The sequence below is a fragment of the Suncus etruscus genome, chromosome 2 (assembly GCF_024139225.1).
Source record: "Suncus etruscus isolate mSunEtr1 chromosome 2, mSunEtr1.pri.cur, whole genome shotgun sequence".
Lineage (NCBI taxonomy): Eukaryota > Metazoa > Chordata > Mammalia > Eulipotyphla > Soricidae > Suncus > Suncus etruscus.
The window spans coordinates 130117089-130693804 of record NC_064849.1 but is presented as its reverse complement, the minus strand read 5'-3'; the positions used below and the strand labels follow the sequence as shown (position 1 = coordinate 130693804).

At 39.1% G+C, this 576716-nt stretch overlaps 2 protein-coding genes, 4 non-coding genes and 1 pseudogene across 6 annotated transcripts in view; 4 read left to right on the top strand and 3 right to left on the bottom strand.

The window, feature by feature from the left end:
• Window positions 1–41669: 41669 nt before the first annotated feature.
• Window positions 41670–41800, top strand: LOC126002620 (small nucleolar RNA SNORA51). The gene has a single exon (XR_007493303.1). It is a non-coding gene; the product is annotated as a small nucleolar RNA SNORA51 (small nucleolar RNA).
• Window positions 41801–74208: 32408 nt separating this feature from the next.
• Window positions 74209–74399, top strand: LOC126002896 (U2 spliceosomal RNA). The gene has a single exon (XR_007493496.1). It is a non-coding gene; the product is annotated as a U2 spliceosomal RNA (small nuclear RNA).
• Window positions 74400–156356: 81957 nt separating this feature from the next.
• Window positions 156357–448030, bottom strand: ARHGEF28 (Rho guanine nucleotide exchange factor 28). Its single transcript, XM_049768833.1, has 35 exons — window positions 447991–448030; window positions 389087–389234; window positions 385692–385985; window positions 370849–371032; window positions 368557–368737; window positions 357058–357133; window positions 336092–336144; window positions 335464–335524; window positions 273030–273151; window positions 268220–268500; window positions 262362–262569; window positions 259195–259306; window positions 255507–255549; window positions 249387–249510; window positions 248912–249044; window positions 243329–243384; window positions 242245–242293; window positions 239753–239897; window positions 239536–239663; window positions 238023–238163; window positions 234314–234561; window positions 231283–231405; window positions 229358–229475; window positions 227132–227386; window positions 225356–225432; window positions 220369–220547; window positions 218993–219084; window positions 217419–217601; window positions 207482–207613; window positions 203801–203901; window positions 200745–200783; window positions 200604–200651; window positions 194319–194783; window positions 192331–192631; window positions 156357–157507 (listed from the first exon to the last, which is right to left on the bottom strand). The coding sequence occupies exons 1-35, from the start codon at window positions 448021–448023 to the stop codon at window positions 157344–157346; spliced, it is 5097 nt and encodes a 1698-aa protein (XP_049624790.1). The 5' UTR covers window positions 448024–448030; the 3' UTR covers window positions 156357–157343.
• On the bottom strand, window positions 230506–230612 carry LOC126003135 (U6 spliceosomal RNA). Its single transcript, XR_007493674.1, has one exon. It is a non-coding gene; the product is annotated as a U6 spliceosomal RNA (small nuclear RNA).
• Window positions 448031–504358: 56328 nt separating the features above from the next.
• Window positions 504359–504520, top strand: LOC126002854 (U1 spliceosomal RNA). Its single transcript, XR_007493470.1, has one exon. It is a non-coding gene; the product is annotated as a U1 spliceosomal RNA (small nuclear RNA).
• A 52657-nt stretch (window positions 504521–557177) lies between these two features.
• Window positions 557178–557240, top strand: LOC126002373 (uncharacterized; annotated as a pseudogene).
• Window positions 557241–572654: 15414 nt separating this feature from the next.
• UTP15 (UTP15 small subunit processome component) overlaps window positions 572655–576716 on the bottom strand; it is a 17161-nt gene continuing 13099 nt past the window's right edge. Inside the window, exons 9-12 of the mRNA XM_049768790.1 lie at window positions 575825–575926; window positions 574614–574747; window positions 574364–574422; window positions 572655–573312 (exon numbers count right to left, since the gene is read on the bottom strand). Coding sequence (XP_049624747.1) covers window positions 573095–573312; window positions 574364–574422; window positions 574614–574747; window positions 575825–575926 — 513 coding nt within the window. The 3' untranslated portion in view covers window positions 572655–573094. The remainder of the gene's footprint in view (window positions 573313–574363; window positions 574423–574613; window positions 574748–575824; window positions 575927–576716) is intronic.

Below are 576716 nucleotides of genomic sequence, written 5' to 3'. Positions count from 1 at the left end.
GATTGCCTAGCATAAGCATATGAGTAAAGAGAAATAATAACTCATGTTCTGGCTAAGCCAAACATTCTCCCTCCTCCAACTTCTTGAACTCTTGAGTTATTGCCTTTATATAATGTGATTTTCAAATAATGTGACACAAATCCTGCTTTCTACATATCTTTATCACTAGAAAAGATGCGTAAAGAGTCCAGGGCAGAAAAAAAGATTGAGCTAATTCAAACAAAGAATGCCTGTCTAATTTACCCAGGAAAGCCTGCCATTTTTATTGGAAAAATCTTGTCGTGCCAGGTATAAGAGGAAAAACTTGGACCTTTGCAGGGGTGGCCAGGATAATGACCAAAGCAGTGCCTGCTTGTCTATGGGGGGTGGGAGGCTGAGATAAAGCATCAGAAAGATGCTGCGTGCTTTTTTAAATCTATTCTCTTTCTTTCTTGAACCTAACCTCCCCTCTCTCCCTCTCTTTAGGAAATCCCTAAGCAGGGCCGGGAGAGATAGCACAGCAACGCCGATCCAGGACCAAAGGTGGTTGGTTCGAATCCCGGTGTCCCATATGGTCCCCCGTGCCTGCCAGGAGCTATTTCTGAGCAGACAGCCAGGAGTAACCCCTGAGCACCGCCGGGTGTGACCCAAAAACTAAAAAAAAGAAAAAGAAAAAAAAGAAAAGAAAAGAAAAAGAAATCCCTGAGCAGAGGTGGCAGACTTCAGACTCCAGGAGGAATAAAAAGTATACATTATTTCTACTTCTCTCTTCTCTCTTTCTTTCTCTCTTCTCTCTTTCTTTCTCTCTTTCTCTCTCCTCTCTCCTTACACTTCTCTCTCTCCTCTCTTTTCTCTACCCCACTCTCTCTTCTCTCTCTCCTCTCTCTCCCAGTCCAGGGTAGGTGGTTGCTACATGTTGGTGCCCCTGTGTGGGCACAAAGTCCAACCTGTCAGCCATTCCCCATGGGTTCACAGCCAGACCCCATGGGCCCTTGTGAGCAGCACTGGGCCCTGGAAGCCTTGGGCCTCTGCAGCTGGCAGTTTTGCTGCCCTGGCAACTTTGGGCCATAAAGTCCAGTTTCTGAATTCACTATGGACAGAGATGTGGCAACCCTAGAGAACTATTTGATATGTGGCACAGAGCCTTATGTGCCAAATTTGTCACTGTTGGAGGTGTCTCTCTGGTCAGAATGCAGATAATGAGAACAGAGACATGAGCTATGTCATAGTCGTCAGGCAAGGTGATAGAACTTTGAGAGCCAGATACTTAATTTCATCTGTGTCAGATATGAATGAGTGAGAACAACTTAATGTCTTTCAGCATCTTCTTAAAGGCCTTATACCAATAAAGGAATAAAAGTCAAAACAAGGAGAATTTGATAAGGGCTAGTGCTTTGTGGTAAACATGAACTTATGTACCTGACTTAATATTCTGAAAACCTGACTTCCCAGATTATGTTTGGTAGTGGGGCCTTTGGGAGGTGGCTAGATCATGAGAAGGTAGTCTTCAGAGAGGGATCTGTGCCCTTACAAGTAAAGATTAAGACCTTACTCTTGTTCTTTGTTCTCCATTATAAGGATTCAGCAGAAAGACTACAAGTAAGGATGTGGGCCATACCACATATTGGATCTGCTGATGTTGTTATACTAGACTAGAATTGAGAAAGAAATGATCATTTAAGATACCCTGTCCATAGTGATTTGTCATAATAGCCTGGCTGACTTAGGTCATTGTGTTATGTAAATGCAAACTTAAGAGGTTCTAAAAATGTGGGGATTATAAATATCTTGTAGTAGCTTTGACCTAAGATCAGGTGGCCTGTCTTTTTTAATGTTGCTATTTATTTTCATATTTTAATTAGAGAAAAGATTACAAAAATCATGCATGAACTCCACATAACACTTTAATCAGTTTAACAATTGTATACAATTTGTAACATTAATCATTTTTAGTTTCCATCAACCTAGCAAGTCACATACCATATAATACCTATATAAATATAAATGTATGTATGTATTGGCACCTAAGCAAAAATCCCCCCTCTGCTTTAGATTCCTCCTGACCTGGATAAGTAATCAAAACAGCATCAGATGATAGCAAAGGAAATATCAGTCTAACAATATATGCATGGGACATCTACAATGATTCTGAGGTTCCATTCTCTGCACAAGAGAAAAGAGTATAATTCTAAACCAAAAACAAATGAGATAAGGAAGCCCAGAACTCTAAGGAGAAAGGAGGAGCTTCACACAAACAAGTAGGAGGTATCCTTATATAAACATGACATGTTTGCAAAGAAACCTATACCTGAATAATACTTAATACTTAATACCCATCCCCTACATGCACACACACACACACACACACACACACACACACACACACACACACACACACTTTTTCCCAACCGTTAGAGACTAGAGAGAAAAGTGATCACTTCTTCAATGAAGCTTTTCTATTTTCAATTGAGCTTTTCTACAGAGCCTCAATGCACCTTAGTTAAACAACCAAAATGACAAATATTAGAAAAAGGCCTAGATCTAGCCATCTTGGAAAAAGTTTATCTGACTTCTTTGGGGGAGACTGATCACAAATTTTTATATATACGTTTAGAATGGCTCATATAAATATACTTGCATATAGACAACTAATATATACATATGTTCTATATTTAATAGTGATTTTGTTCTCTAAATCATTTAAGTGCTAATTGAATACACTGTGTTCCCAAATCTTTCATTATATATTTCCTAAAATGAAGTATTCTTTACATACACACAGTAATTATCCAATTACATAAAATAATATTGGTAAATACTCTGATCTATACCACAGCTTATGTGATTTTGTCAGTTGTCTCAGCAATGTCCTTCTCCCCTGTTGTACTCTTGGAGAGGACAGTTAGTTGCTTTCTAGGGCAGTGCCTCTTAAACTTTCCCCACTCACAACACCTTTTCACTCCAGAAATCTGTATATAATCCCAAGCATATAGGTATACACAATAGGTACAAAATCAACTTTCACAAGCAACAAATCATGAAGCAACTTATTTTAAAACGGATTTTCAAAAGTTGCATGGTCCTATGAGGTGGAGATCCAAAGTATTAAACTAGGTCTAGGGATATCCCATAATGTGACTTATCTCATTAGGTTCTTTATAATTTAAAGCTGGTTTTGTACTTTTAGCCTAAATGCCATGAAATTTATGGTGGTCCCTTCTTGATTAGCATATAAGAAAGCATGTGATATCATTTTATGTCCAAATTGATATTAACTTTCATCTGACCATGTTTCTTCACTATAGTTAGTTTTCCCATTTGTCAGTTGTGATGAAAGTAACTTGTGATGAAATCTTAGATTACATAAAGATTTTGTTTCCTAACTTTCATTCTCTAATTTTAGCAACTATTGATAATTATATAAGCCAATCATTTTTTCCATATATATTTGTTGGTCTAATTAGAGACAAACTTCCTTTTAATTTATTTCTTTCTTTAAATCATGATAGAATCAGAATTTTAATTTTATCAGTGGCTTATTGCAATGATTGCTTATTGCAATTGTTGATGACTTGTCTCGATATTCTAATTGTCATAAACTTAAAAAAGTAGATTTTAATAACACTTCTGACTCTAAGGAACTGTTACCTGGTGTAAGTAAGTCACTTTGCTTTCAGAATTCATTTCTTTTACTTGCTTAAAAGGAAAATCAGAAAATTTTTTTCCTTCTCTTGAGTAAGATCTTAAGAACCAAGAGACATCATTTTCCTTCACTTCTTTATTAAAGAACTAGTTTGTGTTTTATTGTTTTGTTTTGAGATTATTTTATTGGCACTTAAAAATCATTGAATAACCATAATAGTGGTTAAGCAGTTGAAAGCAACACATGATCTGTTAGTTCATTTATTCTTAGTATGCAGTGGGAAGGAAGTCTGAAATATAGCCTTTTGTATAAAAATGGATAGAATAAATTGAAGACCTCTGACCCTCAGCAGGAAAGATTTGCTGCTTCTACTGACAATGGTAGCTCTTCTCAGATGGTGGATTGTTATTGGAACTAATGGTTAGAGAATTAACCATTTTATCCCACCTCTTCATCTACCCTGAATCCCCTATTTCCTGGCTCACTGAGAAGTCTAACAACTAAAACCTTAAGACCTTTGTTTCCCTGACATGATTTTATGACTTGGGTGGATTTAGTTTTATTAATGAGATTGGCAGGGAGATTTAGAGAAGAAGAATTCTCATGTGAGGCTTATTTTATGCTCTTCAGTGATTTTGTGACAGGCAAGCAGACCTAAGATTTCTATTTACATCTGCCTGGTTAGAAAATCATATAAACTGTGTGTACAAACATGTCTTGTAAGACACACTACTAAGTATAATATTTTATTTTTTCTTTTTTAAAACAAAATATTTTTAAGGTCTATATAATGTAATCATACTGATTAGGAACATTTTTGAATTGGAATAAGTTGAAAGGAACAGTTGTAAAAAAATGAACATTTATAAAGGATCTTTAAAAGCATGAGTCCTGTGGTCATTTACTATCAATGATTTCAGGCTGTCTTAGTTTCTCATTTTTCTAGCTTGTATCCAAGTCATTAAGGGAACAGAGAAACAGAAAGGGTTTGTTCTTGTTTCATTGTTTTTAATTCTTATTTTTTTTCCTAGTGCAATATAAATCTCATTATCAAAACAGCTCTTATTTCCAAAGATCAGGACTTGAAAAGGGGGAGAGGGAGAGATTATTTACTGACCTTGAAGAGAATTTGCAGACAAGAAATTAGCCAAGTACAAGTTTTCCTTCAACCAAATTTGTCTTTGGAAAAACAACAACAACAAAAAACAGGCTTATTCTGCCTGCTTAGATCCCTGGACGTTCTCCTTTTTGAATAATTCTATGGAGAAATCCATGTTCACCTAAATATCAATTGTATGCTAGATTTTAGGCTAATCCCACTACTAATCAGAAACCAAACAGTATCTTAAAAGGTTAAGATAGGGCAAACACATAGTTTTATCCCATTCACTCAGCATGTGAGTGGCACAGATCTTTTGACTTTGCTAGCAATCTGCAGAGGCTTTCTGAATGGAGAAACTTCTAGAGTTGGAAGATTCTGAGGAAATGACTTATTCTTGTTATCAATTGGAGACAGTTGCCATTCATGCTAGAGAAGAAAGTCCATCAATTGCAGAGCATGAAATTAAATTTTCCAGGTAGCGGCAAGTAATTGATACCACAGGGTGACCTTTGCCCGCGGCAGCCAATTTCAATCTGTAGAGAAGGCAATTGAGCCAGCTACCCAGTTTGAACCCCACAATCTGGGCTTGAAAAATAAGATGCCAGAAAAACTTTTTTTTTCCATAAATGCTCTTTGTTTTTGTTACCTTTTCCTTTCAGGCTTTCTTGTAATTAAAATTTTCCTCATGGTCGTATACATTTTTTTTATGAAATTATTTATTCACACACCTGAGACATTAAATGGGTTTCAGATTTATACAGTCACGTGTGGTTCTGTTTTTGTCCTTTTGTTTTCTACATCTCGTCAGGGATCTTGATTGGTTTGCTTATTTGTCTCATGTATGCCAAACTTTGGGGGAGGGTTTCAGATCTTACTTTTTAAAATGTATCATCTGGAAAGATCTTGGAAAATAAAAAAGTAATCCTAGAAAATCCTTAGCACCTTTTTTATCCTGAAGGCTCATTTATTCAAAATTAATTGGCTTCTTTTGACTTGCAGCAAGCATCTATCACGGAGAATAAATTTTAGGATGAGTATTGAATTTATTTAAAGCACTGGTTACAATAGAAAAGGCAACGGACAGGAAAGCAATTGGGTGCCTGTCTTTTGAAACTGCTCAAAAATTAAATAGGCTTTGGAAATTCACCCCATAACCTAGTGCTCGTTTTAGAATTCTTGACATTGGGTAGGCAATAGCTCCTCAATTAGGATTATTTATAAAGCTCCGGATCTTTTATAATCCCTTAAGTAAGAAAAAAAAATGGACTGAAAATCCCAATGTAGTGTTTTGGGGCATAAATTATGTAAAGTGCAAATGCTGACCAAAATCACAGTTCCTTGGGCCAATTTAGATTTTAATCAGATTTTTCATTCTAGCTTTAATTAAAGTGTTTGACTTAGAATATGGTGATTAGGAAAATGAATTGCTGGAAAAGCAAAAGAGAAAAATTAATTGTACAAAAACCTACCCTGACTGCTCCAGAGAGTGAAAGCACATGTTAGAAAAAAGGACATAAGAATGGTTTCATGAACTGTTCCAGCGTCATGCAGTATTCCTCCTTCTGGGCATAGCAAAAACTGGGCATGTGTTGTTTTCCTTACACATTGATATAAGTAAAAATAATTTTTATTCATTAGAAAATTGAAATTTTTCTCTTATTGATTTAAAACCAAATGTACCCTCTAACAGACAGGAGCTTGTTATTAATTTCTTTGGGTTTTGGGCCACACCCATCGTTGCTCAAGGGTTACTCCTGGCTGTCTGCTCAGAAATAGCTCCTGGCAGGCACGGGGGACCATATGGGACACCGGGATTCGAACCAACCACCTTTGGTCCTGGGTCGGCTGCTTACAAGGCAAACGCCGCTGTGCTATCTCTCCAGGCCCTGTTATTAATTTCTTAAACCTGGTTTGGTCAGGCTAATTTCTGAAACAATGATTCAGACAGCAAATATTTGTTGCCTCTTCACTAAAGCTGACACTAAAAGGATGTCTGAAAAACTATGGAATGGATTCATACTCTTAGAAAGCTGGGAATTCTAGTAAAAAAAAAAAAAAAAAAAAAAAGGTCAATGAGATCTCAAGTCAGAAATTCTTCTGAACCCTGAGACAAGGTTGAATTTTGTGATTGTGACAACTCCACCAGCATGGTGGAAGATTAAAAGACGGATGGGATTTGAATAGTGGAATGGAGTGTCCCATGTTATTAAATGTGGGGACAGCTGAGCAAACTGAGGCAGAAACAGGGAGCAAGTCAGATCAGAATGGCAAGTTTGTACAGGAAAAGGGGGGTACAGGAGGTAGGGTTAACTAGAGCATGAATATCAAAGATATTTTCATAAGAGAATGGTGTGTCTGATATTTCCTAAGAACTCTTACTATCTAGACTTTGTGTATTATTTTCTTCCTTCATTCCATCTTTGTTTCTTTCTTTTCCTCCTCTTTCCTTCCATTCTTTCCTCCTTTTTTCTTTTTCTTTTTTCTTTCCTTCCTTTTTTTCTTTTTCTCTTTCTTTCTTTCTTTCCTTCCTTCCTTCCTTCTTTCTTTCTTTCTTTCTTTCTTTTTCCTTCCTTCCTTCCTTCCTTCCTTTTTCTTTCTTCCTTCCTTCCTTCCTTCCTTCCTTCCTTCCTTCCTTCCTTCCTTCCTTCCTTCCTTCCTTCCTTCCTTTCCTTCCTTCCTTCCTTCCTCCTTCCTTCCTTCCTTCCTTCCTTCCTTCCTTCCTTCCTTCCTTCCTTCCTTTCTTTTTCTTTCTTTCTTTCTTTCTTTCTTTCTTTCTTTCTTTCTTTCTTTCTTTCTTTCTTTCTTTCTTTCTTTCTTTCTTTCTTTCTTTCTTTCTTTCTTTCTTTCTTTCTTTCTTTCTTTCTTTCTTTCTTTCTTTCTTTCTTTCCTCCCTTCTTTCTTTCTTTCCTTCTTTCCTTCTTCCTTCCTTCCTTACTTCCTTACTTCTTCCTTCCTTTTTCCTTCCTTCCTTCCTTTCTTTTTCTTTCTTTCTTTCTTTCTTTCTTTCTTTTTCTTTCTTTCTCTTTTCTTTCTTTCTTCTTTCTTTCTTTCTTTCTTTCTTTCTTCTTTCTTTCTTTCTTTTTTTCTTTCTTCTTTTCTTTCTTTCTTCTTTCGTTCTCTCTCTCTTCTTTCTTTTTTATAATATTTTTTATTTAAACACCTTGGTTACAAACATGATTGTGGTTGGGTTTCAGTCGTATAAGATGATACCCCCCATCACCAGTGTAATATTCCCATCACCAATGACCCAAATATCCCTCCTCCCCTCCCCACCCCCACCTATACTCTAGACAGGCTTTCTATTTTCCTCATATATTCTCATTGTTAGGATAGTTCCAATATAGTTATTTCTCTAACTAAACTCATCTCTGTTTGTGGTGAGCTTCATGAGGTGAGCTGTAAATTCCAGCCCTTCTCTCATTTGTGTCTGAAAATTATTATTGCAAGAATGTGTGTTATTTTTCATAAAACTCATAGATGAGTGAGACCATTCTGTGTCTTTCTCTCTCTCTCTCCCTCTCTGACTTATTTTACTCAGCATAATAGATTCCATGTACATCCATGTATAGAAAAATTTCATGACTTTATCTCTCCTGACAGCTGCATAATATTCCATTGTGTATATGTACCACAGTTTCTTTAGCCATTCATCTATTGAAGGGAATCTTGGTCGTTTCCAAAGTCTTGCTATGGTAAATAGTGCTGCAATAAATATAGGTGTAAGGAAGGGATTTTTGTACTGCATTTTTGTGTTCCTAGGGTATATATATATTCTTAAGAGTGGTATAGCTGGATCGTATGGGAGCTCGATTTCCAGTTTTTGGAGGAATCTCCGTATCACTTTCCATAAAGGTTGAACTAGACGGCATTCCCACCAGCAGTGGATAAGAGTTCCTTTCTCTCCACATCCCCACCAGCACTGTTTGTTCTCATTCTTTGTGATGTGTGCCAATCTCTGTGGTGTGAGGTGGTACCTCATAGTTGTTTTTATTTGCAGCTCCCTGATGATTAGTGATGTGGAGCAATTTTTCATGTGTCTTTTGGCCCTTCATATTTCTTCTTTGTCAAAGTGTCTGTCCATTTCTTCTCCCCAATTTTTGATGAGATTAGATGTTTTCTTCTTGTAAAGTTCTATCAGTGCCTTGTATATTTTGGAGATTAGCCCCTTATTTGATGGGTATTGGGTGAATAGTTTCTCCACTCAGTGGGTGGCTCTTGTATCCTGGGCACTATTTCCTTCCAGGTGCAGAAGCTTCTCATCTTAATATATTCCCATCAATTAATCTCTGCTTCCACTTGCTTGGAGAGTGCCATTTCCTCCTTGAAGATGTCTTTAGTCTCAATGTCATGGAGTGTTATACCTACGTGTTCTATATACATTATGGTTTCAGGTATGATATTGAGGTCTTTAATCCATTTGGATTTTACCCTGATACATGATGTTAGCTGGGGGTCTAAGTTCGCTTTTTTGCAAGTGGCTAGCCAGTTGTGCCAGCACCACTTGTTGAAGAGGCTTTCTTTGCTCCATTTAGGACTTCTTGCTCCTTTATCAAAGATTAGATGATTGTATGTCTGGGGAACATTCTCTGAGTACTCAAATCTAGTCCACTGATCTGAGGTCTGTCTTTATTCCAATACCATGCTGTTTTGATAACTATTGCTTAGTAATACAGTTTAAAGTTGGGGAAAATAATGCCTCCCATATTCTTTTTCCCAATAATTGCTTTGGCTATTCGAGGGTGTTTATTGTTCGAAATGAATTTCAAAAGTGCCTGATCCAGTTCTTTGAAGAATGCCATGGGTACCTTTAGAGCAGGGGTCTCAAACTCAATTTACCTGGGGGCCACAGGAGGCAAAGTCGAGGTGATCCTTGAGTGCAAAGTCAGTAGTAAGCTTTGAACATTGGGGGGTGTGAACCAAACAACTAAAACAAAACAAAACAAAAAAAAAGATTCCTCTAGGGCAGGGCCACAAAATGTTGTATGGAGGGCCACAAATGACCCGTGGGCCATGAATTTGAGACCCCTGCTTTAGAGGGATCGCATTAAATCGGTACAATGCTTTGGGGAGTATTGCCATTTTAATGATGTTAATCCTGCCAATCCATGTGCAGGGTATGTGTTTCCATTTCCGTGTGTCCTCTCTTATTTCTTGGAGCAGAGTTTTATAGTTTTCTTTGTATAGGTCCTTCATATCTTTAGTCAGATTGACTCCAAGATATTTGAGTTTGTGTGGCACGAATGTGAATGGGGTTGTTTTCTTAATGTCCATTTCTTCCCTATTATTATTGGTGTATAGAAAGGCCATTGATTTTTGTCTGTTAATTTTGTAGCCTGCCACCTTGCATTATGAGTCTATTGTTTCTAGAATATTTTTGGTAGAGTCTTTAGGGTTTTCTAAGTAGAGTATCATGTCATCTGCAAACAGGGAAAGCTTGACTTCTTCCTTTCCTATCTGGATGCACTTGATATCTTTTTCTTGCCTGATCGCTATAGCAAAGACTTCCAGTGCTATGTTGAATAGGAGTGGTGAGAGAGGACAGCCTTGCCATGTGCCAGAATTAAGAGGGAAGGCTTTTAGTTTTTCTCCATTGAGGATAATATTTGCCACTAGCTTGTGGTAGATGGCTTTAACTAGATTGAGAAAGGTTCCTTCCATTCCCATCTTGCTGAGAGTTTTGATCAAGAGTGGGTGTTGGACCTTATCAAATGCTTTCTCTGCGTCTATTGATATGGTCATGTGATTTTTATTTTTCTTGTTGTTGATGTTGTGTATTATGTTGATAGATTTACGGATGTTAAACCAGCCTTGCATTCCTGGGATGAAACCTACTTGATTGTAGTGGATAATCTTCTTAATGAGGCATTGAATCCTATTTGCCAGGATTTTGTTGAGGATCTTTGCATCTGCATTCATCAGCGATATTGGTCTGTAATTTTCTTTTTTGGTAGCATCTCTGTCTGATTTAGGTATCAAGGAGATGTTGGCTTTATAAAAGCTATTTGGAACTGTTCCCGTTTTTTTGATTTCATGGAAGCGTCTTGCCAGAATTGGTAGTAGTTCCTCTTGGAAAGTTTGAAAGAATTCATTAGTGAATCCATCTGGGCCTGGGCTTTAGTTTTTGGGCAGACATTTGATTACCGTTTTAATTTCATCAATAGTGATGGGTGTGTTTAGACATGCTACATCCTCTTTATTCAACCATGGGAGGTTATAAGAGTCCAAGAATTTATCCATTTCTTCCAGGTTCTCATTTTTAGTGGCATAGAGTTTCTCAATGTAGTTTCTTTGAATCTCTGCCATATCAGTAGCGATCTCTCCTTTTTCATTCCGAATAGAAGTTATCAAGTTTTTACCTCTTTCTTACTAATGGTTTATAAATCTTGTTTAGTTTTTTCAAAGAACCAACTGCTTTCGTTGATCTTTCGGATTGTTTTTTGGGTTTCCACTTCGTTGATTTCTACTCTCAGCTTTGTCATTTCCTTCTGTCTCCCTATTTTTGGGTCCTTTTGTTGAGCACTTGCTAATTCTATGAGCTGCGCCAATAAGCTATTCAGATATGACACTTCTTCCTTCCTGATGTGTGCTTGCAAAGCTATAAACTTTCCTCTCAATACTGCTTTTGCTGTGTCCCATAAGTTCTGATAGTTTATGTCTTTATTATCATTTGTTTCCAGGAAAGTTTTGATTTCCTCTTTGTTTTCATCTTGGACCCACTGTTTCTTCAATATGAGGCTGTTTAAATTCCAGGTGTTAAAGTTTTTATTCTGTGTCCCTTTGTAATTCACATATAATTTCAGAGCTTTGTGGTCAGTGAAGGTAGCCTGCAAAATTTCTATCCTCTTGTTATTATGGAGGTATGTTTTATGTGCCAGCATGTAGTCTATCCTGGAGAATGTCCCATGTGTATCCAGGATTCTGGGGATGGAGTGTCCTATATATATATATATAGTAGGCCTTTTTCTTCCATTTCTCTCCTCAGGTCTAGTATATTCTTGTTGTATTTCAGTTGTTTGACCTATCCTGTGTTGACAAAGCTGTGTTATTATTATATTATTATTATTGTGTTGTTATTGATATTATTTTTCAGATTTGTCAACAATTGTATTAAATATTTTGCTGGCCCCTCATTCGGTGCATATATGTTTAAAAGAGTGATTTCTTCCTGCTGTACATACTCCTTGATTAATACAAAATGTCCATCTTTGTCCCTTACAATTTTCCTGAGTATAAAGTTTGCATCATCTGATGTTTGTATGGCCACTCCAGCTTTTTTATGGGTGTTGTTTGCTTGGATAATTTTCCTCCAGCCTTTTATTTTATTTTGAGTCTATGTTTGTTCTGACTATTCAGGTACATTTCTTCTAGGCAGCAGGTTTGCTTGAGTTTTTTGATCCATTTAGCCACTCTGTCTCTTAACTAGTGCATTTAATTAATTGACATTGAGAGAAAGAATTGTCCTGGGATTTAATGCCTTCTTTATATTGAAATTTGGTATGTTTTTTGGTCAGTCTTGTCTTAAAGTAGGTCTTTAAGTTTTTCTCTTAAGAATGTTTTGAGGGGCCGGGCGGTGGCGCTAGAGGTAAGGTGCCTGCCTTGCCTGCGCTAGCCTTGGACGGACTGCAGTTCGATCCCCCGGTGTCCCATATGGTCCCCCAAGCCAGGAGGAACTTCTGAGCACATAGCCAGTAGTAACCCCTGAGCGTCACGGGGTGTGGCCCAAAAACCAAAAAAAAAAAAAAAAAAAAAAAAGAATGGTTTTGAGTCTGTAAAGTTTCTGAGCTGTTGTCTGTCTGTGAAACCATGTATTCTTCCGTCAAACCTGAAAGTGAGTTTTGCTGGGTGCAGTTTTCTAGGCGAAGCATTTATTTCATTGAGTTTTGTCACTATGTCCCACCACTGCTTTCTGGCCTTGAGTGTTTCTGGTGACAGGTCTGCTGTAAATCTCAAGGATGTTCCCTTGAATGTAATTTCTCTTTTTGATCTTGTTGCTTTCAGAATTCTTTCTCTATCTGTGGGATTCGTCATTGTGATTAGGATGTGTCTTAGGGTATTTTTTTCAGGGGTCTCTATTGGTTGGTACTCTTCGGGCATGCAGGTTTGATCACATATATTCTTTAGCTCTGGAAGTTTCTCTTTAATGATGTTCTTGACTGTTTATTCTTCCTGGAAATTTTCTTCCTGGGTCTCTGGGACTCCAATGATTCTTAAGTTGTTTCTGTTGAGCTTCTCATAGACTTTCATTTTCATCTGTTCAAATTCTTCTAATTTTTCCACTGTCTGTTCATTTGCTTTAAGTTTTTTTTTTCCAATTTCTCCCTCTCTATGGATTTGTTATTTATCTCATCTTCCACAGCACCAATTCTAATCTTAGCTTCTGTTACACTCTTGGAGAGCTTATCCATTTTGTCATTCAATTCATTTACTGAGTTTTTCAGGCCTGTTATTTGACCTGTTATTTCAGTTTGGAGTTTTTCTGTATTCATATTTTTATGGTTCTTATTAGTGTCCTTTTCAACTCAATCCATGGTTTCTTTGAGTTCTTTGAGCATCTTCCATATTTCTTTTCTAAACTCCTTATCTGAGAGATTGATTAGGTGGTTGGCTGTTTTCTGGTCATCAGATGTGTCATCTTCATTCTCTATGTCTGATGCTGGCCTGCATTGTTTCCCCATTGTCACACTTGTATTGTGGGTTTTTCTATGTGTTGTGGTGGTATTCATTGGCTAAATGATGTGCTCGGCCACGCTTCTCTGGCTCCACCTTTTCTGGGTGGGTCAGGACTCGCCTCCAAGTAAGGGGAGTCCTCCGTGAATGAAGCCTCACACAGGATCAAATCTTAGGCTCGAGCACGTAGCAGAGAAGACAGTCCAGAGAGAAATGCTGGGCTTCAGTGATGGAGCACAGTTCCTATGTAATTTTTTTCTTCTTGTTGCAGTGGCATTCTTTCATTAGAAAGAGCGCAAGGCTGCGAAGGAAGCTGGGCCCTTTTCATCCCACTCCCAAGAGGTTCAGGAGACAGGACAGTGTAAAAACACACACAGGCAACACTCACTGTTTCTCTTCTTCCTTCCTTCCTTCCTTCCTTCCTTCCTTCCTTCCTTCCTTCCTTCCTTCCTTCCTTCCTTCCTTCCTTCCTTCCTTCCTTCCTCCCTTCCTTCCTCCCTCCCTTCCTCCCTTCCTTCCTCCCTCCCTTCCTCCCTTCCTTCCTTCCTCCCTCCCTCCCTACCTTCCTTCCTCCCTCCCTCCCTCCCTCCCTCCCTCCCTCCCCCCTCCCTCCCCTCCCTCCCCTCCCTTCCTTCCCTTCTTCCCTTTCTTCCCTCCCTTCCCTCCCTTCCTTCCGTTTCTTCCCTCCCTTCCTTCCCTTCTTTCCTTCCTTCATTCCTTCCATCCTTCCTTTCTTCTTCCTTCCTTTATTCTCTTTTTCTTTCTTTCTTTCTTTCTTTCTTTCTTTCTTTCTTTCTTTCTTTCTTTCTTTCTTTCTTTCTTTCTTTCTTTCTTTCTTTCTTTCTTTCTTTCTTTCTTTCTTTCTTTCTTTCTTTCTTTCTTTCTTTCTTTCTTCTTTCTTTCTTTCTTCTTTCTTTCTTTCTTTCTTTCTTTCTTTCTTTCTTTTTTTCCTTCCTTCCTTCCTTCCTTCCTTCTTTCTTTCTTTTATTCCTTTTTCTTTTTTTATTTTTTACTCTTTCTTTTTCTTCCTTCCTTCTTCCCTTTCTTCCTTCCTTCTTTGTAGGGAGTGAGGAAGAGTTTTTTGTGCATATTTTTCAGTGGTCAGCAGACTGTGTAGTGCCAGGGCTTGCTCTTTGGCTGACTGATCATGAAGCATGCACTGCAACCCATTGAGCTTTTTTATTTTTAATTCATGTGTTTATTAAATATAATATTTCTTTCTCATGCATATTTAATATCTAGCAATAAGGGGACTGTAGTCTACTAGCTTTTGAAGATTGTACTTTCAAAAAGAGACAACAGGCACAGAAGTTCAGAGACCCCTGTCCTGTGAAGGAGTGAGGGGAGCCAATCTGGCTGAGATAGGTTGGAACAATAGTGGAATTGAAAAGAACTCAAACCATCTTTACTTTGCAGACTCTTTTGATCACCATCTATAGTAAAGTGCTGGAAATTAAAAACAAAGTCAGTAAGATTTGGTAATGAGCAAGAAACTCATTGCCTGGTCACATTCAATTAATAAGAGCACAACAACAGGCTCTAGGAATGCTTGGTGCAAGCTCTCTTCCATCCAGTTTGAAAAGCAAAGGCAGGTTGATGTCAGACATCGACAATGACCTGCTTACTGGACTGGGCTTTCTGTATTGCCCCTTAATTGTGAGGTGAAACTAGAAGATACTCCACACCAGCCTGACTTCAATGTAGGATGTGCAGATTCCAGAATCTTTAATACAGAAACCTGATGCCAACAATAGAGACTGCGTGAAAAATAAAACTGTATTGGCACTACAGACAATGACTTGGATTGAACAAACTAGTTTGCCTGGAGCCTAGAGTTGTTCTTATGCCAGGAAACTTCAGGGGTAGGGTCTCCTGGTATTTAGACCAAGGCTTTTCCAGTCCATGTCCCCCATATTTTGGTGGGCATATGCAAACAATATTTGCCACTCTAACACCGTTTTTACTGTGTTCCTTTGACTCTAACCCTTAAAAAATAAAAACTCTTAAACTTTTGATGTTAACTTAAACCAATATGCATTGCATGAAAATATAAAAAAAAATACTATGCCTTCAATGTTTAAGGAGTCACATAAATTTCATGGCTTTAGATTGCTTTGTGAACTGCTAAGAAATGTTATAATGTACTACAATCTGGGAACTTGTGGACAAACTAATTGTACATGGGTTCCGCCTTATTTTTCTTAATGTTCTTTGACTGTAAGTTCAATATTTAGGCGTCATCAAGGGGATTTCTTCTGAGAACTCTGTTTATGGGCGATTGTCCTTCCACTGTAACTTTACCTTGTCCTCTTTGCATCATTGTTCTCATAATTAAAAATTAAAAAATTAAAAAAAAAAGAAAGGACAGGGCTATGGGCCGGAGTGATAGCACAGCGGTACGGCATATGCCTTGCACTTGGTGGACTTTGGTTTGGTCCCCTGCTTCCCATATGCGCCCCCAGCCAGGAGTGATTTCTGAGTGCATACCCAGGAGTAACTCCTGAGTGTCATAGGGTGTGCCTCCCCAATAAATAAAAGCAAAAAATAAATAAAATATATAAAAAAAAGGACAGGGCTAAATATCCAAGCCAAAGTTAAGAACAATGAAATTATGAAACTCAAATTTTAGCCACTAAAACTTACACTGGGCCTGTTATGCTGGCAGACTGAGAGCAGGAGTGGTGACATGGGAATATTTGTCGAGGGAGGCGACATTGGTGATGGGATTGTCCCTGAAACATTGTAATTCTGAAACCTAACTATGAAGAACTTTATAAATCACAATGGTTTCAATAAAACATAAAAAATGTTAAATATTTGTTACATGTATGTATTAAGATATTTCATGGTCCAAACATTTCTTGCAAATTAAACACAAATAAAATTATTTTAGATTTAAAAAAAAGAAGCAAAGGCAGGCATGGTTCAAATAGCAAGAAAGATTGCACTCAGAGGGTGTCCTTTAGCTAGGCTTGGAAGTTAGGTCAAATTTTGCCCTTGCTGAAAAGAAAACATAAAAGTAGATGGTAGAAAGTAATTGGAAAGTCAAAATTTTGTAATTGAATAAAATTGTATACTTCATCTTTATAATTTTATATTTTCTATCTCTAGGAGTTTTTGAAGGGAAAAGGAAATAAAGCATTTTTCTTGGTATGGAGTAGGGGTATGAAGACAAACATGAGAGCATTCATTAGAAACAAAGAGGCAGAATATTAGACTTGAGAAATAGCCCAAGAAGCTGAATGCAGAGTTGGAGATAGTACAGCAAGTAAGGTACTTACCTTCTAAGCAGCCAGCCCTGGTCCTATTCCCAGCACAGTTATGAACCTCCAACCTCTACCAGTAATGATCCTTGAGCACAGACACAGGAGCAAGTTATGAACACAATTTTGACCCCCGAATTAAAAAAAAATAACCCAGAATATTGGTACTGGAGTCAAGATTTAAGTGGTCTAGCATAATTCAAAAGAGAAATACCAGCAAAGCAGAAGTAAAGGAGAAGGAAGAAAAGGAGTAGAAGCAAATATAATTTTACTGCATAGCAGCGGTGTCACAACAATCTATGAGTAACATAGAAATATAACAAGTTACTTCTGGACAAGCAATATGAAAACTATACTCAGAACAGCGCAAAGAGACAGAGAGAACCTTCCTGCTCTCTTTTCCATCCGTCACAATGAAATAGGAAACCTGAGGACAAAGTTGTTTGGGCCACACCCACCTATACTCAGGGATCAGTTTCTGCAGGTACTTGAGGAAACACATACATTGCTAGAAATTGAATCCGGGTCAGATGCATGCAAAGTAAGTGCCCTACCCATTGTATTCTCTCACTGGGATGCTGAAGCAGATCTTATAATCTATGGTTATAAAACTTAAGTGTTTGATATCAGAAGTTGAGGTACAACACAACTTTAAAGGCAACTCCAGAAGAGTTATGAGAGCTTATATGAGGTCTTTTTTACAATGGTTAGTCCATGACTTATGGATCTAGAGGATAGGCCAATGATAAAGCCCCTAATACGCTTTCTACATGTATAACACACAAAGATCTCATCAAAATTCTGGTCATTCCTTCCTCCTGACAAGACATTTTCAGACTTATTTACTTCTTTGATTTCTCCATTCTTTTTCTTGTCGTCCACAGCTAATTAGATCTTCATGAGTGTAGCATAAGCTGAAAACAAGACCTTTGTCTGTAACGATGTCAGTTACAAGTTAACTGACAAAACTGGTTAAGTAAGAATGAGATGAACAGGGCAGATGGCACTAAGTCTCAAGGGATGGGAAAAAGTAGGATACTAATCATGTTCATTTAAACTTGGTTTCCAACAAACTCTTTTCTTTTAAAAAAATTTTAAGGGGAAAATAAAAAGAACTAAATGAGGACATTTCCTTGAAACTTGATTTTTCTATTCAAGAAGAAAGAAGAACACGACATAAGATTGATCAGAAAGAATAGACCTGAGAGGCACAATGGTTTCCTATCATTGTCCTTGGGAAGCCAAGTGTAAGGCCCCATGAGACAGGCAGAGCTGGAATAGCAGCAACTATTTTTCTTCCAACCTGATCTAACAACCTTACAAATTTGAAAAGTATTTTAGTACAAATACCTAAAACAAAAGAAATGACAATGTTTTAAAAATGTTTTGGGGCTCTCATATATGTATGAATGATCAAGACACCACTGAACCGTTAAAATGATTGCAGGCTCTCTCTGGAGAGCTGTGCTTAAACTTGAAAATGATGTTATTATCCGCGTTTGACCGGAAGCTTTGGGGCTATCTGAAGTGGGACGCTGCAGGTTCCCACCTAATTAACCTCTGTCCTGAGACTGTATAATTCAGAGGGGTCTGCAGATGCTCCTCTTTTAAGTTAACTTAAGCTGCCTTCATTCAAAGCAGTCCTCATAGAGCTTTTGCAAAGAATAGAAAAGAAAAGATTAGCTGTATCTGAGACTGCAAATGAGAAGGCCATGTGGGTGCCAGAGGAGATGCCGCTGCTTTCCCTGCGGGTCATTTCAGGTCCCCGTTTTGAAACTGTCCCATGTAACTCATTATATTAGAGAATGCATATGCACCCTCTTAGCATTCTCATTGTCAGACGACCAATTTCCATATCTTTTGGTCTGAACAGTTGAGTATTGTGTAAACATTTTTCATCTAATGTTTACACCTTTATCCCTAACATGCATTTATTTTAATACTTCCTTTACAATGTTTTCGATGTCTCTGGGTCATTTTTAAATCGGTTTGCTTTTTTTTTGGGGGGGGCCACACCCGGCGGTGCTCAGGGGTTATTCCTGGCTGTCTGCTCAGAAATAGCTCCTGGCAGGCACGGGGGACCATATGGGACACCGGGATTCGAACCAACCACCTTTGGTCCTGGATGGGCCGCTTGCAAGGCAAACGCCGCTGTGCTATCTCTCCGGGCCCAAATCGGTTTGCTTTGAAACAAGTAAAGCACCACTTTGTTTTTAAGGCAACAATGTTGTGAAATTGCAGTTTTTATGTGATCTGTATGTGCTTGAGCACATAATACTGAAATGCAGGGTCTCTTCTCATTCACTTCACCTAGGGCCTTGGAGAGTAACAGTGTATGGGTGTTCTAAAATCTAATGAGAACACGGGCACAGTAAAATGGAAAGGAAAGCAGTATCAAAGACCTAAATTACATGGGAGCATGAGTTGATTTGTTTATGATTTTGAAAGGGAACCATTACTGTATTTGCCACTGGTCCTCTATCAATGTGCTGAGGCATTATTCCTGGCTCTGTATCTGGAATTACTTCAGGAAGGTTTAGGGGAACCATATGGTGTGCAGGAGATCAAATTTGAGTCTGTCAAATGCAAAGCATAAGCCCTACCAGTTGTATAATCACTCTATCCCCAAACCAACCATTTTTTTTTCTAATTTTGTGTGTAATTTGTTGTTTGTTTTATTGTGTTTGGGGGCTATATCCAGGGGTTTTACTCCTTTCCTGGCTCTGTGGCTGGCATTGTGCTGGAAATTGAACCAGGGTTGGTTGAATATAAGGAAAATGTTTACCTTCTGTACTATCTCTTCACTCCCTCAACCAAAAAGTTTTGACTTATAGAAGGAAACAAAAGGCCTGTGAGAAGCACAGTGTGGTATAGCATTTGCCTTGCACACGGCCAACCAGAATTTGATCTCTGGCATCCCATATAGTTTCGAATCATTTCCAGAGTGATTTCTGAGAGCTGAGCCAGGAGTAACCCCTGAGCACCATCAGGTGTTCCCCCCCAAAAAAAACACATAAAAATAATAACAAAAATAAAAAAGAAGGAAACAATATATCCCATATAAGGAACAAAGCAAATAACTGAAATTGCCTGATAAAGGGCACAGAATCAAGGAATTCAAAAGAAATATTTCAAAAAGATAAAATTACAATGATACTCGTCAATAAATAGAGTTAAGAATTACTAGGAATTCTTTTGCAGATTTAAAAAATATCAGTATAAACATGTGAATATTTATTTTCTTCTTTGAATTATAATCTTTTGTTCTTTTGCTTTGTTGTAGTTACATTGTTACATTGGGAGTGCATATTATTGGCTCCTGATTCCCTTATACAGATCCACATGATTTAGGGTTTAGTGGGTTTGATTTTGTTTGCCTGTTTTAGCACTTTTTTTTTTCACTTTCTGTCAATAAAAGATTCCTAAGATTCATTTTAGATAGGTTCTGTCCACTCTAAAGTACAACTGGTTCCTCTGATTGGAGAATCGTTTTAAAAAAAAACATACTCTGTGGGGCCTGGCGGTGGCGCTAGAGGTAAGGTGCCTGCCTTGCCTGCGCTAGCCTAGGACAGACCGCGGTTCGATCCCCCGGCGTCCTATATGGTCCCCCAAGCCAGGAGCGACCTCTGAGCGCATAGCCAGGAGTAACCCCTGAGCATCACCGGTGTGGCCCAAAAACCAAAAACAAAACAAAACAAAAAAAAACCATACTCTGCAATTCAGGTTTCTTTCCAGAGAAATGAAAATATTCTAAACATAATTATCATGCTGTTTATGCAATATTATGAACATCCTAGCAGACATCATAGTGTACTTACCTTGGTGGATTGTATCACATGTACATCTTAATTTGACTCTTATTGAAGAGAAAGGGAAAACAAGTCCAGAAGACTTGTTTCACAAACCAAAGGAGAATTATGCAAACAAAGTTTGTACCCAATTAATCTTTTTTATCCATTAAAATAAAGTGTGTGGGCCCCTGATGTAAACATCAGGAAAGAATATATCTGGAATAGCATCTGTACCTAAGGAACTACAGCTTGCAAATAAGAAAGTCTTAAAAAATTGTAAATACTTCTGAAAGAAAATTATGGCATACTAAATCATTCAACTTATTTCTTCCCTGGGACCTGGAGGGAATACTATATGTGGTTTTGCTTAATTAGAACTCTGAAATAATAGTATGGAAAGAACAACATAAAAATTTTTCTGTATTCATGGAAATAGTTGAGATCGAAACTACTTTGTCTTTAATAGAAAACATGATAGTCATTTCTAGGTAGTTATCATGAACTCTTAATGCACACTGGCTGGTAAGAAGCCCCCTTTGCCTATTTTATTTAAAAAAAAAACCTTGAGCTATGTTGTGCTTTAAAGCTGTCAGAAAACATAAACCTAAACAGTTGTGAGTATTGCTTGTTTCCTGAGCACACTCAAAATGCAAGACTTCCTTATTCCGTGTATGGGATTTATTGGTATGGAAAAGAATAGAATACAAGAATTTAGACCCCAATAATTGTAGAACCACTTCTGGTGTTCATAATCTTTGTTCCCAAAGAGATGTACTACTCACCTCTTTCCTTGTCCTCCCTTTATATGTTCATGAGCCAATAAAAATATCTGACCATATGAACACATGTAGATATATGCACAGAAGCGCATTAAGGATTTAAATAAAAGTATATACATCTACACAGCTTGTATTTATGTATAATCAGCAAAAATGGTCATCAGATGAGGAGAAGAGAGTGTTGAAAATGTCCTGTAGAATTGCCTTCATTTTTACTAATTTAAAATTTTTTTATATTGGTCAGAGAAATAGTGCAGAAGTTAAGGTGATTATCTTGCAAGTTTCAAGTTGCACAGTTATACATTGCCAACCAAGTTCAATCTCTGGCACTTCAAAATGTCACCTGAATACCACCAATGATCACTCCTGAGCACTTCTAAGCCAGGAATAACCACTAAGCAATACTGGGTGTGGCTCAAAACCATCCTCCCCATTACTTTTGTTTATTTGTTTTGCTGGTTTTGTTTTGGGGCCACACATGGTGGTGCTCAGTGCTACTCTTGAATCTACACTCAGAAATCTCTAGTCCTGGTGGGCTTGAATTTCTTTTATATTTTTTAATATCTTTTATTTTTCTTAAAACCCATAGATGAGTGAGACTATTCTGTGTCCATCTCTCTTCCTGACATATTTCACTCAGCATAATAGATTTCATGTACATCCACGTATAGGAAAATTCCATGATTTCATCTCTCTTGACTGCTGCATAATATTCCATTGTGTATATGTACCACAGTTTCTTTAGCCATTCATCTGTTGAAGGGCATCTTGGTTGTTTCCAGAGGCTGGCTATTGTGAATGGTGCTGCAATGAATATAGGTGTGAGGAAGGGATTTTTGTATAGTATTTTTGTGTTTCTAGGGTATATTACTAGGAGTGGTATAGCTGGATCATATATGGGAGCTCAATTTCCAGTTTTTTGAGGAATCTTCATATTGTTTTCCATAAAGGCTGAACTAGATGACATTTCCACCAGCAGTGAATGAGAGTTCCTTTCTCTCCACATCCCCACCAGCACTTATTCTTCTCATTCTTTGTGATCTGTGCCAGTCTCTGTGGTGTGAGATGCTACCCCATTGTTGTTTTGATTTGCATCTCCCTGATGATTAGTGATGTGGAGCATTTTTTTCATATTTTTGGTCATTTGTATTTCTTTTTTGAGGAAATGTCTGTTCATTTTTTTCTCCCCATTTTTGTGGACTATATGTTTTTTTCTTAAGTCTTGGCAGTACCTTGTATATTTTTGATATCAGTCCCTTGTTTGATGGGTTTTGGGTGAATAGTTTCTCCCATTATGTGGGTGCCTTTTGTATCCTAGGCACTTTTTCCTTTGAGGTGAAGAACTTCTCAGCTTAATATAATCCCACCTGTTTATCTCTGCTTCCATTTTTTGCAGAGTGCTGTTTCCTCCTTGAAGATGCCTTTAATCTCAATGTCATGGAATGTTTTACCTACTCCATGCTGTTCTATATATTTTATGGTTTCAGGCCTGATATCAAGGTCTTTAACCAATTTGGATTTGATCTTTGTGCATGGTGTTAGATGGGGGTTTGCTTTTTTTTCTTGAGTTTGCTTTTTTGCAAGTAGCTAACCAGTTGTGCCAACACCACTTGTTGAAAAGCCTTTCCTTGTTCCATTTTTGATTCTTACTCCTTTATCAAAGATTAGTTGATTGTATGTCTGGGGAAGATTCTCTGAATACTCAACTCTATTCCACTGATCTGAGGATCTGTCTTTAATCCAATACCATGCTATTTTGATAACTATTGCTTTGTAATACAATTTAAAATTGGGGAAAGTAATGCCTCCCATACTCCTTTTCTCAAAGATTGCTTTAGCTACTCGTGGGTGTTTACTATTTCAAATGAATTTCAGGAGTGTTTGATCCACTTCTTTGAAGAATGTCATAAGTATCTTTAGAGGGATTGCATTAAATCTGTACAATGCTTTGGGGAGTATTGACATTTTAATGATATTTATCCTGCCAATCCATGAGCAAGGTATGTGTCTTCATTTCCTGTGTCCTCTCTTATTTCTTGAAGGAGACTTTTGTAGTTTTCTTTGTACTGGTTCTTCACCTCTTTAGTTAAGTTGACCCCAAGATATTTGAGTTTGTGAATGGGATTAGTTAGTGTGAATGGGATTGATTTTATAATGTCCATTTCTTCTCTATCATTATTGGTGTATAAGAAGGCCATTGACTTTTGCATGTTAATTTTGTAGCCTGCCACTTTACTATATAAATCTATTGTTTCTAGAAGCTTTTTGGCAGAGTCTTTAGGGTTTTCTAAATATAGTATCATGTCATCTGCAAAGAGTGAGAGCTTGATCTATCTGGATGCCCTTGATATCTTTTTCTTGCCTAATCACTATGGCAAGTGCATACAGTACTGTGTTGAATAGGTGTGATGAGAGGGCATCCTTCTCTTGTACCAGATTTTAGGGGAAAGGCTTCTAGTTTATTTCCATTGATAATAAATTTTGTCATTGGCTTGTGGTAGATGGCCTTGACTATACTGAGAAAAGTTTTTTTCATTCCCATTTTGATGAGGTTTTTTATCAAGAATGAGTATTGAATCTTATTGAATGATTTTTTGCAACTATTGATATGATCATATAAATTTTACGGGCTTGAATTTTATATGGAAGCTGGAGATTGAACCTGGGTCAGGTGCATGCAAGGCAAATGCCCTATCTGCTGTACTGCTGTATTATCACTCAGGCCCCTTTTCGGGTTTTTTTTTTGTTTGTTTGTGTTTTTTTTTTTGTAAAGACTGGTTTCCTTTTTCTGTGTTCTAAAGACCTCTTGTAAGTGATGTGCATTAAGTAGGCCAGTCCATCAGAGGAAGAGGGGGTGTGAAGATAAGGAGTAGGAGGAAGAGGAAGAGAGAGCAGAGGAGGAGAAAAAAAAGGAATGATTGATATGTCCCGACTCTTTCCCACTCTCCATTTATTTATGGTGATAGGTTATAATCATTAAGCATTCTTTGCTATAGTAAAACTTAGTGAGTCTTAATCCTGCCTTGTTATTTGTTGGCACAGGGTTACAAATATGCTACATCTGTGCTATAGCTGCTTCATGTGTTCATGGGGATGAAAATAGAATTCCTGTGGTCAATGCACCAAATTTCCTTCTGCTGTTGTGACATATGACTAATTAAATAATTTTTGCAAGAACTTTTCTATTATTTTCAATTTAGCAGTCCAGGTAAGCAAAAATTAATACATGCCTTTGTATATAGTATAAGCTGAATCTCTACATTTGACCACTTTTATCTTCCAACAATCAGTGAAGTATTCTTGCACTTTATGGAGAGGTTATTTTTAAATATGTTACCTTTTTTAAACATTAAGTTTCTATTTATGCTTGGGTCTATTTCAGAACCTTTTTGTTGATCATCAATTTATAGTTCTAGCTTTTCATCTGTTACACAGTTGAGTAGTTAGCACCCCAAAAACATACATTTAATTGACTATCTGACAACATTTAATTGACTATATGACAAGTAGCCTCCCTTTTGTGGGATTGGGAGTGAGGACATTGGTTTGGGAGGATTGGGTAATCTTCCACCACATATCACAGGCATCCTTTACTCTTTATACCAACAGATTAACTTTCAGAGTGATTCTGTCATTTTTATCATTGCAGAACCTCACTGGGGTTTAATCATAATTTATCATTACAATTTTATTTCTGGGCTGGAGTTATAGTATAACTGGTAAGGAGCTTGCCTTGCACATGACAGACCTAGGTTCAAGTCCCAGCATCACATTTGATTCCTCTAGCTGGTCAGGAGAAGCCACAAGTTCAGAGCCAGGAATAAGTCCTGAGCACCACTGGGTATAGCCCCCAAACAAAAAAGTTAATATGTGAAAAATTATACAGTTTAGAATAAGCAATCTGCTTATTTTGGTCACCAGTATTTATTATGTCTTTTACTATGCATGACATTTTTCTATTTTTCTTTACAATTCTTCATTGTTGATCTACAGAAAGATTTATTGGCATTTGTTAATTTTACTGTTATACAATGATGTTATTATTATTCACTCTTATCAGTTTGGAAAAGTTACTTAACAAAAAAATTAGAGTAAAATAAAATGGAACCATCTGGATAAACCCAAAACAGGGTAGGGAGTCAATTAAGGATTCGATTTTTCATCATGCTCTAACATATTTAGGCTTGCTCAGACATTTTTACATACTAGAAGAAACAAACCAAATAGCCCACAAAGAGCTAGGGGAATAACTTAGTCTGTTTAGCAAGTGTGAGGCTGAATTATATTCCTAGTGCCACTGTATATGAAGGCTGGTAGCTCTGTTCTCTCTGATCCCTGGAACCACACACTAATTCTGGCCTCAGTCAGGCATGCTTGAACATGAAACTAAATGGTGAGACCCCAGATGAGCTAAACTAAACTACAACTGAACTACAACTAAAAAGATATGTGAAAGGACTGGCGAGACAGTACAACCCAAAAAGCACTTACCTTCATGTTGCTGATCTGTGCTCATACCTCTGTATGATAGGTCACCCAGTACTTCCAGAAGTCCTTACAGCCAGATATAATCTAAAAAAGCAAAAGACAAAATCAAAACATAACAAAAAAGATATGTGAGAGAGTACTATGAATAGAAGTACAACACTGACAAGCAAGCACTACAACCAGAATGTGCTCAAGCTCCTCAATCAAAGAATGCACTACTTGGCCCAAAGAGACAATACAGGGGTTGAAGCACTTGTCTTACACACAGGCTGAACCAAGTTCATATCCAGCACCACTTATAGTCCAATGAGCTTTGCCAGGAGAGATCCCTGAGCACAAGGCCACAAGTAAGTCCTGAACTCTGTCATGCGTGGCTACAAAACAAAACAAAGCAGCCCTATAGGCAAGTATGTAACCATGGAACCCTGATGAACAATCTCAGAATGTGATAACTAAGTTTGTATACATGGCTCCAGCCATGGCAACAAGAACATCTGCAGAGAGAAGGGAAGGGGCTGAGAAATAAAAAATTTGGAAAAATTAAAAGTGAGTCATAGACATACAGAACAAAAACTCAATCACTCAGATTTAATGAACTCCTTTTGTTTTTATTTTTGTGACCCACTCATGGTGGTCAGATCTTACTGCTGACTCTGTGCTCATGGATCACTCCCAAATGGCTCAGGGGACCATATATGGTGCCAGGAATCAACCTGGCTCAGTCTCTTGCAATGCAAAAGTCTTACTCTCTGTATTAACACTTAGGCCATTCAATGAACTTTTTAGGCAGATTCTCAGACCAGTATACTAGGGAGAATCTGCATAGTTTCTTGTCTAATTAGAATAACAAAGACCTGCATGTAAACTATACACTTAAATTTTTCCCATCCCCAAACAGCTTATTATGATCCTGAGCTTCATAAGTCTTTGCCTTCTAGACTATAATCCTAAAATTTCAAAGAAACACGGACTAGGTTTTAGGATTCAATTCTTTGTTAAACAAACTCTAATAATAATAATAATAATTTATTAATAAATTTATAATTCTTTATTTAAAGAAATTGGTTTCAAAATATCTGCTTGAAAGCAAAAGTTTTTGCAGACTTTTTTAGTAGTAAAGAAAGGGAAACTTGTGTTTGTCTTTATTCAGGACCTTTAAATTTTGGGTGTCTATATACTTAATATATTTTCTTATATATTAATACAGTATTTGATAGAAACAATAGAAGTAACCTAAATGGGAAGGTTATATAGAGTGGGTCATAGTTTCAATGATATTTAATGTTTACATCTTGCTGTTAATATATTTATTACATATTATATATACATATACATACATACACACAGCTCATATAAGGAGACTGGCTTATTAAACATAAACTTCAAACGAATGTGTCCTCAACTATATTGCAGAAGCCCAGTAGTTTGGTGGACAGCATCCAACCAAAATAAGGGAATGCTTATTTATTTGTGGACATACATAACAGAGAAAATTCTGAGTTGCCGTTGTGTACATCCCATCCGAGACACATCAAGACTACACTGAGTTCTTGTTTCAGCTCTTAACAAAGAGGACCAAAGAATGGAGAAGTGGGAGACAGTGCAGTGTAATGCAGAGTCCTGGTCTGGGATCCAGTTGGACAGAGCTTTAATCCCAATTCTGTTTCTTGTTAGTGGGTGACCCTAAGTCCCAAGTCACAGAACATGTGTGAACCCTGTTTTCTTTTCTGTAAATAAAATAAAATCTATGCCCTACATTATTTTTTTTTTAGATTTTAAGATTATAATCTATGTAGTATGCCAGTATGAATTTGTATTTGAGTCCTGGTTTACTATCGTCAAATCTGGTGTTGATAGCAACTTTTCAGAAAACATAAATACAGAAAGTAATGAAAGTTAACAATATTTAAATAAATGTTGTTTAATTTGGCTTGATTTGTGTTGAGAAAAATGGCATCATGTCATCCACGCTCTTAGAAAATGTGTTTTTCCCAATTTCATCCAATATGGAAACCATGTACTAAAAGGACAAGACTACCAGGCATTCATAAATGAGTCTAGACAAAAGAAATGACTTTCTCACATTGTTTTGCAGAAACTGTTTGCAGAGTAGTTAATGTGGTACAGCAGTTTTTCAGGAAAGAACAACAAATATTTCCTCAAAAAGACACTACCAAGTTCCAGCTTGCCTTTAAGCTTCAAAAACAGCCAGAAGAGTCTAAGATCTTGAATGTGTTTTAGGAGAAAATTCATCTAAAATACATGACCTACCAGGCTGCATGATAGCCTGATGACCTCAAGGACCCCATATGTTTATTCTAAAAACTACTTCCCTATTTTTAAAGAAACTAATATGACAGAAGTTTATACTTTCTTCTATATACACAGCTGTTTTATGAAAAGAAAAAAAGGCCGGAGGAGGTAAAATTTAGCATTACGCTGACCTTTTTGTACTCTATTAAAATTAAGCCCATCCTTCTTGCAAAAGCTAATGTGACAGTATTTGGCTTTCACACAGTCCAAGGTCCATATTAAGCTTGAATATTGGGAAATTCTGTACAATAGGTGTTATTCTAATTTCCTCATTTTCATTTTCATCTGTACAATACACTGCTGTTACAACCAACCTATTTTACATTTCTTTGCAATGTTTCTTAGGATTAGTTGGATAGTCTTTTGCTGTTTTACTGATGTGCCCATAGTTACCTAGGAGATACAGAGAAGCAAGAATTCAAGGTGAATCATTAAAGGTGAGATATTTTCTATCTGGTACAAGGCACAGAAACTCCCAAATACACCAGCAATCCCTTCATCAATATCTTCCTTAGCATTTGATATTATCCTATTTCTCAAATAACACTCTGATGCATGTCAAATAGATTTCATTTGGGCTATACTTTGCCTATCCTGACTACCAGTGAAACAGTAATTTTTTTCCCAATGTGTTTTCTTTGCATCATTTGTGTTTTATTTCCCTTAAGATGATCATCTCTAAATTAGAGATATAGTTTAACAGAATAAGCCCATGTTTTATGTGCAGGAAGCCTGGATTCCAATAGCAGTACCTGGTTTCTGGAGCTTGGCTGGAGTGATCCCAAGCACAAAGCCAGGAGTGGTCAGCAAGTACCAGGTGTGACCTATAACAACAACAACAAAAACCTATTTCTTATCCTGACCTTATTTTTTTCTTGGTTTATTTATTTTTCTCGTGTCGATTTCCTAGATTATTAATTTTTTATCTATTCTTGCCACTAGTCATTTGTGAGGTGTGTTTATGTTTTGTGCAGTAAACCACATTGGCAAGTCTGGATCTTATCTCTGCTTTCTTTATGACCTCACTTGTTAAACATTAATTGTTAACTTTAGTTTTATTATACTTTATGTATATATATGGACTCAACACCTTCCTATTTTGCTTTTTCCTGGGTTGTTACCACACAGATTGGACAACATAGATCAATCAGTATTCCCACCTCTGTGCACTTCCTGGGACAAAGGTGAAGGTAGCCTTCTGTGTGGGAAAGAAAAACTTACTTGCATCTCCAACTTACCAGAACAATAAAAATAATATATATTTCATATTAAAGTTATTTTTAATCAGGTTAGCAAACTCCACTGTCTAGCTGCCTTCAATAACCTCCAAGCAATGCCATGTTAATTCACCCAATTCAACCTCTCCTGACAGGCTTTTCATTCGCATTCCTGCTGCCTTTGCCTTTGTGACCATGTGACCATGCCCTCAAAGCATCCTTCCCCCGTTTGGGTTTTATGAATGAGGACTAAAGCTAATAAATTCAGCCTTTTCACATTTTGGCACCCCTTGTCATTGTTAGACTCATAAGCTGGTAACCCACAAGTTTCTCGGTCCTGAGATAAAGAACAACATTCTTGTTCACACACATGGAACCTTCATTTCCGGTCATTCTTCACAGGCAGAGGTGAAAGGAGAAAATCTTTTTTTTTGTTTTGTTTTTGTTTTGGGGCCACACCCGGCGTTGCTCAGGGGTTACTCCTCGCTGTCTGCTCAGAAATCGCTCCTGGCAGGCACGGGGGACCATATGGGACACCAGGATTCGAACCAACCACCTTGGTCCTGAATCGGCTGCTTGCAAGGCAAACACCGCTGTGCTATCTCTCCAGGCCCAGGAAATCAATTTTTATTCACCTACTTGTCCAAAGGTTTTCTTAGAATTTATGAGAAAACCACTTAAAAAACAGTCCAAAGTAGCAGGCAGTTGAGAAGACAAAAATTCTCAAAATTAAACTGGTCCTTTCTTGTTCTGATCCTCCTCTTCTCTCAGCTTGCCTTGTTAGCGCCATGATGGAGTCAGGCTATAAGATCTTCCTAGGCCATGGTACCTCCTTAGTACCTGTCTGTTGCACTAAGGTGTGTGGATGTGTGTGTGAGAGAGCTCACCTGAAAAAGCCCTTCAGGATTACTAGGGTTTTGTGCTTTGGATGACCTCACATAGAGTTCTAGGAATAGTTGAGAAGCTAGCTTCACAGAAATCAGTTCCCCTTCTTGAAAAATAGCATCCAGAGAATGGTTGGGAAGTCTGGATTTTCAGAGGCACAGGCCTTGTTTTCCAGAAGAGCCTCTCAACTCTAGTCCTCTCATTTTCCCTCTCTATGGAAACTCTTATTTATGGCCTGATGTGTTGAAACAATAAACATGGGTGCGCATCTGGGCTTGTGGGTGTGGGAGAGGTGGGGGCCAGGAAAGGGGTGTCCCAGCTTGTTTGAGGAGTGAAAATGAGGTGGCAGCTTTAGCAGGCTGATCGAAGGTCCTTTTCTTCTTGGCAGAGTGCAAGCGCCAGCTGAGGCCCCGACACCTCGCTTTATTGTGTGAAGACAGGAAAGAGATCTCTCAATTATCTTCAAATTAACTGCCTCTTGCCATTATCTGTTCCCTGAGGGCCAATCAGAGAGGGTGTTTGGAAAAGCTAAGTGTCAGCCTACCACTTCACCCACTCCCCTGCTTCACCACTTTCCCACCACACCCCCATGCCAGACTCCCGCACAGCCAAATCATCTGTGGCTGCCATTTCTCATGACAAACTTTAATGCTTTAATTAGGAAGCATCTGCACGTCCACTCTTCACAAACACCATATGGTGCTCGGGACAAAATATGTTTCATTTTCATGAAGGCAAAGCCTTGGGAAAGAGAGGTATTTTGAATACCCATTGTGGTTCCCACATTGGGTGAAGAATAAATTTGCTTCAAGAAAGAGGCTGCTACTGTGTTTCCCGGACCAAAGGGGTGAGGGTGTGTGTGTGGGGGGGGGGGGTTGCACTCTACCTGGCAAAACTTAGAAGAAAAGACAACTTATGTTTGGACAAAGAGAATTCTGCTTCCAAGGCTCTGAAATGGTAAATCTAATCTGAGAATCTTCTAGACACTGTAAACATTTAAGATATAAGAATTTTAAGTTGTTCACAAAACGATGAAAGAGTCATCTCTTTCTTATATATTCAAATCCAGAAAATCTAGACTCAGTCTCAGAATGTGGATGAAAAAGGCACCCACTTAAAAGCATCCTCCAAGCTGCTTTGGAAAACAGCTTTTCCAGGAAAAACTGCAGGGGGAAAATCAACTTCTTTGCTTATTTGGTAGCTCGAGGGTGACTTGGGAAATACAGCCCAATGGGATACAATCTTTAGGTTTATTTTTCTTTCAAATAGAGTGTCCTTGAAATAACAAATCTAAACTCTCCAGAGTTCACATTACGCTAACTTTCAAGAGCTTAAATGAGGCCAAGTTTTGAGATCTTTTCTCCAGTGTGTGCTGGGGGGGTGGTGATAGGCAAGGGTGGAGGTAGCTGGGAGAGGGAGGGGGGTGGGGAGATTCAGGCCAAATTCCAACAGGAGGCCTTTTCCTGCTTTTATGCAAATCACTCATCATGCAAATGATTAAATAATTAAACCATGATGGTGTTTAAATAAGCCATTTTTATTTTCCTCAGTGGCCAGGTGGGAGGCAAATCGGCAAGGGTTGGGGGGCTTCCCCAGGAAGGTGAAAGGCTGAGCCAGGAAGGGCTATAATTACTCATTTTCATTTTAAAATAAACCAAGCTGTGGGTGCTGTGGAGGGAATTCCAGGCCCTGCTCCCAAGTGAGAGGACTGGTTTCTTTTTCCCTCCTCACCAAGACCCCTTGCTCACTCCTCCAACTCAGTCACTTCCTTTCCTTTTGGCCTCTACTACATAATCATGAGCTACCGCATGTGGCTTCTGGGACACAACTTTAATTACCCAAACTCAGAGCACACAACAGACTCTGAATTGACTGAACAAAAGCCTATTAGGAGGGGATCCCCCGTGGTCACATTGTAATTATTGTCAGGGCCATGACAGCCACGGAATTATCTCTGTGCTGCCTTGCAAACCTTCTATGCAGGAGTCAGGGGGATGATGATTTGTGCCATAATCTCATTTCCTTTAATGGTGTGACAGTGAAAATAAAAGGGGAGCTGCCTGGCTCTGTCCTGAAACTCAATTCAGAGGCCACGGCAGATGTGCAAACACAGCACAACCAGCAATTAGGGCCAGGAGAGCCTCTGGCTTGACACCCAGTGAGCCTGGAGTTGGGGACAGGAGGGCTTTCCCACTCCCAAAGTGGGCACCGTACCAGAGCAGCAGAAGGTTCCTGTAAATGGAAACAAACAGGAAAGTGGTCCCGCCCGACAAAGTCACTCAGTGTGTTTTCCAAAAGGTTTTTGTAGAATTGTTCCAATATAGTGAACTATTTTGATATAAAAGACATTAATGTTACGTATAAGTTCTCTCTCTCTCTTACTTTCTTTTACACTGCCCTTCCCTCCCCCTATAAGATGTTCATATTTTATCCTTTGGCCTCCTAAAGTCCTGCACAACTTGGTTCAGCATAGTCAGTTTCACTGACCAATGTGAAATCGACTGTTAAGTTTCTATTCAGAACCCTCAATTTAGCTCCATCAAGCGATACTTAATGTAACATAGAATGAAAAAGCATTAAATGTAAAAATTTACACTGCTTATTTAGCAAAACTGCTTTGGGGCCTTTCTTTGCATTTTATTAGCATAGATTCTATATAACAAACATAGGGAGGCTCATTTGTCATCACAAAACTTAGAGAGAAATTATATCATCTTTTTTATTTATTCTTTTTATTCTATCCCACAGCCTCAATCTCCACCACGGACCTATTGTATTTTTGAAAGATGGATGAGCTTAAATAAACTGACCTTGCTATCTTCTTAAAAATTTTGTTTTGGGGGGCTGGAGTGTTAGCACAGTGGTAGGGTGTTTGCCCTTGCAGGTTGCTGACCTTGGACAGACCTGGGATAGATTCCCATTGTCCCATATGGTCCCCCCAAGCCAGGAAGCGATTTCTGAGTGCATAGCTAGGAATAACCCTTGATTGTCACTGGGTGTGGCCCCTGAAAATGAAACAAAAATTTTGTTTTGTTTTGTGTGTGTGTGTGTGTGTGTGTGTGTGTGTGTGTGTGTTGCTTTGAGGCCACACTCCCAGCAATGCTCAAGAATCACTCCTGATAGGGCAGTTATCACCCTGCAGGGTGATAGGGTCCCCAAGGACAGAACCCAGGTGGGCTGCTTCTAAAATAGGCACCCTACTCACTGTATTTTCTCTCTATCTTCCCTTATCTTAATAGCCTCACCCTAAGCCATTCTTTTGTTGTTGATTTTTGGTTCTTTCATATGATGTTTAGGACTTACTCCTGGTTCTGTGTTCTGGAATTACTCCTGGCAATGCTTGGGACCATATAAGGTACCAGGGATCAGACCTTGGTAAGGTACTTAACTTGCACACAGAAAGCATCCTACATGCTATACTGGCTTCAACATTCTCTTAATTTATCTGTGTTGTTACTTACAAGTGAGCAACCCCAGATATCAAAAGACCCATGGAAGGTGGACCCAATATTCAAATAATGTTTATTTTCCATCTTTATCTACAAATGCTATCCATACTCTTTAAAATAATCATGATTTCCCAACTCTCAGTTTTAGTTTATCTTGTTCTCTCAGCCTATAAAATCTGTCCTTACTGAGTTTCCATCCACACAAAGATGACTTCATTTTCCATCCTTCCTGGACAATCTTAAATTCTGTTTACCTTGACTGAAGTACTTAAGCCTCAATAAATCTTTATTTTTTTAAAGCCAATTTGCCCTAATGTTTCATTCTTTATTCCTTATGCTCTCTATTTATTTGTGGGATTCTCTGTGCCCTTTTTTCCAGGGTATAATCTCTTTAAGGCAATGATTAGAAATTGAGCTGAGCTGTAGAACAGAGACTAATGCATTTGCCTTGCAAGCAGCCAATCATGGTTTGGTCCCCCATACTTCCTGTGGTCCCTTGGGCACCTCTAGGAGTGATCCCTGAGCTTAGAGGCAGGGATAATACCTGAGTACCTGTGGGTGTGACCCCCAAAAATGTAGCACTAAAGAAGGGAGTACTTATCTTTTAATAGACTGAATTATTCATTTGATCATCTAGGTAGGTATTCAAGAAATATTTATCCATTATTGTTAAAATAACACTTGAAATTCCACCAAATATTGGAGGGATATTTAGGGTACAGAGGACCTAAGTATGAAACACATTTTTCATAGATCTTATCTCTCGAACTTGGAGAGAAATCTTGCACATCTATGATCCCAAATTACTCAAGGGCTATTTGTAGAATTAAGTCAGTATTACAGGGGCAGGAGTGGTGGCACAAGTGGTAGGGCATTTGCATTGCATGTGCTAGCTTAGGACGGACAGTGGTTTGATCCCCCGGTGTCTCATATGATCCTCCAAGCCAGGAGAGATTTCTGAGCACATAGCCAGGAGTAACCCCTGAGCGTCACCAGGTATAGTCCAAAAAGAAAAAACAAAGTCAGTAGTACATTGAATAACCTCAATGCCCCCCTGAATTCATTTTACAGTAAGAATTGCTTTATTTAAAATCAGCTGTTTTGTCCATGATGCTCCTAAACCACACTACACCTCTTAGAGCTGTCTAGCTTCCTTACAAATATTCTGAAAGAGTTGCCAGAGTGATAGCATAGCAGGTATGGCATTTGCCTTGCACATGGCCAACCCAGGTTCACTTCCAGCATCCCATATGGTCCCCTAAGCCTAATAAGAGTAATTTCTGAGTTCAGTGCCAGGAATAACCCCTGAGCATCGCTGGTCATGGCAAAAACAAAGAAAATAATCAGAAAGTAAAGGACCCAATTGGAACTTTCTAGGCATAAAAGTCTTCAAAGATACTGCCTGAAAGCATATTTGCTCACACAAATTGGGGAGTGTCAAGAAATGAGGGAACTGAAATAGTGACAGTTGTTCCTTGAGAGCACACATGTCCCTGTCCTTCTTTTAACTAGTCTCTGGAATGTCTATTGGTGTCATGTGAAACTTCCTCGAAAGAATCACTAAGATATATTGCCCGGAGTGAACTCTAAGCATTTCACAAAGATGTGCGCTGTGAGGAGATGCAAATGATGATCAATTCTCCATGTGTCCTGCTGGGAAAGTTCATACTTGGATCTATGTTTTCATTTACCCTTCTTTTCTCACCCTACTTTTTTCAAAAATAGGGCTTATTATTTTCTGACCATTAAAATCAATTGGTGGTTAGACATGGTTTCAAATATTATATAGGAAGTTGCTGAGATTTCTTTTGTTTTTCTTTTTCACTTTGTGTGTAAGTATGTGGGAGACATGGTGGGAGTGTTGTGCCACATCCAGATGGGTTCAGTGCTTATTTTTTGGCTCTGTGCTCAGGGATCACTCCTGATGAGGATTGGGGAACCTATCTGGGATTGAATTCAGGTAGTCATACGTAAGAAAAGCAGCTTGTCTCACCTCTCTGGTTTTTCAAATTTAGTTGTGAGATGGCACACCCAGAAGTGGTTGGGATTTATTCCTGACTGTGGTTGGGTCACTCCTAGCACTAACCTTCTCATCAGAAGAGCATGTGATGCTGGGAATCAAATTCATGTGCAGGGCAAACATTTTGCCCACTATACATCTCTCAAGTCCCTGAATTTTCTTTTTAAAGTCAATGTAAACCCTTATTTAAATAATAATGTACCAATGTTGATTTCTTTGTTTTGACACAATACACAAGGGTTTAATAGAGGTGGAATGTAGTTACACAGGAATTCTTCAAACTATCTTTGCAAAACATTTCCTCTAACTCTAGATATATTTTGAGATAATGTTGTATTAAAATGATAAACAAATGTCCCTCCCTTGGTCACTGAGGGACAGAAAGATCATTTGGAAGTAGAAGATTAATAGCCTTACCCTTGCCCATATTAATCTTTGTTTTTGCTCTCATACCTCCTTTTCTCAAGCTGACATAATGATGCAGAGCATGGATCCATTCACCCCATCTGTAACCTCTTGAGCTCTTGAACTTTCTGAATACAATTATAGGTCAGCGTTTTCTTGTCTGCATTGGACAACGTAGCCAAGTGACATTTTGCCTTGAAGCTCTTAATGGTGACAGAGGCCATCCCTGGGGTTCTGACCACAGCTCTGTCATTAGCCAGCTACCATTGTTTGGTTAATCTAATGAATGGTTCTATAGGAAATAACAGAGTAAAGGCTTATTAAAGATGAAGGCTTCATCCATTAAAAAGCTCTTTGTCCTTAATGAAGGTCAGTGAAAGACTGATTGTAGGAGGAAATCTTGCTTTATGCTAACCCATATGTCTTAATTAATCGCCACATCAGGCAAGTTCTCAGACTGGATTTGTGTTTGGCTTTATTCTTTAAAAATGGCTGTAGAAGAGATTACTGAAACAATCTTGGTGTGCTTCAACCTTCAGAGAACTATGTGGCACATATTGCATTTGCCAGATTATTTGCCTTTCTTTTCTGAGATAAAGATTTCAAATTGAGTTTTGTGTGTGTGTGTGTTTGTGTGTGTGTATGTGTTTTATCTCTAATTTCACTTACACTTTTAAAATTGTAAAGTCTCATAGAGCTGATATTGGTCATGTGTGGCTACTATGAGTTGAGATATGAAATGGACATGGATTTCAAAAAAATGAAAACACAGTAAAATATCTCATTTGGTCATCTTTATATTGATTTTATGTCGCAATGATGGTGGTTGTAATGTATTGATTTAAAAGTATACATTATGATGTTTTATTTACCTTGCTGCTTTTTCTTTTTTTCTTTTCATAAGACTAGGAAAACAGTTGAAATTGTGCATGTGATTTAGACGACATTTTTTTCACATGGCATCCAGAAAAATATGTTCAGTGAGTACCTTTTTGACTTCCAGGCAAGGGGACATGAAGGAAAATATGATTTTAACTTATTTTTCTTGATAGAATCTGTTAATCAACCAAATTATTCACTTTGCTCATCAAATTAAAGCTAAAGAGCAACTGGGAATCTTCATGTCCCGAAACTCTTTCCAGAGACTAGAAAGGGCCTGTTTTAGGTGTTGGAAATGTATATATTGCATACTCCATCTCTGGCCTGCAGGCAATTTGACCCTGCCCCATGTGAGGCCTCCCGTTCCCGCCCCCACCCCCCCAATGATGTCTGCTTGAAATCCTATTTTGGCAGTTCCTCATTATCTGCTTAGACAGCTTCTTCCTAGACCTTTCCAAATTACCTCAGTCTGTTACAGAAATGTCTCCACAGCTTGACTGAAAGCTCCTTGAGGACAAGCCCTCTGTCATTTTCATTGTTCTGTCAGCACTAAGCACATGCAGTTTCCAGAGCAATAGGAATCAGTAGCCAATAATAGAGTAACAGCATCACTGTCGAAACACAGAACACGAAGCTTATGTCTGATGTTTCCTTCTAAGTGTTTTTCCTCTATTTTCTCATAGACCTCACTTAGCAACCTCTGAGGTCAAACATCTTGAGGAAGAAAACCAAGACCCAGATTGACTGCAACATTATCTGTTGGCACACAGGTGATAAATAGTGGACTAAGTTTAAATACCTTGGAGCAAGGTGATCTCAAACAATTTAAAAATAGGCTTGAAAGACAACATGGGGTTCTTGTAGTTAAACCCAGATTGGCTAAGTGCAGACCCTGAGCTTAACCAAATGTGGCTCAAAAACCAAAAAATAAATACATAACACACATAAATATAGCCTAGGGGTCAGAGCTCAGCAGGCTAAGACCATGTCCTACAGTAGGAGGTGGGGTTTGATCCTGAGCACCAGCACTATGTGGTGGTCTGAGCTCTATAGAAAGTGACCCCTAAACATAAAGCTGAGAGTAGCCCTGGAGTATTAACTTGTGTGTGGAACTCAAACTAAGCCCAAACAAGCAAACAAGCAAAACAAGCAAAATAGGCTTGGTGAGTCTGAAGAAACCTCAAAGGAATAAATAGAGCACTGGCATGCATGGGCCCCAAGTTCCAATCGGTCATTGATGGGAGTGGCCCTAGGGATCTGAGCAGCATGGCACTGCTGCCTGAGCACTGAATGGCAGGGCAGAGTGTAGCTGGGAGTAGCCCCAAAGCTCCATGAGCCTTGCTAGGGGAACATACCCCGAATACATAAAAATGGATTTAGTGAGATGGAGAGTTTGTCATCAGCCTGAGTGAAAATACAGAAAGGAGGAGTGTGTCTGGAAAGTGAGGTCCTACCTCTTCTGTCATGAGCCTAGGTGCCCCAAATCATGGTTTTCCAGTGAGAACAGAATCCACTTTGCATTTCTTTGTTTTGTTGTTGTTTTTTTTTTTCGGGCCACACCCGTTTGATGCTCAGGGGTTACTCTTGGCTAAGAGCTCAGAAATCGCCCCTGGCTTGGGGGATCATATGGGACGCCGGGGGATCGAACCGAGGTCCTTCCTTGGCTAGTGCTTGCAAGGCAAACACCTTACCTCTAGCACCACCTCGTCGGCCCCCTCCTTTCTTGATGATTTTCAGTGCTACTTGCATAGTCCATGGGCACTTCAAGGAGAATGAGGAAAAGTCAGTCAATACCTACTTCTTCCAAGCTATAGATAAAAGTGGGGCTCTAGGGTGGAATGGGAATGAAAAGTAGAAGGATCTTCAAGGAGAAATGAGAAACCCTTGAGGCCACAGGTACCATTCAGCCCAGTTCTTACTACATGAATTTATTTCCTGAATTGAAGCCATTCCCTTGGCCTTAGGGTCTTGGTTTTTCCATCATTAAGTGAATAAGGTGGTTTTGTTCCCAAAGGTCACCAAACACAACACTAGTATTTTCAGAAGTTCCAGAAAAGGTTTTTTTTAAAACAGAGATGCATGGGACCTAAGCCACGTGAGTAGGGCACTTGTCCTGCACATAGCTGATCTGGGTTTAATCCTTGTCCTCTGAGCCCTGCCACAGTGATCCCTAAGCACAAAGCAGAGCCAAAGAAAGACCAGAAAACACCGGTTGTGCCCCATCCCAAAATTACTAATACTATTACTACTACTACTACTGCTGCTGCTGCCGCCACCACCACCACCACCACCACCACCACTACTACGACGACGATGACGATGACGATGACGATGACGACGACGACTACTAAGGTGCATATTTTGAATCCTTCCCTGTTGGAGCCCTGTCCCTATTTCTGATACGTGGTGCATGTTCTGGAGCAGAAAACACATGGGGATTCGGAGCAAGGATATATATATAATTTATCAAATGCTGATCTTCCTCCACTGCCACAATGGTGGGTATAGTCAGGATAGAGCATTCCTGGTTGTCCTGAGCTGGAGTGTGAAATAGATTCCTATGTGATGTTGTATCTCAGTGCTTAACTAGTCAAGTCAAAAATTGAAATTTTCACAAGTTAGTATCACTTTATTTTTTTGAGAGAGGTTATAGATAATGGTGCTCAGGGGCTTTTCCCAGCTCCATGCTCAGGGTTCACTCCAAGGAGTTCTCCAAGGATCATGCAGCGCTGAATGTTGAATCTGGACCTCACATATGCAAACCATGGATTAAGCCCATTAAGCTATCACTCCAATCCTGGCGACTAAATTTTATCCTGCATCTTTCACAAGATACTACTTCTTTTCAGAGTTGAGTACTTATATTCACAACAAAACAAAAGAATCTTATTTGTCATCAAATCTAAAATAAGAATCCAAGGCAGTTATCCAAACTTTAAAAAACTTTCTTATAAGTGGCATTTGTACAATATTTCTTTCCCATCTAAAGTTGCAAGATATATTTTCAAGGTCTCATGGGAGTAAAGATGAGCTTGGAGAGAACATATTCAAAACAGTACAGCTGACTTGTCTGGGGTAGTCAATTCTTTTCCAAAGCATTACTATTTATAAAAGTTTGCATCTGTCTAATTTTAGACTTGTCTGTCTAATTTTAAATAGTAAAGCCCTTTTAGGCATCAACCATGACTAATTGTATGTTTGGAAGCGTATTTAGCGCATGGTTGGTGCTCAATAAATGTTAAATAATTGAAAATGTTAACAATAATCATATTTGTAAGCACATTGAGCAAGGCTGTTCCTAAATATGTTTCAGGGGAGAGCTCAGTGCATTGTTGGCAGGCAAACACTGTGCAATGATAATAACACCAAATGGTTCTCTTGTTTTTTTCCAGAAAGAAAGGAGGACTTTAATAACATTCAAACTGATTAGTGATCTCTCAACATATCTGTGTCCTAATCCCCAGACTATAAATAAATCTGCTTACACTGCAAATGGAAATTAAGGTAGCAAATTAAAGTTACCACTATATTGGTCTCAAAATGGAAAATGTTTCCTGAAATAGCGAGGTAAGTCCAATGTAATCATAAGTATTCTTTGAAATGGAGGGCAAGGGAGGCTCAGAGAATGTGAAAACAGAGTAATGGAGGATGCTTCATTGCTGGCTTTAAAGATGAGGGGAGGAATCAGGAGCTGAGGAATACAGGTGGTCCTTCAAAATGGATAAAGGCCTGAAAGATGATTTTCTTCCTGAACTTCCAAAAAGAGCATTTGAATTTTTGGATTTCTGACCTTTAGAATTCTGATTATGTATATTCTTTTGTACTACTAATTTTGTGATAAAATGTCATTGATAACTGAAGCGGAAGCCTCATGGCCCAAATCCAAGGGATTAGGGAGATGTGAGTCTGGGAGCAAACATTGACACAGGAAATAATTCACACAAAATTGAAGGGAATGGTAAGGTCCAGAAAATTTCACTACAAGCTTTCTTCTCCTAACACTAAGACCAGCAGGCAGTTAACTCAGTTGTGGGAAAGTGAAACCACAAGCAGTTTCTCACTAAGTCCTGGGGTCTTTCTTGGGACGTGAAAGACCACGCCCTGGGATGGAAAACAGGTAGGGTTCTCCACCTTGGTAAGGGGACCAGTTTAGTAAGGGACCAATCCAAAAGTAGTTTGAATCCAAAGGTGCTTCCAGCCAATAAGTGATAAGCAAAGAAGAATGAAACATGGTTATTCCAACAGGTAACATTACAAAATGGATGCAAAGTCCATGTTAGGATGGTCCATGGTAAGTAGCAGTTGAACAAAGTCTGTACATTTCCTAGAAAAATCACCTGATATTATTTCAAAACTATAACTTTGGGAAAAGAGTACAACCTCTCTCGGTTTACTAAGATCACTATGTACATGGATGACAGGCCTAAAGAAAGGTATGGACAGTAGAAAGCCTGTCTAGAGTACAGGCCGGTATGGGGTGGGGAGGAAGGACACTTGGGATATTGGTCATGGGAATGTTGCACTGGTGAAGGATTTTTTTTTATATATATGTATATTTAAAAAATAAAAAAGGGGGCCGGCGAGGTGGCGCGAGAGGTATGGTGTCTGCCTTGCAAGCGCTAGCCAAGGATCAGGACCGCGGTTCAATCTCCCGGAGTCCCCAACAAGCCAGGGGCAATTTCTGAGCGCTTGGCCAGGAGTAACCCCTGAGTATCAAATGGGTGTAGCCCGAAAAAAAAAAACAAAAAAAGAAAAAAAAAAGGAAAAAAAAAAAGAAAAGAAAAGATAAAGCCTCCCAATTCTTACCACAGGCTGTGTTCTTTACACTGACTGTATAGAGAGGAGGTACAGTAAATGCACCCCATATACACCTCAACCCAGGCCCTTTGCCTAGTCTGTATTGTGAATTGAGGGACAAAAAAAGAGAAAGGTATGAACAGTTGTTTGTTAAAAATTAATAAACAGCTACCTCCTTCTGAAATATACTGATAGTATTGTTGTTGCTGAAGAGAATGCAGTACCAGGATTCATATCTGTGCCTCTCCAATGCAAGGAGGCATTGCTCTTGCCATTAGACTAGCTGGGGGGTGGGGGGGAGTTACCAATAGTACAGTGGGAATTATAGGAAGAAAACAAGGTCAAAGTGGGACTATTGTTAGAAAAAAAAGGTTGAAAAACTCTGGTTTGGAGTTCTAATGTTTATTTTTTCAAATACAAACGGAGTATTTTCTGGAATCACCTTATTTTTAAGATGCATTATATGACAACTCTAGGTAAGTATTTTAATATTTTTCATATTTGGGTTATATTATTAATAAATTATCTAATATTTTAAATTTAAATAGTCATAGGTGAATAGAGACTATTATAATGGAGAGTGCAAACTTAAAGTCTCATAAATTTAGAGAATAAAATCAACTTTCAGTTGATATACTTTTTTCTTACAGTAAAGTATGATAGAATAATGAACAAAAACCTTAATATATTTTATATAAAATTATATTTTAATATAACTCTGTGTTACATAAAAATATAAGTTTTATATAAATATAGGTGTTTATATAAATATAGGTGTTTATATAAAAATATAAAGTCAGGGCCGGTGAAATGGTACTAGAGGTAAGGTGTCTGCCTTGCAAGCGCTAGCCAAGGAAGGACTGCAGTTTGATCCCGCAGCGTCCATATGGTTCCCCCAAGCCAGGGGCAATTTCTGAACACTTAGCCAGGAGTAACCCCTGAGCATCAAACAGGTGTGGCCAAAAAAAATCAAAAAGAAAAAAAGAAAAAATCTTTAAAAAAAAAAAAATATATATATAAATTCAAGGTAATGGTAGATAAAAATCTCTAGATATATATCTTGCTCAAATTTTTAACTGGACTATGGAGAATAGCAAATCCTTGTTGTGCTTAGAATCCTTTAATATATTAAACAAAAAGTAGCAGTTTTCTCTTTAATGTCAATATTTATATGCTTATACTTATATTGTCAAGATTGCATATCCTTTGTAGGTACATTTTATTTCAATTATCCAAAGATAATTTTTCACATGTTTAATATCTCTGAAATTGGGGTGTCAATGATGATGGCAGATGATACTTTAGCCATATATTTTCACACATAATAAAACAAATATTACTAATAATATATTTTCACACATAATAAAACAAATATTACTAATAATATCTTGTGATCAATATACCCTCAGTACTATGAACTATGATATTTACATTAAAGGTAAAAATTTGTATGTATATAATTTTGGCTGTGCCAGGGAATGATCCTAGGACTTCACACGTGTAAGGTGACTGTTCTATGTATGAGTACCATTCCAAAATAAAAAATTTACATGTCAACTTGAAAATATGAGAGGATGAAGTTTTTCAAAATTCTGCAACTGAGAACAAAATAATTTGTAAACCACACACATAATAGGTAAATAGGCATATATAAACAAAACACTCATATTAGTATATATGTTTATATATAAACATTTTATGATAAATTCAATATTTTAATAATAGCTTATTTGTTTTAGGGACAGAGTAGATTGCTTAAAATAGTGAAAGAAGTGGAAGCAAGGTTTGCTTTCTACAGGAGACCTTAGGAATTGGGGAAACATTCTCTCTTTACCCACCCAGCAGGACCTGGCCAGTAGCTTCAGAAATGAGACTTCACAGTCTTTTAGTTCAGAATTCTCTGGATCAATGGTTCATGTTCCCAACCAAGGAAATGACTCTGATTTACTGTTCAGATAAAATTAGCACTCCTGACCACACAAGTGGAAGTTGAATGGCTGATCCATTTATGTAATGCAAACCTTATGGAGAAAAGGAGGGGCAGCGTCGGAGGTAGTTCCCCAAGATGGGGGGCTGTGAGTTTGAGCGACAGCCACAAAAGTCATCTATTCAGATAGAATACTTCCATGCTTCTCAGGATTGCCAGGTAACATGCTAATTGTTTTGTATTTATCAACTCATTGAATCCTTTGTGCAGTCCGAGGAGGTAGGAATTGATATCTGCATTATACAGATGAGGAAATGAGGCACAGATCACACATTTGATAAAGTGAAGAGCCTGGCTTCAAACCCACTGAAATAAACTGTTCATCAATGTCATGCCATTGTTTCTGTGCTAACTTCTAAAGTAAAATCATTCTGTAATAGAAAGAAGCCCCAATAGAAAAATGGTGGTGAATTATATTTATCACATGAGTGAAAGTTTTGGAGTTTTGAGAATAAGGAGATAGAAGACCTAAAACATTTTAAGTGCTTGCTTAATTTTAGGCACTTTGTCTATTTTACCTTATTTAATATGAGCTAGCATTTCAAGAATGCCAATATTAAAACAAATGAGTATTAAAGAAATGAGCATTAAAAACACATAAATTGTTAAAGTTAATTTCAGAAGATGTAATCAAAATGTCACAAGTAGGAGATGGTAAAGAAAGACTCCTGGGCACGTTTATGACTTTTTCCTTATATACTCCTACCAAGCCAGTTCAAAATAAATAGGATAACATGCCAGGGAGAGAATAATTCAATTAACCATGAGAAAAGACAAAGTAAGAGTAGACTTCTTAAAAGCAAATCATTTCTTAAAATTCACTTAGCAATCAATCAAAATTCACTTGATTGCTTAAACATATACTTGCTATTTCATTTGGCCTATTAAAGCTTCAATTGAGTCCAAAACTCTCTGTAGAATTATTGAAATTTCTACTGAAACCAGGAAAAACTGACCACCTTCTTCTCCTCCTCTTCCTCTTTTAGACCATACCTGGTGCTGCTCAGAGTTTATTCCTGATGCTGCACTCAGTGATCTCTCCTGGCTGAGGTCTGGGGATGTAGTTCTGGGGATCCATCCCATGCCAGCCATTTGAAAGGCAAACACATTTCTTACTGTACTATCTCTGCAGTTCCTCTGACCATTTCTTTACCCAAATTCTAACTGAAGGATATTTTATTATTGTTTAGCATTGCTTTGTAGCTAATTCTTCTCTTGTTTAATTAAAATGAATATTCAGAAACTCAATAAAAATATTTAACTCTTTGAGGTGCAGAAGCTTCTCAGCTTAATATATTCCCATCTGTTAATTTCTGCTTTCACTTGCTTGGAGAGTGCAGTTTCTTCCTTGAAGATGCCTTTAGCCTCAATGTCCTGGAGTGTTTTACCTACGTATTGTTCTATATATCTTATGGTTTTGGGGCTGATATCGAGGTCTTTAATCCATTTGGATTTTACCTTCGTACATGATGTTAGCTGGGGGTCTAAGTTCAATTTTTTGCAAGTGGCTACCCAGTTTTGCCAACACCACTTGTTGAAGAGGCTTTCTTTGTTCCATTTAGGATTTTTTGCTCCTTTATCAAAAATTAGATGATTGTATGTCTGGGGAACATTCTCTGAGTATTCAAGCTTATTCCACTGATCTGAGGGTCTGTCTTTATTCCAATACCATGCTGTTTTGATAACTATTGCTTTGTAGTAAAGTTTAAAGTTGGGGAAAGTAATTCCTCCCATATTCTTTTTCCCAATGATTGCTTTAGCTATTCGAGGGTGTTTATTGTTCCAAATAAATTTCAAAAGTGCCTGGTCCACTTCTTTGAAGAATGTCATGGGTATCTTTAGGGGGATCGCATTAAATCTGTACAGTGCTTTGGGGAGTATTGCCATTTTAATGATGTTAATCCTGCCAATCCATGAGCAGGGTATATGCTTCCATTTCCGCGTGTCCTCTCTTATTTCTTGGAGCAGAGTTTTATAGTTTTCCTTGTATAGGTCCTTCACATTTTTAGTCAAGTTGATTCCAAGATATTTGAGTTTGTGTGACACTATAGTGAATGGAGTTGTTTTCTTAATGTCCATTTCTTCCTTATTAGTATTGGTGTATAGGAAGGCCATTGATTTTTGTGTGTTAATTTTGTAGCCTGCCACCTTGCTATATGAGTCTATTGTTTCTAGAAGCTTTTTGATAGAGTCTTTGGGGTTTTCTAAGTAGAGTATCATGTCATCTGCAAACAGTGAGAGCTTGACTTCTTCCTTTCCTATCTGGATTCCCTTGATATCCTTTTCTTGCCTAATCGCTATAGCGAGTACTTCCAGTGCTATGTTGAATAGGAGTGGTGAGAGAGGACAGCCTTGTCTTGTGCCAGAATTTAGAGGAAAGGCTTTCAGTTTTTCTCCATTGAGGACAATATTTGCCTCTGGCTTGTGGTAGATGGCCTTAACTATATTGAGAAAGGTTCCCTCCATTCCCATCTTGCTGAGTGTTTTGATCAAGAATGGGTGTTGGACCTTGTCAAATGCTTTCTCTGCGTCGATTGATATGATCATGTGATTTTTATTTTTCTTGCTGTTGATGTTGTGTATTATGTTGATAGATTTACGGATGTTAAACCAGCCTTGCATTCCTGGAATGAAACATCACAAAGAGTGATGAGTTTAGTTGGATAAGTAACTACATTTTGAACTGTCCTAATAATGAGAATGTATGAGGGAAATTGAGAACCTGTTTAGAGTACAGGCGGGGGTCGGGTGGGGAGGAGGGAGACTTGGGACATTGGTGATGGGAATGTTGCACTGGTGATGGGTGGTGTAAAAAAAAATAATGAAGATCCTTATAGAGATTACATTAAATATGTACAGTAAAAAAAAAAAAGAAGAAATAACAAACTGGGTCGGAGTGGTGGCACAGAAAAAAAAAATTTTATATTTGTGCTTTGGAGTAAATTGCTAATACTTTACCTCACCTTGTCATTCCAATTTCTAATATTGTATTTTGGTTTAGATTTCTCAAGGCAATGACTAGACTGAAAATATATATACTTAATCAAGTTGTTTTCATGGGATCATTTTGCTGCTGTTAACTTTGTTTGCTCTTGGGGAGTTACAAAAAAAAATAAAATAAAAAAAAATGCCACATCAAAAAAAAAATATTTAACTCTTAAAACCAAATCCTAAAGTAAAATCTTTTCTAATTATATGGGTCAGTATCAGTAGACTGTATGGACTGACAAAATTGCATGCCATTAGGATCTTTTTTATCAAAAGATACCATCTCCTCCCTATTTAGGCTAGTGATGAGAGCAACAGTATCCTGTTATACCCAAATGAAATAAGCCTACTGCCTTGAGCTCAAGTACTCTAAAAGCATTTATTTATTTTTTTGCACTATTTACCATAGCAAGACTCTGGAAACAACCAAGATGCCCTTCAACAGATGATTGGCTAAAGAAACTGTGGTACATATACACAATGGAATATTATGCAGCCGTCGGGAGAGATGAAGTCATGAAATTTTCCTATACATGGATGTACATGGAATCTATTAGGCTGAGTAAATAAGTCAGAGAGAGAAGACACAGAATGGTCTCACTCATCTATGAGTTTTAAGAAAATAAAAGACAATTCTCAACAATTTTCAGAGACAAAAGAGAAGAGGGCTAAACATTACAGCCCACCTCATGAACCTCACCACAAAGAGTGATGAGTTTAGTTAGAGAAATAACTACATTGTGAACTATCCTTACAATAAGAATGTATGAGGGAACTAGAAAGCCTGTCTAGAGTACAGGTGGGGGCGGGAGGGGAGGAGGGATATTTGGGACATTGGTAGTGGGAATGTTGCACTGGTGATGGGGGGGTGTCATCTTATATGACTGAAACCCAACCACAATAATGTTTAAACCACAAGGTGTTTAAATACAAAAACATTAAAAAAAAAGAAATGTAATGATATACTTGAAAGTTGTCAAGAATATTCTTGACACTAGAGTGGAGTGAGGAGAAGAAAATAAAGGGAGTGGAGAAGGAGAAATACAGATGTAAAAAAATAAATAAAAAATAAAAGCATTTCTTAATTAAGGTCTATTTTTTTGTTGTTGCTATTCATTGTTTGAGGGTCATACCCAGAGGTGAACTAACAGTATTACTAGCTTGGGGATTCACTGTTGGCAGCACTCAGGAGGACCATGCAATGCCAAGAATCAAACCCTGGCCTCTTACATGCAAATCACACGCTCTAACCAACTGAGCTCTCTCTGACTTAGGTTTGTTTTCTTGAAAAGAATCCACATCCAGAGTGAAAGTAGGGGTGAAGGATGTGGAGCTGGGGATAGAATATGTCCTTTTACCACTCAAACTATTGCCCCTGAAAGCATTTTGGAAGTCAACCCATCTTTTACTGAAGATTTATGATCTTTTAATTTGCTTGGTCTTAGTATTCTTCCAGCTCATAGTCTATCAACTTTATTAAAATTAAGAAGGAAATGTCTCACCATGGATTCAGAATAGAGATTTAGCACCGAGATAAAGTGTAAACTGGTGTGATTCTTTGAAAGAGCTTGAGGAGAAAAAGCTGGTAACCAGATGAGCTCTTTCTGAACCAATTGCTTCCATGGGACCTGGACCACCTTAAGTCAGGAGGAGCCAAAGTATCCTGTGGTTTCCCAGGTGCTGGAGGTCATGTAAGGGAATTTATATATGTCAGACCATAGAGTGTCCCCTCAGCAGCTCTTTTAAAGAGCCATATTATGCCACATTCCAGAGGAAGAAACTGAGATTAAGAGAAGGTTAAAAACAAGCAAACAAAAAACTGATATCTCAAGTACCACCAGGAATGATCCCAGAATACAGAGAGTCAGTAGTAGTAAGTCCTGAGATGAGTACCACCAGGTATGCCCTAAATTTTTTTTGAAAAAAGAGTTGGAGATATAGTACAGCAGGTAGGATGCAGGTAGATAAGAGACCTGGGTTGATCACCAATGCCATATATATGCTACCAAACCCACCAATAGTGACTTCTGAAGACAGAACCAAAGTTAAACTCAGAGCACCCCTGAATATGCCACCTTCCTTCCCCCAAAATACCCTCACAAACATCAAGCTGTTGAAAGTTTCAAAGTTAAAATTTATCCTGTGTAACTCTAAAATTGCTTTCTCCCCTTTCACAGTGAGATTTGCTATTCATACATGGAGCACAGAATAGCAAATGATGAAAAGATCCATTAGAGTTTCTTAGACACACACTAATTATGAAGCATTGAATTGTCCTGCACTAACTGAGCCACCTCTCAGTGCTGGGCTCCTTTCTTCCAGGCCCAAATCCATTAAACCTACCTCATATAGCATTTCATAGTTTGTCTCCCAAGACATCTTTGTTACTGATGTTGCTACTCTACTGCCTATCACCTGTGATGTTACACAATGACAGCTTTTTCCAAATGGGGTCATATGGTCATTTGTGCACCCTGGAACATTCTGATGGGGCCACTGATGAGATTGCATAAATGGAAGAAGGGGACAGAGCATGAAACTAAGGAATGAACTGGTAGGAAAAGGGTGGGGCATGAAAGAAAATAAGGCTGGATAAAGGTAGGGACAAAAAAAGTGGAAGAATATACTGGACTGAAGTAGTGGTCTTCAATCACTGGCCCCCTGCTAGTGCTAGTTCATAAGTGAAAACAGGTTGAAAACCCTGATCTACCAACCACCTTGGTTATAACTGCCTATCTGGGAACTGTGTTGATGCCATGTGTCAGTCTGCAGGTATAAAATGTTGAAGAGCTCATGTCTTGAGACTTTGGTTTTGAGAAGGAAAAATTTGAGGAATTTTATGAAAGAAACCTTGAGAAGACAAAACTCTGTTGGGAAATGAAGATGGTGAGATCACAGGTACAGAGGTACAGTAAACTTGAGAATGGAAAAAGGCAGTTCTTTTCAGGGGATATAAATGGGAAGCAAGCAAAATTAAAGCTATACTCTGAGTGATATGAACTTAAAAGGGAATTTATTCTCTGATGCAAAAGAAAATAAACATGGAGAACTTTTCAAAAGATCCTCAGAGACATTGATAGGTATATGCCAAAGATCACCATGGTGCGGGAGGTCTGGCATGGAAGATTCTATATTCAGGAAAACACTTTGATCTTCCAAAACACCCAAGTCAAATTTATAGCTCTGTAGAGGACACAGGGCAGACCTACCATGTAGCCAACCCACAATGAGAGCCATGCCCCTCCTAGCAATCTCCAGCTAGTGGTTGAATCATTGTAGAGTGTGAAAACCATTTATTCCCTTCAACTCAGACAACCTCAAAGCCTATATTAGGTTATCAGCTTCTGTGAATGTTGTCACACTTTGATGCCATCTTCTATCCATTTCTGCTGTAGCCACTTCTTCCCAAGCACATGGGTATCAAGGGTATGGCTTTATCAGTAGGTTAATAAGAAGGATCCCAGTGCCTACTTACTTTGCAGGAATCCAATCTTGCAATAGGACTTCTCTAATCAAGAAGCAGAGAACAAAACAGAAGAACTGGAATCCCCATTCCCATCCTCTCTAAGCCCATTTCAGAGTATGACTAAGAAACATAAAGCTCTCAACCAGGGGCTAGGGGTAGGGGTACCTATTTTAGCAGGCTTACTGATTCACAGAATTATTTCATAGGCTCCCAGATTGTAGTATTCTTCAAAGCAGTCACAATAATTTGTTCTATTCATAAAAATTCAGGAGATCAGGTAGTTTAGCTGGACTGTACACAAATTCTTTCAAATCCGGACTTATTAAACACCTGTCCAGGTGCTGTGCTAGGAGCAGGGAATGCAAAATTTAAAAAATCCCAGCTCTCATAGGCTCACGGGGTGAGGAAAGGTTAGATCTATAAAACATAGCATTACTGGAAGGCAAGAACATTACCTTGGAGGTGGGGCAATGACTCCAACGGCTGGAACACAAGTTTTGCATGCTAGTGCCTGGTCCACCCAGCATCTCTGGGAGCAACCCCTAAGCCTGGAGCTAGAAAAAATCCTGCATACTGCCAAATGCATTCCCCCACTTCAAGGGAAAAATCAAGAATGATGCAATCTTTTTTATAGTTCAGATGTGGGGGTGATTGGCACTTTAAGATGACAGAAAGAAGAAAAAAGTCTTTCTAGAACAGATGGAAACTGTAGTCCTCATCACAGCAACCAACCTTAGGGCAGGGAGAACAGAGGCCCTGGGGTAGGGTTATGTGGGGGTCATGCTATGTGAGCTCATCCCTTTCTACCTTTTACTAGCTATGTTACTTAATCACTCTTGGTCTCAGTTTCCTGCTTTATATAATAGAAACTAATTGGTCAGTTCAGACTGCTGAAATAAAAATATGACAGATTGGGTAACTCAACAACCAGAATTAATTTCTCACAGTATGGAAGCAGGGGCATCTATGATGAAGATGCTAATTGATGTACTTTCCTAAGTGCCTTTTTTCCTAGCATCTACAAAGGGAGAAACAGGAGAGGTAAAAGAGAAGAGAGGAAGTGAAATAGATAAAAAAAAAAAAAAGAGGATAGGAGAGAGGGAGGGTGAGAGGATTAGAAAGGGGGAGGAAAGAAAAGAGACCAGAGAGAGTGAAAAAAGAAGGGAAAGGAAAAGGGAAAAGGAAAGGAGGAGGAGGGGATGAAAGAGAGAAGGAGAGAAAGAGGAGGAAAGTGAGAGAAAGGGAGAGGGAGGGGGAAAGTGGGAGAGGGAGAAAGCTCTCTGTGCTCTCTTTCCTATGAGAGCATTAATCTCATTATAACCCTACCCTCAGAACCTCATCTAAACCAAATTTCTTCTCAGAGGTCACCTCTCAAATGCTCTCAATGGGAGTTAGGGCATCAACAGATGAATGCCAATCAGGAGCACACATTTCAAAGTACAAAAGCCCTGCAAATAGGCTTTTTCCCCCCATAAGATTGGTGTGAAGATTAAGTGAATAAAAGCAGGTAGTGTGCATAGACCAATGCTTCTGCATATTAAGCACTCTACTTGCAAGTGAAAGCTGCTATTATCATTATGATCATAGATTATGAAAGTTACTGAAACTAAAACTAGGAAATGTGAAATGCATCCAGAACCTTCTTGCTGATGCTATTTATTCCTCTACAAACACTGCCTCCTGGAAGGAAAAGAGAAAGATGAGCTTACTCTTGGGTATTAAAATAAAAAAGAAAAACACATCTATTTTCATGCAAATATTTCTTTGGAGAGCACTCGTTTGCAGTCAACTCTTACTCAGGTGAAAATCTCCATTCTCCATACTTTCTTCACGTTCATACCTTTCTCTCCTTTCCCTTCTTTGCTTTCTGATCAAATGCCTAACAATCTCAGAAACATGTCCACTTAGGGGATTATGCTTGTTAAAGAGTATTTAGCTCTTAATCCCACAGGGCACAAGCAGGTTGAAATATAAGAAGTCATAGAAAAAGAAGAATTTAGCAGGGTTAATCTAGAGGTGAGAGGTGAAAAGGGGTGAAATGGAATCCAGTGTAAACCCATCTCAATGAGAACTCCACTGAGCTCCTAGGAAGAGAAGCAATGGTTAATTGTCAACATCAAGAGCTCTGGGGTCCCGTGGGAAAGAATAGATTTTATTTGGCTGCATGGGGCTTCAGTATATCTTCTATTAAAGGGAGTTCTTTGGATTAAGTTCTCATTCAGGAGATGTGGCATTGATGTCCTTAGTTAAGTAAACATAAGGAGATTTCAGAATCTTTTAGGTTTGAGGAAAGGGCCCTTCATTCTTTGTTGGCCTGTTGTAAGTTCTTTTCTTAGCTGGTTACTGAACTTACTAGCAATTGTTATTTTGTTTGCTTGATTGTTTTGTTTGCTCCCATCTTCAGTGATTTCTGTTGTTGAACTTTAAAATGAACACCCCAAACCTTAGATCCCTGGAGTTATTTCTTTAGATCTTAATTATTTTCTGCTTGTTTTTCCTCTTTCAGAGTGTTAAGTTTTTTTCTCTTCTAGAAAGAGAATAACAGTTAAAATAAGAACGAATGGTAAAAAGTATTTCCCTGAGGCTGGAGCAACAGCGCAGTGGTAGGGCATTTGCCTTACACACGGTTGACCCAGGACGGATCTCGGTTCGATCCCCCGTGTTCCATATGATCCACCAAGCAAGGAGCAATTTCTGAGCACATAGCCAGGAGTAATTGCTGAGTGTCACCAGGTGTGGCCCCAAAAACCAAAAAAAAAAAAAAAAAATAGTATTCCCATATATTGCCAAAAGTCATGAGGAAATAGGTACCTTTAGATATTAACAAACATATTCAACTAATAGAAACTTAATTTAAAATATGATTTTTAAGAAATGTGTTATAAAATTCAGTTTTTAAAAATGAACATGGATGGGTCTGAGCAATAGCACAGTGGGTAGGGCATTTGCTTTGCATACATCTGACCCAAGACAGACCCAGTTTGATCCCTAGCATCCCATATGGCCTCCCACGCTTGCCAGAAGAGACTTCTGAGTGCAGAGATGGGGTAACCCCTGAGCCCCCTGGGTGTGGCCTAACCCCCCCAAATTAACATGGAGAATTTTGCTATATTAATAGTTATACAACTTGTTACCACTAAGTCAGAAATATAACCCAGAAATGGACCCTGGTACCCCCTGCACTTTACCCCCACCTCCAGGGCTTCTCAGTCTACTTTTTGTCTCTATGGATTTGCCTATATGATGTTTTGATTATAAACAGAATGATATATTATGTGGTCCTTAGGTAACCTACTTCTTTCACTTAATGTTTTCAAGGCCTCATACATTCTTAATAGTGTTTAAATTGACTCAATGTTTGGAAGGAAATGTGTAAATATTCATCAAAGTACATATATTCTGATTCAAAATGTTGCATCTAAGAACTAATCTCTTAGATTGCCAATTGCACTCACATAGAGATAAAGATCATAGTAGGGAGACATTCACTGCAGCCTTGAGAAAGGTGGGAAAAAGTCCATAGTTATGAAGTTTGATTGAACACGTGATGATCCAGAGAGTGGAGTGGACAGTCATCCATGGAATGAGCTGGCTCCTTATAGAATTGTGGAGAAGGATCTCCAGAATCTTTGACAAATGAATCTAAGGTACATCACAAGAAAAGTTTAAAAGTTAATTTTTACCTATATAATAAAAAGTTGAAGAGGCATATATGTACATATATGCATAAATGTAAATAATTTGCATCATATATTTCATATATATGCATGTACGCATACTCAAGGGAAAGGAAGGAGATTTATCTCTGGTTGAATGTCTGTCTAAACAATGACCCCAAGTGGTAGAAAATGGGGGTTCTGATGGCAGGGAAGGGAAGAAACTTTTATTCCTCATTGTATACCTTATTTACCAAGAGCAGATATATTCTTAAAAATTAGAGATGATGACAGTAAGTTGCTACATGGGCATAGATAGATGGTTTAACAGAGCACCCACAATCTGTCCTGCAGACTCATGATTCTAGTGGGTATCATACCACAGGCAAAGAGGCTGTGTTTCAGTAAAGCATTAATATCCCTGATTGGAAGCACTATGCTCTCTGATCTTATCTTCCCAGAAGCCTGTTGCCACCTGTACAAAACTTTCACCTACCAATTATGTGGAAAAAGCACTTTGATGTCAGAGTCTGGAAGGGTAGCTTAGCTTTGTTTCCTGATCCGCACACTTCACGGTCTGCCCCAGAATGCTCCTCATCTCATGTCTCTGGGAAGCAGTTATGAGTCTGTAATTCCACCACTGAATGGAACACCTCTCAAAAGGCCTGTCAGCCTTTTGTGTGTTGGTACAATCTATTATATGAAGATCCCATGACCTTCAGCAGCTCTATCACCTTCTACCCTGCTTCCCAGTTTCTCCCACATTTCCAGCAACTCTGATCCCAAATAGGAGAGAAGTTATAGTCAGATTTTCCTTTCCCTGGATACTTTTGTTTTTGCAAAATCAGTCATTTTTCTGCTTGATTCCAACCAGAGGAATGGTGGGAGGAAAATCAGAGAAGAAGTAAAAGACAGATTATATAACATTTAGCTCTAAAGGGATTGTTTAATTAGGGAAGACTTGATTAATATTTAAGGTTATTTATAATGACTTCATTTATAATTTTAGCTAAATCTCCATAGCCTGATAAACAATCTGATAAATAACTCCTCCCCAACTATACAAAAATCTTTTTGTTACTAAAAATCTCAATATACAGCATGCATTAACATTCATCTGTATTTACAATGCACCTTTGAAGATATGTCTCTAGATTGCATCAGGAACCTCTAGCATCAAAGTCTGGTGAGGAGATATCAGGCCTTTTCCTTTCTATTTGAAAAACACCCATTATGAAGAGCTGTAATGAAAAGAAAATCATAATTTTTAAACCTTAAGGTAAACTATTGCAGTGTTACTGGAATGCTAGCTAATACCAGTACACTGCAATTAATAATCAAAAGACAAACTCCAGCCAGCTTTAAAACAAAACCTGTGGTTAAAATCTCATCCTAAAAGTAACAGTTCCATCCACATGCTGTTCTTCTGTTGCCCTAGTGCTCTGCTTTACCACCATGACTAGGACTAGTCGTGCGAGACATTAGGAAGATGAATGATTCATTCCTGGAGCATCAACTGAGTTCTAAAGGTGCAAGGAAAGGATGCAGCATCCAGTGCTAATGTACCAGATACAGCATATTCCAGGGAAATCAACAGAGGTACTTGCCTTGTGTACTTGCTTTTCCCAGCAATATGTTAGTTTTGAAAGCAGAAACAACAGAAGGAAACTCACTAAAGTTAGTGATAAAGAGTCCCCATGAGATGAAGCTTACTTTCAGAGATCCCACTACAAAACACCAAGGTCTCTTCTTTCCAACTGTCTGAATGTTCAAGAGCTATTTTGCCTCTGACTGTGCAGTTCGGTTGCCCATAAAGAATGGGTTGGGAGAGCCAGCAGAGGGAAAAGCATACGAGAAACTTGAAATTGGTGAGTTTGTATTGTGCATTGGAATCAGCATTTTAATACGTCATTGAAGGATTCTGACTGAAGGACAACCAGAATTGGAAAAGACTAACCCAAGATATCTCTTTTCCTTACTTGGTTTGCGATAAAGGTCTTCTAAACTTCCTAGCTTTGGGAATCTGAGGCTAATAATAAATGAAGAACTGACTTACTAATTTATTTCTTCTATGACTTATGTTTGATGAAGTGCAATGAAAATGAAACTGGCAAAAAGAAATATTGGTTGGAATTAAAAATAACACCTAGGGCCCGGAGAGATAGCACAGCGGCGTTTGCCTTGCAAGCAGCGGATCCAGGACCAAAGGTGGTTGGTTCGAATCTCGGTGTCCCATATGGTCCCCCGTGCCTGCCAGGAGCTATTTCTGAGCAGACAGCCAGGAGTAACCCCTGAGCACCGCCGGGTGTGGCCCAAAAACCAAAAAAAAAAAAAAAAAAAAAACCAAAAAAAACACCTAACAATCTGATTTTTTTGGGAAGGGGTTTGTTTTTGGGCCACACCCAGTGACACTCAGGGGTTACTCCTGGCTATGCGTTCAGAAATAGCTCCTGGCTTGGGGGACCTATGGGATACTGGGGGATGGAACTTGAAATGCCTTGTCCGTCCTAGGTTAGTGTGTGCAAGGCAGACAGATGCCTTACGGCTTGCACCACTGCTCTGGCCCCAAAAGTCTGATTTTTTTCTCAATTTTTTCTTTCTCCATATATACATAAAATATGATGTAAATGAGATCCTGCTGTTATAGTTCTTTACAATATGCTACTGTCCTTTTACAAAACATTATGGCTAAATGCCCAGATCAGGAAATGAAGAGCCAGTCTTTCTTTCCACTGCATTGCATCTGAGAATGTCATTGAGTCTTTGTGTTTTTAGCCAATCCTCTATTTTAAGGTAAGATATCCACAATGTTTCTGAATGAGGGATTTTGATGTTGTTGTATTGGTTTCTTAATTTATTTTTTTGTTGTTGTAATTTAATTGTTTTGCTATTGCAAACAAGCTTGGAATGAACCAATTGGAACAGGGATTTTGAAGGAATTGAATCCTTATTTCCTTAGTTTGTATTTCTTTTTTTTTTTTTTTTTTTTTTTTGGTTTTTGGGCCACACCTGGTGATGCTCAGGGGTTACTCCTGGCTGTCTGCTCAGAAATAGCTCCTGGCAGACACAGGGGACCATATGGGACACCGGGATTCGAACCAACCACCTTTGGTCCTGGATCGGCTGCTTGCAAGGCAAACGCCGCTGTGCTATCTCTCCGGGCCCCTTAGTCTGTATTTCTAAAAATAAATTTGTTGAATTGGTGTATCTATTCATTCTGACATTATATTATAAATGGTTCTTCTTAAGCACACTTCTATCAAAAGTGTTTCAAAGTGTTTCTATAATACTATGCTAACAATAAACATTACCATTTCTTTCTCTTTTTTTAAAGTCTTAATATTTTCTTTATTTAAGCATTATGGTTACAAGATTGTTTATACGACATTTTCTTCACACAGATAAAGTTGTTTAGAATTAAGTTACAGTCATATAATGTACAACCTTCACCAGTGTGCATTTCCCACCATCAATATCAACAGTTTCCCTCCCTGATGCCCTCTTTCCTCCCACCCACTCTTTATAAGTCTTTGTTCTATCTAGTAAGTACAAAGGATATCTACTCACTTTGTTTTGATTATTTGTACATTTGAACATAACTGATATTTTATTAAATATTTGAATTTCTTCTTTTGCCCATTTTCTATGAGGTTTCTTATTTGTACTTATGCTTATTAACCACACATATCAAGCTATATATCACATATCAAGTAATTTCTTGTTCATATGTCCTTAACTTTTTATTGAAGAATTTGATGTACAAGAATGTGGTATTACAAGTATGTAGGTTAAGGTTCCGGTTTCAGACCTCTTCAAAACATATATTGCCTTTTGTCTACTCTAGTAAACTTGTTCTGAAATCAGAATTTAAGAGTTTGTTTTCATCCACTCACACTTGAGAGAGCTGCCCAATATTGCCATTCTTCTGACTTATTCCACTTAGCATGACCTTCTCAAGTTCCAACCATGTTGTATCAAAAATCAAGGTTTCCTGGGGGCCAGGAATGGGCACAGAACTTGGTTTACACATGGCCAATGTAGGCACAATCCCCAGTGTCCCATAGGGTCTCCTGAGTAATATGCGAGGAGTGATCCTTGAGCACAAAACAAGGTGAAGAAAGCCTTGGGCACCACTGGATATGCCCCCAAAACAAAACAAAGCAAAACAAAAGAAATGTTTTTTTTTTTTACCCATCACCATTATGTATATCACATTTTCTTTATACATATTCATCTCTCTTAGGTACACTAACATGGGTTATTGACAAACTTGGCTAAAGTAAATAATGCAGTAATAAATGTAAATATGTATTTTCATTCATATTTTAGATAGTCTGAATTGATAACTAAAAGTGAATTCATTAAATAATACAGATATTTAAAATATTTTTTAAATCTCCATACAGGTTTTTGCAGGAGCTGGACCAATTCACATTCCTGACAATGTGTACAATAATTCTTTTGACACACATACATTTTGTTATATTTTTGACATAGGCCTTTCTCACAAGTGTGAGGTGAAAACTTATTGAGGTAATAAATTTTTTTGATTTATTTTCCTTGTAATAATGGTAATAAGTATTTTTTCTATGCCTATGGGCTATCTATATAGCTTCTTTGGTAAATAGTCTGTTTCACTTGTCTCCCATTATTATTGAATTTATTATAGAATTTTAGATAAATGTATCTTTATACATCTTAAATATTAGCCCTATGTCAGATAGATTGTGTGTAAATGTTTTCTCCCATTCAGTAAGATGTCTTGATTTTAATGATAGTCTCTTTAGTTGTACAGAAGCTTTCATGCTTAATCTGATTACTTAATGTTTGCTTTTGTTTCCGTTGCTATGGAGTAATATCTTTAAAACATCATGGAATGTTTTACTCTATATCACCTTTTTATTAAGATATGTGATTTACAAAGTTTTCATAAAAAAGGTATTTAAGGCATACACTTCATTTTTTTATTTCTTCTTTTTTTTTAAAATCTTTATTTAAGCACCATAATTACAAGCATGATTATAGTTAGGTTTCAATCAACATTCCCAGCACCAATGCCCTGATCTCCCTCCCCCCCTCCCCTGCCTGTATTTGAAAAAAGCATTCTACTTCTCTCATTCATTACCATTGTCATGCTAGTTGTTAATGTAGTTATTTCCCTAACAGCATTAACCACTCTTTGTGGTGAGCTTCATATTGTGAGCCGGTCGTTGTGGCCCTTAACTCTATTATCACTGGGATTATTACAATAATGTCTTTACTTCTTTTTTTAAACCCATAGATGAGTGTGACTATTCTGTGTCTATCTCTCTCCCGCTAATTTATTTTACTCAGCATAATAGATATCATGTACATCCATGAATAGGAAAATTTCATGACTTCATTTCTCCTGACTGCTGCATAATATTCCATTGTGTATATGTACCACAGTTTCTTTAGCCATTCATCTGTTGAAGGGCATCTTGGTTGTTTCCAGAGTCTGGCTATTGTAAATGGTGCTGCAATGAACATAGGTGTGAGGAAGGAATTTTTAAATTGTATTTTTGTGTTCCTATGGTACATCCCTAGGAGTGATATAGCTGGATCATATGGGAGCTCAATGTCCAGTTTTTTGAGGAATCTCCATATTGTTTTCCGTAAAGGCTGGACTAGATGGCATTCCCAGCAGCAGTGAATGAGAGTTCCTTTCTCTCCACATCCCCTCCAGCACCAATTTTTTTAAATAGCCACTTTGATCACTGATGATGACACTATATTTTTTCCCTATTCTTTTTTGTTCTCCTATAGCATGCTGGTTTCATTATTGTAGTTTCTGGAGGGGCCACATTTTTAAAAATAATACCTTTATTTTAAACACCATGATTACAAACATGACTGTAGTTGGATTTCAGTCACAAAAAGAACACCTCCCTTCACCAGTGCAACATTCTCACCACCAATGCCCCCCCATCTCCCTCCTCCCATACCCCCTGCCTGTATTCAAGACAGGTATTCTACTTCTCTCACTCATTAACATTGGCGTAATAATTGTTAGTATATTATTTCTGTAACTGCACTCACCCCTCTTTGAGGTGAGCTTCATATCTTGAGCTGGTCCTTCCAGCCCTCCTCTCTGGGCATTATTACAATAATGTCTTTTATTTTTCTTAAAACCCATAGATACGTGACATTATTCTGTGTGTCTCTGTCCCTCTGACTTATTTCACTCAGCAGAATAGTTTGCATGTCCATTCATGTATAGGAAAATTTCATGACTTCATCTCTCCTGGCGGCTATATAATATTCCATGTGTATATGTAACACAGTTTCTTTAACAATTCATCTGTTGAAGGGCATCTTGGTTGTTTTCAGAGTCTAGCTATTGTAAATAATGTTGCAATGAACATAGGTGTGAGAAAGAGAATTTTGTATTGCAATTTTGTGTTCCGAGGGTATATTCCTAGAAGTGGTATAGGTGGATCATATGGGAGCTCAATGTCCAGTTTTTTGAGGAATCTCCATATTGTTTTCCATAAGGGCTGGACTAGACAGCATTCCCACCAGCAGTGAATGAGAGTTCCTTTCTCCCCACATTCCTGCCAGCACTGATTGTTCTTGTTCTTTGTGATGTGTGCCAGTCTCTGTTTTGGCAATTTGTATTTTTTTTTAAAAAAAAACTGTATTTCTTCTCCCCATTATTTGATGGTGTTAGATACTTTTTTTTTTTTGGTTAAGTTTTATCAGTAACTTGTATATCTTAGTTATTAGCCCCTTGTCTGACAGGTATTGGGTAAATAATTTCTCCCATTCTGTGGGTGGCTCTTGTATGTATCCTGGGCACTATTTCCTTTGAGGTGCAGAAGCTTCTCCGCTTAATATAGTCCCATCTGTTTATCTCTGTTTCCGTTTGTATGGAGAGTGCTGTTTCTGTCTTGAAGATGTAAGGCATACCCCTGATGATTAGTGATGTGGAACATTTTTTCATGTGTCTTTTGGCCATGCGTATTTCTTCTTTGTCAAAGTGTCTGTTCATTTCTTCTCCCCATTTTTTGATGGGGTTAGATGTTTTTTTCTTGTAAAGTTCTGTCAGTGCCTTGTATATTTTGGAGATTAGCCCCTTATCTGATGGGTATTGGGTGAATAGTTTCTCCCACTCAGTGGGTGGCTCTTGTATCCTGGGCACTATTTCCTTTGAGGTGCAGAAGCTTCTCAGCTTAATATATTCCCATCTGTTAATCTCTGCTTTCACTTGCTTGGAGAGTGCAGTTTCCTCCTTGAAGATGCCTGTAATGTCCTGTAGTGTTTTGCCTATGTGCTGTTCTATATATCTTATGGTTTTGGAGCTGATATCGAGGTCTTTAATCCATTTGGATTTTACCTTTGTACATGATGTTAGCTGGGGGTCTAAGTTTAATTTTAATGTTCCACATCACTAATCATCAGGGAGATGCAAATCAAAACAACGATGAGATACCACCTCACACCCCAGAGAATGGCACACATCACAAAGAATGAGAATAAACAGTGTTGGCGGGGATGTGGAGAGAAAGGAACTCTTATCCACTGCTGGTGGGAATGCTGTCTAGTTCAACCTTTATGGAAAGCGATATGGAGATTCCTCCAAAAACTGGAAATCGAGCTCCCATACGATCCAGCTATACCACTCCTAGGAATATACCCTAGGAACACAAAAATACAATACAAAAACCCCTTCCTTACACCTATATTCATTGCAGCTCTATTTACCATAGCAAGACTCTGGAAACAACCAAGATGCCCTTCAACAGACGAATGGCTAAAGAAACTGTGGTACATATACACAATGGAATATTATGCAGCTGTCAGGAGAGATGAAGTCATGAAATTTTCCTATACATGGATGTACATGGAATCTATTATGCTGAGTGAAATAAGTCAGAGAGAGAGAGAAAAACGCAGAATGGTCTCACTCATCTATGGGTTTTAAGAAAAATGAAAGACACCCTTGTAATAATAATTTTCAGACACAAAAGAGAAAAGATCTGGAAGTTCCAGCTCACCTCAGGAAGCTCACCACAAAGAGTGATGAGTTTAGTTAGAGAAATAACTACATTTTGAACTGTCCTAATATTGAGAATGTATGAGGGAAATGTAGAGCCTGTTTAGGGTACAGGCGGGGGTTGGGTGGGGAGGAGGGAGATTTGGGACTTGGGTGATGGGAATGTTGCACTGGTGATGGGTGGTGTTCCTTTTATGACTGAAACCCAAACACAATCATGTATGTAATCAAGGTGTTTAAATAAAAAAAAAATTAAAAAAAAAAAAGATGTAAGGCATACACTTCTAGCATTAATGCCACCCCCAATGCCTTCTTCCCCTCACTAATGTCCCCATATCCTCCCCCAGCTCTTAACATGCCCCCTTGACAAACATAACAATTTTTTTTTCTTTTAGGGCCACACCGGGTGATGCTCATGGGTTATTCCTGGCTATGTGCTCAAAAATCGCTCCTGGTTGGTGGACCATATGGGACACCAGAGATCAAACTAAGATCCATCCTGGACCAGCAGTGTGCAAGGCAAACACTCTACCGCTGTGCTATTGCTTTGGCCCTGAAACATAACAAATTTATTCCATATATTATTCTCTACTGTTCCTATTAAGTTTTTAACCTTTCTACTTTTACCTTTTAATAGTGATTCAGTGGTATGCAACTTTTAATCTTTGCATATTTAAATCTATCTATTGTTTTCTATATGATCTTAGCTTTTTAATGCCATATATTAAAAGCTTTTTACCAAGATAAAATTAGTAAATATGTACCTATGCTTTTTTTCTAGTACTTTTATGGTTTTATTTTTATGTAATTAAATCTTTGTGGCTAATTAACTCTGAAAGCACAAATTTGATCCATGCCACTCCCATCTTTAAATCCTTCCCTGTTTCTCCTTTGCCTATAGAATTAAGTTCAAGTTCCATCATGTTTCTCACATTATCTGGTCACCTACTAACTTTTGGGACTCTTTCATCTTTGCTCATAGATTCTTTTAATTTTCCCCTTGAATACTCTATAGGAATCCCCTACTCTCCTCTACATTAGCTTATTACTTCAAGCTTCCAGAGAATAGGGACCAAGATTGCTTTGATCATCTCAACACCCAACACATCCTCTAAAGAAAGATAGACATTCATTAACTATTTGTTGAAAGAATGAATAAAACATTTCCTTCCCTGGAAAACCCCCTCATACCTCTGAGCAGAATCCATTCTCCTAATTAATTCCTCAAGAATGTTGTTGTAATTAATATCAAGAAGTAATATTTTATTGTATTAAAGTATATTATAAAATAATATTATAAATCATTGGATTCAAATCTATAAATGAGGCTTAACTTATTGCTTGCTTCTTTCCAGAATAGGGTACAGAGCAGGTTCTTACCATTTGCTGTTGAACCCAGATATATACATTCTGATACACTTTTCCTGGCTTGCAGCTTTTGTCTTGCATGTAGCAGATATGTATTTTTATTTAGAAATAAGGCAACCAACCCACCAACAGTTAATAAAATAAAATAGTGAAGATTACAAGAAATCAATAATGTCTGCATTCAGGTAAAAGCTGTACTTATCAATGTGGTATCAAAATGTGTCTGCAGTAGAAAATAATGTCTCAAAGTCATGGCAAAGCCACATGGTAAGGCCTGTGGCATATTTCTGTCCTGAACACTGTCCATCCACATCTTTCAAATCTGATTATCATTATTGACCTCAGAGCCTTCACACCCCCACCCCAGAAAGACTAAATAAAATCAACCCAACCAAATCAGGAAAATAACTCTGGTATAGGCAGATAATAACAGTAAACTAAACAACTCATATTTCTTTCAAGAATGTTTGCTGTACTTGAGGAATTGGTGTTGCAACAAATAATGAGAATTGAATTACACTCTTCTACTTGACTACCTGTAATTTAGGAATTTGAAATGGTTATTCCCTGTCCTTCTATGTATCTCTTATATTTTATTAGCTTTATTATATGCCTCCATTTCATTACAAGTTAATACAAACCAATTAGCAGAGTACCCATTATAAATTATTAATTATTACAAACAATAATTAAAGGACACTTTCCCCTGCCTTAATTCCCTCCATCTAGAGGATTCCAATGCATGAAGCCTGTCTACTGAAGCTTTTACTAAAACAAATGCATGACCTTGGGAAATGCTATATTGGTTCCACTAAATGACTTTGGGTGGAATTGGAATTTCTTTGGATGACATGCATGATGGTAATCATTGACATTTAACTGACCTTGGGAACAGTCCTTTTCCATGCTGAGCAAGGCTTGGTTTTCTTATCTGCAAAGCAACATGAGCAAGTCTATCTGACCCCTAAAGTTCTCTCCCATCCCAGAGCTGTATCTAATCATCTTTTCTGGTGAGATATGAACAAAGAGACCACCCAGGCAGAGAGGGAGCACTCTTGCCCCTTGAGTTTGCCCCTGTAATGTGACCTTCTGTCAGTCACGCTGCTGCAGATAAGAGACAGAGGAGTAGACCTCCCCAGACCCCTTTAGTTCAGGCAAACCATACAGGCCTACCAAGACTACTTGTGTCATGCCATCCACACTGATTTCACACAGAGGAGAGCCACATAGAGACAGTGTAGAGTCTGTTTACTGTAGAGAAAGAGCTTCCTTTCATATGCCCAGGATGCTACCAGTTGTGGTGAAGTTAGTACTTCTACAAAAGAAAGCCTTTTCTCTCCTTTTCTTTTAAAACTTTATCTTGAATTCTAATGATGAGATGTGGGAATTAAAAGCAGAAGTTTGAACTTCTCTCCATAACCTAGGGAACTGTGGTTTCAGGCTGAGCCCCCTCAAAGACAGTTTTTTCTCTTCCTTAAGGGAAGTGAAGCTCTTTGATTTTTGCAAGTGCTAGCAAAGAGTCAATGGGACTGGACTACATCTCTCCTGGTTTTCCCCAAGCCAACCTTAGATATTGAAGGAAAGACAGTAGCCTGTGTGCATGAGTTTGGGCACACTGCCTAATCTCTTCCTGTCTCAGTTTCTTTCTTTTTTTTTTTTTGAGTTATACCCGGCAGCGCTCAGGGGTTACTCCTGGCTCTACACTCAGAAATTGCTCTTGGCAGACTCGGGGGACCATATGGGGTGCTGGGATTCGAACCACTATCCTTCTGCATGTAAGGCAAATGCCTTACCTCCATGCTATCTCTTGTGCCCCCCATCTCAGTTTCTTGATCAGAGAAGTGGGGTGTTGTATTTATGGAATGAGCTTAACTTAAGCACATGGTACAAAGCAAGCCCCCAGAAATAGAGTGACATTATGTTCATCAAAAAATCCCTTATCTCTACTGCATCTCCTTAAATGGAACTCATCAGTTATATGGGAGTTCATGTTTAAATTTTCATTCTCCTTTTAAAACTTCCTTTAGAGATATTCATTTGGTGATCTGTAGTGGAATAGCAATGCTTGTTGGGATAGTTGGGCTATGGAAGACAGACAGTGAACTAAGATAACATTCTTTCCAAAGAATTATGAATTGAAAATGATTAGGTTGCACTCATAAAATGTGCATCATAAATATTACCTCATATTCTGTTGGCATTCAGGTGAAGTAGACCTATGGCAGGCTTTAAAGTAAACTCAGTATCAACACGTGAAGACTAATTACTAGAGGAAAATGGGTGCTAATTGGCTGGTTTTCCTAATATATTATCCAATTACTATGTTCTTCCAAATGATGTGAAATTGCATCTACTTTATTCATTTATTTATCTATATATATTTATCTACTTATTAATTTTGGTTTTTGGGTCACACTCAGCAGCGCTCAGGGGTTACTTCTCACTTTGCACTCAGAAGTTGCTCTTGGCAGGCTTGGGGGACCGCATGGGGTGCCAGGAATCGAACCTGGGCCTATCCAGGGTCGGCCATATGCAAGGCAAATGCCCTACTGCTGTGCTACCACTCCAGCCCTTGCATCTGCTTTTAAATGGAATCACATTGATTTACAAAACTGATGTGGATTTTTTCCCCTGAGAAATGAATATTATTTTTCAAAGTAGGTCCACTCAATGGTCTGACTCAATTCTTCTTTGCGAATTTGGATCATCTGGGGAATTCAGAGGGTTGACTACTAGACATAACCTAGTATTTCTGAACTAAGTCATTGACCATAAATTTGTGAACTTTAATGCAGGACTCCCTCCATGTCTAATCACACTCACTAGGGATGCTAAGAAAGCTGAATATAAATTTTACACTAGTGAGAAGGATGGTTATCTAAGAGGCTGCTAATTAGTTGATAACCCATTTTAGAGAGCATTTGCTCATAACTTGGGGATTAATGCCCATCCATACTTGCCACTCTCTTCTCCTAAAGCTGTCCTGTTCAATAGGCATGAGAGGTATAGAGTACTAGAAAAGTAGGAAGTGCTGCTAAGTACCTGAAATTTTCCTTTGATTTTATTTTAACTAAACTAAATTCAGAGAGCATATGTAGCTAGTGATTACTGTATAGATATAAGACCATTTCCTGATTGGGAAGATACTAAGTCCTATCTTGTGACTGAGTTGGATTCCCTAGCACTATAATGATAAGTGATGCTGGTGGTCCCAGCACTGCTGAGTCCCCTCTAGCACCTTGGCACCCTTCAAGCATTGAAGAACCAGGCTGGCACTGGGAGGCAGTGGATGACTAAAGGTAGCCCTTGAGTGATCCAAGTACCTCTAGGGAGGGTTTTACTTATTTTTTTTTTAAAAAAAAAAGCACAATTATCTTAGTCACCTAATATCTCTGTTAACCTTCCATCTGTTCTTTAAGGCCAAAAAAATATTTCTGAAAGACTACAGAGATAGTTCAATAGACTGGAAGTGGAAATCCAGAATCTATGTGCAGAGTCACAGGAAACACTGAGTATTGCTGAAATGACCCAAGAGCACGGGGTTCAGAGTAGTCCCATAGCATTGCCATTTGTGGCAAACACACAAAGCAAAACTGTTGAGAAAAAAAAAGACAGGCTTAGGAGAAAATCTTTCCTTTCAAATACAATTGTCAGATGTGAGGCTTTTTTTTTTTTCAGACTGGCTTTTAGATCAAAGTATCCAAAAGTAGTTATGTAAATTGAAATGTCGGTTATTTCAATTCCAGAAATGCTGCCACATTATCTCATTATCATCAATGACGCTGAAGAATTCTTTGCACATTGACCCTTGCTTTGCTCATTAATTTCTGCCAGAGGCACTGTAAATATCACAAGCAGACTTCCTTTTGGTCACCTGTACTATCTCTGAATGACTCACGGTTTTGACTCACATTTAGCTGCTGGACTACTTTGAAGAGCAGAAGTTGGGGCTGGGGCAAGCATGGTGGGAGACGGGAAGAAGGCTAATCTGAGCCTTGTTTGCAACTTTTCATTTCAGTAGTTTAAAAAGCAATTAGGGAGACAAATGAGGATCCTGACTAGATAGAATTCAATTCCCCCTTTTAATGGATTCAAAGCATGAGGAAAAATAAGGGTAATCCATCATCACATTACTGCCAGCTTCTGAGTTGTCTGTATTTCAGAGCACATTTGTTTCCTTCCTTAGAGAACCAGACCATGGTGTACTGATTTTGGTGTCAAGAAATAAAATAAATTTTTAAAAAAGATGATAAAATTGGAAGTAGTCACTTAGCTCTGTGCAGACAATGTGTACTGTGTTCCAGGAGTTGTTTCTTATGAATCCAGACACCTGTCTTGAGCTCTGTGGCAGTGGGTGGCCCTGTTTGTAAGAGTTCCAAACTCATCTGACCCTAGATAAACCTCAGTGCTTTTAAAGGGCTGAATAGAGAAAAATGACTTCTTGGTTAATTAATGAGCCGGGTATCCTTTGATGTAGCAAGGGTATGGTTGGAGCTTAATGTGGCTATATCGTGAGGATTACTGTATCATCGGTGGGAAGTGGCAAACCACTCATAAACTGCTTACGAAGAGTCAAACCATCAATCATGGGATGGTTTTGCAGCCAAGGTGATGAGTCATTGATGTAGAGGTAGAGGCCCATCAATGAGACAGAAATTGAGAAACTGAGTTTGTTTAGAAGCATAGCTTTTAGAGTGATTCTACAAAGTGATAGCAACCATCAATTAGGTACTTGGTGACTTTTCCACATATTATCACTAGCTTCACAACTCTCTAGCTCTGTCTCTGTCTCTCTGTCTCTCTGTGTCTCTCTGTCTCTGTCTGTTTCTGTCTCTGTCTCTCCCTGTCTCTGTCTCTCTGTCTCTCTCTCACTCTCTGTCTCTCTGTCTCTCTCTGTCTCTCTCTGTCTCTCTCTCTGTCTCTCTCTCTCTGTCTCTCTCTGTCTCTCTCTCTGTCTCTCTCTCTGTCTCTCTCTCTCTGTCTCTCTCTCTCTCTCTCTCTCTCTCTCTCTCTCTCTCTCTCTCTCTCTCTCTCTCTCCCCCACTCGGTAAGTCTAGAGAATTTCCTCCTCTCCTTTGCCATGGACAGAAGAGCAACCATTTCTGGCAACCAGAGGTCCTCCTCCTCCTCCCCTCCTTTCTTCCTTGTCCTTTCGCAGTTTTTGTCCTTTGTGATACTGTGAGGAGGATGTACAAGGGGAGATTTCCTTGGCCCACTGATTTAAACGTAACAATACATCAGTCTGGCTTCTCCAAACCATTCAAATATGGTTCAAACATTCCCTGCCTCTCAGGCAGTGACAGAACCCAACCACTGCTCCCTCAAGTCCTGTCCTTGCTGCTTTGCCTTTTTTACTATTAAGTACATTCCTTAGGTCCTGGCCCAAGGATTGGTAGCCTTTCCAGAGTTGTGTGGGATCGTCCATCCTCCTTCCGGACAACTTATCTTCTTGAACTCCTCATACAGTCATTCTGAGGGGGGAAATTTTCTTTTTCTCTTTTTGTTTTTGTTTTTGTGTTTGGGCCACACCTGGTGATGCTGAGGGGTTACTCCTGGCTATGTGCTCAGAAATCACTCCTGACTAGGGGGACCAGATGGGATGCTGGGAATCAAACAGGTCTGTCCTGGATCTGCCATGTGCAAGACAAACGACCGTCCGCTGTGCTATCACTCTAGCCCCTTGAGGGGGTGAATTTTCTAAGACAAAACTGATTGTGAAAACACACTTTTTAGTCCTCCTGACATCTATACAAGTCATCTCCACGTCTAAACAATAAAGCCTCCTGTTCATGCACCTGATTGAGAGCCAAAATAGTATTTTTAATCTCTTATTATTGCTAACCTTTCTTTATCTCCCTTTTGTTGAGAGCACTGGTGACAGGATTCCAAAACAATGCTGGAAATCTCCCTAACCACCATGCGGGGTCTGATTCAAGGACTGGAGAATACAATGGTGCTAGAGATGAGCCAATCAGGAAAAACTGGAGGCTCTCCAGGATCACTCACAATGGTATGGTACTACGGGACCTCCAAACTGCATTCAATGATGCTGGGGGATCATATGGTGCTGGTGCCACAGTCATGATACTATCTCTTAGTCACCATTACTAATATTTCAGAAGAATTCCAAAGATCCAGGTTACTTGAGATGTCTAGTGGAGCTGGAGAGAAGGGTCTTTGAACCAAATGGGGCAAGAGGGGTGGGTGTCTTTGAGGTAATGGTACAAGGAATCCTGGGAAGTGGGTTACATAGGGAAGAAGGCCTGAGTACTTTCTCAGGAAAGCTATGGCCTCATGCATGGGAGCTTTGCATATTTGGTTGCTCCTTTACAGAAGCAATGGAGCTATGTCCTGGCCACCTCCGTGTGATATGGCTAGAGACCATGGTTCAGTCTTACTGGTGAAGGTCAGACTCGTAGGGTGCAGGTATGAGCTATTAGCAATGCAACCCGAGCAATTGGAGGGGGTGCCTGTGGAGGGTATCTTGGAAGAGCAGAAATGGTGTCTGTGGCCACATGCTATAGATGTTGCACTGTTATTTCTGCACTGTTTGAGGTGGGGTTCTAGGACAACCATCATATTTTTCAGGAGGAAACTCTGAAAGCTGTGTGAAAGATAGCCAAGAAATTGATAAAGGTCATGGGGACTCTGGCTGACTCCATCATCTGCAACATCTGTGCTGAGTGGACGGACACATCACATAAATCTGCTCTTTACATGGGCAACTTCTGTCCCTACACAGCAAGTCACCCAGGTTAACTGTTACAGGCTCTCAGAGGATGACTGACATTTCATAGAGATATAATTTCTTATTGTTGCCACATAAAGATGAACTGATACCAACTCTTCTGAAAATAGAAAAGAAATTGTTACTGTACCAAAACCACCCACTTTCCAGTGATAAATGATTTTTCGTGTATTTCTAATTCTTTCCTTTTTTAATCATTTTCCATTGTTGTTTAAGTGATTGGGGAATCATACATTTGTAGAGGTATCCAAACACTTATGGAGCCACCAGAGGGCATACATTTTGAGGCACTAGGTATCACACCAGCTCTGTTGGGGATCAGAAAAGTAGAATGATGTAGGATGGTGCAGGGAGGGGGGGGCGGGAGGGGGTCAAACACCTGGACTTACTCATGCATTGCAGATGCTCTACCATTAAGTCACCTCTTGCACTCACTTTGTTTCTAACTTTCAAAAATGGCTGGTTATACTTTGCAAAATCTTTATCTCTCTTATCTTTATACTGACATCTTATTTTTTAAGGGACCCAATAAAGCTTGAAGACTATCAGGAGAAACAAATTTCTCCTGCATGTATTATAACCAAGTTTTAAAAATAAGTCTTTGAGCAGAAGTTTATAGCCCACTTGCCATACGTTTGGCCATTTTCTTTCTCCTGACATCTTCAATTTAACTTGAAAGATGAGACACAGTTACAATTTCCAGGGCTCCGGCTGTGCAAATGGTATGGAACAGAACTTGATGTGCAAGAAAATGTTTTAAGCATGGAGATTAATGTACTCTTAGGAAGGGTGCAGAACATGTTTCTGTCGTTCAAACTAATGACATGCCCTAAAAAAGCATTAGCCTGTGGAGTGCCGCCAGGGCAGTGGGCCACTCCCTCCAGGAAAACAGTGGGGTAGTATTACGCCTTTGGTGATATCATTTCACCAAACAGCTCCTTGCTTGTCTCATAATTAATAAAGCCATAATACTACCTGAAAACAATATGACCGCTAAGAAACAGACACATTTCATCTATTTTTCCTGCTTGGCTTAGAAACAACTCCCTTTCCCAACCATTTTTGGGAATAAAAGCAGCTTTTTACAATCAAACTTTCTAGCCTCCAATTCCAGGCAGCTCTGTCCTCTGTTTAGCATTAAGTGGTGAGACAGAGACAATCTCTCTGGGAGCTCCAGCTCATGTGTTTCCTGCAGCGTCTTGGCTGAGCTCAGCAAAGCCTATGGTTTCACTAGGTGTCAGGTAGTGAGATCTACTGTGACAGTGTGGACTTCCCCCCAGGGGACCCATTAGGAGGTAGGAATACAGAGCAAACCTTCCTAAGAATGGCCCCAAAGGGGCCAGAGAAGGTTAACCCAGAGTCAGTGTGGCTGCTAGCAACAGCTCAAATGAATCAGCCCTTACCTCTGAGGGCCCAGGGCTCTGATAAGCAAAAGCTAGCTCTGCAGGGAGGAAAGGTTGATTTTTCTGAATCTCAGAGGAGAAGGAGGAAGTTGGCTAATTAAATTGGGGGAACCAGAAGAGGGAAAAGAATTCATGGGTTGACTAATTCATGAAAGAAAGACATTTGTTGGAAAGTTAGTATAGAGATGGTCTCATTTAACCATTGGACTGTTTTGAATGCTTGGAAGCAGAGAGCGTGGACTGGGAAAAGAACAGATTCCTCTGGATTTGTGCTTCCTAGGGCTGTGTGGTGCTATCAGGCTGTTTTGCTTTAGGGAAAGGAAAGTCACATTTGGGTGTCCTCCAAGGCCATCTCAGTGCCAGAAAACCCCAAGGACCTTATTTGAAAGAACTTTGGTCTAGGGCTTTTTATTACAGCCTCCCCTCTCTTCTTAGTATCATTTTCTCTTCCTTCCCTTTTTAATTCTTCACTTTAATGACATCTTCCCCTTAGTCTATCCACTTACTCTGCCCACCCCCACCTTCAAATGATGGTAAACCTGTATCTGGCCACAAACTTATATTCTTCTCCAATAACAATACTTTTCTTGACTTTTTGCCCCATTCACCACCAATTTCCTCTTCTTCCTCCCCTAAATGCAGCCTGGCACTTGCTCACTTCAGAAAATGATCTCTTGGAAGTCCCAAGAGAATGAATAATCTATCCCTCTCAGCTTTTCTTGAGGTTAAGGCAAATTAGGCCCATCCTAAAAATGTAGTCTTTCATTTTGCTTATTAATACGCCTGATATCTCCCAGACCACAATTTTCTTGGGTTTCTCCTCTGCAAGAGCCACTTGATGTCAATGCTGCCCCAGGTTCTGTGCTGACTTCCTTCCCTTTGCACTGAGCTCCCCTCTGACAAAGCCATCTGCATTAGCTGCATTATTGGAGTCCATATTACTCTAATCATGTAACATACTTACCCATAAATGTTTAACTGGTCTCTCTACTGAAGCCAGCATTGTAGGCTTTTAGGTAACCCTAACACAACAGGTTCAAACAAAATTCACTATCACTATCATTACTTCTTTCTCCTTTCTCCGGCCCCTAATTTTTCTGGCTTCTAGTTCTCAGGTGTTCATTTTCAAAACTATCTTCAATCTATTCCTTTTCCATTAACAACGTGATACTCCATCATAAAATTCTTATGCAATTCCCTCCCCTTTGTCTCTGATGACTGAATTTTCTTTTTATACTCATCTTCAGATGACCTTTCATATTGAGGCTTTCAGATGACCTTCCTTTTAATTAAAATATTTTTTTAAAAGTCAGTTGGACAACTGGTATCCCAGTTCTCATCCCATACTCTAATTGAGTTTGACACAGATATCAGTCATTGGGTCATGAAACAGAAGACTATATTCCCATCTTCAAAAACATGTAATACCCTAATTACTTATGAAATAATCTAATATTATCAAACTGAGAATGCAGGTTTTCTGGAAAGCAGTGCCCAACATCCTGTCTCCTCTCAGTATCCTGACTCCCCAATATGATTGTTCTGGTGTTCTCCAACATGCTGAATACTTAAAGTACTCTGCACTTTCTTTATATATAAAAACATTTAGCTGCAGTTCTACCCCTATATGTGATACTTGACCAACCTGGTCAGTGGTTGGTACTAGATTTGCATGTTGAGAGTAGGGTGTTTCTTGGACCCTGCAATATAGAAGGCCTCCAGGGCCACATGAAGTAATGCTTGAGGCTATACCTGGTGATGCTTAAGAAACTATGTATGACTGGAGATTGACCCTGGGTTAAGTGCATGCATACACCCTAAGTCCTATAGTACCCCTTGCCTTTACTTCTAGATTTTGCTAAAATGTTCCTTCCTCTATGAAATCACTCTAAACAGCTCCCTCTTCCTCAAACCCTCAAGAAATTCATTACTCAATTCCTCCTTTATCAATAATCACATGACTTTTTTATACATTTTTTTTAATTTTTATTTTGATCATATTGGCTTACATATCTTTCTCAGTAGTATTTTAGGTACATATTAACATTGAATCAGGGGAATACCCATCACCAAATTTGTCCTCCCCCCATCCCCGTTTCCTACCTGCAACCCATATCCCCCACCATTGCCCCCCGGGTTGCTAGAGTAGGTGGTCCCCTCTTTGTCTAGCTTACTATAAGTGATCATATATCTGTTTGGTCCTGGTACCCGCCCATGTTTCCCCCTCTATTTGAGAGGTGGAGCTCGATAATTCGAGTTGTGTGGTTTTGTTTGAAGGAAAGAAAAGCAATAGTATGGGGTAAAAAAAATAAGAAAAAAGAAAAGAAAAGGAAAAAAAAAAACAAAAAACAACCTCAGTTTGAGAGAGGACATGAAAAAGGTAATTGAAACACCACATCAATACAGAAAGAAATATCAAATTAAATATCCAGTGAGCACTACAGCAATAAAGACTAGCACCACACAATAGTCTTGGTTCTGAAATCAAACCATGCCAGAGTACAAAAAGAAAGAGAAAGAGAAAATAAAATAAAATTGGAGACATCAACTTCAATATCTACACCAAAATAAAGACATCAATAAAAATCGATCAATCAATAAATATATATGTGGTGGTGCTCAGAGGGTGCTCCTGGATCTATGCTCAGAGGTCGCCTCTAGGGGGCACGGGGGACCAAGTGGGATGCCGGGATTTGAGCCAACGTCCTTCTGCAGAAAGGACAGAATCCTTGCCTCCATGCTATCTCTCCTGACCTCACTTTATTCCTTTAATTACATCTTTTTTAAAAAATAACCACATGACTTTTGATTTCTGGAAGAACAATGCTATTCAAAGAGTGATATAAAAGAACAACATGGTACCAGAAAGATAGCACAAGGGTTAAGAAACTTGCTCTAATCGCTTCTCAGCCTTTTGGCTAAGATCAAGTGTAGTATCTGTTCTTATCAGTTTAATATCTGATACGTCGTCTATCCGACGACAATATATTAAATGGATTTTTGGCACTAGGAACTGGAATAGGAGCTTGCTCCGTCCATTCCACGCATCGACCTGGTATTGCAGTACCTCCAGGAACGGTGCACAAAAAAAAGAAAAAAAAAAAGAAAAAAAAAAAAGAAACTTGCTCTATACAGGGATAACCTCAGTTTGATCCCAGCATTACCTATGTTTTCCACCTATCCTCTGCTCCATCACTATGAAGAGTGATTCCCTAAGCACAGAACTAGAAATAAGCCCTAAGCACTGCCAGGCATATATCCCAAACATCATCTCCTAATAGTAACACCAACAAAAAGAAATAGAAAGTCATGAAATAGGTCCCTGACTTTTGGACTCTGAATCTATAGGAAAGCATTTAGTGCTGGTGTTTTTATAAGCTTGCGAAAACATCGATTTCATCTTGGCTTCTCAACATACACTGAAGAAAAAAGTGAATGAATGGAACATTATTTACCAGGCACTGTCTGATTTTGTTTAAACTTCACAGTGATCTGTGTGATATGTTCTACAATTATCTCTATTTGCATGTGGAGAAACAAAGATTTAGGGAGGTGAAGAATGCATTCCTTAATCATGCAGCTAGGAGAAGTGCCTCTGTAAGGTTTGAGGCAACAGGTCCCACTTCAAGCCACTGCAGTAAATCGCCTCTGGCCTCATACCTACTAACTAGTTCTGAATTCTGGACATTGTCTGTAACCCAGAAAAGGTTCTCTGCTGAGTCTTATGAGATCATTTAATTTCCCAGCCCATTATGAAACCAGGTTTTACTGAGCCTCCCCGTGCCCTGGCTTTGCTTGTGCTCTTCCCCAAATATTGAAAACACAAAGGCCACAATAGTATTTTCTTGCCAGCTTTTAGCAGACCAGGTCAAGGCAATTATCATTTGGGCAGAGCCTGCATCCTGTCATCAGTCAGCAGGGGCAGAAGAAGCTCCTGAAACCCATTAAAACCTGCCTGGAAGCACTCTGAGTCAGGAGCCCATGAGTCATGGCGCCCTCTGAGTTGAAGGAGTCTACAGGGCGGTTGCTTTTTATGGCAAGGTACTTAGTACTTCCAGGGCATTGTTAATTGATACTTTAAGTTTTGGCATGGAGATAGTTATTTACAATAGTCCCCCAGATGTAGAGGAAGATTGATTTTTGAATAAAATTTGTGGTCTGGAAGGCTCTGCCTGCTGGAGCAAATGTATTGCCCAAATAACCAGTGCACACCCCTGTCTTGGGCTCAGGCTTTGGCTTTGTAACCTTGGACTTGAGAGTTAAATAACAAAGCTCAACTCACATCTCCCACCCTGGCTTCTCACAGGCTTGGATTTCCTGGAGAACCAAGAAAAAACATGCATTGGAACTTGGAGCTCAGCAATTTAGTTTGGACTGCACAAATTTCAGGTTACCTCTCACTGTGAGGGGCAAGAAAAACCGGAAGGGGACAGAGGACTTACTCTACTTCAGCTCATGCTTCCACTCAATATCGAGGGAAAAAAATCTCTTTCTTCTTGGCAAGCAGATATTTAAAAAAAAAAAGGCTACCAAAAACACATCACTTGTCTTCATTTTTCTTTCATCACCAACTCACAACAAAACATGCATTCAGCACCTGCTGAACTCCAGGTGTTGGGATGAGGGTTAAATTACCACAAGAAACTCAGACTAACAGGTACCATGTCATGTAGTTGGTGAATCTTTGGCTCAGCCTGCATCACTGTTTCACAAATAGCCAGAAGTAGCTGGAGAAAGGTTTTATAGGCTCTGTGGTAGGAGGTTCTGACCCTCTCTGAAGGCCATACATAATCCAGCCTCCATTTTCTGGTCCATCTCTCCTCCTCATGAGCCCCTTTGAGTTTTTCCCAGGAAGCCACAGACCCCATCTCCTCCCTCAAACCTCAAAGATCCCTCTTCAACTTCAGTCTTGAGAAGTCTTTGTGTTCCCTGCAGCCTTGCTAAAGACCTCTGCTCTAATTCCATTTACACTCCTCCTTTTTCCTTCTAGAAATCTGAAGAGAAAAATAGTTCTTTGACAAATATATTGTTCACCCAGGTTCCAGTCTTCACTCAAGATTAAGAGATTAGATATTTCCAAAGTATATAGGGCTCACCAGAGCCGTCTGAAACTCTTTTCTACCAGACTTTTCAAGCCAGAGAAACCAAAGAATTCCACCTATCTCCTCCTTAAATTGTGCTTTTCCAACTGTGGAAAACCTAGAATAAGTGAAGCAAAGATGGGAAGGTAAGAGACAGCCAGATGAAGGAAAACAGAGGCCTCAGGCAAAAGAAAGCCCTGGCACATTCTCCTCAGAGGGTGGCACTTCTCTCTGCCAGTGGTGGATGACTGACTTCTGGAGAAAGACCACTCAGTGAAGGGGAACGAGTGAGAAGAGGGATTCAGAGTGGGGCTAAAGAAGCAAGTGAAGGCGTCCCTACTGGCCTATTTTAAAACTGTAGATTCCATACTGATATTCAAATGCCAGAGACCTAAGAATATGGTCCTGCCTCCTTTGTGCAGGGCATCATCTGCAGTGACTGCTCCCATTCTCAGAGAGGCAACGAAGTGTCAGATGAGGAGAGAATAACAGACCCATGTATTATAGTCCATCAGGAATGAACCATGCATAGATAGGTGCAGAGATCACAGGGTTTTAGCTGTGTCCAGGAAGGCAAGCTCTGATCCTCGTGCCAGGAGAGAGAATCCTGAGAGCATCTGAGGTAATGTAGTGGGAAATAAGTGGGCGTGGATGCCAAGAGCTAGGGGCTCAAGAAGCACATGAGATTTCGGTAGAAATAAGAGTAATTGCTTTTAAACATGGGGATGGTATGAAGATTGGGAGACAGGAGTGTAAATTCTTGATTCTTTTACAGTGAGTGACTTTCATGTTCTTTGTTTGTTTGGGCCATACCCAGCTGTGTTCAGGGCTTACTCCTGACTAAGTGCTTAAAAATCACTCCTATTGGGACTTGGGAGGACTATATGTGGTGCTGAGAATCCAAGCTGGGTTAGCTGCGTACAAGGCAAGTGTCTTAATACAAGTACTATATCACTCTGCTCCCCACCCCAGCGCTAAATTTTAAGGTAGTCCTCATCTGCCCAAACTATTCCACCTTGAAGCAATACAGCAAGACTGCTTGTAACTGCATCAACTATCACACACAGGAAATCCATTATTTTCTCCCTTTCCCATCTAATGCTATCATCCCAGCCATTCATTGTGCTATTTTTTCTTTTCTCTTTTTCCCTTACAAACCCATATAAAACTCAACTTTTGTCCAAGCTGAATGGGCATCAGGGGCATGATCCTCAAGTCTTATGTTACAGGATCCTCATGTTCTCTGGCTTCCAGTGCGTGGGTTTTTGGGAGGCACCAGCATTTGTATGTAATAAGGGCAGTAGGGAGCTCAAAGTCTGCTATGGTCTCCTCTTCTCCATCATTTTAAATGTGTTGTCTCCCCTCTTCCACAACCAGTGCTCCCATTGGAAATTGCACATGCCCTTAGTTCCTAATAACAATGTCACTCAAAGCTATTCTAGATTCTCAGCAGATATTTGATAAAGGATTTACAGAGTTTAATGAAATTCAAAATTGATCTCAAGGTCAACGTCTTCCCTTAGTTACTGAGACCTCAAAAATATAGTATGCAGGGGAAAGCTAAATGGTCTCCATGTTTATAAAAAAAAAAAGTACATTACACTGTGTGTTTATTTGGGGGATAGTTAGTAAAGGTTCTAATGTTGGGTGTTGTGCTTGATCTTGGGATGCAAATATGCTCAAGACAAGATATTTGCCTTAAATTGACTCACAGCTTGACAGGAGGTGGGTGAAGAACAAAGAAAAACTAGATTAGGGGCCAAAGAGATAGCACAGAAATAGGGCATTTGCCTTGCGTGCAGATCCAGGATGATTGGTTCGAGAATCCTGGCATCCCATCTGGTCCCCTAAACCTGCCAGGAGCAATTTCTGAGCACAAAGCCAGGAGTAACCCCTGAGCGCTGGGTGTGACCCCCCCAAAAAACAAAAACAAACAAACAAACAAAAAACACTCAAAAAAGAAAAGAACAAGAAAGACAGATTAGATTGTCTTAAAGTTATATCAGAGTCATGCATGGGTTTGAAGCAGACAGATGAATACCTAAATTAGAGTATAAAGGAAAACTTTCAGGAGGAGGTGATACTGAATTGGAACCTCACAAGCATTAGAGAGGCTCGGATTCAATGTCACAGATGTAATGCATTAGAAGGAAGGAATACAGAGGGAATCTTTCTAAACATGGATATTCCAGAAATTCACCTTGTTCTTTCACTCACCTCCAAATTCACATCTCTCCCTTGGGGATCTTTGCTATCATACTGACATAATAAATCCTCAATTTACTCTGGAGCAATCAAGTGAACAAGTCACTTACTTGCTTAGACCCTTCCTGAGGACTGAGAGTGACCCAAATAGGTTCCACATAAATATATCTATAAAATGACATTTTTGTATAATTTGCAAAGTTTGTATTTTAATTTTTGTTAATCAGGTTTTCTAAGAAGAGGACTTTGGGAACCAACAAACCTGGACCCCATCCTGCACCAAGTCACTCTCCCCAATTCTATCAAAATCTCTGCTAGAGATTCAATTCTCTAACACAAATGAGATAGAAGATGAGACTTAGGGCCTCAGTGTGCATCTACAACTGCCTTGGTGGAATCAGAAATAGAGTTCAATGGTCTGGAATGCAGGCTTTGTATGAGAAAAGATAGGTACGAATTCCAACACCACATCACCTCCTTCATGGGCATCCTCAGGCTTGGCCTCTCTTTTACTCCACTAAAAAAATAGCTTCTCTGGGAAATTTAATAAATAACCAGAGTGGAAACCATGGCTTGATTCAATTTATTTGAATTGGGAGGTGTTATCATAAGGAATCTAATTCTTTTTTGGGTCACACTCGGCAGCACTCAGGAGTTACTCCTGGCTCTATTTCAGAAATCCTTCCTGGCAGGCTCAGGGGACCATATGGGATGCCAGAATTCGAACCACTGACTTCTGCATGCAAGGCAAACGCCTTACCTCCATGCTATCTCTTCAGCCCCAAGGAATCTAATTCTAATGATGCTTAGACCATGCAATGCAGAGAATCATACCTGGGCCTTATGTGCTCCAGCCCACTGAGCTCACTTTCTAACTACAGCTAGAAGAGCTCTTAGAGTTGTTGATAAAATAAATACCCACACCTAAAAGCTGAAGTCATCATAGCCCAGAGTTGGGTGAACTATCTTGATATTTATGATGGAAGAGCAGGAGTCAAATCAAAATCTCTGGTATCCAAGTCATGCCATTTGTAGACGAATAAGATAGCTAGCAGATCTTGGAATAAGAACCAGTTCCCCAAACATACTTCTTTTCACTTCCTGCCCTTAAGCTTCAGGTGCAGAGCTCTGGGGGAGCTGATGTGATAGGATCACATTTTAAGGAGGTGCCTCAAAGGCTGGAATCCATAGGAATTCCAGAAGCTATTTTTGCCAGAAGCTTCCTATGAGATGCTTTTTCTGGAGCCAGATATTACTGCACTCAGCTTCTTTGCACTATCACCTAGTGGGTAAGATATTTGTCTTGCATAGGCTGACCAAGCTTCAATCCAGGACACTGCATATGGTCCACTGAGCCCCATCACGAGTGATCTCTGAGCACAGAGTCAGGAATAAGCCCTAAGCATGGATGAGTGTGCCCCCACCCAAAAATGCTTTGGTGTTTTAAAAAGTATTCACCAGGACAGTGGAAACCATGAGACAATTGCAGGAAACTAGGGTAACTCTGCTTGAAAACTAGTTTATTCTGGAAATTTGGTGATGGAAGAAATAGGAAAGATTTTTAGATCTGTGTGTAAAAGAGGTGACAGTTGGGTTTAAAAACTTGTCTAGACAAGTATGAGGTATTTGATTTGTCTTGAAGAGGGTGTCATTGAGTTCAGAAGAGTAAGAAGCAAAAAATGTATATGCTAAATGTACACACAAAGAAGTGTTTCTCATCACTCTTCAATGTAGCAGGCAGCAGGAACACTGGAGGATGTTGCTCATGTCTCTTGAAGGCTAGGTACTCCTTAAAAAGTTTAATTGGTATTATTACTACAATGTTAATGAGACATGGATATCTAGTAATTATGCTTTTAAGTACCTGGGACTTCTGCTTCTTCCCACCCACCACATCTGGGCCCCCTTCCTGCTTTTGACAGCAATGGGGCTGGGTCCTGTGGGAAGAACCAACTTGCTTGGGCTAGGTGTGGTTAGCCCACATGGCTCCTTCCTACTCTTTTAGTTCCCATGGCTTCAGACACATCTCCAGGAAGGCAGATGCTTGCATGTCTATCTGGGGAAGGAGGAAGAAAACTTGCTTCCTCAAAGAGGCATATTATAGGGCTTTGCTATCCAAGAAAAATTCCATTTTAACTCTTAAGAAGAAAAGAGTTTAACCATCAAATGTTATCTGGCCTCCTACCACAGATGGGTTTTGGTATGTGTTGACAGAATTGTGTTCCTGAGCCAAATGTGGGAACCTAAACAGGATGGATGTTGGGAAAATCTTGAGTACCTTAGCTTTAGAAAATTATGGTCCTCTCTGCTCCTTTGGTGTGGGAATAAATCAGTCCCTGGGGCACCCAAATGATCCTTTTCATTGTTGTAGCTTAACAGACAAAACGTAAGCATAGACTTCCATAAGAAGATTAAGACAATTTCAGTCCTTAAGAAATATCTGATCTAGACGGGAGAAAAATAAACTCATGGGAAACACCAGAAGAACCACACAGGCTGCATATATTTGGCCAAATCTCCAAAGAGTAGGAGAACTTAGAACACAGAAAGCAATAGCCTCCTTTTTCAGAGACTGATTTAAAACAATTAATTAAATAAATTAGAAAATAATACATATATTTGAAGTGCTTTTTTCACTTTTGAGTTTGTGATTCTCACTTTTTTTTTATAAAACAAGACATTTATAAATACATGCATTAACTTTTAGCAGTATTTCCAAAATTTTCACAATAATCTTTTTTTTCTTATAAATGAAGTCAATTAATTGTAAACTGTACTAAGTATACTTGACACATTTTATAATCTATAAAAAGAAAATTCAATGTACTTTAATATATTTGGGGTAAAGAATTTAACCATTTGATATAGAACATTCATGTTCATTTAAATGTCTAGTATTACTTATAAATGCACTATCTATATACAAGATATTCTTTTTGTTTGTTTGTTTGTTTTTGTTTTTTGGGGGGTCACACCTGGCAGCTCTCAGGGGTTCCTCCTAGCGCTACACTCAGAAATTGCACCTGGCAGGCTCAGGGGACCATATGGGATGCTGGGATTCGAACCACCAACCTTATGCATGCAAGGCAAACACCTTACCTCCATGCTATCTCTTCAGCCCCTATACAACATATTCTTTTTTTTTTTTTTTTTTTTTTTTGGTTTTTTGGGCTACACCCTGTGACGCTCAGGGGTTACTCCTGGCTATGCGCTCAGAAGTTGCTCCTGGCTTCTTGGGGGACCATATGGGACGCCGGGGGATCGAACCGTGGTCCGTCCTAGGCTAGCGCAGGCAAGGCAGGCACCTTACCTCCAGCGCCACCGCCCGGCCCCCCTATACAACATATTCTAATGAGTCTAATGAGTCATTCCCCAAAACTTCATTTGGTAGGTATTATTATTAGACTTTAACACACACATTTTTATGATTTTTTTTAAGTTTAAAGCACTGTGATTTACAACGTTATTTATTTATTGGTTTTTCGGCCACACCTGGTGATACTCAGGAGTTACTCCTGGCTATGCACTCAGAAATCACTCCTGGCTTGGGAGACCATATGGGACACCAGGGGATTAAACGGCTGTCAGTCCTAAGCTAATGCCGGCAAGGCAGATGCCTTACCACTCCACGCCACTGCTCCGGCCCCTTACAAAGTTATTTATAGTTGAGTTTTAGACATATGTTTCAGCATCAAACCCACCACCAGTGTCAACATTCCTCCACCAACGTTTCCAGAGTCCAAACCATGCGACCACCCTGTCATCTTTTATGCCCATTTATAAGTTTGATTATTAGAGTTTGGGTCTCATGATTTCATTACTATTGGCTCTGTCTTGGATATTTTGTTAAGTCCTTTCTTAACACCACCCAGGCACCTGAGTCCTTTTGGTCTCTCTCCCCATTATTTCACATCTATCTTTCTCCTCTACTCGATTTCTTTCATTCTCCTGACTATACTCTGGACCAAGAGTGTTCTAACAACCCCCATTTAAATCATTGCATTCATTCATGCAGTTATTCCAAATACCACATATAAGTGATATCATCCTGTATTTAACCTTTATATTTTGGCTTACTCTGTTTAACATAATATCTTCCAGTTCCATACATGTTGCAGCAACTTGCATGATTGCATTATTTATTATAGATATGTCATATTCCATTGTATATATGTACATTTTCATTACCAAGTTATCTGTTGTTGGACATCTAGGTTGTTTCCAACTTTTAATTATTGTACTGTGTACTGCATATGTATAGTTGCGTCCATTTGGATGAATGATTATCTGTCCTATGGATAAAAACCCAAAAGTGGAATTTATGGGTCATATGACAGCTCAATTCTGAGTTTACTGAGACCTTTCTGTGCTATTTTCTATGAGAATAGGACCAGATAGCATTCCTTTCAGCATTGAATGTAAGTATTTTTTTCACCACATTCCCACAAATTGTTGCCAGTATATTTGATATGTGCCATCCTCACTGGAACACACATATATTTTATTAAGAAGAAACTAATCCACAGAGTAGTTAAAACTATCACTAGGTGATAGGAAGTCAACATTAAAAATATTTTTGAAAACTCAACTGCTTTGGTGAGACAAAAACAAATTGTTCTACATTAAATTAAAAAGCTTTTCCACTGCTAAAGGATACTAAAACTAAAAGGATACCTATCAATTGGAAAAGAGGACATTACACAACATAAATCTAAAAATGGACCTTTATCTAAAATACATAAAAAGCTCAGATAAATTAAAAACAAAAAGAAAACTATTTGTTTTAAATGAGTAAAATACCTTAATAAATATTTTGCAAAGAGAAATGACATACATACCCAACATCAGTTATTATTGGAAAAATTCTAATAAAAATAATAATAAGAGTCCTTACACAGGTAAAAATAACCACCAAAATGATTGGAAACAAGGGAGTGCACCCCCAAAAAACTGTCAATTAGGGGCTGGAGAGATAGCCTGGAGGTAAGGCATTTGCCATTCATGCAGGAGGTCATCAGTTCGAATCCCAGCATCCCATATGGTCCCCCGTGCCTTCCAGGAGCAATTTCTGAGCATGGAGCCAGGAGTAACCTCTGAGCACTGCGGGGTGTGACCCAAACACCACAAAAAAAAAAAAAATGTCAACTAGGGGCAGCAAAAGTAACTAAAAAATTTTTCTAACTAATTTTCTTTCTAACCAATGAACCCCACCACAACACGCAGGAAAAACCACACTACAAGCGTGACAATGGGGAAACGTCGCAGGCAGACACCATGCACAGAGAATGAAGACAAAAGCTCGGATGACCTAAAAAATTCCAACCATCTAATTAATCAATCTCTCAGATAAGGACTTTAGAATTTGAATATGGAAGATGTTTGTAGAACTCAAAGAAAGCATAGATCAATCTGAACAGAACACAAAGACAGAAATCAGAAAACTCCAAACTGAAATAACAGAACTGAAAAACATGGTAGCTCAACTGAAAAACTCAGTGGATGGCCTCTCCAGCAGGGTAACCGCAGCTGAGGATAGAATCAGCGTACTGGAAGATGCGATGCAGAAAAACTCAACACAGCAGAAGAAATTGGAAAAGAACCTTAAGACAAATGATCAAGCAATGGAAAAAGTACTCAAGGAATGTGAACAGGTGAAAATAGAAGTCTTTGATAAACTCAACAGAAACAACATAAGAATTATTGGAGTCCCAGAGGCCCAGGTAGGAGATCTCCAGGAAGAATTAACTGTCAAAGGCATCATCAAAGAGATACTCCCAAAGCAATCAAATCCTGCATTCCCGAAGAGTACCAGCTAAGAGACCCAAAGAAAAACACCCCAGGACACATCCTCGTTACAATGACAAATCTCACAGATAGAGATAGAATACTGAAAGCAGCAAGATCAAAAAGGGAAATTACATAAAAGGAGCAACCCATAAGACTTACAGCAGACATGTCACAAGAAACTCTCAAGGCCAGAAGACAGTGGTGGGATATTGTGACAAGACTGAATGAAATGAATGCCTCACTGAGAATACTGAACCCAGCCTGACTCATGTTCAGGTTTGAAGGAAAAATACATAGCTTCATGGATAAACAACAGCTCAGAAACTTCACAGATGATAAACCAGCCTTAAAGGAAAAACTGAAAGGTCTACTTTAAGACAAGAGAGATTGGCCCGGAGAGATAGCACAGCGGCGTTTGCCTTGCAAGCAGCCAATCCAGGATCAAAGGTGGTTGGTTCGAATCCCGGTGTCCCATATGGTCCCCCGTGCCTGCCAGGAGCTATTTCTGAGCAGATAGCCAGGAGTAACCCCTGAGCATCGCAGGGTGTGGCCCAAAAAAAAAAAGACAAGAGAGATCAACAAACACAGCAAACTTATCTACAAAGATGACATTAAATCCTATGACAATCATCTCCCTCAATGTCAATGGACTAAATTCACCAATTAAAAGACACAGAGTGGCAAAATGGGTCAAAATGATGAATTCAACCTTCTGCTGCCTACAAGAAACACACCTGAATAGTCAGAACAAACATAGACTCAAAATCAAAGGCTAGAGGAAAATCAGCCAAGCAAACAACACCCTTAAAAAAGCTGGGGTGGCCATATTAATATTTGATGACACCAACTTTATATTCAGAAAAGCTGTAAGGGACAAAGATGAACACTATGTACTAATCAAATGTACTAATCAAGAGATATGTGCAACAGGAAGAAATCAGACTATTAAACATATACGCACCCAATGAGAGACCAGCAAATTATCTAATACAATTACTGACAAATCTGAAAGAAGACATCAATAATAACACAATAATTGTGGGAGACCTCAACAGGGCCCTATCAACACTTGATAGGTCAACCAGACTGAAACCCAACAAAAGCATACTAGCCCTGAAAAGAGTAATGGAAGAAAGATGACAAGTAGATATATATAGGAGACTCCACCCCAAAAAACCTGGATACACATTCTTCTCCAATGTACATGGGACATTCTTCAGGATAGACTACATGCTGACACATAAAACATACTTCCATAAAATGAAGAGGATAGAAATCTTGCAGGCTACCTATGCTGACCACAAGGCTCTGAAATTAGATTTGAACTACAAAGGCACATAGAAGAAAAATTTTAACAATTAGAAATTAAGCAGCCTGCTACTGAACAACCAGTGGGTCCGAGATGAAATCAAAAAGGAAATCAAAACTTTCCTGCATACAAATGATAATGAAGACATAAATTGCCAGAATCTATGGGACACAGCAAAAGCGGTCCTGAGAGGAAAATTTATAGCTCTACAAGCACACATCAGGAAGGAAGAAGGGGCATACCTGAATAACTTAATGATGCAGCTCATAAAAATAGAAAATGACCAACAAAAGGAACCAAAAATAGGGAGACAGAAGGAAATAACAAAGCTGAAAGCAGAAATTAGTGAAGTGGAAAACCAAAAAACAATCCGAAAGATCAATGAAAGCAGAAGTTGGTTCTTTGAAAAAATAAACAAGATTGATAGACCATTGGTAAAAACTCACAAAGAAAGAGAGAGAAACTTGATAGCCCGTATTAGAAATGAAAAGGGGGAGATCACGACAGATATTGCAGAGATCCAAAGGGTAATCAGAGACTACTTTGAGAAAGTTTATGCTACTAAACGTGAGAACCTAGAAGAAATGAAAAATTTCTTGGACACATATAACCTTCCACAGTTAAGTAAGGAGAATGTAGCATATCTAAACACCCCCATCACTATTGATGAAATTAAAACTGTAATCCAACATCTTCCCAAAAATGAAAGCCCAGGCCCAGATGGATTTACTAATGAATTCTTTCAAACCTTTCAAGAGGAGCTACTACCAATCCTAGCCAGGCTCTTCCATGAAATTAAAGAAAAACAGGAACACTCCCAAACAGCTTTTATGGAGCCAACATCACCTTGATACCAAAACCAGACAGAGATGCTGCCAAAAAAGAAAATTATAGACCAATATCCCTGATGAATACAGATGCAAAGATCTTCAACAAAATCCTGGCAAATAGGACTCAATGCATCATCAAGAAGATCATACACTACGACCAAGTAGGTTTCATCCCAGGAATGCAGGGATGGTTTAACATCCGTAAATCTATCAACAAAATACACAACATCAACAACAACAAAAAAATAAAAATCACATGATCATATCAATAGACGCAGAGAAAGCATTTGATAAGGTCCAACACCCATTCTTGATCAAAACTCTCAGCAAGATGGGAATGGAAGAAACCTTTCTCAATTTAGTTAAAGCCATCTACCACAAGCCAAATGGCAAATATTATCCTCAATGAAGAAAAACTAAAAGCCTTTCCTCTAAATACTGGTACAAGACAAGGCTGTCTGCTCTCACCACTCCTCTTCAACATAGTACTGGAAGTGCTTGCTATAGCAATCAGGCAAGAAAAAGATATCAAGGGAATCCAGATAGGAAAGGAAGAAGTCAGCTCTCACTGTTTGCAGATGACATGATACTCTACTTAGAAAACCCTAAAGACTCTACCAAAAAGCTTCTAGAAACAATAGACTCATATAGCAAGGTGGCAGGCTACAAAATTAACACACAGAAATCAATGGCCTTTTTATACACCAATAATGATAGGGAAGAGATGGACATCAAGAAGACAATCCCATTCACATTAGTGCCACACAAACTCAAGTACCTTGGAGTCAACTTGACCAAAGACGTGAAGGACCTATACAAATAAAACTATAGAGACCTGCTCCAAGAAATAAGAGAGGACACAAGAAAATGGAAACACATACCGTGCTCATGGATTGGCAGGATTAACATCGTTAAAATGACAATGCTCCCTAAAGCATTATACAGATTTAATGTGATCCCTCTAAAAATACCCATGACATTCTTCAAAGAAGTCGATCAAACACTTATGAAGTTCATCTGGAACAATAAACACCTTCGAATAGCTAAAGCACTCCTAGGGAAAAGGAAAATGGGAGGCATTACTTTCCCCAATTTTAAACTGTACTACAAAGCAATAGTTATCAAAACAGCAAGGTATTGGAATAAAGACAGACCCTCAGATCAGTGGAATAGGCTTGAGTTCTCAGACAGTGTTCCCCAGACATACAATCACCTAATTTTTGACAAAGGAGCAAGAAATCCTAAGTGGAGCAGGGAAAACCTTTTCAACAAGTAGTGCTGGAAGAACTGGTTAGCCACTTGCAAAAAAGTGAACATAGACCCGAAGTTAACATCATGTATGAAGGTAAAATCCAAATGGATTAAAGACCTTGATATCAGACCTGATACCGTAAGGTATATAGAACAACACGTCGGTAAAACACTCCATGACATTGAGACTAAAGGCATCTTCAAGGAGGAAACTGCACTTTCCAAACAAGTGTAAGCAGAGATCAACAGATGGGAATACATTAAGCTGGTTCCTTGAGAGCTTCAGGATTAATCCCTGAGCACAGCCAGATGCAACATAAAAACAAAACAAGCAAACAAGAATCTATGCATACATACACAATAGCATCTCAAGTCATACATTTCTTGCAAAATAGCAAACATAGATTCAATTCAATTTCTACTGCTGTTTATTGGAGTCAGAATTTAATTGTCAAAAAAATTAATTGATGGGAGGAGGGCAGACAGATGGCTCAAAGAATGAGTAGAAGGCTGAGGTTCGATCCTAGCTCAGTGTGCTTTTTCAGGACAAAAGTAAAAGTAGAAGCAAGAGCAAAAGTTTGTTGTGGAGGTCAAACTTATCTAGAAATGATAGTCCTCTTTTATGAGGGCCAAGTTTGATAATGAATATAAAGATTTTACATAGTGTCCAGCCCATAAGTAAAGTTCTAATAAATGTCAACTACTTCTATTTCCATCAAAAGTTAATTGCCAAGTTATATAAAAATATTTATTCATTTTGGACATTGTCATCATTACTACAGAATATTCTTGCAGATACTTGGATAGACCCAGTAAAACTGAAAGCATGTGGCTGTTCCAAGGAGCTTTCAACGTTTGTTGAAGTGAACAGGAATCTCAGACAATCCTCACTCTACTTTCCTTCCATCTGTCTGCTTCTGAACAGAAGGATGGGGAAAATGAAGTAAATGTAAAAGCTTGTTTTTTAATCGTTGAAATGAAGCATAGAAAGAACAAGACCTTATTTTCAATAGAGTATTATTTGGCCCAAATAGACATCACAGACCAGGCTGTGACTAATCTTAGGCCTGATTGACACGATTCCCTCTGCAGCATCGCTCAGCCCCTTTCACCAGTTGCCAGCAAATCCCCATGGCTTACTGCCTCATGCAGGCACACAAAAGACAGCTCACTGTGATAAGGCCTGTTAGAAGGACAGAGTTGGGCTCTTGGACTTTAATTCTGCCTCTTTTCGCTGCTGACAAAGATCTTGTGAAGTTCTGTTCTGAGTTAGATACAGGCTCTCTTTCTGGCTTTGCAGTCTCTTGGCCTCTCTATCCTGTTCCACCAATCCTCTCATTCTCATCCTCTCTGCACACACAGCTGCCTTCAGAAACTGGACAAACAGACAGGCCTTTCTACCCTTGGTACTGCTTCAGATCTTATAAGCCCTCTTGGAAACGAATGAAAATAAGAGAAAGAGCAGGTCCGGTGTAGGCTGCCAAGGAGGAAATGCAATCAGCTGATAAAGAGATGAAAATACACTCCAGTTCAGTGGTGATTAAAAGTAGGGCTGGTTACAACTCCATGTTGGCCCTACCACGGCGCAACCTCTGAACTCTGGCAAGGACTGAATTGGGCCCTCACTGCAGTGAGAACTTGGAAAGGAGGTTCAATGGTTCTTTTCTCCAAGAACAGTAAGAAGGATGGAGAGTGGGAGTGACCTCTCCTTGGACTCTTGTTTCATATGTGGTAGAGGCTCCTGCAGTGCAGTTTCCAGGCCACCCTCACAGGGGAGCACTCCCCACTGTGTGTCTGGAGGTATGAATATCATTCTGTCTGAAATTGGTGAGTCAGGCAAAGTCAGTGTCACTGGAAGGTCACTTAGAAGGGGAAAGAGAAATCAGAGTGGGTGGCTGGTCATTAAGGCAGAGATAAAATTGTTATTGCTATTAAATATTGCTCTACTTTGAACTGTGAAGCAACTCCACTGCTTTTGTCTTCTTTATCATAGACTTGGTATTGGGTCAGGTAGCAATGGGCCTTGCTAGGCCCATTCTTTCTCACCCATGATCCTCAGCCTCTGGGGAGTAGACAGGCTTTATTATGGCTGCCTACCATGCAGGACTCCTTAGCCATAGCCTTCATGTCTGATCAGACTGTGGAAAGCAGCAAGCATGGAGTGGGACTTTGTCTTCTCAGAAAGGGACTGTCTCTTATCATTTAAGGAATGTTTTGCCTAACAACTGTTATACTTACTTTTAAATATATTTGCCTCATACCATTATATTGAATTTTAAGTATATATTGTTGTGTTTTAATTTTTGTTTGTTTTTAATTGTAGGGCCACTCCTGTTTATGCTTAGGACTGTACTCACTTGGCTATATTTGCAGGGCTATATGTAGTATCAGGATTTGAACCAATATCTGCCATGTTCAAAGCAAGCACTTTAGCTACTCTACTAACTTTCAGGCTAAATACTTCTCACTGCCTTTAATAAAACTGGTTACTATTAAATTTTTTTGAGACATGAAATCTTCAAAATAATGGTTCCTTCAATAACTGTTCTTGTTCAATATTACTACTTATTTGTTGGAATATTTTCCTGCCACTCACACAGAGTTTTAGTTCTTTTGTTTTTGTACTTCTCTTTTAAGTTTTCTGTAATCACTGCTTGCCCAGACCAAAGAAATTGACTTTATCAAAATAAGTGTTCCAATGTAAGAAATCTAGTAACAACTCAGGGAGACAAAGCAAAGTCATTTATTTTCAATCATTTCTGTAAATTCCATTATAAACCCATTACAAAGATAATCTTAACCCAGCTAGTCTTCTCATTATATACACATATATAATATAATTGTTAGGTACCTAGCATTAACACTGCATTCAAAAAAGAAAATGTGGGAAAGCAAATCCTTGGTTTTTTAACTTTGGTATTGGCCAGGGAATGTTACTACAAATAGTCTTGATGTGATATAAAAGACAACAAACAAAAAATGGAATAATATTTATGAGCATTTAAATATGTTTTGAGCATTTGTATTAACAGAAAAATTAAAAAGCTTAAATGGTGGGGAAATGAGTCACTTATCACATTGACACAGTTTTAATAAAATGATAGCCACTGAAGAGACATAAACCGGATTCAACTGCTCTGTCTTTCATTATTGGATGTTACTGAAAGCAATTTGGCAACACATGTTGAAAAAACCCCTTTATAATGTTAATCCACCTCTAGGTCCAGCCAAGATGGAATAAATGATACATTAACTTCCCTGCCTAAAATTACAAAAAAATAAAAAAAATCCACACAGACAAAATATTTTAAACAATAGTTTTCAAGATACTCCCTGAAAGGTAGAAAACAAATGAGGTGATGACTGGATTGAACACAGACCGACCATAGCAGTCGTAGTGGGGGGAGGTGGGAGAGGAATGTGTGGAGACCAGATGGAACTTAGAAGGTTCTTTGATTTGAAAGGATACTGAGAATCTGGGGAGACCAAGGCAAAGAAAGAGAATAGAATAAAGCACTGAGAGAAAAGCGCTCACAGAGCCACCTTCAAAGGGTCTCCCTGGCAGAAAAAGGATGGGCAAGCCACACAGGCCTGGGAGGAAACTGGCCCCAATAGGAGAGAAGCCAGTGAAGGATGACTGAGAGATGCCAGCAAAAAGCATTGATATAGGGCAGAAGGGGTGAACACTACCTAGTATTGAAAAGGTCGATAATTTATTAGACAGGGTAGGGGAAGACAAGTTTCCTTACATGCTTCTAGTGTTTTGGTTAGAACCCCTTAAAGTAAAAGACATATTAGATAGGGGGTGGTGGTGGAAGGTTTAATAACATGTATTTCTCCTATGTACATGGCAGAGAGCCAGGAAAATTGAGTAACATCTTGGAACAGCCCAAGCCACTACTTAATACACCATCTTCAGCTAAAGAAAAGGACATTTGTTTTGCGGGTATACAGGAGAGGGGGACAGTTATGGTAGGTGTCTGGGCAAAGCTTGGTAAAGAAAAGTGCCATGATCCAATAGATGTTACTCACACCTTCTCTGCTAAACTGAGCCTTTTAGAGAGTTAATCACTTCCTCTTTTGGTATAATAAGAAACACCAGCCAAAGGAGAGTTCCCTTATGCTAGTTTCCAGATAAGAAGGTATCTTCTCAAGGGTCTGAGAGATAGTACAGCAGGTATAATACTTAACTTGCATGCAACTGACCTAGATTTAATCCCTGGCATCCTAAAAGGTTCTCTGAGCAGGGGTAATTCCTTAGTGCATAATTAGTAATAACCCCTGAATATTGCCAGGTGTAGTGGCAAAACAAAAACAGGTTTCCCAGATTCTCCTATTTCTACTGTTTCATTAAAATAAAATAACCATCTAAAATAATCCTTATGAGCAAGGAGACTATTTTGGGGTGATAAATTATGCCACCAGTCAAAGATCTATAAAATAAATTTGCTTCTGTAGGAGGGAATGGACACTAGCAGGACTCCATCTTGTTGAACAAATCTTACAGACAAAAGTAGAATTGATGAAACTGTTCTGTGGAACAAAGCTCATGGACACTGGCAGATAAAAAAAAAAAAAAGGACTACAAAAAAATCCAGTACTCAATGAGGTTAAACTCACAATGTCTGAATATAATAAAAAATAATTGTCATGCAAAGGAGCAGAATAATGTGCCTCATGAGCAAGATAATCAATCAAAACTAAACAGAACTGACACGGGTGTTAGAATGATCAGGCAAGGACATGAAAACAGTTATTATAACAGTATTCCATATGTTCATAAGTTAAATGGTGACATGTGCCCTCCCCCCCTCCCCCCTCCCCGCTTTCCCTATGTCTCTTTTCAAGTTTTATTGGTTAAGAGAGACTTTTTTTGAGGATTATAGGATAAGCAATTCTCTATGGTCTGAGAGCCCCTCTCAGGATACTCCACCAATATAGCTCAATGCTTAGGACCAAAGATGCAACATTGTTTGTGCTCAGCAGCCTCCATACTGTACTCAGCAATACTTGGGGACCATGTTGTGCCTGGGACTGACTTTGGTATAAAAAAACCTGTACTCCTAAACCCTGAGGTATCTTCCTAGCTGGAGGTATGTATAAATATATTTTTTATAAAATCTTTATTTAAGCACCATGATTACAAGCATGATTGTAGTTGTAAATTTTTAAAGAAGAAACCCACACTTCTAAAATTAAAACCTTCAATATGTGAGATGAAAATACACTAAATAATATTACTGACAGATTAGACATAGGAAAAGAAAAATACATTTGAAAATATAACAACAGGAACTACTGAGAAAAAATAATTTGTTAAATAAGCAAAGTATCAGTGAACTGTGAAACATTCAGAAACCTAGCATAGGGATCATCAGAATCTGGAAACGAAAGGAGAGAGCTAGAAAATAAAGAAATGATATTCAAATATTTGGCCAATTTTAATGAATAGTATAAATCTCAAATTTCAAATAGCCTGAAAAAGTTCAAGTACAGGAATCAATTAATATCAGTAATCAAAACCAGTGGTGAAATAAATCTTCAAAGCAGGAAAAAAGGATATATTACATATAAAGCAACAAAAGTTAGACTGACTCAGATTTCACATTGGGAAAAATAACAGCAAAGCAACATCTTTTACATGTCCTAGAAGTTGTTTTGCTCAATATTATTTCATTATAACATAGAGCATAATAAAAAAAAAAACCATCATCAATTCTCACACTATTTAGGAATCTGCTTTCATCATAGGTCATTTTTGTTAAAGTTGAAACTTCCAAGGCTGAGAAATTGTATTGTCTTTAGGACTCAGGTTGGATGCCCACCACCACATGGTTCCCCACTAGGTCCCCCAGTGCACTGGAGACTCCCATACATCACCAGAATGGCCCAAATATGCCTAGAACTGCAGGCTTGAGCAATATTGCCTTTTCCTGCTCTTGCTGACCAGGAAAACCAGTGTACCAGGTCTCCTGTGTACCACGTGAGAGACCCCAAAATAGAGAACTTAGTGTTGATAGTTGAAAAAAATATTTCAACCAAAAATTCTATACCTAAGGAAAACCTTGAAAAGTCAAGATAAAGTCAATGCTTCTTAAGCATATAAAAGTTAATGGAATTCATCATCCTCTAATACTCACTGAAAAAAAATAATGAAGGATGTCAGAAATAATGAAGGATGACAAAAGAAACAAGATAATCAGAAATTGGAACTAAATTGGTAAACATATAAGATGATTTTTCTTGACACACACACCATAAAAAAAAGAAAAAAAAAGATGATTTTTCTTGGGGCTGGAATGATGACGCAAGCCGTAAGGTGTCTGCCTTGCGCACACTAGCCTAGGAAGGACCTCAGTTCGACCCCCCAGCGTCCCATATGATCCCCAAGCCAGGAGCGAGTTCTGAGCGCATAGGCAGGAGTAAAGCTTGAGCATCACCAGGTGTGGCCCAAAAAAACAAACAAAAAAAGATGATTTTTCTTATATGAATTATCATTAAATTACTTATTGTCAAAAATACCTGTGAAATAACGGCTTATAACAGATGCAAAATAAGTTAATAATGTATAATATAGCAACCACATAAACAACAAAACATGAGGTTATATTTAAGCCAAATAAATAAAAACAGTACCATTAAAAATATTCACTTAGAGATTAGTGAGATATGGTAGATCAGGTTAAGCACTTTCCTTGTATTTGGTTGGCATAGGCTTGATCCCTAGAACCCCATATGGTACTCTGAGCACCTCTAAAGTAGTCTTGAGTATGGAGCTAGACATAAGCCCTGAGCACCACCCGGTGTGGTTTCAAAGCAAAATAAAGTAAGTTTCAAAAATAATTTACTTAATCTACAGTGTAGTATGAAAAAGGAAAACAGTAACCCAAACAGATGAAACAGATACAAAACATTGCTAAGATAAATTAAAATTCCAAATAAATCAAGAGATATTCCATGCTGAAGAAACTTAAAACACATGGTTAGCATGTCAGAACTCTCCCCAAATGGCTTATATATTTATTATTCAACAATAAACCAAATCAAAATATCAGCATGAATTTTTGCAAAAATTGACAATTGCATAAAATTCTCAAATGTATATAGGAAGATAAAGGATCTAGGACCATCTAAAATTCTTTGAAAGGTAACTAAATTGGAGACTAACACAACCTAATTTCAAGACCTTTTATATATCCACACTGATCATGCCTGTCATGATTAGATCCTCAATACAATTAAGAGGCAAAGGAGAATCCAGAATGAGACCCTCAAACAAACAACTTTACACAAAAATATAAAGGCAATTCAATGGAGAAAGGATAATATCTCTCATGAATTGTGGAAGCAATTAAACGCTCATGAGAATAATAAATATATACTTGGTTTTGGTTGTCTTTTATTTTTTTGCTTTGCTTTGTTTTGCTTTTGGACCACACCCATAAATGCATAGGGGTTAGTCTTGGTTATAGACTTAGGGATCATTCCTGATGTTGCTAGGGGATCATATGGGAAGCCAGAGGCTAAACCTGAGTAAGCTGTGTTCACGCCAAGTGCTCTGCTAGCTGTACTCTCTCCAGTCCCCCAAAACATAAATTTGTGGGTTGTTGACCCATAACTCACACCATATCCAGAACTTGACTCAAAATATCCCCAAATCAATTCAATATAGGGAGTGTATGTTAGTGAAGGTGGTTAGCTATCAGTTACTTATTTGTTAGGGATGATTTTTCAATGGGATTGAAAGACTAGAAAAATCTTGTTTAGATCAAACTGTCCTGGGAAAAAGAGAACTGAAGAAGCTTCCCTGAATGGAGAGAACAGCATTGTTACCTCTGTCTGAGCAGGTTGTACAGAGGCCATGGAAGACAAAGTCGTTGATGCTTATTGGACTTTGCATATTCGTGGTCTGAGGAGATAGCCTGTTGGACCAAGAAGTGGAGTTTCTTCAGAGCTGGAATGAACTGAGATGAGAACACATGTCCTCCTATGTGTTACATTCCGTAGGCATCTACAAAGACAAGCTGGATGGAGTGATATTGAGTCAACACAGATGCCCCCCAAAATTGATGTTGAGATTGAAAGATTACCAGAGAATTTAGATGCTTCCTAGTCAAGGAAGAGACAGCAAACTAATTCATTATAATATGAGAGCACATATGAGCTGCATAGCTACTAAAATTCAGAGAACATTTAATTATAGGACATGATTATAATATAGACAAACTGTAAAAAAATTAACCAATATTTTTCATTATTTTCTTTGGATAGCAGAATTTCAGGTGTTTTCTCTTCTTAATAATCAGATATATGACTATTTCGCAATAACAGAAATTATAATCATAAAAGGGGATGAGGCAATTTTTTGTGTATTAAAATATCTTTTAGGCAAAATTAGAATAAAAGGTGAAATCTGATCATAGATGAGTAAATAACAAATACAACATAAATATATAGAGAACAACGGAGATAATATACTTGGTATTCATGGAACAAATATTTAAGTGGAATAATCATATTGCTTTTTTATTTTGCTGCAATTATTATCTGTTAATTTTTCAATCATAAAGACTATTATGGATATTATCTTTAATTACTTTGTTCATTTGGGAGCTACAACCAGTGGTGGTTGGGGGCCAATTCCAGTGCAGTATGCTTGGGGTGACTCCTTGCAGTGCTTGGAGAACCATGTGATATCAAGGATAGGACCCAGGTCTCCCACTGCACAAGTAATTCTTTGAGATTTTTCCCTGGCTCTCAAAGTTTTGGTTAACAGAAGTGAAAGCTGCCCAGACATAGACTATTTAAAGTCATTCAGCTCATAAAGTTAGGTGAATTTTAAGCCTATTATAATATTGGGTTTCAACTATATTAATATTTTCATATTACATATGAGGAACTTTGGTATTTTATATTTAGTATAAAAACAAACTACTAGGCAATATTTTATCCACTGAACACTTTTCTTTTCCTCAGACTTTCTACTAAATTAAGTATTCTGCCTTTAATTTCCTTTCTTGAAACAAAGTCTCCTTTTGCTTCTAATGATATTAATTCTAAAGTTCAAGATTACTAGACCTTCATGTTTATTTATAAGCATATTGTGGAAGCACATAACTTGTACTTGCTCAAAAATGATGCAACCTTTCCTGTGCATGCTGCCTGTAAATTATCCAAATACCAAGTTTTAAATTGATTTTCCCTCCCTCTCCCATCAAATCATATTAATCACTCCAACATTTTCCCTCATTGAGGATGTTGATGAATGAGAAGTAAATCATCTATCAATTGCATATTCACCAAAGTAAATAATATTATTCCAGTCTTCTTAAAAAGTATCTATCCAGGGGCCAGAGAGATAGCATGGAGGCAAGGCGTTTGCCTTTCATGCAGAAGGTCATTGGTTTGTATCCCTGCATCGCATATAGTTTCCCGAGCCTGCCAGGAGCGATATCTGAGCGTGGAGCCAGGAGGAACCCCTGAGCGCTGCCAGCTGTGACCCAAAACAAAACAAAAATAGTATCTATCTAGAAGAGTCCAGAGCAACAATCAGGAGTATTATTTCTTTTGAGTCACAAATAGCAGAAGTGTTGAACTATCATTAGAAAAGCTCACACTCTAGACAAAATCAGAAAAAATGTCACCCTTTGATCTGTGCAAAAGCCAAGATCGCTATATACAGACGACTGGTTGTTACAACCAGGACTGGACAGTAGACATCCAGGGACCAACAACAACAGCAGCAGCAAAAAGCTCTAGCCTAGCTTTTGGTCCACGATTTGCTCAACAAACAAGATCTCCAATTCCAGAGGTCTGACTGAGACAACCACAACTGAACGGGTCTTCCGGAAACAAAGAAAGACCTTATCCCAGGCTCCATCCTAGGAGCAACATAATGACCAAGACCACCAACTACAGAAGATGGATTAAAACGACACTAAAGGAGCATGACTGCTAGAACCACAAAGAAAGCCTTCATCATAAGCTCCATTCCTTGAGCTGCACAGCCACCAAGATCTCTAGAAACAGAGGTCTGATTTTACCATCCAAGATGAAGCAGAAGTCTTCCATACACCACGAAAGCACCAAGGGGAGAGTAAAATACCATGCAAGGAGTCTATAGTTAATCCCATGACAGTATACTTCAGGGGTGGAGAAACCCTGTATCTCCTAGGCCAAGGGAATTCCCTCTACAATATCCCCAATAGTTACTGTGCCTATGCAGGGGAAAAAGAAAAGAAAAAAAAAAAAAGCACAAAACAATCATTTTTAATATAAATATTTATTTATAGATTGATCGATTTTTTGACATCTTTATTTTGATGTAGAGATTGAAGTTGATGTCTCCAGTATTATTTTATTTTATTTTATTTTATCTTTCGCTTTCTTTTTGCACTCCAGCATGATTTGATTTCAGAACCGAGACTACTGAGTGGTGCTTGTCTTTATTGCTGTAGTGCTCACTGGATATTTAATTTGATATTTCTTTCTGTATTGTTGTGGTGTTTCAATTACCTTTTTCACATCCTCTCTCAAACTGAGGTTGAAAGCTTCTAGAAGGACTCCACCCATTTTCAGCATATTTGACTTCTCTTTTTCCTTCTTATTTTGTACCCCAATCTATTGCTTTTCTTTCCTTCAAACAAAACCACATAACTCGTTTTATCTAGCTCCACCTCTTAAATAGAGGGGGAAACAAGGGAAGGTACCAGGACCAAACAGATATACGATCACTAATAGAAAGTTAGACAAATCAGGGACTGCCTACTTTAGCAGCCCGGGGGGGTTTATGGTGAGGTATATGGGTTGCAGAAAGGGAATTGGGATGGTGGGAGGACATATTTGGTGGTGGGTATTCCCCTGATTCAATGTTAATATGTACCTAAAATACTACTGTGAAAGATATGTAAGCCATTATGATAAAAAAATTGTGTTTTAATCAGAAATGTTCTTTGACTTACATGTATTATTATATTATATTAATTATATTATATGTTATATTATGTTAGTTCACGTCAATATGTTAATCAATTTTGTCTCTTGAATGAATTCTTACAATAAAAAAAGAAAAGCTCACACTCCTATAATCATATTGGTGCACATGAATTTTACTGTATTAGTTGTCACTATTTATAGTTTGATGAGGAAAAGAGATACATATTTCTTTGGGAGAATTGCATATAATTTCAATTCACCATGGAAATAATGGGTCCAGGATATATATTTTTCTTTACAAGTATCGTAGCCAAGGCATTGGTTCACAAACTCAAACTTGAAATGAAAATCAGGAAAAGGCAGTAGAAGATATATTTCCCTATCGCTCTTAGAGCTCTGGCTCCTTTTTGGAGGAATACATTTTACTTTTAGTACCTAAATCAAGAACCCTGGAGGTTTATTGAGATAACACACCTTTTGTGTGAGAAGCAATTTAACGTCATGGTTACAAATGTGAGCTTTTAAAATTGTTGTTGGTTCAAGAGCCATACCCTCAAACTAAAAGATATCCCAATTCTGTGCTCATGGGTCACTCCTAGTGGTTCTTAGAGAACCATGTAGCATGAGGGATTGAACCTGGGCCCTTACATTTAAAACAGGTGCTCCAGTCTATTTTGCAAGTGTGAGACTCTGTGCTGCAAGTGTGAGAAGTAGAGTCACAAAGACTGGTGTTGATTTCACTAGTTATTATCTTCAGAAAAAGCTTAATCTCTTTGGGATTCTCTTTCCTCAACTACAAAGATAGAAGTAATACGTATGTCTGCTGTATTGGTTATTCGTGAGGAAGGAGTAAAAGAGAAAAGACATTGTTGATCCCTTAGGAGAGTACTTAGAGAACTGATAATATACTGTCAAGTTTAGTAAATCTGATTAAGAAGATGAAGACCATGCACTGCTGCAGAGTTCACAATGAATTACAACTTGACACTTTGGAGCAATGCAATCTGACTTCTTTGGGTAGCCAATGCCAATATTTTGTGACGAGTGTGTCTCTTTTTACCTAGGGAGACTCTTTCTATTTACTTACTTTTTCTGCAATTTTTCAGACAAAAATTCCTCACAATCCTTTATATTATGTCTGCTTTGTGTGTTTTTTTTTTTTTGTAGATACAAATCATAGTGGTAAGCCAAGGTTTGAATAACCTAGTTCTTACCACAATAAACCTAAAAAAACTCTTTCACTCCCAATCATCTTCTTTAAAAAGGGATCCCCAATAATGTTGGAGGCCACCAGAGCTACTTCTGGCAATACTCTGGAAACTATATGGTGGCTAGGAATACAACCTAAAATCCTTCCATGCCAGAAATGTGTTCTAGCTTTTAGAACTATCTCCCTGGCCCCAACTAAAAATCATCCTTTTTCAAAAAAAAAAAGAAAGAAAGAAAGAAAGAAAAGAAAAGAAAAGAAAACTTAAAGGGGCCGGAGAGATAGCACAGTGGCGTTTGCCTTGCAAACAGCCGACCCAGGACTTAAGGAGGTTGGTTCAAATCCTGGCGTCCCATATTGTCCCCTGTGCCTGCCAGGAGCTATTTCTGAGCAGATAGCCAGGAGTAACCCCTGAGCGCTGCTGAGTGTGGCTCAAAGCCAAAAAAAAAAAAAAAAAAAAAATCATCCTTTTTTCAAAAGGACAGGTAAATAAATAACAAAGAGTTAGGGATATGGCTAAGTGGTAGAGTAGTTGTCTAATAAATGTGATGCTTTGAGTTTAATCTGGACTCCAGGGGGCAAAATACAAAGAAGAGTATTTTGCTTGTAAATGGGGAGAAAATTACAGTATCATCATTATTAAAACAAACAACACAATTATAATATTTTGCATTTGCAAATTTTTTTCTTTCATTTTTGCAGAAAATCAGGGAAAGGAGGAGAGTTGTAATATCTAAATTTTATTTCTTTCAACTATGAGGTGATGGTAGAAAAAAAATTAATAGCATCGTTTCTGCTGCTACTGGTCAGTTTTTCCAAACCCAGGAATTAGTTATTGATACCAGGAATAACTAAATTTCCCTCCCACTCAATATCTTCTCAAAGTAAAGCAAGGTAATAGATTGGGTTTAATCTACAACTCAGATAGTAGATCTAAGTTTATCACAGAGGGACAAGAGAGAGAGGTATGGAATTAGGAGGATTCAATCACATGATATGGTAGAAGGATGAAGGTTCCTAGATGGTGGGTGCAATATAGTAACATGTTTCAAAAAGGATGGAAATTGCACACCTAAAATAATTATATGTACATAGTAGTACAAAATAATATCCTTTGTTTTTTTGTTTTTTTTGTTTTTGGGCCACACCCGGTGGTGTTCAGGGGTTACTCCTGGCTGTCTGCTCAGAAATAGCTCCTGGCAGGCACGGGGGATCATATGGGACACCGGGATTCAAACCAACCACCTTAGGTCCTGGATCAGCTGCTTGCAAGGCAAACGCCGCTGTGCTATCTCTCCGGGCCCACAAAATAATATCTTAATTAAAAACTATCATTCTCTTTTGTGGGAGACCAGAGGTTTCCATTTGTAGTTTACTGAAGCCACTCTTTTTTAATTATCATTATGACAACAAAAATGATAAAATCAGCAAACATCAATTGAGCCCTTATTAAATTATGTGAAGTTCTGAGTGCTTTACATGCTTTCACTTACTTAATCCTTCAATAGCTAAGGACAACTGTCAATTCCACTACCAGAAAACAGTAGTATTCGTCAGAGGACACACTGATTATTGTGGCCTCAGCATGGCATTAGAGAGTTCTCCCTGGTTGTCTCTTCATGCACTTTCTCTTTAGATTTCTGTTCTTCCACCAATGTGAGTTATAAACATAGCACCCTGACACAGAAAGCCAAATCGAGGCCCATGAGATTTGATACCTTTTTCACTTTATCTAACTTCAGTTTCCCTTCTCAAACCTCTTGTCCTTCTTATTCATTGTCATGGGTGATTAGAACAGTAGACAAGTGGTGTTGGTGGAGAGATGATGTTTAATAAGCAAGGCTGAAATTCTTCTGTTTGAATAATGAAAGAAACTATATCTGAGAGAAGAGATTCTCTCCAACTTAATACAATCAGCATTTCTGAAATATCATGTCTAAGGAACTATGCTCTCAGAACCATGTGCCTTAGATAATCTTCAGCCTTCCTCAAATGGACCTGTGGAATGTCTTAGAGATGAAAGAAATCTTAAGATCTCTGTAACTATCCTATCCCTAAGAGAGGTGTGTATGTGTGTGTGAGTCTTGACAAATTTGTGCTCAGGTGAGAGTGGGAAAGAAAACTGAGTCATTCACTGAGAGGTACATATTGGGGTGGGGGGTTATGAGTAATATTAACCTGAAAGCATGACATACATTGAGAAAAGGGATCACTCTGAAAGTGATTTATAAGTTCCTCAGAACAGAAAACATCATGCTCTGATTTGCATATAGCAAATCTCTGAGTAAAATATTTGCTTTGACTCAAGTCACCCACCAAACATGGAACTACTACTGGCCAATGCTGGGAACAGAGGGAGATGGAAATGGGTATACTGCTTTGTCTTCAGGTTAGAGAAGGGAACTCCACTGAGATCAAATCCAAGGCTTCACACACAAACAAGGCAAGTACTCTACCATTGAAACACACCCTAGCCCCTCCATTTATTTTTTCAAGTGTGAGAAAAAATTTTCTGCAGGGAATTTAAGCAGGTGAAGGGAATTCTACCAGTGGAGACGCAGCTCAATTCTTTGGGTCACAGCACACAGAGTTGCTTGTCACCTCCCAGGAGGCTGCATTATGTGGGACAAAAAAGATGTGGAAAGAATAAAATGAGGCAGAAAGGCTGGCTTCCATGTTTGCTGAGGATTGGAGTTTCCTTGGAGAAGTTATTCAAGTGTGAGCTTCTGCTCTGCCACACAAATGGGCTCCCTAAGGATTTTATGTCCATGTGAAGATATGAAAAGTAGAAGAGAAATTCAGGGAACAATTTTTATAGCTCAATAAAGCAAGTGGGTTCTTAGGTGCATCTGGCCTCTGCAGAAAACAGGACATGTTTTTCTCTACAAGAGATCAGACTGTCCACCTGGCCTAAACCTCTGAGAGGGCACCAGAAGCTCATGGAGACAGAAAGCAGGTGGCACAAGCAGAAAAGACTACAGTGCAGTGTCTGGGCAGATGGAAGAATTTGGCTCTGCCTGGCATTTGGTGGAGAGTCAGGGTTGCTTATACATACTGCATAGTCTATCATCTGCCTCCTTTCAAAAAATATCTATTTATTTGTATTTACTTTTTTGGGGGGATAGACCTCAAAAGCAATGCTCTGAGAGGTAACTCCTGATGATATCACCAGCCAGACTGGAGATTTTGTGATAAAACCTGAGGATCTGACACTACCTGTGACCTGAAATTTTGGAGACAAGCTGGACCACCTGGTGTGACTTGGGGGTTCTTAAGGCTATACTTAGTGATGCTGAGTAGAGAGCACATGTGGTACCAGGAGCACACTCATGCTGGGCATATGCCAGGCATACGCCATAATTTCTGTGCTATCCCTGATGCTTCACATCATGAATTGTTGAATATTCTACTGGCCTTTATTCATTTAAAATGCATATACAAAAAATCTAACATATGAACAGAACTGTCATAAGAGAAAAATACCATAACTTTTAAAGTGACAAAAATTCAAGTATTGAAGTTAAAGTTAGAACTGTAGTGGAGGTGCTGGAGAGATAGGACAGGGGTTGAACACTTGCCTAAAGCACAGCTGATTTGATTCCCAGAGAGTCCCCTGAGCCCAACCAGGAGAGATTCCTGAGCATCGAGCCAGGAATAAACCTTAATCACTGTTGGATGTGATACCAAAACAATAGCAAATGCACAGTTGAGGAGGGGTATGAATGCATGTCTTACATGAAGACTCAAGTCCTGCACCACATGTTCTCCTGAGCACTGATATGCTGAGTATTGTCATGGGCACCAACACATCTCTTAATGTAATCTGGGGCCCCCTATAAGGTCCTTCTTATTGGGAGGCTCCCAAATAAATAGATTTAATTAAATAAAACCATAGAAAATATTTTTCACTCTCAAAGTTAGCAAAGACCTTTACATTATAATATTCAGTTCCAGCAAGAATGTTATAATGGCAACCATGATGCATAAATAAAGATATTATTTTAAAAAATACTACAATGACACTCTTGATAACTGTCACAAAGATGATTGCTATCACAGTTTTGTTCACTAGTTAGTACTCAATAAGAGTTACTGAATGAGTGAGTGAAAAATTCAAGAAATTTTGCTTTCAGGCCACCTTGGACTTCACTAGGCCCACCCACGCCATGATGGTTTTTCCCTGCAGGACATCAAAGTCACTACAAAACCTCCAACAGACAGTTATTTTATGAGGCCCTATCTGCTCTAGAATAGTTTCTTTATCATTCTGACAAATAGCCCCCAGGTAAATAACCTTGTCTCCCTTTACAGTGAAAATTCTCCCTGGTCCTGGTGGAAAATGTGATGAGTTTTGCAACAGTCTTGAAGTTCAAAGTGTGATTCATACGCTTTGAGGGTAATCTGTCAAGAGAGATTCAGCAGGATAAACTGTTCTTTCCAAGAAGGCTTGGCTAGTGGTGTGTTGTTTTAATGCAAACTCACTTGTATCTATAATAGATAGATTGAGCCACAGGCATAGTCGTGGGCTACCACTATTAGTTCATTGTGGGGGTCTTGCAGTGCTGATAGGTTTACTCTCCCTTAGAATTCTGTGGCTCCAAAGTAGAAGAAAATGAGAAAGCACTTTCCCAGACAGTACTGGATTCTAGAACCATGAGAACTCATTCATGGCAGATGGAAAAACAGAGTCAGAAAGTAGTAAATTAAACAGCCAGAAGTAAAACCCCAAGAAACTCACCCCAAACACAGCTGCAACTGGAACAGTGTGGGTCATGAGCCATTCTGTGGAGTAGCAGTTGTTAATATTTTTGAGAAGAGGAAAGCAGAAGAGGCTTTTATGGAGAGTATTTTGGAGAGTTGTTTACCCCAATACTATAACTACTCCACTCTACTTCCTCCTGGAAGTTCAGTTCACAATGAGAAAACTAGTTAATAAGCTCCAGAAAGACAAGCACTGAAGTTCATCCAGTCTGTTTGATCACAGAATCTCTGTAAGATTCAAAGAACTTATCTTCCTCAGGGTCCATATTCATAACATTTGTGTCCTCACAACTTACTCACCTTAAGTCAACCTCAAACAGGGATTAAAAATTACTGCCAGTGCAAAGAGAACTCAGGCATAAATGTCCAGATAAATGCCCCCTGAGAAACCTCCTGGATTGGAACAGTGGGGGGAGAAACATATATCCTTCCCTCTTTTATTCTTAAAGTCTTCATCCTTCAGAGAGTCTGTAACTGTGCCCCTATCTTGCCTAGCTGAAAGAAAACTTTCACTGGTGTCTTAGATTTTCCATCTGCAATAATACCTGCTATGCTTTTTACTATACCGCTACCATTATTATTGTTGTTGTTGTTGTTGGACCACATTCAGAGGTGCTTGACATTACTTCTGGCTCTGTACTTAGAAACTTCTCCTGGAAGGCATGGTGGACCACATGGAATGTCAAGGATGGAACCTATGTGGGCCAATTGCAAGGCAAACACCCCACTCACTGTGCTATCTCTCCAGCCCCCAGCTACTTCTTGGTTATTGTAAAACATGCTTCCTCTTCAAAGTTTCTGAACACATTTTTCCATGTTCTGCATTATGAGACTTTCTCTTAGCTTGAATAAAAATGGTAATAATAAAAATTATTTTCAAAGAGGCTTTCATTGCATCAGGCATAATGGAGATTCTTCTCCATTAACACCCTTACTTCAGTGATTGTCTTACAATAGCAGAGATTGAGTCCCTTGTAAATTACCAAGCTTAGAGTTCAAATGTACCTGCTAAAATATTGAACTCTTTCCTACATATTAATCTCCAGTTTCTTGTTGATTCCAGAAGGCAAGTTAATTTGGCTCAGGTATAGCTCATTCATTGTTTTCAGCCTAATCATCTACCCTGGAAAAGTCCCCAAATGACTTTTCATCTAGTTGTCAGGTTCTTGCAGCTTATTCCTTTCTCTTGCTTAGTTTGACCATCTTAAATTTATTTATGGTGGGGATGAGGGCAGTAAGTGAGGCTGGGCCATGCCCCCCACTGGTGCTCATTTCTGCCTCTATGTTCAGAGACCACTCTTGGCAATACTTGGAAGACCATATGGGGAATTGAAACTGTGTCTACAGCATGCAATGCAAGTTATCTTTAATCCCTATATTATCTCTCTGGCCCTTGAATTATTTTTACAAGACCTTAGCAGAACCATAACTGGAGTGACTGGCCTTTTTTGAGAACTCTGTTCTAACCTCAGACAAACGAACACAGAAAAGAGTTAATATATCACCAAGAGAAATGCAGTTGCAAGTAGACATAGTTTGCATACTGGAAAGGACTTGGTAGCTCCTATTAAAGGAGCCAGTCCATAGAATTCAAACCAGAGGTTTATCTTAGAGAAATAGAATGGAGGTCAGGGTCAGGCATGGCTTAGAGGTAAGAATTTCTGTCCAAGAACAATCTCCAAAAGTGATGCCCTCTCCTAAATATTTTAGGTGACATAGGGACCTGCAGTTTATGAGAAATAACCTGTTATAAAGAATGTAATTAAGTGAGGGGACAGATCTTAGAACAAATTGAAAAATTCAATGCTCTAGTCACTTGTCTTCTCTCCCACCCTACCACAGGCACAAAATCTCAACTACAGTATCTCAGACAAGTTTTGTATATGAATGTAGAAGCCAAGCAAAACCTTTAATGGAAAAGCTGGAGGAGGTCTTGTCTTTGTTGCTAGACTTCTCTGAATGAAAATGTGGTTTTAATTTGGAGTTTGAAAAACATTCACTTAAATGTGTCTTAAGTAGCGGGAGAAAATCCTCTATTCCTGCAGCTCTCGGGTGCACCTTCGATAGAGAATAAACTCTGTGGGACCAAGACATCATCTGAGAGAAAATCTGAACCATTCTGACCTCCCAAAGGGCACCTAAAAAAAGAAAGAGGTTGATAGATGAGAGTGGAAAAAGAAGAGGCACAGAGTGATTTATGAAGAAAGCTTAAAGCAGTTAAAAGATAGTTTGGCCAAGCATGACTAAGATTAACCAGGGAGGTTAACCAGTCCATAAATATTTGCATCATGAAAAACTTTCTATTACATACATACATGCACACACAGACACCAACACCCCATGGGTGGGTGAAATGCCTTCCTTTGACAGGATTTTTAAAAGACTGCTGGAAGATGAATTGTACATCTGAAAGGGTCTAGTGGCTCTCTCAAGGGAAACAAACCACAATATTGAACCAGAAGTTCAGCTTGAGGGAAGCAGAGGGGAGTAAGAGGTGAGAAGAGAAGTTATTACTATCACAAACTGCTCTTCCAAAGTGGTGTCTTTTTTTGTAGGCAGATATGATGTCAAGGAAAGCCACGAAGGTAAATTGGGGGAGGGGTCTGTCATAGTCATCTCTCAGTATGATATTTTTGCTTTTGGTAAAATAAGCCATAGGAAAAACCTGGAGAGAAACTTGAGGTTATATATGGTCATGAATGTGTGTCTGAAGACAAAAGTCTTTTTTTTTTTTTTTTTTTTTTTTTTTTTTGGGTTTTTGGGCCACACCCAGCGGTGCTCAGGGATTACTCCTGGCTATCTGCTCAGAAATAGCTCCTGGCAGGCGCGGGGGACCATATGGGACACCGGGATTCGAACCAACCACCTTTGGTCCTGAATCGCTGCTTGCAAGGCAAGCGCCGCTGTGCTATCTCTCCGGGCCCTGAAGACAAAAGTCTTTAATTGATTGCTGGGCAGTGTTGCTTGCCCATCATGAAGCCTGAAATCAGGATAGGACCTCAGTGTTCCTTCTAAGATTCTCAAAACAGGACACAGGACTGCCGTTTCAGATGTAATGCAACATAATGACTGACTGGTCCCTTGTCCATTGTTTGCTACTACTCAGAAATTTGACCATCCAAGTCAGCCCAGTGCCAGATAGTCATCATGAAAGTGAAACTCAGGGTGACCTCACACAGCAAGAAAAACCATATGTCATTGCCTTGACCTCTCAAACTGAAGAGGAAGATCATCCCCTCTGGAAGAAGTTGTGGCAGAAAAGCAATTTCCTTTTTATGCCTCTTCAGAAAGTGGGCAAAGTCCAGGTATTCAAGGATAAGATAAGGATCAGCAAATTGGCTAGGTGGTCCAGGTGGACAAAGGATGACTTTATCTGTATGTTGCAGATGCATTTAGTGAAAAGGTTAAGGGCACAACTCTGAGAGCCTTCAGTTTAGCAAGGCAGTTCTCACCAGCCTAGATTCAGCAAAAAGTTTAGAAGATAAATAAATTCAAAATCAAATCTTCATCAGTTAGAAGGGAAAGAGGCAGATAAATTATAATAAGTTATAAGAAATAATTTATTTATATTATACAGGCATTAATATATTATATAGACATTAATATCTTGCAATCGCTATTTAGTGGTAGATTTTTAGCCTACTATGTATTTTAGAGGAGAATTTTCTTTTCTTCGTGTTTGTTACTAAATGCAATGCTATAAATCAACATGTGCTGTTTTGATTCACAATTTTATAAATAATTAGAACTATTCTCTAAATGTAAAAATTATGTATGTTTTAATCTCATTCTCTCAAAGTACACCAACTCTCCCATCATAGAGAATGTTTTTATAAAAAGATGAAACCCAGGGACTGGGAGATAGTACAGCAGGTAGAGGACTAGCATTATATGCAGCCAACCTGGATTTGATTACTAGCACCTGATATAGTCCCATCGAGCATCACCAGGAATGATCCCTGAGCACAGGGCCAGGAGTAAACCCTGAGGTGTGGCTCCCAAACAAACAAACAAACAAACAAGACATTAAACCTAGATTATCAAGATCAAAAGACAACTTCTCTCCAGGCCTCTTCTTAGAATGCTAGTGAAAACACTGACAGAAAGTAGAGTATTAGAAATAATCTGCAGATTGCAGACCCTGGAGTCCAGCCACAGAAGAAAGTAGTGAGCATTGCTGGTTCTAGTTCTTTGTTTTGTCATTCATCATTTTAAAGAATCACAATCAAAGAACGTAGCCCCAGAAGGAAAAATAGTAAACATTTTGGCACTAAGTAGGTTGCACTGCATGTTCCCAAACTTTACCACTCACATTATCTTATCCATGTCCTTTTAGCCATCACTTTACAGTTATTTCCACTCAGTTAATTTTTCTCATCATTGATGAGATATGTCCATGTAAGAGCAAACTTTGTTCAAATTCCAGACCAAAGCCAGATACCATAACATGTGTTTCTATCTGCTGCCTGGTATCTCACAATGTGGAGAATATGCCCTGGTTCTGGAGAGGTACACAGAAGACAGGTTCTTATCTTTCATTTGAAGCTAATCAGAGCCAGCTGAGCTCTACATACATGGGATGACCGTATAGCCACATGGTTGTAAATAGGGAAAAAATAGGCATGGGAAAGTATTGTTTTGGAGATGGTTTGTTACATAGCATTGCTTTGGCAGAAGGTAAATGACACAAGTGAAAGGAGAGAAACAGAAAATATTGCTAATCCCAACATACAGAAATAATTACCATTTAGTGTTTATTTTTCTATTGACTTGTATGCATCTTATATATATGCTAATCATTATAAAGAAATATAAATACATATATACTATACTGCTTTGAAATGGTTTTCATTTATTGAATTTTTCAATTCAATAAACATATTTACAAGATATTTTAATGATCATTCTATACTCTGCAATATTTATTTATCATCTTTAATTTTGTTTGCTAAAGTTGAGCAATAGCTCAATTTTAAAATTATTTTTAGTACATAAATATGTAAGCTAAAATATAAGTCCTACTTTAACTTTTACTTTTTCTAATAAATATACCTTCAGTTTCCAGAAACAATCACTGTAAAAGTTTTATTTGCCTGCATTCAAGCCACATATATTTATTGCATTTACAAATGTATCTATACATTTATAAGATTTTAAAAAGTTAATGAAATGGTAAGTTCATAATTTTTAATCTCTTTACTAAAAGATGTATAAATCAGTTATGTAGATTGACCGCATGATATGAAATAATAACCTCCAAGATGGACCTACTATCATTGATAAATTAGTTCTCTCCAAACTTCTAGAATGTTTGTGAATATTCTTCTTTAGGCCCCTTTGATTACATATGCAAGTGTTTTCCAGCATCGGTACTCTGAAATCGAATAAATCATTTTTAAAAGATCCTGTTAAAGTTTAGCTTTCTAGAAGACCTGCAACCAATTTACGTTCAGTTAACAGCACATGAAGAATAATCCTCACCATTGCCAAGGCCTCTGTATATGTTTCAACTAACTTAGTACCTCAGAATTTCACCTTCTTGATCTTTAAAGTGGCTATGATAATACTTACCTCATCATATTGTTAAATGATAACGTTAGTAGTTGAAGTAGCATTGTTCTCATTTTTTCTAATAATCATCTGCTAGCATTTCTCTATGTGAACCTTTTCTTTTCTCCCTCCAAGTCCACACTTTCTCACCCTCAGTTTGATCCACCTATATCCCTAAGTTTACCCCATCTTTCTATGTTCGGGAAGCCACAAATTTTACTATTTTTCAAGTCTACTAGAAAGTACACATTTCATCATGTGAGTCACTGATCCTCCTTTGGAACTCCCACATGTGAACTTGCTATGCCACTGGTCACTATATCTTCAATCATTTTTCATTTAATGAAGTGAAAGTAGCTGCTATTTATTGATTCTTAACTCTGTATGAATCACTGCACAAAATACTTTTAGTAAATATCTCATCATCATCACAATACTCTTATTATCGTTTTGAAAAAATCTTGACATTCATTGTTTGAACAATTTTCTCAAAGCCACAGTCATTTAACAGAGCACAGATTCTATCTCTGTATCTGCTTGCTACAATCCTGCCATCAACCACTATAACAAATAATCCTTAGACACTTCAAGTAGGCTTGAAGTTTCTGAAGACAGAGCAGAATCCTTTGTTTCTTTGCTTCATTTTCACAACATAGGAAACAAAGATTCAATGTGTCATTAAGACACAGTAAAGAAGAGAGAATGTCCAACAAGTTGAGGTCCCATGAAATTACCTTTAAAGAATGGGTGAAAACAGGGAGGCGGGGGTGGTATAGTAGAATAAGGTCATATGTCCAGATTTCTAGCTTTTCCCCTACCTGTGCCATGCTCCTATATTTTCCTCTGGAGAATAACAATGCATTATACTCATACTTTACAAAAATAATAAACATGATTCAATTAGGTCATGCCTGTTAGGTACTTTGAACTCCATGACTGAAGAGAAGTGACCTAATGCAGAAAGTTATTATTAGTTTAAATCTATGATAACCCACTAGAGGAATTCTCCATTCATAATTTATTTCAATAGGAAAAAGTATTCCTACCCAGGTAAAATTTCCTTAGGTTTCAGACACAGACTAAAAATTATTCCATATAGAGAAATAATAAAAACTGACCAAGGTCTATTGGTACCAAAAGAGAGAAAAGATTTTACACTCAGAAAACAATACAAAAAAAGCCAAGCAATAAAAGTGATTAAAACACTTAATTCAATCGGAAACCTAAAATTTGGCCAATCTAGCCTTAGATTGAAATAACCAACTCCCATACTTAACATCTTTGCACAAAATTGTCAAGCAATGTGGGTTGTTTGTGTTCAAAAATAAACAAACAAAAATCCTAACTAAACAACAAAAATACCCAAAACCAAACCAGTCCAGATAACTGATGCCTTATTCTCAGCAAAATATGAAACTTGAGCTCTAATGCTCAAGCATTTACCCAAGAAAAATAATGCGAAACATATTGCCAAATATCTGTACTAAGTGTTAACTGAGGTATTAACCAAGGTATGTCTAAGGTTAACTAAGTTATATCTCTCTCTCTTTTGAGAGTGGGGGACCCTGTATGAAAGGAACAAGATAAATTTTATGGAAGTAAGTAGAGGAGAGTTATTGATTTCAGATTAAGACAGTGAAAAATAGTAATGGAGGAACAAATGAAAGAAACAAGTGATATTTGGCACACAGTTGACGTAGCCTACGTCAACTACGTCAATCTACGTTGTAAAGAGAGCAAACATCCTGACACTGGAGGTATTGGGATGTCAAGACAAGGAAATAAAAGCCAGAAACAAAGAAAACTGAAGTAGATTATGATTGCCTATTTATGGATAGAATCATAATTCAGGGTAGGCATGATTAATAGAAAATGACATTAAGCCACAGAATGGGGTGGGAGCACTTAGAACTAAAACATTCTAGAGCTGCAAATGCTTCAACTTCCACTGTGAACATAGAATGCCCCAGGTTTCAGTTGGCTTAGATTAAAGATGAGGGGCCAGAGAGGTAGCACAGCAGCAGGGCAGATGGTGGTTTGATTCCTGGCATCTCATATGTTCCCCTGAGTCTTCCAGGAGTGATTTCTGAGCATAGAACCAGGAGTAATCCCTGAGCGCTTCCAGGTGACCCCTTCCAAAACACAATAAACAAACAAACCAGAAAAGATGAGCAGAGTTTAGAGCTTGGGAATCTTCTTTCTTAAAAATGTTTACATTTTTAAGTGTACCATTATTTGCCAGGAAATTAGTGTGGCTTATTCTTCCCCCACCCCATTCTGTTATTAGTAGTTTGATAGTTAAAAAGCTTCAAGAATATCCTCAACAGACATTAAAGTAATAATAGTAAGAGCAGCAATATAACAATTACCATTGGAAGTAAGTCTACTGATCTTAATGCTATTCTAAATGAATTAATTCTCTGAATCCCATTTTATAGATAAGTGGAGAGAAGCTTCCAAAGCACTTAGGGTCCATCTCCAAATAGATTATCTTTATGCTGTAGGCTTGACACTGAACATTTCTATTTATTTTGCTGTGTTTCCTATGTTATCGATTTTATGTGCTTTTTTCACAAGCTTCTCTCTGCCTGACTTAGTCCAAAAATATAGTCTTGATGTCAGGTAGGTAGAACCTTGAAGTCTCTCATCTTTATCAAATACCAACTGGAAGTCCCACTTATTTGAATCAAGTCTATTTCCTTATTTATAAATCAAGGTAATAGTAATAATAGCTATGTCTCACATTTATTGTGAGGATAACATAGAATGTTATCTGAGACAAGTAATAGCTGTCTCTGATAGGAGGACTCACATAGAAGGTGCCATCCATGCATGTGAGGTCACAAAGGAGCACTCTAGAACTCCTATGTGACACACTTCCCACTATGGAAGGCTATTGAGGTGAAGGTAAGATTCAGTCTTAGATTGGGTCAGTGACAAAAGCCTGCTATTAGACTTTAACTGGGTGGGTAGGAGCCACCAGAAACTCATCGTCTGATTGATTCAACACCCGAAACATGTCAAGCAAAGTCCAGTCTTCATGGTGTTTACTTCAAAAGCTGCCAAAATGCTCAGAGCAGGAAGGATGGCCTCTTTCCCTGTCTCTATGGCTAGTATCCAGAGCCTGTGGGAAGTCGGGACATTCACAGGTGTTAGAGTGCTTCTCAAAGTCTCATATTTATGTGGGTAAATTCAGATTCATCTCAAATTGATTGTAAATGGAGGGAATCAGAATCCATGAACACTTCAAAGTATACTGATAATCGTCAGGTGTCCGGAATTATTTACCAAAAGCCAACAGGAAAAATACCAGGATTATCAGTAAGTCTTCTCTCGAATCATAGGGGCAGGGAAGGAATTCACAGAACAGGGGCTGTTTTGTAGTTGATGGCTGAGAACTATGTCCTAACCTAATGTATACAACTAAGGACACACAGGAAATGAGAGCAGGGATGTATTTGGCTTTTCTAGAATTCAAATGGGATGTTGTATGTCTTCACCTAAGAACAGTGTGGTTTCAGTGTGTGTAAAAAGGAGTTTTGCAAGCATTCATTTCCTGTGAGCAGAGATTGTAATTTGAGAACCTTTGCCAAGACATACTGGTATGTTTGACAGCAGTTTGGTATCCCTTTGCCCTTAACATAGGTTTTTCCCTGGACATAAGTCCTTTCCTTTTGAAACCAAGATAATATCTGCAAAATGGAGTTAATTGGGCACCTTGTGGTGTTTCCTATGCACCTCCTTAAGTGTCTCCCCAGCTCTCCTCTCTCCTGCCCCATCCACTTCCAGCATGGTTGCTGATTAAAATTATCTGGGGAATGGTGGAAATTGAATGCTCGGGCCAAACCGCAGATCAATGATATCACAAGCTGGGGAGTAGACCTAGGCTTCAGATATTGAGATTTAGAACACAGCTTTAAGTAGATTCTCAAGTTAACAATTTGGGTATGGAGCAGGGGAAGGGATAAGACTGCTAATGCTTACTCCAATTTAATGAAAATTATTTTATATACAAAGACTTCTGGCAAGAATCTTCTCAGGCATATTGGCTTGAAAATTTTGCATTTTTCTCCCCGTGTACTCCAAACACAGGCTTTCCACTGGAATCTCAACCTTAGCATGATTCATATATAAAAATAATTGATATTACTAGTTCCACAAATTACTACAAAATTACATGGATGTGATGAAAGAGTTCTTGCCATTCTAGCAATCTTCAGAACTCTGATCCTTTATTTGTATTTCTAGGACTACAAGGCAAAGGACCCTGGAGGCAGATAGGCCAGAGTTTGAACCTAACCTTGCTTATAAACCCTGTAGGAACAGATCAAAGCATTTCACCTCCCAGAACTTCAATGTTCTGGTCTAGGAAATACCTGTGAGCAGGTATCTACTTCCAAGAGCTTCTGGAAGATAAGATGAAACAATCAGTACATTGAATTTTGTCTGGCATACAGTAGGCATTCATTAAGTGGGAATGTCTTTATTCATTTATACAGGAAATGAAGTGATCTGATAAATGATTACTTACTGATTGTGTGATAAAATTAATATCTAAATGGTAGAAATGAGACTTGAAAGTGAGAATTTCTCTCCTGAAACAACAACAATTCTTCATTTCGAACAACAGTCAATTGAAATCTTCCAATCCATTTACATTTACACACAGCTACACCCAGATCTCCAGAAGATTTTTTATGATGGCGGATTGAGAGATGACTCAGTGGCTAATGTACTGGCCTCGCAAGTGCAAATCATTGAGTTTGAATCCATGTTACCCGCATATGCTGAGCACCATACTGGCAGCTCTGCTCTCTTAGATCCCCTTTTCTGCATTGATTTCTGACAACACCGCAGTGAGGTGTGTGCCAACACCACAGCCAGGAATGTGACTCTTAGTGAACCACAGTCTAAAGTACGTGGAAAATGAAATCAAGCATGTATGGCAGGCCACAGTAACAAAAACATCAAAGAAGGAAGGAACAAATACAAAAGGAATTTTTAAGAAAAATTGAAGCCATAGGCTTTGGTCAGTCTTTCTGAGCTGTTGCCTTTTATGTAGGCTGGGGATCTCAGGGCACCTGGGAGAAAGCACTTAGCTCCCACAGAGACAAAGAAGGAAGCTGGAATACTTAATATGGAATTAACTCAGTTCAAATCAGTCTGCTATAGGGTAATGAAGAGAAAGGAGTGAGAAATACCAGTATAGAAAGTAGAGCATCTAACCCAGGCCACTTCTTGTGCTTGATCACTAAGACAAGGATAAAAGTTACACCATCTTCTTTGAGATAGAACCAAACATACATTCCTCCAGCTATACTCCCCAATCCATACTCCATTTCCAGTCCTACACCCTGAAGTATGTAAGTTTCTTCCTTGATTTGACTGTATGTGAGGTCTTTGCCCACAAATCTTCTTATCTATTCTTTAGACATTAGATTAAGCTTCTAGTGTTGAGCTTTCTCCCTCCCCTAAAGGAAGAGTAAGTGTTTTTCAATCTTTCCATCTTGTCACCTGGTTCAGCCATATGTTCCTTCCTCCTGCTCCTTAATTTCAGTCTTTTTTCTTCCAGGAGGGTCATGTACCATTCAGCACTGATAACAAGAAGAATCTCCACACAATTCCAGATATAAACCAGTGGCCCTTCTAATCAAATGATTCTGAATAATCAGCATCAACCAATGAACTCTATAAAAATGCAGATGAATAGGTTCTCCTTGGAATTTGGGGGCCTATGGGTGACAAATCTCAAATTGCTTATGGTAGAACAGATTGAATTAAAGGATGACCAGCTTGTGTCCCAGTGACTTGCTAAGTATGGGAAAGAAAATCTAGTCAATCTAGTGACCATACCTGTGAGTAGTGAAACCTCCTAGGTGAGTAATAAGAGGAAGAAACTTGAGCTTTTCCTTCACTGTTGCTCAGTAGAAAACTAGGCAGGGATAATTGCTTTCACTTCCCTCCTCTAGTGACAAGTCCTCAGTGATAAGATATTACGTTTCTGGCATCCCCAGCTCCCAGGGTTTCCTGTAGACTTTTTTTCCATCACCTGCATGCCTGCCCTTCTCTTCCACCTGCTCCATCACCGGCACTGCAGAGCCCAGCAAAACCCAGGATTTTTTTTGCAAATGTCAGCCTTTTCATACCGACCTTTTTGGATAAAAATGCTTTCTGAAAGTAAAGAGAAACAATTCTCTCTCATGTGCTGCCTAATGATCTCTGTTGTAATCGACTTGTAAACCAAGTGTCTAACTCTATTATAGAGTATTTAGGAGTTTACAGAAGTAGGGGGTCATTTTCAATTGTTGGGGGGACCTTAAATAATATTTCCTTGGATGAATGAAAGCACCTTTTTATAGTAAAAAGCCTTTTATAGTGATATCATGATCTAGAAAAAAAAACAAAATATCCTAAAATCCTGCAGTAGTCCTAAAATTCTCACCCCCTAAATTATTGAACATCCCTTTCAGTGTCAGAATTTGGATATCATAGTCACCTTTAAAATGCCTTCTCTGGACCCATTTCTACAATAAATTATGTTTCATTAACATGAAGAAAAAACTTGTTACTAGATGGGTGGATGGAGAAATGGTGCTATATATACACAATCAAAGATATGCTATAAGAAAAGAAGAAATGATGTTATTTGCTGTTAGGTGAATGGAACTAGAGGGTACTAAGATGAGAAAAGTCAATCAGAAGGAGAAAGATACTGATCTCTCATCTGGAATATAAAGAAGCTTAAAAAAGGAATAACATGTAACCGAAGGCAAGAAAGCTAAAGAGTTTGCCTAGAGAATCAATAGAGTGTGGTAAAGATTCGGGTCAAGTAAGAGAGGATCTTGAGACAATGGAGTAATACTGACACTGGTGGTGAGTATGGTATCAGAACACTATGTCTGAAACTCTATTATTAACAGTACTATAATACAGTGGGTAGAGCCTTTGTTTTGCATGCAGCTGACCCAGGTTCAATCCCTGGCATCCTATATGGTCCCCTAATCTCGCCAGGAGTAATTTCTGAGTACAGAGCCAAGCATAACCCCTGAGTTTAGTATTACTGGGTATGGCCTCCTAAAAAATAAAACTCTAAACAAATAAATGAATAACAATTTAAAAAATCCATTTTAAGCAGGAGGAGAGATACACAGTGGGTAAGACATAAAGAAAATGAAAGAACAGGAACATGTGTGCTGGAATCACTGCTGGTCACAAAATGCACCTTTACTGCCTTCCAGCTTTTCCCTGTCTGGTTTTATTGAGCTTGTTAGCTGTGAACTGGTGAGTTAGTATATTTTGAGGACATGGACTGTCTCATTGAATCACTGCAGCAGTCTACATGTAAGCATTATGATAATCCCTCTTTCTTCTTTTAGTTTATTTAGAGAGGAGTGGTTTGGAAGAGCCACTAGGGCTACTCCTGAATGCACTCAGGTAGCCCTGCATAGCCAGGGATCCACTCCAGGGCCCTAAGCATGCCAGCCATATGCCCTAGCCCACTGAGCTCTCACCCTGGCTCCCTCCTTCCCATTTGAGACATGAGAAAGTTGAGGCAAAGGAAGGCTGTTAAGGATCAGATGTACTGGAGTCTGTGCCCTTTATCTCAGTTTAGTTCATCTGTTCCTTTCTGACCCTGACCCTTTCCACTCACCCTCCTCAAATGCAGGTGCCATGGTCTCCTCAGTCACACCTGAGACAGGGCTCAAGTATTCTCTGCCACAGCATCAGACCATTCCTAAAATTCAGAATTCTCTTCCACACCCTAGTTTCTAGTGCCAGACATAACATCTGGATGCCATGTCTGTATCCTACCCCTTTCTGTCTGCTCCCATCATGCGACGACCCCCCACATGTTAGAATCCAGAGCAGGCCTCACATCGGAACGCCTCTCCATGGCAACCACACTGATATCTGTTTCCTTAGCCTGCTCCTATGCGAAGGATGGAAGTTAGGACACAGCAGGAATGAAGAAAGCAGGACCAATGGCCCTTCCACAGCACTTACTGGAAACTACCCCACTCCCGCCCACACTCCATCCACCTCTAGTCCTCACCTCCCCTGCTCAGTTTCATCATTTCAAACACCTTGTCAGATTGATGTTACTATCTTCATCTTCAAAAGGAAAGAACAAAAATTGGGGGAGATTTTCGTCAATTCCATGGTTTGATTTCTGAGCTGGGAATGGAGCCAGATGTGTGCGCTTTGTATGCTGTGGGTCTGGATGCTGGGAAACCAAGGATGTGGAGACGCCTTTTGTCGAGTCCACACCCACTTCTCAGTTTCAGGCTGCAGGTCTCTTCACACATGCCTAATGTGTATGTTTATCAGGGGATTTTTTTAAATGTACTTATTGTCTAATCTCTCAAAGCAAATGAGAAGAGGGTGAGATGAAGAGGCAGCTGAGGCTCCAGAACTGAACCGTTTTCTTACCCAGGGGGTCATAAGAATATCTTACAGATGGTGTGGGCTGCTCTCAGCAGTCTCTCTCTGTCTCTCTCTGTCTCTCTGTCTCTCTCTCTGTCTCTCTCTGTCTCTCTGTCTCTCTCTCTTTCTGCTGCAGCTGGCCTCACTTTTCATCTCTCCTCTCCTCTGCTTCCCTACATCAAGTTGTCTACTTCTATAAGGATAGTAAGCCTTGGAACGTCTACCCAAACCAGTCAAAAATAATCCCTTTATCTCTCAGAGAAGGTAAGATTTCTTCAGAAAAAGGGGAGGAAAAGGCACAAGAGCACTTATAGGTGGTTTGTCCACCTCTGCTTCAACATAGGAGTGGTTTGCCCAGTGTGAGAGCAACAACTTTGGGACCCAGCCAAACCCTTTGATGTCGAATTCATTAGAGAAGTATCTCAGGGCCCCTACCTTTTCTAAGATTGTTGCTTGGCACTCAGGTGTCCTGCATTTGGTTCTCTGGGCAGCTTTGGAGCTTCAAGATTTTCATCTTTAAACCACCCTTCGGGTTTGCTTTAATGATACATTCGGGAAAGGGACATTACGCACAACTGCCAAAGGCGCTAGCCCACTTTACTGCCTTCCCAATGGCTTCTTCTCATCTCTTTTATGCTTACATAGTTACATGCACAGACGCCCTGTTTCATTGTCCTGCATTCTTTATGCTCTTTACATTATATTTCCTGACTGTAAATACACAACATATTAAAGTGAAAGCTGAGCTGCCCTAAATGTTAAAAACAGGTAGAGAATGTACTTGAAGGTTGAGGGCTCTGACAATCAGCTGCTTGAGTGTCTTTATCCCCATCACAGGCCTTGCCACTGGTCAGTTGGACAGAACAACTGACATCTGAGTCTAGTTTCTTCTCAGTAGAAAGGGAAAAGGATAGTTATCTTACAGGTGAATTCCTCACCTGAGCTCTTGTGGACTTTCTGTCATACAGTAGATCTTTGGTAGACTGAATCAATCAGTATAATAATAATAATAATAAGTAGTAGTAGTAGTAGTAGTAGTAGTAGTAGAAGAAGAAGAAGAAGAAGAAGAAGAAGACTAAACTTATAAATAATTTTAATTAAAAACCAATCCCTATAACTCAACCCTATAACAATGTCATCTTTTTAATTTTAATTAAAATTTTAATTAAAAACCAATCCCTATAACACAACCCTATAACAATGTCATCTTTTTTTTAACATTCTTCCAGATTTGTCATAACTACAAGCCAAGAAATAACTATAGTTCTTAGAATGTCCAGGGAGTGTCAAGTGCATGGTCTCAAAAGTCTTAACTCAAAGAATAGCTCCCATATATATGTGTTGATGATGTACCAGGCTATCTTATAGACATTTTATACATGGAGACTGGGGTAGGTCCACCACTGACAGTGCTCTGGGCTTACTCCTGAATCTGTGCTTAGGGATCACTCCTTCAAATGTTCCAGGAACTATCTATGGTACCAGGGAGTTAAATGTGGTTGACCACATGCAAGGCTACAAAATTTACTCTCCATGGTATACTGTTTTTAAAAAGAAAAAAAACAAACAAACAAAATTACAGGCTCCAATTTGACTCTTGATACTGCATGTGGGCTCCTCTGAGCACTATCAGAAATGATTCCTGAGCACAAAACCTAAACAACACTTTGGGTATGATCCAATCCTCACATTGCACACCCCCAAAGGAAAAAAAATCTATTCCCCTGTTTTTATTCTTTTTTTCCTTGACTAAAGAGTTTGCATTTCAACAACTGAAGCTTAACTTTACAGAGTGTCTAGGGAGTAAAGCAGGGATCACTCACATGTTCTGCATTCCACTTTCATATTTACTTAATCAAAAAATTCTCAATAAAGCATAAAAAATTGGGTTCCAGCCCTCTACCTCCCAGGCATCTGGAAGGAACAAGAAGAAAAGCCCTTCTAGCCTCCAGGCAGTAAGCAGAGTTTTAGGACCACACCCATTGAATCCGACCCTTGAACAGTCCCAACCCTTAGGGGACTGTTTTCTACCCAGTAGCCTACACATGCTATCATGATAGAGTAAATGATAGATGTCACCAATGATGATATTCCAGAGATTCTCTGTCTCCTTAAAGAGACAGACACCATAGGGGATGGGGCTCTTGGTAGGAGCTACATTTGAGAAATTAGCTGTGTAATAGCCTCCTTTCTCCTCACCTCTTCCAAACCAGCAAGAAGGGGTGGGGGAGCTCACTACAAGTAAATAGTTTTTTGCAGTCAATTATGTGAACTTAGAAAAGAACCCCCAAATGCAACAAGAGATGCAGCACACACTGCTGATCACCAGACCAGATCCAAAGGGCATGGCCCAGACTCCCAACTCTATCTAGGTACCTGATCCATGGAAACCAAGAAAAAGCAAAGGTTTGTTGATGAGTTTGTGATGATTATTTTTTATACAGCAATTAAAAAAATAAAGGAATCTGGGGCCAGAGAGATAGCACAGTGGTAGGGCGTTTTCCTTAGATGCAGAAGAATGGTGGTTCGAATCCTGGCATCCCATATGGTCCCCTGAGCCTGCAAGGAGCGATTTCTGAGTGTAGAGCCAGGAGTAACCCCTAAGCACCGCTGTGTGTGACCCAAAAACAAAAACAAAAAAAAAAATAAAAGAATCTTTACTTTTTACTGTTATACATCATAATATCTAAAATATTTAATATATTAAAATATAACATGTCTCTCTTAGGGCTCCAGAGCAAGCCCTTTCTAAATCAAATTTAATGAAGAGGTGTCTACTCTTTACTTAAATGTCTCCCTTGATATTAAAGTGGCTTAAAACCTTCAACATCAGAAAATTCTTTTTGTCCACTGGAAGGTCTCTTTTCTAAGCCTGCCTTCCTCTGACTCCTTCTCTAAGGGGTAGAAATTAGGCTGTCTGTACTGTATATATAGCAACACTTCATATATTTGAAGGCAGATAAATCCCCCTTAATACTTGTCTTCCTGAAGCCCAAATACTTCACTCCCACCCTATCTCTTTGGTTTCCTGATGTTTCTTCAATAACTTTTTGCTACCTGTGTCTCTCTTTTTAAACTGTATAAAAGTCCAACCACATGAAATCACAGTTCTCTATTAGGGTAGGGGACATCAAAAACCTATTTGACCACAGTAGATCTGAAAAGAGCCAAAGGGATTATATGGGTGTAAAAAGATCAGGCATAAGAAATAGGGCAGTGCTAAAGAACTGTGAGCTGGTGAAACCTTAGGAAATTAAGCAGGCGCTGGCAGATGCAGGTCGGAATTGTTCCAAAAAGAATGTATCATGAATTTTGTAAGGAGAAATCAGAGTTGAAGAAGAGGTAGATGATCTGATTAATTGTGACCAGAGGTTCTCAAAGTATGGTTCCAGGGCCAGCAGCATTGGTATCTCTGGTGTATTCATTTTTCTAGGGCTGCCAAAATGAATTATCACAAATCAGTGGCTTAAAACAGAAATGTGTGCTCTCACACTTCTGGAGACTCTGAGTTCAAAAGCAATGTGTTAGCAGACTCTGCTCTCTTGGAATGCCCCAGGAAAGAATCTGTTCCATATCTTTCTCTTAACTTGTGGCGTTTCTGGTCTTTGGCATTAGGCTATGGACTCATTGCTCTGGGTCTACTCTGTTGTCACGAGCATTTCTCCTATGTATTTTTCTCTTTTTCTTATAAAGTCATGAGCCAAACTGTGTGAATGATGCTATTCCATTATAACTTCATCTTAACTAATTATATCTACAATTACCCAATTTCCAATTAAGGCTCTATTCTGCAAATATGGGAAATGTATAAATTGGGGAATAATATTATTCAACTCATTTATCCCAGGAACTAGTTAAAGAAGTGAATTCTTGGACCCTGCCCAAGGCCTATTGAGTCAGAAACTTTGTGGCAGAAGATTGACAAGCTGTTTTACCAAGTCTTCCAGATTATTTGAATGTGTGGATGTTGGTAGAAGCAGCTTATTTGACACAGCTGAGTCATTTTCTAAAGCGTACCCAAATGATCTCAGCCTTAGGTTCAGAAATATATAAAGGCAGGCCTGTATCCTCAGTAGCATGCAAAGTTGCACAGCATAAGCCTCTGGACCACTTTATCAAAACGTTGACAAAGATTTAATAAGTGTCTTACATTTGCAAATTAGTGTGACGATTTTCTGTCATCATGCACTCAGGGACAGTTTCAGGAAATCCCTTAGTGTGAAAAAGATTCTGAGCTTAGATCATAGATCATAAAGGATCCTATGGCCCTGCTACAAGGACTCATCCTGTACCGTAACAAGGCCAGGGGTGGGGGAAACCTCTGGAACCCAATCCAAGTCCAGGGATCTGGTCTAAGACGAGAAGTGGCAAAGACAAGAGTTAAGATGGTCTAGGAGGAAAATACAACAGCTGTCAGCATGCAGGAAGAAGTCATCCCCAAAGGAAACATTTCCCGCTTCCCCTCTGCTGAGTAAACACACCTGCCTGGGACACTAGATGAAGCTCCTGAATTTTAGTACCATCAGCAGAACTTCCTGGCCGTCTGGGAAGCTTCAGGCTATATCCTTCAGAGTTGCTGAGTTTTTGTTGCCGAGTGTGGGCTGGAGAATTGGACTGTCTCTTGGGGTGCAGTAAATGAAGGGACATGAAAAGAAAGTAAGATAGCATTCAAAACCACCCGTTGCACAATGTGTAATGGAAAATAATCACAGTGAAAATAAATGGCAACGTATGCTTTGGGGACTCTGATTGCTGCCTTGGGCCTGGATTTCGATTCTTCTGGAAGGAATTAAATGGGGATGGCGGCTCCTGCACAGGCGGAGGGCTCAAATTTCTGAGACAATATCCTGACTTTAGATGCGTGTGTCTCAGCAAAATATATGTCCAGTGGTTTGGGAGAGTACGATGGCCGTTTGGTGGCTTGTTAGAAAAGTGAATATATTAAGCCAGGCAGCAGCTTTTATTTTGAAAATTCAGACTCTTCCTGACTTAAGTGTGCCTAGAGTAATAATATGCTTGATACTTCCATTTTATGTAGCCACTCACTCCTAAAACCTAATATGCTTTTTAAGAGGGAAACTAGAGTATTTAAATCATCCAACATGGCTCAAACTCTGCACCTTTTCTGTAGGGGTATTGAGATTCGGATTCACATGCCGTAAGAGTCCTGGAACGATAGCACAGCGGCGTTTGCCTTGCAAGCAGCCGATCCAGGACCAAAGGTGGTTGGTTCGAATCCCGGTGTCCCATATGGTCCCCTGTGCCTGCCAGGAGCTATTTCTGAGCAGACAGCCAGGAGTAACCCCTGAGCACTGCCGGGTGTGGCCCAAAAACCAAAAAAAAAAAAAAAGAGTCCTGGAACTAAACAGTATAGATGCCACTGGTTAGCATGCAGCAGTGTGTTCTTGAAGCTTCCCCATCCCCCCACTTTAAAGTAAATAAAGAAAGAGCTTATGTTAATGAGACCTATTGCCCACTCTACAATGGTATATTCACCTTGTTAGCCTCTTTCCACTGCATCCCTTTCTACCTCTGTGCCTCCCCCACCCTCATATCCTTCCTCCTCTCTGCACCATTTCTTACCCTGTATACCAAGCGTGCCAACTAAAAACTGTTCAGGCTTTAGTACTGTGCCTGTACTAGTACTAGTCTGGGCAACATGGTTGCAGACCAGCAAGAGATACATTTCGCAGGGGGCACACAGTGGGGCAGAAGGACAAACTGCTCTCCCCAGTCCTGCCTCAAGGATATCTCCTTCCACTAGGAGAAAGCCTCTGCAATACTCTTCTACCAAGAAGGAAACCACAAAGCCTAATAGGAAAAGTGTTTATTAAGAAGGGAAGACAAACTTTGCTGCACCCATACCTTCTAAACATTCCTGTCTCCAAAAACAAAAACAAAAACAAAAAACAGTGGCCAGAGCAGTGGCACAAGTGGTAAGGCATCTGTCTTGTCTGTGCTAGCCTAGGACAGACCTCGATTCGATGCCCCGGCATCCCATATGGTTCCCCAAGCCAGGAGCAATTTCTGAGTGTATAGCCAGGAGTAACCCCTGAGCATCACTCCTCCAAGCAAAGCCAAAACCAAAAACAATAAACATTCCTGTCTCTCTTCACTGACTCCCAAGTACATCCCCAAGTGCCTAAACAGTGAAACATGAAGAAGTTGGCCTGTGATATATCACTTTATCCATAGATTCTAAAAAGCCGGACTATCTACTGAAAGATTAGCCATCAATACCAATGTTAAACTAAAAGGAAGAAAATACTCCAAAGTGTACTGCAGAGTGTACTTCCTGTTTACTTCTGGATCAACAGAACTTTTAGCTGCAAGGGGTGGGGGGTTGTGTTGCATTAAAGCTATTAATGAGCAGATTTATTCAGCTGCCACTACATGATTAGGTGTTATGCAAACAAAATCAGAAACACCTGAAATCTTTCTAGTAGCTCTGCCAAGTGCTCACATCCCAGTCAACAGTCCAGTGGTGGCCCAACTAAGGCCTAAAGGTAAAGAAAAATGGGAGGATGGGTAAGGAAGGGAGGATCTCCCTGCTGATATCCTTGGCTTGATGAATCTTTTTAATTATAAGATCTGAAATCAAATGTGTAATGGTATACTGTCCCCAAGAAGATCTAGCCAGAGGTGGCAATCTTTTTATAAATAAATAAAATGACTTGGAATTTTATGTTGGTTTTTTTGTTGTTTGTTTTGTTTTGCAGCTTTGAGTCTAATGATTTAACATCTCTCTCTCTCTCTCTCTCTCTCTCTCTCTCTCTCTCTCTCTCTCTCTCTCTCTCTCTCTCTCTCTCTCTCTCTCTCTCTCTCTCAGGCTCCAGTTCTTTTCCACACTTTCCTTTTCCTTTTTAGTGTTTTTTTTTTTATGGGTTTGTCTTTCTCGCATTTCCTGTCATGCATAGGAGGATACATTTTTATTTTGTAATAAGGTTGCCTAAATCACTTCCTCAATCTCTCTCTGGAGAACAGGGTTTCAATAAAAACATTTCATGGGCTCTTAGAATGTCTTTCCTTTGTTGCTCACTGCTTGGGAGGGGGTGAGGGAGAGAAATGGAAACTAGTGTCATAGATCTGGCCTGGCAAGGAGAGAACATACAAATCCAAAGAGACTCAGTACAAATTAGGGGTGGGTGTTATGTTGCACACTTTGAACACAGCCACTGAGACCTCCTTCAGGGGTCGGGGGTGCAAACAGGAAAGGTGAGTGCTATGTTGCCTTCCCACTCTCCTCAGCTGGGATACTGCTCTTGTGTGCTGGCAGTAGTGATAGAGTCACTGCTTTTATCCCTCTTAAAAATATTTATGGCTAAACACTAGAAATTGCCTTGGGAAGTAGCCCTATAAATTTTCTTTAACCTCCACCTTCCCCCATCTTGAAACTCAAGATGAATCAATCCTAGAGTGAAAAGGGAGGAAGAACTTTCAAAGGTGAAATGTGAGAGCAATTTCTTATCATCATGGAAATTTGGAGTCTTCATGAGCTTTTTTTGTTTGGCAAAGGATGGCTGAGCACTGATTGAGAAAGACATTTCATGGAGGGAGCTTTCACACTAGGAGCTAAAGATGGCAAAATGACACTGGTGTGGAAGGAGGGACACCTCATTCTGTAGTCTTGTGTGGCTCCCAGCAACAAAAGAACAAAGGAAGTTACCCTCTCTAAAATGCTCTGTGGCAAAAATCAAACACGTGGAAACTAAATGGATCCTGAGGGGATTTTGCAGGAATTTATCTGTGAGTCCTTATTTTGCCACAAATGTGAATTTTTGGAGAGTCCTAGGAGACTAAATACCAGTTGGGGGGTGGGGGTGGGGAATCCGGTGTGGGACCCAAGGACAACTCAGTGAGAGAGTGCCTGTTTTACAAATTTTTTTTGGTGGTGTTATTTTTTATTAATAACATAAATAATCGACGAAGCACTGCAAACCTAAACACATCGGAATATCATCAAGTGGTATTCTAATTTCCCCACAAAAAGATTTTAACAATTTTTCAATAGGTCACATGTGAGAAAAGAACTAGTTAGCATTTAAAGAATCAAACATTTTTGTTAATATGCCAACTGTCATTTACCTATTTCTTTTTCTTTTTTAAATTTTTTATTTAAACAAATTTATTACATACCTGATTGTGTTTGGGTTTCAGTCATGTAAAGAACACCACCCATCATCAGTGCAACATTCCCATCACCAATGTCCCAAATCTCCCTCCTTCCCACCTTAACTTTGAGCCATACTACCACTCCACATATCTGAGTGCCATCCCACAGCTTTTGTAGATCCTCATGCACCCATTAAAGTGGAGTAAATGTACTATACCAAATCTAAGTCTCACAGACCTGCCTTTGCTTTTTACCTTTGCTTCTAATCAATTGTGTGAGCCTAAGCCCTCCCCCCATTTTTTATCTATATCAAATTTCTCAACCTTCCCCAGACTATGGTTTTCTTCTGAACTTCCTTCCTGTGCCTACCCTCTGCCCATCATACCAATAGGGACCCTAATCTTATGCCATGATCCCCACTTACATTGTTTTTCCCTATGGTTCATTGAACTCTACTGGGGACCTAGAAAGGGACATACGGTATTAGTTGAGAAATTGTATTATACAATAGATACAAGAATATCTATCTACTTTGTCAGGTAACTGTGAGCACTAAGACCATGTGTACAAGCTCTTGGCAGAATTTTGTTGAATATGTCCTAATATAAATCCAGTTGTATTTTCATTGCTCTGATGGGCATGATTATTTCAGGGAATCTGGGACATTGAGAATTTCCATCTTGTTATCTGTGAGAACAAAGCCTGATCCCATTCCTAGCACAAACTCAAAGATGGAAAAAAAATGGCAGGTCAGAAAATGTGACCATCATGATAGTAAATCACTAATATCTTACCCCTGATGCTTTCTTAAAAGAATTTTCACCCCAGGTAAATGTCCCTGGCATATAAATAATACCTGTTGAACACAAGAATGACAGCTTTGAACTAGAATGAAGTAGCACTTGGTCTCTCACACTATCCAGCACTGTCCATTGTGTAGCCTCATCTTATGACCTAAGAGATAAGCAGTTCACATACATGACTGTAATTAACTTAACTGCCACACAATAAACCGTGTTTCATTTATATTTTCATTTACTTAGTTCTCTAGGACATTAGGCCTGTTTTTGTGGTTACTCAAGGGATGATGCGAGTCAGATTATGCTTTCCAAATTTTCTGAGATTTACAACCTGTCTGCACCATCTCTAAGACCAACTAGATATAACTTAACTTACATCTTCTCAGACAGCAAGATGAATTTTTTTCACCTTTAACAGAATTCCTTAAAGGTCATGTATACCTGATCACAGAGCTTCCATATTTGCTAAAAGTTGGGTGTGTGTGTGTGTGTTCTATAAGGAGAGCCCTTTCTCCATACATAGGTACATGTACCTCATAGGGAAGACAACTGTCTAACTCTTCTTCATGGAACCCAAAGGTTCTAGAATTTTCTCTAGTAGTAACTACCTGGGTTATTAATGCCATACTATGTTTACAAACTGCTCTACAGAGTAGATTACCTTTGACCTGCTCTGTTCTTATGTCATTCATTCTCAGATCCTACAAGTGTACCTTTCAAATAGAGTGACAATGTCTTCAGACTGTAATCCTAAGAGAAGATGTCTTAAAGAGGGAACAAACAGAAAAGTAATGTGCTTTGGTGTAAAATAAAAATTCACGAGTTGTGAAATCACCATCTGCACCCTATTTCTAAACCCCACACAGCTTGGTCTGAAGAAGCATGGTAGCAGCAAAGAAATAATACACCAAGACAGTCAGGAAATGATAATGATGGCATCTGTGGCCTTTTGCCTCAGATTCTCTGCCTCAGCCAAAAGTCAGAACTCCTTCTTTATTTAAATCAATTCCCAATACCAGGAGAGAGAAGGTCAAGTGATTCAGGTAGACTTTTACATACCAAAAGAAAAATTTACAGGAAAGAGGAAGACTGGGAACACCTTTGTTTGGAGTTGATAGCTTGGTATCATCTTACAATTTGGAGCCTGATATTTTGGGTACTGGTACTGCCAACTGCATAAAAAAAATTAAATGCCCTGGGAGCTGTGGGCAGTCTCATTAAAAAGTGAGAATGGAAACCAACATCTCAGAAGTCTCTTTATTATTACTCCTCAGCTCCAAGACTCAAACTGCTGAGCTCTGAATCTCTGTAAATGAATTCATTTCCATAAATTCCAGAGATTTTTTTTCTTGTCGTCAACCAGGACATATATATCTCTGGGACATATTCCCATTTTGAATGCATAGCACTGAAAGGCTTCCCTTCATATTCTAAGGTCCTTGAGTCTATAGTTAAATCTATGGTCAATGAATAGTCTCATATTCCCATTTAACTAGACAATCTCTATATTCCTTGAATGATCTATCATCAGTTAACAGGTAAACAATGCCCTTAAGCAAGCGATACAAAACTACTTTTATCTTGGAACTTGGCTTTGGCTTTAGTTCATATTAAGGGCTTCGCAAGGTTGTACATTGTACTGTTAAACATTCATAGATTTTTTTCTTTTAATAATATTTTTATTTAAACACCATGATTACAAAAATGGTTGTAGTTAGGTTACAGTCATAAAAAGAACACCCCCCTTTAGCAGTGCAACATTCCCACCCTCGATGCCCCCCATTTCCCTCCTTCCCCACCCCTTGCCTGTATTGGAGATAGATATTCTACTTCTCTCACTCATTAACATTGTCATGGTATTTGTCAGTGTAGTTATTTATCTAATTGCACTCATCACTCTTTGTGGTGAGCTTCATATTGTTAGAAAGCAATATAGAGACAAAGATGGAATTGGGTTGGCCCATCGACTAGATCTACATCTTCTGAAACACTTGTACATTGGTGATGTCCTTCTGAATCACAACGTCAAGAAGGAAAAAAAAATATGGGCAACTGATAATTCTAGTAGGAATATACTCCATAGAAATATCTTACTATAAATTTCAAAGTAATTTCACAAATAGAAAAGGATATTCTACTGTCTACTTTGTTGTCCCTAGAAAGCCCTTGCGAGCTAACAGACACCTCAACATCCATAATCTTCAGCTCTTCTACCTAAGCTCCTCTAATATCCTTTAGGAGTGTACATTGGTCCCAGAAAAAAGAAAAAGCACAGACTGCATTCACTGTGCCTACTCATGCAATTCTCACTGGAGTTCAAAGCATTGCATTTATGAAAGGGAAGGAAGCTGTGTCCTGAAGGTGGGCTTATCTTGTGTAGCTCAGTGGCTAAAGAATCAGACAATCCATATGGAAAAGGTTATGGCCATTTCTTCTCTGTCATTCATGTTAATTTTAAATGGTAAGTCTCTATTTTCTTCCTTCACTCCAGAGCCACTGGACCATGATGAGGAAATAAGAATCCAACTCAGTTGCTTTAAACTGAAAATGAGCCTGATCATTTTAAGTGAAAATAGAGAGAGGTCAGTCATCAGGTATGATTGACACAAGGTCCTGGCTCTATACTTAATAGTTGTATTGGCTCTGGTAGGCATAAAATTATTTTAATCAGTTTTATTTCTAAATTTTAATGCCTTTACAGTGGATAATAATAATAATATTGCTATTTATTTAAAGGTTTCATTGCTATGGCTCTAAAAGATCTGGGCCTTACACCCATGCACAATATCTTCCATTTAATTGTTCTAAAGAACTCTAAGATTTCTCCTGATAGAATTACTCTGATCAGATGCTTTCTTTCTAAATTAATGTATATGACCAGGAAAATAAAATGTGCTTTTTGCCTTCATTAACCTAATTAAGTTGGAATAAATCCTGTATCATAGAATATTAAGTTGAAACATAGGAAACAGCAAATAATCATTCATTTTGGCTAGGAGGAATTTATTTCAAATGGGTTAGTGTAACACATGAATGTATATGGGAAAGTATGGAGGAAATTATAATAAAAATTCAAGAATTTAAGAAAATGGGTCAGAAACCAACATCCAAATTCTGAGCCTTACAGAGAAGTGGCATAATTCTTTGAATGGCTTTATCATATATACAGCTTACCCTTTCCGTTTTGGGGGATGTGGTATTAGGGCTACATCCCTCAGTGATTATGGATTACTCCTGGTTCTGTGTTCAGGGATCACTCCTAGCACTGATTCCTGAGCTTGGGGATTTTATGTGATGTCTGGGATTGAACCAAGAGCAGCCACATGCAAGGCAAATGCTTTTGCCATTATCTCTCCAGCCTACTTTCTTCCACTTTTTTTTATGGTTTTGGGGTCACACCTGGCAGTGTTCAGGGGTTACTCCTGGCTCTGCGCTCAGAAATAGCTCCTGGCAGACTCAGGGGACCATATGGAATGCCGGGATTCGAATCTCTATCTGTCCTGGCTCGGTTGCGTGCAAGACAAACACCCTACCGCTGTGCTATTTCTCTGGCCTTTTTTTTTTTTCTTTCCATTTTTTAAATATGCCTGAGTTTCCACATTTGCAAAATGGAGATTACAAGAGAGCCTCCAAGAGGGTTGTCATGAGGATTTAATGAGTTACTATGAAAACCATTTAGACTAGTACCTAGCTCTCAGCAGACAGTAGAATGTGTGCATTGTTTTTATTTCTGGGCAAATGTCATGTCTTCACTGGTCATCATTATCGTACTTCATTCATACTAAGAAACAAACTTTCTTTCTACTGCTATCAATAGCTTCACTCTCAGAGCACTAATGTTCCAGGGATTATTAAAAATTGGAGTTATCATTCAATTATATTTCATTATACTGAGAAAAGGTTGTTTTCATTTGTGTGCTTACCCACAGCAGCTCTGCAATCACCACACTCTCAAAACCAATTAGAGCCAGTGAATTACCCGAAGACATAAAATTAATGAAATTTTCTGACATAATTGTTTTTTAGAAAGCTCAGAGTGGCAGGAGAGGCACAGAGTCAAATAAGATGACTTGTTTCATACGCTTCTCCACCCCAAGGGACATGTCCTTCTTGTTCACTCTCTTCCACTTTCTTAAAGGAGAATTTACTGTGTGCTTTGTTGCTCAAGTTTTAAATTCTGGAACATACTAGTAGTTAGCAGCAGCCTCAGAAATTTATCTGGATTCCTTATTCTACTTCTATCCCCGATAAAATGAAAGTGTCTTCTGCTAGTTGGGCAACCATACTCTTTGGGGAAGAATTCCATCCTTGCAAAGCCAACCTGATCCTTTTTCTGTGATCTCTACTCAGTGAGACCTTTAGTTGCACTGATACTGACTTTATTGGGACAAGTGGAATATTAAAAATGGGCCAGAAGAATATGTACAACAAGAGGAAGTGCACAGATCGATTACTGCCAGGTTGCTATTCATTCTAACATTCTCTGTTGAGAGTTTTGAAGCATCAGTGGTGGGATTGAATTTTTTTTTCCCATAAAATGAGATTTTTTACTTCATGATTTTTCCTATACTGCTTATCTATAAATTCTCAGGGCTCAATAGTTTGGATGTTCAGGTGGAATCTTTCCTTCTTCATTCAGTTCTCAATTCCATTGAATAATTCATGTTAGCCAGAGACAGACAGTACTGGACTCCCCAAATACAAAACCATGTCAGGCCATACCCTATTTGGTGCATAATCAAAGATCCCCCACTCATCAGAATGCTTTCACACAACCCAATAAAGGATATAATTTAGGTCAGATGTTTTTTATTTGAATGTTCAGTTTATTTCTAGGAACTACCTCTGATATATTTATTCTATTTCAAAGAGCAAACTGCTGTTGACAGAGATATTAACTAGTCTTAAATGTGCATAAATTCGTGCTGGATAACTAAGTTCTTTGCCTTAACTCATTGAATTGTCATAATAGCCCTCTGAGATAAAATGAGGTGATCTCAAACTGTGTATGAGGACATTGCAATTTAGTTCAAAAGATTAAGTGGCAGTCCTAGCTGTAGGCAGCTAATTCAAGATGTGATCAAATTCAAATATGATCTAAAGAGTAGTTTCCATGGTGAATCCCCTTAATTTTAAAATACCTGCTCAATAGGATGCTTGAGAGCAAACATAGACCCTTTCTATTTGTTAGAGACTTTCACAACCCAGCTGTGCATCTACTAGAACTTCAGAAACACTTCGATTTGCCTTTGCTATCTATGAGGTCAGCTCAGCTCCATTCTGGATTTCCAATAGCTTCCCTGTCTGCTCTGGCTTTTACCTCAATTTACTCTTCTTGTCATAATCTCATCCATGGCTACTTATATCTAACAAACAAAAGCCAGAACTCTTCATTTTGGAAGTCATCACAGGTATGAGATGAATTTCGAAAATTTGGCTCTTGGCCTGCTGAAACTTGAGGAATCAAGCAAGCACATGTTGTTGTTCAAGTTTGGGGATTTTTCTAAAGATGTATGGCTCCCTTCGCTTTCGTTCCACATTCCTTGGGTGCATGGCTGGACGATGGAGGTACAGTATTCAATCTAAAACTTCCCAGCTCCAATAACATCCTTGAGTTATTAACTGCACCAAGATCCTTAGTAATTCCTTTCTTACTGGAAATTTTCACAGCTCTGTAAGCATGCATTCATTATAATAGAAATTACTTTAATGTTAAACAAACATCTGACATATTATCCACAGTCACACTTTTCATTTTCACCTAACCTGTCTCAAAACACTCTATTTGTGTACAAATAAAAAGTTTGTGAAGAGAGGAATTTTTACCTTATCCAAGAAAAGATGTATAAGTTTCATATTTGGAGGGGAGGGTGAGTTTTTGTTCTTCAAAGGTTCTCTGCGGTTTGACTTGGAATTACTCTTTTCCCATCATAAGGGGTCTGCCTTCTACCTCAGACCCAGTTTCAGATTCATAAAGGTATCCTGCATGAAGGTATCTCTGAGTAATAACATACTGAGTTCTTCCCACAGGACGCATATTTTCAGTGAGTGTAATACACTCCATCCAGAGTCAGAATTCTCAAAGGTACTTAGTCATGTGAGTGTACATCCCTCCACTGGACCTCAGGCACTCACCCCATTTCTTCTATTTCTTTTTTGTTTCCTCCACGCTTTGTGTTTCCTGTGGTGCTGTGCCTTCTGTTAATAGTCTACAAATGTGTACCACTTGGGCACAAGGATATCATGTTTCTTTGAAATTATTCACAATGTATCCCCTAGACACTCACAGGGAGGTATATACTAAGGATTATAGAGGGGAAAAGCTGCCTAGAATATGTGCCTTTATTTCAGATTGACTACTTGAGTTGAAGAGAGAAAATTTTACAGATGAAATGTTAACCATAAAAGTCAGCAGAGTTCATTTTGGGTATTCTCTAGTGTGCAGTGTTAATGCACTTCCCGCTGGACCCTGATAGGAGAGAGACTGGCAAGCAGCCAGTCATTCAAGCATGCATGTATGGATGATCCTACATACTGCTGGTTCACGGGTGTTAAGAATTTATAAATTTTCTGTCAAGAAATATGTAAAAATAGGACATACACAAATATCTGTGCTTCTCACTTTTCATGAAAATTCCAGCATAATTCTCTTTGGGGAAAAAAGACAATGCCAATTTCATATTCTCATTCCAAATATCCCCTTTTCTCTGTTATTTGTTTGTTTATCCAAAGGATTTATCAGGAGTTTGTGATATAACAAAATTTCAGGGGTACTACTTAATCCCCTACATGCACAGGTATCACCCTATTTCAAGAGAATTTTAGTATCAGCCCATCATCCAAAAGACTCATTCTTCCTGCCCATGTCATTCTTCCTTGCTAAACATATAGTGTTCACCAAATCTAGGAGTTGCTTTTGCTGTTTTTCACCAGTTCATTTGCTCTAGTCATTTGTATTTCACATTTGTATGAAATCACCCAGTAATTGTCTTTCACTTCATTTCCTATTGCCCTCAGCATAATTACCTCAAGTTTCAACCATCCAAAGATCCTTTTGAATGGAATGTGAATTCACCATTTTTCTGTTGTATTCATTTTTCCCCTTAGCACTAAGTCAAAGGTCAACTAACATTTACCATTGGTTCCTTTTAAAAAAATTACACACACATACTCCCCCCCCCCTTTTTTTTTTTCAAAAAACAAGAAAAAGTAATAGAGGACACTTGTTTTTCCAAATGATGTGTGTGCACTACATAATGTTTTTACAAAATTTATTTTTATAATTCTTGTGGAAAGAAGACTATGAAATGTGCTTAGCAGAAAGAAATGTGTCTGAGTGAAAGAACACAGCTTAATGCTCCTTTAGGAAATAAAACATGGTAAGAACTATGAACAGTCAGGAATATATTCAGCTGCAAGTAATAGAAAACTTAAAAACACTGGATTAAATAAGAAAGAGGGTTAGCAGATCCACAGGCTGTCAGAGACAGAGATTCTGTCCATCTGTTTGCCATCTTTGTATGGTTTTCATGTTTGAGAAGCATTTGGCATGTTTTTGGTAGAATAGAGAAAAGGTAGTCCCCTAAAATATGACTTCTATCTGTGTCCCATTGACCAGGACTCTATCATGTGATTCCTAGTTACAAGCAACCCAGGATAATCAATTTTCAACCTCTGGAAGGGAGAAAAGACAAAGGAAAGGGTGAGTTGGGAGCAGGGTATCAAATGGCTTTTTTCGTGAACATCTCAATGTTTTTGTCACAATAGAGGCATACAAAAAACTATGTTTGGAATAGACAACAATGAAACATCAATGAGGCATGGCTATGAATGTAGTCCTCTCCAATCATTTACTGATGCCTTAGGCATTTAAGGTCAAATCTCTTGGTTTGTAGCCTTTTGTAATTTTGTAAATGCAAACTTGAATTATTCAGGTAAGCCTGTATGTGCAATGAATTGCTTAGCAGGATACCAGAATGCTGTGTAACTAGCAGCATCCATCAAAAAACTAAACTTTGCTTCGCTTCTGTATAGGACCCATGCACTCACGTTGAAATAATAAAATATTATTTTTTGAAATAAATGGTCCTAAGAAGGTTTTTTTTAATTTTTAATTTTTTATATTTATTTTTATTTATTTATTTATTTATTTATTTATTTATTTATTTGGTTTTTGGGTCACACCCGGCAGTGCTCAAGGGTTACTCCTGGCTATATGCTCAGAAATCGCCCCTGGCAGGCACAGGGGACCATATGAGATGGCGGGATTCAAACCACTGTCCTTCTGCATGAAAGGTAAACATCTTACCTTCATGCTATTTCTCCGGCAGGTTTTATTTTTTAAATAAGTACCAAAGTCCTACGTTTATAGAGTAATTTGGGGTCTAAAGGGACACTTAAATTTCCTATCACATTTTATTGCATTATGTAGGGGATAGTATCATAGTTTAATAAGTATGCAGCTTGGGAGACTTGAATATATCTCTGCTAAATTCCAGGGATCCACTGAATACTATAAACTACTAACTGTGTGGTCGAGATCAAAGATAAATCCTCAGAGAATCAGCAAAGGGATTAACCATGGGCTGGACTGATCTGGAGAATGTATACCATTTGGAAGCTGGAGCTCACAGACACACAGGCTGATTAATTTGAAGTGATAGATTACTTTCCCATGATTACAATAATGTCTCCATTACTTCAGATTTAAATATTGTATAACTTACCTCCCTTGAACACTTTGGAAAAACATCAAAGCAAGCACAAAAGTCTACAAGAGGCAAAATACCTTACAAAGTTCATGTAAAATGCATATATTTTATTCTTAAAAAACAAAAACAAAAAAAAAAAAAAAACCTCAATCAAAACACCATGTGATTTTCCTTAAGTTTCATAAAGATTAGTGATCTGGTCCCAAGTTAAATAGGAACACTTCATTTAAGAATCAAGCATAAACACAAGTCTAAAGATAGTTCCAAGAAGTTGGAGCAACAGAAAATGCCAGGAAGGATACAATTCTAAAAACAATAATTCTACACATTGCTACCTAAGGTTCTCTAATGAAGGGACCTAAGTAACACTTGGTGAGTCTTGGATCAATATAATGATAGTGGTTTAATACTTACTCTGATATATATATTCAGAAAAGACTGTGTTGCAAATCACTGAGGATGTTAAGGAAATATGTTTCATATTACAAAAAATAGATTGTAGGGGCTGGAGCTGTGGCATAAGTGATAGCGCATTTTCCTTGCATGCACTAACCTAGGACAGACTGTGGTTCGATCCCTGGTCGGTGTTCTATATGGTCTCCTAAGCCCAAAGCTATTTCTGAGGACATAGCCAGGAGTAACCCCTGAACATCAGTGGGTGTACCCCGTCAAAATGGATTTTTATGTAAACAATTAAAATTAGTTGTCATCTGAAAAATTCCTTTCAATCTTTTCTTCCTTTCCGTCAATTGATGCTATTATTGTGGTGACCAGGAGTCACACTCTTTCTTGAACATAATTCTTGCTGAAGAGATATAGCTTCAGCTGTGCTAGAATACAACTAGCTATGGCACCATCAACCCCTCTCACACCTATAGTGCAAGCCACAGAGCCATCTATCAGCTACAGTGAAAATTCTTTTTGTGGAAGAATTAATCTCCTAGTAATATTAGAGAAATATTACTAAGCTATATATATAGGTGAAGTTATATATGTTTAATTTATAAATTTATAATGTAAAAACACAATGTTTAAAGATAATCTTCCTTTTTCATTATAATCCAGTTTGAATCAAGTTGTAAATATTGTCTCATTTAAGCATAGAATAAAATAAACATGCTAGAGGATGTTTATTGACCCATACTAACTCCTTTAGTCACTTCATTTTCTTTCTTTTTTTTTTTGGTTTTTGGGCCACACCCAGTAATGCTCAGGGGTTACTCCTGGCTATGCGCTCAGAAGTTGATCCTGGTTTGGGGGACCATATGGGACGTCCGGGATCAAACAGCAGTCCGTCCAAGGCTAGCGCAGGTAAGGCAGGCACCTTACCTCTAGCGCCACCACCCAGTCACTTCATTTTCTATATGAATTTCCTCCAAGGCACTTCCAATCCCCTTCTTCTCACACACAGCACTGGCAGTACTGGACATTTTAAGACAGAACACAGAAACAAACCATAATACTCATTGACCACAAGCATATGGAAGGCTCTAGCATATTTTACTGATTGTGGTCCAAAAGAACTACAGTACAAAGATATAATTTGCAATGAGTAAGCACTAGATATTTTCCACTGAATAAGTGTCAAGTTGACTGTCTCAAAATTAAGCCCTGCTAAAATCCTTTTCAGATCAGTAATCCTACTTACTAAATGAACATACTTAGTATTTGATACCCCAATAGTAAATAATCTAGTTACTTTGTGGTGGGTTCTTCCCATATCACTTTGAAAGCAAGATAGTGCTTTTTATGCTGAAGAAGAGGAAGAAAAAAAGAAGAGGAAGAAAAGGAGGAGAGGAAGAAGCAGGAGGAGGAGGAGAAAAAGAAGAGGAGGAGGAGAAAAAGAAGATGAAGAAGAAAAAGGAAAAGAAGGAGGAGGAGAAGAAGAAGAAGAAGAAGAAGAAGAAGAAGAAGAAGAAGAAGAAGAAGAAGAAGAAGAAGAAGAAGAAGAAGAAGAAGAAGAAGAAGAAGAAGAAGAAGGAAGAAGAAGAAGGAAGAAGAAGAAGAAGAAGAAGAAGAAGAAGAAGAAGAAGAAGAAAGAAGAAGAAGAAGGAAGAAGAAGAAGAAGGACGAAGAAGAAGAAGAAGAAGAAGAAGAAGAAGAAGAAGAAGAAGAAGAAGAAGAAGAAGAAGAAGAAGAAGAAGAAGAAGAAGAAAAGGAGAGGGTTGATTTTAATCAAAAGATTGAACTTTATCAAATATCTCTCTCAGATGTTACTGGGTAGGTCAGGCTGCACCATCTGCACTGGTGGCAGATGGTGCAGCCTACGAAGCAAGGTCTACTATGAATATCCACATCTGCAGGTAAATTAAGAATTTTATAGAGCAACTTGTGATTAAAAAGCTAAATAAAGATAAGTGAAGTTTTACCAAACTATACCAATTTGGTGCTATCAACCTTAAACTAGGCTATCTTAACCTATCAATCTTAAACTAGGCATGATCAACACCATTATCATCATCATGACCTCCTATTCATTCTATCATATCACCATTTTCCCAATATTTTGTATGAATGATGCCCTATGTATCTATGACAATCACTTTGCACACAATTCTCTCTTTCTCTCATTTAATCCTATAAAGTTACTGCTTTTTAAACACACACACACACACACACACACACACACAAATAACTGAAGAGACTTCCTACATGGTAGAATTGGGATTTAAAGTCAAGCATCTGACTGAAAGCCAATCATTTAAATTACTGATAGATGTTTATATTTACCAAAGTAACCATGTCACACTTATAATGCTTTGCAAGTAGCAGGCTCAAGGAGACTCTTTCAGTAATGCTTGCAAAAAGTTGCCCTATCCAAGCTAGTATCCCTCAAGAAATGAAGAGTCCAGTACTCCATGGCAGAGGCAGACAAGTTTTGGGTCTTTTTTGCTTCTTAATCTTTGTAGCAACCTTAAGAGGTTTGCTGCACATCCCAATTCAAATATTTAGTTCCTGTTATCTCCAAATTTCCTTCAATTACCAAGCCTAAGTAGTGTCATGCATACTTAGTAATATCTGAGAGATGGTAAGAATAACTGAACTGGAGGGAAAAACTTCTAGATTTACTAGTCATTAAACATGCATAGGGTCTATGGTCTCATCATAGAGCTGCCAAAAATAAAATCCTTGGAAATTTTACACTGGGTGATGGATTTTTTTATTAGCCACCTCCAAAATGCCAAAAAATGTCTACTACAATCATTTTTATTTTTCTAGAAGTACATAGGGTTCTCTGCTAAAACATGTTAACTGAGACCAGAGATATAATCCAGCAGTTAGGGTTCTTGTCCTGCATGTAGGCAGCTCAGTTTGATCCCTGCACCACATATGGCCTCCATAATACTGCAAGGAATGATCCCTGAGCACAGAGCCAGAACTAAGCCCTGAACATTGGCAGGTGTGGCCAATAGTATATAATATATATATATATATATATATATATATATACACACACACACACAACACAAATATAACATTTTCCATTGAATTTTCCCCCCTGATATTTAATGCTACCCATCCTTGATTTAGTGGGCCCCTATAGATGAAGACAATGCTTGAAAGGATCAAAAGCAGTTGTTTTACTCTGCTGCATGTCTTTCTGTTCCACCCTCAGTTACCACTGTTGCTTAGAAAAACAGATCTAAAACATTTTCCCCTTTAAGTGATGTTATGGAAGTCAGCCTTCTCTCATATTTCTTCTTGGGGCCTCATCTGCTCCATTTTTTTGCCTAATTGACTGCTTTCTCTGAACTAAGCTTTTAAAGTGCATCTTTGGTAACAAACAGAACCTAATCCCATTCCACACTTTCCCTTCCCCTTTATTTACCCTCTACTATATACCATTTTATTCTGACTGTTATTCCCTAAAACTATAGCCATTGTTCTTCCCTGAAACATAGCTATCCGCTTCTAATGACCTGTTCCCACTCTTTGAGATAACCAGTCTCTAAAGAACTCTCTACTCGTGGGAACCAAGTCGAAGCAGCGAACTTTCCCACCTTCTCCACACTTATCACCAACACCTTCAAAGTCTGTTGTGCCCAGCCCACACAGTGGATTGTAAGAAAGTTAGATCAAGTGAAGTCTGGAATAGAACTGTGCCTGATGTGAAAACTTGGAAGGAAGGAAGCATCAAGGTGAGCCCCAGGGAGAAGAACTGCCCAAGCAGGGATAGGCTTGAGAACAAGAGCCAGAAGCCCCAGGGGATTAAATTGAGAGCAAAAGTACATAGGCCCAGAGAGAGTGAGAACCAAGAGAAGGAATGAGTCACACGGAGCAACTGAGGGATTGGATTGGGCCAGGGCCAAACAATGGAAGAGCTAGATCAAAACAAGTCATGACAAGAGAGGCACGAGCTAGGGGTGAATCCCAGGACAGGAACCAGGATGCTAAAACTGAGCAGTGTTAAAGGGTAGAAGGAGGAATCAACGGATAAACAATAAGAAGTGCAGAGGAATGGCACATCCTCCCCCAAGGGCTGAGTTACTGTTCTACTACTTAGAAATCATCCCAACCATCTTTTGTGTCTTTTCATTCTAAAAGCATGTAGAGATGCATATACAGGTACTTATATTTTATATCCATCACAAAGACTTCTAATAGTTCATTTTTTGTTAAGCTGAGGCACTGTCTTCCAGCAGTTACTAAGAACAGTTGACTCCAATTTCACCCCGTGAACTATTCCATAACAAATTAGTTAGGCAGGAATCTATCTGTTATAGGAATTTGAACTACAAATAATCAGTTGGGACCCACAAAATAAAAATTTCATATCATAAAACCTAACAATTGAGTTTGGACAAATGACATTATGTTTTGAAGTTTCCATTCATTTTTCTGGAAAATGGATATAACTATATCTTCCCTGCTGTGTTTTTTAAAAGGTCATATATTAAAAAGTTAAATTTTAAGGTGCTTTTTTAATGTTTTATCCTTGATAAATGCCTATTAAATATTAACTACAAATTTCTAGAACTGCTAAACATTTTAGAATGGAGTTTTCTGGGCATGCAGTTTTGAGCAGGTTGTCATAGGGGATATACAAGGTTCTGGTACTCTGTAGCATTTACCTCAAAGGGATATCCCCATATCAAGTGACAGTGTTGAAATCTGTTTAAAAGCATCTCTGGCCAGAATGACAGTACAACAGATAGGGCATTTGTCTTACAAGAGGCTAGCCTAGGTTCAATATTTGGACCCCATAGTGTTCCCCAAGCATGCCAAAAGTAATCCCTGAGTACAGAGCTTGTAGTAAGCCTGAACACTGATAGTTGTGGCTCAAAAAAAAAAAAATAACTGGGATCTGGAGTGAGACTTTGGTTGAAGGGATCTGAGTTCTAATGCTGAATGACTTAGAGCAGATCTGTTTTGCCTCCTAGCACTAAGCCAAAGGAGAGAGAATATTTATCATTCAAGGCTTTCCCCAGTCTATTTACACATCTTTCTCCCAGGTTCTAAAACTTGTCTTGCCTGGAGGTCCTACATTTTCTTTGCCATTGCCATCAGCTACTTCCACTGGGTGCCTAGTTGTTCCAGCCCAGTCAAACCAGGGAGGTGGCATGCTTTGGTCTTAAAACAGCACTTAATTTGCTGTGGCTTCTGAGTTCCAGTTTGGAAAGGAATTCTTGGCAGGTGGAGACTTTCTCATTAAAAAAAAAAATTTAAAGGCTTGTTAAAAAAATAAGGCTCATAATATTTCTAGAACATCAAATGGCTTTTAAGAAGGGGAATATTAATTGGATTCAGCAGGAGGGTCATACAGAAGCAGAGGAGAACATTTCCTTCTACAAGCAGATGGATTTCAGAACTTGGTGTCAAAAGCTGGGCCAGGCACATTGGGTGCCTTTGAGGCCGAAATATCTGCAGGCACTTGGCTCATGCTGGTTTGTTCTTACTGCTTTCCCCATTGGGAAGTGGAGTGATACCAACATTCTGCAGCCAGATGACATACTGCTGCTGGGAACCATGTTACATCATCTTCTAAAAAAATCTGCACAAACACATCAACTTTCTTTGGGAAAATCAAAGGCCCACTCCCCTCTTTCATCCTCACAACTCCACACTCCCAGGCTCCCAAGTTGCTACCTGTAGCTCCCTTTGCAGCTGCAGGGATCCACACAGGACTGTTAGAACAGTTACAGGGTAAGCAAGTCATGCTGCACAATGTTAACCTAGAAGTGGTATCAACCATGCTTAGAGCATTCTGTTATCACAGAGGGCTAGATGACAGTAGGAGCAAGGGCCAGAGAAAGCTGCACATTATTCCAAGAGAAGCTCTTCCAATTCTGTTATAAAAGAGAATAATTCTGCTGGGTCTATTTTATTGGCTAAAGAAAAAATGTGCTGTATTTAGTTGATTTGATCAAGTTTGGGGCCTTTTTTTTTTTTTTTTTTTTTTTTTTTTGGTTTTAGATATTTGGTTTTTGGGCCACACCTGGTGACTCTCAGGATTTACTCTTGGCTATGCACTCAGAAATTAGAAATTGCACCTGCCTAGGAGGACCATATGGAATGACTGGGATTGAACCAAGGTCCGTCCTGGGCAGCCTACTATTGTGCTATAGCTTCAGCCCCGAGGGGCATTTTTATTTTTATTTTGCCTTTGAGTGCATAGAACTTAAAGGTTTGATATGGTCTCCTTTATAGAACCTGTAGAAACAAGTTCTATAGATTTCTGAGGAAGAAAATTTGAGTCCCACCCAGTTAGCCTCTTATTCAAAGATTTCATAAAATTTTGTCTTATTCAACAGTTCTTCACCTTGGACTCAACAAATTATGAGAATTCACTGCTCAGAATGAGTAGGAATGAGTAGAAATTCCTCAAATACACAAATAGAACTCAGAAGGCTCACTTCTAAAGAAATAATTCCATCTTCTCCACATATATTTTGGGATTTATTCATCTTGGTCCTGGGAAGGGAATTGAAAGCTAACCAATCTTGGGTATATTATATGTATAATATGTACCAGCTGTTGAGTATCTGGACTATCCTAGAACAATATGGTCATATTTCTAAGGTTAACATCCTGCCTTCACCAAATCAATGGCCAATGCCCATTTTTGGAATGACTAGCTAGACAAAGTTACTATGAGAAAAACATATTATTATGAGAAAAAGGGCTCTTAATAATACCTTCCATGTGACACTCAATGTATCTTTATTCATTGCCTCTACTTTGTATCCTTCCTTCCTTAATAGTACTTAATCAGTCATGAGCACTTCTTAGGTGAAAAGAGAGTCCCAGCTAGCTCAGTCCTTGCATAGGCAAACAGAAAATTCTAACAGTCATGTTCCTGAAGGACGGCTCTTCTCCACTGTGGGCAAGTGCCTTTTACCTACTTTTTTTTTTACCTCCTGATAAAGAAATAACTTCCTTTTTTTGTTTTTGTTTTTGTCTTTGTTTTTTGGGGAGCCACACCTGGCATTGCTCAGGGGTTACTCCTGGCTGTCTGCTTAGAAATAGCTCCTGGCAGGCACCGTGGACTATATGGGACACCGGGATTTGAACCAACCACCTTTGGTCCTGGATTGGCTGCTTGCAAAGAAAACGCCGCTGTGCTATCTCTCTGGGCCCAGAAATAACTTCTGAGGTTGGCGAGATAGTACAATGGGTAGGATGCTTACCTTGCATGCATTTGACGTGAGCTCTATCCCTGGCACCCTATATGGTTCCCTAGACCTCTCAGAAGTGATCCCTGGAGTACAGAACCAGGGGAAAGCCCTGAGCACCACTGTATATGCTACCCCTCAAAAAAAGAAGTGACTTCTTAGATTCAAGGACCTCTGAATGAAAGTCATTTCAAGGGATTGTTGGAGGTAAAGTGCTATCATACTACAAAGTATCTGAAAATAAACTCCAATACATTCCTAGAACCAGGGAGGTAGATGGGAATTTATAACGTGGCAAACAATTTCAAATGTATGTACCTCACAACTACCTCACATAATAGACTGCATTATCGTGCATCAACTTACAGGTGAAAGATTGGGGCACAAAAAGTTTAAGCAATAAATTTCCTAAGGATCATAGCAGTATTATGCGTTAGCACTGAGAATCAAATTCAGGAAGTCTATTTATAGAACTGAGTTCAGCAACATCCTCCATACTGCATTTTCCATTTACTCTATATACTTGAGTATAAGCCAGCCCAAGTATAAGCCAACCCCCCCCCTAATTTCACCCTAAAAGCTGGGGAAACTTAGTAACTCAAGTATAAGCCAAGGTGAAAAATGCAGCAGTCACTGGTAAATTTCAAAAAATAAAAATATATATCCAAAACAATTACAATAATTGCAGTATCAGTAGGTTAAATGTTTTTCAATATTTATTGCTAAAGAAAAACTATAAACTAGCAACAATAACTTTAAAGATTTAAATAAAGTGCAGAAACCCGTAGCTTAACAGGTAATCAAGCTAAATCACAAAGGTTAAAATCCTTAAATCTGGATTCCTCCTCCTCCTCATCTGTATGTTCAAAACAGAGCTTTAGCTGTATCTGATGTGAGGGTATCAGCACAGACATTGTCATCATCACTGAGTTCGCAGGCATCATTATCACTGCTGTTGGTCTCATACAAAGCGCAGAATATTGTGGGTTAAATAATTCAGTGGCGTACAGTTCAGTTCAGCTACCTACCTCTTCAGCTCAGCCACGACTTGTGGACTGAACTGAAGCACAGTCCCCACCAGTAGACGGCAGAAGACGACTGGACACTACGTGTATTGTGGGAACACTGTATCAAATAATTTGTGTGACCCTAGTATAAGCAGAGTCACAAATTTTGTGCCAAAAAATTTGTCTTATCCGCGAGTATATATGGTACTCTAGTTCTGTAAAAAAACAAAAACAAAAACAAAAAAACCCTAAATTATCTTATTTAAGCTATTTCTATAAAGTAGAGCTAATGTGTAGCTGCATTACTTTGAGATAGTAGGATTCATTCCAACTCATGAACTCACCTCTGATTAATTGAGATGAGTTAATCTTGGATTTCTTGTCCTTTGTGATACCTATACTTGGTGGGCATCTTCAGTTTGCTCCCTCTGGAGGAGTACTATGGAACTTCAATATAAACTCCAGTGACTGGGAGGCAACACACCTGTTATGGCAGCATAAGCATAAGCATTATACATTTGGTCATCTTGAAATGAAGCACTGCTTACTGGAATGCTACATGCCACATTTCTAGATGCTAATTTGAAAGGTGATGTTGTTCAGATGAGTCTATCCACAGATTTGTCATTGACAACTGCTAGAATATCACTGTCCCGTTTGTAGGTATATTAGAACTAAGGGTGGCATAAAGGTTTTCTGTGGATCACATAAGGTTGCCCACCAGTACACCCAGTCTCTGTCAATTAGCCTTTTTCCCAAAGTTCCTGGTTTTTTTTGTTTGTTTGTTTGTTTTGTTTTGTTTTGTTTTGTTTTGGTTTTTGGGGCACACCCGGTGGTGCTCAGAGGTTACTCCTGGCTGTCTGCTCAGAAATAGCTCCTGACAGGCATGGGGGTCCATATGGGACACCGGGATTCGAACCAACCACCTTTGGTCCTGGATTGGCTGCTTGCAAGGCAAACACCGCTGAGCTATCTCTCTGGGCCCTTTCCCAAAGTTTCTTAAGCAAAGCCAGTGGACTCTAGACTTGCATTAAACTCATTGGAAGGCAATCTCTTGATGGATCCCAGAGGGAAAATCAAAAAGGAAAGTTTACTTTCAGGACATAGTTTCACAGCAATGAACTTAGGAAGCACCTAAAAATGATAATTAAATGTCTCCAAGGAGAAAATTAAGATAAATACCTCCTCCAAGTTATTCCACATGGATTTGTTTAGAAAATGTCCAATTAAGATAATCTACACATTTCAGGGACCAAAGGGACCATTTGCTTACTCTTTTTGGGTTATTGTTGATAGTCAGGACTTCTAAGGGAATGATAATGTTTTAATATGTCCAGGGTCTGCAGATACTCTCAACAAAAAGAACAAGAAACATGTTTTCAGCATGATTGGTTCACAAGAGCCATAATGAGGTAATTTGGAAAGCAAAAGCAAGGTAGAGAATATGATCTCCACAATGAGACATGTGCTCTACTACAAGAAACATCTTTTTTCTTACTGGGGTGACATTCAGTAATGTTCAGAAGTTAAACATGGCTCAAGGGTCTTATGGCAGTAGTTGGAAGAACATGAAGTGGCAGAATTCAAATCCCAGACTCCTATATGCATAAGCATGTGCTTCGTTCTTTTTAGCTTTTTCTCTAGCCAGAATTGGAATTAATTTAAACCAGTGAAGACTGTATCAAAGTACAAATTTTAGGGATGGAGAGAGAGCACAGGGCTTAAACATGTGCCTTTAATGAAGTCAACCCCATTTCAATCTCCTGGGGTACTACAGGGTACCCTAAGAACCACTGGAGTGACCTGGGTAATCCCTGGCACTGCACAGCCTGACTAGCAAGTCATCCTTGAGCCCTCATATGAACCACCGTACTGAAAGACTAAGAATTAGCAGAAGGAGGTCCTCAGGTCTCTTGAGCTCCCTTAGGAGAGCAAAAATAAAGAAAATGACAAACCTCACTGTTAAGCAACTCAGGCCTCTAGTGTGATTCCCAGGACAACCTGCTCTCTTGTTTAAAAAATGAAATAAGCCTATACTTTTTCTGAAAAAGAAAATAACAGTTATTTAGTTTCATGAAATAAGGTGTGTGCCTCATAAACAGTGCTAAGAGATCGAAAGACATTCTAAATACTTGCTTGGTCCTATGAGTTGCACAGTTCAGTGCTAGGAAGCAGGGATGTGCTGCTTCTCAGGCACTGTGTTCACAGGCAGCTAGGGGTGAAGGGTACATTATGTATTGCCAAGATCACATAGTATCCAGGATGAAACTAGGGTCAGTCACTGACCCCTTTTTTATTTCTTGAATCTTTAAATTTCTATTAGTTTTCTAGAAGAATATCTGTTTACCAGTCCATGTCTAAATAAAGTTTAATTTCAAAGAAACTAAAATATTTGGGGCTGATCTTGAATGAAAGAAACTACTTCATTCACCTTGAGTGAAATTTGGGCTTTACTATTCACTCATTTTGTGGATGTGAAAATGGAGTATGGGAGGTTTGTAGCAACCAAAAATAGCCCGAGTCTCCCTCCGTCTTTGTTACAACCTCCTGAAAAGATTATGTCTCATGACCGAGCAATTGGCACTTCTCAAATCAGGACAAATGTCAAAATTATAAGCGAAAATCCATTTTAGCTGTGTCCTGAGCTTGTTAAACTTCTAAAATTTGTCTGGTCAAGGCAGAACAAAACCACTTACAGAATTAATTTTTCTTTGTCTATCTTCAAGATTAATTTGTTTAAAGCATGTTAGGATAAGAAGACCCCATTAAGATACTATTTGTGTCCCTGACACATGAAGCAGCTACCAGGGTCTTTTTTCTATTCATGATCAAGATCCCCATGAAAATATACTATTGTGAGTAAAAGAAAGGCAGAACTTGAATGACTTTCCTTTTCAAGGCAAAGTTCCTGCACTTCAAACACAAAAAATGTTTCAACTCCTTGTCTTTGACCAAAAATAGATCATTTCTTACCGCTACTACCCAGCACATGGCAGAATCCTCATTATCTCCTATCTGGGCTTTTCAAATCAATCAATTCTCCCTTCACTGCTGGGCTTTTTTTTATTTAAATGTCAGCTACAGTTAAATGTATTTTATAGAAATGTCAGAATCTCATTAAGTTTGGTTTTGTATTGGTCCTGTCTAACACTTTTGGTTGATAACATTAAGGAAATAATTTCTCTAACTTATCTTCTTATCTTTATGATAATCTTAAAATATGAACTGTTTAAAAATCAAGATGTTCCAAATACTTGTTCCTATAAATAAATAAATTTTTTCAGAATTTTTAAAGGTTTATAAGTGTATAAACATTTAACTTCAAAGTGTGTGACATCTGAATGCTGAATCCTTGTTTCTTCTTTCTTTCTTTCTTTCTTTCTTTCTTTCTTTCTTTCTTTCTTTCTTTCTTTCTTTCTTTCTTTCTTTCTTTCTTTCTTTCTTTCTTTCTTTCTTTCTTTCTTTCTTTCGTCTTTCTTTCTTCTTTCTTTCTTTCTTTTTGATTTTTGGGTCATACCTGGCAGCACTCAGGCTTACTCCTAGCTCTACACTCAGAAATCGCCCCTGGCAGGCTTAGGGGACCATATGGAATGCCGAGATTCTAACCACCATCCTTCTGCATGCAAGGCAAACACCCTACCTCCATACTTCTCTCCGGCCCCTCATCCTTGTTTCTTAATGCTTTTTGGGCTTTGATGTCAGATAGAGGGCAGGATTGGTTCTTTCCTTTTGGAATTCTAGCTTCTTTGCTGTTTCTCTCCACCAAATGTCATCAATGTTTCTCAATTATTGCAACAACCAAAATGTACATTTACATATTTCTAATGCCATACCTCACCCTGGCATGCCTTGCCCTGCATGAAAACTTCTTTTTTTTAATTAATATCTTTATTTAAACACCTTGATTACAAACATGATTGTGTTTGGGTTTCAGTCACGTAAAGAACACCCCCCTAGAATTATATTTTTTAAGATAATTTTCCCTGGTAGTGTCCAAAGACAGATATAAATCACAGCTGCTCATATGAGGTAAAAACTAACACTTACTACTTTTGTATCCTCAGTAAATACTTTCTCCTGTGATATAACTGGAGATAATCCTCAACTGAGAGAAAATAGTGGGAAATACAACAGATTTAGCAACAAGATTTAGGAGTGAGACAGCTATATATCCTAACTGGAAAGGACAATCAGACATGTAGATGTCAATTTTAGTTTCCTTCAACTATGTGGATAAATTCACATGGATCCCAATTGTCCTTCATTTCCTAACTTTTTATGGATCAAAAATGCACAGAAATATAAAGTGTCTGACTTTTTTTTCCTTTTTTGGGCCACACCCTATGATGCTCAGGGGTTACTCCTAGCTATGTGCTCAGAAACTGCTCCTGGCTCGGGGACCAAATGTGATGCCAGGGATCGAATCATGGTTCTGTCCTGGATCAAACACATGCAAGACAAATGCCTTAATGCTATGCTATCGCTCAGGTCCCGTTTCTGATTTTATTTTAAACCCCAAAGTACTACCTTTAGCTTTCACCTTATTAAAAAAAATTACCCTGCCTCGTTCATAAATTAAAGCAGGCTTTAAACAACAGCAGGCCAACACTGAGTAAAAGTCATGTTTGAGTACTTGACTTTAAGGGAAAATGGGTATGATCAGACACCAAGTGCTGGGTGTGCTCTCCCATTGTCTTTTTCTATCCAGTTGTGCACTTCCCATTACATGATCCCATTCTAACCCTTTAATGGTTTGAGTTAGGAAGAGTAGTAGTAGTAGTAGTAGTAGTAGTAGTAGTAGTAGTAGTAGTAGTAGTAGTAGTAGTTCTTGATTACTACTGCCTCCTAGAAAACAAAACACCTTACAATGCTTTCTGCTGCATCATTCTAGACTTCACCAGATTCACAGTATGAGTCAAATGGGGTGGGGGTGGGGAGGAACTTACTTTCATGCAGCAGAAGTCTTAGAGCATTTCTAACCCAAGAATTCCTTCACCAGCTAGTACAAGTCAACATGGAAAAACTATTCATTAAGACTATTAAGTAACATTCAGATAGGACCCAATTTCTTAACTTGAACCAAACCCCCATATTAACATCATCCAAGTGAAACTGAAATTACTGTTTTAAAAATCAATAGACTTGGTTCAAACTAAAACAATCAGGTATTCTCCAAATTAAACATAAAATGGATAGATGTTTAATTTCTTTTCAGTCCTGAAGACATTCCCATGACAATTTCTCCATAGCATTGGGAAACCAGTCTGTTTCAGCTGCCAGTACACTGATGACAATACCCCTGGCAGGTTGGACAATGTGTGGAACTTTGATCCAAAGACTTGGTTTCCTTACCAATGGTTGTTTAAAAACCATTTACATGGTCCAGTTTGATTTTTGAATATTCAGACAGATAGGTTGTTTGAACCCCCTTATCCAAGAACATGTTTTTGTATATTCCTAATGCCTCTTATAAATCAGACCCAAAAAAGAAGAATGAATGGACTGCTTGACCATTTCAGGCAATTATGCTGTCTGGCATGGATGGAGGAGAAAATAGAGTGGTGTCAGCAGAGTTATTAGCAGTGAATTTTGCTGGAGAAAATGTTATATGTCCAGTGCCAAACACATCTATCTGTCTGACTGCTTTGTCTTTGATTGTCTCTATTTTTTCTCTGCTCTCACGTACACACATACCCTCTTTAATGACTAACAGAAAACAGTGCATTCTGCACACTTCACAACAGCTGTTCAGGCCTTAATTAATCCAACTCTCACGTAGTCTCCATAGCAACGATGCTTAATAGGCTCAGCCTTCAGATTCAAAACTCTTCCTCGAAGTGAGCAACTCAAAGATGGCCATTACTGAAATAGGTTTTCATTCATTCTAGTGTCAGAGCAAATGAGAACTTGGCACGAAGGGCATTTGCATGGACAGAACAGGCGATTAGATAATATCCAGCATGTTCATAATAAAATCAACTGCCTGAAACCAGGATATATGGGTCCACACTAATTTTTTTTTTTGTCCTGTCCCGTCCCTTCCCTTCCTCGGCGTCTTCCACACTAATTTTTCAAGGTATTTATTCACCCCTACTCCAAATATCTTTAGGTTGCAAGAAATTTCTGTGCTATGGAAGATTAATGACCACAGTTAAACCTTACTGGAGTCCACAGCTGTTGTTTGTGGGGCAGTTAGAAGAAATTCAGGAGATGTTCTGCCTGCATTTGACTTTACAGACCTTAATTAAAAGCCTATTGTTCTGTGCTGGCACTTGCCAACTCCTTATCCAAGTGAGAGCTTGCCAGAAGCAGAGGTGGACTAAGGCTTTCCAAGGAGGCCTTGAGTGCTGCCAAGGGAAATGTCAAGCACATTTCTGAGACTGTTTTAGCTCCATAGCCCATACAGATGCTCTCTTTCATGTTAGCTATGTTTGTGTTTATGTTTGAAGCTATTTTGTTAGAGATAGTAAAAATAAATACTTAAAACCGCCCAGAAAACCTGCTCAGACATTACACATGGAGTAGAGTGGACTGGAGAACTAGCATGCATAGAATGGAGCCTTGCTTTTTATCCCCAATAACACTGTAGTTCATATCAGCTTCCATTACTAAATGTTTAACTTGGGTTAATGGAAAATAAGCCATTCATTGAATACAACCTCATTTCCCCTTCATTGCTTCCTTCTTTGAATAGGCAAACAATGCACACAGCTGAGGAGGCACCAGTAAAGATTGTATACAGACTCTTGGGAAAATAAAGGTATTTCTTTATGGACAAAATTGGCTCTTTTTTTAGGGCATCAAAAATGAGATGAGCTTCCAACTGAGCTTCCAAACAAGGAGATGAATGCCCCAAACTTCTCCCACTGTCTGGGACTCTATAATATGTGGCCATTGGTCCTATTGGTTCTGGGAACAATTTTTCCCCAGATTTTCTAGAGACAACAGCAAGTTGAACAAGGAGTCTGATATAGTTTCCAGGTCTATAAAATAAAAAGAGGTAGGTGGTGGATATGAGAGGCTTGGAGGAGACTTGCAAGAATAATAGCTTATTGTCTAATATCACAATAAAGTATAATGAAATTAACACAGAAAAATAAGGTAATATAATCAAAGCGTTATTATCTCACCAAATTGACCCTTTGACCTTATGTATTATGAGACTCAACTGCTGGCTTAATCTAAACTATCTGACTTCCTATTTTCTAAGAGTTTTGTTGGTAGAGAGACAACTAGGGTTCAATTAATGACTTATGGAAGTTTCTCAGTCATAAAGCTTCTGCATAATTACTGAACCATAGTCCCCCCCTTCAAGTTCCTTCACCCAAAACGATATTCAATCATCAACTTGAAGCAATGACTTTGAACTCAAAAGCCAGAGGCAAAGACATGTAATGGGAACCGGATCATGGTTCTAGGTCTGGTTGGCTTTGATCTCAGTTTTCCAAATAGACTCATTCATCCACTCTTTGCCTCATTCAACAAGCCTTGGAAATCTCTCCCTCCTCTCACTTTGAACAACAAGATCCCTCCAGGCTTTGATCTTGGCCATCTCATAGGTGTAATGAGAATGGGCTATGGAAAACTTAAAGTTATGGTACCCTGATGCCTGAGATTCTTGAAACTGCCCAAGCCTGTCTCCTATCACTAGCCTATAGCAACTTCTGTCAATTTTGGGTAGTTGGCTGCACTGTATGTGTTATCCTGGGTTACACTGGTTAGTTATCCCAAATAGCCTCCCAAGGCATGCTTATTGTTATTTCCACTTCATAAACAAGCAAATGTAGTTCAGATGCAAGAATGTACATTTGGGCCACTTTGGGAGATGCCAACACACTAGATACCAGTTAAATAATTACAATTACACTTTTGGTGAATAGGGAGTACTGGACCTTATAGCCTTGGAGGACTATGGCTCTGGAGGCTTTTTAGGAATCAGTTTGCAAATTCAGGGCTATTCCATATTCCTTGTATTTGTCCTTCTCTCAATCACAGGAGGGGGATATCTGGTCTAGATTTGGTCTCTATCGCAAGCTTTTTTATGGCATGCCCTTTTCAGATATCTGCCTACCTTATTATACTTATCCTTTTTATTTTCCAAAAGGATCTAAGTGGAATATTAAGGAGAGGTGGGTAGGGACAACAGTAGATAAAGGAATGTAAGCAATTCAAAGTGAACTGCCCTTTTTCTGTTTTTTCTTCATTCAAAAGTTAACCTTGTCTCACATAAGTCATCCCACAGAAGCTCCTGGATCCAGGTTCCAATAAGCAACTTTAGACACCTCAAGGTCCCCTTTACTCAGGACTATCATGATACAAGATGAAGTAAGAAAATCTTAACTGACCACTTTGCTGGAATCTGCTGCTTGGTTTGGTGGTGGGTGTAACCCCATCTCCCATTCTTCCTGTGTAACCTTACCTACAAGAAAGACCTGCCCATTTCTAGGTCGGGTCTTTGGGGGGTTACAAAAGGTTTGACCTGAGGGAATGGATATAGGAGAAGATTTTGGAGGATAGAGGCAGGAGGAGGAGAGATGACTGAAAGAAGCTAAGACGCAGGACAAGCTGAAGAGGGCATGCTTAAATAGGTTTAAGATATTAAGCCACATGTGTTGGCCAGGGCTGAATAAAGATGATATCTCCAGAAGTCTGACTGCCTGTGAGTTTTCTACTCACCGCTGTCCTGAAAGCTGCTAACCTGCTGGCTGGAGAGGGGGTTGCATACACGTGGTACTGGGCTGGAGGAGAAAGGCCTCTCATTCCTCCATCCCCATCTACCACCATCCAAGCCCATCCAAAGGGCTGTGATGCAGCAGTGGGTATGGAAAGGGCATATTTCCTGATATCTGGCTTTGTATGGGACAAAATCAGTTACTGGAGTGGGACAACCCCAACTTGTACCAGTATTTGAAAGAGGCAAAGGTGGTTCTCATTGACCATATTATATAAGGAAGCAGCTCATTCTGAGTTGATCTTGTGGATGCTTCAGGAACCCCTCATCTTTTGTTCCCAACCTCTTAGCTTTTGCATGGGCTGCCCTCTCTGCTTGGAACATCTTTCCCAATTGGTCAAGTTAAGTATTGGGCCTCAGGCATCAACTTCTTTATGGAAACTCCCTCCCTTCCACACACCCAGGCCCTAACAAGCTCAACCTTGAGTTCCCATGGTAATCTGTAACTTGTCCAAATCTCTTCTTTATCTCCTCCAACAACTTGAAGGCTTATTTATCTTTATTTTGTCTCTGATTGCTTGGCTTCTAATAGCCAATATATGTTCACTGAGTTGATGAATTGAGCAGGGGTTTAGAGAAGCAAATAAATGGAAAGCTAACCTTATGCAACTACCGTGTTCCAATTTTCTGACTCTCCATTTTCAGGCCCTGGAACTCCCTTCAATTTTTCTGGCCATGCAGAAACAATCTGCCAATGGACTGGAACTAGGCTGAGTGACAATAAAAAGTTTTAATGATATGATCATAACTTGCCTACATTGGGTGATTACTATGCCCCAGGCTCTGTTCTAAGCCTATGGAGTATATCAATCACTTAATTCTTATAGAAGTTCTATAAAGCAACCATCCCTGTTTTTATAGATGAGGAAACAGATCTAATGTACAAGAGGATATGCCAAAGACATATTGCCAATAAGTGCAATGGCTCACTCCAGAATCCACACTTGTAGCTGAGATACTTCTCAATGGGAAAGACAAAGGGGTTGAACCTTAATAATCTTGTCAGTTCCGAATTGGAGATGTGATTCTAGGTCACATTTTCCTCTCTACTTCTTTATATTTCTTCCATGACTTTAATTATGCTCACGTTCATCTCAATAACCCTTAAATACATCACCACTGCTGGCCTCTTAGTGTGTTGCCACCTCTCCCAGTGGACAGGACCCTGTTGTGAGTTGCATGGAGGGGCCTGACTTCAGCTGATCAGTGCATTTCTGGCAATGTGCAGAACTGTGAGGATTGTAATAAAATATGTGCCTATGGGAAGAATATTAGCACAATATGACTTTTTTCCATAGCAAATCTCTAAAATCTCTAAAGTAGCACTCAATTTTTTTTTATACCTATTAACTGTCACCTTTCCCATATAGAACTCTGTTTCAATAACATGGGCCAACAGCTCCACAAACCAGGGTGGTAGATCTGTGTTTTTAAAAAAGTCTATACCTGTGGATGAAATTGGTATCATGGGATTTTAGTTAAAGGGTACTACTGGAAGGGATGAATATTTTTTTATGCCCTTCCTTGGTTAGGAAACCTAGGTCCTTTTATGCACACATTTGTTATGATAAGAAATTGAGTAATTGATAGGAATTAAGGCACCTTCCTTGCATGAACTTGAGCTGGGTGTGATCCTCAGAACACATAGGTCCTTCGGGCATAGCCTAGAGGCTATGCAGCACTACTAGGTAACTCAAGCACCCCTGGGGCCAAGCAGCAACTGTATTATCAGGCCTTGCATTGAACTGTGATTCTCCTTAGCTGAGATTCTCCAGGAGAGACTCCTGAATACCTTTTGGAAGAACCCCTTGCTCAACTCCTCCTCACACTTGGGATACTTGGGATATTCAGGCTTCTTCAAAGACCCTGAGTCAGTAGGACTTCAAAGTCAACTAAGCACTCACCATCTTTTTATGTTTGTTTTGTTTTTGGAATCACATCTGGCTATGCTCAGAGGTTATTCCTGGCTTTGCATTCAAAAATCACTCCTGGTCTTGCCTGGAGAACCATAAGATGTCAGGGATCAATCAGGGTGGGCCATGTATAATGCAAATGCCCTACCTGCTATATAGTATAGCTCTGGCTCTAAGCATACAGTCTTAAAGAACCACTGGAACTGGAGTTTTTATGTTTTTCACACATAGATATTTCCATATACACTGTCATAAAATGTAAAAACATTTCTAGATATATTAGAAGATCTGCAATACCAATATACTTTTTTATTTAAAAAGATAAAAAATCTGGATTAGATTTCTGGAGAGAGCAAAGACACATTTTCACTCTAAATGTCTTTAGGAAAGAAGATCCATTTTTCTACTCAAGAGGTTAGCTTGGCAGTAAAGTGATTAAATAACATTTAAATAAACTGTCCCCATTCAATGAATATTAGTTTCTGGATTTGTTGATGTGATTATGACCCAAGTCCCAGAAGCAGCAAGAGTTGGATAAAGAGCCACTCCCACCCCAAATTTTTTATTTCAAACCAAAACTCATTCAACTGAAGCCAGAATTTAAAGCACTTAATTGGCAATTTTAATGGGTGGGGGAGAAATTAGGTGACCCTTGCTTTTAACACATCTCTCACCTGGCCAGCATTGTAGTATTTCAATGTGAATTTTATAATTCTTCTACATTTCCCTTTTAATATAGGGAGATTATGTCTGTGTATTCAATGTACATTTTATGAGTCTTCCCCTCACATAAACCATATTAAAATGATAAAGCCAAATAGAGAGATAAAAGAAATTTATTGACAGGACCAAACATATATTCATATTTCTAAAGAGCAAGCTGCAAACTTGCTAGTTTCTGTCCACACACTGAACTGGGTCTTCCTGGGAAGGCAAGTGTGTGTGTGTTCCCCTATGAAAAAGCACAGCAGGCAAGGCAGCAAACTTCCTGGGGAGAGAAGTTTTGCCTTTAAAGAAATATGGGGCAGATTTTCTTCCAGCCAGTGCTCCCAGACACATGCAAACACAGGGCAGCAAAGAAGAGAGCACTTCTGGAGTTGCATTATTTACATCAAAAATGAACTTGCTGGCCTGGATCTTAGGACTGAGGGAATGCACTGCCAAACTGTGGCTCACCAATTGAGGAAGAGCAGGTTTCATCTGCAAAAAGTACTTGTCCTGGGTCCCTGATTGCAGGCTGCTAGCAAAAGGGGCACCTGCTGTAAACAAGTATCCAGACAGGAGGTGTTGCTGCAGGCCAACTGTCCGCCATAAAAAGCAATCCCTTTGATGCTCCAAAAAGAAATCAGTCAAGAAGTGTTCTTCTCCCAGATATACCTCTTTTTGGGGGGCTTTATTCACCATCAACTGCTTGGACTGTGAGTATCTGTCATCATCACTCTTTCCATCCAAATTGCTTCATCTAGCTTTTAAAAGGGATTTGCAAAACCAGATGATCCAGTCAAAAAGGCAATATGGAATTTTACTTTAGAGTCATAAAATCTTTTGGACACTTCTGCTCATTCAAGTTAATTTCTCTTCCAGAAATTTGAAATTAGGTGTGATAAGGTAATGATTGGACAAACAGAGCTTGCTTTCAATAATTTAATTATTAGACTCATGCCAAAGAAAGAAAATGAACTAGCTTGAAATATTAAATATCACTCTTCAGGCAATTTGGACACAGTCACACATACATCAGGAAAAGGAAAAATAATGTTCTTCCAAAGTGCCAGTGTTTGGTTTTGCTTGGAAAAATATCACCATTAGAGGTAAACAATATTTTCTTCGGCGCCGTCTCCAGCTTCTCCATCCTGCCTGCTCCTTGTGTGTAGGTCGAGCTTTGCTTCCATTATAAGTGTCTGCAGTGGAGGTTGGTATGCATTGGAGAGGTGGTGATATGGAAGGTCTGATGGAGCAGTTTCAGTATCTGCAACAGACACAACACAGGTTACAGGAGGCAACTTAAAACCCACTAGCAGGTGATATTATGACCCTGAGAGTTGAAGCCCTCTTGTATTGGAAACTGCAAGACCACTGAACTTAACGAGAGAGAATGAAATGAAATAGCTATCTTACTACTTCTGCAGCACCACTACAGATGATTGTTTGCATGCACAATGGTTTGCTTTTAGACACAAATGTTGCTTGAGGTCAAAAATTATCTTACAAGATATGGGGCCCGGAGAGATAGCACAGAGGTGTTTGCCTTGCAAGCAGCCGATCCAGGACCTAAGGTGGTTGGTTCAAATCCCGGTGTCCCATATGGTCCCCCGTGCCTGCCAGGAGCTATTTCTGAGTAGATAGCTAAGGAGTAACCCCTGAGCACTGCCAGGTGTGGCCCAAAAACCAAAAAAAAAAAAAAAAAATTATCTTACAAGATATTTATAAAATATCTTTACAAGATACTCTTAGGAAAGTATCAAAGAATATAGACTAATTACTTTTGGGGGCTTATGATACAACTACTGTGGAAAAAGGAGAGCCTGCTTATTTTCACAGTGGGTTCAAAGTGTTAGGAATACAAACATACACCAGGCATGTAGAATAAACTGTATATGTGCCTGCCATAGCACCTTTCCTCAGAATATGTCCAAGTTAAGATCTGACTTCATGACTCACACATTGTATCTGGGGCTTGAATAAAAAGGGAAAGGGGTGGGGAGAAAGAAGCTTCTGGTGAAATACACCCCTCCTCGCAGCCTCACCTTTATGTATATCTACTGATAAGCACAAATCACTTCCTAAGAGGTGCCAATTCCAAGAGAAAATCATTCCAATGTAAACTAGGACTGGGTTTGTTTATTCTAGTTGCCTAGCAACAGCAGGGCAGAGTCCATTCTCCCTTCTTCTGGCCCAATTGTCTAATATCTAATATTGCCTAATATTGTTAAAAGATATTAAATGGACACTAAATGGGGGGGATGATTTGAAAAGAAGAAAAGCTTTCTCTGCCAACCATTTTTTTTCCTATCCATTGGCCATAATCCCTGAAACTCAGCTAACTTGCAACATAAAAATTAACTAGAATAATTAACTTTATGTAAAATAAAAAGCAAGGCTGGCACAGGCCCCCTGAGAGAGAGAAGATGCATGGCCCTGATATCCACTTGCTCTTTTCAATTATGAGCAAGAATGACTCTTTACTAAAGCCTCTATTATTTAGAGTGATAATCAAAGTGCTGGCATTTGGAAGACAAAAACGTGTATGACTTTGGCCTTCCTGACCAAAAACCTTTGGCTGGGAGACATGATAGGAAGCAAAGTCTGATAAGAGTGAAAGGCAAAGTAACCTCACAAGACTCCATCTTCAAGGACATGGCACCCTTTGACACATTCCTTTCTCACTTCCACAGGAAGTGGATCTGACAGAGTCAGGAAACCAGGATCTCAGAAAGCAAACACATGTCACTCAGAAGATTGACCAGAGTTGTTCAAGGTAAGAAAAAAGTGTCAGGTGAGGAAGGGAGGCTGCCTACTCCCAACCACCAAGGTCCACATAAAATGTTAAGCCTTCCTGACCTTACAAGCCAATAGGATACAAAGGAAAAGTCCACTGACACTGTGGTACTGGGACTTTAGTGATTCCAACTCAAAGTCCTGTACTTTAAAAAACTGGGAAGCCACAGACTATTGGAAACATATATATGAAGATGCCTTTAACCATAAAGAGCCTTATCTAGACAGATAAACAGTAACAGTGGTCTGTCTCAAAATGTTTTGATCTATAATATTTTGACCTATAAGTCTCAAAATGTTTTGACCTTCCAAAAAGATTGGGACACTGAGGCTCAGATCAGTTATATTCTCCCCTCAATATCATGCCCTGAGGAAATAATCTAAACTTGAACTTGAAAAGGATTAATGCCACTTTGGAGACATCCTGCTTCTCTAATGAAGTTTCGCCCGACACTCATTTCTCACAGTGTTGAAAATGGCTTGACTATCTTTTATGGAATAAGAGATTCTGATTTCTTTATAATGACTTTTTTTATGTTTTATTTTTAAAAGTTAGTTATTGGGGATAGGGGAGAGAGAAATAAAAAGATAAAAGGAGAGGAGAAAGAAGGGAGGGAAAATGGGAAGGGGAGGAGAAAGAGGGCAGAAAGAGGAAAAGAGGATGAAAGGAGATAAACCGATTTCAGTTTCCTCAAAATGTACATAGCAGTTATAAAATTAGGAATTTCCCTCATTAAATCAGGCAAATACAAAATTCCTCAGGCGAGATAAGATTACAAAGCAACCCAGAATGTGCTCTGTCCTATTTCACTACACTGGAAAACAGAATGTCTTTCTATGCTTAAAATACACTCACACTTTCAACTCATTCTTCCAATCTTTAAATGAATAAAATAAACATTAATCACTAAAAATAAATATTTAGATATTTGTTCAAATAAACAGCTTTATTTATCTAAACTAAAGAGCTTACATTTAATATGCAGCTCCATTTACACACATGCATACAAATGCACACACACACACACACACACACACACACACACCTCAAAACTTCTATCCAGCAGGTGTGTCAGGTTGGAGAAGAGCCTCACCAAAGCCCTGTAGCCAACAAAAGGCCTCGTTAGGACAGAAGAAAAAATATTACATGAAAATGACAATCAGACATTGATCGAAACAACTGAGAAGTGAATGCTGGCAAATATGACACTTCTAGGCACCCTAGAAGCCCTTAATCCATGTAAATTTCCTTCCTCAAGTATAAGACTTGTGGTAGAGTCTAAAATATTAGCAGCTCTCATGGAAGCCTTCCCTTGTGGTTTTAAAAGATAATATGTTTCGAAAGAGCCAAAGAAACAAATGCCTATCAGCAAAAATTCTTTTATCGAAAATTTGAGATTCTAGGTATGGCAGAAGAATGAAGAACTAAGAAAGAATAATGAAGTATATGGTTTAGCATATGTATGCATATTTATGTATATGTTTGCAGGGGTCTCAAACTCAATTTACCTGGGGGCCGCAAGAGGTAAGGTTGGGGTGATCCTTGAGTGCAAAGTCAGTAGTAAGCCTTGAACATTGGGGGGGGGGGGGCGTGACCCAAACAAGTAAAACAAAACAAAACAAAAATAAAAGATTCCTCTAGGGCAGGGCCACAAAATGTTGTACGGAGGGCTGCAAACGGCCCGCAGGCCACGAGTTTGAGACCCCTGGTAGAGGTTTAATCAAAACCTTTCTAAATCGTAACAGAAATACAGGAGAAAATCATATCTAGGTAAGAGTTTGCTGGTCCCTGGGTGAGCGGCCCATGTTGTAATTCCAGATGGATTCCTGCAGCTTGTGGTGGTTGTGTGTCACCTGGACGGGAACTCAATTTCCTTTTCCATGTTCCTTTTGCTTTCTCCCTGAACTAGTTCAGCAAGGTCAGACAGTTTGTCTTTGAAATTAGAAACCATTCCATGATTTCTGATTTTATTACTCCATTTCAAGCCAGAGAGAACTCCAGCACAGCAATGGTATATTTCTTCAGGTCATCCACCCTTTTTTCACACTTTTTACCCTAGAGGGTATTATCACATAGATCCCTAAACTGGAGAAAAACATTTTTGTTAAAATAAAACCTCCCTAATTCAGAAAACAGCATTCTCTAGAATAAAATTATTCATCCAATTTCATTTGCGATCAAAATCTTGTATGTTGTTAGATGTAAACAAAAAAAAACTTTTACAAAGACATATAAATACAATCATAATTTATTCAACAAAAACCAAGGGCTTTTATAATGAGACAAAACTCCAAATAGCAAACAGCCTTTCAATCAAGTGTCTTAACACAAATCTCCCTCTTGCCATAAAAGGAATAATTTGATCCTTAACATACCTCTGGAAAAACAAAGAAATGAGCATTTAACGTAACATAACACCTCAAAACCATAAAGCCAGGCCAAATCAAGGAGAAGAGTAAAGTCTTGGTCTAGAGCTTTTTCTACTACAGACTTTGATCCACTCCCTAAACATTCAATCTTCACAAGAATTTCTTATACTCAATATGAACATTGGTCTCTTAATAAAGTTTTTAAAACTTATAGACTACCCTTTGGCCAACGTGATTCTCTTTCCCTTGGGAATGAGAACAACCTTTCCTTTATTCCTCCAAGGAGCATGCAACAATTGTCACTCTGACAGTTCCCAATTCTGGAAATTAGACACTTGGCAGGAAGTAAGACAACCCTTCCTTCCTTGGCTTAGCACCATTCTTCTTCTTTTGATCTAGTGGGATAATTAGTTATTTTCAAGTCCAAACTGGAAACACAAGGTGTAAAAGGCAATTGCATGTCATATTAAAAAGGAAGAAAATACCTCCTAAACTTTTTTTTAATGAGAAGTGAATGAAATATTTTTAAACCACAAGGGAAAATATAACCTTGGGCAAGTCATTTCCCTGTCTCTAGACTTTGTTCCTGCAGAATTCAAATAAAACCATCCACCATTTCTCACACTGTATAAAAATTCACATCTGTGTTTTAACTTCTGAGTCCCAAAATAATGTTCTGAAAGTGTGACAGACACATTTTAAACTATTCTACCCTCAAGAAAATGTGCCTTTACTACCTTAAATTACATTTAAAATAAAATTTTAGAGTAATTTCTAGACATATGCCCTACCTTCAATCTTTCAAAACAAATTTATGAGAACTCCATATAAGACTTCAGACAGCTGACCCCTATACCATATATGAATTAGGAGTGCTAAGATCTAGCAAAGTTAAGATCTGTGTTTAATTTTTGATTCCCCCTGGTTACCTTTTGCATAGGAATTATTAGGAGTTAAGTTGTCTAGGGGGACTTAAAGTTAAACACAGACCAATAACATAGTCAATAAAACATGTATTTTCTATATTATATGTACTATATATTGTATTTTAAAATCCACAAGGGTAAAGAAAATTATCAAGAAAATCATAAAGGATAAGACACATTTATATACCACATATAAATATATATCATAGACATATACAAGGGACTCATGCAGTTCAAACCAAGGTCAATAATAACTAGAAATTTTTCTGATTTTTCTGATGAAGAGAAAACTTTGATATTGTAGTTGTTCTTTCTTCCATCATCAGCACAAATCAGTCTATCACTTAAAAGTATCTATGGTCCTTATATTTTTACATTTTTCCAACAGAAAAGCATTTAAAATCATGATCATTGTTAAACAAAAGTTCTGTTTACATTTCAAAGCTGTGGTACAAGTTTCATCCTAAATATCAACCCTCAATGTCTGGATTGGCCCCAATCGGTGTCAATGGTTAGGCAATCCAAAATATGTTGAGTCTACTGTTGGGATCCTTGCTCAGCCTCCTCTGTGTCATGTCCCAGGTTGTTTTTGAGGAGAGTAACAACATAGTTCTGTGTACTCTGAGCTTTGGCTCTGCTCTTGTTTATTTAAATGACGAGGTCTGACATGTACTTATTATTGTTAGATCCTTTGTGCATGTTACTAAAATCAAAATTCACACTCTCCTAGAATAACTCTCCTCAAAAAAATTGTTTAATTTATGTTCCAAGTCTACAAAATAACTTGTATTCCCCATTTAATGATAGATTCATGCTTATACTCTGAAACATCTAAAAAATCATTTCCTGATGGTATTACTGGCAATCGCTATTTCTTCTCATAGCATTAATGCAGCGTATTTACTTTCTAATGGAAAACACGTCATGTTCAGAGCTTGAGGTATCTTCAGAGCAAAGGAAAAATTGGTCTCTGTCCTTAATTTTGTTCCACTCAATTTTCCAGGGTTGAGCCACAGATAGGATGTATTTGGCATAAAAACTGGCCTGGAATTGGTACCTAAGGCCAACTACCTCACTTTGTATTCTGATTCCTGTTAGGATTCCTTGTGTACCAATGATGCATCTGTAATAAAATAACTAACATGTATGTGTGTATCTTGTACCTATATGAACATGCATGTGGATACATGTGACTATAAACAGATACATGTGTGGAGGTACTTGTTTATAAATTTGTCCTCTAGAAAGCAAACTTAAAACCTTTAAGTTGTGGATAGTATAATTAGCCTTTATTTGTTAGTGATGAAAATAATCTACATTGGCTATATGGGTTGTACTAACAAGAAACACATCATTAGTTAAATCAATCAGTTCAATACAGATGTGAATATATTGGCAGAAAAAAAGGTGCTATGATACTATTCTCTCAGCTGTCAAAACTTTGATTTCTCTTAGAAGGGTGCCCACCAATGTGGGTTTATGACCTTGACACCAGCAAGCCCCATGGGAAGAAGGGGTACATGTTTCTACTTCCCCTTATGAGAAGCATGTCAAGTGTATTTCTCTAAATAGAAAACTAATAGACATTAATAAGAAAAGACAACAGTGGTGAAGTAGGTTGATGAACTGACTAAATTCCCTTTCTTTAGCGATAGGTTCCTTAGAATATGAACAGACTCACTTGTATTGTAAATCTCTTAGACTAAACTGTATCTAACATCACCCAAACTCAGATATATTTTTCTAACAGTGAATTCTTCAGTTTTGTGAGTCATGTAACAAACTGGAGAATAAGGGGCCAGATGGATAATGCAGGTAAGGTGCTTGCTTGTCTGGTATGTAATCAATTCTGGCTTAATCCCTAGTACTATATATGGCCCTCTTAAAGGACTGCCAGGTGTGCCCTTCCAAAAAAAACAGACTGAAAACTACGTACTAAAATTGCACAAATTCACTATAGAGCAAGGAAAAAAGTAATATTGACCATGGTGCCTAAATATATCAGTGAAAAGTGATATATCCAGATATAATATACTTATTATATCTGGACATAGACATATCAGATATAAAAGTGAAAATCTAGAAAGAGGTGAGGTGTTTCATGTGTAGAAACTCTCAGCCGATACATAGAGATTATAGTGGACCTAGGCAATAGTCGTTAATAAGCTGCTAAAGTCTTTCAAGAAGAGAGAGTGAGAACATTTTGTTTAATTTTTTTTTTTTTTTTGGAGGTACTCCACTGGTGCTCTTGGGTCTGCACTCAGGAATTAGTCCTTTCATTCAGTCTTGTTACAATCTTCCACCACTGTCTTCTGGCCTTGAGAGTTTCTTGTGACATGTCTGCTGTAAATCTTATGGATGCTCCTTTGAATGTAATTTCCCTTTTTGATCTTGCTGCTTTCAGTATTCCATCTCTAACTGTGGAACTTGTCATTGTGAATAGGATGTTTCTTGAGGTATTTTTCTTCGGCTCTCTTTTAGCTGGTACTCTTCAGGCATGCAGGATTTGATTGCATGCAGTCTTCAGTTCTGGGAGTTTCTCTGTGATGATGTCTTTGACTGTTGATTCTTCCAGAGGAACTCCTTCCTGGGCCTCGGGACTCCAATGATTCTTATGTTGTTTCTGTTGAGTTTATCAAAGACTTCTAATTTCATCTGTTCACATTCCTTGAGTACTTTTTCCATTGTCTGATCGTTTGCCTTAAGGTTCTTTTCCAATCTCTTCTGCTGTATGGAGTTATTCTGCATTTTATCTTCCACTTCACTGATTCTGTCCTCAGCTGCTGTTACCCTGTTGGAGAGGCTTTCCATTGAGGTTTTCAGTTCAGCTACTGTGCTTTTCAGATCTGTTATTTCAGTTTGGAGTTTTCTGATTTCTTTCTTTATGTTCTGTTCAGCTAGAGCTATGTTTCCTTTGATTTCCATGAGGATCTTCCATATTCAAATTCTAAACTCCTTATCTGAGAGATTGATTAATCAGATGGTTGGTATTTTTATTGTTAGCACAGCTATCATCTTCATTCTCTGTGCATGGTGCTTGCCTGCGAGGTTTCCCCATTGTCACCCTTGTAGTGTGATTATTTTCTGTGTGTTATGATGGGGTTCATTAGTTAGAAAGAGTGCCATCTTAGTGAGTTTCAGTGGATCATATAGGGTACCAGGGAATGAACCTGGGTTGGCTATGTACAAGGCAAATGCCTCACCTTATGTGTTAATATTCCAGTCCCAAGTGGGCAACTTTTTAATGAATAAATGCGGCTGACAACACCTAAATGTACAGATCAATATTTTTATCATAAAATAATCAGTTACGTTCCTGATGGAATAGAAGAGAAAACAGTCAATATAATACAGGAAAGACATAATATCATCAATAAAGATGTTTTATGGCAGAAAATAAAGGCTGAATCTAATTTAACATCTATTCACAGCTATTGGTTTGCACAATATAAAGAGCAAAAGAACATATAAAATGCACCCTAGGGAAGCAATTAGCAAAAATCTAAGAATCTAGGTCATTTTTTGGAGAAAACAAGTAAGATTTTTTGATAAGCAACCTAGTTTTTCAACAAATTAACTATAAATTTGTGTGTTTGTTTTTGTCCAGACCAGTGATGGGTCAGGGCTGTCTACTACCTCTGTATTCAGAGATCACTCACTCCACTGTAAGATTTTCTTTTTGTTTGTGTTTTTGGGGGGCCACACTCGTTGATGCTCAGGGATTACTCCTGGCTATGCACTCAGAAATCGCTCATGGCTTGGGGGACCATATGGAACTCCAGGAAATCGAACCACAGTCAGTCCTAGGTCAGCTGCCTGCAAGCCGTGCAAGGCCCTACCACTGAGCCACTGTTCTGGCCCCTGTAAGAATTTCTTATGGAAGGAAAACTTTAGATGTAGACTTAAGATTAAACAGATGAAACATAAAATATGAAATTCGTATTGATCCCAAATACACAGACAAAAATAGAAATAGGGAAGGAAATTTAAGTACCGATAATATGATTTTAAGTAACATTGTTAATATTTTCAATAAAATTATGGTTATATTGATTATGTATTGTGTATTATTACTTTAAGCATTCTAATCTCTTAGAGAATAACACTGAAATATTTTTGGGTAGAAGGATAGGATGACCTGAGTTTGCTTTATTAAAACCTCAATATGAGAAGGAAAAGCATAGGACACTGATGAAGCAGAATTGGCTGGCTGGTAAGTTTAGGTAGAATGGGTTTATTTGATGAGTCTATTCTGTTTAAAAGGTCACATGATATTTTTTCTTAAACTCTTAGCTTTCTATATAGTCGAACTATAAAATTATAAAGGGCTTTATGTCATTTCAACAACCCAGCTTCTATATGTCTGATATAAAAAGAGCACAGTGAAAATAAATTAGACACCTCTTCTGGGGCTGAGTATGTTTAAATCAATTTTAATGCCACTGCATGACAAGTCATTGGCAAATGCTATTTATTTAGAAATATTAGAAAGGCCTGTATCTATTTAGAAAATACACAATTTGTATGAATCTATATCTAAAGTAGATGAAGTTCATTTGAGTTTATAGCAACTCATAAAAGGGGATTTAAATTCAGGTATGGGTTTTGCTGTTGTCGGGAAAAATCTATGCTCTTCTAAGAGAAATATAATTCAGAAAAGATCCCATTTTATATCCTTGGTGTAACTGTCCATGGCAATGAACTTATAAGATTCCCTAGAATTTGTAAGCCTATTTTAGGCTTTTGGGTTTGTTTCAAATTAAAAGAGCAGCATTTAAGAAATAGAAAATAAAAGTAGTATTCTGATATAACAATATAAAATAAATGTCAGGCTGTAATACTAGAATGTGCCAATATATGCTGTCCAATAAATTAATTAATTAGGACCTTAGCAGTGGTGCACAAGCAGGGCGCTTGCCTTACAAGCAGCTGACCTAGAACGGACTGTGATTTGATCCCCCGGTGTACCATATGGTCCCCCAAGACAGGAGAAATTTCTGAGCATCCCTAAGCATCACCGGGTGTGGCCCCAAACCCAAATAAAATAAAATAAATATTTAGTAAATATATAATAGCATCTGTCTAATCTAATTAAAATTATAGGGAATCAACTATTTGAAATTCTTGTTTAGAAAGTACCTTTAAAGTTCTCTTAATCTAATTCTTGTCTTTTTAGTGGAACCAAATTGAAAATGTAATAACAGACTTGAAATCTAGAACTCTCTTTAAGCTATTTACATTGTTTGGCTTTGTGTCACAACATTTAGTTCAAACCTCAACCCCAACCCACAATAGTAGACAGACTATGGAATATGAATAAGCCCAAAATAAAGTAAAAAGCATCTAACTTGAAAATAGAATACCACATAGGAACCTGAGAAGCTAAATACAATCTCCCTAAATCAATCCATTTCAAAGGGATATTTAAATGGCTTTCCAGCCACAAAAACAAGAATGACTGCATAAGGAAAGAACTAGGAAGAAGAAATTTTAATTAAAAATGTGCTAGCCTTGGGGCCAGAGAGATAGCATGAAGGCAGAGCATTTGCCTTGCATGCAGAAGGATGGTGGTTCAAATCCAGCATCTCATATGTTCCCCTGAGTCTGCCAGGGGTGATTTCTGAGCATAGAGCCAGAAGTAACTCCTGAGTGCAGCCGGGTGTGACCCAAACCCCACCTGACAAATAAAAAAATTAAACTAAAATGTGCTAGCCAATTTTTTTGAAATTGATAAAATAATTGAAATTAAAAACAAAAAATCTCCAAGAAGTAAAAAAGAACCAAAGTAATAGAAATAGAATGATAAATAAAATCACAGAAAAATCAGTATATTCTAGAGGTACTAATTATATCCAGAAATAATTCCAACAAAATGATACCAAGGGACCATAGACCATGTGATGCTGAGGATCAAACTTATACCTCCCACAAAGCACACACTAAATCCATTGAACTAGATTTTTGGCACTGTAAGTAAAGTAATTTTTTAAGAAAAACATTGACAAACAAAAGAAATAGGTCTCTAGGTCAAAAGAACTTAATATAATAAAAATGATTTTTTTGCAAAAAGGTCATATTAAGGAATGTAATAAAATTCATCTAAGAAAGAAAAATATTGCTCTACAAGTTTCAAAAAGTGAGAATAGAACACAAAACAGGATTGAAAATCAAAATGACCTCATACTTCAAGAGAAATCCTAAAAAGTTAAAAATACCAAAGATTCTTCACAATTCTAACTAAAAATAATTTTTTTAATTTAGAATTTTGAGCCCTAATAAGTGGTAAAAAAAAAAATCAAGTGAAAGAGAAACAAGCAAATGTAATTAAAAATCTTTTTCAATTAATCCAACACAAGAGCCACATGAGCTCTGTGCTGAGCCAGGAGTTCTCTGCGTGTAGAGAGCTACATAGTACACACAGCTGGACCAGAACCAGCAGATCCTAAAATGGAATTTCCAGGGAGAAAAAGCTAGCTGTTAGAAATGGGCAGTTGTGTAAGTAAGTATAATTATATTGATTAATTGCTGAGAGAAGTATAGGAGTCTTCGAGGAAAACAAAGTGGAAAGTAGAAAAAACCAAGTGAATAAAAAATAAGGCAAACAAATCTAGAGAAATACTATAGTGGTTGAGGCGCTAGCCTCACACATGGCAGATCTGGGTTTGATTTGCAGCATCACCAGAAGTGATTTCTAAGTATAGAGCCATGCATGCAGCTAACCTCCAATCAATCCTGGCACCACATAATCCTTTGAGCATCCTAGAATGCAATCAAGGAACCCTTGACACTGCATGATCCCAGCAGCACTATAACCTCCAAACTCATTCAACTTCTGAGTCAGTTAAAAAAGAATAGCTGGGAGTCACAGGGCACATAAACATTGCTTGTGAGAACCCCCCATCAAAAAATATTAAAAAGACTTCTATCTGAATCAATTATGGCAATAAGTTAACATTATTATAAGTTAACATTTGCCAAATACATATATCTGATAGGTAGATTATATGTTTTTCTATAAGTTTCAAAATTAAATGTTTTCTATATGCATTAAAATACACAATTGCAGTATGTGGTCATTATTTGAAAATTGAATGAAAATAATCTGAAAATAGGAGATTACCTTATATTTATGAAATATGTATTTATAAAACATTCATAAGATATGTAAAAAGGTTGTATTTTGACCATAATTTAATTTCTGATCATTTCTCTCTAGGGGTTGTCAACACTTGACAGGTCAACAGACTGAAACCCAACAAGAATATACTAGACCTGAAAAGAGAAATGGAAGAAAGAGGCCTAGTAGATATATACAGGACACTCCACCCCCAGAAGCCCGGATACACATTCTTCTCTAATGTACATGGGACATTCTTCAGGATAGACTACATGCTAGCACATAAAACATACCTCCATAATATCAAGAGGATAGAAATTTTGCAGGCTACCTTCCCTGACCACAAGGCTCTGAAATTATATGTGAACTACAAAGGAACACAGAGAAAAACTTTAATACCTGGAAGTTAAACAGCCTCATACTGAATAACCAGTGGGTCCGAGATGAAATCAAAGAGGAAATCAAAACCTTCCTAGAAACAAATGACAATGGAGACACAAACTATCAGAACCTATGGGACACAGCAAAAGCAGTACTGAGAGGAAAATTTATAGCTTTGCAAGCACACATCAGGAAAGAAGAAGGGGCATACCTGAATAGCTTAATGACACAGCTCATAGAATTAGAAAGTACTCAACAAAAGGACCCAAAAATAGAGAGACAGAAGGAAATAACAAAGCTGAGAGCAGAAATCAATGAAGTGGAAGCCTGAAAACCAATCCAAAAGATCAACGAAAGCAGAAGTTGGTTCTTTGAAAAAATAAACAAGATTGATAGACCACTGGTAAAACTAACAAAGAAAGAGAGAGAGAGAAACTTGATAACTCGTATTAGGAATGAAAAAGGAGAGATCACTACTGATACGGTAGAGATCCAAAGGGTAATCAGAAACTACTTTGAGAAACTCTATGCCACTAAAAATGAAAACCTAGAAGAAATGGATAAATTTTTGGACTCTTATAATCTTCCACGGTTGAATGAAGAGGATGTAGCATATCTAAACACACTCATCACTATTGAGGAAATTAAGACAGTAATCAAATGTCTGCCCAAAAACAAAAGTCCAGGCCCAGATGGATTTACTAATGAATTTTTTCAAACCTTTCAAGAGGAACTTCTACCAATCCTGGCAAGACTCTTTCATGAATTTGAAAAAACAGGAACACTTCCAAATAGCTTTTATGAAGCCAACATCATCTTGATACCTAAACCAGACAGAGATGCTATCAAAAAAGAAAATTACAGACCAATTTCGCTGATGAATACAGATGCAAAGATCCTCAACAAAATCCTGGCAAATAGGATTCAATGCCTCATTAAGAAGATCATCCACTAAGATCAAGTAGGTTTCATCCCAGGAATGCAAGGCTGGTTTAACATCTGTAAATCTATCAACATAATATACAACATCAACAAGAAAAATAGAAATCACATGATCATATCAATAGATGCCAAGAAAGCATTTGATAAGGTCCAACATCCATTCTTGATCAAAACTCTCAGCAAGATGGGGATGGAAGGAACCTTTCTCAATATAGTTAAGGCCATCAACCACAAGCCAGAGGCAAATATTGTCCTCAATGGAGAAAAACTGAAAGCCTTTCCTCTAAATTCTGGCACAAGACAAGGCTGTCCTCTCTCACCACTCCTATTCAACATAGCACTGGAAGTACTTGCTATAGCAATTAGGGGTAATAATTTTAAAAAGAGAAACTAGTCTTTTACATGTGTATACTGATAAACTATAAATTAATAATTGCTTACAGAAGATTTTTTTGAGTATTTCCAAATAATATATTGCATTTGGGGAGGGGACAGGAAGTTATATAAAATAAGATGGACTTGGGCTGGCAAGGTTGTATAGCAGGTAGGGTGTTTGCTATGCACATGGATTTGGTTCCCAATATTTCATATGGTTTCCCTAAGCATTGAAGGAGTAATCACTGAGCATAGGAGTCAGGAATAATCCCTGAACATTGCAGGGCGTGGCCCAAGAAAATACAAACACACACACACACACACACACACACACACACACACACACACACATTATTGGTATTAAGTTTTTTTTATTTTTAAAGGTGGTTGACAGTCTATGAACAGTTGTTATATTCCTTTGTTTAACATGGTCATGTTTTCTATTGTGCATAATATGTTCTAATAGACAAAATCTACTTCAAGCAGGTAACGTTAAATTGTTAAAGAAAAAGATATTCAAATCGTGGAGTCCCTTTTAAAAAGTACATTTTAAGAGAGGGCTGGGTCAATGACATATCCATCCCCAGCTAAAAGGACAAGGTAGCATTTTTCTGGCACTGAATTTCTCCAGAGCATGGGAAGGTGAAAACTTCTAAATACCAAGCCAAAAAAAAAATGGGTTTTCTCCAGAGTTTCAGCCTGAAAAAAAGTTATGCTTCTCATTTTGCTGGGATAATTGAATTTATTTTTCTGAAAGGTGAATACTAAAAGAAGTCAACCTAGAATTTTAATGATTCGCTTTCTTCTTATTGGTTCAATAAAGGAGAAAACAGCAGTTAAAATTCTCAAGCATCCAAGATCCAGTGTTTCTCTTTATACCAGAAGAAGGCAGCAATTAGACCAAACACACAAACTAATTAGTTAAACCTACTTCTTAATAATTATGTTATTACCAAGACTTTGGTAATAACAATAATTGGCCTCTAATTCTTTACTTTAAATGTCTACAAATGACAGCAAAATTGATAAGCTGCAAAATTCTGTAAATTCAAAAAACCCTGAACTCTGGTGTTTACAGTTTTCAGTGTAACATACAATTTCTTTTATAGACTAAGAAAACGGCAATATTCTTTTTGGAAAAAAAAATTAACCAAAAACCACACCTGAAACACCTTTACCAATGGCTGGCTTGACTGTATGTCATCAAAAATTATTTGAATTTTGAATGTATTTCACAGTATATAGTAAATATTTAATTTTGTGCAGGTTTTCAGTTGGCATTCTTTAATTATCAAAGTAATTCTTTATCAGAGTTTTGTTATGAGTAATGAAAATAGTCTGAAAATTACATTTCAAGTAAATATTTTTAGAGGTTGTATAAGGCAGTTTGCAGAGAGGAAATTAGCACTTTATTAACTTAGTGGTTCTCAACCTATTAACACATGCAAATAGGTAAAAGTAGCAAAACAATGTAAATATGCACTCCCAGACAACAATATCACACTCCACTTCACCCCTCCACTCTGGGCAGATGTAACCTCTTCACAAACTGCCAGGAAATTTCTGCACATTGGCACTGGTCTGTGAATTAACAGTTGAAAATCGCCACATATATTAAAGTACAAAAGCACCTACCAAAAGAACAAATTTATCTCGAGATAAAGTGGCTTGGCTGCTTGGAGCCTTCTCTCACAAAGAGAAAATGACCTCAAGTGTTTCATGCACTCCATTGTTTTTGGGCTATTCTGCTAGTGTTTGTGTATCCCAGTAGGTGATCTGTGACTAACACTAGAGCTTAAAGAAAGTTAATTTTCCCATAATTATCAACCCAGTAACATGAACCCCAAGTTTGCATTTTATTCTCTTTCAGCTAAACAGATCTTCTCAAGAAAGAAAACAAGGAACAGTCATAATCTTTCACTTCACTTTAGGAGAATCACATACCAGGAGTAAGGAGGACCTTAAAACCACCTTCTTAGCCAGTAGCAACCACAGCTTCCACAAGACCACTGAGGGCCTCTAAGCACACTATGCTGAGGAAGCCCATTGCCTCACAAAGGAGAAAGATGCAATCCCCTGTCAGGGGCCAATGGACTACTCTGGATGGACAGACAGACCTTTTTCAGAAAAAGTAGCCAGGACAGGTTTTAGAGTACAGGCAGCACCTGAGCTGACTAGATGGTAATAGAAAAGAGATCCTCACAATGAGGCCCTCAGATGGAGTTTCCCAGATGCCTATGAAATGAGAGTTGTCAAGTTTAGCTAAAACAAGAATTTGTACAGGTGAATGAAAGCTGGCAGGCACAGACAGGCCTACTGGAAAAGTAGCTTGTAGAGTTTTTGGGGATTCTTCCTGGTAGCTACTAGGGAATCAAGGTTTAGGACCCTTCCAGGTTTGTGTCAATCAACATACTCAATTTCATCTGCATAGAATACCTCCTTGAAAGCCCAGAAGGAGCCTCATAAACTAAAGTAGAAGGGAGCTGCATACCTTTCCCTCCATTTTGTGATTGCTTGGAATGAGCCACATTTAACCAATAAAACTTATATCCCTTTGATAGACACAGAATTTATTATGTTTGTTGAGGGCATATACGAGTGAAAATAGGTTTGAGCTACCATATTTTCTGGCATATAAGACGACTGGGCGTATAAGACGACCCCCTAATTTTGCAGTTAAAACATAGGTGTTTAGGCCTATATTCGCTGTATCAGACAGAACGTTCCTGTGCTGCAACTGTATGTACCACAGTGAGCCAATCACAATAAGCAAAGGTTCAAAGATTATACTGTCATAGACTTCCTCTCTGACTCTGGCCAATCTGAGCAGGCTTTTGACAGTGTAGATTCGGGTCCAGAACATTGTCTAATTTGCATGCATCAAAAGCCTGCTTGGATTGGCTGAGTTAGAGAGGCGGTCCGAGCAGCCTTGCAGTGATTGGTCCCTTATCATAGGCAACTTTTCTGGCAATTCCCTGGTGGCGTCAGTTAATCTCCCCCACTACATGAACCAAACAACACCCCATCCTCTGACCCTAGCACTGAACCACCAACACGGTTAGCTGGGTTTTGCCAGAAGTGGCCCCCAGATCTCCTGAGTACTGTTTGGGAGCCCCCAAGAAAGAGATTTGGAAACTCTGCGGCCTGATTTTGTTTTGTTTTGTTTAGCGGCATATTGAAACATTTTTTGGGATATACTCGGCGTATAAGACGACCCCCGATTTTCGGTTGACTTTTTTTTGTTTCAAAAGTCGTCTTATGGGCCCGGAGAGATAGCACAGCGGCGTTTGCCTTGCAAGCAGCCAATCCAGGACCAAAGGTGGTTGGTTTGAATCCCGGTGTCCCATATGGTCCCCCGTGCCTGCCAGGAGCTATTTCTGAGCAGACAGCCAGAAGTAACCCCTGAGCACCGCCAGGTGTGGCCCAAAAACCAAAAAAAAAAAAAAAAAAAAGTCGTCTTATATGCCGGAAAATATGGTATTTTTTGGATTTAAGCTATTTATTTATTTTTATATAACTTCTGAGTGTCTGGTGTGTGTCCAGTTTTAAGGACACAGATTCCAACTGAATCTCCGTGCAGTCTCCAGGAAGTTCATGATCAACAGTATCCCAGAATGTGTCTCACAGTTTCTTAAAGTTAATGAGTCACTCATTCTAGGATTCTTTCCACTCCTCTAAGATTTATCCAAAAGTAATGAAAATATAATTGACCAAAAAGCTTTGGTTAAGAAAGCTTGGAGTTGTGTTATGAGTCAAAACCTAGAAATAAGCCAGATGCCTACCAAAGAGAAAATGAAAAAGTGTGGTATATTCATCAATGCAAGATTACTAAGTAATGGAGAAAAAAGGCTGGGCTTCAGGAGACAGTATGGTTGCATCTCACAACTGTGCTGAATGAAAGAAGGTAGGTAGCAAAATAATTCCATTTTAGCTAGATGAAGATAAGTTAGCCTGCGTTAGAAAGGAGATGAGCTATTGTTTTTGAGGATGAAGGTGGGAGCAATACAAATGTTCAGTACCTTGATACTCTTTTTACAAAACTGACTGAATAGTTAATATCTAAGCATTTCACTATCTATAAACAATATCATCATAAATAATGAGACTAAAGAGATAGCTCAAAGAACTGAAGTGCAGCTTTTTTATGGGGGGAACCCTGAGTATAGTCCCCAACACCAACCACATGGTTCATCCTGAACATAACTCGGTATATCCCCGGTGGTCTTCAACACTGCTGGAGAGCCCCTTTAAAACCCAATAAACTATATGACACATCTTAGCCTCTAAAGAGGAAAAAGAAAGACAAAATATTAGATTTAATAAAAGGCACTACCGGACATTCTAGGATCACACAGAGGCTCTTAATGTAAATTAGGAATGTCTGGGTAGGCATCTAGAAGAAATGATTCTGAAGCTAAGTCTTGAAAGATAAAATTTAACCAAGATGGTATTGAAGAGTGGAGGATCAGAAAATAACTCAAAGGGAACCAAAGAAACAGTACAGAGGCGAGGGTTGTGTATTTGGCGCCTTGAATGTGGCTGAACTGAGTTTAGTTCCCATATGATTGGTCCCCTGAGCACTGCCAGGAGTGATCATTGAACAAGAGGCCAGGGATAAGTCCTGGTACAGCCAGATTTTGGGGGAAAAAAAAAACAAAAAAGAAAGGAAAGGAGAGGAGAGGAGAGGAGAAGAGAGGAGAAGAGAGGAGAAGAGAGAAGAAGAGAAGAGAAGAGAGGAGAGGAAAAAAGAAAGAAGACAAAAATAAAGAAGGAAAGAAGGAAGGAAGAAAGATTAAAAGAAAGAAAAATAAGAAAGAAAAGAAAGAAGGAAAGAAAGAAGGAAGGAAGAAGGAAGAAAGAATAAAAAAAGAAACAGAAGAGACTAAAAGAAAGAGGAAAGAAGAAAGGGAGGAAAGAAAGAAGAAAGAATAAAAAAGAAAGAAAAAGAAAATAAAGGAGAAAGAAGGAAAGAAGGAAGGAAAGAAAGGAAGGATGGATGGAAGAAGAAAGAAAAATGAAAAGTTCAATTAACTTAGAGACATGCTTTACTTTGCATGTTGGATCAGGTTGGATCTCTGGATCCACACAGACCTTCTGAGTGTACAGAGTACAGAGTAGAGAGTAGTCCCTGAGCACTGCCAGATGTGACCCCAAAACTGAAAAAAAAAAAAAAGCACTTCCAATGGCTAGAACTCAGTGTAAAATAATATGAAGCAGTATGAAGTGAGCCTGAATAAGTTTCAAGGCCAAACACAGAATCCTAAAGAAATAAATGACTCATCATGAGGTCGTGAGGAATAACTGACATGTATTTCATCTGAATTAGTTCAAGAAAGCAGTCCCTGAGAAGCAGTGAGGGCACTGGACATGTAAAACTCTTATTCAACCTATGTATGGTATTGGACCTGGTCTTTTAAAAAAATACATATGGCTGGAGCAATAGCACAATGACTAGGGCATTTGCCTTGCTTGCAGCCAACCTGGGTTCAATCCCTGACATCCCATATGGTCACCTGAACCTGTTAGTAGTGACTTCTCTGTGCAGAGCTAGGAGTAACCCTTTATTGCTGCTGGGTGTAGCACAAAAACCGAAAATTTAATAAAATATAAAATAAAACACACATAGTGAGTCACATTGGGATATTTATATTGCAACCATTTCCAACGAGAAAAAATGCATTTATTTAAATTCCATGTTTCAGGTTTTTGATATTCCTTAAAAAAATCTAGAAGTTGAGTTCCAAGATGAACCAGCAATACTACTCCTAGGGATATACCCTAAGAACACAGAAACACAACACAGAAATGCCCTCTAGAAAAGTATGCTCGTTGCAACTCTATTTACAATAGCCAGAATCTGGAAATAATTCAGATGACTGATAACAGATGAGTGGCTAAAAAAAAACTGTGGTATATATACACAATGAAATACTATGTAGTTGTCAGAATAGTTGTCAAAATAAAGTCATGAAATTTTCCTATACATGGATGGACATGAAAACTATTATGCTAAGTGAAATGAGTTAGAGGGAGAGAGAGAGACACAGAATAATCTCACTCATCTGTGGTATTTAAGAAAAATAAAAGACAGTATGGTAATAATACCTAGAGACAAGAGAGATAACGGTTGGAAAGATCAGTCCATAATATGAAGTTTACCACAAAGATTGGTGAGCGCAGCTAGAGAAAGAACTACATTAACAACAATCATAACAATGGTAGTGAGTGAGAGAAATAGAATGCCTGTCTCGAATAAAGGCAGGGGATGGGGGAGGAGGGAGATGGGGGACATTGGTGGTGGAAAGGTTGCTCTGATGAAGGGGGTTGTACTTTAGTGACTGCAACCCAATTACAAACAAGTTTGTATTCATGGTGCTAAATAAAGTATTATTAAAAAATAAATTCCATGTCTCATACAGTGAGTTTATATCAACATTGGTACTTTTTCCAGTGTATGTCATAAATAGAAATAAGAGATGCTGGGCTGGAGAGAAGGGAGCCATAGTCAAGTCAGTAGGTTTGAGAAGCGAGGCTTTATAAGATACACATACACATGAGCACAAATAAAGCTCTAAAAAAGTCTGTAATTCCCAAAGCTCTATTTCCCAAGATAATCTGATTTTGGGAAAATTTCTTCTCTATAAGGTATGATAATATCCAGTAATATTGTGAAATACTTTTTGAAAATTGCCTACTTAGTACACACATGAGACTCTTTGGAGTCACCAGGCCAACCATTTTGGAAGCAGCCCCATTTGTCAAGTAACCAAATGAATTTATAACAACTTTCCACTTTCTTAACATTATGTTTAACAATATTTCATATTACTAATATGATAACATTTGTTAATAACTATCAAATACCTCAAAAATTCTACAAATGTTTTTTTTTTCTCTCATGCAATCCTTATACCGCAAAGTAAAAACTATGAGAACTTCAACTTTAATGTTGAAAAAAATGAGACATGGGGATAGAGATATGGATGAGAGGTAGAGCACTTGCCTTTTATGTTTAAAGCATTGGACTTAATCCCTAGAACCATCAAAAATAAAACAAACAAAAAACTAGAGACATGCTAGGTTTAAATGTTCACTTAAAATTCTGTGAGTAATAAATGACATAGTTGAAATATGAACCCAGGTATAATGCCCTTGTCTTCCATCATAACTTTCCATTTCACTTTTTCAGTCATCTTTCTCTGCTGATTTCTTTTAAGTAAGTGTATTGCTTCACGTATTCACTATTCATTCCTTTGGTCATTCATTTAAAGCTCAGTAATTCCAAGTGAAATGTGGATAAAGTCCACTGCATTGAACAATTAGATTTTTAGTCTATATTTGCAGAAACTTGGTTTAGGAGGTTGAAAATATGGACTCTATTGTTTCTTGACTTCATTATTTAGTTATCCTTCATTCACCAATAGAATGAAAGGAAAGATTTCATGGCCTCCTTTCTCTCACCTGTCTAACTTGGGCTATTCTGGTTATAATGAGATTGTCACGCAGGTTGAACCCACCAGGTAGTTTTTCTGGGTCAGTGTTAAAGCAGTCATTTCAACAAGTCCTTAGTGACACATATTTTTCTGTAAGTTTACTGAAATTATAGTAAATTACAGTGACCCTCAAAGTTAGTCACTGCTCTCTAAAGCTCAGAAAATAATAATCACCAATAAGCACTGAATATTTGTAGAAATACTATAAATTTATAAGAGTAAATAAGTACCTGAAAAAAACATTTTATTTTTAAGTCCATATTAGTTTATAAAAAGAATTTGTGTCCCTAAGTGTATGTGGGGAACCATATCTGAACACAAATATGTTTCTATATATATTGGTAGCACATTTTAAAAAATAATCTTTCTGGACCCAGAGAGATAGCACAGCAGTGTTTGCCTTGCAAGCAGCCGATCCAGGACCTAAGGTGGTTGGTTCGAATCCTGGTGTCCCATATGGTCCCCCGTGCCTGCCAGGAGCTATTTCTGAGCAGACAGCCAGGAGTAACCCCTGAGCACCGCCGGGTGTGGCCCAAAAAAAAAAAAAACAAAACAAAAAAGATTCTGCGATGGGGCCCGGAGAGATAGCACAGCGGCGTTTGCCTTGCAAGCAGCCGATCCAGGACCAAAGGTGGTTGGTTCAAATCCCGGTGTCCCATATGATCCCCCATGCCTGCCAGGAGCTATTTCTGAGCAGATAGCCAGGAGTAATCCCTGAGCACCGCCGGGTGTGGCCCCAAAACAAAACAAAACAAAACAAAACAAAATATTTCTGTATCCTTATCAGCAGTAATGATTCCTTCTTGAATCAGAATTTCACTGATTTTTTCAGCACTTTGCTCCCAGGTTTATACCATGTAGGTGTCCATCTCTTTTCTCTGTTTATTAAGACAAATCATACAGCCATCTCAAAACTCAAGATATTCCTGGTAAGACATTCTCAGTATACAATATTTCATTGTATTTGACCTTAGACTGCTTGTTCAGCACAAAATAACATTTTTACATTTATGCAGAGAACAGGGTGGAATGCTCTACAGGAGGGCTCACCACTGCTCTTCCTTACACTGCTGCCTGTTCCTTCCAAGAAGAATGTAATTCTGGTCTTCCATTCCCACAGAGACATCAGAGAGCAACTGTACTTTCCTTATTTGGAGCCTAAAGGCAAATTCTGGCCTGATTACAATATGCTGACTAACAGACCATCAATTTTGGGCCAAAATATTTTCTCCCTCCAATCTATGACAATGTAAAGTCCTTTGCATATGCAAAATTTAGTTTTACAGTTCATGTAGTATAGGAATATCAAGCATCTAAAAGTTTAAGATTAGTTCTACTTGTGTATGATTGTTCCTGCCAATCTGGAAAAGTCAATGTCATCAAAAATAGTACGTTGTATTTGGTAGGAATAAATTTATCAATTTAGAAGGTTAATCGACTCACTGGAAGAAATAAAGCTTAAAAAAAATCTTTCATTTCAAAGTAAAGTTAATTACAGCAGGTAAGGTGTTTGCCTTGTATGTAGTCAACCTTAGATCCTTGGCATCATCTATGTTCCCTAAACCCAGCCAAGAGAAATCCCTGCACACAGTTGAGTGTGGCCCAAAATAAAAAAAAAAAAGAAAACAATCCTTTAATTTCTTAAAAGCAAGTTCAATTTTTTAATCAAATGAAATATACTTTTTTATACTTAGATTTTTTTGCTATAAGTAAATCCAAGACAAAATTACATAAAGATGATTAAAGACAACACTAATTCAAGAAGTTAGGTTTTTATAATTAAGTATTTTAATGGCTTCATATTTAATAAGATCAAATAAAAAATAATCATAACTAAATAGTTAACTGCAAGGGCACAACTAAAGCAACAAGAATATATGTATATGATCTTAAACATACAGATTTCAGAAGATTTTGGCAAAGCCAAGTATGTTGTAAAGTCTTCCTGATTTCTAATATCACACCATTCCATCTTCTGCCATCTGCCTCTTAACAAATGGCAGTATATTCCTAGCATGGAACATGCTTCCTTTCTGAATCATTTCTATAAAGACTTCCAAAAATATGGCCTACTGCAGTCCAGAATGATTTCCTTGAATTCAAAGAGAAAAAAAAAAAAAAAAAAACGCAACAATCCAAACACCCAAACCACAGCCTTCTTTTTGCAATCCCAGAGAATCAAGGACTCCTCCAAAGATGCATCTCAAGATTTTATGAGGGTATAGAGACTCCTATTCTGAGAGCCTAGAAGCATGCCAAAACAGTCTTTGAAAAATAGAAACTTCAAAACTTAACCTCCAAGAAAATACTGAGGTTTCCAAGGACATGTTAGAAAACAGAACATTAAAATCATTGTATCATTTGGAATTTCACATAAAGGAATCCTGGAGCATGCAGTTCCTGGGTTGTTTTTGGGTTTTAAATGTTTTGTTTTGTTTTGTTTTTCTGCTGCTGGATTTATGAGACTCTTAGAGTTCACAGCCCTTAGTGCAATGTTACAACATTCTTTATGATTGATAGCAAATCACTGCATAGGGTGCCAAGATCACTGGTAGGAAGCAGGTCATTAAATAAAATTAAAACTCTGCCAATATTTTGCTTATAAATGTTTCTTCCAGAGTCTTATAGCACCATTCCTTATAAAATGGTCTCAATTCACCAGAGAAGTGCTCTTACATATTTCTGGCAGACCATTCAAATATTCTATAGTTAATCCAAACATCCAGCATGTTGGGCTTTAGAAAGAAAAAAACTGTAATGCAACAATCTTTGCACAAAGGAGCCTATGGAAAAAAAAAAGTCCCCATCAAAATAATTAAATTTTGCTCAGCCTTAACTGTGAACTTGTCCAGCAAAAGATTCAAAAGCCTACAATGAATAACTGCAACCTTGGTGAGATTACGTTTTCTCCTTAGGTAAATCATCAGAGCAAGCATTAACATTTCAAATTAAATTTAATAGCTTACCCAGAAAGAGAAGAATACCCTTAGCCAAGAAAATTCAAAAGAGATTCATTGTGACAAATGAACATCTCCAAAAATCAAAACTCAGGTCCGGGTTTATTTATTCTCTGGTCTAAAATCTGAGCAGAACAATAGGACAAGACTCTGTCTATACCCTCAGCCAGCTGGGTCTGGGAACTGACCAGCTTAAAGTATACATCATCGTTGCCTTTAGTCAGGTAGTCTGGAGTAAAGCAAGAGACTGTATTTCTTATGATGACACTGCAATTAATTTTAAGATTGCTATAATAAGTACGTGATCTTTCAGGCAATATTTTAAAAGCTGACAAGTAGAAGGCTATGCCTGGGAAATTGCTTCATATTCTAGGAGTGCACTTAATGAAACACAGACTAATTGTTTTGCCTGGGGAGAGACAGTGGACTGTTAAATAGGATTTAGAAGCAGAAAAGGGGTTTAGGAAAGTGTTTCACTGATGTTGAGTTAGCTGCCCATGTTTAATCTTCTGGTGTTATGAGCTACTTCATAGTTAAAACAGAAATTCCCCAGTGAACACATAGGTTGACTAATTGTTACTGATACAACAATTAAATGCTAAATTGTTTATGTGCTGTCTTCCAAAAAAATGACAGCAAAGGATTAATTTCTACTTGTTTGGAATATATTAAGGCAATTTAAGGAGAACATATTTTCACTATTTCGGCTATGTAGGGCCATATAGAGCTATGCAACATTCTAAAGAAAGAATTTACTCACGTTTAAAAACTTTCTCTCTAGTTAAAGAATGTCATATATCAAGTGAGTAAATAGGAATATATATTGACAAACAAACTATCTCAGCATTAACGAGGAAAGAGAAAAATCAGTAATTAGTCAAGTCAGTTACCAAGAATCCACTAAGCAAAGAAAGAGAAATAATCTTGTAATTACCCAGACATGCCAAAAATTCCATCTGACATATAATTATTCACCTTACAAAAGTTCTGAAATATACTTGTTCTTGATGTACTATCTGCTTTTCCCTTAGGTTTTTAACTCAGAGTGCTGTAATATTTCTTACCTATTTCAAAACTAAAGTGTACAGTCAAGTTGTGTGAGTCAAATTCACAGGCGCTTTCATTTCCTCAAGTGTCTGGACCTGGACTCCTTAATTTATGTAATAAATACTTATCAAATGTCCATTATATGCCAAACACCATGCTTGATACTTGTGATAGTATGATTAACCACAAACACGTATGTATGCTCCCCACCCCCAAGAGGTTTATTCTCTAGCAGAACATAAATCATTTCACATTTCATTAATTTAAATTATGGAGAGTGCTAGTAAGAGCTGTGTCTTGTTGATTCTGAACCTTGATGGTTATCAGCTTATCCAGGACTAACAAGAGCAAATTTGGTCAGGATAGCCAAATACATAAAAAAAAAATTAACGTCATAAATCAGAACCAATATTTTTTGCTTAAATTAAGTAAAGGCTTCAACCAGAATCTCTTAAACTTTTTCTAACCATAATTGCTCTTTACCTGAGAAATCTTTAAGCAAATCTGGGTAACAGGTATACAGGCCAAACTTTTGCCACTAATTAATCATAAATTTGTTTTTAAATAAATTGTTTTCAATAAATATTTTCAACCTCCATATTCAGTTACATGGTCCCACGTGGAGTCATGAGCTACAGGTAAAGAAGCTTGAGTTTAAATAAGAATATGGTTGCAGATGGTCAATATTTTCTTTCTGAGATGAAAGTCTACTCAAGGAAAGTCTACTAGAGGAAACAAGTATGATTAGATGTTTTCCTGCAGGCATATTTCTATAAAGCAGCTATTTATAACATGCAACCCAAGAGGGCATATGGTCTGTAGCTATGGAAACCCCATATGCCAAAAGGGGTTTCCAGTATGTACACAGTCATATTGTGTACATATCTTTTCCATTTGGTTCTGAAAAAACATAGTTGGCTCATTGAACTTCCTCCAAAAAAAGGAACAAAGGGAAATAAAATGCTGTACTTTCTTGACCCCCTTACCTGATACTTTTATTGATAGAATACCATATAATCCTTCTATCGGGGTTTCCCAAAATAAGTAAGACTATCCCCCAACTCCAGAAGAGAGCTGGACAGATGCTGGGGGATTGGTAGCAGCCTCAAGTCAAATGATGTGAGAAGAGGGCTCCCTTCTGTGCTTTGACTAAATAAAAGTTAAAAAAAAAAGGCGGGGGGGGCGGTGAATATCATCATCTTTTTCTAGAAAGTGGGTATTAGACTGAATAAATTTGGGAAATTTTGACCCAGTCTAATAGAAAAATAGTTACTTTTTAATACTATAATCTATTTTCACTCTGGAAAAAAAAATGCCCTGATATATGGTTATTTTTCTGATCCCCAGTTGGCTTCCCACTGAGATATAGAGATACTGATTTTTACCAACTAGCGCTGTTGCATCTATTGAAATAAAATTCTTTCCAGAAGGAAAGAAGAAGCTGATGTTTACTGAATCCCAGAACATGCTAAGGTGTTTTTGTGCTTTGTTTTGTTTCATTTTTAGTTTTGTAAAAACTACTGTACTTATGGAGAGCAAAGGTTCAGTAACTAGGTGGCAGTGGGGACCAATGTTGATGTGTTGACTCACAATTGTTTTCCAACCTTGGACTCCCAGCAATTCAACACTGTGGGCAGGACAACTGTTGCACCTGACCAGAGAGAGTTAAAAAAAACTTGGAGCCCTGCCAATTCAGAATCTCTGTCAGAGGCACCTATGCCACTGCTATGTGGTCCCCCATAACCTGATGAGAGTCTCTAGAACAATCAGGGTCCTGCTCCCTTGCAGCACTCTTACCAGCTTCCTGGGGAGCAGAGACAATCCCGGCCACCATGTCAGGATCTGGGGAGATGGATTTGGACAAAACAAAAAAATTTTCACATTTTAAACCACCAGATTAGACTGATTGAATATACTCATCTAACCTATTCAAAAGTCAGCTTTTTTCCCCCACCCAGAGACTGAATAGAGGTAAAAGGGCAGGCTTTATTTGTTTACCAGGGGGAGTAACCATCATCTCATAAGAGTGTTGCAGTGAGCAAATGAGATTGTGAAATTCCAATGAGTTTTTGAAAGTTTATGATTAAATGCCATTTTCAACTCAGGAGAAGTATAGCTTCTTCCATTTAAGGAGTGGGGGGAAATGTTGGAACATCTTTTTTATTTTTCATTTATTTGGGAACTCGGAACACCTACTGATGCTCAGAGCCCAGTGCTCAGGGATTATTCCTGGCTGCTCAGGGGACCTGGGATTGAACTAAATCAGCTGTGTGCAAGAATAGCACTTTAACCCTATATCATCTCTCCATTCCTTGTTAATTTTATATAGGGGGCATTCCCAGAAGATCAGGGTAAGGGATATTATAGCTTGGACTGTGGACCCAAAGGTGAGGGCTCAGAGGTTGAATTCAGTGCTGCAAGCACATATTCTAATCCTAGAGCTATCTCCCTGCCTTAAGAACATCCATTTTTATAAAGTTTTCCTGGAACACAGCTGCAGATCTTATTCTTTACATATGGCTTACAACTGCTTTTGAGGACTCTAACCACCCACGAGTATGTCCGACCATGCCAGAGCTGATTGTAAGAAACAAAGACCCACAGGTCTACAAAAAGCATTTTCACTTGACTGCCCAAACAGTGGCCTGCCACCTACTGAACCAGGAGATCACACTCTTCTTAGGCACAAACAACCATCCTTAGGAGAACATACCACATTTTTAAAAAAGCCCCAGATGGAGATTCTGTAGTTTGACAGGCAGGGCTGAGTAAGGACACAGTTTTGAGTTTCTGCTATGTGGAAGGGGCACACTTCCATGCCCAATCCTGACGCATTGCCCCTTAAGTTATTGAGAAGGACAGGAGCAGTCCCTAATCCTTAAGTAGGTTTGGTACTAAATGGTTACTAACTTCCCTTCCAGACCCAGCCCTTAATCACTTCCATATCTAAGTCTCACTGAACTAGAGGTCAGACATGTGGCCACCGACCTTATGTGTTGGAGATGTACATGTCTGCAAATTTAGGTTTTTCTCCTGTTTCAAGTTAAGGATGAACCAAGGCCAGGTCTACCCTCTGGAATCCTTCCCACATCAGCAGCTTGTCCCAACCAAATTGAAACCCAGGGCAGGGATGAACAGGCAGCCACATGGTTGGCTAGCTGCCTCTGAATCCACCCACCTGCTGGGCTTGCTCTCCTGCTGAGTACTGGGCGCTCTGTACTCAGGCATGATGGCTCTGGCCCAGTTGGCTCATGAGGCCACCCTGCCCCCAGAGAACCATGCATTCGGGAAGTTGGCAGTCAGTACCACGACTCACCACATTCTACAATCAAATGTCATGTTACCCTTTCTGATACAAAATATGCAAAAGGCTAAAGTCAATCATCTATACTCGCTGGTAAGAAAGATTTAGATTAAGCTTCTGAGCCTTATTCTTTATACCGATCATGATGTAGATTACTGAGATCAAGCAATAATATGTTCTGCTTTAAAATGGTCCCCAGTCTGGGTCAACAATACATAGATTCACTTCCTGGCACCACATGTTCCTACAGTCCCCAGCACTACGGAACCTACACAATACCACTTTTCCAGGTTTCAATGATGAACTGTCAGCCCAGTAGACTGAGTATCATCAAGAATGGCCATTGGTTTCTCTGAGCACCACTTGGGTCCACCCCCAAACAAACTAAAAAATATAAAGGTAAATAAAATATTGTCCAAAGTGAGGGCTTGGTGATAATGTAACAGTAAATAGTATATATGTATATACTCATATGCATATAATGCATATACATAGTGTATATGCCTTGTATGTATAAGGCTCTGTGAGGCCCTGTGTGATCCTAACACCGTGAAAGATGATAAAAATAATACCCAAAGTCATCATAGAATAAAAAGTTAACCAATTACTTCCCAGTTTAGATTTTTTAAATTTTCACAGATTAAAAATATGTCTTGTTAATTATTTGATATCATAATAAATATCCTCAATACTTCATTTCTTATTCCATTTAAGTAATCAAAATAAAGTTAACTAATTTTCTTCCCAATCCTAGATCTGATCAAGATCCTTAAAACATAGACTTGGAAATACAACCAAATAAATTTATATGCTGTTTTGTGTTTTAATTTTTCTAAGTTGACATACCTTGATTTAAATACTTATATCTATAAATATATAACAACAAAAACAACCTATTTTACTGTTAGGCATTTTCCCATATACATACATGCATATACCAATGGGAATATAAACCATATTACAAGCCAACTTACTGTTAGACATTTTTATCCAGCAAGTTCAATTCACTTTTCTAACCATTTTTTTTTTATTTCAATGTTGGACCTTTTCAATCTGAAGAAGCCTGTGTGCCTGTGTTCTTTCTTGAATATCTCTCTCTCTTCCTCTCTCTCTTGACCCCCCCAATCCTCTAAAATTCTTCCAATAAAAACTATTTTGCATAATAAAATACTGCAATATTGTTCATTTACAACTCAATACACTGCAGAGAAAAAAATAATCTTATTCAAATTAAAGACTAAACTGTTTGCTTAAAATATATCAGTAGGAATCCTGACCTCCTTATCTCAAAATGTTTTTGAGATAGAGCTATTAAAAATGTAACTGCAGAAAGTGATCAGGATACAGGATTCCCCAGCACACAAAAGAGAACGCTGCTTGCCCCCACACCAAAGAGGGTCTCAGAAGATACCCACTGCATCCACACCATGAGTTCCAGCTTCCAGAACAGTAAAGAAATAAATGTGATTTGCTTAAGTCAGCCAGCCAGTTTATCTCACAAGATGACGGCCTATGCAAAGAAACACTGTCTCCTTTTCAAACACACCTTTGTCATTCCAGAATTTTTTATATCAGTTGTTGTATGAGAAATTGCCTGAAGGCCTTTGGCAAGGCTTCTGTCTACACAGAATACAGCTGAAAGGTGCCCATTTCTGAATTACAATATTTAGAAATTCCAGTATTTTTTAAAAACTGAAAATTACATGCTTTTGCTTTTTCTTTTTAATTTTTGCACCACACCTGGTGGTACTCAGCTTGGTACACTTAGGGTTTACTCCTAGATACCCTATCTATGTTTAGGGGACCATATGGTTATCAAAGCTGGACCTGCTGTATACCAGGTTCAGTCCTCCAGCCTGTTAAGCTACCTCTCTAGCACCTATCTTCACTTACTACAGACAATTATCGTACATACTACCTGTGGCATATTATTTGGAAATGTTCTAGCTCCTTGCCAAATAAGTTGCAAAAAAGTTACAGAAAGTTTAACATAGCTGTATTTTTCTAAAAAACATTAACAAAATAAAAAATCTGGGGCCTGGAGAGATAGCACAGCGGTGTTTGCCTTGCAAGCAGCCGATCCAGGACCAAAGGTGGTTGGTTCGAATCCCGGTGTTCCATATGGTCCCCCGTGCCTGCCAGGAGCTATTTCTGAGCAGACAGCCAGGAGTAACCCCTGAGCACCGCCGGGTGTGGCCCAAAAAACCAATAACAAAAAAAAAATCGGAATATAATGCTTTTATGTTTTTTAAATATTTTGATGGGCACCAAGTTCTAATACAGAGTGAAAAGAAATATGCACTTGGAGTCCAAACTTAATAAGGGTATTCTTTTCCAATATCTACATAACTGATGCATATAATTTAATTTGGTTCTTGATTTAAATGTGATCATATGCACCATAAAAACATAATGTTTTAATTATATTTAAAATGAATTTTTTAGGTGTTTTCCCAATAAAAATTAACCTGAAGAGGGAGAATAAGAGGAAATTAATTTTCATATCACAATTAATTTTCTCTGTTGATTTTAAAAAAAGGTAAATATCATAAACTAGGAGATGTTATTAATAAATAATTCTAAATTTTTATTTTATTTTGGGAAGATCCTCCTAGTGATTCTTGGGCTATACTAACTGAATGAATCTGGGGAGTCATAAAGTACTGGGGAAAAAATCAGAATCAGCCACATGCAACACAAGCACCTTAATGCCTGCTCTCTCTCTCTCTCTCTCTCTCTTTCTTTTACACATATACTCTCTCTCTTTTTCTCTCTCTCTCTCATCCCAATAGCTCCAGAATTTGATAGCTAGGAGAAAAATACCATAGGAATAAAGTGTTTCTGTTTTGTCATTAAGACAAAGAAGACAATGAAGCATTTCATAAGGGCCAATTTCATAGCAATTTTTCTACAGGGACTACATTGTTTAAAGAATTTCAAATTTTTCATGGTGTTGGGTTAAATTACTTTCTTTTCTAAAAATTTTTGGCAAGGGGCTATATCCAGCAGTGTCAGGGTTTATTCCTAGTGGTGCCCAGGAGACCATAACGACACTGGGGCTTGAATGAAGTTAGTTCAGTACAAGTGTCTTATCCATAGCCCCAAATAAAGTGCTTTGTTTAACTTTTGGAATACACCCAACAGTGCTCAGGTCTTACTTCTAGCTTTACACTCAGGGATTGCTCCTGGCAGGGCTCCTGGGATCCTATTGGGTGCCGTGGAATTCAATTAGGTCAGCTGCATAAAGTTCCCCATCAGCTGTACTATTCGTTGGGCTAAAATTTTTAAAGAAACCATCTCCCAATACGTACAGGTTTACATATTACTTATATATGGTATTTAGCAATGAGGGAACACAGTGAATTCAAGGGGAGACGCCTAGATCACCCTTGATCAGAGTATAGGAAGAATAAAGAAATATGAAAAGTAATGGGGTAAAGGGGATTCAGGTCCATCAGTGATATTAAAGAATGATAGAACTAAGTCTCCAAACCACAGACTCAACAACATGAAAATCATGAGACCCCAAAATTTAATCATTTAACTTAAAAAATGTCTATGGTGGGAAATGTGCACTAGTGAAGGTTGTTGTATATTGTATGATTGTAACTCAATCATGAACAACTTTATTTGTGGAAAGTTAAAACTATTATGAACAATCCTGTAACCACGGTGTTTAAAAAATTAAACGATGTCTGTCAAAAGAACTGGACACTGAAAGGGGATAAAGTGATATGCCTGGTACCCCTTCATTAGCAATAGGGTAAACCACAGTGTCAAAAGAAAAAAAGAGAGAAAATTATGCCTCTCTGCAAGCATCAAAATTGGGGATTTATCTTCAATGGAGGACACTATGCTTATGGTCTTGGCAGATTCAATAAAATATTTTTGCACTATCAAGTATCTGACAAATATCAGCTGAAAATTGTTAAGATTACCATTACAATAGGTTGACCAATAAAAAATGAACAAATCTTGTGTAACCAAAGCACAAAGAGAGCACACACAAACACACACACACACACACACACACTATTGTGTTGAGAAAAACAAGAAAAGTTTGTATCTCGGTGACAGCTTAAACATATGAGAGAATTTTATTTACACACCATTTATTTCCATCACATTTACTGTTGCAGAAATGTACATTTCTACGCATCTGAACTGACCATATGCACACAGTATGGGATCAGGCTAAAGAGTAAGCCATCCTTTAAGGTGTTGCCTGAAAACAGCTGACCTTGGGACCTAGAGATGAAATCTACAGCACAGCGTTAGTGAAATCCTAGCTAAATGTACATTTAACAAGACCTCCAGCTGAAACTGTTAGAGGTGGATCTCATTAACCACACTACTATGGACTGTCAGTAGCAGTCAACAGACAACCACTCACTGAAAATGTCACCAGCAACAGGCCAAATGGGGGAAAAGCATACTCCTAACCCTGGGCTGCCAGCCATGGGCTGGTTTGGTTCAGCCCAGCTCCCTGCAGCACATAGGCAGAGCTATGCAAAGACTACAGGAGCAGGTAACTGTGAGTGATTTTCAAATCTAAGAACTGTGTTATCTGGCCCTGAAAAGCTTCTTAACAATACAAATCCAATTTTCATTCCACTTCCCTATCACCTCTTAATCTTTGGTTATCTTTTTCTCTCCTCCAGAAATGGCTTATCCCACTCAAGTCAACAAACACAAATAGGATTTTTGACTAGTTGCAAAATTCTGCAGGTTACTAGCACAGACCACATTTCTGGTTTAATCCCCGCTTACACACTGTCCAGGATATTCCAAGATTGAGGCCCAAGTTGATTTTCTTTTTCTGTCAATGTCCTGAGAGTCCTTGACCAACACTGTACATACAGTTACATTCTGCAAAAGAATGTTTTTTTTTCCTCGGGCTTTCTCTTGGCCGTGTCCAATTCCTTACAGATGGAAAGACCAATGTTGAATATAATCACTGTTTATTTCCTAAGTACATTTTCTATCGTCTGCGAGAGTACTGCCAAATGTTTAAAAGCTCTCTGGTTTGAAACACAAAATCAATAAAAACAAAAAAGGGAGATACACCAAAATTAAGAGAAAGAATACTTCCTTCAAACAAAAACTGGATGTGGTCTGACTCAAGCTGAGCTTTTGAATTATTCACCAAAGTCAGAGTGTAAAGCCCCACTGACAAAAAAAAAAAAAAAAACAACATAAAAAAATCCTGAAAATAGCAAACTAATGAATCAGTATAGCAAAGGACCACAGACCTGGAAAAGTCAAACTGAACTGCTGACCCTGCAGGATAAAAGAGCAAAGAATTATGCTTTCCAAATTCTATCTGATGGTCCCTTTCCCCCCAAAATCTATTCTATTGTATTGTCCCTTTGGAAATGCTTTAAAGAATCATTCTGTTCTCTCCTGTACACTGACAAGAAGGGTGTTATATCCATGACCAGATAATATAAAGAATTGTTCACAATCAGTTTTGGGGATCAGTATTCTTGTCAAATTTTAGGCAGTGTCAGGACCATTAAAGCTTTCATTACTGAAAAATCAACCTAAATAAATGACAAATTAAATGTCATGCTCAATCATGGAAACAACTCATGTCCTGGTCTGAAGATCTTTATCCTATTGCTTGCCTAATATTTCTGAAACATTGTACTGCAGGGGATGGGTTGTCACTCATTTGCTTATTCTAATGTGTGCCATCTGGTTTTTGATAGTGCGGTTTCAAGTTCTCATTCCCTATCTCATATCCCACAGAAAACAATTTACAATAGACATAGATTTAAATCATTTGGATTCATGTGAAGTAACTAGCTCGAGCTAACTTTCCTGTATATTTGGCAAATGCTTTCATGGGAGTAGCAAATTGTGTTATTCTGAGGTACTTATGAACATACAACACCTTTTTTTTTTGGGCAATGAAAAATGATGTTAACAATGTTACTTTGGGTGTTTAATAGCAGTACAGAAAATTTCACCAACATTACAGGAAATTGCCTTTCTAGACAATAAGATTCTACCACAAATCCTGTCCATAGGTTTTATTTCCAAGGCAAGAATATGTGTAACAGGATGTGGTAAGGCCTACTGGGAGGACTAAGCATTAATTGCTTCACTTATAAGGGAAAGATTAGCCTTTAACCTGCAGAAATGAAAACCTTGTCTGGTTCTTACATCTCAAAAGCATTTTCCAAACCCTCCAATATGGTCTACCTTGTCTAGAAATTTCCAAGAGAAGGCGACCCCCAAGGAAAGCTGAGGCCCCCAATTCTAACTCATCAGCACTGATTTATACAAGGCCCACTTTAATTCATTATAAAAACCCTGATGGCTCAGAGAAATAGCTTCCTGTTGAAACTACGCAAACAATGTTTAAAGTATTAATTACCATTTTTACAAGGATCCTGGCTGCTTGGGTGGGAAGGAGGTGACAGCTGATGGGACTCAGCAGCTGGCCACAGTTCAGGGTTGACCTCGGAGGGCTGACAAAGGTCCGTCTTGAGGTGGTCTGCTGAATTTTCACTAGTCCTGACCAAATCAGAATTAGGTCTCTGTGGCAGGAGAGTGACCTCCTGATGGACACCTGACAGAATTGGTCTGTTGAAAGTGTTAAGTGATGTTTTTACTAGCGCATCATTGATGAATATATTTTCGTGACAGAAACTCTCAGATCGATTGAGTTCCATTCCCTGTGTAAAAAAAATAAATGAATAAAGACAGAGAAAGCAAAATTATGTCTCCAGTAACTTACACAGTTTCATTAAGAGCTTATTCCAAACAATTCTTATCAATTAAAATTTTAATAACTGAGGAACTAGAGAGAAAGTGGAGAAGCAAAGGCATTTATTTACCTTGCATGTAATCAAGCAGGGGTTAATCCCCAGCACTGCCTATGGTCCCCTGAGCATTGCCAGGTGTGACCCTTGAGCAGAGCCAGAAATCAGCCCCTAAGCACTGCTGGGTGTGGCCTATTTGTGTGATGTGGCACAACTGCCTCCACCTATTTTTTGTTTAATTCCCTGAGGGCAAGAATATTTCCCTTGGTTCCCTCTCCCATTACTTTTAATGAGCAACTACCCACAATTTTTCTTATGTATTTATAGCAAATCATTTGGTAAAAAAAAAATCAAACAAATTAAAAAACTAACCAAAAAAAATCAAACAAATAAAAAAACTAACCAAAAGCTAACTACTACAAGCAATGGTGACTATGCCATTAAAATCTTTTCAGTTTATTTTAATCAAGGAGGATACATTTTTACTTTGATAAATTACAAAGCTGAATACATTTTTATATATGCATGAAGTATTTGCAGTAAGAGTGATTGAACTGATTTGCAAGGAAAATCAGATGAAACACATAAGCTTCCTGATAAGCTTACGTCAGCCTTCATTTTTTGGTGAACTATTTATAGAAAGCAAGAGCACACACAGCCTACACAGTGGAATTGTCAAGGAGGCTATGGGAGAGGAGAAAAGGCATATAGAAGCTTGAGAAAGATTTTTATCTTGCCCCATTGTTAATGAGTAAATTCAGGTTATTTATTATTAGTGAATAGAGTTTTTAACTTACCCTGTCAGATTTGCAAAGAGTAGGAGAAGGAGCAGCTTGGGACAGCAAGAGCATTGAGCTCACTAAATTCAGTCCCTATAATGCTAATCTGTTCTAGGTACAGAATATCTACTGGAACCCAAAATGGGGAGGCTAGATCATAGAAAGAGGCAGCATACCCACTAGGTAATGAGGTTACCCAGGACCAGTTTCACTTCATGGAGATAATTCCAGACCCACACTTCACCCCCACAGGCCCTCATTCTGTGCACATGAACTGTCTCTTAAAGTCCCCAGCTTCTGTGTCACCATGTCTTGAATAGCTAAGTGGTTCTTGCATGAGCAACAAAAAGAAGAGCTGTTGAGGGCCAGAGAGGTTCAGTTCAGTGGGCTAAGCACAAGTATTACATGCATAATGGCCCCGTTCTATTCCCCAACACTGCATGGTCCCAGACTACTAGCAAGAGAGCGCCCTGAATCCTGAGCTGAGATTCAGTTATGGTGCATGTCTGGTATGTGCCCAAGTCAGGCTCAATTCCCAGCACCATATAGTCCCCCAAGCATCATTAGGTGTGGCAGCCAGCAGGTCCCAGTACTGTCAGGGTAGCCAAGTATCCCTAGTGCGGCAGGACTCAAGCAGCATAGCAACTTCAGGCCCGTCTTGAACTGATGATTGCTACTGGGGCCTCCTGTACCTCCTGAACACCACCTGGAAGGTCCTCTCCCCAAAACAAGCAAAGGATATATTTGGGGTCACCATGCTCAGAAGGCCCAAGGGTAACCTCACCCCAGAGAAGGTTTTCCTCAGCACTTGAGAACCCTACCTCCTGGCTTCCTGGAGAGAAGGCTGCAGGAAGGCTACTCTGCCGGCTGTGTCTCCACCGGCCCAGCAGGCTCTGCTGGGCCCGCATCCATTCTCGCTCCTTCTCCACCAGGCGTTGGCCCTCCCTCAGCCTCTCCAAGTTCTGTTGGTACTCCTGCAGCTGCTGGTCCAACTCGCCACGGCTCCGCAGCAGCAGCTCCTCCTGTGACTGGCATTCCCGCTCGCGCTCCTGCAGCCAAGTGGCCTTGGCCTCCTGTGCCCGCTGTTGCTGGTCACACCGGCGGTGCCAGCGTCGCTGGTCCTGCTGGAATTGGAGCTGGAGCTTGTGGATGTCGCCCAACTCTTCCCGCCGCTTCTCCAGGTCAGGGAAGGGGGCTCGGAGAGGGGGTCCGGGACACAGGCTCTCCTGCTGCTGGAGTACCAGCTTGTGGATCTCTATGTGACTGTCCTGGATGGTCAAGGCGGCCTGGCAGAACAAGAGGAAACCAGTCAGAGTTGTTGCAGGCTATGGAGTCACAACCACCTTGGTTGGTAACAGAAAGCATCATCATGTAAAGAATCGTTCTCTAATTTGCTGAGGGGGGGGGAGAGAAAGAAGGAAGGAGGGAGGGAGGGAGAGAGAGAGAGAGGAGAGAGAGCGAGAGTGAGAGAGAGATAGAGAGGAGAGAAGAGAGAGAGCGAGAGAGAGAGAGAGAGAGAGAGAGAGAGAGAGAGAGAGAGAGAGAGAGAGAGAGAGAGAGAGAGAGAGAGAGAGAGAGGAGAGAAAGAACTGGGTTCATCAGAGTCTATCTAAAGTAGAAAGTTCTTTTTGCAGAAGGACTAGGTATTGAGCTATAAACACAGATAAACTCAAAGGCTATTCAGACCCCACTTTGGAAAAGTGATTTGCTGCAGTTGTCAGAGACATTTAAACAAGTCTTCTGAGTAAGAATTCAGACGTAGTTCTCAAGGCATTGTACATCCATTACATGTTGTGATCTGATTCTGAAGCTTTCTTGGACAAGACGTTATAAACATAGGAGAATCGATGCAAGCCTGGGATTGTATCCTTTGAGGTCCAAACCAGAAATTAGTTTAAGTTAAACCATATATATATGAAGGTATAAAAATAAAAGTCGCAGAGCTAAAGCCATAGTACAGTGGGCAAGGCAATTTGCCTTGCATACACCTGATTCAGATTAGATCCCTGACTCTTCATCTGGCCCCTCAAGCTCTTCGAGGAATTGACCCCTGAGTGCAGAGCCAGGAGTAAGCCCTGATACCAGTCAAGTGTAACTTTAAAACAAAAAATTAAATGAAGGTCAAGCACTTGAAATCTTTGATGAATAATCTTTTTATATTGTGATGCCCAAGAATAGTAGTTAACATCCTATTTCATTGTCAGGACATAACAAAGACTGGAGTACATATATGTCAGGCATGGACAAGGTCCTAGGCTCAAATCCCAGTACCAGATACCCCCTGAACACTGTGTAGTCTCTAGGTATTGTCTCTAGGTGTAGTTTTTAAGGCTTCTTTGCATAAGAAGGATCAACTCACTTGGCCCAATCATTGAATGATTCAGCCCCAAGTTCCTGGGCATACTAACTGGCTATGCAAGCCTTTTTACTTATATATATATATATATATATATATACATATATATACATATACATATATATACATATACATATACATATATATACAATATGTATATGTGTATATATATTGCATTGTAGCAGGAAGGCCCTGCATAAAGCACTAAAGTGAAATTCATTTCTTTAATAGATAAATAACAGGAGACCAGAGTGATTAAGAGAAGATAGATGCTCTAAAGCCCAGAGGACATTACCAACTAGTTTAAAAACATTTTAAATTATGGTATCTGTTTATGAAAAGTTTGGCAGGATCACAGGAAATAATTGCCAGATTTTGGAAAGATTCCACAAAATAAAACAAAATCTTTATGGATGCCCTTGGAAGCTTTTAGTTTTAAAAGTTCCCATTTAAAGTTCAAGAAGCACAGGAGGGACATGTTGGGAAAGGCCACATACTGAGTATGTGTGTGTGTTTTGACTCATTATGAGAAGTTATTGCTCTCAGTGGGATAAATATGCATTTTTCTTTCCTGAGAATCTTTAAAGTTGTCCATGTTACAGATGCTGGGAAGAAAGAGATTAGATCAGCAGTTTCCTACACTTTTTGAAGGCTAAAGAACTAAGGCATATCTTAATTGGTACTTGTTTTGCAATAAAACTCCAGAATATGTTCACTGGGGCCCATGAAAAGAAAAGCCATGACTTAATTTGGAAATTAACTGAAAGTTTTCACATTCAACTGACATTTAATGTCTTTTAGAAGTTAGTGTAAAGTCAAATAATGATGATCATTGAGAACAATTACTATTCTGAGCTTTTAAATATTAAAAAAAAAAACCCAAAAGACTATTCTTGATCAGAATTCCACTGCTCTGGATAGAGAAAATTGCGGACTAGATATTCTCATTTAATCCTATTCAATTTTTTTTTGGTGGGGGGTCACACCCAGCAGTGCTCAGATCTTACTCTTGGCTCTGCTCTCAGTCCTAGCAGTGCTCAGAGGTCAAATGAAATGCTAGGGTTAAAACACAGGTCATTTGTAAGCAAAGCACCTTGCCCTTTAAGCTTAAGGGCATCTATATTAAAGCAGGCAAAAATTCAATACTTTATATGTCAAAACAACAATAATAGCTGTCACATCTAGGTTACAATTAGACTCATCAAACGTAATCATCAAGTATTCTTGCCCACGTAACATATTGGATAAGACCACTCTTTTCTCTAGCACAGAATAGAGTTTAAAGTCTGAAGATTCCTTTTCACTCATAAGCTTTTATGTTTAAGGCAGAAAATATCACTTGCTTTTCAAGTAGAAGTAAATTCCTAAATTCATTTTAAACTCTTTCATGTGGGAATACTGTGTCCTTTCCTTTTCTGAATGTCTTGAACCTCATGATGAACTATGCTTAATATAACAAAAGTGATCAAATTTCATATCCAAATGATTTCAAACTTTTATGTTATAAATTTCAATCATGCATGAGTCCACTTCCAAAGTTAAAACTGTATTTTGATCCCAAATCTTTTTGAGCCATATCTCCAGCCAGCTCAAAAGCTTGAAGAGAATCCTCCATAGATTCATATTTCCCATGTTGGTTTAACCTCTGGTGCTGTGGCCCTCAGCTTTTCTAAACCCTGAACTACATATGGTTGCTGTATTCAAGGGAGAACAGAAATGGGGTCTTTCAGGCAGCACAACTCAGGATATTCAATGTCTTTATCTTTGAAAAGTTGACAAACTAAATAGAAACTATATCCCATTCTCAGCTTACATTGACAAGGAAGATGATTTGTTTCACAGAATAAATTACTCTCTAAGAAAGCACACCCTAAACCAGCATCTCTAATGCAAGACATAAAGGCAATACCACTAAATCTTGAATGAGAAAAGAATGCTTGCTCTCACTACTATTTATGGAACACACTTCCAGAAGCTGGAGCCAAAGCAGTAAGCCAAGAAGATTAAATTGATGTAATTATTACAGAACAGACAGACTACCATTATTTTTAAATGCTTTATTTTTCTCCAGAACATTTCAAAACATAAACAGAAAAAACTATTAGAAAAATTGAATGAGTATACCAGTTATTATTATTATATGCTATATATTATTAATAATATATTACCTTTAGTACATATTACTATGCATAATATGTACTATAAAATATAGTGTTTATATAAATTTATATAGCATAAAAATTATAAATCATATATAGTACGTATTACTATATATAAAAATAAAATTTAATGAATATACCAGTTACTATACAAACACACTATAAATATTTGTTTGGAGGCAACAGCTGCTGATGCTCTGGACTTACTCTTCCTAGTTTTGTAGTCAGGGATCACACCTGATAGTGTTCAGGTCACCATATGTAGAGTCAAAGATCAAACCAGGATCAGAAGCTTATAAGATAAGTGCTTTAACTCTGCAATATTACTCAGACCCCAAAACCTATTTCTTTATTTTATAAAATTACATAACTATTATGTGACATTGGTCATAAATAACAAAAACCTATTTCATTCATAAAAATTATAGCACTAAAGAGATAACTAAGTATCAACTAAAAAATAGAGTACTTACATAAAGACAGATCAGAAAGATTCTTCATCAAAATTTAAGACATGAGTATAAACCTGTTCTCACTTAAGTGGTCTGAGTATTGCAAAAGTGGTAATGCCTCCCCAACTTAACTCACAAATATACGATTATAAGGTCATGGTCTGAGTAGCAGGTAAGAAACTCTTCAGACTAACTCTTACGTCACTTTTATTAAAGGTCTTACAAAAGTAAAAAGAGAGAAGAACAAAAAAATCGTCAGAATAAATAACATGCTTACGTGTTCAATTGTAATCGCCAACTTTTAAAAATCATGATAGTGGCTCTAAAGTAAGAATGGGCAATACCCCCTGATTTAATGTCAATATGTACCTAAAATGCTACTGTGAAAGATATGTAAGCCAAGATGGTCAAAATAAAAATTATATAAAGAAATAAAAAAGAAAGATGTTTGACTTAAAAAAAAACAATGAGCAATAAATCAGTAGTATATAAGAGAAGGTGTTTTGACAAAAGTATAAATAAAACACACCAAATGAAACATAACTTTACATTTTATTCAAGTGAAAACTCAGGCATAATTTGATTTTCTCTAACTAGTTTGAGAAAAACCCCAACAGGGACAACGTAGGAATTACGTATAACTGGTAAGTCAGTGTGGGGAAAGTTCAGTTTCTATAAGTAATCAAGGAACTAAAGGTTAAAATAATCAGATGACTTGACCCTTTTGCTACAAAGAGCAAAGAGAAGGGGATAACTTGATTTGATTATTTTGACAATGATGACCAAACCTCTAAAAATAGGATGACAGTGATTTATACTGTGGCAACACTGAAGTATGTTCAAAGAGAGTCATGTGTAAGGATTCCAGAAGGAATAGCAATTTTCACCACTAGTCTGTGGATGGTGCCTATACATGAGAAAGTTATTGCCACTTAGCATAATGTCTGCCTAATTTGTAGAGAGGTGCTGTTATAAGTATTGATATATACGTATTCTTAGTATAAATCACATTTTATAAATGTCTGCATTTGTGATCTTCAAAATTGTTCTCATATTTTCACCATCCCACAGGTATAAAAGGTCGAAAACCACCATGCTAAAATGTTATTAATATAAAAGTATAAAATATGAGAAACTATGAATTCTACAGACTTAATATTTTACAGCTATTAAAAATTATAAACTAACCAGTACAAAGAAAGCACTGTATCTACTGCTAGAGAGTTGATATAAAATGATTCTAAGACCTAGATCTAGAGCCAAAGAGATAGCTCAAAGGGCTAGATCACAAGCTCTGTGTGAAAGGAAGACCAGGATGGCTCCCAGGCATGACAAGATCCCTCAAGTACTGCCAGTGTTGCCCCCCCAACCAGACAAAACAAAACCCACACAAAAACTAGAGATAAATTAATATGATAATAGTTTTCTTCCCATATAGTCATGTTCTTTACTTACATTCTCAAATGTTTCTAAACTGTTAAAACATCTTAAATCATAAAGTAATTAAATGTATTTGACCTTCCCAGTACACGACAAATTCATAGCCTAACTGCAAGCACAATTTGATGCCTGTATTTCCTTTGAAGAAAGTCCCTGAGCCATGTGGCAGTCAGCTTTGTAGACCTCGTGGTTGGTATGTTCAGCCCTCATCATCATGTCTGACACAGAAGGGCACGCAATAAATATTGGGAGGTGAGTGAATGGGAGGGGATACAAGAATGAAGAAAAATCTGGACTATTAAACTACTTTAAAGACCCAAGGCCACATGTGGAAGTGAAAACAGTTTAGGTGTGAATTTAAGCTTTCACTAGCAAATGTGAGTGTTGCTACACTCATCTGGGAGTTGCTCTGTGAACTTGGAGCCTGTGTGTAGCCCTTCACATCTCTTAGAGAGATGACCTGTTTTATGGTCTGGGAGAAGAAGGGTATAAAATGTGGTAGAGGTGTTGCCTCATGATGACAAAACCAGATGAAGTGAGGCCCATCAGTCTGCTCTGAGTTACTCTACAGGCTGGCATTCTATAAGAGCATTCTCTGTCTTTCAAATGTTCTCCTGTTCATAGTCTGGGAACCATCAGATGAAAAGAGTTGCATGAGAAGAGCATTCACAAGGTCAAAGATTAGAGAGGTATAGTTACCTGAAGGCTATATAAGAGCCGGGTTAAATTCTGTATCGCTTGTATAATCTGAAAAATAAGACCAAAAGTGTCAAGTTCTTGAAAAGATATTCACAGTCCAAACCAAGCACTGTTGATCTATGTAAAGCAGGCACAGCTCACCTCTGACTGTGAAGAAACTGGAAAACCTCTATTTTCCACCTAAAATACACAAAAGCATAAGATAATAAATAACTACTCTGCTTTGGCAAAGCAGTTCTTAAATAAGTGACTCTCAACCCTTCTGTAGCTCAGGTCTTGGTTTTCACCCAGAAGTCAGACCATATAGAGTAGACTATCAGTGGTTCTCTAACTATGGTCCATGGGCCACATATTATATTTGTTCCTATTTTGTTTCTTCACTTCAAAATAAGATATATGCAGTGTGCATAGGAATTTGTTCATAGTTTTTGTTTTTACTATGGTCCAGCCCTCCAACAGTCTGAGGGATAGTGAACTGTCCCCCTGTTTAAAAAGTTTAAGGACCACTGCACTATATGATCAATTCAGACTATAGAGTAAGGCCAGTGCATAAAGGGCACCCAATCCACAGTCTTAGGATCATGAATTCTTCCTCAACAAGCAAGGCATGTCAGAGTGAAAGTGCAGCAAGCACTTTAATTAATTAATTAATTAATTTCCTGTGCTAAGCAAACTGAAAATTGAGACTCCATGGCCACATAAAACTGTCTTCTTCCTAGCCAGGATGGTCCTTTTCCTCCTGAAGCCCAAATTTAAGATAGAAAGAGAGAGAGAGCCTAGCATGCTTGGCTTATGCTACTCTGTCTCATTGTCTATGATACACAGAGTCTCGGAAGCTAGAGACTGAGAGACAAAGTCAGACCTAACAGGGACCCAAAAGGGAGCTTGAAAGGTCTGCTCCTGAGGCTCTCGCTTGGCTGGCTCCCTGCCTAAAAGAATCTTGGAGAAGCTTTATCAGCAGAGGCCATGAATAACTGCAGGAGACCATCTGCTCCTGGGGGTGTAGTGTGCCTCAAGCTTTGTCTCTCATCCAGAAAACATCAAGAGCACAGGAGATAGTGAGGGTTTTGGGTTTCTCCAACTGAACGTGGCTATTCAAAAACTAATGGCCTTCTTTCATGGGGATATAAATCAGCCCACAGAAGGATTGCATCTGTGTCGTCAAAGCTCTTCCACAAACCCGAGAACAATGCCTGGCACATACGCAACAGATACACTCACACCTGTGTATAAACAAACACTGAGCACCCGAAGTGAATGGTGCTCATCAAAATGCCCGCCCTCCAAGAACCAGTAGACTCCTGTACACTTCATGCTCTTGTCTGGGCATATTTTGATGGAAACAAGAATCAGTCACCTGTGATCATGTTCTTGAGTAACTTGGAATTTGGCAAATTCAATGAGTTTAGGTCGGTAGTGCCATGATGAGCTCTAGCTAGATCTTTCCTTTCCATTGCCACCATGCCCTGGTGCTCTTCCCCCAACCACCATGCAAAGGTGAGATTTAGATTCCTCAAATCTGTGCCCCAAAGATGAGAGAGGGAGACTAAGAAAACCCTACTTTGTAGTGAACTTTGGGGTTTTCTTTGCTCTCCCATTTTGGTTGTCATGTGTACCACCATAAAATGATATAGAACATATATCATAGTAAAAATTATAAATGTAGAAATGAGTTGGTTTATGCTACCTGTGGTAGTTTGTTCCTATGAACCACTAGAGACTTAATGGCATAGGAATTATATTATCTTTTTTTTTATGGAGTTGGTCTACCACCTGGTGGACATTATTCTTATTGCAAGCAGTTATTTAGTATTGTTTAATCATTTGGGTTCCAAATTTAACAAATTTACAATTCTTTCAGAAAAGGCTTTTGGCAAAAAAATTATGTTATCTAACAAATAAAATATATGCTATATGCTTCTAAATGATTCTACCTTATGTCAGTCCCTTTTATTTCTCTAAATGCCTTGCCAACGACCATGCTTTCCAGACAGCTTTATCCAAAGAGGAACCCAGACACTTAATCTCACTTACCTGTAACTTTAGGGGTGAGAGCCACCACCGACTTCCATTCAAGAGAAAACTATTACTAAGCACCCTTTCCTTCCATCCTTCCTCCCCTTTCTCCAATAGAATAAAAGCAGTTGGAAGCTATAGACTTAAAAATGAAGTGTGCACTGAAAAGGAGGGAAAGCAGGAATGTTTTAAGAATAAGATAAAAATTACAATCAAATTAAGTGTAATAAAATATTGCATTTCTTTATTTTCATTTGGCCCACAAATTTTCTTCTTTCAAAAAAAAAATACCAACAATCAACTATCCTTTCTATAAACTTAAAATTTCCTTTGGATTTCATTTCCCCAGCATAAGAGTCAAAACATATAAAACATTAGATGAGTAAATATCTCACATGTTGTTTTCCACATTAACACATGCTGGTTTCTTATCATCTATACCTCAATTGTAGAGAAGCTAATAAACCCTTTAGCTCCAGAAAAGCCTGGGACAGTGGGTTACAGTGCCCAGAATCATATTCTTATACCGTCTGTTTTTGACACTTCTATTTCATTTGCACTTAATAGGAAGTTTCACGCATTTGGCTTTTTAAGAGTTTTCTAGGCTATGTGTACAGAAAATCAGAAAAGTGGTATTTGAGACCACTTTCTCCAAGCACAAAATAGCCAGATTAAATAAGAAACTGCCACCCCCCCCCAAAAAAAAGGGTGGTGGGGTGGGACAGGAAGACATCCTGAAAAGAGAGGAAGGGAAAAGTGAAAGAAACAGGAATGTCAAGTCAAAATAATAATTTCCAACCGTTTAGCGCCATCTGGTGGCACAATGAGGCCCAGAGCTCCAGCCCAGAGGGTCTTAGTGCAGAGAGGGTAAAACTAGGGGTGTGCAGGAGGAAAGCGAGACAGAAATCAGAGAGTGCAGACACGCATACACAATAGAGTTTGAAATCTTTTTAATAATGTTCCAATTGTTCTTTAGTTTACACCTACAGGTATAGAAGGGGCGAGAACATTTGGAGAAGAAATAAATTAGAAAATGTCAATATAAATAATGAAATGAAGAACAGTGCTGGAAAAAAATAAATGCTTGCATTTCACTCGCTGCCAAGGACAGACCCCGAACAGCTGAAGTCATGTTACTGTACAAGGGAGCGACGCAGTTTACTAAAAGCAGTTCACAATACCTTCTCCCCTGCATCAGAGACCGCCAAGTCGGTTCCCACACCCTGGGTCCCGGGATCCACATCCCAACAGCCTCTTCCTTCTGCCCCTTCTGTGACTAGTGCTGGAGGCACAGCATCGAGACAGAAAACAAAAAAAGATATCATCAAACACAGCCATTGCACTGGAAGGTTCTTTTGTACACAGCTCTTTCGTGATTATTCTCCATACACAATCAAAGTAAAAGGCAGGATATGGAGGGCTCTTTTCTGATGCCATAGGGGTGTAGGTTTTGCCCTGGGGGAACTTACAAAGGCATCCAGATAGGTGTCTCTTTCTACAGAAGTGCCCTTCCTGCTTTTAGATAAAGTAATAGTTCTCTCACTCACTAGCAAAATGGCAGCTGGCTACTGGCAATGGTGGAATGAAAACATATCTGCAGAGACAAAGTAGGGGCAAGCCTGTGTGGGCTACCTCCTGGCTCTACAAAGTCGGTTAAATTACTGTGGACAAGGGTGGGAGTCCCATGGTCATCAGTGAAGAATACAAATGATGCATCATTAGATGCTGCACCACTAACGAGCACAGGAGACCAATAATGCTTTATGAGTGACCCAGACTGTGACTATGGCCTTCTCATTCAATAAGAAAAAATTTGTAATTCCCAACTGCATTTTATTGCTACATGCTCTACATTCATAAATGCAGGACATACTATATTTGAACACTTAAAAACACAGAAATAGTTCTAATCAGAAATATTTTAAAGCACCAAATATACAAATTCCACCTCACTCCTTAAATCTTTGTGGGTGGCATTTGGTTCATTTCTTTACTCATGTGAATACAGTTAAAACATACGACGGGGCTCTTCATACACCCACTAGTTAAAATTAGACTGTCTCAAGTATTTTCACAAGATTTCATGTAAACCATGTTCAGTCATGAACTTAATGAAGTAACCATTTTGTGACACTATTTATAAACATTCCTTATGTGATCCTCCAATTAAATGTCTAATAAAGGAAATTTTTATTGTTACGAAATAAATAAATACTAGGTCGTTGGAAAATGAGAGCCCTCTAGTTCTCCCACACCTCTTTGATAAGAAAAAAAGTTTTTGGTTAAGTTGAAATGGTTTTCAGGAACCAGAGTGATAATATAGCAGATAGGCCATTCGCCTAGCATGTGGCTGAACTAGGTTTTAATCCCTGCCTTCCCATATGGCAGGGGTCTCAAACTCAATTTACCTGGGGGCCGCAGGAGGCAAAGTCGGGGTGAGGCAGGGCCGCATAAGGGATTTCACTTACCGAATATTCGCAATAAAAAATCGCATTAGTAAGAAAAAAAATCGCATTAAACATTTACATACCCCGAATGGAACTGCTCAGGGTATGCGAATATTTAATGCGATTTTTTTTTCATACTAATGTGATTTTTATTGCGATTATTTGGTAAGCGAATAATCGCGAATACTGCGATATTTGAAGGCCGGCCGCAGGCCACAAAATGTTGTACAGAGGGCCGCAAACAGCCCACGGACCGCGAGTTTGAGACCCCTGCCATATGGTTTCTTGAGCACTGCCAGGAGTAATTCCTGAGTATAGTGCCAGAGTAAGCCCTGAGCATGACCAGGTGTGACCCCAAAACATATACAATACAAAAGTTGATATGAATTTAAATCATATCAGCCAAAATATGTTCATTTAGTCCAAGCTAGTATTACTTGCAACAGCAGGATGCTTTCTAGCTACTTCCCTATCAAAGATGGATCCATTAGTCAGCTCTCAGAGAGATGCCAGAAAAGGGGCCAAACACATCCCTTCAGGAATCAAGGATGAGCCTATAGGGGAACCAGTGGAATGAATACAAGAAAAGAGGATCATGGTTCAGGTGAGGTCTTCCTTGAATTTAACTTCAGACTGAATTAGAGGTTGTCAGAAATCTTCAGGATCTCAATTATAGCCATCCACCTGATTAGGTTTGGGGAGGACTTAAGCAAGAGTCTTTGTTGGTCATCACCTCAGGCTGACAGAGCTGACTAGGAAAGGCCTCCTGTCCTCAGCCACTCACAAAACTGACCCATCATTTTGACCCTTGCTGAGGAACAATAATTTGCTCTCATCAACTTGACAAGAGAACCAACTCTTAGGACACCAAGTTCCAATCCAGCCCAGGGCTGAATTTTGGGGTGCAGGAAACTGCCAGCCCCTCACCTCACCGTGGATCCGATACCCCAGGCTTCTGTGAGGGATGGCTACAGTGGACATCATGGGTGTACCATTGGAACTATCCCACATCATAGAGGACGTGAACACAAGCAGGGAGCTGCCTCACTGGTCTGAGGGAGGGAAGGTTGAGGCAGGTGCGCCCAGCAGCTGTGGGAGCACAGTTCCTCCAGTTGTCCCAGGCTGCGCTGAGCACAGCAAGCAGCCCACACGTATTTTTAGATAGAACTTCCTCAATGGCATAATGAAACTCTCCTCTAAAAAGGAAATCAGCCAGGGCCATACAGCTCCCCTGACAGAGCTGGACTGTGTCGAAATGAAAAACACATGTGCACATTCTGAAAATAGAAACCCAGGATTAGATAAAGCAGAACACAGGAGGAGTAAATTATTATTGGGTCTGGTAAAAAGAAAAATGTACAGAATTAAAACTGTGTACTGCTTCTATCTTAATTAACCCAGGGATGTTATTCAGGAAATGCTAAGACAACTTGATCCTCCCCCAGCTCTAGCTACTAAAGACATTTTACTCGATGCACATAAAAACTAGTGGCATCAGGGAGATACAATAGTCACCCAGACATGATAACAAAGACTTTGTATGTTCTTATCTCACAAAATTTAAGGGAATTCCATATTTAACTTACAACTAACTAATCACAAAACAGTGATAGCTCAGAATTAGGTTCTGAGTAATAATTCAAAATCATTTTACTAGTTTTATGCAATTAAAATGCTTTTAACTAGAATCTCAATGAATGAATTCAGACTTGAACAAAAGCTTGTCATGACATCCATTTGTAGTCTTTGGGCACTTCTGTCTTTAGCCATACCTAAAACTAAATCAATGTATTTGAGAGAGAGATTCTAGTTTTCTGAATTACTTTTTTGATTATGAGTTAAGTTAAAAGATTTTTTTCTCTGATAAATTTCAGAGATCCCTTTTATTTTTTGTTTGTTATTTGGTTTGAGGCCACACCTAGCAGTATTCAGGGCTTACTCTTAGCTCTGGACTTATGATGACTCTCAGTGGGCTCAGGGGACTATATGGAGTGCCAGAGATGGAACTGAGGTCAGCTGCATGCAAGGCAAATGCCCTCCTGAGAGTTCTTTCAACACTGTATTCAAAATGATTATAAAAAAGGAAAGTGGAGGATTGAAGGGGGCTAGAACAGAGTAGGATCTGCACAGGAGAAAAGCTTCCCTGGCAACAGCAGTAAAAGCCACCAGCTACTCTTTTTAATCTTTGGAACCCTGGTATCCTTATCATAAATGTAAATATGACACCTGCATCAGGCATAAAACATTCACTTTCAGGTATAGGTATTGTTTTTTGTTTGTTTGTTTGTTTGTTCTTGTCTGGTTTATAAAATACATTCAGTTCCCTCTAACGAGGTTAGTAGCAGCTTCATTTTATGTGTCACAGTACTCCAGGGATGGTGCCCAAGCTCTTTGCAGAGATGCATGTTCACTTACAAGCCGGGGGCGATCCAGGGCCATCATGAGTATCAAACAGATCTGTCAGGACTGAGTCTCCACAGCCTCCCTCAGGTGCTGGACTGGGATCTCCTAGCTGAGTGGCCTTCACTGCCACGTGCAGGCTCTGGGCTACAAAAAGGAAAGACAATGGTCTATTTTCAAACATGGAGATACCTATGGATCCAAACATATATGTAGGTGTATATGTATATGTTTTTGAGCCATGTATATATATACATACATAGCCATGTATATATATACATACATAGTTGATATATATAGATATAGATATATAGATAAATATATATATATACATACATAGTTGAATCTAGACCAGAAATTGGCAAACTGTATTTGGCCTACATCTACTTTTGTGCAGCCAAGAGCTAAAAATGGTTTTTATATTCTTCAAGAGCTATTAAAATATAAGCACAGACACACACATACATATGTACACATACAACAGAAACTGTCCATGGTCCAAAAGCGTACAAGACTTACAATTGAGCCCTTTACAGAGAAAATGTTTGCAACCTGAATCAGTGACTTTTGAGCATCATTTTGCAATAAAGAATTATTTCAACAACACTGGTCAGAAAAATGTCATGTTGTAAACATTTCTTAATACATACACATTTGTCAAGCATATTTTTAATAAAATGGTGTGGTAAAGAACCCCTGTAATTCAATTACATATGATACTAGGAATCACAAGTTTCAATTCTGGTATTCAGAAGTATTTATTACTTTTCTTTCAGGGACAAGGGTCCTCACCGGGCCACCACCTGCCCAGCCTCCCAAAATTTATTACTTTTTGAAAGCACATCCATCCCCTAAAACATACCTTAAATTCACTGTACCCCAACACACACAAATTTCCCAGCCTTTACCATTGGCTTCCAGAACATTCTCCAGAGGAGAAAAACAAACGGCTTGCAATCTGAAAAAAGTTAAAAACTAAAAAAACCTAAAAACTCTTGTTAAAGTTTGCTAAGATTCAGGAACACCACCACATCAAGAAAGAAATGTTTCTTTGGCCTCTCATGGCAAAATCCTCACCTCATCTCAAATCCATTTTTCATGCCATATTTTTTGTTTGGGGTGAGGGGAGAGCCAGGAACCAAACCCAGAGATTCATCATGCTAGGCAGGTACTCTACTACTGAACTACATTTCCAACCCCTTCCATATCCCCAACACCCCATGATCTCCTTTTTTGTGCTTTCTGAAGTGATCTTGCTTCTTGCGTGTTGTTTGCTTTTCCCCACTGAAAGTGCATAGAAATGCTACTTCTTTTTTTTTTTTTTTTTTTTTTTTATCTTTATTTAAACACCGTGATTACAAACATGATTATAGTTGTATGATTACAGTCATGTAAAGAGCACCCCCCCTTCACCGGTGTAACATTCCCACCACCAATTTCCCAGATCTCCCTCCTCCCCACCCCCCTACACCTGTACTCGAGACAGGCTTTCTACTTCCCTCATTCATTCACATTTTATGATAGTTTTCAGTGTAGTCATCTCTGCAACTGCACTCATCACTCTATGTGATGAGCTGCATGTCCTGAGCTGCACCTACCAGCCCTCATCTCTCTTGTCTCTGAGATATTGTTAAAAATGTCCTTCATTTTTCTTAAAGCCCATAGATGAGTGAAACCATTCTGCGTCTTTCTCTCTCCCTCTGACTTACTTCACTCAGCATAATAGATTCCATGTACATCCATGTATTGGAAAATTTCATGACTTCATCTCTCCTGATGGCTGCATAGTATTCCATTGTGTATATGTACCACAGTTTCTTCAGCCACTCATCTGTTGAAGGGCATCTTGGTTGTTTCCAGAGTCTGGCTATTGTAAATAGCGCTGCAATGAATATAGGAGTAAGGAAGGGTTTTTTGTATTGTATTTTTGTGTTTCTTGGGTATATTCCTAGGAGTGGTATAGCTGGATCGTATGGAAGCTCAATTTCCAGTTTGTGAAGGAATCTCCATATCGCTTTCCATAAAGGTTGTACTAGACGGCATTCCCACCAGCAGTGAAAAAGAGTTCCTTTCTCTCCACATCCCCGCCAGCACTGCTTGTTTTCCTTTCTTGTGATGTGTGCCAATCTCAGTGGCGTGAGGTGGTACCTCATAGTAGTTTTGATTTGCATCTCCCTGACGATTAGTGATGTTGAACATCTTTTCATGTGCCTTTTGGCCATTTGCCTTTCTTCTTTTTCAAAGTGTCTGTTCATTTCTTCTCCCCATTTTTTGATGGGGTTAGTTGTTTTTTTCTTGTATAGTTCTGTCAGTACCTTGTAAATTTTGGATATTAGCCCTTTATCTGATGTGTATTGGGTGAATAATTTCTCCCACTCAGTGGGTGGCCTTTGTATTCTGGGCGCTATTTCCTTTGAGATGCAGAAGCTTTTCAGCTTAATATAGTCCCATCTGTTTATCTCTGCTTCCACTTGCTTGGAAAGTGCTGTCTCCTCCTTAAAGATGCCTTTAGTCTCAATGTCCTGGAGTGTTTCACCTACATGTTGTTCTATATACCTTATAGTTTCAGTTCTGATATCAAGGTCTTTAATCCATTTGGATTTTACCTTTGTATATGGTGTTAGCTGGGGGTCTGAGTTCGCTTTTTTGCAAGTGGTTAACCAGTTGTGCCAACACCACTTGTTGAATAGGCTTTCCCTGCTCCATTTAGGATTTTTTGCTCCTTTATCAAAAACAAGGTGGTTATATGTCTGAGGAACCTTCTCTGAGTACTCAAGCCTATTCCACTGATCTGAGGGTCTGTTTTTATTCCAATACCATGCTGTTTTTATAACTGTTGCTTTGTAATACAACTTAAAATTGGGGAAAGTAATGCCTCCCATATTCCTTTTCCCAAGGAGTGCTTTAGCTATTCGAGGTTGTTTGTTGTTCCAGATGAATTTCAGAAGTATTTGATCCACTTCTTTGAAAAATGTCATGGGTATCTTTAGAGGAATCGCGTTAAATCTGTACAATGCTTTTGGAAGTATTGCCATTTTAATGATGTTGATCCTGCCAATCCATGAGCATGGTATGTGTTTCCATTTCCGCGTGTCCTCTCTTATTTCTTGGAGCAGTGTTTTGTAGTTTTCTTTGTATAGATCCTTCACATCTTTAGTCAGGTTGACTCCAAGATATTTGAGTTTGTGTGGAACTAATGTGAATGGGATTGTTCTCTTAATGTCCATTTCTTCCCTATCATTATTCGTGTATAAAAAGGCCATTGATTTTTGTGTGTTAATTTTGTATCCTGCCACTTTGCTATACAAATCTATTATTTCTAGAAGCTTTTTGGTAGAGTCTTTAGGGTTTTCTAAGTAGAGTATCATGTCATCTGCAAACAGTGAGAGCTTGACTTCTTCCTTTCCTATCTGAATTCCCTTGATATCTTTTTCTTGCCTAATCGCTATAGCAAGTACTTCCAGTGCTATGTTGAATAGGAGTGGTGAGAGAGGACAGCCTTGTCTTGTACCAGAATTTAGAGGAAAGGATTTTAGTTTTTCTCCATTGAGGATAATATTTGCCACTGGCTTCTGGTAGATGGCTTTGACTATATTGAGAAAGGTTCCTTTTATTCCTATCTTGCTGAGAGTTTTAATCAAGAATGGGTGTTGAACCTTATCAAATGCTTTTTCTGCATCTATTGATATGACCATGTGATTTTTATTTTTGTTGTTGTTTATGTTGTGTATTATATTAATAGATTTACGGATGTTAAACCATCCTTGCATTCCTGGGATGAAACCTACTTGATCAAAGTGAATGATCTTCTTGATGAGGCACTGGATCCTGTTCGCCAGGATTTTGTTGAGGATCTTTGCATCTGTGTTCATCAGGGATATTGGTCTGTAATTTTCTTTTTTGGCAGCATCTCTATCAGGTTTTGGTATTAAGGTGATGTTGGCTTCATAAAAGCTATTTGGAAGTATTCCTGTTTTTTCGATTTCATAAAAGAGCCTGGCCAGAATTGGTAGTAGTTCCTCTTGAAAGGTTTGAAAGAATTCATTCGTGAATCCATCAGGGCCTGGGCTTTTGTTTTTGGGTAAATTTTTGATTACAGTTTTAATTTCCTCAATAGTGATGGGGGTGTTTAGATATGCTACCTCTTCTTTATTCAACCGTGGAAGGTTATATGAGTTCAGAAATTTATCCATTTCTTCCAGGTTCTCATATTTAGTGGCATAGAGTTTCTCAAAGTATTCTCTGAATACCCTTTGAATCTCTGCAGTATCTGTAGTGATCTCCCCCTTCTCATTTCTAATACGCGTTATCAAGTTTCTCTCTTTCTTTTGCTTTGTGAGTTTTGCCAATGGTCTATCAATCTTGTTTATTTTTTCAAAGAACCAACTTCTGCTTTCGTTGATCTTTCGGATTGTTTTTTGGGTTTCCACTTCGTTGATTTCTGCTCTCAGCTTTGTTATTTCCTTCTGTCTCCCTATTTTTGGGTCCTTTTGTTGAGCACTTTCTAGTTCTATTAGCTGTGTCATTAAGCTACTCAGGTAAGCTCCTTCTTCCTTCCTGATGTGTGCTTGCAAAGCTATAAATTTTCCTCTCAGTACTGCTTTTGCTGTGTCCCATAAGTTCTGATAGTTTGTGTCTTTATTGTCATTTGTTTCCAGGAACCTTTTGATTTCCTCCTTGATTTCATCTCGGACCCACTGGTTATTGAGTATGAGGCTGTTTAACTTCCAGGTGTTAAATTTTTTCTTCTGTGTCCCTTTGCAGTTCACATCTAACTTCAGAGCCTTGTGGTCAGCAAAGGCAGCCTGCAAAATGTCTATCTTTTTTATTTTATGGAGGTATGTTTTATGTGCCAGCACATGATCTATCCTGGAGAATGATCCATGTACATTGGAAAAGAATGTGTATCCAGGTTTCTGAGGATAGAGTGCCCTATATATATCTACTAGGCCTCTTTCATCCATTTCTTTTTGCAGGTCTAGTATATTTTTGTTGGGTTTCCATTTGGTTGACCTATCAAGTGTTGACAAGCCTGTGTTGAGGTCTCCCACAATTATTGTGTTATTATTGATATCCTTCTTCAGATTTGTCAACAATTGTATTAAATACTTTGCTGGACCCTCATTCGGTGCGTATATGTTTAGGAGAGTGATTTCTTCTTGCTGTACAAATCCCTTGATTAGTACATAATATCCATCTTTGTCCCTTACAATTTTTCTGAGTATAAAGTTTGTGTCATCTGATATTAGTATGGCCACCCCCGCTTTTTTAAGGGTGTTGTTTGCTTGAATGATTTTCCTCCAGCCTTTGATTTTGAGTCTATGTTTATTCTGACTATTCAGGTGTGTTTCTTGTAGACAGCAGAAGGTTGGCTTCAGTTTTTTGATCCATTTCGCCACTCTGTGCCTCTTAACTGGTGCATTTAGTCCATTGACATTGAGAGAAATAATTGTCATGGGATTTATTGCCATCTTTGTGTAGAAGTTTGGTGTGTTTTTTGTTCTGTCTTGTTTTTAGAGTAGATCTTTCAGTTTTTCTTTTAAGGCTGGTTTTGAGTCTGCAAAGATTTTGAGCTGTTGTTTATCTGTGAAGCCGTGTATACATCCGTCAAACCTGAAACTTAGTTTTGCTGGGTGCAATATTCTTGGCGAAGCATTTATTTCATTGAGTTTTGCCACTACGTCCCACCACTGCCTTCTGGCCTTGAGTGTTTCTGGTGACAGGTCTGCTGTAAATTTCAAGGATGCTCCGTGGAATGTAATTTCCCTTTTCGATCTTGCTGCTTGCAGTATTCTATCTCTATCGGTGGGTTTCATCATGGTGACTAGGATGTGTCTTGGGGTGTTTCTACTGGGGTCTTTTTTAGCTGGTACTCTTCGGGCATGCAGGATTTGGTCACATGTTTTCTTTAGCTCTGGTAGTTTCTCTGTGATGATGTTCTTAACCATTGATTCTTCCTGAAGATTTTCTTCTTGGGTCTCTGGAACTCCAATGATTCTGAAGTTGTTTCTGTTGAGCTTATCAAAGACTTCTATTTTCATCTTCTCATATTCTTTGAGTAAATTTTCCATTGTCTGATCATTTGATTTGAGGTTTTTTTCTAATCTCTTCTGCTGTGTAAAGTTGTTATGCATCTCATCTTCTAAAGCACTAATTCTATCCTCAGCTGCTGTTAACCTGTTGGAAAACTCATCCATTATGTTCTTCAATTCGTCTATTGAGTTTTTCAGACCTGTTATCTGATCTGATATTTCAGTTTGGAGTTTTCTGATTTCTGTCTTCATATTCTCTTGATTTTTATTAGTGCTCTGATTTATACTTTCTTTGATATCTGATAGCAACCTCCATATTTCGTCTCTAAACTCCATTTCTGAAAGACTGCTTAGGTAGTTGGTCGTTGTTGGGTCATCAGAGTTTCCATCTTCATTCTCTATGGTTGAAGTTGGTCTGCGTAGTCTCCCCATTGTCTCGCTTACGCTGTGGGTTTTTCTACGTGTTGTGGTGGTACTCATTGGCGAGGTGGAGTGCGCGGCCGCGAAGCGCAGCGGAGCGGCCGCGCTCCGGCCCCCAAACACTCACCTCAGCCGAGGCAAGCCGTCAGGGGATGCCTGGGGAGGCCCCCAAGTGTCTGCCAAGCAAAGAAACCAGCACAATCCACAACTCCAACAGAAAACTCACAGCCTCAGCGAGACACGCCTTGAAGAGATTAATGCTGAATCAGGTCAAAGTTCCCAGGTTGATGCAGGCTGGGGGAGGTCCCAAAATGTCTGCCGGGCCTAGGGGTCCAGCAGTCAGCCTGATCTGCAACTCCGGCCCCCAAACACTCACCTCAGCCGAGGCAAGCCGTCAGGGGATGCCTGGGGAGGCCCCCAAGTGTCTGCCAAGCAAAGAAACCAGCACAATCCACAACTCCAACAGAAAACTCACAGCCCCAGCGAGACACGCCTTGAAGAGATTAATGCTGAATCAGGTCAAAGTTCCCAGGTTGATGCAGGCTGGGGGAGGTCCCAAAATGTCTGCCGGGCCTAGGGGTCCAGCAGTCAGCCTGATCTGCAACTCCGGCCCCCAAACACTCACCTCAGCCGAGGCAAGCCGTCAGGGGATGCCTGGGGAGGCCCCCAAGTGTCTGCCAAGCAAAGAAACCAGCACAATCCCAGAAATGCTACTTCTTAACTCAGTGGCAGTGCATGCCATAAATTCATAGGGAATGAATAAATAGATGTTCCACCAGCAGTCTAAGTTTTCCACCTTAGACTACTTCTTGGGCCCCTACTTCTTCAGACTCGGTGTCCACAATTGTAAAATAGAAATGATAATCTCCTTCATTTCTAAATATTCTCTGAGAAAAAAGTCTAAGACAAAACATGGTGGGAAGGGGAGGTTCTGCAAAGGATCAGATTGACACTGCAAGCTGTGTGGGCCATAGACATTCAGCATCAAATCATCATGGCCTCTATAGCCAGAAAGCAATCACAGAGCAGACATGACTGAACAAATAATGCTGCAATCCATAATCCAATAAAGCTATTTTTACAAACAGGTTATGGGAAGGACGCACTCAGGCCCTGGGTTGTAATTTACACCCTATGCTGAATGACTGCATTTCCGGTCACTCTGAAGTTGTGGCTATCTTTATCACTCAGAATTGTGTCCCTATATATTCACTTCTAACCATTATTCTCATCCTCTAAGAACACTTTTATTTCTTAAAGTTCCTGCTGTCAGACTTTACCACTCCCCACCCTCCTTGTTAAAGATGTTACCTTCATCCACAGATTTCTCCAGCAACTCAGAATCTGGCACAAGTTAAACCCCATTCCCGGGGCTGGAGAGATAGCCTGGAGGTAAGGCATTTGCCTTTCATGCAGAAGGAAGGTGGTTTGAATCCCGGCACCCCATATAGTCCCCCATGCCTGCCAGGGATGATTTCTGAGCATGGAGCCAGGAGTAACTCTTGAGCGCTGCCGGGTGTGACACAAAAACAAGAAAGAAAGAAAAAAACCACCATTCCCAATGCTAGTCTGTCATCATGGCCAGTCAGTTTTAATTTGGGGGTTCTCCCAAAACAGTTCTCAAAGGGCTGAGGAGCCACTTCCAAGAATACTGAGCCAATTGGTCTGAATGGTTCAATGTTCTGGCCCAACTGTGCTTGACCTGCATCTGTGCTTGGACTATTTCCTGGCCCTTCAACAGTCTCAATAATTTAAATTTCATGAACACTTTTCTTCATGAATTTTGTAAAATTCTTCACAAAGTTTTCATCAACACCCCAGTACACTGAATTTTCATATCCAGTGAGCTTATCCATACAATCTCATGTAGCCTCATCTTTTAATATTCTAAACTATAGTATCACCATTTCAGAGTCTGGTCTTCACCCGGTGGTCAGAAAAATTTCTTTGGTTTTCTTTCTTCTTTTTTTTTTTTTTTGGTTTTTGGGCCACACCTGGCAGTGCTCAGGGGTTACTCCTGGCTGTCTGCTCAGAAATAGCTACTGGCAGGTACAGGGGACCATATGGGACACCGGGATTCGAACCAATCACCTTTGCTCCTGGATCGGCTGCCGCAAAGCAAATGCCACTGTGCTATCTCTCCAAGCCCATGGTTTTCTTTTCTTTAACTTTTATCTTCTTCTTTGGTTTTTGGTACTACTGTTGTACTATCTCTATGGCCTAGGATTTCTTTTAAAACACACATAATTTCACTCCTCCATTTAAAACTCACAATATTAGGTCATAGATTTTACAGCAGGTAGGGCTGCAATCTTTAAGATATAAAGACCAACTTGGACTTGTTTTTGAAGGGTGGGAAAAGAACTGCGAGCTGCAAAACCATCATGACATTTAAAACAAATATAGCAGTGCATACATTGTTTCTGATTTTAATGCTCTATACAGGATTATGCAGTTAGCTGTTGATCTGAAGAAAAAACCTTTTTCACTCAACAATGTAAAATATATTTGTGCAAATTAATGGCCAATTAAAATATTTAAGTGATACTGCTCCCCGCCCCCCTGCTTATAACCCCTGCTGTTGGAGCCTCGGCAAAGCTTCAAAAGAGCCACATGTGGCTCTGGAGCTGCAGATTACTGACCCCTGGGGTAGGGTGTCTGCCTTGCACACAGCCAACCTAGGTTCAATCCCCAGTACCCCATATGGTCTTCTGAGCCTTAACAGGAGTGATTCTTGAGTGCACTGCCCTCCCTATCACTAAAACAAAACAAAACAAAAACAAAAACACAACAACTCACAGTGCTTCACAGAAATAAAATCCAAAGTTTTTCTTTCTAATCTGTGCCTCTCTCTATGCCTCCCTGCCCTCCACTTGCCCTGGTCTCCTCACTGTTTCTCAAAAAAAGTTTCATGCACCTGCCTCATAGTTTTTGCACCTACTGTTCTCAGTGTGGTACTTTTCTTCCCTTGATATCTACTTGGCTTCCTCCTGTCCTCAAGCATCACCCTATCCAGGGGCCTCAGCCTATTCAAGAAGCATCACCAAGAGGAGTTCCCATCAAAAGCAAAACTTATCTTCCCCAAGGGCAGGAGAGATAGCATGGAGGTAAGGCATTTGCCTTGCATGCAGAAGGTCAGTGGTTCAAATCCTGGCATCGCATATGGTCCCCCGAGCCTGGGTGTGGAGCCAGGAGTAACCCCTGAGCGCTGCTGGGTGTGACCCGAAAACCAAAACAATAAAATAAAATATAATAAATAAAAAATAAAAACTTATCTTTCTCAAACTCCATCATTCACTCCACCTTACCATGGCCTGCCTGAGTTCACAGCAATTGCTGTACCCTGATAACAACCTTTCTTTACAGTTCACTGAAATGTAAATTCCAGGAAAGTGAAGACTTGGCATGGTTGTATTGTACTTATAGCCATGGGACATGGCATAAGAAAGATGCCTGAGAGCCCTCTGTGGCATATGTCAATCCCTTTGGAAGCATCTCACCTTCCTTCAATGCTGCTGCTAGTAAGGAGGCAGCCTGAGGAGGCTCTCCTGGGTCAGGTCTAATGAGGAGGTGGGGCTCCAGATGCACCTCCTGAAATCCACTCAGTTCTCCCAGTTCTGCGTAGATATGCAACTTCTCCTCCAAGTAGGTGCAAATTTGCTGGTCTTGGTTGCTGAGGATTTCTATGAGATAGTCGTGGCCCTGGGTTACCGTATGAATATGACAAACATGAAAAGCCAAGAGACAAGATGAAGATACAGCTAATGAAAAAGCAGTGTGGTCTCAGAGAAGGACTCACGTTCTTATTCTGACTTTCCCCCCTAAATATAAGAGGGTGGGATAGAGGGTTCCCTCAGATGATTTACCACCACAGAATTCCCATGGGCTTTTCTACAAACATGGTAAACCTCCCCAAAATTTCCTCCCCTGTACTCTTCATCCCAGAAAAAACTTGCAAAGCTATTCTTTGTTTATTCAGGCTGTTTTCTATTAAGACTAAACATTAAGTTCAGGAATGAAAATTGAGGCAGTCTGTCCAGGATGAGCGATACCCGCAAGAAAAAAAAACAATGCAAAAAAGCCTGAAACAGCCCAGGGTTGGCCAGTCTTGGACAAAATCAAACATACTGGTTTTCATTTGTATTTACAAATAGCCCATTTTGGAGGGAGGGTGCCACTTCGGCATGCATTGCTGTGCTGAACTTTCAATACATCACAGAATTCTTAGCACTTAAAAGAGGTTTTTAAACATCGAGGCATCAAGAGGTTCTCAGTTCTCTCTGCCTCTCTGAATCAGCTAGGGAGAATTTAAAATAGAAATGCCTACTGCCTTCTCCAATACCTTTGCGTGAAATGGCTGAGAGGAATACAAGAATTGCCATTTTAAAGCTCCCAACCCGAGTCAAACACCCAGCAGCAATGAGCTATCCCTTTGACAGGACCATCAGTGAGCTTTTCTCACTTCCTGACTTTCCAGTCTAAACTCTAGGCAACCATGTCCTTGAGCTTTCAGGGTTCCACACCCAAAGACATGAAATTCCAGTCCCTTGACAGTGATGGCATCTGAAATTCCTAAGCCTCTGCAGTTCCAAGGTTTGTCAGCACTCACACTGACTCTGTCCAGATTTGTGACAAATGTGTTATGTGCTATGGGCAGAATTTCTTCATGTCTTTTTAAGCACTGAAAAGGAGGGTGAGAGTTATTAGCATTGCATGGTTTTTGTTTGTTTGTTTGTTTTTGTTTTCAGAGAGGAAGGGGGTCATAAGTCAAGAGTGACAGTACAGCAGATAGGGTGTTTGCTTTGCACATGATTGACCCAAGTTCAATTCTCAGCATCACCTATGGTTCTTCAAGCACTTCCAGGATGATCCCTAAGCACAGAGCCAGGAGTACAACCTGAGTCTGCTAGATGTGGCCCAAAAATAAAGCCAGAAAGAAAGGGTTTAGGCTGGCCACAGGAAGAACAGATGAACCACCCAGGATGAACCACCAAGTCTAGCCTCCCAGGCAGATCTAGTCTTTCCCAGCCCCCAGGAGACCACTGCAGCTCAGAAGCCGCAGAGGTCTGTGTACCTTGACATTGCTGGATTTTGGCCACTCTTGCTTCAGCTTTCCGCTTCTCTTCATCAGATTCACTCGTCCTTCCCCCTTCTTCTTCTGGGCAACTTTAAAAAGACAACAGTCAAGAGAGAACTGAAACCAAATGTTTTCTTCCTTAGGGAGGACATGGAAGCTTGGTAGAATTGTTAGGAGAATAGAGTTTAGCATGAAGAGAATTCAAACCTCTAACCAAGAAAAAACTGGTTTGCTAGAGTAGATGAAGGACCCAAATTAAGTAATAGTGTTCTCAAATAGTAATGGATGGCTAATCTAGTCCAATGAACTCACTCTCATGCTTGCTCTTTCTCTCTCTTTCCCTCTCCTTCCCTTCTCTCTCTCTTTCTCTTTCTCACACACACACATACATACTCATCACCACACTACCACCATTGCCACCACTAAAATAATTTTTGTTTCCTACTGCATTTATATACAATTATACTTAGTTGGGGGTAGAAAAATTGTAGGGGATGTATTTTGGGCACCAGGTTGGTGGGGACACAATGAAAGTTGGGATATTTTATATAATATCACTAATAAAATTATCATTAAATATGATCATCCTGGACAAGGAAGACAGTCCAAAGAGGTGGTGTGCATGCCTTGCATTTTCTAGGCTTGTGTTTGATTCCAGCTTATGGCTCCTGAACACTACTGGGGGGTAGCCATGGTGTCCCCTAGACTAGCAAGTCCTGAGCTGCACTATATCAGAAGGCCAGAGCACAGACAGGCCTAGTAACACCTCGAGTGGTCACCATCACCCTCTTCTGGCACTGGGAGATCCTTATAGATCAGTAAATGCTCACCATAACCTGTTACCCGCATTTAACAAAACTGTGCTTGCATAAGGAACACGGAGAATATTGATGAAGAACACAGAGATCCTCCCATCTAAAAGAGTTTATTGAATGATTCAGTAGAGAAAGAACACAGACATATGAAACACAGTTCCTGCCCTCAAGGAGCTTCCAGTCTAATCTGCAAACAAGGCACAAAAAGCACAGGATGACAGCTAGAGCATGCCACAAGATCAGCATCAAGCACAGATCTTAGAGCACAGTGCCAAAGGGGTTCAGGAAAAGAGAGAACACCAGTAATGGAGGAGTCTTCATGGAGCTGAGCCACGAGCTGCTGCAGACAGGGCGGAGGGAAGGGTGGACACGACATGCACATATTCAGGGGACAAAGGTGCGGGTGAAGGGCTATCACAGGCAGGGCGGGCACAGTGAGCAAGCACTTACACCACTGTTCCGGCTAAAGCAGGGGAAGTTGGCATGCAGGGGAGACAAGGTTAGACTCTCAGGTGAGCAAATCCACTTCTGAGATAATGGACAGAAGGAAAACTTTACCTTTCAACTGCCTGCTGGATCCGTCTCATCCAGTTGTTCCGTTCCTCCTTGGAATTGGTGTGAATTTCATACATCTCAGGGCCGGCAGATGAAGCACTAATGAGAAACATTCCTCTCTCCTCATTTGCAACTTCCCTAGCAATGAGCTTCTGGAGGGAAATGACAGATGGCTTCTGATCCTACATAAAACAGAGGATGTGCAGATGAGATGTTATGCACATAGGAGGAAAAGCCCTGCAAAACACAATGAAAGGGACAGGCAAGTCTGATTCCAAAGAGCTGTGGAAGCTGGCACACTTTCCTTCGGAGAGGGTATAGTGAAGAGAAGATGGAAGAGGAGAAAAGCAGTGGGAGAAGACTTTTTTCTTAAAAATGAGGGGAATTACCCCTGGTTTTATGTTAATATGTACCTAAAATATTATTGTCAATGATATGTAGGCCACTATGATTAAAATAAAAATTATATTAAAAGAATGAGGGTAATTAGTCCAGAGAGCACAGGGGTAGGGAATTTGCCTTGCATGTGGCTGACCTAGGAAGAGCCAGGGTTCAATTCCCAGCATTCTATATGATCCCTGAACCTGCCAAGAGCAATTCTTGAGTACACAACCAGGAGTAACCACTGAGCACTGTGGAGTGTGGCCCCAAAACAACAACAACAAAAAAAGAGGGGGAATGGGACCAAGGTAACAGCTTAAATGCCTGGCATATATGAGGCCCTAAGTTCGATCCCTGGCACTGCATGGGCTCCTGAAGGCTGCACTAACTAGCAAATATGACGAGGGATGGTCAATATAAAAAAAATTGGGTAGTTTAAAAAGTAAACTTTTAAAAAAGACAGTACAATCTCAGCTGTAAGAAAAACATCAAAATGCCAGGCAGTTGTAGAAGGACTTTTGGAAAGGGCATGGGATAGAAAAGAGTATAGCATTGGGGCCAGAGTAAAAGTACAGTGGGCAGAGTACTAAGATCCCCAACACCCCAAGTGGTCCCCAGAGTCCTACAAAGAGTGCTACTCCCTAAGCATAGAGCCAGAGGTAAGCCCCAAGTACTCCCAGGTGTACAAAACAAACAAAAAGTAGTATGGCATATATTTCAAAGGAGTGAGGACAGGGCAGGCTTATAGGATTCTTTAGACATAGCAGTTTACAGCAAGAATGCTTCAATAAAGGAGCAAGAACAGAACCCTTACATATTACCAAAGAGTATTATAAAAATGTAAAGCATGGGGCAAGATTTCATATTCCTGGGATGCAATCATTGTCTTCTAGTATTAAAACTCCAGGGCACAGCGACATCCTTCTCTGGTTCCACCTGAAAATGCTTCTTCTCACCAACTCTGAGAGTTCTTGGCAGGCAGGAATGGGATAATCCTTCTTGGGATACAAAGCACAGTGCTTTGCATAAACTATGGATGCAATAAAAAGTCTACAGAACTAAATTTAGCATAATTAACTTCAAGAGTAGGAAGAAAGGGAAATGTTTCTCAGCCAAATCATCATTAAGCTTTTCTATGAACATTTGCTCTGATTCTTCCAAGTCTCATTCTAAATAAACACTTCAAAGAGGAATCAGACACTGATAACATTCATCTGAGGAGTAGGCTGGAGTTGAGCAAAGAGTCCGACAGTGCTGTAAGATGAACAGCTTTGGAGCTAACAGGAAGGATCTTCTATGGTTTTGGCTTCCATCATGGTTTACAGAGTCAGTGTGGAATGTGGATTGGTTTATCCCTCAAGGACTGAGCAATGCCTTTTTCAGAACACATCACTGTGCCCCTAATCGCTGTCTCAGTGCTGCCCTGCTGTTTTCCCAGCATCAGATACTTTGTCACATCAGAAGCTATACACCATTGTGCACCCAGGATGCCTCCTTCCTCCTCTTCTCAGAGTAGTGAAGACACTACTATCTGTTCCCTTGTCCTTGCTTGAGAACACTGGTGAGAGCTGAGGACCTGGCTTCTCCGAACAGAAGTACTCAATCACCATTTATTCATATCCCCATCACATCCAGATTATGAACCTGGTCCCATCCACCAATGTTCACTTTATGATTGATTCCTATAGGCACTGGACTGATGACTGCCAGAGCAGAAGAGGGTAGGAACTGTAACTTTCAGTCCATTATGACACTACAATCTTTTGTGACTCTATCAGGTAATTGATTCTATTAGCCAGTGATTCCAACCAGGATTCTACCAGGCAACAACAGCTTCCCATGACTTTTCAGTTTCCTTTGGTATTTGAAGATCTACCTGCTTACTTCTCCATTTCTAATTTATTTGAAATTACCTGTGAAAATTAAGACATCTTCCTGGACTCAGTATTCTTAGACTTACTGAACACCTATATCTATTGTCTTATTTCATGAATACAGGTCCTATTCCCATTTCTAGCTAAGCCTTTCCTTAAAAAAAAAAAAAACAAATCCACAGCCAGAGCAATAGTGCAGTGGTAGGCCATTTGCCTTGCATGCGGCTGATCCAGGACAGACCTAGGTTTGATCCCCAGCATTCCATATGGTCCCCCAAGCCAGGAGCAATTTCTGAGCACATAGCCAGGAGTGACCCCTGAGCATCACCGGGTGTGGCCAAACAAAACAAAAAACAAGCCAAATTCTTGGGGATGTTATTCTATCCACTTTTATTTTCAGTCGCTTATCTTCTGGCCATATGCAAAGTTATTATAGCTTCTGTAAGGTATAGTACAGTTTTTTCTAATAAAACAGGAAATGAAAGAATCTCGCCTGTGGTATTATTGAAGAGGACTTTTCAAAATAGTAGGAACCCCAAATTTCTAGTAATACTAGTTCTAGATTAGTAATATTCTAGTTTCTAGTTTTCTAGTAAATTTTTAATAACTCCTAGCTAAAATATCAGTTTTCTTTTAAAATGTTCAGTAGAGGAGCTGGAGTGGTAGCACAGTGATAGGGCTGACCCAGGACAGACATGGGTTGGATCCCTGGCATCCCAAATGGTTTCCTGAGCCAGGAGGGATTTGAGTGCAGAGCTAGGAGTAACCCCTGAGCACTACCAGGTGTGGCCCCCCAAAAATAAATACCAAAACCAAAAAACAAATTAAAAAAAAGTTCACTAGAAGACATCTACTACATAACTTAAGTTGTATCAACTTAATGTATACCATGCAACTAAAAAGCATATGAATGAACATTAGGGTGCTCAAAACTTGACTTTCCAAGATTGTGTTTGCTCATTTGCTCCAATAAACACAAAGTTAGAGCTGGTGGTTTTGAATGTAGTTACATATCAGGCTAATGTCTCAGGAACCACGCCAACAGCATCTCATCATTGTCTATTGCCAAACACATTCAACCAGGAGAAGTTGAACTGTGACTATCTTCAGGCTAACAATTAATTGCATTCCCAATTTCCTACTTAATGGAATTGTGGTCTATGGTTTTCACAGACAACTCTTTGAGAGATTAGAGAGATATGTCAAATGATACTGTATGTTGGCCATCAGAGCTAGACCTGAATCCACATGCTAGGCATATTGTCCTAAAAACAAGATGTTTGTCTTTATGTTACATCTACTTCTTGATCCACTGGCAGGCCATTTGGTCTCTAATATCCCAGAAAAACAGGATTTGCTTCCTTCCGATTCTCTAGTTTTGAAGAGGCTGTTGTTTCCATAAAGTGGTGCTATCGATCTTTTACTCTTCTATCATAGCCCTCACTATCCAATAGGTGCCACCTTTCCCCTTTTATGTCCTTTCAGAGCATCCTGCTTAGCAGGATAAAGGGGCTTGCTGGAAAAAATCAATAAATTTACATGAAACTTGTATATACATTCCAATGGATAAAAGATGTGGGGACTTGTTTAAGGCTGCCTGTTATCCTTTGAGAAGTATCTCTGACCTTTATACCACTTGGCATCACTGTGCTAATGAAAGACAACATGCTGAACAGGGCCAACCTGACAAGCTCCAACAGGCAGATAAGGCCCTACTCCAGCTCTTCCTCCCCATCACACATGCATGCCTCTTTACTTCTTCTGAACAGCACAAAAGAAACTTCATTGACTTTTTAATTTTTAAAAATCAGCTGGAAATGATGTTATCTGCTTGTAATACCCAAATAATATATCAGCTAATAGGTGATGAGCTTTAACATTTTATTACATTTTCAGCTTGGGGGCACATCCACCAGTGCTCAGGGCTTACTCCTGGCTCAGTCTTCAGGTATCATTCTTTATGGTGCTTAGAGACAATATGTGGTATCAGGGATCAAACCACAGTAGGACAAGGAAAGCATTCTATTCTCTGTACTATCTTTCCATCCCCAACACTATCATTTTAAAGAGCCACAGTTTAGGATCTACTCTGGAGGCTTCTTTTCCCCTAAAAGAACCTGTCACTCTGGTATGACATATTTCTCAAGTTATTTTGAACTACAAGATGCTGTAATAAGAATATTAAACAATAAGCATTTACTGCTAAGTCTGTGCTGGCAACAAGGTTAATGTACACACTTTAACAAAGATACATGCTATAGAAACAACCTCAGTAATTAGTTAACACTAGAGTAGAAATAAATACTCATCTTTAACCTTCAGAAGCCAGGGCCATGTTTTCTGGCTTCAAAGAATGAGTATCATGGTACTTGTGAATGGGATTGGCTATGGGTAAAACAGACTCTGGGAATAGAGAAGTATACTGCGATCCTAATCTGAATAGTAATTTCTGGAAATGAAGGAAATGTGGTGGAGCAGAAAGGAGGTAGTATCTAGAGGAAAAGATTCTAATAGCCCAATGGCAGAGAGCCACTTGTTGGGAAAAGCCAAAGCAGTGCTTATTTGCCAATCAATAATTACCAAAGTCTTTCAACATTTAGACTCTCACTACCAGTAATGAATAAGAGAAATATAACAGGGCATATTCATGCTAGTGACTACTTGATTTTACTAGGAATTTCAAAGGGTTCTGAAGGATAAAAATGGGGTGAAATAATTTCAGTATGTATACTTACAACAGCTGCAAATATATATTTCTGGTCTTTTTCTTGTAGAAAGAGCAGCACATCAGTTAGAAGTAGAGCTAGGATATCTTCAAAGAGGGAAAAAAACATTACTAGTATTAATGAAGTAAAACACAGTTCAAATACCATTATGAAATATTCTAACTCCATGCTCTTTAAATTAAAATTTTTCAAAGTCTAGGAATAAAGTTTATTAAAAAGCCTGTATTATAATAACCAGACACATTCTATAAATACTTCAGTAGCTAATTCATGTATTTACCTGTGTATGTTTGTGTGAATAATTATAGGGATAACTATATCTCCCCTAAAATGTAATGTAGCTTTAAAATTTAAAGAAAAACATCCAATTAAAATAAATATATTCAATAGAATCTTAGAGGTATGACATTTAGAGATAAAATGAAGTATCCTCTAATAGAGCGAGTCCTTTATCTTTACAAATACTAATTTAAGGTATTATAGAGTAGCTTTTACCTTAAAATCTAAGTAAAAATGCATTCTTTATGTCATCTACATCTGAGGGCACTTCAAGATCCTATAATTCTCCAAAATATTATTACCAAGAACACTATTTGCTATATCGTTAAGCAATCTAATACAATGCTACTAAATGATTTATGGTACAATATAGATCTAGTGACCTGAAGCAACTGGAACTACAGGTTGTGGTTTATTGCTAGATTGTGGCTAATACTCAATTGTGCCAGGTCTTTAGTTAAAACATAACCAGCTGCTAGACAATAAAACCCCATTTCAGTGATTCGGCTACAACCACCATCAAAACTTGGTATTTCTCCAGTGGACCTTTGAGTAAGTCTAAATCAACAACACACCATACCATTTTGTACTTAATTGATAAAGATGTCATAAACATTGGGAGGTCAAAACCAAGGTTCTTAGTACTGGCCACAGGGAATCATTTGAAAACTTGTAAGCAACCCTGTGCTTATACTTCATCCTCAGACCAATCAAGTCATCATCTTTGAGCATCAGTGATCTCTGTAAGCCATAGAGATGATAGTAGCATGTGGCCAGGTCAGGAGAGTCCTGAATCAGACCAGGTATAGGCCAGTATAAATCAACCTCTTTATATTTGTTGAATGGCACATGTCCCGAATTAGTCCATGGATAGATAGTTATAACCAGGACTTTCTACACTGTGAACTAGTGATTGAAGATCACTGATTACATAATCAGCCTTTTGAACTAGGTTAAGCTGCCTGAGACTGATCTGATAAAAGAATCGAATGAATGCCTGCTAGCAAAGTACAGCACTAGGAAAAAGTTGACACCAACATCAATGTGTATATTTAGTGATGACATCAGTCAATACTAAAGATGACAGAACAGAACTCACTTCTTCCTTCCATGCTTTGGCAGTCCTGGGCCTGGCTCCAAGACTATATGTGTACAGCTAGGGCCTCACTTTCAACATGCTACATTTGCCAGAATGCTATTTCTGTGCCAACAATTAGTAAGATTCTCAGTGCTTTGATACAGACATCACAAATGTATGAATTCATAAACATATTGCTTGTAGCAATATGCAGGAAGGCAGCGGATTCCCACAAGGTCTTGTGGGACACCTTTGCCTACAGAAGGTCATGCATGCCTAGATGTTCAGGGTCATACCCTTCCAGGGGTGGAATGTGTCTCTGCACTTTAAAACAATTTATCTTAGAAAAGTCTGTCCTCTCTAAAGGAAAGCAGAACACGTGTGATGGGAGGAATACTTGGACTTCCAGAGCCACAGAGCCACAATACCTTTGAAACGACCAGTGGCTGTTTTCCAGTAAACGAGGCCATTGAACAGCAGCGTTCTTTCTTTGCTCAGCAATGTCTGCTTCCTGAACACGTGACCATTTTTGAGTTTCGTGTAGGTTTTGTTCTCAATCTTACTGAGAATCTCAAGCCATTTTTGATGCTTCTCATACTCATTGACTTTCAAGTCCACTGCTGCGATCATGTCCTTAATTAAGGAAAGTGCATTGCACAAGTCTCTGTGCTCTTCGGTTCTTTCTGTGTGAGGTAATAAAAGGAGAAAGGTTGAAGCAGGAGCTAGAGAATGAAGGAAAACCATACCCTCTTTAGTTTTAAGTACAATTAACTGTATTGTAAAAATAACAAAAATTCCCAAGGGAAAACGTTAGTTTTAAATTGAATAGGATAGTCTCTTATAATCCCCCCCTTCAAAAGAGAGCTTAAAATAGTCCATAGTGAAAGATTTTCTTATCAGATGTACGTCAGTGACAACATGGAGACTAGGAGGTCTGGTTGCAGTACCTCTTCCTAGAGCTAGGAATGGGCTTCCATGTGCCAGAGCTTCCACCCACCATCCCACACCCAGATCCTCATGTCACTATTTTAGTTCCTGAGCACTGATAGTGAGACCGTTATAGGCCACAGCAGGTAGCTTCTTGAAAGAAGCTTTGAGGTAAATGAGTCGTGGAATCATTTACCTTCTTGACTCTCTTTCTTCACAAAAGTAATATTCAAAATTATATTTTATAGAAGCATTAGCAAGAAAATAAAATATTATTAAAGTCTATCCAAACATGTTTTAATCTAAGAGATGGGACCAAGGCATTGTGCTGAGTCATACTTAATCTTAGTCAATAGGCCAAGAGGTCATACTGTGCTGAGTCACTTCATTAGAATGGGCTTCTGAGAACCATTAAGAATATTTGACTACTCTGTATGTATCTTAAAATAATAGGGGAGGAGGAAGCCCAAAAAAGCTGAGATTTTTGGAACAGCCTTCCCATACTTGAGATAAAATAGAACTCCAGGAGGTCAAGCTTCAGGAAGTCAGAAGGTGCTTGAAAGAGAGAATAAAACTGGTGGAGAAAATAAATGGTACCTTAGAATCCAGAACTAAATGCAGAGACACAGTAGACTAGTGGATGAGTACAAGTCCTCCAAAGACTCTGCATAGTTCCAGGTTCTAAGTAACTTATCTGGGGATTAGAGAAGGGTTGGGCTACTTCCAGTGATTCTCAGGGAATACTTTTGGCTCTTTGCCAATCACTTCTAATGATGCTCAGGGACCACATGTAATTCCAGGGATTGAACCAGGGCCAATAATATTTTTTGGGTTCCACCCAGAGGCCCTCAGGAGTTTCTCCTGACTTTGCACTCAGAAATCACTCCTGGCATGCATGGGGGACCATATGGGATGCCAGTATTAGAACCACCATTCGTCCTGAATTGGCTGCGTACAAGGCAAATGCCCTACCACTGTGTTATCTCTCCGGCCCCAGTCAACCATATTCAAAGCAAGTACTTTAACCTCTGTACTTCCTCTCTTGCCAAGTTCTAAATATCTTAAATTAGTAGGATTTTTTATCACAATACTTCAAGAAATAACTTTCTCCAGGCCCATGAAGAACTATGCTTCACTACTTGAGCACACTCACCAGCTATTCGATAACCATCCCTCTATGCACTAGGTTCTTCTGACTAAAGATAGTATTTTACAAATACAAGAATTGAGTGGAAAAAATTAAAGTTGGGAAAAAGGCATAGCATCTTTTGATGTTAGGGGCAAATTACTACTTGGCAGTAGCTTGTTATTCAAAGTTGCATCAACTGGGCCTCTTGTTAGATATTCAACCTTGGGTAATGTTATAAGAGATAACTTTAAAAATTGAACCTATCCTGAGACTGAGATACAGCACAACAACAAATAAGGCACTTGCCTTGCAGTACCGTCCAGGTTCAAACTCCATAACTCCATATGATTCCCTGAGCACCGCCAATAGTATTTCCTGGTTACAGAACCAGGAATGAACCCTGAGCATCACTGAATGTGCTCCCAAGAAAACCCCTAATATATAATTAAATACAATTGATTCTATCCTAACTCTAATCATTTTCAATTGTGGAAAGTTTTGAGTACAATGAAACAATCTTTGGCAGCTGTTACAATACCTCAGTTATGGCCCAATTCATAAAAGAAACTGATGCTTGTCCCTGAACAAACTCACTTACCCTTTGTGTACTGCAGTATTCTTTCTACCAAAACAGGGTATTTTGTGATGCGCTGAGTGACCAAGAGAATGCATTCAGGAATTCCTCTGCGACGAGCCAGAAGATTACTGTTCCGGAGCTTAAAATATACATATACATTTTTTATATACAAAAACTATTTTCTTTGTAGGTAGAGAATGAGTAACAAAAAAGATCTGCAAATATATTATTGTTCTAATCAGAAGTACCAAAAACATATTACCAGCAGTTAAACTTGGAACAATGTTATGAAAGTACATCTTATCAGAACTTTCAACAACCTCACTCATATGAGACCTTAAGAACTTGTATTTACACAATACAAAAACCCCTTCCTTACACCTATATTCATTGCAGCACTATTTACCATAGCAAGACTCTGGAAACAACCAAGATGCCCTTCAACAGACAAATGGCTAAAGAAACTGTAGTACATATACACAATGGAATATTATGCAGCTGTCAGGAGAGATGAAGTCATGAAATTTTCCTATACATGGATGTACACGGAATCTATTATGCTGAGTGAAATAAGTCAGAGAGAGAGAGAAAAACGCAGAATGGTCTCACTCATCTATGGGTTTTAAGAAAAATGAAAGACACCCTTGTAATAATAATTTTCAGACACAAAAGAGAAAAGAGCTGGAAGTTCCAGCTCACCTCAGGAAGCTCACCACAAAGAGTGATGAGTTTAGTTAGGGAAATAACTACATTTTGAACTGTCCTAATAATGAGAATGTATGAGGAAAATGGAGAGCCTGTCTAGAGTACAGGCGGGGGTCGGGCGAGGCGAAGGGAGACTTGGGACATTGGTGATGGGAATGTTGCACTGGTGATGGGTGGTGTTCTTTACATGACTGAAACCCAAACACAATCATGTATGTAATTAAGGTGTTTAAATAAATTTATAAAAAAATTGTATTTACATATGAAATATGTATATTTCATTCCAAAAGAGCATTTTTAATACTTTTATACTAATACTTCAAATATTTATTCATAGATAAAAGTTTTTTTAATTCATGATACCATAGGTTTTTATTATGAATTTGTAGGTAGCCATTTCTTTCTTCATTAATTTTTCCTCTATGCTTGTTATTATCCATCAAAACAATAAATTTTTTAAAATTTTTTATATGGAATGCTTCACGAATTTGCATGTCATCCTTGTGCAGGGGCCATGCTAATCTTCTCTGTATCGTTCCAATTTTAGTATATGTGCTGCCGAAGCAAGCACAACAATAAAATTTGATGTTAATTAGGGAAAGATTTTCTGAAAAATGTCATTAGGTTCTTGAGTTCTTAAGTATATTTATTTTTTAAGGAAGAAAGTCTGAAGTGCTCTCAAGATAGTAGATAAAGATTTAGTCTATTGACTTTTAGAATAATATTCTTCAAAATTAAATTGGACACCAAAGAAGGTGAGCATTTAAAATAAGAGAAAGTAATAGAAAAGAGCACAGAACTCTCAAGAGTATAGCCAGTATTCAAGTTTAAAGTTTAATGGACTTAATATTTTTAACCTGTCAAATTGTTTAAAGATGCATATTGCATGTAGGATAACATGCATCATGGGTTAGCTTCAGTTGGTGATAGGGTGTTTTCTGTCGTTATTTAACTCTTTGTTTGTAATTTTTCAGAGCATGGAACAACATACCAGGATATTACAAAGGCGCTCAGATACTTGGTACACATGAGTTCTCAAACATAATGGATGAAAGGGAATCATTTGGGAGAAATATTTCACTAACTGGAAAAAGAAATTTTCCATCTTTGTTACAAATCCACCACACTTCCACACCCCCTAAACAGAAACAATAGTACCTACACATGTAATTTGTTGAGATCTTTAATACACATGAATTCATGCTTGTTCATCGTTTTGCAATAGTTTCAAAAATACTTGCCTTAATAAAATTCTGAAACTTTTTATTCTGCTGAAGTTCTTTAAAGAGGCTAACGGCTTCTTTGTGGTGACTACAAAATTCTCCATATATTTTCTTCATTTTATTTGCATTTTCTTCTGAAAACTGTGAAAATGACATTTTAGTGATGGTTTATAAATTTAGTTCTAAACATTAAACACCAAAAAGAACAATTCATTATTAGAAAATAAAAAAACATCATGGAAATTCTGAACATGATAACTTCTTTAGACCATTGGTACTGCCAAGCAGTAAAGGAAGACACTGAATCTATGAAACTGATAGTTCAATTATACATTGAAATAGTTATATAATTATATAACTAATTATACAAAATACAAAATTATACATTGAACTAGTTATATAATTGAAGAACTAGTTATATATAATTATTGAATTAAACAATTCAATTATACATTGAAATAGTTATATCACTAATTATAAAATATATGATATCTCCATAATTAGTGGAGTGCCAAGTTATCATTTACATGTCAAGGTTTGATACATTTATAAATGAGGCAAGGTAGGTGGCAATATTTGAAGGTCTTTGGGGAGATATGACCTCATACCACAGTTGGCATCTATACTTTCCAACCGATCATACCCAGGGGCTCAGTCATACTTGGAAATACTTTTATCACACCTGGATAGAAAGGCAGGTTATCACTGCCAAGATATAAATGAGTAGAAATCAATTTTACTAACTGATAATGATATAAGTATAGACTGTATATTTCTGCAGGTTTGATCTGTAGGAAAATCCCATGGAAACTAACCTTGATTCCAAAGTGATATGAAAAATTAGCTGAGGTATCTGTATAATTTTTGTATTTTGCATAATTAGTTATATGTATCAAGAAATTATGATTAAATATCTTACAATAATCAAAACAAGAAAACTAACTAAAAGACAAAAAAAGGAGAAATACATAGATACTAATCAGACAAAATGCAGGTTCATTCTGAACATTGAAAACTGCAATACTGATGAAAGAAACCAAAGATGATGAAATACCTGGGGAAATATGTAACAAATATAAACTGGAATTGGAAGATTCAACATATAAAGACGTATTTATTCCTCGAACTGATAATTTCAATGCAATTCTTATCAGGAATAAGAATCCTAAGGAAGTTTTCTTAGATATGAACAATATTACACTAAAATTTCTATGGAGGGCGTAGGAATTAGAATAGCTAAAATATTAAAGAAGAACATGGGCATCTGAATAAATAGGAAAGAATAAAGTAGATAAATAAAATGAAATTATACAACTCTAAACTTTCATGGATACTTTGTAGAAGATAGACTCTATAGGCCAGTAGAACAGAACAGGGACCAAAAAAATACCTGACTTGATTTTGCCAGAAGAGCACAATGTATTCTTCTTTTTCTCTGAGTGGCATATCCACATCCATGTCTCAGGATTTTACAATTTTATTCCTTAGGAAACAACTTTACATAGCATTGGGGGCACAGAAATCACTTGCTATTCTCTCTATGCATGGTCAACAATAGGGACACATGGAGACCGGAGAGGTGGTGCTAGAGGTAAGGTGTCTGCCTTGCAAGTGCGAGCCAAGGAAGGACTGCGGTTCGATCCCCCGGCATCCCATATGGTCCCCCCAAGCCAAGGGCAATTTCTGAGCGCTTAGCCAGGAGTAATCCCTGAGCATCAAACAGGTGTGCCCCTCCTCCCCCAAAAAACACAATAGGGACACATAGCAACTTAAATCCTTTTCTCTAAATAAGTAGGGGTTTTCCCATGAAGGAGACATTTGCAAGCCATTCAAAAGACCACCAGGGCCATCCTTTATGACAGACAACTTCTCAAATCTTCTTAGTATGAATCCGGCTTATAGCCATAGAAATCAAATAAAAAAATTAGCCAAACATGTGCAATTGTTGTTAACTATAAAAGTAACTAAAATATTTAAGTACTTGAAATTAAAATTCATGATTTTTTTTACCATAACTATTACTGCCAGTGTAAATTTTTATGTTGTCAAACATGGAGAAGTTTTCAAGCAGCTACAATGATATTCTTAGATTTATGTATGAAAAATATTTGTATTTTAGCATTTATAACCATAAGTGTAACTCCCTCAAATTTAATAGACATACCAACAATTTCTATGTGTTATAGTGTAAAATTGCTCCATAATAAATTTTTAGAGAAGATGCAATTTGGTGTCAATAGAAAAAGCCATACTAACGCAAATAGGTATAAATAAGCATATACTTTTCCCTTAGAGTAATAAACATCTACAAAAAATGGTACTTAATTGAATTCCTAGGAGTTTCTTCAAATTGACTCAGTTATTCAAAAAATATTTATAGTACCAAGCTCTGTTATGGATGCAAACAGGCATGAATCCCCATGTTACTGGAATTTACACAATAGTTTTATAAATACATTTTTGATAAATAAAACTTCCCTAGAATATTAGAGTCCTAATATAAATTTTGAAATGGTCAGACAAAAGGTTTTAAAAACAGTGTTAGTGGAGAAAGGAGATAGTCCATTCTCACTGAGCATGTATAAGTGTCTCATTTAGGGTAGACAAAGTTATCTAATCACCAAGGTAAGAACTCAAGGCTTTGATGATAATAGATCTACCTCATTCCTTCTAAGATGAGGCCATATTTGTCTTAGAGATATCAAGGAGATTATTAAAAACTCATTGGGTGTGAGGAAGGAGCACGTTATTCAAGAATCCATCGCATCAAAAAGAGTACATGGGATTTTCCTAAGAAATTCAAGAGGGCTGTGTTTCCTGATGAAGACAGTGCTATGACCAATTCTGTGTCATACAAAGGAAACCAGTTGTGTAACTAGTTTCTCACACATACCAAAGGCAAATAAAAGAAATCAATACAAACCATCTGTCAATCAGAGCAATAAAATCAATGACAGTTTCCCATAGTGTTTTCTAACACTGTAGAGAGATGATGCCAACCATTAGGTCTTTAAGGTTAGAACCTTTAATTCTCCCCCTTTTATTTTACCTGTTGTACTAGAATATCTCCAATTCGATCGATGACAAAATTCCTGTCGCTGTCAACACAGGATTCCTGTCTTCGCTCCTTCATACTATAGAAGAAATGTTTATGGATTTCAAGTAACTCATCTAAACAGGGGAAGATTTTATCCACAGTGCTGTGGTCAAGCTGCAGCTCTTCTTTCATTCCTTTCCTGAAGATCTCAGACATGATGAACAGGGTCTGTATATGATGCATTTCTGTTTGCATTAGCTCTGAAAGGTGAGCACATACAAGTTTTACAACTCTAGTACCATGTTGGGGAGGAATAGAGATGATATCTGGAAAAATGTAAGATCTTGATTTTGATACCCAGCAAGACATGTCAACCCCTAACACACACACACACACACACACACACACACACACACGCACGCACAACATCTGGGTGTAGCCCTTATTATCCTGAGCCCATACTGGGGGTTGACTCCCCATAAATTTTTTTAAAGTATTCCTCCTCTCTAAGTTAGTAGCTAAATCCTTTGTTATATAGAGTGAAAGGATAGTGTTCTTATACCACAAAAGTTAGTATTTATTAAATATTACTAGCTTAAATGTTAAGCTTTTTTGTTTTGTTTTGTTTTTGTTTTTTTGGGGGGGTGTGTTTTAGGCCAGTCCCAGTGATGTTCAGGGATTACTCCTGGCTATGTGCTCAGAAATCTTTCCTGGGTTGGGGACCATATGGCCATATGGGACACCAGGGAGACTGAACCTGCTAGTGCAGGCAAGGCAGATGCCTTACCGCTTGAGTCACTACTCGGACCCCAAGAAATCATTCTTGGCATAGGCATATGGGATGCCAGGGGGATCAAACCACGGTCTATCCTAGGTCATATGTGTGCAAGGCAAATGCCTTACTGCTGCACCTAAAATAGCTAAAAATATCAAACTCTTTTTTTTTAGCTACTATAGAATAAAACATGCAAGTCAAGCTTATATATATAAAACAATCCAATGGATCTGTAGTGTCTACCATGTAAGCAGCTAGTGTAAGAGAAGTAATGAGGCCTCTTCAACTAGGAACCAGGTCTCTCCTGAATGCTGTCTAAGCTACAATAACTTGATTTACCTACTCCTTTTCTCTTATTTGGGGAATACTTTTTGTCTCTTTGTATTGAAAAATTAATTTGGTAAACTAAATGGAATTAAATAGAGTTCAACAAAGTATAAAATCATATGTCTTTTTTATTCCTGGATAACTTAAAAATTTCATTTTCTCCAAGGGTAAAACATTTAGACATCAAAAGATATCAAAAAGAAAGTGGAGAAAACAATTCACAGAATGAGAAAAATATCTGCAAACCATATACCTGCAAATCAAACATCTGCAGATCTTACAAGGAATTGTATTGAGAATATTAAATAATCTCATAATTAAAACTAGGGATGTAGCTCAGCAGTAGAACATTTGCTTGTATGTGAGAAATCCTGGATTCAATACCCAGAGCTGCCAAACAAACAAAACATAAAAACTTCATAACTCAACAATTTTGAAAAGTAACCCATTACAAAAATAGGCCAAATATTTAGAGAAATATTTCTCCAAAGAGAAATACAAATGACCAAAAAGTACATAAAAAGATGCTTAACATCCTTAGCTTTTAGACAAATATAAGCAGAAACCCAAATGAGATACTATTTTATATACAGAAGGATTGTGATAATAAGAAAACATAGATAGAAAGAAATGTCCATGAGAATATAGTTCTTGTGGGAATCGAAAATGGTGAAGCTGCTCTGAAGAACAGTGAATGAATTCCCTTACAAGTTTATCAGAAAGTTACCATCTGGATCTAACTTAAAACTCCCCAAAATATGCATCCATTTTAATGATTTTATGGGGAAAAGTTTTCTATCACCATGAAAAACAATAAAATCATTAATATGTGCTATAAGGATCAACTTTGAAAACATTATGCTAAGTGAAAGAAACTAGTCACAAAAGACTAAACACTTCTATTTACAAGAAAAAGAAAAATAAGGTTCCAAGCTAGGAGAACCTCTGGGGACAAGAATAAGTGTTTGCAGAATTATGAGTGTTTGCAGAAGTTGGAGGGCAAGGAGGGGGATATGGAGATCCAGAAACTTTTTGAAGTTGGATAGAGGATGATGGTGGCACAACTTTGCGATTATATTAAATAAAAGATTCAACACTGAAGTCATGTGAATTTCATAGCATACAAATCTTACATGTATCTCTAAAATGTATCATGAGAGAAAATAATTATTCTAATTTGTGGGGACAGCAAATGAAAATTTCCAGATTCACGTTGTTTTGAGAAAGAATCTAAAATATCAGCCACGGAGTGTAAGCAAACCTAAATGTAGCTTTGTTTGCCACTTTATCAAAACTAAAAATCTCTTTTAAATTGGGAACCCACTAACTTTAAATGATTATTTCCTATCTGTTTTTACTATCTCCTCTCTACTATTATTTCACTTAACCCTTTCAACCTATTTATCCATTATGATTCCTGAAATAGGCATACTTTCCCCCAGCTTTAAAGTCTACAATGTAGTAGAGAAGGCAAAAGAAATTTTCCTATAGAAAAAGCCTTTAGGACATGAAAGGCCATGGTATGAATTACAATTTGTTGTTTATCCAAAAAAGATTAGATGGTTTTCAACAAGATTTCAATGAACTAAATAAATTTTAATAGCATATAAAATCAGAAGCTAATGGGTGGACAGCAGCTGGAATGAGAATAATTCAGGAGGAATACTAGAAGGAACCAGAAACTTCCTTTCAGAAGAAACTGTCACCTCCTCCAATGAAACAAGGTCAAAGGGTATCACACTATCTCTCAATGTATTAACTGCTGCCTGACACAGCTGAGTGAGGAGTATCATCATCACCAATGGACTTTGGGGTCCAGACTGATACACACAGGTTTAAGTGAAAAAAAAAAAGAACTAGTTTTGGGTCTGAGAAATAGTACAAGTTTAAATTCTCAGCACTACATATGATCCACCAGCACCACATGTGGTCCACCAGCACCGCCAAAGAACACCCCTGAGCATAAAGCCAGGGACAGCATTTCAGTATGACCAGGTGTGATCCCCAAAACCTGAAAACACCCATCTCAAAGGAAGAGTTAGTCTTACTCTTGAAGTAGGGTATCTTGCTATGATATTTCAGCTTTATACATCTGCTTTATACATTCATCTTTTTAAACTTCCATATTGGATCTCAAATTAAACTTGGCCCAATTCATAATGCCTAGTTCTCATAGTATGTAGGAGTAAATCACACTGGAGTTGAATCTCTTATTCAGGATTGCGGCACATGATAACACACTGCCTAAATTTGGGACCTGCCAGTCCTACTACCATCTACCTTAATAGATGGAGAGGCAGTCATGGGGCTGAGTGAACATCTACCTGTTCTATCCCACACTGACATGAGATGAGGTCAAAGAAAATAGGCCATACATAAATACACTTGAAAATCATATGAGAAATAAAAGTCTGCTTTTCACACAATAGGAGCAGCACAACATTTAAACCTGTGTATCATCCTCCCCTTTTTATAGATCATGAAACTGAAGTCCAGGTGAGTTCCATCAATATTGGTGACCAAGTAACCAGGAAAGAGAACTTAGATTTGAATTCAGGGGAGTACACTCTTTCCTCTGTGCCCCATGCTCAGCCTGAATGCAGTACTGGAAATACTTACCAAAAATGACATCCTGTCTTTTGATGACGTCCTTTTCCTGCCTACTACAAAATGAGGGGTCCACCACAAGACTCCACGATTCAGCTTCAAACTCCTGGGCATCACTACTGAGGTCACTCCAAAGAGAAGAATCCACAACATCTGATGTATATTGAGAAAAGAGGCAAAGGAGAGTGAGAAGGAGAATAGAAAGAGGTCAGCCTATGCCCACACATCACAGTCATGCCCACTCATTCAACCTGTCTTGCCATAGAAACCACCAAAGCAAAATAATCTTGACATAGAGTTGGAACACAAAAGGCAAACTGATAAAAAAAATTATACAACTCAAGAAGAGTGACTATAAATAGGCCACACTTATCCATCACAGCCATGTGGACATTTGGAGGGGTTTTTTTTTCTGTTTGTTTGCTTTGACTTAGTCTATTTTTATTTTTTGGTAATCTCCAGAGTTCCTAATATACTTCTAGAATATTGAATACACTGGATCCTTTTGCCCCAGATTATTATAGACTGTACTTGTCCAATTGATTTTTTTTCTTTACTTGGCTTGCTGCCTTTAATATAAACATGAGACAGAAGGTTAGGAGTCAAGTCACATGTGGGCAGTTTTCTGATAGATTTGAAACACACACACACACACACACACACACACACACACACACACACCTCCTCTTAGGGAAACAAAAATTCTATTTTTCCAAATGACAATCCTTAAGGAGAGTTTTAGGTCAGGGTATTAAAGATGAGATGGCAGTGCACTTAAAGAATCAAGTCTTCAAGTCTAAAATTAAAGAAAAAGATTCCGGGTAGAAATCTCTCCTACTTTTACTAATCTCTTTTCAATTGGTGTCTTTTATTTATTGCTACAACTCAAGTACCATATTAAGTCCTATACTACAAAATGTACTTTATTAACAAAAATTGTATTATTTTCAAAACACAAAAGCAACCAATGAGGATAAATAGGTAAGATCCAAACAAATCCGGTCTAAACTACAGCATATATTACACGTGTATAATACTCATGCTAATTCATCAATTGATATGAAAAATTGTAAGAATAAGTATCATGCAAGCTCATTATTTTCTTCATTATGTTTGTGGCATGCCCTTTTTGTAAAGCTTTTTAAATGCATGTTTTCTTGCTCACTCTCCATGGGTTTCCTCCTAGGCTACATCTTTTTTACTGGGAGGCCCTAACTCAAACAGAACATGAAAAAGAAAAATGAGGGGGACAGAGAACTAGTACAGCAATGAAGAAAATTAACCACACACAAGGTTGACCTCAGATCCATCCTGGGTACCTCATATAGTCACTCTAGTACTGCCAGGAGAGATCCCTGAATACAGAGCTAAGAGTAAGCCCTGAGCACTGATGACTGTGCCCTTCCCCCTAACCACCAAATAAAACAAAGAAGAAAAGACCATTTTCATTTTGCAGTCTTCCTAAGAGAATCCCTTTGTAAAATGTTCACAAAAACACAAAGTCATTGCAAGTACATTTTCTCACCTTCCATTAAGAAGGACTCTGTGGAAGGAGAAGAGCCCATGGGCTGAAACACCTCATCGGAATGAGATCTGCTTCTCCAGCTGTTCCCGTCACTCTCTGATTCCACAGATGTCCCTGACTTCCTGAAGCTGGGGGGACAGGAAAATGAAGAGGGGGGGTTAGCCCCAGGAGCAGCTCAGAGTGACAAAGGTGCCAGTGCAAGGAAGCAGAGCCTTACCTTTCCAAGGTGGATCCTGGAATGCTCCTGGCCAGAGAATGGGCCTGCCCTGTAGACTCCTTCCTCCCGGCTGGCAATCCAATGGGCATGGAGGAAGATGGGTGCAGAGAGAGCCCTGGCTGGGGGACTTCTCTAAACGAAGAATCTAGAAATCAGAATGGCGGCTTCAAACAGTGTTGATAGAGGGCAGCAATTACAGCAAGAAAAAAGGAGTCACTTCCCAGTCAGGAAGCTGAACACTGGAAGGGCAGCTTCTAAAAGGTGTCACATGTCCAGCCTTGAGTAGGCCTGCCACCTCCCAACACCTGCTTCCAAAGTCCCTCCTATTTCACACCCTCCTGCTATCCAGGTTGCAGGCCCGCTTCAGCATATCCATTTGGACACTGTGGGCGTCTGGGATTCTCCAAACAAATAAGAAAATGGAATGGGGAAACACTGGCCCAGCTTTCCCATAAATCACTGCTTGTACTCCTTAGAGCTGACTTTAAATAGATGTAAGTGATTATTAGCACTATTACTGGTGTACATGCTGGGTGTATAAACAAACAGACACACAAAGCATGTCAATGGATTGGAATGAGGCTGGGGAATGAGTTCTTCATGGTTTTAGACTTTCAGGCAAATGAAACCTTCAAATCAAACTAGGTTGTTTTTCTGATACTCTGAAAATAAAATGATGCCTGGTCCATTCTAAAATGTTACGGATATACTAACACTGCATTTGATATAGACTCTATATAAATAAAAAATATTTCAGGGCTGTAACATAGCTATAGCATGCCCATTTTCAAGCAAAGATCTAAGTGAATATACAGCATATATGAGGTTTCTTTGGGGTGATCGTTGGTGTATGAGGCATACCTGACAGTGCCTGGAGCTTAATTCTGGCTCTATGCTCAGACATCACTTCTCGAGGTGCTTGGAAAACCATATGGGGTGCCTGGGATGGAACCAGGGTTGGGCATATGCAGGCAAGAGCCCTACTCACTGTTTCAGTCCCATACAAGGAATTTTACTTATATGATTTGACTTTATTTTCATATTGCTCAAGTAAAGAAAATAATAAATGATACTCAACTTAAATAAATCAACTTTAAGAAGTATTTACTTTGTTGTTGTTGTTTTGTTTTGCTTTTGGGTTTTCTCCTGGTTCTGTGCTCAGGGATCATTACTGACTGTACTTAGAGGACCATATGGGGTGTCATATGGTCATATGGAAATAAATCCCAGGTACAATCCTAGGTACAAAGGAAGTGACCTTCCTGTTGTATCAGGCTCCAGCCCCTCTAAGAGGAATTTTCAACTGTCACACTTCACTTAAGAAACGTTTGCTGCAGAGCAAGAAATTAAATATTACAGTTATGACTGCCTACTGTAGCCTTACACAACATTGTAACCAATGTAATCAATGTTGTGTCCCCACAAATTTGCATTCTTCATTATCCCATAGAGTCAAGTGGTTTTTAAAACACTGGTCACACTCTGTTATAGTATTGAAATGTGTAGTATTGAAAGTGACTGCAAACTTAAGATGCTTGCCACATGGCAAATAGTACAATTTGAGACTGAATACATTGCCAACTCTCTCAGTAGAATAACAGATTTTCAAATATAGAAGACAATGACAGAACTGGTTTGTACATGTCATGTAAATAACTATTAAAAAACACCAATTATTTTTGAAAGAAATTATGTGTTTCTGCAATATGTAATTCAGGGTAAAACAGAGCCACTATGTTTACCATATGCAGACAAAACTACAGCAAGTCTTGAAAACTCACTGTCACCATTAAAAGGTGGGGGAGAAATCAGAATATTTACTGTTATTACAGTAAATGATAAATGATAGCATCACAGCTAATAAAGAGTACCAGTCGGAATCAGAGATGAGAGAGTACAGGAGCTAAGGTACTTGTTTACTTAAGATCAACCTTGATTCAATCCTTGGCACTGCATATGGTTCTAAGTACCGGGAGGAGTGACAATATTCCTCCAAAATAGTGCCAAGATGCCCAGATAATGGGAACTGATAAGAATTGGTAGATTGTACACATGAAAATGTTTTTTTCTAACTATGGTGATTCTTATAAGTATGAGGAGCTTATGTATATGAATAAATATGTGGTCCTGTTAGGAAAATATGAAATGTGTGAATTTAATGTAGCCTGTTATCTTACAAAGGTTATTAAATCAATCAAGCACATTACACTAGCTAGGATTTTAGAATTGAGGCAATCTCCTAATTCCTCATCCCAATAGCTGTCCCCTGATGTAAAAGATCAGATACATATATGAGGCTGGCAGAGAAGTTTATGCCATTCTTGATCTATTTTGCATGAACAAAAGTTATGCCACATATACATTATGGCCATATAACTAGGTAAGTGAAAAAGAAAACAAAAGGAGGGTCTGCTTTACATTGGAAAAATATGTGGCATGTATGAAATTGAAAAAAACAATAAAAATCTCTTGTCATTTTCCACATCACTTACTTCCAAGGATGGTCTGTGGTTTGTTCTTGTTATATTTCTCTTGGGATTTCTGGTAAAGAATGTTAGAAACACATAAAATAAGATCAAAGCATCGCTGGATGACAAGTTCACAGTTATACAGAACAGAACTCTCAGCCTGTCATTTTTGTTGTTATTGTATTTATTTTAAACAAAGAGGAATTCAAAGCAAAAAGATATTAAATGCACCAAGGTAGAATGTTAAGAATAATGTGCCATGTGGCAGTTGTCATGAAGGTGTGCATCACGCATGTGGGTCCAGGAATCTCAGGCTTTGTGAAAAGCCTTGGGGAGAGCCGGAGGTGGAAGTGAGATGAGATTCAGCCTGCAGGCTCATGCCCAGGTCAGAAGACCCTGCTGTCAAGCACTGCCTTTCTCCTACTTTTATTCCAGACCAGTTCTGTCTTTGGACACCAAGATCTAACCACTGAATTTATCTATTTGGTGCTGCTGACCTGGGTGCATTTAATAAACCCAGAGGTTGGGACACCAAGTTTTCCTTTGGAAGAAACTCATGCTCACTCATCAACATTTGGGCCATGACTTTAGACATGGCAACATAAATGCCAACACAAATTTTTCCTCTTCAAACTCATCTCTAGCCACAGAGCCTCCTCCAGTTTCATCGGGTCTCATCCTATGTGCTTACCCTATGTACCAGCAACGATGGCCAAGAGTTTTAGACATCCTCAAGTCCCACATAGACCTACTGGATCAGTGTTCTAGTAGCAGGGTCCAGCAACCTCCATGGGAAGAAAATGTTTGAAAACTACTACTCTATGCTCAGGATTTACACTGGTAAAATCAAGCAGGCTCCAGTAGAAAGCTTAACCTGATCATCACCACCTAATACATTCCATGCCAATAACTAGATCAGTATCTCCCTTCTACACTAACATGTATACTGAAAGGAATAACTATACACTTAGAGCATGCATTATTTTATCATCACAGTGATCACTTTAAAAATCAGTAGACAATAATAAAAAGTACAAAATGAAAAAAATAATATGAAGAGCAAAACTCAATACACATGTGCCATATTTATAAATAAGTGAGAAATTACCTTGGTACACGGGGGTGCAGCATCTTTACAAGCCTTATGGACATTTGTGTTACAGTCTGAAACCAAGAAAGAGACAGAGCTGGTCTCACTTAAGTGATTCTCAAACCATTTAGCAAGATAACATGGGATCATAAACATACTTGTAACTCTCACAAAGAAGGACATAGTTATAGCACTGGTAGCCCCTCCACTCAGCACAAGCCCTTCAATAGCTCACTTTCGCTGGCCACATTTCTTTCTTTCCATATAAGGTACTATTTGTCTCAGAAAAATGAGCTCATGGGTGGTGCAGTTCATGGGTGGTGTGAGAGACCTAATTATTATACTAAGGAGGAATTCTAATAGAACTGGTGGCAACTACTCACACCCATGCCAGAAAATTGATTACAGTTAAAATAATAAGAATAAGTAGTAGTAGATAGTAGTAGTACTATTTCTTTTTATAAAAATGTTACAGTGAAACAGAAATTTCTACTAACTAGAAGAGGCCAGAGTCAATGGGTTCAGCGTCACTTCACAACTCACAACCAACGTGTCATTATTATGGATTCATCTCACTTAGAGATTTCAAAAAAGGACTCCATTTTGCTCAGAAACTTAGGTGGCCTTCACAGAGAAGCTGTCCTCTTGGGTTCTCCTACTCCAGTCTCCACCCAACACCTTTTCACACACCAACCTCAGGCACTATTTGTAGATGGAGCAGTCTGAGGCTAAGCATTTGAAAGCTCATCAGAAAGATTCTTTCTGTGGAAGTAGAAGGTCCCACTCAACCCTTGAGGACATACAAGAAAATTGCTCCAAGCCCAGTAAGAATGGGCATGAAGTTGAGCCCAATAACTGTTCCCCCTCTATCCTCTCAATAGATGTGTAGGAGTATCAAGCTAACACCTTAGGAGCCAGTGCATGAAACCCAGGTGCCTCTGTGGGAGTGTCCTGCAAGAGGTTAGGGTAACAGAAAAACTGGGTGCACTTCTCACCCCACAGCAAGAAAACACAAAGGGATGTCACAGAAAATAAAGTGATACAAGAAGAGGAAGCCACTGAATTTGAAATCCAGAGGTGAAAAATTGAGAGATTTGAAGAGTATTTTCCATGAGACACAAAATAGATGTAAAATAAGACCCAAAGTCATCAATGATTTAAAGATGTCATGATAATGCTTTAAAGAGGCACAAAGGATGAGAATGGAGTGGAGGTCTTTGAGGCCCTCAGGGGTGCAAGAAAGGATCAGGCTCATCATAATTGGATCCTGTGCAAACAATGGACATGACAAAGATGTACAGGCAGTATTAACATGAATATGGAAAGAACATCCAGGAAAATGGGGATGAAGAAAAGCATCACTAGCAGACAGACAACACGGAACATACTTCTCCAAGGAAAATACAGACAGAATAGTTCAAGCAATATTGAAGTTACAACCATCAAAAACTAAATAAAATCTAGTCTATATGTAGAGTTTGACATAATGTGAATGATTTAAAAGTCTAAGTCCTCGTGCAATTAGACAGAGAAAGTAGATATTTCAGGAGTGTGGAGGTCAATACTTTGCTACTGCAACATAAATGCCCATATATCATGGACTGAGGGTGCTGAGTTTTAGGAGTTTGACTTAAGAATTTAGCCAGTTAAATTTTTTTCCTGTGTGAAAGAAGCAAAGATATATCTTTGGTTTTAGGGATTTGGGCTTCAGGGATTTGGATATCTAAGAGATTTAGATACACAAGGTTTTAGAAAACAGATCACTCTAATAACCTTTTTGAAAAAACAGTGATTCAAAATTCTGTTCTAGCCTTTTAAAATCAGGGGCAGCTGCATTGGCAAAGCAAAAGGGAAGAGCAAAGAGACACAGGTCTGAGGTCTGAGTTTCTGTCATCAGTTGTGGTAAAGCCCAGCCTGTGCCTATACATGATGAGGTTGATCTTATTTACTTTGGTAAGGAAGACAACAAAACTTCTGACAATAGTCACTCTGAGCTAGCCTGTAGAGAACTATTTGGGCTTCTACCTGGATCTCTGACAGCATCTTAAAGGAAGCCTTAAGTGGGCTTTGTGCTTAACCCTCTCAGTTCCTAAGAAATAAGTAGAAAGTGAGGAATCAAAACAAGAACTTGGGAATTATGGGTCTAAAGGCACAACCTTATGACAGGGGTTGTAAGATAATTCTTAGAAAGAGTAAAGAACAAATGCACTGAGTAAGAACATAAAGGACAATGAGGAAACTGGAAAACCTGTCTAGAGTACAGGTGGGGGGGGTGGGATGGAGGGAGATTTGGGACATTGGTGGTGGGAATGTTGCACTAAAGATGGGGGGTGTTCTTTACATGACTGAAACCTAATTACAATCATATTTGTAATCAAGATGTTTAAATAAATAAAAATATTAAATAAAAAGAACATAATGGACATTAATAGAGAAGAAGCAAAGAGGGACAAGAGAATCACGCTTTTTTCCTAAAGGATTCATCACTCAACATGAAAACAGAAATAGCACAATAGCCAAAATCTGGAAACAATCCAAATGTCCAAAATAGATGACTGGATAAAGAAACCATGGTACATATACACAATGGAATATTAGTCAGCCATAAAGAGAGTCATGCAATTTGCTACTCCATGGAGAGACTTGGAGAGGATCGTGCTGTGTGAAGCTAGTCAGAGGGAGAGAGACTGACACAGAATGATATGTCAGATGCCAGGATATAAAGAAACATAATGGTAGAATAATGAATATCCAAAGACAATGGAAACAAAAAATATGAGAACTGGTTTTCAGTAGAAAACATGCCACTTGAGGACCTGGGAGATAGAACAATGAATGGTAGCAAGTGGTAGAAGGAAGTGCTTGATCAGAAGAAAAGATGTAAACGTTGGTAAAGTGTCTTATATGATACTGTCCCTCTCAGCAACAGTACTGTACTCTATAACAACAGTACTGTAAACTACAGTGAAAAAATTAAAAAAGGAGAAATTGTCTCTTGTAGAAGCAAACTAGTGGTGAGGATTAAGCAGGGTTGGGGGCAGCATTGGTGGAAGGAAATGAACACTAGTGAAATTTTGGTGTTGAAATACTATATGCCTGAAACCCAATAATTAGTAACTTTGAGGTGACTAAATAAATTAATTTTTACTGGGTTTTGAGGGTTGAGAGGGGCATTAGGTCTTACCTAGCAATGGTCAGAGGTTTTGCATTTCTGTTTTGCACTCAGCCACTTCTCGCAGTGCTCTAGCATCCCATATAGTCATCTATAAGGCATGTTCCCTGCCTGCCCCACTAACACTCCAGTCCCAACTAAATACATTTTTAAATAAAGAAAACAGTGGCTACTGAGTCTGAAAGAGGAGGAAAAGTTCTCCAACCCTACTAGAAAACCAACTTTTAGTAGTCAAAAGTAGAACTTCAAGTAAGTGGGAGCAGAGGGTAAAGTAGCAGGGATTGGGATGAAAACTATGAGTGTCCTCTCCTAGCTAGAGGGGTGATCTAGATTCATGGATGAAGGTAAACTAGGTGTGTACAACAGAAGAAAACTAACTCCCAAGAACACAGCTGGAGCTACAGCCACAAATCACACATGTAGAATGCCACTATCCACAGCAAAGCTCTAAAATCCTGTTTATCCAATTCAAGCCCATTGGATGGTTTCATGCTTTCTTGAAGCCCTTAAAAGAAAGAACCACATTCTTCAAGGAAAGCAAACACGGCATGCAAATTCTGGCATCACTAAATGGATGAGAAGGCCTCTGCCCCTACCACCATAAGCAAAGCTATTTGCATCACAGGAACTTTTTTTTAGTTTAATTACTTTCTAGGGATATGTAATAAGAACATTACATGCTACCTTTCTTTACCTTTGGGTTCCCAAGCCACATCCAAATGTTTCCTAATTCTGGCTTAGCAATAAATATATGAAATGAAGTTTATCTGCCTAGAACTGAAGTTCTTTCCTCTGAATTCTTTTTTAACTTTGTAAATTATACATGAAGCCTTAGCAAGCACAAGACATCATTCTATGCACCATGGATCTCACAGAGAACAAAAGGAACAAACAGAAATTAAGCCCTTAAAAATTTATATTCTGTTCTACTGAGATGAAAGTTGAAATCTCATTTTTTAAAACAACATACAGAACATGAGGTGATTGATGATGCTAGGTGAAATAAAATTGAAAGAAAAGTACTGGATCAGTTAGCCTCTAGGTAGGATATAATGAATAAAGCAAACAAACTATAAAACCTAACAAAAACAGTTTGAATTTTATCAATGGAAGGTGGTTATCAGGGAAAGATGAAGTGTAGGAGTTGGTCTTTGGAAACCATGAATAGTTCTAGAATTTTGTGGGAGGTTCTATGAGTATGTCATAGATGTTTGTGGAGGTGTAAAACCATACTTCTGAGAAACCTAAGCAGTATTGTGATTCAGTCTTGAATTCCATTTATATACTATTCCTGTTTTGAAGAAGACAGTGATAAAAATCCATGGCTATTAAAATTGAGGGGCAGAGCAAGATTAAATGGAGGAAGAAATAAGCCAAGCATTGGTGGCCAGAAAGATCGGAGGAAGGCAGCATCTGAGCACCTGAAAGAAAGAGGAAGTGATCCAGGGACTTTCTGAGAAATGAAGAATGAGCACTGCAAGCAGAAGAGAGAACCAGGGAAGGCCCTACAGAAGAGCCTGGAATGTCTGAGGAATAAGTACAGATGCCACAGTGAAGGCCATGAATGGGAGAGAAGAAGATGAACAGATCATGGGGATTTTGAAGTCATTATCAGGGCTGTGGTCTTATTTATGATCAGAAGAGGAAGCCAGAGAGGATTTAGAAGAGGGGCCTAACCCTCACCAAGCTCACTGCAGCTAACATTTTCAGGACAAGCTTTCAGAGGGGAAAGAGCAAGGATATGATTTCAAAAGATCATGCTGGCTTCCAAATAGAGTGTATTTGAATGTGTCTGCTTTTCTGTGTGTTTTGAAAACAGTTAAGAAAATTGCTGAAAAAATTGTTGTAAAGTGTGTGAGGAGAGATATCAAAATACTTCATATTTTTATATGAGCATCTAGTTGGAGTTGCCACTCATCAAAGAACATTTGTACATGGCACAAGTAACAAAAGAGCTCAGCTGGTGGACAGGCCACATGTGAAAAGAGTCTGGATAGACAAACAGTGAAATTATATATGAAGATACGAGAGATAGTAGAAAAGTTACGGAGCTTGCTTTGCAGGTGGACAATCCCAGTTTGAGTCTTATATATATACATATATATATATGTATACATATACAGTTCCCTGAGGACCACCAGGAGTGATCCCTGAATACAGAGTCATGAATAAGTCCTAAAGAGGACTAAGTGTGGCCCAAAACAAAACAGAAAAAGAAAATAACAAGGAAACAGTAAGGTGTCATGTCTAAGTTTCTGAGACATCATCACTCCTGGATGAAAATTATTGTCAATGCTTAATTTGTTCAATTATCTGTGCAAAACCGAAATGAAGGTTTTTATTGACTATGATTAGCAGCGGCCTTCTTCTTGGAGGCCTCACTGTCTGAGGAGGCAGAGGCCAGAGATAGTACAAGACCCACAACTTACGAGAACACTGAAGGGACTCTTTTCCCAGGAGTGTCTTATCACAAACCAAACACTGGAGAACTCCAGAGAATGTTCCCGGAACAAACTGATGTCGACTCAGTTTTTCTTTGTCTTTGGCATCTTTGCTTTTTGTCTTCAGATGTAGCCACAGGAGAAGGGCATGGGGGAAAAAAGAAAAGAGAAACGCTGAGCTGCTGATCTACTTTGACAAATTACACAAAATTCCCACAATTCCCATTAGAAATTAAGGGCTGCACTTGAAGAACACCTGTAAGAACAGCAACATGAAGGGTATATCCCAGAAGCACTAGTCTTACTATTCCTATTGACTTTCATAAGAGACAGAGTTACATACATGCATGTATAAAACTAAGATTATATTACAATTATAAAAAGGAAAGTATAAACTAAAGCAGTTACTAAGAAACTGAGTCTTCTATGTTTTATGAGCAGTTGGCATAGGCACTTTAGTTACCTTAGATTTATTTCGAGGACTGGTCATTCTATTCATAAGGAAGCTGAAAGTTCTGCTCACTTTGTATTTTTCAGATTCTGATTTGGCAGGTATGATATACTTATCCCATTCTTCTTCCTGAATTCTATAAAAATGATGTATCATTAATATAGTACTTAAGGAGAATTCAACAGATTCATTCTCATAGGTGTGCAAACATTCAACTTTTATTTTTGTTTTTTGACCATATCTGGTGGCACTCTGCACTGAGAATTCGCTCCAAGCAGGCTTGAGGGACCATATGGGATGCCGGGGATCAGGTTCAGGTCAGCTACATGTAAGGTAAATGCCCTAACTGCTGTGCTATCACTCCAGTCTTCAAACAGTCAACTTTTTTGTGCACTTAAAAAAGCTTATAGTAGTAAACAAAGATAGAACAGGGGTTAAGGCACATTTCTTGTGAAAAGCGGACTCTAGTTTGCTGGCATCACATAGTCCCCTGAACATCACTGGGAGCAGTCCTTGAGATACCCCCAACAATACCACTAATGGTGGTCCAGGTAATCCTTGGTACCATAGAGCCCAAACTCCTCCTCTGGCTCTCATACTGAATGGCTAGCCCAACTGACCAAGAATCACTAGTGGATAGCTCTCTGAGACTCCTGAGTACTATTGTAAAGTGCCTCTACCTTGAAGTGCTGATAGTAGGGGTGGAAAGATAGTTTAAAGGACTGGAGTATGGCCCCAAGTTCAATATCTACCACTGCTTCCTGCTTCTCATCTCCAGACCTGCCAAATTAAGGCCCTGAAGCAACCCAGTAACACTGCCTCGCTAATCTGATTACCTAGCCATCAGGTCCATCTCACAAGCCAAGAAGTATCACCAGGAAGGCCTCCACAATCCCTGGCACCCCAAATGGTTTTAGGAGCACCAACTGAAGTGACTCCTTAGTTCAGAGCCAGTATTAAACCCAGGTGTGATCCAAAAATCAAAATAGAGGACCCCAGACCCTAAGCATTGCTGAGGAAGCCCTCCAAAAATGCTAATAAAACACTGGAGGAAATAAAAATAATTTAAAAAAAAATTGGTTGAGGTCCTGTGGCTTACAGTACTGATAATGATGGTTTCTCATGCACATAATTCCACAGCATACTTCTTGCCAGTGGACCCATCTTTCTCCTCAAAAGATCCCCTTCCTTTTAGTCTGCCAACTCAATTGTGTAGATCAGTTCCCGTTAGATTACCTTTGGCCCATAAAGGAACTCTTAAATTTATAGATTTACTTTTAAAACACTCAACTTCCTGTTCACTATACTCACTATACTAGCAGAAATACTAGCAAAAATTTCTTAGGGTAAAGAGAAGCCAAATAATCAGCAATGTAATGCTGGGTTTTATTTATGGAAGATAGAAATAATATTCAGCAGACACATCTTTTCCTCAACACAGCCTGAGAAGCTCTGCCTCACCTCTTGAGGCTATATGGGACTTTGAATGAACTCTCTAGGTTGTAAAGGAGAGAAGGCTGGGAATAAACCCCCCAAAAGAGACAAGGGTACCAAGACCAAATCCATAACACACTGAATATCATTTAATTTTCTGTAATCCATATAATCTTTCTTTAGAAAAAATAATGAACCATAGCCTTTGAATTTTATTTCCCCTGAAGCTTTCTCTGAAAGGCTTAGATTTCTAGTATTACTTCAGAGTGGCAGGTATTAAAATTTTAAGTAGGATTTAAGCATATTAGGACTTAAGCATATTAATAAAACTTAAGTATTATAACAAACCACTTAACTCTATAGACACAGTCTTTCCTGAATGGACATCTCCCAATTCAAGTCTTTCCTCATCAGTCTTTTCATAGGACTAAAACAGTTTTAGAAATCACTTAAAAAAAAACCTACTCTACACAATGGGCAAAAAGAATAAATATAAAACTACACAGAGCAACAAAATGGAATTCACAGTCTTTAATTTTCTTTCTACTTCCACAACAACCCCTGTTATTTTTGCTTTGGTTAACTGACTAGTTAATATAAAACGGTAAGTAGCAATACTTCTTGGACCATGAGCCTCTTAATGTGTACAACTCATTGAATACTATAATTTATGCTCATTTTTAGAATGGGGTGGGGAACCCACTTGAGAAATGCAGAAGAATGTTCTCTGGGACACCTTTTTATGATTCTATGAGTCAGTATGAGAAAAGAGCTGAAAGATGAGATGGTCTTCATTTCAGAAGGAGATATGGTGGAGTCAAAGTAGATTCTGCAGCCAGGAAGTCCTCTCCCTTCATTCCCAAAATATAACCTCATATAACTAAACTCCTCAAAGGATCTTTTCTTGTTTACTCATTTGTAATATGAAATTCCCATGCTTTATAAAACTCTACTAAGAACATTTCAGCATGGAATAAAACAAATAAATGTACTGCTGTTTACCATACATTGTCTTTCCACCCACAAAAATTCTTAAAAGCTTAAAACTTAACCTTAAGTTCAAAAGCTGCTAAGACTCAAGAGGTAAATTAAACACAAGATACTTAAACACTACATTTAAAAAATATTCAGAACAGCCATCCATCCATTCCACCAGTAGAAAGATTTCCAGCAGAATTCATTGTCGCAACAAAGAATAGGAACCATGTGAAACTTCTGAGGGAAATACAGACAGTTGTTAGATTCTGGGTTTCAAATCTAACTATGTGATGTTCACCTAATAACAATGAGATGCTTTAGAGAAGAACTGAGAAAGAAAAAAAAAACACCCAACTGATTTTAGAACAAAATTTAAATATTTGTAACAAAACTTAAATAACTTTTCACTTTTTGTTTTACTTTGTTTCATTTTGGGGTCACACAGGGCAATACTTAGGGCTTACTACTAGCTCTGCACTCAGGAATTATTCCTCAAGGTGCTTGGAGGACCTTATGAATGCCAGGCATCAAATGGACTCAGGTGAGTTGCATGAAAGGCAAGTGCCTACTCACTGTACTATATCACTCCACCCCCAACAACTTTTCACTTTTCACTTCACTTAAGATGAAAAGAAGGAGTAATGCTCTGTATAACACCCCAAACAAGAATCTCCATTACCAATAGAAAATCACCCACAATAAAGTTGCAAAAATCCCACTCTTTGGGGACTCTCTTACTATTGCTTTTATAACAGGCAAACAAATGAATACTTACTATCTAGAACTTTAACCTACCATACCTATAGCCATTTTTTCCTTAGGAACTGGACATCCATGTGACAGAAGAGTTATCACTATCCAAGTTGAAAATTAACGCATTGAAAATTCTTTTAACACTCAAATGTCTGTCCACCTACCCCACCTTTTTGGGTGATAGATGTAATAGATGGAAGATAGGTGGTGGTAATAAAATAACAGAATCATTTTATATATAATCTTCAAACAATTGGGATGGATATAATATCTGTTAATGCAGACATAAGTCTCCAAGTTTGGGCATGAACACTATCCCATCCCTTTATCTGGTTGCATATTTAACCTTGTAACTGTGTATCCATGGTTATTCAATTAAAAATTTATTTAAAACATAGTGGTGGGCCCAGAGAGATAGCACAGCGGCATTTGCCTTGCAAGCAGCCCATCCAGGACCAAAGGTGATTGGTTCGAATCTCGGTGTCCCATATGGTCCCCCGTGCCTGCCAGGAGCTATTTCTGAGCAGACAGCCAGGAGTAACCCCTGAGCACCACCGAGTGTGGCCCAAAAACCAAAAACAAACAAAAACAAACAAACAAAAAAAAACATAGTGGTATTCAATCACTTGTACAAAAATAGGTACTAGTTTATATAAATTTTCTACAGATCATTGAAAAAGTTGTTGTCTATGAACATGAGACACACCTGGATCATGTAGAGGTACTATTATAAATATCAATGTGTAAATATTCTAATTAGTAAATATTTTACCTCTGTGGTCTATGAAATGGTTTTTTTAACCAGAATAAAAAGGTTGAAAACCATTGAACTACTTAAGAGAATTCCAAAAAGGCTAGTCCACCAGTAATTATGTATAGTGCATTTGGTATGACCAGAGATTTTTTTTCCACTAGGATGTAAAGCAAGAGAAGCTACATAATATGTAAATATGGGTCAGATAGATAGCACAGAAGTTAAGGTACTTTCTTTACATGTGTCCTACCCAGATTTGATCCCTGGCAACCTAAATGAATCCAAACTACAACCAGGAGTGATCCCTGAGTATAGAGCAAGGAACAAAACCTGAGTAAGCCAATTGTGGCCTCCAAATAAACAAACAAACAAACAAAAAACAATAATAACAACAAAAGAATGTCAGGAAATAAGATATATACTTTCCACTCAAATTAAGTATTTTATAAGATAATAGTTAATTAATTATGACATTGGCTCTGCTGGTCTGAAATTCCTTCCTGATGAAAAATATTTGTCATTTTTAATTTTTTTTTTTTTTTTTTTTTTTGGTTTTTGGGCCACACCCGGTGACGCTCAGGGGTTACTCCTGACTATGCGCTCAGAAGTCGCTCCTGGCTTGGGGGACCATATGGGACGCCGGGGGATCGAACCGCGGTCCGTCTCCTAGGCTAGCGCAGGTAAGGCAGGCACCTTACCTCGAGCGCCACCGCCCGGCCCCGTCATTTTTAATTTTTATAATCAATCGATTATTACTCCAAGTGTTATAAAGAAACAAGAATTATTGATTCAAACAGTGACCAGGGATCATGTTTCAGAATTACCAAAATGTTTAAATCGGATAATAATATAATCTAATTAAAACCATGCAAGATGCATATAGATATCAAGCAATGGTCCATTTATTGCTGTTCCTGCTAAAGCTGTCATCATTGTCACATCATCTTTACCACCAATATATTCCCAAGGACATCCATAGTCTCCCTCTATTATCTGCAAGTTTCTATTCAGGCCTCACAAAGTAGAAACAAACAGAACGAAGTATTTTTCATTTGGATATTTAAAGATTGAAAACAAAGCTGTGCTTGCTTCTTTACATAATAAATGGTTTCGCGGTTTTGCAAAATTAAAATCATTTTTTCTTTTCATATAATCCCTTAATGCCAAACATTTATGGCATTTCTAAGACTTGTTTGGCACATAACCCCAAGGCTATCTCAAGTGTGACTTACCAGTAGTTAGTTATTGGAGACAACAGAACTCAACAGTCTAGTTTTCTAATTCTTCCCAATTTTCAACCCAACACTAATTTACCTTCTATGGAAAAGAGTTTAAACTTAAAACTTTCAATTTCTGGGGCTAGAGCAATAGCAAAGAGAGAAGGGCATGCTTTTGTTTGATTTCCGACATCCCGGATGATCCCTCAGCCTACCAGGAATGATCTCTAAGCACAGAGCCAGGAATAAACCCTTAGCACTGATGGATGTGGCACCTGCGAGGGTGAGCGCAAGCACATAAACATAAATACACACACACACACACACACACACACACACAGTTTTCAATTTGCAAATCATCCAGAGAACTGACTCCAAGTACCTTTCATCTCCTTTTCCCCCTTGTTTTCAAAGGTAACACTTCTAAGCAACACTCTAGAAAAACAAAGAACAGCCAGATTCAGCTCCTCCTATAACCTAGCCTAGAGACATGTGACCGGTCACAAGTCCTCTTGTCATGAACTTAATGAGGTTGCTGTCAATATTGCTCATGCCTAGTACTCTGATCTGTCCATTGGAGGTGTTTAGCTTGGAAAATACATACACCCAAGCACCCTATCTCCAGATCTGCCTATCTGTGGAGACTAAAAAAAGAGAGTTGGCTGATTTAGAATAATGCAGCACAGGGAGTGAAAGATTTCAGCAAGTTTAGTATCTGGAGCCCCCTCACAAATCACTGAACAGACATAAAAATAATGTATATTGGGCAAGAGAGATCAAGGGCTCTTTGTCTTTGGGAATCATTGCTTTGCACACAAGGCTGAATGGAATTCCATTTCCAGCTCCAGTTGTAGCCTTGAGCTCCACTGGATGTGACCCAGAAAAAACTTTAATACTGTAAAATAATGTACAAACATTTCCATAATAAATTAAACACTTCATAATAAATTAATTTCCATAATAAATCAAACATAATAAGGAAAATAGTTATAGTACCTTTTTTCTCCTGGTGGCTCTGGTAAGCTGTAAGCTCTTTGCTCTGCAAGATACAGAACAATAAAATAAAAACTAAGACAGCAAACAAGTAATCATCTGTTAGTCTAAAATGCACACTCTAATCACATTTTATCATTGTGCATACCACTCATTAGAAAATAATGAAAAAACATGTTATTTGTATAAGTAGAGGATTGCTCTGGGAATCTTTATTATCATTTTTCAAGTCTGGAGAGAATGAAGAGGAGGCCAATGAGGCAACATTTACTAACTTTATGAATCAAGTTAGCATCAGCAAGGGGCAGCAAACACTTTCTAGAATTGCAGAAAATTAGCCCAACATTTTTGGCTATTTTTCACCAGAGCTTTATTCTTTATGCCTAACACTAATTCTCCAATTTACAGAACTAAAAAGTATTTTAGCTGCTTTTGCGCAAAGCTCAAAAGAGAAGTGTTGACAGCCAGCTTAAGAAAGAGCCCATCTCGATTTAGCTGCAATGCCTTTATACAATCCTAGCAGCCAGTTAACAGATGTGCCTATGGCTTAGGAGGAGGGAGAACCTCTAACCCCAGGCATCAAAGGGGATGGCTCATGCAAGCAGCTTAGCATCATCTAGCTTTTGGAGCTGAGTACTTACTACGGGAATGGAGCAGAGACACTGATTTAGACAGTGAGAGAGTTTGAAGGAGGGAACAGCCACTGTGGAATGCACCATCTAAGGAGCAGGGAAAATCCTTTACCATTACAATTCAGAAGAGTTTTAGAGACAATACTAGGTTGTACAGGGAGATTAGCCACATTTATACACAAAAGAAAGCCCTTGAAAAAGTAATAAAAATGACCATAATACAATCATGTAGTTAATAGGAAAAAAATCTACTTTAAAAAAGTTGAAACCTTAGTTGTAATGACATTATAAAATGTTAGCCATGGTCAGTTGTGGGCAGACATCACTCTCCTAATTCTGCTCCAAGGAGTTGCTAAAAGACTAGATCACATCTCCTTAATAAGGTATTAACGTGATAGATAGAACCAGATTCAGCCAACAGGACAAAGTCCAATAGGGTTTCATCCATAAGGGCTGAATAATATTAAGAAGCACATTCACATCACTCCTCAAATTTGTAAAATGTATTAATCTCTTGTCCATCTTAATGATGCTGTAAAATCATTTCAATATTGACAATGTTCCTTTCCATTAAACTCAGAAAGTACAAAGAGAATACAGGATTGGATGTTGTTTTATGCCCACAAGTCTCATTTGTACTCAAGGCACCAAAGGGAAAATAATGCATGGAAAATGGTAACAACTCTTTAGAAGTAAAATGAATTAAGAGAATACCCCAAATAAGAATAAATAAGTCTATCTCATCTTTGAATGGGTATTTCAGTTCCTACATAGGAATTCTATGCTGGGGCAAATGAAGTCCTGCTCTGTTCAAACAGAAAAATTTCAGACTATTTCGAAGTTATTACAGAGGGTTTATAATAATACAAATGCCAATATGCCTCTGAGTAAGCAGATAACAAATATATCTTTCTAGTCAAACCTTCATAGCTGTGCTTTGAATTCATAAACAAATGAATCCTTTTCCCTAAAAACTAAAATGATTCTTTTGTTTTGTTTTTGGGCCACATATGGCAGGTACTCAGGGGTCACTCTGGCTGCACTTAGCAGCCTGGAGGTGCTTAGGAACCATATGGAATAATGGGGTTGAAGCTGAGTCAGCTGCAAGCAAGGCAAGTGCCCAAATCACTTTAATATTACTCAGGCATAAAGAGTAAACTGATGCTTAATAACTCTGTAGTTTTGACTGACTTAAATGTATTAAGTCAAATACTTGTGGCAATGCAGACTCATTGAAATCTTAATATAGTTAGAGTATAACCTCAACATAAATAGTATATTTTTAATTTTTATCTTCAGGAAACATTATTTCAATAAATAATCTAACCTTTAAGTATATATTTAAAATACAAAGGTATTTATTTTGTTTTGTTTTGTCATGTGTTCTAGTGATCAGGAGTTCATTGTAAGGTCTTAAAATACAGTACTGCTTAAGCTGTGTGATTGATGCCAAGGAATAACCTGGGCCAGTCAGGAGATTTTGGGAAGTGCTGGAGGGATGATGTGGGACCCCTAAAGTGGCACCACAATGATGTTCAAAGGATCACCTGGTGTCCAGGGATGAAACATATGTACTCAGAAATAGCATATGTTCTAATACCACACTATCTCTTGGCCCTCAGAAATCTAACTATAAAAATGAGATATTATGGCTATAAAAGCACCATTTCCATACTGTACAGAAAATTCAAATGTGCTCTCCAAACATTTACAGTGTAAAGTTAATTTAAATGTTAAATTATCTTATCATTAAAGAAGTGTCAAATTTTAAAAGGAATCCCAACACTAAGTACATTTAGGGAGACTTTGAAAGCTCAGAAACAGGAATAATAAGAAGAAAAATTCAGGACCAATTCAATCCACTTTCTTTTTTCCTGTCCTCTTAAGGCAGTTGAATTCTTTATCTCTTTTCTATATTCTCATTCTTAATATTAAAACTGACAAGTATGATCAATCTTGCTTTCATTCACCACTGTTTATTGAAAATCTACACACAAGTCACTGTTTTACAATGGCAGTTCCAAGTTTTTGACATTGTTCCACTCAGCACACACACACATTCTCACACACACACACATACACACACACATTCATATGCATGAACAAAACAATAATATTAAAGATTAAGGAAAAAAGAAAATAGAAAAACAAAAAATAAATCCCACATTAAATGATGTAAACTGATAAACGGAAACTACTTAAGTACTTATCTTGACTTATAAATCTTTTAAAAATTCTTAAGGATAATAAACAAAAACATATCAGCTAACAACACATTGACAAAAATTTATCAGAATGCTATTAAATTACTATGATTCTTTTCAAATATATTTTCAATACAATTATTTTTACTTTTTCTTTCAATATAATTATTATATATTAAGTGCAGACTACATTAAATTATTTCATTTCAAAATAAAGTTGAAAATGGCAGCATTAGATAATAGAGCCTAATAAGATAATTTTGGTCATAGTTGTTTTATTAATTGATCTTAAATTTACTTTTAAAAATTCATCAAACTGTATACGTTTATTACTTATACTTCTGAATATGGGTATTACTGTATTTCAATTAAAATCTTGCCATATAAACTCATATTCTGATTCTATATCGTATCATAAAAATATGCAAATATGTGTACTATGTTTCAAACATTCTGCTATTCAATGCACTGAAGAGCATTATTAAAAGATAGGAAATCTATTTTTGCAACGCTTTGGTTTTGATGATAGAGTATGTCAGCAAGTTACATAAAGGGCAAAAGTAATTTTCAATTAAATAAATTCCACTAAGGTTCTCACATAATGAACCTAGAAAAAATTCTTACACTATCCTTGAGGATATTATTTAAATAATAAGGCAACTGTACATACTTACCATTTGATCAAAATCAAAGCTGTGCTGTGAATGATTCTAATAAAAAAGGATTTTGCTTAAGAAAATCACAAGTAAAAGTGAAATCTCTCCTACAGTTCTTACACATTTTATGGAGGTTTAGCCATGAAAATCTGGCCTAGAATAAAATTCTTTTAAGGTCAGATGATGAAGGCTTACTTACCTTCACTTGAGTTACACACTGTGAAATCACGCACCAACCGAGATTTGCCTTGAGAGATTTTAGGTGACGAACAGGAATAAGAACGTGAACGAATTCCAGAAAGCAATGATTCCTAAAAGACATCATAATAAAAGAAACAAGACTTGAAACTCACCGTTAATGACACTAAGTCAACTTCAGTGAAAAGATTTAAATCTGAACATTCCTGATAACAAATTTTTCTGTTTGCCTCTCACAAATGTTGGGGTTTTTCTATTCCTTTAGTAAACAAACTTTTTCAGAAGAGTTTCTACATACAATTTAGGAGGCAATTGACATCTTAATATTTACAACTGAAAATTAAAATCACACAGACATTTCCATTGACAATAAACAATAAATAAGAACTTTCTTAAAAATATGTAAGTTGTCATTTTCATTGATAAAGGAATTGGTAAAAATTTTGAATAAGGGGCTGGAGAGATAGCATGGAGGTAAGGTGTTTGCCTTGCATGCAGAAGGATGGTAGTTTGAATCCTGGCATCCCATATGGTCACCCGAGCCTGCCAGGAACAATTTCTGAGTATATAGCCAGGAGTAACCCCTGAGCACTGCCGGGTGTGACCCAAAAACCAAAAAAAAAAAAAAAAAAAATTCTGAATAAACAGAAATCTTATAAATGCAATGGTTATTCAATTGTATAGACATCCTCACTATTATAAATTACTTTACTTCTAAACAGCATTTAGGCATCTAGTATTAACTTCCACGGTGAGGAAAGAATGTTCCAGGAACAAATGTACATAAAATGTGCATGCATGAACCTACAAATGTATCAGGTCTAGAAGCTTTTAGTTCTGCGTTCATCTTTCAACAAACATGTAAAGAAGGTCCCAAACTAATCTGACCAAACACCCCTTTTCTTTTTTTTTTTCAAACACCCCTTTTCAGAAAGAAAGTCATTGTCTACCTTCTTTAAGTGAACAAATTGAAAGCAACCCCCAACTGTTCCTAAAGGTACTATTCCCTCTCCCCATCTGTTATTACTCACTTTGGAAAACACTGATTTAGAAATTCCTGGAATGATGTTTGAAATTACTTCAATTTTAATCCTTATAAATGGCCTGCTACTTCTACTACTGTTATTCCAATGACATATTATTTTTTTTTATCATATTGGCAACATATGTGCAAATGCAGGATAGTAAGGCCACTTTTTTTTACATATCTTAGAAAAATTAAATACTCAACAGAATGACATTAAAGTGTTTGATCCCACCTCCCATCCAAATAAGGACTGAATATTAATCCTGCCCACCCATTTTTAAAATATCATTTCCGATTAGGGCTAAACGAAAGAGCAAATCTCCCTTCCAACCTTCTCTAAAAGTAAAAAGCTCCTGTTTGTTTTGATTTGGTAGGGTGGAGGAAAGATCAATAATTTTCTGTTAAGAGAATGTCCAGAGTATGTAAAATAGAACTCATGAAATAGAACCAAATAAGAATTTTCTTCTTTGGAAGAGCAAAAGGAATCTGTAATGAAAAATGTGTTACTAACATTAATCCATCCTTCACAAGCACCATTCTCCTTTGTTCTCCCTAAGAGAAAACACATATTCCTGCTGAGTTTATAGATTTTGTTAAGGAGCTGTAAACAGAAGTCTGACTCTGCCTTAGAAACCATGACCCTGGGTACTTAAGTGCTTGCCCAGAGAAAGTACTCTGGGCTTTAGTCACAGAAGTTCAGCCTATGTGGTCCTGCATACCCTCTGACAAGTAGCTGGCCATGCAGCGCCCTCACAAAACCCCCTGCATTTTGCTCATGTACATAATCACTTTTTAACTAAAGGAGCCTTGGAAAATAGCCCAAGCCCTCTGGTAAAAATCTGCAGGGTGTAATTATAGATAAAACTAGGTATGTTTTATAGGGCAGATTCCTCTTAAAAGTTAACAAAATGGGAACTGTTTCACAAAGGTTGAATTATTTTTTTCTTCCAAAGCAACGATGCTTCTCATAATTTCATTCTAAATACAAAACTAATAAGCATCTACATTCATAACCACACCCGTGTCTTATTATCCAGAGGCATTTGACTCTTAGATTTAGAAGATTATGATAGCTCTAGCTGCCTCAGAGTTGAATGAAAAGAATTTGGAATTTGTAGTGAGAGTCCTGAATTTGAAAGTTCCGACTAGTTACTGGCATAGGAGACCTGGACAAGACATCTATTATCTCTAGCACCTTCTCTGCTCAAAAAACTTAAAGTTCTACTTATCTCCTAGGTAAGTTACAAACATATAGACATTTATACATAAAAAGAAAATATTTTCAAGCATACACAAAATATGAGGCATTATCATAATAACCATAAGTTCAGAGAGATATCTGGGTACAGGGCATAATGTTTTATAGTAGCAAACTTTAGAAAAGAAAACAAGTAGCTAATAACAGAAACCAAATATATAAAAAAAAATGAAAGGGTTTTCTTTGCACAGTTGGCAGACTTTATTATTTTAATTTTTTTTGGTTTTAGGGTCATATCCGGTGGCATTTAGGGGTTAATCCTGGCTCTGCACTCAGAAATCACTCCTGGCAGGCTCAGGGGACCATATGGGATGCTGGGAATCGAACCAGGGTCCATTCTGGGTTGGCTGCCTGTAAGCCAAATGGTCAGGTGTCTAGACTTTAGTTAGTGTTTTGTTTGTTTTTAAAGCAAAATAATATAAAAATGCCTGTAAGAGAAAAACTGTCTCCCATAGAAAAACTAACAAAGTTTAGAACAGTTCAGAGTAATTCATGTGGCCAGAAATGTTCCAGAAATGTTCCATGTGCCTTGGTAATATTATTTACCTCATCACTCAGGCCAGTGAAACTTGATGCGAACAAGTTTGATCATTCAAGTCCATGTAATGTAATAACCAGATTTTTCCCCTTGGCTTAAGATCTGATGGCAGAAATTAGTGTTGGAAATGGAAAGCTCTTCCAAGTATAAAGAAGATTCTATGTAGTAGTGGTTGAAAAATGAAAGCATAAACATTAATTAAACAGATTCATTCAGAAAGCTAGGGAGCCTAAAGAAACAGCTTATATTTGTAACTAAATATAAACTATTTTTCAAATTGAGATAGATGGAGGTAGACAACTGTTTCCACACTTACAATAAGCCTAATTAATATCAGAAGAATACCTTGGACTGGAGGGTGCTTGACAAAGACAGTGATTCAGTCCTGGAGATACTAAAATCGGATTCAGGGGTGGTCTCAAAAGAGTCCAATTCATCCCCACTAGGAATTCCCATTCTGGATGAGCTCTGGGACATAGGAGTGTAGCAAGTGTGTGTCAGTTCTGAGTGTCCTTCTCCTTCACTGTCGGCATCCAGGGCATCTAGGCTAGAACTGAAAGACAAAGTTAGTGATCACAAAAAGAATCAAGTGTGTCCATGGACAGCAAGTACTCTAGGGTCTGGTTCTCTGGACTCAAATTCTCTCAAGGGTGTCAGGCACACTGGGCCATCATTTAATTTCTAGTGGCATTTATACTCAAATCAAATCATTTTTGACCTCTCCTTCTCTCTCTCTCTCCTTCTCTCTCTCTCTCTCTCTCTTAATTTCTAATGGCATTTATACTCAAATCAAATAATTTTTTATCTCTCTCTCTCTCTCTCTCTCTCTCTCTCTCTCTCACCCCACCCTGAAGGGCCCACAGTCGGTGATGCTCAGGGGTTACTCCTGAGTCTGAAATGCCAGGAATCATTCCTGGCAAGCTCAAGGGACCATATGGGAAACAGGGGATCAAACTGGGGTGGCTGCATGCAAGGCAGACAAACACCCCCACTCTCCTTTTAAAACACAACTTTATTCAGGTAATCGTTTCTACTAAAACCTCTTCAGACACCAGTAGAAAGGAAAGCTGGTTTGGGTTATTACTAGCCTCAACTATTTCTATTTTGTCATTGAATTATTACCCAAATGATTACCATTCAAATAGAGATGCAGACAAAGCCCAGCAGTTGGGCTGTAAGGGGAGGGAAAGAGATTTGCATGTCAAAACAGGCACAAGCTCCTTTCTGAAAAGTTCTGGCTGGAAAATTGAGAATGCAGAAATGCAGATCTCACTCACTTCTTCCCACTAATAAGGCTGGTATCAAGACATGAGTCAGGCATGAGTCAAGGAAGGACTCGAATACATTAAGTTGTCTTTTTTTTTTTCAGAGATATTAAAAGAATGATTCCCATGAAAAATTCACCACAGAAACAAAGAACAATTCTGCTCCACTACTGTTTTCTTTCCTCTTCTAACTTTGATAACCATAAAATTAAAAGGAAAGAATTTGACCTACCACATTCCTGGCCCATTCCTTAACATTTACATTTTAAACTACTCACACATGAAGGTCAATAGCTTTCACACCCAGGTCAACTCCAGTGCACTTATAAATAGATTTTTGATTTGGTTGCAACAGACTTAGAATTTTAGCAAGAATGCAGTGAAACCATATTGATCTTGAAATATAAAGAACTGGAAAGTAAAAGTTTGAATTCAGTCAATTTGGTTTGCTGTTTGTTTTAATGGGCTATGTAATGACCACTAAAGATATACTTAATACATTACTGACTCTTGAAACCAAGGACATACTCTCTGTATGAATTTGAAAGCTTAGTCTTTAGTCCTTGAGCTGTTTCTCACTCAACCACTGGCAGTGAGCAAAAATGGAGCTCAGGTTTTCTAATATGGTGCTTCCTTTCCAGGGCCCCGAAAACTGATGACTATCTTCAGGTTGGCTTTGGGAAGGGAGGACAATCTGGAGGTGGGTCATAAACTTTAATGCATCCCTCAAAAATATTTAGAGTCCATAAAATTATTTTGCGAAAAGTAAGAAAGGTATTATGAAGAAAGCCTAATTGGAGGTTAGGAATGTGACTCAGTAGTAGAGCTTTTGTTTCTCATGTGTGAGCACTGAGGCATAGTCTTTAAGACTACCTCTTTTCCAAATAAAAGAATGTTCCTGGTAAATGTTGGTGCTTTAAACATTATAGTAATGTAATTGCACATATTTTACAGTGTTATTTAATTTTCTTTATTGATAATTCAGGTTAATGATTGCAGTGGGAAAGGTATCAAAGCTTTAATGTGTTCTCTGTACTAAATAAATTAGTTGAAATGGTTGTCTGCTTGCAGTAATATTCTATTTTAATTTATGCCTATCCAGTTATATACAACATTTTTCTATCACTGACTCCACCCTACAAGTATCAGTCAGCATTATTTTATTTCCATACTATACTTAAAGACACATCTTTTCTTCTGTCAATTCAAATTATTTCAATTGAATGTCAGTTCAAATCTTTCTTTGTTAAGTTATTAACCTAAGATATTCAGTACAAAGACAATATTCAACAACATCAATATGATTATACTTCTTCCTTTATTTTTCCAAAGCATTTTTTAAAATCCCATATGTGGAATATGAAATGGATTCATTAAGTTAGAATCAGAATTTGCTTTTAAAATAGTCTAGGGGCTGGAGCTATAGCATAGTGGGTAGGGCGTTTGCCTTGCATGCTGACAACCTGGGTTCAGTCCCCCAAGCCTGCCAGGAGTGATTTTTGAGTTTAGAGCCAGAAGTAAACCCCTGAGCACCACTGATGTGGCCCAAAATAAATAAATAAATAAATAAATAAATAAATAAATAAATAAATATATCAAATAGTCTGTAAGGGGAGGGCAGATAGTATATATCTGATATATATCCAACCCAAGATCAATATCTGGAACCATATGGTCTTACTTGCATTGCGGGTTCAGACTAAATATCGTACATCCTTGGGCTTTTGTGCTAAACCTATGGACCACTTGGTCAAGAACCACTGGTAGGACCTCAACCTTCTGAGCACCACTTGGGAAGCCCCCCAAATGTGAAATATATATATATAAGGAAATATTAGGATATATTCCATGCTACTTATAAAACTTTTACTTAAATTTTCTGTGTGTGGGGTGGTATCATAATATAATATACATTTTTACTATAGATATTGGCAAAAATCAAATATTTAAAGCACTTAAGTTTTAGCATGAAATATTCATTATCTTTTATAACTGATATTTTGTTCTAGTTTTCTTTTCTATTCTTATTTTTTTTGTTTTGTTTTGTTTTTATTATGTTTGTTTGTTCTGGGGCCACAGGGTTTACTCCTGGCTTTGCATTCAGAAGTTACTTCTGGCAGGCTCAGGGGATCATATGGAATGCTGGGAATCGAATCCAGGTCAGCAGTCAAATACCTAACCACTGTGCTATCACTCCAGCCCTTGTTCTAGTTTTCAATAAATGTTGCATAGTTTGTTTTCCCCTTGTAATTTTAAATAATTTAATACTTATCAATTGTGTGTCTATTTTTTATTTTCTTAAAGTATTCTTTTATAGCAATAGAATATTTAGATCCTAGTGGTTCTTAGCTCTGTTAGTCTTAATTTTATTGAGGATCTCAAAACTTCTTCCTCTCAATCTATATATTGCTTACAAATGGCTAAGGTATATTTCACTGTGAATTTATTACACATTCTCAGCATGATTCCCAGAGAATGGAGAAGATCTCAGCTACCATGAAGCCAAAATAGGATTCTCTGAAGAACACAGCTCCATTCCCCCCACGTTCCTATGTTTTTGAGAAAAGAAATCCACAGAAGATAAAGTCAGACTGGTGGCTCAATCCAAAAATTTTGTCTTGAACATCTTCGTTTTCTGTATCTCACCCTCCCCTCAATAACTCCTAGATCTGTGATATTTTACAAAAGCATCTAATTATCTTTGTTCAGATTAGAGAGCTTTCCTCATATTCCAAAGAGGCAAAATTGTCTCTGAAGCAGTAATATGATTAAAGATCTCAGGGAAAGACCATGAACAGAAAGTATAATTTAGATAGCCAGAGAATGTTGGTATAAACAGAACAGAGAAACCATTGTATCTTTTCTTCCAGTCTTTCTAGAAAGACTCATATAGAACAAATTCACCTCTTCTATCCAACAAAGTCAGCACATCTTAAGAATCCTACCAGAATATTCTAATAATATGGGTTGAACTGTATAAAATCTTGCCTTAACTGGTGGACTCTGGTTCCAAGAAGAAATGTGAAGAGCCTAAATATTCTGTCATTCAAATTACAGAAATAACCACCCAACATAAAACCATAATTTAGAAAATACAAATATAAAACAAAGTGTCTTACTTTAATATCTGTATTATATGTTCATTGTTCGCTCATTTAAACACAAATTTATATATGCATGTGAAGGTAAACATATAATCAGAGTTTTAAAAAATAGCGAAAATTATTTATTTATTTTTTTGGTTTTGGGGTCACACCCGGCAGTGCTAAGGGGTTACTACTGGCTATACTCTCAGAAATTACTCCTGGCAGGCTCGGGGGACCATATGGGATGCCGGGATTTGAACCGCTGTCCTTCTGCAAGAAAGGCAAATGCCTTACCTCCATGCTATCTCTTCAGCCCCAGAATAGAGAAAATTAAACGTCACTAAGAAAATCAGAAAATAGGATAAATAAATTTAATAAAAACTAGACCAGGGGCTGGAGAGAGAGCATGGAGATAAGGCGTTTGCCTTTCATGCAGAAGGTTGGTGGTTCAAATCCAGGCATCTCATATGGTCCCCGAGCCTGCCAGGAGCGATTTCCGCGCATAGAGCCAAGACTAACTCCTGAGCGCTGCTGGGTGTAACCCAAAAACCGAAAGAAAAAAAAAAAAAAAAGGTTAAAAACTAGACCAGTGGGTTGGTGTAGTAGTACAGTATAATAGGGCATTTGCCTTGCATGTGGCTGACTCTGGTTCTACCACCAAAATCCTATATGATTCTCAGATCCCCAGGACTAATTCCTTGTTCCAGAACCAGGAGTTACCCTGAAGCACCACTGGTTGTGACCCAAAAGCAAAAATAAAACAAAACACCATAGAATATAAAGAAATAGACATATATACATGTGACTCACCAATCAGATATGCAATCTACAATTACTTAAATAATATTTTGCATATAAAAGAATAAATATATGGTTGCTAAATTAGTGCAGAGAAATAAAATTAATAGTCATGAGTCCATTCAACTTGAAACTTAAACACTGGTAAGACTTCCTTTCTAAATGCAACAACTCTTTTTTTTTTATTGGTTTTTGGGCACACCCAAATATGTTCAGGGGTTACTCCTGGCTATGTGCTCAGAAATCGCTCCTGGCTTGAGGGACCATATGGGATGCCGGGGGATGGAACCGTGGTCCGTCCTAGGCTAGCACCGGCAAGGTAGACACCTTACCGCTTGCAACAACTCTTGAATTTGGAGATCTATTTCCTCTTCATTCTCTTGCTTTTCTTTATAAGCACATATATATGTGAACTATAAGTTTTTATTTTGATTACAGTTTTTCATTTTATAAAATTAAAGTTTTAATGGACTAAGATAAATAAATTTCACAAGCATTTCTGGCTTTTGATTTAACTTTATATTTCTAAGATGCATGTTAAAAATAGTATAGTCACAGCTCACTCATTTTCACTACAGAATAGTATTACATTATGTAACTACACTGTCATTTGTTTATTCCTCACTTGGGTTATTTCCTAAGCTACAAATACTCATGTATATATGTCTCTTAGGACACAGAAGTATTGCTGGGTCATAGAAAGATGCATATCTAATGTCATAAAATCTTGCCAAATTTCCCCATTATTACATAACTTCACTCCTAATCAACTGAAAGAAGAGTTTCCATTGTATATCTTTTTACAAAGCACATGAAATTATTCAACACTTTAATTTTTGCTTATCTTGTAGTGTAAAGTAGCATTTTGCTATGGTTTTTCCCTAGTACATTTTTGACAGTTTTCTTAAATGCCTTATTTTCAAATCAAGAAATATAGGAACCTAAAAGGGGTAATATTCTGATACTGTTGGGAACAATAAAATATAAGACACTGAGATTTTCTAAGTCTAATCACAGGTCCTTCACATTTTACCTCTAAAATACAGTAACTTACCTTCTTTGCTTAAGCTGACTTTGTTCTTTCTCAAACCCACGAAGACCAAAAGAAAGATTCGAGTTGGAGGCACATGAGCTGGATGACGAGGGGAAGGATGGCTGGGTTCCAGTATTAGAAGTCACATCAGGGTCCCCAAGGATGGAGTGTATGCCAGTGCCGCTCTCAGCAGGCAGGATGTGCTTGTAGCTCTGAGGCCCCAGAGTAGAGCCCATGGATTCAGGGCAGGGGCTGCTAGTGAGTCCCTCTAAATTAATATAATTAATATCCAAATCACCAACCTGGTGGTTGAAAGAAGAATATTTGCTGAGCAACAGCAGGAAAAATTAGCTTAGTAAAAAATAAAGTCTTCCCCAACTTAAAAACTGTCCATCTTATATATCTCTTTTGTTTTGTTTGTCCTTGTTTTGCTTTGTTTTGTTTTCAGTAAACCGAGTTCTTTCATTTGTTCATTTGGCATCTACTCCACGAAAGGGAAAGCATCCATTCTGATTTTTATAAAGTAGTTCTTTATCACAAAAACAGAGGCTAATTATGCCTTTAACATTTTGTAAATCACTAGCTAGACATGAAGAGGGGTATCTTTAGAACTTAAGCAGTAAAACTAAATAGTAAGTACTTTTACTAAAGAGTAGTTTACAAAAATCTGGATAAGTGAATCTTAGACAATTCAGTGGTTGAGAACATGTCCTAAATGTGTGAGGTCCTAAGTTAGAATCCAACACTGGAGTGAAAAAATAATTCTCCTAAAAAGCAATACCAGACAAAAATGGGGGAAGAAACAAAACAACATAAAATGACCCAGCATTCCAGTTATCCATAAATAGTACAATTAACCTCAAACCTATGAACTTCTGCAACATATTATGCAGACTAAAAACTATCTGGGGTAGAGGGAGATATGCATAGCAGAGAGAAGAAGGATAGTATAGTGAGTAGGTTGCTTGCCTTCCACATAGCCAACCCAGATTTGATCCCCAGTATCCCATATGGTCCTCCAAGTCCAGCAGATATATTCCTGAGTACAGAGCTAGGATTAACTCCTAAGCACCACTGGGTATGGAAAATAAATGAAAATGGATCCAAAGATCATCTCTCAATAGACAAAGTCCAGCCTACACATGTGAGAAGGAGAGCAATTGATCAAAGTGTTTGTCATGAAGAAACAGTTAATTGTTGGTGATGTGAGGGGCAGTCATTTTAAAACAAAACAGAGCAGAACTGTTGGAGGATAAGATTAAGAAGAGTCACACCATTTAGACATCGGTGGGTTGGGCAGAGAGAGATTATAGATACTAGGCCACTTGCCTTGCAAGAAGCTAACCCAAGTTCAATCTCCAGAAATACTGATAGTCTCTTGAGCAATTCAGAAGTGACTTCCGAGGACAGAACTCAAAAGAACACGGCCAAGAATGACCCAAAACAAAAACAAATCTGGGGCTGGAGTTATAGTACAATGGGTAGGGTGCTTGTCTTTTATGTAGGCAGCAACCTTAATTTGATCCTCAGTATCCCATATAGTTCCTTAGGCTTGCCAGGAGTAAACCTGAGCACTGATGGGCATGGCCCCAAACCAAAACCATACAAAATAAAAAAAAAAAAATAGACATTAGAAGGTAAAGGGGAAAGGAAAGAGGAAGGAGAAATTTTAGAGTCTTACCCCAATTATTGTCATAATTTACAAATCCAAAAATAGTCAATGAATACTAAAGTTAGTAGATAAAGATAGTTGAGATATAGGACATTTACAGAGACTGAAATTACCTCTTCTAGAGACACTTAATTTAAAAATGAAAAATAATGATCTTTGAGGCCACAGTTAAGGTACAATGAGTAGGGTACTTGCATGCAGGAAGTATCCTATATACTGTACTATAGTAGATTGCCTTGCATGAGCCAAGCTGGATATATTGCCTGGCATCTCATATGTTCCCCCAGGCTTGTCAGGAGTAATCCCTGAGTACAGAGCCAGGAGTAAGCCCTGAGCATTACTGGGTTAACCACCACCACCCCTCCCCCCCCCAAAAAAAAAAGAAAAACAAACAGTATCTTTCTGAGAAGAAACCTGTTAGATGAAAGATAATATCAACAATAAGGAGACAAGTTCATGCCAAGAGCCTCCTGAACCACATATAACTTGAATCTAATCATGAAGAAATAGACCAACTTAAATGAAAAGGACAATCGCACAAAAGCCACAAAAAAAAATAAAATAAAATAAAACTAAATTCTACTCAACATTTTCCAAAATGATCAATGCCCCTAAAATAAGAACAAAGCCTTAACTGCCTACCTTCCCAGATCAATGGATAATAAAGATATGATAACTAAACAGCAATACTCATCACTGACTTTTCTTTTGTGACAAATAATATAACTGGGACAATTAGTTAAAGCTGAGTAAAACCTATATATGGTTAGCAATACTATGTCATAGAAGACGTCCTGATTTAGTAATCATGTGTCCATATTTTTAGAAGAATAAACTATGAAAGACTGAACAGGAAAGGAAACTATTTTCCAACTTCTTTTAAAACTGTTAAGAATATTCATACACTAATTTAAACATTGTCAAGCACACACAAACATGATAATAAAGGATGGTAAAATATGAACATTCGTATTATGATACAATTTATATGTATAGTTTGTATATAAATTCTGTATAATTTGTGCTTAAAATTCATATCCAAATAAACTGCTTTTTCAGTGTTTTATAGGATAGTAATTATCATGTCTATTTCCCCATCACTGATAACATTAAAAAGGCAATCTTTTTAGGTTTCTTTGCCAGATTCTTACAACTCAAAGGTAATCAGAAAAGAATTTTTTTTTAATTCTAAGCATGTAGAATTTGAACACACATTTGCTTCTATTGATCAAATGGACCAAGGCACAATGAAGATACTTTAAACTTTAACAATATAATAAATCTATTGATACAAATGTTGTTATGTGCTTCCAATTTTTTACTTTATTTCTGTTTTTGTTACACAAATTTAAAAGTCCTCTTTTGTATTACAGTTATTCAATTAGGTTGCTTATCATTATTCTCTAGATTCATGCTTCATAATTTTAGAGCAAATTTTCTTTAATCTAAATACTTCCCAACAGAATTATATCCTAACCACATCTATGATTTTAAAACATATAAAGATACAGCTGTTCCCCACAAAATACTGAGTCATGTATAAGAAAATGTTGAGGTCCAGAACAAAGGGAAATAAGAGTTTATAAAAAAAATTTCAAGTATGGAGAAAATATGGCAACAGAATAAAATCATTAAAATCAGAATGTCGCCAGAGCACATCAAGTCCAATTATCCTTTTATCTTCAAAGAATGTCCCAGAATCCCACTTTGTACAAAACTGTTTGCCTTATTCTAAATTTCTGTAATAAGACCTGACATTCATCTGCTGTGTATCCTAAATATTGATACCAGTTGGTATTTATTCCGATTTATGGTTTCTCTGTCATTCTGAACTCATCACAAGCTATTACACTTATACTGTGCAATTTCTGTATTGCATTTTGTAATAGAAAATAAAGGAAAAAAGCAATAAGATTGCTAAATTGTCAAAATTGAGTTTGACCTGAGGGAAATGTAAGTTTATGTTTCAGAAGATATCAAAAATCCTGTAAGAAAGACAGTACAGTAGCTATATATCAATGATAATGAGTAAAATATCTTATTGCTCAATAAAAGAATACATGATGTGTCATATATTTTATTTGACAGTCAGCAGATAAGGCTGGAACTATGTGTTGCTGAAAATTACTTTTAAATCTTCCCTAAGTTAATATCTGCAAATGTATTAGATATGAAAACATATTTCACTTTTAATAGTTAAAATATTAAAATTTGGCAGGGCCAGAGTAATAGAATAGTGAGCAGGGCACTTGCCTTGCATACTATAGACCCAGGTTTGATCCTAGACACCTAATATAGTCCCCATAGTGTATCAGGAATGATCCATGAGTGCAGAGTCAGGAATGAGTCCTGAGAACGACCAGGTGTGGCTCAAAAGTAAAATAAAATAAAATTCAAAAATTACTGAGCTAGAGTATAAACAGAATAAATCCATCCATATACATTCAAACCATCTGCCTTTATGAAATATAAGTGATAAATATCTGAAAATGGGTGGGGATTTTAATAAGGCTCCAGCTTCCCTGTAACATGACACCATTTTGTTTTAGTATTTAAGTTCCATAACCTAAGTACATGTAATAGGTGTGTTGTAAGGATTAACAAGTAATTTATGTGACAGCAGCATTTGGGGCTGAATCCAAACTCTTGCATATAATCCTTAGCTGGTTTTGAATACAAACATTGCCTAATCTGATCTCACACGCATCTTTTTTTGAGAAGTTATAGCAAAGAAATGATTGTTTTTTATATATTGTTTTGGACTACACCCAAAACTTATCCTTGCTCTGCACTCAGGGATCATGCCAGGTGGGTAATGGTATGCCTGGGATCGAATCCAGTTTAGTCACATAAAAAGCAAGCATCTTCCCTGTTGTACTCTTAGTTCTCTCATTTCAAATATTGATCCCACTGAAAATGTCCTCATTTGGAAGTGGCTCAAAAACCTTCTTCCACTCTCTTCTTAGTAGAGAAGAGTGGGCTGGACATAAAACATAAGTCACTGATTGAAGGACTTCAGTAAAAATTTCTGATGATGAGGCTCCCCAATACCAGCCCCTGAGTAACTTGGGCTGAACATCAGAACATAGCATGGTTGAGTTTCTCACCTGCTCAAATTTTGGAAAGAGAGATTTCCCTTGCATGACAATCACACCTTACCTGATCTATAACCATACAGTTGGCATAGATTTCATCACCTCCGTTCAGCATGTCAGAAATCTGGTCGGAAGCATGAAATGATGGGGGGTGCTTGGATTTTTTGAAGACCTCAAAGGAACGATCTAGTGAGGGAAATAAAAGCAAAACAGAAAAACAATTTATTTTACAGTCAAATTTGATGGGGACAACACCTTGCAGTGCAGGGGCTTCTAGGGACACCTCCAACAAATCTTGGGTCTATACCTTGACAGCAGTGCTCAAGACTCTGAAGCCACATTTTGTAGTGCACACATGGGGAAGGGTAGAGCTATGACTATGCACTTATGAGGATCAAACTCAGGGTCTTGCCTATAATATGCATTGCTCAAGTACTTGAGCTATCCCTGGTCTAAGGTCTACCTTCTTTGTTGTTGTTGTTTTCTTGGGGGGGCTACACCTGGTGATGCTCAAGGGTTACTCTTGGCTCTGTACTCAGAAATCGCTCCTGGCAGGCTCAGTGGACCATATGGAATGCAGGGAATCAAGTCCAAGTCTAACCCAGGCTGGCTGCCTACAAGGCAAATGCCCTACTGCTGTGCTATTGCTCTGGCCCCAAGAACTACCTTCTTAACGTAACCATAAAAAAAAAAAGAGTCATGGGATTAAGAAGATAGTTCAAGGTTCAGGAGAGCATGGGTCAGGGTCAAGGATTCAATTTCAATCCCCAAGTTTATTATGAGCACTGCAGCTCTGTCAGGCTTTACCTATTGAAATTTGAGCCCTCCAGAGGGGCCTGCTGGCTACTGGTATCACTGGGCCCAACCAGTGCTTTATCACCTGACATAATCATCACCCAGAACAGCTCCTGGGACTCCTGAACACCCAAACACTGCTTGAGAGACACAAACAAAAAATAAAAAGCAAGATAGACCTTTCTTACTAAAAATAGCACTAGACTATTTTTATATATTAAGACCTACAAGTAAATATTTTCTACATCTGTTTATCTAAAAAGTTTTATAAATAATGACTAGTTCTACATAGGAGATATGTGCTCATATCAAACATTATTTTTCCAGCTGTGAGATATTTTTGTAAAACCAAAAGGTTTAGTTTTTGGATTTTTGGTTTGGGGTCACACCCTGTGGTGCTCTGCATTTAGGAATCACTACTGGCTTTGCTCAGAAAATCATGGGATGTCAGAGATCAAACTTGGGTCAGCTGCATGCAAGGTTGCACTATCACTCTAGCCCCCAGAACAAATAGGATTTTAAAAGTAAAAACAGGATTGGGGTAGGTGAGGAATACTGGAATAATAGTGGAGGAATGCAGATACATGGTGTAAGGTATGGTGCTTGAAATCTCATGTATGATACATGACTAATAATACTTTGTAACAAATAAATATATAAATATTTATTACTTTGTAATAAATAAATAAAATCACAGTGCCCAAAGTAAAAAAATAAACAATGGAATTCCATAAAATCCAAAAGCTTCTACACTGCAAGAGAAACTACCATTACAAAAAGATATCCTACTGAGTGGATGGGAGAAATTATTTACATGCCATATATATGACAATCTATTCAAGATACATAAAGTATTCTAAAATCTCAACAACAAAAGCCACACAATATTCAAAAAATTTGGAGTAGCTAAACATATATACTTCTCCCAGCAAGATATACACATAATCAATAAACACATTATAAAATTCTCAGCATCACTTATCAGAAAAATGCAAAGCAAAACAATAAAATATCATTCACATATGTAAGAAGAACTATATTTTAAAGACTAGAAATAGCAACATCAGCAGAGGCATAAAAATAAAGGAATGATTAATGCAAATGTAAAATGGGTCAGTCTTTATGGAAGGCATTATAGAAATTACTCAAGAAATCAAAAATAGAGCTCTGGTATGATCCTGCAACTTGACTCCTAGATAGCTATACAAAAAATATATAAACACTAATTTCAAAATATACATACATACCTATATTTACTGCGAATAAGATATGTAAATAACCCAAGTGCTCAATAACAGATGAACTGATAATAAAGACATAATCTAGAGATACATAGGCATATATAAGATTATAGAGAGATAAAAATACAATAAAATATATCACAGCATTAATATGAGGGATTCCTGCTAAGCAAAAGTCTAAAGGAGAAAGACATACTGGATGATCTCACTCATAGGTAGTATATTAAAAGACAAGACAAGAGAATGGAGAGTGTCCAGTGAATATAAAACCTTATATTCTGACCATGGAACTGAGGTTATGGGAAAAGGGCTTGGGGATGATGGCTGAAAGACTCCAATAGACAGACTATGGTGGAAGGATATGGCAATAGGCATAATATGGTAATGTGGTCCTCCTGAAGCATGGAAACTTTTACACCAGGTAAACTGATGTTATTACAAGACAATTTTTAAAATCAACTTCTTGAGTGTTGGGAGGGGGGTCTTTTTGATTTGGAGCTATTTTTTGGAAGGTGGGGAGGGACATGCCCGCAATGCTTAGTGTTTATTTCTGGTGGTGGTGCAGGGGGCAATATGGGCTGCCAAGGTTTGAACCAAGGTAAGGCAAGAGCCTTACCTGGTATACTATTTCACTGGCCTGCAAAAGCAGCTACTTTTTAATAAGTGCTGCAAGTAGGGAGCTAGAACTGCTCTCAATGCACACAGCTCAGAGGTGTATGACTGATTTCTTTCTGGGACTCAAGTCAGTCAGTATATGGGACCACCAGACCCACCCCAGCAGTGCTGAGGAGAATGCAGAGTTGGGGACTGAACTCAGGCCTTGAACATGCTAAGCACTTGCTTTACCAATTGAACCATATCCCCAGTTCTCACCTAACTTCTGATCTTCAATTTTTAACAACCTAATATTCACTTCATTTTTCTAAAGAACTTGGAAGCATCATTGGCCCTTTATTAAAGATCCAAAATAGTACAAGTCTACTGAATAGGTATTATCTCGTACAGAGAAAGTACTGTTCTATTTAAATTACAGAACTTTTTCTTTTGTTTGCATGCACATTTTCAGCTTTGTTCCAAATAGATGAGACTATTCAACAATTAATCCCTAAAACGTGAGATGTTACCATGTGGGTAGGGAATATAAATTGAAGGCTACAAAACACAGACTCAAGTCAGAATGCCTCATTTTTCTTGTGACTCTGGCTAAATTACTCACTCTTCATATGCCTTAACTGGTTCTTCATCTGTAAGGTAGATGATTATTATGCTTTCCTCATTGTGTGGTTGAGAAGTAAATTAATTCTGGCATGTAAAGGACTTACTTAACACATGCCTAGCACTCAATAAGTGTTCAATAAATATTAACTGTTGCTGGAATGACATTTTGTTATTATTATCAGATAGGATACTTTAACTGTCTTCATGATGAGGTATAAGGTAATGAATAATAATTACAATGTATTAAATTTAAAATAATCACTAGTTGGGGCCAGAGTAATAGCACAACAGAAAGGGTATTTGCCTAGCATTTGGCTGACCTGAGTTCAATCCCCAGCATCCCATATAGTTACCAAAGCCTGCTAGGAATAATTTGAACGTGGCCTAAAAACCAAAACCAAAAAAAAAATTATCACCATTTGTAAATGTCAACAAATGTTAATATTACTGACATTCAATCAAGGTCACATGAATGAGTACAAGAGGAACACTATTGTCTCTTTCCCATCAGAAATGGCCCATCCCATGCCTTATTACATCCTAGCACAAGATCCAGGTAAGCCCATTGGAGAGAATCAGAAAATGACAAAATATTATTGTTAGTTGTATGTATCAGGAATAAAAGAATTCTTTTTTTAGAAAATACTGTATAACATTATACAAGGTATAATGATATATGAATTGTAGGAACCATGTGGTCATATATCTTCAGATTCTGTATGTAAATCTTCCTCTTTCCAAATTGCAAAGTGATTTTTTTTACTTCTTAAGATAATATTTTAGGCCTAGAGAGATAGTACAGTAGTAAGGCATTTGCCTTGCACAAAGCCAGCTGGGTTAGATTCTGGCATCCCATATGATCCCCTGAGCACTGTCAGGTGTTACTCCTGAGTGCAGGGCTAGGAGTAAGCCCTGAGCATCACCAGGTGTTACCGTCCAAACAAACAAAAATATATATACTAACAATATAAGAGAGAAATGTTAGTCTTTTGTTTTTGTTTTGTTATTGTTCACAGCTTCTTTAATATTTAAATAGGAAACATACAAACCCCACAAACATGGTAAAAGCATAACTGATGATCAATTACTATATATTCTTATTCTGATTACATATAAGTAAAAGCCTGTTCCAAAAGTTATAAATCAATATTGTGACTAAACACTTTTAGTGTTTTCTGAAATAAGAACATATGCTCAGGTGTCATTTTACAGAATGTTTGGAAACAATCATAAATAATTCAACATGGCCCTCTCAAGAGTAATTAATCCAGCTTAACTGTTCTATAATGTCAGATCAACAGACTGTGAAACACTTTGCATTTCTGTTATTACACCTGGGAGGCTCTTCAACGTAACCACTTCCATCACTACTAAACTATGGCTTTCTCCATAACCAGACTAGAAACTAGCTATATACCTGAGAGGTCAATTGCAAATAAGTGATAGGTTTAATTTGTGAAATTATTTTGCAATGAACTCCCTTTGCCCCCACCCCACTATAAAAGAAGGCAAATATTCTGTCAAAAGCAGAAAGGAATTACACAAACTGAAAACAAAACAGCCAAACTATATTCTAACTCAATACAGCTGCTTAAAAGTTACAGTCTATATATATATAAGAAGGAAGGAAGGAAGGAAGGAAGGAAGGAAGGAAGGAAGGAAGGAAGGAAGGAAGGAAGGAAGGAAGGAAGGAAGGAAGGAAGGAAGGAAGGAAGGAAGGAAGGAAGGAGGGAGGGAGGGAGGGAGGGAGGGAGGGAGGGAGGGAGGGAGGGAGGGAGGGAGGGAGGGAGGGAGATGATTAGCCTACCCCAAAAAATGACGTTATACTTTGGAAAAGTATCATCCTCCAATCATGTAGGTAATGACATGGGAAGTTGCCTCCAAGGGGACACCATTTTACAGAAATACAATAAAGCAGCAAGAAGGAAAAGTTTTTCTTCTCTTACATCAGTCACCCATAACTTTTGTGTAGATTTGTTCAATCACTTACTGCTAATATTTATAAAATTGACTCTAGAACTCTTCTTTATGTAACCCCCTGAAGCACTCCTAGTCTTTCCTGACCAAAAACTAATAGAATCTAGGAATAAGGACATCCTGAGAAAATACAAGATGACATGAACTTATAAGACTATTACTTAATATCAACACGAATCATTTCAAGTAATGGGCTTCAAACAAGGCTATTTATTATTGTGCAAAAAGAAAATGTATTCAAAAGAACTTCCAAATAAACATCAACTTCATGTAAAAATGTTTAATCTGTGTTTCAACCCAAAGAAATAATGATTTCTATAACAATTTCTTTTGTAAAAAACTAATCTTTTCAAGATTTCCAACATATTCTATTACTTTCATATGTAACCACCTTACTAACAAATGAAGTGATAAATGATTGCCAAAAATTGTCTTTCAGATTCTTTTTCAGTGAACATATAGAAATAATTTGTGAAAGAATTAAAACTTTTTTCTCAAATTAATGCTGTTTAATAAGCATAACTGTTGGAAATGCCAAGCTTATAGTTCTGTTGATAGCATTTTTAATAATTGACATATTTCAGAGATAATATAAAAGTAACCAAAACTCAACTTCAAAATGGCTGCAATTTTTAAATCAGTGAACATCAATACTCTACAGAGTTAAAGCATGAAAATTAGGTTGTGTGGTTCAAGGCCTCACTGACTTGTACTGTCTATTAACTGTGTGTGACCTTGGACAAATTACTTCGCACTTTCAATTCCTGATTTGAAAAATAGGAACAATACTCTATCTTACAAATTTGTTGTATTAAGTGATTTAAAATTTTGCAAAATGACATTTAAATGTTGGGACTTATTTTAGACTTAGTTCAAAGTAAAAAAAAATGAAATATGAAAAATGCACATTATGAACATGGCAAGCAAAAACCGAAATCAAATTACCTGTAATATTTACCTCCATTATAGGACCAGAGTAATAGTACAGTGGGTAAGGTATTTGCCTTGCACAACAACAACCCAGCATCTTATAAGGTCCCTTAAGCACTACCAGGAATTATTCCTGAGTGTAGAGTCAGGAATAACCCCTGAGCACCTGGTGTGGCCCTAAAACAAGCGAACAAACAACAATAAAAACCCTCAGATTTACCTACAACAACTCAAGGATGAGATCTTGTAAAATGGGAGAGATTATAACTGAAAGGTGAACGAAGAATTAAATAACAACAACAGAGAGCATTTCTCATGAACAAAGGAGGGTTTCAGAAACTACAATGAAGTGGACTGGAGCCAGGTTCTCCCATGAAAGTGCCTAGAGGATAAACAGCAACACAGAGGGGATCCCCAGCTCTCTGCTTTGCCATTATTTTCATTGCTTTGTAATGTGATCTAAGGGCTCCGGAAGCAGAAATACTGCACTGCACTTCCTTGCTATACTAGATGTTCTAGTTTGCTGAACACAACAGAAAGTAAATTAAGTTCACCTCCAGAATGAAGAGGAATGGAGAGGAGAAGGGGGCAGAGGAAACTATAGATAACTCCCTAAATTTACAATAACCCTAAAGTTGACAGGAAATAGTTAACAGAACAGACCACCCTAAGGCTTCTGCAACCTGATTGTCAAGAAAAGCCAACTCTTCCTTCAAGAAAGGAACTAAGGGCTTTGAGTCTAAAGGAAAACGTGCCCTGCTTCACAGGTTATATAAGAGACCCACACCCAGTGGCACACAACCAGGCTAAGAGGCAACTTTCTGTAAAGTTGCTGCTCACCTGGTTTGGCCCATCCTGGATGCCAAAATCTCATCTGATCAAGTCAGGAGAGGTCTTCTCAGTCAAAGACTATTTGATTGAATGACTATTCAATCATTTAGTTTTCTCTTAAACCTACAACTTTAAGAACAAAATAGAGTATTCGTTAAGGGTTACTAACTGCAAAGTGAGGGAGACTTTTTAGTTCAGTTGAACACTTTGCTGACTCAGGGCCCAGCATAATCACACTTGATCTTCTGGTCACAGAAGTTAGAGGCCAGTTCTCATCTCATTATGGCCTAGAGCAGTATTGGATACATTTGAGGACTCTCTTTTGCAACTCTGCCTCCAGGCAGTACTCTCTCTTTCCAACTTTCCTTCACCTGCATCTTCTGGATTTTGCTAGGCTTTCCAGCTCCAGTCTCAAACTTAAAACTCTTTCACTCTATCTCTATCTCTCTATCACTGTCACTGTCTCTGTCTCTGTCTGTCTGTCTGTCTGTCTGTCTGTCTGTCTGTCTCTCTCTCTCTCTCTCTCTCTCTCTCTCTCTCCCTCAGTCTCATTGCCTGCATCATGCAACAATATGCCATCACATACTAGGATTTCCCAATTTGATTTTCATCTCACACTCTGATCATTTCCCCAAATCACTTTTTCCTTGCTATCTCCACTGAGTTGCCCAGCAGCCATATCAAGCTTGACATATACAAAGTGGAACACTTGATTTTCCTGCCTTTGGATCTGCCTTGACTATTTTCTTTCACAACCAAATTAATCCAACATTGGAACTTTTCCATCCATTTCACTTTCTGGACAGGGCCAGCCATCATCACTTCCTAATTAGTGGACTGCCCAATACTGTCTTTTTGTTTTTTTGTTTGTTTCTAGGGTCAGACCCTGCAGTGCTCGGGAGTTATTTCTGGCTTTGTGCTAAGATATCACTCCTGGCTCGGGGGACCATATGGGATGCTGGGGATCGAACCTGCATCCGTCCTGGGTCATCTGCAAGCAAGGCAAATGCCTTACCACTGTGCTACTACTCCAGACCCCAATACTATCTTCTTTTTTGCTGTTGTTGTTGTTATTTTTATTTATTTTTTTATTTTATAAAGACAAAATACTGTCTTCTAACTATTCTCCCTGCATCTATTCTTTTGCCTTCCAGAGTCTATTCTGCACAGTCAGACAACACAATCCTTCCACACTGGGTTTGATTAAATTATGAGTTTCTGCAATGCTCCTATAACTTCCCATCTTATTCTGCAAAAACACAGCTTTATCATATACCCTACACTGTTATAATAAAACAGTTCCAGTCACAATTGTATATATTCAAACAAAAAATTTTATTTGGCAGTTAGATGTCCTGCTATTCAACACAGTTATAAGCTATCTATATAGAGTTAGCACAAGACCCTACCAGTCAGAACTCAGTTCCATTAGAGTACTCTCCACTTAATTTTGTTATTTTTAGTCACTATGACATCATAAAGTTATTTATGATTGGGTTTCAGGCATGCAATGTCTCAAGACCAATCCCTTCACCAGAGTCTGCTTTCCTCAACTAATGCCCTCAACTCACATTTACCTATCAATTACCAGTCTGCTTTTATAGATAGCCACTTTAAAAAATATTTTATATATAGATGTATAAATTTTGTACAGTAATTTACAGTACTGTTGCTGGTAAGGAATCATACATAACTCTTTACCACCTCCCAGTAGCACCTTTTCCTCCTGGTTGAATACTTTTCTTTACCATAAATGTTCCCTCTATGTCCTATCTCCCAACTCCCCTCAAGTTGTTTGTTTCCTGTGGAGTATCAATTACCATGTTCTTTATTTCCATTGTTTTAGGGTATTTGTTATTATACTACTATGTTTCATTCTTTCCCACATATGAGTGATTCTTGATCTCTCTCCCTCTGACTAACTTTACTCAGCAAGATCTTCTCCAGGTCCTTCCATGTAGTAGCAAATTGCATAACTTTATAACCCACTAAAATTCCATTGTATATAGGTTTCATATCCAGTCATCTGTTCTTGGACACTTGGTCTACTTTTAGGTTTTGGCTATTGTGAATAGTGCTACAAGGGACAGAAAGGTATCCTCTACTTTAGGCACCAGTTGGAAGTCCAGGTTGTCTCCTTATACTTCTGATTGGTAACAGATTGCACATTTCTGGGTGTCCTCCTTGAGCTACAGACGGCAACTACAAGTCCAGGTTGTCATTTGCATTCAGAGCAATCGCCTGTAAATCTGAGGCCTCCACAGCCACTTCTTCCTATCCTTAAAGTCAATTTATTTGCAAGAGAAATTCCCTAGTTATTAAATCCCTAGTTTATTATAAAAGTATGTCACTCAGCAACAGTCCTGAAAAGAATCCATTGGAAGTCAGCCATAAAGCTCCCCTCCTCGTTTCAAGCGCTTCTCTCTTCCTGCCTGGAGATTTTTCCTGTATTAACCACAATCTAGTGATGACAGGTTTTTACTTTGTGCCTCTCTACAAGAAAACCAACTCTCTGGATGGGATTTGAGTATAGGAAAAGTGAATGGGTCTCCCCTACCCTCCCCAAATCACTTGAGCCCATCTACCAGTTCTCTGAATCTTCAACAGTTTTATTATATAGGCATGACAGATAAATCATCAGCTATTGGTGACAGAACTCACATCTCCCATTTGGAGGATAAGGGATGAGACTGAAAGCTGTAATCTGGAAATTGCAAGGTTGGTTCCCTGATAACCAATCACAATTCTTAAATTCAAGGGTCACTTTATAATTAAAAATATATTTATCAGGTCCAACATCCATTCTTGATCAAAAAAAAAAAAACTCTCAGCAAGATGGGAATGAAAAGAATCTTTTTCAATATAGTTAAGACCATCTACCATAAGCCAATGGCAAATATTATCCTCAATGGAGAAAAAATAAATGCCTTTCCTCTAAATTCTGGTACAAGACAGGCTGTCCTCTCTTACCACTCCTATTCAACATAGTACTGAAAGTACTTGCTATAATGATTAGGCAAGAAAAAGACATCAAGGGAATCCAGATAGGAAAGGAAGAAGTCAATCTCTCACTGTTTGCAGATGGCATGTTATTCTACTTAGAAAACCCTAAAGACTCTACCAAAAAGCTTCTAGAAACAATAGATTCATATAGCAATGAGGCAGTCTACAAAATTAACACACAAAAATCAATGCCATTTGATATACCAATAATGATTTGGAAGAAATGGACATTAAGAAAACAACCACATTCACATTAGTGCCACACAAACTCAAATATCTTGGAGTCAACTTGACTAAAGACGTGAAGGACCTATACAAAGAAAACTATAAAACCCTGCTCCAAGAAATAAGAGAGGACATGCAAAAATGAAAACACATACCCTATTCATGGACTGGCAGGGTTAACATCATTAAAATGGAAATACTCCCCAAAGCATTGTACAGATTTAATGAGATCCCTCTAAAGATACCCATGAAATTCTTCAAAGAAGTGGATCAAACAATTCTGAAATTCATTTGGAACAATAAACACCCTCGAATAGCTAAAGCAATCCTTGGGAAAAGGAATATGGGAGGCATTACTTTTCCCAATTTTAAACTGTAGTACAAAGCAATAGTTATCAGAAAAGCATGGTATTGGAATAAAGACAGACCCTCAGATCAGTGAGATAGGCTTGAGGACTCAGATAATGTTCCCCAGACATACAAGCACCTAATTTTCAAAAAAGGAGCAAGAAATCCTAAATGGAGCAAGGATTCTTCAACAAGTGGTGTTGGCACAACTGGTTGGCCACTTGCAAAAAAGCAAACTCAGATCCTCAGCTAACACCATGTACCAAGGTAAAATCCAAATGGATTAAAGACTTTGATGTCAGACCTGAAACCATAAGTTATATAGAACAACACATAGGTAAAACACTCCATAATATTGAGACTAACGGCATCTTTAAGGAGGAAACAGCACTATTCAAACAAGTGGAAGCAGAGATAAACAGGGACTATATGAAACTGAGAAGCTTCTGCATCTCAAAGGAAATAGCGCCCAGGATACAAGAGCCACCCATTGAGTGGGAAAAACTATTCACTCAATACCCATCAGATAAGGGGCTAATATCCAAAATATACAAGGCACTGACAGAACTTTACAAGAAAAATAAATCTAATCTTATCAAAAAAAGGGGAGAAAAATGAACAGATATTTTGTCAAAGAAGAAATACAATGGCCAAAAGGCACATGAGAAAATGCTCCACATCACTAATCATCAGGGAGATGCAAATAAAAACAACTATGGCGTACCATTTCACATCAAAGAGATTGGTGCACATCACAAAGAATGAGAACAAGCAGTGCTGGCAGGGATGTGAAGAGAAAGGAACTATTTTTCACTGTTGGTGGGAATGCTGTCTAGTCCAACCTTTATGGAAAGTGATATGGAGATTCCTCCACAAACTGAAAATTGAGCCCCCATATGATCCAGCTATACCACTACTAGGGATATAACCTAAGAACACAAAACTACAATACAAAATACAAAATCCCTTCCTCACATCTATATTCATTGCAGTGCTATTTACAATAGCCAGACTCGGGAAACAACCAAGATGTCCTTCAACAGATGAATGGCTAAAGAAATTGTGGTACATATACACAATGGAATATTATGCAACAGTCAGGAGAGATGAAGTCATGAAATTTTCCTATACATGGATGTACATGGAATCTATTATGCTGAGTAAAATAAGTCAGAGGGAGAGAGATAGATGCAGAATAGTCTCACTCATCTATGGGTTTTAAGAAAAATAAAAGACATTTTGTAATAATCCTCAGAGGAAAAAGAGAGGAGGGCTGGAAGGTCCAGCTCACAACATGAAGCTCACCACAAAGAGTGATGAGTGCAGTTAGAGAAATAATTACATTGAGAACTATCATAACAACGTGAATGAATGAGGAAAGTAGAAAGCCTGTCTCGAGTACAGGCGGAGGGTGGCTGGGGAAGAGAGAGATTTGGGACATTGATGATGGGAATGTTGCACTGGTGAAGGGGAGTGTTCTTTACATGACTGAAACCCAACTACAATTATATTTGTAATCAAGGAGTTTAAATAAATATATAAAAAATCTTTATCAGGAGTAGAGCAGTGGCGTGGAGCGGTAAGGCGTCTGCCTTGCCAGCACTAGCCTAGGACGGACCACAGTTCGATCCCCGAGCATCCCATATGGTCCTCAAGCCAGGAACAATTTCTGAACACATAGCCAGGAGTAACCACTGAGCATCATCAGGTGTGGTCAAAACAAAACAAAACAAAACAAAATATCTTTATCACTCTCATGACTCAAAAATTTTAAGGATTGTAGAAGATCAGCACTAAAAAAAGAAGCCAAATAACTTATTTTTTATTTTAAGTCACAACATCATGCTTATATAACATGCCCCTCTTCCACTCTTACCCAACTTTAACTCACTCCATCTGCACAGCCCTAGCTGATCTATGCCCCAGGTCATGTACACTTGCTGTCCTATGAGAATTGCTCTTTCCCGGACATAAGAATGCCTGCTTCCTCACTTCTTTTTTATGGGGTGGGGGGATGGGGCCAGTGACACTCAAGGGTTACTCCTAGGTATGTGCTCAGAAATCACTCCTGGCTTGGGGAACTATATGGGATGCCGGAATCAAACCCAGGTTCATCCTGGGTCAGCTGCATGCAAGGCAAACGCCCTACCGCGGTGCTTTCACCCCATCCCCTTCCTCACTTCATTTTTGTCTTTCCGTCTGTGTTATCTTATTGAAGATTCTCCATAATCATTATCTATATATAAACATCACCATAAGCCCATCACTATTTTCCCTTAAATACATAGCACAAAGCATATTGTATATTGATCGTGTACTGTCCTTTCTACTAGCATATGAACTCCATGAGAATAGCAACCTTGAATGCTTTGTGAACTGATTTACCAATGCAAAATGTCATGTACATAATAGAGAATCGATATTATCAGAATAAGTGAATTTTTCTGTAAGTATAGAAAATTGGCAGTATACACAAGTAAGATCCTATTCCTATCTAGTAAGTTTAAAATCTTGGCAGTTGTGTGCATGTGTGTGTGTTGCTCAGCTGTTTCATGAAAGAACCACTTCTCTTTTGTTCATTCATACATTCATTTCTTCATCTATTTGCTTTTTTCCTTTTTTTCAATATTCAATGGGTATCACTCTCAGTCAAGTGTGTGTTTCCTTCAGGGCTTTGTCAGCACCCTTCACCTCATCAGACTCTTAAAAAAAGTTCTCAATTCAGTCATTGTCAACTATCTTCCTGCAAGTCCCTTTGACAATTCCCCAAATCAACCTTGAGGCTTCCCTCCTCATTCTGAGCTCTTCCTTCTTCCTGCTTGTGTTGTATTTTTTTCCTGTGTCAGCCACACTCCAGTGATGAAAGATTGTAATTTTGTGCCTTATGACAAGACAACTAACTCTTCTCTTGGGGTTTAAGCTGAGAACAAATCTCCCCAATGTGAAGACTCCCTAATTGTGCAGACGACTGCAGTGGTTCAGATCTTCCTGAGCAGAACAGACATGTTCTATGGTGTCAGGAGCCCTAGAATATATGCTATCATTTCTTTATTTAAAAATGTCAGGTAACACAGCTGGTAGGACATGTGTGTCTTGCACACAGCTGACCCGAATTGGATTCCTGGTATCTAGCATCCTATATGGTCCCCTGCTAGAAGTGATTTCTGAGCACAGAGTCAGGAATAACACCTGAGTACTGTCAGGTGTGGTTCAAAATCAAATAAATACACAAAATCAGGTCTGTTTGATTTTTTTTAAAAAAATAATGAAATAATGGGATAATCAGAAGAGTTTTCAGTAAAATATTCTGGAACAAAAATGAAAAGGAAAGTAAAATAATCTATAAGGCATTCCAAGAGTTGGTATCTATTGAACACCTGACTATATTGGGTGACTATACTGGGTATTAATATTATGCTAGCAAACTTAAACAGAATACTGTCACCCCACCCCCATCTTACTTGAGGTTAAGACCTGCCCATTTCTGTGAGAGGTCTTTGGGAGGTATCAGGAGGATTACCTCGGGGGCCGGAAGAGGATTTAGAGGAGAGATTGAGGGAGATTCAGCAAGAGAGGGCTAGCAGGATGGAGAGTTAGGACAGACAAAGTTGAATGCAGGGCTGATTAAGGATCCAGCGTAAAAAGTTTTAAACCTTGGGGCTGGTGAGGTGGCGCTAGAGGTAAGGTGTCTGCCTTGCAAGCGTTAGCTAAGGAAGGACCGCGGTTCGATCCCCCGGCATCCCATATGGTCCCCCCAAGCCAGGGGCAATTTCTGAGCGCTTAGCCAGGAGTAACCCCTGAGAATCAAACGGCCTGAAAAACCAAAAAAAAAAAAAAAAGTTTTAAACCTTAGAGGCCACACATGTTGGCCAGATCCTAAATAAAGCCTGACTGCTGTGGATGATTACTTCACCACTATCCTGAACCCTCAGACCCGACTACTGAACAGGGTTGCAGTTGCATGGCTCGGGCTGGAGGAGAAAGGCCTCTCACCCTCCATCACCATCCAGCCCCATCCAGGGCTGTTATTTAACAGAATACTATTGCTATCTATCAGGTACTATATGGTATATATGTGCATATGTAAGTATACTCATCTGAAACTCCCACAAAATTACCTTTTAAGAGGATACATACTTTTTATTGTTTGCACTTAACAGAGTAGGAAACTCTGGGGCTATTTATGTGACTTTACTTCCCAAGGTCACTCAAAATAGTAAATGGCAGTTCTTGGCAGTCAGCTAGGTAGTTTACATCACTTTAGCCAACAGCTTACTGAGAGTTCTTTTCTGAATTAAGGAAAATGATACTTAAGCAAGTTACAGTACTTTCCCATAAAAAGTTTTATTAATATGATGCAGTATAGCTTATGCCTAGATGCCTTTTCTCATTTACTTAGTCTGTTTTTCCCACCACTGGAGATGGAATTTTGGAATATTATTGGGTAAGTCTTACTAATAAAACATCCATAGAACTATAAATATCTAACTGCCCAATAACATACAAGAGAATCAAAAGACTGGAAAGATAAACTAGAGTATTCACTGCTCTAAGTAATGAGATACAGTTGGTTTTTATCTTCAAGTCTTTACTCACTATGTAGATTTCTAACCATAATCACTTTTCCACATGAAGTAAAAGAAAAAGAGACCAACCTTGCTTTAAAAATGGCCTTCTGTCTAAAAGAACAGGTGTGAAATCACATGCAAAATAGGGTATTAGTAAGCCAAGCCAATAAGATAAGATGTGTAAATGAATTATCTGGAAATATTTTGCACAAGAGTGCAGGTATTTTTTTCTCCTTGCCAACCTACTCTGAACCTGAATACATAAGATACTAACACTCATGTGGCTGGAAGAAAGCTGAGACCCATGGACCATGCTAAATAAGTCAAGGCTACTAAATGATGGAACCAGAAAGCAAATACAATTCTCACAGAGTCCTTCATCACCCAAAATCCTTTTTTAAAGGATACTTTGTTAAAACCTAAAATGCCCCCAATAGTCCTGGCAGCCAATAATATGAATGTACTCCAGAAGAAAATTACCACCACAAGTGGGTGTGAACATTTTCAGTCAGAAACCTTCATTTATCTCCCTGCCTAATCTTACTCTAAAGTTCTCCAAGGATTTATTAGCCTTGGCCTAGAAGCTCTTCAGGTTTTTTCTTCTATGCAGAATTTGAGATTAAATCCATCCAAATTTGAAAATTATCTTCAGGCCAGGTATTTTCTGTGGATCCAATGAAAGCTAATATTAACTCTAAAGATTTTAGTCCATACCAACACATGCCTAGGAGAACCCAGACCACTAAAGTAGAATGTCATATATAGAGTCCAATGATAGTCCACTCCCAGAGCTTATCTTACCTTCCTGGGATTCTGTGCAAAGAGAGACATGAGATGAGACTGGTCCTCTTCAACCAGTTTCATTAATAACCCTAATAGCTGAGCAAAGATAAACTTAGACTCCAGGAGCACTGAGGAAGAGAGCTTTTCCATTTTTTCCCCAGGAAATAGCAATTTAAAACCCTTTCTAAACAAATTACAACTTGAGACTCCAAAATAGGTTCCTAAAAGGGGTTCTATTTCCATTTTATATAAGACTTAATTATCAAAATTATTGGCATTTTTTCCCTGCTGAGCCAGCCTAGAGACACCAAGGACCATAATCCCTCCAGGACCCACACCCGGTAAGATGTGCCACCCAACAAATGTGGGGCCAATTCCTGCCATGTGATTCAGCACCCAAAGACTTAAAAGGGATGGCGACCATGCTCTCTGCCTTTTTCCTGCTGAGCCAGCCTAGAGACACCAAGGACCATAATCCCTCCAGGACCCACACCCAATAAGATGTCCCCATCCAATGAATGTGGGGCCGATTCCTGCCATGTGATTGGGCACCCAGAGACTTAAAAGGGACAGCGGTCATGCTCTCTGCCCTTTTCCTGCTGAGCCAGCCTAGAGACACCAAGGACCATAATCTCACCAGGACCCACACCCTCCGCTCTGCAGCTGCTCTTATCTTTTAACCCCTGAATTACATTTCTCCACATTGTAAAAAGCAATCTACAGCCTTACCAATGGAGAAATTTTGCAGAACACCCCCATGTTTAAAGAAATCAAGATGGCTGCTCTGATAATCTAAAAAATAGGAAATAGCTAGGTATTGTCTCAAGAAGTTTAGATTAAAATTATGGAAGATGTTCAGGGAGCTCTAAAAAAGCATTGATAGACTTGACTGGAGCACAGTTAAGCATCAAGAGGATTTGACGACTGAAATTAGAAATTTTCACACTGAAATAACAGGTCTGAAAAAATTAGCTTATGCATCTCTTGCCAACATGGGGTTTGGGGAGACCCCATGCCAGAGGCTTTCTCCCTAGCCTGTGGAGTGCTGGGAAGCTTGGCAGGCCCCCAGCCATCCTTGTCTTTTTCCCCTGACTCTAGGCCTTCCCTGGGTGCCATCTCAGATGGTCAGAAGTGGGTTCAGGTGGACTCTTAGGGGTCCTCAGGCTTTCCCCCTCCCCCCGTACTCCAGGGGGGAGGTGCATGGGGAGGTGGTTGGGCAGATATCTGGCTTCCGGTTTCCTCTTTGATTCTGGAGGCCAGCTCTTGCCAGGTATGGGGTTTGGGGAGGCCCCATGCCGGAGGCCCTCTCCCTAATCTGGGGAGTGCTGGAAGGCTTGGCAGGCCCCCAGCCATCCCCCTCTTTTTCCCCTGGACTCCAGGCCCTCCCTGGGTGCTGGCTCAGATGGCCAGAAGTGGTTTCAGGTGGATTCTTAGGGGTCCTCAGGCTTCCCCCCTCCTCGGTACTCCAGGGGGGATGTGCATGGGGAGGAAGTTGGGCAGATATCTGGCTTCCAGTTTCCTCTTTGATTCTGGAGGCCAGCTCTTGCCAGGTATGAGGTTTGGGGAGGCCCCATGCCAGAGGCCCTCTCCGTAGCCTGGGGAGTGCTGGGAGGCTTGGCAGGCCCCCAGCCATCCTTGTCTTTTTCCCCTGACTCCAGGCCTTCCCTGGGTGCCAGCTCAGATGGCCAGAAGTGGGTTCAGGTGGACTCTTAGTGGTCCTCAGGTTTCCCCCTCCCTCCTTACTCCAGGGGGGACGTGCATGGGGTGGGGGGTGGCCAGATATCTGGCTTCTGGTTTCCTCTTTGATTTTGGAGGCCAGCTCGTGCCAGGTATGGGGTTTGGGGAGGCCCCATGCCGGAGGCCTTCTCCCTAGCCTGGGGAATGCTGGGAGGCTTGGCAGGCCCCCAGTCATCCCCCTCTTTTTCCCCTGGACTCCAGGCCCTCCCTGGGTGCTGGCTCAGATGGCCAGAAGTGGTTTCAGGTGGATTCTTAGGGGTCCTCAGACTTCCCTCCTCCTTCTGTACTCCAGGGGGGCGGTGCATGAGGAGGAGGGCAGATATCTGGCTTCCGGTTTCCTTTTTGATTCTGGAGGCCAGCTCTTCCCAGTATGGGGTTTGGGGAGTCCCCATGATGGAGGCCTTCTCCCTAGCCTGGGGAGTTCAGGGATGCTTGGCAGGCCCCCATCCATCCCTCTCTTTTTCCCCTGACTCCAGGCCTTCCCTGGACACCCGTCCAGGTGGGCTCTATAGAGGTCATCAGGCTTTCCCCCTACCTCTTCCTACAGTAATGGGAATGCGCTTTGGGAGGATGGCGGGTCATTCTAGCACTGGTTTATGTTGGGACATTCACTGGAAATTTTTTCTCCTTGGTCTCCTATTGACAGTATTGTATGCATATAGTTTATATATGCATAATATCCAACTTGTATTGTGACCTTGATACTGCCCTACAAAGCTCATATCTAATCTTTTACTGCCTCAGTCCCAACCCTTATTTCCCCCCATCTTCCCATGTAGGTGAAGCTCATGACATAAAGATCAACACATAGAATGATGAGTGCAGTTAGAGAAATAACTACACTGAAAACTATCATAACAATGTGAATGAATGAGGGAATTAGTCTTGAGTACAGGTGTGGGTGGGGTGGGGAGGAGGGAGATCTAGGAAATTGGTGGTGGGAATCTTGCACTGGTGACAGGGGGTGTTCTTTATATGACTGTTATCATACAACTACAATCATATTTGTAATCACGGTGTTTAAATAAAGATAATTAAAAAATTTAAAAAATTATTGAAGAAGAGAGACTTTTCCTGGTAAAACAATGAACAGAGAGAGATGGGGAAAGGAGAAAGAAGAGAGTAAAGAAAATCCAGTTCTTATCATAACAATGTCAGTGAGTGAGGGATGTAGAAAGCCTGTCTCAAATAGAGGCAGGGAGTGGGGGAGGGAAGAGATGGGGGCATTGGTGATAGGAAGGTTGCATGGTGAAGGGGGGTGTTCTTGTTATGACTGTAACCCAACTACAATTATGTTTGTAATCATGGTGTTTAAATAAAAAAATTATTAAAGAAAAGAAAATGTTAAAAAAAATTTAGCTTTGTGACTATATTGACTATATATAAAGCAATTCTCTTGAACAGGAATCAAATAAACACAAATGAATAAAAAAAAAAAGAAAGTACAGTTCTCATATAATGCAACTGTTTTCTTTCAAATATTCCCAAGTACTCATTCCTAATTATAGTGGCACAAAGTAGCTCTAAATAGGACACATGTTTATGTTTAAAAAAAGAAAGATTCTCAAATATGTAAATAACTTTTCTGTCCTTACTTCCCCCAAGCTATCAAGGAGATGTTCAATCATGTGTGGTGTGTGGACTTTCGTGTGATTAGATTTAATCAGCAGTTCCTCTCCTTCTTGATGCAGTTCTCCAGGGCCTAAAGCAAGTGAATCTACAGAATGGAAAGTTGGAAGCGACAAAACCTAACATGTTATACAAACAGCAGGTTAGACATGAAAGTTCTCAAAGACAGAACTTTGAGAACATTTCAGGTGAACCATAAACAGGTTGATGAGGAAAAGACTCCTTAAGTCCTTCATTACAGAAAACACTCTACAGCTTTCAAATCGTGTTATCAAATGGAAAGATACTGGCACATAAAAGTAACCTCGTCCACTTCAAACATCTTGAGGAACTCCAATGCAAGTGTATCTCTCCAGAGCCATGTATTCCCCTCTGAAAATGAATTTATATTAAAAACTGAAAGTGAGGGCCAGAGCGATAGCACAGCAGTAGGGCATTTGCCTTGCATGCAGCCAATCCAGGATGGATTGTGGTTCAAATCCCAGTGACCCATATGGTCCCCCAAGCCAGGAGTGATTTCTGAGCACAAAGCCAGGAGTAACCCCTGAGAATCACCAGGTGTGGCCCAAAAACAAAACAAACAAAAAAATGAAAGTATATTGTAAGTACAGAATTCTAAATTGGAAAGTAAATTCTTTATATATTTCGTGTGTGCCAACAACATTTGGAATTAAAGAATAAACAATAGTTGAAGCTGCCTGGCATTACTTTGAACGACTCTGAATTTCTCCTTAAGAAGCCCTGTTGAATTTTCTGAATCTGGTTCTGTGATCTGAGCACCTCTGTACATCTGGTTGGCAAGAATAAAAATTGAGTGTGAGATTCACTATAGTCATAGACAGAAAAAGTAAGTTCAAAGGGATGAGACAAAAAGTTTACCTGCCTGTGGGACAAAGTATGAGGTAGCTTGGAGGTTATTCTCAGGGTAAGAGTGACTTTCCATTCTATTTAGGACTGTATAGAAGATCATATTTCAGAGAGCCCCACACCATTGCCAGTACAATCTCTACTTGATAGGAAAGCAAAGTCAGAACCAGCTTGCCTAGGCAGCAAGAGTTAAGATTACCAAATGCTGAGTAGTATGACTGGCTCCCTAATTCCACAGGCCTTGAGAGTAGCAGAAAGAGATTTGAGTTGGGCACTAGTAGTCTAAGAAGAGGCCCACCATAGTACAAAGGAACGAACCAAGAACTGATGGTTTTTGTTTTGGTTTTTGGGCCACACCAGGGGATGTCAAGGGTTACACCTGGCTATGCATTCATAAATTGCTCCTGGCTTGGGGGGACCATATGGGACACTGGGGGATTGAACTAGGCTAGCGCCTAGGATGTTTTTAAAGAAGCTCTTAAGTCAGTAGCTGAGGGCAAGCATCTCTCAAGGCCCTGAGTTGAGCAAGAATGAAGGAGGATTGCCAGGTTCTGATTAACACCAAGGAGAGGATACATTGTAGGATTTTTGATCAGAGAAACTCAAAAACACATTAATAGATAAATATGACTCCAAAAGAGTTCAGACCCACAGAACTACAAAAGGAACCAGAAGTACCTAGTGGGCATTCAAGCTTCCTCTTCCCCCCAACCAACTACCCTCAACCTTTCTCTCATCAGGAAATTAGATGTAATGATAGTTTGGGAAATAAAAGAGCTTTGAGAAGAAATCTAAGAACCTGGATATTTAAAGAAATGGAACACTTGCTGAAATAGACTGTTTTCATTTCTGGATCAGATCAAGTTTTCAGTAATAGACTGAAATATGCACTTTCCCTTCCAGCCATGCCTAGAGGCTGAAATACACAAGGAGGACCATACCTATTTTACAAAATAAGAAGTATCTGGATATAGCTATAATATACTCGGTACTTACTGGCTTGTTTGGGGGATTTAAAAACAGGATAGCCAATATCTATCATAAAATAATTTATGATTATAATTTAAGGTGAAAGACATTTAAAAATAGTTACAAAACAGTCAGAAGAGATATATACACAGGTTAGAGCATAAAGAGCAGAATGATAAACTCGGAGGGAACTCAGGGAAGGCCTCCAGAAAAAAAATAAAATAAACAACTCTCAAGTGCATTTTGAAGACAGTGAGAAATATATATGGAAAAGTAATAAAAGTGGAAGACAAATCCCCTTCTAAGTGCTAAAACTGTTTCAAGAGGACTTCTATAACAATGGAAGACTCTGACCACATACCTGGCAAGCAACGCTTACCACTAGAATATAAACAAAAATCAACCATGCATCACAGGAAAAAAAACAACCTCATCTACTCATAGCCCAGTGTCCCTGTTAATCACATAAAAACATCTATCTGATGGAAAACAAGCAAAGCTAACCCAGATACATAAGCAGAAAAAATTAGGTAGGCAACTTTTGCAAAATTAAACAGATATTCTTCAAAGAACCCAGAAAGACACTAGAGGTGAGCTTCAAGACACTGAATGGGAAGAGGAAACAAAGAGAGAAGTCATCATAATGTGTGATAAAACCAACCCCAAAATATCAGAAAAGAGCCACATGAGCACAAGGAGTATTTCACTAAAGATGAAATATGTTTAGCGATAGTACAGTGGTAGGGCATTTGCCTTGCACACGGCTGACCCAGGACGAACCTTGGTTTGATCCCAACATCCCATATGGTCTGCCAAGCCAGGAGCAATTTCTGAGCACATAGTCAGGAGTAATGCTAAGTGTCACTGGATGTGGCCCCCCCTCAAAAAATAATAAAATAAAGATAAATAAAAAATAAATAAAAAATCTGCAGAGGAAATGGAAAGATGATAGAGAGTTAAAGCACCTGCCTTGTGTATAGTTGATCTGGAACCACCTAATCCTCTGTTCATTTCTGGAAGCCACAGCAATGACAATGTAACTGTAGAGAATCCTAAGTATTGCTAGAGTGATCAGAAACAGAGTTGCACTGCATCCTTTGGCCATTGCATTAAACTGCTATCACAGTTAACTGAGAATTTCTGTGAATTAACTATCTGGTTCCTTTAACTTTGATTGGAATCCCTCAAAAAAAAAATTCTAGAGTTGCTAGGCATGAAGAGTACATTTATAAAATCTAATCTAACATAGAACTCAACAGGCAGACTCAAACTTGCAAAAGAAAAGACTATCAGATATTAGAGAGGAATATCAATAAAGTCAAATGAAAAAAAGAGAAATAGAATTTTGGGAAAATTAAGAAATTCTATGGAAAATATTAGACTTCATTAGAAGGGTAAACATGAGAGCTGTAATATTACTAAAATGAATAGAAAGTACACAATGGAATATTATGCAGCCATCAGGAGATATGAAGTCATGAAATTTTTCTATACATGGATGTACATGGAATCTATTATGCTGAGTGAAATAAGTCAGAGGGAGAGAGATAGAGGCAGAATAGTCTCCCTCATCTATGGGTTTTAAGAAAAATAAAAGAAATTTTTACAATAATTCCCAGAGACAAAAGAGAGGAGGGCTGGAAGGTCCAGTTCACAACATGAAGCTCACCAAAAAGAGTGGTGAGTGCAGTAGAGAAAGAACTACATTGAGAACTATCATAACAATGTGAATGAATGAGGGAAGTAAAAACCTGTCTCAAGTGCAGGTGGGGGTGGGACGGGGAGGAGGGAGAATTGTAACATTGGTGATGGGAATGTTGCACTGATGAAGGAGGGTATTCTTTACATGACTGAAACCCAACTACAATTGTATTTGTAATCAAGGTGTTTAAGTAAAGATATTAATTTAAAAAAAAAAGAAAATGAATAGAAGAGGAAAGTTCAAGGAAATAATAAACAGCCAAGAAATTTCCAAACCTAAGTAAATACATTTCCAATAAGTTTCCAAACCTAACCTTAGAAGCTCAGAGAACAGCCAAGTTTAAATCCAGAGCAGCTTACACCAGGACATCGATTCAATTACCAAAAGTTAAAGATAATAAATATCAGACTGTATGGAAAATAAAAAAGTAGCATATGAAGAAAATTCTATCGATTTTTATCAAAATTCTGCAGAAATCTAAAGACTAGAAGAGAATAGAATAACAAAACTACCAACAGATAAAATCTGCCTACCAAGAATATTTTACCAAGAAAAAAATCACCATTGAAATATGACAAGGAATAAAGACTTCTCTGATCTACAAAAAATAATAAAAGAGATTCCTCCAAAAACTGGAAATCGAGCTCCCATACGATCCAGCTATACCACTCCTAGGAATATACCCTAGGAACACAAAAATACAATACAAAAACCCCTTCCTTACACCTATATTCATTGCAGCTCTATTTACCATAGCAAGACTCTGGAAACAAGCAAGATGCCCTTCAACAGACGAATGGCTAAAGAAACTGTGGTACATATACACAATGGAATATTATGCAGCTGTCAGGAGAGATGAAGTCATGAAATTTTCCTATACGTGGATGTACATGGAATCTATTATGCTGAGTGAAATAAGTCAGAGAGAGAGAGAAAAACGCAGAATGGTCTCACTCATCTATGGGTTTTAAGAAAAAAGAAAGACACCCTTGTAATAATAATTTTCAGACACAAAAGAGAAAAGAGCTGGAAGTTCCAGCTCACCTCAGGAAGCTCACCACAAAGAGTGATGAGTTTAGTTAGAGAAATAACTACATTTTGAACTGTCCTAATATTGAGAATGTATGAGGGAAATGTAGAGCCTGTTTAGGGTACAGGCGGGGGTTGGGTGGGGAGGAGGGAGATTTGGGACTTGGGTGATGGGAATGTTGCACTGGTGATGGGTGGTGTTCCTTTTATGACTGAAACCCAAACACAATCATGTATGTAATCAAGGTGTTTAAATAAAAAAAAAAAAAAAAGAATAATCATGAATACAAGACTCACAGTTGGAACACACGTTTGGGTTTCCAAAGAAGGTGATTATGAAAAAAAAAAATAATAAAAGTGGTTTTTCATATGAAAAGAATAAAGAGACCACAAAATCTTGAGCACAGAGACAAATAGCTATACAATGACCAAAAAAGACACAACAGTGATATGAAACAATAATAATGATTAAATGTATAGGAAGAAAAGCAAAATTGGAACTAAATAAAAAATGTGCTTATATCAGCACAGAAAATACTTTTTATTAGATATTGAACATATTCTATCTTTATGGTAAACAAACAACAACAACAACAAAAACCTGGAGAAGAGGCACTAAAGAAAAAAAAGGAAAAAAAAAAGAAGCAAAGAAGAAATTGCCAAAGTAAGCTATCATATGAAAAGACAAATAAAATTAAATAAAAACTTAAAAAACAGCATATATATGAAACAACCAGAAAAGAAAAGATGAAGATAGCAAGATCTATGAATCAATAATCATCCAAAATGAAATGATCTGAATGCACCACTGAAAAGAAAGAGCCCTGCATGTATGAAATAAACAACAAAACCGAAAGAGTCAAGTTCCCCTAGACTGGAATTGGGAGAAAGGAAAATACTCCATTTACATTTACATTACACTATATGAGGTTCCTGAGAGTAAATCTAACATATGGTATCAAAGACCTATCCATTGACTGGGGCTGGAGAGATACACATAAGAGCATTTGCCTTCCACACAGATGATTATGGTTCAATCCCCAGAATTCCATATGATTGCCCAAGCACTTTCAGTAGTAGTTCTGAGAGCAGAACCAGGAGTAACCCCTAAATATTGCCAAGTGTGGCTCCCCTAAAATCAAATTTATAAAAGACATACACTGAGAACTATAATACATTTCTAAAGAAAATAGAAGGACAGAAAAACAAAGGCATTCCATGGGTGGGAAGAATAAACATTATTAAAATGGTCATCTTACATGAAGCAATGTATAGTCTACGAAATGCCTATCATATTACCAATATAATTATTCTATGATAAAAACAAAACAAAAACACAAGAGGAAGGGAAAATATTTACTGGAGGCACTTGATGATACCTCATAGAACTGAAAGAATTTAACAGCACCTGAGAGAGAATATGAGCAGCAAGAGAGCCCCAGAAAATAGATCAGGGAATCTAGCAGAAAATGTATCCCCTGACTTCTTTTATGTACCAATTTACAATATCCCCTACTATTCATTGAGTTCTCTGAGTTAAGGGTTTTTGTTCCAATGCTTCCAGAACTGCCACTGATAATAAAAGATGTCTCACAAGAAACAGCAGTTTGAATAATTCTAGAGAAGGTTTGGATAGGTCTGCTTTGGGTCACATGATCATCCTAGGCTAGTCTGAAGAGGTGCATACAAAAAGGCAAAGTAATATGACAAATTGGCAACATCATTTGTTCCAGAGCACTGGAGGGGCACAGTCTGAAGAAAGGCTTCTTAGAGTTTTTCCATTCACAGTCCCTCTCAGCCTGAGCAAATTTTTATATACTCTTGGCTATATGAAAACAGTAAAGGGATTTTTAAAATTACTGATAACATCACTAATTGTTTTTAAACAAAAGAATGTTGAGGTGGAGAAATAGTACAACAGGTTAGAAGTTTGCCTTGTGTGTGGACCCATTTGTTATTCCAGTACCGCATATGATTTCTAGATCACCAGGAGTGCTTCCCGATTAAACAGACAGGAGTAAGCAAAAACCAAAGTTAAAAAAAAGTGAAAATTAAAATGTTGTAACTCTCCTCACATTCAGTTATGTGACCCCATGAGTGGTCATGACCCACAATTTAAGAAGTTAGGTACTAGGAGCTGAAGGGAAAGTACTGGAGGGATAGCATGACACCTGACTTGCACATAGTCAACTGGGTTTAATCCTTGACACCCCTGATGGTCCCCTCAGCACCAGGAGTAATACTGAACATAGAGCTAGGAACAATCCTTATGCATTGCTAATTGTGGCCCCCAAACATAAAACAAACAATAGAACTTAGGTTCTAAAGAATATTGAGTGCTATTCGGCAAAGGGAAGAAGGAAGATAGGCAGACAAAACAAATTAGGCAGGCCTATGAAACATTTGGCAAGACTCACACTTCCTTGGGTCAATAGTGCACAAACCTTGGCTATTTTCCATCACTTTGATGCATGCTATGTCTGTCTGACTCAGCTCATTTGAAGAGGGACCACCTACCTGTGGAAACCTCACCAGTGGGCCACAGATTATTGAAATGACATCCCTCTCTCAATGCCCTCAGTGTTATCTGTCTCTGCATTTTGAACTTCACCCATAATTTTTCCTGGCTTTGCCTATGGAACTTGCCACTCTGCCTTAAATTAATGTATCTGAATAAAGAATTGTTGAACCAGAGAATAGGGAAAAGACTTCTTAACAAAGGGTAATAAACAGGAATAATGCCTCTCCTCTATCTACAAAGGATTAATACAGAAATACACCTTGTCCAATAATTTGTGCTAGCCTGGAATAAAAAAGAAATAGGGTGCAAATATTTGGCAAAGTATTTGTTTAACTAAAGGGAGTAATGAGGGGTGAGCAGCTATGTTGTTTGGCAATGAGCTTGTAATGGGCATCCTTTACTTTGCCGACAAAGGTTGGCCTCCAGGCAAGGTCTGAAATTGAAACTGTTCCACATGAAGTTAAACACTGTCTTCATTGTGAGCCAAAGAAATCCTAGCAGGTTATGTCACCTTTAGGAAAACATTTCTCTTCCTTAATAAGGCTTTGTGTCGTGACTTATTCCTCCTATGAGACTCAAGCTATCGTTGGGTGAATGTCTCAACCAAATACACACTGGTACTTGCAAACACATGTGTATATTCAATGTAACTTCTTGGAAGGAAGAAAAGGAGAAAAGAGAAACTGAACAAACTTATGATATTGACATAATCCACCTTTTAAAATGATCATTGCACCTTCTGCAACGTCATCATACTTTGATACTAATATGTCAGGGATAATTTTTCAGAATAGCAACCAAGACTATAGTTTTGCTCTTTTATCTTAATCACATTAAGAGCCCAAACAGTGTTCTCATGACTCTCATTTACTCCCAGCATATTCAGACTCTTTCTCTGCTGAGATAAACCACATGGGGTTGCAAGATTTAAAAAAAAAAAAAACTTTAAAAATAAATTTCTTGGGGCTGGCGAGGTGGCGCTAGAGGTAAGATGTCTGCTTTGCAAGCGCTAGCCAAGGAAGGACCTCGGTTTGATCCCCCAGCGTCCCATATGGTCCCCCCAAGCCAGGGAAAATTTCTGAGTGCTTAACTAGGAGTAACCCCTGAGCATCAAACGGGTGTGGCCCGAAAAACCAAAAATAAATAAATTTCATTATGATTTATTACTAGTAAATATTTTATTGGTGTATTTATTTTATATCTCTATACTCCCAAGGTCACTTAAGAATTTCTCCAATGAAAAGGGTATCAAGTAGGAACAAATATAATCCCTTTTTTAGAGGGTATGTTGCTACCTCGTTTCTTCATCAAAGGTGCAAGAGGAGGGTGATGAGACACATGGCACTTTGGGGGTAGCACATATTGAAAAAGGAGCCATATATTGAAGTTCACCAACCCATACCTCTACCAGAAGACGACAAAATCAACTGGGAAGAACAAAACCTCTGAAGTCAATGTACAAGTTGTCAGACATGTATAAGCTCTTATGCTAATTTGGAAAACTTATTTCTCTGAGCCAAGAACCTTAATAATAAATGAATATAACAAGCATAGCTATGTTGTTAAGAGTTTAAGCAGAAAATACTTAAAAATTCAGTGGTTTAAATAGGAGTTGTCAAAAGCACTCTAGGCCCCAGAGGAAGAGAAACACAAATATGAAAGGATGAGGGACCAGGGCCAAGAGGTCTCAGGTGCATTGGCAGTGTTAAGAAAAAATAGAAGTAAATATCCAAGCCAGAGTCAACAATAATGAAATCATGAGGCCCAAATTTTCACAATCAAAATTTAACATGAGCTATTATACTGGACAGGGGTGGTGCACGGGATGCACTCTGGGAGCATTGGTGGGACACTGGTGGTGGGATAGACCATGAAACATTGTATGTCTGAAACTCAACTAAGAAGAACATTGTCAATCATATGGTTTTAAAAAAATTTTTAAAAAGAGGGGCCGGTGAGGTGGTGCTGGGGCCGGTGAGGTGGCGCTAGACTGTAAGGTGTCTGCCTTGCAAGCGCGAGCCAAGAAAGGACTGTGGTCGATCCCCTGGCGTCCTATATGGTTCCCCCCAAGCCAGGGGCAATTTCTGAGTGCTTAGCCAGGAGTAATCCCTGAGCATCAAACGAGTGTGGTCCCAAAAACAAAACAAAAAAAATTTTTTACAAAGAATATTACTTGTGTGAGGACCATAGAACATATGGGCACAAATTATTACTCTGTCATAAAAAATAAATAATGCTTTTTTTTAAGACAAATGGATGAAATTTGATAAGATCACGCTAAGTGTAATAAGAATGTGAAGGAAAATCTCTGAGGGGTTTCACAGATATTACATTTATTTATTGATCAAACTAGCACACACAAAGACAACTAACTTTCTTTTTTTTCTTTTTTTGGTTTTTAGGTCATACCTGGCAGTGCTCTGGGACCACTCCTGGCTCTACGCTCAGAAATCACCCAGGCAGGCTCGGGGTACCATATGGGATACAGGGATTTGAACCACCATCTTTCTGCATGCAAGGCAAACGCTCTATCGCTGTGCTATCTCTCCTGCCCTAAGGACAACTAATTTCTTAAGGGAAATAAACTGATTTTCTTTAAGGAAAGTTTTATGGTTATTGAAAGGGGTGAGAAGTGAATAGGTGGAAAGAATAGACAAAGTCTTTTTAGGAGTATGATGCATTAAGCTACTCTTCTAAACTTCTATGCTGTAAATAATACTTTTTAAAAAGAAAAAAATTAAGTGTTTCAATATATATAACAATATATAACAACGTATTTTCTCCTACATTAAAAGGTTGTTTTGGAGCCAGAGCGGTGGCGAAAGCAGTAGGACATTTGCCTTGCACTCGCTAACCTAGGACAAACAGTGGTTCAATCTGACTGGTTCAAATCCCAGTGACCCATATGGTCCCCCAAGCCAGGAGCGATTTCTGAGTGCATAGCCAGGAATAACCCCTGAGAGTCACCAGGTGTGGCCTAAAAACCAAAAAAAAAAAAAATTAAATAAATAAAAAGGTGGTTTTCTTGGGGGACAAACTTCTATTTTTTTTTATTATTTTTGCTTTCAATACAAAAAATAAAAGGTGTTTTCTAATGCTAAAAAAAAGTTTGTGCAGAAAAGAAACACCCTTTCCAGATACTACTCATTCATTCCTTAATTTACTATTTTTGGTATCTCCTGGAAATAACCTTAAAACTGTGTCTCAGTTTCCTAAAACATAGATAATCCAGGTCAGTTGTATGTAGTTAAATTAAAAATCATATTTCATATACATCATGTATTTCCTAGAGCTCAGTAAGCAGTGGGGTGATCAATATAGTAACACATAAGTACTTATTATTTTTCTATAATTATCTATAGAAGCTTTGGTGCTACAGGGAAACCTTTTCATTTATTTTATCTTACCCTCTTTCTTGCCTGAAATTGAACTTGGGGTTTCACACATGCAGGGTAAGAATCATAGCTCTGAGCTACACCCCTAACTTCAGATTAAACTTTCTGACAGAGAGATTTGGCAACTATTAACTAATTTAACACCAACAGAAATAAAATCAAACATACTTTTTTTACGTTAGAGAAGTTCAAGTAGGAGAGTCTGAAAGATGTTGCATAAATGGATGAAAGGCAAAAGGAAAAAAAAAAACAATTCAATGTTTCTCCATCCCTGTAATTTATACTAAAGAATGCACTTTAAAGATTAACCAACAATTATGGGAAATTTAAGCAAGGTTCAATCCCTATATTTTTCAATTCCTTTGATTAATAAACAAATTTCTTGCTTGAACCTCCAACAGAAACCAGCAGAACAGAAATCCAGGCATTCCAGGGGCCCTTGAAGCAGAACGATTGTGGATTCTAGCCCATTCCAATCTTTAACCACTGGGTTTCCAGTAAGCCTTGTCCTTGCACTACCCATGAAATAAGCAACTTTGGAGAATCCTAGGAATACATTTGGGGCAGTGGTTTTAACTGTTTATATCACATACCCCCAAGATAGTGTTCATTTTCAAGTCACTGCTTCTAAATTATATCCTTTCCTCTCCCCTTCAGGAGGTAAGAGGAACAAGAAAAATACTGGATGCATTTTTAATTGATATAGTATTGGTGGAGTATCTACTAATCTAGTTTTCCTCTTATTACCAAAACCTCTCTATATATTTTCACATCATTCTCTAAACAAGTGTGTGGGGGGAGGGGGGTAAGGAGAAGAACAATGACAATAAGGACAAGAGGGAATGTTAAAAGAATGCTAACAAGAGACCCAGTGATATGGCTCAGTAGTTGAGCACGTGCCATAGAGGCATAAGGTCTCTAGTTCCATCCCTGTAACTGCCTAGTGTGATTCTTTTGGCTCTGTTGTTGTCATTACCAGGATCACAATAAAATACCATGATCTCCAGTGCATTTCAAGCACATGTGTGAGTCATGCAATTCTTGGTTATGGCAACATCTATAACAAAGGAAAGGGGAGGGGAGGAAACATGAGTGCTAAAAAGGAAAGTCAGAAGAGAAGTAACAGAGGGTTTAAAATGTTTTATGTCCAAATATGAGAGATTTGCGAATAAACCAGATTCCAAGTTCACAGAAACCTCTTTTCTGATATTTCAGGTGATAGAAAGCTAATTCTAAGAATATTGGCATTGATTAGAATAATAAAAATAGTAAAAACTAAAATAATAAATAATAAAAATGCAGTCACTTTATTGTTAAAGATTGGCAACTAATCAACTCATCTTCTAAAAGACTAGAGACCAATGTTCTTTACACTCATGCACTCAGGCAGAAAACAGGGTCTTTGGTGTTTTCTGATCTATGGATGCGTAGGTTTCAGTCCTGGGAGATGTAACATTCATTCTCAATGCTAAGACCCTATAAGCAGATTACCAACCTGTTATACCACTTTGCCCCACCTTTAGGACAGCTCTTGGCACCCTGCAAATATTACATGAATAGATGAATCATTTCTCACTGCTTTACTCATTTCTCACTGCTTTACTCCTCTGGTTGATCTCATTGCTCTCATCTGTGAAATCACAGTTAGATTGTGTCAGCTGAGATTCTTCTCACTCCAAGGGTCTTTGGCTCTGACACTCCATACAACAAACATGGTAGTGTAGGCAAACCCACTCTTTGCAACTAGCTCTCACCACTTAATGAGACAGGCAAGCATACCATAGTGTGTGACAATACCCAACTCACTGCTAACAAACTCACTTGTCTTCTGTTTCTTAGTAGCAAATAGTTAATCATTTTCCTATCCCAGGTACTTGCTTTCACTTGAATGGAGTTTAATTTATACATAGCTTTGTTATGACTTTCTGTAGTTCAAACTGGCCAGGCTCCAACTTTGGCTTTAAAAGAAGAGCATGATTAATATGTTCCCTACAAATCCACCATCTCTTCAGGTTCTCCACTGGACCCCTTAATCATTAATCTCTATGTTGTTAGGTTACCCAGGCCCCCCACAACACAGACATCCAGTCAACAAGCAGAACAATATACAGACAAAAACTAATAAAGCAGATTTCCCAAATCCAACAGGATGAAAGCCAGTGTGCTGCGTGAGTCCTTCTCTTACTGAACTCTCATACCTGCCCCCCCCCAGAAGTTCTCCCTGCAGCAAAACTAATCATATTCAATGCTAATTATTTGTGGTGGCATATTTCCCCCTCTAGAAGCCAAAATTCTTATCACTTGGTAAAATTCCCAACATACAGAAAAACTAAAAGAATCAGGATAGCTCTGGGAAAATTAATACATACCCTTTGCCCAGATTGACCTATCACCAGCATTGCCCTCCTCTTTCTGACTGTGCCTGGGCTTGCTTTTACATGAACATGCTTGTTGTGCTTTCTCAACAGTATATTTTTCCCCTGAACCACGTAATGGTAAGTTTCATGGATCGCAGCATTTAACATGAATAAGTAGAACTTAAATTTTAAGTAACAGGAACAAAAGATGTTGTATAAATGTTTTAAGGCCCTAATACTGGAATTTCAGGAATACCAATGCTGAGCTAGCATGGGAGAACTGTTCAGGCTTGGGTTTTGTTCCATGCCTAGAGGATCAACCTAGTTTATTCCAAAGGGAAACATGCATAGATACCACTCTTTTTCATGTTAGAAGAAAAAGACCCTTGATATTACCCAAGTATGTGATAGCAGCACACCTCCATCTTTGTCTAGGAGTGGTACAGGGTAGTAGGGTAGGTTATTCTGTTCTACAGACTCTCTCTCTCTTCCCCAAAGACAATACTTCAAAATCAGACAATAATTTCCAAAAATTTTCTTCTCTGTAGAGGTTCATGGAATGTTTCCTTCACCTTAAGTTAAAAATATAAACCCTGGTTTGTGAAGGCAGTTCAAAGGGGTGGTCTTGTCTGTTCAAGTCTCTGAGTTTAATCTGGTACTACATGATGCCTCCTAATTCCCTCACACCACTGAGTCTCTATGAAAATTCAAAAATAATAATAAAAACTTAAGCCCTGGCAGAAGCCAAGAGAGAGAAGTTATCACTGTTTCCTGCTTTGGGAAACTTCTGCAGGCTGTAATTGCCACCTGCTTAACCTGGACCAGGACAGGATGGCTGAACAGAATCCTAGATCACTTGAGCCCACACACCAGGGTTCACTGAAGGGTGGGCTACAGTAGAGGAACTCTAGGAATGTAAAGCCACTCCATCACTATTCACACATCACACATCAGACAAATGGTGCTTCTTTCTTGGGCAGTGGAGAGTTCTCATTCTTACTAATTATTGTTCATAAACTTTAATATCCAACTATATCCACTGGAGATACAAGCCTTTTAAAATTACTTTTTTTTTAAATTATTTCTTCCTGAGTCAGAGGAAGACGGATAAACATAGAATAATCTCACTCATTTATGGGATATAAGAAAAAAAAAGGCAGTGTGGTAATACTATCCAGAAGCAATAGAGAGGAAGGCCAGGAGGACCATCCCATGGTCACCGCATATAGTGGAGCAGAGCATTTTGGGCAGAGAAGGGACAACTATGATAATGATAGAACTCATCATTGGACAATAATTGGGTGTTGAATAGGAATAATGTGATATTCATAGTACTCCTCCATTAATAATAGTGCAAACCACTGTGTCTAAAAAGAAAAATAAAAAAGAGGGGAAGAGAGTGAGGTAGGAAGGGAAGTTGAGAGATGGGGAGTTAAATGCCTACCCAGAGGTAGGCAGAGGAAAGGTGGGGGAGAAATCAAAGACAGTGATGGTGGGAAATGTTCATGGGTGAAGGGTAATGCATGTTGTAAGATTGAAACTCAATCATAAACAACTTTGCATTCACGGTGTTTAAGTAAAAGTGAAAAATAGAAAAAAATCTTTCTTTGAACAACTATAAAATCCATCGTATAAAGTAGAAAGCAAAAATAAATAAATAAAACCTTCAAACCAAAAATATACTTTAAAATTAACATACAACTTGAGAACTAAATAAAGCACAAAAGCAACTGAAAATGGGTATCCATCACATGACATTTCTCTGAACAACCCAACAAAAACCTGATACCTTTAAATCAACAGGACTCCCTATTGTCAAAGTTAACACCAAGGTAACTTTAATTACATAAATCCAAAACATTTTCCTTACTCTAAAACTTTTTTTTTCCCTCTAAAAGGATTGCTCAAGCACAGAATAATAAGAAGGTAGATTCAAAGTGAAAGAAAGGAACGGAAAAACGAGTGGGATTACCTTTGAAGACTAGACGTAAGGTACTTTATACAGGGAGAATTTTATAAAGGCATGTATAAACAAGAACTTCATCAGAAAACAGTCGACACAGAAATGAGGAGGGAAAGGGGGCAGAATGTGAAGATGTCTAGCCTGCGGGGGGGATATAAGGGATCTCAGGTCTACCTTGTTTGGATGCCCTTCTCCGAATCTTCATTTTGGGAAAGGAAGGCCAAGAGTAGTTAAAAGGTGAGTCCGAGTCAGAATCCATCTTTTAGCTGTAGCAAAAATCAACAGATTCCACGGCAGAAACTCAGAAGGACCCAGGAGTCCCCCAGGCATGAGGCAGGGCTCCCGCGCCCCGTGATGGAAAAGCAAGGAATGAGGCTGGGTGGAAAGCTCGCGAACTCCAGGGAGGGAGAGGCAATGAATGTTTTGCTTCCTTCAGGCGTTCAGGCATGTAGACTGAGAAGGAGGCTGTAAATATTAAAGCCAAACTAGGGAAGTAAAGGGGGGGAGCCTTTAAGAGTCGCATGGGTACATCTCAGTCCAATTATTCAAAAGGTCACTGGGAGCAAATGAATCATTAACTCCCCTCTTCTCGAGCTGGAAATGGAAATGAAGAAGCAAGGTAACTGGCAATCAAAGGGCTGCCTGTGATTCAGGGAAAGCTTCCAAATGCAGGCGCTTGTTTTGTTCTGCGGCGAGAATATCACTTCTCAGAAAAGCCACCCTGCACAGTTTGATAAAGGCTACGGTTTACATGTGTGGACAACCAGAAAGCTTAGGACACAGGGAAAGAAAGGCCATCAAACTTGGGACATGGATTTTTCCAGAGCACTCTATTCTTTCATGCCATTGGCAGTTCTTCAAATATAAGTGCCAAACAGCTCTGATAATCCATTTAACCACCTAGTCCTCCCATTCCTTAAATCTGAAAGCAGTTGGGAGCTTTACCTCGGACACAGGACTGTACTTAGCTCATTAAAATCATGCAAAGTCATCTACTCCTATTCAGCACAATTGGTGTGTTATTCTTACATTTGGCACTCAGTCATAAGGATTTGGGTACCTTCAGAGCTCTGATCTAAACCTAAAGTCTATATCAATTGGGCTAGTGACTAATTTACTACAAACCAACAGTTCTTATGCAGTCTCTCTGAACAACTCCTGGGCAATTAGCATTCAGATGAAGCCCATTACTGCTTGTTCATAAATTGTGACACAGCTCAAACTTACTTCTCTCCTTCCCAAAGGCACAGAGATAGATCCATATGCCCCAAATAAGCTTAAGTATCACAGCCAAGATCGAGGCAGAAAAAATGTGTAGAATGGTCTCAAAGAGGAAGTTCTCTTAGTATTTCTTTTAACGCAAGAGATTTTGTTGCCTTTTTTTCCCTTCCCAAGGCTGCCTGATGCCCAGATACTAGAGTGGAAAGAATATGAAGATATGTTCAACTTTAGAGATTTGGAACATGACAATGTGTCCAAATTAGCATTCATTTATTTAATTCAATTATTTCCCAAATTGTTGGCACACTGTGCCATGCTGTGTAAGAAAATAGATGCACAACCTAACCTGTTTTGTGGATGCTAATCCTGTCTGATTGGTAAGATTGAGTAAGGTGCACTGATAGAAGTGGAGAAGGGAGAAACCACCAAATTCCAAATTCAAAAATAATCTAAATCACCACTATGTTTTTACATGCTTGCTACAAGTTAAAGAGAGATGCCTTACAACTAAGTGAAAATAATTTATATTTTGTGGTCTCTAGTTTGTAGAATTGCATGCTTCCCTGCATTTTCTGGGAACAACAAATTACACTCAACCCTAGTAACTGGTAAGAGTTATGTTCCAGAACAGGGAGATGACTCAAAGGGCTGGATCTCCTAACTACTCCCAGAAATATACCCCCCCAACAAAATGAAGGCATTTAGTCTATATGATCTTTAACATAAATATAGTTTGTGAATGAATGTTTTTTCCTTTATGCCGAGGATGCTGTAGGCGGCTACTGAACAAATGGCATCAATAATAATGTCCAACCTGTAGAGAAAATACCTAAATTGACACCTGCAGTGTTTTATGTTCCTCTAGTCGAAAACATATGTCATGAAAAAAATTAGAAATAAAAATCTTATAAGCTGCATAAAGAAAGATTGGTATTTATGCATCACAAAGGGCAGTATTCATGGGCATAGAAAGTATATTGTTCCAAAAGACTCTAGGCGACATTTGGCGATCCACAGATCCTTGGCTACCTCAGTTGTCGACAGGCCATGGAGAGGGAATTCTTGGCAGCACAGACATTCACCAAATCGAAATGAAAGCGTTGGGTTGAGAGATATGGTCACCTTTCTAATCCTCATACAGAATGAAGTTTTAGAGTCACTTACAGAGGCTAAATCCTGGGTGACCCAGCAGCACTAGAAGCAGATTGTCTGTGAGTGACCATCAGGGTGGAGCAGAATATCAGGGCAATAAAGACAAAAAATAACTTTGTATAAAGCATCTCTATTCATTGAAATGCCAGGTAGATCACTTCAAAAATACAATTTTCCACAATTGGCAATGGTCTTTGATAGCCAATTACCTACAAAGTGATTACTGATTTGGAAATTATCCTGGCAATCAAACTACTAGAATTATCCCTACCAATTTTCATGATAAGTCCATGAAAAGACACTTTTCAATCTGCTCATTTACTTGATTTAATTTTTTGGTTTGGGGATTCCACTCAGTTGTGCTCAAGCGGCTTAGTGCCTGGTGTCACCACAGAACTGAGATCTATTCAGTGCTGGGATTGAACCTGGTCACCAGAATAATGAGCTCTGGCTCACTTGTATTTGTATTTATATTTAATTATAATTTTTCTGCTGGTTTTTTGCTTAACAATATTAAGAAAGCTCACAAGTTTACGTTTACCTCTGGAAGTGTTTAACTGTCATCACTCCCACCATCAAAGTTCTATTTCTGTACTCACCCACCCACCCAAAACCCCTCTGCATTTCTCTGACAGCCTTATCCTTTGGCAATTAGGTGTTGTTTCTTACCAGTTTGTTTACTTTATTAACTCACATTAACTCATATTTATTAACTCATGTGAAACATCCTAAACAATTGTGATAGTATGTTATTGCATCAGGTGTGTGTTGGAACACAAGCAGGCATACACATAACTGTTTTTTTATCCATTCATCTGCCAATGAGCACTTAAGTTTATTCCAAATGTTGGTTATTGTGAATAATTAAGCTCTGAGCATATACCTTTTGAATTAAAGTTTTGTATACATCTGATAAATGCTGCTTAGGAGTGGAATTACTAAGATATGAATTTCAGTTCTATGTGTCTAAGAATCTCCATACCATTTTCCATAGCCCTTTATCAATTGATATTTCCCCATTAATAGTATACCAGAGTTGCTTTATCCCCACATCCTCGGCAATATATTTTGTTTTCAATCTTGAATATAGGCCATTCTCATAGCTGTGAGATGATATCTCTGTGGTTTTTATTTGCATGTCTTTGTTAGTAAGTGATATTAAGTACGTCTTTAAATCAGACTACGGTCATATGGAAGTGTTCATTGGAGAAGTGTCTGGTTAGGTCGTCTGCCCTCTTATTGGCTTTGGGGAACACATGTTCAGAACTGAATCCTAGCTCTGTATTCAGGGATCATCCCTGAAAAGAAACAGAAGATTGTATGCAGTAAGGAATTAAACTCTGGCCATCTGCATGCAAGGAAAGTGTCCTGTTCATTGTACTATTCCTCTAACTCTGCTCATTTTTATTGGTTTTCTTTCATTTATTTATTTAATTACTTATTTTATTTTTTATTGCTGCTATTGTCTGTGAGCTCCTTTTTATTTCTGAATATAAGATATGCATTTACTTTTTCTAATTGCCAGGGTTTTGTAGTCATTTCTTTTCCTGTGTGAAAGCTTTTTAATTTAATGTAGTCACAAGAACTTTTTTATTCTTTCTTTTGTTTCCCTTGCCAGCAAAGTTGAATTCTCAAAATGCATGTCTGTTATTGAAGTCTTCCTCTATATATTTTGATATTTATATAAGTTATATGTCTGATATTGAAGTCTTCCTCTATATATTTTGATATTTATATGAATATAAATATAATATAGAATATATATTATATATAAATATATATTTATATAAATTACATAAATTATCTATATAAATGTGATATTTATGTCTTCCTCTATATATTTTGTGGTTAGATGTGATGTATAAGTCTTTATTCTATTTAAGTTCACTTTGGTCTATGGCACTAAAGAGTAATTAAACTTTATCTTTTTGCATATGGTACTCCCATTGTCCCAGCATCATTTGTTGAAGGTGTTTTCCCAATTTTACAAATTTCACTCCTGTTATTATGGGTTAGATGTCAGATACATGTTATCTTACTTCTGGGCTATTTATATGATTTATTAGTCTGTGTGTCTATTTTTTATGTTGTAATACTACACTACTTTAGCTATTACTTTGTAATACAGTTTAAGTCAGGGATTGTGGAGCCTTTATTTTTTTCCCTTCAGAATTGTGTTGTTATTAATAGTGTTTTCTGGTGGTTCTATTAAAAATGTTAGGTTTCTGGGGCCAGAGAGGTAAGGCATCTGCTTGCTGCAGCTATCCTAGAACGGAAAGCATTGGTTTGATCCCCTGGTGTCCCATATGGTCACCCAAGTCAGGAGCAATTTCTGAGCACATAGCCAGGAGTAACCCCTGATAGTCACCGGGTATGGCCCAAACAAAACAAAACAAACAAAAAAATATGTTAGGATTCTTTGCTTTATTTATTTTAAATTTGCTTTAGTACTTTAATAAGGATTGCATTAAGTCCATACATTGCAGTGGTAAGATGGTCATGTTGATAATGTTTATTCTTCTGATCCATAAGCATAGAACATCTTTCTATTTCTTTCAGTAATTTCTTTTTTTGGTTTGTTTGTTTTTGGACCACACCTGGTGGTGTTCAGGAGTTACTTCTAACTCTGCTCTCAGAAATTACTCCAGTCAGACTCAGGGGACGATATGGGATGCCAGCCAAATGTAATGCGAATGCCCCACCCACTGTGCTATGTCTCCAGCTCCATTCTTTCAGCAATTTCTTATAATTTTCAGTGTGCACGTCTTTCACTTCATTTGCTATAATTACTCTGAGGAATTTCATATGTTATAATGCAATAGTAAATAAGAAAAGTCTTAATTTCCCTTTCTTCAATTTATTGTATACAAAAATGCAATAAATTTGTTGTACATATTGATTTTTATCCTCCTATTTTATCAAACTCATTCACTCTTTCTAATACTTTTTTTGTTTTGGGGACACACCTGGCAGTGATCTAAGTTTATATTTGGATCTGTGCTCTGAGACCACTCCTGGCAGTCTTTGGTGGACCAGATGTGATGCTACAGATCAGCTTGAGATCATACCTAGATAGTGTAGTACTGAGAATGTGCCTTGGAGGCTGTTGAGCCATAGCTAAAAGTCCTTCAGTCAACATGTGAGGAAACAGCAGGCCAGCATCACTCCTGAGATCATCCTGATTGTCCTCACTGGTGCAGCATCAGAGAGGCAAGAGGGAGTTTTTCCTGAAAAGCGTGCAGTGTCTTACTACTTCTAATGAGGCCTCTGTCCCTCAATCAAATTCTTCTGTAGAGAGCACACCAGAAATTTATCACTGACACCTCTGCTGATTGATATCAGTGGTGTGAAGATCTCAAAACTTCACACTAATACTTACTTCAAAAAAAAAAAAAAGAAAAACTGCAAAAATTCAAGACATCAGGAGGTGAGATCTTGGACAAAGAGAAGGAGAAATATAGGATTACAGAGCAGTGGAAGGTTGGTAAGAAAGCTGTAGATTCATAAATTTACTCCACAATCAAATTTCTCCACAATCCTCAACTCCAGGTCTAATTACCGTATTTTCCAGCATATAAGACCACTGGGCATATAAGACGACCCCCTAATTTTGCAGTTAAAACATAGGTTTAGACCTATATTTGCTGTATCAGACAAAACGTTCCTGTGCTGCAACTGTATCTTCCACAGTGAGCCAGTCACAACAAGCAAAGGTTCAAAGGTTATACTGTCATAGACTTCCTCTCTGACTCTGGCCGATCTGAGCAGGCTTTTGACAGTGTAGATTCGGGTCCAGAACATTGTCTAATTTGCATGCATAAAAAGCCTGCTTGGATTGACTGAGTTAGAGAGGCGGTCCAAGCAGCCTTGCAGTGCTTGGTGCAGGATCGAGTTGGAAACTCATTTGATGGCAATATCCAGACGATTTTTGTTTAGTGGAATATAGAAATGTTTTTTGAGATATACTCGGCATATAAGACGACCTCCGATTTTCGGCTGACTTTTTTTCCGTTTCAAAAATCGTCTTATACTCCGGAAAATACGGTACTCTCTATGGCTGTACTCACAAAAAAAAGTTTATCCTCACAAATTAGTGCTCAAACTTTCTTAGAAGGTATCTCATTAAATCATGAATTCATAAAAAAAGAATAATTTTTTTCTAGGCTAAAAAATTTTGCCTTGTGTATGTCCAGCCTGGGTTTGAATCCAGGAACCCTGTATGGTCCCTGAATTTCACTTGAAGTGATCCCTGAGTGCATAGCAAGGAGTAAGTCCTGAGTCCTACCAGGTGTGGCAAAAACCACACACATACATGTTCTTAGATGATCCTTATAAGGGAGCAAAGATGCTTAGTATACTTCTTTTATTTAAACACTTAAGTTCCTAACATAAACTACTGAAAGAAATAAAATAAATGAACAAATTGACTAGTGTTCTCTGAGTAATAAATTATCTTTGATAGATAGCTGTGGGTGGTGACTGTGAGAGGTTCTAGGGCCAGGAGAGGCAGGAATAGGCACCCATGAGTCCATGGGGAAAGAAATAGAAAGTTAGTAAAGCAGATTCTAGCCTAAGAAAAAATGTTCTATCTTATGGAAGAGCAGAGGTGTTTAGAAAATCAACATCCATTAATTACATTTTTCCAATATTCCCAAATTATATAATTTTTTTTCATAATACGGATTTATTCGCAAATTTAGTTTTGTTGATTTTCACATTCAAAGTTGAATTACTATCTCTGGACATTTATATAGTCATGGGTATGCAAATAAGTTATGAGATATCAAACATCAGCATCAATAATTGGTTTTAATATTGAGGCCAGAGAGATAATACAGTATAATACAGGGGTAAATGAGCTTACCTTGCATGTGGCTGGCTCTAGCTTGAACCTCAGCACCTGATAGTCCCCTGACCACCATTGGGTGCTTGGGGGACTGTGGTGGTGGAAGCCACCAGGTCTGCTTGGGAGACCCAGCCAATTCCTGGTACCACAGGGCTCAAGCAGCACTGCTACCTTGGGCACTTACTTGTGTAACTCTACCTACCCAGTTGGCCAAGAATCACCAAGAGGGGACATTGGGCATCCTGAGCACTACTTGGGGGACTTCCCCCTCTGTAAACCCCACAGAAATATAGAACTACCAATTCATAATTCTAAAGCTGAGGTACATGTATAACGTAATGTCAAACATCACATTTTTAAAGTAGAGTTTCATTTTGTATCTGCTTCTGTTGACATATTATAGTTTCCAAGTCCTTTTAACTACAGAAAGAATACAAGCATGTGAATTCTAAGCTATCTCTCTAAATATATCTACAAATATTTCCATCTACAATAATGTGTACATATTAATTAACCAAGAGGGCATACTGATGACTACAGTACCAATTCATTAGCACGTGAGTTAATCTATCTTCCTCCTATGTTCTCTGTAAGCTTCCAATCAATGAGAAACCTGGCTTTACTATTTGTAATCCACTTATTCCTAATATATATGAATAGTCAAATGAAAAACGTTATCTATACCATATGATAAATGACTTTATCACCTAGAGGTCAGCAAATAAAGTTCCATTGGCTTTTATTCTTACCAACTCTACCCATTTCCAAAGATAGTGAGGTGTATATATATATATACAGATACATACATACATAAATACATATATCCCCAATAGTGAGAGTATTTCATACAGTTTTAATGCAGCTGAGTTGCTTTAATATATTCTGCTTTCCATCCCAGGATCCCTCAATCTGCTGATTTTTCAAAAAATTTTCACACAGTAAAATTTACTCTGTGTTCAATACAGTTCTATAAGGTTTTGGCAAGTGCAATGTTAAATATCTACCATTACAGTATCATGGAGAGTAATTTTACTGTCCAAGAAAAGTGGTAAGTGTTGAGACAATGTAGAAACTGGAGGAATCTGGTCTTAACAGATGGGAATATATTAAGCTGAGAAGCTTCTGCACCTCAAAGGAAATAGTGCCCAGGATACAAGAGCCACCCACTGAGTGGGAGAAACTATTCACCCAATACCCATCAGATAAGGGGCTAATCTCCAAAATATACAAGGCACTGACAGAACTTTACAAGAAAAAAACATCTAACCCCATCAAAAAATGGGGAGAAGAAATGAACAGACACTTTGACAAAGAAGAAATACACATGGCCAAAAGACACATGAAAAAATGTTCCACATCACTAATCATCAGGGAGATGCAAATCAAAACAACGATGAGATACCACCTCACACCCCAGAGAATGGCACACATCACAAAGAATGAGAATAAACAGTGTTGGCGGGGATGTGGAGAGAAAGGAACTCTTATCCACTGCTGGTGGGAATGCCGTCTAGTTCAACCTTCATGGAAAGCGATATGGAGATTCCTCCAAAAACTGGAAATCGAGCTCCCATACGATCCAGCTATACCACTCCTAGGAATATACCCTAGGAACACAAAAATACAATACAAAAACCCCTTCCTTACACCTATATTCATTGCAGCACTATCTACCATAGCAAGACTCTGGAAACAACCAAGATGCCCTTCAACAGACGAATGGCTAAAGAAACTGTGGTACATATACACAATGGAATATTATGCAGCTGTCAGGAGAGATGAAGTCATGAAATTTTCCTATACATGGATGTACACGGAATCTATTATGCTGAGTGAAATAAGTCAGAGAGAGAGAGAAAAACGCAGAATGGTCTCACTCATCTATGGGTTTTAAGAAAAATGAAAGACACCCTTGTAATAATAATTTTCAGACACAAAAGAGAAAAGAGCTGGAAGTTCCAGCTCACCTCAGGAAGCTCACCACAAAGAGTGATGAGTTTAGTTAGGGAAATAACTACATTTTGAACTGTCCTAATAATGAGAATGTATGAGGAAAATGGAGAGCCTGTCTAGAGTACAGGCGGGGGTCGGGTGGGGCGAAGGGAGACTTGGGACATTGGTGATGGGAATGTTGCACTGGTGATGGGTGGTGTTCTTTACATGACTGAAACCCAAACACAATCATGTATGTAATTAAGGTGTTTAAATAAATTATAAAAAAAAAGAAACTGGAGGAATCTTTTATTGTCAAAGTTAAGAGTCTTTGGAAAATAACTGAAGTAGCACTTAATTATTATCCAAATTACAAAGTAAATATCAGTTTATTTGATATTGTATATGATATTTATATAGTATATTATGTGAATAACTTAATAAATAAATGGCTACTAATATATAACACCTCTCTCCTAAAGAGTGGACTGCATCCCAAAACAATATGAAATTAAGAAAGGATCTTGAAGTGATTTCATTCACAGAGGATATCTTAGCCAGGCTAATACCATCAACTGTGAGAAGCAATATTGTTGTTGATATATACCAGTAATAGGAGTGATGACATTGTCATCACTCCAAATTCATAATACTAATATAATGATGGAAACAATATCATAAAATGACAATTGAGGGACATTCTACCATACAGCTAACCAAGGTCATCAGAAACAAGGAAAGTCTAAATAACTCTTGGAGCCAAGAGACATCTAAAAAAACATAACTAACAGTAAGATGTCATCTTGGAATAGGAAAAGGAAATTAGATTAGCACTAAAGAAAATTAAGAGAAAAATAAACTTGAATTGATAGTAATTGCCATTCATTATTTAACAAACATAATATAATAAGGCCAGAGAGACAGAACAGGATTAAGCTGCTTGCCTTACATGTGACCAATTCTGGTTATATCCTAGGTTCCACATATGATCACCTACAAATCAGCTGGAATGATCTCTGGAACAGTATCAGGAGTAACCTCTGAGCAATGCCACATATGGGTCAAATGCCAAAACCAAACAAACTGAGTGGAAAAAAAAGTATCGAAATAATTTAAAATGATAATACTAGAGAAAACTGTGAAGGGAGAAATAAATGTAAGGTAACACTCTAATAGTCCTTCCAACCTTTCTACAAAGCTAAAACTACTCTTAAATAAAGTATAAAAACATTTTCAAGAATGGGAACAAAAGGCACAGAATCTAAGTTCATGAAATATTAAATTCATGCCCAAAGACTATGCTATATCCCTCTGTCAGAAAAGCAGAATTCAAATCAAAGATAAAATTGCATCTGTGTAAGTTATGTGAAAGTACTAGTGAGTCTGAGGGGATTCATCAGACTTTAAGGGAGTGCACACTGAAAATAATTTTAATTTTTGGAAAATATAGTCTCTTTGGAATTAATTGCTCCCTCAGTGTCTACCCCAGTAAAAAACTCTCATTTGGCACCTTCAGGAGAGAGTGTTCACCTCAGATGACCTAAAACCATTGGCAGACAAATCTCTAGAACCTGGAAGAAATCCAGCTAGTTCATTTATCTCAAAAAAATTTTTGTTGCCACTGTGGGCATCTTTCACTTCACTTTAAATTTTATTTTTCTGTTGTTGTTGTTTTTGGACCACACTTACTGGTGCTCAAGGGTTACTCCTGGCTCTGTGCTTAGGAATCATTCCTGGCAAACTCGGGACCATATGAGATGCTGGGGATCAACTCTGGCTCAGACTGCAAGGCAAATGCTCTACCACTCACTGTACTATTGCTCTGGCCCTTAATTTTAATTTTTTATTTTAAGTGTTATGAAAGGAAAAAGATCATTTACAACTGGATCTCTAACTGGGCACAAGTCATACAACAAACTACATTTATTTTCAGCAGTCTCCCAATGAAGACTCAGTGCTATTGACTTTCTTGTCCAAGCCCGAAACATAAAGTAAGGGGCCATATTTCATAAAAATGTCTTCCAAATTAGCTACTCTAAAAGCTAAAGCAATTGTCCCAATAAATTGTTAGAGCTTTACTACCTAGCAATAAAAGTGAACCAGGATCTTAATTGCCCTAAAGACCCATCACAAAGCTGAACCACGTGGCATTCAGTGAAAAGCAAGCCTAGGTGCTGGTTTCTTTGCTTGGCAGACACTTGGGGGCCTCCCCAGGCATCCCCTGACGGCTTGCCTCGGCTGAGGCGTGTCTCGCTGGGGCTGTGAGTTTTCTGTTGGAGTTGTGGATTGTGCTGGTTTCTTTGCTTGGCAGACACTTGGGGGCCTCCCCAGGCATCCCCTGACGGCTTGCCTCGGCTGAGGCGTGTCTCGCTGGGGCTGTGAGTTTTCTGTTGGAGTTGTGGATTGTGCTGGTTTCTTTGCTTGGCAGACACTTGGGGGCCTCCCCAGGCATCCCCTGACGGCTTGCCTCGGCTGAGGTGAGTGTTTGGGGGCCGGAGTTGCAGATCAGGCTGACTGCTGGACCCCTAGGCCCGGCAGACATTTTGGGACCTCCCCCAGCCTGCATCAACCTGGGAACTTTGACCTGATTCAGCATTAATCTCTTCAAGGCGTGTCTCGCTGGGGCTGTGAGTTTTCTGTTGGAGTTGTGGATTGTGCTGGTTTCTTTGCTTGGCAGACACTTGGGGGCCTCCCCAGGCATCCCCTGACGGCTTGCCTCGGCTGAGGTGAGTGTTTGGGGGCCGGAGTTGCAGATCAGGCTGACTGCTGGACCCCTAGGCCCGGCAGACATTTTGGGACCTCCCCCAGCCTGCATCAACCTGGGAACTTTGACCTGATTCAGCATTAATCTCTTCAAGGCGTGTCTCGCTGGGGCTGTGAGTTTTCTGTTGGAGTTGTGGATTGTGCTGGTTTCTTTGCTTGGCAGACACTTGGGGGCCTCCCCAGGCATCCCCTGACGGCTTGCCTCGGCTGAGGTGAGTGTTTGGGGGCCGGAGTTGCAGATCAGGCTGACTGCTGGACCCCTAGGCCCGGCAGACATTTTGGGACCTCCCCCAGCCTGCATCAACCTGGGAACTTTGACCTGATTCAGCATTAATCTCTTCAAGGCGTGTCTCGCTGGGGCTGTGAGTTTTCTGTTGGAGTTGTGGATTGTGCTGGTTTCTTTGCTTGGCAGACACTTGGGGGCCTCCCCAGGCATCCCCTGACGGCTTGCCTCGGCTGAGGTGAGTGTTTGGGGGCCGGAGCGCGGCCGCTCCGCTGCGCTTCGCGGCCGCGCACTCCACCTCGCCAATGAGTACCACCACAACACGTAGAAAAACCCACAGCGTAAGCGAGACAATGGGGAGACTACGCAGACCAACTTCAACCATAGAGAATGAAGATGGAAACTCTGATGACCCAACAACGACCAACTACCTAAGCAGTCTTTCAGAAATGGAGTTTAGAGACGAAATATGGAGGTTGCTATCAGATATCAAAGAAAGTATAAATCAGAGCACTAATAAAAATCAAGAGAATATGAAGACAGAAATCAGAAAACTCCAAACTGAAATATCAGATCAGATAACAGGTCTGAAAAACTCAATAGACGAATTGAAGAACATAATGGATGAGTTTTCCAACAGGTTAACAGCAGCTGAGGATAGAATTAGTGCTTTAGAAGATGAGATGCATAACAACTTTACACAGCAGAAGAGATTAGAAAAAAACCTCAAATCAAATGATCAGACAATGGAAAATTTACTCAAAGAATATGAGAAGATGAAAATAGAAGTCTTTGATAAGCTCAACAGAAACAACTTCAGAATCATTGGAGTTCCAGAGACCCAAGAAGAAAATCTTCAGGAAGAATCAATGGTTAAGAACATCATCACAGAGAAACTACCAGAGCTAAAGAAAACATGTGACCAAATCCTGCATGCCCGAAGAGTACCAGCTAAAAAAGACCCCAGTAGAAACACCCCAAGACACATCCTAGTCACCATGATGAAACCCACCGATAGAGATAGAATACTGCAAGCAGCAAGATCGAAAAGGGAAATTACATTCCACGGAGCATCCTTGAAATTTACAGCAGACCTGTCACCAGAAACACTCAAGGCCAGAAGGCAGTGGTGGGACGTAGTGGCAAAACTCAATGAAATAAATGCTTCGCCAAGAATATTGCACCCAGCAAAACTAAGTTTCAGGTTTGACGGATGTATACACGGCTTCACAGATAAACAACAGCTCAAAATCTTTGCAGACTCAAAACCAGCCTTAAAAGAAAAACTGAAAGATCTACTCTAAAAACAAGACAGAACAAAAAACACACCAAACTTCTACACAAAGATGGCAATAAATCCCATGACAATTATTTCTCTCAATGTCAATGGACTAAATGCACCAGTTAAGAGGCACAGAGTGGCGAAATGGATCAAAAAACTGAAGCCAACCTTCTGCTGTCTACAAGAAACACACCTGAATAGTCAGAATAAACATAGACTCAAAATCAAAGGCTGGAGGAAAATCATTCAAGCAAACAACACCCTTAAAAAAGCGGGGGTGGCCATACTAATATCAGATGACACAAACTTTATACTCAGAAAAATTGTAAGGGACAAAGATGGATATTATGTACTAATCAAGGGATTTGTACAGCAAGAAGAAATCACTCTCCTAAACATATACGCACCGAATGAGGGTCCAGCAAAGTATTTAATACAATTGTTGACAAATCTGAAGAAGGATATCAATAATAACACAATAATTGTGGGAGACCTCAACACAGGCTTGTCAACACTTGATAGGTCAACCAAATGGAAACCCAACAAAAATATACTAGACCTGCAAAAAGAAATGGATGAAAGAGGCCTAGTAGATATATATAGGGCACTCTATCCTCAGAAACCTGGATACACATTCTTTTCCAATGTACATGGATCATTCTCCAGGATAGATCATGTGCTGGCACATAAAACATACCTCCATAAAATAAAAAAGATAGACATTTTGCAGGCTGCCTTTGCTGACCACAAGGCTCTGAAGTTAGATGTGAACTGCAAAGGGACACAGAAGAAAAAATTTAACACCTGGAAGTTAAACAGCCTCATACTCAATAACCAGTGGGTCCGAGATGAAATCAAGGAGGAAATCAAAAGGTTCCTGGAAACAAATGACAATAAAGACACAAACTATCAGAATTTATGGGACACAGCAAAAGCAGTACTGAGAGGAAAATTTATAGCTTTGCAAGCACACATCAGGAAGGAAGAAGGAGCTTACCTGAGTAGCTTAATGACACAGCTAATAGAACTAGAAAGTGCTCAACAAAAGGACCCAAAAATAGGGAGACAGAAGGAAATAACAAAGCTGAGAGCAGAAATCAACGAAGTGGAAACCCAAAAAACAATCCGAAAGATCAACGAAAGCAGAAGTTGGTTCTTTGAAAAAATAAACAAGATTGATAGACCATTGGCAAAACTCACAAAGCAAAAGAAAGAGAGAAACTTGATAACGCGTATTAGAAATGAGAAGGGGGAGATCACTACAGATACTGCAGAGATTCAAAGGGTATTCAGAGAATACTTTGAGAAACTCTATGCCACTAAATATGAGAACCTGGAAGAAATGGATAAATTTCTGAACTCATATAACCTTCCACGGTTGAATAAAGAAGAGGTAGCATATCTAAACACCCCCATCACTATTGAGGAAATTAAAACTGTAATCAAAAATTTACCCAAAAACAAAAGCCCAGGCCCTGATGGATTCACGAATGAATTCTTTCAAACCTTTCAAGAGGAACTACTACCAATTCTGGCCAGGCTCTTTTATGAAATCGAAAAAACAGGAATACTTCCAAATAGCTTTTATGAAGCCAACATCACCTTAATACCAAAACCTGATAGAGATGCTGCCAAAAAAGAAAATTACAGACCAATATCCCTGATGAACACAGATGCAAAGATCCTCAACAAAATCCTGGCGAACAGGATCCAGTGCCTCATCAAGAAGATCATTCACTTTGATCAAGTAGGTTTCATCCCAGGAATGCAAGGATGGTTTAACATCCGTAAATCTATTAATATAATACACAACATAAACAACAACAAAAATAAAAATCACATGGTCATATCAATAGATGCAGAAAAAGCATTTGATAAGGTTCAACACCCATTCTTGATTAAAACTCTCAGCAAGATAGGAATAAAAGGAACCTTTCTCAATATAGTCAAAGCCATCTACCAGAAGCCAGTGGCAAATATTATCCTCAATGGAGAAAAACTAAAATCCTTTCCTCTAAATTCTGGTACAAGACAAGGCTGTCCTCTCTCACCACTCCTATTCAACATAGCACTGGAAGTACTTGCTATAGCGATTAGGCAAGAAAAAGATATCAAGGGAATTCAGATAGGAAAGGAAGAAGTCAAGCTCTCACTGTTTGCAGATGACATGATACTCTACTTAGAAAACCCTAAAGACTCTACCAAAAAGCTTCTAGAAATAATAGATTTGTATAGCAAAGTGGCAGGATACAAAATTAACACACAAAAATCAATGGCCTTTTTATACACGAATAATGATAGGGAAGAAATGGACATTAAGAGAACAATCCCATTCACATTAGTTCCACACAAACTCAAATATCTTGGAGTCAACCTGACTAAAGATGTGAAGGATCTATACAAAGAAAACTACAAAACACTGCTCCAAGAAATAAGAGAGGACACGCGGAAATGGAAACACATACCATGCTCATGGATTGGCAGGATCAACATCATTAAAATGGCAATACTTCCAAAAGCATTGTACAGATTTAACGCGATTCCTCTAAAGATACCCATGACATTTTTCAAAGAAGTGGATCAAATACTTCTGAAATTCATCTGGAACAACAAACAACCTCGAATAGCTAAAGCACTCCTTGGGAAAAGGAATATGGGAGGCATTACTTTCCCCAATTTTAAGTTGTATTACAAAGCAACAGTTATAAAAACAGCATGGTATTGGAATAAAAACAGACCCTCAGATCAGTGGAATAGGCTTGAGTACTCAGAGAAGGTTCCTCAGACATATAACCACCTTGTTTTTGATAAAGGAGCAAAAAATCCTAAATGGAGCAGGGAAAGCCTATTCAACAAGTGGTGTTGGCACAACTGGTTAACCACTTGCAAAAAAGCGAACTCAGACCCCCAGCTAACACCATATACAAAGGTAAAATCCAAATGGATTAAAGACCTTGATATCAGAACTGAAACTATAAGGTATATAGAACAACATGTAGGTGAAACACTCCAGGACATTGAGACTAAAGGCATCTTTAAGGAGGAGACAGCACTTTCCAAGCAAGTGGAAGCAGAGATAAACAGATGGGACTATATTAAGCTGAAAAGCTTCTGCATCTCAAAGGAAATAGCGCCCAGAATACAAAGGCCACCCACTGAGTGGGAGAAATTATTCACCCAATACACATCAGATAAAGGGCTAATATCCAAAATTTACAAGGTACTGACAGAACTATACAAGAAAAAAACAACTAACCCCATCAAAAAATGGGGAGAAGAAATGAACAGACACTTTGAAAAAGAAGAAAGGCAAATGGCCAAAAGGCACATGAAAAGATGTTCAACATCACTAATCGTCAGGGAAATGCAAATCAAAACTACTATGAGGTACCACCTCACGCCACTGAGATTGGCACACATCACAAGAAAGGAAAACAAGCAGTGCTGGCGGGGATGTGGAGAGAAAGGAACTCTTTTTCACTGCTGGTGGGAATGCCGTCTAGTACAACCTTTATGGAAAGCGATATGGAGATTCCTTCACAAACTGGAAATTGAGCTTCCATACGATCCAGCTATACCACTCCTAGGAATATACCCAAGAAACACAAAAATACAATACAAAAAACCCTTCCTTACTCCTATATTCATTGCAGCGCTATTTACAATAGCCAGACTCTGGAAACAACCAAGATGCCCTTCAACAGATGAGTGGCTGAAGAAACTGTGGTACATATACACAATGGAATACTATGCAGCCATCAGGAGAGATGAAGTCATGAAATTTTCCAATACATGGATGTACATGGAATCTATTATGCTGAGTGAAGTAAGTCAGAGGGAGAGAGAAAGACGCAGAATGGTTTCACTCATCTATGGGCTTTAAGAAAAATGAAGGACATTTTTAACAATATCTCAGAGACAAGAGAGATGAGGGCTGGTAGGTGCAGCTCAGGACATGCAGCTCATCACATAGAGTGATGAGTGCAGTTGCAGAGATGACTACACTGAAAACTATCATAAAATGTGAATGAATGAGGGAAGTAGAAAGCCTGTCTCGAGTACAGGTGTAGGGGGGTGGGGAGGAGGGAGATCTGGGAAATTGGTGGTGGGAATGTTACACGGGTGAAGGGGGGGTGCTCTTTACATGACTGTAATCATACAACTATAATCATGTTTGTAATCACGGTGTTTAAATAAAGATAAAAAATAAAAAAAAAAAAAAAAAAAAGACTGAGTCAGATTGCCATAATAATTGTAGAGAAGCAGAATGCTGGTCCAGATATAGGAAAAAAAAAAAAAAAAAAAAAAAAAAAAAAAAAAAGAAAAGCAAGCCTAACCTCACATAAACATACTGAAAATGCAATCAAGCTGAGAAGCCAGCGATTCCTCTGGGAGAGCAGTTCTTTTGTCAAGAATCTATACACACAAGTATCTTGGAAAGAATTTAAACTTTACAGAAAATAAATCTTGTCAATTCTATACCTGGCATCTATTTTGTATTTTTATGTGTTTATCCTTTGTAAATTAGTTTGATATTTGCTTAAAAGTTTCAGTCCAATTCCTTGGGGCCTTTTGAAATATTTTTTGTTTGGGGGCCTCACCTAGAGGTTCTCAGGGTTTACTCATGGCTCTGCACTCATGTCACTTCTGGCAGGCTCGAGGAACCATGTGAGGTGTCAGGGATCCAACTTAAGTCAGCAAAATGCAAGACAAACACCCTACCTGCTCTACTAATGCTCATACCCTTGGTTAGTTTTTTAAATAGAGGTACATCTAAAGGTGCAGAGAAGTCCAGTGTGAATCAAATGTTTGGGGCTCAGTAATGATGCAGAACCTGAGGAGAAAACTCAGAGCCTCCAGTGTTCAAGGCCTATGTGCTGCCACATTTGCTGTCTTCCTGGCTTGTTAAATCAGGCCTCAAGCTCCAAAGCCAGGACCCTGAAGAGACACAGGTCTGGAAGCAAATGTCAATGCAGGGAATAATCCACACACACTGAAGAGGGTGAAACAGGTTCAGGATTTCCAACTCGCAAGCCTAAGAAGCAGGCAGCTCCAGGGGGGAAGTCTGGAAATGCAAGAGAGCATTTTCCTGAGACTCAGGATATTTATTAGGAAGAACCAGACCATATCGGGAGGCAGAGATTAAGTGGTCTAAACAGCATTTCAAAGTACTACATTCAAAGATGTTTCCAACCAATGAGTAACAAGGCATATACTGAGTGGGAATGGCATCCGGTTCGTCCCACACTAAGCCCGTGCTTTGTTTCTATTTGAATATTAATGCAACCAGGCCAAATCTTCCCTACATTTACCATGAACCCTTCCTCATTTATTCAGGCAGTACATAATAATCAAGCACCTTACACAGTGAAAGCTTTATTTTCTGTTTTTGTTTTGTTGAGGGACCACATTCAGTGGTGCTCAGGGGTTGCTCCTAGCTCTGACTCAAAAATCACTCCTGGTAAATTTGGGCGACTATATGGGATGCTGGGGATAGAACTCTGGTTAGCAGTATACAAGACAAGGACCCTATCAGCTGTACTATTGCTCTAGCCTATCACAGTGAAAACTTCTATCTCTTCTCTTTTGAGGGTGGTTGGGGAGGGCATGCCTTGTGGTGCTCAGGAGCCTTTCTTGACAGTTCTGAGACCATATAAGCATGCTGGGTATTGTTCCTTTTTTTTAGCATTCCCTCTACTTGCCCCAGTTTCCCATGTACCCCCTCCAAGTCTACCCCCCAGGAAAGTGCAAAATAATTTATTTTATATAGTTTGCTATAAATACATAATAATGGAACTATAAAAGAAAAAATTTCAGCAGAGGAAGATTTGTGAAATTGTTATCTCTCACATTGGGGTCATTAAGTCACAGTCTGAAGGTTTACTAAGCTGTTTGCTGAGTATTATGTGCTGTTTGTGTTTGTTGAGCTTAGTTTCTTGACACCTCTGCTACTTTCCCATTTAGTTTGGTGTGGACCTACAGAGGAATCAGTATTGAGGAATTTTTTTAAATGCAAATAAAGCCACACATTATTTGAGGTGTCTAGTTTTGGAGTTTTGGGATTCAGAATGTAACCTAATTCCTTGAGTTAAATATTGAAATAGAACTTTAGGAAAATAATCTATGGGATTTACTCATTCATTGAGACTAGTTTATTTGAAGTTGAAAATCCTGTCTTAGAAAAACAACAAATTTAGTTTCAGAGAAAAATATCCATCACTTTTCATCCCCACCCCATTAAACTTCTAAACATAGTTTGTGAAACCAGAACAAAATTATTTTAACATATAATACAGGTAAATTGAATGTCGAACATCGGGTGTCCTTTATCCCTTCATCCTAACTTGAACAGCTAATGATGATTTTGGGTGAAAATTCCAACCAATTAATTCCTCTTTAATATTTAGAAATGGTTTTGAAAGATTCAGTGATTGAGAAATGTTTTCACTCCATTTTCAAAGATGTTATGTTTCCCACAAATCCACAAGGATAATCTCTGAAAAAGAACACAGTTAAAAAGAAATGGCATTGGGCCCGGAGAGATAGAACAGCGGCGTTTGCCTTGCAAGCAGCCAATCCAGGACCAAAGGTGATTGGTTCGAATCCCGGTGTCCCATATGGTCCCCCGTGCCTGCCAGGAGCAATTTCTGAGCAGAAAGCCAGGAGTAACCCCTGAGCAACGCCGGGTGTGGCCAAAAAAAAACAAAACAAAACAAAAACAAAAAACAAAAAGAAATGGCATTTTACCCATTTTAAAGCAGAGTGAGATCAAAACAGACTATATTTGGATCAAAGGAGGTAGTACAAAGGTTAAAGTACTTGACTTGCATGCAGCTGACTCCAGTCCAATCCCCTGCACTACATATGGTCCCTCAAACACCACCAGGAGTAAACTCTGAGTACCATTAAGTGTGGCCCAATAGAAAGGAGATTGATTTTCCTAAGCTTGAAAATCCTGAAAATCCAGAAGTCAGGGGTGATTCAATAGAGCAGAGCTCCCTGAAGAACTGCCACAGCTCTCAACATTGGCCACACCTGAGAATCACTAAGGTGCTCTTAGGCTCCACTCCAACCAATAAAATCAGGCTTCCATGATTTCAGTTTCAGTACTACTGCAGCTCCTATGTACCTTCAAACAACAGGCAGGGTTAAGAAGTACTTAGATTGGGCAGAAGATATAGTATAGCAGGTAAGTGCTTGCCTTGCACGTGGACAACCCTGTTTGATATCTGGCACCACATGCTCCTCTGAGCTCCAGCAGGAGTGATCCCTGAGCACACTCAGGACTAAATACTAAGCAACACCAGGGACGGCCCAAAACAAAAAACAAACTCAGTTCTCCCTGAGTACAAAGCCAAGGGTAATTTGTAAACATTGCCAGGTGTGGCCCTCAAACAAACAAACAACAACAACAATAACAAAGAAAAACAAATTGGACTTACAATTTCCAAAATGCCACTAAGTCACCCTACTAAAAATTATGTTTAAAAACTCAACAACCCAAATATGAGCATTTCTTTAAAGTGAATGAAAGGAGTGAAGTTTGAGTCAGAGTATTCATAAATACCGTTGCTTTTTTAATGTCTTGTCATGATCTCCACCCACATTCCCTTTCTTTTAAAACCAAATTACTAGTAAGCTTAGGTCACCTTTGAAAATGACTCCTACCACTGCCCCTTAGATAAAAGGGTATTCAGAGAAGCTTCTGTAGCCTGAAACATACAGAGACATCTGCCTTAAATTAGACTTAAAAACTTAGGTTTCAGAAGACACAGATTTATTTCATGTTTGTTTCTTGTTTGTATGTTTGAAATACCCATGTAGATATACATGCTAGTGACTACCTGTCAGCAGAGGGCCAGTTTCCCTGACATGGGCCCTAGATTTTAAGATGATATGGGGCTGGAATGATAAAATAGTGGGTAGGATAGCTGCCTTACACAAAGTTACCAGGTTTGATCAGCATTCCACATGGAATGAGTCCCTCTGAGAATGATGTCTGCTGAGCTTACTTACTCCTGTCTGAGTCAGGAGTAAGACCTGAGTAATGTTTCTTTATTGCAAGCAAATGAACATTGCTATTTTGTAAGTTTTTATAACTTACTTGTAAATATTCACTCCATTTCAGACTTATAAATTAACATAAAGAGAAAAGACTGACCCAATGAATCTTATTTATTGTGGGTTTGACCATCTGGCACAATTTCAGGACTTGCTGGAACAGTCAAGGGTAAGGGACAGGAGTGGTCTCACATACAATTAAGGAGCAGAAAGTGCTTTCTGTTTTTGCTTCAAGAAACTAGATTTCCAGGGGTCTCTGAGTGATATTTTTTGCTGAAGAGAGGATAGTAAATCAAACCAGTTTGAGAACCTCTAGATTAGATCCACTGGCCAACTCCACAGAAATTCAGGGTCCTAGGCTTCTCAGAATAGAGTGTCCCATGGAGATCCTGAAAAGATATTTTAATACTCTACACCTAAAATTCTCTTCTAGATAGGCTATTCCTTTGGATCTTACAACCATTTCCTCTCTGTATCCTTTTACTGACCTTTTCCTACTCTTCCTGTGTGGGGTTCTGTGTCTTTCCATCTTAATCATCATCATCACAAACCTCTGTGCCGGGGAAGTTGTGTGCTTTGGAGCACCTCCTTCCTTCTGTTTGTGTCTCTGGCTGCTTCCTTCTGAGTGATCTGGATGTTGAGCTCAGGTAAGAAGTTGGGCTTTCTTCCACACAGAGCATCATATCTTTCTTTCTTGTGCCCTAATCTGAGTTCTAACACTAAGATATTATCAGTTCTCATTTACAACTGAGTAACAATCATAGTACTAAATGACCCAAAGTATTTTATTTACTGGGACTCAGTCTCAGCCTGTGCTGACTAAATAAACTACTCTATATATCATCCAATATTACAAGAAGGGCTTTACCTTCCCTTGTAAAAACACAAGAGAGAAGTGCTGGAGAGATAGCACAGACTTTGGGTGTTTACCTTGCACACAGATCCAGGACAGATGTTGGTTCAAATCCCGGTGTCCCATATGGTTCCCCATGACTGGCAGGAACAATTTCTAAGCACAGAGCCAGGAGTAACCCCTAAGCACTGGGTGTGATTCCACACCCCCTCAAAAAAAAAAAAAAAAAAAAAAAAAACAAGAGAGAAACCAAGAATATCTGTCCTTTCTTCTTACACAACCTAGTCATGCTTTGTGAAGAAATGCATAGCATCATTTTAAACTGCCTCCTAAGTGGAGCTTAATCCTGGTCTGTGACATTAAAGAAACAAAGCAGGACACAAACATTTTTTTTCACTGTAATCTCAATTTAGTTTCTTTAAAAAGTAGATACATAGAAATATATGTTGGTAGAAGATATATCAAAATGGAATGGCAGCTGCTTGGGAGTGGGAGAATTATGGAGATTTTTTTTTCATTTCTACTCTTTCTAGAATTCCTAATTTTCTTGGAGTCAGAAAAACAGTACAGGGTTTATGGTGCATACATTATATCCAGATAACCCCAGTCTGAATCCCTGGTACCCCTTATGATCAGGGATTACTCCTGTGAACAAAGCTATGAGTAGCCAGCTGCTGAGCACCACCAAGTGTAGTCCCAAAACCCATTAAGAAAATCAATTGATTCCTGAAAATAATTAGTGATATTGTAACAAAGATAGACTCTAAGACCAATGGAACAGAACTGAGTCCAGAAACAGATCCTCAGGTATATGGAAAGCTCATCTTCAGAAAGGAACAGAATATTAAGTAGGGAAAAAAAAACTTCTTTAACAAATGATGTTAGAAAAACTGAGTCAACTGTGTGTAAGAAATTTAACCTAGATCCCTATGACTTACACCATAACCAGAAGTAAACATAAAATAAATGTAATATTCAATATGAGAGAGTTATATTGAGCAAAACATAGACAGAACTCTTCCTGACACTGACTCCAAAGACATCTTCAATAACACAATGCGGGCCCGGAGAGATAGCACAGCGGCTTGCCTTGCAAGCAGCCGATCCAGGACCAAAGGTGGTTGGTTCGAATCCCGGTGTCCCATATGGTCCCCCGTGCCTGCCAGGAGCTATTTCTGAGCAGACAGCCAGGAGTAACCCCTGAGCATCGCCGGGTGTGGCCCCAAAACCAAAAAAAAAAAAAAAATAACACAATGCCATTAGCCAAGCAAACAGAAGCAAAATTAGATAAATGAGACTATGCCAAACCAAGAAACGTCAGCACTACAAAAGAAACAATGGCCAGAAAATAAGAACATCCCACATAAGGAAAAAAATATTTTCTTACTCTTTATAAGACAAAGGGTTAAATTCAAGATAATAAAGTACTTGTAAAACTTAACAAAAACAAACAATCCTATTTAAAAAATGAGAAGAGATAAACAGACACTTCCTCAAAGAAAACATACAGAAAGGCCAATAGGTATGTGAAAAATTGTCATGCATCTCTGACTATCATGGAATGCAAATGAAAACAATAATGAGATATCGCCTCATATTAGTCAGTGAAACTGGTACACATTAAAAAAAAACAGTTGGATGTATATGTGGGGAAAGAAACCTTTATCCACTGCTGGTGGGACTGCTGACTGGTCCAAACTCTTTGAAAAACAATATAAAAACTTCTCAAAAAAACTAAGAACTGAAATTCTATTTAACTTAGCAATGCTACCTCTTGGAATCTACTTGCAAGCTACCCAAATTTCTATTCTGAAAAAAAAAAAAAGAGTTGTGTTTCTATATTCATTGTTGTACTGATCACAAGCCAAAATCTGGAAATAATCCAGTGTCCAAGAAAAGATGACTAGGTAAAACATAAAGTGGGATATATACACAATGGGATACTACTTGGCTATGTAAAAAGATAAAATCATGTAATTGTGTGCTACACTAGAGAATACCTACTCAGTGAAGTTGGTGTAAAGGAGAGGGACTGACAAAGGATAATGCTCTCCTTCATCCGTGGTACATAAAGACACTTCATATCTTATTTATATAAAAATCCATTTATTATTTCTCATTTCCCGTTCTACAGGACTGAGGGTAACTGAGTTAGTCAGTGGTGGAGAGTAGTAGACACACTGGTGGGACATGTGATGTTGGAATAATGTATGCATGAAACCCTAAACAGTATTATAAATCACAGTGTTCCCCAAAATATTTAAACAGCCAATTTAATTAAACTTTTAATTGGGGGGCTCTGAAACAATGCCTAAGGAAACACTCCTGGTAATACTGGGGACATTCCTGGTGATACTTGGTATCTGGGCCAGAAGCTCAATGTCAGTCCCAGTAATGAACACATTGTTTGAACTAATAGTGCAGGGGACCATCAGGGCCACACCTTACAATGTAAGGTTGCTAGGAATCAAATTTAAGGCTTCACACAAACCAAGAATGCACCTCTGGCCACTGAACTTTCCCGTCCCAGGTTAATATCTTAAAAGTTGACTTTGCAAAGCAGTAAGTGAGTCAAGCTGTGGACAACTTTGCTGACTTGGTGATGGCATATGCATCTTGGTTTTCAGTAAAGCCACACCCTCATTGCATTCCCCAGATGTAATCCACTTGTCTGTTAAGTGTCCACTTCTCCTTGTAACAGCATCTGGGGCTGCCCACTACTGAGCTTCCATTTCTTCATTATATTTAGTCCCAAGGACAAGTAAAATGATTTCTTCCTTTAATAGTCTGAATTGTTATGTGACCCATTTTACCTGCATTGTTTTCAACTGCCTCTAAATTTTTTACTTTTCTACTTGCTGAAAAATTTTCACCCTCCATCAGAACTGAAAAGATTCAACCTTCTACTGCTCATATCACCCTGCCTGAATAGTCAGGCCCTTAGAGCAGCTGTAGTGAACAGGGTACACTCTTGGACTCATCCTGAATCCCACCTGACTATCTCTGACTAGGTTGTTGAGGGCATTGCCTGAAGGAGCTTTATCAGCTCTACATACTGAGAAGCACCCTCCCAACCAGTGCTTACAGCAAGAGAATGGACAGCATTATGTAAGCTAACAGTACTTTTGTATAAACTAACCACCAGTATGATTCTGGATACCATGAGGGTCCACCAACTTACAAAGAAAACTTACTCTGGTTCTACCCTACCCAAAGCAGCAAACTAAAACACATAGACCCCTCCCCATTGCCACACATCACACACTCAGCAGACATGACTGGCTTCTTGCTATCATAATGAGGACAGATCTAGACCATGGTCACCTTGTTAAAACATTGAATGCTGAAACAACTGTATTATAAACAACTTGGTAAATCACAGTGTCATAATAAAAATTTAAGAAAATAAAAAATTTAAATTTCTCTCTGGGCTATATACTACTACAGTGGGTAGGGTTTTTGCCATTACATTTGGTCTACTCAGGTTTGATCCCCAACACCGTATATGGTTCCCCGCATACTACCAGAAGTAATTTCTGAGTGAATAGCCAGGAGTAATCCCTGAGCCTTGTTGGTATGCACCATACACAAAAAATTTCAAAAAAATAAATAGGCCACAGTTACTCTATCGCATAACTATAATGATAAGGTTGTGGACCACACAAAGTCAACATGCCATTCTGAATAATGAAGTCAGCAAAGATCTGTTATCTATCCTGCCCATTTATCAGCATTTCCATAGAGACTGAGCAAACTATAAGCACATACACAGTAACACAACAGTTTTGAATGGCCTGGGGGGAGGGAGATCTCTCCTGGGCTCCTGACTCCAGCTCACTATCTGCCTGCTGTTTACTGTTTGCTGCCTGACTTCTCGTCTTTTTTCTTAAAAAGGAAATCCATGATCACTTTATATATTGCACAAAGTCAAGGGGAATTTTTAATCCAAGGAGTTTAAATGAAGAAAAAGCCAAATGTTAACACAAGGCATCATCATTCACATTCACATTCCTTTTCATAAATCATGGGATTAAAGTCAGCACCATTGGTTTTCTCTCTCAAACCCTTCGTGATCATCTCAAACATCATTTGTAGCAATGATGTTACTGACAAAGCACTCACATTAGATCAGGCTGCTTTAATTTCTCTAACACATGTCTTCTTGTCCATCAAGTAGACCAGCCTTAAAATGTTGTTCTTAAAGCCTAATATTAAAATAATCCTACTATTTAACACTTTTTACAGCCAGCACTCCTCCCCCAACAGCAATGTATCTGGGTATAAACATCCTTCAAAGCTCACATTCCTGGGAGCATGATGCAATTTAGAGATGAGACATCCTGTGGAAGAGCAAGAGCTATGCTCTGGGGCTTCTGTGGCCACAGCATTCATCCACACAGAGACATCAACTTTCATTCCCCCTACCTCTTCCCTCTGTATAGAAATAAATTAGTACCCTCGCCTTACACAGCAAAACAGTAAAGGCATGCACATTGGCTTAAGACACACTAGGTTCCTGCCCCAATTTCTGGAGTAATGCGCACAGGCAGCTCTGGCTAGTCACTTTTGGCTTGTTGCCAGACTACCAGCAACACAGCCAACCAGCACTGAGGGTTCTTCCTCCTCACCTGACTTTATGGTTCGGGATTCCCCAACTGTTGTAAGACTCTACCATGTGCCTCTAAACAGGCCTCCTGGGAACTCCTTCCTGCACCACAAGGCTCTTCAGGCCCATCTTTGCTATGAGACTCATTCTGGGCTTTGCCATGGTTTTCCTTGATAGCCCATCAGCCTGCTGCAGCCTCTTTCTCTACAGCTCCTTGGGCTGATCTATCCAAGGACTATGGGGACATGGGAATTGAGTCTGAGGAATCCATTTGGGAAGTTTTGCACACAGGAGCTTCCCACCAGTCATCCCCAGAGGCCTTTATAGATCATTCAGAGGAACATGTGCAGAGAGCCCAGCCTTGGTATCTTTTCAACTCCCAACAGCTCCATCAGAGCCTGCTGCAAGAATTAATTTGAACCTGAGATTCACCCTGAAAAATTAGAAAATTCTTGGGCGATAGCGCAGAAGATAGGGCATTTGCCTTGCATGCGGCTGATCTCAGTTCAATCCCCAGCATTCCATATGCTCCCAAGCCTGCCAAGAGGGATTTCTGAGCACAGAGCCAGGAGTGACCCCCTAAGTGCCACTGTGTGTGTAGCTCAAAACAAAAAAAAAAAAAAAAAAAAAGAAATTCTTGGGGAGATTTGGGAAAGTGCCTTCAGGGAGTCGTGAACAGAGCTCAGGAGAACGATGAGAATACCCAATGGCATGAGCTGGAGGTGGGTTCCTTGGATTTGCCTGTTCCTGTAACAGAGCAGCCACATCAAAACCAGACCCCTCAGAAATCCCTGTTCTGGGGCCAGAGAGATATACAGCAGTAGGGCTTTTGCCTTGCATGCGGCCGATCCAGGAAGGACCCGGTTTGATTCCGGGCATCCCATATGGTCCCCTGAGTCTGCCAGGACTGATTTCTGAGTGCAGAGCCAGGAGTAACCCCTGAGTGGTGCCAGGTGACCCAAATACCAATCAATCAATCAATCAATCAAGTTTAAAAAATACCTGGTCTTTCTTGCAGCTAAAGGGTACAATCACATCAACTCAAAGGGATGTCCTCCCCCAGTAGGCATCAAAGAGGAACAGTGGTAAACTTGGAGGTCCTAGCTTGAGGTAGAAAAAAGTGCTACATTTTATTGCACCACTCACTCCCCCTGTTGGCTTCCAACATTTACCTAACACAAAGCTACTTCCTACTTCACAAGTACAAGGTAAAGTGCAACAGTTCCAGGCTAGTATCCAACTCAGAGCAAACCTACTTAGGAACAGCTTTGATTGCTTTGTTTATTTAAGTTTGTTTTTAGAAAGTTCATGGAAACTCCATCCCTGAAGTTACAGTATTCTAACTGATGTTGCAAAGAGAGCTTGAATGACATTCAAGAATTAAACCAAATGAAATACATTTTTTTGTCCTCTAGACACTTAGCATTGGACACTTCTATGTGTGCAGGAAAAAGCCATATTTGGAACATACCCAGATCTAGTCTGTTTTGATCTTCGTGTTCAGTCAGTTGAGCTACCAGGTTTTTCGTACACTAGAAAAAAGATAAAGGCACAGAAATTTTAAAATATTGCTCATGAGCCAGACAATTAATTTTTATGAACTGGTTAAAAAAAGTAGCTAACACTGTATATATCACTTCGAGTAAACAGAAAATAAGTCTTATGTTTAATAGATAAGCCAAACAGAAGAAAAAGATCTGTCTGTCCCAAGCTATAACATGCCTGAAAGCTGGCCACAGGGTATTTTAGTCTCAGAGAATATCTCCCAGGTTGATTCTTGCAGAAATATTGTTGGCAAATGTCATCTCCATGTAAAAATTTGTTTTGGAAAATGTTTTCAATCACCTGGCATTTATAGCTATAACTGAGAAGGATAACTAGGTTTGAACATAAAGATCAGACATAAAATATTTTTGATAAAGAAAATTGAATTTCAGGATATTCTAAATGTAACCAAGGGCACATGCCTGGTTCAAATTTTTTCTATTTATATTCATATATTAACTATTCTATTAACAATTTCTATTTTATTCTATTAACTCCAATGAGAAATGCAAAAATAAAAAGATAAAAAAGGAAGGACGGTGGGAAATCATTACCTTTACATCCTCCTTTTCCAGGGGAGATCTGCTGGATTCCAGATTCTTAACTTCTGCAAAAGGAAAAATTCTCATTAGAATGTGTTGAGAGGCACATTGATATTTTTTAAATGAATAAAGAAATAAAGATGAAGAAAATGTGTTCTGAGGGAGAAAAAACAGTTTATAAATATAAAAGAGAACTCAAGAACTATCTGCATGGACTTAAAAAAAAAAAGTAGCTTCTCCAAGAGTAGCGGCCAGAACAGAGCTTCTGAGAGCTTGACGGCCTGCGCTCTGATTTTATTTGTGTGAACCAAGATGTAAACAAGCCCAAGGGCTCTCACCGGAAATCCTGAGTGAGAGAAAAGTTCAGTAAGTAAATGCTTTTGGATTCAGAAGTCAGGCTGCTCACTGACCCTGTGGAGGCTCTTCAGAAATTGCCCAGATTCTAAAGGCATGACGCACACCCACCTGAGGAAATTCTGAGGCCTCGTTTCTCAAATTCCAAAGACTTCATATGTGACAAAGGAACACAATTCATACTAGCCAGGTTTGGCCTTTGCTCAGGAATCTCTGAAAGCCAAGAAAAGCCAACACAGCCCTTGGGCTCTGGCCTCAAACAGTGTTGGGCTGAGCAATGCAGGGCCCTGGCAGACCAGCAGGTACCCTCTGGCTGAATAAAGGCTTTCCTGGAAACATCAGTGATCATGATGCTCTGGGATGAACATGAAGGTTCACTTAGGGATCTATTTTCTGTTGATTGGTTCTTTTCCTAAATACTCTGTTGCCAGTAAACATAAGCCACTGTCGTGCAAATAACTACTAATACAGACATCAACCCTGGGTAAAGGAAGTGATGACTACTCCTATAGGGTACAGAGTCATAAACATCTTTTCCCCAAGATTTTACATATATACATTTAAATTCAGCCCTCTCCAGGACCCTCAGTTTCCCTACCTGTGAACCTGCTTGATGCAAATTGTGGAGAAATCTATTCATCTTCCCATCAGGTACTGTCAATGGTATTCATGAAAGTTAATTCAGAAATTTATGTCATCTCCAAGGGGATTAGTCAAGCTCCTCATGCTACTTGGAAATAATGCCAAAGTTTTCAACCATATTTCTACTTTAAAAAAATTGTAAGATATCAGTGTATGTGGCTTTCCAGGACAAAACCCACTAGACAAGGATGGAGCAAAAAAGTCTATACCCCCTCTGTGGCGTTGTGTTTTTTAAATTTGTTTCGCTTCGAACTTATTTTGCATCAAGCGAGTAATAATGTATTTGCTCTACCAGGCATATTATTCATGAAAATGAAAAGCATATTAGTATCTATAGGAAAAATAAGCAGATTGTAGTCTCAGTATTGTATGATTATGCCTACTTACTTCAACAAGATATGGTAAGTCAAAAGGGTAGTTTATAGGTCTCCCGCCATCCCTTTCATGCACACCCGCATAAGGCCTCCAGGTGGCAGCAGAGTAACAGCTGAAAAATGTGGCCAGCGACAAGACTGTCACAATGAGCAAACCCAAGTCCAAAACACTGGCTAAGTTAAGTGTCTCACTGAATAGAAACAGAAAACTATTAAGGTGATGACATTAACAGAGCACAGTAGAGGATTTTGTTCAAATATATATGTCACTGCACGTAACATGGATGTCTCCATTTTTAAAGGGAAGCACACTCCAGATGTGTCTATTGGCTTTCCTGATGCAGTGCCTGATTTCCCCCCAAGTAATATATCCACCAGAAGGCCCGTTGGAGAAGTCAATCATAACCCCTGCGTGGATTACTGGCTATATTTCTGACATGGCTGTGACATTATTTTCTCTTTTCCTTTTATTTGACTTTGTCTCCCTTGCAAAACTACAGAAATTCGGCCTCAGTTATCCTGTAGTCATAAAAAAATTTCAGTACCAAAGAAAGCTGCTAAAAGTTCCCTGCTTGCTAAGTATATTTGCAACTCAAAGTCCAGCAAGCTACCTCTCTTTCTGTCAGCCTATTTACTTCCTAAGGCCAAGTCAAAACAGCTTCTTCAAGACAATGGTCTTCTCTCCTTGCCTTTGAGCACCACAGCAGAATGACTTTGCCTCAGGGACTTTCCCTGTCACTTTGTATGCCTGCTAACAAACAGGTTTGGCCAGTGTAGAATTGGGCTATTTTACTAGGTATAATTCTGTACCCCTTTCATGAGTTTTATCTCTTTCTATTACCAAATCATAGGAAGTGGGTCTTAGCCCCTAGCTAGAAAACTTTTCCCTCAGGTTAAGGATATTTGTTATTAGGAGAAAACCAGGATTCCTGCCTTCCCTTAATTTACATCAGTAATGACACCTAGGGCCAGGAACTACTGCGATATGTAAGAAATTAGCCTTCCTTTTATCCTCTAACTCCTAACTGAAACCTATTCTATTCTAAGGTTACAAACCACCTAAAGCTATGTGTAGTTGTTCTAAAATCAAACAATGTACATTGATAGTTGCTGTACTTTGAAAGAAACAATGTACATTGCATTCTTTTCATGATATGACTGTCTCTTTTTCCCTTTATATACTCCCTTGCCTAAAGAGTAAAGTTGTCCCACTCCTGCCAGAAGTGTGTTGACCCCACATACACTGTGTGTGGTATCATTATTTCATATTCAGCCCCCACATACATTGTGTGTGGTATCATTATTTTATATTTCATATTCAGCCACTTGTGTTACCCATTTCCCTATATGAAGAACTCCGTCCCATCAGAATTGCTGAGACGCAAGACACCTACAATATATATATACTGTGCTCACTTTGGCACAAACACACACATACACACAGAAAAACAAATGCACAAAAACCCCAAAACTGGGCTCTATGGAACTATGGAAAAGATATCATAGTGTTCCCCTAAAGGGAAGAATAACCAGAAGCAAAGTGTCAAGAGATAGCTTTGCAAAGACCTCAAGAATGATGTACATTTTTATTTTTCCCATTATAGGATATTCCTTTACAATAATATCAGAGCAAGAGCTCATGAGTTTTCATTTCTGAAAAATTCTGTGTCTACCGTGCTGATGCAGAAAAACAATGAAGATTTCTAATGAAGAACCCTATAATCTGACAGTTCATTTTGCAATAACAAAGGAAGTATTCAATCCATGTAGTAGAGTCCTCTCAAAAAAGTTAGCCTTTTGCATATGGCTAGCTGTATTGTTCTTTATGTCTAATCTAATATTTTTCTATTTTCTTTCTTTTTTTTTTTTTTGGTTTTCAGGCCATACCTGTTTGATGCTCAGGGGTTACTCCTGGCTACATGCTCAGAAATTGCCCCTGGCTTGGGGGGGACCATATGGGACGCCGGGAGATCAAACCGTGGTCATTTTCTTGGTTAGCGCTTGTAAGGCAGACACCTTACCTCTAGCGCCACCTCGTCAGCCCCTATTTTTCTATTCTCAAATGCTATAAGCACATCAAAATAGAAAAGTTTTTAGAAAATTTGGGCTTCATAATTAAAAAAATTAAATTTCATGGGGCCAGAGAGGGGGCGCAAGCAGTAGGGCATTTGCCTTGCATATGCTAACCTGGAACAGACCACAGTTTGATCCCTAGCATCCCAGATGGTCCTCCAAGCCAAGAGCGATTTCTGAGCACAGAGCCAGGAGTAACCCCAGAACATTACCGGTGTAGCCCAAAAATTAAAAAAAAATTAAATTTCAATGTTTTACATCTTTATCCTAAACTCACTAAGGGCACATGACAATATATAGAAGCAGAGAGATCATGTATATTTAGTTCCTCTGGGCCCATCCAGAACTATGTCTGAGAATTTTTAAAGAAATTGGCATACATGCTACCAGTTTAATTGAATTGCTCCAGGAGAGTTTCTGCTAAATTACTAGATCCTTTTACACTTGCCCACTGTAGCACCAATTGCACAATGCAATCAAACCACTCATTGCTATAGCAACCTTCAGCAGATAATGATATCAGTAACTCTGGGCTATTCTGTTTTAAAGGTCTGTTAATCTTGCATTCAAGGCCCACCCAGTAGTAGGGATTACACTGATAATTAGACTTAACAAATTCATTAAATGTTTTTATTGCCAAACCATAAAGAAATAACATCTTCTGAATGACATATAGCACCAGCAAACAAGGTCCTCAAAACAGGCTAAATTACAATAAGGTTAATGCTTCATGGTGCTAAAAACTGAATCTCCTACTACTTGCTCTGAACTCAATGCAGAGGTCTTATGCACAGTCATTTGCAAGAGGGGACCATAGAAACTAGACTTAGGCAAGAAAAAGGCTCATGTGAAAAATAGAGAGCTCAGTTTTCTCAGTATTTTCCCTGCTTACCCCCTGCAGTGCAGTGTGACTCCTCCTCCAGGCAGGAAGCAAAAAGCATGAAACCCAGAAATCAACCGCAGCTTCATTCCAACCTTTGTACACTCCACCATCAAGTGCACTCTGAATTGGATTTGCAGAGAAGCTCAAAAGCACAGCTAGGAAACAGGGTTATGTTTTTAGCTTGCTCTCTCTGCCCTACAAACAACCTATGAACACCAGCACTATGTAGCTTTTGAATTCCTGAATCCTTTTCTCCTGATCAACTGGGTTCTGAGGAAAGCTGGATCCAAATCTATTTTGTATAGTGCAGGGGTCTCAAACTCGCGGCCCGTGGGCCGTTTTCGGCCCTCCATACAACATTTGTGGCCCGTGGCCGGCCTTCAAATATCGCAGTATTCGCGATTATTCGCTTACCGAATAATCGCAATAAAAATCGCATTAGTAAGAAAAAGCAGTTCCGTTCGGGGTATGCAAATGTTTAATGCGATTTTTTGCAATTTTTTTTCTTACTGATGCGATTTTTTATTGCCAATATTCGGTAAGCGAAATCCCTTATGTGGCCCTGCCTCACCCCGACTTTGTCTCCTGCGGCCCCCAGGTAAATTGAGTTTGAGACCCCTGGTATAGTGTAACACTTGTCTCTCCAGTGCTAGGTACCCTGGTTCAAAGGAGAGCAAGAAGTGCTTCTTTCCACCCTACCTTTGGTGGTTTAAAACAACTAATGAAAGGTGGTCAGTCATTGGGTAGACAGTGGGTGAGGATAGGAAAGTAAAGTTGTTTACTTTTGTAAATTACTAATTCAAACACATCCAAACTACCTAGTGCCAGTTCATCCCAACTTTTCTTTCTTTTCTTTGAAGGGTGTGGGGGGCTTGGGGCCAAACCCAGCAATGATCAGGGCTAACACTCTGGAATAACTCCTGGAGGGCTCAAGGACCATACAAATGGTGCTGGGAATAAAACCCAGGTTAGTTATATTAGTTGTGTGCAAGGCAAATGTCTTACCTACTATAGCACTGCTCTGGCCCCTCATCACTTCTGAACTACCTGATTGATCAAATCAGAAGTTCTTGTTACTCCTATTATTGTTCTTTTTCAGAAAAAAAATCACTCTGTAGCCCCCTCCAAATCTACCTTCTTTAAATGAGCAAACAAAAAGCATTATACACTTTTAACTGTAAATGAGGCTGCTCCGTGGATCTTTCCAGCACCATGCTGGGGCTGTCTCACCCAGTTTGGGGAACACTGGATTAAACAGATGAATACTTCTGTTCCCTTTCACTCCATTACTTCTATAAGTCCCAAAGTACCCTGTCATCCCAAGCTGCAGTGATGCTGAAGAATAAGACTTTTCCTTGAGTATATTGCTGCAAAATTTATCCTGGGTGTCCTGTCTGACTCACAACTGCCTGAAATGTAGACAACAAAGAGGTCAAACTAAGAAACAATTGCTATCAAACTCTTGATTTGGGGGTTCTGTAATACTTGGGGCTATTGTCTCAATATCTAAAGATTCTTCTCTAGAAGTAGAACTACTAAGGAGTCTAGAGAGAATACAGTGGGTAAAGCACTTGGCCTACATGTGGTAAACCCAGATCCCCAGAATCTCATATGTACCCAACCCCCACCAGAACTAATTCCTGTATGCAGAGTCAGGAGTAAACCCTGTATACCACCACCAGGTGTGGTGCCAACCTCCCCCATCCCCAAGTAGGACAAAACAGGACTACTAATAAGAACTGCTTTTAGGCTTTCCCTTTATAAATATGGATCATGACAAACAGTAAGACAGGCATCCAGAGACACCAACATCGCTCCAGTCATCCCTGGGCCCATCATTCTATTCTAGCAAACAAGCTCCACCAGTCTGAACAAGCAGCAGGAAGAACAGCCTGGAAGAGGATGTATAGGAGAGAAACACCTGCCTTTGACAACACCAAGTCATGTGCTCACAATATTTGCATCTTTTAACTCTGCAACTTATTTTCAGAAATAATTTCAAACATTTTTTCTGATGTAGTTTTTTTAATTTTGAACCTAAAAACTTGTTTATTTAGAAAAGTTGGAAGACTAATAGGTAAATAAAATCATGATTGATACTTTATTATGTATACACCTCCTAGATATCTTTAATAGCTTTATAGAGAGATAATACATATATCATACCACACTCTTATTACCCAGTGGATATGCAGTAATGTATTCAAATATGTATATTTGACAGAAATGGTGCACAGAGCAAGATTATATTTAATGTTTTAATATAGATAATTTGACAGCACTAGTATGAATTCCCTGTCTCTCTCAAATTTTCACATAGGAAAGAAGCTAATCATGAGGAGAAAAGATATCCTCATTTGAAAATGCAATGATTGACTAATCAAAAATCCTATATCCTTATATTTCAAACCAAGATCAGGAAATAATTTCTCTTATTTGATCACTTTATTGAATAAAGTAAGGTATTTCAGAGATAGAAGCAATGTTCTATTTACTTAGGAATATTTTTTATTTACTCAGGACTAATTTTTACTATATCCTAGACTTCAATTTAGGTTCTACTTAAATTCAGGAAATAAACTGTTCCATTTCAACTCAAACTTATTGCAAGGACAACCAAATCCTGATTGAGTTTAATGTTTGTCTTTCTCCCAAGCCTACTCATCAGACTCACTTTTTGAACAAAGAATCCTTATCTCAAACTATGATTCATTAGTTCTGTGAAGAGCTGGTGAGACAAGTAGGAGAATTCTTATTTAGGTACAAGAAAATGTCAATATTATCAGAGGATACAAGATGGGCATCACATCAACTTGGTATCCTATCTTTATCCTGAGCTGCCTGTTATCACTTTCTGTGAGCAAGGAAAGTGGACTGCTAAAGTCAATTTCTATGGAAAGTTGAACAGAAACAGCTGTCAGATGAAAGAAACCTGAAAATAAATCATATCCAGGGACTGCCAAGTACATTCTGTGTACTTGTATTATGCAACTGTCTTGAAACTGTCCAACTACCCTACTTTGGGGTGAAGATCAGTTCCCCGAGCAGGATTCAGGATTAAAAATGCTGTGCTGGGGCCGGGAAGGTGGCGCTAGAGGTAAGGTGTCTACCTTGCAAGCACTAGCGTAGGACAGACCACGGTTAGATCCCCCGGTGTCCCATATGGTCCTCCCAAGCCAGGGGCGATTTCTGAGTGCATAGGAGTAACCCCTGAGCGTCAAACGGGTGTGGCCCAAAAACCAAAAAAAAAAAAAAAATGCTGTGCTTACAACTGAGCAATCACTGCATAATTTCAGGTTGAAAAGACCAACCTCATTTGAAGCACATGCAACAACTCTGAAAAGTGAAAAGCATTTAAAATGGGTAGTTTTAGAAATAAAACTGTGTGATGATGAAAGCTCTTGTTTACTCAATCATCTCTCCCAGGAGTCAGTAAAATAAGGAGATGTACCCATGTATTTCCCTACCACACCTTCTCTAAAGAGTGTTCAAGCCAAAATATCTTCTCACCTCATCACTGTGACACCTGGAGTTATGTTCCAATAGTTCAACACACCTAATTGCCACTAACTCCTCTTTAACCATATATGGTAACTTGTACTCATAACAAGACAGCATTGACTAAGCTCTAACAGGTAGATACTGGTCAATGTGTTCTATTGCATGTTCTCTTTTTAAGTTTTACAGTAAAGTAAGTACTAAATGATACTTCCACCTCACCACTTTTCACAAAAGAAAATACATCTAAGTAGCTTGCCTAGTTTTTAGAAGCCAAGCACTTCTCAAAGCCGAAAAGTCAGAGCTCAGGGGTTTAGTAGAATCTGATTGTTGCTAGTGGCTGTTTTAGTCTTAAAGAGACTTGCCTGAACATGCAAGCCACTAAAAGCTCCCATGACAAGAACTTGAGGAGACAGCTCAGCCATGTGGAAGGGAACTAATTTCAAGCTACCATTTCCACTATTTCCAACATTCCAACATACATAATGCTGGAAAGCTCTCGATCAAGCACCCTAAAGATATTCCCTTATAAGGAAGGAATATATTCTATTAAAAGGCAGGTAAGAGAATAAACTAACTTTTAACTGAGTCCTGACTTCTTAGCAAGCTGTATCACCTCCAATTAAGTGACCTGAATTAAGAAATGCTGCCATTTCTCTCCCAGTATAAAATGGGGAAGAGTTTCTACACACCCCAAACATGACTCTTTGGAAGGAGTGCTCTGAGAGCACATGCTCTGCCCATTGTAGACTCAGGACCTTCAATAGTGACTCTTACCCAAGAGAAATTTGACTAGAATAAAAGGAAGGTCAGAAGGTCAGTTTATAGAGATCAGGGATTTTTGGCTTTGTCTATTTTTTGTTTTTTGGGTTTTTTTGTTTTGTTTTGGGGCCACACCTGGCAACACTCAGAAGTTACTCCTGGCTATGCACTCAGAAATCGCTTCTGGTTTTGCTGACCATATGAAACATCAGTGATTGAAACCAGGTCAGTCCTGGATCAGTGACGTGCAAGGCAAACACTCTACCACTGTGCTATCACTCTAGCCTATAGGCTTTGTCACTTTTGATTACTGTGATCACCAGTGTCTGGTACAGAGTGGACACTGAACAAATACTGATTGGGTAGAACAAAAATAACCTGCAGGACTCATATCTGTTTGCCTGGACAGTGTCCTGTGTGTGTGAATCTGCAGTTCTTCCACCTTCTTAAGGGGATCATAAAGAAGAACTACTATCACAGTTTTCAACTGCTAGTTCACATAGCAGCACTGGTGCATAGAGGAAAAGGCTTGAAACCACTACTGTGAGTTGCTACCTCGGGCCCAAAGAGATGATTTTGCCCTCTCTCCTGTATCACTAAAACCTATGTACCCATCTAAACCCTATTTCCTTGTTCATGGGAAGAAATATATTTATTTTGAAGAAGCCAGCAAAATAAAGGACTTAAGATGATCCAAAAGTTGAGACAATACCACACATAAGTTTTTATAAGCTATGGAAAGAATAAAAAAGAAAATGAATTCACCTAGTAACTCTGAATCATTGAATTCTCCTAGAGAATTCACCAAGTGATGAATTCACCATCTAGCAGAACCCAAATGCAACAGAAGCTGAGAACTGGTCTTCAGCAGGAAGTTTATCATGGCAAGGGAATGAGAGCATGAGAGGGGCAGGGACACCAGGAAAATGGTGGAAGGAAGTGGACACTGATGGAGGGTGTGGTGCTGTAATGGTCAATACTAAAATCCTAACATTAAAACTTTCGGACATTACAGTGCCTAAAATAAGTTATTTTAACTTAGCAAAATATAATTTCTTTTTGGTTTTTGGGCCATACCCGGTGATGCTCAGGGGTTACTCCTGGTTATGCCCTAAGAAATTGCTTCTGGCTTGGGGGCCTATATGGAATGCCAGGGATTGGGATCGAACCCAGGTTTGTCCTGGGTCAACTGCGTGCAAGGCAAATGTCCTACCACTGCACTATCGCTCCAGCCCCATAGCCAAAAAAAAATTTTTAAAGAAAAATCTATGAAAAGAATTAAAAAAGAAAACATTCATCTAGTGATAGATAATGAAATGGTTCTATGTTTACAGTTCCCTGGACTCTATGAAGAACAAACCTCCTAAGCAGCATCAAGAAGTGCAGCAGAATGTTTAGGAGCCAGGTGTGACCTAAGTACTTAAGATGAGAACAGGAGTTTCTAAACTCCTACAGTTAGAGCCTTACTGTGCTCATGGTGGATAAAACACAGGTGAGAATAAAATAATAGAAGGAAAAGTTTATAGTAGAAAGGACAGGAGTCATAGAGAGGAGAAAGAGCAGTATTTTCCAAAGTGTATCCCATACACCTTTCCATGAAATACTGGGACCATGAAAAGCTGTTTGTTCGTAATCAATTAAAAACCATATAGCCTTACTGTGCTCATGGTGGATAAAACACAGGTGAGAATAAAATAATAGAAGGAAAAGTTTATAGTAGAAAGGACAGGAGTCATAGAGAGGAGAAAGAGCAGTATTTTCCAAAGTGTATCCCATACACCTTTCCATGAAATACTGGGACCATGAAAAGCTGTTTGTTCGTAATCAATTAAAAACCATATAGGTACAAAAACCAACCAAACAAACAAACAAACAAAAAAGAAACATATAGACAGGGGCTGGAGAGATAGCACAGTGGTAGGGCTTTTGCCTTGTACTCGCCACTCAGGACCGACAGTTTCCCGGCATCCCATAAGGACCCCTGACCCTGCCAGAGGTGATATCTAAGCAGAGAGCCAGGAATAACCCCTGAGTGTCCCCGGGGCTGACTCAACAACAACAATAACAACAACAACAACAATAGGTTACACAGGTTTACAAGTCTTAAAGAATCTACAAGTCAATATCTGTATGTTAAAACTCCCAAGGTGAGGTTTTTTTTGTTTTTTTTTTTTTACTTTTTTACATTTTTAATTTATTTTTTCCTAATTTTTTTGAATTTTTATTTTGACCATATTGGCTTACATATCTTTCACAGTAGTATTTTAGGTACATATTAACATTGAATCAGGAAAATTCCCATTACCAAATTTGTCCTCTCTCCCTCCTCCCCTCCCCCCTTCCCATCCTGCATCCCATATCCCCTACCCTCACCCCCCAGGCTGCTTGAAAAAGTGATTCCCTCTGTTTCTAGCTTACTACTTAGTGATCATATATCTGTTTGGTCCTAGTACCCTCCCTTGTTTCCCCCTCTATTTGAGAGGCGGAGCTAGATAGTTCGAGTTATGTAGTTTTGTTTGAAGGAAAGAAAAAGCAATAGTATGGGGTAAAAAAATCCAATAAGCTGAAAATGGGTGGAGTCCTTCTAGAGACTTTCAACCTCAGTTTGAGAGAGGACAGGAGAAAGGTAAATGAAACACCACCACAGAACAAAAAGAAATATCAAATAAAATATCCAGAGAGCACTACAGCAATAAAGACAAGCACCACACAATAGTCTCGGTCCTGAAATAAGGTTTTTATATGCAGCATTTCCTACTTATTTGGCCGCAAAATCCTCATTTTTCAGAGTGTCACCTAAGATTAATGGTTTGGCACCAGGGAGAGAGAAAGAGACAGAGACAGAGAGAGACAGAGACAGAAAGAGCACAATGTGCTTGCTTTCCACATCAAAGTTCATCCCTGGCACTGCATATGATCTCCAAAACACAAAACTGAAAAAAAAAAAAGCCAACGAGATTGTATTCTATGCAATGTTCTTAGGAAAGCCTAGGGTTGATACGGAAAAAGATCAAATAACCAAGAGATAAATAATCTGTTGGTGGCAAATTAACGAATACTAATAATTAGTTTATTAATCTGAGTATATAAAAATGAGGTGAACTTTTGGCCATTTGATTCACTTGGAATAACTTGTACTTCCCATTATCTAGGAGTACAATTACAATTACAATCATGAAAACATAATTGGTTCACAGTCAATAACAAAACCATGCATCACACTAACAGAGCCAGCAATGTAAATCCAATTATTATCTTTTAATTAATGACAGCTACAGATAGAAGCTTAGAGTTCCCCTCTACTCACTTACAGAAGAGAGACAGAAAGCATGAGATTTTACGAATCATCTAGTATATCTTAAGTGGAAAATTTGCTTTGGAGTAAAAAAGGGGGGGAAAGGTAAATCTGTCTTGAAATATTTTTTCTTCCAACTATATCACTTCAAAAACTCAACTGAATATACTCACTTTTGTTAAATACTGCCCTCTGCTGGAATGAACATGTAGTGTCTAGTAGAAAAGTCCTAGTGTTCATAGATCTAGAGATGCTTTATGATTGGAGTTATATGCATTATAATGGAGCATAGCCATTCATTATCATAGTTAAAAGACTTCTGTTTATGACCTAATTCTTTTGGTAGAGTGGCTTCAGCCTGTCAACCCAGGAAATTCAGTTGCCCCATTGTTGTTCAATCAACACCATCTATTCAAAAGGGAATATTCTTTGGTTCTAATTCTGCTTCCTATACGATCTTTTCTAAACTAGAGCACCCCAAGAACACAGGAATGAAGTAAACATCCTCCACCCCTCTTCAGTCGGACATCTTCCACCTTCAGTATGGCACCCATCTGTCCTCGCCTCTTCAGTCTCTGTACACTTCAGGGTTCAACTCTCTTTCCTTACTGTCAGCAGCCCCTCCTTTAGTTCACTCTCCACACTGTCACCTTTATATATTAAGAACCTTCTTTTACTGCATCAAGTGACTCCCAGCCTGTCAGAGTGGAGTTACAGTCCTTAAACTGTGCCAAACCCTGTCAATCTTTCTCACTAGTCTATGTTCCTGGCATCATTTATCTGCATTCATGCATGCACACAAGCAAAAAAAAGTACACACGCCTACACTATAAGGCTGTGATGTGACTTTTATTTCCCCCATACATTTTCTGGTGTGAGACTTTGCATGTACATGTATTCCTACTATCTAGAAGGCCTCTGCTCCAATGGATCATAGCTGCAGGGTCATCTCCTACAGAAAACTTTCCAAAACTACTCTGCTCTCACACGCTATATAGCATTCTCATGTGCAATGTGCATAGAATTATAGAATTATAGCACTTCTCACAAGTGTTGTGAGAGCTGGTGTTTCTGCCTCAATCCCAGACTTTCAGCACTTTCAAGACAAAATGAAAAATTTGAAAACTTATATAGACCTCATTTTATAGGGGAGAGAATATATACAAGATGATAAAGTAAAAGCTACATTTTTTTTTTCATTTTTTAGGAAGGGAGCAAATATGAAGGCTTAAATAAGAGCTGGACATGGCCCAACTCTACCTGCCAGCACACACCATCCGGGGAACAAACAGGGAACCTCCCTGGGGATTGAGCACAGTTTTTTATGGACGCTCAGCTAGTCAGTCTGAACAAGAAGCTAGTGGGCCACATAGACTTCCAACAGCACCTACACTGTCTTTCTCCATCACGCTCCATCACTGCTTTGTTTAAGGCAATGGTTCTCAAATAGTGGGGCGCACCCCCCAGGAAGGGCATGAGGCTCTATAAAGGGGGGCATGTTTAACCTTGGCAAACACTGTCATAACAAGCTAAACCCTGTGTTTATGTCTCTGTATGTCTCTGGAGCTGAGAGTTGCTGTGTCCTGCTTCAAACCCCGCTTTGAAAAGCTATGCATTGCAAAACATGCTCATTGTAATCCAGACATCACCTCTAATTAAAAAATAAGCTCAAATTATTTTATATATTTTTGCTTTGCAGGTTAAAGTTTTTTTAATAAAGATACTATTTACAGTCTCACGGGGAGGGGGCGCGAAAAATGTGTTCTTCCTAGCGGGAGCATGACAGAAAATAATTGAGAAGCAGATTGGTTTAAGGGGAAGACCTCTCAAGCACATCTGTGATTCAATGAAAGAGCCCAAGGGTTAATGCTGCTGGGGCCCTGCAATGCTGAGGTGGGCTATGTCCAGGGCTGCAAGTGGAGATGCTCTGGGAACCATGTGGTGCCAGTGATCAACTGAGGTCATCCAATATGGCAGACATCTTAACCCTTGCATTATATTTCTGCACCCCCCCCACCACTACATTTTAAAAACACAGGGGCAAGGAATTTAGAATTCTATTAGCCAATAAATTCCTGCAAAGGAATTATTCTATGCTGCCACATAAAAATAGAAAGAGCTACTAATCTGGTACAGTAGTGGTGACTTAAAAAAAGTCTGTTCATCCTTTTTCTCCCTGATTTAGCATCTAGCATGGGAATTCCAGTATTATCCCCCACAGAAATTGTTTTAGGCACCATAGTTTACAAAACTTCTAATGCAGGATTCAATACATAAAACACTCCATCATCACACCATTCACCAGAATGTCCACTTCTCTCCACCACTGCCCCAATAGTCCCTCTCCATCCCTCCCTATCATCTCCCTACAAACCATGGTAATTTTTTCTATTAAAGACCAGTTCTCATTTTCTGTTGCCTCTGGAAATTTGCTATTCTCTTCATATCCTGCATATCAGAGTAATCATTCTGTGTCTGTCCCTCTTCTTACTAACTGTATTCAGCATGATACTCTCCAGATCAATTTATGAAGCAGAAAATTGCATGATTCATCTTTTTCTTATAGCTGAGTAGTATTGAGTACATGTAGTGTTGAGTATAGGTACTCAATACTATATTATGTATATATGTATATATAGAGTATAGAGTATATGTACCAGTGAAAAGGGAAGTCATCACTACCTTGGCCCCGCCCTTAAGGAAGTCGTCACTACCTTGGCCCCGCCCTTAAGAAAGTCGTCACTACCTCGGCCCCACCTTTACCCCTACCTCACCAATGATTCGTGTTAGCGTAGCGGAAGTCCAGCCCTCAAGGACTCTTCTTCCCCTCCCACTTCCCATCCTATATAAGGGGGTAACTATGGGACCACGAGGTCCTTTTGTCCCTGTTCTATTCTGGGGGCACATCGACCCTGGCCATTCCGAATGGTCAGTATTAAAGCACTTTTTAAAAGCATTTGCTGGGACCTCAGCCTCTTCATTTCTCTGCGTAGGGCAGCTAGATTAGGACTTCCGGACCTTTCACCAGAGTGACTTTATACAATCATTTGTTCTTATACACTTGTTTCCAGATTAGGACTATTGTGACTAGTACTACAATAAAGATAGGAGGACAATACCTTTTCCTGGGGCAGGAAAGATAGCACAGTGATAAGGCATTTGCCTTGCATGCAGAAGGAAAGTGGTTTGAATCCTGGCATCCCATATGGTCCCCCAAGCCTGCAGGGGCAATTTCTGAGCGTAGAGCCAGAAGCAGCTTCTGAACACTGCCAGGTGTGACCCAAAAACCAAAAAACCAAACAAACAAATACTTTTTCCTGTGGGTGTACCTATTTAAGACCCTAGACCCACCCTTTTCTGGAAGGGGTCTTGGGAACCGGATAGTAGGTGTAACCTTACCTGCTAGACCCTCCCATTCCTGGGAGGGGTCTGGGAAATGTTATATAAGGCTTGGACCAAGGGAATTCGGCCCTTTTGGCCTTTTGGCTTTTTGCTCTTTGGCTCTTGGCCCTTTCTGCGCTGCTGGGCGCTCTGAGAAAGATGGCTGAAAGGAGTTTAGATGCAGGGCCAAGAATAACTAGTGCTTAAAAGGTTATGAGATAGGCCACACACATGTGGTGAATAGGGCATGAATAAAGTTAATGCTTCCTGAAGCCTGCATGTGAGTGAGTCTTGATTACGCCGATTACCTGGGCCTGAAATCCGCCAGCTGAATGGGGATAAAGCCACGTGGCTGGGGCCTAAGCACAAAGGCCTCCATCCATCGCCATCCAGCCCCATCGTTAATTATTTCATGCAACATCTGGCGCTCCGAACTTTGACCTGAATCCTGGACCCAACAAAACAGCGAAAATGGTGAGATTTCTGCTCTTCTGTTTCATTTTGGCTCTTTTCGGGTGCACTGAGCCCAAAACCCTGGGCCACGTGCAACAATGTTCAAAAATGGCCAACACCCCATCTGGGGGTTCAAAGGCCATTGAAACAAGAGAGGTGAAAGCTTGCATCACCTCCAGCCCAGGCCCAGGCCCAGAACTAAAACTTTGTTACAAGACCTGCGGCTTGAATTTGGATTTCGACTTTGGAAATTTCGAACTGAACTTTTAGTTTAAATCACTTGGAACTCTGAACATCCAAAGTGCGCCCGGAGGAAAAAAGCGGCAAAAAGCTCCAAGCGGCTTGGCTCGGCTGGGCTCAGCTTTGCCCGGAAAAGCGAAAAACCTGGAATCCACGCTCCAGATCACAAACCGGCAGCGGAGCCTGAAACTACGGAAGAAAGCCACGTGGTAAAATCAGCGTGGGACAAACCAACATCTGAACTTTAAAAGTTTACAAAAGCCACGTGGTGAGATCAGCGTGGGACAAATTAATCTAAACTATGGTTTTAGGTGTAGAAAATTAGTGGGTAGTAATATTTTACTCATAGTTGGTAATGTAATAAGTTTTAGTTAGTTAGTGGTTAAAAAATAAAAATTAGGGGCCGGAGAGATAGCATGGAGGTAAGGCATTTGCCTTTCATGCAGGAGGTCATCGGTTCAAATCCCGGCATCCCATATGGTCCCCCGTGCCTGCCAGGAGCAATTTCTGAGCCTGGAGCCAGGAATCACCCCTGAGCACTGCTGGGTGTGACCCAAAAACCACAAAATAAATAAATAAATAAATAAATAAATAAATAAATAAATAAAAATAAAAGGGAAGTAGTTCTGTTTAGATCATTTAAACATCTAATTTCTAACCACCTGCATCTTTGTCTTAGTCATTTTCTTTATGATTTAAATGTGTTCTGTTGTCTTTCATAGTTAATATTTTCTATTGCAAAATGTTTTACTGTGTATTTCAATGTACTTAGCCTGTTTTTAAAATGTATGTTATGCATGTATGCTAAAGTACTTGTGTATAGAAAAGGTATAGGAACATGAAGTTCCCCCAATATAGTTTAAAAGTATAGGAACATGAAAGTTCCGGAATAGTGCTTGGTAAAAAAGCATTAATAGGGAGTCTAGCAGGAGGAGGTTTGGCAGGCCCACGCCATGCCGGAGGCCTGCTTGGCCAGGCCTAGGGGGGGTGCGGGATTTGGGTAACCCCACCACCCCTCTGCCGCCTTGCTCCAGATCTCCAGGGCTTCCCCGGGCCACACCCCTGGGCAAGCCGGTGAGTTGGGTCCCTCGGTGGAGCTTGAAGGTACCCTAGGCCTTCCCCCACTATCCATGCGGCTCCTTAGGGAGGGTCTGGGTGGGGCTCTGAACTTCTGTTCTCCCAGCTTCTTGAAGGATCTCTCCTTCCTGGGAGCCGGGAGTCTAGCAGGAGGAGGTTTGGCAGGCCCACGCCATGCCTGAGGCCTGCTTGGCCAGGCCTAGGGGGGGGTGCGGGATTTGGGTAACCCCAGCACCCCTCTGCCGCCTTGCTCCAGATCTCCAGGGCTTCCCCGGGCCACACGCCTGGGCAAGCCGGTGAGTTGGGTCCCTTAGTGGAGCTTGAAGGTACCCTAGGCCTTCCCCCACTATCCATGCGGCTCCTTAGGGAGGGTCTGGGTGGGGCTCTGAATTTCTGTTCTCCCAGCTTCTTGAAGGATCTCTCCTTCCTGGGAGCCGGGAGTCTAGCAGGAGGAGGTTTGGCAGGCCCACGCCATGCCGGAGGCCTGCTTGGCCAGGCCTAGGGGGGGTGCGGGATTTGGGTAACCCCAGCACCCCTCTGCCGCCTTGCTCCAGATCTCCAGGGCTTCCCCGGGCCACACCCCTGGGCAAGCCGGTGAGTTGGGTCCCTCAGTGGAGCTTGAAGGTACCCTAGGCCTTCCCCCACTATCCATGCGGCTCCTTAGGGAGGGTCTGGGTGGGGCTCTGAATTTCTGTTCTCCCAGCTTCTTGAAGGATCTCTCCTTCCTGGGAGCCGGGAGTCTAGCAGGAGGAGGTTTGGCAGGCCCACGCCATGCCGGAGGCCTGCTTGGCCAGGCCTAGGGGGGGTGCGGGATTTGGGTAACCCCAGCACCCCTCTGCCGCCTTGCTCCAGATCTCCAGGGCTTCCCCGGGCCACACCCCTGGGCAAGCCGGTGAGTTGGGTCCCTCAGTGGAGCTTGAAGGTACCCTAGGCCTTCCCCCACTATCCATGCGGCTCCTTAGGGAGGGTCTGGGTGGGGCTCTGAACTTCTGTTCTCCCAGCTTCTTGAAGGATCTCTCCTTCCTGGGAGCCGGGAGTCTAGCAGGAGGAGGTTTGGCTGGCACTGGTAATCTCTGTCCAGTCTACATTTTCAAAATCGCGCGGGGGCAATCGCCCCCGCGCACACAAGAAACATTAATAGTACTCTCACAAGAAACATTAATAGTACTCACTATCATTGAATTATGTTTTTATGTATGCAGAATGTCCATTTTGTACTCTGCCCTTTTGCATACCCCTTCATAAGTTCATATTTCTCTTTAACTTCTTTAACTCCTATCATCATTACTCCTTTTTTACCCTTTCTAACTTAAGTACTGTTGAGTCCTAATTCACAGACCAAAGTGGTGCCCTAGAGTTAACACCCACACAACTATTTTAAAAGGCATAAAAAGGACACATATCTTTTCAACATTTTATGGGTGTTTTCTTTGACGGCTATAACTTTTGCTAAATACTTTCTTATACAGTGATGATCCCCCCCCCCCATGTTTTTTATCTTCTCTTTGTGAACTGCTCAATATGGAATTTGGTGTGAAAGAATCCCTCAGTTTAATACTTATGTTTGAACCAAGTCATGGGTCTTGTTGGAAATGTTCTTATGCCCCCATATATCTGATAGCACCACGTGGCTTTATATCTTGTTTGCGTAGGCACACTGACATGGGAAAATACTATACATACCAATAAGTTCTTATCTAATAGAAATGGGAACACACAAATCTTGTAGTGCAATGAGACCTTACACCCTGAACATTGACATAAAGACCTGGCACAGGCCTCAGAAGAATGGGCATTCTCCATTTACCCCTTGATCTACAGAAGACATTTACAAAACATCCAAGGTTGTATATAACATCACCCGGAGGCATTCCTGTACCAGGGACGACCCTACAGCTGCTCTGACATCGATCTACTCAAAAGAGACATCCCTTAACACTGAGAAGACAACAAGAACAATGACCTGTTTACTGGACAGGGCTTGCTGTATTGCCCCTTTATGGTGAGGTTTGTCTATAACATCACCTGGAAGCAATCCTCTACCACGGAAGACCCTACCACTGCTCAGACATCGTCCTGCTCAAAAGAGACTTCCCTTAACACTGAGAAGACTTAACAACAACAACCTGCTTACAGGACAGGGCTTCCTGCATTCCCCTTTCATGGTGAGGTGAAACGAGAAGGCTCTCCACATCATGACTTCAATGTAGGACATGCAGATTCCAGAATCTTTAATACAGAAACATGAGACCAACAACAGAGACTGTGTGATAAGTGTGTTGGCGCTACGGACAATGTCTTGGAGCGAACGATAACTTTCCTGAGGCCTAGAGCTGGTCTTATGCCAGGAAACTTCAGGGGTAGGATCTCTTTGTATTTAGGCCAAGGCTATTCCTTTCCATGCCTCTCATATTTTGGTGGGCCTATGCAAACAACAATTGCCACTCTAACACCGTTTTTACTGTGCTCCTTTGACTCTAATCCTTAAAACACACCCACTTAAAATTTGAGGTTAACTTAAGCTAATATGCATGTACATGGAAATGTAAAAAAACACTATGCCTCTAATGTTTAAGGAGTTACGTAAGTTTGATGGCTTTAGATTGCCTTGTGTGCTGTTAAGAAATATTATAATGTGCTACAATCTGGGGACTTGAGGGAAAAAGTAATTGCACATGGATTCTGTTTTATTTATCTTAACTTTCTTTGGTGAAAATTCAAAGTTAAGATATCAGCAAGGGGACTTCTTCTGATAATTATGTTATGGGTGATTGTCCTTCCACTGTAACTTTACCTTATCCTCTTTCTTTGCATCTTTTGTTCTCATAATTCATAATAAAAAATTATAAAAAAAAAGCATTAATAGAATTTTAGGTTACAGGTGTAGAGTATATTTTGCAAAAATGTGTTTTTGAAAAGGGCTGGTATATTAATTTTCACTCTATTACATTGGTGCATAAAAATATTAAGAAAAGGAGGAAATGTGGGTGTACCTATTTAAGACCCTAGACCCACCTTTTTCTGGGAGGGGTCTTGGGAACCGGATAGTAGGTGTAACCTTACCTGCTAGACCCTCCCATTCCTGGGAGGGGTCTGGGAAATGTTATATAAGGCTTGGACCAAGGGAATTCGGCCCTTTTGGCCTTTTGGCTTTTTGCTCTTTGGCTCTTGGCCCTTTCTGCGCTGCTGGGCGCTCTGAGAAAGATGGCTGAAAGGAGTTTAGATGCAGGGCCAAGAATAACTAGTGCTTAAAAGGTTATGAGATAGGCCACACACATGTGGTGAATAGGGCATGAATAAAGTTAATGCTTCCTGAAGCCTGCATGTGAGTGAGTCTTGATTACGCCGATTACCTGGGCCTGAAATCCGCCAGCTGAATGGGGATAAAGCCACGTGGCTGGGGCCTAAGCACAAAGGCCTCCATCCATCGCCATCCAGCCCCATCGTTAATTATTTCATGCAACATTTCCTAATAGTTTTTGGGAGCTGTTAGGGTAGTAGCTACCAAGAACTGAAATTTTGGATCATATGGAAGCTCAATTCATAGGTTTTTTTTTTTTATAAGTATCCATATTGTTTCTACAAAAAGCTGAATCAGTCAACATACTCATCAGTAACGAATAAGGGTCTGATTTTCCTCACATCCACAATAAAACTAGTAGCTTTTGTTTTCTATGATGTGTGCCAATCTAACTGTGGTGTGAGATGATATCAATGTTTTGATTTGTATTTCCCTGATAACCAGTGATGGCAGGCATTGTTATATACCTTTTGGCCACAATACCCGGTACACATGAGAGCTGAAGTCTTCTAGTTTCCTCCAAGCCTGGTCTAACCTCTGAGCTCTGAGTTCCTGCTATGCTTGTCACTATCTCAACAAGCTTGTCTCTGTTTAGAGATGAGCCTATTCTGCATTCAGCCAACCCGAAGAAAAGAATAAAGGTACCTTCTTCTTCAGTTTCTGCAGCACTGGAAGGCATAGCTGGCTGTGTCTTGGGCCTGACTTCTTGTTCTCCAAGAGCCTGAGAAAGGAAGAAGATAAAAATCACCAAAATAATTGGAAACTTCTGGGTTACAAATGAGAGGTAAAAACAACCATCACAAACTGGGGAAGACAGAGGATGGCCTGGGGATCAAGGAAAACAGGTGAGAAAAGTGACTTGTAGCACATAGGCACACACACACACACACACACACACACACACACACACGATGTCTGCAGGATCCTGAGGCATGAAGCAAATCTCATAGAATCCCTACTGCTGGCTCTCCACTGCTGGCCCAGCTCATGACTGCCAGAACATTCTCTGGAAGATAATCTGTGAACATCCAAATAGAATGAAAGACCTAGAGGGAAGAGCCATTATGTTGTGTACTTGCCCACCTCAACAGCCCACTCCCACACCCTGGGACACAGGAACCTTGGGGCTCAGGGGGCAGGATAAGGAGCAGGAGGTTGACCCAGGAAAAGTAAACTGTGTGCTGTGTGCTGAGTGCTGTGCTGGCTGTCGCTGGCCGAAAATGAACTGCAAGATCCAGATAGAATTTGCTTGCTTGGAGTCCTCTTTATTTTCCTTTCAACTGGATTCCCCACAGTCATTGAAAAAGTGCAGAAACACAGAATTATGTGTGGATGTGCCAACGGGTCAAAAAGCCCGAGACTGTGCAAGCACATGTTCCAAAACAAATTCTTGGGCAGGCAGGCAGGCAGCCCTACTAATAGACACAGACCCTTGTGCCTTGCCCAACATGGGATGCAGCTCAGTGTCTCCAAAGCTTGGCTCTGGACTCCTCCAGAAAAACAACCCGAGGCCAGAGCAAAATGAACATGAAAATATATACAAATCTCCCAGAGCACAAAGGGTCAGAGCAAGTAAAGCCTGATCCTCTGTAGTAAGTAGCCGTTAACTCCCCCCAATCTACATCCACCACCCCAGCCCCCATCCCAGACCCTAGACTCTTGCCTCTGGGGTCCACCATGGAGGGAACAGGAAAGTGGAACAGGCTTGGCAGGGGTGGTGCTGAGAAGATGGTCATGAGAGAGGTTGGAGTGGAAGAGGGTGTGATGTACTTTGCAGGTTAAGACTAAATCTAAACACCCTCACATATTTACTTGGGGTGAACCTTAACCCAAACTCTCAAACCCTCATTTTCTTCCTTCCTTCCTTCCTTCCTTCCTTCCTTCCTTCCTTCCTTCCTTCCTTCCTTCCTTCCTTCCTTCCTTCCTTCCTTCCTTCTTTCTTCTTTTTCTTTCTTTCTTTCTTTCTTTCTTTCTTTCTTTCTTTCTTTCTTTCTTTCTTTCTTTCTTTCTTTCTTTCTTTCTTTCTTTCTTTCTTTCTTTCTTTCTTTCTGTTTCTTTTACTTTCTTTCTTTCTTTCTGTTTCTTTTACTTTCTTTCCTACTTTCTTTCTTTCTTCTTTCTTCCCTTTCCCTTCCTTCCTTCTTTCTTTCTTTCTCTCTTTCTTCTTTCTTTCTTTCTTTCGTTCTTTCTTTCTTCTTTCTTTCCTTTCCCTCCCTCCCTCCCTCCTTCCCTCTCTCTCTCTTTCTTTTCTTTCCTTCCTTCCTTCCTTCCTTCCTCCCTCCCTCCCTTCCTTCCTTCCTTCCTTCCTTCCTTCCTTTCTTTTCTTTCTTTTCTTTCTTTTGGGTTTTTGAGTCACACCGGCAGCACTCAGGGGTTACTCCTGGCTCTACACTCTGAAATCGCTCCTGGCAGGCTCAGAGGAACATCTGGGATGCTGGGATTCGAACCACCATCCTTCTGCAAGGCAAAACATGCTACCTTGCTACCTACATGCTATCTCTCTGGCCCCAAACCCTCATTTTCTTTTTCTTTTTTTTTTTTCTTTTTGGTCTTTGGGTTACACCTGATGGAGCTCAGGGGTTAATCCTGGCTCTGTGCTCAGAAATCACTCCTGTCAGGCTCAGGGTTGCTGGGATTTAAACCAATGTCAGCCCTGGGTTGGCCGCTTGCAAGGCAAATGTCCTATCACTGTGCCATCTCTCCGGCCCCTCAAACTCTCTTTTTCAATCAAGATGATGGCAAACTACATAAAGGGGGTCAAGCAGTACTGTATTTCTGATTCCAAAACAAAACTTGAAATAAGAAAAAGAAAGTTTGTGTATGCTTTGGTTGGTTGGTTGGTTTTTTGTTGGTTTTTTGATTGGAGTATACCAAAACAATTTTGTTTTGTTATGAGTCATTTCAATACACAGTTCTATGACACTTAAATGTGTAAGCTGCCTTACTCATTTAGTCAAGTCATAGAACTAAACTGTCAGCACTAGATTTGGCAGAAAAGATTTGATGAGGAGGAAATAACTAAAAGATAAATTTTCTCTTTTGTTTTGTTTTGTGGCCACACCCAGCAGTATCTAGGGCAGAAGTTACTCCTGGCAGACATTGGGGACCATATGGGATGCCTGGGATTGAACCCAGGTAGTCCTTACTCCTGGCAGATTTTGGGGACCATATGGGATGCCTGGGATTGAACCCAGGTAGTCCACATGCAAGGCAAACAACCTACCTACTATGCTATTGCTCCAGCCCCTAAATAATCAAGTTCCTGGGCCAGATATAGAGCTTATGATAGAGAACATGCCTTGGCTGTGTGAGGCCTTGAATTGATCCCCATCAGAAGATCCAGCTATTATTTCATTTGCAGTTTCCTGACATCTCTTTAGAATTTGAGTGTTTGGTACCAGCCTGTCATCTTTAAACAGACAATATTCATTGCAAACAATGGCTCCACCACTGTACTTATGAACTAGTGTGGTAACACAAAATCTTTATAACCCAATAAGTTTTGGTTCTGACTGGGAACCCCTGAAGTATGCCTATATATGGTAAAGCAAACTTGGAATTCTTCAGTAATTTTATTCTAAGAGGCTGCAGATATCTGAGCAAAGTGAGACTAATGGTGAACTGTGATTTTCTGAGAATAAATAAGTCCCTTAATTATGGTCCAGAGCAGAATTCTTAAACTTAAATGGTCACCCAATGGAACCCCAGAATATTCCAAGGGAATCACAGGTGAACGCTTACATATGGGGTCACAGAACAAGACTTAGGAGACCAACTAGTAGGATAAGGCAGGCACAGGTATACAACAAGGTCAGAAGGAGACATGTTTTGGAAAAGGTTAAGAAATACTGGTCAGAAGAAACAGTAACAGCAACTGTTCTCAAGCTTTCTATAAGTGCAGCACTAGTTTGCAGAGTGGTGGTTGAAAACAAGTGGCCCAACCAACAGTATATATATATCCTTTTTATTTTGTGATTTTGAGAAGTTTGAGCAACACTCAGGAATGCTCATGGCTTTCTCCTGGTTTGGGGGTTCTAGATCACTGCTGGTGGGCCCAGGCCATCTGTGGTACCAAGAATCAAACACAGGCCCAGTGATTCCTGACTGTGAGTGTTGCCTGTGCGTGTTTTTCCACTGTCCTGCCTCCGAAAACTCTTGGGAGTGGGCCAAAAAGGGCCCAGAAAAATAGCTCTCCCAGAGGCTCCAGAAGAGCACAGCCACTCCGCTTTGCTTCATGGCCATGCACTCTTTTTTACCAATGAACCCCACAACAACACGCAGGAAAAACCATACTACAAGCGTGACAATGGGGAAACCTCGCAGGCAAATACCATGCACAGAGAATGAAGACGACAGCTCGGATGACCTAAAAAATTCCAACCATCTGATTAACCTCTTGGATAAAGAGTTTAGAATAGCAATATGAAAGATGTTTGTAGAACTCAAAGAAAGCATAAATCGATCTGAACAGAACACCAAGACAGAAATCAGAAAACTCCAAACTGAAATAACAGATCTGAAAAACATGGTAGCTGAATTGAAAAACTGAGTGGATGGCCTCGCCAGCAGGGTAACAGCAGCTGAGGACAGAATCGGTGTGCTGGAAGATGAGAAAAACTCAACACAGCAGAAGAAATTGGAAAAGAACCCTAAGACAAATGATCAGGCAATGGAAAAAGTACTCAAGGAATGTGAACAGATGAAAATAGAAGTCTTTGATAAACTCAACAGAAACAACATAAGAATCATTGGAGTCCCAGAGGCCCAGGTAGGAGATCTCCAGGAAGAATCAGCTGTCAAAGACATTATCAAAGAGATACTCCCAGAGTTAAAGACTACATGCAATCAGATCCTGCATGCCCGAAGAGTACCAGCTAAAAGAGACCCAAAGAAAAACACCCCAAGACACATCCTCATTACAATGACAAATCCCACAGATAGAGATAGAATACTGAAAGCAGCAAGATCAAAAAGGGAAATTACATTCAAAGAAGCATCCCTAAGACTTACAGCAGACATGTCACAAGAAACTCTCAAGGCCAGAAGACAGTGGTGAGATATTGTGACAAGACTGAATAAAATGGACGCCTCACTGAGAATACTGCACCTACCCCGACTCATGTTTAGGTTTGAAGGAAGGATACATACCTTCATGGATAAACAACAGCTCAGAAACTTCACAGATAAAAAACAATCCTTAAAGGAAAAACTGAACGGTCTACTTTAAGACAGGAGAGACCAACAAACACAGCAAACTTATCTACAAAGATGACATTAAATCCTATGACAATCATCTCCCTCAATGTCAATGGACTAAATTCACCAATTAAGACACAGAGTGACAAAATGGGTCAAAAAGATGAGTCCAACCTTCTGCTGCCTACAAGAAACACATCTGAATAGTCAAAACAAACATAGACTCAAAATCAAAGGCTGGAGAAAAATCATCCAATCAAGCAACACCCTTAAAAAAGCTGGGGTGGCCATATTAATATCCGATGACACTAACTTTACACTCAAAAAAGTGGTAAGGGACAAAGATGGACACTATGTACTAATCAAGGAATAAGTGCACCAGGAAGAAATCAGACTATTAAACATATATGCACCCAATGAGAGACCAGCAAATTATCTAATACAATTACTGACAAATCTGAAAGAAGAAATCAATAATGACACAGTAATTGTGGGAGACCTCAACACGGCCCTGTCAACACTTGATAGGTCAACCAGACTGAAACCCAACAAAAACACCTTAGCCCTGAAAAGAGTAATGGAAGAAAGAGGACTAGTAGATATATATAGGACACTCCACTCTCAAAAACCTGGATACACATTCTTCTCCAATGTACATGGGTCATTCTCCAGGATAGACCATATGCTGACACATAAAACATAACTTCGTAAAGTCAAGAGGATAGAAATCTTGCAGGCTACCTTTGCTGACCACAAGGCTCTGAAATTAGATGTGAACTACAAAGCCACACAGAAGAAAAACTTTAACAATTGGAAATTAAACAGCCTGCTACTGAAAAACCAGTGGGTCCGAGATGAAATCAAAGAGAAAATCAAAACTTTCCTGGAAACAAATGATAATGAAGACACAAACTGCCAGAATCTATGGGACACAGCCAAAGCGGTCCTGAGAGGAAAATTTATAGCTTTACAAGCACACATCTGGAAGGAAGAAGGGGCATACCTGAATAACTTAATGATGCAGCTCATAAAAATAGAAAATGACCAACAAAAGGAACCAAAAATAGGGAGACAGAAGGAAATAACAAAGCTGAAAACAGAACTCAATGAAGTTGAAAACCAAAAAACAATCCGAAAGATCAACGAAAGCAGAAGCTGGTTTTTTGAAAAAATAAACAAGATTGATAGACCATTGGCAAAACTCACAAAGACAGAGAGAGAGAGAAACCTGATAACCTGTATTAGAAATGAAAAGGGGGAGATCACAACAAATACTGCAGAGATCCAAAGGGTAATTAGAGACTACTTTGAAAAGCTTTATGCTACTAAACATAAGAACCTAGAGGAAATGGATAAATTGGACACTTATAACCTTCCACAGTTAAGTAAGGAGGATATAGCATATCTAAACACCCTCATCACTATTGAGGAAATTGAAACTAATCAAACATCTGCCCAAAAAGAAAAGCCCAGGCCCAGATGGATTTACTAATGAATTCTTTCAAACTTTTTTTTTTTTGGTTTTTGGGCCACACCCGGCAGTGCTCAGGGGTTACTCCTGGCTATCTGCTCAGAAATAGCTCCTGGCAGGCACGGGGGACCATATGGGACACCAGGATTCAAACCAACCACGTTAGGTCCTGGATCGGCTGCTTGCAAGGCAAACACCACTGTGCTATCTCTCTGGGCCCTCTTTCAAACCTTTCAAGAGGAGCTACCACCAATCCTAGCCAGGCTCTTCTATGAAATTAAAAAAATGGGAACACTCCCAAACAGCTTTTATGAAGTCACCATCACCTTGATACCAAAACCAGACAGAGATGTTGCCAAAAATAGAAAATTACAGACCAATATCACTGATGAATGCAGGTGCAAAGATCTTCAACAAAATCCTGGCAAATAGGATCCAATGCATCATCAAGAAGATCATACACTATGACCAAGTAGGTTTCATCCCAGGAATGCAAGGATGGTTTAACATCCATAAATCTATCAACATCATACACAACATCAACAACAAGAAAAATAAAAATCACATGATCATATCAATAAATGCAGAGAAAGCATTTGATAAGGTCCAACACTCTTTTTTTTTTTTTGGTTTTTGGGCCACACCCGTTTGACACTCAGGGGTTACTCCTGGCTATGTGCTCAGAAATCGCCCCTGGCTTGGGGGGACCATATGGGACGCCGGGGGATCGAACCGCGGTCCGTTCCTTGGTAGAGCTTACAAGGCAGACACCTTATCTCTAGCGCCACCTTCCCGGCCCCCCAACACTCATTCTTGATCAAAACTTTCAGCAAACTGGGAATGGAAGGAACCTTTCTCAATCTAATTAAAGCCATCTACCACAAACCAATGGCAAATATTATCCTCAATGAAGAAAAACTAAAAGCCTTTCCTCTAAATTCTGATACAAGACAAGGCTGTCTGCTCTCACCACTCCTCTTCAACATAGTACTAGAAGTGCTTGCTATAGTGATCAGACAAGAAAAAGATATAAAGGGAATCCAGATAGGAAAGGAAGAAGTCAAGCTCTCACTGTTTACAGATGATATGATACTCTACTTAGAAAACCCTAAAGACTCTACCAAAAAGCTTCTAGAAACAATAGACTCATATAGCAAGGTGGCAGGCTACAAAATTAGCACACAGAAATCAATGTCCTTTTTATATACCAATAATGATAGGGAAGAGATGGGCATAAAGAAGGCAATCCCATTCACATTAGTGCCACACAAACTCAAATATCTTGGAGTCAACTTGACCAAAGACGTGAAGGACCTATACAAAGAAAATATAAAGCCCTGCTCCAAGAAATAAGAGAGGACACACGGAAATGGAAACACATACTGTGCTCATGGATTGGCAGGATTAACATCATTAAAATGGCAATACTCCCCAAAGCCTTGTACAGATTTAATGTGATCCCTCTAAAGATACCCATGATATTCTTCAAAGAAGTGGATCAAACACTTATGAAGTTCATCTGGAACAATAAACACCCTCGAATAGATAAAGCACTCCTAGGGAAAAAGAAAATGGGAGGCATCACTTTCCCCAACTTTAAACTGTACTACAAAGCAATAGTTATCAAAACAGCATGGTATTGGAATAAAGACAGACCCTCAAATCAGTGGAATAGGCTTGAGTTCTCAGACAGTGTTCCCCAGACATACAATCACTTAATTTTTGACAAGGGAGCAAGAAATCTTAAGTGGAGCAGGGAAAATCTCTTCAACAAGTGGTGCTGGCATAACTGGTTAGCCACTTGTAAAAAAGCAAACATAGACCCCCAGTTAACATCATGTATGAAGGTAAAATCCAAATGGATTAAAGACCTTGATATCAGACCTGATACCATAAGGTATATAGAACAACACGTAGGTAAAACACTCCATGGCATTGAGACTAAAGACATCTTCAAGGAGGAAACTGCACTTTCCAAACAAGTAGAAGCAGAGATAAACAGATGGTAATACATTAAGCTGAGAAGCTTCTGCACCTCAAAAGAAATAGTGTCCAGGATACAAGAATCACCCTTCATATGGGAGAAACTATTCACCCAATAACCAGCAGATAAAGGGCTAATATCCAAAATATACAGAGCACTGACAGAACTTTACAAGAAAATCATCTAATCCCATCAAAAAATGGGGAGAAGAAATGAACAGACATGTTGATTAAAAAAAAGAAATACGAACGGCCAAAAGGCACATGAAAAAATGCTCCTCATCACTGATCATCAGGGAGACGCAAATCAAAATAACGATGAGATATCATCTCACACCACAGAGATTGGCACACATCACAAAGAATGAGAACAAGCAGTGCTGGTGGGGATGTGGAGAGAAAGGAACTCTTATTCACTGCTGGTGGGAATGCCGTCTAATCCAACCTCTATGAAAGTGATATGGAGATTCCTCCAAAAACTGGAAATAGAGCTCCCATTCGACCCAGCTATTCCACTCCTAGGAATATACCCTAGGAACACAAGAATACAATACAAAAACCCCTTCCTCACACCTATATTGATTGCAGCATTATTCAGAATAGCCAGGCTATGGAAACAACCAAGATGCCCTTCAACAGACGAATGGCTAAAGAAACTGTGGTACATATACACAATGGAATATTATGTAGCCGTCAGGAGAGATGAAATGATGAAATTTTCCTATACATGGATGTACATGGAGTCTAACATGCTGAGTGAAATAAGTCAGAGGGAGAGAGAGACACACAGAATAGTCACTCATCTATGGGCTTTAAGAAAAATAAAAGTCATCTTTGCAACAATCCTCAGAGACAATGAGAGGAGGGCTGGAACTTCCAGCTCACTTCATGAAGCTCAGCACAAAGCATGCTGAGTGCAGTTATAGAAATAACTACACTGAGAACTACCATAATCATGTGAATGAATGAGGGAACTGGAAAGCCTGTCAAGAATATAGGTGGGGGTGGGGTGGGATGGAGGGAGATTTGAGAACATTGGTGGGAATTTTTCACTGGTGAAGGGGTGTGTTCTTTATATGACTGAAACCTAATCAAAATCATATTTGTTCAAGATGTTTAAATAAAGAAAAAATAAAATAAAAAATAGAATCAAACACAGATTAACCTTATACCAGGCAACTGCCCTACTTGCTGAACTATTGCTTCAGTTCCAATAAATATTATATTTGAAATATTTAAACTTTATGTATTTGTAAATTTTATTATTTATCACCCCAAACTGTAAAGCTTTAGTAAACAACATTTAAGAGAGCCAGTCAATGGAGCTAGAATAATATAATGGTTAGGGTACTTGACATGTACATGGCTAATCAGGAGTTCAATCCCTGGCATCCCAAATTGTCTCCTGAGCACCACCAGAAATAATTCCTTTGTGCAGAGCCAGGAAAACTTACACATGATGATCATCATCACCAAGTATGTCCCAAAAACAAAAATATAAGAGAGTCACCCTTTATTCACTTTGAAAATAATTTTCTAACCAATTAAGAAGCACTACAGAAAGTGTCTAATTCAAGAATTAAAACTTATATACTTATATTTTATAACTTATTTTAAGTTATAAATATATATACCTTTTTATTATAGTTTTATAACTTATAACTGCTTATAGTGCATTATGAGTACCCTTGGATACCCTAAGGGTCTCAGATGTTTTCTCTCTCCTAGATTCCCTACACTCACTATCCAGCCATATTGCTAGGAAAAACTAGAAGATGACCTGGAACTGGAAACATGAGGCCATTCCATCTAAACTTATTTTTTTTAGCAAGTCCTTTTCATGGCATGAAAATATCCAAGAAGCAGGAGTGCACTCACATTTGGGATTTGTTACTGTACAGCCCATTGTGATTAATTATGAAGACATTGCAATAGACTCATCCTGAATCGCCTGTCAGATTATCGATACCATTTCAAATACTGAAGAGAAGCCACAAATAAGCCCACCTAGAAAGCTGGAAAATTTGATAATGGGGTGAGTAGTCAATCATTTTGTTGCATAGGAGCTGCCTTCTCCTCCGGGTGTGGAGTGGGTGTGGGGGAGCTCTGGCACCAGACACACACTGCCTAGCCTTAGCACAGAGGGGTGCTTCTTGGGACATACACATTTCTGGGCTCTCCTGCAGGAACAGTAGGTGGGATCAACTAGCAAAGGCCACCTGGCCAGGCCAAGCCTCTGTGGCAGGAAATGCACCCCTGGAGGTCTGAGCGTGAATCACAGGGATGACTGAAGGTGCTAGTATGTTTAAATAACAAGTCTCCTAAAGCACAAAGAGGAAATGCTATAGCAGAAAACTGAATGTCCTAAAAAACAAAAGCCCAACAGCAGCAATTCACACTCAGAAGAGTATGTTCCATTCAGTTTGTTTACATTAAACCAGGGGTCTCAAACTCAATTTACCTGGGGGCCGCAGGAGGCAAAGTCGGGGTGATCCTTGAGTGCAAACTCAGTAGTAAGCCTTGAACATTGGGGGGTGTGACCCAAACAACTAAAACAAAACAAAACAAAAAAAGATTCCTCTAGGGCAGGGCCACAAAATGTTGTGGGCAGCAAGTTTGAGACCCGTGCAAGCCCTCATTGGCCTCAGTCCCCCACAGCATGATGTCATATATAACACCTTAACTCTCCTTATTTTAATAATACAAAACAAAAAACCAAAGATAACAACACTGAGATCTATGATAACATTGGAGATTGGAGGATAAGGTATTCTGACTCTATCACATGGTGGGAGCTTACAAATGGAAGTGCTTGGAGGTCCAGGTTCTGGAAAGAAACTCTCTTACCCCTAAATTCATAACCAGAAGGAACTGAGCTATTTTTTCTTCAAAGTGAACTTTTCTTTAAAATAATCTTTCTATTCTTCCATTTTCTTTGAAAAATGAAGGTAACAACACTGAAGATGAAATACTAAAAAGCCCCAGAAGAAGAAACATGATAGAATACCTTTAGACAATGGTGGGGCCCAGGGTTGGGGGGAAACCTGGTTTCCAATGAATAGTTCCTATTCTAGGTGATTCAATGCACTGGGACAAACATAAAACTACACCTAAGCCATAGGAAAGTAGAAGCAGATGTCACACATTTAAAATAAACTCCTAATGCATCAGTTTCACATAATAATTCTAATAGAAGCAATAAATTAATATCTACAATCAGGATATCAACCCCTAACACCAGAGAGATTTGAGAACTGAATATGAAAATGAAACAAAATTATACAACCTCCATTTTTTTACTGTAAAGATAATTTTGAACATCTTCAGGCTATTAACATAAGTTTCCAATTCCATGTCCTCTGAGGTTGCATAAGAAGAAAGAATATGCCAACCCCACCTCAAAAAAAAAAGAAACCCACTTTCCAAAATAACAATTTGCTGTCTGTTCTCTGGAAGAGTGTGAGTTATTGCAACATGCATAACTAAGCACCAACCTTGATGAGAAAGGCTCTATCCCAGAAGTATTTCCTGAAGAGTTTAATGTCTGCCTCTAGCAGATGCTCAGCCGTGTGGTTCAGCGTGAGGGTGAGTGTCTCTGACGCGTGGATGTACTGAAGGAAGACATCTTCTCGGAGCTGTACCCGGGAGAAGCCAGGAGAGCATGGGCCCTGGAAGCTGAACCATTTAAAATCAGAGATCAAAATCACTCACAGCTGCTGGTATATCCAAATATATCCAAATCAGCCCAGGCTCCTAGTCCTTCAATCAACCTTTACAAATCCAGCAGGCAATATTATGTTCAAAGGCTACCTACTGACAAAAAAACACATAAGATCATGTAACTGAATCCTACTGAAACCTTCATTCTCTTTCTACCTAGAGAAGCTGTGGAATCAAAGATAACTTAAAGGCACTATCTGCTTTAAAGAGTTCTATAACACTGATTCTTAAACGTAGTTCTTTACCTCAATATTTTATTCTCCCTAGAATCAGAAAAGGTGTCTCTAGCTTTAATAGGGCAGCTTACAGGAGAACCAATTAGCTGGCAGGTTTATGATGTGGTCACAGTGGAAAACAGACATGCTCTCCAGGGAGCGTAGTGAGGTTTGGATGTTACAAACAAGTGAGATAAGCACAAGACGCTGGCTCACCATTGCGAATCATTGTTTCATGCAAACTAAAACACACGTGAATTATTTTGTTTGTTTTTATTTTGAGCCACACCCAAGAATGTTCAAGGGTTAATTTTGGCTCTACACTCAGGAATTACTCCTGGTAGTTTACTGGAGACCATATAGGAAGCTAGGGAATGAACCCAGGTCAGCTGCATGCAAGGCAAGCACCCTACCCACGCTACTAATGCTTCAGCCCCCAAAACACATGTGAATTTGATTGTAATCTATTCTTGAATACACTTGAAAACAGAGAAACAATCAGCCCAAACCAAATTCTTGAATGGAATTTATGTTTCTGTGTTTTGGCTGAGAGCAATTATGCACTTTATGAGCTGTATGTGGGCATCATGTCAGATCACACCATGCTGGATGACTCACAGGTTATACTCTAGCAAGAGTCTAAAGCAGCCCCGAGAGAAAGGCAGTAAGGTTCTGGAAAGCAACCACAGCAGTCTTGGTCCAGTACCCACAGGTTTCTCCCAGATTTTGAGCTTTGCCTGTCATATCTCAGCCTCATCCCTCCTTGTCTATGACCTCATTTTGTTACTGAACGTGTACTTTACCATAGATAGGGCATACTTCATTAAATAATGTTATCTTTATTGTAAGCAAAGACAAAAAGATATCTACAGAGAGGACTAACATTCTATTATTTTTTACTTTTACTGTAATATGTAACATATTCACAACAGGTATAATAGGACACAATGATATTTTTCTAAATATCTCCCAACCTCTTACAGAAAATAGTGTATACTAGTGACAAGTCATTGAGCCTATGCATTAAGATGATGAAGTGAAAAACTGTATGCTCCTCTCTACTGTCAAAAGTTAACTTTCAGGGGCCAGAGAGGTGGTATAAGGCATCTGCCTTGCAAGAGCTAGCTTAGGACGAACTTTGGTTAGAACCCCCGGAGTCCCATATAGTCCCCCCAAGCCAGGGGCAATTTCTAAGCACATAGCCAGGAGTAACCCCTGAGCATCAAACGGGTGTGACTCAAAAATCAAACAAAAAGTTAGCTTTCAGTCTACTTCTAATCCATTTCATGAATGGATTTATTAAACATCAATTTTTTTTAAAAAATATTATCTTCTGGTTTTGGACACAGCTTGAAAGGCACAATGTTTTCCATGGTAAAGTCAGCCTTCTGGTCCCTGTTAGTACTGGTCTCCCCCCTAAATTAAAGGAAGTGGAGTTTCCTTTCCCTTATAACCTGGGAAAGTGGAATAGTGGTTAGACACAAAAATATAATCCCTTTGGATGAGCTTTCCCTTGGTGGCTGGTCTTCTGACCAAACAAGGAAAAAATAACAGGAAGTTTAGCTTCTACTCCAATATCTACCTGTGTGCCTTATAACAATAAATAATTTCATTGAGTTCCATGCATGAAACAAACAACAAAATAGTCTATTAAGACGTTCAAGGTATATAAATACACTGATATTTAGTACTTGCATAGTATTTTTATATGTCAATATATGTTTCCAATATTTTTAGTCACATGAGAGCTACTGGTAAAATGTAAGTCAATATTAGCTTGTAGTTTGGTTCTATCTTTTATTAATTCTTGGCAGAAAAGATTAAGAGAAACTGTCAAGTAGCCAAACTTACTTTGTGATGTCTTCAACCAGCTTAGAGTGTCCACCATGGACAGCTAGGTCTAATGGTGTGGCACCCTCTTCATTGGGTAAATCCAAGGCCTGCACCCCCCCAGGCAGACACAAGAGGAACTGGGAAAGTTTAGCCAAACCCCATCTCACTGCTAGGTGGAGAAGAGACTCTCTGTACAGTGAAACTGAAAAGAAAGAAAAACGTGATATTAGTCTCTTTCTTTACAAAGTTGGCCTCATATAGTTGAGCAGTAACAATGTATTTGGACAGAAGAATGTAGGAGGAATCTAGGGCCAGAAAGAGAGTTCAGGTGGTAGAGCATTTGGCCTACTTTATCCCAGCCATCTCATGACCTGACTCCCACCACACACTCCTGCCAACAGTGATGGGTATAGACCCAGTGGCCCCTGTGCTGTTGAGTTTTTATTTTTTTATTTCTCTAAAAAAAGCTTTTGTTTATTATAAAACCATAATTTACAAAATTATTCATATATGAGTTTTAAGTATGCAACATTCCAGCACCAATCCCACATCCAGTATCAACTACCCTCCACCAGTACCCACAGGTTCTCTCCCATCCACTTCTAACTCCCAGCCTGCCTCGTTGACAGACACATTTTAAGTGATATTTTATTTGAATCTCCTGCTTTCATTCAGATTGACTCCATTTAGTTGTTGGAAACTAAGGATTAATGAGATAGAATGAGAAAAAAATGGCAGAAGGAGCAGAAAAAGAAATCTGATATCCAGAAAGCAGGCACTGATGTGGAAAGTCACTGTCAAATGACCTGTGACTGCTCTATTTCTGGTCTTCCTCTCCAAGAAACCATCCCTTGACATCAACCCATTATAAAGATGTTTGTCCTAATATACTGAAACCCTAGGATTTGTAAAAGTTTATCCAGGATAAATTAGAATACTTGTGCAATGACCAAAGAATGCTGTTCTCATTCTTCTAATGACTCTGGTTTAAAATAATATCCAACATGAAGCAATTGGGGATCCCAGTACATGAAACTGTGAGCCCCCTGAACCCATACTTTTGACTCTTATTTGTTTTATTGTCTTAATTCTCTTTGGCAACACTTGCTTCAAATCTATTTACCCAGAATGATTTCTGACAATATATAACTGTACCATTCCTCTAAGTCACTGATATATCCAAGATCCTTGACCCTGTACTCCATTACTTCCCATCTGCCTCTTCTTATTTCCCACCTCAATTTATTTCCTTCATCTAATCCAAAATTAAAAATCCAAATGTATAAAATCCAAATTTTATAGAAGAGGTCAAGGAGTTTGTCCAAAGTCAGGCAGCAAGTAGAAGTTTGAGGCAGATTTGTACATTGCTCCACTCATCAGCCTTTCTCCACCCATTGGAAACAGATAGTGTCCACTTCCACTAAAGGGAATGCTGCAACACAGATAAAGCAGGTTCTCAAAGTCCAGGATAATAAAGGAGCCACCACATACCCTATGTTCTCAGAGCTGATCTCTTTTAATGAGAAGCTGGTATATAAATAGATTTCCCAAGTCCATACAATGTAAGACTCTGAGATTCCTGGGATCAATTCAGTGTGACCTTCAAATATGTAAATGAGCCTCATCCATCACTCACTTGTGCCGCAGTACAAACCCTCAGTGCTATCTGAAGTGCCAAAAACATCCCAAACAGACAAGACTACATAACTACTGCCAGACATCTGTGTAATACACTTGATATCTTCAAAAGATCCATGCTGATAAAGAGCCATTTCTTGGGGGAAGGGAAATGAACAGTTTATTCAAAGATCTGGGTTCAAACCCCAGAACCATCTAGTCCCATGTGTATCACTGGGTATAGTTCTGAAGGTCCCTGAAGTGTTGGGTGGATGTTGGCTCTGGGTATCTCCAGTATTACATTGCTAGTCACCAGCATCTGATGATATCTGGCCTGACTGACTCAAGTATAACCAGGAATGACTCTTGGACTTCAGGAGCACTGCTTAAGAAACCTCCCACTGCCACCAAAAGTGAGCCATGTTGATTCAAAGAACACCACCTTTGATTATTTTATCTTTTTGGTTTTGTTTGTGGACCATACCTGATTGCTCAGGGTTTACTCCTGGCTCTGTTCTCAGATATCACTCCTGGTGGGGCTTAGGGGATCATATGAGATACCAAAAAACAAATATACATTAGCCACTTGAAAGACAATCACCTTACCTCTATGATTATTTTATAATTCTAATTTATAAGTCTTCAACTCTTATTAAAGAATTGAGTTTCTCCTCTCTTTCTTTCTCCCTCTCTTTCTCTCTCTCTTCTCTCCCCCCCCCCTCTCTCTCACACACACACACACACACAGCAATAATGCTCAGAATCTATTCCTGATTCTGTGCTCATCACTGACCCCTGGTGGTGACCCGGGGAATATATGCAGATACTACAACAGGCATATATGCAAGGCAAGTGCCTCACTTCTGTACTATCTCTCTGGCCCTGTGTTCTTGTTTTAAAATAGCACCACGGGCAAAGCCACTTGTGGTGTGAACCACTAAGAGGCACTCACTACAGGCTCTGCTTTCCATAGATTCCATTCCACAGCAGAGTTCACTGGATTCAACCAGATGGATCATGTGAGTGTGGATCCAAGGCATTTCCTACAGGAGCACAACTCAGGCTGGCTTGTGCATACGGTTCTCTGTCAGCACTGACCTGGTTCATCCTCACATTTGTTTAAAAAAAAGCTAGCAAATCTGCAGCCACTACCCTCACTATTGCCACCGTCTTTCCCTCCTTCTTCAGATTCTACCCACTTCCTGACCAGCTGGAATGCAGGCACTTCTGATGTTTGAAGGAAGCAAAATAAAAAAATTAATCTAACCAAAATATTTTAAGACAGCCTTCATATTCAGTGTTCAAGTTCACAACACAGATTCAGACAAACAGCTTGAAACAGGAAACATCGGTGACATAGATAAATAATTCTGCTTGTTATAGAGTTTCAGATTCTTAACAGCAGTTAAGAAAACAAGCTGTAGAAAGAGGTTATTCAGTTTGGCAGAGGTCGTGTTGTTTAATTCAAGTGAAAAAATAGTAGAAAATATGTCTCTTCTTATTTAGCTGGTACCCAAAATTATTTGAACTAATGTAACTAAATAGAATTGCTAATAAGTTCTCTAATGGCAAACATTAAAAGGTGTGACCTATAACATCCTGAAGGAGAGATCATTAAAGAGACATCCCAACATGAAAAGGATCCAAGCAGACTAAGTCCTTCAATCAACAATGTCCCCAGGGCACAAAGAGAGGCTCTTCTGCTCCTGAGTGACTCAAAGTTCATACATGTCACTGCCATACTTCAGTTTCTTTCCCATGAAAATGAGCTGCCACATGAAAGATCCAAGATCTCTACAAGCATTCATCCTGCCATGGTCTATTGGTGATCCTGGATATGTGAAAGGAAGCACACCCCAACCCTGCTGGGGCTCCATCTAGCAAAGAACAATAAAAGCCAGACACTTTGGTGGCTGGCAGAAAGAAAGGGATTTTAGGGACTGTTCAATCCAAATCCCAACCATTGAGATTACTACACAAAGCCTGGCCTTCACCTGAAAACTAGCAAAAAAATCAAGGCTGGAGAGCTGAAAAATAAATAGGCAAGCCCTTAGGAACTCCATCGCTGCTAGAGGACATACAAATGGTAGGGCCACTTTGGCAAACACAGTGGCACCATCATAAATGTGAAGACAGCTTACAACAGAGCACTTCTCCCACATACTTGTGTGTCACTATGTCACATACAGCAGGAATCACATAATATGTAAAATGGTCAATAATGGGAGTAATCTTAATGTTCATTAGCAACAGAATAAAATATTATACACACACCAGAATAATCATACTTATATTATAACAATACCAATGAATCACAGACCACCAAAAAAAAAAAACTAAAAATATAATGTTGAAGTAAGCTAGTCAAAAAGAACTCACAGAATGTGTTTCAATTAAGAGGAAGTTCTAAAATAGAAATAAATAGAAATTAGGGATACATGTAGAGTAAAACTACAGAGAAAGAGCAAGATGTCAAATGCTAATAATGTCAACATAAATACCTCTAAAGAAGTAAAAGGGGATATGACTGGAGCAGGTTATTATAATATTTAAAAATTGGGATGAGCTTGGTTGATTTTGCATTCGTGTAAGTAGGTTATATTTTCTTTTGTCCCTGAACCTAGTACTCAGCTGAAACACTAAAAAAATCTTAACCAAAACTCAAACCATGAAGCTGACCCCAAAACCTTCCCTGATACGGAAAAATGTTGCTCAATACCAACTGGAACAACTCCTGAGCATGGAGCCAGGTGTAATCCAAAACTCAAATAAAACAGACATCAAAGATAGGGACTAGAAAGATAGCACAGAAGTTAGATTCAGAAGTTGGATCAATCCCTGGCACCTATAGTCCACTGAGCACTGCTAGATACAGGCCTTGAGGTTCTTGAGCAACCCCAGGTGTGGCCTAGTGGTAGAAGCCATACTCTTTTTTTCTAAACTCAGCAGGGAAAATTGATATAATTAATGACCTTCACAGAATCCAGGAAAATGTGAATATTATTATACAATGTGGGAATCATTACAAAATATTAAGGTTTGAGATACAGCACTGTTCAGTGCCAACGGGAACTAACTAAAGGGTTGAAAGACCAATTTTGAACACTTGTAGAGATGTAGTTCTGGGCAGGCCATTTAATGCTCAGGTTTTAACCTGCTTGATCTGTGAAAAAAAATGCTATTTTCCTGCCACGTTACCCAGAATCATCAAGGATATGTAATAAAATTGCCTATGAGATAAGGTTCCCAAAGGCTAAAGGCCAATATTAGGGAGACTCAGTAGTTATACATGTTTTTCTGATATAACAGTCACTATATATACAGTCATGGTCACAGACAATATATACAGTCATGGTACATTTGGAAACTGTTTTCCTCTGGTTACATTTAAAAGCCTACATTTAGGCCACTAGCTGTTTGGGAATGGGTGTAATTGCATCAGTGTAAGACACCAGATGTGCCATTAAGACAAATGGGTTATAGCCCAGGGCCCAGGCAGCAGGAGGTCATTAGATGCTATAAGCAGCAATTATGTCAGACCATCACCCCTTCCCAGCTTGTGTAAGAGACCATTTGTTCTTTGCTAATGTTTCTATGCTTAAACATTTTTTGCAGGGGTTGGGAGACACACCCCTATGTGCCAGGGTTTGCTTCTGGCTCTGCACTCAGAGGTCACTCTGGCAGGCTCAGGGGACTAAATGGGGTCCAGGGACCAAATCCAGGTCAGCGGTGCATAAGTCAAATGCCCTGCCACTGTACTATATCTCCAGTCCCATTTGCTAATGTCTCTTCAAGTCTCGGATCACATCCACCATTCCTTCATTTATAAGTTATTATCTGACAGCCCACAACACAGTGGGTCTTCATCTTACTCCATAAATGAATCTGCCCCATCAGCCCTACTGAGCCCTATTCTGTTTGGGCAACAAACACAAATACATGGCTGGCTAATTAATTTTGTTAGTAATAGGCAGTAGTAATAAACATGTAGGCACATGTTTCGGAAATGACTCACTGGAAAAATGTCAATTTAAGCACATCCCGGAAACTCACTGCACATCTGTGGCTGTGCAGGGTCCATCCATGCATAGCTCTAACCTGGATAGCCAAAGTCCATGTCAACACATCCAAGTAAATATTCATCTCTGTGGGTAAGTACAGCAGTCTCAGCCTCTTCCACACAGGAACACATAGCGCAGGAGGCTTTGATGAGACCAGAAGAGGAAGGTCAATGGGATAAACTAAAATGGAAATTCATATACAATGTGTTGCCTACCTATGTGAGAGTATGGAATGAATGAGAAATCTAGAGGATCTGATCCTAAGTATGAATAAAAGCAAAGACATAAAACCATCACAACCAGTTATTTCAACTTACCACATACCAGTTACTCTACTTTTACTTTGCTCATTGTGTCTAACATTCATTAAGTAATTTTATACAGTATCCTGACAGTTCCACTTCAGTTTAAGGCCTATTCTATCTATTCCCATTTCATAGGGTCAGAAATTGAGGCTTGACACAAATCTGCTATTGTCCAATTCTCTCATGTAGTAACTGCTACATTGATCTAAATGCATTACTTTAAACATTAATCTAAATACAGAGCCAGAGTGGTAACACAGCAATAGGGAGTTTTCCTTGCACACGTGGCTAACTTAGGATGGGCGTGGGTTAGATTCCCCGAGTATCCATATGGTCCTCAGAGCACAGAGCCAGGAGTTACCCGAGTGCTACCAGGTGTGGCCCCAAAACAAACAAAAGAAACAAAAAAAAAAACCAAAACAACAAAAGAATCTAAACAGATTTTTGTACCTCTAAAATTCAGGCTCAACTATTTTATCTTCCGGATATACAAAAGATATCTGGAATTCGCCTCAATGGCAATGATATATCAGAAAAAAACGTATAACCAACAATGAAAATAAGACTATAAAAATTAAAGCTTTGAGAGAAAGAAATGTAGGAAAGTCCTTTAAGAATATGAGACATGGGCCCAGAGAGATAGCTCAGTGATGTTTGCCTTGCAAGCAGTCGATCCAGGACCTAAGGTGGTTGGTTCGAATCCCGGTGTCCCATATGGTCCCCCGTGCCTGCCAGGAGCTATTTCTGAGCAGATAGCCAGGAGTAACCCCTGAGCACGAGCCGAGTGTGACCAAAAAACAAAACAAAACAAAACAAAAAAAAAACACCTTAAAAAAAGAATATGAGACCTTTTTAAGCAGGGTTAAGGGTTGTACTTTCTACTATAGCTTGCACAACAGAAGAGTTGTGGAGATGAATTCATACAAGAATAAAAAGCGCCAAATACATTTTAAAAGGAGACAAGTTAGAAGACACAAAAAAAAACAAGCTGAGAGGGGGTCCAAAAGCTGAAAGATAGTACTTAAAGAAATCAACATATTGAGAGTGCAAGTCACTGCACAAAAGTACATTCACATGTATATCACACCACACACACACACACACACACACACACTTTCTTAAATACACCAACAAAGCAAAAACTCCTATAGCTACACATGCAAGAAATAAAAGTTAGATATACAAGAACAATATTAACTAGAACCTAGGGGAAATAATAGAAGATTGGGGGAAGGAGAACGTGTCACCTCCACAGCTTCCTGCTCAAAGGACTATATTTAAGTCAACACAGGCCTTGTAAAGTCCACAGGGGCAAGTAAAAGTGACCTTGCAAAAGAGCTACAGTGGGTCACTTTTTCCATAACACACCCTAATCTTTTTCAACTGTCAGCCTTTTCTTCTAACAACAAGCACTGGTAGTGTAAAAAAACAATGTTTTCTAATTTTTTAATAAAATAACACAAGGACATCCATCAACTTTCAATACCTATGAAATCAACAGTACCTCCAAAGGATTCACATTTTTGCTACGGTACTCTTAGGATCCAACTTTAGCCTCCTGGGTTCAACTTTAGCCTCCTGGGTGCTATCAAATGTTCTGGCTAGGCGATCAGAGCAAAGACATATTCTTCAATGGTGTTTGAAAGCTTGCCAGAGGAGAGAAGCAGGGATGAGACATGGTGAACCAGGAGTAAATTTCAAAACCTCCATTGTCCTACACTGGTGGTGGGAATGGCCCTAGTTCTTTTCACTATGTACCTTAAATATTACTGTAAAAGACTTGTAATTCACTTTGATCACAATAAAAATTATTAAAAAAAAAAAACAAAACAAAAAAAAAAAAAACCTCCACTGTCCTGAATCCTTAGGGAAACACATTTAGGGCAGTGTTAGAAAATTAAAGCCAGAGTGATTCCTGAGCACCAGGGAGTATGACCTCAAACCCTTCCCAAAAAGATAATTTAAAGTTAAGCCAGACATGGGAGAAAGTTAAAAGATATTTTGGTAGTCTAAAAAAAATTTAATCCAAATTTTTGCTCACTTAAGTGGGCAAAAACTATGAAACACTTTAACTATTTACCATAGGATCTAATTTAAGGGACATTCTCTCCACCACTAGTCTTCATCCAGTGAGTTACCTTAGCAACTGAAGGACAAGCAACCAGATTAAAATGTTAGATAAACAAAGTGTGGAGATATTTTCCTATTAACAGGACAGAAAGTAAATTGAGTATGGCTTTAAACAGGTTGATATTTCCCAAGAAAAAAATGCATAAAAGCCTTAGAATAATTGCTACCACCATTATGCATTGATTTCAAAAGCTCCACAGAAATTTTTTAATGGGAAACTTGTATTTTGTAATAATTCTGTCCTTGACGGTTTTTTCTATCCACCAGTAGGAGCCTTGGTGATGTAATTTCAAACTTGCTGTATAGTACAAAGCTCTGGGGCAGAAAAAACAAAGCTGACATTTCTCCCATATCTTCAGGCCAGCAAGCAGAGTCTTATAATTCAAACATGCCATCTCCCATTGCTGAAAAGACCTGGGGAGGGGTGAAGGGGTAGGATGCTTGTTCCTGAGCCTCTCCTCAATTTTCTTTCTACTTCTACCATCAAGAAATTTTATTCAAGGATAGCAAGTACAAGCCAAGCTCCATTTCAAGCGTAAAATAAATCTTGCTTCTTACTGGTTTCAGATCTCTTTCCTCTATTCAAAGAAAGATAAACAAATATTTTCCTCTGTCAAACAGTGCTGGCCCATACATTCCCTTCTCCTGTTGCCTAGGAAAAAGGGTAATGGTTCTGGGCCTGTGACTTAAAAACAAGATGTAGATGTCACAAAAATTTGGTATTTTCCACTGAGTCTTTTATAATGAAAGGTTAATTCTCGTGTAAATGCAGTTTCTTGCAGATAAGAAGCAGTACAAAAACTACTCTTTAAATGCCTTAAAAGAACATCAAGCTATCAAGGCACCTTTTAACTGTTGTTGAGTAGCCCCTATTCTTCTAAAGTCCTTTGTACCCTCTTCATTGCTTTCCTTTCCACCATTAATATTTATGCATAGCAAAATGTCCTCCTGCTAAGGGAGTTATTTTATGGAGATCCTATTAATAAAGCAGGCATCATACTAACTACACTTCTTAGTAATGATATTGTATTTTATTCTTCTACCCAGCTTTTAAACCTATGGTCCAGGACAAGATTTCTATTTTTCCATTCGTTACACTGTGCTTGTTTTGTCCAGACACTTGCCACTTGGATTTGCCCTTACAACATATAATTTGCCAATAATAAATCACCTCTCTAATTTATGAACTCAAGTTTAAATCCACTATATCTCTTTGGAGTAAATAAATAAAATAATAAATTCTCTAAGCTACTTTCAGTGTACCAGTTCAAACAATTGCTGCTCTTTAGGGGACAATTCTCCAAACCAATCAGACATCCACATAATAAGAAGCTGTTTCTCTTTATATATCAGTTGCATTTAACATTATATCCATGATAGCCTTGCAAGAAAGGTTACAAAATCTCAGCTGCCTTGGGTCAGGAAAATAACTCAGTGGTAGAACCCAAGTCTCACATTGTGAGGGCCTGGATTTGATTCCCATTGCTATAAAAACAAAATGACGAAGCAAATTTTAACTGACCTTAAATATCTATCATATTCCATGAAAATAGAGGGAAAAATTAATATTTGAATTGATAATTTAATCCTTTAAATTTGATAAGGAACATAATGCAAAGCTTTGCTCTATTTGAGATCTTAATAAATTTACCTTATCAATTCTATTAATTTTGGTGCCTTTGGTTCTTTTTTTTTTTTTTTTTTTTGGTTCTTGGGTCATACCCAGCAGTGCTCAGGGACTACTCCAGGCTCTATGCTCAGAAATTGCCCCGACAGGCTTGGGGGACCATGTGGGATTCGAAACACCATCCTTCTGCATGCAAGGCAAATGCCCTATCGCTGTGCTATCTCTCTGGCCCTGCCTTTGGTTCATTTTAACTTATTTTGATGCCCTTAATAAAGAGAACTTATGGACTGGAAGTTTTGTATAACTAATGCTATAGTTTTACAATTTATAAATACACTAGTCAACATTGTGTACATCTAACTGAATGCAACATTATACACCAAATATATCTTAGCTTGGAGGAAAATATTTTGTTGTATTTACAAAAATAACAGATCAATTTAATCTGTCTAGAAGATAATCTTTGAACATAAAACTAATTTCACCTGGAGAACTGCAGAAAAGTCAAAATTCGTTTTGCATGATAACTATATTTTGGCAAAAAATAACCTTGACTCTTCCAATTGTTTAACCTATTGATTTTTAAGTATCAATATATATGACAGGTAGTCTTTAAAGGAGATTTATATGAATAAATAGGTTTATTTATAAAATCAGAAAGTGTTACCAAGATAAACTACCCAGCACATCGGTTGAAGGATAAGTTTCTCATTTCTTAAAGGGTTTTTGGGAAGGAATTATGACATGTTTTCTCTGACATGGCATCTGTAGCTTCATTAGGCTCTTGATTTAGTGACAGCCTCACTGTTGATGATGACTAGCTTGCTGCTTTTAGCCACCCAACTCCTGGGAACATAAGGGAAGTGATGTGGTTGAGCAGGAAAATATTCAAATTCATTATCTGAGCAGGAATATTTTCCAACTCAAATGAGAACAAAACAGAATTTTGTTATCCTTCTAACCAAATAATCCAAAGTATGCCACCCTCTGAGAAAAGAACAAGCAAAAACAATCAAAAAGATTAATTAGCAAACTTCTCTGAATTGTATTACTAAAAGTTTTACTGTAAATTTGGGACTGAGACCATGCAAAACCTTTTATCATAGAAGCAATTTAATAAAAAGAAATGGGCTAATTTTTATGAAATAGAAACCCAATTTTATTCATGGCATAAAATTAAAATAAAATCCTGGATATTTCCCTTCCCTAGGACACATAATGAAGTGGCATTGAGAATAATGATGGGTAAAGTACAAGTTCAAGAGAAGGCTCTGCTTTTCTTTATAACACTTTGCTCTGATTCTGGCCCTTTTCAGGATCTCAGGACTTCCCAACAGTATCCATGCCTGTACAAGAGGAATAATGAGGACTGCATTATATAATGTAAGACTTTCCCTGTGAAGAATGAAGCTTTGTATAGATTTTGAATAAGTATTTGAATAAATAATTACTAGAAAAGAACCTGTTTTCTACTTTATATGGAAGTAGGCCCCATTCCTTGGTTTCTAACTTTGTTATTATAATTTACACCTTCAAAACAAGAAAAACTTTAAAATTCTACACTAGAAAAATATTGATTGCTTATATAAAATTATACTAAAGGAGTAGATCGTTTAGAAACTCCTGAAAGAAAATAAATTGAGTGGAGGAAAGACATATGTGAAAAAACAGGGGACAGTGGCCAAGAGGACTCAGGTCAATTGGTGGTGTTGAGGAAGGACAGAACTAAATATTCAAACCATGGAGTTATCAACAATGAAATAATAAGACCCAAACATTAAAAATAAAACTTTAAATGGTGTCTGTTCTGATGAGCAATGAGGAAGTATGGAATGAATTCTGAGAACATTGATTGAGAGAGATTGATACTGATGGTGGACCTGGTGCTGAAACATTGTATATTTAAAACATAACTATGTATAACCTTGTAAATCACAATACTTTAAATTAAAAATATTTTTAAAAATAAACTACTGAGTTTCTTTCTACAAAGGCACCAAATATGATTCTGTTCAAAGAACAAGTTTCTCTGTGAATTCTAGAAACTAGCTAAATGACTCTTACATGCTGGGTAAATGGGAAAATAACCACATAAAAGTGGATGTAAAAGGGCTAAAAGTTATTTTCAGGTTATTTCAGGTTGGAAGTTATTTCATACCTCCAACACTGCTTCATGTCATCAGCAAGGAATCCCCAACTCCCAGTTTATTCCTGAATAGATAAAGATTTGGATCCCACATGTAGCACCTAACTTTCAAGACAAAAATAGAATAGAAAACTGCCATCATTGACTTCCAATGTGTTTACTAACTGTCCTTTGTGCCTATGTCAACTTAAATAATGACATGGGGCATTCATTTCCTTAAAAAATAGAACATCCAAGGATTGAAGAGCCCCTAGTAAGATAGTTTAAATATTAGAATGCAAAAGATGTGTAAAAATGAAAAAATAACGTACTAGGAAAAAAATAGACTAGATAAATATCTGCTGGCTGCAAAACTGGAGTAAGAAAGTAAAGAATAAGACTGTTTAGGTCCTTTCAGATGCAGGTATTATATGGGCAAAAATATAATAGGAAACTGTCAAAACTGTATATTTTAAGGGTACCTTCTGACTGCTATGTAAAATACAAAGCCTCTGATCTTCATATCCCTATTGGATATTGATATGTTCACTAACTGTCCTTAATATCTCTGTCAACAATGGCTCGCCTGTTGGGGGCCCCATGGGATAAGGGAGCAATATGATATTGAATAAAGAGCCAGCCTGTGAAATCACTCATGGCTGACCAGGCAAGCTAGAGCTTGGACAGTCCATGGATGTTTGTCTGTCTCCTTATATGTTTGTTTGTCTCATTCACTGCAACTGACCACTGCTGAATGAAAGTTGAAGATGCCAATCTGATTGACTTTAGATAATGGCTCAGATGTTGGGAACCAGGGCTAGAGAGAGATATTATATTGAATAAATGCTCAGTCTGTGAGCTCAGCCATGACTGTTCAAATGACCCTAAAGCTTAGACCATACTTATGTATTTATCTCATTCTCTGCTAGACAGAGGTCAAAGGTGCCAATCCGACTGACTCTACTATTAATTATTTAAAGAAACTGCAGGGCAGAGCAGTGGTGCAAGCGGCAAGAAGTCTTCCTTGCCCATTCTAGCCTAGAATGAACCGTGGTTTGATCCCTCAACATCCCATATGGTTCCCCAAGCCAGGAGCAATTTCTGAGCATACAGCCAGGAGTAACCCCTGAGCATCACTGGGTGTGGCCCAAAAACCAAAAAAAAAGAAAAAAAATGGTGGGAGAAAATTTTCATAATCTGGATATGTAAGTATATCTAAGTATATCTTCAGTTCCTAGTATCCATATTATAATTAAATTTCCAAAAGTTAAAGAGATATATTAATAATAACAAAGAGAAGGCAATTTATTATTTAAGTTCCACAGACTATGTGAATACTTTTCAATAGAAACTTTGTAAGGCCAGAAAGGACTAGGATGATATGATCAAAGTGCTGAAAGAAAAAACCTACAATTAAAAATATTTCACCCAGCAAAAATTTCCATCAGAAATAAAGGACAGATTTAACCAGTCTTCTGTAGTTGGTGGTCTTGGTTTTTGCACCAATCCTAGTACAAAGCCTAGGATAGAGTCTCATTGTGTTTCTAAAAGTTCTGCTCAGTTGCAGTTGTCTCAGCCAGACCTCTGGAATTAGAAATTTTGGTTGTTGTATAGATCATAGGCCAAAGCCTAGACTTGAGTTTTTTTTTATTGGTCCCAGCATAAGTTCTGCCCAGACATGGTTGTCACAGTCAATCTTCTATAGTTAGCTATCTTGGCTTTTGCACAGATCAAAGGATGAAATGTCTTCTAATTTCATTTTATTGTTAGGTAGTGAGGTATAACAACCTGCTCTTATACCAAGTTGTTGCCATTTTCTCATTGTCAGGATGTCATATCAAAACTGGCACATGTTGGTGTCAGAGTAGTATTAAGAATGTCCCAGAGGGCCCAGAGAGATAGCACAGCAGTGTTTGCCTTTGCAAGCAGCTGATCCAGGACTAAAGGTGTTTGGTTCGAATCCCAGTGTCCCATATGGTCCCCCGTGCCTGCCAGGAGCTATTTCTGAGCAGACAGCCAGGAGTAACCCCTGAGCACTGCTGGGTGTGGCCCAAAAACCAAAAAAAAAAAAAAAAAGAATGTCCCAGAGGGAGTTTGGTTCCTGGAGCTGTTGCAGAGAACAGTGTCAGATCTATGTCTGAGATCAAGGGTTCAAGGTTGGATAGTCGCTGTCTAATTCCATGGAGTCTAAATTAGGACCACATGACATATGTTCAAGGTGGGAGATGCCCCTGTATTGTAAAATGTATGAGTTCTTATCCCTAGTAGATAAGAACTTGTTTTTATATGTAAAATTCCCCCCTTTTTAGTATGCCTTTGCAAAAAGAAATGGTGCTATATTATATTGCTGATGCATTTGGGGGTGGGAGTGTCAGGATCCATCATCTCTGTACCCTGGTTTTAACCTGAGCTTTTATCCCACACAACTGAGTTGGGAGGTAGAGTTAAGAGAAAAGAAAGTTGGGGTCCTGGGAGTGGGAAGTAGGTAAAACTGGTGTGCTGTTGAAATTAGGTTCATGAGAAACCATTATTAATGGTATTGCAATTCACAAAATCTCAATAAAAAATAAAACAAAATGTCAACATTGCTGAGAACATTTACATTCATTGGTGCTTTTAGTCACCTCCTATTGCAGAGCAGTTCTGAACAGCCCATAGACTCAGGGTTCAGTAATTAGTGGGATCTAGGCATATCAGAGCACAACTCAGATCCAGAGTTGGCAGGAAATCACATCGTTGAAGCAGAGAATGATGCATTGTATAGTCAGAGTGGTAGTACAGATGATATTTGCCTGGTATGCAGCTGACCTTGGTTCCATTCCTGTCACCCCATATGCTCTCCTGAGCACAGCCAGGAATAATTCCTGGTTACAGAGTCAGGAGTAACTCTGAGCATCTCCTGATAAGGCTCAAAACACAAAACAATAACAATAAAAAATAACAATACATTGTAAAACATGTTCTGAGATCTTTTGTACTTCCTAGAGAAGACTCACCTTCAAGTGAAGAATTTCCCAAGACAGTCCACCCTTGCGGCAATTCCAGATGAGCCAGAGCCAGCACCAACTCCTCGTCCAATGCAGGCAGTGCTCCTGCTGGCAGAGCAAATGGTGTCAGCAGACTCTGATGGCTCCCGGTAGTGAGGCGATCAGCCTGAGTGACCAGCAACCGGGCCAGCCTGCAAGCCATGTTGTCTACATAAGTCACTGAGCTGGAGCCCATGGTTACTGGAGAGTAACCTTCTGAGCAGAGGCACACAGACACCGTCACTGTCTCTTGACATCCATGGCCTGAACAAGACAACAAAAAGTTCACCAAAGGGTCAGAGAGGTAGCACAGTGGGTAAGACACTTGCTTTGCATATGGCCAACCCAAGTTCTATCTTAGGCATCATATATGGTTTCCAGAGTCCAATTTCTCCTCCCACCAAAAGAAGTTTAGCAACTATGTGGAATACAGTTTGATTGGGATTGCAAACAATGAGTTTCAAAGACTGAGCAGCCCTAAGAGCAAAGACAGCTATTTATCACCTCCAGTTACTCCTAGTTTAGAATCTGATTTAATACAATTTCTCTTAGCTGTAGTGTTCTATCTCCTAACATCACCAAAGCTGTTTCTGACAGATCCTTATCTTCTGTGTCTACCCCAACCTCTGAACTTAAGTGTAATGTCTTAATGGCCTACCTGTCCTCTTCTCTGCCCTTTTCTCCTAAGCCACTTATGCATATTTATTTTATGAGATAGAGCCTTTGGGAATACAGACAGGGAGGAAGACTGAAGATAGCTCAGCTCAGTGAAAGATCACTGCAAGTTGCACACTGGCCCACCCCAAGAATGTGAAAGTGTGGGGCGAAGTGATAGCACAGTGATAGGGCATTTGCCTTTCATGTGGCAATGTGGCAGACCTGGACTGACCAGAGTTTGATCCCTGAGCCTGCCAGAAACAATTTCTAAGGGCAGAGCCAGGAGTAATCCCTGAGTGCTGCTGGGTGCAAACCAAAAAATAAAAATAATAATGATTTTTTTAAAAAGTAATGTGAATGTGGGGGCCAGAGAGATAGCATGAGGTAAGGCGTTTGCCTTGCATGCAGAAGGTCAGCGGTTTGAGTCCCAGCATCCTGAGCCTGCCAGGAGCGATTTCTGAGCGTAGAGCCAGGAGGAACCCCTGAGCGCTGCTGGGTGTGACCCAGAAACCAAAAAAAAAAAAAAAAAAAAAAAAAGAGAGACCAGAGAGATAGCATGAGGTAAGGCATTTGCCTTTCAAGCAGAAGGTCATTGGTTCAAATCCCGGCATCCCATATGGTCCCCCGAGCAAGTCAGGAGTGATTTCTGAGCGTGGAGCCAGGAGTAACGCCTGAGCACTGCCGGGTGTGACCCCCAAAAACCAATAATAATAATAATAATAATAATAATAATAATAATAATAATGTGGTCTGAATACTTTCATATTCAGGTGCGTGGCCACCTGATCCCACCATCTGTCCCTGGCTCCTTATGTTCCTCAGTCATTTTGCCCAAGTGGGAACATGTCAACGCAAGAGCATTTTTATGCTGCCTGTGGCAAAATTTTTAGAAGTGAGAACCTTTATTATGATAATGAACACTGGGGAGAAATAAAAGTAACATTCAGCTACTGCTATCCCAGAGGCAAAAGATATCCGGAGCCAAGTTGTTCCTGCTTGGCTTAATTCTCCAAAGCCAGACCTCCACATTCACTGTTCCATTCAGAGAGGGCGACTGAGATGTTGCAGACCCTCCCTCCATCCCCTGGTAAAGCACATTCAAGAAACACTACAGAATCTACTTGCTTTCACAAAGTTTAAGCAGAGAAAGCAGTGATCAGAGACATTGAAGGTATGGAATTGGGGATGGCTGTCTGCATCCAGGGAGTGTGTTAGAAAAAAGGCAAGGGAATTGGAGAGATATTTCCGTGGGTAAGGCTTGCCTTATACATGCCATGCCCAGGTTTTTCTCTGGCATCCCATTTGGTCCCTTGAGCCCCACAAGGAGTGACTTCTGAGGGCAGAGCCAGGAATAAACCCTAAGCATTGCTGAGTGTGACCCCAAACCCCAAATTATATTTTTAAAAAAGAAAAGAAAAAGAAGGCAAAAATCCGCCCCAGGGTAGGTTTCAGGTTTGGGGTGATTAGCAAGCTCCTTTAAAAAAGCAGAAGCGGCAAGGAGAGCTAGCCCTATAAGTATAAGCAAACAGACAAGATTTGCTATGAAGAATGGCATTTTTGTTGCTATTTCAATTCTTCTAAGAGGCTTGATAAAAAAAAGAAAACTGAGAAAAGGTGGAATTGCAACCATGAAAGATAATTCAAATGCCAAAACCAACAGACAGGCACTAAGGAGACAAAGGCTCTGAGGGGCCATCGGTTAAATTTCACTTTTCTGTTTTGTAAGGACCAGAGTTCCTGGGCCAGAGAGAGAGAAGTGCTTAAAATTGCCCACAGCCTCAGAAATTAGATGCCAGATTAATTCAGTGACCAAATCAGGCAGGGCTGAGGGGGTCACTGCACAGCTCTGAAATGCTCACAATGTGTGTGCTGTTTGTATTTTTAATGCCCACCTTCTTTCCCCATGTAAGATAACTACAGAAACGCTTAGAAACAGCTTTTGCTTTCAAAATGAGACCAATTTTATCCAAAAGAAAACCTAAAGGTTTCCCAGAAAATATATTCTTAAAGTCTGAAAGTCCCATAATTTGGAAAAACCCAAACAAGAACCACAAAACCCGACCTCTCTTGCAGGTAATTACATTGTAATCCTGCCATCAGGTTGGCAACTAAAGGTTCATGTACATGGTCCACAACCCCCATAGTAACAGAACAGGGACAATTGTACCTGAGAAGGGCTATTGATTCACAACAGTAGGTTAGCATGAAGCACTCATTCCTTTGTCCCCTGCTACCATGATAACTGAAGAGGACATTGGGGAGAATCAAATAAGAATCAAATAAATGAATATTTTAGAGGGGTGGATGAGAGAAAATTCTGGAAGCAGTGACAAGGAAGAGTCTAGAGAGACAGATGAGCTACAGAAGGAGCTTTAGCCACCAAAGCCACCAGCAGAAAGGTGAGTGGAGAGGAAAGAAAGAAGGCTGCTGTTTCTCTGTGGCTCACTCTGCCCAAGTCTGCCTGGGGTCCAGAGCTCCAGTGGGGGGATTCTGACACCTGCTGTCTCAGCCACTGGGCTGACCACACAGAACCACCTCCAGCCTAGATGGACCCAGTTCTGCTGGGGTGCTGCAGACACAATGGGAAATATGAGCAGCACCCCAGTTGTGTAGCCAGCACCCTGCCAGCTCCCCACCACCCATTCCCTCCAACCTCTTGCACCAGAAGGAAGGTGCATGTGGACAGTATTCCCCAGAGGGCCACTCACCTGGAATCCAGGACTGCAGGACATTGTCCTCAGCACGCTCAGCGATAGCAATGTGCCGCTGATGGGCTCCGTTATAAATAAAGTAAAATTCGGCATCTTTGGGAAGATAAACATTTTTGTCAAACGTGGCATGGACCATGGTCTGTCCCTGGAAAAGAAAGATGAAAAAGGCATTGTCACTCTACCTCATTTTGACCCTGATAAACCACAGACAGGCCCTTGTCCCAAAATAGTATTGTTTGTTATGTTTATTTTGTGTAGCTGAAATCCAACACAACGGATCTTCCCTTCCAACCACAGCACTTTACAACACAGGGAGACAGATGCCCTGTGATGAATGGAGGTCAGAGATGCATGATTGATTCTGTTTTGAAAGCTAAATTTTGGGACCTAGGGAAGAGCTCCTTGAGAAAACTCACCAGCTCTGCAGAAGGGTTCGAATCTGTTATCCTCAACTTTGTCTGAGTTCTGGTGATGAACACTATGGCTTAGGTTGTTCCTCCACTGTATTGCCACAGTACAAAGGTTCAAAATACTTTTTCTTAACTCTGGCCAAACCCTGCATGGCATTAGCAGGAAATAGTCACAAATGTTTGTGAAATAGTCACAAACGATGCCTTACCTAAAGTACCTCATGATCCAACACTTCTTACACCACTGTTTTCCAACTGCTACTTATCTTTTCTAACGAATTTACTAATATCTGTTCCAATCCTGCTTGACCCCATGCTTTCTATTGAGAATTTCTGGTTGGCACAAAAGTCCTACGAAGGAACAAAGGAAGGAAGGAAGGAAGGAAGGAAGGAAGGAAGGAAGGAAGGAAGGAAGGAAGGAAGGAAGGAAGGAAGGAAGGAAGGAAGGAAGGAAGGAAGGAAGGAGGAAGGAGGGGGGGAGGGAGGGATGGAGGGAGGGAGGGAGAGAGGGAGGAAGGAAGGAAGAAGGAAGGAAGGAAGGAAGGAAGGAAGGAAGGAAGGAAGGAAGGAAGGAAGGAAGGAAGGAAGGAAGGAAGGAAGGAAGGAGGGAAGGAGGGAGGGAGGGAGGGAGAGAGGGAGGAAGGGAGGAAGGAAGGAAGGAAGGAAGGAAGGAAGGAGGAAGGAAGGAAGGAAGGAAGGAAGGAAGGAAGGAAGGAAGGAAGGAAGGAAGGAAGGAAGGAAGGAAAAGGGGAGAAGAAAGAAAGAGGGAGGGAAGGAAGAAGAAAAGTAAGGAGGGAAGGAAGGAAAAAAGGTAGAAAAGAGGAAGGAAATTAATGAAGAAGAGAAGGAAGAAGAGGGGTGTGTGTGTGTGTGTGTGTGTGTGTGTGTTAAAAAGCAAGGAGGAAAGGAGGGAGAAAGGTTGGCTATAGGCTAGTATTCTCTGGACACCATCCCCCACACTGAGAGGCCAAAGTAAGAAGGTGCATGAGTACACACACACACACACACACACACACACACACACACACACACCGCATTGCAAAAGCTTCAGCAGCAGATCGGGGTGATGCAGTGAGAAAGAAAGGCTATTAGGTCCAACTTGAGGGAGTGGCAGTGCAATGGAAACCAATAGGGGAAGCTGCACCAGAACTCCCAGTATGCTCAAACAGCTGGGTTTTCCTGCCCCCCCCCAAAAAAAAAGACCTGCTCTGGAGATTGCCTCACCTTTCTCTCGTTAGGGAAAAAATAAGCAGTCTGCGGTTTCCAGGACATATCCATTTGTCTTTAACAGAGATTAGGATGTTAAGTTAGGGCCCTCATTCTCAAAAACAACATCAGCATGCAAACTCATCTTTCAGATGGTCATGTCCACTAAGATTCTTTGAATAGGGGAGAGGGGGTAAAAAAGGTTCTTTGAATAATATTTGGCAATCTATCACAACAGGAAAAGCGACCTTAGACATTGAACTCTCTCTCCCTCTCTCTCTCTCTCTCTCTCTCTCTCTCTCTCTCTCTCTCTCTCTCTCTCTCTCTCTCTCTCCCCCCTCTCTCTCTCCCTGTCTCTCTCTCCCCACTCTCTCTCTCTCTTTCATACACACAGCAGCCCTGAAAAGATTCAATAGTTTGATTTTTTTTTCGTTTTTCTTTCCGGTTTTATTGAGCACTAAACTGAAATATAACACTGCATTTTTTCAAGGCAGACAACATGATTTGGCAAATACATTGTGAGCTGACTGAGTTTAGTTAATATCCATCTCCATTATATTACATCACAAAGGATTTTTTCCCTGTGTTTCCTTGTGGTGAAAATTTTAAGATCTACTCTCAGAAATTTTCTAGTAATTATAAAATAGTTTGATAAACACTGTAAAGTAGTTATCTTAAAACTGGAGTTTTTATTAATATTTTTTATTTAAATGGATAAGAGTTCCTGTCTTACTGCATCCCTGCCAGCACTGCTTGTTCTCATTCTTTCTGATGTGTGCCAGTCTCTGTGGTGTGAGGTGGTACCTCATAGTTGTTTTGATTTGCATCTCCCTGATGATTAGTGATATGAAGTATCTTTTCATGTGCCTTTTGGCCATTTGTATTTCTTCTTTATCAGAGTGTCTGTCCATTCTTTCCATTTTTTGATGAAATCAGATGGTTTGTTTTTTTTTTTTTAGAGTTCTGTCAGTGCCCTGTATATTTTGGATATTAACCCCTTATCTGATGGGTATTGGGTGAATAGTTTCTCCCAATCAGTGGGTGGCTTTTGTATCCTGGGCACTATTTTCTTCAAGGTGCAGAAGCTTCTCAGGTTAATATATTCCCATCTGTTAATCTCTGCTTTCACTTGTTTGGAGAGTGCAGTTTCCTCCTTGAAGATGCCTTTAGTCTCAATGTCATGGAGTGTTATACCTACGTGTTGTTCTATATACCTTATTGTTTCAGGTCTTTAATCCATTTGGATTTTACTTTTGTACATGATGTTAGTTGGGGGTCTAAGTTTGCTTTTTTGCAAGTGGCTAGCCAGTTGTGCCAACACCACTTGTTGAAGAGGATTTCTTGCTCTTTTAAAAAACTGGAGTTTTGTACCTTAGATCCCCTTCACCCATTTCTCTCACCCTTGACACCATCCCCCATCATGCCACACACAGACACAAGTCACATGCCAAAAAAGTCTACTATACAATGCTTTTTTAAAAAGTTCAGGAAAAGAATCCAAAAAGTGGGGGGAGAACAATAACAAATGTCTGACATGACTGAGAGGAAACTTGGAACACCATTTCCAAAAATAAGGAAAAATAGCTTGCTTTAGTTATGTTCCTAGTTGCTAATAAAACTGTTAATTATCCAAAGACAGGATCTGGCTTGACCTGTTGGTGATTATTTTTAAATAGAAAACAAATTGTATAAACAGTTCCAAGTTTTACACAGATTACAAGGATATCTAATCTGCATCTATTCAAAATAATGATCATATTACTGTTTTATTTGGTTGAATGAACAAGGACTACAACTTATGAAAGAGTCTAATTGCATGTTTTTTAATGCCATACAACCCTGACCAGTGCAGTTCTATACATCAGTTATACCTTCCTTTCAATATCTTATCATGATTTCACTGGCAAAAAGAAAAAAAAAAGGATAAGCAATTTCAACTCAGAAATGAAATCTGTTCATTAAAGGGAGATACCCAGAAATCCCAATACTCAGCAATCAAAGAAGCCTCTGATTTGCTCATCAGAGAGATGAGAAAGTCACATTATGAAATATTACAAGAAAAAGACAAGAGGTGATAAGCCAAGAGAAAGCACCAATAAGATACAAGAGATTAGAGTGAGCTCAGGGCAGTGGTTAGCAGGGGAAGAGAACGAAAATCATGTATATGAAAGAGCAAGATCATTTCCATTCAGAAAAAAAGTGCATGGGAGATAAAACGACTCGGAGATTTAGATAAAGATATATAAGAGGTCAGTCAGAAGAAAGGGCTTCTGAAAAAGTACAGAAGAACAAGCATAACAGGAATTTTCAGGCACAGGTTACAATTTTAGATGACTGGAGTCTCTCTACTGTGTGTGGCTGCTGAAAACTGGCTGCTTTCCTTAACAGAACACTAAAATTTATTAATAGTAAAGATAAATTCTAATATACAGAATTCCATTATTTCATTGCTTCCATTATTTTCCCAACCTGATTCAATTACATGCTTTGATTTAAGGCAACAAAAAAGTATAAACTTTCCCAAGAGAATTTGTTGAAATCAATGTCAGAATCACTCCAGTTCTTCTATGCAGACATAAGAGAGGCATGCTACTACCATCATGTGCATTTACTATATCCTAAATGAGAAGGACATTCCAGGCCGGGGGTGTGATTCAGGAACAAAGTACTAACATGCATCTATGAAAACTGACGGGGCTGGAGAGATAGCATGGAGGTAAGGTGTTTGTCTTGCATGCAGAAGGACAGTGGTTCAAATCCCCGCATCCCATATGGTCCCCGAGTCTGCCAGGAGCGATTTCTGAGCGTGGAGCCAGGAGTAACCCCTGAGTGCTGCCAGGTGTGACCCAAAAACCAAAAGAAAAAGAAAAAGAAAAAGAAGAAAGAAAGAAAGAAAGAAAGAAAGAAAGAAAGAAAGAAAGAAAGAAAGAAAGAAAGAAAGAAAGAAAGAAAGAAAGAAAGAAAGAAAGAAAGAAAGAAAGAAAGAAAAGAAAAGAAAGAAGAAAGAAAAGAAAGAAAGAAAGAAAGAAAGAAAGAAAGAAAGAAAGAAAAGAAGAAAGAAAGAAAGAAAGAAAGAAAGAAAAAAAAAGAAAGAAAGAAAGAAAGAAAGAAAGAGAAAGAAAGAAAGAAAGAAAGAAAAAAAAAGAAGAAAGAAGAAAGAAAGAAAGAAAGAAGAAAGAAAGAAAGAAAGAAAGAAAGAAAGAAAGAAAGAAAGAAAGAAAGAAAGAAAGAAAGAAAGAAAAGAAAGAAAGAAAGAAAAAGAAAGAAAGAAGAAAAGAAAAAAGAAAAGAAAAGAAAAGAAAAAAAAAACTGGCACCACCAAAAAACAAAATAAAAAACAAAAGTAAAAGACACTCAGAGATCACACTGAAATTTCTAGAAGAAATAATAATAAGCAAGATTATCTCCTCAAATTAATTATAACCTTAATACACTTTAGTCAAAACCCAAACTGTTTTTCTTTTCAAGTGAAACTTAAGCTTATTCTAAAGTTCTTCTGAAGGAATAAACACACTAGAATAGAAACAAACTTTTGGCCAACAGTAGAATGTTTGCGGCATGGGGAAAGGGTCAGACCTTGGTAATTTAAACAGTGTGAGGTAGCACAAAAATAGAGCCCGAAACAGATACATAAAAATTAAATAATACAGGCAACATTTCAAAAACAGTTTGGAATGGCTAGACGGTGCAATAACCTTTTTTATTAAGGACACCATGATTTGCAAAGTCATTCATGATAGAATTTTAGGCATACAATGTTCCAACACCAATCTATCACAATAACTAGAGGCAAAAACATGTTTCCACACAATATTAAATTCCCATCCTGCAGTGAACTTCTTTGTTCAATCAGAAGCATTTTTCTAAGTTGTTATTATTGTGGCTTGCATTTTTTAAAACTGCATCCCATTAAGTGTTTTGATAGTTTGTAATTTACTTAATTACCCCTCGATTGCAATCCCAAATACTTTAAGGCTATTTCTCACTGTTATAAAAACTACATTTCATGAATAATATTTTTATGCTAAACATTTCTCTTTTAGAACAAATTCCAGAAATGAGTTCAAAAATGTGAACCATTGTTACAAATTAAAAAATTGCTTTCTAAACATGCTCCACCAATGTTTAATCCCACTTGTATTGGTCAAGAATATAATTTTCATTCCAACCTTGCCAAAATTTCTGTTTTATTATTTCCTATGTTGATGGCTAATAAGCAGTTTCCTTAATGATTTAATTTATATTTCGCAATTGCCACTGAAATCTATTGTTTATTTTTCTAAATAGTGCCAGCATTGTTAGTGCATTGATAAAATATCACTTTGAAGAACATGAAGAACATGCTTCTTCTGTTTGCATTTGGATTTGCCTTAGGCAGGTCAAAGTTTTCACAAGAGAATATTTCCTTTTCCTCTCTATTATCACTGCCTATTACCCTTCTTCGCAACCCAATAAAAATACTCTGCTAAAGCTTCTGAATACCAGATGGCAGGCAAATGGGAACACTATCAAAGAAAAAAACTAAAATGTATTCATACTAAATACACTTCAGGATATTCTAACATCAACAAAACCAAGTAACCAACAGCTGTTAACATCAGCATTCTCCTAAAGGAAATTCTACTTGTAAAGTTTCAACTCTTGTGTTATTCCAAACACTGCCTGAGAAATAAAGGTCTTGTACTCAGTTCCAATGTAATCAAAGAATAAAGCAAAAAAAAATTTTTTAAAGTTGGACACTAGTTGTGATCTTAATTACTAATCAACTAAACACGAATCACCTCTGAGTCAGTCATCCAAAAAAATATTCATTCGGCACTACTGTGCATCAATAAAAATCTACTACCTCATGAAAGATGTCCAGACCAGATCTTTTCTATTGCAGCCAGATATACCTGGGCCATAGCAAGGATGTTGAAGTGTACAAAACCATCTTGTCACATGAGGAACAATAGAAGGAACTGGGGCTGTTTTTGCCAATGAAGAAAAGATCCCTGAGTTAATGGTCCCTGTTGGAAATATCTGAGGGTCTCTCAAGTAGACAAGAGATTACAATCATGTTCTGCGCAGGTCCTAGAGGGAAAGCCCTAACACAATGGTGGGAAGGACAGGGCACAGAGTTCACCGCAGCCTTCCAGATTGGTGAATGCCAAACATGGACAAGGGTTACTTCAATTGAGGAGGAAGGTGATGGGGTCTTTGTGTTTTTGTTTTCCTTACTTGTTTGTTCTAAGCAAAAATTGGATGAAATAACTTCAAGTTATCTCTAGCCTTAAAAGTCTAGAATCTCTGTTATATAATTTAGAATCAAATATTAATAATTTTCCAGCTCAACGACATGACGCTCCCACAAAGAGTGATGAGTGCAGTTAGAGAAATAACTACATTGAGAACAATCATAACAATGAGAATGAATGAGGAAGTAGAAAAGCCTGTCTAGAGTACAGGTGGGGGTGGGTGAGGAAGTGGGAGATTTGGGACATTGGTGATGGGAATATTGCACTGGTGAAGGGGGTGTTCTTTTACCATTGACTGAAACCCAACTACAATCATGTTTGTAAATTAAGGTGTTTTAAAGATAAAGTATTAATGAAATTATTAATTTAATTCATAAAAGGTAAATGTAGATTATGGTTAGTTTTTATAAAATCTCTTCCTTCTACTTCCATTTTGACTTATTTGTTCCTTCCCGTGTAGATGTTTAGTTCATTTTCGTTCTCTGTTCTAGTGGTCTTCAAATAGGATTAGTAGAACACTAAATTGTAATGGGGGAAATGTCAAGATCTTACAAACCTTTAATAAAATTAATTTGTCAAATGTGTTTCTACCATATTATTCTTTTCCCTTTCTTCTCCCTCTATTGTTTTTGCTATACTGGTCAGGAGTGGCACATGTAAAATGTAGTCTCCTGTCCTTAGCTTTGTTGCTTGTTGGGGCCCACACTTGGTTTGCAGTACACCAGAATAACACACACTTTCTGGAACTAAGTTTTTCAATAGTACTCTGAAGTTACCCAGTGATATGAGGAGGTGGTGCCAGGGACCCAATTGAAAATTACATGCAAGGCAGTTGGACCCCATTGTACCACATGCTGCAACCCATATTTCTAAGTCTTAGAAAGATTACATTGGCTTCAATGCTCTATCTTCCAAATTATGACACAATGGAAAGGATTTCCAGGCTAACACTAGTCTCCTTGAATAAATACAACAAAACAAATTTGATGAATTCATTAGTACTAATAAGAGACCTTCTCTAATTTGTGCACTAAAGTTTATTATAACTACTTTGATTACAACAAAAATTTTCCTTTAAAAACTGTTTCAGCGGGGCCTGAGAGATAGCACAGCAGTGTTTGCCCTTGCAAGCAGCCAATCCAGGACCCAAGGTGGCTGGTTCGAATCCCAGCATCCCATATGGTCCCCCGTGCCTGCCAGGGAGCTATTCTATGAGCAGATAGCCAGGAGGAACCCCCCTGAGCACCCGCTGGGTGTGGCCCAAAAACCAAAAAAAAAAAAAAAGTTTCGGCACAACTACCTTAGAGATGCTTAGGCCCATCTGCAGCTAGGACACCCTCTTTTAGTCTATATGTAGGTTGATAATTTTAGCAATGATGGACCAGTCCCTAGTTATTACTAGCCTAAGAAAAGAATCCCTCAGAATTGTTTTATTGCTGTTGTTTTGAAGGGAGGGCAGCATTACAACTGGTAGTATTCCCAGAGTTACTCCTACAATCCAGAGTTACACATGCTCATGGGTCAACTCAGAGACCCATGTGATATTCATGATACTAGAGATTGTACCTGGGGTGGGCTGCATGTAAAACAAGTTCTTTAATCTTTATACTATCTCTTCGGCAACCCCCAAGTTCATCTTATATTTCATGTCTCAAATCAAGTTTTGCATTTTTAACCAATAAAATAAAGACAAAAATTCACCAATTGCAGATTCAGATAAAACCCATACAAATAGTAATCTTAGATGGCGGTTAATTCACTCCTGAGCTCTGTAGATTTATGTCAAATCAACTGCATTATAAAGGTCATGGGTGTCAGTTGACAACTCTGAAGGTGCCAGAATCAAAACCAAACATTAGCACGAATACAAGGCTCCTAAGTCTGCATGAACTGATCACCCCAGGGCAAAGAGTATAACAGTATCATCTTTATTCTTATTGCTGGGTAGACCTGATAGCTCCCTGTATGCACAGGAAGTCCTTCTTCTGAGGTAACCAGGAAAAGGAGCAGGGACCAGGGAGATAGCTCAAATAACAGAGCACAAACCTAACAGACACAAGGCTATGAGTTTGATCCTCTGCACATGTGGCTTTCTAAGTAAACAGAGTTCTGGTTGCCATAGAGCATGTTTGAGCCATATGCTAGATATAATTCTGGTAACCTCACTAGGTTTCCATTATCACTGGCCTAGGCAGTACTGTCAATCCAATCCAAGCACTACTTATATATCGGCTAATTTTTAATGTTTTTTTAATAGATACATTTTGCCTTTCTCATCTGACAAGTATCCATGACCAGAATATTCCTTTCTTCCCTCGGCCCCCTAAGACACCACACAAGCAAGCACTCAGTATACATGTACATCACCATGTGCAGACACACACAGCCAGACCATTCCAAAGACATAAAGGCAGTGGCTATCACTGCAAATAATGCCTAGGGCAAGATGACAAAGAGATTTACAAAACCAAATGTTGCAAGAATTTCTGAGAATGCATCCGTGTTTCAATCCTTGTAGGTAAGTAAGGAAATGGGATGTCTGATGGGCAGCTGCTCTGGATTCAACCACAAAGAAAATTCAGAGCCAGAGCCTAGTGTTCACATCTCCAACCTTACCACAACTGTGAGCAACTCGGCAAAGGACCTATGAGCTGGCCCCGAAAGAAACTTCCTCCCCCAGAAACTAAGCAGAGAAGCTTGTATGGAAAAAATTTTAGAAGCAATCAACTCCTCCAAAGTTCTCTCAATGCCTACTTCTACAGCATCCATATTCTTCCATTCTCTCACTTCTACATTTTCTAGAACTCCATGATTTTTTTTAACAATAGACACTTCTGGAACCTGAGGGCTCTTGTCTTTATTTTTCCTCTCAAATCAGAGAGAATCCAAGTAGAGGTCATCTCAGTCGTAGTATGGAAGACATACTATCCTTAAAACAAGATAAGCCATGATAGGAAAAAAGGTATCCAGAAATGAAGACCCACCTCAGTTCTCAAAGAGAGTAAGAAGATGAGGAAAGAAAGAGTATCTAAGAAAGAGGAAAGGAAGTCTAAGAATTTAGTGAGGAAAAGGGTGGGGAGCCTTGGGCTAAGAATGAAGAAGAGATTAGAAAAGAATCTCATTGAATTTAACTGGAACATAAAAAAGGCACCAAAAAGAAAAAAAGAAAGAAAGAAAGAAGAAAGAAATAAAGAAAGAAAGAAAGAAAGAAAGAAAGGAAGGAAGGAAGGAAGGAAGGAAGGAAGGAAGGAAGGAAGGAAGGAAGGAAGGAAGGAAGGAAGGAAGGAAGGAAGGAAGGAAGGAAGAAGGAAGAAGAAAGAAAGAAAGAAAGAAAGAAAAAAAGAAAGAAAGAAAGAAAGAAAGAAAAAAAAGAAAGAAAGAAAGAAAAGAAAGAAAAGAAAGAAAGAAAGAAAAGAAAGAAGAAAGAAAGAGAGAGAGAGAAGAAAAAGAAGAAGAAAGAAGAATAGAAAGAAAGAAGAAGAAAGAAAGAAAGAAGAAAGGAAAGAAGAAAGAAGAAGAAAGAAAGAAAGAAAAGAAAGAAAGAAAGAAAGAAAGAAAGAAAGAAAGAAAGAAAGAAGAAAGAAAGAAAGAAAGAAAGAAAGAAAGAAAGAAAGAAAGAAAAGAAAGAAAAGGAAAGAAAACCAGAAATAGTGAGATAAAAATGAGCAGGACAAAGAAAAATATCCACCCTGCAAGAAATTAAAACTGGAAATACTTGGGGGTAGAGGGATGGGGAATAGTTTGGTCTCACCCAGCAATACTCAGGAGCTTCTTCTGACACTGCTCAGGAGTCACTCTCACTGTGCCAAGGAGACCATACTTAATACTGGGAAATTGAACCAGGGTAGTCACATGCAAGAAAATCTGTACAGGGTCAGTCATCCCTATACTAGATTCTAATGTCTGTAAATACTTTTGTAAAAATGGTAAGGGCAGAGGTAGAGGCTCTAAAATGTTGAATTTTGATGCCAACAAAGACCATTTTGGTTGTCTAAAATCAGAGCCAGAAAGAGAGAAGTTGGATTATGAAATCATGTGTTTTGTGCACACATTATAAAAGACCAAACAAATGTGTTTGCTTTACAAATACCTCTTCCTCTCCTGTCACATTTTGGAATCAGTGCTGATGAGAGAAGACAGTAGCCTTCTCTCAATCTTCAGGGTCAATGACTAGGGCTCTTCACCAGAAAAATAAACAAACACAAGAGGACCTGGCTGTTGCCATGTTTGCAAGGGGCCACCTCCCTAGACTCAATCTTTCCTCAAAAGAGATGTAGACCAAGTCATGAAAAATCATGTGTACACCGGCCAAAAAGCAGAGAGCTGGCACTCTCTAGGAGAGGGTGGGCCAACCCCCTGCTCTGCCAAAACCAACACCTGCCTGCATCCATCACCCACAATCACCACTTTACCCTATTGGCTCTGCCTTACCACTCCCCTTATGATTCAGGTCACCAATAAGACAATATAACTTCAGATACACTGTATTTGGACTGAAATTCTCGGGGGCTTTTTTGGAACAAGTGTGGGCAACCTCCCCCCCACATCCTCCTTCTTCTGGGAGGCCTGACAGCTGTGAAACACCCACAAAAGCCACAGTATCAGTAATAGTGCTTTGAATTCCTGGACAGTTTCATTTGTTTAATGCTGTCATCTCCTAGAGGAACACATATTTAAAAGAATAGACAGCTATCAAACAACAATTGCTTACTAAACCTTCTGCCACTGTATTAATGACTTCATTGGAGAAGCAATAATTTTCACATATTTGCTTGCCACTGTACTTTTTTCTTTCTTTTTTAAATCTTCTCTTGCTTTTTCTTTATTTTTTTCTTTGTTATTTCTATTCTTTTTCAATACCTGAGCTCTTGCTTTTCTGGAAACAAATTAATATGGTCAATTTTGTACCTATGTGATTCATATTCTTTAAATAAAGTTAAAAAAAAAGGACCTTTACAGAGAGTTGCCAAGTGTTGGCTTCAACAGAGATACCAGTAGGCCACAGTCAATTGGAAAACACTCCTGCTTCCTAGTTTAAACACAAAGTCCAGTTCAGACAAGAACACTGCAGCAACAAAATCAGAGCTTCAATACAAAGTACCATCCAAATCAATGGATCCTGTCAAGAGAAATAATTTCCATTTCCTTTGAGCCTCACTGAGGTGCTTCTGAATACATTACCCTGTATGAACCTCAACTCTGCTGAGACAGATAGGTGGAGATGCAGTCCACACAGTTCCTAAATTAGTCAGCCCTGTTCTCCATTATTCATTCCAGAGAGGAACTGAGGGTCTCTGAGTATTAGAGTTAACAGGAAACAATCCCCAAGAAACTACTTACAATGTTATGATCATTCTAGCAGAGGCAGAATAGATAGGAAAGCAAGAGCCTACTCCTGTGAGTGAATCACCCAGAGCTGATAAGAATCAAGTGGGTTTAAGGAAAAAATCTGAGTTTATCAATGTAGAAGAAAACCTTTCATAAAGCTGTAGGATAACTGACACCCAAGCGAAATAAAAGGATAAAACGAGTGGATGAGGAAGAGCATTCAGGTTGAGGAACCAGCAAGTGCTCAGTCCCTAAGGTGATGTGCTCCAACCAGTGTCTGAGAGACAGCAAGACAGCTGCTGGTTAGAGTAAAAGAGGTAAGAACTGGTGACAAGGTGAGGGGTACATGAGGATCAAGTCAGGATGTGGGTGAGTGGTGACTATGCAGTGGTCATTGTAAAGCTTTGATAGGAAAGTGACAGGACTTACACTGTGATTGAGGGTTATTGCTTTGACTAGAGCACCACCATTAATGATAGAATCATGGAACTCCAATGCAGGAAAGCAGAAACAACTGGACATTCTTTCAGAGCATTTTTTTCTGTTGTATCATGGAGGTTCTTGATGGAATTTTCTCTTGGTCAAGAAAAGTAAAAACACCAATATCACAGGAGGATATACCTTTAATCAGCTTTGGCTATTTTCCTACAGAATACTGGCAATCCTGTGAAGATGGAAGATTGGAAGCCACAACAATAAAAATGAAACACTTGTCTACTGTTGGGGAAGGAGAGGCTACTCCTGGGTCATCGTTGTGCAAGATCTGGCAGGAATCAGGGCACACCTTCTCAAATTTTTACATAACAAATAGGAGATGAGGGGAGGTCAAAAAGATAAGATAAATGGAAGGAACGGGGGGGGGGGAGATAATAGGGGGAATAAGAAATGGAGGGAGGAAGAAGAGATGAAGTGAGGGAGGGAAGGGAAAGGGAAGATGGATGGAAGGAGAGAAGTATGAATGGATGAAGGGGTATAAATGGAGGTAGGGCATAAGAAATGAAGTGAGGGAGGAAGTAGAAAGTGAGGGGTAGATGGGTGGAGGGAGAGATGGGGGAGTGAGTGAGGGAAAGATGGAGGGATGGATAGAAGATGGAGAAAGGGAAGAAGAGGTGGCCAAAAAAGAAGATGAGGTGAAGAAGACAGAGCTCACTCATTTGGCCTCTATTAATAATAAGCAACATAAAATGATAAATAACTATTGTGACCAGATGGCTTTTAATTTGAATATGGAACAGCTTTGAGTATTCCATAACTATAACCCATTCTTTGCTGGTAAATAAACTTCTGTTTTGCATAAGCCAAATATAAACATTCAATGAACAAATAAAATCAGATACATCACACACCTTCTGACATATTTGCAGATACCCATTGTCAAAGCCAAAGGAACCTCAAGAAAGTATCATCAGACTTTTCAGATTCAACTCTATGCAAAATTTCTATTGTCCTTAGATGAAAATCCAAGCCAGAGTGATAATACAGTGAATAGGGTATTTGTCTTGCATGTGGGTGATCCAAATTCAGTCCCCTACATTCCATATGGTCTCCTATGCATTGCCAGTAGTAATTCCTGGATGAAGAGCCAGGAGTAATCTCTAAGTATTGCCAAATGTGGCCACAGACCAAACCCAAAAAAAAATTCTATGTGTAGGCAGTATTTATCAATGCATTAAGTATAGTTCTTTAAACACCCATTAAGATATGGCAGCCCTCAAGGCATAGATCAGTGATAGAGAGCATGCTTCCCTGGGCTTCAGTCCCTGGAGCATAAAATAAAACGGGCTTTAGTTAACGATACTGTGTGTTTGCTAAGACAGGCTCCACAGTAAGTGTAGCTCATTAAGTTGCAACCACCCTCTGAAGTCAAAAGAACTATACCCATTTACAGAGGAGAAATCTGAGACTTTGTATGAAGGTGACACTGCTAGGCAGGTGTTTCCCTCTTAAGTAGGGGAAGTTGATACTCAGTGTTCAACACTGCAGATAGCATAGGCAGAGCCTGTTCAGGAATTGTGCCCTGAGTTGACTAAATGGGAGCATCTCTCTCAACCTAATTCAATGAGGTCTTTTTTGGTTTAATTTTGGTTTTGGTTTTTGGACCACATCCAGCAGTGCTCAAGGGTTATTCCTGACTCTACACTAAAAAAATAACACCTAGAACTGCCCAAGAAACCATATGGGATGTCAGGGATCGAATCTGAGTTGACCAAATGCAAGGCAATATCCTACCCATTATTGCTCTGGCCTCTCAATGATATTTTAACCCCTCAAAACTGGCTTTCTTTTTTTTTTTTTTTTTTTTTTTGGTTTTTGGGCCACACCCAGCAGTGCTCAGGGGTTACTCCTGGCTGTCTGCTCAGAACTAGCTCCTGGCAGGCATGGGGGACCATATGGGACACCGGGATTCGAACCAACCACCTTAGGTCCTGGATCGGCTGCTTGCAAGGCAAACGCCACTGTGCTATCTCTCCGGGCCCTCAAAACTGGCTTTCTAAGTATAAAAACAGACTGAAATTTAATGTGTGAGGATTAAAATAACTCAAATGGAAATAATAGATAGGAGGAGTAAAAAAGTTTGAAAAGATTAGTGACAACACAAAGCACTTACAACTGCTTGGTTGACTTAAAAAGTTACCAAAATACAAACTGATGCAATACTTCAGCAGGTAGGGCATTTATCTTGCACAGGGCCCACCTGGGTTCAATCTCTGTCTTCCCATGTGGTCCCTCAAGTCTACCAGGAGTGATTTCTGAGCACAGAACCAGGAGTAACTCCTGGCACCACCATTGTGGTTACCCCCCATAAAAAGATGACCAAAATGGAATAAAACATGTCATTCTCTTATTTAAGTAGGACTAGTTAAGTTGCCTAAATACAATGCTATCTTGCAAGCCTGCTTAGCATAGAACTCTGGCTGGACTTAGTCCTTGCAAACTCTGGTACTTTAGTGAATTGAGTCTAGGCTATTAATGCTTGTAGTAGCAAATGAATTAGCCTTCTATTGAGACATTTTCCACTAAAATGCCTTACTTCCCAAGTAGCTAGAAAGCAGATTCTAGGTGTCCCTTTTTTGTAATGGCTCCCCAACAAACAACACTAGTCTTAAATTAATGATAGCTGGAGTTTAGATATTATGCCTTGGAGTAAGGTCACAAATCACAAACTATATTATTAGGATTGGGGAATTCATTGGGGCTAGAGAAACAGTACAGTAAATAGGGCATACCTAGCAACTTATTTCACCGAGCTTGTGTGCACATGGTTATAATATTTACAGTAGAAGCTCCTCTCATAATCTCTAAACATGGGAACTAATGGCAGATAAAATACAATAGATGAACAGGGGATTTAGAACCTCCACACAATAGAATACTTCTTGGCAGTACTTGGTAGTACTACTACTACTTGGCAACACAGGAACAAACTATTGGGACATGCAACAAAGAATGAATATTAACTCCATTATGCTGAACAGTCAATATCAGACTTAAATGGCTATTGGTATCTAAATCTACTGGCCTGACTTTCTAGAAAAGGCAAAACAGAAGGAGGAGAGCAAATTAGCTTTGCTGAAGACTGTTTAGGGGAGGCATGAGCTTTAATACAAAGACACCATCAATGGGGAGAGGATGTTCAAAATTCTCTTTCTGGATTTTGGTGTTACTTATAGGAGGTTATGTACTTGTCAAAACACCTAACTTGTACACTAAAGATGGTTGTTTATTCTATATACATTATCACTACCCTTTGGAATGGAAAGCCTTGACACCTAAATTTACATTATGGTTTGTACCATTCTTTCTCTACAATGTCTCTATGATTAGTTTTTAAAGGAAATTTATTCTTAAGGTTCCATCATCATCACTTAATGGCAGAGAATTATGAAGGACAGGAAAGAGAATTTTTTTAAGAAGCACAAGTGGATTCAATAAGGACTAACAATGTATTGTGATAGCCTTGCAAGTTACCTCTGTGAGCCACAGGACAACCACTAAGAGACTCTACAAAATTGTAGAGAAGGTACTAAAAAGGGAATGGAATCAGAAGATAATATTTTCCAGCCTTTCAGGAAGATTGCCCAAATACTGACTATGGAATCCTCTCCAAGGAGCCAGGGCTTTGGTTCTAGTCAAGCATTTCTCATTTCCTCCTTGTCCATGCCAGAGCCATTTCTAGACCATTTAATGCATGACTAAGCAGTTACCAGGCCAGTCTACTCAAAGTAGGGTTTTAAATGCCCTCCACATGTTTGTGATATTTAAAAAAAAAAAATGGTGCTTCTGTGAAGTGAAGAAGACAATTCAGAATTGTTTATCCTCCTAAAGGGATTTGGTAACAAGGAACTTGCTCTGGAGAATAATAAGGAAACTGGTTTTTTGTTTTCTTTTGTCTTTTTTTTTTTTAGAAGAGCATCTGAAATAAAGCCTTAACTAAACCTCACTATGAGTTAAAAGTGATATAATCAGATCAGAGTTGTGAAAAGTGGCTTACATAAAAACAGGAAATTGAATCCAGTACAATAGTACAGAGAACAGGACACTTTTCTTGCACGTAGCCATAGTGTGATCCCTGACATCCAATACGATCCTCTGAGCACTGACAGAAGTAATTTCTGTGTAATTCCAGGAATAATTCCAGGTATGACCCAAAAATAAACAAACAAAACAAAAGAATCACAAAATAAACATAAGAAATTGTTTTTCCTATTAAACATTGTATTTTTTTCCAAATGGAAAAGAGTGACACCCATTTTTCTTGTTGATAAGAAAGACTAGAGAGGAAAACAGTCAAGCTAAAGAAATAATTACTGGGAAACTATTACAATAATCTCTTCCCTAGGTACTTAGAAAATATGTCAAGCTTTCGTAAGTCAAAATGAGGACTGAACTACATTATCGAGGTAATGTTCTTAAAACGGGCTGCTTTGACTAATTAAGAGATTATTTTTAAAGTCTTTAAAAGGCCTTTATTTTTTTAAAGAGATTATCTTAATCCACTCGTTAAACCAGATCAACAAAGAATGACTAATATATACAAATATATATTAAATATATGATTAGATTTCAGCATATTCACATAAATATAATGCAGACCTTAAAGTAGTCTTCATTGCCTCTGAAATTATGAAAAATAATTTGACAGGTAAATAACTATCTTCCTCTCACTTAATCTGGAAATCAGAGACACCAATATGTAATAATATTTGGTTAAATTAGCAAACAAGGCTAGGATAAGGCACTTTACTAGTATTCAGCCAATGTTAGTTCAATCCTCAGTATCACATATAGTCTCTGAACATAGAACCAGGAGAGATCCTTGAGCATAGAGTCAGAAGTGGCCCCTGAGCACTGCCTGATCTAGCCATTTACCTTCCTCCACAAAGTGATAAAATCAGAAATCCAACAATATGGCTGGAGCTATAGCACAGTGGTTCAACGTTTGCCTTGTACACGGCTGATCCAGGATGGACCTCAGTTCAATCCCCGGTGTCCCCTACGGTCCCACAAGTCAGGAGCAATTTCTGAGCACATAGCCAGGAGTAATCTCTGAGCGTCACCGGGTGTGGCCCCAAAACAAACAAACAAAAAATCCAACAATAAGAGGAAACAAGAAAATTTATACCCATTATTTTCATGTCCACTCAAAGTCAAATAGCCTTTCTAAAAAATTAACTATTTCCGGCCTGAATGATAGTTCCAGATCCCTAAGTACAGAACCAGGAGCAAGCTTTAAATTCAGTTGGGTGTGGCCCAAAACAAAACAAAAAGATAAAATATATATTTTAAAAATATATATGCATTAAAGTGAGGCAAATTGATAAAGTGGTGACTTGCTTGGGTTATGGATCATCAAGTTGGACTATTCTGTTTATCCATCCATTTATAACCAACACCATTCAGATCCACTGCAGCTAAAGGAAGCCACTAGAGGTAACAGGTGGTTCCAAGCAACAGTATATACAGCAAAAGAAAGTGTTTTTATTTTTGTTTCAGATCCACACTCAGCCGTGCTCCTGGCTCTCTGCTTCAGGATCACTCCTGGCAAGGTTCCTGAGACCATGTGTAATGCCAAGGATTGAACCCAGGTCAGCAACATACAAGAGAAACTCCTTACTCATTGTACTATCTCTCTGGCTCAAAAAAATCAGTTTTTAGAAAGGGAAGGACAGTCCTCCTAGGTATACTCCAATGTATTTGAAAATCTACAAGATTATTTTAATTTACATTTATCTTCTTGTATAGGATTTGAAGGTACCAAGATAAAGGAAGCATTTTTCAAATTTCTCAACATCTCAAGTCCAAAGTAGTTTGATGGTTTGAATTTTGAATACAACACTTCATTCAATTGGGACTAACTTCAATCCCAAAACATTTATTGTGCATTTCCAATATGACCGTTCCAAGATAATTATAAAATAGCTGTGCAACTTTAAACACATTGTTAATCATTTGAGCCTAAAAGGGACAGGGAGGCAGCGGGACCATTCCTAACACTGGTAAATCAGCAGTATTAGATAAAAGGTACAAAACAGTAAGTCACGTCTGATAGGTAATGGTTATTCAAGAATATCACTTTTTCTCTCCTTCCTTGTGAAAAGTTTTCATTGCATATTCACAATGAATCTTTTTACTTAGTCTCAAAACAGGAGTTGCCTAACTCTAAATCCACATATGTCTACTATTTCTGTGCTTATGCTTAATTGTTTTTAATTAACAATAAATAATAAAAAAATAAATAATAGTAAAAATATTAGAATTTATAGTCATTAGACACTGACTTAGAGCCTACTTCTGCAACCAAATGTTCCAAATTAAGAGCTGTGTGTAAGATCTCTAATTCCAAGAGCAGGCATCTCAGATAAAGGAACACAGATGGGACATATATCCCTCAATATCTCCATGCAAAGAGCACAGATCTACTAGCTATGTGGGAAAAAAAAAATACCCACTAAGGTAATAGCAATCAAAAATAAATAACTACAGAACTGAAGAAATAGTATGAGGGGTTAAGGTATTTGCTGTGTATGCAGGTACCCCAATTCCATCCCTCACCACACATAGGGTCTACTCTGCATACTGCCAAGAGTGATCCTTGAGCACAGAGCCAGGAGAATCCCTAAGTACTGCAGGCTGTGACCCAAAAAACAAAAAAACAAACAAATAAATAAAAATTATAAATTTGGCAAATTTAAACAAAAAACACTATACTATAGAACAAAGAAACTACAGATTTCCCCCCCCCTTCATATTCAATAGGATCTAAGAATTGCCTCTAATTTACTTCAAGGACTTCATCACCTAGTTTTATAGCTTGCAAGAAATGGTTAGCCTAGCAGTGACTGAAAAACACAGAAGAGGGAAGATGAAGAAGGAAGTCTTATCTGATAGTTTTATCCACAAAGCCCTGCCTGCAGTCAAAGCTTATACTTCAGTAAGTTCCATGTACCCCAAGGCATGGGAATAGATCTGTTTCCTTCTTCTGGGCCCCCATCTTTCCTTGAATACTATGAAGTACAGCCTCTGTGACTTCCTGTGCCCTTCACAGCAAAAGAAAAGGAAAGAGAAGTCTATGTGCAAATTTCCTGCTTTCTAAGTTCTCAAAACAAAGGCTTAGTGAGAATTAAAATCACAAAACGACTAATCTCTACTTTTAAACTAATTATAAGTATAGTGAACTTGAACCTCTTCTGAGGGAACCTGAAAATCAGCATATTTTGTATGAAGCCATTTATATACTTTTTAAAAACATTTTAATTAATATACTATGCTTTACAATACTGTTAATGATGGTTTTCCATGCACATAATTCCAACACTATACCTATCATCAGTATAGATAGGATCAGCCTTTCAAATGCCCTTCAAGGTTCCCCAAATCCTTGGGGGATTGCAAAATTACCAAGTGTAGTTTGCCAAATTTTGTCATAGCTAGCATTTTAGCTTTGGATGCCAACTTTGATATATTCATACTTTTGTGCCATTTTGTAAGAAATAGTTGGTCAAAAGAATAAGAAAGAGAACCAGAAAGATAATACAGTATATAAGGTACTTGCTTTGCAGGCTACTGACCCTAATTTAATCCCCCAGGACTGTTCCCCCTAGCATAACCAGAGTAAGAGCCAGGAGTAAGTAAGCCTAATTACCACTGGGTGTAGCCCCCAAAAAATAGTAGTAAAAATTAAAAACAAAGTACACTGAATGAGGACCTTGGCCTAACCATAACTATATCTGATTCTACATCTTCAAGTCTCAGGGGATATTATTTCTCTTCAAAACCATTTTTGTCCTCCAAAACAGCCCACTGAGTAACACCATTCCACCCATTATTCACCATGACTTTATACCATCATTCACCTGCCTTTCCTTGCATTTCAACCTCTCATTTTCAAATGGAACCTTAATGAGATTATCAGTCTGTTAAAATTGAAGGCTATTTTAGAGGTAAATTCTTGCCTCATCTTGTTTCCTCTCATTCTTTCCCTTCACAGTCCACTTCTACATCCCTGGCAGCCTTGCTAAACCACTGGAATCTGGCTAACATCCCACCACACCTCTGAAACTCCCTGACAGAAGCCACCCCTGACATTTTAATGGCCCTATGCCATTTCAGTTATCCTCTCTCTGATCATTTTGATGCTCTTCATTTCTTACAACTCACCCCACTGCCTGCAGGGACCAATTACCGTTTCTATTACTGGGGTTATGTGCATATCCTCTTCTCATTAGCAAAATATAATGCCATATCATTAAATAATCTTTCCAATTGAAAGTGACAGCTGAAAAAAATAGTTTGCAATTCCCACCTCTAATTCTTAAGGCTATTGACAATATGTAAAACATCTTAATAGATTCATGTCTCTTCTACAACCTCATGTTTTCATCTTAACCCTTTTGCCTATGAGGCACAGGCTCTGCAGGCAGGCATAGTAGTATAACTCCACTCTCCAGCCAGACATTCCCCCAACTGCAGGCAGGTATGAAGCTTTCCAGGAGTGATACCTAGCAATGACCAACCAGACTCAGTGCACACAAACGTGATTCCCTATTAACATCTTCCTCCTGTGATAGACGAGAATTTGCCTTTGTTTCATTACTAAGGCACTGGTCTTTGTTTCTAGGAACTCTTGCTCACGGAGAGTCACCCTTTGCCTTGGTTTATTGGCCTCAGTGTAGAGGCATCTGAAAAACATATCATGATGCACAGTTTCAAATCTGCACAAAAAAAAAAAAAACAGGGTGAGTTATTAATACCCAATGTGGTAAGGGCAACAGTTTCAAAAAAGCCATGTGCTTTTTTCCACACACTTCCAATCTCATTTTGGAGACACATGACTTATCCTTGAAGCATTTGGATTCCGGGAGTCTAGAATGAAGAAAGAGTGGATTTCTGCAGTTATAAGGGGGAGGGAGGGAGGGAGGAAGGAGAGAGGGAGGGAGGGAGGGTGAGAGGGAGGGAGGGAGGGTAAGAGGGAGGGAGGGAGGGTGAGAGGGAGGGAGGGAGGGTGAGAGGGAGGGTGGGAGAGAGAGAGAGAGAGAGAGAGAGAGAGAGAGAGAGAGAGACACTCATCTGCTACATTTCAAATATGATTTTACAGCAAGACAATGGACTGGAAAATCAGGTTTTATGAAGCGGAGCTTGAAATTTTTCAGTCATAGTCTCTTCCACAAAGACAAAGGTGCTTCTTATTAAGGTTATGAATAAACTCACTTTCAGGGAGAAAAGCTTCATCTTTACTCACTTCTGGGGTCAGAAAAGTCTAAAGAGAGAAAGAAAGTGAAGAATCCAAGCCTATGTCTCCCTGAAGCTTGTACCAGAGCAGGTGGAGAGGGTGTCCATTAAAGCTGGTTGTCAGCATTGAGCACAGATCGGTTGCATGCAAGGCAAATGCCCTATCCACTGTACTAATGTTCTGGCTCTGTGAGCATTCTATCTAAACAACGCCATCAAGCTAAAGATAACTGTTTATATCACTGCATCAGACTACTTCTGCCTAAAAACCCAATTTTATCTCCTCTTCCCTGTGGACTTGTGAAAGAAGACTTGGGAAAAAAGAATCTTTCTTAGAAAAAAAATAAGAAACTAGATTTCTTTGCATAACATATCTGCTTATGATTGATGTAGATCTAAAATGTTCCTAATTAGTACACAGATTAATTTCATTTGATTTTATTGACTACCCAGTAAGGGCTGCTCTAGCATAGCAATCAGGGGCTGCTCCTGGCCATGCCAAGGAACTCATCAAAGCTCTCATATGCAGAGCATGTACTCTAGCCTTTGAGCTCTTTCTCCAACCCAATACTTCCACATTAGAAAATACTATTTTCAGATCAACCGCAGCCTTTTCATGATCTACAGCAACAGTTTTTGTTACTGTACAACCAAACATTACAAATTAGAATCTCATTGGCTTACATGCCATAAACATGTTTAATATTTATTCAAACCTTTTTATATTTCTAGTGCCTAGAGTAATACTAGACACATAGCTGATACTCAATAATTGTTACGGAATAAGTGAAAAAAGTAGGAATTTTGTTCAATCACCTATAAGAACAAAACCACTCCCTCTATCAATATTCATGGTAGGATTATCTTACAAGTCATGGACTAATTCTCATTATTCCATTTTTCCCAAATACATTGATAAACATTTCTCATAAAGAATAGGATAATGATAACTACAGGTAAAAGAGAGAGGGAGATGATTAACTGCAATAAGAAGAAAATAAAGTTAAGGAGATAAATAAATGAAGTAATCATCTAGCTCACATGAGCCAGAGGAATGGGCCAATTCTCAGAGAAGCAGGAGAATAACAAAAGAAGAGGGACTACAGTACCTCAATCTGGGCTCAGAAGGTGGCAAAGCAACACAGTAAGTAATATGTGCACTGTACACTCCTACCACAACAGGTCTATAAGTTGAGCATGAACACAAATTCAATAACATTAATGACCCGAATGTGCCTTGAAGGATTTTGCAGAATTTTTTTTTTCAACTTCAGTTTCATAAAACGTTCAAGGTTCACCAACAATTCAAACAAGGAATATATTGTATTCTAAGCCTACAAAGCAGACCTCTTGGAACAGCACTAAGTACTTTTTATAGTGGAAAACATTTGGAAATTGTGAGCACAGGAATCTGAGCATCTTTCAGTAATGGAATGTATATCCTCAGCATGATTGTTAAAATATTCACTAAAGCTTTGAATTCATATTTTATCCCCTCATAATAATTTCAAATTTAAGCCAAATTCACTTAGCTAAAATACCCAAGGATAGTGGGGATCTATTCCTGGCTTACAGCCTAGAGGACTGAACCCTACACACAAGGTGTCTACTCTGGTCCTCTCATCCATCTCCCTCTCCCTTAAATCGGGCTTTTATCCAAACTATTAAATAATCTTTTAAGTCACCTTCTTGATGGAGAATCAAGGTGACTACAAACCATGCTACAAAACACATTCTCAGAAAGTCTAAAGGAAGTGCCTACAAGACTATAACAGCTGGGGCTTACTGCTTGTAAGAAAAGTTTCCTAGCAAACCAAACCCAAATCCCAAATGAATTAAATGCAGGCCTGTGCTAGATGATGGTCCCTGGGTCCCAGAGTTGACCAGCTAACACTAGGACACCAACACTGAGGAGTACAATTGGAACTGGTTGTTACAGCAATAAGAATTGCCTCCTACCTTTGATCAACCAAAACAAGTTAACAAAATCCAGGCCACCACAGTTTGGTAACACATATAAAATCTCAACACAAATAAAAAGCATGTTCTCAAAACAGGACCTCTTGTATGGCCATGGCTGCTACAAAAAACTGTCATTTACTTCTCAATACTTGTCAAGGCCTGGAGCACAGGCATTATATGTTCATAGCTTTGACTTCTATTTCTAGGCCAGAATGGTGAGATCCATACAAGCTGGCCTAAAGTTGCCTCATGAGCCCCTAAGCATGGCCAGAGAAATCACACACACACACACACACACACACACACACTGAAGTTGAAAAAAAAATTGCCATCAAAACACAGAGCACAATAAGTCTAAAATTGTAACATCTTTGTCAAAAATGTCAGCAACTAAAAAATTGTAACTGGTTAGGTAATAACATTAAAAAATAAAGGTGGGGAGTAGCCACACATCTGCAAGCCTGGGAAACTCCATCCTTCTGCTTTGCACCTCATGTCCTGTCCTTCAGGATGTGCCTATCTCATGTATGTCTATCGTCAAAACACAATACCCCAAGAAGAAATGAAGAAACACCTCTCTGAGGAAGACCTTAGATAACCATCAGACACATTAAAAATTCTCATTATCACTTATTATTAGGGAAATACAAATCAAGACAACAATGAGATATCATCTATTATCAGTGATGATGGCACGTATCAAAAATACTAGGAACAATCTGTGTTGGCTGGAGTGTAGTATAAAAGGAATTGTTATCCATTGCTTGTAGGAATGTTGTTTGGTCCAACCTTTATGAAAAACAGTATGGAAGGTTCTCAGTAAACTTAGAATTGAGCTGCCATATGGCCCAGAAATTACACTTTTGGGTATCTATCCTCAGGACAGAAAAATATTTATATTAAACGACAAAGTACATTTAGGTCTGATATCAAGGGCTTTAATTCATTTTAATGTTACTTTTCAGTGTGGTGTTATAAAAAGGTCTGAGTTTATTTTTTTGCATGTAGCTAAACAGTTTTCTCAGCACCACTTGTTGAAGAGGATTTCCTTGCTCCAATTGATATTTTTTGCTCTTTTATCAAAGATTAACTCTTCATATGCCTTAGGTTCTATCTCAGGATATTAGTCTATTCCACTGATCTAAAGTCTATTTAAATACCATGCTGTTGTAATTATAACTGTTTTGTAGTACAGTTTGAAGCTGGAGAAAGTGATGCCTCCAATCATCTTTTCCCAAGAATTGTTTTAACTAGTGAGGAGGAGAGGTATTATTCCATATGAAGTTCAGGAGTATTTAATTTATTTTTTTTGAAAAATTTCATGAGTATCCTTAAAGGGACTGCATTAAAGCTGTACATAGATTTGGGGAGTATTGCTACTTAAATTATATTAATTTTCCCAATCCATGAGCATGGGGTGTGTTTCCATTTCCATTTCTTCACATCTTTATTTCTTGAAGCAGTGTTTGTTTTCTAAGAGTTTTTTAGAATTTTCTAAATATAGTATAATGTCATCCACAAATAGTAAGAGCACGACTTCTTCCTTTCCTAACTGGAGACCCTTGATATCTTTTTCTTGCCTAATTGTTATGCCAAATACTTCCAATACTATGCTGTATAGAAGTGGCAAGATTGGACAACCTAATTTTAGAGTAAAGTAAAGTAAAGTAAAGTTTTCCCCCCACTGAATATAAATTTTGTTAGATTGTTGTAAGTGGCTTTGACTATATTGAGGAAAGCTCCTTCAATTCCCATTTTGTTGAGTTTTATTTTTTATCATGAATGAGAGTTGGATCTTATCAAATGCTTTCTCTGCAACTATTTATATGATCATATGAGAAAAATTTAGTCAAAACTCCCCATTACATTACAGCTACTGGCCAAGAATGAGAAAACAAAGATGAACAAATGAGACTATATTAAATCAAGAAGCTTCTGCACCTCAAAAGATACAGACTTCCATTCTATAGAAACATAGAATGGGAAATATTATTTACCCAACACCCATCTGAGAAGGGGTTCATATGCAATATTAAAAAAAGCACTGGTAGAACTTATCAAGAAAAATATGAATCCCATAAAAAATAGAGAGAGTTGAACAAAATTTTCCTCAAAAATAAAATACAGATGGCTAAAAGGAAAAAGCATTCCCTATCATTAATCATCCATAAGATGCTGTGATATTACACCACAGAGACTGGCACACATCTAAAGAACAAGAACAACTAGTGCTGGTGTAGATGCAAGTAAAAGGAACTTCCATTCATTGTTGATGGAATTATTAACTGGCCCAGGGTTTTTGGAAAGCAATACGGATATTCCTCAAAACTAGATATTGAGATCACCCTTGGTACCAGAGAATAGAGAGAAGGAAAAAAAAGGAGTGGAGGGAGGGGGAGAAGAAACAGATGAGAAGTAACGAGGGAATAGAGTCAAGGAGACTTAGGTACATCAGTGGTGTTAAGGAATGATAGAAGTAAATATCCAAACCATAGAGAAAACAACATTGAAATCATGAGACCCAAACTTTAACAACTGTATTTAAAAAGGTGTTTGGCAAGATGACAGGCTGAAAGCATGGTTGGGGGCCCGTAGAATGGAGGGAACCAGGGAACACTGAAGGAAGGAAATTGACACTGGTGATGGGATTGGTGCTGGAATAGTGCATATCTAAAATTCAACTATGAATAACATTGTAAATCATGCTTTAATAAAATAATTTTTTAAAGAGAAAAAAGAACAAATGTGGGGAACTGGAGTGATAATATAGCAGGCAGAGAATTTGCCTTGCATGCTGGTGACCCAGATTAATTCCCTATCGTCCCTGATAGTCTCCCAAATCTTATCAGAATTGATCCCTAAGCACAACCAAAAAATAAATAAATAAAGTAAAAGTACGTCACAACTATGGTTTAAAAATAACAAACTGGGGGAGCTGAAGAGGTGGCACTAGAGGTAAGGTGTCTGCCTTACAAGTGCTAACTTAGGACGGATCTCAGTTCGATCCCCAGGCATCCCATATGGTCCTCCCAAACTAGGAGCAATTTTTGAGCACATAGCCAGGAGTTACCCCTGAGCATCAATGGGTGTGCCTCCCTCCAAGAAATAACAAACTGGGGACAAAAGTAATAGCACAGTGGGTAGTGCATTTGCTTTGCACTCAATTGACCTGGGTTCCCTCCCCAGCATCCCATTTGCTCCCCTGAGCCAGCCAGGACTAATTTCTAAAGGTAGATCCAGGAGTAACCCCTAAATACCAAGTGTGGCCCAAAACAAAACAAAGACAAACAAACAAAGAAATGGATCTCCCTTGGTAGAATCAAGATCAAGGGAGAGTGTAATAGGTCTTCATTCCAAAATAAGCTTGTAGTTTAAACCAGAAGAGAACAGTCAGTAATAAAAGAAGCTGACCAGGCCTCAGGTTTGCTGGAGCAGTTACTGGCCAGTACTATCAGCACAGAGAGAGGGACTAGCCCATAGCTCCTAGCTCAGTTTCTCAGTGATAGGACCAGGTGGGACAACAGGTCAAGACCAGCATCTGTTTGTGAGAGCCACAGAAAAGGCACCTAGATCAAATTTATTTGAAAATGTGAGGCCTTTCTTTAGATGTCCCTGGGAGCTGTATCAATGGCTGCCCACACCAATGAATCAATAGCTCCTTAAGATGATAGTCATGTTCCTGAGGATACACTAAATCCACTAGTCACACGCTGTTCTATTTTGGACCACTGTGACCTCTGGACAAGATCTATTTTTTACAACAAATCGAAGCTTTCAAATAATCTTAGAAAGAAAAGCTGCTTTAAAGTGAGTGGACATTTCACCTGGGGGTGGGGGTTGTTTCTTTTTTGTCTGAACAACATCCAAACCGCTTCCTATTTTTAGGGAATCACCCATTGTGTGAGGCTCCGAGACAGACCCTACCTCACAATACGGAAACGGACGTTTCCTCTGCTCGCCCTTGGCTGGGTGTGGAGCGGGGCTGAGCTCGGCTGGTCCCCTTCCAGGCTGCCTATCTGCAGCGAGGAACACACAGAGCCAGAGACCCGAGGTCAGTGGCAGGACCTGCCAGGATAAGTGCAGAGGAAGTGAGCCATATGGTGCAGCCTGGAGGCGTCGCCCACACTGACTCCGTTGGGACAGGGCGGAGGAACCTCTTTTTTTGCACCTGGCTTTCCAGCCATCTCCCCATCATGTGTTATCTTTGCCTAAATCAGATTCCTGCAAGCGTACCTAAGAGCTCTGCCTCACAGAATTGCCTACACTTGAGTGATAAGAAAAGAGTTGAAAAGTAGAATGTCTGTCTGGAATAAAGGCAGAGGGTGAGGAAGGAGGGGGGCATTGGTGGAGGGAATGTTGCACTGCTGAAGGGGGGGTGTTCATTTTATGACTGAAACCCAACTACGAACATGTTTGTAATCATGGTGCTTAAATAAAGATATTATTTTAAAAAAGGAAAAGAGTTTACTTCAAGAATGAGCATTCACTTTTCATAAGGAATAATATATTGTCTTTGTTAAGTTATTTATAATTAAAGATCCCTTTTTTTCTTTTCTTTTTATCTGGGGTTTGTGGACACATCTGGCAGTACTCAGGACTTACTCCTGAGTACATATCTCCAGTCTGCAACATTTTTTATATTTAAACAAAAAGTATGTGTTGCTCAAGCTTTATTTTTCTAACACTAACAGTTCAGGGAGAAAAATAAAAACTATTCAGGCCAAATCTCTTACCAAATAAAGCAAATGAGTCAAGATAGAATTGAAAATAGTGGTTATTTGGGACATTGGTGATGAGAATGTTGCACTGGTGAAGGGGGTGTTCTTCACATGACTGAAACCCAACTATAATCATATTTGTAATCAAGGTGTTAAATAAAAATATTTAAAAAAAAAAAGAAAGAAAACAGTGGTATCTATGGAAGAGTCAATAAGTAAGAAGGGTGAATAGCTGGGCTGGATATATCTTGCTATTTATATTTTACATATATTCACATGTATGTATACATATATCTTGAAGTGGGCAATGATGACTGTCAGGTATATATTTGTAAAAATGTATCATAAAAGGGGCCGGAATAGTGGGCGTCTGCCTTGCAAGTGGCTAATTTAGGACGGACTATGGTTCAATCCCCTGGCATCCCATATGGTCCCCCAAGCCAGAAATGATTTCTGAGCGTATAGCCAGGAGAAACCCCTGAGTGTCAGCTGGTGTGGGCCAAAAACTAACAAAAAAGTATCATAAAAGCATATCAGATATGCTTTTAAGATCTGTACACTGAGTATATGTGAGTTTCCCTCAATCATGCACATAGTAACACGCAGATCTGAGATCAGAAGCTGTGCTAATGAAGACAGCAACACTGTGATCGAGCAAACACAAAAGAAAATAGCCCAAATGAATCCCTTTGCACACACTCTCAACTTTGATCTTGGACTTCCCAGATTCTTCTCTTCAGGCAGCAAAATGATCACTGGGAATGTTTCTATGCCCCCAGGTTTTCTTCAGTGGCCCTTAGAGCTAGAGAGGTCCGGTTGTATTGCCATCTCTCCTTATCCCTTCCATCTTTTCGTAAAAAATCTAAGGGCTTCAAAAAGTGAGACATGAAGTCCAGCATCCTCACTTAACTATCATTGCAAGTAACTGGCCCCAAAGCATGTAAGGCCCATAAAAAAATCACAGGGTCTGTCCCTGACCCTAGCACAGTATGCTGCCCACTTATTTATTACCTGTGACTTTGAGTCTGCATTGTTTGGCCTGACAGGTATGTTACAAATAACCAAATGGCCCTTGGCAGAGAAACGGGTCCCCAGAACTTCTCTATTGTTTGGACACCTCAAAGAATATCAGTTCCCAAATCTGAAGACTGACTTTGTGTTTGGGGGGGGGAGGCGAAGGAGGGAGGCCATATCTGGCAGTGCTCAGGGTTTACTTCTGGCTCTGTGATCAGGGATCACTCCTGGGGGGGGGGATGTTGGAGGACTATATGGGGTGTCTGAGATTAAATCTGTGTCAATCCTGTCTCCAGTTTCTGTTTTAACTACTGCGTGCATCACTCTAGTGGCTCCCTAGTCCCAGTCATGGTGATGACAATGAATTCTGTGCCAGCCCCACAGGCAGGCATTTCATATGCCCTTTACCTGCAGGGGAACTAGATCCTCCTTAAGCTTCATAGAGGACATTGAGGCACTTGGAGGCTGAGCAGCTGCCCTGAGATTGACGTGCTTACACAGCAAACTCACCCCCTCCCTCACTCCACTCCTAACTCAGAAATCCTAACTCTAAAATCCAGAGTACGCTCAGTTTCTTCATTTCCTTCCTTTTCCCAAGATTTCTCTTTAAATGATTTCTCTTTGAAGATAATCATGTTCCATTTCAAAGTCTGCAAACACAAAACAAGGCAAAACACAGAATGCTACACAGGGGAGGAAGGTAGATATTAGCACAAATGCTGAGTACATTGGTAGTCTGAATTCCTTCTAAATAAAAACCATAATTACTCCATTTAGGATTATCATTTCCCTAGTGATTCTCAAGTTATAAATATGCACTTTTCCAAATAGCTCTTTACTGTTCTCTATCTCACCTGTCTCTTCTCCAGAAATACATTATGCTCCCTCTATTGGAACTTACAAATAGCAGTGATATTCACATACATGCTAGCATCCAGCCCAGATCGTTCTTCCAAATACTTTGTCTATAAAGAACTGACAAAGGTTTCAAAAAGATACTCATGTCTCAGTTTCCCATTTCTGGTTTTTTATACTACGTATCCTTGCACCAATCCTCACTGGTACCAAGATGCAAAAGTAAATTGACTCAGGAAATAAAAACTCTAGTATCTGACACTTAACTCTAGGTCCTCCACAACAATATAGAAAAGAAAAAAAAAGAAAGAAGAAGGGAGAGAGATGACGAGATAGAATGAAAAGAAAAAATTGTAAAAGAGCAATTATAAAGCAATGGAGATAGCAAGAGATCAAAATGTTCTGGAGGTGAGTGGCTAATTGTGTTCCAGAATTTGTGTTGTTATTGGTGGAGGGAGGTCGACACTGGTGGTGGGACTGGCCCTGATGCATTAAATCAGAAACCCCACTATGAAAAATCTTTTAAATTACAATGGTTTCTATAAAATATTTTAAAAAAGAAAAATATGTGTTGTTGTTGATCTCCTAGATCTGAGCTCCTTCAGCTATTGGTTGCAATGCTATATGGAGTAACAAAACCTATTTAAAATTGTTTAAATTTCAGGGCCAGAGAAATAGCACAATTGTAGGGCATTTGCCTTGCAAGCAGCCAACCCAGGAGACCAGGAGACAGTAGTTCGATTCCTGGCATCTCACATGGTCCCCTGAGCCTGCCAGGGGTGATTTCTGAGTGCAGAGCCATGAGTAACCACTGAGAGCCACTGGGTGTGTCCCAAAAAAAAAACAAAAAATAATTAAATAAATTAAAATTTAAAAATAAAGTTGTTTACATTTCATTATGATTTATTATCAGTAAATGTTTGTATGCCTGGTTTATATTTTTGTATACACAGGGTCACATAAAAATGTCTTGGTAAAAGGGGTTTAGTGGAACATGTTAGCAGCCCTGCCACATAGCCCTGTTCTCCAAGTGGGCATCACCATCTCCAGGAGTCACTGGTATAGTGGGGGCAGCAGTAGACTAGGGTACAACTGGGGGTGCTTTCTGTCTGTTTACTTAAAGAAGGCAGAAGTTGGAGAGATAGTACAGTGGATAAGGTACTTACATGTTTGCATGCGGCCAACCTGGGTTTGATTCCTGGAACCTCACATGCTCCTCCCAAGTCCCACCAGAAGTGATCACTTCTTTATCCCCACCAGGAGTAAACCCTGACCACTGCTAGATATAACCCAAATTTGTAAAAATAAATAAATATTTTTTTAAAATAAAGAAGGCAGACTTCTTGGACATACTAAGTGATTTCTTTTCTGAAAGGGGATTATGGGGTGGAGAATGGTAGGCCCAGGTAGTTGGGTACCTGTCTGCACTGGTTTTTACCAGTCTGATCCTGAGAAGTAGATTTTCCACTAATTTAAAGACCTTTGGAGAAGTTCACGATTCCATTTGTAACATCATCATAACAAACATATCAGTCACTCAATTTTTATTAAAATTTGGTTTCAACAGAAAATTCATTCTATTTTCTTAGGGCTATGTTTTTTTTTTTCCACAGGCAAGGAAAGGATAAAGGAGATGGATTATATTTTCAAAGACAACATTAAATGGTGAATGAAGAAACCTCCCCCCCAACAAATACTCATTGTGATTTTATTTAAATAATTATACTCAAAAGTGCAACAAAGTAATAATCTCCAATCCTGGAACAGAAGTTTAAGGTTTTTTTATGTTTCTTTTCATTTATCCTCCAAAAGATTTAAAGAAGGGTCATTCAGGAACTAGGTTAAGAACCTGGAAAGCAAGTAAGTGGGACAATGCCTATGTTCGGTTAGTTTAATGAAGACTTTTCTATTCTTTACAAATAACAGGAATACGGCCATAGTTTTAAAGGCAAAGATCACTTTGTTCCTGTTCCAAATATTTATTTCCAGTTTCTCCCTACTGGTAAACATGCATGCAAAATCCTATGTAAATTGGTACAGGTTTGCTGGAACTTCAACTATTGCCCTCTGGAGAAGTCTAACCCAAGTTCTGAGTGATATATATGTATGTATATGTATATAGATATAGATATCTGCAAGGCCATATAGTTCCCTGTTGATAGCACTCCTCTTCTCCAGTAGAAAGCACACATGTCACATTCATGTTTCCGAATGGAGAAACATGAACAGAGATCAAGAGAGGCACATCACCACTTTAATCTAGCAATAGTTCTACAATACAATACAGTATCACTTTATTCATCACATTTTATATTAAGAATTCCAAGTCTATGCATATAGAATCAATTTTTCCAAATTAAAATGGAATTATCCTAGTATCAAAACCTGGTAAATACATTATAAAGGAAGAATTATACACTGCAGTATTTCTTGTAAATGTAGAAACAAAAGTTCTCAACAAGATTTACAAATTAGATTACAGATTAGAATATGGACAGACTAATAAGAAAAACTATCAAAACCATCAAATAAGCACCTAATAAATTCAAGATCCATTCTTGACCAAAACTACTCAATGATTATATTTTCACCTGAATATATTTCAAAAATAAATGCATACTGCTAACTGTAAGATGAGAAACCAAAAGTCTACCTTATTATAGGACTGTTTGTATGGCATTATGACTAAGGCAAAATTATAGGAAAGAATATTAGTGTTGTATAAGAGTTGGACATGCAGGGAACTGTAAAAAGATAACATAAAAATTTTAGAGGTGATGATACAATTTTATATGATCCTATGGTGGTAGTTATAAAAATACTGTATTTATAATGCCTACAGAACTATATAAAATACATGTTCATTTTTTTAAAATTTTAACCAGAATTATGCAGAAATAAAATATGGAGCATAGACCATGGCAATCTAGCTGTATTATAAGTGTAGGAAATAAGCATACTAATGGGGGTTTAGAAAAAAGGGGCAGATCTAAGTAACATTATAAAATACTGTACTTGAGGCTGGAGCAATATCACAGCAGTAGGTCATTTGCCTTGCACACGGCCAACCTGGGAAGGACCAGGATTCAATCCTGGTATCCCATCTGGTCCCCTGAGCCTGGCAGGAGCGATTTCTGAGTGCAGAGCCAGAATTAATCCCTGAGTGTCACCAGGTGTGGCCCCAAAACCAATAATAATAATAATAATAATAATTAATAAATAAATAAAATAGTGCACTCATATAAAAGTAATACAGATTAACAATTATAAGCCTACCAAGTTGGAACACAGAATTAAATACAAGAGTCAACTTCCTCTGTTAGAGAGTTATAAGAAAAAGTTAAATAATATAGTAAATTTTGTGAAACTGGATGGGAATCAAAGATGTCAATATAAACTCAAACTTTTTTCTAAATTAGCATATACTGAAATACATAAGTACAAGAATGAGGGTTCATCTGTTTATTTCTAAGTTTTGTCCAGTGAGATATTGTAGAAGCAAGTGATACTCTGGAGGCAAAGAGAACACCTACCTAATACCATATCTTGATTTCGAAACAGCATTCTCCAATAGCATAGTGTGCCCCAAAGTAACAGATAGGGACATTTCAGAAACACAGGCACCCAATGTCCACGCTTGAATAACAAAATAGGAATGATTGGAGAAAGTATATAATAATAAAGTTGCTTGGTTCTAATTTTAAAAATAAGATATAATAAGTTCATATTCACACGACTTCCCACAAAAAAAACTCTAGCTACTAAATATAAAGGAATAAGGCATATACAATTGTACATCACAGTAATAACTTCTGTAGAAAGATCTATAAATAAATACTTAAATTAGCCTTTTTTTATATAGGGCCACATCTAGCAGCATTCAGGGTTTTTTCTGGCTTCTATGCTCAAGGGTCACTCCTGTTGGGACTTGGAGGACCATATAGTGTGTCAGGGATCAAATTCAGGATGGCTAAAAGCAAGGCAAGTGCCTTACCCACTGTACTATCCAACTCTTGGTAGAAATATTTTTAAGGAAGAAACAGGATTTTTGAACGCTTCAGGGTTAGTTGTACAAACGCACCTGGTCCCACACTGAGAAAGGATTTACTTAAGAACAGGTGTCAGCAATTCATATTTACATACCTGAATATGTTCCAATTTCAGTTCCATTTCAGTACTAAAAAATAATTTATAAATGTAAGTCTATTGGTACCTAGCAAGCCAACTCTGTCAAGTCCTCTCTCCCTGGTCTAAGACAGAAACGTTCTTTCCCATAAAGGACAGAACTATATATCCTACCAACCCTGGGTCTTAGCTAGAGTTTTTCATGCCAACTTCCCTTTCTTATACAACTTTACATACATATGTTTTCATCTTGACCACAAAGACAAATTTCTCTCCAAACATTCAACATCAGAATGGTCCTCTTCACTCTCACAGAGGGTAACTCAAAGATGAGAACAAGCAGGAAGCATCAGAATCGTCTGAAAGGTCCATCTCTGGTCTAGTGGCTATGAAGGATAGGGTCTTAGTTGTTGTACCTCTAGGAGTGAAGCTGCTTCACCCCTAGACAACCACATGCTTCAGAGAGAAAGACCTGGAATCTCTGGGGAAACTAGACCTATACAACAGAAGGTATCGGGCTTCCTTGGATTTAAGGTGGCCAAGCATCTTAGGGTAAGAACTAGCCATCTGGAAACACCCCAGTGTACATAAAATAGCCTGAGTTTCTGTTTTGGATTTTATTGTTTGTTTTTATTTAAAGCACTGTGATGCACACAAAATTATTCATAGTTAAGTTTTAAACATACAATGTTTCAGTACCAATCCCACTACCAGTATCAATCTCGCTCCATCAATGTTCCCAGAGTCTATCCCAAACTTCTCTGGCCCCACCTGTCATCATAACAGGCACCTTTTTAATCATTAAACTTTGGGCCTCATGATTTTGTTGTTGTTAACATGGTGGTTTGGATATTTAGTTCTGTCCTTAACATACTCATGTATATATGTACCACATTGTCATAATATAACTCATCTGTTGTTGGACATGTAAATCAATTCTGATGCTTAGCTACTGTACTGAGTGCTATGATGAATAGGGGAATTCCTGTTGATGTCACCTATCACACTTACTTATCCTCAGTCAGCAGAGTGGCTGATCTGAAAGGAGGAGAAAGGAAAAGGAGCATGTGGAAGCAGCCACACTCCAGAGAGTCCACTTACACTTGCTTTTGCATCAGTTTGACTTCCTGTATGCATCTGTGTTTCAACTCTTCCAGGGCCTTTATCCAAATGCCCCTTTCCTAGATGAAAGTCACAGATGGGATTTTTCTTGCCAATTTCCTCAGATGACTTAACACTCCCTTAAAAGTGAAGACTTATAAATATAAGATTAAATATCATTGGCTTCTCATTTCATTCATTAGTCACTGTTTGAGGCATGGAATTCAGGAATTCCACAGAGGCACAGTCTTTACTCTCAGACACATAGGTTGAAAATGGACTTGGTGTGCAATGTACACTTTTTAATGTAATATCATTTTTTAAATTTTGGAGTCACACCTGGTAGTGCTTAGGACTTACTACTGTCTCTACACTCAGGAATCACTCCTGGTGGGATCAGGGGACCATATGGGAAGCCAGAGATTGAGCCCAGGTTGCCATGTGCAAGAGAACTATCACACCCACCATGCTATGGCTCTGATTCTATATTATCTTTTTAATGTTACCCTGTTGTACATTTCATTTTGACAAGGAGACACCAAAATCACATGTGATGTTGGTTGGTAATCTTCAATGGCCTTTCCTTGAAAAATATACTTCGGAGGTTAAGAACATGCTGAATTTCATTTGCTTCTCTGTTATCATTTCTATTTCATGAACAAGAAACCTTCTAAAGAACTATTGTCTGTTGTGAGCAAACATCCAGACTCTCACAGACTCAGGTCTGCTCACAGAATGGACCGCACACTTGCAAGACCAGAACCTCTGAAGTCTGGGTCTTATGTGCTGTGAGGCAGCAGTCACTACAAGCTCCCACACGTTGGCTAAAAAGCCACTTTGCTCTCAATACCAGTAGCACTCTAATCATCAGAGGTAACACCTCAGAAAACGGCATATTCATAAAAACATATCCTTCAAACATTTAGAAGAATCAAGTTTAATTCCTTAAACTGCTTTCTCTTCCCACCACTATAAGCCCTCTAAAAATCGGTCTCTAACAGCAGGCTTCCCTGCACACCCTTCCTTTCTCATCTAAAATCATCCTCAAGATAGATGCTCTATTCCTTTTTAAGGGTAGACACAATCATGATTTAGAGAGAGCAGTTAATCTGACTAAAACAGAGGCCACTAGGTAATTTTATTTTATGGGAAACTTAGAAAATAGTAGTTGGAGTTTTTGTGACTAATCCAGCCAATAAACGTTCACTGAGTACTTCCTCTGTGCCAGGAGTTGCTGAGTATTCACCTCAATTGTTACAGAGTAAACCCAAAGCTGGCTGAAAAAAGATAGCAGGTGGTAGGGTGTTAGCCTTGCACACCAGGACAGACTGTGGTTCGATCTCCTGGCATCCACATGGTCCCCCAAGTGAGGAGCAATTTCTGAGCGCATAGCCAGGAATAACCCCTGAGTGACACTGAGTGTGGCCAAAAAAAAAAAAAAGTATGAAAGGTAGAAAGTACCACAAAGATCATCAGAAAGTGAGAACACTAATTGAGAATATGCTGTTGGTTGAGCTAGAACAGAGTGGGAAGGAGTGGCAGGGAAAGGTGGCTCTTCAATGTGGCTTTTTTATAGATTCAACCATGTTTTTTCTACCCGTTTGTCAATGACTTTTTGCAGAAAAGTGTTAATATACCTGTTTAAAGATTTTTTTAAGAAAAACCTATTCATAGTGTTATTTGTTCCCCAAAGAAAAGTTATCATAGGCCATTCGTTCTGAAATATCCCTTATTCCCCATGTTAAAGTCCTCACTGCATCTTTAAAATTATTCTACCTAAGTACCCCAAGTTGTATCTATGAACCTCCTGTACCTGTCAAGCACCAATAACAAATTACAAGGCAGCACAATGGCTCACCATGATGATGTCCCAGTCAAACCAACTACCTAGGCTCTTTGAAAGGTGTTAGGTCTTCTAGAGAGTTCTTCTGCCAGATGTGGTGGTAAATTGAAGAAATAACCTAAATCTCATCACCTGTCCCCTCTATGCGGATGGTGTATAGGACATCTTGGAAACAATTATCCTTCACAGTTCTGGAGTTGGGGAAGAAGACCAAGACCATGGTACCAACAGGATTTTGTGTAACAAGAATCTTCTTGATCATAGGGAACCTTCTCCATCTCTTCATAACCTGACACAGCAGAAGGGGCAAGAGAACTTGAGAATAGCATTGAGTTGTCTCTTGTACAAGAACATTGACCCATATAGGAGGACTCCACATGTTTAAAACCTGACAAAGGCCACTATGCTGAGCATCAAAAAATCAACCTCTGCATTCTGAGGGAATATACACATTCAAACTAATAGCACCACTCTATCCTTCCACCCACATAAATACTTGCTTTTCTTATTTTAAACAATTTCATCTTAAACCAAATGGCTTTGGAAAGTGAATGTAGAATTGACATAGACAGGAAATATACATAATATGCACACAATTTTGCCAAAGAATAAGATTTAAATCTAGGATTTCTAAATATTTCCAATAGTGAAAAGATAGGAGCAAAGTCCCTAAGCTTATCTCCAACCTTGCCTTAGAACTCACCAGGTGAAAAAAAGAGCCATTTGTTGAACTAATGTCTACCATGGACCACCTAGCCCTTCCCTCCAGGCAGCTTGCTGGGCTGGCAAGCCTAGGCTTGGTACCCACAGGTGAACAAGAGAGTCCAGTTCCAGTAGGAGACTGCCAAGAGGATTCAAATTCTCTCCTACTTTTTCAAAGGTCTTAAGTACTTAACTTGAAAAAAAAAATAAAAGTAAAGAATCAGAAAAAAAAAAAGTCATAAAATACCCCCCAGGCTCTACAAACACCTTTAGGTTTGTAAGACATTACAAAAATTATTCTCTACAGCACTCTTTTTTTTTTTTTTTTGGTTTTTGGGCCACACCCATTTGACGCTCAGGGGTTACTCCTGGCTATGTGCTCAGAAATCGCCCCTGGCTTGGGGGGACCATATGGGACGCCGGGGGATCGAACCGCGGTCCGTTCCTTGGCTAGCGCTTGTAAGGCAGACACCTTACCTCTAGCGCCACCTTCCCGGCCCCTCTACAGCACTCTTAAAGCAAATTGACCTATACGTCACCAATATAATTATAGAACACGGAGTTGTACAAACTAGTTAATATTCCCCCACTATGCTTTCTATATGACCTTTGACATATGACAATGACCTTTTTAGTAATAATCTTCACCTTTACCAGTCTCCTACTCGCAATTTTACCCTACAAATTAAATTTATTCAATTTTTCAGTCTATAGATAGTAAAGCTCTCACTTTTTCTATGACACTAGATTTCTTTAGCTAGAGTACTTTTCAATATTGAACTTATCCTATATAAACTTGCTCTATGAACTCAGGATTCAAACAACCAGATAGTGAGAAAGTCTATTATTTTAGAGTAACACATAAATTAACTTTTACTTCACCCAAAGCTAAAGTGATAGTTGATTGTAATTTGAAGGGTCTGAAGGGTCCTAATCAATAACTTATAGACCAGGATTTAAAATATCCTTACCAAAATCTATACCAGGCCATGGATATGACCCCATAAAGAAACTAATGTGTCAGGAAAGACATGTGGAGGAGCTAAAGTCCTTGTGCACCATTTCAAGATGATGCTACCAGCCAGTGTGAGAAGTTTTTCAGGTCTCCCAGAATGAAACATAAAACTACAACATACTATAGCAAAACAATTTCTACATTACCTGTGCTAAGGAGATGAAAGCAATGGCTAAGGGAAAGGATATACACGGGTGCAGGGTGTAGGGTTGGAACATTGTATACATGAAACCCTAACATTAACAGTATCTTAAATCACAGTGACTAGAGAAAAAAGTTTGTAAATAATTGAAAGCAGAGTCTAAGAGGCTCAGGTTCAATCCACCACAGGACCCCTGGACACAGAGGCAGGAGTAGGCTCTCAACACTGCCAGATAGAGGACAAAAATTAAAATTAAAAAAATTAAAGCAAAGACTCATGATACTTATATACCAATGCTCATAGAAGGATTATTCATAGTAATAAAATGTGGAAGCCATCCAAGTTCCCATCACATATGAACAGATAAAAAATGTACTGTACACATACAATGGTCTATTCAGCTTAAAACGAATATTGTCACATGCACTATGATGTGAATGAACCTTATAACATTGTGCTAAGTGAAAAGAGTCAGATACAAAAGGTCAAATGATGTACTATTCCGTTTATATTAAATACCTAGAATAATTCAGAGACATAAATGGTGGTATTGTCAGGTGTTGGTGTCTAGGAAAAATAAGAATTTTATATTTAATGGTTGAGAGTTTCATCTGGAAAGATAAAAACATAGATGTAAAAACAGTGTGATGAATGACTGCATTATGATGTAAGAGCACATAGTACCACTGAACTATATACTTACAATTGACTAAAGTGTTAAAATTTATATTCTGGATGAATAAATTTGGAAAAAACTAGAAAAAATATGGAATCGATACCAGAGAAGCTAACAAGTTATCAGTACACATTTACACTGAGCTTAAAAATAAAACAAAAGGGCCCGGAGAGATAGCAGAGCGGCGTTTGCCTTGCAAGCAGCCGATCCAGGACCAAAGGTGGTTGGTTCGAATCCCGGTGTCCCATATGGTCCCCCTTGCCTGCCAGGAGCTATTTCTGAGCAGACAACCAGGAGTAAACCCTGAGCACCGCCGGGAGTGACCTAAAAACCAAAATAAATAAATAAATAAATAAATAAATAAATAAATAAATAAATAAATAAATAAATAAATAAAATAAAATAAAATAAAATAAAACAAAAAATAGTGGCAGGGCTGGAGCAGTAGTAAATAGCAGGTAGGGCACTTACCTTGTATGCAGCTGACCCAGGTTCAATCCCCAGCATCCCATTCTGAGTACTGCCAGGAGTGATTCCTGAGTGCAGAGCCAGGAGTAACCCCTGAGCATTGCTTTGTATTTCCCTATCCCCATCACAGCCAACCCCCATAAAAGGTGACATTAAGTGTTAAAAAGGATTCAAAGAAATTAGATGTTTCATGCATTGTGGGTTGGGTTGGTTTTTTGGGTCTTTTGTTTTTTTCTGCGGGGGAGGGCACACCTGGTGGTGCTCAAGGTTTACTCCTAGCTCTGCACTCAGAAATCACTCCTGGCAGGCTCAGGGGACCATAGGGATGCCAGAGATAGAACACAGGTCCATCCGGATAGGCCGTGTGCAAGGCAAACACCCTACCTCTGTGCTAATACTCAGGCCCCAAGTTTCATGCATTGCATTATTGAAGTGAATGTAATATAGTACAAACATGCTAAAAAATAGTTTGTCAGTATTTTCAAAAATTAAACATATTTTTTGATTTTAATTAAATAAATTCTGTAATTAAATCACCATGAGATATAGTTACAAAGTTGTTCAAGACTGACTTTCAGTCATACAATGTCCAACACCCATCCTTTTATATTTTCTGCCACCAATGTCACCAGTTTTCCTATCATCCTTCTTTTGCTCTCCTCCTGCCCACCCTCACACTCTCTCCTATTTTCCTTTTAGGCACTGTGGTTCACAATGAAATACTACTCAACTATTAGGAGAAGTGAAGTAATGAAATTTGCTTATACATAAATGAATATAAAGTTTTATACTGAGTAAAATGAATCAGCGGGAGAGAGGTAGAATGACCATGCTAGGGGCTGGATTGGTGTTGCAAGCAGTAAGGTGTCTGCCTTGCCTGTGCTAGTCTAGGATGGACTGCAGTTTGATCCCCCAGTGTCCCATATGGTCCTCCAAGCCAGGAGCAATTTCTGAGCACATAGCCAGGAGTAACCCCTGAGTGTCACCGGGTGTGGCCGAAAAAAAAAAAAAAAAGAATGACCATGCTCATTTGTAGGATTTTTTTTTTAAATAACAGTATGGTAATACTAACCAAAAACAATAGAGACAAGGGCCAGGATGACCATGGTAGGACTCTTGCCACAAATAGTGGGAGAGTGCAGTTAAAGTAGGCAAGGATTACTATGATAATGATAGTGACACTATGACAATTGGAATGATCACTTTGGGCAAGAACTGGGTGTGGAAAGGGAATAAAATTATATGCATGACATACCTTCAGAAATAATATTGCAAACCACTAAACCATAAACTTAGCAGTCACACTCCTGGACACATGTTTCAGAGATGAAAATTATGCCTACATAATTGTACGTAATTGTACAAAATTGTTTGTAATACTTTTATAATAGCCACAACCCAGGTGCTGTCAAAATGACCAATAGATAAGTTGTTAAACTTCCATTCCAGGAAATAATGTTCATCTGCTCATTGACAGAAGCATCTTGGTGGTCATTCATAAACCTTCCTCTGGAGATGCTGCAAAGATCAACAGTGGCACGGACACTTGACAATGCTGCTCACCAAGACTCATCCTCCTTCATTTCTGGTATTTATATATGGATTGGTTATAATGCTCACCCTAGTGAGCACACTTTAGCAGCAGTATCTACACATGTACTTATACTTCCTGGTCACAGTGCCTGCACAATTTTTTATTGCAGTTCTCACTGTGGGTAGAGATGGAGTGCACAACTTTTGGTGGTCATATATACCATACTGATCTGCAACTAAAATCTTGATTGCAATGCCAGGAAACACAAACATATCAGTACAAGCAATCTAGATGCCAGAAATTTTCTTGGCACATGCAGTGGCACCAGGGATCAAACTCAGTTTCATGCTTGTAAGGAAAATACATTAGCCATAGAGCTATCTTCCAGTTCAGTCCCAGATGTTTCTTGACTGTGCTAAGTTTGAGGATAAAGACAACCTCAGAAGATCACCTACTTTAGACTCCTTTTATATAAGATTTGGAATAAAAATAATTATAGAAATAGAAAACAGGTTAATCAATGCCAGGGAAATGAACAATAGGGAGAATTAAGGATTTTGTTTATCAATGTACCATGTTTTAATATATTCATTGATAGAAATAGAAAATATTTTCAACTTTTTGACACTAAAACAGTTTCATAAATTATTCTGTATACCCATTCTTTAACTAAAGGCTACATATGATTTAATGACTATTTTTACCTTCCCCAGGCCCTTTCCACTTCCACTGAACACACAAAGTAAGATACCCACAGAAATTCCACTAACACTTGCTCATAAATCAACTTATTCCCACTACAATTTAGCATATTTTCTGCTCCAGGCATCTGGCAGAAAGCTTAATATTGAATTTGCTCAGTGTTTTTAACATAGAATCATCTATCTTCAAGTTTAATCATTTGCTATTCATGTAAATGCCTTTTTAAATTCAAGAGCATGTGGTTGGAGAGAGAATATTGAGGATGAGGCATTTGCCTTATATACAACTTACATTATAAATAATACATAATACAACATACATAATACTAGTTGTATCCCCCACTCTACAAATATGAAAAGATAAGGGACGGGGCCAAAGGTCTCAGGTGCATTCAACAACAATGAGATCATGAGACCTAAACTTTAACAACAAAAATTAAAAATGAACCTTTTATGTCGGCAGGCTTAAGGAAGGGGGTGAATTGGTGGCAAGGGATGTACTTTGGTGGAAAGAGGTTAATACCATTGTTGGTGGGATTGGTCCTAAAACATTGTATGATTGAAACCTGACTATGAAGAACTTTGTAAATCACATTGTTTTAAAAAAAAATGTGTAAGTTAGTCATGTGAATGAAGGTGCACACACATGACTTCTGACCTCCCCTTAATAGTAAGGTGTGGTGGACTGGAGAGATAGTACAAGGATAAGACACTTTTTCCTGAATATGACTGATCATAGTCCTATTCCTAGTACCCCTTATGATCCGCCAAGCACTGGCAAGATTGACCCCTTAGCATAAAGCTAAGAGTAAACCCTGAGCACAAACATTGTAAAAAAAATAATACACATTAACTTATATGAGTCTATTAAAAAATAACTGTGAAAAAAGTTTTATGGTAATTCCATGTACCCAGAACATGGAAGATCATGCAATGATCTTGTGTGTGTATTTAATCAGGGACCTATAATAATAAAATTTTAAGATAATAGCAAAGAAAGCCAATGAAGGGTTAATAAAAAGTTTGTTTGAAAGCAGTGCTGGTGGGGATGTAGAGAGAAAAGAACTCTTATTCACTGCTGGTGGGAATGTTGTCTAGTCCAACCTTTATGAGAAAAAAATGTGGAGATCCCTCAAAAAACTGAAAATTGAGCTCCATTATGATCCAGCTACACCACTCTGAGGAATATACCCTAAAAACACAAAAATACAATTCAAAAATCCCTTCCTCACACCTATATTCAGCAGCTATAGACAGCGCTATTTACAATAGCCAGACTCTGGAAACAACCCAGATGTCCTTCAACAGCAGAATGACTAAAAAGAAACTGTGGTACCTATACACAATGGAATATTATGCAGCCATCAGGAGAGAAGAAGTCATGAAATGTTCCGATACATGGAAGTAGATGGAATCTATTATGCTGAGTGAAATAAGTCAGAGGGAGAAAGATAGACAAAAAGAAAGATAGAAAGAATAGTCTCACTCATCTATGGGTTTTTTTTTTTTTAAGTAAAGACATTATTGTAATAACCCTAGAGACAATAGAGTTGAGGACTGGACAAACTGGCTCACAATATGAAGCTCACCACAAAGAGTAGTGAATGCTATTAGGAAAATAACTACACTAACAACTAGCATGACAATGTTAATGAATCAGAGAAGTGGAATGCCTGTCTTGAATACAGGCAGGGGTGGGGGAGGAGGGAGATCAAGGGCATCGATGGTGGGAGTGTTGCACTGGTGAAGGGGGTCTTCTGTTTATGACTGAAACCTAACTACAATCATGCTTGTTATTATGGTACTCAAATAAAGATTTTATTAAAAAATTAAAAAGTTAATTTGATATAGCTTCCCTGTAGTAGAAATAGAAACTCTTCTGAAATCTTCTGTGAGAAAGGGCAAGTTTTTCACTCCCTACTATCTTATAAGAACTTTCTCTTCATTGAATTATAATTCTCAGTTAGGAATTACCACCACTATTGGTAACTTCCTGGAAGTTTTCTAAGGCTTGCTCCCATTTTGTAAACGGGGTTACCATTTTGTACTATACCATTTTGATGTATTTTATATAGTACCTTCATAATGAATTAAAATATTGGGATGTTTTCACCCAAACCTCTTCTAATTTGCGACCTATTTTATTAAAGATCCCTCTTCTTTCACCTTTGCTCTGATTCTTTGTGCAATGGGAGTATAAGAAACTAATAAGACAGCCCCCATTTTAAAATAGGGAGGGTCACATACCTGCCAGAAAAAATGTACACAATAGCACAGAAATCAGCAAACAAAACTAAAGAGTGCTCCAGAATGTACCTCAAACAGTCTGGATTGAATGGAATTAAATTCAAACCATGTTGTCACTCAATAAGTATTTATTAAATATAGCATAAAACTCAGCTTGGGAAATCCCTCAACAAAATTATATATATATATATATATATATATATATATATATATACATACATACATACATACATACATACACACATTATTTTTAACTGTAACCTGTCATGGTGTTTGCAAGCTTAATAGAAGACGCATCCAAAAAATGATAACAAAACTTTCTCAAAATGTAAGACATGGTATCAAGGAGTAACATTTGAACTGAAACCTATAAAATAAGAATTATACAAAGGGAAAGAGCCCATAGAGAGAAGAGGGCTGGGAAAAAGTCTGATAGCAAATGAGAAGTTATAGCACAGAGTTTAAGGGTTATGTAATCTCACACATTTACCCAAGCAACTTCTTTAATCAACATCAACTGTTTTGTCCACTGAATGTATTCACTCGCCTCCAACTAGATCAAGACTATTGTCTAGAACGCTCCCAAAAGAATTGGAAAGCAAACTTGCCCCCTTTCTATAATTCAAAAACCCCATCAACAAAAATTCATTAGAGATCTTCAGTGGGTTAGATATTCATTAGTTACTTTGATATCACAGAGAGTTGGCAAGTCTGTGACTGATGGGAAGCACCTTTTATCTAATTGTGAATATTCTAGATTAAGAAGAAAAAGATCATGTGTTCAAATCCAAGTTCTAATCATAAAGCTCAATGGCCAAACCTCACTCAATTCTGTGTAGATCCAATTCCTGCTCCAAATAAATGCTGATGAAGGAATATGACCTCATTAATCTTCAGTTTTCTTCTCTATAAACAGAGATAATTCTTACCTATGTGGGGGTTTTGTAAAAATTAAATAAAAACTCATGAAAGAGCGACTGTACAGTGTCTGGCATTTAATAGGTAGTTACATTATAAGTATTTCAGCTTTATTATAGACTCAGGTATTTTGTTCTGAAAAATTAACAAGCTTAAATGTGCATGCTAATTTTATTTAATGGCATTTTAAACTAATTTTTTTATTCTTTTCCAAAAGGGGTTTGGAACCACATTCCACAATACTTGACTTCCTGGCTCTTCTTTGAGGGTTGAACCCTAATAGTTCTCAGGGGACTATGTAAGTGCCAGGGGTTGAACTGACTGTAGCTTCAGTACAAGACAAGTACCTTAAACTCTGTACCATCTCTCTAGCCTTCTAATTCATTCGTAATAATGGCAGGAAGCCATTATTCTCTTTGAATTATTCTCTCTTTTAAAAAGTTCAGTCTTGGGGCCGGAGAGATAGCACAGCAGCGTTTGCCTTGCAAGCAACCGATCCAGGACCTAAGGTGGTTGGTTCGAATCTGGGCGTCTCATATGGTCCCCCGTGCCTGCCAGGAGCTATTTCTGAACAGATAGGTAACCCCTGAGCACCGCTGGGTGTGCCCCCACCAAAAAAAATAAATAAAAAGTTCAATCTTCCTGGCCACAGGCAGTATCCAAGACACCATATAGCAAAGGATCTTTATTGCTGTTAGTGTCAAAGAAGCCTTTTCCAAAATGGTAATACAGCCTACAAAATGTAAACAAGCCTTAGAAAACTTCCAGAAAATCACCAATAGCACAACTTTCCAGTATTATACTTGTATATCACATTCACTTGTATATTATATTCTGTTACCACGTTCCTACCTTAGGTATACTCTTGGTCATAGAACTAAAACAGGTTGAACAACATTCAGAATAAAGAGATAAAGGGGCCAGGGCAATAGCACAGTAGTAGGGTGTTTGCCTTGCACACAGCTCACCCAGGATGGACTGTGGTTCCATCCCCCAGGTGCCATATGGTCCCTCAAGTCAGGAGTGATCTCTGAGTGCATAGCCAGGAGTAAACCCTGAGCATCAAAGGGTGTGGCCAAAAAAAAAAAAAAAAAGGAAACCAGAATAAAGAGATAAAGATAAAAAAAAAAAACAAAGTGAACTTTTAAATAAAGTCCACTCTTGACCATGAGAGTTTGTCTTATTAGAACACAGAGTGCAAGGTCACAAGTCAAGAGATAAATGCAGAAAAATAACCAGTATTTGAAAGAAACAACTTGTTCACAAAGTCTAAGAAAATGGTGAGTCTAAATAGGCTAAAGGCAGCAACCAAAGATGCATTAGGATAAAGATAGAGAAAAGAAAAGAGACAGTAATAGAGCAAGCATATCTTGATCAACCACAGAAAATAAAGAAAAAACAATGGGGGATGTTCAAATTCTACAATTGGGGTACCTGGGGGAATGTCAGAAAAGTGGGGAGTGATTTAAAATAGAACTAGAAAAACTGTTGTTGTTTTTTTAAATGGTGGTGAGTGTGTTAATAGAATGGCCCTGGTTTGAAGCCACGGTTTGATCCTTGGGTGGGAACAGCAGATAGGCCAGCTGTCAACAGAAGACAATGTCTAGAGTTCTATGTGTGGAGTCCTTAGGAAGGAGGAGTAAATGAAATAAGGTCACATGTCCTTGCCTAGAAAGAGCATTCTGGAGGACAGAGCAGAAGCTGGGGAAAACAAACACCAATATTACATTGAGAAGTATAAAGCTCCAGGCTGAAATACTACAGGTAGGGTATTTGCCTTGCATACAGCTGACCAGGTTTGATCCTCAGCACCCAGTATGGTCTGCCCAACTCACCAGGAGTAAGCCCTGTTGGCTTATACTACCAGGAGTGGCCAAAAAAATTAGAAATAGAAATCACCTTAGGCAACATTACCACATAGATATCATCTCTCCCTACCTTATTTCTCATCTTGGCTACTAAAGCTTTTTGTGGCCTGATCTTACCATCTCTCTGGCCTTTCTCTGATTCTCCTCACCCTTCCAATGGGTTTTTCTCACTGGCCTTTTGCTGTCAAATTCAAGAACTTGATTCCTACTTTAGGGTGTCTGTGTTTCCTGGTCCTTGTCCCATAAGACTCTCTGGAAATCCTGGTGGCCATATCTAACAAGACACAACTCTACTATACTTTCTCTAATCACTCTGATGAAGTGCCCCCAACAACATATGACTTTCTGCAATTCCTACAGTTTTACTTGTTTACCTACTTATTGTCCATCTCTTTACTTTTCATGGAGCTCAGGAGATCAGAGTCCAGAGATCTTATTCATTTCCTTCTCTGCACTTAGTGCCAAGAAAAGTGTATTTTACTAAATTCAGACTTAAGAATATAAAAGCCACCTTAGATCAAGCAAGATCAAAATGAGAGATCTTCAGAGATTAGTTCCAATCAAAATAAAGTTAATCAGGTTGAGAAAGATAGTACAGGAAGTAGACTATTTGCCTTGTACACAGTCAACCCTTTTTGCAACCTCAACATTGTATGTGGCCCGCCAAGCATGGCCAGGAATGATCCTTTAGCACAGAGCCAGGAATAAGCCCTAAGCAATGATAACTCCCTTCATAATAAAACAAGACTTACCAAGTTACAAAGAGGACAAGAGGGAAGATGTTCGAGACGATATCTTCAGTACACACATGTACAGCCTCAAGAGTGTCCCTCATGGAGCTGATAATTTAGAGTGACTATATATTACACCTTTTACAAGAACTATCTTTCCAGAATGTGTAAATAAAATATTTTAACTGGATCACGTCTTATATCTTCTACCAAGTGTTCGCCCAGAGAAAAATCTGACTCATACCCATCATGCCTAAAATTCTTGCTTAAGATGGTAATACATTTTTTAAAACCAAACAGTGCAAAAATGTCAATTACTTCAAGCTCTGTGTTTAAAAAAATACCGTGGGGGCTGCTACTGTAATATGAATGTAAGAACAATTGGTACGCATGTCCTCACATTATATTCCCAAGAAACCACTTCAATAATGAGTGTGGGGCTAGATCTTCCAGTGGTTTCCTGTACTTTTGCCCAGTAGACCTTTACTCAAATGTCTGTCATTTGAGTAATAATAGGTAATGAGAGGATGAGGGGACACTAGACAGTAAAAGGTAATGGGGCAGAGGGGTTCTAGTACCAAGAGAGAATTCTATTTATTTTGTAATTTGGACAAGGATAAAACTCATAGAGCATTTATATAACATCTCTAAAGTGAAAGGTCTTGTTCAAGTCTAAGAAAGTTTTTTTTTCCATCTGTTTCTGCCAGAACTATCAAGTAATCTAGTGCAGCAGCTCAAGAGTTGAAAGGAATTGACACCTCAAGGCTTTTAGCCAAAGAGGTAAAACAATTGCCACAATTCTCCTTCAGTGACTACAATTTGCCCCCAGAGAATTTGCTCCCTCTCCCAAGGGATAATAAGAAAAGACCCAAAGAATCTGAGATAGCACAGGGTCACAGGGGTTCAGGAGCTTGCCTTTTGTGCTACTAAACCGTGGTTGATTCCCCAACTCTGCATATGATCCCTTGAGCAATAATAGGAGCAATCTCTGAGCATGGACCCAGAAGTAAGCTCTGAGAACTGCTAGGTGTGGTTCAAAAAAATTCCAAAAAAAGAAAAGGCCAAAAGACAAAAAGGCCAGAGCAGACTGAACAAGTAGGTAAAGGTCAGTCTAAGCCCATAAAGAGCAAGAGCCACACGTTGGAATTATGTACACAGGAAACCATCATTAACAGTATTGTAAATCAGAAAGCCTCAATAATTTTTAAAAGTTTTAAAAAAGGGCTGGAGAGATAGCATGGAGGTAAGGCGTTTGCCTCACAATCAGAAGGCCGGTGGTTCGAATGGCGTCCCATACGGTCCCCTGAGCCTGCCAGGAGCGATTTCTGAGTGTAGAGCCAAGAGTAACCCCTGAGTACTGCTGGGTGTGATCCAAAAACCAAAAAAAAAAAAAAAAAAAAAAGGTTTTAAGAAAGAAATGCAAGAACCTTAAAGAAAGTTGAATTCAACAAGCTCTCCTCAATCAGCAGTGCAAACCCCAGCAGAAGGTGGCCGTTAGTTGAGACGCACATGCCATATGCTGTGCTACTTTACTTGGAACATAGGTCCTGTACAGGATACAGACAGATTTATACATGAAAAACAAGTGATGTAGAAGTTGATTTCAGGCAAGAGCCTCTGCCATGTACTGTTAAAGGACACCCTAACCCCTGCCTCCTAACACAGGCACTAATAAAATTGCTGTGAACTTTGGCTGAGAGTCTGATGGAGCAACAAGCTAGCAATTCTTGGGTGCAGGTTTTTGAGAGTAAATGAGCCTTTGAAGACCAGGAGAGAATACTCTAGCTAGACAAAATAATGATAATAATGAAGGTGGTGGTGGTGGTGGTGGTGGTGGTGGTGGTGGTGGTGGTGGTGGTGGTGGTGGTGGTGGTGGTGGTGGTGGTGATAAGAAAAATAAAGACACTTGAAGGTCCAGAAAGTAGCCCCATTCTTCATACTGTAATGCTCAAGAGATATCACAGGGCAGGAAGGGATGAAATGGGGAAGAGCATTTTGATGATGCAGTGAAAGTAGAACCCAGGGCTTACTGTAGTGTCTACTAGTAAACACTTTGAGAGAAACTTCTGATATAAATTTTTAATTTTTTTTGTTGGTTTTTGGGTCAAACGCGGCAGCACTCAGGGGTTCCTCCTGGCTCTACACTCAGAAATCGCTCCTGGCAGGCTTGGGGGACCATATGGGATGCCGGGATTTGAATAGCCGTCATTCTACATGCAAGGCAAACGCCTTACCTCCATGCTATCTCTCCAGCCCCTGATATAAATTTTTAAATCTTGAATGTCAGACCAACTAAACCAACTGAGTTAAATCTGAAATATAATCACTTTCTCTGTCAGAGACCTCATTCTCCCTTCTACAGAATGTTCTTGGCCTGGCAAAAGTTTATACCATGTCTCTAAATCAAAAGATGCTGGGCACAGGCCCACCAGAGCATACAGAGCCACAGCAGAAAAGAGACAACATCTGGAGGACAGGATTTCCTTCTACAGGAACCAGAAGCCAGAGGGCACTGATGGGCCACAGGCAGCAGGAAGGAGGCATCTGCCAGGTGATGGCAGAACAAAGCCCCCAAGTCATTTACCACCTTATTAGGAAACTGCCTCCCAGAGTTAGGAAAAGCTCTGAGTCCTGTCCTCAGGCTCCCCCAAACCAGAATGCTAGAGCCAAGGACTATGCATAGCCAAGCATCGGAGCTCCAGGAGATGAAAGGGGGGGCTTAGCTCTGTGACCTAGAGTACTGATCAAATCATGAACCATCAGAGGACATCAGTTAATATATTCAATGTTACCATAAGCAACAGTCAATTCACTTGGGATCAAACACAGCAGGAAACAGTGACTCAGAACAAAAGAAAAACAAGATGCAAAGGGAGTAAGGAAGCTGCTCAGATCCAGCTGGCAACAAGCTACTGAGGCAAAAACTCCACCAGCCCAATGAGTCTACAGTTTGCAAGTTTGCAGCCTCCAGAGAGAAATATCTCTTTTTCAGTCAATTTCTACACTGAACACTGAAAATGGCTTAAGGGTGGAGAGCAAGGGCCCACACGCAAAGGGTCATAGGCATGCCCTCTGCAGATGTTAGGAAAATCCCCAAGGGTTAGATACTCATATTAGCCAAGATAAGAAACAAAAGAAGAAAAAGAATGGGGAAGGAAGGAAGGAAGGAAGGAAGGAAGGAAGGAAGGAAGGAAGGAAGGAAGGAAGGAAGGAAGGAAGGAAGGAAGGAAGGAAGGAAGGAAGGAAGGAAGGAAGGAAGGAAGGAAGGAAGGAAGGAAGGAAGGAAGGAAGGAAGGAAGGAAGGAAGGAAGGAAGGAAGGAAGGACACTTTATAAACTTAAAAAAAAATGTTTGACATGCTGACCCTTCATGGCACAATGAAAATGGTAACATGGGGCCGGAGTAATAATACAGTGGGTGTATAGTACAAGGGCATTTTTGCCTTGCAAACATCAACCCATGTTCAATCGCTGGCGTCCCATATGGTCTCCTGAGCCTGCCAGGTATGGTTTTTGAGCTCAGCTCCAAGAATAACTCCAGGATACCACCGGGTGTGGTCCAAAAAGAAATAAAATGAGAACACATTCCCTTAAATCCATAAAAAGTTATCAAAGCTTAACAACTAGTTATTAAATATTTTGGAAAATTGTGGAATAGAGAGAACTATTACATTTCATTTATAAAACAATCCATTAAAGTTTGAGTTATGTGTATCCTTATTCCAGCCCACTCCTGGGAGGATCTATCTCCCATGGTGATGAAAATATCAAAGGAGAAGAACAAAGGAATAAGCTTGTCTAGCAAATAATTGTTCTTGATTGCCAAGAACTGCAACAAAGTGAAAACCCTTCCACAGGGAGCTGTTTGATCCACACCCAGGCATTAAAGAGAATGAATTAGAGCTGCACCTAAAGCACTAGAAGAAGCATTCTACAAAGTTGGAACTGTGCTGAGTTGGAAAAGATACAGAAGTTTACATAACATGACCCAGTTTTTTTTCTTGATGATTGTATTGAAGTTTGTATTTTCAAGTATGCAGATGAGTCTGGAAATACAATGTGGAAAATATAGATCAACTTGGGTATTCTCCAATGCCAGTGTGTACCATAAGTAAACTGAAGATGGTTAGACTACTTCCTGGATATCATCTATACATGGTCTGATTCATTGGGTCTTTGACGAGGTCTAAGAAAAAAGTGAATAAGAAGTCCATGGAAATCAACAGGGGAAGTCTGAAAAGTAACTAATTTTCCATAATGTCTTTTATAAAAGTGTGCATGCACATATCTGTACAGAACAAATTCCTTAAAGAATTGTCACAAAAACATAAATAAATGATCAATCAAAGGATTTCACTTGGACTGTAGAAATAATATAGCAGGTAAGGTGCTTGCTTTGCAGTTGACCCAGAATGTTTCCAGGCACCCTCTATTGTCCCCCAATCCCTACCAAGAGTGATCCCTCCCTGAGTACAGAACCAGGGATCTGGTTCTGAGTACTGACAGGTATGGCCAAAAAAAAAAAAAAAAAAAGGATTCTACATGATTTCATTCTTGGTAACTTTACTTGCTTTCTATGATGAGCAGAAAGTATTTAAAATAAAACTATCATTATCGAGAAAGGGGGAAACAATTTTTTAAGGAAGTGCTCTTCTGTTTTTTCTTAATAACACTGAAGAGATATTTTGGGAAATGCTAATAATTGCATTTTCATACAGAATATAAGTAATGTAAAAATATTGGATGTTATGCATACCTAAAAATGACTTGTTTTATCATTTATCTCAATCTATCAAACACAAAAAAAATAAGCATTATTTTTTCATTTTAGGGCCATACCCACATATACTCAAGATTTACTTCTGACTCTGTGCTCATTCTTGTTGGTGCTCAGGGGACCGACCATCTACAATGCCAGGGAATCGCATGCAAGGCAAGCTCCTTACCCTATGTATTACCTCTCTGGTCCAAGAAAACAACTTAAAAACAAATTCAAAAATATGATCAGCTGATCTGTCATTCATTCATATGGTAAGTATGAGTCTTTTCTCTCTCAAGATTCAAATCTCTTCTTTTAAGCTATGCTTGCATCACTAAAAAGCAATGAACTAAAATAAACAAAACAGTAATCATTTTATGGCTTCCATTATGAGATTTTTAAGCACATTAGAACTATAGTCTCAGAGTGTTTTAAGGTAAAAAATAAATATCATTAATTCATTATACTAGTTCTAGTTTACATTTTTGTCAGATTTTCATACTTCTCTAGCTACAACTCTACACACCTCTTGGGGGGCAGAGAGATAGGTAGTTCAGCTAGGGCACTTGCCTTTCATACAGCCCACCCAGGTTCAATCTCCAGTATCCTATACAGTACCCCAAGCCCACCTGGAGTGATTCCTGAGTACAGAGTAAGGAGCAACCCCTTAGCACCCCAAAAATAAAAGCAAAACAAAATTTTAAATAAAAACACACCTCTTCTGGGGTTGGACAACCAAGTATGCCTAGTGCATTCAGATGGTCTTATACTAAAATTCTTTGGGGGTAAGATCTCTCTGTTTTGGGGGCCAAAGGTCTTTCCTTTTAATTCCTTTCATATTTTGCTGTACCTATGCAAATGACATCACACACACACACACACACACACACACACACACACACACCTTTTAGTGAATCTCCCATCTCTAAAAAAATTAAAAGGGGAGCATACTAAACTTTCAGATATTGTATCAACAACTTTATTGGTGATTTAATAATTTTCATAAATATAACTGCTAATAAACTCTCTTCCCTTCTTTTTCCATCTTTTTTTTTTTTAATTCTCTATTTTCAGGCCGGAGAGATAGCATGGAGGTAAGGTGTTTGCCTTGCATGCAGAAAGACGGAATAATGGTTGGAATCCCGGTTTCCCATATGGTCCTCCAGCCTGCCAGGAGCGATTTCTGAGTGCAGAGCCAGAAATAGCCCCTGAGCGCTGCTGGGTATGACCCAAAAACCAAAAAAAAAAAAAAAAATTATTTTCTTTCTATGTTTCAATAACCTCACTTTCTGTCATCCTGAAACAAATGTATTATGATCAGTTATGTCAACTATGGGATACATTTTCTTTTAATAAATTAAAAATAAATTTAAAAAAACACCTCTTTGCAAAACCCATGCCACCACTCAATCAAAAGTTTAGCATAGACTCCAAACCCAGTGTATAGCTCTGCTTCTTTCCTCCTGGGGGTAAACACAGCCTGGCTTTACAAGGCTGCTGTCTTGGTGCTCCTTAAAGCATGAATATAGGAAGCATCTTAGAGGCTGATAATTGAATTTGCAATGCTGACGTCTCTAAATTTGAAAATTGATATTATAAAACTCTTGGCAGTCAGTCTTGCTAATCCCTGTTTCTTCATTAATCTTATTATAGGGCAATGTTTCTCTTTTTCTGCAAAAGCAACTCAATGGACCTACCCAGTTCATTTTCAAAATTAGTCTGTGCTTGACTCAGGAAAACCCTTGCACAGTACTAACACAGAATCTTTTTTATGACTAAGTCAATCCGTCAGAGTTCTATAGTACAACTGAAGCTGAAACTGCACCTTTCTGGGAAAATAAAAGCTTCCTGAGAGCTAAAGAAAAAAATATTCTAAGTACATGTTTTATGCTCACAATAAAGTGTTTTTTTTTAAATAATGATCTCTATATTGCTTTTTTACTTTAAAGCAATACTACAGAGGATAGAGCATTTGTTTACCTTGCATATCACCAACATGGGTTCAATCCATATGGTCCTCACCCCCACTGCTATGAATGATCCCTGAGTGTAAGGCCAGGAGTCAACCCTCGGAACCATTGGGTTTGGTCTAAAAAAAATAGGGACTAGAGAGATAATGCAGAAGTTAAGGTGCTTGACTTGTACATGGTTGACCATTGTTCAATCCCTGGCACCATATATGGTCCCCTGAACACTATTAATATTGCCCTTGAGCCAGAAATAGATAGAAGTTTGGGGATCATTTCTGTGTTGTTTTTCCTCTATGATCATTATCGATTTACTTAACCTAATTTACTTTAAGGCAAACATACTTATAATCCTGTCTTAATGAGATTTTTCCAGTACACTAGCATATAATTATTTTAAATTATACAATAACCTAAGCATACCATCTCAATATGGCATAGATATATCAACATTTCTAGTTTTACTTAGATTTTCCTTAATTTTCCAATTGCCATAATTAATTTTTCTTTCCAAAAGAACTAGTTAAAACTAAATTGAATTACCATAAATCTATAAAAGCAAAATAAAGATATTTAATATATCATAGCCAAATGAGAAAATGCAATCTCACTAACAGTGCCAAAAAGTTCATCAATATAATTCAGCAGAAGATTCTGCAAAAATATTTACCAAAATTTCTGGAGAATTAATCATTAGTAGTGGAATTAAAGATGAGGTTTTAATATAAAGTTATAAACAAAGCATTAAACATTTATACACCATATTGTAGCAAACTTAAGAAGTATTCATCAAACTATAAAAATGAGAATTTGGGGCTGGAGAGATAACACAGCACCTAATGCATTTGCCTTGCATGTGTCGAACCTGGGTTCAATCCCTTGGCATCCCCTGAGCACAGTCAGAAGAATTCCTGAGTGCAGAGCCAAAGGTAACCCCTGTGCATCACTGGGTGGAGCTAAAAAAAAAAAGAAAAAAGAAAAAAAGAGGCCTACCCAAGACATAAAAACTGTTTCTGCATCTTCTCCATGTTCATGTTACTTGTTTAGGGGAATGTGCTTTATGGCTTGTTTTCTTTATGATAAGCCTTCAATAACCCATTACTGCATGGTCCCAAGTGGCTCTATTGGCCTAGGTCAGTTTGCAATAAAATTAGCATAAATATATAAAGTGAGAACAAAGTATGTTAATATATTATATTAATATCAAAACACATTAATATATAAAACTTATGTGTGTGCATATAGACCTTTAGGAAAAGCCTGTTATTTTAAATATACACAATATACTTAATCAAAGATACCCTCAATTATAATATGCATTTTATATTCTACTAAAAGAAAAATTGATTGCTGGAACCAGAGCTGTGCTGCAAACAATAAAGCATTTGCCTTGCACGTGCTAACCTAGGACGAATCTCAGTTCTATACCCAGCATCCCTTATGGTCTTCCAAGCCAGGAGCGATTTCTGAGCACATAGCCAGGAGTAACCCCTGAGTGTCAGTGGGTGTGGCGAAGGAAGGAAGGAAGGAAGGAAGGAAGGAAGGAAGGAAGGAAGGAAGGAAGGAAGGAAGGAAGGAAGGAAGGAAGGAAGGAAGGAAGGAAGGAAGGAAGGAAGGAAGGAAGGAAGGAAGGAAGGAAGGAAGGAAGGAAGGAAGGAAGGAAGGAAGGAAGAAAGAAAGAAAGAAAGAAAGAAAGAAAGAAAGAAAGAAAGAAAGAAAGAAAGAAAGAAAGAAAGAAAGAAAGAAAGAAAGAAAGAAAGAAAGAAAGAAAGAAAGAAAATTGACAACACAATATTTAGGCTTACAAAAAAATCTCTCAGAAATTCATGCAAAATTTATGATGCATCATGCTGCCATTTACATGTCTTTCTATAAATACAATAACTTTGCCTTTTAATGCCAAATCATAGCGAAATCATTTTAAAAACAAATTATATATAAGACCAACATGGCACACATGCCATCTGAAATAGAAATATAAGCCACGATAGCCAAGATCTCACATACACTGATGAGGATTACAGTGACATCATGAAACTTGCAGGACATATAATGAGACAACTCAACTTCAGGAAGACCAAAACAGGGAAATTGTGCTTTATAATTGATAAAAGTATGTTGTTCTAAATAGCATATGCTATCTAACACATCTATGTTTTTCATTTTATTTCAATTATTAAATATTATTTGAGAATTATGTGGGGTAAAGCCTCTTCATCTATCACTGTTCCTCAGTCTGCTGATAATTAATGTTGATCCATTACAAGGTCTGGTTTTTGCTTTTATTTTCCCCTTAAAATCATGATTAGGTTTGTAAATTTGTTTTAAGGTAGAGGAGCACAATTATATGAATAGAGTTAAGAAAAGAAATGTACAAAAGAGACTTGAGAGTACTTTAAATTTAGCCTTGGACCAGTTTTTAATCTATAATTACAGCTGGGTTGAGCCCAACCAGCAACAGACACATTTTATGATCTGCAAATTGCAACCTAGAAAAAGTACTAGAAGCCAGGAGACAGCTTTTTTATTACTTTGAAAATCCTTTTTTTTTTTCCCTTCATTTTTGTCTCCCTTCAGAGACTAGAGTGGGCAGAATAGGGGTATGTGTGAGAGAGAAATGTATGTAGAGGGGGAAAAAGAGAAGAATGTTTACCCTGAATAGTGAACTGTGTAAATCCACATGTTTTAATTGAATGAATACTTCGATTAAATTTGTTCTAGTTCCTTTTATTCTGTTAAGTATAAATTTGAAGTATAGGGGCCGGAGAGATAGCATGGAGGTAAGGCGTTTGCCTTTCATGCAGGAGGTCATCGGTTCGAATCCCGGCGTCCCATATGGTCCCCCGTGCCTGCCAGGAGCAATTTCTGAGCCTGGAGCCAGGAATAACCCCTGAGCACTGCCGAGTGTGACCCAAAAACCACAAAAAAAAAAAAATTTGAAGTATAAGTCTAGATCCAGTCTTCTTGCTGTATTCTGTGAGTTGATGGCTCAAAGGTCAACTGTTCCCACACTCCATGCCAACCTCAGCAATACAGTCAGGTTTTAAATAGGGAGGGTTTGCCTGAAATATGGCCCAAGGAAGATGGAGCAATCTGCCATTTTATACAGGAGGAGGTAACTGGCTCACTTCCCTGTTACACCTGATAACTGTTCTCAAGAACTGAATCCTCTAACACAGAAGGTATAACTGACTAGGATCTCCTTGAATTTCTCTGTCACCCAACCCCATTGAACCAGTACATTTCTCCTAAAATTCCTATTTCATGCATTTAGCTGACACAAATGCATTTAGATCTCTCCCCAAAAGACACATACACTCAAAATCATGTTTGGAAATTACTACAAATGTGTTCAACATTCATCATCCGTATAAATGAGGAATTGAGTTCAGAAATGATTCAGTTAAAAACAAAAAAGTTAGCTGGAGGGTAATATAATTAAAAACCCAGACTCTGGAACGAGGAGCCAGAGTTTTAAAAGGCCCTGTGCAAATACTTGAACTCAACACTAACACTTAGTGTGCTTTGTTTCAAAAGCTTCCACTCAAGAGTGAGCAAAACATTTCTCCCACTTCAGTCTCAGGGATTGACTAAGAAATCTAAGAAAGGGCCACTTAACTCTGAAGCTTGATGCTTAGAAACTTACATAAAGAGGTACTTTGCTGCAGCTCAGTTCCATGCTTCCGCATCTGCAAGAAGAAGAGAAAGAGCATTAGGGCAGGGGGCCCACACAACATACAAGCAGAGCTGTGTCCCACACCCTCTCCCCCCACCCTATCTCTGCATCCACACAGGGTCTACAAAACAGGCAACAACAAATGACACAATAAAGATGGAGACCCTCTTTGGTAGAAAATACCTTTCCCCTTTCTTCTTTCATGTTAATTTTCACACAGGAAGAAAATATCACCATATCTCATTGATAGATCACTGAATAGAAACTCTATTTCACAAAGCAAAAGGATCCAAATAAAATACTGGAATTTGTGCTTAAGATCATATTTGGATCATGGACCACTCTGAAATCAGAATCCATGGGGGGTAGGGGAATGTAAGGGGACTGGGTCACACCTAGCAACATTTAGAAATGATTCCTGGGTCTGTACTCAGGGATTATTCCTAGGGGTATTCAGAGGACCATATGTGTTGCCTGAGATTGAACCAGGATATGAAAGACAGTCACTTTTTTTTTTTAATTTTTTTTTATTTAAACACCTTGATTACATACATGATTGTGTTTGGGTTTCAGTCATAAAAGGAACACCACCCATCACCAGTGCAACATTCCCATCACCCAAGTCCCAAATCTCCCTCCTCCCCACCCAACCCCCGCCTGTACCCTAAACAGGCTCTACATTTCCCTCATACATTCTCAATATTAGGACAGTTCAAAATGTAGTTATTTCTCTAACTAAACTCATCACTCTTTGTGGTGAGCTTCCTGAGGTGAGCTGGAACTTCCAGCTCTTTTCTCTTTTGTGTCTGAAAATTATTATTACAAGGGTGTCTTTCATTTTTCTTAAAACCCATAGATGAGTGAGACCATTCTGCGTTTTTCTCTCTCTCTCTGACTTATTTCACTCAGCATAATAGATTCCATGTACATCCATGTATAGGAAAATTTCATGACTTCATCTCTCCTGACAGCTGCATAATATTCCATTGTGTATATGTACCACAGTTTCTTTAGCCATTCGTCTGTTGAAGGGCATCTTGGTTGTTTCCAGAGTCTTGCTATGGTAAATAGAGCTGCAATGAATATAGGTGTAAGGAAGGGGTTTTTGTATTGTATTTTTGTGTTCCTAGGGTATATTCCTAGGAGTGGTATAGCTGGATCGTATGGGAGCTCGAGTTCCAGTTTTTGGAGGAATCTCCATATCACTTTCCATAAAGGTTGAACTAGACAGCATTCCCACCAGCAGTGGATAAGAGTTCCTTTCTCTCCACATCCCCGCCAACACTGTTTATTCTCATTCTTTGTGATGTGTGCCATTCTCTGGGGTGTGAGGTGGTATCTCATCGTTGTTTTGATTTGCATCTCCCTGATGATTAGTGATGTGGAACATTTTTTCATGTGTCTTTTGGCCATGCGTATTTCTTCTTTGTCAAAGTGTCTGTTCATTTCTTCTCCCCATTTTTTGATGGGGTTAGATGTTTTTTTCTTGTAAAGTTCTGTCAGTGCCTTGTATATTTTGGAGATTAGCCCCTTATCTGATGGGTATTGGGTGAATAGTTTCTCCCACTCAGTGGGGGGCTCTTGTATCCTGGGCACTATTTCCTTTGAGGTGCAGAAGCTTCTCAGCTTAATATATTCCCATCTGTTAATCTCTGCTTTCACTTGCTTGGAGAGTGCAGTTTCCTCCTTGAAGATGCCTGTAATGTCCTGGAGTGTTTTGCCTATGTGCTGTTCTATATATCTTATGGTTTTGGGGCTGATATCGAGGTCTTTAATCCATTTGGATTTTACCTTTGTACATGATGTTAGCTGGGGGTCTAAGTTTAATTTTTTGCAAGTGGCTATCCAATTGTGCCAACACCACTTGTTGAAGAGGCTTTCCCTGCTGCATTTAGGATTTCCTGCTCCTTTATCAAAAATTAGATGGTTGTATCTCTGGGGAACATTTTCTGAGTATTCAAGCCTATTCCACTGATCTGAGGACCTATCCTTATTCCAATACCATGCTGTTTTGATAACTGTTGCTTTGTAGTACAGTTTAAAGTTGGGAAAAGTAATTCCTCCCATATTCTTTTTCCCAATGATTGCTTTAGCTATTCGAGGGTGTTTATTGTTCCAAATGAATTTCAAAAGTGTCTGATCCACTTCTTTGAAGAATGTCATGGGTATCTTTAGAGGGATGGCATTAAATCTGTATAATGCCTTGGGGAGTATTGACATTTTGATGATGTTAATCCTGCCAATCCATGAGCAGGGTATGTGTTTCCATTTCCGTGTGTCCTCTCTTATTTCTTGGAGCAGAGTTTTATAGTTTTCCTTGTATAGGTCCTTCACATATTTAGTCAAGTTGATTCCAAGATATTTGAGTTTGTGTGGTACTATTGTGAATGGGGTTGTTTTCTTAATGTCCATTTCATCCTTATTACTATTGGTATATAGAAAGGCCATTGATTTTTGTGTGTTAATTTTGTAGCCTGCCACCTTGCTATATGAGTCTATTGTTTCTAGAAGCTTTTTGATAGAGTGAAAGACAGTCACTTTAACCCCTGTACTATGTCTCTGCTTCAGAATCAATTTTTGTCCCCCAACAAGGCAGAAGTTCACTCTGGGACAGGGAGCTAATGGTCGCTCCTTCTCTTACCAAGAACCAGAGATTTCATTCTGGGGAGAGGGGTGATAGGAAGGGAATGCTGCAAGCACCCACCTGCCTCTGGGAGTACCTGTCCCTTTAGAGTCCACAGCCAGGTGTTAGTTTCCAGCTTAGAAATAAACAGCCAGTACCATTCCAAAGGCTTTATAGGGCACTCACAGTGACCCAGACAATCAACACCACTCACAGCTGAATGACAGATAGCCATAAAGACTGAGAGACAGTGATGAGTGAGTTGCATATCCCCCCCTCTTCCTAAACCATCTTTTGCATAGTCCTCACCAGAATTCTGCCATCAGGCCACAGCCATGCTGCAGCACTCGGGGGACTTCTCTGAAAAAGTCAGGCACATAGCAACCTCAGAGAATACACATGGAAAGAAGAAAACTATAGAAAGTTCTATTGTGATTCAAGTAGAAGAGCACATGGCCTACATGTATGTGCAACTCTGAATTTGAACCCTGGCACCATATGCCCCACTTATACTCAGTACCAATAAGATGGTCCTGGTGACCACAAGGCAGGGTGTAGTCTTTATAAAATTTCAGAAGTTTTTTAATAGTTCACACATATGCTGGCACTGGAACACTCAGAGATCACTGCTTACATCTCAGGACTCAGGAGAATCCCCTGTGTCTGAGAGGCCAATAATTTGACCCCACTTCAGCCCTCAGTCTTAACATGTTGAGCCATGTGATGTTTATGTGAATCCACATCAATGAGCTGATGTAATATGAAGAATTGTACATGAAATTAGCTTCACTGATTGGATGAAAGACTTTAGAAGTCTGAAGAAGGAAACTTCAAGTTATCTGTAATTTCAAGTTACAGATAATACTAACAACAAGAAAGAGATAAAACAAACTTTTATCCCTGATATGAATTATTCAACTATCACACTATGAAATAATGACCAATTCAAGACCACTGACAAGTTGATCTCCCCAACAAATTTGAAACAATCAAGAAGGCATATATATATATATATATATTATATATTATATATATGTATATGTATACACCTAGGCCAGATCTCAGTTCTATACCCGGCGTCCCATATGGTCCACCAAGCCAGGAGCAATTTCTGAGCACATAGCCAGGAGTAACCCCTGAGTGTCTGGGTGTGGCCCAAAAAGCAAAAAAAAACAAAAGAAAAAATTGCCAATACAACATTATATATATGTATATGTATATGTATATATATATATATATCAACCAGCACAGAATATAAGCTTCACCCCAAATACGCACTGTGCCTTATTTCTTAGCAATAATTTTGCCTATATTTACAATCATGCCATAAACAATCCAAACCTTTTTAAAAATATTGCTATATTGCAATATTCAATAAAATTCAAAGATATATTCAGGGTATACAATAGCAAAAGAAATATACTCTATAATACATGCATTGTTATTTTCTTAAAAGCTGGAAAAGCTGGAACACACCGGCTATAAAGCAAACTAAAATGCATTCCTTTATGAGCAGGACTTAGGATTGTTGAATATTTTAAGAAGTATTATTAGAAAAAATTAAGCTGTGTGGGAGGTTTGCCATGCACTTTGATAAAAGTACAGATGTTTTCCATGACAGCAGCTCATGATATTTGTTAGATTTTTGTCTGTTCATACATAAAAAAGAAACCACTTTCTTTTGGTGAAAATGCAGAGAATGTCTCTCGCTATGGAGTGAATGGCCTGTTTCAAAAATCGTAGTGCTCTGTTAGGAAAACAGTTTAGCTAGCCACTGAATGGGCAGCACCCCAGATAGGAAGAGCAAAAAGGACCACATATGTAATTCCTTCACTGTACAGATGCCATACATGAAAAAGACACGTTGGTGATGAACTGAAGCCAAAATCACTGAGTTCCATGAGACATCCATTAATGTGGTTAATTTTAGAAACAGGTCTTCAAAATTGGTCAAATCTTTACAATCTTTATGATGGCGACCATAAAATCTTTAACACATTGAGATGTGTTGATTACATTGCAGCAAAGTACTTAAAAAAGTTGTCAAACATGTACTACATAATTTTCTCTTATAAAAACAAAAGTGTCCCAAACTTGCTGGGTTTTCTGGGTAAAAAGTGACTGTTTATAGCAGATGTTTTAAAAATAATTTTTAAAGAAATAGCCTATCCCTTCAAGAGGTGCTACTTTAATAAGTGAAAAAAAAACACATCTCAAAAGGATCATGTATCAACAGCTATATGTCGTAAAAGATCATTTTTGAAAAGTATCTGTATGTATTTACACTGTTTTATCATTTTGTTGTAAAGAACATTTAAAGTATGTGACCTTTTGTAAACTTTCACATTTGTATGCTTTAAATGTTTTGAGGAAAAAAAGCATATTGGCCTATTTTTATGAATCTTTTCAAATGAACGTGTGATGATTTTTGCATGAACCAAACACACAGGGTTGAGAGTGTGAATTGTTGGCAGTGCCTGCTTTGCATAGGCCGCCATCTCCATCTCTAACATCACCCCCACAGAAAGCGGTGTATCTCCAGCACTCAGTATAATCCCAGCATACCACAACCAAGGGTGTGAACCCCCTCTTTTAACACCACATTTGAAAATAAAGAGAAAAATACAAAAACACTATTTCCTTTTTCTTTTCTTTTTTTCTTTTTTGGTTCTTTTTTTTTTTTTTTCTTTTTGGAGGGGGAACCCACACCTGGTGGCACTTCTGGATCTGCACTCAGAAATCACTTCTGGCAGGCTTGGGGACCATATGGGATGCCAGGGATCAAACCTGAGTTAGCCAATGCAAGGCAAATGCCCTACCCATTGTGCTATCGTTCCAGACCCATAATAACACTATTTCTATGGTGGTGGTTGTTTTTAATATCTGGGTGCTTTTTTTTGCAGTTGCTGAAGTTTGTTTGTTTTTTTTGTATTTGTTTTTGTTTTGTTTTTTCTCTTTTTTCCCTTTCTTCTTTTAACTTGATATTTATAATCTCAAGATGGAATCCTCCCAGGTTTTTTTCTTTCTTTTTTTTTTTTCCAACAGACCCACATAACTTGAATCATCTTGTTCTGCCTCATGAATTGATGGGGGAACAAATGAAGGGTACTAGGACCAAACAGTCGTATGAACATTGAGTGGAAATATAAAAAAATGATCAGACTCAAGCACCAAACCCAAAGTCAATGACAGAAGAATCGATACCCAATCTACAACAAGCTATACACAGAGGGGAACAGTTACACTAGCCGTACGGGGGAGGGGGAACAAAGGAGGGAGATATGGAATGCATGCTGAGAACAGGGGTAGAAGGAGGACAACACTGGTGGTGGGAATGGTCCTGATTCATTGTCACTTTGTTACCTTAAATATTACTGTGAAAGATTCGTAATTCACTTTGGTCACAATAAAAATTTTTTAAAAAGAAAAAACACTATTTCTGACTAACATTCCATATTAACACCAGAGAAGGTGGAAAGGTTAGAACGATACTAACCACATTCGTGGGGCCCAGAATGTAGCTCAGCTATAGCATTTCCTTTCATGTGTAAAGCTCTGGACTTTCAGCCCTGAAAATAATAATAACAATAACAACAATGTGATGGTTATGATATACTAGTCACATTTTTTGGTGAAGATGACCTCTCAAGTGGTCTCTTGGGTCTGGGGGCCCAAACATGCAATTCTTGGTTAAGTGGCCAGAGATTTAAAGCAAGGGTCTGAGAACATGAATGTTGGGGGTTTTCAGGGCTGGAAACAGTGATACTCAAGGGAACACGTGGTACAAGGAATCTATCCCAGGTAGGGTTCACACATGCCCTTGTTGCTATATTATTTTGAGGTTCCTTAGAGTAATCATATTTAATCAAAGCTTTGAATAACTGGTGAAAGGAATTAAAAACTAAATAACCTCATCTGTTAATGCAGCTGAAACTTCATTTAGTTCATTAAATTATATTATTTATTATATATCATTATTTATATAATTATATAAATTAAATTATATCATGGCTTCAAAATATATTATATTGAATTATATTTTGAACTGTAACTTACTTAAAAATCAAGTTTAGGGCTGGAGCAATAGCATAGAAGGAAAGGCATCTGCCTTGCACATGGCCAACTGGGTTTATCCCCAGCATCCCATATGATCTCGAGGCTGCCCCAAGTGCTGCCATGTGTGGCTCCCCAAAATATTTAGTGTATTAGGTCTGACAAAAGACTCAGTGTTATAGTAATCCTTCACATATGAGTGATTCTTAATTTAGTTCCTAGCACCATCCATACAAAAAAATTAAATAGTATTTTGTGATCTTTATCTTGAATGTCTGATTCAAAACACAAAAATTATAAATACAATGGGGCCAGAGAGATGGCACAGAGGTAGTGCATCTGCCTTGCATGCAGAAGGACAGTAGTTTGAATCCCAGCACCCCATATGGTCCCCCAAGCCTGCCAGGGGCAATTTCTGAGCGTAGAGCCAGGAGTAGTCCATAAGCATTGCCAGGTGTGACCCAAAAACCAAAAAATATATATAAACACAAAAATTTCAAAATATCACATACATTCTATCACTCTCATAATATGCATTATATATCATTTTCTGAATTAAAAGAAAAGGGTAATTAATAAAAATGATCTACTAGATAATGTATAATCTATATAGCCCTTTAATTCTGTGGTTTGTTTAGAATAGAGAATATAATTATAACTACATAAAATAAGGATATGTACTTATACTACTGATTTCATAAGGAAACATGACAATATTTTGAAGATCTAATTCTATAAAATACGTCTTCTCCATCCCAAAATCTCAGGATTTGGATAATTGTTCCCAGTCGCACTAAGAGCTGTGTATTTCTGTATCTAGACATGGAAATGCAAAGTAAAACTGCAGTGCAAAAGCCAATATCACACACCTTTAGAAAGGATCCAACCCCTCCACTTCCGTTAGTCGGAGGCCAAAGCTGAGGCCCACTGCATCAAGTGCCTGATTCAATCTGTCTTATTGGAGACAACATGTGATTTTTATCTCACTCTACTGAATCACCATATTGTTGCTGCAATACAGAAAGTATTGAGACCAATTACTTTTCCAAAGAAACTCCTATACAGTTCTTGAAAGAAATAAACTAAAAATCCTTACCATTCTCAGTATCAGTTCCAATTATCATAAAAGGATCCCTATTTAGAATTTCCCAGTAGCCAACTTATAGCAAAAAACCTACAGCAAGTAGGGCATTTGCCTTACATACGGCCATCCCACTATTGATCTCTGGCATCCCATATGGTTCCAAAGTCTACCAGGGATAATTTCTGAGTGCATAGCCAGGAATAACCTCTGAGCATAAATAGGTGTAACTGAAAAACCAATAATAATAATAATAATAATTATTATTATTATTATTATTTATATAGTCATTAAGTTTTTGGTACTCTGGTTACAATTTTATTTATGGTTTCAGGGGACAACTACTCAATCTCACCACCACCAGAGTAACTCCACCAAAGTATTCCATGAGCTACCTCTAGTCCTCCTATTCTACCCCTCCACCACCCCCATGCCCCAGCCAACTCTTCCCTCACAGTTTGGTGTCTCAGTCCAAACTTCATTTCTTTTTATAAAGAGCAGAAAGCTCTCTGCTCACTTACAATTGCTTGGCTAATCACAGTGTATCTCCTTTTCTATCAAGTTTAATAATAAAACAAGTTTGCATTTGCTAGGCAAGTTACAGCTGCCTAAATTCTTTCCACACTATCTTCTCACTATATAAATGTCAAGGCTATATTTTATGTCCCTATACTTGTGCTACCAACTTATAATTTCCAAAATTTTCTGATTCAAATGTGTTTTTATTAACTCACACCAAGTTTTGTTTTTATTTTAGTTTCTTGAGGAGGTAAAAGTCCAAATATTTTCTATTTTGATGACATAAATCAGAGAATGGTTTGAGGGTCATAATGGGTGAACAGACATTCACAATAAGATTGCTCACCAAAGTGAGAAAAATCTTATGGCAATAAACATCAATTTACAAAAAAAAAGGGAAGAGTGGAAGGAAAGGGAGGAAGGGAGGGAGGGAGGGAGGAAGGAAGGAAGGAAGGAAGGGAGGGAGGAAGGAAGGAAGGAAGGAAGGAAGGAAGGAAGGAAGGAAGGAAGGAAGGAAGAGAGGGAGGGAGGGAGGAAGGGACGGAGGGAGGGAGGGAAGGAGGGAGGGAGGGAAGGAGGGAGGGAGGGAAGGAGGAAAGAAGGGAGGAAGGAAGGGAGGGAGGAAGAAAGGAAGGAAAGGAGGGAGGGCGGAACAGAGGAAGGAAGGAAGGAAGGGAGGAAGGAAGGAAGGAAGGAAGGAAGGAAGGAAGGAAGGAAGGAAGGAAGGAAGGAAGGAACAGAGGGAGGGAGGGAGGAAAGGAAGGGAGGAAGGAAGGAAGGGAGGAAGAAAGGAGGGAAGGAAGGAAGGGAGGAAGGGAGGAAGGGAGGGAAGGAAAGAGGGAAGGAGAGAGGGAAAGAGGAAGGAAAGAAGGAAGGAAGGGAGGAAGGAAGGGAGAAAGGGATGGAGGGAGGGAGGGAGGAAAGAAGGGAGGAAGGGAAAGAGGGGGGAAGGAAGGAAGGGAGGCAGGGAGGAAGAAAGGAAGGGAAGGAAAGGAGGGAGGGAGGGAAGAATGGAAGAAGAAAGGAAGGGAGGAAGGGAAGGAAGGAGAGAGGGAGGAAGGGAGAGAGAGGGAAGGAAGAAGAAAGGAAGGAATGGAGGGAGGGAGGGAAGGAAATCCAAAGCCAATATGAGAATATAAATACTTTGTGCAGTTAATTTTTAAAAATGCCTCCCATTTACTCAAACATACATATTACACTAGCTGAGTTGAAAATTCAGAACATGGCAAAGCTGGTAATCAGTCACTCTGGAGCATATATTCCTAACTCTGAGAATCTTTAGTCAAGAAAATTATATATGCAGTTTACAAATATAATAGTTGTTTTCCATTTGGTGGTGTTACTTTGTAAAATGTGGAGCCCCAGGGCAAATCTTTCCTTCATCACAGTTTGCTATGAAATTGTGTTCCCTGCTGTACTGAGCTTCACATTCGAGAGATACCTGCTCTTGGTCAAAAAGAGGACTGGAGCCCCTTCTTCACTTCATATCCTAAGCTAAGTACAGCTGCTCCACTTGCTGAGGTCAAGCAGTTTGCAGAAGCCAAACTAGTGTGTGGATCCAGCCTCTTTGACCCCACAGTACAGGCTCTCCTGAGCGACAGCACAAAGTCCTTTTGTACTGTAAATGTGGCCTGAAAGGCAGCAATGTGCTAGGCCAATGGGCAGCAAAAGCTCTGTAGTTAGGAGAGGGCAGGCTTGGGGACTGGCCATGTTGGAACACCAGCCCTGCCAAGGACTAACAGTGTGACTTTGGGCCCATTATTCCACTTTCCCTCCCTAATCTCACTTCTTCTCTGTTAAGTAGAACCAGTAAAAGTGCTTCCCAACTCAGGAGAGTGATGTGAGGATTAAGTGATAAGATGGAAGAAGAGAAATGCTGCCTTTATTATATACTTAGTAAATGCTAGTTACAATGGCTTTTTAGAACATACCAAGTACATGCAATGGGTTATTTTTAACCATTGACATAATCATTTCAAAGAAAATTGTTCACACCTCTAAAGATGTATCAGCCTGTTGAAAATTATTCAGGAGTAACTGAAGTCCAGTCAGCAAAGATTCACCCTGGCAGGGGCAGGAGAGAGAGCACAGCGGCGTTTGCCTTGCAAGCAGCCGATCCAGGACCAAAGGTTGGTTCAAATCCCAGTGTCTCATATGGTCCTCTGTGCCTGCCAGGAGCTATTTCTGAGCAGACAGCCAGGAGTAACCCCTGAGCACTGCCGGGTGTGGCCCAAAAACCAAAAAAAAAAAAAAAAAAAAGATTCACCCTGGCAGCTCAGAGGATTCTCTAGATGCTCAGAGGATTCTGAGATACTCAAGAGTACAGTTCCAGGTAATGACTGTAAATAACTGTATTGGTTTTCTAGAGATGGACGGTCCCTCTACCATATGAACATACAAAGAGCAGAGCAATTATTATTGAGCCAATTCTATTCCCACCTTAAGTTAAAGGCGATGTTAATTCATGGCTCCTTACACAAACTGAGGAGTGTAGAAATATAATTGTGTTTCACAACTGCTATTGAAGTGGAGAAAAAAGAAGAATTCAACCCCTGGGATGAAGAAGCCATAGCAAAATAAAAAGCCTTTCTTGCTCACACAATGGAAGTGGGTAAGAAGAGAACATTTCAGAAATAAGCCACTGTTGAATACACAAGGGTTCTATAGACCTGCTCTAGCCTCAAGCAATCTACCTGGGTTATGCGGGTATAAGCAGCTTAAAGTGAAAGAGTTGAGTTATTTGACAAACTCAGAATGTGGCGAGATGTCTGAAGATTAGAAAAGAAACACAGTCACTATTCAAGTGGATCTCATTAATTCAAATGATTGGGGGTGGTGAGGAAGAAGGAAGGCCAGTCTGAATGGTGCTGCCTAAATTACAGAATGTTTATAAAGTACAAAGAAGAGCATGAGTTAGCAGCTAACAAAATGTTCCGCCAAACCTGTCACGCTCATTTGAATTTTGTAGGATATATTTGCACACAGACAAAGTAATAAGCCTTAAAAGGCTTTCATGAATCCATTGACCATTCCCTCCACTGCCTCATTTATGTGATCGACTCTCTTAGTGCATTCTTCACAGGCCAAGCAAAGTACAATCACTCAAGAATCTTGGGCAAAGATTCAGCCTATCAAGAAGTTAGTTTTCTCATTAACATTGAATTCTAAAGTCCCTCTATGATGGTCAAAAGTCAATTCACTGTCACAGTGCATAGCACTATATAAATTGCCATGGAAGCAATGGGATAGAAAACATTGGCCTGATCCTGGACAGTCTCACAAACTGTCGTATCAGAGAAGTATAAAATGATAAGAGTGAGATCAGTGAAATGGAGGTGGAGATGAAGTGCAGATTCAGCATGAGAGAGACAAAAATACAGACTGCTTTGGGAAAACACTAACAGATTCAAAAGGTTAGAGTAACAGGTTTGGAAGCCAAAGGAGTAAAGGTCATCAGCCTATCTTCATACACAATATATCTCTAAAATATACACACACTAGGAGCTGGAGCAATAGTACAAGTGGGCAGGGTGTTTACCCTGTATACTGCTGACCCAAGTTTAATCCCCAGCATCTTATATGGTTTTCCAAGTCCACCAGGAGTGATCCCTAAGGGCAGAACCAGGAGTAAGTCCTGAGCACCACTAGATGTAGTGTTCCAAAAAAAATAAATAAATAAAATAAAATACACAGACACTAAATCTGACCAGTGAACAACAGACTTAAAAGGGCAGGATCAGGGGCGAGGTGGCGCTAGAGGTAAGGTGTCTGCCTTGCAAGCGCTAGCCAAGGAAGGACCTTGGTTTGATCCCCTGGCTCCCATATGGTCCCCCCAAGCCAGGGGCAATTTCTGAGCGCTTAGCCAGGAGTAACCCCTGAGCATCAAACGGGTGTGGCCAAAAAAAAAACAAAAAAAAAAACAAACAAACAACAACAAAAAAAAAGGGCAGGATCATTTTCCAGAATCGTACCAAGGACACTTGTAATTGCATGTTCCATTTTTATTAGAATTCAAGAAAATATATTTTCCTTCTCCTGTGATCTGCTGTAGTTTTTGCATTTCACTATGGCAAAAAAAAAAAAATCAAATTCCAATAGCTTGTCAGTAGTTACTGATAGTTCTCTTTTGTGTATAGATAAGTTAATCACCTCTATCAGACTCTTGCTCCATGGTCAATATCTCATTCTATTTTCTTGTTTTCCATTTATTTTTGTAAAGGAAACAGAAAGTTAAATAATGACACACACAGAGTCAACTTGTTAAAACAGTGTGAAAATCTCCAAGTTCATTCATTGTTGAGAACCAAAGTCTGCATTCAATGTGAGATAGCTTTCAACCATTAAAGTTAAAGCATCACTCTTACAATGTCTCTGAGAGTGAACAAGAAGTGAATTGAAAGGCCAGACAGTACAGGTGTTAGACTAAATGCAAAATTCAATTCACAGCATCATATGACTTCATAGCACTATTGGGTATAGAGCAAAAACAAAAAAAAAAACAAAAAAAAAAAAAACTTTGGCTCAACCATATACTGAAGTATTGCTAAAAGGTATAACTGCTGGGGGCCATAGCATGGAGGTAAGGCATTTGCCTTGAATGCAGAAGGATGGTAGTTTGAATCCCAGCATCCCATATGTTCCCCCGTGCCTGCCAGGGGCAATTTCTGAGCGCAGAGCCAGGAATAACCCCTGAGCACTAAAATCCAAAAAAAAAAAAAAGGTATAACTACTAAAAGGTAATTTAGAAAATTTCATAATGGCATAGAATAAATATGCAATGACATGATTCTTACATGTTAGATGAATAACGAAGATGTCATATTGTATAACCCAATTTTTATAAATATATACAAGTACATACATGCTGCGCAAAATACATCAGAAGACTGTACACTCAAAAATAAACCCCACAGTGAGATGTCAATATACACCATTTGAAAGGCTCTAACAATAAAAGTTGTGTTGCAAAATGCTAGAAAAGGTTTTATTTCTAATTGAAAAACATCCATTGCATTCAGAAACATAAAATTATACCACCTCTCTGAAATATAGTTTGGCAATATTTTACAAACATAATAAGCAGGGGCCGGAGAAATAGCATGGAGGTAAAGCGTTTGCCTTTCATGCAGGAGGTCATCGGTTCGAATCCCGGCGTCCCATATGGTCCCCCGTGCCTGCCAGGAGCAATTTCTGAGCCTGGAGCCAGGAATAACCCCTGAGCACTGCCGGGTGTGACCCAAAAAAAAAAAAAAAAAAAAAAAAAAACCAAAAACATAATAAGCAACTGTTACACTAACCCATAATTCCATTGCTGGCTATATCTGCCACCCATGGAGAAATAACAATATATGTTCACACAAAATTCTGTGTATGATTGTACATAGCAGCCTTACTGCTAAGAGCCAACATCTAGAAATGAGGACAGATGTCCTTCATCAGATGAACTGTAAACTCATATGTGTGCATTCCAGGACAACATATTCTACTAAGCAATAAAGAAGAGCAAACTATTGATACATGCTGTATGGGTCAATCTGCAGGATGTTAGGCAGTGATCCTCACATTTTAAGTCAATCCTGAAAGTTTCAGGTTAAAACCCTATTTATATTACTTATTTTTGAGGTGAAAAAATTGGGTGGACATGGAGGACACAATAGTGATTGTGCAGATTAGAAACTGTACTGGGGGGGGGCAAAAAGATAGCATGGAGGGAGGGCATTTGCCTTTCATACAGAAGGATGGTAGTTCAAATCACAGCATCCCATATGATCCCCCGAGCTTGCCAGGAACGATTTCTGAGCGTAGAGCCAGGAGTAACCACTGAGCGATGCCAGGTGTGACCCAAAAAAAAAAAAAAAAAAAAAAAAAAAAAAAACCTGTACTGGAAGGTGGCAATGAGTGGTAAAGTAATTATAAAAGGCAGTACGAGAGACCCTTCTGGTTTAGGAATTGTTCAGTGTCTGAAACAATTCTTGGTTGGTGTGGTAGGTACAAAGATGTAGATCATAACAAAACAGAAGTAAAGCAATCGAACTAAAGCCACAAATAGAAGAGACCTGAAGATGAGTATAGTGGCAGCAATAAATTTAGAAACTACAGTTTTATCAAAGTTTGCCACTGGAGAAACTAAACAGAGATTAAACTGTATCTTCATTGTTTTTTACATCTTGAACCTACAGCTAAATCAACAATAAAGAATTAGAAAACATTAAAATTTATTCTTTTTTTGTGGTGATTAATACAGGTGGTTTCTTTCTTCACATTTTCCAGTGATAATGCCACTGCTAAAAACATTTTTAAAATTTCTTTCCCTGCCTGTGATATGTTTTGAATATTTTTGTATGACAACAGGCTTTATCCTTAGGAATACATTTGAATTTTTTCAATATCAAAGGTTTTAGACCCACCCTAGGAATAAAATGTGAGCACACAAGGTAAGAAATACTATCTATGAGCAAAAGGAAATGAACTCTAAATAATAAGACTGATTTTCTTTTGCAGAGTTACAGGCTGGAGGAAAGGGTTTATGAGTCAATAGAAAATCCACATTATTCCAGTTGGAAATTCCCATCAAGAGACCACTGAAGGATTTGAAGTAAAGCAAATCCTTACTCATGGCAGCTTTGTTATGAAGTCTGAACCAAAGATTGCTGAGTGGAACAAAGAGGAAAAAGTAGAGATAGTAGTTGGGGGAAGAGATACATGGAAAAGTCTCCTATTTTCTTTTTTTGTTTGTTTTGTTTTGTTTTTCTTTTTTTTTTGCTGTTTTTATTTTTTTGGGGGGGGGTCACACCCGGGTTACTCCTGGCTCTATACTCAGAAATCGCTCCTGGCAGGTTCAGGGGACCATATGGGATGCTGGGATTTGAACCACCATCCTTCAGCATATAAGGCAAAAGCCTTACCTCCATGCTATCTCTCCGGCCCCAAAAGTCTTCTATTTTCTAAAAGTAGCATGGTCCTTGGAAGTCAAGGAATCTGAACAGAAAGTACAGCCACCCATACCGCATAGCCCCCACTTCACTGTTTTACAAACATCTAATTATGGCTGCCTGCTTCTTTCCCTTTACCCCTTCTAAACTAGCTTCACAGACTGTAGGAACCAAAATGTCCTCTCAGGACCAGATAGTACAGAAAGTTAAGGCACTTGCTTGGCATATAGCTAGACCTAGATTAATTCTTGCACTGAATAGTTCCCAGAAATGCCCTCTTCTCCACCATAAAAACCAAGAAATACTTTAATCTAAATAGTGAGATTAAAAGTTTCCAGTTCTAGATTATTTTTAATAGACTTTCTGAACCTGGAGGAATTCTAAAATGTTACTTTAAAAGTATGATTATAAAAATGACCTTTAAACAATGATGAAAAAAGCCAAAGTTTAACCCAAGAAATGACTCATCTATTGTCAGTGAAGTTCTAATACTTTCATACTTGAGAAGTCCATAGACTGATGGTTTGAAAACCACTGTTCTGGATGTTTAAAAAAAGTACTGAACATTTACTTAGAACTTTGTGCTGAACTTCCTATGTGTAGAGTCATGAGGTAAAAGCAACGCAAGTGTCTTCCTTAAAATATCTATTGAAATATTTGGAGAGGAAGAAAGAAAGCAGACAGCTGTGAATGGAGAAGTAAGGTAATGGAATAAACAATAAAACACCAAGAACATTCCCTTTTTTTTTTTTTTTTACAAACACTTCCTGAGTACCTACTCACACCCAGACATGGGAAAGCAAGGATGAACTTTACTCTAAAGGAACTGCAGCTGGTCACAGAAGAAAACAATGAGAACCTAAAATACATGTGAAGTTCAAGGGAGCAGAAGAGGTAGACGGACTCCAATCAGTCAAGAGCTGAGATTTCAGGCATGGCTTGGAAAAAGATGGGGTCTAAACTGAGCCTATTCTGTGAGGTTTTACCTATAATTCTACACCAAAAAGCATTTGGAAATGGGGATATGACATTATACATATATAAACATATATGTCTCCCTTCTTGCCTGTGTTCTTCCAGTACCTATATAACTGGCTGGTGCTGGAAGAACACAGGCAAGAAGGGAGCTACTTGTTTGGCTGGGGGGACCTCAGCCACATCTGCCTGTGCTCAGAGTGAACTCCTGGTCTGTATTCCGGGATCATTCCTAATGTTGCACCAGAGAACCATATATCTCCAAGGACCAAACATGGGTCAGCTGTGTCCAAGACAAATGTTTTACCCTCTATACTTGCTCTCCAACCTGACAGCTGGTTTTGGATTTCAGAACCCAGCAATCCATGGATAAAAAGTGTTTGACAATGGGAAAATTGTCCTATGTCTAAGCCAATAGTAATTCTGGATGAAAATCTTTGAGAAAGACAGATAGATGTTCACTAGGTAAAACACCAAGTGACAGATTATTACAAGCAGAGGAAATAAAGTTCATGGAAGCATAAAAGAAAGGGTTGTTTGTAGCATTACAAGTAACTCCAAGGAAAAGAGAAAGAACTAGAGAGAGAGAGAGAGAGAGAGAGAGAGAGAGAGAGAGAGAGAGAGAGAGAGAGAGAGAGAAATGTATGCCCCAGAGAAAGGTAGGGAAGAGTGCATTGAGGGGGTGAGAGGAAAACCAGGGACATTGGTGGTGGGAAATGTACACTGGTGAAGATTGCTGTACACTATGACTGTAACTCAATCATAAACAACTTTATCTGCAAAAAAACACCTGTCTTATAAAAATAATATTAAAATTAAATTAAAAATCAAGTTCTTCCAGGAGTATGAAGAGGAAATGTGTAGAACTGTGGTGGGAGAGCAGGGTGGACAGTTTCCTTGTGCTCCAATGTTAATTCACACAAAGTCATATAAACATCAAGCCAGTTGGTAGCTTGGGAGGGGGTTGAGGGAAATGCTCAGGGCTTACTCCTAGTGCTTACTTCTGGTTTTGTGTTCAAGGAATCTCGCCTGGTAGGGCTTGAACAACCATATACTTGCCAGGGATCAAACCAGGATCAACTGCATGTAAGGCCAAGTGGCTTAGCCCTTGTACTTCCTCTCCAGTCCTCCAGGAATTGTGATTTAAAAATCTATTAATGATGGATTTATGCATACAATGTTCTAACACCATATTCTGCACCAGAATTCCCCGACCTTCAACATACTCCCCCAGTCCCTACCAATGTAAAATCAGTTCTATTCATGATAATCAAGAGAGGGATGTGATCCAAATTGTGTTCTAAAGAGATCACAGAGGTAGCAGATGGAGGATGTTTTGGAAAAAGAGGGAGATCAGAGGCAGGGGGGACTCGGATAAGAAATCACTGCTATTGTTAAAGTGTAAGACTTAATAAAAAGCAGGCAAAGACTAGAGCAATCAAGGATAACCCTTTGGGTTCCAGAGGTCAGATAGTGTTCAGAATGTGGTCAGATAGTGATGCAGACCAGGACATGGCAAGAAGAGATACAAATAGGGGAGTGAGAAGAAGGTAAAATCTCAGGCATGAGGAGTCTGAGATCCTATGACTGGTGCCCAGGCCAAGTCAAAAGCATGGTTTCTAGAGTTTAAGAAGATGTCTGGGGCAATACAGTTTCAGGATCGAAACTTGGAGAATTCTAAAATAAGGTGGAAGAAGGGGGATTTATCAAAGACACTGAGAAATAATAGAAGTCATTTGGGCTGATACTCAATGAGCATTGCTGACTATGCTAGATAATGTTCTGATTTCATTTGAATTCAGCTACTCATCAAACACAGTATTTTCTAGTCTTATGCCTATTTTACAGGTGAGAAAACTGAGGCATAGAGGGAGAGAACAAGGTCAGACAAATAACAAGTGCCAAAAATAGCATCAACCCCAACCAGCCTGGTTCTATAACCCACATTCCCAACCATCTAATAATAGATTGTTATCTGATAATATTATTTTTAATATATGTCTCACATTTGTTCTGATCATATTTGTTCCTATCATCCATGCTTTTTAAGATTCAGGACAATAGTAAATGTGAAAAAAATCCAAGAGTAATGGACAAGGAAGCAAATGGAGTCCAGTGAAGCAAAGCAAGGTAAGCATTGAGAAGAGCCCACTGCAGTGTGATTAGAAAAGTTGCTGAAGGATCTCTCCTTCCTGGGAGCCGGGAGTCTAGCAGGAGGAGGCTTGGCAAGCCCACGCCATGCCGGAGGCCTGCTTGGCCAGGCCTAGTGGGGGGTGCGGGACTTGGGTAACCCCAGCACCCCTCTGCCGCCTTGCTCCAGATCTCCAGGGCTTTCCCGGGCCCGCACGCCTGGGCAAGCCGGTGAGTTGGGTCCCTTGGTGGAGCTTGAAGGTACCCTAGGCCTTCCCCCACTATCCATGTGGCTCCTTAGGGAGGGTCTGGGTGGGGCTCTGAACCTCTGGTCTCCCAGCTTCTTGAAGGATCTCTCCTTCCTGGGAGCCGGGAGTCTAGCAGGAGGAGGCTTGGCAAGCCCACGCCATGCCGGAGGCCTGCTTGGCCAGGCCTAGGGGGGGTGCGGGACTTGGGTAACCCCAGCACCCCTCTGCCGCCTTGCTCCAGATCTCCAGGGCTTTCCCGGGCCACACGCCTGGGCAAGCCGGTGAGTTGGGTCCCTTGGTGGAGCTTGAAGGTACCCTAGGCCTTCCCCCACTATCCATGCGGCTCCTTAGAGAGGGTCTGGGTGGGGCTCTGAACCTCTGGTCTCCCAGCTTCTTGAAGGATCTCTCCTTCCTGGGAGCCGGGAGTCTAGCAGGAGGAGGCTTGGCAAGCCCACGCCATGCCGGAGGCCTGCTTGGCCAGGCCTAGGGGGGGTGCGGGACTTGGGTAACCCCAGCAACCCTCTGCCGCCTTGCTCCAGATCTCCAGGGCTTTCCCGGGCCACACGCCTGGGCAAGCCGGTGAGTTGGGTCCCTTGGTGGAGCTTGAAGGTACCCTAGGCCTTCCCCCACTATCCATGCGGCTCCTTAGGGAGGGTCTGGGTGGGGCTCTGAAACCTCTGGTCTCCCAGCTTCTTGAAGGATCTCTCCTTCCTGGGAGCCGGGAGTCTAGCAGGAGGAGGCTTGGCAAGCCCACGCCATGCCGGAGGCCTGCTTGGCCAGGCCTAAGGGGGGTGCTGGACTTGGGTAACCCCAGCACTTCTCTGCCGCCTTGCTCCAGATCTCCAGGGCTTTCCCGGGCCACACGCCTAGGCAAGCCGGTGAGTTGGGTCCCTTGGTGGAGCTTGAAGGTACCCTAGGCCTTCCCCCACTATCCATGCGGCTCCTTAGGGAGGGTCTGGGTGGGGCTCTGAACCTCTGGTCTCCCAGCTTCTTGAAGGATCTCTCCTTCCTGGGAGCCGGGAGTCTAGCAGGAGGAGGCTTGGCAAGCCCACGCCATGCCGGAGGCCTGCTTGGCCAGGCCTAGGAGGGGTGCGGGACTTGGGTAACCCCAGCACCCCCTCTGCCGCCTTGCTCCAGATCTCCAGGGCTTTCCCGGGCCACACGCCTGGGCAAGCCGGTGAGTTGGGTCCCTTGGTGGAGCTTGAAGGTACCCTAGGCCTTCCCCCACTATCCATGCAGCTCCTTAGGGAGGGTCTGGGTGGGGCTCTGAACCTCTGGTCTCCCAGCTTCTTGAAGGATCTCTCCTTCCTGGGAGCCGGGAGTCTAGCAGGAGGAGGCTTGGCAAGCCCACGCCATGCCGGAGGCCTGCTTGGCCAGGCCTAGGGGGGGGTGCGGGACTTGGGTAACCCCAGCACCCCTCTGCCGCCTTGCTCCAGATCTCCAGGGCTTTCCCGGGCCACACGCCTGGGCAAGCCGGTGAGTTGGGTCCCTTGGTGGAGCTTGAAGGTACCCTAGGCCTTCCCCCACTATCCATGCAGCTCCTTAGGGAGGGTCTGGGTGGGGCTCTGAACCTCTGGTCTCCCAGCTTCTTGAAGGATCTCTCCTTCCTGGGAGCCGGGAGTCTAGCAGGAGGAGGCTTGGCAAGCCCACGCCATGCCGGAGGCCTGCTTGGCCAGGCCTAGTGGGGGGTGCGGGACTTGGGTAACCCCAGCACCCCTCTGCCGCCTTGCTCCAGATCTCCAGGGCTTTCCCGGGCCACACGCCTGGGCAAGCCGGTGAGTTGGGTCCCTTGGTGGAGCTTGAAGGTACCCTAGGCCTTCCCCCACTATCCATGTGGCTCCTTAGGGAGGGTCTGGGTGGGGCTCTGAACCTCTGGTCTCCCAGCTTCTTGAAGGATCTCTCCTTCCTGGGAGCCGGGAGTCTAGCAGGAGGAGGCTTGGCAAGCCCACGCCATGCCGGAGGCCTGCTTGGCCAGGCCTAGGGGGGGTGCGGGACTTGGGTAAACCCCAGCACCCCTCTGCCGCCTTGCTCCAGATCTCCAGGGCTTTCCCGGGCCACACGCCTGGGCAAGCCGGTGAGTTGGGTCCCTTGGTGGAGCTTGAAGGTACCCTAGGCCTTCCCCCACTATCCATGCGGCTCCTTAGAGAGGGTCTGGGGTGGGGCTCTGAACCTCTGGTCTCCCAGCTTCTTGAAGGATCTCTCCTTCCTGGGAGCCGGGAGTCTAGCAGGAGGAGGCTTGGCAAGCCCACGCCATGCCGGAGGCCTGCTTGGCCAGGGCCTAGGGGGGGTGCGGGACTTGGGTAACCCCAGCAACCCTCTGCCGCCTTGCTCCAGATCTCCAGGGCTTTCCCGGGCACACGCCTGGGCAAGCCGGTGAGTTGGGTCCCTTGGTGGAGCTTGAAGGTACCCTAGGCCTTCCCCCACTATCCATGCGGCTCCTTAGGGAGGGTCTGGGTGGGGCTCTGAACCTCTGGTCTCCAGCTTCTTGAAGGATCTCTCCTTCCTGGGAGCCGGGAGTCTAGCAGGAGGAGGCTTGGCAAGCCCACGCCATGCCGGAGGCCTGCTTGGGCCAGGCCTAAGGGGGGTGCTGGACTTGGGTAACCCCAGCACTTCTCTGCCGCCTTGCTCCAGATCTCCAGGGCTTTCCCGGGCCACACGCCTAGGCAAGCCGGTGAGTTGGGTCCCTTGGTGGAGCTTGAAGGTACCCTAGGCCTTCCCCCACTATCCATGCGGCTCCTTAGGGGAGGGTCTGGGTGGGGCTCTGAACCTCTGGTCTCCCAGCTTCTTGAAGGATCTCTCCTTCCTGGGAGCCGGGAGTCTAGCAGGAGGAGGCTTGGCAAGCCCACGCCATGCCGGAGGCCTGCTTGGCCAGGCCTAGGAGGGGTGCGGGACTTGGGTAACCCCAGCACCCCTCTGCCGCCTTGCTCCAGATCTCCAGGGCTTTCCCGGGCCCACACGCCTGGGCAAGCCGGTGAGTTGGGTCCCTTGGTGGAGCTTGAAGGTACCCTAGGCCTTCCCCCACTATCCATGCAGCTCCTTAGGGAGGGTCTGGGTGGGGCTCTGAACCTCTGGTCTCCCAGCTTCTTGAAGGATCTCTCCTTCCTGGGAGCCGGGAGTCTAGCAGGAGGAGGCTTGGCAAGCCCACGCCATGCCGGAGGCCTGCTTGGCCAGGCCTAGTGGGGGGTGCGGGACTTGGGTAACCCCAGCACCCCTCTGCCGCCTTGCTCCAGATCTCCAGGGCTTTCCCGGGCCACACGCCTGGGCAAGCCGGTGAGTTGGGTCCCTTGGTGGAGCTTGAAGGTTACCCTAGGCCTTCCCCCACTATCCATGCGGCTCCTTAGAGAGGGTCTGGGTGGGGCTCTGAACCTCTGGTCTCCCAGCTTCTTGAAGGATCTCTCCTTCCTGGGAGCCGGGAGTCTAGCAGGAGGAGGCTTGGCAAGCCCACGCCATGCCGGAGGCCTGCTTGGCCAGGCCTAGGGGGGGTGCGGGGACTTGGGTAACCCCAGCACACCCTCTGCCGCCTTGCTCCAGATCTCCAGGGCTTTCCCGGGCCACACGCCTGGGCAAGCCGGTGAGTTGGGTCCCTTGGTGGAGCTTGAAGGTACCCTAGGCCTTCCCCCACTATCCATGCGGCTCCTTAGGGAGGGTCTGGGTGGGGCTACTGAACCTCTGGTCTCCCAGCTTCTTGAAGGATCTCTCCTTCCTGGGAGCCGGAGAGTCTAGCAGGAGGAGGCTTGGCAAGCCCACGCCATGCCGGAGGCCTGCTTGGCCAGGCCTAAGGGGGGTGCTGGACTTGGGTAACCCCAGCACTTCTCTGCCGCCTTGCTCCAGATCTCCAGGGCTTTCCCGGGCCACACGCCTAGGCAAGCCGGTGAGTTGGGTCCCTTGGTGGAGCTTGAAGGTACCCTAGGCCTTCCCCACTATCCATGCGGCTCCTTAGGGAGGGTCTGGGTGGGGCTCTGAACCTCTGGTCTCCCAGCTTCTTGAAGGATCTCTCCTTCCTGGGAGCCGGGAGTCTAGCAGGAGGAGGCTTGGCAAGCCCACGCCATGCCGGAGGCCTGCTTGGCCAGGCCTCCAGATCTCCAGGGCTTTCCCGGGCCACACGCCTGGGCAAGCCGGTGAGTTGGGTCCCTTGGTGGAGCTTGAAGGTACCCTAGGCCTTCCCCCACTATCCATGCGGCTCTTTAGGGAGGGTCTGGGTGGGGCTCTGAACCTCTGGTCTCCCAGCTTCTTGAAGGATCTCTCCTTCCTGGGAGCCCGGGAGTCTAGCAGGAGGAGGCTTGGCAAGCCCACGGCCATTGCCGGAAGGCCTGCTTGGCCAGGCCTAGGGGGGGTGCGGGGACTTGGGTAACCCCAGCACCCCTCTGCCACCTTGCTCCAGATCTCCAGGGCTTTCCCGGGCCACACGCCTGGGCCAAAGCCGGTGAGTTGGGTCCCTTGGTGGAGCTTGAAGGTACCCTAGGCCTTCCCCCACTATCCATGTGGCTCCTTAGGGAGGGTCTGGGTGGGGCTCTGAACCTCTGGTCTCCCAGCTTCTTGAAGGATCTCTCCTTCCTGGAGCCGGGAGGTCTAGCAGGAGGAGGCTTGCAAGCCCACGCAATGCCGGAGGCCTGCTTGGCCAGGCCTAGGGGGGGTGCGGGACTTGGGTAACCCCAGCACCCCTCTGCCGCCTTTGCTCCAGATCTCCAGGGCTTTCCCGGGCCACACAGCCTGGGCAAGCCGGTGAGTTGGGTCCCTTGGTGGAGCTTGAAGGTACCCTAGGCCTTCCCCCACTATCCATGTGGCTCCTTAGGAGGGGTCTGGGTGGGGCTCTGAACCTCTGGTCTCCCAGCTTCTTGAAGGATCTCTCCTTCCTGGGAGCCGGGAGTCTAGCAGTAGGAGGCTTGGCAAGCCCACGCCATGCCGGAGGCCTGCTTGGCCAGGCCTGGGGGGGGGTGCGGGACTTGGGTAACCCCAGCCCCCCTCTGCCGCCTTGCTCCAGATCTCCAGGGCTTTCCCGGGCCACACGCCTGGGCAAGCCGGTGAGTTGGGTCCCTTGGTGGAGCTTGAAGGTACCCTAGGCCTTCCCCCACTATCCATGTGGCTCCTTAGGGAGGGTCTGGGTGGGGCTCTGAACCTCTGGTCTCCCAGCTTCTTGAAGGATCTCTCCTTCCTGGGAGCCGGGAGTCTAGCAGGAGGAGGTTTGGCTGGCACTGGTAATCTCTGTCCAGTCTACATTCTCAAAATCGCCCGGGGGTTATCGCCCCCGCGCGCACAAGAAACATTAATCGTACTCTCACAAGAAACATTAATAGTACTCACTATCATTGAATTATGTTTTTATGTATGCAGAATGTCCATTTTGTACTCTGCCCTTTTACATACCCCTTCATAAGTTCATAGTTCTCTTTAACTTCTTTATCTCCTATCATCATTACTCCTTTTTTACCTTTTCTGACTTAAGTAGTATTGACTCCTAATTCACATACCAAAGTGTTGCCCTAGAGTTAACACCCACCCAACTATTTTAAAAGGCATAAAAATGACGCATATCTTTTCAACATTTTATGGGTGTTTTTCTTTGACGGCTATAACTTTTGCTAAATACTTTCTTATACAGTGATGATCCCCCCCCCCATGTTTTTTATCTTCTCTTTGTGAACTGCTCAATATGGAATTTGGTGTGAAAGAATCCCTCAGTTTAATACTTATGTTTTGAACCAAGTCATGGGTCTTGTTGGAAATGTTCTTATGCCCCCATATATCTGATAGCACCACGTGGCTTTATTACTTGTTTGCGTAGGCACACTAACATGGGAAAATACTATACATACTAATAAGTTCTTATCTAATAGAAATGGGAACACACAAATCTTGTAGTGCAATGAGACCTTACACCCTGAACATTGACATAAAGACCTGGCACAGGCCTCAGAAGAATGGGCATTCTCCATTTACCCCTTGATCTACAGAAGACATTTACAAAACATCCAGGGTTGTATATAACATCACCCGGAGGCATTCCTGTACCAGGGACGACCCTACAGCTGCTCTGACATCGATCTACTCAAAAGAGACATCCCTTAACACTGAGAAGACAACAAGAACAATGGCCTGCTTACTGGACAGGGCTTGCTGTATTGCCCCTTTATGGTGAGGTTTGTCTATAACATCACCTGGAAGCAATCCTCTACCACGGAAGACCCTACCACTGCTCAGACATCGTCCTGCTCAAAAGAGACTTCCCTTAACACTGAGAAGACTTAACAACAACAACCTGCTTACAGGACAGGGCTTCCTGCATTCCCCTTTCATGGTGAGGTGAAACGAGAAGGCACTCCACATCATGACTTCAATGTAGGACATGCAGATTCCAGAATCTTTAATACAGAAACATGAGACCGACAACAGAGACTGTGTGATAAGTGTGTTGGCGCTACGGACAATGTCTTGGAACGAACGATAACTTTCCTGAGGCCTAGAGCTGGTCTTATGCCAGGAAACTTCAGGGGTAGGATCTCTTTGTATTTAGGCCAAGGCTATTCCTTTCCATGCCTCTCATATTTTGGTGGGCCTATGCAAACAACAATTGCCACTCTAACACCGTTTTTTACTGTGCTCCTTTGACTCTAATCCTTAAAACACACCCACTTAAAATTTGAGGTTAACTTAAGCTAATATGCATGTACATGGAAATGTAAAATATACTATGCCTCTAATGTTTAAGGAGTTACGTAAGTTTGATGGCTTTAGATTGCCTTGTGTGCTGTTAAGAAATATTATAATGTGCTACAATCTGGGGACTTGAGGGACAAAGTAATTGCACATGGATTCTGTTTTACTTATCTTAACTTTCTTTGGTGAAAGTTCAAAGTTAAGATATCAGCAAGGGGACTTCTTCTGATAATTATGTTATGGGTGATTGTCCTTCCACTGTAACTTTACCTTATCCTCTTTCTTTGCATCTTTTGTTCTCATAATTCATAATAAAAAATTATAAAACTGGAAAAAAAAAAAAAAAAAAAAAAAAAAAAGAAAAGTTGCTGATTGGGCTGGAGTGATAAGACTGTGAGTAGGGCATTTGCTTTGCATGTGGCTGACCCAGATTCAATCACCACCACCCCATATGGTTCAGAGTACCAACAGAAGTGATCCCTGAGCAAAGAGCCAGGGGTATAAATGGAGGAGGAGGAAATAACAAAATTATTTTATTATCATCATCATCATCATCATCATCATCATCATTATCATCATTACTGACACCCTTGGTGTGATTCCTGAAAAGAACAGCCTGGTAAGGGAAGGTAGAGTATAACCAAGAGATCACTAACCACAAAGAAGTGGAAGAAAATGTTCAATAAAATGTTCAGAAAAAGCAAAGCCCTTTAGGGCTAAAGGCATCAGAGAAAATTCTCCGGGGAAATGGAATTATGAGCAATGTCTTAGGAAGGAAGAATGGTGAGAACATCTGTTTAAGTGGTTTTACCAGAATCACAACTTTTTTTGTTCTTCAGGTTAGAATCCAGTTAACCTTCTGGACATCTGTGATCAGAACAAATGTGACAGACACATATTAAGAACAACTATGCAATGTACATGGAAATGTAAAAAAATACTATGCCTCTAATGTTTAAGGAGTTACGTAAGTTTGATGGCTTTAGATTGCCTTGTGTGCTGTTAAGAAATATTATAATGTGCTACAATCTGGGGACTTGAGGGACAAAGTAATTGCACATGGATTCTGTTTTATTTATCTTAACTTTCTTTGGCTGAAAGTTCAAAGTTAAGATATCAGCAAGGGGACTTCTTCTGATAATTATGTTATGGGTGATTGTCCTTCCACTGTAACTTTACCTTATCCTCTTTCTTTGCATCTTTTGTTCTCATAATTCAAAATAAAAAAAATTAAAAAAAAAAGAATAACTATGCAAGTCTATACCATTGCAAAGGCCTGTGAAATTCAGTATTTGGGAATTAAGATTCAAGAAAAAAAAAAACTTGTCTATAGTATAAACATTAAAACAATACCATGAGTTACAAAGATATCTTCAACTAACAAATATTGGTTAGAAGCACTGTACTAAATATAAATGAGGACCTAGAGAAATATTCAGTCCTGCTCTTGAGAAGTTTACAGAGACAAGTCCAAGCTTGAAAAGTCCAGTGACAATTCAAGAGCTTAAACAAGAGCTAAGTAACAAAGCACAAGGCTTTGAGCACACAAAGGGTGGCAGCAAGGCCAAGAGGCCTGAGAAAGGGTCACAATCTTTGGAAATGAGAAAGTTACTAATGGTCAGTTCTAATGCAGTGGAGAGAAATAAGAAGGCTTTTGTTTTACATTTTGTCTTACATCTTTTGTTTTACATTTACAAAATGTTTTACATTTTGTTTTTATGTTAGTAAGAAACTGCACATGTTCACCAGAATGGGGGCAAGATTTAATGATATATCTTATATAAAATAGTGGGGAAAGAAAAGAAGGCCTGGCCTTCGTGTCCTCTAACAAGGACATCTCTGTAGACTGAATAATCACCTATGACTTTCTTAGAACTTTAGACAGATTTGGGGGAGGATTCCTATACACAGAAATGCTCAAAGACTACGCCTGACTTTGCTCAAGAATCATTCCTGGAGGCACTTGAGACGATATATGTTGGAATATATGCTGGAATCAACTCGGGATCAGCTCTGTCTCTGTACTCTATCACCAGCCCAGAAATTTGGACAAACTTTAATTTTTCTAGTAATTGACTCAGATTTGCCTTTTCCTCATACATAAAACTAACCAGCCTCAGAAAGTATCCTTCAGAAAGGAAACTTGTCAAAGACATGGTTCCTCATTGGAGAAAGTCATGTCAATTTACATGCCTAATACTCTGGCTGGTGTGATAAGGAAATTAAGCATGCAAATTCCTTTTAATATCTACTATTAAAATTTCTCAAATTTAAACTCTTATTTGATTTATTCTTTATTACATTCATTTTAAATAAAAAACACAATAAATCTTACTTTTTCAATACTTCAAAATGTTATGAAAACAAATGACTGTGATATGCATTTGTTCTATTTGAGTAATGGCTTGCTCTGGGAGTTTAAGTTCCTTATTGATAGCCCATACAAAAAAAATGAGAAACAAGGCTCTTTCCTAGGAAATCTTCATTTGGAACAAGTTGTTAGCTCCTAAAACTCAAGATGAGGGATCTACGGATGGCTCGGTAACCACAGACACCATCCCCAACACCAAAGTCCCATGACTGCTGCTCGGAACCCTCAGCACCGACAACAAAGTACACATACTTTTAGCACCTGGCATCAGGTGCACAAGAGCTTCACTTCCCAAACTATGCAACCCTCATCACAACAGCAGTATAGAAAGGGGGAGAGAAGTATAATATTTTTAATTATATCTTTAATTTTATTTTTAATTGGATGCATTTCCAAAGCTGTAAATCCTGCTGTGAAGGATTTCCCTAGGATTTCTTTTCTCACAGTATTTATTTATAATTCAAGACCTCAGGAAAACTGTCAGTTGCCTTCTTAGATCACAGGTATGTTTTCTTTGGGGTAAGGGGACACACACGAGTACTCAGAAGGCCTGGTGTCCACTTCCTGTCATATTTGACCAATCAAGCTGAGGGTAGGTAGTTCAGTGTTAGGACCCCCAGAAGCAGTGATGCTTGGGCCCTGCAGAGCCAAGAACCTCCCCAAGGCCCCTTCAGAAGTGCTCAAAAGCCTCCAGATTATATTCAGCAATGTGCAGATGACCATGTGGTTCTGGGGATCAAAACCAAGTTGGGCACTTGTGCCCTAAAACCTTTACTCTCTCTGGTTTCCAGACCTTATTTTCTGTGACACCAGCATAACAGTTCATTTCCAGACATGGTGCTGACCTTAAAGCAGTAAAATGCCAAATTGGGGCAGCTCTTCCTTGAACTGAACTCTTCTCCATCTCCTCTGGAAAAGAAATGTAATCTACAAAATGGACATTAGCAACAACTGAATACACAGGTGGTGAATATACACCACAGTCTATTTGTCTCTGACCCCTCCCTCAAATTCAAATTCTGAATTCATATTCTCAAGGCAATGGCATTAAAAGTTGAGGATTCCCACCCTTTTTGTTATTGCTGTTTTAGAGTCGGGGTTCCTTATCTGATGATACCCAGGGCTTACTCCTAGGTTTGTGCTGAGGGATCATTCCTGGCAGGTTTGTGGAACTATATGGAGCACAGGGGATTGAATCCTGGTTAGCTGCATACAAGGCAAGCTCTTTACCATATGTTCGATCTCTCCAGCCCAAAGATTTCCCCTTTAGAAGAGAAGGAAGTCAAAGCCTCCATGAATGGTCTAGTGTCCTTATAAAAAAAAAATCCAACAAATCTTCTGTTTCCACAATGTCAGAAAATAATAAAAAGTCTGTGATTTAGAATATGGTCATCAATGAGCTATGATGGTTACAGAATTATGAGAAATAAGTTCCTGCTCATTATAATCCATCCAGTCTTTATTCAACTGTTCTAACAGTCCAAACAGACAAAGTATAAAGTTGGCATTCACCTATCCCTCTTATCATATTCAGACTTATCAACAAAACTAATTCAAATTTACTTCCACACTACACCCAGCAAACACACACCCCTGCACACACAAGTACATAACTAATTTTTTCTTCCTTTGTCTCTCTCTTGTCTGCTTTGGTGAGAGTTATCTTAGTGATATAATCCAGATAGAAAAGAAAATTAGTAGTGATGGAAATAGCACCTTGATCCTCCCTAGTCGCAGACAATGACTTTGCTTCTCAACTTTGACTGCTGGAAACCCATATAGAAAGCTACTATATGGTTTGAGGCAGGCGTGATTATTAAATTCCAGTACACGTGCAGTTCCCTGCACATATGTACATACACACATGAACTATATGGACACACCTGCCTATGATGTGGTCTGTAGATTTAAGTTTTATGTTTCCAAGAGAAACTACATTTTTTAATATTAGTAATATTAATATTAGTAAGTAGCATAATAGTATGAAGTTCTGTACCCTTGTCACAGTTTCAGTCAGTGATTACATTTTACATGAATACTGTACTTGTCAAGTAACATTTTTTGAGCGTTATTCTCTCATTTGACCTAACACTTTTTTTATTATCTTTTTTTATATAATTTTTATTTTGATCATAGTGGCTTACATATTGTTGACAATAATATTTTAGGTACATATTTACATAAAATCAGGGGGGATTCCCATCACCAATTTGTCCTCCCTACACCTCAGTTTTCATCCTACCTCCCATATCCTCCTCCCTCACCCCCGGGGCTACTAGAATATGTGGTCCCCCTGTACCTAGCTTACTACTTAGTAGTCTTGCACCTGTTTGGTCTTGGTGCCTCCTTTATTTCCCCCTCTAACTGAGAGGCAGGACTAGATAGTTCAAGTTATGTGATTTTATTTGAAGAAGAGAAAAGTAATAAACTGGGGTAAAAGTCTAATACACCGAAAATAGGCGGAATCCTTCTAGAGGCTCTCATCATCGGTTTGAGAGACGAAGGAGAAAAAGAAGGTAAAACACACCAACAGTACAAAAAGAAGTGTCAAATATCCAGTGAGGACTCCAACAATAACGATAAGCACCAAAAAACAAAACAAAACAAAACAAAAAAACCATGGTCTTGAGATAAGAAACATGGCAGCGCACATAAAGAAAGAAAAAAAGAGAAGAGAAAAAAAATAAGTATAAATGGGGACAACAACTTCAATAACCACACCAAAACAAATCGACAAAAGTAGATAGGTAAATAAAAATAAAAAAATAATAATAATAAATGAAGATAAAAAATAATATATAAAAAATAAAAAATGTTTTGTGCTTTTTTGCCTTTTTTTTCCCTCCTGCACTGGCACAGTAAATATTGGGGTCATTCGAAAAGGAATTCACTTGGCCTAAGAGATATGGGGTTTCTCCACCCTTGGAGTATATTGTCATGGGATTAACTATAGACTCCGTTCAGGTTCATTTACTCTCCCAGTGGTGCTTTCGTGATGTTTGGAAGACTTCTGCTCCGTCCTGGGTGATAAAATCAAACCTCTATATCTAGAGATCTCAGTATCTGCACAGGTCCAGGAGTGGGACTTATGATGAAGTCTTTCTTTGTGGGAGAAACTACATTTTTATGAGAATTTATTTAGCAATGAACATATAATAACTTGATTTAAGTTTTTATTTTTAATTTTTTAAATAAATTCAACCAAATGAAAACAGATAAGCAACTGCCTTCTTAAAATTATCAGTGTCAGGCCCGGAGAGATAGCACAGCGGTGTTTGCCTTGCAAGCAGCTGATCCAGGACCAAAGGTGGTTGGTTCAAATCCCGTTGTCCCATATGGTCCCCCGTGCCTGCCAGGAGCTATTTCTGAGCAGACAGCCAGGAGTAACCCCGAGCACTACCGGGTGTGGCCAAAAAGCCAAAAAAGCCAAAAAAAAAAAATTATCAGTGCCAAGTTGTTTTTTTTTGTTTTATAATCTATGAAAATGGAGGAATAATATTGACTCTTCAGAGTTGTAAGAAATATCAAAATAGCTGCTATGTTTAAATGTACAATATTGATGTTTTTGGTTCCTTATTTTAAACAAAATCTGGCTCTCCATAATTTATACACATTAGTCTTGATCTGTCTGTGAAAATACAAAGAACTAATAACCTTTGAGGACATTTATCTCATCAACACTTTCCCATCACCTTGTGTGTTTGCTCTAAGAGGACAATTACTCTTTTTGTTATTTCCTTATATCATTGTTTCATGAACTTCTTGATGTGTGGGGTCCACCCAACTCTGCCTGCCTTTCCTAATGATGCCAATATTGTTCATGGTGCAAACAGCCACTCAGGCCTATAATCCTAAATAGTGTTTGGTCACTCTACCTCTCTCATTTCCCACACTCATTTATATGCCAAGTCACAATTAGTAAATTAAAATCTCCACCCTATCATGCCTTCCTCATTCTCATTACAAAATTATACTGTAACCCAGTACCCACCCACCCCCAATGAGTCTGTGAGGTGGTCACCATGTCCTTTCCAATTCTAACTTGGTATTATGCCAAGTTAAATTCTCAATTTGATACACAAACATTGTTCCCATCATTTTATTCTTCAAGTTAAGAACAAACTTGAGCCTCTAGTGCCTACCAGATGCCCTATTGGGCATCCAGAGCCCCCACTTGACCATTACATCCTACTACCCACTTTGGTTCCCAATGAATGAGTCACATTCAGACAATACAAGTCTTGCCCAATACAAATTTAAATGTGCCCAAAGGTAAATCTTCACATATTCCAATACTCTGGAATCAACACTCAAGTTTGATGGCCCCAATACCTACTAGCTTTGTGACCCTGGGATGCCTCACCTATCTTATATAATATGAGACACATAACTAGACTAGAATTAATACTTCATAGGTACTCAAATTCCAACCTCCATGAGCGCCCTCCTTGCCACTCATCGTCCCAATGAACTCACTACTTTATTTATTGCATAATTTAAAATCAATTGTATCTCAAAACATTTTGTTTTTTGTTTATTATTTCTTTTATTTCTCTTGTATCTTCATTGTCTCCTTACATACCAAAATTTAGCAAGAAGACTAACTTTATTCATTATACTCTTCGGTTGAACAGATGGAAAGGAGTAGTTATTCTGAATGCAATAGTGACTATTTTGAATATATATTATTAGATAATATTTATATTTATTTACTTACATATTGACTGGTCTCCCAAGAGGTAATCTTGGGAGGTATCAATGGCTCTCATAATGATACTCAGTCAACCTGGTCTGTAGTTCAATGTGAGCGTCCAAAGATGAAATAGTGCTTGGACCCTGTAGTGCCAGTGATTACCTCAGCCACCCAAGCAGTACTTAGGGACTTCAGGCACAGCCAGCCGGAGGTCTCTAGCACTACACGTAGTGATATATAGGAGGGAGGGAGGGAGGGAGGGAGGGAGAAAGGAAGGGAGGGAGGGAGGAAGGGAGGAAGGAAAGGAGGGAAGGAGGAAGGGAGGAAGGCAGAGAGGGAGGGAGGGAAGGAGGGAGGAAGGGAGAAAGGGAGGGAGGGAGGGAAGAAAGGAGGAAGGGAGGAAGGGAGGAAAGAAGGGAGGGAAGGAGGAAGGGAAGAAGGTAGGAAGGGAGGTAAGGAGGAAGGGAGGGAGGCAGAGAGGGAGGGAGGGAAGAAGGGAGGAAGGAAGGGAGGGAGGGAGGAAAGGAGGAAGGGAGGAAGGGAGAAAGAGAGGGAAGGAGGGAGGAAGGAAAGAAGGGAAGAAGGGAGAAAGGAAGGAAGGAAGGAAGGAGGGAAGGAGGGAAGGAAGGAAGGAAGGAGGGAGGAAGGGAGGGAGGGAGGAAAGAAGGGAAGAAGGGAGAAAGGAAGGAAGGAAAGAAGGAAGGAAGGAAGGAAGGAAGGAAGGAAGGAAGGAAGGAAGGAAGGAAGGAAGGAAAAATTAAGATAAAGAGAAACTAAAGCCTAGATCCTACCAGGCCATAATAATGGCCATTATTAAGGCCATTATGTGGACACTGGTGTCTTTCCTTCGTATGAAAATACTTGACTCCCAACGAGTGACAAGATCAAACATATATGCCACCAGCATCATCCAAGGACTATACTGCAGGCTGTCTTTTTGGTTTTTGGGCCACACCCGGCGGTGCTCAGGGGTTACTCCTGGCTGTCTGCTCAGAAATAGCTCCTGGCAGGCACGGGGGACCATATGGGACACCGGGATTCGAGTGATCATAGTGGCTTACATATTGTTGTCAATAATATTTTAGGTACATATTTACATAAAATCAGGGGGGATTCCCATCACCAAATTGTCCTCCCTACACCTCCGTTTTTGTCCTACCCCCCCATTTCCTCTTCCCTCACCCCCAGGGCAGCTAGAATATGTGGTCCCCTCTGTATCTAACCTACTACTTAGTAGTCTTGCACCTGTTTGGTCTTGATGCCTCCCTTATTTCCCCCTCTAACTGGAGGCAGGACTAGCTAGTTCAAGTTGCGTGGTTTTGTTTGAAAAAGAGAAAAGTAATAAACTGGGGTAAGAGTCTAATACACCGAAAATGGGCAGAATCCTTCTAGAGGCTCTCATCATCGATTTGAGAGATGAAGGAGAAAAAGAAGGTGACACACTCCACCAGTACCAAAAGAAGTGTCAAATATCCAGTGAGGACTCCAGCTATATCAATAAGCACCACAAAAACAAACAAACAAACAAAAATCCAAAACAAAACAAAGAAAAACAAACAAACAAAAAAAAAAACACGCCATGGTCTTGAAATAAGAAACATGGCATAGCACATAACGAAAGAAAAGAAAGGAAGAGAAAAAAATAAGTATAACTGGGGACAACAATTTCAATAATCACACCCAAACAGAGAAATCGACCAAAAATAGATAGGTAAATAAAAATAATAATAATAAATGAAGATAAAAAAAATAATATATAAAAAATAACCAAGGTTTTGTGCTTTTTGTATTTTTGTTTTTTCCCTCCTGCCCTGGCACAGTAAATATTGGGGTCATTCGAAAAGGAACTCACTTGGCCTAAGAAATATAGGGTTTCTCTATCCTTGGAGTATATTGTCATGGGATCAACTATAGACTCTGTTTAGGATCATTTACTCTCCCAGTGGTGTTTTTGTGGTGTGTGGAAGACTTCTGCTCTGAGACCTCTAGACACAGAGGTTTTCAATTCTTAAGCCGAGTTTTTCAGACCTGTTATTTCAGTGTGAAATTTTCTAATTTCAATCGACAAATCCTCTTGATTCTTATTTGTGTACCATTCAAGTTTATCGATGCGTTTTTTTTTTTTTTAGCTCCATGAATATCTTCCATAATTCTTCTCTAAACTTCTTATTTGAGAGGATACCTAACTGTTTGGTAATTTTCGGATCATCAGAGCAGCCATCTTGATTCTCTGTACATGGGGTTGTACTGTAAATTTTTCCTATTGTGAAGCTTGTAGTGTGCTTTTTACTATGTACTGAAGTGGAGAGGGGTTAAAGTTGGGTGCAGCGGCTGAGCGAAGCAGAGCGACTGTCCTCCTAGGGTTGGGTCCAGGAGAGATTATGTTCCATGGTGTCTTCTGGGCTGCCTCCTGCAGAAAGAAAGCAGGGAGCAGGGCAGCAGTTCTTTATAATGTTTCTGGGTGCCCAATCACAAGGCAGGAATCAGCCCCCATGTTGGGTGGGTGGGGACATCTGACTGGGTGTGAGTTCTGGAGAGATTATGTTCCTTGGTGTCTTCTGGGTTGCCTCCCACAGAAAGAAGGCAGGGAGCAGGGCAGCAGTCCTTTATAATGTCTCTGGGTGCCCCATCACATGGCAGGAATCAGCCCCCATATGGTTGGGTGGGGACATCTTACCGGGTGTGGGTCCTGGGGAGATTATGTTCCTTGGTGTCTTCTGGGCTGCCTCCCGCAGAAGAAGACAGGGAGCAGGGCAGCAGTTTTATATAATGGCTCCAGGTGCCAAATGACACAGCAGGAATCAGGCCCCACGTTGGTTGGGTGGGGACATCTTACCCGGTGTGGGTCCTGGAGAGATTATGTTCCTTGGTGTCTTCTGGGCTGCCTTCCACAAAAAGAAGCTTCACTCTTCTTTTGAAAGGGAAAGGTGTTTTGTTTTTCTTTTGGGACCACACTTTACTCATTTATGCATTACTCAGGGCTTACTCCTGGCTCTTCACTCATGAATTACTCCTAGCAGTGTTAATATAATACATATATATATATATATACACTAAAATTTTAGGTGCATGTCCATATATATATATATATATATTAATATATAACATATAATATATAAATACATAATATATATGTATTATATTAACACTGCTAGGAGTAATTCATGAGTATATGAGTATATATATATATATATATATCTATAAATCAGGGATTCAAACATGGTGGGCCATGCAAGGCAAACATGTTACCTACTGTAGTATCACTCTTGCCCATATATCACTCTTGAAAAGATATTAGCCAGGAAACAAGATTGGCACATTCCAAAAAAAGTTTTAGAAATCCAGACATGTTGCCATGTTGCCAGCCCAGGTTTCACCCCAGACATATGAAAGAGCAAGGCAACTCTACATGAAAACCACATCATCCATTTGCAAGTAAATAGCTCCCTTAAAGTCTTCCCTTTCACAGATCCATCCTCCAGGTAAAACTTGGCCTAGAGGGCTATTTTCCTTGGAAATCATATTTAATTTCCAAAGAAAATTCATGTCAGGTTTTTTTCATAGTCAAGGTGAAAGACTACACTAGGCTCTAAGCAACCGAAGTCAACCCTGGCTCCTCTCCATGGGCCCCACCCTACTTCTGCCATGTGCCTTGGTTTCTCAATGTGTAAATAATGCAGTAGGGAAAAAATATTTTCCACTGCCTACACACAAGGCTTTTGTGAGGATTAAAAAATTAATGTGTATGAAACATTCTGAGCCACTCAAATAGAGGGACAATGAAACTCTATTTGTACTCTAATTTAGAGATTCCAACCCAAACAATCTTAATTCTTTTTTTTTTTTTTTTCACAAACCCCACCAAAAATGAGACAAAAATATCAGAAGTTAGTTTGCAGGAAGAGATAAAAGGATATAACACCTGAACATGAATCTGATTTAAGGTTCCTTCCTAAATATGTTGTCAAGATGAAAATAAACTATGAAGTGGGCTTAAACAAAAAGAAACAAAAAGCTGCAGTTCCAGGACAGCTCTGTGCCATGTTGAATGTGTTGACCTGTGAACTATGGTGAGGCCAAACTTTTAACCAATATACAAGCAAGAAATATGGAAAGAACAGAGAGAAAGTACAGACTTGGCTCAGAAACTAAGAAACAAGTACCTCAGAAAAGCCCTTCATGAAGAGAGCTTTGATAAGGCGCTTTTCCTTATTTTCTATGCAGAGTTCAGCACCACTCAAAATGGTCACAATTAACACTGAGATGAATAAGTCGCTGTAGAAATTCTGCTCATAATCCAAATGGATGGTTTTCCCTGCCCACCTTGCTTTTACATCAGTATTCAGACACACTTTCACTTTGTCTCATTTCTGGCTCAGAAAAAGCCAAAGACCAGATGAATGCACAATCTGGAGTTGACATCTTCCCCCTGACAAAGCCAGGATGTGCTCAAATTTCTGTGAACACCCAGTTTTCACACACCTCAACATTTCAGTTCAGAAAAAGCAAAGAGTGGAGAGAAAAACCTCAGGCACACAAAAGCTGGAAGTGAGTGACATGCTTTGAAGGACAGCATGATGCAGCTGAATTGAGAGCAGAGATGAGGATATGTTCAGGTCCACAGTATTTCCCCCAATGGGCCAACATTATCATCCTGTTGTGGGCACCAAGGCAAAGAAGGTCTGAAGACTTGTTCAAGGTCAATGAGTTCTAATCTCTCTGCTGCTAGTGACTCATGGTACATTCCAGAAGTTCAGCTCAGTGTTTACTGTATGCTAACACTAATCTCCCAACTGGTCTCCCTACTTTCAGGCCCAGCTTTCACCAGTCCATGTGGCCTATGACCAAAAGATTCAACTTCTTAAAAGACAGCTCTAGATGCTTAATCCTGCTTCCCTGCTGCCCTCCCTGCCCAATTCTAAACTTCTCAGTGTCCCTACCCCCACCACTGCTTGGAGACTGAAATGTTGCCTCTGTACCTACTAATACTGGTCACTCTGTAAAAGGCTTTCCCCACCCTCACACAGCATTTCTTCCCTTTAAAATAGGAGTCATTTTAGAGGGTTAGTTCCCTGGGATCTCTCTAGCACTTCTGCTAGCACTTCATCTCTCTACTGGGGAATGCCACTATATACAACTTTAATAGGAAGTAGGGTTCTCCAGTCCTACAAAAAACAACAGGGATCCATTGCCATATTCTGTAGGTTCAGGCAGTGTGTGTGTGTGTGTGTGTGTGTGTGTGTGTGTGTGTGTGTGTGTGTGTGTGTGTGTGTGTGTGTGTGTGTGTGTGTAATAAACAGTCTGCTTAAACAGAGCCCTACTCTTAGGCAGGCAATGATCTCGAGCCAGATAGAACCATATTTAGAACCAAAGTGTTTCTATTGTTGGTCCCAAGAAGTCTTAACTTTCCCCAGATTATTTCATACTAGTTCCCTTTACAACTGGCTATTCTACCAAGTGGCTATACCCATTGTGCTTACACTTCTAACCTGTGCCAGCTTCCTGGAAAAATGCAGGAAAGAAGGGTCCTGCCTGGAACCAGCATAGTTCAGGAAATTCAAACCCAGTCCAAGTCAACTACATTAAAAGAAGGACAGAGAACAGATGCACTACAGTCAATGAACATGTGAAACTACATGCAGGATTTAAAATTCTGTCCATAGAGCTAGGTGTAAGATTCAAAAAAAATAAGACTTGAAACTAGAAACATTCATTAGCATCCCATTTACTCAGCATCTTAAGCTTTCTCTATCCCACAAAATCCCATCCTAAAGGTTGAGGGGTATCTTGGATGATGTACAATATAAATTCCCTCCTAGCCTGAAGCAGATCAAAATTCTGTATTACTCCTTATTACCTTTCCAAAATTCCTAATATTTATGCTTAATATATGCATTGACCTCCACCAAACTCAATATTAAGTCAAGATACCTGTTTTAGTCAAATTCATTCCAAATAATTTCAGTTTATATATATATATATATCACTTGAAAAGTCAACCTCATCACCTTCCTGAGTGAAGCTGGAAACACAAGTAGCTGCAATGAGTCCATGAGGCATGTAGTAGAAAGAACCAAGAAAGGAGAAAAGGGTATACATCCTTATCCAGCTCCCCAAATTTGCTCCTAGCTCCATATGTCATGAAAAATATTACCTTGAGCCTTAATCCCCTTCTCTGTAAAATATAGCTAAGGAAACCAACTGCTCCAAGACTGCCAGGGTGGTTCATAAACATGATGAGGGTGTTAACACATTTGTGTGACATGTATCTCCATTAAAACTTGTTATGTTGGGGCTGGAGTGATAACTCAGCGGTAGGGCATTTGCCTTGTACGCGGCCAATCCAAAATGGACCTTGATTTGATCCCCGGTGTCCCATATGGTTCCCCAAGCCAGGAGCAATTTCTGTGTGCAGAGCCAAGAGTAACACCTGAGTGTCACCAGGTGTGGCCCAAAAACAAACAAACAAACAAACAAAAAACTTATGTCATTGGCACACTATCTGTTTGACATGGAAAAAAGAAAGACTAGCAGAGCAGTGATATCAAGCTCACATGAAGCATCCAGTGACACACAGTGCTTCACTAAACTCTGTCAAAAGAACAGTTGTCCCAACAATGGTCTGGAAGATATGACTCTCACACCCAAAAACATCACTAAAATGCAGAGGAGCAGATGGGTGGAAGTCAAGGGCTTCTACATCTGTCATTTCCTAATTGACTGTGAGGGATCAATCAGCACTTTGGAGCTGTATATCCAATGTGCAAAGTTAGACTAAATCATCATCTACTCCTGGATCATATGAGGATTAAATGAAATGAGTAGATACTTAAGGATCTCAGATATGTAAAATTATTACCAGGTATTTGTGTACTTATGAATGACCTCCTAAGAAATTTTAACACACCTTTGAATTTCCAGTTGAACCACTTTCCTTGTGTCACTCATGAACCTCAAAGAGTCTATTGCTTAGTATCCCTCCTTCAAATTCTCTTTGGCTTCCAAGCCTCTTAATATGACTCCACCCTTCCTGTCCATCTAATACTATTTCCTTCTGCTCCACAAACTTGACTCACACACACACTGACAGTCTACACTCAATCCCACTCCTAGCCTTGTAATCAACCTGGTGCCACTTTCAAAACCCCCCATTGCTTATTCCCTCTACTCACTGAGCAAAATCCTGAACCCAACCCACTACACCTTCCAGTACAAGTCTGATCACTCCCACAACCAGAATTTATTCTCAATTCTGATATGCTAACAAGACTTTCCACAGATAAATAATTTTATAATTTTTCCTTCTACTAAAATGATCTTCTTAACTAGATACATTTCTTGAGATAAATAAGCACATCATTTCTTATCATCCTCATTTCCTAGAACTTCAGAATAAAACTTAGAAGAAACCCAAAACTTAGAGGAAAACATGAACTTGGGGTTCTCAAACCTTTCTGAGAACCATAAATTCTATTCTCAATACTTTTTAAAAATGCCTGTTCTGAGCTTAATATATGGGACCTAGGTATATAAGACAAGTTCCTGGATTTTTTCAGTGGCTCAAAAGACAGGCTGATGGCAGGCATCAATTCAACATAACATGAAAAGCTGAGGCCTACTATGGTACAGCACTATAGCCTCACTCAGACTTTCCATTTATAACCCTAGTTAAAACATAAAATTGCTTTTTCTCATGTAGAAATTGAATATTCAAGTCAGAAAGAGACACTCCACACATTTAGAAGCAAAATGTTGGAGACATCCAAGTTTTGCATTAAGAAAAGCTCAGTTAGGAAACTGTATGCAGACCCTGAAATTAACTTTTGAGGGATCTTTAAGAATATAAATATATTAACAGTATTAAAGTGGAAAATAATAGATGTCAGTGACAATGCTATGTGATCTCAGTTATGTTACTGGGAAATAGAAAGCTGTTTCTCATCACAAGTTTATGGTACTCCAGTCTCTCTATTAATATTTCACTTATAGGAAGCAGCAACAAGTCTACTTTGGATGCGACCCCCTCCTCTCAAAATTGTACAACCTAAAGTAAAACAACAGAGCTTCCAGACAAATACCCTCCTTCCTACTACAAGTGTTTTCCCTCCATTCTTGCTATTTAATAATTGAAGTTCTGGGTCAGAGCAGTAGAACAGTGTGCAGTATGTTTGCCTTGCACACAGCCAACCCAGTTTCAATTTCTGGCATCCTCTATGGTCCACCAAGTACTGTCCTGAGTAATTAATGAGTGCAGTGCCAGGAATAAACCCTGAGCATCACTGAGTGTAGTCCAAAAACCAAACCCACCCCCCAAAAAATTGAAGTTCCCTTATAATATTAAATCATTGATTCTGCACAATATAATGTTAATGTTCCTATTTTTATAGATGAGAAAATAATCTGGGCACCCCAAGACACTGACATAAAAATTAGTAATGCCAGAAATTAAACTCATGCCTCACAAATTTTGTTATCTGGATCCTAACACCAAAAGTATTTTCCACAAGTATGTCTTAGGCTTATCCAAACTCAGTTGTTAGAGTCTCATTTATCTAATCAGACCAGGCTCCCTTGAACTCTTACCCATTTGGAGTTTTTATTTGAATTTTCCTCAGTGAATAGGCCTAGATGCATTTGTCTTTCAAAAGTATTCAGGACTCCTTAAGTTGTAAAGTGTGGGTGTTGCTATTAACTTTTCCACACAGTTACCAAGTAACCTTTCTGTGGACAATTATTTAAATAGAACAGGAAACTACACACCGGTTATTTTTGTTTGTTTGTTTGTTTGTTTATTAGAATACAGCTTTCCTGACTTGAAAGAAAAAAGAGCCAATGCCACAGAAAGGTGAGAGAGGAAAATTGAGACCCTCACATTAGTAAGACATTCCCCCTCTTCCTTTACTGCCTATGGACACAGAGGGTTCACCCCAGTCTCCCTTTCCTCCTATCATCCATTGTTAGAGCCAGCCCACCTGCTATTTAATTCCTTTGTTAGCTGAGAAACAGATTTTTGTCCCATTTTCTCCACTACCCACTATTATTCACCAGCAAGCATACCTTCCCCTTCTGATATTTTCCCAGAAATTTTTCTATTGGTAAGAAATCAAAGTAGCACAAAAGAAATAATAAACTGAAGGGTTTATTACACACACGCTTGATTACAAAGTTCTGAATGTAGCACTAAACAGCATCATTAACGTGAGCTTCAGATCCCAACAAAAGTAAGTTTGGGTTCCTTGCCTTGGAGCAAATCACCAGGCAAGTCAGTTCTGGTCTCTGGGTTTCAATTTCCTTAATCAATAAAACAAGAATGCTGAATTGTCTTATGGCTACAACCTCTAAATCAAGACAAGAATCACACTAAAAAAATACACTCCCTATATTCAGAATTCAAATGAGTCTCCTACCCACCAGCTCCTCCTTGCTCTACTAATGAATAATCTAGTTCTGAAAAAAAAAAAGCCTTGTCCAACCCCACTCCCAACTCTTTTTAATTTAAATTAAGCATTCCAAAAACCTTTTCCACTCCATATCCCTCTGTCAATTTCACTACCACCAAATATATGTATGTATACATAGTATGTAAAAAGTCATATTTATTGGGGGCCGGAGAGATAGCATGGAGGTAAGACGTTTGCCTTGCATGCAGAAGGTCAGTGGTTCAAATCCCAGTATCCCAGATGGTCCCTTGAGCCTGCCAGGAGCGATTTCTGAGCTTAGAGCCAGAAGTAATCCCTGAGTGCTGCCAGGTGTGACCCAAAGAAAAAAGAAAAGACAAGTCATATTTATGTTGTATTTATTAAGTAAGGCTATATATTAGTTAAATTCAACTACAAACATATTTGTAATCATGGTGCTTAAGTAAAGCTATTAAAATAAAATTAACTAATTAATTAAGATTCAAACATGGGTGACAGTCCACATTAGTTTATTATCTTGTGACTCTAAGCAAGACACTTAAGACTCTTGTTTTCTCTTCTATAAAATGAGAGCCATGATAATGCTTATCTTCAAAAAGTTATTGTAAGGAAAGATTAGTAACAGCCATAAAGATCTTAACAAGAAACTGACATGCAAGAACTGGAACAGTGGCATGGATTGGAGCAAGTCTGCAGGTATAAAAAGGGTTAAAAGTATCACATAACTTGAATCAACTTATTCCACCTTTCCATTTGAGGGGGAAACAATGAAGGGCACCAAGACCAAACAGTTGTATGATCACTAAGTAGTAATTAAAATGACCGGACGTAAATACCAAACCCAATCCAACAACAACAGAATTGATACCCAATCTACAACAAGATAGACACAGAGGGGACCACTTATACTAGCAGCCGGGGGGGTGGGGGGGTGGGGGGGGGCGGGGGAGGGGGAAGGAGGGGAATATGGGATGCAAGGGTAGAGGAAGGACAACTTTGGTGGTGGGAATTCCCCTGATCCAATGTCAATATGTACCTAAAATATTACAGTGAAAGATATGTAATCCACTTTGTTCAAAATAAAAGTCATTATTAAAAAAAAAAAAGGTTAAAAGTATTGGGCCATTGAGGTGACACTAGAAGTAAGGTGTCTGCCTTGCAAGCGCTAGCCAAGGAAAGACCATGGTTCGATTCCCCCCCGCATCCCATATGGTCCCCCCAAGCCAGGGGCAATTTCTGAGCGTTTAGCTAGGAGTAACCCCTGAGCATCAAACGAGTGTGGCCCAAAAAACCAAAAATAAATAAATAAATAAATAAATAAATAAATAAATAAATAAATAAATAAATAAATAAAAGTATGATGATGGGACCAGAGTGGATTGGGTGTTTGCCTTGCACTGGGCCAACCCAGGTTCATTCTCCAGGTCCTGGAGCCTTCCAGAAGTGATTTCAAATCCACAAGTAAACCCGATAGTCACTGGGTGTGGCCAAAAAATTCACAATGATGCCATTCTGGTAGAAGGGAGAATTTTTAATGCTCTAAATATTATTTCCTTGAAGGATACCATGGTTTAATTAAGATGCTAAAGAATGAGTAACTATGGGGGAAAAAAGCCTCTCAAAGATGTGGAGAAGCTTTTCTTTGAAGAAGGGAGTAAATAGATAAGGTGAACAGTCAGTGGAGTCTTCGATGAAGAGGAGATAGATTAAGCTTCCTCTCCTCTCTGTGCTCCAAGGGAAAGGCTATACCATTAAATGCCAACCTAGGAAAGGCATTTCTACAGCCACCTGCCCTGAAAAGACATAAGTGAGGTTTGTGAGAGAGGCCAACACATAACCTCTAGAATTTAACTTACTTAGAGAACACTTAGTCCTCCATTTCTTTTAATAAGAGGTTGTGTCCATGTTCATGTAATTCTGGGAACCGCTGATAAGTTTTAGTGCCTTGTTGACTTCTAACAATATTGTTTCATTTGTACATCTACTAGCAGCAATAAATTACAATAACATTTCTGGGAAAATGGCATATTTTGCCAAAAAACTAAGCAGTAACAGTCACTGTAAGAGGTTCTGTGCAAACAGTTCCATCCTGTTCTTTTACAGGGCAAAGGTACCTTAATAGAAGCAACACTCACCACTTCGGGGGGAAAAAATGAATTTTACAGACATATTTTTCAAAACCCTATTCATGGAACATATTATCAAAAAAAATCCATTGAACCAGAAAAAACTGCCATTAAATCAAAATGTGTATGTCAACCAAATTCACTTCAAAATGTGAGGTTATGAGGAAATATACAAAGTCAAAATCAATTTATTTCCCTAACAATGTAAGAGCTTTTGAGTGCAGAGCCGCATTTGACTCAGGTCAGTGATAGTAATCGCAGCATAAATAATTTTAAAATAACTGAGGAATTCAAAAGACAATTTAAATTGAGGAGTTATAAAATACTTTTTAATAATTGAGAAACTCAAAAATCTTCAATCACTTTAATCATTCACAGAACTTAATTAAAATGTGTGAAATACTGAAGTAAAAGCCAGAGAAAAGATGACTCACCTTTACTCTTAATGCTCAATCCAGTGGGAATGACAGATTACAGGAATTATACATACAAAATTTAAGGGCAACTCCAAATACCAATTGAGTCCAAAATCCCACTTAGCACTAGAATACTTGAGCTTTGACTAAAGCTGCTATTGCAACCACTAGCTGAAGTGGTTCCTAAATACTTAAAGCATAGCTCATCCTACACATTAATGGCAATAGTTTAAATATATTTGGCTTAAAAACAATATTAAACTTATTTTACTTTTTAATTAGTATTAGGATACAACTGTGGCTCACAGTACATTTTACTAGACAGTGTTAAGCAAAACTCTATAACCACCCAAAATCCACTGTATGAGAATGTGAAAAAAAAACAGGGCTCAGAAAATGGGAGGTAGATTAACATATTCCATGTACCATTTGCAAGTCTTCTAAGGTATGAGTGCACCTCTACTCCTTTCCCTGTTCTTCTGGGACAGAAGACAACTGGTGGGGAGTCAGCTGCCATCATGCCAAAGTGAACTGATTGGAAGAGCTAGAGGCTGGAAGGAATATGATACCCCAAATTCAGAGTGAGCCACCATACTCTCCAGCTTTGACTTGGACCTATATGTTTATTTTATTTAATCCTCTGTTTAAGTATCTCTCTCTCTTTCTCTCTCTCTCTCTCTCTCTCTCTCTCTCTCTCTCTCTCTCTCTCTCTCTCTCTCTCTCTCTCTCTCTCTCTCTCTCTCTCTCTCTCTGTCACACACACACACACACACACACACTCTTTTTGGTCACCACAACTATTTTCTAATTAATATTGCAACCTCTAAGAGGTATCCTAAGGGAAATGGAAAATTTTCCTTAACTTCAAGGACAGTTTAAGGAACAGGAGTTAAGCCAGATGAAGGAGAAAGGGATATTGGTAAACAGGGCAAGGAGTACAAAGGGTATCTGAGGCTGAGGCAAAGGTTAGCAGGATGCAACCACTGAGGTCTCAGACAAGAACAAAAGCTTGGAGACTTAGGACTGGAGCAATAATACTGCAGGTAAGAATTTGTGTTGCATGCAGCCTACTTAGGTTCAGGGTCCAATCTCCAGCATATCATAAGGTCCCTCGAGCCCCATCAGGAGAAATTCCTGAATTCAGAGTCAGCAGTGGCCCCTGAGTATCATCATCTGGTGAGTGGTTAAAAAAAAAAAGTAAAAAGATCACAGATACTTGGAGCCCTGAAAACTGAAGAAGCAACCCTAAAGGGTACAGTGGAACAGGTTGTTTCTCAAATGCTGCAAAGCCTTAAATGACAGCTGAGAATGGTGAAATTGTTTCAGGCAGCAATGAAGATCCTACTTTTTGTTGTTGTTTGTTTGTTTGTTTGTTTTTTGATTTTTGGTTTTTGGGTCACACCCGGCGTTGCTCAGGGGTGACTCCTGGCTGTCTGCTCAGAAATAGCTCCTGGCAGGCACGGGGGACCATATGGGACACCGGGACTCGAACCAACCACCTTTGGTCCTGGATCGGCTGCTTGCAAGGCAAATGCCGCTGTGCTATCTCTCCGGGCCCTGAAGATCCTACTTAAGCAAAGATCAATCATTTCTGTTTTTAGATGGTTCCTTCGGGAGCTGGTGCTGAAAAGAGATTTTTAGGAAGGTAGTAAGTACAGCAGCAATTTTTCTCAGTCAGGACTAGGGGCTGGTTCACAGCAGTAGAAGGAAGAAGGTGCATCACAAATCAAAGTCCTCCCAAAAAGCAAAGCAACCCTAGGGAATAAATAAGGGGCATAGGGCCGGAGTGATAGTACAGTGGTAGGGTGTTTGCCTTGCATGCGGCTGACCCAGAACTGACTTGGGTTCAATACCCTGCATCCCATACGGTCCCCCAAGCAAGGAGTGATTTCTGAGTTCTTAGCTGGTAGTAACTCCTGAGTGTCACTGGGTGTGCCCTCCCAAAAAAAAAGAAGGGGCAGTCTTTTGGGAAAACAATATGGATATCCTTAAAAAAAACTAGAAATTGAGTTTCCATATGACTCAACAATACCACTCCTGGGAATATATCCTAGGAGTAGAAAAGCCCTGTCCAATCCTATGTTCACCTCAGCACTATTCACAATAGCTGGAATCTAAAAACAACCCAAGATGAATAAAGAAACTGTGCTACATCTATATAATGGAATACTATGCAGCTGTTAGGAAAAATGAAGTCAAAAACTTCACTTTTACATGTATGTATATGTAAAGTATTATGCTGAACAAAATGAATCAGAGGGAGAGGAATAGAATAGAATGATCATATTTATTCTTGTAATATAAAATATATATTATGGTAATAATATTCAGAGACAATAGAAACAAGGGTCAAGAGGACCAGACCAAGTAGGAAGCTTGCCACAAATAGTGGGGAGTGCAATTATGGCAAAGAAGGGACCACTATGAGAATGATAGTCAGAAATGATCACTCTGGACAAGAATTGGGTGCTGAGGGGAGATAAACTGGTAGGCATGATATCCTTCAATAACAATATAGCAAACTACAGTGTCTAAAAGGAGTGGGGGAGAAAGTGATTGAGTCTGTGTATGTGTGTGTGTGTTTGAGAAAGAGAAAGAGAGATAGAAAGAGAATGTCTGCCTTAGAGGCAAGGGGGAAAGGGGAGAAAAATTTAGGACATTGGTGATGGGAAATGTGTAATGGTGAAGGGTAATGTACAATGTATGATTGATACCCAAACATGAAAAAAATACCAACTGTATTATGAACAATCTTGTAATCACAGTGTTTAAATGAGGTAATTTATAACAAAAGAGAGAATCCGAATTCCATATTATAAAAATATCACTTGAGTGGTACTTAGGAACTAATTTATGAAAATTAAAATTTGTAACTAGAAAAATTCCATTTATAATTAGTTTAAGTTATGACTTTATAATTTTCACTCTACTTTTAATATATATAATGCAATATAACAATAACTACCTTTAATTATAAAAAGTATAATTTTAGAAAATATGTAGATATTTAGACAAATTTTCCCAAAGTATCTTTAACTCTTTTAATATACAAAGCATTATCTTGTTCACAAAAAATAAATAAATAAATAAATAAAATTTAAAGAAGGGGCAGAAGTGAACAAAAGACTCCAGCTTAGAGGAGGATTCCAACAACTGAAGCAGAAGAAGCAGGAGGAAGGAGCACTTAGGATTATGTAGAGGGGAGGAAGTTCACCTTCATCATAAAGCCTGAGACCTGGAGATTTGTGCTAGTACATGAGACCAGAAAAAAAAAAAAAAAAAAAAGGATATCCATGCAGGTAGATATTTCTAATTTACCCAGAGTCTGCAGACAGCAAGGGTCCAACCAGAAGATAGGAAGTGTCAGGACTACGAAATAGAACAGAGAAAGGAATTGGGGCAAATCCAAACAAATCACAGGGATAGACAATGCTACCTAATGCCCTAGACTCTTAGAAGAGGCAGGCAACAAAAATGCACACAACTTTTTATAGTGAAATGCAGACTACAAAGTTGAAGCCAGTACAGGAATATAAAGCAAAATTTTTGTTCATAATGGTCCCCAACCTCTTCATTAATTTTAAAAGAAACAATTGTAATAGTAACTTAAATGACTAAGAATATTTACCTTCTCTAATTCATTATCATGTTTTCTGGATATCACATACACAAATTACAATTCCATCTTAAGTTTTGTTAAAAATTACAATTAATCAAAATGAGATTAAAATTTCATAGGGAGTAATTTCCTTTCATGTCTCTAAATTAGTAGAATTTTATTTAAAGAATTTATACATTCACCTACCTATATTTTAGGATTCAGTTTAAAAACAAAGTCCATCACTACTGAATACTGAAAAATACTAGTTATTGGAAATTCTAACAACAATTCTAATAACAATTCTAGTTATGATAATACCTTTAAAAAATAATGGCCCCGAGTAAGCTATTTAAAGTCTCTGAGCTACAATTTACTTTTCATCTTCTTATCTCCCAGAATTATTTAGGCTTAACTAAGACGTTTAAAAAAAAGGCACACAGTAAACTGTAAAATGATGTCAAGATTTTTCATATACAGATTAAACTCAACAAGACTATAATCTAATGGATAGATGAGAAATAATAATCATTAGTTATGATGTTTATAGATAAAAACAAAATTTCTATGCTATAAATTATCTCAACCAGTGAGGTTTTATACAAAGTTTCAGGTCCCATCCACCATAGAGTCTAATTCATGTGACTTTACATATCAAAAATTACGACAGTGATTTTAGTGACCAAATAGACTATGGGGTTCTCCCCAAGCTAGAAGATCTGGCCTCAGATCATAGACCCTCTGTACATACCATAATTCAGTTGGCTGGAAATGGACTATTCATCCTTGTAATATTTGTTGGTAGAACCCAGTTCACATGGACACTGAGCTGAATACTGGACTCCTATGTCCAAATAGGGATATGAGAGAATATATATCATTATATTTCCCTCTCCTATCTAAAATTCTCTTAGGTAATGTTTTAATGTTTAATGCTAATAGTCAGTTATGGGTAAATGCAATATAATTTAAACTGAACTACAAATATATAACAAAAATGTAAGATATTTATCTTTTATTTTAAAAATAATTTTAAATTTCAGGGGTTTAGGGGTGCAATTCAGTGATAGCACTCTTGTCATGCTTGTATTTGGTCCTGGGTTCAACCTCTAAGACCGAAAGAAAAAGTTAAGTTTCCAGGAGAAGTGTGGTTCAAGTACAGAATACAAACCTTGTTTGTGCAAAGCCCCAAGTTTGAACCCCAGCATCACATTCCCCCACCTCAAACAGGTTTAGCACTGAGTAATCCCACCAAAAGTGACCCCACAACAATAAAATACTTTTACTTGATAAACTGGATTAGAAAAGAAAAGATACTACAGATATTGCAGAGATTCAAAGAGAAATCAGAGACTACTTTGAGAAACTCTATGCCATGAAACATGAGAACCTGGAAGAAACGGATAAATTCTTGGAGTCTTATAACCCTCCACAGTTGAATAAGAATGATGTAGCATATCTAAACAGCCCCATCACTATTGAGGAAATTAAAATGATAATCAAAAATCTTCCCAAAAAAAACAAAAGCCCAGGCCCAGATGGGTTCACTAAGGAATTCTTTCAAACCTTTCCAGAGAAACTGCTACCAATCTTTTTCAGGCTCTTTCATAAAATTGAAGAAACAGGAATACTTCCAAATAGTTTTTATAAAGCTAGCATAACCTTGATACCAAAACCAGACAGAGATGCTGCCAAAAAAGAAAATTACAGACCAATATCCCTGATGAATACAGATGCAAAGTTCCTCAATAAAATTCTGGCACATAGGATTCAATGCCTCATCAAGAATGTCATTCACCACAACCAAATAAGTTTCATCCCAGGAATGCAAGGATGGTTTAACATCCATAAATAAATCAACATAATACATCATATTAACAAAATAAAAATAAAAATCATATAATCATATCAATAGATGCAAAGAAAGCATTTGATAAAGCCCAACATCCATTCTTGATTTAAAAAAAAAATCCCTCATCAAGATGGGAATGAAACGGGGGCCGGAGAGATAGCATGGAGGTAAGGTGTTTGCCTTTCATGCAGAAGGTCATTGGTTCGAATCCCGAGGTCATCGGTTCGAATCCCGGCATCCCATATGGTCCCCCGTGCCTGCCAGGAGCAATTTCTGAGCATGGAGCCAGGAGTAACCTCTGAGCACTGCCGGGTGTGACCCAAAAACCAAAAAAAAAAAAAAAAAGATGGGAATGAAAAGAACTTTTCTCAATATTGTCAAGGCCATCTACCACAAGCTAATGGCTAATATTATTCTTAAAGGAGATAAGCTAAAAGCCTTTCTTCTAAAATCTGGTACAAGACAAGGCTGTCCTTTCTCACAACTCCTATTCAATATAGTACTGAAAGTACTTGCCCTAGCGATTAAGCAAGAAGAAGATAACAAGGGCATCCAGATAGGAAAGGAAGAAGTCAAGCTCTCACAGTTTACAATGACGTGATACTATATTTAGAAAACCCTAATGATTCTACTAAAAAGCTTCTAGAAACAATAGATTCATATAGCAAAGTGGCAGGCTACAAAATTAACATGCAAATATATATGGCCTTCTTATAACACCAATATTTATAGAGAAGAAATGGACATTAAAAAAAGAATCCGGGGCCGGCGAGGTGGCGCTAGAGGTAAGGTGTCTGCCTTGCAAGCGCTAGCCAAGGAAAGGACCGCGGTTCGATCCCCCGGCGTCCCATATGGTCCCCCCCAAGCCAGGGGCAATTTCTGAGCGCTTGGCCAGGAGTAACCCTTGAGCATCAAACGGGTGTGGCCCGAAAAACAAAAAAAATAAAAAATAAAAAAAATAAAAAAAGAATCCCATTAACATTAGTGCCACACAAATATCTTGGAGTTAACTAAAGAGGTGAAGGACCTATACAAAGAAAACTACAAAAGCCTGCTTCAAGAAATAAAATTGGACACAAGGAAATGGAGACACATACCCTGCTCATGGATTGGCAGGATTAATATCACTAAAATGGCATAACTCCCCAAAGTGTTGTACAGATTTAATTCAATACTTCTAAGGATATCCACGACATTCTTCAAAGAAGTGGATCAAACATTCCTGAAATTCATTTGGAACAATAAACACCGATGAATAGCTAAAGCAATCCTTGGGAAAAAGAATATGAGAGGCATTACTTTCCCCAATTTTAAATTTAATTACAAAGCAATAGTTACTAAAAACAGCATGGTATTAGAATAAAGACATACCCTCAGATCAATGAAATAGACTTGAGTATTAAGAGAATGTTCCTCAGGCATACACTCAATTAATCTTTGATAAAGGGGCAAGAAATCCAAAATGGAACAAGAAAAGCCTCTTAAACAAGTGGTGTTGGCACAACTGGTTAGCCACTTGCAGAAAAAGCGAACTCAGACCCCCTGCTAACACCATACATAAAGGTCAAATCCAAATGAATTAAAGACCTTGATATCGGGCCTGAAACGATATGGTATATAGAATATACTCCATGACATTGAAAGTAAAGGCATCTTCAAGGAGGAAACAGCACTCTTCAAACACATGGAAGCAGAGATACACAGATGGGAATATATTAAGCTGAGAAGCTTCTGCACCTCAAACGAAATAGTGACTAGGATACAAAAGCCACCCACAGAATGGGAGAGACTATTCACCCAATACCCATAAGATAAGGGCCTAATATCAAAATATTCAAGGCACTGATGGAACTTTACAAGAAAAAAACATCTAATCACATAAAAAAAATGGGGTAAAGAAATGAACACGTTGTCAAAGGAGAAATACAAATGGCCAAAAGACACATGAAAAAATGCTCCACATCACAAATCATCAGGGAGATGCAAATCAAAACAAGTATAATGTACCATCTCATGCCACAGAGATTGGCGCACACCACAAAGAACAAGAATAATCAGTGTTGGCAGGGATGTGGAGAGAAAGGTACTTATTCACTGCTGGTGGGAATGCTGTCTAGTCCAACCTTTATGGAAAACAATAAGGAGATTCCTTAAAAAACTGGAACTTGAGCTCCCCTACGATCCAGCTATACCACTCCTAGGGATATACCCTAAAAACACAAAATATAATTCAAAAATCCTTCCTCACACCTATATTCATTGCAGCGCTATTTACAATAGCCAGACTCTGGAAACAACCAAGATACCCTTTAACAGAGGAATGGCTAAAGAAACTGTGAAACATATACACAAGGAATATTATGCAGCCGTCAGGAGAGATGAGGTCATGAAATTTTCCTATACATGGGTACACATGGAATCTATTATGCTGAGTAAAATACATCAGAGGAAGAGAGATAGACACAGAATAGTCTCACTCATCTATGGGTTTTAAGAAAAAAATTAAGGACATTATTGTAATAATGCCCAGAAACAATAGAGATGAGAGCCGGAAGGACCAACTCACAATATGAAGCTCACCACAAAGAATAGTGAGTGCAGTTAGGGAGGTAACTACACAAACAATTATCATGACTTTCTTAATGAGTGAAGAAGTAAAATGCCTGTCTCTAATACAGGCAGTGGTTGGGAAGGAGGGAGTGGGGGCATTGGTGGTGGGAATGTTGCACTGGTGAAGGGGGGTGTTCTGTTTATGACTGAAATCCAACTACAATCATGTTTGTAATTATGGTGCTTAAATATTTTATATAAAAAACAATAAAATATGTTTTCAATTTGAAATATTCTATTCAATAAGGGTTTCACTTATGGAACCAAACTATTAAAATTCACATCTCTTGCCTATTTTACTGCTTTATATTTCAGCACAAAAAAACTCCATGTGGTCACAATGGAATGACAGTCTTATGCTTTAAACATGTCCATCACTGTGCAACCATTGCTTATTTCAGACCCACGGTGTAAATGTACCATGAGCAGGACTGCAGAGATCAGGCTAGTGATGCAAATATTTTGTGAGCTTCCTCTCAAATCACACGCATAGAGTATGTGTTAAAGAGTTGTCTGGAAAAAAAAGAGTTGTCTAAGTTAAACTCCACATTGAATATAATTTTCTTAATGGATAAATAATTAGGAATGTGCTAATTTGATGCTTACGTAGAATGTATTAAAATAAAATATAGTCATGTCTTAGCAATTATTTAGACTTAGCCCAAAGAATTGGGAGGGGAGTAAAAGAAAGGAGGGAGCAATTATTTAGAATTGCTGGTGTGTAGTTAAAGCTAAAACCTAGATTGATTAAAATCTATTTTAACAGTGTTTCCCTGCAGAAAATACCCCCTCTTATTGACTGCACACAGACAAGGATAGAGGGTGAGGAGTACAATGACCATCATTGGGAAGGCACCCAGAAAATGAAAAGACCAAGGGAGCAAGCAAGATCAGTAAAGAACGAGTGTGGAGGGGAAATAAATGCAAAGTGGAAACTCATCAAACATTGGTTGAGAAATCACCCAAACATTCAAAAATTGCATTTGAAATGCACCTCATCTGGATTTTTCCTCTCAGAAACAGCCATGAACTTGGTGAGTCCCCAGTTGACCTACCAGAGAGCACATTAATCTAGAGAGGAAAGTCTTTTTTAACTTGCATTTTTTTTTATTCTAGAGAGAAATAAGATGACATCTAAGCTTGGTAAAACAGATCCTGACACTCTGACCTATATCTTCGATAGATGATGACAAGTATGAAAAATAAGGCACTTGGTTTCCACTCTGCTGGCAAATCTGAAAATGAGGTAAAGGTGAAAACTTTTAGCTTAATAAAGCATAAACTATCTGGACTCTGTTATATGTAGACAAGCAGGATCTCTCTGCCTCGCCTTCTCAGAGACATCATGAGAAAATAAACAGGAAACCCCATCTCCCTTCCCAACACATAAACACATAAACACACACACACACACACACACATCAGGGATCAATAAACTGTTGAGCCTGGAGCAGATGAACCCTCATTGTTCAGCCTCACCTGAAGACAGAAGCAGTGTTTTGTGGGAATTAAAGACAACACAAGGCTCTAAGCATAGAGCAGAATGGAAGGGAAAGCTATGTGGCTAATGGTAATCATCTTTATTACTATTAACAAATTCCAGAACTCCAAACCAAAAGATGCCTTCCCAAAAATAGCTGACGATGACAATGTCACCCAATATTTGCAGTATTAGGGTCTTCAAATGCTATAAAGAATACTGGACAAATCTCATACACATTAGTTTTATAGTGGCACAGAGATGTTCAGTGACTTTATCTACTACAACACACAGCAATTGTTAAGAGAAGGCCCAATTTCTGTAGCAGGAAGTCTGCATCATTGCCCCACAACAGAGTCAGCAGTGACAATTTTCTATGTTTTCAGTGGAGTAAAACAGAAGAATGAAGAGAAAGAGAGAGACACACACATGTTCAAGAGAGAATGTGGGCTTTTCCATATGGCGAGGAAATAAACCATATTTCAAGTTTAGATGCAGGCCAATTTCCAAGATTCCATAGGAGAAACAATATTTTTATATCTTAAATGAGCTAGGTTCTTTCCGGGAAGATACCAAAATTCAAGATTACAGAGCAGTCTATGTCTTCTTAATACAGACATGTCCAGTATAACATGTCCTCAATGGCTTTTCATTCAACCTCAGTTTACTCAAAGGTAGAGAGACTAAAAACAAACAAACTTCAAATACTAACCAGGGCCACTTTCTGTGAAGAGTCTGCACCCTCTCCTCATCTCTATTGGGCTTTCTCTGGGTGCATCCCAAAGATGGGCACATTAGGTTCCTGGTACATCTAAACTGACCCAATCAGAGGGAGAGTAGCTGTCTATGCAGATGAACCTCCTGACAGGTGTTCTACCAGAGTTGGTTCCCACTTTGTTCCTAAACTGTCAGATAGGGTCTGATCACCTCCAGTTCCAAACTGGAAGAAGTGGGTTTGAATATGAATGAGAAAATCCTTTGAATGAATAAATTACTGTGATTTGCTAAGTAACAGAAGAGGTTAGAGTTTAGTGATGCTGTGACCAGAAATATGCCATAGGAACTTGATTTGTACCAAACTGTGGTCAGACTGGACTTCATGACCAATCACTTAGCTTCAATTCAAGGTGTTCAAGCCAGTAGTACAGACACACTAAGACACACTAAAGCAAACGTGTAACGGTCATGATTGAGCAGATCTAACTTCTAAGGGAAATATTCAGTACTTGCTGCCACCTTTTCACTTGCCTCACTGATACAAGCAGCACAGGTCTTTTTGGCAGTGATTCTGAAGGATTAGAAGAGACTAATGCTTGGTCACACTGAAGTTTTGTCACCTTCCTCCATTAAGAAAAAAAAAACACTCACAAATCAATTAAATGCATTTATTCCTATCAATTAAAGAGAAATACTGACCCCAAAAAATCTTTTAGTGGTAATTATTTTTCCTGAAAGGATTTGTAGGCTAATAAACTGGCCCAAGAGTGCATTTTCCCATGTGGCTTTTTACTCTATATAAGAGAAGAAAAGAAAAAGAGGCGGGTGGCTTTGTGTATTATTTTTCAAAACCAAACTGGCATTTCAAGAACGTAGCTACAGAGAAGCCCCCCCTTTTTTTTTACACAACAGGCCTGTTGAAGACTTTCCTCTTTTAATTTGAATTGGCTCTATATTTTCCTTCCACATTACTAAAAGCAGGGTTCGCAAATAAAAATTAACAGCTGGCATGGTACCAACTACTGACATTCACTACTTCTCCACACATACATTTAGAGGCACAATAAATGAATGTCACAGATTAATCCTTATACATTGAGCTATTGGTTTTTATATACAATCTAAACTTCCCAAAGTACTTCCATTTATAATAAATGTTTGATTAGCAAACTACTGAGATTTATCTGGAAAGCTAGAGTCATATGATTTCATAGATGAAAGAGAAGGAAAATACTAAACACTAATCTGATTTCCCTGGGGTTGCACCTACAATGTCAATTTTAATTGAGACTTTAAAGTAAGAGTATTTTAAGCAAAAGGACCTGTGAATGAATCCTTAATGGTCTAGCTTAAAGAAAATCTTTTTTTTTTTTTTATTTTCACAAAGTAAGACTAACATTAGTATGGCAGGGGAAAAAGTTACATCTAAAGTACATGATCATTTGACTTCTGACTGAAATTTTCTGTAGTCCTCTAAATTTCAAAGCATGCCTAAATAATCTACAGTTTAATGACACGCTGATTCACAATGCATAAATGAGTTTATTAGGTTGCTTAACTTTTCAGGTTATGTTTTGCATGCAATTATTACATATCTTATATATATATATATATATATATATATATATATATATATATATATATTGGTTTCTGAGAGCATAGCCAGGAGTAGCCCCTGAGCATCACCAAAAAAAAAAAAAAAAAGAATCCAAGGACAAAGAGCAGGAGCCGAGCTGGAATACTCATCCCACTAAGTCAGCTCTCTCTTTACTTTTCCTAGCCACTTGACTTACTATAGTACCAACCCCTAAACCTGTTGCTTTTCAAGAATGCAGGCCTTAATATTTACCTGACAGGGAAATTCCATGATCAGGAAGGTGGTTTCCCCTGGTCGAGGCTCTCCCATTGCACTCCAGGTGTGCTGACCCTGTGATTTCCCCAAATATGTGAAACTAAACCGCATAATTTGTGATAGTGGGGGACTGCGTGTGCGCTCTTCCCCCCCAAAAAAAGAATGCAGGCTATTTCCTTGATATCACACCTAAGCTGTGTTGGGGCATTGACCTTCATCTTTATTATTGCTATAAAAATGTGACACTCTGACTTAACAATAAGTGACATTCTCTCTCAACAAAATACCATTCCTATGAAAGTCAAAAAAGTACAAACTAAGTTCCCTCATGTATACTTAGATTGAAGTCAATTTTAGTCTACAAAAAGACAAGGGTTATATACCATAGTTTCATCCTCCTAGTAAAGAAACCGTTTAAATCACTAGATTTAAATTACCCCCCCCCCCAATTTACGGCAAATGATAAAAGGTTGTGGCTGATAACTCTCAATTTTCAAAATGTGTCTTACGGTATGAAGCTATATATAAATTAAATTATATACATGCATCTTATCATTTTAGTGTGTATATATAAACATGTTGCAGGCAGGAAAATAGGGGACTCTAGAAATGTATTTTAAAAAAAAAACGGTGTCGGGGCCGGAGAGATAGCCCAGCGGCATTTCCCTTGCGAGCAGCCGACCCAAGACCTAAGGTGGTTGATTCGAATCCCAGCGTCCCATATGGTCCCCCGTGCCTGCCAGGAGCTATTTCTGAGCAGATAGCCAGGAGTAACCCCTGAGCACCACCGGGTGTGGCCCAGAAAACAAATAAAAATAAATAAATAAAAATAAAAAATAAAAAAAACTGTGTCTAGGGCCGGTGAGATAGCATGGAGGTAAGGCGTTTGCCTTCCATGCAGAAGGACAGTGGTTCGAATCCCAGCATCCCATATGGTCCCCCGTGCCTGTTAGGGGCGGTTTCTGAACATAGAGCCAGGAGTAACCCCTGAGCGCTGCCGGGTGTGACCCAAAAACCAAAAAAAAAAAAAAAAAAACTGTCTGAAACATACACTCGCCAAAAGATATTAAGACCTTTAACACAAAGGACCCATCTCAGGAGCTTGAAATGTCACTGACATGCAGAATTCCAGGTCCAAGAAAGAATGGATCCCTGAAAGGACAAGTAGCTGGAGAGGCGGGACAGCTGGAACCATGTGAAAAATATCAAAAGGCCATCAATTGCTCTAAGCTCTCTCCCCTGCCAACTACCCTACCAACAGCCTGGGGGCGGGGGGGAGAACAGTTTGGGAGAAGTATATATAAATTAACTTAGCAGAGGAAGACGCACCCATACTGCCCTAGCACATGCAGCCACATTTTCTTGGGGTTTGTACTTTCATACTTTAGGATGCCTCCCCATTCAAGGGGACAACTCACATCTCTACCTGAAATGTATACTACTGGTTTTCTCCATCTCGAGAAGCTTCTTTGATCACTTACTTTTTTGGGGGGAGTGGGGGGGAGAAGTGAGGGACAAAGTAGGAGGGCAGGCCACTTCTGTGATGCTCAGGGTTTATTCCTGGCTCTGCACTCAGGAATTACTCCTGATATTTGGGGAACCATATGGATGTGGGTAGGCCACATGCAAGATAAACAACCTATCCTCTGTACCAGGGGCAGCGAACACGCGGCTCTGGAGCCACATGTGGCTCCCGGTCAAAATGAATGCGGCTCTTTGCCTCTTGTTATTATTTTGTATACTGTGGCTCTTTGCCAAGTTTGGATTTTGTTCTGCTGCTTCTGAGGAGGGAGGGACCTCTGAGGAGAGATCTCCGAGCCCCCCATCTCTCATCCCTTGGAAACAGCTGCACGGGCCAGCTAGCAGGGAGGGGGGGAGGGGGGACCCGTGTGTCACATGTTGGGTCACATCTGGCCGTGAATTCTTAGTGTGGAGGACGCAGCACACCCTCACCATCACTGCAGGATTTTTACCCTCACTCAAAATGGCAAAATGCAATATGTGTTTAATATATTATTGTTAAAATTAGATGCTTTTGTGTGAGTGTTTGTCTGTTTTGGCAGGTCACTGCGTGGTGTGGCTCTCTGACTCTCACAGTTTAAAATTTTGGCTCTTTGTGTCGAACTGTTCGCCACCCCTGCTCTGTACCATTGCTCTGGCCCCCAAGCACATCCACTTATCTTTATCTACCTCTCTGTTTCTCTCCCTTTATATCCCAAACAAACTTATTATACTTAGCTATTTATCTCTTCCTGAAATTATTTTCTGTGAGGGCAAGGCATAAAACCTGAAAAGTCTGGGTAAGTTTTAGGACTGATTTTCCTTTCCTGCAAACAGCAATTCTTTCTGTTAGCCTGAGTTCATCACTCCCTGAGAAATTGGGTGGCAGGGATCATCTCCCGTGCTGTGCAGAACAAGTAGACTTTAGTCTTAGTTTGACAGCTACCTTGTGGGGCTGGAAGGACCTAAGCATCTGTACTGTGCAGGGGCTCACTACAGACTCTCATCAGTCCTGAACTTCCTAAGCACTTCCCCACGTGACAGAGATGGGTAGAAAGAGGAAAGAGGAGAGGTGGATTTCTTCTTTCCTCTCTATTTTACGTAAATCACTCAGAGAACAACCATCAACAACATACACACACACACACACACACACACACACACACACACACACACGCAAATACAGATATATACACGTAGACCTTTTTACCTAGTCAAAAATATGCTGACCTAAACATACAGAAACAAATACATAAATATTCCCAACAGCTATACAATTATTTAAAAATTCTTTGTACTTACTTAGAGAACCAGGTAGATAATAGCTCAATGGACTAAACACATACTCATACTGTGCATATGTTCCCTTAAAGACTATAGGGAGAGCTTCCTAAGCAGAATCAGGAGTAAAGCACACCACCACTAGGTATGGAACAAAAAAAGAACAAAAAGAAACAAATTTCTTGCATTTGTGTTGTCTTTTATTTTCTTTCTCTCTTTCTTCCTTTCTTTTTGTTTTTCTACACCTGAGTATGCTCAACAACTACTTCCAGCTTGATGTTCAGGAAGTTGCTCCAGAGTCCAGACAATGCTCCGGGGATCAGGAGGTGCCAGGGCTAGAACATGAGCCTCTAACTTGCAGGGTATATGCTCCAGGCCTCTGAGCTATCTTCTGGGAAACATTTAAGTAATTTCTTAATTTAGTTAGAGAAGACTTCTGCCAGTCTTCCAGCATAAGATACTCCAGACTAAGAAAGGCCACTCAGTAGTCTGGCTCTTTCTTCTGCTAGGAACAAGCACCAAAGGGCACAACTTGAGTGACTGTGCCCTAAGCCCACCTCTTCTCTGTATGCACACAAAAAAGAACCCCTGCTCCATGAAGGCCACATCTCCCACAGAGGCTGGGATAAGCTTTTCACATCCCTCCTATTGCAGTGCACAGCACCTACTTAAAATAATTATCTCCTAAATAGTGTTCTAATTTACTCTCCTTCAAGGGAGTGTTTGTTCAATGTTTTTTTAATGTGTTTTCCTTTTATGCAAGATAGAAAATGAAAATGTCTTCTATCCTCACTATTAAAGAACACTTCGTGTTTATTCAGCCTTAGAGCTGCTAAGTAGCAAGCAAATCCTACGTGCTGAAACCAAGAAATGGCCCCAGACAGAAGCATCCTGAGTGGACAACACTTCAAAATAGAGACTCCTTCTCCCTTTCCTGTAAGAACCCTTTAATTCAACAGAAACAAACAAGAAGTGCCCTCATTCATCTTTATAGAAAAATAAAAAGAACTGTGAAAGCATACAATGGGGAAATCCACCACATAGTTGGAATACTAAGGGAATACAGTAACAACCAGAAGAAAACAGGCACCTGGCAGGGAAAAAATTTAAGGAAATTATTGAGACGTGATCTATTTCCTGTCAAAACAACACACTATGTGGTGATTCATGGGATTAGCATCTACTATATGCCATTCAACGTTAAATGCTCTTTAAAGTTAGTGATAATGGATGTGATACAGAAGGACTGTAATTTAAGTGGTAAGCTACTTCAATGATCTGATACTCCAAATCAAAAGTCAGAAATGATGTTTAAGATTGCAATAAAGGGGGCTGCAGAGATAGTTTGGAGGTAAGGCATTTGCCTTATATGCAGAAGGTCTGTGATTCGAATCCTGGCATCCCATATGGTCCCCAGAGCCTGCCAGGAGCGATTTCTGAGCATAGAGCCATGAGTAACCCTTGAGCGCTGCCAGGTGTGACCCAAAAACCACAAAAAAAAAAAAAAAAAAAGATTGCAATGAATTTGGAAAAAAAATACATACAGCTTAAGAAAGAAGAGAATCATTATTGATCTACCTTACTATGTTCTGGCCAAAGCTGCTGCTTTAGGAGCAATTCAGAGTTGAAAGAAGCTTATTCCTAGCCTGAGCACCATTTTCCCAGCACAAGAAAGAAACATTACTATCAGGTTGTTCTTCACGATCTGAATATTACAACTCTGATCCAACACTTCCAAAATTCTGTAAAAATCACTTCAATTAGCCCATATTAGAAATCCAGTTTCTTCTATATGTAAATTTAAGATGTAAAGTCATTACAAGCATATTGTGCCCACAAATTTCTGCCATTTGCCACGGATGGATGGAATTGGAGAGTTACATTAAGCAAAAAATGTCAAAAGAAGAAAGACCAATACTGGATGATGTCACTCATGCGTTGGATACAAGGAACAAAACAAGGGATCAAACAAAGGCAAATCAAAACAAAGCCTTGGATTCTGACTGCAGAACTCAGCTAACCAGAGGGAAGGTGAGAGGAGGAGGATTACATGGAGGTATTCAAGGGAACCTTTTTTTTTTTAAAGAGAAACTTTTCTACTTTGGTATTAAGTGTAGTGTAAAAAAAATGATACTCCTAAGACAGTGTTGTAAAATAACCAATTTTTGTTTTGTTTTCTATGGTTGCATCCACTCAGGGGTTACTCCTGGCAATGTGCTCAGAAATCACTCCTGACTCAGGGGACCATATGAGATGCCAGGGATCGAACCCAAGTTCATCCTGTATTGGCTGTATGCAAGGCAAATGCCCTACTGCTGTGCTATCACTCTGGCCCTCAATAACCAATTATTTTAATGAATAGTGTTTTCTGTTTGGTAATCTCTAATTTTTCTTCTACCCTTCCAAACAGTTACTACTTTGGGAAGTCACTGAAATTTATAAACCCAAATGTTAACTTTTTTTTAAATCAACAATTATATAAGGTTAATAAATGAATCTTAGAACAAGTGCAAGAGTATATGCTTCAGTTTTGACATCTGAATTACTCCAAGTGTATTTGTGAACCAAGCTGAACTATGCAAATATATGCTAAGACATCTTAATTCAGTTCTTCAACTTACATGCTTTTTTAATATGCTCGAGATACCTGTTTTACAATATAGATTATTTTTAAAACAATACAACAGCAAAAATATCCAAACCAATCAATAGTTTGATTTTGGTTAGCAGGTATATATTCCAGCAAAATTACTTCACTCCTGCTGCTGAGCATACCAGCTCCCACCATCTTCAGATCACAGGGCATGTGTTTGCTTTCATGGATGCAGATATGGCAGCACTGGGAGCTCCTCAAAGGCAATTTCCCAGCTTATCTCTAAGTCTCCAGGACCCAGAATATGACTGCCTACGAGTAATTACCAGTCAAATTTAACTCAGTAAGGGCTCCAAACAGCTTTCAAATTCTCTGGGGTGGAAAAGCTTTGGAACAAGCTCCTGGAATGATAACAGGATTTAGAGACCTTACGTGCAATGTCTAAATCACTAGCAAAATAAGATACCTTTATTGTCTAGTTCTGTACCAGGGAAAAGGAGGTCAAAGTTTCAAATATCACCATTTTATGAACCCAGGTTTGTTTTAATATTACTAGTCAATAGTAGTATATATTGGACATTAAATACTAGAAAGACTGGGAATGGGATTCTAGAAGTCTTCAAAACCTGCTATGCAGTTTGAAAAAAATAAAATCAAATAGAAGAGAAAAAAAAAATCAAATAGAAGAGAAACCACCAATTTTCTTTAATAAAAAAATGATAGCAGAAGAGTTAAAGCAGGAAGATAAAGGAAAGAAGACGGAACCATTATGTGATTTTAGCTGAAAATTGATACATCAAAAATGTCAGATGTTTCAGGGCATATTCTTTACTCAGCACAAATGAAGTTAATTACATTAAGGTTGTTCTGCTAAAATGAAATTAATAACCTTTTCAGCCATCTTAAAATTCAATTGAAAAGAATTACTGGATTATCACTGGTTGATTCCACGTCACTGCTTATGAAAAATTCAGACAACAGTGGCTCAAACTGCCATGACAGGAAACTCTCGGGTTATGAACAATCATGACAGATCATCTCTACCCATAAAGAGTCAACACTGAAGTAAGATAATCAAACCTGACTTCCTGAACAATTCATGTGTTGCCAGTCAAGTGTCCACAGGAACTCTGGGAACCAAGCACTAGATTAATAATGCAAGGGAGGCACAACTCACCATCTGTATTATTACTTCCCCAGAAGTACTAGACTGGAAAGAAGAGACACACCAGGGAGAAGGGCTTAGGCCAATCCCTTGGATTTCAGATGAGGTCATCAGGAACCAAAAAGCTAATAGGATTTGTCCAAACAGTGCTGAGATTTCAACCCAAATTTTGCAAATCAAAAATCTTCATTACACCTAGACTAGAATTCTTTTTTTAAATCTTCTTATTGCATACAACTGCCTGTCTTAAAATGGATGGCAGAAATGACCAGCAACCATGCCCAACACTCCTGAAGAACTGTTCTTAAGTTCTTTTCTACCCGAACAGACTACTTTTTTTATGACTTTATGTAAACACTATGGTTCACAAAGTCATTCATATTACAGCTGTTTGGGGTACTCAGTATTACAACACTACTCCTACCATGAGTGTGACTTCCCTCCACTATTGTCCCCTATTTCCCATCCCTCCCCTAAGCCTGCCCCCTTGGCAGGCATAAAATAATTTATCTTATGTTGCTAGTTAACAACAAAATGCTAAATAAAATTGTCCAAATTTCATTTAAAGAAAATTTATGAAAATTATTATCTCACAATGGTGTTGTTGAAAATCACTATCTGGGGGTTTAGTGGGCTGTCTTTGTTAGCTGAGCCTTCTGTATTATTGTTTCACTTATTGAGCTTAGTTGTCTTCTACGCTAATTTCCCATCTAATATGCTGTGTTCGCAATGGGCTGTCAGTATTGTGGGGTTATTTTTTTCAATTTTGGGGAGGAGGACCATATAGGCTGCCAAGAATTGACCCCTGAGTTGGTCACATACAAGTGCTCGACTCACTGTACTATTGTTCCAACCCCCAGTTTGGTAAAATTGGGTGGTGTTGATCAGCCATGTATGCAGCCACATGCTCCAGGAACCCAAATAGCCAATTTCTATTAATTTTTGTCACTGCTCATCTTAAAGAATCCTTAAAATCTGTGAACATAAAATTCCATATGATGCATGTAAAAAGAAAAGATGATTTCTCTAACACAAAAAAAGGCTAGTAATATCCAAATTACCCTTGGCATTCCTCTGAAGATGTGATTTTCCTTACATTGTTCTTGGTAAAGGTAAATTTTCTCTAGCTTAATACCATTTCTGTAAGACAAGTAAACCAAATAAAAAGCTAATTTTGGACTTTTGGGAGTTATTAGCATAACTCAGAATGTGCAGTTTATTGCTAACAACCTAATTTACATATAAAATCTATTCCTCCTTCTTACAAAGGTTTTTTGTTGTTGTTTTTTTTTTTTTTTTTTTTTTTTGGTTTTTGGGCCACACCCGGCAGTGCTCAGGGGTTACTCCTGGCTGTCTGCTCAGAAATAGCTCCTGGCAGGCACGAGGGACCATATGGGACACCGGGATTCGAACCAACCACCTTTGGTCCTGAATCGGCTGCTTGCAAGGCAAACACCACTATGCTATCTCTCCGGGCCCTCTTACAAAGGTTTTTAGTCTTTTTTTTTTTTTTATAAGGTGGCTAAAATTCAGATGACATGGATCATTTATCTCAATTTGTTCAAACTGAAATCTAATTAAACATCAAGAAACAATTAGAACTCTCATATCTAAGATCTTAAAAATTCCTAATATTTTCTGTTATACGCAATGAGCAAAGGATTGCTTATTCTTTTGGTCAAATTGAAGAAAAAATACAGGGTTTTTCCTCTTCTGTTCCCACTTATGTTGCTGTGCTAACCTGAGGCTGCACATACATGGCTGCAATAGTGATGCTCACTGCGGATCATTCACTTTAGTGGTGTTTATATAGATTTTGATTACAGAGGTCACCACGGAAATATAATCTTTTTTTTGGGGGGGGGGTCACACCCAGCAGCGCTCAGGGGTTACTCTTGGCTCTGTGCTCAGAAATCACCCCTGGCAGTCACAGGGGACCATATGGGATGCCAAGATTCGAACCACCATCCTTCTACATGCAAAGCAAACGCCTTTCCTCCATGCTATCTCTCCAGCCCCCAAATATGTAACTTTTAATAACAGTTTATCGTGCCAAGCATATATATATATTTTATATAATAAATTAACAGAAATACCTCTGTTTTATTTCTCCTAAGCATTCACATATCTCAAATTTAGAAGAATATAAATTCTGGCACATGTGTGTTACCAGTCCATGTACATGCTGTCTGCACACACATGTAGCCCACATCTCTGCTTCTGCAATATGTATTTTCTTTCTGTAACTTGGGGTGTGTACTGGAGCTTTCTCTGCCTTTGGAAAAGCCTGTGTTCTCCCTTGAGCATGGTATTCTCTTTTTTTCTCTCTCTCTCTCTCTCTCTCTAATCCACTCCCCTCCCCTTCCTCAGTACCACTGATTAAAATCTGTTTTTACTCCAAAATAAAAATAAATAAATATGAATTCTATTGAAATGAATAGAGATCATCAAGTTCAAATCTAACCATCAGCTCAAGACCAAAACCAGATTTTTTTATTGCTAGGGTTGAAACTGTTTTCCAGTCATGCAAATGATAATAGCTTTGTTTTTACCTTTTCTCTGCCACTCTTCCAGAACAAATGATAAGACTTGTGTTAAAATAAAACTCCAAATAACTGAAATTGCCAGAACACTTTTAGGGAAAAAAAATTGTTTCAACATATAAGTTTGCTGGGAACTGGTGATAGTGCATAAATCAGTGGTTTTCAGCCACCACTGGTCCCCAGATCAGTGCATAAAAAATGTCTTAAACCATGGTATTGATGAATGATAAATAATAAGAATGCTTTATGTCTCTGTAAGTGTTTTCTCTTGGACATAAATTATATTCTAATTAAGGGCCAGAGCAATAATACAGTAGGTAGGCATTTGCCTTGCATGTGACCAGCCCATATTCGATCCCTGGTAATCCTATGTGTCCCCTGAGCCCACCAAGAGTACTTCCTGTGTGCAGAGCCAAGAGTAGAGAAGTGAAGTCCAGATTTCTGAACATAGACTTCAGTCCAATAAGTTTATTAGTCATTAAGTCATTAACTAAATGTGTATAAAGGAAAACGTGGAACTAAAAGGTATAGAGAATGATAAATTCATAGTTAAACAATAAAAAAAACTGAAAAGCTAGAACAAGAAGTCAATACAGGAAAATAAATGTTGAAGGTAAATATTAAGTTCTATTCATAAGACTAGAAAACCAGTTGTACAAATCCAGGAATAAGGAGATATGGCTTAGCAACAACAGTATAAAAATGAATTCAATCATCTGGAGATGACCAAGAGCCATACCTCTATTTAAAAGTATCACAGTAGGAAAGCCACTGTTTGAGATATTATTCAGTCCTAATTCCTTATAGGTAAAAGAAGTTGAGGCTGACAGTTTAGGCAATTTGCCTAAAACAAGGTGGAGACCAGCAAAGCCAAGAGTGTTCCTCAAGTTTCTTGGTTTTCAACTGATTATTTTAAACAATAGGCTGTGTTGAGGCTTCTCTGCTTGCACCCTACAGGGAAAGGTATATGACATTAAGAATGGGAATAGTTTGAAGCTGGAGAAATGGTGCAGAGATAGGCACCTGCCTTGCATACAGTCAACCTGTGTTCAATACCCAATATTCCATATGGTTTCCTGAGCTCCGCCAGGAGTAATTCATAAGTGCAGAGCCAGGAATAACCCCTGAGCATTTGTGGATGAGGCCCCCACATCAACAAAAAAGAATAAATTAAGAGTAGAAATATTCACTGTGTTCTGCACTGTCAGATGACAATCTGGAGGCATTACACTTTAAGAAAAATACAGCATATTGAAATATGTTTAGTGTTCAGGCTGGCAAGAGAATACAAAATTATGTGACTCGATTTCTGAAGAAATTAGAAATTCTCTTTCCAAATTAAATAAAGGACTTGAAATAAGATATGTTATTTTCAGGAATATAATTTTTCTTTCTTTCTTTTTTTTTTTTTTTTTGGTTTTTGGTTTTTGGGCCACACCCAGTGATGCTCAGGGGTTCTGGCTATGTGCTCAGAAATCACTCCTGGCTTGGGGGGCCATATGGGATGCCAGGGGGATTGAACTGGGGTCCATCCTGGGTTGGCCACATGCAAGGCAAACGCCCTACCACTGTGTTATCGCTCTGGCCAAGGAATATAATTTTTCTTAAAAGAGACTATGATAAGCAATATAGAAGCATAGAACCATTGCTAATATTTTCAGCTTTCCACGGGACATGGGAGAATGGAGGTTTTCATTATGCCTCATCCTCCCCACAAATTAAATGAAAGCTACAAACCAATTGAGATAGTGCTAGGAAGGCTCTGCACCACAATACACCAGCAGCACACACACAAAAAAAAGGCAGCAGAAAATGGAGGCTGACTATGTTAGAAAATAAGCATTTTACCTACATCACTTCATTCTACAGTTCAAAAGAGTTCAGTGCCAAGAATGATGCTCTTGTAGAGATTATATTCCACAAGAAAAATTACAAGAGGACCCCAGAAAATACCAAAAAAAAAATCACAAAGGAAGATAGCAAGGGGAAGAATGAAATTACAAAATTATCAGAGACCAGTTGACAAAATGTCAATAGTATGCCATTACCTATCAGTAACTTCTCTTAACCATTGTAAATGTAAATAGCTTCAAAGACAATTGATAAAAATACAAAAAATAAATCACATGATATTCTTATAAGAGACTTATTTAACTTTTAAAAATACAATCAAGCTAAAAGTAAAAAGTGAAATATTCTATAAAATGAAAACTAAAAGGTCAGACATAACTTATTGGACAAAATAAATTTTAACTTGAAAAATTTAATAGGCAACAGATAGGAAATTATATAATAAGAGGTCAATTTACGAAGAGGACAAAAACGTTTTAATTATAAGTTTATCCAATGTCACGGCAACTAAAGATATTACATAATCATTAACGAATTTAAGTCATAAATAGATAGACGTGGTAGGAAACTTCAATAATCCATTTTTAACAACAATTTGGACAGAAAATCATTAAGGAAATAATGAATTTGAACTATCCTTTGTGCTAACTGATTCTAACATATATTCACTCAAAAATAACAATCTATAATTCATTTCAAACATACACATAAAACATTTTTTCTGATATGTAGTTCACAAAATTTATCTAATAGATAAATGACTGAAATCTTTATTTTTAGGGTTTTTTGGGGAAAACTTCATTTTTTTTTTTTGTTTGGTTTTTGGGCCTGGGATGGAGTGGTGACGACACTCAGGTGTTACTACTGGCTATGCGCTCAGAAATTGCTCTGACTTAGGGGACTATATGGGATGCCAGGGGATTAAACCAGGGTCCGCGTCCTAGGCTAGCACAGGCAAGTGAAAGGTACTTGTTTTGTTTTTTGAACCACACCCGGTGGCACTGAGGGGACACTCCTAGCTCTTTGCTCAGAAACTGCCCCTGGCTCAGAGGACCATATGGGATACTGAGAATCTAACTGGAGTCAGTCTTGGGTCAGCCACATGCAAGACAAACGTTCTACTGCTGTGCTACCACTCTGGCTCCTGAATCAGAGATTTTATCTAAGAGTAAGAAACATGGTTAATATCTGATATGAGTATGAGAGTTGAAATTAAGTCTGTAAACAAAGTATCATCTATCATATCTTATTGCTATATTAAACACTTCCTGTTTTTAAAAAAACTTTTCTTCCCTGAAATTGAGGAAATACAGTTATATCAAAGAAAGAAAGCAAAACAAACTATGAACTTATTATCTAAAAAACAAATTATATTTTGCTGGTACCAGAGTTTTCTGTTTTATGACTAGGGACATTTACAGAAATTAGATCATACTGAAGTTTATTTTGGATGTTTTAGTTTACATTCAAGTGTCTTTGTTTATCACTAACTATATATTCTTCTCACCTTTTTCTCCCTTGTCTGTATTAAAGCTTGGGAATGTTGCACTGATGAAGGTGGGGGGTATTCTTTATATGACTGAAACCCAACTACAATCATATTTGTAATCAAGGTGTTTAAATAAAGATATTGAAAAAAAAAAAAACCAGCTCCAGGTATGTGCACAGAAGCAAGCAAGAAAAAAAAAAAAAGCTTGATTTTGTAAGGATAGGCCACATGTTTTTTTTCTATTCACTCTTCTAAATCTGGCCACTTAGGTAATTTCATTAAAAAAAAATATTGGGGCCAGAGAGATAGCACAGTGGCGTTTGCCTTGCAAGCAGCCGACCCAGGACCTAAGGTGGTTGGTTCGAATCCCGGTGTCCCATGTGGTCCCGCTTGCCTGCCAGGAGCTATTTCTGAGCAGATAGCCAGGAGTAACCCCTGAGCACCGCCGGGTGTGCCCCCCCCCCAAAAAAAAAGGGCTGGAGAGATAGCACAGCAGTAGGGCATTTGCCTTCCACATGGTCAACCAGGACAGACCCAGGTTAGATTCCCCGTATTCCATATGGTCCCCCAAGCCTTCCAGCAGCTGTTTCTGAACACAGAGCCAGGAGCCTAGGCACCACTGAATGTGACCCAAAAACAAAATAAAACAAAACTAAAACCACAACCAAAAATAAATAAATAAAATTTAGGCTGTTTTTTTAAAAGTTGCTGCCAAAGGATTTTAATTGTTTTCACCATATAGATACCATAAAGTTAACTACATGAACGGCATGTCAATTATCCTGATAATCATTCTACAATAGCAAATCAAATTCATGCTGTATGCTTTAAATATATTCAACAATATTTGTCAATTTTCCCCAAAAAAATTGAGGGGAAGGAGACAGAATCATTGAAACGATTCCTTTTTGTTTTTGTTTTTTGGGGGGCCACACCCGTTAATGCTCAGGGATTACTCCTGGCTATGCACTCAGAAATCGCTCCTGGCTTGGGTAAACCATATGGGATACCGAGGGATCGAACTTCGATCAGTCCTAGGCTAGCGCTTGCAAGGCAGATGCCTTACCTCTAGTGCCACCACTCAGGCCCCAAAATGATTCTTGATTGCAACTCTGCAAGTGCCAAGGACCAGAAAAAAAAATTCTTGAGTTTCTTTGACTCCTCAAATTAATTTTAATTTATAATTTATTTATTCTCCACAACAGAATATATAATTACCTAGGAGAAGACTTTGAATCTCACGTTTACAGCTAGGGAAAAACTTGCTATCTAACTTCCTAAGAAACTGTTACCTTCCTTGTATCCCAGGATTTTTCTAATGCAGTATGTGATACCCAGGAGATTACCTTTGGCCTTTTAGGTCTTTTGTAAAGTAAAAAGACTTATTGACAAAACTATAAAATAAGCAATCAGACAGCATACATATAATTCTGCCTTGGGTATCCTTCAATGTAGTTTAAATTAGAAACCTGCCGTCCACCAATGGGTTTCCATTGGAAAAGCTAGAAAGTTGAGAATTACAGAGGAGCAAATAAAGAAGTGGCAACTAGCAAGCAATAAGTGAGAGGTGACAGAAGTACAGTTGAAGGAACTCAGGAGGGGCATTGCTGAATTGCTATCATTAAACTGGTCAAAATTTTCAGAGAAAGGGGGATTTAAGATTGCTTCAAGATTGGGGCCAAAGAGATAGCATGGAGGTAAGGCATTTGCCTTGGGTACAGAAGGTCAGTGGTTCAAATCCCGGCATCCCATATGGTCCCCTGAGCATGCCAGGAGCGATTTTTTTTTTCTTTTGGTTTTTGGGCCACACCCGACGATGCTCAGAGGTTACTCCTGGCTGTCTGCTCAGAAATAGCTCCTGGCAGGCACGGGGGACCATATGGGACACCGGGATTCGAACCAACCACCTTTGGTCCTGGATCGGCTGCTTGCAAGGCAAACGCAAACGCTGCTGCGCTATCTCTCCGGGCCCAGGAGTGATTTCTTAGCGTGGAGTTAGGAGTGGCCTCTGAGTGTTGCTGGATGTGACCCAAAAACAAAAAAAATAAAAATAAAAAGATTGCTTCAAGACTGTAATTAATGTTAGTGAGAAGAGAGCAACTTACCACAAAGTCAAACTTAGAAAGCATGCAGCCTGATACACAGTAAATAACTGGCTCCAGGTATGGAAAGTGGGGGCATTTGAAAGAGGAGGTAATAGTGAGTGCCAATAGCATAAAAGGAATGCCTTGAGCAGAGGCAGTTGTCACCCTTTACTGGGTATTTTGAAATGCAGAATGCCATAAAACACCTAAAAGATCAGGAAAATATTTAACAAACTCAGCTATACCTATATTTGGGGGGGGGGGAAATGATGCCAGGTCCAGGTTTTTATACTGAACAGCCAGGCTTGGGATTCCAGACCCAAATAAACCATAATATCATTAATCTATTATTGACACACATCAGACAACAAAGCACAGACAATAAACAAGAGTCAGTAAGGTAAAAGGAAATGTGCCCCAAAGGAGTTTGCCTGAACCATCCATCAAGAACAAGATCTTGATCATTACCAATATTTAATTAATATTCAAACTTTAATGAAGCCACTTTTTCTCATGGAAATTATTTTTATAATGAAATTCAGAGAAATATAAACCTGTTTGTCTTTCATCTTCGCAGAGCTACCAAGCCTCTTTTGCATGGGGGTGGGGTGGGGGCAGGGAGAACTTCAGAAACGGAGCAAGGTCAGGGTCCAATTGATAGCTATCAATTCCCTTGCATGCATCCAATACTGAATAGAACCAGGTTCAATTCCCAGCATCCCATATAATCCTCTGAGCCTGCCAGGAGTGATTTCTGAGTGCAGACAGGAGAAACCACTGAGTGCCACCAAGAAGAAGAAGAAGAAGAAGAAGAAGAAGAAGAAGAAGAAGAAGAAGAAGAAGAAGAAGAAGAAGAAGAAGAAGAAGAAGAAGAAGAAGAAGAAGAAGAAGAAGAAGAAGAAGAAGAAGAAGAAGAAGAAGAAGAAGAAGAAGAAGAAGAAGAAGAAGAAGAAGAAGAAGAAGAAGAAGAAGAAGAAGAAGAAGAAGAAGAAGAAGAAGAAGAAGAAGAAGAAGAAGAAGAAGAAGAAAAGAGAGAAGAAGAAGAAGAAGAAGAAGAAGAAGAAGAAGAAGAAGAAGAAGAAGAAGAAGAAGAAGAAGAAGAAGAAGAAAGAAGAAGAAGAGAAAGAGGAGGAGGAGGAGGAAGAGGAGGAGGAGGAGCATGGCACAAAATGGGTTTTAGATCTCTAGGCTGATAATGCTGAACCATATCATCCTGATGACAGTCTGGATTTCAAGGTAAGTTAGTAGAAGTAATAGTTCATGGTCCATCAGATGCTTACAGACTGGCTTCCAGCCCTGTGGACAGGGCATATGGGCAGAGCTGCCCACAACAAGAAAGGCTGAAGAGACCAATGTCCCACACATTTCCAAACTCTGTGACTATAGGATCTTAGAACTGAAGATTCCTTACAGACCAGCAAATCTATGGCTTTGTTTCATCAGATGAGAAAACTAAGGCTCAGAAAGGTTGTCTGACTCACCCAGAGGTGACCGCCAATACTGCCTGGACTCATGACTAAGGATACTTCTCCAAGTTCACAATCTTCTCCCTGCCCTCTAACAGCTGGAAAAGTCCATTACTACTCCTATTTCTTTAAAAAAAAAAAAAAAAAAAAAGTCTACTGTCCATTTGTTAAAAAAGCATTGCCAAAACTTTCTGGTACTCCCTGCCAGGCACAACCAAAACAACTCACTATAAACCGACTCACTGAATTGTTGCCACTATTCCAGGAAGGACCAATTTTGGTGATCAACCCATTTTTAACAGGAAACCTGAAGGAAAATAGAGGTCACACAGTTGGGGCAGAGAGAGTCTGGTCCAGTCTTCCCCCTTTGTTCCTGTTTGTTTCTGAAAGACTATTTTCATCATAAAAATATATCTTTTAGCACAAAAGACAAGATTACTAGTATTCAATTATGAGATAAAGAGAAAAATCACACATTTTTAATATGGTTGTCTTTTTTTTTTTTTTTTTTTTGGTTTTTGGGCCACACCCAGCTTTGCTCAGGGGTTACTCCTGGCTGTCTGCTCAGAAATAGCTCCTGGCAGGCATGGGGGACCCTATGGGACACCGGGATTCGAACCAACCACCTTTGGTCCTGGATCGGCTGCTTGCAAGGCAAACGCCGCTGTGCTATCTCTCCGGGCCCATATGGTTGTCTTTTGATGTTATCAAGTTTATGACATAGTGGCAGAAAATAGGTAAGGCATGTTAACATTTTAAACATTTTTTAAAAAGATAAAATGATCATGTGTACACCAGTCAAAGCCTTACAGTTGAAACAAGCATAATGCTGAGGGCCAATTCTTTAAGGGTCTTTTCTGGACATGGATTTGGAAAATAGGGTATTATTTCTGGTCTATGCTTAATTGGCCCTCATTGGTGAATTTTTCTCTCTTTGGGGGGGGGTTTACTTCTATTAAAGAAATACTGCTTCTGTATTAATTTTCTACAAAAAAAAAGTCTCAAACATAATTGAAAAAAGAGTGAACTAAAATGAGAGAACATTTGATTAAAAGTATTAAAAATCGCTAGAACAAATGCCTAATATTCAATCATACTGTTTTTCCATTTTCCTCATATTAAAAATGATGTCAAATCTCATTATCTTGCTTATCCAGGAGAAGTAGTCCAGAACCAATAAGGGTAAAAATAAGCAAATTACACTTGTGCTGAAGATCAAATTTCAAAGGAAAAATTGTGGTCAATTTAGAAGATGCACGACTTAGTCCATGACTTACACCAAGTGAAAATAAGCGGCATGTCTTATTTCACTTATTGTCTTGGTATGGAATATTAAAAACTCTCTTTGAAAATGCAACAGATCCTAAAAACTCTCAAATCAAAAGTATTGCCTAGACATGAAATCCAGCTCAGAGAATGAAAGCAAAGACCAGTGTAACATACCTTTAGGAACGTATTGTATTGTGTAAGTGGGTAAAAGAATTTCAAAAGAGTAGCATAATGGAAGACTGGAATTATAGTACAGCTTGCATACAGCTATCCCATTATGTTTCCCTGAGCACTATCAGAAGTAATTCCTGAGTGTATAACCAGGAGTATCCCCTGAGCATTGCTGGGTAAGTGTGGGGAAAAAATGAAATAGCATCATAAAGACCATCAAATTAGAAAGATGATGCCTTGAACTGTTCAAGGGCTGTTTTATAAGAGAAATAAGAACTAAGGCTCATGGAGGCAGTGGGGGAGAAAATAACAGTAATCTGGGCAAAATGTTGTGTGATAGGGGATCAGAACTATACTTCTTAATCATATCTCAGAGCCTCATTTTGCCTGAGATGAGATCTGGAATCAAGCCCAATATGGTGGCTTGATGTTTCTAATACAATTCTAATCTGACAAAACCCCCTAAATTTGATGCATTTCAGATACAACATTTTAATTCAGAACTCTCCATAAGAGTTGGACACAAGACTGGACACAAGGGGTAAAGGGAAGGTTTAACAGCTTCTCTGCTGCATGGCACAAGTACAAATGAAATTACACAAAACCTACATAAACCAGATCTGTTACATATGATCAGCAAATTAAAGCATAATAAAATTATAGTCAGCCTGGAGTTCAAGCGTAATTTAGACTCTGTGCGGTACCATCCTGGCTTTGCCTCAATCATAAAGGATTTTTCAACATTCAAATCATAAAATCTTTTATTTTTTTCTGGGGAGTCAACACTTGTTCACAAACTCTGACAGGACTTGAAGTTAGAGTTTAAGGACCAATACAAGCTCTAATTCAAGTGGCTACCAATTCTGTACAGCAAGCTGAGACTAGGAAAATAGTTCAAAGGGCTGGAATGCACAGTTTGCATATGGGAAACTCAGGTTTGATCACCCACACTATACTCAGCTCTGCTCTTTTTCCCAAAAAAAAAATCATGCTTAATAAAAAAGTAATACTATATTCTACTGTCTGAATACTTATTTAGAACACATATCTTTTTCTCACAATGCATATACTAAAGGAGGTCATGTAACAGCTCACCTGAAATTCCTGCCCAACTTAAGTCTTAGCCACAAAGCAGTTTTCTCTTAAGAGCACAATGAGAAAACGTCCCAAACCCTTCTGCAGTATTTGCATGACAAAAAGTAAGAAATTCAAGTGGAGAGCCCGGTGTAATTTCATAGAGCCTTAATTACCAACTACGATTTCCCTCTTTACCTTTAAATGTTTCTAAATAGCTTAAAAGACAGAGCAGGTGCTTCAAAGGGAAATCTTAAGGCATGTCTGTTACATAACCGGATCTTGGTTGGCCAGGTAATGTGGTTTTGATAAGGAAGAAAATAATCAAAGGCAGAACAAACCTCTGTCTCTGTTTTCCTATTAGCAGGGACAGTCATCTCAATCTCACACCCAACCTCTCTGCCTCTGTTTCCCTAACCACTGGCTCACAAAGTCTGACTTAATCAAATTCCTATTTGATTCAGGTTCATAAAGATAATAATCACACAGAGAGTCCACATCAGAACATGGGATCGTGGTATTTTAAAATTCCAGAGATACTTGCGCTATTCGTGTGTTTTCCTCCAAACACCGTACAAGTGATGTTGGCTTGGGCACTAACCACAATCATACCGAAGTGCTTTAGAACATGTAGAATGACTGTCTCAAATACAGGCAGGAAGTGGGGGAGGAGGGAAATAGGAGGGGGGGCATTGGTGGTGGGAATGTTGCACTGGTGAAGGGGGTGTTCTTTTTTATAACTGAAACTCAACTACAAACATGTTTCTAATCATGATGCTTAAATAAAGATATTAATTTTAAATTTAAAAAAAGAGCATGTGGGCCTGGAGAGATAGCACAGCGGTGTTTGCCTTGCAAGCAGCTGCTGATCCAGGACCTAAGGTGGTTGGTTCGAATCCTGGTGTCCCATATGGTCCCCTGTGCCTGCCAGGAGCTATTTCTGAGCAGACAGACAGGAGTAACCCCTGAGCACCACCGGGTGTGGCCCAAAAACCAAAAAAAAAAAAAAAGAGCATGTATACGGAAGTCTTGGGCAGATGCACTAAACCTTCCCTGGTCAAGTCATCATTGCCTGAATTATCATAAACCAAGAGAATTCAGCGAAGTCTAAGGAACAGGTTTTTAGACTTCTGCTATGAAAACAAAATTTCTTTTCCCCTAACAGTTCCAGGACCTAAAAACAGGAGGTGGCATCGGTTCAGAAAACCTGAGAAAGATCTCCCAAAGAGCCATTCTTTCTAAACATCTTTTCTTACCCAACTGGTTTGAGTCTGTGATGGCTGTATAAACCCGCATAAGGCAAGGTCTGCAGATACTGGTGGAGACCCAGGCAGGGATCAGGGAGACATAAGCTACGCAAACACAGATGTTACTTTCCTCCGCCCACCCCATGGTGCACATGGATTCTCTCCTGGAAATACAACTGGCGTCTAGGAAACTAGAGCTGGGCTTCGGGGACGGTCTGAGTGCCCAGCTTCCACCCAGCCCTGGGAGAGTTAAGATGTCTCCCTAGCTAAACACAGGCCTGTGATTATAACCTTTATTGGAAATTCTTTATGTTTGGGGTACCACTGGTGGTACACCTGGCTCTAACTTAAGAAATCACTCCGGACAAGCTGGGGAGCAGGGGTGAGGGTGGGAACCATATGGGATGACAGGGATTCAACCAAGGTCGGCCTGGAGCAAAGCAAGCTCTTTAGGCAAAGCGAGTTGTGCTTATTAACCAGGCCCTTTCTACTGGTAAGTCTAAGCACGGTAAGGTTAGGGTACCACCACCATATATAATCCCATATAGTCAAAGGGCAAACAAATCACTAGGATAAGCGTTTTTGGTCCTGCAGAATTCTGACCTTCTCTCCCAACCAAGGTAACTCTAGGAGGTGCCTTTTACGCACCGGCAAGTGTTTTCGCGCGAAAGCAATGCTAAAGCCCAGTGTCCTGGGTCCGCGCTCAAGGCTGCTCCTCTTGGGGACCCGCCAAGTCGAAATCGACGCCCGACCGTGGAGGGGTGACCTCAGCTTTCGAGGCTCTCCTTTCTCCACGACAAGATTGCCATTCATTTCCCAGGAGCCCGAAGGCCAGGGGGCCCGGGCTTTGCCCAACAGAACCCGGGTCCCCTTGTGCGCGACCGCCGCCTCCTGGGAGCGCTCCGTGCCGCGCCTCCGGAGCGACCCAGCGCTCCGCAGCTGCCACTGCCAAACCCGGGCGCCCGTCGCACTTGTTGCAATCCCCGAGGTCCCCCCGGAGACACCGCCCGGCCCGCAGCAGCACCCCTTTATTTCTGCACCTCGCCAGATTCCCTCATCCTTCCCCGCACCTTGGAGACCTCCCCTCTGGGGTCTCCAAATCGGACCCTGGGGTGCAAACTTTTTCGGCCAGGGCGGGTAGGAAGGAAGACGGGGATCCGTGGAGCACCCCCAGAGAGAGAGGGGGGGAGCACTTACCTGGCGCTGCAGCCTCAGGAGCTCAAGAGTGGCACAGCCTCTCCGCGCGCCCTGCCCGCGGGCGCCCGGAACGCGCCCCGGGACCGCCGCCGCCACCGCCCCGAGCCGGGAAGGCGCTCGCGAAGCTGCCAGCGGCCGTGCCGAGGGAGGCGGAGCCGCGGGCGCGCTCGGGCCGGGCTGGCTGTGCCCGCAGCTGCCGCCGCCACCCCCGCTGCCGCCGCGCCTGCCGGCTGCCACTGGATCCGCCGCCCAGCCCGCGCCCGGCCGGGCATCACATGGCCTGGCCCGCCCGCCGCGCCCGCCACCGGCTCCAGGAGGAAACCTGAAGCGGCCAGGCCTGCGCCGGCCCCGCCACCCCCTCCCCGCCGCGGCTTCCCACCACCCACATGGTCCCCGCCGGACCAGTGGGGACGCCCCGAACCCCCCAGTGGCCTGGCCTGGGCACTGCCGGCAGGAGGAGCTCGCCTGCCCGCACCTGAACGGAGCCTGCTCCAGGCCCGGGTGCGGCTCGGGCTGCCCGGCTGCCCAGATCAGAGTGGCCCTACCTGGCTCAGCAGCATAGGTCCCCCAGTGTCTCTGAAAATCCACAGACACCCTTAGTCCTCGAGGCACACCAACCCACCCACACACCCAGGTCCAGGGCTTCGCAAGCAGCGATTCTCAATGCATTCTTACATGCAAGCGACCCTAGGAACAGAAAGAAATGACCCCAAACTTCACATCAAATCTATAGTCTGTTTTTTTAGTGAAGGTAAATGAAAGGGGGATATCCCCCAATTTTTTTTCATAATGTAACTGAGCGTCAATTCCGATGACCATCCTTCAACTAGGCCCTCCTAAATCATATCCAAAAACCCAAAAAGCTGCTGGAAAGGCAAAAAGGGCCTGTCTAGGGCTTTCCTTGAATTCCTCTAAGTTTCTGCTTAATGTTTCTCCTATAAAAACCTGCCGCCCCCGTACCAGAGCAGCTTGACCGGTAAGGCCAAGAACTCAGAGTCCTCTTATCACCTGTCACCATCCTCTCTCCTGACAGCTTGCACTTCCAAATGGTGGCACCTTGCCGCAGCCCACCAGTAAACAGCCAGTGCAAAGCAGAAGAAGAGGGAATAAGACAGCGTCCTCTGTCTGCAGTCAATCCTGTCCCTCCATAAAAGGAGCCTGGGCTTATACTTCTAGCTGATTCTCCCCATCCCCTTCCCTCCCAGCTATAAACTAAGAGGCCTTGAGCACTGTCTTTTCAGAAATAAATAGGGGCTAGTGCAATAGTAAGCAGGTTGGGCACTTGCCTTGCACACGGCCGACTGGAGTTCGACCCCCAGCCCCCCCCCCATATATGGTTTCTGGAGTCCGCAAGAGCACAGAGTCAGGAGTACTGCCGAGTGTTACCCCCACAAAATTCCTTTTTTTGGAATTAAAAAGAAAAGGAACTGAACCAACATAGGGGCGAATTTTTTTTCTACATCACTAGTATTGACTCGCCTTCTTTTTATGGGGGGGCTACATCCGGTAGTGCTCAGGGGTTACTCCTGGAGGTATTCTGGGGACCATATGGGATGCCCAGAATCGAACCCGGGTCGGCTGCATGCAAGACAAACATCCCATCCGGGCCCTTCTTATCTTTTTCTAATCCATCCCTTTTGCTTCCATCAACCCTGTCATATACATGTCAATAGAAAAATATTTTAAATGTGGAAGGAAGAACAACTGTGATAAGGACCCATGTTCTTTGCCCAGTACAAAGACACATGCAAGCAAGACTAGCAATTGCTAGACTCTCACCAGTCGAGGATATATAATCATGCTAGCTGCACTTTTCTTGCCTTCTTCTAAGGGCTGAGCTTGATCAATATTTAAATAAGTCTTGGCTTTCAACTTCTCTAGGCTCAAATATAAAGCAAAGTGTACTCCGGCGACCTTAAAAGAAGCTGTGAACGTGTGAAGCAGGAAGCTTACCAGTGTGTCAACAGTCTTTTGCATCTGATTGATTTTGCTGCTCCAGATGTAGGTCACTCAGGACACTGAGATCATTTAAAGTTTGGCTGTGAAAGTGTATGTCTAGAATCCAACGATTATGCACTCGGTCCCCAGCCAAGAAACGAAGAAGCCAGGTGGATAATTCAGTTGGGAAAATACTTTATTATGAATATTCCACCAGTATCCCAGGTCAGCACCTTGTTTTCTGACTCTTCCATCTCCATTTCTTCTTCGAATTCTGCCCAGACAGATCTCCTTCATAAACTCTTCACTGTTTTGGCTTTAACTACCACTAAACTTCGACAAAGCTTAATGACCTTGCACACAATTTAGCACCTGAATGAATTGAATTCACTGTCCTCTGTTGGACACTTATAGGTTCTTATCCCCTCTTGAACTTGTTATTTCAAAGACAAAAAAATGTCTTTACTCCCAGTGATTTCCATCCTATCACAGGGCACCTGCAGTGTATGATATTTGTTTAAATGAGCCATCACAGGGGTTCACAGAGATAGTACAGGTGTTTAGGTGTTTGCCTTGCCTATAGATGACTCAGGATATATCTTTGACACCACATATGGTCCCCCAAGTGCCACCAGAAATGATCCCTGAGCACAGAGACAAAAGTTCTGAATATGGCATAGTAATAATAATTAATAATAAAGTGAACTATCATATCAATTCTCAAGAAGTAAAAACTTCTTTCTTTTTTTTTTTAACATGCCCACCATTCCTAATTATTGTTGGTGCTTTAATGACCAGGTGCTGCACACACATCTGTCTGCAGTACTCACACATTAGAAAGAGAGAGGAAGTTGAGGCCAAACCTGGTGGTATTGGGGAATTAGTGTCCACTCAGTGCTCAGGGAAGGCAGTGCTTAAGGGAGACGCAGGTCTCCCACATATGAAGCATGCACTCTAATTCTTTAACCTATCTAATTTGACCTATCTAATTCTTTTGACCTATCTCCCTGGTCCAGAACTCACACATTTTTAATCATGATATCATCAAAGGTCACAAATCAGATTATTCTTATGAAGGCACCGAAGTTATTGGTTATGGTGTTCACACAGGTACAGGCCAAAGCTCACACTCCAAGCCATAAAACTCACATGTCTTTCAGTTATTCTGCACACCAGGAGTCTGTACCTCTTTTGTGGCGCTCACACATAGCTGACCATGGTGCAGCTGGAAATTGCTTGTGGGCCTAGAATCGAAGACAACAGAGCCACTAGGCTCACACTCGGGGTCTTTCGGTGCTGGATACTTGAACTTGTGACCATTTGTTTGCAAGCTTGGTGTTTCTAAGCCTTTGGGCTATTCCTCTGGGTCCTCAAACATTTCTTTAATGAACTACAACCACTCCCAATTCTATTATGAACTCAACTTTTTCCTTCTCTTCCTTATATTTCTGATGCCAATAGTTCTCAAAAATTGAATAACTAAAAATAGAATTTGTGATCACTTAAAGTCACAAATTACCAGTGTTGGGGAGGCCTGAGTGATAGCACAAGGGACAGGGCACTTGCCTTTTTGCACATGGCATACCTGGGTTCAATCCCCTGCACCCCCAAAGGTCCCCTAAGCCTGCTAGGAGTGATTTCTGAGTGCAGATCTAGGAGTAACCCCTAAATGCAGCCAGGTATGGTTCAAAAAAACAAACAAAATGGCAATAATAATTTAAAACTTCTGGGGCCAGAGAGATAGCATGGAGGTAAGGCATTTGCCTTTCATGCAGAAGGACGGTGGTTAGAATCCCAGCATCCCATATAGTCCTCCATGCCTGCCAGGGGCGATTTCTGAGCATAGAGCTAGGAATAACCCCTGAGTGCTGCTGAGTGTGATCCAAAAACAAAAATAATAATAATTTAAAACTTTTCGAGTGTTTACTAAATAAAATAATAATACAATAAATAATAATAAATAAAAGAATACAAGAAAAATATTTCCAAAATAAAAGAATATCATTGATTTCAGTATGAAGGGGGACTGGAGGATAAATTTTAACATTAGAAATATAATAACCTTGGAAAAGTTCAATCTTTCTAAGCCTCCTTTTATTTCATCTTTCAAACGACTTTAACAATAGTATGTATATATGGACCTGGAAGGCAACTCAAGTGGTGGCGCAATTATGGCATATGTGAGGTTGTGGGTTCAATTCTCAGCATCATATTGGGTCATTGAAGGACCAGTTAACCTTAATGCCATTCTTCAAGCACTGACCTTAAGGTCCTTTTTTGGGGGGCAGGGGTGGTTTAGTTTTTGGGCCTCACCCGGTGATGCTCAGGGGTTACTTCTGGCTATGAGCTCAGAAATTGCTCCTGGCTTGGGGGACCATATAGGATACTGGGAAATCAAACCCAGGTCCATCCTAGGTTAGTGCATGCAAGGCAAACGCCTTACTGGCTCCTGAAGGTCCTCATTTTGTGTCATTCCAACAGGGAATGATCCTGAGACTCTCTACCAGCACCACTCTAAAAAAGATAGTAACAAGGCTGGAGTGATAGCACAGTGGTAGGGTGTTTGCCTTGTATGTGGCCAATCTAGGATGGATCTCAGTTTGATCCCTAGGTGTCCCATATGGTTCCCCAAGCCAGGAGTGATTTCTGAGTGCATAGCCAGGAGTAACCCTTGAGCGTCACAGTGTGTGGCCCAAAAAGCAAAAAGAAAAGAAAAGAAAAGAAAAGAAAAAGTATCTGCCATTATGAGGATTAAAAACCTAAATATAAAATATAAAGTGAGATACATTATAATAACACAGAAAATCATGGCAATTTTTTCAGAGTATGATATATTTAATACCTTAGACTCTAAGGGGTCCTCAAACTTTTTAAACAGGGGGCCAGTTCACTGTCCTTCAGACTGTTGAAGGGCCAGATTATAGTAAAAACAAAAATTATGAACAAATTTCTATGCACACTGCATATATCTTATTTAGAAGTGAAGAAACAAAATGGGAATAAATACAATATGTGGCCCGCAGGCCGTAGTTTGAGGACCATTGCTAGAGTCTTGAGATACTCAGTAGAGCACATCAGATTCTGTAACAAGAAACTAGTTCTGAATTCTATACTTGGTTGCTCAGGCAAAGAAGGTCAAGGAACAGGGAGGAATAAAAAGGCAATTGTGATCAAACTCTGGGACCAATCATGTGGGAAAATGCTCACAGGTCTCCTGGCTACAAATTATCATCACTTGGGGAGCTTCAAAAATTTTTTTGATTCCCACAATAAACCTACTCCTGATGAGTTATTACAAAATTGCTAGTGAATGAACACCAGACATTTGAGTGTTGTTATTCTATGTTTAATGCCTAATGGAATTACCCAGTGGTTTGCCATAGTTGGGAGCATATAGACCAAAGGAACTAGATTCATTGTCCCTGGAGATGGTGAGATAAACTCTATGCAGGATTAAATCAGCTCTACCTTTTCCGCTAACCATGAACAATCCCATTCAAGTTTCAGGCTAGTAATATTTTAGTGTAATGTGCAATGTGTAATGTGGAGAGTTTGTCAAAATACACATTTGGTCCTCTGAAGTCTGACATGCTGCCAACAAACTCCATTGCCAAAAACTTCAAGTGGTCCTGATGCTACTAATTGAGGACCAGACCCTGTGAAGCCAGACAGTAAACTCATGGTGGCACTCTGCACTCAGAAATCTCTCCTGGGGCCGGAGAGGTGGCGCTAGAGGTAAGATGTCTGCCTTGCAAGCGCTAGCCAAGGAAGGACCATGGTTTGATCCCCCAGCATCCCATATGGTCCCCCAAGTCAGGGCAATTTCTGAGCGCTTAGCCAGGAGTAACACCTGAGCATCAAACAGGTGTGGCCCAAAAAATTAAAATAAATTAAAAAAAGAAAGAAAGAAAGAAACCACTCCTGGCAAGTTCAGGGGATCAAACCCAGGTTGGACATACTTTTCTGGTGTGTTATCCATCTGTCCCTTCAAGGCAGTTTTTTTTTTAAGCATGATGGCTTCCTTAAACAGAGAAAACAACTTCTCAAATAGGTCTGGTCCTCCATTAAACATGACAGATCCAGACCTATGATACTTTAAAGGACCATCAAAACAAGTTTTTATTTCCCTTGAAATAAGAAGAAAAAAATATAAACTTTCAAGGAAAAGAAAATATTTTAATATATAAATTCATAGATTGTAGTTTGGATGCTGGGTAGACACCCGCAGCGGAGCTCAGTCTTCTTCAGCTCTGTGCTCAGGGATCATAGCTGGTCCTACAGTGCTTGATGGACCAAGCAATGCCAGAGGGGAAAACCCAGCCTCTTGTAGACAAAGCATGTGTTTAGCCCATCTCTGTGATCCTTAATTTATTTTGTCTGTAGGAAGGGGCTAAGGAAGTCAAAAGTGCTTATGGCCCACAAAAGTCTTTTGTCAGTATTCAATATGCTCATTTAGCCCCAGAAAGCCTTGGGAAAGCACATAAAGCCTATATCATATTATATTTGCATATTTGTTTACATAAACAGCAAGAAGATAGTGGGATACACATAATTGCCTCTTGAATAGAGCTAGTCTTATAAATGCATAGAGTTCTGTGGACATTTACCACAGAAAACATTTGGTAAATATTGGGAAGGCTCCATTGGCCAAAAAAAAAAGTGTTCTTTGACTGATTGCTGAAGATCTAAAATTCTCAACTGAAATAACATATGATCCAGCAACATCATTCCCAGGTATTTACCTAAGGATATGAAGGCACTAATTTTGGAAGATTTTTGCATCCCTATTTCACAGTTGCATAAATCACAATACCCAAAACATGGAATAATTAATTAATTATTGGACAAAAGGCAGTGATCTATATACACTCAATGGAATACTTCTCTGCCTTGTTGTGTCATTGGGAACAAAACGGATAATTCTTGAGGTGACAATGCTAAGTAAAATAAGGAAGGAAGTTAAAGACAATTATTTGATGGTCTCATTCCTATGGAATGTGAATTACTAAAGCAAATGAGCTGGCAAGAAATGGACAAATTAACTCCATAAAGACTATGGTGTTTGCCAAAGGGAAAGAGGAGAGGGGAATGAGTAGAAAGTTTTGGGGGTGGTGGGGGCGGTGGATTTACTCCAGGTGTTATGCTATGCTCTTGAAATTCTATTATATTGTGAGTTAATGATAGATCAATTTTAAAATATTTAGAAAAATTCAATAAAATTATTCCACATCCAAAGTCAATCTCTATCACCCTATTTGTAATGCCCTTTCTTTAAAATATTTCCTTTCAGTATTTTTTTCACCCTCTGAATTCAGAGCCATATCTCAAGAACCTCTCAGATGAGTGTTTCTAAAAGAAGAAAATATGGTTCCCTAAGAACCACCAGGAGTGATTCCTGAATCTGAAGTAAGCCCTGAGCACAAAAGGCTGTGACCTCACCCAAAACCAAAACCAGTAACAAGAAAAATATAAAGTAATGAGAGCCATTGACTGCATAAGTATAGAACCAGAAAGAGCATATGGCCCAAATTCTCCAACCCAGAAAATATGCCATCATCAAAGACTGTTGTTTTGTTTGTTTTGAGGCCATACCATTAATGCTCAGGGGTTACTCCTGGCTCTGCACTAAGAAATCACTCTTGACAGCCTCAGGGGACCATATGCAATGTCAGGGATCAAACCTGGGTTGGCGACATGCAATCACCTTATACACTGTACTATTGCTCCAGTCCTGGACTTGCTTAATGTTTGCATTAAGCAAGACCCCTTCCTGGACCTTCTGAAATACAAGGACTGCTTGGGAAATAGATAGACTGACCGAGGCACACTTTTTCCAATATTGTTTGTATCTTTTATTTGAGCTATACCTAAAAAGATAATATACAGTCCTGTTCTCTAAATCTCCCACCCAGCTTTCCAGGAAACCAACTTTTGGTTGCTAGTATCCCTGTGGTGCTAAAGAGTGTGTTCTTGAAGGGTTCTGGCCAAACTCATTGGATGTTAATTTATGAAGGACCAATAGGACTAATTTTTTTTTTACATTTAAAAATTTGGGGATGTGGGGCCGGGCGGTGGCGCTGGAGGTAAGGTAAGCCTTACCTGCGCTAGCCTAGGAGACGGACCGCGGTTCGATCCCCCGGCGTCCCATATGGTCCCCCAAGCCAGGAGCGACTTCTGAGCGCATAGCCAGGAGTAACCCCTGAGCGTCACCGGGTGTGGCCCAAAAACCAAAAAAAAAAAAAAAATTTGGGGATGTGTGGTTTTAACCACAACCAGAGACTATTCATGATTTGAATTTAAGCCATAGAGTGTACAACACTCCTCACTACTTTTCTCATCACCAATATCCCCAGTTTCCCTCCTGCCCTCCCTGCTGCCCTCTCCTCTGTCTACTTTTGTAGCATTCTCTCTGTGTGTTTCTCCCCATCTCTCTTTTGGTCTCTGTCTTTCTCTTTCTCAATCTCTGTTTCTCTCTCTCCCTCACTCTCCCTCTCACTCTATCTCTATCTCTCTCTCTCTCTCATCCACCTTTCTCTTCATAAGACCAATTCTTGATTCAACCCAGAAACTGTAAATGTTCCCCCTGAGAATCTAGAACAGTATTTGTCTCAGACAGTAATACTTTAGTTGCATACTTGACCTGTTGGCTTTTTCTTTGCAGGCTCAGCTCCAACTGTTTTCAAGTTGTATATAATATTTTCAATATTATTCTGGTTTCATCAGCCCCTTTTTGATCTCCAGGGCACAACTGAGCAAGGAGGATTGGACGAATAAAGCCCCAAATATGTGAATCTATAAATCTCCCAGTGGTCAGCATTTTGTTTGTAAAAGCACTACAGGCATAATCAGAGTTAATGTGCAGGGCTGAGAACTTCAGTATCTAGCATTTCCGCAATCCCCTCACACCTACTGAACACTCACATAAACATATTAAATCTCAGCCTGAAGCAAGTTTTCACAGTTTTATAATAAAAGCCCTTAAAGAAACAGACTTAATGATTTAAGTACTAACACCATTTTAATTAAGGAGGTGCAACTAGTCACTAATAATGCAGGTGGAAAAGAATAGGTGTGCAATGCTCGCATGGGCTGTGATTCTGTTTAAGACTCCTGGTGACATGACAGATGGTGAGAAGGAAGCATCAGTTTTCTGCACGTGATGCCATTTGGAAGCCTCAAAATGCATGTGGAACTTGGGGCAACTATTACTCATTGAAGAGGATCAAGATCCTGTTTTTCCATTTACAAAGGACAGGAAGCAGAGGATAGAAAAAAAAACAGGTAAATCTCCCAATAAAATTAGTATGAATATTAAACCCTGGTCAGAGGGATGCAAACTAGCATCTTAACCCATGTACCAACTCTCTAACCATCTTCTGTAACTTTTAAAAATAAAAAAATGAATATATCATTTTAAATATTATGTATTGGACAAATATTGCATGTTACAAAGAGGAGAAAATTATAAAGATCCAGGGAAATAGTTCAAAGAGCCAGGGACATGCTTGGGGAAGCCCAGGTTTAATCCCAGCATCCCATGATCCACTGATGATGGAGCCAGGAGTAGCCCTTGAACATTGCCAGATGTGGCCTAAAAGCAAAAAAATAAACAAACAAATAAAAGTTACCAAGGATAAGGATGAATATAAAATGGAATTTTTGATTATAAAAGGGTCCTGAACCCATACAAGGAAAGAAATAACTTCCCAGTCTTTAGAAGCATACATTAGATTTAGAAATATAAACCTACACAGATGGCCAGCAGTGACCAGGACTCAGTGCTACAGCCTCTTACTGAATTGTGTAGAAAATCAACACCCCAGAGCTCAGAGGACACAGACAGTGAGGCTTGTGTAGTCAAAGACACTTCACAGAGAAAATAAGCTTTGAAAGGTTCCAGAGGCAGACAAGAAAACAAACATTCTAAGTCAGATCACTATGAAGTAATAAAGACATAAGTTCTAATGAGTATGTAACATTCATGCAAATGTGAAGACAGTAACCCACTTAGATTAGAGGGATCATGTTAAGATTAGGTTTGGCTGCCTACAGACAAGCACACTCAAAAAGCAGTGGTGTAAGTAATAGCTAACTTAATTTTTTACATGGTTCTGAGCTACTTTAGTAGGTCATCAATGTCGAAATTTCATACTCTGCTTCCTGCAACATTAACTTTAGCACTGGCTTCCATCCTCATAGTAGACTCATGATTACAAAATGGTTGCTATAAACTCAGCCAACATATCTGCACACACTACAACAGGAAGGAGGAAGAAGCAAGGAAGACAGAGGCATACCTCCCTGTCCATCAGGCTCTATTAAATTACTTCCTTGGAATTCCTACCCAACAACTTCTACTCTTGTTGACTACTAAGTTATAGGAGGCTAGAAATATATAGGTATTTTAAGGTGGCCATATTGCTACTTTTATTAAAACCTACTTTTTAGAGTGAAGGTCTGTTGACTCTCTTTCTCACTCTCTCTCTTTTTCCCTCCTTCCTTCCCTCACTCCCTCCCAAATAGGCTAGACTATAGAGTTTTGCAAACGAGGCAGAAAAAGTGTTTAAATCTAAAAGTAAATTAGCAAATTACATATTACAAAATATAAAATTTAATAAACTTGGGGTTGTAAAAGCCTAGAATATAATTGAAAATTAAATGAGAAAGCACTAATGTTACTTCTAAAAGTAGCTAATTGAAAAGCTGCAAAGCAATGTAAGTATACTTAATACACTAACCTACATACTTAAAGTAAAAAATATATTTATTTTCTTCTTTATATATATTTTACCACAATTTAATATTGTTTCATTTTGATTTGGGTCATACCCAGCTGTATTTAGATCTTAGTCTTGCCTCTACACTCAGTAATCACTCCTGGAAGGTTTAGGAGACCATATGGGATGCTTAGTATTAAACTCAGGTTCGTTGCATGAAAGACAAGTGCCTAACCTGATGTGCTACTGTCTCTCCAAACCCATGATTCAATTTTTAAGTAACTGATCATTTTTATAGTTAAATACCTGGATTTACTAAATATTCACTATCTGTCTACTTTTAACATTCTACAATTTCCTAGCAAAATATTAATAATATTCAACAATATATCCCTTATGCTACTAATACAAACTAGACTTCAGTCTGCTTGTGGCAATAAAAGCAGTCTTTTCCCTTTTTGTTCATATAATGGTGTTTTGAAGATAGACTATACTAATAACTATCATCTTTTACTTTATTGATTAGTCATTACTTTGCTGGCAACAAAATGGTTTTCCCAGAGAGATAGTACCAGATATAAAGTATTTACCTGCACGCTGCTGACCCTGGTTTGATCTCTAATTTAGATGATATTCTGAGCATTTCCAGGAGTGATCTCTGGGCACAGGGACAGAAGCAAGGCCCAAGAACTTCCTAGTATGACCCCAAATTAAACAAAATTAATTTGTCAATAAACTTAGAATAGAAGGAACATGCCTCATCAAGTTCACATATGACAAACCTATGATGACATCATACTCAATGGTGAAAAAAATAAAAGCTTCTCTTTAAGATTTGGAATTACCACCACTATTATTCAATATGGTTTTTGAAGTTCTATCCAGAGAAATGAATCAAGAAAAGAAAAAGGAATTCAAATTGGAAAGAAAGTAAAACTATTACTACTACTTATGGATGACATAAGATACATAGAAAGCCCTAAAGTTTTATTTTAAAAACTGACAGAAATAAAGAGTTCAGTAAAATATCAAATTGCAAAAATTAGGGGCTGGAGAGATAGCATGGAGGTAAAGCGTTTGCCTTTCATGCAAGAGGTCATCGGTTCGAATCCCAGCGTCCCATATGGTCCCCTGTGCCTGCCAGGAGCAATTTCTGAGCATGGAGCCAGGAGTAACCCCTGAGCACTGCCGGGTGTGACCCAAAAACCACAAAAAAAAAAATTGCAAAAATTAATATAGCTAAATCTATCCCATTCTATATTCAGTCAGCTGGAAGAAATAGAACTTAATAAAATAATCGCATTTAGGGGCCGGAGCAATAGTGCAGCAGTAGGGCATTTGCCTTGCAAGTGGCTGACCTAGGACAAACCTAGGTTTGATCCCCAGCATCCTATCTGGTCCCCCAAGCCAGGAGCAATTTTTGAGCACAAAGCCAGGAGTAATCCCTGAGCATCACCAGGTGTGGCATCCCCTTCCCCCAAAAAAACACCAAAAAATATTAAACACATTTGTAATTGTATCCCCAAAAAGGTAAAATGCATAAGATAAATGAAACAAAAGAGGTTAAAGAACTATAAACTGAAAACTGTAAGAAATTTACTTATAAATTTCTAAAAAAAAATTGGAGAAACAAAGAAATGAAAAGACATTTTATATTCATGGATTCAAAAAATAATTATCAGGGGCCAGAGAGAGAGCACAGTGGTAGGGCATTTGCCTTGCACCCAGGACGGAAGGTGGTTTGAATCCCGCATCCCATATGGTCCCCCCAGCATGCCAAGAGTGATTTCTGAATGCAGAGCCAGAAGTAACCCCTGAGTGTTGCTGAGTGTAACCCCCCCAAAAATAAGCATCATTAAAAAGCATCACTTCATCTAAATAAATCTATAGATTCAACACTATTTCCATTAAGAGACCAACAGCATTTTTCAAAAATATGTAACAATGCTGAAATTTGTATAGAACCATGAAAGTCACCAAATAGCTAAACAAAGAGCAGCTGTATCAAATTTCCTGACTTCTAACTATATTGCAAAACAATAATAATTAAAACAATACAGTGTTAGAAAACAACATAGAAAGGAATACACACTAATGGAATAGAATAGAGAATTTAAAGATTAATCAGTATATATAAAGCTACCATCTATGATAATAAAGTCAAATGTATAAAGTGAATATAATATCCTTCAATAAATGGTATTAGGAATACTGGACACACACAAAAAAAGATAAAATTTGAAACCATACTAAAATATTTTTAAAATTAAATTGCCCAAAGACATATATTTGATACAAAACCATAAAATACATAGAAGAAATCATAGTCAATACATGCTAGAATCTCACATCAGAGATATATTTGACACCCCAATTCCAAAAGCAAGGGAAAAAGCAAGTATAAACAAATGGGGCTACCTTGAACTACAAAGCTTCTACAGAGTAAAAGAAACTACTACCACAAAAGCAAAATAGGTTAACAATGAGGAAATCTTTACATCTGCATCTAACAAAGACATGGATAATATTAAATATACATATATATATTCATATATATATGGGCCAGAGTGAAAATACAATAAATATGGTACCTGCCTTTCATGTGACCAAACTGGATTTGATTCCCAGAACCCCATATGGACCCCAAGCCAGCCAAGAGTGATTCCTTAGTGCAGAGCCAAGGTTAACCTCTGTGCATCATTGGACGCATTGAAAAAATAAATAAATAAACCGGGTCGGGCGGTGGCGCTAGAGGTAAGGTGCCTGCCTTGCCTGCGCTAGCCTTGGACGGACCGCGGTTCGATCCCCCGGCATCCCATATGGTCCTCCAAGCCAGGAGCAACTTCTGAGCGCTTAGCCAGGAGTAATCCCTGAGGGTTATATATATATCACTATATCACCGGGTGTGGCCCAAAAAATAAAAAATAAATAAATAAACCAAAAAGAATGTATAGATAATTCACATAATCCCACAATGAAAAAATAAGCAAGTTAGTAAAAACTGGGCATAAGAAAGAACCAGAGATGTAGTACAAGGGGTAGGGCATTTATTTGTCTTGCATGCAACTGACCTGGGTTTGATTCCTGGCATTCCATATTGTCTCTCAAACCCCACCTGGTGTAATTCCTGAATGCAGAATCAGGAGTAACCCCTGATTATAATTGGGTGTGTCCCAAATCTCTTCCCCAGACAAATAGTAAGAAAATTTTAAAAGAAAGCAAATAAACATGTAAGAAACAGCCAATCTAATTCCTAAACCCAGTGAAAACCAAAGGAAAGAATAGAAAGAAAGGAAAGAAAACCAAAGGCTACCAAAGGAAAGAATAGAGTTGGGGCCCTGAGTGATAGCACAGTGGGTAGGGAATTTGCCTTGCATGGGGCTGACTCAGGTTTGACCCCCGGAATCCCATATGGTCCCCAGAGCCTGCCAGGAGTGAATTCTGAGCACAGAGTCAGGAGCAACTCCTGAGCACCACTGGGTGTGGCCCAGAAACCAAAGGGAAAGAAAGATCAAGGATAGAAAGAGAGAACAGAGTGTTGTCAGGTTGTGTAACAGCCCTGGAATTTTGGTGATGGGCTTGTGTGACAATTACACACATATAGGTATAAACTCAAAATTCTGAAATTCCGTTATATTACAATTCAATGTTAAGTGCATAAAATTTTTGAATAATGTAAAAAACAATGTGACCGTGTAGAAAAAACAGTACAAACTTAGTCATCAGACAGATTTAACCTCCCATGAGCTTACTGTGAATCTCCAGAAAGTTACTGTATTGCTGAAGCATGTGTCTATCATCTTTAAAGTGAAGAACACAATATCAGTATTAAAAGCATTTTGGAGTTTATGATGAGGATTAGAGACACAGACTCAACAGAAAATTGATAAGTGACTGCCTTCATCATTGCATATTTTCTTTGTTGTATTTTAAGGTCATTAAGCATGGAGCAAAACTTACTTGACTTTTGAAAAAGACCAGTGTCCATCATAATATTAAATGTTCTGGAAGAATCATTTCATCCTGCTATTCCTTCAGGAAAACTCTCAGGCAGAAGCATACAGGTCAATTCACATATGTACCACGAATGGCACTGGCCCATCATAGCAGCCCAGAGCCAAGAGGGAAGAAAGCAGAGCCACTTAAATTTTTTCCATTGGTGACCCTTTTTTACCAAGAAAGTGTTATGCAACCTGGGTGCAGAAGTCAATAAGACACAAATACAAATCAAACATTTACTGATAATGACTCATAAAGAAATATACTTTTAAATGAATTTTTTTTAAAAAATTCTATCAATCTCCCACCTCCCCACCATACACTCACCTCCAATGGGGTCACAACTCAGTTCCAGAAGCTAGGAGCTAGAATCCACTCTCAATGAATTAGTGATGAAGTAGAAGTCAAGTGGCTTTTGAACTTATAGTGCCTTTTTTTTTTTTTTTGTGGTTTTTGGGTCACACCCGGCAGTGCTCAGGGGTTATTCCTGGCACCAGGCTCAGAAATTGCTCCTGGCAGGCACGGAGGACCATATGGGGCGCCGGGATTTGAACCGATGACCTCCTGCATGAAAGGCAAATGCCTTACCTCCATGCTATCTCTCTGGCCCCTATAGTGCCTTTTAATACCAGTGTGTGTGCCAGTTTCTTGAGAGTTTTCTGACTAAACAGTGCACGGAATAGTTCCAGTACTAGATATGGAAATGGGCTTAAGCCAGGTGAGTCCTATCTATGTCTCTCGTGACTCAATATCTTTCATGGGTGTTTGTGATGTAAAAAGCTCATAGGCTCTGCAAAAAAGTGAGTCAAACTCATGCTAACAACTTAAGTCTGTTTCTAACACACAAGATATCTGCTCCAATCCCTTTGGTTGTAAAGCTCTTCTATTGGCCTTATCATTCTATCATTTGCTTCTTTCTCTCCCCTTGTCTTTTGACATTTGCATGTTGGGGCAAAAAGAAGAGGGTCTGATTTCTCCTGTGTATCCAGGAAAACAAACCATCATCATGTTGTGCCTGGCATACATCCCTGCTAAATTTGTTACCTTGTCAGTTTGTTATTTCAAGTTTAGGCAGAGCTGGCATGCTCTCCAGACAAGAGGTCTGAGCAGAAATCTCACCAGAAATCTTTCCCCATGTTTCGTGCCTGGACTCCTCCCACTCCAGAAATACTGATTCAGTAATACAGCTTCATTGTACATTCTATGCATTTAGAAATGCTCCCCAAATAATTCTATCCGATTCCTCCCTGTCTCTGTCCTTGGGAAACATTAATGAACTGAGCTCTCTCCTAGCAATGGTTTCTAGAAAACCACTTTTTCATTAGTCACATCATTAGTTCTGAGAGGAGTGAACAATGGATCACAGCCTCAGACTCAAGTTAATGGCAGTTGATATGAACCAGCACTGTTTTAAGCCCTTTTTTATTGTTTATTTGGGGACTACACCCAAAGACGCTCAGAGATTAATCCTAGCTATGTGCTCAAGAATCACTCTTGGCAGGACTTAGCAGACCATATTGGATTCTGGGCATCAAACCTGGGTTGGCTGCTGTACTGTCGTCATTCCAGTCCCTTGTTCTAAGCCCTTTATTTAATCTCCTTTAATCTTCACAACACTATCAACAGGAGCCAGTGTTATTTATTTGATCAAAAAAGAAACTAATAGGCAGTAAAACCCACTTAAGCTTAACTTATGTGCATAACTGATGCCTTATCAGGCCTCAAAGCCATGTCAGAGGATCTCAGTGGACACACTATACGGACACCCTCTACACTAGCTCATCTGAATCTGTCACCAACCCCAATCTTCCTATAGTTTTTATCTGCTCCTCACAGACTTCTGAAAACAATATTGCAGATCTCTGTGTTTTTTTCTATGCCAAAATGGGCTAGGTATATTTTATCTCTACCCCCTCTCTAATCTGTGTGTTTTTTTCTCACCAGACTATACCTTTTGATTATCTGTGGCTGCTTATATTTTATAACTTGAGTTTAGAAATTGCTAAGATCAGGAAAATGTTCCAATGATTCTTTGAAGCCTAGTACAAGATCTGTAGAAAGAACACCTAAATTTTGTTGAATAAACATTGGCTTCAATTATACCTCCACTTCTCACTTACAGGAATAATTTACTAATTCAGCTTTGAAACCTGAGATAAAAGGAGCATCTTCCAACAGGTCCTATTAAGACTCATATTCTTTACATCTTTTCCAATGTTTCCTTCTAAACCTCATCCAAAATTCTGGTATCCTTCACCTACAGCTGAGGTGCAGAGAGACAACAATCTTGTCGAATATAAAATCTATATGGTCTCTTTCAAACTCTAGGTATTCAATGGAAAGGTTCTTTTTATCATTATAAATTTCTCTTTTCCATCTGATCTGGATTTATTCTGTGTGACACCTTTAAATACCCTGGTGGCTGTCTGAAACACTAAGGTTGCATATTCAAAGTCTTTTTATAATTTTATAATTTTAGGTCTTCAAAACTAGGTACACCCATAAAGTATAAGGAAGTAAAAGAAAATGAACAGAAACAGTGTAATCATACAGAGGTCAAAAGATAATCAATAAAAGAAAAACAAATAATAAGAGGAACATCATCAATATTTAATAGATAATCAATAGAAGAAAAATAGCAATTGCTGCTTATTGATTTCTTAGACTTCTATTTTGCTATATAGTAATTCCCTCAAAATTGCATAAGTAATTTCTTATGTACCATTACAATTATTTTCAATATTAAACATTTTCCATCACATCCAGATTCTCTTTCCAGCACACTTGTGTAGCTCCATCTCTATTGTTTTGACAGTGTTAAAAGGTTTCAATGACAAATACAAAGTACAATCAGTCCTTCAAATATTCCTTAGTATGAAACACCACATTCTTATTAAACATAACGTAAGTTGTATTGAGAGACAGGTTAAAAGTTTTTAAGAGAAGAATGGTATTTTTCAGCATACTACAGTTTGACTTTCCCCTTTGTTACTGGGTGCATGACATTGTATAAAGCATAATGAGTAAACATCACACCCCAAGATAAAAGTACCAAGTGCAAAAGTATCATTAATCATACCAAACATGTATTTGCTTTTCTATTAGCATCAAAATGCAATTGTTTCTCTATAAGTTAAACATACTTCCTAGTACAATACAGATCCAAATCTGTGCTTTTGGCAACATCAAAGGGAAGCTTATCATAGTTCATCCATTGTGTATACATGTTTTCCTCCAACCAAAATGATCAGCATGAATTAAAGTTTATTCTGTCCTCCTCTATAAATATTACCAAATCCAGTATTTTAAGTTCGAGCAAGTAAAATGGAGTGATCTTTGTTTGCTCACTTCATTGATTAAAGCATAAGACTTCAAGGAGAAGAGGGAGTGTGGACACAAGCACATTTGGAAATCTGGGAAAAGGTCAGAACTTCACCCAAAAATAATACATATTCACTGTTTTCACCAAGTTTGTGAATTTACTTCTCAAAGGACTCTTGGCCAGCCCAAAGCTCTTCTTGGTCCTCAGATGAAGAACTCACTCACTGAAACACAATTTTCATTGAGTAGCAAAAGTTAAGTCACTGGCATATCCTCAAACAAGGAAGCCGCAGCCCATGCAGGTGCAGTTCTGAAGCAACACCCCAGTGGCCGGTAACTGTGGGACTGCAAGGAGGGTGGAGATACCAGGGAATTCTGTATTATGATGCTGTGAACTTAAGCTGACTGGGCCATGAATAAAAACAGCATAATTAAAAAAAAAAAACCCCACTCAATGGGGCCAGAGAGATAGCACAGCAGTAGGACATTTGCCTTGCATGTGGCCAACTTGGGAGGAACCCAGTCCAATTCCCGGCATCCCATACGATCCCCCAACCTGCCAGGTGCGATCTGTGTGCAGAGCCAGAGGACCCCTGAGCTGAGCTCAGCTCAGTGTGGCCCAGAAACCAATCAATCAACCAATAAATCAATCAATAAACTTTTTTTTTAAAAAGCACTCAAGTCAGGGGGAAAAGATCAAACAGAATGATCACACTAATTTGTGGAATATATATGTGTATACATATATAAAGTATGGTAATAATATTAAGACAATAGTGGCAAGAGCCAGGAGGACCAGCCCATGGTAAGAAGCTTGCCACAAATAGTGGAGGGTGCAGTTAGGACAGAGAAGGGACCACTATGACTACATAGTTGAAATTGATCACTCTGGATAAGAATTGTGTGCTGAATCCTTGGGAAACAGGAAGACGGGAGGCATCAATTTCCCCAACTTCAAACTGTACTATAAAGCAGTAGTCATTAACACAGCATAATATTGGAATATTTGAATAAAGATAGACCCTCAAAATAATGGAATAGACTTGAATATTCTGGGTATAAAATTAATCTTTGATAAAGGGACAAGAAATACAAAGTGGCGCAAGGAAGGCCTCTTTAAATGGTTTTTGGAAAGCTGATCAAATAAGTGGGAAAAAAAAAAGTGAACTCAGACCTCTTTTTAACACCATGCACAAAGGTCAAATAAAATTAAAGACCTTGATTTAAGACCTGAAACTATAAGAAACTATAAGGTACATAGAAGAAAATGTAGGAAAAACACTCCACTACATTGAAGCTAAAGAAATCTTCTGGGGCCGGGCGGTGGCACTGGAGGTAAGGTGCCTGCCTTGCCTGCGCTAGCCTAGGACGGACCGAGGTTCGATCCCCCGGCGTCCCATATGGTCCCCCAAGAAGCCAGGAGCAACTTCTGAGCACATAGCCAGGAGTAACCCCTGAGCGTCACAGGGTGTGGCCCAAAAACCAAAAAAAAAAAAGAAATCTTCAAAGATAAAATAGCACTGTCCAAGCAAGTGGAAGCAAAAGTAAACAAATGGGACTACGTTAAACTGAGAAGCTTCTGGGGCCGGGCGGTGGCGCTAAAGGTAAAGTGCCTGCCTTGCCTGCGCTAACCTTGGACGGACCGCGGTTCGATCCCCCGGTGTCCCATATGGTCCCCCAAGCCAGGAGCAACTTCTGAGCACATAGCCAGGAGTAACCCCTGAGCGTTACCGGGTGTGGCCCAAAAACCAAAAAAAAAAAAAAAAACTGAGAAGCTTCTGCACTTCAAAGTAAATAGTGACTAGAATATGAAGACTACTCACGGAGTGGGAAAAACTATTTACTCAGTATCCATCAGATAAGAAGTTAATATCTAAGATTGATAAACTTAGCAAGAAAAAAATAATCTAACCCCACCCAAAAATAGTGAGAAATAAACAGAAATTTCTTCAAAACAGAAATACAAATAGCCAAAAGGCACATGGAAAATGTTCCATATCATTAATCATTAGGGAGATGCAAATTAAAACTATGAGATATCATCTCATACCACAAAGACTGGAAAACATTGCACAGAATAAGAAAAACTAGTGCTGGTATGGATGCATGAAGAAAGGGACTCTCATTCACTACTAGTGGGAATATTTATTGCTCCAGACTTTTTGAAACACAACACAATGTGTATACTTCTAAAAAAAAAAAAAAAAGAAAAAAAAACCTAGAAACTGAGCTTCTTTTTTTTTTTGGTTTTTGTTTTTTGGGCCACACCCAGCAGTGCTTAGGGGTTACTCCTGGCTGTTTGCTCAGAAATAGCTCCTGGCAGGCACGGGGGACCATATGGGACGCTGGGATTCGAACCTTTGAACCAACCAACTTTGGTCGTGGATCGGCTGTTTGTAAGGAAAACACCACTGTGCTATCTCTCCAGCCCCGAAACTGAGCTTCTATATAATCCAGTAACACCATTCCTAGGGATATACCCTAGGAACCCAAAAACACCATGCAGAAAAGCCCTCTGTGTTCCTATGTTTGTCACAGCACTATTTACACTAGCCAGAATCTAGAAACAACCCAAGTGCCTGAGAACAGGTGAGTGGCTAAAGAAATAGTAGAATACTATTCAGCTGTTAGGAAAAATTAAGTCATTAGATTTTCTTCTATATGGATTGATATTGAGAATATTATACTGAGTGAAATGTGTCAGAAAGAGAGAGGATAGATATAGAATAATCACACTCATTTGTGGGATCTAGGAAAATAAAAGATAGTATAGTACTTGTCATATACCTATAAAATAACTTTTTACTTTCATCTTTTCTGGGTTAATTAGCACATGTACCCTTAATTACCATATTTGCCAGCGTATAAGACGACTGGGCATATAAAACGACCCCCTAATTTTGCAGTTAAAACATAGGTTTAGGTCTATATTCGCTGTATCAGACAGAACGTTCCTGTGATCATGTACCACAGTGAGCCAATCACAACAAGCAAAGGTTCAAAGGTTATACTGTAATAGACTTCCTCTCTGACTGGCCAATCTGAGCAGGCTTTTGACAGTGTAGATTCGGGTACAGAACATTGTCTAATTTGCATGCATAAAAAGCCTGCTTGGATTGACTGAGTTAGAGAGGCAGTCCGAGCAGCCTGGCAGTGATTGGTGCAGGATCGAGTTGGAAAATTTGTTTTGTGGCAATATTCATACAATTTTCATTTAGCGGCATATTGAAACATTTTTCGGGATATACTCAGCGTATAAGACGACCCCTGATTTTCGGTTGACTTTTTTTTGTTTCAAAAGTTGTCTTATACGCCGGAAAATATGGTATATCAAAACTGACCCTGGGATGATTTATGTTAAATTCTGGCTAATAAAAGTAACAGGGAAAGTAGCAGAGAGCTAGGAGATTGGCTGGCTCAGTAAGATTCAAGAGGCTGCTCAACTCCCCTGGCCGAAATGTATTTTCTCCTGTGACTTCATCTGGTTTCTTGTGTGACACCCTTGCTGTTGGTCCATCCATTCTAGGGTCAACATGAACATGGTAAATACCACTAACTGCAAGCAGCTGAGGGCAAGCTGCAGACAGCAGGCATCAACTCCTGGGAAATCAGCCAGCCAGCCAGCAAGCCCCAAATTTTCCTCACAATACTAATATCCAGGAACAATAGAGATGAGGGCTAGGAGGGCAGTCTATGGCAGGAAGCTTGCCACAAAGAGCCAGGAGTACAGTTAAGATAGAGAAAGTCCTTGTCCTCCTCCTTTGAATCATTGTTCAAAAATAAAAAAAAAGAGAGAGAGAAAGTTCCACTAAGACAATGATTATTGGAACTGATCACTATCGACAAAAACAGGGTGATTAAAGGGGATAAAGTGATATGCATGGTACCCCTTCACTAACAATAGTGTCAAAAGGGGGGGTGGAGTGGAATGAGAGAATGAGAAGTAAAATGTCTGCCCACAGGCGGGGAAGGAAGAGATGAGAACAGGAAACTGTGAACATTGGTCATGGGAAACATTCACTGGTGTAGGATAGTATATCCTTGTATGACCGAAACTCAATCATGAAAAAATTTTGCTATGATGATGCTTAAATAAAAGACAACACAAGGAAATGAAGACATAAAAAATAATTGGGTGCTAAAAGGAGATAAAGTGCTAGGCATAATTCCCCACTCCAGTAACAATATTGCAAATCACAATATTGTGTAAAGTGGAAAAAAAGAAAGGATGACACAGAGGTGAGAGAGAGAGAGAGAGAGAGAGAGAGAGAGAGAGAGAGAGAGAGAGAGAGAGAGAGAGAGAGAGGTCTGCCCTAGAGGCAGGTAGAGGAGAGAGCATGGTAGGGGAATTGGGAACATTGGTAGTAGGAAATATGCATTGGTGAAGGGTGTTATACATTATATGACTGAATGCAATCATGAATAACCTTGTATCTGTGGAGGAAAACAACAATTGTATTATGAACAACCTTGTAACCATGGTGTTTAAATAAAGTAATTATTTAAAAACACTAAAGAAAAAGGGCTCATCACATGTCACAGCCTCCTGAGAAATTCTGGTGACTAAGGATGTCCATTTGCTTGCCTAGAGCTGGCAAGCAAGAATATCCTCAGCCTCTCACATCACAAGGCCTCTCAAAGGAGCAGCTTTCCCAGTGTCACTATTAGGACTTAAGCAATGAGAGATTCTGTCTCACTGGAATTCTAGCCACTTGTCCCCAAATCCTAGGATTCTGGAACTGGTGTCCTGGTGTCGATGACAAGGCCTAGCCCCAGGCAGGGTCAGCAGCACAATCCAGTTCAGAGGTAAATTTGGTGGTGGATATAGTCAGCCCTTCAGGAAAATCAGGAACTATTTTGTGTTAAGCAAACCTGTAGCCAGAGGAAGAAAAGTGAAAAATGAAGACTAAAACTAGAGGCCAGAGAGGCAGAACAGCAGGTAAGGTGTTTGCCTTACATGCTGCCAACCTGAATTATATCGCCAGAGCCCCACTGTGATTCCCCAAGCACACCAGGAGTGATCCCTAAGTGTAAAGCCAGGAGTAATACCACTGAGCACTGCACCACAGGTTGCTACTCAAAAACAAAAACCTAGATCTCTAAATAATGCAACAATCCCACTTCCTTATAACTGAAGGAAATAAAATCCATATCTTGAAAAGATTATTTGTATCCTTATGTTCACGAAAACATGATAAAAGAAAAATTCAGGAATATGCATATATAATCACACTATACAATATTTTATATGTGTGTGTTGCTTAATGTTGGGATATATTTTGTGAAATTAATGCATTTTTAGGACCATTTTGTCATGAGAACATCAGAGTATAATTATACAAACCTATAGGGTATAGACACCTAACAACTTAAGCTATATAATATAGCCTTTCAAATCATTGCAGTATATGTGGTTCATCATTGACACAAAAACATATTTATATAGAGGTGTATATATATGATCACATATATGTATCAAATATTATACAGTCATGAAAAAATAGAATTCTACCATTTGCAACAACATGGATAAAGCTAAAAGGTATTTTGCTAAATAAATTTATAAGGAGAAAGATAAATACTTTAAAGCATCACAAGTGAAATCTAAAATGTTAAAAGGAAAGAAAATGAACTTTTCAGAATACAATAGAAATTTGCAGGGATGGGAATTGATTAAAAAATAAAAAACAGGGCCCGGAGAGATAGCACAGCGGCATTTGCCTTGCAAGCAGCTGATCCAGGACCAAAGGTGGTTGGTTCGCATCCCGGTGTCCCATATGGTCCCCCGTGCCTGCCAGGAGCTATTTCTGAGCAGACAGCCAGGAGTAACCCCTGAGCACTGCCAGGTGTGGCCCAAAAACCAAAAAATAGATAAATAAATAAATAAATAAATAAATAAATAAATAAAAAACAGGAGACGAGAGATAGCATAGAGGTAGGGCATTTGCCTTACATCCAGAATGACGGTGGTTCGAATCCTGGCATCCCATATGGTCCCCCGAGCCTGCCAGGGGCGATTTCTGAGCACAGAGCCAGGAGTAACCTCTAAGTGCTGCAGGGTATGACCCCCCTCTCCCCCACCAAAAAAAACAGGGAGATTTAGGGCAAATTTTCAATTGGTACAAACTAATAGTTGTAAGATAAATTCTGAGATTTTTGTGGAACATGATAAAATCTGATATATCTGACATATCTACTACCCTTTATCACAAAAAGCTCTCTCTCTTTCTCTCTCTCCACCCCCTCTGTTTTTGGACAAGACCCAGCAGTGCTCAGGGGTTACTTCTGGCTCTTTGCTGTGGAATAACTCCTGGTGGTTTTGGAGGACCAAAACTAATAAGACTATGGCATACTTGAAATTTGCTTTGGGTAGATCTTATGCATTTTTTCTACTTACAACAAAGCAAAAGATGAAGTGATATGAAGTGACAAAAGTGCTAATTAACTTTATTGTGGTTGTCATTATAATGTATATGTATATCAATCAGTATGTTGTATGCATTAAATATATATATTATTTGTTAATTTTACATGAGTAGATCTGAGTGAAAAAAAATTAAGAGAGTCAGAGAGGGTGTTCTTTACATGACTAAAACCTAATCACAATCATATTTGTAATCAAGATGTTAAAATAAAGAAAAAAAAGAGAGTCAGAGAGATAGTATAGGGGTTTATGCACATGCCTCGTATGTGGCTGACCTTGATTTGATCCCTGGCATCACAAGATCCCCCAAGTATTGCCAAGCCTGGGCCCCCTGCCAAATAAATAAATATATATCTACAAATATTTTAAGTAAAAAGGAAGAAAACTTGTATTTCTAACTCAGAAAAATCCACAAAATGCAAAGCACAATAAACAAAACTATATTTACTGTATAATTCTGAATTTGTAACTAGAGAACTTAAAAGAAAATACAGGGGGGAAGCTAATGAGCAAATGAATTTCTGTCACATGACTCACTCTGTAAGTCAGATGATCCCATGAACTGTGTCTTCTAAAGCCAAGTTTTTCACTTCTGAACCAAGGACTTTGATTCATATCTGTTTTGATAAGAGTTGCTGCTGAAACTGGCTTTTATTTATTTATGGATTTTTTTCTCCTTACCTCTTTTTTGGACAATCTTCCAATGTTTTTTATTTTCCTATCTTTGAGTCTTTCTCAGAGGAGTGAAAGCCTAAAACTCACTCCTCAGATTACTTGTAGCTCTCCCCTCCAAGTGACTAGTTCTTCTAATCACTACTTCATTCATTGCTTTCTTCCGGAAGAGAATAATATCAAAAGATAGAGCTTTAGGACCAGAGCTATAGTATATATACCTTGCACATGGCCAACCCTGGTTCAATCCCCACCATTCCATATGGTCCTCCAAGACTACCAGGAGTTATTCCAGAAAACAGAGCCAGAAGTAACCCCGAGCACCACCGGGTATGGTCCAGAGAGAGAGACAGACAGAGACAGTCAGAGACAGTCAGAGACAGACAGAGAGAGAGAGAGAGAGAGAGAGAGAGAGAGAGAGAGAGAGAGAGAGAGAGAGAGAGAGCGCTTATTGTGACAAAAGGTAGTATCCTTTTGTAGAACTCCTGCCCAGTATTAGCAGTGGGGTTTCCCAGAAGTAGTCTGATGGTATAAACTGAGCATTGTTTCTACAATGTAGATTCAACCCTAGTTCTGCTGCCCTTCTGTGAGTCACTGTAAGTGCCTTTAAATTATTTTCTATTCTAAATAGTTTCTTTTTCATTATAAATTCACTTATATTTATTGAACTATTACTATGTGCCAAGAACTATTATATTGACAATACAAGAGTAATAAAAATCCCAATCTTTGTGGTGCATATATTTTAGTGGTCAAAGACAGATAGTAAACAATTCAGTATAATAGCTATGCAATGCATTATACAAAAAGGAAAGAAATCGGGTGTCCTAGCTATAAGTTTTCAATGCAAAATGGTTGGTCACAGAAGGACTTATTCAAATGAAAAAGTGACAATGGTATAGATATCAATGCAAGAACATACCTCATGTACACTTAGAAAAGCATTCTCATGTGAGAACAACGAAAATCATGTGGTGGGAGTATATTTGGGAAAGTTATTGGTAATAATCATGACAGTGTCCTCTGTAAGTCATTCCCTTATCCTAAAAGAAATATTCTATGGAGAAAATTACTACCTTCATCCGACCCTCATACGGCACCCAGCTTATTCTGTAGAAATTAGTCAGCTTTCTGGAAACACCAGTTCTAATTTAGGTGATGTCTGTGACCTATATCCAAGTCTACCTACTTCCCTAAAATACACATTGCATATATCTCTTAATTAAAAAAAAAACAAGAACAGGTAGGTAGGTATTATGCCATCTTAAGATTATAAACAAGGGACAGAGAGATAGTACAATGGGTAGGGCATTTTGCTTTGCACACGACCAACCTGGGTTCAATTCTTAACATCCCATACTGCCAGAGTCCTCAAACACTGCCAGGAGTTTCCTGAGTTAAGAGCCAGGAATAACCTCTGAGCATTGCAAGGTAGGGCCCAAAAACAAAACCAAAAAAACTTTATTACTAAGTTTATTTTGGGGATTCCTACCACATAAATATTTTTTACAGAAACCCATGAAAATTACCACTGTAGGAAGTAATTTTGTTTGTCAAACTGAATAAGATGTAAAAAAAATTCTAGGTCCTATTAATATTAGTAAAACAAGCTTATTTTTAAGTTTAACTATAATTTAAAAATCTAAAATCAATAAATATGAACAAATATAAAAATAAAATTATAATGGCAAAAAAGTCATAAAGTAATAGAACTAAAAAAAAATGATGGCAAAAACATTTTAACACATACCAGGGGAAGTAAAGATCAATATCCTAATATTTCCAAATTATTTAAAATATTGAGAGACAAAATTAATAATTTGTTGTAAAAATGGGAGAATTCGTCTTCAGATAATTCACCAAAAAAAAAAAAGATACATAAATGATCCACAAAGATTTTTTTAACATTCTAACTCATAATGAGAATAACTCACATTAAAAGACTATCATGTCATTTTTTTTATTAAATAGGCAAAAACTTGAAAGTATAATAGATCATTTCTTGAACAAGATAGTGGGGAAATGAAGTTGGCATTCTTATATAGTGCTAGTAGAAATGAAAAATGGTTCCACCCCATGGGAAGAAACTGTCAATATAGATATATAAGTAATGATATATAGGTAGATACCTTCTATTAATACAGATATAACACCTTTGAATCTAATCATGTCAATTCTAGAAATTTACTTTGAAGTGTCACCTCCAAAGTAAGAAAAGTCAGGTACAATAAGGTCATTCATAATAATATTATTTATAATAATAATATTTTGCAAATAATCTAAACTGACTATATGCAGGGTAATAGTAGAATATATTAGATCACAGTACATTAAGGTGAAAAGAATTAACTAGATCTCTATAAATTGCTGTGCAGTTATTTGGGGGATATGTTCTTAAATAAAAAACATGCAACAGAAGAGCTATAATATAACATACCACATATTAGCGGACATATGATAATGCATATATCTCTTTTCATTTATACAAAATAAAAACATAAAAGACAGAAACTAAAGTTTCCAATTAAAACCTGATGGGAAAATTACACAGAAGACCACTAACCTCACTAAACCAGTGCTTCTCAAATAGTGGGGGCTCGAGGCTCCGTAAAGGGAGGCATGTTTGACCTTGGCAAACACTGTCACAACAATCTAAGCCCCATATTTATGTCTCTGTATGTCTCTGGAGCTGAGAGTTGCTGTGTCCTGCTTCTATGCATTGCAAAGTACTCATTGTAGCCATTAATCCAGACATCACCTCTGATTAAAAAATCAGCTCAAATTACTTTATATATTTTTGTTTTGCAAGTTGAAGTTTTTCTTTTAGTTTTTTTTTTTCGGGCCACACCAGTTTGATGCTCAGGGGTTACTCCTGGCTAAGCGCTCAGAAATTGCCCCTGGCTTGGGGGGGACCATATGGGACACCGGGGGATCGAACAGCGGTCCTTCCTTGGCTAGCGCTTGCAAGGCAGACACCTTACCTCTAGTGCCACCTCTCCGGCCCTGAAGTTTTTCTTTTAACAAAGACTAGGGTAGTAGGTGAGGAATGGGGGACACTGATGGAGGGATTAGTGTTTGAATTTTTTTTTGGCGGGGGGGGGTCACACCCGGCATCGCTCAGGGTTTATTCCTGGCTCTGTGCTCAGAAATCGCTCCTGGCAGGCTCGGGGGACCATATGGGACACCGGGATTTGAACCGATGACCTTCTGCATGAAAGGCAAACGCCTTACCTTCCATGCTATCTCTCCAGCCCCTAGTGCTTGAATATTTAATGCCTGTAACAACTGTATTATGAACAACTTGGTAAAGCATGGTGTTATAATAAAAATATATGTGGAGATAAATAAAGTTGATGATTATAGGGATTGCAAGAAGAAAAGGGGTGGAAAGATGATGTGGGGAGGGTAGGATGGGGTAATAGTTGTGAGAGGGAGCTTTGACACTTAAAATGAGTGTTAGGGAACTGGAATGATAAAACAGCAGGTAGGGAATTTGCCTTGCATGCAGCTGACCTGGGATCAGTCCCCAACATCCCACATGGTCCTCCAATTCAGAGAGGAATATGCCTAAGTATCACTGGGTGTAGTTCATAAAATAACAACAGTATAGTGATATTTTACATATCCTAAAAAATTGTCTCATAATTAGAATCAACCAGGATGTGTAAGGAACTCAAAACAGGAGTAATAATAAATTAAACTTAACCATATTTGAATAAATGGTATAAGAACTGTGGAAAACTGAGTGGGAGAAACTATTCACCTAATACCCATCAGGTATGGGGCTAATATCCAAAATATACAAGGCACTGACAGAACTTTACAAGATAAAAACATCTAATTCCATAAAAAAAAAAATGGGGAGAAGGAGCTGGAGAAATAGCATGAAGGTAGGGTGTTTGCCTTGCATGCAGAAGGATGGTGGTTCAAATCCTGGCATCCTATATGGTCCCCCAAGCCTGCCAGGAATGATTTCTGAGTGTAGAGCCAGGAGTAACCCCTGAGCGCTGCCGGCTGTGACCCCCCTCCAAAATGGGGAGAAGAAATGGGCAGACAATTTGACAAAAAAGAAATACAAATGGTCAAAGGCACATGAAAAAATGCTCCGCATCACTAATCATCAGGGAGATGCAAATCAAAACAACTATAGGTACCATTTCATACCACAGGGTTTGGCACACATCACAAAGAATGAGAACAAGCAGTGCTGGCGGGGATGTAGAGAGAAAGGAACTCTTATCCACTGCTGGTGGGAATGCCGTCTATTCCAACCTTTATGGAAAGCAATATGGAGATTCCTCCAAAAACTAGAAATTGAGCTCCCATATGATCCAGCTATACCACTCCTAGGGATATACCCAAGGAATAAAAAAATACAATACAAAAATCCTTTCCTCATATCTATATTCATTGCAGCACTATTTACAATAGCCAGACTCTGGAAACAACCAAGATGCCCCTCAGCAGATGAATGGCTAAAGAAATTGTGGTACATATACACAATGAAATATTATGCAACCATCAGGAGAGATGAAGTCATGAAATTTTCCTATACATGGACGTACATGGAATCTATTATGCTAAGTGAAATAAGTCAGAGGGAGAGAGATAGATGCAGAATAGTCTCATCTATGGGTTTTAAGAAAAATGAAAGACATTCTTGCAATAATTTTCAGAGACAAAAGAGAGGAGGAATGGAAGTTCCAGCCCACTACATGAAGCTCACCACAAAGAGTGATGAGTGCAGTTAGAGAAATAACTACATTGAGAACTATCATAACAATGTGAATGAATGAGGGAAGAAGAAAGCCTGTCTAGAGTACAGGCGGGGGTAGGGTGGGGAGGAGGGAGATTCGGACATTCGTGATGGGAATGTTGCACTGGTGAATGGGGGTGCTCTTTACATGACTGAATCCCAACCACAATCATGTTTGTAATCAAGGCGTTTAAATAAAGATATTAATAATAAAAAAAAGAACTGTGGAAGAGGGCCCAGAGTGATAGCACAGTGGGTAGGGCGTTTGCCTTGCATCAGGCCAACTCAGGTTTGATCTCTGGCATTCCTTATGGTCCTCTAAGCCTGCCAGGTGTAACTTCTGAGCACAGAGCCAGGAGTAACCCCTGAGCACTGCTGAGTGTGGCCAAAAAAACAAAAAAGAAAAGAAGACATGGAAGAAAACCCTTAACTGAAGTAAAAAGAAGGCTTTTGGTACATTCAAACTGAAAATAGGAAGAACATTACATAAATATTATATCATGCTGTTAATATTAGTATAATGTTATAATAATAATGTTATACTATTTGTCATAGATATCTCTGACTGGGATATGGGCTTATAATTCTATAACATTTGTACATTTATAACAACAAGGTGGAGCACTGTGAATATTTGAGATGAGTCCTATTTTTCAAGGTCAGAGGGAAGATACATATAAGGAAACTAGAAAGCAGAATGAACTGTATAGTGTCATATTGGGCCTGAAAGAATTAATATGAAACATATTTAGACACATACATGCAGCCATACAGAAACAGAAAGATATAAGTTTGTTAGTAGATGTCAGTGTGTTTCCTGTCTTTCACTAAAGGACCTGAGAACCATATATCTGTGGCTCCAATTTTAGCTGAAAATCCTTATTATCTAATAAAAATATTTTCTTGAGTAGTCATTTGATTCTAGAACTGGGCTGGAAAATTCAAAATGAGCCACAAACATTTTCTTACTTGAAAATAAGATAATAATAATAATAATAATAATAATAATAATAATAATAATAATAATAATAAGCTCAGGAAAAGATGGAAGGATGGCAGAGGACACAGCAGCTTTCTGAAGGGGCTCCCAATGCCCTTAAAGGGAACAGTCTGAAGAGCAAAACCATGAGAGCTATAGATATAACCAATAAAATCAAAATAAGTGTTCCAGAATCCATGCCTGTGATAAATGTGGATGTCAAAACAACTCTTCCTTGCCAAAGAATTCCAGTGATAAAATAGAAAATAAATCTTCATTTGAACAACTCAGTCATAGCTGCTCTTGGCAAGATTCACCAGTAGGTGCTAAATTAGTGAGTGGAAGTTTAAGTAAAACCAGGGTATTTAAATAATCTCAATAAATCTGACATATGGTACATCTCGCTTTAAAAGATAAAAGTAAATATGCTCAGCAGCAGAGCATCTGCTTTGCCATGAGTTTGATCCCCAGCACCACCCTTGTGTGCAGAGAGCTCAATCCCTGCAGCATTTTTTTTGGGGGGGAGTGGTCCAGGATACCCACAACAAGGTATATGATCTCCAGTGAGCACCACAGCCAGAATGTCTGGGAACCACAGCCAAGTATGTGACATTCAAATTGTCCAGCACAACTAATTGTCCATACGCGTCACACCTAACATGTCCCCTCCCAGCCTGTGAAGCAGTACCAAGTCATCACCATACAAGGAAGGAAGGTGCTTTACCTAATAAATTAAGTAATTGACTTTAAATGAAATATAGGTATTCTCTGCCACCCACACCACAAACTGGAATGAATAATATCTTACAATTTTTCTAAATAAATTTATTTTTCTTCATAAAGAAGAAGAAAGAAAGAAAGAAAGAAAGAAAGAAAGAAAGAAAGAAAGAAAGAAAGAAAGAAAGAAAGAAAGAAAGAAAGAAAGAAAGAAAGAAAGAAAGAGAGAGAGAGAGAGAAAGAAAGAAAGAAAGAAAGAAAGAAAGAAAGAAAGAAAGAAAGAAAGAAAGAAAGAGAGAGAGAGAGAGAGAAAGAAAGAAAGAAAGAAAGAAAGAAAGAAAGAAAGAAAGAAAGAGTGCTAGCTTCGGCAGCACATATACTAAAATTGGAACGATACAGAGAAGATTAGCATGGCCCCAAAAAAAAAAGAAAAAAAAAAAAAAAAAAAAAATAAAAAAAAACAGAAAGAAAGAAAGAAAGAAAGAAAGAAAGACAGAAAGACAGAAAGAAAGAAAGAAAGAAAGAAAGAAAAAGAAAGAAAGAGAGAGAGAAAGAGAGAAGAGAAAAGAAAGAAAGAAAGAAAGAAAGAAGAAGAGAGAGAGAGAGAGAAAGAAAGAAAGAAAGAAAGAAGAAAAGAAAGAAAGAAAGAAAGAAAGAAAGAAAGAAAGAAAGAAAGAAAGAAAGAAAGAAAGAAAGAAAGAAAGAAAGAAAGAAGGAAGAAGGAAGGAAGGAAGGAAGAAGAAAAAGAAAAGAAGAAGAAGAAAGAAAGATAGAAAGAAAGAAAGAAAGAAAGAAAGAAAGAGAAAAAAGAAAGAAAGAAAGAAAGAAAGAAAAAAGAAAGAAGAAAGAGAAAGAAGAAAAAGAAAAGAAAGAAAGAAAGAAAGAAAGAAAGAAAGAAAGAAAGAAAGAAAGAAAGAAAGAAAGAAAGAAACTAAAAATTACTTACTTATCTGGGGGTCAGAGTGATAGCACAGCGGGTAGGCCATTTGCCTAGTACACAGCTGATCTGGATTCAATCCCTGGCATCCCATATGGTACTCCGAGCCTTCCTGTAGTAATTTCTGAGCACAAAACTAAGAGTAACCCCTGAGTGCCACTGGGTGTGGCCCAAAATAAAAAATTTTAAAACTAAAATGACTTACTTTAGCTAATTTACTTTGCTAAGTAGTCACAGAAAATGACAGTGGTAATAAGGCAACTGAACATGGCCCAGCCCTGACAGGATACTCTAAAAAATACTAGCCACAGTGTATCTGCAACATACTTGCATGTCACCTGCATAATCATGAGGGGGGAATCAGACAATTCCAAAAGAGATGTTTCCTACAAAATAACTGACCAATATTCAGCCTCAAAAAGGTGTGTGTGTGTGTGTGTGTGTGTGTGTGTGTGTGTGTGTGTGTGTGTGTGTGTGTGTGTGCAGAGGAGGGCATACATATTAGAGAAGATTAACACATTTTAATGCCAAGTGGGGGTCTTAGATTGGATCCTAATTTAGGAAAGAAACACTGGGGAGAAAACTGGAAATACCAACAAATTGAGCTGGGATCAACATGACTTCAAAGTTCATTTCCTGGGCTTGATACTTGTGCTGTGATTATATAAATTGCTAAAGTTAGGAAAATTTAATGGCACTATTCTTGGACATTTTCTAAGAGTCTAAAATATTTTAAAATAAAACGTTTCTAAAACCTATGATTTTTAAGCCTTCTGGCCTGTAAGTTTCCAGTTTCGTCTGGCATATACTTGCTCCAAATTCAGCCTTCTGGAAGCAAACTTATTTAGTAACTCTTAGGTGTCAGGCCCTACAGAAGGCAGCTATGGTTCTCGTGTCCATTCACCTTTAAGTCGTTATATAAATCATATCAATCTGTGTGTATTTGAGGTGCCAAAAATCTCCTACATGCCAAGGTTTTCCTAACATGATACATGTATGTTCCCACTGAGCTACACCTCTAGTTTTTTTATTTAATTAATTACTTCATTTAAACACCATGGTTACAAGGTTATTCATAATACAGTTTTCTTTCACAATTGCAAAGTTGTTCATGATTGAGTTTCAGTCATACAATGCACAACACCCTTTGCCAGTGTCCATTTCAATTTCCTTACATCTAATTTTCTAGAATAAATCCAGAGTTGTATATTCTATTTTTTGTGTGTGTGGTTTTTGGATCACACCTGGCAGTGCTTAGGGTTACTCCTGTCTTCATGCTCAGAAATTGCTCCTGGCAGGCACGGGGCACCGGGGACCATATGGGATGCTGGGATTTGAACCGATGACCTTCTGCATGAAAGGCAAACACCTTACCTCCATGCTATCTCTCCGGCCCCTGGAGTTGTATATTCTTATGGAGATTATTTGGTTAGTTGGGGCCATGCCCAGTGGTGCTCAAGGGTTACTCCTGGTTCTATACTCAGGAATTTTAGGCAGGATGAGGCAACCATATGAGATGCAGGAGATCCAACTGGGTTGGGCACATCCAAGGCAAATGTCCCACCCCCTTTGCTATCACTCTGACCCCAAGATCCATGTTCTCATCTCTTGTGCTGTTCAGAGAGAACTCTAAAGATAAATTAATTTGTGTTATTATTTTGGATTATTAACCTAATAGTTTATATTGGTTGAACATTAAATTGGTATGTTCCTGACTATCAAAGGACATCCATGCCCTGTTCTCTAAGAAAAGGTTATCATACAACCTGTTTGTAACAATAGAAGAGACAGTCTTTCATTTATGAAAGCAATAAATTACCTGGAATTCTCTGAAAAATCGCTCTGTGTGCATCTTTCACTGAATTAGAAATCACTACAAATGTTATAAGAGGAGGAAAGAAAACACATGTAGCAAACATAACTTTAGTAGAGAGAGATCTGGTAACTTATGCAGTGGTGGTTTATTCTTAACAAGAAAACAGCAGTAAAACCACCCCAGGAGCTTGATTATTTAAGTCCAAATTGGAATTTAGTTATTTAGTACCTGCTAAGAATTGCAAGTACTCCACTTGCAAAATGGAAGTATAAGTCATTTCCCTAGTCTTCATAGGGCCTATTGCATCACAAACTTTATAAAGACAATGAGTTTTAAGAACTCTCTTTTAGCATACTCTATTCTTTTTTTTTTTTTTTTTTGGTTTTTGGGCCACACCCTGTGACGCTCAGGGGTTACTCCTGGCTATGCTCTCAGAAGTTGCTCCTGGCTTCTTGGGGGACCATATGGGACGCCGGGGGATCGAACCGCGGTCCGTCCTAGGCTAGCGCAGGCAAGGCAGGCACCTTACCTCCAGCGCCACCGCCCGGCCCCAGCATACTCTATTCTTATCTCAGCTCAACAAAACACATTTTTCCACTTAAGGGTATTTTTTTTTAATCATGAAAATTTAAAAATCTGTTTTGAAATGAACTTAATGGATTGGTGGAGCAAGAGAACAAAGTTTCAGATTTTACAAACTAATCTGAGTCAGTAGAGAATTTACTTAACCAATGTAGACAGACTAAACTTTGCTTGAGATTCTTGAGATCAGACCGGAGAGATAGTACAGTGGTAGGATGTTTGCCTTAAACGCAGCCAATCCAGAATAGTGGTTCGAATCCTGGCATTCCATATGGTCCCCTGAGCCTGCCAAGGGCGATTTCTGAGTGCAGAGTAACCCCTGAACACCACCAGGTGTGATCCCCAACCCCCCCACCAAAAAAAAAGAGATTCACATTGTCCTGAATTCTGATTGGGAAGATCTCCCCCAGCTCCAAAATAATTCACCCTGAACTAAATAAAAGGCGGAGAATTTCTGATAATATGCTAAACTCTTTAAAGAAACCATAGTAGAAATAGGTTCCTGTTTTTGAGAGCTTTCACTTCTTAATCCACTTCTTTCTTTTATTTCCATATACCAAGACAAGTTTTGAATCTGAGAAAACCAAGCAACTTCAGAATTGCATCTCCAGAAAATGATTGTAAAGATCATTGAGAAACAAATTAAAAGCAAACTAACAGGGGCCAGAGAGATAGCATGAAGGTAAGGCATTTGCCTTGCATGCAGAAGGTCAGTGATTCGAATCCCGGCATCCCATATGATCCCCTGAGCCTGCCAGGAGTGATTTCAGAGCATAGAGCCAGGAGTAACCCCTGAGCGCTGCCACGTGTGACCCAGAAAGCAAAAAAAAAAAAAAAAAAAAAAAACTAACCTCCCTGCTAATAACCTTATACTATAAACTTTAAGAAACCCCTTTGAGATGTGGTGTAACCTAGATAAAATGGAAGAAAAATACCAAAAATTGGCTCACAAAGCTAATATTCATTCAATTAGACCAGTATCATCCTGATACCAAAAATCCAACAACAACAACAACAACAAAAATACAGCAAATAGGTAATAAAAACATATCACTGTCTCTTATGAACTTAGATACCAAAATCCTCAACTGAATACTAGCAAATAAAATTCAGTCACATACAAAAGACTATATACCATAATTGAGTGGAATTCATAAGTAATGCAAGGAATTCATACTCAAAAATAAACGAATATTTATATCACTTTAATCAAATAGCAGGACAAATATGATCTTTGTTTTTGTTTTTATTTTATTTTTTTTTTGATGTTTGGGTCACATCTGGTGACGCACAGGGGTTACTCCTGGCTATGTGCTCAGAAATTGCTCCTGGCTTGTGGGACCATATGGGACACCAGGGATCAAACTGAGGCCCCTCTGGGTCAGCCGCGTGCAAGGCAAACGCCCAACGCTGTGCTATGGCTCAGGCCCCAAATGTGGTCATTTTAAAAGAAACAAAATACACTAGACAAAATCAACACCTTTTCATTATAAAAATATTCAATGAAACTTTCTTAATATGATAAAGGGCACTTATAAATAATAGTTTTCATAATTAAGACAGCTTTCCTCTAGAACAAAGAACAAGATTAACAGTATAGTATATATATTTAGATGAAGTTCCATGTGGCAATTCTTGTGTAATAGTCAAATATAATAGGACCACGTTATAGTGTGTGAGATTGCTTTAAAGTTACTTTAGGGGGGCAGAGAAATAGCACAGCAGTAGGGCATTTGCCTTGCACAAAGCTGATGCAGGGCAGATGGTGGTTTGAATCCTGGCATCTCATATGATCCCCTGTGCCTGCCAGGGGCGATTTCTAAGTACAGAACCAGAAGTAACTCCTGAGCGCTGCCAGGTGTGACCCAAAATAAATAAAAAATATAAATAAAGTCACTTTAGCAACATAAATCCAAAAATATAGAGAATTTTGAGAAGAAAAAATTATTTGTATGTGTCCTATAAATCTTCTAATTTTAACCAAGCTTATCTTTATTATCTCATGAAAACATGTATGCTTATCTTTATTGTTTGTTTTTATTGTTTTTGTTTGAGGCCACACTCAGCAGTGCTCGGGGATTTACTTGTGGCTCTGCATTCAAGAATCACTCCTGGCAGTGATCAGGGAATTATATAATATGCCAGAGATTAAACCCGAGTCAGCTGTTTGCAAGGCAAACATATTATCTGCTACAGTATTGCTCCAGCCCCTGTGCACTTATCTATAAACTCAATTAACTGAGAGTGCAACTAGTCTCACTAACCTTTTTTGTGAACAAAATGTAAGCCTTTTCTGAATACAACATAAAAAAATAAAATAACAATAATTAAAGTGATTCTAAAGTAATGAAAAGCAAATAATATTGGCCAGCACCATAGATTCTACTATCTAAAGAGAGGTAAACCAATCAATCCTCATGCTCTCCCAGCTGATTCACTGGGCCCCTCACTAGAGGTGCAGAGAAAGTCCCCTTCTTGCTGAAGCCTAAAGCTGCACACACACCCCAAAACTGCCACCATGCCAATAACTCAGTTTCACTACTTTTCCATTAATCTCTGCAGATACATTTAACCACCACCACCACCACCACCCCAACATAGGTCTGCCAGTTTTGTGGCTGATATCTCTGGGGACTTTTTGGAGTCAGGGAGGGTTGCCTTGTCCTCCCCATACACACTTCCGTCGTTCCACAAGTCCAACAAGTGTGCCCAAGATCCAATGCTGCTCATCAGCCCAGCTTCACAGATCCTTGAAGTCCTGTACCAAATAGCTGTTTTACTACTGATATCCCAGTAGAAACGCAGCAAACTAGATGTAGAAGCCATCTGCACTCAACAAACAAGACCAACAATAGAAGACTCAACTAGTAATAAATAGCTTAGTAAACCTTCCGACATAATGACACCATTCCGAAATGACAATTTTTTGTAAACTTTCTTTTAATGAATTTTTAAAATAATTCCATTACCATTTAGTTGTAACGAAAAATATTAAGCACATTATTTGTGCCTGCCAGAAAGCAGGATTAGGGAAGGACGGGAAACTGGGGACAATAGTGGAGGGAATGTTAAACTGGTAGTGGGATTGGTGTTGGAACTTTGAATGCCAGAAATAACTGTATTATGGACAAACCTGTAAAACATGGCATTTACAAAGAAAGAAATTTAATATGAAAAGAATTATAAGCCAAGAATTTACATGAGTTTGAGCCTGAAGCTATAGTTTAGTGGGTAGGGCACTTGCCTTGCACATAACACATCCAGGTCAATCGCTGGCATCCCATGTGATCCCATAGACCTAAATTGATGCCTTAGCACAGACCCAGGAATATCCCTGAATCCCTCCAAAAAGAATTCATATGATTTTTATTCTTCTGACTTTCCTAGTATATCTTGGGTTTCATTTTGAGGCCATCATTTATGATAGAATAATAAAATCTCAAGTTAATACTGCCATCTTCTGGACAAATAGTGAGCTGTGCTAAATTGCCCCTAAAGCGGAGTTACCATTATTCCACCTGATTAAACTTGTAAATGAGCTATAATGGAAGCTTCCATGAAATCTTTTAGTTGATTCTCTCAAAAAAAAAATCATAACATTGGGTCCAAATCGATAGTACACCGGCTCAAGCATTGCCTTGAAGCAGCTTATCTGGATTCAATCACAGCATTATATGGTCCCCTAAGCACCGCCAGGTGTCATCCCTGAGAGCAGAGCCAGGCGTAAGACCTGAGCACTGCTAGGTTTGACCCAAAACAAAACAGAAACAAAATAGAAACAAAAATAGCATGACATTTTTATCGTGTATACACTTGCTAAATTTTACATGTAAATTTTCAAGTTGGATTCCACAATCATTCATTCCATTCATTCAGCACACATTTATTAAGCATCATCTAGGTTATGGAGCTGAAGTCAAGAATGCAAAGATGAGTAGCCAGAGAGATAGTTCAAAGGTTGAAGTCCTTGACTATCAATATACCTGTGGTCATGACTCTGATTTGAATCCAGGAACTGCATATGGTGCCCCAAGCAGGCTAGATGTGATACATGTATAGAGCCCAGTGTACTCTCCACTTACATCTCCCAAACAGAAGAAAAATTTAAGAGACTAGAGATTTGACTCAGTGTAGAGTACATGCTTTGCATGTATGAGACCCTAGATTTAATGCCAATTTATATAATTCTTTTTTTTTAATGGGGACCCACGTCTTTGAGACGAGAGACAAACTTTACTTTTCAGCTGATGAAATTTTAAGCACAACTCTGGTATGCAAGGTATTTTCAGGGAAACAAAGGGTAGAGGATCATTAGGAGGGACAACACAATGGTACCAGACCCTAGAATCTACATATCAAATAACTACCCATGTAGGTGAGAAAGAGCCCTGCTAGAGATAAGGCAAAACATGAAATGGAGGAGTTCTGGTTTGCAAGAAGTTCACAGCCTCTGAAAAGTAGAATTCAGGAAAGGCAAAATCTATTGTTAGCACCATGAAGCTGAGAGCAAGAAAAAGCAAGTTGCTGGGAACTGGCTTGGCTCAACCTTTGAGTTGCAAATATACTAGCCAGCGGGTCTTGGTGCTGAAAATTTCTATAAGATTGCGGGATAGGGGCCGGGCGGTGGCGCTAAAGGTAAGGTGCCTGCCTTGCCTGTGCTAGCCTTGGACGGACCGCGGTTTGATCCCCCGGTGTCCCATATGGTCCCCCAAGCCAGGAGCAACTTCTGAGCACATAGCCAGGAGTAACCCCTGAGCGTTACCGGGTGTGGCCCAAAAACCAAAAAAAAAAAAAAAAAAGATTGCAGGATAACTGAGGCCGAATATCTTTAGTTTAGCAAGGGAGGCAAAACCAAATAAATAAAAGTAAAGAGATATATAATGTCACAGCCATGTCAGAAATATAGTCAGTAATCCACGCAGGGGTTATGATTGACTTCCACCGATGGGCCTTCTGGCTGAATTATTTTTTGGGGAAAATCAGGCACTTCACCAGGAAAGTGAAAAGACACATCTGGAGTATGCTTTCCCTTATAGTGGAGACATCCATGTTACGTGCAGTGACAGATCCAAGCATCGACAGCAATATTCTGACCCTCATACACAAACTCTTGCTTCTGGATCATTTTTCTGTTGTGGAGTTGGCCAGAATCACATTCTTCAGAATCTTCATCCATGAATTTAAGTGGTCATGTATTAACATTAGCTTCTCTTTCAGCTCCGCCACCTACTCTTCACGAGGGACTTTGTGAATCTCCATCTCAGATGCCGGCACTATGGCTTTTGTTGCTAGGAGATAGCACACCATCTTGTCACTGGAAAGGTAGAAATAGCCCCTTAAGGCTGCCATGGCAGCATGGGTCGAAAATAGATGGAAACCAACGGAAACACCACAGGAACAGAACAAAAGATTGTAAGTGCTGCCTTTGAGCAAGCCATCGATGCCAAATAGAAAAGACTCTTCCCAGACCACAACGTTGTTTGTGACGCTGGCGAAGACCGCTGCCCCAAGGCTCGAGGCCACGTTCCAGGCCAGGTGACGGCTCGGCAGCGCGTGCAGTGGAACAGGACTCACCGTTCTGGCTGCAGCCATGACGGCAGTCGCACTTCCTCGGTTCCTCAGCCCTGCGGGGCTGTGGAGAGAAGGCGACCCTTGCACCACCTGTGTGTCCCACTCCATGGAAGTCGTCAGAGAAGGCTCGTTGCCCCAGACGTCCCCCACACTGCGAGAGAGCGCAAACGCCTCACAGAAGGCACCATCTTCCCAATTTATATAATTATATTAGCAAGAGACAGAAATAGTAAGGCCGTTACTCATTTTTAGACCATAAGATGACACTATGGTTGGGCTGGAGAGATAGCACAGCGGTTTGCCTTTGCATTTGCCTTGCAAGCAGCCAATCTAGAATGAACAGTGGTTCAAATTCTGGCATCCCATATGGTCCCCTGCGCCTGCCAGGAGCAATTTCTGAACATAGAGACAGAAATAACCCCTAAACACTGCCGGGTGTGACCCCAAAACAAAACCAAAAAGGATGATACCATGGTTAAGAATATGTACTTTTGTTATATTCTTACTTTATTCTGTTTAGTCTAGTTCAGAAAAACCCTATCAATTCATTTGGTATAAAACTTTAGCTCTTTCTCAGAACTTCTGGAAAGGATGAAAGACTATCCTAGGCTTCATACAAGGATCAGTGCAAAAACCAAGACTGATTAAAATTATAGTGTTGAAACAGAACTTCTAGAAATGTAAAGAAAGACTTCACTCTGGTCTCCATCCTATGACCTGTGCAAATAACAAGATCTCTAGTTACTGAGCCCTTTTTATCATTCATGACTGAGCAGAAAGTTTCCAGACAGCACAAAAGGACCTAGGGAAGAGAAAAAGAGCCTGTAGTTATTCTCATGACAATATGCTTCAAGGGCAGAGAAACCCTGTTTCTCTTAGGCCAAGGGAATGTCCTTTCTAATCTCCCCAATATTTACTGTGCCTATATTGTTGTTGTTATTTTTTTTTCTTCCTTTTTGTGTGTGCTTTGTTTTGTTTGTATTTCAGGACTGTGGTTATTGTTTGGTTGTTGTCTTAATTGCTGTGGTGCTTTTCGAGATCCTTTGATTTTTTTTTGTATGGTTTTTATGTTTTTCTCCCTTTTTCTTCTTCTTCTTCTTCTTTTCTCTCTCTCTCTCTCTCTCTCTCTCTCTCTCTCTCTCTCTCTCTCTCTCTCTCTCTCTCTCTCTCTCTCTCTCTCTCTCTCTCTCTCTCTCTCTCTCTCTCTCTCTCTCTCTCTCTCTCTCTCTCTCTCTCTCTCTCTCTCTCTCTCTCTCTCTCTCTCTCTCTCTCTCTCTCTCTCTCTCTCTCTCTCTCTCTCTCTCTCTCGGTTTTTGGGCCACACCCGGCGGTGCTCAGAGGTTACTCCAGACTATCTGCTCAGAAATAGCTCCTGGCAGGCACGGGGACCATATGGGACACCGGGATTCGAACCATCTACCTTAGGTCCTGGATTGGCTGCTTGCAAGGCAAACGCTGATGTGCTATCTCTCCAGCCCCTCCCTTTCTTCTTTTAAATTGATTTTTATAGCCTCTAGGAGGACTCTTCCTGTTTCTTTCTTTGATTTTACCCCCCCCCCTTTTTTTCTTCCCTCCAAACAGAACCACATAACTTGAACCATCCTGTCTGCCTCACAAATTAAGGGGCAAATAATGGAGGGTACTAAGACCAAGCAGGTGTATGAACATTAAGTAGAAATAAAAAATGATCAGACTTAAACACCAAATCCAAAGCCAACGACAACAGAATTGAAACCCAATTTACAACAAGCTAAACACAGAGGGGACCACTTACACTAGCTGCCGGGGTCAAAGGAGGGGGATATGGGATGGATGATGGGAACAGGGGTGGAGGGAGGACAATATTGGTGGTGAGAATGCCCCTGATTCAATGTCACTATGTACCTAAAATATTATTGTGAAAGATTTGTAATCCACTTTGGTCAAAATAAAATTTAATTAATAAAAAAAACTTTAGCTCCTTCTAATCAAGCAAGTTGTCAAGAACTCTAAAAGCTGTTTGACTTACCAACCTGGAAATACAAATTTTAAATATTTTTGCTATCTAATTAAATCCAGTTTATCAAAAGATAGCCAAAAAACGATCCATTTAAATAGTACTTAAGTATCATTTAAGCACGTAATTCCAAGTAAACTTCAGATTGCCAAACAAAGAAGTTGAATGTCTGGTGGGAATGATATCTAGTTCAATCCTTGTAGAAACAGCATAGAGGGCTCTCAGTAAACTTAGAATTGAGCTGTCATATGACCAGCAATTCCACTTTGGGCTATCTACCTCCAGGACTTTAAAACATTCATTCAACAGGACATATGCACACCATTATTCATTGCTGAACTTAGTACAATAGTTAAGAGAAGGAATCAACCTAGGTGATTCCAGATGAATAAACAGATGAATGAAATATGAAGCTGTGGTACATATACCAAATAAAATATAATGCAGCTGCAAAGAATGATGAAATCATGCAATTTGTTGCAACCTGGTTGGAACTGGAAGATATGGTGAGTGAAATAAGCCAGATGAAGGAAGATAAACACAAGATGATCTCACTTATCTGTAGAATATGGAATGTCTGAATGAAGAAATGTAGTAAAGCGGGGGATGCCTAGATCACCTTTGACCTCAGAGTTTAGGGAGGACAGAGAAGAAATCAAGGCAGGAAGATGAGAAAGGAAATTGGGAAACTGAGGTCTGAGCTTTGGTTATATTGATGATGTGGAAGAATGGTATAGCTATATATTCAACAACACTAAAAACTTGAGCTCTAAATTGCAACCATCAAACTTTGTAATGTTCCTGTCAAAGTAGAAGGCAGAGGAATGATGGAGTATGGAAAAGCCAGTAATGGGAACTTACACTGGTGGTGGGATTGGTGTTGAAATATTGTATTGCCTAAAACTCAACTCTCAAAAACTTTTGAAACCACAGTTCTTTAAATTGAAAAAAGTTTTTTTTCTAAGGTGAAGGCAGACTTAACTGCTTACAAACCAGATGATCACATTTTTCCCCCCATAATTGCTCCTAGCCTGATATCCTCATTAGCATAGTTACAATGGTATATATGAGTTCATAGAAGGCAGCTATTGAGGGGGTAAAAGGGGTCTCTCTGGAGCTCAGCTTCTCTGCAGATTGTGTTCTTGAATTCCTTTGTAGGTTCCCATTTTCACTCTTCCCAGTCCTGTGATTTGTAAAGACATAATAGCCTCTATTAAATAAATCCTTGTCTACTTTAGCTTCCTAAACTGTTTCCTACATGAGGCCTTCACCATTACTGACAGGAGAAAGTTGCAATAATCATTACTTTGGAAGCAATTAAACTGAAACTGGGAGAAATGTGTTTTCATCATATACCTAGCATGTGAAAAATTGTGCTGTATTCTATTAAGAGGCAACTTTAATGTACTCAGAACTATAGTTGTGCTGTTGTTTTGTTGTTGTTTTGGGGGCACACCCAGGGATTACTCCTGGTTCTGCACTTAGAAATCACTCCTGGGGTTTGGGGGACCATGTGGATGCTGGGGTTCAAATTTGGGCCAGCTGCATGCAAATCAAGTGCCCTACCCTCTGTGCCATTGCTCCAGCCCATTGTTTTTAAATCTTAGGCAAATGAGACAGAAGAGGGGTAGAGCACTTGTTATTTGTGGCTAATATTGGATTCAATTCCTTGAACCAGATATGGTGCCTGTAATCCTTTAATACCACCAGGGGCTGTTCCTGAGCAGAGCCAGAGTGCCCCAGAGCATAGATCCACATGTGGCACAAAACATAAAACTTGTATAAATTTAAGGTGGATCTTAGTCAAGCATATCTGGATGTGGGGATGGATAGTACAATGGGTAGAACATTTACCTATGATTAACCTATGTTGACTCCTGGCATCCCACATGGTCCTCTGATCCCCATCAGGTATGATTCCTGAGTACAGAGGCAGGAATAAGCCCTGAGCACCAATCACTGTGTGTAACTCAAAACTAGACAAAAAAAACAAAAACAAAAAAACAAAAAACAAAAACACACACACACACACACAAACCCAGGTGTGCTGTGCTGGGCTGTCCTCTGAGCCCCATCAGGTGTGATTCCTGAGTACAGCGAAAGGAGTTAAGCCCTGAGCATCACTATGTATAGCTCAAAAACCAGACTAAAAGAAAAAAGGGGACCGGAGAGATAGCATGGAGGTGGGGCATTTGCCTTGCACACAGAGTTGGTGGTTCAAGTCCCGGCATCCCATGTGGTCCCCCGAGCCTGCCAGGAGCAATTTCTGAGCGTGGAGCCAGGAATGATCCCTGTGCGCTGCCAGGTGTGACCCCAAAACCAAAAAAGAAAAGTTAGACACAGGCGTGCTATGTTGGGATTTGTCCCCTACTATCCCTGGAAGATATTGGGGGTCATTCTACAGCCCCTACTTCACCTCCAAATGTAAGGCTCCTCTTAGGAATAGCTCTGGGCTTTTCATTCTCATCTGTTCACTCTCTCTTCAAGGCGAAGGATTCCAAAGTAGTCCAGGGATGCTAAGAGGTGAGGGTGCCTGAAATGTGAAACTAACCATCTGGACCCACAGTGACTTCTCTGGCTTTGTTTCTCTGCATTTAGGTTCAAGCTTTCTCTCCACAGACCAGCCCTCATGGTAGGGGGAGGAGTGTACCAAACAGCACTCCCAGCCTTTCATGCTTGCCCACATCAAGAATCTGATTACAAATCTTAATCATCACTCCCTGCTCTGTTCAGGCAGAGGAAACAGTCACTAGGAGGGATTTTTAGTGTCCAAAAGAGCACTGCAGTCTTAGAGAAACCAACTTAGAGTTACCAGTTAGGGTATTTTAAAGCTTGCTTTCAGTCTCTAAAGTTTAAGCTAACAAATATTCCATTTAGAAAACGGATACATTTTTAAAAATCACTTTTACGGGTTCCTTTAATTAAAAGGTTAAGTTCATTTAAGTTTTGAACAGACTAAATTTCTTTGAACAGACCCATTTACAACCTAAATGCCTTTAAATTTAACAGCTTGTAGACTTCAAAGCTATTTTTAGACAGCATTTGACATGCTTGCCCCAAAGAGTGCTTCATTCTTATAAACACAATAAACTAACAGTGGCTTTCCAGGTTATCTGACATGTTTCAGTATTTTGGCAATCTTAGTAACATTTAAAAATATTTCAATTAAAACTCCCACATCTAAAAAATGGTAGTGGGGGTTTTAGGTTAGAACCCTAAGGCCAATGACAATGCTAGTAAAATGCATTTGTAAGCTAGTAGTGGTCCCACTAGATAATGATAAAACATCCCTTAAACTTCACACAGAAGGATTCTAAGGATTGCTTCCTAATCTTTATGAAACTTTGTAACATGAACATTTCCTCTGAAAAGAGCAGTCAGTGAAGTTGTACATAGTGAGTGAGTCCTTGAGCCCTAACAGGAAGGCAATTCAGGTGTGGGGATGATGTAAGGCCCACTTGGCTCCTCCAGGTTGTACCACCGCAACCTTAGAGAGCTGGTGAAAATCAGATGAAGCCCTGGTCACACGTGACACTTGACAGACAGTAACACTCCCGTAGGATTTCAACATAGTTTTTTCTTTACTAGTATACAAATTATCAGCATACTTTAGAAGTTAAAAATTTATAAACTTTTAAATATAAAAGTTATTTAAATAAATTAACTCTTTCAATATGAAGACAGTTCTAGACTTCACTAATTATTCAGGGAAGCAGATTCTTGGTTTCTTACAAGCCATTGTGCTGCATAATTATTCAAATCAATTCATAAACACTGGCCCTATTTTTGAGCCTATGTCTGTCCCGTAAAACACAAAGCATCCTACTTTTTCGGATTTAAAAATGATTCAAATTCACAGACCTGAATTTTTTAAGACTCCAATTACAAAATCTTCCTTTAACTAAGTATTTCCTTACAGGTCATTAACTACTTGGATAAAAAAGGAATGGGAAAGATTACAGAGGTAGCAAAATAAAAATCAATGTGGGATAGATCTAACTCATGACTATCCATCAGGAATTCATCCAATTCAGAAAACTCAAGTGAAAAAATACTTTAAAAAAAAAAAAGCTAGTCTGGTTTTGTGAGTTTAAAACAAAAGAATGGGGTTGGTTGTTTAGAATCTTAAGTAGAGAGCAGAGAACATTGCTTTAGATATATAGGTAACTATGAGATATAAAGGGTAAGTCTATTGGTTAGAAGAGAAATGTCAAATTGACAGTTCTGAAAACCTAGTAAAGGCTGCAGTGATTGTACAAGGGATAAAGTTCTTGCCTTGCATGTAGTTAATCTGGGTTCAATCCCCAGCATAATATATGATCCTGAGCCTGCCAGGAGCAGTCCCTGAGCACAAAGCCAGGAATAAGCACTGAACACAGCAAGGTATGGCTCAAAAGGAGGCTGAGGGGTGGGGAGGGAAGAAGGCTGGCATATAAAGGAAAAACCATAATTCCACAATCCAATCATCTTAATTATAGACCATGTTCTGATCAAGATATTCAAAATTGGGCCGGAGTAGTAGCATAGCAGCTGACGCAGGACAGACATGGGTTTGATCCCCAACATCCCATGTGGTTTTCCAAGCCAGGAGCGATTTCTGAGTGCAGAGCCAGGGGTAACCCCTGAGCGCCACCGAGTGTGACCCAAAAACTAAATATATATATTCAAATATAAAAATAATTCAAATATATATATTAACATTACAGAAATAAAAAGAAGATCTGGGTGGAAAACACAAATTTTCATTATTGCCTGATCACATTCTCAGTCTGTGTCCAGTCCTGTCAATTACTCAGAGCTAGCCACCGCACTTGGAAAAGACAGTCCTCTGACCAGTTGAGACACAGCATGTGACCTAGGAAAAATGACAATGTCAAGGATAGGGGAGGCATATGCTTCACTGGGGCCTGGAAATCCGAAGGGCACAAAGCAGAGTAAAGAAAGTTTATTCGTTGATGCCATTTGCTGATCTGCTGGTGATCTTTCGCAGGACAGAGTAAAGAACAAAGCTCTGTTCCTTGGGCTAAACTCTCAGTGGAAACACTCGACAGAGTTCTGAACACCCACCCAAAAGATGACACAGAGCTCTGTTGCATCACAATTAATGGCAGCTTGTCCAGGGGAGACATACCACGACCACAACAATTCAGATCTTCCGGATAAGATATAAGATGATTCAAAATATCACATGGGAACCATGTGTAAACCATGTCTTAAAACAGGTACCTATTTTCCAAACATAATTATTCCTATCGCTTTCATAAAATCGCTTCTGTAAATGGCATCTATACTGTATCAAAGTAGAAGATTCTCCTTCCAATCATTATATATTGCAAATTAGGAGTTCTCAGGTGGCTTATCAAGCATACACTATGATTCGATCTTCTTATTGTCTAAAAATCCATCAGATGCATGCTGTAACACAGAAACACTTTCTTTCCTTGTCATGGTAGCAAAAAGCATATCCATCATCCCCAGGGTTTCCAGCAGCTCTCTTTGGTAATCAATCTCTTTTTCTACAAGTCCTTGAAGTAACAAAAACTTTTTATCAACAACAGGTGACTGACCAATCACAGGCAGATATATATCTAGAAAGAGAAAGCAGAAAAATATTAAGGAACATATTCTATACAGCCAATGAACAGTAACATTTAGAAAAACATAAAATATTATATACAGGCAGTGAAAAGTACTTTACAACTAACTGTTGACTTACAGAAAGTAAATAATCTATTGGCATAAGCATTTTCAAAAAAATGATTATAGAAAGCACCATGGAAGTTTTGACTTTCATTTTTCTATAAAAATTCATGGGCACTGTTGATGTTTAAGAAGAAAACTGAAAATATTACTGGGACGGAAACAATAGTAGTACAGCAGGTAAGTGTTGCTTTGCACAAGGCCAATCTGGGTCCAATCTCGCACATCCCATATGGTTCCCTAAGCACCACAAGGAGTAATTCCTGAGTGAAGAACAAGGAATAAGCCATGGGCACTGCCAGGTGTGGTCCAAAAACAAAACAAGACAAAAAGAGAGAAAAAAAGTTAAATTCTAGTAACTACTCACAACAATTCAAGTTGCTAAAAACATTTTACTTTATTTTAAAATGTATCAGTTTAAGGGTTGAAGCAATAGTACAGGCAGGGTACTTATCCTGCAATTGGTCAACCTGGATCTGATCTTTAGGACCCACAAGGAAGTGATCCCAGAACCCAGAACCAAGGATAAGAACATCCAAAGCACCACTGGGTGTGACCCAAAAACCAAAATTAAATAAAAACATACATAAAATAAATAAAATATATCAATTAACTTTTGTTTTGTTTTGTTTTTGGGCCACACCCGGCAGTGCTCAGGGGTTACTCCTGGCTGTCTGCTCAGAAATAGCTCCTGGCAGGCACGGGGGACCATACGGGACACTGGGATTCGAACCAACCACCTTAGGTCCTGCATCGGCTGCTTGCAAGGCAAACGCCGCTGTGCTATCTCTTCGGGCCCTCAATTTACTTTTTTAACATGAATTTTCTTAGTGGAGAAATTGACAGAAATATTATTTTAACCTGTTTCATATGCAAATTAGATTTCATCATTTGAGATTCTATTTTGCAAAATACTAGGATCTATCCAGCTCTACTTACCAATGATGATTTCAGCAGCATTAATCAACACAGGGGCAAATCTTGGTTGAGGGAGATTCCTACAAAGCAAAAATCGTTTACTAAAATTTGCTAACTTAAATTTTTTTATAAATCCTTAAAACCAATTTTAAAGAATAATGCTTCACTGGTTCTCTACAAAGATCAGACTAAAAGTAAATGTCTCCTATTTGTAGAAAAAAGAATGTTAGATGCAAAATTCCAAGTGTCTCACTGATATAAAAAAACATACCGTATCAAGAAATTAAGAACACGACTGATTTCCTTCTCATCCCGACCTGCAAGGGCATTTGCAAGAACTCCTCTTCGATTCAGCTCCTTTATGATGGAAACTGTAATCTCAGGGGTCTTTATGGTACAGCTCGGCTGAAAAATATTTCAGAGCCAACACGAGTAAATAAAAAAGAACGAGGAAAACTATAATTAACAGTACTATAAAACAGTATTTCAACAATAGCACAAGAATAAAAGTGTCTTGGAACTCACTAATGATCAACCTTAATATTTTTTTTATCTTCACAGCTTTGAGTTATGGTAATGTGTAAGGCAAAAAGTAAGATGATTTTTCTAAAAATTTGTTCTTTATATATTAACAATTATAACGTGCTTGGTGAAGGATTTTGTTTTGTTTTGTTTTTTTTGCGGCCACACCCAGCGATGCTCAGGGGTTACTCCTGGCTGTCTGCTCAGAAATAGCTCCTGGCAGGCACGGGGGACCATATGGGACACTGGGATTTGAACCAACCACCTTTGGTCCTGGATCGGCTGCTTGCAAGGCAAACGCTGCTCTGCTATCTCTCCGGGCCCATTGGTGAAGTATTTTGAGTGTGTGGGGAGAGGGAGGGAGGGAGGGAGGGAGGGAGGGAGGGAGGGAGGGAGGGAGAGAGAGAGAGAGAGAGAGAGAGAGAGAGAGAGAGAGAGAGAGAGAGAGAGAGAGAGAGAGAGTGTGTTCGTTCGATGCACAACATGGAATATATGTACCTTTCCTTTCATTTTATTAGCACTAATACTATTCTATAATAAATACAGTTAATGGGGGACTATGTGTGTCTGTGTGTGTTTTACGGGCATAACATAGAAAATCTCTACACCTGCCTTTAATTTTTTTCTTTTCTTTCTTTCTTTCTTTCTTTTATTTTTTTTTTCTAATTTTTTGCTTTTTGGGCCACATCCAATGATGCTCTGGGATTATTCCTGACTATGCACTCAGAAATTGATCCTGAGTTGGGGGACCATATGGGTCACTGAGGATTAAACTAAGGTCTGTCCTGAATTGGGCACACGTAAGGCAAACACCCTACCGCTGTGCTATCACTCCGGCCCCACCTGCCTTTCATTTTAGTGACCCTAAGACTATGATAAAATACCATTACATACACACACACACACACACACACACACACACACACACACACACATATATACACAACATTCCTCACTCACCTCGAGGACTCTGTCAAGCGCCTTAGATATCCGAAAATTTTTCAGATCCCTGTCATACAACTCCAGGTGTTTCTTTAATGGCTTATTTATTAAAATATCATCCTATATTGAAAGACAAATTTATATAGAAAAATCAAACCTATATAATTTCATCAAAAATCTAACTTTTCCCATGATAATTATAATAGTTAGCCCTGAACTATATATATATATATCTATATATATAGATTATATATATAGATATATATATATATACTTTAATGTTAAAAGTTCATTATCTTGTGGCCGGAGAGATAGCATGGAGGTAGGCATTTGCCTTTCATGCAGGAGGTCATCAGTTTGAATCCCGGCATCCTGAACTATATATATATATATATATATATCTATATATATAGATTATATATATAGATATATATATATATATACTTTAATGTTAAAAGTTCATTATCTTGTGGCCGGAGAGATAGCATGGAGGTAGGCATTTGCCTTTCATGCAGGAGGTCATCAGTTTGAATCCCGGCATCCCATATGGTCCCCCGTTGCTGCCAGGAGCAATTTCTGAGCCTGGAGCCAGGAATAACCCTTGAGCACTGCCGGGTGTGACCCAAAACCACAAAAAAGAAAAAAAAAAGTTCATTATCTAAATCAAATAAAAAGGGAGTAATGTCTTCCTTCTTTCCTGTGATTTTAACTTTCAGTGAATACATAAAACGTCAATTCTAAACAAACATTACTCATTTCGATTTCTTTATATGATAAGCATGTGATTTAGTTGAAAGAAAACAATGAGACTGGTCCAGGCCCAACCAGTGACTCTGCTACCCACGAATGAAATCCTGATCAATTACAACTTCTTTAGATTTCAATTTTCTTACATGCCAAATGCTGACAT

Coding starts and splice junctions, on each gene's coding strand:
- ARHGEF28 (XM_049768833.1), bottom strand. CDS start 448,023: ATGGAACTGAGCTGCAGCAAAGTACCTCTTTAT. Junction 231,406..234,313: donor GAGATATTCTAGTACAACAG/GTAAAATAAAAG, acceptor TCATTTTCACAG/TTTTCAGAAGAAAATGCAAA. Junction 203,902..207,481: donor CCCTGGATCGCCCCCGGCTT/GTAAGTGAACAT, acceptor CTGTGCCTCCAG/CACTAGTCACAGAAGGGGCA.